General features: G+C 50.3%; 10 protein-coding genes, 1 long non-coding RNA gene and 1 other non-coding gene across 41 annotated transcripts; 4 read left to right on the top strand and 8 right to left on the bottom strand.

Annotated features, from left to right (window-relative positions):
- Positions 1-5,778: 5,778 nt before the first annotated feature.
- BOK (BCL2 family apoptosis regulator BOK) lies at positions 5,779-15,692 on the bottom strand. The gene is made up of 5 exons (XM_047721654.1): positions 15,448-15,692; positions 14,743-14,994; positions 11,985-12,113; positions 7,625-7,788; positions 5,779-6,588 (listed from the first exon to the last, which is right to left on the bottom strand). The coding sequence occupies exons 2-5, from the start codon at positions 14,963-14,965 to the stop codon at positions 6,463-6,465; spliced, it is 642 nt and encodes a 213-aa protein (XP_047577610.1). The 5' UTR covers positions 14,966-14,994; positions 15,448-15,692; the 3' UTR covers positions 5,779-6,462.
- Positions 15,693-40,352: 24,660 nt separating this feature from the next.
- STK25 (serine/threonine kinase 25) lies at positions 40,353-52,429 on the top strand. Of its 3 annotated transcripts, none has more exons than XM_047721648.1 (12): positions 40,353-40,501; positions 40,899-41,021; positions 46,540-46,770; positions 47,571-47,627; positions 48,167-48,275; positions 48,826-48,983; positions 49,070-49,255; positions 49,558-49,703; positions 49,882-49,996; positions 50,180-50,251; positions 51,724-51,860; positions 52,005-52,429. In XM_047721648.1, exons 2-12 carry the CDS (start codon positions 40,992-40,994, stop codon positions 52,042-52,044), a joined length of 1,281 nt encoding a protein of 426 aa, XP_047577604.1. In that variant the 5' UTR covers positions 40,353-40,501; positions 40,899-40,991; the 3' UTR covers positions 52,045-52,429. The 3 variants fall into 3 exon arrangements, with proteins under 3 accessions (XP_047577604.1, XP_047577605.1, XP_047577603.1); XM_047721647.1 differs by having other exon boundaries at positions 40,403-40,563; XM_047721649.1 differs by lacking the exon at positions 49,070-49,255 and having other exon boundaries at positions 40,401-40,563.
- Positions 52,430-52,564: 135 nt separating this feature from the next.
- On the bottom strand, positions 52,565-161,335 carry FARP2 (FERM, ARH/RhoGEF and pleckstrin domain protein 2). 3 transcript variants are annotated; one of them, XM_047721645.1, is made up of 29 exons: positions 161,223-161,319; positions 151,385-151,506; positions 146,833-147,062; positions 112,447-112,551; positions 111,447-111,489; positions 110,256-110,334; positions 108,114-108,211; positions 106,732-106,846; positions 101,295-101,442; positions 93,652-93,747; positions 91,315-91,478; positions 90,944-91,012; positions 90,160-90,217; positions 87,603-87,855; positions 76,494-76,672; positions 71,929-72,018; positions 71,416-71,549; positions 70,911-70,992; positions 68,060-68,297; positions 65,386-65,516; positions 60,555-60,623; positions 59,839-59,928; positions 56,485-56,505; positions 56,202-56,284; positions 55,217-55,335; positions 54,565-54,725; positions 53,577-53,684; positions 53,234-53,385; positions 52,565-53,056 (listed from the first exon to the last, which is right to left on the bottom strand). In XM_047721645.1, the coding sequence occupies exons 3-29, from the start codon at positions 147,034-147,036 to the stop codon at positions 52,948-52,950; spliced, it is 3,198 nt and encodes a 1,065-aa protein (XP_047577601.1). In that variant the 5' UTR covers positions 147,037-147,062; positions 151,385-151,506; positions 161,223-161,319; the 3' UTR covers positions 52,565-52,947. The 3 variants fall into 3 exon arrangements, with proteins under 3 accessions (XP_047577601.1, XP_047577599.1, XP_047577602.1); XM_047721643.1 differs by lacking the exon at positions 151,385-151,506 and having other exon boundaries at positions 161,223-161,335; XM_047721646.1 differs by lacking the exons at positions 151,385-151,506; positions 161,223-161,319 and adding an exon at positions 160,116-160,136.
- Positions 161,336-163,227: 1,892 nt separating this feature from the next.
- On the bottom strand, positions 163,228-197,477 carry SEPTIN2 (septin 2). 4 transcript variants are annotated; one of them, XM_047721641.1, is made up of 13 exons: positions 197,220-197,477; positions 189,585-189,614; positions 188,848-188,968; positions 178,231-178,317; positions 177,378-177,501; positions 176,380-176,514; positions 176,080-176,197; positions 172,121-172,222; positions 171,591-171,736; positions 170,138-170,221; positions 168,444-168,501; positions 166,920-167,022; positions 163,228-165,276 (listed from the first exon to the last, which is right to left on the bottom strand). In XM_047721641.1, exons 2-12 carry the CDS (start codon positions 189,591-189,593, stop codon positions 166,921-166,923), a joined length of 1,086 nt encoding a protein of 361 aa, XP_047577597.1. In that variant the 5' UTR covers positions 189,594-189,614; positions 197,220-197,477; the 3' UTR covers positions 163,228-165,276; position 166,920. The 4 variants fall into 4 exon arrangements, with proteins under 4 accessions (XP_047577597.1, XP_047577595.1, XP_047577596.1 ...); XM_047721639.1 differs by lacking the exon at positions 197,220-197,477 and adding an exon at positions 196,851-196,976; XM_047721640.1 differs by lacking the exon at positions 197,220-197,477 and adding an exon at positions 196,864-196,969.
- LOC125096540 (U6 spliceosomal RNA) lies at positions 186,091-186,197 on the bottom strand. Its single transcript, XR_007126224.1, has one exon. It is a non-coding gene; the product is annotated as a U6 spliceosomal RNA (small nuclear RNA).
- HDLBP (high density lipoprotein binding protein) lies at positions 197,111-269,589 on the top strand. Of its 3 annotated transcripts, none has more exons than XM_047721634.1 (28): positions 197,111-197,260; positions 235,116-235,180; positions 236,372-236,484; positions 237,970-238,127; positions 239,364-239,579; positions 244,731-244,937; positions 245,017-245,232; positions 245,742-245,948; positions 246,104-246,211; positions 247,468-247,572; positions 247,901-247,979; positions 251,355-251,494; positions 252,671-252,775; positions 252,902-253,015; positions 254,119-254,205; positions 254,335-254,466; positions 257,611-257,829; positions 260,238-260,459; positions 260,547-260,765; positions 261,484-261,622; positions 263,218-263,372; positions 264,117-264,221; positions 264,373-264,507; positions 265,529-265,672; positions 267,921-268,106; positions 268,545-268,661; positions 268,868-268,996; positions 269,125-269,589. In XM_047721634.1, the coding sequence occupies exons 3-28, from the start codon at positions 236,409-236,411 to the stop codon at positions 269,209-269,211; spliced, it is 3,807 nt and encodes a 1,268-aa protein (XP_047577590.1). In that variant the 5' UTR covers positions 197,111-197,260; positions 235,116-235,180; positions 236,372-236,408; the 3' UTR covers positions 269,212-269,589. The 3 variants fall into 3 exon arrangements, with proteins under 3 accessions (XP_047577590.1, XP_047577591.1, XP_047577589.1); XM_047721635.1 differs by lacking the exon at positions 197,111-197,260 and adding an exon at positions 224,607-224,630; XM_047721633.1 differs by lacking the exon at positions 197,111-197,260 and adding an exon at positions 230,586-230,723.
- On the bottom strand, positions 218,728-230,190 carry LOC125095338 (uncharacterized). The gene is made up of 3 exons (XR_007125853.1): positions 230,028-230,190; positions 229,788-229,868; positions 218,728-218,841 (listed from the first exon to the last, which is right to left on the bottom strand). It is a non-coding gene; the product is annotated as an uncharacterized LOC125095338 (long non-coding RNA).
- Positions 269,590-271,475: 1,886 nt separating the features above from the next.
- On the bottom strand, positions 271,476-295,251 carry ANO7 (anoctamin 7). 4 transcript variants are annotated; one of them, XM_047721636.1, is made up of 24 exons: positions 295,124-295,251; positions 293,791-293,902; positions 292,764-292,821; positions 289,841-289,974; positions 287,932-288,039; positions 287,214-287,350; positions 286,318-286,375; positions 285,502-285,612; positions 284,579-284,744; positions 283,103-283,193; positions 282,529-282,625; positions 281,222-281,365; positions 281,016-281,153; positions 280,302-280,400; positions 280,121-280,223; positions 279,342-279,474; positions 279,044-279,098; positions 277,407-277,504; positions 276,480-276,625; positions 274,997-275,202; positions 274,774-274,916; positions 272,795-272,885; positions 272,244-272,363; positions 271,476-272,094 (listed from the first exon to the last, which is right to left on the bottom strand). In XM_047721636.1, exons 1-24 carry the CDS (start codon positions 295,159-295,161, stop codon positions 271,978-271,980), a joined length of 2,703 nt encoding a protein of 900 aa, XP_047577592.1. In that variant the 5' UTR covers positions 295,162-295,251; the 3' UTR covers positions 271,476-271,977. The 4 variants fall into 4 exon arrangements, 3 of the variants coding, with proteins under 3 accessions (XP_047577592.1, XP_047577593.1, XP_047577594.1); XM_047721637.1 differs by having other exon boundaries at positions 275,006-275,202; XM_047721638.1 differs by having other exon boundaries at positions 279,342-279,453.
- Positions 295,252-300,254: 5,003 nt separating this feature from the next.
- Positions 300,255-329,570, bottom strand: PPP1R7 (protein phosphatase 1 regulatory subunit 7). Of its 9 annotated transcripts, none has more exons than XM_047721620.1 (10): positions 329,341-329,557; positions 326,110-326,250; positions 322,352-322,407; positions 321,678-321,743; positions 320,999-321,129; positions 320,599-320,761; positions 318,818-318,934; positions 317,931-318,035; positions 314,172-314,258; positions 300,255-300,567 (listed from the first exon to the last, which is right to left on the bottom strand). In XM_047721620.1, the coding sequence occupies exons 1-10, from the start codon at positions 329,390-329,392 to the stop codon at positions 300,391-300,393; spliced, it is 1,095 nt and encodes a 364-aa protein (XP_047577576.1). In that variant the 5' UTR covers positions 329,393-329,557; the 3' UTR covers positions 300,255-300,390. The 9 variants fall into 9 exon arrangements, with proteins under 9 accessions (XP_047577576.1, XP_047577577.1, XP_047577579.1 ...); XM_047721621.1 differs by having other exon boundaries at positions 322,352-322,404; XM_047721623.1 differs by having other exon boundaries at positions 322,352-322,404; positions 326,122-326,250; positions 329,341-329,555.
- On the top strand, positions 329,507-367,092 carry PASK (PAS domain containing serine/threonine kinase). Its single transcript, XM_047721611.1, is given in 19 exon segments — positions 329,507-329,999; positions 330,001-330,178; positions 338,663-338,834; positions 340,563-340,795; positions 341,359-341,529; positions 342,165-342,305; positions 342,784-342,918; positions 344,805-345,065; positions 347,114-347,264; positions 349,063-349,231; positions 352,838-354,291; positions 355,169-355,350; positions 355,734-355,901; positions 359,635-359,760; positions 359,877-360,011; positions 362,729-362,928; positions 364,658-364,791; positions 365,922-366,068; positions 366,706-367,092. Coding segments are annotated over 19 exon segments (4,677 nt in total). The 5' UTR covers positions 329,507-329,559; the 3' UTR covers positions 366,786-367,092.
- Positions 367,093-368,776: 1,684 nt separating this feature from the next.
- MTERF4 (mitochondrial transcription termination factor 4) lies at positions 368,777-376,115 on the top strand. Of its 2 annotated transcripts, none has more exons than XM_047721631.1 (4): positions 368,777-369,066; positions 370,429-370,924; positions 372,688-372,872; positions 373,566-376,115. In XM_047721631.1, exons 1-4 carry the CDS (start codon positions 369,046-369,048, stop codon positions 373,920-373,922), a joined length of 1,059 nt encoding a protein of 352 aa, XP_047577587.1. In that variant the 5' UTR covers positions 368,777-369,045; the 3' UTR covers positions 373,923-376,115. The 2 variants fall into 2 exon arrangements, with proteins under 2 accessions (XP_047577587.1, XP_047577586.1); XM_047721630.1 differs by lacking the exon at positions 368,777-369,066 and adding an exon at positions 369,286-369,300.
- Positions 374,337-458,196, bottom strand: SNED1 (sushi, nidogen and EGF like domains 1). 9 transcript variants are annotated; one of them, XM_047721612.1, is made up of 31 exons: positions 457,595-458,196; positions 432,575-432,862; positions 429,499-429,639; positions 428,601-428,763; positions 425,690-425,815; positions 425,299-425,412; positions 423,345-423,458; positions 423,141-423,254; positions 415,803-415,928; positions 415,444-415,548; positions 415,071-415,184; positions 414,381-414,497; positions 413,183-413,299; positions 412,895-413,011; positions 412,596-412,709; positions 412,152-412,325; positions 402,710-402,823; positions 402,257-402,370; positions 401,151-401,264; positions 400,381-400,677; positions 398,714-398,897; positions 397,058-397,170; positions 395,975-396,256; positions 394,677-394,821; positions 394,512-394,594; positions 392,839-392,952; positions 386,046-386,162; positions 385,371-385,458; positions 381,130-381,213; positions 380,079-380,122; positions 374,337-378,026 (listed from the first exon to the last, which is right to left on the bottom strand). In XM_047721612.1, the coding sequence occupies exons 1-30, from the start codon at positions 457,805-457,807 to the stop codon at positions 380,086-380,088; spliced, it is 4,143 nt and encodes a 1,380-aa protein (XP_047577568.1). In that variant the 5' UTR covers positions 457,808-458,196; the 3' UTR covers positions 374,337-378,026; positions 380,079-380,085. The 9 variants fall into 9 exon arrangements, 8 of the variants coding, with proteins under 8 accessions (XP_047577568.1, XP_047577570.1, XP_047577569.1 ...); XM_047721614.1 differs by having other exon boundaries at positions 374,337-377,343; XM_047721613.1 differs by having other exon boundaries at positions 374,337-376,602.
- Positions 458,197-461,836: the final 3,640 nt, after the last annotated feature.

Below are 461,836 nucleotides of genomic sequence, written 5' to 3'. Positions count from 1 at the left end.
GGGAGGTGGTGCTTGGCCCCGGGGACATCAGAACCGGTGACAGCAGCTGCAGCCTTCACCCCCCACCCCCGGGGCTCAGGGTCCCAAGGCATCAGTGGCTGGGGTCGCCAGAGGAGGGCCCCAGGGGCAGAGGAGGTCGGTGCTGTGGGCCTGGTAAAGCACCTGTGGGAGACTCGCAGTGCAAACTCACTCTGGGGCAGAGTCCCCTCTGGGAACCTGTGGGACCAGACCTTGGGCTTCCAAAGCGCCTCCGCAGCCATAATCAGGATGGACGCTCCTGGTCACGCCCAGAGCCCGCGGGCGACAGTTACTCTCTTGGGCTCCTTGTCTGCCCTCCAGGCCCGTGGGGGGTCCTGCCTCCACAGCCTCACTGGCGCAGCCCAAGCCGCCATTCCCCTGGTCTCCCTGTGGATCACACAGTTAGGCTACGCTGATCTCTGTGGCTAGAATCACCAGTGGCTCTGCTGGGCTCAAGGCCGAGACTGCTTCACCCTCCAAAATCTAGGTGGAGACAGCAAAGCCCCTCTGGTTAGGATTTCCACATGCGGGTTTGGGGGGAACAAGCATTCAGACCTTGGCACTGAGGAAACCGGGAAGCTGTCTCAGAGCTGCGGGAAGTTCCCCATCCCTCCTCCTGAGTTGCACAGGGGTCTCAGAGGGCAGCCCCCAGAGCTGCATGCAGCGTGGGCTCAGAGCCCAGGACAAGAAGCAAACACCCTGCACCGTCATCGGTCTCCTACCTGCTAGGCTGTTGTCTTGTTGGGAAGCAGGTCCCTAATCCCAGAAAGGTTCCCAGGCTGGATTCTGGGTGTGTCTGTCTGGTTCCTCTGTCCCCTCTGTTCCCTGCAGGTGGGAAGTTCTCACTGGATCCGCTGCTTGCAAGGCATGCCCAGCACCTCTGTCTGGCACCAGGAGCCTCACCTATCTGCCTTCTGCCGCTGCTGATGCTAAAACTCAGAGGCTGCCCGGGGGACCTCCTGAGCCAGCCCCTTGGTCAGGGCCACAGACTGGCCACCTTCCTATTACAGTCATTTCCTTTTTTTAAAGTTTGTTTATGCATCTAAATAATCTCTACGCCCAGTGTGGGGCTTGATCTCACGACCCCTGGATCAAGTCATGTGTTCTTCTGACCAAGACAGCCAGGCACTTTCTTTTTCCTTTTTTTTTTTTTTTTTTTTTTTTTGGTGTGTGTGTGTGTGTGTGTGTGTGTGTGTGTGTGTGTGCATAGACATTGTGTGTTATTGGATCTGGTGTATTTTTTATTTTACAAAATCTACAGAGGAGCCAAAACTGCAAAGCAGTCGGCAGTGTTGTGATGGGCAAGGGGGCTCCCCTGGGCCCTTCCCCTCAGGTGCTGACGGACTGGAAGGGTGAGCTGCATGGAAGGAGCCGGTGGCCGCAGAGCAGGAATGCTGACATGGTGGGACTGGGTCCTGTGGTCCCTGCCTTATGGGTGTGCTCAGGGCATCTCTGGGTAGACTGAGTAAAGCAAGAGGCTGGGTGCCTGCCGCCCCCTTCCCATTTCTTCTCTGGCAACCACGGGATGGCCCCTGACTCACTCCATGCCTCCGGGTCTGCAGGAGACAGCAAACAGAGACTGAAGCTGTAGCTACCAGGAGGGGTCAGCTAGGACCTCTCTCCCCCACACTCCCCTGTCGCTGCCACCACCCATACAAACAGGGAGGAGAGGGAAGAATTCCAGGCATGAGCCAGGCCCTCCCAGGATACTGAGGAGAGTATGGACATTTCTGGGGCATGTCCCAGGAGACAGTGTCTTCCAAAGAGCCAGGGGAGCAGACCCGTGGGGCTCGGAGCTACAGTCTGGCATGCGTGCGCTGTTGCCAAGTCTCCAGGCCTCTCCACCCTCTACCCTGGCCGCCTCTGACCAAACTACTGGCTCCCTCCACGTTCTTGTCCCCCGATGGCAAAGCTCTTGAAAGCCCTGGTCTGGAGGGCTGGGCAATGCCCTGCACCAAGAAGCCTGTCTGAGAAGGGAATCTCAGCGGAGATGGTGAGATCGGGCTGGGGGCAGTGCCATGCAGGAGGCACTCTGTCTACCGGTGTAGTTTCTCAAGTGGGGATGGGTGGTGGAGAACTCCTTCTTTCGTCTGGTAGGGCACCCTCGGCCCTGAGCGTCAGGCAGGAAGGGGGTGGCAGCTGTGGTGATTGGTGAGTGCCCCACGGACACACTCAGCCCCTGCCCCAGCCCCTTTGGCCCCAGCAGTCTGGATCCCTGATGCCCCCACAGCCCCCAGGGCAGGACAAGGATGAGGACAGACCCTGGAGGAGAAGGGGGTGCTCCAGCAGGACAACGGACACCGTATTGTGGGGCTGGATGACACCTGAAGAGCTGTGCCCTCACAGTGTTCTCACCCTGGAGCCACAGCATGAGAGAGGGGGTGTGGAGAGAGGAATAGGAAAAGCTCCCCGGGGACCCGGAGAGGGGCGTTCAGGGACAACAAGGAAGAGCTGCACTGAGACCTGGAGCTGGGAAGGGACAGGCCTCTCACTCCTGACTTGTTTTGTAGTCATCTCTGTGGCAGGCTCGGGGCTCGAACTCTGGACCCCGAGACTGTGGAGCCAGCTAGGTGCCCCCAGCTGTGGTCACTCCTGTGTTGGGGATGCAGTGCGCAGGGAAAGCTGCCCTCCGCGTGCATCGGCCACTCCCTGTCGCCCTGAAGTGACTCCCCCGCAGAAAGCCAGCTGTGAAGGAGGGACCCTTCCCTCCAGTCATCCACTGCTGGCTTCGGGGCTCCCAGGAGCCTCCAGCCAAGCTGTAGCGGATGCGACACCAGCCTGCTCAGGGGCTGGGAGGCTGGAAGGGCAGCCAGTGCTGCAGCAGGTCAGGGGGTACCCCGGCCTCGGGCCCTGTGGGTGGGGGTGGGCTCCGAGGCCCAGGGCGCCCTGCTCTTCCTCCCGCCCGTGCAGCAGAACCAGAAATGCCTTTGGACTTGGTTTTGTCCCATCCTTGTGTGGACTGTGAGACTGCGACGTGGCCAGGGCCCTTCCCTCTCACTGCCTCAGCACGGGACACACGCTTTTGCGTTTAAAGACAAAAAATTACACATCCGTACCATTTCCAATGCACGTTTTAGGATTATGAAATGTTTTACTTAAATGCTTTGATTTTTTATCTCTTCTAAGGTGAAAAATCTTGGTTCTTTGCAATATTAGTATTATTTGCTTTATGCCACAGATAGCTGTAATGTTTTCAGGATGATAATACAGTTACTGACAACACACAGCCAAAGTTTGCAGCTCTTCCTCTAGTTTTTGCACCTTTCCTAGCAAAGAGATGACGTTCAACTATAGTTTAAATGGAATAATTGGTTTTTCCTAGGTGCTCAGCTCCCTGACCTGACACACAAGCAAGCAACTGTTCTCAAGGTGGCTTTGCTTTTGTGAAACGTCCTCCATGACTTTAGGGTCAGAATTGTACAATGAGGCACACGCTTCAGTGGCCCAGCCACGGCTTCCCAGGCAGGTCCCCTCCTGCTGGACGCCTGCACTGCTTCTGGCTTCAGCTGACAGAGAACGTCACAGTGAGCAACATGTTGCTGGGGATTTCTGCTGCTGTGTGTGGGATGGGTGTCTAGAGGTGGGCTGGCCCGTCCTCATGGGGGCTGCGCCACCCCAGCCCCGCTGACCGGCCGTGGTCAGGGCAGGGACAGGCCAGCCCACTGGGTGGGGAGTGGGAGCTGTGATTGTTTGGGTTTGCATTTCTTTCTTTGCTTTTTCCCTTTTTCTTCTGGATTTTTTTTAGCTGATGAGCTCTTTTGAATTAGGAATATTAACCCTGATATTCTCAGTGTTCAATTACAGCTTTTTTATTGAGGTAAAATATAAAATGCACTGTTACGACATAAATGTCACCATTTTAGTCATTTTAAGGTGCATAAAAACCAGAGTGTGCAGGATAGTGGCGTTTTGTGTATTCATAATGCTGAGCAGCCATCACCACTGTCCATTCCCAAGACATTTCTGTCGCCCTGGAAGGAGCACCGTAACCACAGGACAGTCACTGCCATCCCCCAACCCCAGCCCTGGCGACCACTCCTGCTTTGTGTCTCAAGTTAAAATATTTTTGAAAATGTTAAACGTTATAAACATTTTTATCCAGTATGTATTTTGTCTTTTATTGTTTCTGAATTTTGAGTCCTATTTAGGAAGGTTTTGTCTATCCCTGGGTACAGAGAGAAATTACCCATGTCTTCTAGCTTTTATTCCGTGTTTACACTTGGGATCCACATGGAACCCGTGTCTGTGTCCAGGATGACCTGTGGGTCCCACCTGGCCTCTGTCCACGCTCGTCAGCAAAACCATCTTTTTCTACACCTTCCTCACGGACTCTGTGTCGTGGGCATGAGGGTCTGGCTGTGGCCGTCCCAGGTCTCCCAGGCCACCACCTGCACGTGGACCCCACACCCGGGTTCCACACAGGTGCCTCGCAGGGCTCCCTCACCTCTCTCCTTCTTAAGGTTCTACCTGGCTATTTTCGCTTTTTAAAAACATTTCCTCCCACATGAACTTTATAATTAGTTTGTTTTAATCTAAGATAAAATCCATTCTGTTTACAAGAATGGCATTAAATGTCTAAATTGACTTAGGAAGAACTGTCTTAATGAGATGGACTTCGTCTCCAGAATGTGGTGATTCTGTCTGCTCAAGACCTTTAAGTGGGGTCTTGAAGGTACATGGGAAGGTGTCCTCACCCAGGCTGTCACACGTCTCGTGTGTGATACGTAAGAAACTGATCTTTCTGTTGCTATGGGAAATGGGGCGTCTCGCCCGCTGTGACTTCTTTTTTTTTTTTTTTTAAAGATTTTATTTATTTATTTGACAGAGATCACAAGTAGGCAGAGAGGCAGGCAGACAGAGAGGAGGAAGCAGGCTCCCCACTGAGCAGAGAGCCCGATGTGGGGCTCGATCCCAGGACCCTGGGATCATGACCTGAGCCGAAGGCAGAGGCTTAACCCACTGAGCCACCCAGGCGCCCCCGCTGTGACTTCTAACCCTGTGTGAAGACAGCCCCCATCCGATATCCGCATGGCCTCAGACCCCGCTGCTGTCCTGAGTGTCCCCTGTGCAGCCAGCCTGACCCGGGACCGGGGCCAAGTGCAGCAGACGCCCCTGGGCAGGCCCGCCTCCCCCGTTTCAGGCACTGGCCCTGGGGAGGTGCAAGGGGGCCAGGCAGGGCTTGGTGGAAGCCGCAGGCCTTCTAGCATGCCCGACTCCCGGAAGCCTCTTCCGTCAGGATCCCTACTTGACTGGGAGGCCGGATGGGAGGGCAGGGCCGCTGACCTCAGCAGGCCTTGGCTCAGCCACACGTCATACAGAAAGGGCACCGGACTGAGGCCACATGGCAGCCCCCCAGCACCCTGTGCCTGTGGACAAGCAGGAGTCAGGCCCGCCTGGGGAGAATGTCCTTGCCTCAGAAAGCAGAGAGGGGACTGCCTGGAGCCAGTGGCCATGGAGCAAAGGAAGGCCATGGCCAGGAAGGGTCTAGAGGCTGTTGTTGGCCAAGAGGAGGCATTGCATGGCCCGGGGCTGGACCGTGCACACGTGCCCGGCAGGACAGCTGAGCAACCACCACTCGTTACCAGTGCATGTGCACGAGTGAGACTAGGAGCGTGTACCCATGACGCTGTGCGTGAGCTCCCCATCGTGGGGAAGGCAGCAGACCCCTCATCAGGGAAGACACTGGGACACTCCCGGGCTCACTGGCTCTGTGTGGCCCTGGGCAGCAGCATGACAACAGGCACAAAGATGGATCACCCCTCCATTGCCGTGAAACTTTATTGGAATTCAACACACACACCAACCTTTCTGTTTATGGGCTCGTGCACTCAGGTCAGTGTGCTGGCCTGGAGCCCGGTGACCCTGGTCCCTGCCACACAAGGACCCTGCCATGGGAGGGGGACACACTGCTCCCTCCAGAAATGGATTAAGCAACCAGCACATAAACTTTATGCCCTGTCTTCAAGGTCAGTAAGACCCCACGGCTCCTCCAGCCTTGGCCAGGCCAGTGACACCTTATGACTGAATGAGCAGGGCCCACTCCCCACAAGGACCAAGGCCAGCTCATGTCCTGACATGGTCCCCCTTCACAGAGGGGACCCAGGCATCAAGTGGAGCCTAGTGTTCTCAGCTCCTTCCTTTTGGACCCAGGAGGTGACCCTGACTTTCTGGTTCCAGAAAGAGGACAAGCAGAATTTCCAAGAGAAGGGGAGCAATGGGGGAGGCACTGAAGCCCAGCTCCAGGCCAGGGAGGCCCCCTCTGCTGCCCCTTCCAGAGAGCCTGGGTCTGAGGGCGAGGGGCTCAAGGCAGGGCCTCCAGCATGGGGGCAGGGCTCTGAGTGTCAGAGCCTTCCCAGCCTGGTCGAGGAGGACATGGGTGCTCTCCAGGGCCCAGGGCCTCCTGGGTCGGAGTGCCTGGCTTCAGCCTGTGCACGAGGCAGCAGCTCATCTCTCTGGCAACAGCAGGAAGAAAGCGGCCTTCAGGAAGCGGCCAAAGCTGCAGAGTGCAGCCACGAGCCAATGGGAGCGGAAGCCGGGCTCCGTGCTGACCACACACTTGAGGACATCGGTCTGGGAGGCAAGAGGACACGGTTAGAGAACAGAGCACCTTGAATGAGACATCAGCCGACTACCATGAGGGGGTGCCTGAGGGTGTCAGGGAAGGTCTGTGGTCTGCTCTGGACCATGGGAGGGGAAGGGAGCTCGAGGTGGGCAGAGGGTGGTAGATGGACACTGCCCCACTGCAGCCTCCACCACCATCTCCAGGCCAGAGCTAGCTCCCAACACGGCCACCTGCCTACTGCCCATGGGGCCACAAACACCCTGTGTCCTTCTGCCTCGGCACGGTGGAGCCTGGGGTACCCGGAAGCGACTGATCCAGCTGCACTCTCTCTCAGAACAGGAGTGGGAACCAAGATTTCCAGAAGCCCAATGAACAGCCATTCCTCATTCCTTTCTATTCCTGCTGAGAAATAAAATCTTTTCTCTATAGTCTGGACTTTGACTATGGTGTCAAGCAACGTCTTTGCCTCCACGGAGAGGAGAGGATGTGGGGGGACAGAGGCCCCAGGGTCTCTCTGCTAACGAATGGCCACAGCCACGGGTCATCCTGAAAGCAATCCCATCCCCACCAATGCCAGCTTCAGAGGAGACTGCAGCTCTGGCCACCGCCCAACCTCAGCCTTTGGCCCCAACCTCAGCAGATTGCTGAGCCCTGTCATCCCAGCCAGCGAGCCCCACACACCCTGGTCCACCACCCATTTACAGAGGAGAGAACGGACATCTCTGCGGGGGGGTCCGGTCGGGGCCAGGTGGGCAGCTGGGGGCACAGAGCCCGTGGTGGGTAAGACCCACGCACCCACCCCCATGGTCTGGGCTGGTCTCCCCCCAGCATCAGAGTGTAGCTAGGAGGGAGTGCGGTGAGGATGCTCTGGGCAGGGTCAGGACTTCCCCTCTCATGGGCTAAGGGGCCCATGGCCCTGGGCATGGAGGAAGCAGAGGACAGGTCAACGCTGGAGCTGGGCAGCAGGAGCCGCCCCGGCCCTCCCACCTCCCCTAACCCCTCGCCGCCCCCACCCCCCACGGGGTACCGCAGGTCCCCCCTCACCCATCCACCACGCCTTCGAAGCCAGGGCGCCAGGGTCTTGCGCACAAATTCTCCAAGGCAGTCGACAAGCGCGTGGACCATGGCGGGCTGGGCCTGCCGCACACAGTCGATGGCCAGCCCTGCCGCCACTGAGTACAGGGACACCACCTTGCCCCATGTGATGCCTGCGAGGAGAGAGACAGACGCCGGTGAGGAGAAGGCCACCCAAACCCAGGCTCCAGTCCAGCCCTCAGGGTCATACAAAGGGCCTGAGACTTGGGGCCACCTCCCCCGCCCCTCCCCGCACCCAGCACCTGCCTCGGGTCAGTCCTGCCGCCCTCACCTGCACACCTGTGCCAGGGCCCAGGCCAGCCTCGCCCAGCCCCCAATCCCCGGGAGGAGGTGAGCAGGCAGCAAGGCCGTCCAGGAAACAGGAAACTGAGGCTAAGGGTGGGGGTGACCGACTGACGGCCGAGGGAGCAGCCCCAAGGAGCACCTGCCCCTGGCCTGTGTGTTCGGAGGGGCCAGGTGAGGGCAGCAGGACAGTCTGGATAGAGAAGCTGAGGTCCGTGAGCGCACGGCCTGCCCCAGACCTACAGCTGTTGGGAAGCAGAACCCCGGTGGAGCCCGCCCGGCGGGAAGAGGCAAAGGACAGTGTGGGGAGGCCACCTGCCGATGCTGGGGCACAAGCCTCCTTCGTGTGCAAGGAGAGCTCACGAGTCCGCGAGAACAAAGAGAAACATTTCTAAAGAAATATGAGCACAGAAGAAACAGCTGCTTCACAGAAGAAAAACTACAAATGCATCAACCCTTGAAAAATGTCTGCCCTCACGAATAACCCAAGAAAAGTCAGAGAAAAGCAGGAAGAGATGGCAGTCTATCAAATGAAAGCTTCACGGCACCACAGGCTGCGCCGTGTCGTCTGCTGAGACAAACAGGCCAAGGCGCCTGCAGTGTCTGTGAAAGGCCACCAGTGCATACGGTCCTGGCAGGACAGGAGCCCGAGGAGGTGGCAGTGTGGGCAGAGGGTGCCCCTGCCCCTCCATGCACCCTCCCACGCAGCCAGAGCCTCTACCAGCTCCCATAAACCCGGCTCCCCCGCGCTCACGGGGGCCCTCTTCATACCCGCCAAAAGATGGAAGCGACAAACACCCAACGGCGAAAAGAAAAGCAAAGGGCTCCAAACCAGGGACTAGGACTGAGCCCCGGAAAGGGATGGAGCCCCGATACTGCCATGGCTGGTGGGGGGCGGGTGTCAGAAACACGGCGCTCAGTGGGAGCAGCAGACTCAAAAGGCCCCCTGTGCTGTGTGAGTCCACAGACATGAACTGTCCAGAACGGGGGAGGGGGTGCAGAGTGAGTGCCAAGAGGGCTCCAGGTGTCCTTCCGGGGATGTGAAATGGGGCAGATGGACAGCAGTGTCCCCGCACATCACAATGCCTCATGGTCAGGTAAGCTCCATCACCGTGACAAGAAAAATTTTAAAACCCATAAATTGGATCCCATCCCTCTCCTGCCTAAACCCTCCAGTGACTGTTACTTTCCATCTCTCTCTCTCTCTTTTTTTTTTTAAAGAATTTATTTATTTATTTATTTGACAAAGAGAGAGATCACAAGTAGGCAGAGGCAGGCAGAAAGAGAGAGAGGAGGAAGCAGGCTCCCCACTGAGCAGAGAGCCCGACACGGGACTTGATCCCAGGACCCTGAGATCATGACCTGAGCTGAAGGCAGAGGCTTAACCCAATGAGCCACCCAGGCGCCCCACTTTCCATCTCTTTCAAAATAAATCCAAGTTACGGAACACGGCCTGGCTGACTCCCAGTCAGGGGAGCATGACTCCCGATCTCAGGGGTGTGAGTTTGAGTCTCACGCTTGGTGTAGAGCTTACTTTAAAAAAATCCAAGTCTGAGATCTCAACTGAACCCCTGGCCCCAAGGGCGCCTTCCCTCCACTGAGGTCTTGCGCCCACTCTCCCCACCTCCACAGGCCGGGCCATCAGGGCCCCAAGTCACAGTGACCATGTCTCGCCCCATGCTTCCCCAGCCAAATGCCACGTTCTGTACTGCCACCCGGAGAGGGGCCTCACAGTCCCATGAGAGGACAGCCAGCTCCACATGGCCTTGACCCTTGAAGGTCTGGAAGGGGCTGCACACGTGGTCTCCTCGGGGTCTTCTGTGCTTAATTTCGCATGGAGAGATGATCTCAGTGCCATAAACCGGTAAGCAGTTCCCCTAAGTTCCAGTGGCATCCGTGCGGCCACGCCCACCCGCCCGCCTTTGGGCCCCTTCCCGGGCCCAAAAGCCACGCCTCGGTTCCCTGGGCCCGTGGATTCCCCACTCCCGGTGTTCGCTAGGAAAGGGCTCTGGCCAGCGCTCGACAGTGGCTCGGGCTCCCCACACCGGGCACGGGGTCCGCAGGGTTCATCCACGCAGTCGCGGGTGTCCGCATGGGGCGCACGTGTCCGCCAGCCAATGACTATGGGCTGCCTGCGCCATGGCTCCTCTGTGGGACGCACTCATGGAGTCTGGGCGGCATGTGTATGCACAAGCGTCCGCCCCTCATGGCGACACCTGGGGGTGGGCAGCCCTGCGAAGCAGCCACACCACCTGGGTGCCACTGGTCACACCCTGCCCAAGCCAGGGCTCATAGCACCGATCCTGCCACTGGGGGTCCGCAGTGCAGGCTCACGGTGGTTCTGCCGCACGTCTCCCCCACGGCAGAGGGCAGGCTTCTCATGGGCTCCGGGCCAGCCGTGTGTCCGCTCTTCTGATCCTTTGCTCATTTTTAGTATTGGTTTCTAAAACTTGTTTATCTTTTGCATTTTCTGACCTTTCTGTGGTAAAATATTTTGCTCTTGTAATAAGAAAAAAAAAAAAAAAAAAAAAAAACCCACTCCTGCCAACTTCTCATCAAGGAGGGAAAGATCCGTGTTTCCCCCGAAGAGAGCTGAGCCGGGCAGCCGCTGCCAGGAGCCACGCTGGTGGCCGCTGCCTCTGCCAGGAACACACAGACGCCTCCACAGATCCCCGCCCACAGTCCTCAAGCTGCCCCATCACCCACCAGAGCCCGGGGGGCCTGTCCTGAGGAAGAGGGGGCACAAGGGATAGCGTGAGGGTCAGTGTGTGGACCGCGGGAAGACAGGGACCAAGGCCAGTGAGCACCTTGTGGCTGGGCTGACTCTGTGGAGAAAGGAGGGTGGACGAGGGGCCAAGGGGAGACTGGCCAAGCAGCAGGTGGGAGGGTGGGAGGGGCAGCCACAGCTGCTGAGGGGCTGGTCTGAGAGCCAGGTCACAACAGAGGGGTGGATCTGTGACCCCACGCTCCAGGGAACCCTGCTCCTCCTCCGTTTTCAGGCGGCTCTGGGTTCAGAGATATTAAGAAACCAGCTGCAGGTCACACAGCCCGTGAGGGAGCAGCTGCCCCAGAGTCCCAGAGGGGCAGGCACAGGAGTGAAGGCTGTCGGAGATGAAGGGTGGCACCCACATGGGGTAGGCCTGCGGACACTGATGCTTCAGTGTGAAGGGGAATATTCTGCCCCATGTCAAAGGAAAATTACACAACTTTCACTGAACTCCACAAGTGGATTGAGCTGTGGTGGCCTGTGTCCATTATCCCCACCCCCCTCCCACCCCAAGGCCTTCCTCCCAGAGCCCGGAGCCTTTCAGAAGCTCTCGGGCCTGAACCCGCGCTGAGCAAGGCCAGGCTGGTGGGGAGGGTGCTCAGTGTTGGGCCTCTGTGCTGTGCCCTGCGTGCATACCTGCCACCACCGCGGGCCTCGCCTGGCCTCCCGGCTCCATCCCAACCACCAGCAGCCCAGAGCTGCGCTCTCAGAAAGAAGCCTTCCTTTTAAAGCCAGACCTCAGCTCATAAACCAGCCGCCCAACAGCCCTGAGACAGACACGGCCACCCACACACCAGCGTCAGGCCCAGAACACAGGAGCCCAGGGAGGACTAAAGGTGGCCACCAGCCTCGAATGCCCGCTGGGCCCCACCCGCTGCCTCCTCCTTGAGGCGCCGTCCCGGGTCATCCTCACGGGGTTCCCAGGACCCAGATCAGGACTGTTAGGACACTCTGAAGGAAACTGGCCCTCTGACCAGCCCACCCAGGCACCCCCAGGAAGACCTCAGTCCTCCGCACCCTACCTAATACTGGCCAGAGCCACATGAGAGGCCTGAGGCCAGCTGCCCCGCAGACACCCCCATCCTCAGAACCCAGGGAAGCACCACACAGCACTGTTCGGGTCAAGCTTCTGGGCGGGTTTGTACAGCAGTAAGGTGGTCCTGGAACCTGTGGGGGCTACTTGCTGCACCCTCCCAGTGCCCAAGGCCCTGCGCCAGCCCACAGACCCGGGCCTACAGCAGCATGAGGGCCCAGGCCTACCTCCGGAGAAGATCTGGGACGCCACAGCCAGGAAGGCGTCAGTCACCACAGTCTCAGATTGCAGGGAGATGTTCAGTTGACGGGCCACGTTGCGGTAGACACTAGGCCGAATCAGCTCCAGCTCGTCCCCTGGGCAGTCACGCAGGGAGGTTAGAGGTGGTCGGGCCTGCCTGACCCCAGTCCCACGGGCACACAAGCCTGGCACCAGCCCGCTGCTCATTGGCCCATGGCCACAACTGGCACTGAACAGGCCTGACTGCTGACCACCCCCCTCAGCCTGTCAAATTTCCACCTCCACTTGACCCCACCATGGCCCCCGGGGATAAGAAGACTGAGGAGGTACTGTGGGCACCCTCAGACCTGCCTCTGCGGTCTGCCCCTTCTGACAAGCCAGCCACCCCCCACCCCCACCCAGGGCCAAGCCGGCCGGGCCGGTGGGGCGGGAATCCCGAGGAGGAGCAAGGGCCGTGCCTGATGGGTGACTCATGGCCCACAGCGAGCTGCCCGGGCGGCAGGCAGACTGGGCAGGCAGCCAGAGCCCCACATGGGTAGAGGCTTATGCCAGCGACCCCACACAGGTGGGGCCCCTGGCTGCTGCCTCCGGGGGGCGTCCTCACTCAGCCCCACCCTCAGCATGGGTCTGTGAACCCAGAAGCTAAGCCTTCGCCCGCCCAGGCTCAAACCTGGGCTCCCGGTGCCAAGTGGGTGTGTCAGGGTGGGCGGCCACACTCGGCAGAGGAAATGCCCTCTCAGCGGCCCCGCCTGCTGCCCGCGCTCACTGCAGCGCCCCTGGCAGCGAGGTGCCGGGAATTCCACGCAGCCTGCGGACTGGGTGTCCCCCAGCCCAGGCACTTATGCAGCCAAAGCAAACAGGGAAAGGCTGTGGACAGGACAGCGTGCGCCGATAAGGGCGTCTGCATCGTCCCTGGGGCCAGCTGCACTCCATCTAATTAAACGAGATCTGGATGCAGAGCAGAAACCAGCGAGGCTGGGGGGCGGTGGGGACCGGGGGTTGGAGTGGTGGATGGCATGGAAATTCCCAGGGCAGGCCTGGCTGTTCCCACATGCAGATCTTGCGACCCAAGAGACCGACCATGGGGACGCGACCCCGGCTTCTTCCTGTGTGCTGCTGCCCCAGGAGCTGGGTGTCTGGGCTGGCGTGGGGTTGGGAGGGCTAGGAGCATGCTGGGGGCGGGGGCAGGGAGACTGCGCCAGGCACGAAAGGGCTCATGCCGAGCGGTCTAAGAGCGGAGCGCAGCAGGAAGGCAAGAACGAGAGCACTCTGGGGGTCCGAATCCTCCCCCTCCTTAGCTATCTGCCAGGGCCCAGTCCCAGGGACTGGGCAGAGCCTGACACAGAGGAAGGACCCTGCTCCTGAGAGGGCCAGTGCTGGGCACCTGGCCAGCCCCTGCTCCCCAAGACCAGGCCCAGAGCATTGGGGCTCTCAGGGTGGGACACGGGGGACTGAGGCTACAGAAACCAGCCTGGTCAGAATGGCAGAGCCCGAAGCAGGGACTCTGGGCCCAGGCAGAGGCAGCACCAGTTCCCGGGCACAGACAAGGAGACAGAGACCAGGAGGCTGGGAAGAGTGGCAGAACAGGCCAGGACAGAGGCAAGACTTCCTTCTGGCTACCCTAGGGGGACATTCTTGGGAGACCACAGAACCATCTTCGCCAGGGCCCTCTAGAATGTCTCCCCAGTGCCATCCCCATAGCCCCGCTGAAGAAACAGCAACTGGAGGCTGACCTCATGGGAGTCCAGGTCCTCTGGATCCCTGCCTGATTCCCCAAACCCCACTGGCTCTCCACATAGGAACCACTCCCCTCCCCTGGGGCCCAGGTGGGCTACCACGTCTCCTGGCAATCTTCTACACTGCCCATGGAGTCTGCCCACCCCCCTGCCCCACACTGGGGCAGCTGGGTCTGCACAGCCCTGCTCTCAGGGGCCACACAAAACTGGGACCAGCAGACACTGGTGTCGGCCTAAGAGGCAGGGTGTCTGTCCCCTTTCACTGAGGACCCCCTCCAACCGCAGATCCTGGGCCAGCCTTTCCCCACACTCTGCATGAAGAGCCACCCCATCAGGGCTCCATCTTTGCTCCCCACTCCCAACAACCAGTTCCAGAGTGAGCAACCTTGGCCCTCGTGGTGACTGGCCCCAGCCCTCTGGGGTCTAGACCCTGGAGAAGATGGAAACAGTCACTGTGCTGTGTGGGACCCCACTCCAACCAAGTACTCCCAGGTGCCTAAGCATGACCAGGTGGCCAGGTGGGATTTTGGCTGCCCAGAACCTTGGTGGCTTTGACCCTTTTGGGGCACCAAATTTCCAGACGGAGCCCTGCCAGGCATCCACATCAAGAGGAAAGAGCTGCAGGATTTCAGGCAGGAGCTGCAAAGAGCTACTTTCCAAAATAAACACTGGGACACGTGGTCCCACAAAGGATTTTCGTGCCCAGCTCAGTACAAGGGTCACTCTGGAAGTTTAACCACCAAAACAGTATTCTTCCTGGAGCTTTCTAGTCTAGTCTAGACCTTCAGCCAGAAGGTCTGAAATCTGGGCTGAACAGGCATATGGGGGAGCTAGCTGTGGCGGGTGGGCAGGGCAGCCTGAGGCATAATGAGGCGAGTGTAGGTAGGTCTGCCTTGCGCAAGGCTGTCCCCAACACCCCCCCGCCAGCGCCCTCTCTGTCCGTAAAGGAAACTGAGGCCCAGCAGCAGAGGGCACCTCTAGGGCATAGGCCACCAGGGCCCGCACTCACCCAGGCGCAGCAGCACCGCGCACACCTCGGCCAGGCGGCCTCCGGGGGCCGGAGCGGCGCGCTCGGGCGCGCTCCAGGCGAGGCCAGCGCGCAGTAGCCGCGCGTGCACGAACTCCCGGCCCAGCGCCTTGGCCTGGGCCACCAGCTCCTTATCGGTGGGCGAGCGGTCAAAGGCGTCCATGATCTCCGCGGCGAAGACCGAGGAACGCCGCAGCACCTCCATGGCGGGGACACGGGCTAGGGGCGCGGCACCTGCGGGGGGACAAGCTCAGCGCCCCGGCCTGGCTGGCGGCCAGGAGCCAGCCCCGGGAGGAGGTCGCCCCGCGGGGTGGGAGAGTGGGCGGGGGGCCCGGGGAAGGGGCGCGCGGGGAGGAAGGGCTGCCGCCGACTGCGAGGGGCCGTTCGTTTCGGGGGCCCCAAATCTTGAAAACATGGTGTCACATTCTTTCGGATTCCAAGTTAAATCCCAAAGATCCCCACGGCTGCCCGGGATAAGAAGGACCGCGGGGACAGGGCAAGACGCCGTGGGGACGCCGTGCCCGCGCTCGAAGACGAGTGCGCGGGCGGCGGCGGCGCCGGCGGGTGACAGGCGACGGCCAGGACCCGGCCCGGCCGCGCGCTCCGAGGACACCGGGCCTCGCGCCTCGCCGTCCTCGCTGTTTGTCCCGGGCGTAGCCGTTCCCACGGCGAGGTCGCCCTGCTCACCTCTCCCGCGGCATATCGCGGGCGCGGGGCCAGGGAGGGGCTCTGGCCTCAGGACCTGCTGGCCGCCGTCTCCGCCGACCTCGATCCTTCCATCCAGAGCCGCGAGGACGCGCGCCCGTCCCTCGCCTGCCCGTCCGCGCCCGGGCCCGGCTGGCGCGCGAGTGCGCGGGGCTCTGCGCTCCTGGGGGTGCGGCGGCGGGCGAGGGGCGCGCGGAGCGCACAGCGCGGCTCTCTGCCGGCGAGAGGCGAGGCTTGGGGCTTCGCCTTCTAAGGAAAAGGCAGCCCCCGGGGCGGAGCCGCGGCCCAGAGCTTCCCCACCGCCTCCCCGCTTAAGGACGACCGAGCGAGTTCCTGGCGAGACTTGGAGAGGGACACCGGGCGGGAGCTGTCTCGGCAAGGCCGGGGTAGTGGGTGACTGGAGCCTAGCTCTGGCGTTGGCTGCCTGGATTCACACCCGACTCCATTTTCTTATTGTTTCCTAGAGGTTCTTTATATATTCTGGATATGTGCCCCCGGTGTGGCGCATGGATATCCGATATTGTCGATAGATATCCGAAAATGTACGGGGTTGAAGATACTGCAGAAATCTTCTGTCACTCGTGGCTTGCTGTTGCTTGTAATGAGCCGGAGTGATTCTCAGTGACGTCCAATTTATTTGTTGTTTCTCTTAGGATTAGTGCTTTTTCATTAATATATTCGCCTATGTTTTAGAAGCTTAAATGTTTTACCATCTGTGATGGGTCACTCGTCCTCTGGGTAGTGTTGTAGGGGCCAGAGCCCTTTTTTTTTTTTTTTTTTTTTTTTTTTAAATATGAATATCCGGTTGACCCAGCATCACTTTGTAGAAAAGGGCATCATTTCCCCCTTGAATTGGAAAAGAGCTTTCATCATAAATCAAGTAACTGTTATGTGAGGACCTGTACTGGACTCTCTTCCATCCCTGTGGTTAATTCCTCTATCCTTGAGCTGGGACACACAGTTCTAACAACAAGATGAACCAACCTGCTCTAATTCACGTACATAACAGCATTTTACCCAATAGCTGTAGGATATAGGTTCTTTCCAGGTGCACATAGAATGTTAATCAAAATAGGGGCATCTGGGTGGGCACCTGGGTGGCTCAGTCACTCAAGAGTTTGAGTCAGGTCAATGATCTCAGGATCCTGAGATGGAGGCCACATATAACTCTCCATTCAGCAAGAAGCCTGCTTCTCCCTCTCCCTCTGAAGCTCCCCCTGCTTGTGCTCTCTTTCTCACACACTCTCTCAAATAAATAAAATCTTAAAAAAAAAAAAATAGGGACCCCTGGGGACACCTGGGTGACTCAGTCAGTTAAGTGACTGCATTTGGCTCAGGTCATGATCCCAGTACCCTCCTTGTGCTCTCTCACTATCTCTCTCAAATAAATAAATAAATAATCTTAACAAAAAAATAGGGGCAGCTAGCTGGCTCCACTGGTGGAGCATTTGACCCTTGATCTCAGGGTTGCAAGTTTGACCCATGGGGCTTTTATTTAACTTAAAAATAAACTTTTTAAAAAAGATTTTATTTTATTTATTTGACACAGAGAGAAAAACAGCGAGAGAGGAAACACAAGCAGGGGAAGTGGGAGAGGGAGAAGGAGGCTTCCCTCTCAGCAGGAGCCAGAGGTAGGGTTCCATTCCAGGACCCTGAGATCATGATCCAAGCTAAAGGCAGATGCTTAACTGAGCCACCCAGGAGCCCCTAAAAATAAAATCTTTAAAAAAATGTATTATTCAAGATAGACAATATCTTGGGCCATAAAATCTCAACTAATTTCAAAGGACTGGAATCATACAAGTTTGTCCTCTTTGAATTAAATTATAACTCAATGTCAAGAAAACTATTAGAAAACCTCCAAGTGCTTGGAATTTAAACATCACACTTCTAAATAATTAAAGTTCCAATAGTAAATCATAACAGAAATTGTGAAATATTTTGAAGCAATAGTGAAAATATGATGTATCAAACATGATGGGATGCAGGTAAAGCTGTGCTGTGAGGAAAATTTATAGCTTTAGAAGAAAGGTTGATAATTAATGTTCTAAGTTCCAATTCAAGAACTAGAAAAAGAACAAATTAACCCCAAAGGTGAAAGGAAATAACAAACACAAGAGCAAAAATTAATGAAGGACAGAAAAAATTAGAGAAAGTCAACAAAGCCAAAAGTTGGTTCTTTGAACAGATTGATAGACCTCATAAATTCCTGGAAATGTCGAGTAAGAAAAAGAAAACACAAATACCAATATCAGGAATGAAAAAAAGGACATCAAGAGATACTATAAACATTAAAAGGGTAAAAAGGGCACCTGGCTGGCTCAGTTGGTGCAGCATGAGACTCTTGATCTTGGGGTTTGAGCACCACATTGGGTGTAGAGATTACATTTTTTTTTAAAAGATTTTATTTATTTGACAGAGAGAGAGTAGGCAGAGAGTGAGGAGGAAGCAGGCTCCCAGCCGAGCAGAAAGCCCAATGCAAGGCTCGATCCCAGGACCCTGGGATCATGACCCGAGCTGAAGGCAGAGGCTTTAACCCACTGAGCCACCCAGGCACCCCTGGGTGTAGAGATTACTTAAAAATAAAATTTAAAGAGGTTCCTGGGTGGCTCAGTCGGTTAAGTGTCTGACTCTTAATCTCAGCTCAGGTCTTGCTCTCAGAGTTGTGAGTTCAAACTCTGCATTGGGCTCCATGCTGGGGATGGAGGCTACTTGAAAAGTAATTAATTAATTAATTAATTAATTAAAAATTTTTAGAAGGATAATGAGAGGATAGTATGAACAACTCTATGACAATAAATTTGAAATCTAAATGAAACACAATTTACCAAAGCTGACATTGGAAGAAATGGAAAATCTAGGTAGTCCTATACCAATTTAAATAAAATTAATCCATAATTTTAAAATCTCCCCACAAAGACAGTTAGAAATTCAGATGTTTTCAGTGGCCTCTGGTTGCCTCAGTCAGTAGAGCATGCAAATTTCAATCTGAGGGTTGTGAGTTCAAGAACCATTGTGGGCATGGAACCTAGTTAAAAATGATATAATAATAACAATAACAATAATAATAATAAGTTGATTAATTCAGATGGTTTCATTGGGGAATTCTTCTAAACAGTTAAAGAAATATCCCCAACCAGGGCACCTGGGTAGTTCAGTGAGTTAAGCCTCTGTCTTCAGTTCAAATCATGATTTCAGTGTCCGGGGATCAAGCCTTGCATTGGGCTCTCTGCTCAGCGGGAGCCTGCTTCCCTCTCTCTCTCTGCCTGTCTGTCTGCGTACTTGTGATCTCTCTCTGTCAAATAAATAAATAAAATCTTTTTTTTTTTTTAAGAAAGAAAGAAAGAAAGAAATATCGCCAACCTTACATAAACCTGTCCAGAAACTGAAAAGCAAGCAAATATTTACCACTTCATTTTGTGAGGCTAACAAAGCACTGATGGCCAGCGCTATCAGGAACCCAATTAGAATCTAGGAAAGCTGTTGAGCCTCTGTCTGCCTCGGCTTCTCCATCCACAGAGTACAGAGAATAGCAACGCCTACCTTCTATGGTTGTTGAGAGGACTGAATCTATGTAAAGACTTGCTAGTCATGTAGGAAGTGCTCATTAATTGTTAGCAGTTTCTGCAGAAAACCTACAGAGCTCAAAAATGTGAGTGTGCATTTTAATATATTCTTCAGTGCTGGAGCTGGAGCGCCAGGACAGAGTTTGCCTTTGGCATTTTTTTCTTTTATTTTTTTAAGATTTTATTTATTTACTTATTTATTTATGAGAGAGCATGAGTTGGGGGAGGAGCAGAGGGAGAGGAACAAGCAGCCTCTGGGCTGAGCCTGCCCTGGGGCTCACCTGCAGGACTTGATCCATGACCCTGAGATCATGACCCAAGCCAAAATCAAGACAGAGATGCTTAAGGGACTGAGCCCCCTAGGTGCCTCTGCATCTGGCATTCCTGCAGAGCACTTAGGTGGGGATGCCCTGTATTTTATATATGGGAATATGGAAGCTCAGAACGAAAAGGGTCTTGCCCGAGGCCTCATTGCAGAACCCGGTTTCATCAGATTGTGAACTTTGAAGTCTGACCCTGGGGTTCCTGGAATGTACACCTGGCAGGGGAAAAACCTATGTCTGCAGACAGGGGACAGGGGTGTTTCCTCCTGCTACCTTCCCACCATGTGGCCTCAGGCAACTTCCTGCACCACTCGCAGCCTCCTATACAAAATGAGACCCCGTTCTCTGTTTCCTGTCTCCTGGGGAGCATGGATGGGTGCAGAAAACCTTCACAGACTCTCACGTCGAGGAGACAAATCACTGGACAAAACTGATAGCATGTCTGTGTTTAACACAGTCACTTCAGTCTGGGAGATGCCAGGCCTGGATCCAGCCATGCCTGAAACCAGTGGACTTCTCCCAGGACATTTTAGATTAGATCAAAGCCAGGTCTCAGAATGTTCAAAACAGAATACTGATAGCAGTGAGGAACTGGAAATGACCCAAGTATTTATTAAGAGAGGAGGTTAAACCAATCCTGACCAGCTCAAGCCCAAACCCTTATCCAGACCTTAAAAAGGCTGGGTCATGCTGGAATTCATTGAGGTCTTCTTGTCCCTTGAGGCCTGGAGGAAGCTGGCCAGATCCACACAGTCCTGGCCCCCAATTCCCCAAGAGGGCTTCAACGTTCCTCCAGTGCCCCTTGGCCCAGATTTCCTGCCTCTGCAGAACTCTTGCACTGTACTCTCCTCTTGGATCTGCCCCCTCTGTCTGTCCTGGTGTTGACCAAGTGTGGAGTCTGGTCCCTGCTTGGTGCATCCCTTCTGTGTGCCAGAATTGGCTTGAGCATGGGGGGATTTGTTGATTCATGTGACTAAAATGTCCAGAGAGAGTGGGGCACCTGGGTGGCTCAGTTGGTTGAGCATCTGACTCTTGATTAAGGCTCAGGTCTCGATCTCAGGGTCCTGAGAAGGAGCCCTGCCTCTGGCTCAGCACCCAGCGTGGCATCCACTTGAGATTCTCTCTCTTTCCCTTTCCCTCTGCCCCTCCCCCTGTAAAAAAATAAATACAATAGACTGTCCGGGAAGTTTCAGGCACAGCTGGATCCAGGCGTCTCTCCTCCATCTGTGGGTCTGTCTGTGCTCCTTTGTGATGGCTTCACTCTTGGGTGGGCTGTCCCTGAGTAATTGCAGGTCACAATACACACAGCCATCCCGCCCCACCTCACCAATTCAGCCTTTCCTGCTGGGGAAAAAAAAAAAAAATCTTTTCAGAACTCCGCTGGGGGTGCCCTGGGGCCAGCAGCTTTGGTTGTGCGCTACTCCCTGAACCAACTGTGACTGGAGATGGTGGAGGTGCCCAGCCCTCAGGTCTGGCGGCATACCTGGCCCTGGATGGGGCACAGTGGCCTGTCAATGCCACCATATAGCATGGAGGGCGGGGTTCATGAGGCCCCATGGAAGAGGACCAGGTGAAAGATCCTGGCTTTCCATAAAAATCTGCTCAAGACTTTTGTGGGGGGGGGGGTCACAATTTGGGGAGCAGGGGGTCCATAACTCAGTGATGCCACATTTGAAAGATAAGTGGTAATACCTACCTCAGATATGGACTGGGGGCCCTGCCTGGTCCCCCTACAGCCATGCAGTGAGACAAGCACACGCAGGGCAGTCTCCTGTCCCACAGAGCAAATGCCGGGGCCCCTGGAACCCCATCTACACCACCACAGCCACCCTCAGAGACTGTGTGGGCCTCTCCCTGAGCCTGGCCCTGGAGGGGACAGAGCAGCCAAGGTCTGCAGGGACGTGGATGTGTGGACGGGCATGGGAGAGGCTGCCAGGGCTAGCTGGGACTGAGAAGGTTCCCGGGAAGCTCTTGGTGGGAGTGTGGCCTTCCGGATCAGGTCCAGGCCTACCAGGCCATCATCGAGCTGCTTGTCCAGAGGGGGCCTCCCTGTTGCACTGAGGTGTCGTTGAGCTCTTTCTGTGTGTAGGCTCTGGACATGAGGCCTGCTGTCCAGGAAGGGACCTGTGACCCCTGGGTGGAGTGGGCCTTCACCAAGCCTCTTCATTCTTCTTTCAAAATACATCCTGAGAGGGGCGCCTAGGTGGCTCAGTGGGCTAAAGCCTCTGCCTTTGGCTCCGGTCATGTAAAGCCTCTGCCTTCGGCTCTGGTCATGATCCCAAGGTCCTGGGATCAAGCCCACATCAGACTCTCTGCTCAGCCGGGAGCCTCCTTCCTCCTCCTCTCTCTCTCTCTCTGCCTGCCTCTCTGCCTACTTGTGATCTCTGTCAAATAAATAAATAAAATCTTTTTAAAAAAATACATCCTGAGAGAGCGACTTCTGCCTCCTTTGCTGCTGGCACCCTGGTCCAGACCAGCACCCCTCTCTTCTGGATGACCTCTCTAGTCTACCCTATGCATGGGTCACAATGCCTATTCAAAACCAACCATTGACATTAATGCCCAGCTCCCTAGGACCTGGTTTCAACCTCCCCAACCTCTGGGGGTTCCTCTTCCCTCCTTTTGCCTTGCTCTCAGGGCTCCAGCCACCCACCTCCCTGTAGATCATCAAAAATATCCAGCATACTTGTGCCCCAGGGCCTTTACTCTTGCTGTGCCTGCTTCTCTATTATCTTCATAGCTCTGCTCATGTATCATTTCATCAGAGATACCCTCTCCTGTGTCCTGCCTCTCCCCCGACCCCTGTGTCAGTCTTTCCCACTTCCGTATCCTCTGGGTGAAGCACGTCCCTACAGGGGTAGCCAAAGACAAGGTGAGCCAGGAGGACATGAGGTGGGGTCCCCAAGAGCTGTGACTCAGCCTACCACTCACACACCCAGGTCTGCCCTCCCGAAAGCCCAAACCATCACTGAGGCAGGCATACTTATTCGGCATTGCTTTATGTCTCTTCTACTAGACACAGCATAACCTTCCTTCCCAGTGGCTCGGGGGTCCCCTGGCCTTTTGCTCAGGTGCTCTGCAGGTGTGCTGCTTCTCCAGGACCCGGAGGCAGGGGTCTGGGGGCTGCTGTGACCCCCTGTCCCTTTCAGTAGGTTCCCTTGATCATCTTTTTTAGGGGTTCATATTTACTCTAAGCCCCAAGACCTTCTCACTCTTTTTCTCTTGAGGTCAGGATGGTTACCTCTCACCATTAGTTCTCCCTGTGGTATTAGGTGCCCCTTAAGCATCTCTGACAGGAAAGGAATTTGGGTGCTCCTTCTCTGGGAAGGAGGTCAGGAGCCTCCAGAAAAAACAGAGGAGGGGAAACAGCCCTCCAGGCCCCAACCTCTCTGCAGGGGATTTGGCACAGGGCTACTTCACCAAGTGAGGCTGGCGGACACGAAAGCAGAAAGGAGACAGGATCCTGACCAGAGATTTATAGCATCCTTGAAACCTGGAGGCATTTAAAGAGTCCCAGAAGCAGAAGCTAATAAAATGGTCGAGTGGACAGCAATCTGCAAAGCCTTGCCGCTTGGCCCAGGCCCTTGGAGGAGGTCATCGCCCTGCTGCCTGATCAGAGCGCCCAGGAGGGGCCCTTGGAGGCAACATGCTTGCCCATAGTGTGCTGGCTCCCAGGGTGGTCTGGCCTCAGTGCTTCCATGGTGCCACATCCCACCCCGGGAACAGGGAACAAAGCCAGGCAGGCGGTGCAGAACCCTCCCCACCCTGTTGCAGGTGTGTGTGGGGGGCCCAGGTATTCCTGCAGGGCAGGTAACCCTCCCTGGCCCCTTCAGGAGAGCCATGGGGGGTAGAAGCAGCCTGGGTGGGTGTCCACTCCCTGCCCTTCCTCTGCTAGAGCAATCCCCCAGTAATCGGAGGTGATCAGAGGTGCCTTGGGTGACAGAGGCCCTGCCCCGAAGTCTCCTGGGGCTGAGGCCTGGGGGGCTGTCACCGTTTGCCAGACTGTTCCTAGGCTGTTTCTCTCTCGCAGCTCAGCCTCCCACAGGAATCAGCGCCGAGAGGGAGGGTTCTGTATATACTCAGGTACACTGGGATACTGCTGGGTAAACAGTCCGGGGGCAGGGAGGGGCCCACGTGCTTCCTCCCACACCTCTGGCCCGCCCCTCTGGCCCGCAGGTCTAGAAGGGTGGCCTGTACCCTGACACCTGGTCCCCCTCTGCCCAATGCCCCCACTGTCCTTGCAGCGCCCTGGTGTTATAAGTTATAAAATGTGTGAGAGGTGTCCACATGCCCGGTGAACAGCCCCGTGAGCGGCCCGAGTGAGCAACATGAGTGGCGATATTGCCTTGTCTTGATGTGCATGGCTTCCCTGCTTGCCAAGTGGCCCCGGGCAGCCTTCCACCCAGCTATGGGGCGTCTAAGCTCTTGACATTTTCTAGGCACAGAATTCACCCATTTCCTTCAGGGTATTTATTTTTCTCACTGAATTGTGCAATCTTTATAGATTCTGGGAGTTAATCTCTTGTCTGTTAAACATGTGCACATATGGGTGGCTCAGTGGTTCGAGCGGTCTGCCTTCGGCTCAGGTCATGATCCCGGGGTCCTGGGATCAAGTCCCACATCGGGGTCCTCACTCAGCGGGGAGCCTCCTTCTCCCTCTCCCTCTGCTTGCTGCTCTGCCTACTTGTGATCTCTGTCTCTCTGTCAAATAAATAAATAAAATTTTTAGACATCTAGCCAGGCCCTGAGACTCACCTCAGCCCATGACACATGAGTAGGGTGATGAGGAACTTTGACGAGCCAGAGTGGGTTTCTGCCTCCTCACTCTTCCAGGACAGGGGTCTCCGCGGAAGTTGCTCCTGGAACGAAGCAGGTCCAGGACAGTATGTGGGCGGAGCTGCAGGGAGAAGCTTGGGAGGGACACAGTTTCTGCCCTGGGAGGACACCTTGGCTGCCGCTCGCCATGGGGACTCCCCAGAGGCCTGACCGGTGGCCTCAGCACAAGGGGTGACAGCACTACTCTGGAGTCACCGGCTGTCCTCATCTGTCCACTGCCGCCCCGGGGGGACACTCAACTCTCGCCTCTGCCAGTGCCTACTTTGTGCTCTTCTTTGTCTTTAAGCCCTCTCCCAAGGTTCACGGTTCCCTCACTGTGGTCAGAGCTGCGTGTGGGGAGGAGCCAGCCAACACTGTAGACAGGGATCTGCCTGCACACCACGGCAGCCTGGGCCTCCAGCACCTTCCACCCATCCTGCTGCGGTGCTCTGGGCCTCTGTGCCGGCCATCTCTGTGGGCTTATGGGGCAAACCCTAAGCCCTTGTGTGGTGGGGGATGCCCACAGCTCGGCTCTGGGCTAGAGCTGGAAGACCCCGCTCTTGATCTCTAGGCCTAAAGCCATCCTTCTGTGTTCCTGTCTCTGCTAATGACCCTCCTCCTGCTCCATCCCTTTGTTCATCACCTGAGGTCCCTAACACAGGACCACAAACCCCATGGCACAGAACCACAGATGGATTCCTTTACGGTTCCAGAAGCCACAAGTCCCCGATTCCAGGTATGGGCCGAGCTGGCTTCCCTGTGGTCCTCCGGGAGGATCTGTCCTTGCCTCTCTCCTGGCTGTGCCACTTGCCGGCTCTCCTGCCGTCCCTGACTGGGAGCTGTGTCTCTGCAAGGTCTGCCCACTCTGCCACGCGACCTTCCTCCCGCCAGTGTGTCGGCGTGGACAGCTCCCCTTCCAGACCCACCTCCTTCAATATAACCTCGTCCTCACTTGGTGACCCCTGCAAAGACCCCCTGTCCAAATGGGATCCTGCTCACAGGACAGGATTAGGACTCACCATATCTCGATGAGTGATGCCATTCAACCCCCTCGGTTGTTTTTTGTTTTGTTTTGTTTTTTCAGATTTTATTTATTTATTTGACAGAGAGAGATCACAAGTAGGCAGAGAGGCAGGCAGAGAGAAAGGAGGAAGCAGGTTCCAGGCTGAGCACAGAGCCTGATATGGGGCTCAATCCCAGGACCCTGAGATCATGACCTGAGCCGAAGGCAGAGGCTTAACCCACTGAGCCACCTAAGTACCTAACCCCCTCGGTTTTTAAGACTTGTCTTTATTTTACAATTCTAAAACTGACTACAGTGTGTTAGGTCAAGACTTCATTACCCCTTCTAACATGAAAACCCACATTTCTCTTTGTTTTTTTGGGAAATTTTCCCCCATGTGTATCTCTGCACATCTCTGTGTATGTAGTCTGAGTGTGTGTGACTGTGTGTGTCTGAATGTGTGTGGTCTGTGTGTGACTGTGTGTGGTTGTGTATCTGTGTGTGTGTCTGAGTACATGGGTCTGAGTGTCTGTGTGTGACCATGCGTGCTGTTGCATCTGCATGTGTGACTCTGTGTGTCTGAATGTGTGTGTGTCTGTGTCTGAGTGTGTGTCTGAGTACATGGGTCTGAGTGTCTGAGTATGTGTGACTGTGTGTGTGTGTCTGAGTAAGGTGCTTGTGTGTCTGAGAGTGTATGTGTGTCTGTGTCTGAGTGTGTGGGTCCGAGTGTCTGAGTGTGTGTGTCTGTGTATGTGACTGTGTGTGCTTGTGTGTCTGTGTGTGTGTCTGTCCACGTGTGACTGTGTGTGTCTGTGTGTGTGGTCTGTGTGTGACTGTGTGTCTGTGTGTGCATGACTGTGTGTCTGCATGTGACAGTGTGTGCTATGTGCTTGTGTGTCTATGTGTGTGTCTGCGTGTGACTGTGTATGTGTCTGTGTCTGTGTGTGTGACTGTGTGTCTGTGTGTGTGTGTCTGTGTGTGACTATGTGTCTGTGTGTCTATGTGTGACTGTGTGTCTATGTGTCTGCGTGTCTGTGTGTGTGACTATGTGTCTGTGTGTGTGTCTGTGTATGTCTGTGTCTGTGTGTGACTATGTGTGCTTGTGTGTCTGCGTGTGTGTCTGTCCACGTGTGACTGTGTGTATCTGTGTGTGTGTGGTCTGTGTGTGACTGTGTGTCTGTGTGTGCATGACTGTGTGTCTGCATGTGACAGTGTGTGCTATGTGCTTGTGTGTCTATGTGTGTGTCTGTGTGTGTGTCTGTGTATGTCTGTGTCTATGTGTGACTGTGTGTCTATGTGTCTGCATGTGTCTGCGTGTCTGTGTGTGTGACTATGTGTCTGTGTGTGTGTCTGTGTATGTCTGTGTCTGTGTGTGACTATGTGTGCTTGTGTGTGTGTGTGACTGTGTGCATGTCTCCCTGTGTGTCTGTGTATGGTCTGTGTGTGTCTGCATGTGTCTGTGTGTGGGTGTCTGTGTGTGTGTCTGCATGTTACTGTGTGTGCTTGTGTGTCTGTGTGTGTCTGTGTATGTCTGTGTGTGTCTGTGTGTGGGTGCATCTTCCCCGCGTGGTGTGCTAGCTCAGCAACAACCCTGAAGCCGTCCTCTGCCAAATCCTGGTGCATTGCTAGCTCACGTGGCAAAAGTGACTTTGCAGGTGGGCTTCGATAGAAGGTCCTGGGGCAGCCGTCACCTGCATTGTCTAGGTGGGCATAGCATCACAAGGGTCCTTCTAACTGGGAGGAAGGAGGGTCGGCTCAGAGAGGAGATACATCACAGGGTCTGGGAGAAACAGGGTCAGAGAGAGGCTGGCTTTGCAGGGGTGGAGGGTATGGGGGCGGACAGGAGCCAAGGGATGCAGGTGGCTTCTAGAAGCTGGAAAAAGCAAGGAAACCTCCAGAAGGAAGGAGCCCTGGCACCACCTTGATTTTAGCCCAGTGAGACCCACGCCAGACTTTTGCCTCCAGAACCATCATAGTACTGACCTGTTGTTTTCAGCCATTCAGTGTGTGGCGTTGTGTTACAGTTGCCACAGGAAAGGTGTGTGCTTGGGGCGTGTGGTTGTGAGTTTGCCTGTGTTTGGGCTGCATTAGAGCCTGCTTGGGGAGGGCAGGTGGACACTTTGGGAGCTGACCTGCTGCCTCACCCTGGGGGAGCCTAGTCTAAGAGTAAGACAGAGGCATTGTTAAAGTCTGGAAAGTATAGAAAAAATATAAAGAATTTGCATGAAAGATTCATAATCTGTCTCACAGGCCAGTCTTATAAATGTCTGACACATTCCTATCCAACCACAGGGGGAGGAAGAGGGAAGAGAGAGGGGGAGGGGAATGAGGGAGGAAGGAAGGGGAGCAGGGTAGAAGTTTTCTCACTTGCTCTGTGGCTGGGGAGCGTTTTGCTCAGTCATGACGATGTATTACCAACGACAGTTCCAGTTCGACAGTTCGAGGCCTCTGCACCATGTTCCCTGGGAGTTTGGAAGTGTGATTTAATTGCGGCTATCACTGGGTACTTGAGGTGTTTGCACCTGTGCCCCTGTTGAGCAAAGTCGTGCCTCTGTATTTTCTCAGTGCTGATCCTGGACTCGGATTTGCTGGGTCAGAAGAAGGGGCATCCTCAAAGTTCTGCGTCTAGGCCAAGTCACAGAGGAGAGCTTTGTCCCCCGTGGAACCCCACTGCCGTGATCCAAACACCGAAACCTGGCCAAGGGGTCTGAGCTCATCCACTGGGCACAGGGCAAAACGAGTATGGGACCTGGAGCCTGATGCCTGCTGGTCTGTGTCCAGAGAGACAGAAGAAGCTGGCTGCCGGCATCCGGGAAGCTGGATGGGAGGCAGAGGTGGACGACCCATTAGGAAGCACCAAACTGGCTTTGAATGTTTCCAAAACTTAAATTCAGTCTTGGAAGGTGAAGATTTACTGTCTGTAGGGGTACAGAAGACCTTGACCCAGGTGATCTCCCTAGGCTGCTGTTGTCGGGGTGGGGTGGGCTTCAGCTCCCCAGGGCCAGCCGGGGCCCTCACCCTGCAGCCCATGGGGGGCAGGCCCAGGGAACCACACCAGCCATGTTCCTGGGATCCTGAGGCCTACTTTACTCATGAATATGTTGTTTTGAAATAATCCTCGTTGTTCTGAGATTTCAAAGTCTTGGCCAGAAGCCACAGATAAGCCATTTTTCTGAGTACTAGAGTAAAACCCGGTCACTAAAGTATGCTTGGAAAAGCAAATAAAAATAAAATTTAAGATCCACATCACTGTGCATAGTCCAAAAATCCTCTCAGTTCAAAATAGTATCTATATGGATACAAAATTAGGGTGTAGTCCTAAAACCTGTTTTTTCACTCAGTAGTGCATGGTGAGTGTTTGCATGGCCTCCCTTCACATTCAGGGAGGCTGTGTGGGGGTCCCCTCGCTCACCCACCCCCCTTCAGTGGGCAGTCCTCCTCCACAGTGCTCCGACAGGCAGACAAGCGTTCATGGGAAACTCCTGCCCTTCTCTGTGGCCGCCCTGGCCTCATCCCGAGAGCTGGAATGTGAGGCCTTCCCGGGGTTGCCCTCAAAGCTGCCTCTGTTTAGAAGAGAGACCGCTCACCCTCCTAGTCCTGGGGACCCCCAGGGACAGTTTGTGTGCAGCTGGGGCTTCAATCATGACCTGAAGAGGGACCCAGGCTTCCCTGGACAGTGGAGAATCTGAGGCCCAGGGAGGGGTGCCCCGGCCCTGTACCAAGCGAGTGAGTGGTGAGCAGAAGCAAAAGCCAAGGGATTGGGCAGAGACCCCAGGGACCCAAGTGGTAATACTTGGCCGAGGCCCATAACACCCTCCTCTTCCCCATTCTCTTCATCCACTGAGTTTCGGGATCAAGACTGTTGGGTGACCACTGTGTGACAAGGAAGCCCCTAGGGATGGGCTCAGCCATCTGCACCTTCCCCTCATTGCAGTCTGTGTCCCAAGGAGAGGGAGCAAGGCTGTTCCCCCCACCCCTCCAACTCCCCCATGGTGGCCTCCACATTCTCTCATCCCTGCCTGGTTTAAAGTCTGAGAGGCCTGGAGAGTCCCCTCTGGGACCTACACCCAGGGGCAAGGTAAAGTGCCCAAACTGCTCGATCCCTCCCACCCAGGGAGGTGGTTCTGGTCTACTCTCTCCTCATCCACCTTGTCCCGCTCCTGCTGCTGGCCCACTGGCCCTTTGGACAGGGTGAGCTTCTGGGACCCTCCCAAGATGAGTCAGTTCGACTGGACATTGTCCAAAAGAGCCCACGTGTCTGAGCAGAGGCTTCTGGCTCATCTCACCCCAACCCCAGGCCCCAGAGCAGGGGTTCTGACCCTGTACCTGGATCACTGGGTCAGTGGGATCATTCTAGGCCATGAAGAGCTGAGACAGGCCTGGAAGGGGCCCCAGAGAGAGAAAACACTCACCTAAGGCCAATGGGCCTCCAGATGCTAAGGAAAATCTGAGCCCAGGAAGAGAAGCCCCATCTCAAGGGGGTGGGCACCAAGTTCTGGCCACCTGGGCTCCTGTCCCTCAGGCATAGCCTCTGTTGGAGAGAGAAGCTTCTTTGTGAAGTCCGGGAAGACTCCCCAGATCCCCCCTCCCCAACGCTTCTTTCCCCACCCAGCCCATTCTGAACCTGGAAGCCTGGGCTCCCCGCTCCATGCGGGCACTGGGTGGGCTGCGGGCTTATAGCATCACGCACCTGGGTCACTGGACAGAAGAGGGGGCTGCCTGCCAGAGGAAAAACGTGCAGTCCCCCAGAATGAGCCCCTAGCCCTGCTTCCCAGCCTGCAGCAGTGGGTGGGGGAGAGGAACTCTGGGGACAGACAGACGCCTGTGCATCCCTGCCCCACAGGACACCCAGCCTCGAGCCCTGGGCCAGGAGAGGCAAGAGCCAGGCCGCCTTCCCAGAGGCAGGGTGGGAAGGATGGGGGGACCACTGCCTGGGGCAGGGTCACAGCATAGAACACTTGCTGGGCTCACAGCGGGGGGCCATAGAAGAGAACAGGGTGCTGGGGTGGCCCTGGGGGTGAGGGGACTCCACGAGACAGAGGGCTCTGCAGGAGGAAGGCGGGTCTGCAAGACAGGGGGATTCGTCAGTGGGGGTAGGGCTCCACGAGGGGGCTCCACGGGTTGGGGTTGGCTCTGCAAGGGAGCTCTGCGATGGGTGGGCGTGCTCCGTGAGTGGGCTCACCAGGGTTGTGCATGTAACCATAGTGTTCCTGGTGTGGGTGGACCACTCACTCACCCGCTGGGGGCTTCTGGCTTGTCTCCATTTGGGGGCTGTGAATAGGCATGCTGTAGACATTCATACTTCTGTTTTTCTGTGAGGATAACTCATTTCTCTAGGATAAATAGACAGGGATAGGAAGACTGGGTCATATGCAAGGCGTAGGGTGGACTTAAGCAACCGTTCGGATGTCGAGAGTGGTTGCACCGTTCTGCGTTCCGGCCATTTACACCCTATGAGAGCTCTGGTTCTGCGTCCTCTCCCTGGTGACTGAGGGGTTTGCAGGGATGCAGGAATTTCAGTGCTAAAACTGGGAAACTCCTGGGAAAATTAGGACACTTGCTACTGTCAGTACTTTTTATTTTAGCCATTCTTTTTTATTTAAAGATTTTATTTATTTATTTATTTGAGAGAGTACTCAAGCATGCACAGTGGGGAAGAACAGCAGAAGGGAAGAGGGGGAAAGAAACTTAAGCTGACTCTGCTGAGCAAGGAACCCAAGGCAGGGCTCGATCTCACCACCCCCCAGATCATGACCTGAGCCGAAACCAGGAGTCGTATGCTCCACTGGCTGAGCCCCCCAGGCGCCGCTTTAATTTACTGGTCTTGAACTCATGACCCTGAGATCAAGATCTGAGCTGAGATCAAGAGTCAGATACCAAACCAACCGAGCCAGTCAGATGCCCAATTTATTAAATTTTAAATTTCTTTTTATTTTAGCCATTCTAATATGTATGTAGATAGTACCTCACTATGGTTTTAATTTGCATTTCCCTGATAGTTAATGATGGTGAGCACCCATCCGTGTGGTATTTGCCATTCATATGTCCTCTTCAGTGCTGTGCTGTTCAAGCCTCGTCTCAATATTTTTTAATTGGGTTGTTTTCTTTTTTTTTTTTTTTTAAGATTTTATTTATTTATTTATTTATTTGACAGAGTAAGAGAGAGAGAAGTCACAAGTAGGCAGAGAGGCAGGCAGAGAGAGAGGAGGAAGCAGGCTCCCTGCTGAGCAGAGAGCCCGATGCAGGGCTTGATCCCAGGATCCTGAGATCACAACCTGAGCCAAAGGCAGAGGCTTAACCCACTGAGCCACCCAGGTGCCACAAATTGGGTTGTTTTCTAACTGTTGAGTTTGGAAAGCTCGCTCTAAATTTCATATATATACATATATATCCATCCATACATATATATATGGATGGATATATATGTATATATCTACATCTATATACAGTTGGAAGTGTGATTTGCAGTTTTTTTCTCCCAGTCTTGTAGGATGTCTTTTCCTTATCTTAGTGGTGTCGCTCTGAAAGCAAAATTTAAAAACCTGTTGAGGTCCATTTTATCACTGTGTTTCTTTATTTGTAGTAAAATACACATGACAGGGCACCTGGCTGGCTCAGTCAGTTAAACATATGCCTTTGTCATGATCCTGGGGTTCTGGGATCAAGTCCTGCATTAGGCTCCCTGGGAGCCTGCTTCTCTCTCTCCTTCTGCCCCTCCCTTGTCTGTGTGTTCTCTCTTTTTCTCTCAAGTAAATAAAATCTTTTTAAAAATATACAAAACATAAGATATGCAATGTATAGTTCAGTGGCATTAGGTAAATTCATGATGTTGTGTGACCATCACTACTATTTCTAGTACTTTTTTTTTCCTATCACCCCAAACAGAAACTCTGTCCCTAATAAGTAATTGTAAGGGCCTATTTAGCCAGATCAATTCCATCTTGGATTAAACAGTCATTTTATTGTTTATGCAGTAAAACTTAAACTGATCCTGCCCCCCCACCCCCCACCCCGGGACTTATTTAAAAGCAAGCCTGGGAAACCAGTCCCAGATAACAAAGCCCAAATACAAGGGTGGGTCAGGCCAGGTGGAGGTATCCAATCAGTGGGGGCGTGTACTGTCTCCCTAGCTACCAAGGAGTGTGGGTCCCGCCTTTTGGGCGCCAATTCTGACCAAGGTGATAGGCTAGTTCAAATATCTACTATAGGGTAAATTGTAATTCAAGTGGTCACTTATGTGTGACCTAGCAGGACTGTGCAGCTTTCTCTGTGTGTTACAATCTCATTGGCCACCTGTGTGTGGCCAGGCCCAACCACATGGCCTTTGCCCTTAAAAGCTAGTCTGTAAGGCAGAGAGAGGTCGCCTCTTTGTAAGGGGCGGCCCTGGATGGTCGGTTTGATTCTTGATGCTTGGCACAAAATAAAGTTTTGCTTGACCTTTGCTTTGCATCAGTCTTGCGTCTTTCATCATGGACCCATTAGTGGAGGGACCTTTCATTTGGGGGGTCGTCCGGGATTAAATGACGAGAACAGAGCCAGCATCAGAATTTCTGGGAAAAGCCTCTGGAGGTAAGATCTCGGGATCCTGTCTGTCTGTCTGGTTGTGGAGCTTCAGGGTATGGCCCACTGGGGAGAAGCTGGACGCAGCCATACTCCCCAGGGCTGGAGTGGATGTGGGGATGCCCCTTCCCTCCACTGGTAGATCACCAGGGGGTTTGAGTCCCCCTAGACGGCCAGAGGGTTTGAGTCCCCCTAGATGGTCACCAGGGTTTCGAGTCCCCCTAGGCGGTCACCAGGGTTTCGAGTCCCCCTAGGCGGTTAAGGGTTCGAGTCTACCTGGACGGTCAGGGGGTTCGAGTCTCCCTAGGCTGTCAGGAGATCAAGAAAGTCCCCACCGGTGGCAGGTTCTGAGTAAGGATCGCTGGGCCTGCAGTTGTCTTTGTCTTGTCTTTTAGTTGTCTGATGTGTTGTTTGCTGTGTTTGAAGAAATGGGGCAAGCAGAGAGTAAGGGGACTCTGACTTTTAATGGCTATAACTGGAGCCAACTCTGGTTAGTCTAACTTGAGACAGAGACTTTAAGGAATATTCCCAAGCAGCTGCCAAAACTCCCTTTGTTTCGGGGAGGTTCCTGTCTTCTCTGGCCCAACAGGGACTGCCTAGCCCCTCCCCCTTGCTGGCGGGAAAGCATGGCATCTGCTCTTCTGTTGAAGCTGATGAGCTCTAGAACTGGAAACCCTTTCTCTTCCTTCTGGTGGCACTTTGTTCTGTCTTCACTGTCGGGAAACAAGAAGAGCACCCCCTGGACCTAACACCCCTATTCCAGATCTTCCCACCCATGTCTCAGGTAAACATTTGAAGTGGAGTGGGCCTAGGTGGAACGTAAATCAGTATTTGAACTAAGTTAAGTTTGTTGGGTTCATTAGAATGAACACATCTTTTGAGTTAACAGCAGTAAATGTGAAACTTCAAAGTTTTTATTTAAGGTCAAATAAACTCGTGTTATTTGTTAAAATCTGTTAGCAAAGAGATGGCTGAACTGATCGCTAATTGTCTGTCTCAGGGTTTTAATGGGTAATTGTTAAAGTAGCTTTCTGAAACTTTAAAGGTTTGCTTGGATGACAAATGGAATTAAATTTGTTGGGCATCTAGGTCTTAACCAAATGGGATAAAATGCTAGAGCACTGGTTACTGGAACTAGTTTGTGCTTTTGAAATCTGTTGGTAAACATGTTTTGTGCTTAACTGATTCATAAATTTGCCTTCTAAGAATTCTGTTGTAACAGTTCACAATTGGTTAATATTTAGTCTTCATTAGAGATTGAGGTGTTTTAAGAAAATGTAACTGGTTTTCTCTTTGCCTGCCCAGAGTTGTAAATGAGATCTCTTTGGCTCATAAGGCTTTTCCTTGATATGCTAAGTTACTCAAGGAGTACTCTTAGCCAATGATAAACCTTGGGTTACATTTGGGTAAATGCTGTAACTACTCTAGAGGTTCTATACATTTCCTAAAATTTTAATGTTTTAATAGGGTCATCACTTGATATTTAACCATATCTATTCTGAGTTTTTGTCATTTGTAATTGTTTTAATTCTCTTGTAAGATTAATTCCGCCTTAAAGGAAATTCATATGGGAGACTTTCAGGACAAATACAAGTCTTTGATATGTTAAAATCCTGGAACTGAAATGGGTAAGAATTTACAGAAGTAAAAGCTGCATTCGGACTAAACCAGAATTAGCAACATGGGACTAGATGAACTGAAAGATTGTAATGCGGTGTCTCTTAATGTTTTAAACAATTACTGGTTCTGTAATGTTTGCTCCTCCAGACTAGGGAAAGTTTTTCTTAAGTTATCTGTAACTTACAGAGATGTAAAAATACTCATTTGTAAACAAATCAAGGCATTCAACTTTTCTCTCTATCTGAACCCTCTGAAACCAAAAGGTCTCAGTAAGTATTCTTTCTTCCATGGCAATCAGTCTTTTGCATAAATTCAATAAGAATCTGTTCTCCTTGTAACAGGACACCATTGGAATCACTGGTTATTTTACCAAGGCTTTGACTGGAATGTCATATTTGAAAAATACTCAGATATGACCAGACAGTTTAAAGGAACTAAGGTTGACTTTATAAAACCTGGAGCCGTAAAACCCTTTGGAACTTTTGGCCTGATTCCTTGTTTACAGAGTTCCCAGCAGCCTCGCCTCTCACCAGGTGCGTAAAGAATGTCACTTCCTGGCAGGTACAGGACCTCAGGAAGAGGAATTCACCCAAATCAACAGGTATTGCAGGCATGTCTGATGGCAAGTACATGTCTTGGCTTCTGGCCCGGAGAGGCTACTAAAAGTTCAACCTAGAGATTCCTTATAAGAAGTTCCAGCAAAGCAGATTCTTAAAGATCTATATGATCACTCACTGTTCTTGCTGAGCATATGTAAATAAGTAGGCCAAGTTTGTTAAAACTGGACTTGTTTTTCAAATAAATTAGTCCTGATTTGGCTACCTCTGGAAATTAGGGTTATTTTAGAGAGAAAAATTATGTTTTAATAACACATCTTTATGGATGTTAAATTCTATATTTGGTTGTCTTTAAATGTTTGTTTACCTAAGCTAGACAACTTGAGGTAAACTTCAGAGAAGTTGCACAATAGCTTGTTTAGACAATCTTGCCTTTGCCAGTCAGTCAGCCCCAGATATAAGGAGGACACTTCAGAAAATTGAAGGATTTGAAAAGAAGAATCTGACTGAGTTAGTGGGAATAGCAGAAATAGCAGCTGAGGACTATGGATCATGGTTTCAGGGGACAAGAGCTCTCTTACAGACTCTGGAGGAAAAGGGATATCAAGTGTCATCAATGAAAGCACAGCTTTGCCAGAACCATGCCACTTATTTTGGCTTTGATCTCCATGAGGGAGATTCTTGGGATGGTGGGCTACTGCAGGCTGTGGATACCTCGGTTCGCAGAGGGCGCCTGACCTCTCTACAAACTGACTAAGGGAGGACTCACTATGATAGAGTGGACAGCTGAGGCAGAAGGAGCATTTCAGGAATTACAGACAGCCTTACTGGGTGCCCCAGCATTGGCCATCCCAGATGTTACCAAGCCCTTCCACTTGTATGTGGATGAAAAGGCAGGGGTGGCCAAAGGAGTCCTGACTCAGACTCTGGGGCCTTGGCAAAGGCCAGTAGTCCATCTTAGCAAGAAACTAGATCCAGTAGCAGCTGGGTTCCCCTCTTACCTCCTCATAATTGCTGCCATGGCCCTCCTGGTCAAGGATGCAAGTATATTTACAGAAATGGACTAAATTAGACTATGAAGGGGATTGGGCTAAGCCAGATACATCAGGACACTCATTTGAGGACACGCAAGCTTAAGGAGCTTATGGGCAAGCAGTTCCAGGTTTCTAAATTAGGGTGTATGGCTCAGGATGTGATTGATAGATGGGCTCAATGTCAGGCAGTAAATGTGGGAGGAACTAGAATGGGAAGAGGGAAAAGAGAAAGAGGTAAGGAACCAGGAATTTATTGGGAAATAGATTTTACAGAGATGAAACTGAGAAAATATGGACACAAGTATATGTTAGTTTTTGTGGATACTTTTCCAGACTGGGTAAAGGCTTTTTCTGCCAAACATGAGACGTAGCCAAAAAACTACTAGAGGTTTGGGTTACCTCTTGCGATCGCTTCAGACAATGGCCCTACATTTGTGAGTTCAGTCTCACAGGCATTGGCCAAGGCCATGGGCACTAATTGGAAACTATATTGTGCCTACCGACCCCAGAGCTCCGGGCAAATAGAATGAACCAGACTCTTTTTTTTTTTTTTTTTAAAGATTATTTATTTATTTATTTGACAGAGATCACAAGTAGGCAGAGAAGCAGGCAGAGAGAGAGGGCGGGGGAGAAGGCTCCCTGCTGAGCAGAGAGTCCGATGCGGGGCTCAATCCCAGGACTCTGGGATCATGACCTGAGCTGAAGGCAGAGGCTTTAACCCACTGAGCCACCCAGGTGCCCCTTGAACCAGACTCTTAAAGAGACCTTGACAAAGTTAATTCTGGAGACTGGCGGTGGATGGGTGGATCTCCTTCCTTTCTCCCTCCTCGGGGTGCGATGTACACCCTATGTAAACAAGGTGACCCCATTTGAAATAATGTTCAGGAGACCCCCCCTCCCCCGCTCTGCTCTGGGCTACAAGAGGTTGCCCTAGCAGAAATGACTGATCAGTCTGTACTCCAGTCACTACAGGCATTGCAGTCTGTCTTGGAAGGAGCCAGTGCAGGGATCCGAACTGCCCATACTGGGATGGAGACGGAGGTGGAACCACATTCTTACCAACCCGGGGACTTGGTTTGGATACACCACCACCAAGCGGGAAACTTGGAGCCTCACTGGAAGGGACCGTTTGCTGTCATCCCAGCCACCCCCACGGCGGTGGAAGTTGAGGGAGTCAGGGCCTGGACTCACGCGGGTCACATCAAAGGAGCCGAGGACGAGGACGCCACCCAGAGATGGATGCCACTGCCGATGGACCCCGCCAATCATGGACTAAAGCTAAGACTCAAAAAACAATGAGTTCATTAAGTTCATTGTTGCTCCTATTGTTAAGGTATAGGTAGGAGATATAGACAATAGCAAAATAGAGGAAGGCTTGACATACTATTTCTAGAAAAGGGGGGCTCTGCGTAGCCCTAGGATAGAAATGCTGTTTCTGGGTAAATCACACTAGAGTCATTAAAGACAGTCTGGCAAACGAGGACATAGAACTGGCTGAAAAGTCAAAGATATGACTAATCTCCAAAGAAAAGGGGGGAATGTAAGGGCCTATTTAGCCAGAGTGATTCCATCTTGGATTAAACAGTCATTTTATTGTTTATGCAGTAAAACTTAAGCTGATCCTGTCCCCCCCACCCCCCACCCCGGGACTTACTTAAAAGCAAGCCTGGGAAACCAGTCCCAGATAACAAAGCCCAAATACAAGGGTGGGTCAGGCCAGGTGGAGGTATCCAATCAGTGGGGGCGTGTACTGTCTCCCTAGCTATCAAGGAGTGTGGGTCCCGCCTTTTGGGCGCCAATTCTGACCAAGGTGATAGGCTAGTTCAAATATCTACTATAGGGTAAATTGTAATTCAAGTGGTCACTTATGTGTGACCTAGCAGGACTGTGCAGCTTTCTCTGTGTGTTACAATCTCATTGGCCACCTGTGTGTGGCCAGGCCCAACCACATGGCCTTTGCCCTTAAAAGCTAGTCTGTAAGGCAGAGAGAGGTCGCCTCTTTGTAAGGGATGGCCCCGGCCTGTCGGTTTGATTCTTGATGCTTGGCGAGAAATAAAGCTTTGCTTGACCTTTGCTTTGTATCAGTCTCGCTCCTTTCATCATGGACCCATTAGTGGGGGACCTTTCAGTAATAATTCCCCATTCCCCTCCCCAGGCCCTGGAAACCTCTCTTCTGTGTTTTGAATTGGCCTATTCTTGATGCCTCATATGTATGCAATCATATAACATTTTCCACTTTGTGAGTGGCTTAAGTCTGCTGGCATAATTTTTTTTTTACTTAAACTTTATTTTTTCAGTGTTCCAAGATTCCTTGTTTATGCACCACACCCAGTGCTCCATGCAATAAGTGCTCTCCTTAATACCCACCACCAGACTCACCCAACCCCCCACACCCCTCACCTCCAAAACCCTGAGTTTGTTTCTCAGAGTCCACAGTCTCTCATGGTTCCGCTTCCCCTCCTATTTCCCCCAACTCCCTTCTCTCCTTCCCCCAATGTCCTCCGTGTTATTCCTTATGCTCCACAAATAAGTGAGACCATATGGTAATTGACTTTTCTCTGCTTGATTTATTTCACTCAGCATAATCTCCTCCAGTATGATCCATGCTGATACAAAAGTTGGGTATTCATTCTTTCTGATGGAGGCATAATACTCCATAGTATATATGGACCATATCTTCTTTATCCATTCGTCTGTTGAAGGGCAGTTTGGCTCTTTCCACAGTTTGGTGACTGCGGCCATTGCTGCTATGTACATTGGGGTACAGATGGCCCTTCTTTTCACTACATCTACCTGGCATAATTTTCTTTAAAGATTTATTTATTCATTTGAGAGAAAGAGAGAGAGAGAGAGAGAGAGAGAGAGAACATGCAAGCATGAGTAGGGGGAGGGGTAAAGGGAGAGAATCCATGACCCATGAGATCATGACCTGAGCTGAAACCAAGGGTCACATGCTTAACCAATTGAGCCACCCAGGTGCCCCCTGGAATAATGTTTTTTTTTTCCTAAAAAAAAAAAGATTTTATTAATTATTTATTTGATAGAGAGATAGAGCACAAGCGAGGCAGGGGCGTGGGGTGGGGGGAGGGGAGGGAGGAGTGGCAGAGGGAGGCTTGATCCCAGGACACAGGGATTATGACTTGAGCAAATGGTGGATGCTTCACCAACTGAGCTGCCCAGGCACCCCTGGCATAATGCTTTCAAGGTTCATGTAACATGGTCAGAACTTAATTCCTTTTCAATTTCCTTTTTTTCCTCCTTTAAATTGTGATATAATACATATAACATAAAACCTACCATTTTAACAGTTTTTAATTTTTTAAAAAGATTTTATTTGTCAGAGAGAGAGAGAGAGAGAGAGAGAGAGAGATGGCACAAGCAGGGGGAGCTGCAGGCAGAGCGAGAAGCAGACACCCCACCGAGCAAGGAGCCCCAAGTGGGCTCCATCCCAGGAGCCTGGGATCATAACCCAGACAGAAAGGCAGAGGCTTGATTGACTGAGCCACCCAGGTGTCCCCCATCTTAACAGTTCTCAGTACATTTGCACAGTTGTGCAACCAATCTTCACAACTCTTTGTCTTGCCAAACAGAAACTGTGTCCGTTAAACATTAACTCCCCATTTCCCCTCCCGCAGATCCTGAGGCCCACCATATATACTCTCTATCTTCATAATTTTGGCTTCTTTAGGGACTTCATATATGTGCTACCATACAATATTTTCCCTTCTGTATCTGGCTTGCTGCACTTAGCGTGACGTTCTCTAGGTTCGCCTATGTTACAGCAGGTGTCAGAATGTCCTTCCTTTTGCGGGCTGAACAGTAGTCCGTGGCTAGTGTGCCCCACATTGTTTCTCAGTCAGTCCCTCCAGAGATACTTGGGTGGCCCAACTGGCCACAGTCTACAGAATAGGGCATCACCAAATGCCCTCCATGGTAGAGCAGAGGAGGGAGAGAGAGGGGAGTAAGGAGAGGATGAAGAGCAGAGGGAGGGGAGGTGGATGGAAGGTACCAGGACGGAGGACAGAAAGGGGGTGGGGGTAAGGGGAGGGAAGGGCAGATGGGGATGCAGGGTACTGGGAGGGAGGACGAAGCGGGAGTGGGAGGGGGATGGAGGCAGGTGGGGAAGGGGGGGCGAGGGTAGAACAGGAGGAGGAGGGCGGGAAGGGGAGGGAGGAGGGGTAGGGGCACGCACCGCGCTGGGCGGCCCCAACCCTAGGCTGCTCGGCCCCCACCTGGCCCCGCCTCCAGGCGCGCCCCTCCCCACGGCCTGCTGGGAGACGTGGTCTAGAGCCCTCAGGAAGCCCGACTCGGAGTCCCAGAGAGCCCCGCGACACCGCCCTGCCCCGAGGTTTAGCGGGAGTTGTAGTCCAGCGCCGGCAGAAACCCGAACCCGGAGCGAGCGGTGGGACTCGGTGTCCCAGAGAACCCCGCACCAAGTTACGTCATCGCGCACCGCTCTTGCGGTGGACGCCGCTGGGCTTTCTCCGGCCGCCGCCGCCACTGCCGCTGCTTCGCGGGCTAGAGGGCCCGGGCGTCCCCGGGCGAGAGGAGGCTGCGGGTGGGAGCCTTCGCGGGCACTGAGGAGCGGGCCGGGGGAGGCCGGGATGGAGCCCCCCGGAGGTGGGCGCGCTGCCGGGTGGGCCCGCGCCTGGGGCGGTTGAGGAGGGGGCCGGGCGGTGGGAGAGGGTCGGGCAGTAGGTACCGTGGGGCGGGTGGATGGTGCTGAAGGACCCTGGGCGGGGTTGGTGGGGGGGCCGGGGGCGGGGTTCGGGTGGGGTAGGGCGCTGGGGGCGGGGCTCAGCCGTAGCTGGCGTCGGGGGCCCGGGCACGCGGCCCTGGGTGGGGCACAGCGGGCTCGGTGGGTGAGGCCCTCAAGGGGCGAGATGGGTGGGGGTGCCTGGCCAGGGGAAGCCCCGTGCGTCCCAGTGGAACGTGGAGCGGGCCTGCTTTTCCAGTTGACTGAAGCGAGGAAGCCGGGTTCCAGAGTCTCCAGGCGGGACCTCGGGGCGTCCTGGGGCCGCCACGGATGGTCTGAGGGCATCGCAGACATGGCTCACCTCAGGGGATTTGCCAACCAGGTAAGAACTGGGTTTCTGGGGAGCGAGGGGCCCTCCCGAACTCACAGAGACCGGAGCACTGGCCAGCGTTTGTGTCACTAAGGGGTGTCTCTCCTGAAACTCATCCTGGGGTTTCCAAAGCGCGGGGGCCCGCAAAGGAGAGGGGCGAAAGGGCAGACGTTGGTCGGGACCCGGGTGATGCACATCCCCAGGCCGGGGAGCCGTCAGGGGGGCACAGACTTGTGGAAGCAGCTCCCGTGGAGGACCGTGGAGTGCCTGCGGAGCCTTATCTCAGGCACAGGTCTGGGCCGCTGGGGCGGGACTCCTTGGGAACATGGTTCTTCCCATTGGGAGGGTCTTGGAAGGTCGGGGTCCACACTAGACCATGTGACTGGACCAAGGTGGCCACATTTGGCTGGGGCAGAGGCTGGGGGGACTCCTTGTGAACAGGCAGGCAGGAGGAGCTGGGATGTGACTGAGTAGCGTTATGCGGAGCCAAGAGTCTCCCTTGAGGGGGATGAGAGTGCTGCTGGGAAGAACCTGTGTCACCTGGGCTGGAAGTCTTTTTTTTTTTTTTTAAGATTTTTTATTTATTTATTTGACAGAGATCACAAGTAGGCAGAAAGGCAGGCAGAGAGGAAGGGAAGCAGACTCCCTGCCGAGGAGAGAGCCCGATGCGGGCCTCGATGAGGGGCTCGATCCCAGGACCCTGAGATTATGACCTGAGCCGAAGGCAGCAGCTTAACCCACTGAGCCACCCAGGCGCCCCCTGGGCTGGAAGTCTTGCAGGGGTGGTGGTGGGGGAAGGTGCCTGCTGTGTGTTGTTTCTGATTGATCATTCCTGCCCTTCCCCACCCCGAGCCTCCTGGAGGTGTGGCCTTACATGTTAACCTGCTGACCCCGGGGGCCTTCTGTGGTGTGCCCTGAGTGTGCCTGGAGCTAGCACCTGCTGCTGGTGGTGGGAGGGGTAGGGTCGGGGCGGCCAGCATGGGGGCTGGTCACTGTGCCCCTCCTGTTACTTTGAAACAAGCGTAAGCTGAGGCTGACGGGAAGTTGAGGAAACCACTCTGACAGCCGGGTTTTCTTCCGTGCTTGGCTCTGTTCTCCTTGAAGAGTTGTCTTGGGCAAGGTTTAGGCATACTGCTGGGGTTGGGATGGTCAGCACCCTTCGCTTCCCTCTGAATGCTGAATGCGGGGGTGGGGGTGGCGGGGGACTGGGACGAGGGAGGAACAGGAGGCCTATGGACCGGAATTGGGGGAAGAGGAGCCAGAGAGGGGCTCAGCTCCAGACCCAGGGTTGAGCAGGGCATCCTGGACCAGCACATGGGAACCGGGCCTTGCTGACCCATGCTCAGCAAAGCTAGCAAGTTCTTTGTTCGTTTTGACACTGGTGTCTGGTAAACCACATGCCTGTGACACTGGAGGAAAGTCGGCCTCCAGCTTGTTTTTGAGAGCGTAGGACAGGGTTGGCACCCGGGACTCAGCCTAGTCCTGGTTCTGGTGAGTGACAGGAGCTGCGGGGAAGGCACCTGGGGAGGAAGTGGGGCATGTGCTGAGTGACTTTGTCAAGCCCCACCTTGTAACTCCCACCACTATTGTTCCCACCTCCACACGATGCCACGCGACTACGTGTCATGGGCTCTGGGATTTATTTCCATACTTCAGATGCAAAGGTGCTGACTAGAAAAGAGAATTGAGTTGGAAAAAAAAAAAAACTCACTTACATGACACTTAAGCATCCAGGACACATTAATAGGGCGTTAGAGTCCATCACTCCTTGTGCTAATAAGCCTTTTACGTGTTTTATCTTCTGTAATTCCTCCAGCACCCTTATCACACAGGGGCTCTTGTTAACCTAGATTTAAAAACTTGATGCTTAGAAATGTTCGTTGGCTAAAAAGTGATAGATTGAGGCTTCAAATCCAAGTCTGTGTGGGGCTGAAGCTCTCAGTTGTCCCGTAATCAGATGGCAGGATCTGTCTTTAAGGCTTCATTTCTTCTGGAAGTGGAACAGAAATATCCTTTACCATTCTTATTTTCCTCCTTGGAATACAGGAAGAAAAAAAATGCTGTGGGAGTAGTTCCCGTGGGTCCCAGGATGAGAAATCGGAGCTGTGAGCCACATCTGTCCCTGTGGGCCGATGGTGCTTGGTGTCAGGGCTGGGCGGCCGGGTCACACCTGCTGCGGGGGTGTAGGCGGGAGGAGCTGGGGAAGGGACCCCAGGGGAGGGAAGCCTTCTGTCCTTTCAGAGGGCAGTAGGCTCAGCCTCTTTCAGTGACGGGAAGCCTGGTTTTCTCTGGAGGCAGTGGTCATTGTGGCTGTGTTGGTCCTGCTTCCCCACAGGCTGTGCTCCCGCCACAGTCGTCTCCCCTCTGCCTTGCTAGTTCATGCCCTGCCCGCGGGGCCAGAATGGCTGCAGGTGTCCTGGCACCATGGCTGCCCCACCTGTCGGGTGCTGTCTGGGAATGGCTTCGCTCCCTTCATTTTGTGGGGTGACATGAACAGCAGACTTGCTGCCAGGTGGTGGCCCCAGACCTAGAAAAAGGCCTAGAAAAGCAGCCCAGATCCAGGAGCTGCCTGCCTTTCCTTCCTGCTGGAGCTGCAAACACAAGGACCCTGTGGTATCCTTGTGTGAGGGTCCTAGACAGGGGTATTCCTGTCACGCTGTCTGCTGAGCTGACTGGCCTACAGTGGTGGAGACTCCAGGAGGGTGAGAATTGGGGGCTGGGGCCTGGAACTCTGACTGCAGGTTTTCTGTGTTCTCCCAGGTGAGTGGAGGTATGAGTGCCTCATCGGGGGGTTTCCCTGGTCGGGTTGCTGTGGTGGGTCAGACAGACACACCTTCAGACCTGCGTGGGGACTGACGTGGTGTTCTCAGCAGGGGTGTGGGGGGCAGGGGACCCTGAGGAGCTGGGGGTGCTCTGGGGCTTGTCGGTGCTGCTGGGTGTCAGCCCTGCCTTCCCCAGCTCTTCTCCGAGGCCGCCTTAAGGAGAGGGACTTTCTCTCCAGCGACAGAGGACACTGTCACGGCATCAGATGTACTGGAGTTATTGGGCATTGCTCTTGGGGTGTCCCATGGGGCTGTGGCAGCCTGTCTGACTCTGGCGTGGTGGACTGCACTCCGGGGGCGGGGGTGGGGCACTTAGTAGGCGCTGATGGCTGAGCAAACTGAAGGAACCTTTGGGAAGGTGGGAAGGGGCTGTGTGGGCCTCAGGGACTATGTCCTGGACCACATTTCCCTGAGAAGCCTGGGACTGAGCATGGGATGGTGAGCTCCTCCCACCGAAGGCAGAGATGGCTCTGCCTTGGCAGGAAGGTGTGTTTGTGCTGACTGCCAACTGGCAGCCCATGGTCCTGGAGCTGATGGCTACCCCCCTGCTAGGCCTCTCTCTTGAGTTGGGTGAGTTCTGATCTTGTGATCTCACCCCATGCACACCATCAAGACCACTGAGCAGCTGTGACTCGCAGCCGCAGGCCTGGCGTGCTCCGGTTTCCTTCAGAGCATGTGCAGCAGGAGCGGAGCTGCCCGGCAGCTGGGCACGAGGGACCTGAGTGGCTCGGCTCTCTGTGTCCCTCTGAAGCCTGCAGCTGTGGCTCTGAGGACTCGCCAGAGCTTGGCCACATACATCCGCTGCACCTTGTCCGCCGTGTGCACTGACTTGGGACTGGGCTGCTGGTCCCAGTGAGGACCTGAGGACAGCCACGTTCCGTAACTGGCTGGGCCTGGCTGAGCCTGGCTGAGCCCTCAGTGCTGATGAGGCATGCTGAGCTGGGATTTGTTTTCCTTTTATGCCTCAGCTTTCTAGATTGGCACCAAGACGCCCCCTTGTTGATAGGTGCTTGGGGATGTGGGGACGGAGCCAACTCTCTGTGAGTCTAAGTCCCTGGGCCCGGGGAAGCCCTTTCTGCCCCTGTCTGGACAAGACACTAGGCCCTACCCTCACCTCTGCCCCAGGCCCCAATCCCCTGCTTGGGTCCCAGGGCTTCCAGCCCCATCTCGTCTCTCTGGTACTGTGCCGACTGACTCTGACTCTGAAAACATAGTGGCTCGGTGTTCTCAGGAGCCTAGGGAGCCATGTGGGCAGGGGCTGGGGGCCCCCTAGGGTGTTGCCTTCCTGCATGGAGCCCCCACGTTGAGCCATCTCAGCCAATGGATGGGCGCCCCTCTGTTGGCTGTGTCCTGTTGCTCAGACAGCTGGGCGCCCTCTGTCCCAGCCACTCAGCACCCCTCAGACCTTGTTGGAATTTCAGCCCTGGGACTGTGCAGTCTTCTGGGATGCTTGTACATCCCGGATTCAGCATTCAGGAGAGCATTGGTCTTCAGCTCTGTGCTGGTGTCAGCGTGTAGCAGTCCTGAGGACTGATCGGGGGCGAGAAAGGGAGCCCTTCCTGGGGGTGTGGCTTGCAGGTGTTCAGGGAAAACTCGGATAATGTGTGCTGGGTTTTCTGTTTTAATTCATAGACTTTGTTGTTTGAGTCTTCTGGGCTCACAGGAGAGTGAGCGAGCACTGCCCATTCCTCCCCCTCCCCCTGAGGATCTCCACCTGCTACTAACATCTCAAGGCTTGCTTTATTTTATTTTTTTTTAAAGATTTTATTTATTTATTTGACAGAGAGAGATCACAGTAGTCAGAGAAGCAGGCAGAGAGAGAGAGGAGGAAGCAGGCTTCCTGCTGAGCAGAGAGCCCGATGCAGGGCTCGATTCCAGAACCCTGGGATCATGACCTGAGCCAAAGGCAGAGGCTTAACCCACTGAGCCACCCAGGCACCCCTTATTTTATTTTTTTAAAAGGTTGTATGTATTTATTTGACAGCACAAGTAAGGGGAGTGTGAGAGGGAGAAGCAGGCTCCCTGCTCGGCAGGGAGCATGACTTGGGGCTCCATCCCAGGACCCTGGGATCATGACCTGAGTCGAAGGCAGACCAACTGAGCCACCCAGGCACCCCTTGAGGCTTACTTTAGTGTGGCATGTTTGTTACAAGGGAAGAGGCAGCACAGGTCTGTTCTTACTAACTAGGCCTGTGGTTCATGAGAGACGCTCTTGCTGTTGTCCCCACTGTTTCCCACTGTTGCATGGGATGGCCTGGCTGTCCCTGCTGTCACACTGGATGGCCTCGCTGTCCCCGCGGTTGCATGGGACAGCCTTATTGTCCCCGCTGTCATAGGGGATGGCCTTGCTGCCGTCCCCACTGTTACACGGGATGGCCTCACTGTCCCCGCTGTCATACGGGATGGCCTCTCTGTCCCCATGTCCCTTTACATGTGTTGTGCCTCACTTGGTCCTCCCCATGTGTGGGCCCTTTACGGTCCTCCTACCTCTCCATGCCCTGAGCCCTTGCCCAGGGCCCGGGCTGCTCTGCTCTCAGAGGATCTTGTCCTTTGTGTGGAGGGTACATTTAGTTTTTCTGAACAAAAAGAGATAAAAGAAGAAAGGAGAAGAGAACATGGGTGATTTCCCTGGCTCCTCGTTTTGGGGATGGTCACCTTGGCTTGTCCTGCCACCCCCTTGACCGGCTGCCCACCACATGTCCCCACAGCACTCGCGCGTGGACCCTGAGGAGCTCTTCACCAAGCTGGACCGTATCGGCAAGGGCTCCTTTGGGGAGGTGTACAAGGGCATTGACAACCGCACCAAGGAGGTGGTGGCCATCAAAATCATCGACCTGGAGGAGGCCGAGGACGAGATCGAGGACATTCAGCAGGAAATCACCGTGCTCAGCCAGTGTGACAGCCCGTACATCACCCGCTACTTTGGCTCCTACCTGAAGGTGCCTGGTGGGCGGGCTTGCTCTGTGCTGGGCCTGCTTAGGTGGAGGCTGGGGACAGCCAACCCTGGCCCAGCCTGCGTCTGGAGGGCTAGAGTGATAATGCCCAGTGTTCCGTGTGGTTGGAGCTGGGGGGCCCCTGGAAGCCCCTATACCTGCTCAGAAGGCCTTGGTTGGGTCTGCCCCTGCTGCTGGGGAACAGTGGGGTGGAGAGGCCTGGTCTGAAAGGTGAGGGACTGCAGCAGTTGAACATAGGCCCAACTTCACAGTGGAGTGGGTCACCCAAAAACAGCTGCCCCAAGGGCCAGGTGGGCATGTGGGATGTGAGTGGGGTCTGGTTAGCTGTGAAGGGGCCATGGTGACCTACCCCCTGGCTGTGGGCATCTCCAGGGCCGGGGCAGCCCCCATGGGACAGTGTCTGGGAAGCCTTGCCAGGGTCACTCTAGGTTCCCTGCAGCCGGAGCCCAGGGGAGTGCCAGCTTCTGGGGGTCCTGCTCAGGGGGAAGGGGGATGCTTGGGGTGCAGGTACGTGGAGGCCGAGTGCTGACTGGGCCTGCCATTTTCCTGGTCTGGTTTTTGATGGGGGGTTGGCATAGTGGACTTGGCCACTGGTCCATCTGCAAAGTGGTTGCATTGGGGGTTTGATGGGAGGGGAGCTGAATGGGGCTGGTGGGGCCCTTTTGTGGGCTGGAGGGGCTGGAGGGCCAAGTCACCGCTGCTGGGGAGTGTGTGTCCTGGGGGCCTGGCCCTGCTGTCCCGCTTTGTTCTTTGCCCTGTGCTGACAGGTGTTTCTCTGATCCCAGAGCACGAAGCTGTGGATCATCATGGAGTATCTGGGCGGCGGTTCTGCGTTGGACCTGGTGAGGTGTAGGCCGCAACGGTGGGCAGCAGCGGGCAGCTTGCCGTGGGCAGGAGCAGACAGAAGAAGGTTGCTGTGGGGCTGTCCTGGCAGCACTGCCAGACCACTGGGGACCCCCGGCTGCCTCTCCCTTGCTGTCCTGGTGTAGTACGTGTTGGTTAGGAGCCATTTAAGGCCAAACACAAACTGTTATTGGCAGTCCCTTTCTGCTGAGGGGGTCCTGTGCCTGTGGGATGCAGGCGAGTGGGGGCCCCCAGGCAGACAGGCCCAGCAGTGTGGCCGGGACCGCTTTTGCAAGAAAGAAGAAAGCAGGGTACGCGCTCTCGAGTCTCCCCTGCTCCCACCTGGCTCAGTGTGTGAGGCTTCTTCTCGTCCAGGAGTTTTTCAGGGAACGGGAGGTCCCTGCTATCCGCAGGGTAGCCCCTCCCTAGGTAGAGAGGGGGTCGAGTTAGGGCCCTGGCAGTGGGTCTGGAGGGGCATGGAAGGAAGGGCTAGTCTGTGTTTGGGGGTGCCTGAGGTCCTGCCACACCTCCTCTGCAGCTCAAACCTGGCCCCCTGGAGGAGACCTACATCGCCACCATCCTGCGGGAGATCCTGAAGGGCCTGGACTACTTGCACTCGGAGCGCAAGATCCACCGAGACATCAAAGGTCCCTGTGACCCCCCCCCCCCCGACCCTAGAAGTGCCAGGGTGGGAGGTGGCAAGTAGCCGTGAGGCGGTGCATCCGGGGCTGCTGGGGGCCTGGGACCCTGTGGCTTGACGCTGCTTGTGTCAGAAACTGAGCAGTTCTGTCGAATAGACAGTAGTCGCCTGTCCCAGTGCGGGGCCAATGCTAACTTTGCAACCTTGTCAGTAAGGACAGTCCTTCCCGTGGTCCCGCATCTGAGTGTCTGCCCCACCCTGGGAGCCAGCCCTGCTAAGCCGGGGAGGCTGTGGGGAGCGTGAGGCCAAGGGTCAAGAGTTCCCTCTGCCTGTCGTGCTGTGGCTCTGCTCTCGGGGTTTGTCATGAGACACTGGGGCCCCCTGGGCCTGCAGCTACCCACCCGGGTCTCTGGCCCGCTGGCTGGAGAGGAAAGCTCAGGTCCCTGAAATGGACGAGCTGGTGTCCCCAGGTGGCAGTGTGCTTCCTCGGGCAGCTGTGTGCAGGGTGGGGCCCGGCACGGGGTTGAGGATGACACCCGCTGTCCTGTGTTGAGCAGCTGCCAACGTGCTGCTCTCAGAGCAGGGTGACGTGAAGCTGGCGGACTTTGGGGTGGCAGGGCAGCTCACGGACACGCAGATCAAGAGGAACACATTTGTGGGCACCCCTTTCTGGATGGCACCCGAGGTCATCAAGCAGTCGGCCTATGACTTCAAGGTGGGCATGGTGGCAGGGAGGAGAGTGGCTGTGGCACAGCCTGGGGAACCTCCAGCAGCCATGGTCCTGTGTGGGTCTCTGTCCAGGCTGACATCTGGTCGCTGGGGATCACAGCAATTGAGCTGGCCAAGGGCGAGCCTCCGAACTCTGACCTCCACCCCATGCGCGTCCTGTTCCTGATCCCTAAGAACAGCCCGCCCACCCTGGAGGGCCACCATAGCAAGCCCTTCAAGGAGTTTGTGGAGGCCTGCCTCAACAAAGACCCCCGATTCGTAAGCCCTGGCTCTTGGGGTGGGCTGGGAGGGGCCTGAGCTGCTCTGAAACCCAGACCCTTCCCTGGGCCAGGTCCCCCCCCCCCCCCGCCCTAAGCCCTTCCTGATCCAGGTGGGACCTGCCAGGAGCTAGCTCTAGAGAAGCTTGTGGAGTGGGTACACCAGGGGATGGAAGGCGTGTCCCCCCCCGCCCAGTTGCCTCTTCCCACCAGGTGCCCCGGGGAGCAGGGAGCCCTGGGGCCCGAAGGCAGAGAGCTCCAATGTCCCTGACACCCAGTGACCTGTGTCCTTCCACCCTGCAGCGGCCCACTGCCAAGGAGCTCCTGAAGCACAAGTTTCTCGCACGCTACACCAAGAAGACCTCCTTCCTCACCGAGCTCATCGACCGCTACAAGCGCTGGAAGTCAGAGGGGCACGGCGAGGAGTCCAGCTCCGAGGACTCAGACATGTAGGGGCCCTGTGGACGGGGCACAGCCTCATGGTCACGGGCCCCTGAAGCCCAAGCGGGCCTATGTAGCATTTAGGGCCGTGAGGTTGCCTCCAAAATAAATGGGAGGCTCAAGAAGGTGTGGGACTTGGGACCCTCAGCCCCGAGGACCCTCACAGCCCTTTGTCTTCTGCTCCAGTGATGCAGATGCTGAGGACGGAGAGCAGGGCCCCATCTGGACGTTCCCCCCCACCATCCGGCCAAGCCCGCACAGCAAACTGCACAAGGGGACTGCCCTGCATGGCCCCCAAAAGGTCTGACCTGGCCAGGGCGGGTGGGGGAGCTGCTTCAGGGGTGGCAGATAGCCTGGGGTGGGTGCTTCCCCAGGCTTTGCCTTGTAAGGAGCACAGAAATGTGGGGGTGGGAGCACACCTGCCCCCTGGGAGCATGCACTCTTCTCTGCCCTGCTCACCCTGCCCTTGGCCTTGACCTTGCAGTCAGCGGAGCCTGTCAAGAGGCAGCCGAGGTCCCAGTGCCTATCCACGCTGGTCCGGCCTGTCTTTGGAGAGGTGAGGGCCAGACACTTTCCGCACGGTGTTAACATGAGGTGTATGATGAGGGGTGCTGACCAGCTGCCACTGTTGGGGGTGGTTTCCAGGCCCCTCGGAGCCCACTGGGGTTGGACCAGGATCTGGGGGCCAGACTTTCTAAGCAAAGGAGAAGTGGCTGGGACAAAGGACCTTTATATGATCTTTCTGCGTTCTCAGTCCGCTGGGGTCCTTGAACAAAATTAGTGTTCTGTAACCTTTTATTCTGAATTGCAAACAGAGGGACTGGTCACCTGTTTAGAGAGCCTGGGAGGCTTAGGTCTCAGTGATGGGGGTCCATCCCAGGGCAGGGAGGCCTCAAGAGTGACTCCCCAGTGGTCCTGTCACTCTACATGTCACCTGCTGATGAGTGGTAATACCCCAGGAATACGATGCAGCCAGGTACCCCCACACCCTGGTCGTGGGCCTGGTTCCCACCCTAGGTGACAGCAACACTCAGAGCCCAGGGAGAGAGGACTTGATGCTGAGAGGTTTTCTGAGGAAAGTGGCAGAGTGGGAGGTTACAGGCAGGAGAGCACCCACCCAGGGAGGAGGTTGGAGAGGAGCTGGCAGCAAGAGAGGGCCTGTCACAGGGGCTAGGCAGCAGGAGCTTGTGGAGCTCAGCTGGACCATGTCCCCACAGGGGCAGCGAGGCCAGAGGTGGCGATTGTCACAAGGGCCACGAGCACCCTAGGCTGCTCTGAGTGGATGGAGTGGGCCTTGAGGGACTTGGGGGTGGGGTGGGGCGTGGGCTGTGGGAGCTCCTGCCCAGTGTGTGCTGGTGTGTCCTTGGGGAAGTTGGGGGGACAGCGTGGCTGCATCTGGCTTGCCAAGTGCACCCCCTGTGGCTCCTGATTCTGTGGACTGGGACTGCTGTCAAGGCTGGCAGAGGGGTTTCCTGGGAGAAACAGGCTTTTCCCCTTTTGTTTCTGTGAGGGGTGTGGCGGGAGCACGGGGCTGGCCTGTTTCTGCCTGCTATCTGCCAGGTCTGAAGGAAGGCAGGCATCCTCCATCTAAGGGTCGGGATGTTGTGGTCTGGCCGTGTTGGGCACTTGGGGTTTCTGGGCTGTTTTCGCAAGTCCTCTGGACCTGAGCCATGGGCTTCTGTGACCCTCGGTTGGGAGGAAGCCATGTGGTTTGCTTGGCCCACAGCTGCCTAGGAGGCTGCTAGAGACCCTTCTTGACAACCAAGACCTGATATTGCCTGGAGCGTGGGGGCAGGGCAGCACCTGCCTTTCCTGGATGCCCCAGGCCCTGGCTACAGGCTCTGGGCTGCCGGGACCCAGCCCATCCTAGCTTTGTGGGGAAGGACCACTCTGGTCTCTGGTACAGGTGCCGGGCCCCAGGGAGGGGCTGGGGAGCCTGCGGCGCAGGCCTCCTGGGAGCGCCTCCCCACTAAGGGCCCCGTGCTCCTGCGGGAGCTCACAGTGAGGTGCCTGGGGGTCTGTCTGCAGCTCAAGGAGAAGCACAAGCAGAGCGGCGGGGGTGTGGGGGCGCTGGAGGAGCTGGAGAACGCCTTCAGCCTGGCTGAGGAGTCCTGCCCCGGTATCTCGGACAAGCTGATGGCTCACCTGGTGGAGCGGGTGCAGAGGTGAGGCCCAGGGCACTTGCTGTGGCTGTCACACCGGAGACCAGGCTGTATGGATCTCTCCCCCTAGGCCCGCCCATGCAGCTGCCCACTGCCCTGCTGGCCGTGCATCCAGCCTGCGCTCCAGGCCAGGATTCTTCTCCGCAGGTTTTCGCACAACAGAAACCACCTGACGTCCACCCGCTGAAGGGTGCTGCTGCTTGAGCACGGGGAGGAAGGTCTGACTTGGAACCCCTGTGCTGCTGCGACCACCATCATCCCTCCCCTCCGCCCCGGACTGAGGAGTGGGGACTGTTGGCCCGTCTGCCTTCTCCCCTGCCCGGAGGCCCCAGTGGCCAAGCCGGTTGGTCATAGATGGGCCTTGTGGTGTTGATCAGGTACCGTGTCTCCAAAGTACTCAAGTCAGCCAGAACTGGGGTGTTGGTTTTTTTTTTTTGTTTTTTGTTTTTTTTTTCTAAAAGAAAATGAACTTCCTTGCTTCCCTAAATATTCTGAGGTTAAGATGTTAGTTTTCATAGAACATTGAGAGGCTCCTGCCACTTTCAATAAAGACCCGGATTGGAGAGATGCTGGCCATGGGTGGGGCCTGTTCCTGGCTTTTGTGTCCTAGTGCTAGTACGCGGTGACCGCGGGGACAGGCCCTTTATCCAGCAGCGCATGCACATTACACGAGCGACGAACAGCGCGTCCGTGTACTTGAGTTTGTTAGGAAACGCTGGGAACTGATGAACTGGAGGCCCGTGGGGGACTCGACTTCCACTTCCCTAGAGGTCTGTGGGGCAGGCGCCAGAGTGGCTTCTACCGGGCACGTATGCAGCACGATTCACAGGGTCCTGCTCTGGGCCAGTCCTCAAAAGGCGCTGCCCGGCGAGGAGGAAGGGTGGGGTAGTGCTGGGCTTGGTCTCCACCCTGAGCTGGGCCTGCGGTTTCACATGTATGTGCCATCCTCCGGGTGCCCCCCCCCCCCCGCCCCTCCCAGAGGTCATTGTGAGGCTCCCTCCCTCATCCTACACTGGGGATGCTGTGACATGGAGTATGTGGTGAATCAGCTCTGCTTCCTCGGCTCTGTCCTCGTTGGGCAGGATGGCCTTCACGCCTCTTCCTCAGGTTGCCTGGCCCTCCCAGGTGAGCTGCCGGCTCTCTCGATCACCTCCATCCACCTGGAGATGAGGTCGGACCAGAAGCTCCCAAGATGTTCACTTGGGAGTCAAGGGATGCTCCGATCATACCCATGGCCTTGAGCTCAAGGTTCCTCCCAAGAACAGCCCCAAACATGGAGTGAATGGGACAAAGCCAGGACTAGCGAAAACCCTAGAAGCCATGCTCAGCAGCTGCCTCAGGGAACCCTGGGGGATGCCCACAGACCCCAGAATTACCTTCCAAACGTGTACTTGCTCTCTGCTCGGAAGAAGTAGACATGGGATTTGAACTGGAGCTTGAAGACGTGCTCCTTATGGACACCATCAGCCTCCTTGGGGACGCTCACGCTGTAGCCCAGCAACGGGAGGCTGGCCAGGGGGTAGTCGTCCTGCAAGGGGGCATGTGGCTCAGCAGCAGCTGTCCCCACCCCCTGCCCTGTCCTGATGGCTGGCTACCCCTACGCGGGGTGGGGGGCCTGGGGAGCCCTGAGGGCACGGGTCAAGGAGCTGAAAGAATGTGTGGCAAGCGGGGCTCGCTGTCCGCCGGGGGCACGGGCACAGTCCTGTTGAACACCCTTACCTGATGAGTTTTGTAGAAGAACAAACAGAAATTGGTAAAGACCACCCAGAGCTTCTGCCAGCCATTACTGTTCTTGAATTTTCTTAGCAGATACCCCGAAAGCTGATTCTGCAGGAAAATAAAAAGCTGCTGGCCCCGGTCCGTGTCCTAGGACTCCGCCCTGAGTAGCACCTGCTCCCCAGAAGGCACATTCACCCCTCTGGCCTTTTTCACTGAAGTCCCAGACTTCGCTTCTCTGGGTTCGGCCGCACCCTCCACATGCTCTGGGTCTGTTGGCCTGTTTAATCCTCTAACGGAAGAAGGTTTACAAATCTGGAGAATGAATTCCAACCACTAAGGAGAAGGTCACTACATTTCTCTTCCCTATTTACAATAACTCCGGCCATGACCATCACAGACCATCACACACATGAAGCCAAGGAGACGTGGCTCTGATGAGGCACCCCAGCTCCTGGCCCTGAGCATGGCGTCCATGTGGGCAGGGCAGGAGTGCACTGCCCCTCGGCCCGGTGTTGTGAGGAGGCTGGAGTCCTGACCCAGGGATGGCCACCCTTTGGCCAGTGACCTCTCTCTCCTTAGAGCCCTCCCTGTGGGGCAAGACACAGGGCCTGTGTCAGGGCTGATGCTGGGGATAGTGGAGGGGGGCGGTGAGGGGGCTGTCCCTGGGGGCTTTGGCACCCGGTGCTGCTGCTCCTGGCCCAGGTGTGAAGGGAATTCAGAAACCACTCTGAGTGGGAGGCAGCCTGAGAGCTGAAGGGCTGGAGTCCAGAGCAGCCACTCAGAGGCGATGGAGGGGAGGCGGCAGCCCTGATGGGACGGTCAGCTCGCAGCCCCCTGGCCTCCCAGGCCGCTCTGCTGGAGGGGACTTGCTAACTGGCTTCTGGCCCAAGGGGACAGAGCAGGAGACTGTGCTGGCGTGGGAGTCCCCCACCACCCCAAGCCCTCCCCATCAGCTGGCATGAGCAGGGGGAGCCCAGAGCAGCTGCACCTCGACCGCCGCGCTGTGGTCAGCTCTGGACACACTGGTGTTTCGGTACCAGCACACGCGCACCGTGGTGTTGGCCCAGGGCTGCCCCTGGCCTTCCAGGGAGCCGCGGGAGCTGCGTGCATCCTCAGACTCCTGCTCCGGAGAGACCTCCTCCATGCATCCTGGGGGAGGAGGCCGCTGTCAGAGGAGATAGGAGCAGGGGGCGAGTAGGGCCAGGGGTGCCCTTGGACTGGGGCTCTGCAGGGGGGTGGGGCCTTGGGAACCAGGGAGCCCTAGGGCCCAGGTCAGCAGCAGGCAGCAAGACCATACGATGCTTCTGCTAGGAGGGCTCACGGTCCTTCCCCACCTCAGGGGGACCCAGAACCTTACTTGTGGAGAGAGCATGTGGGCTAGCAGGAGGCCTGTGACCAAGAAAACGGACTTGTAGGGGCACCTGGGTGGCTCAGTCAGAGGATCCAACTCTGGTTCAGGTCATGATCTCAGGGTCGTGAGGTTGAGCCCCATGTTGGGCTCTGCTCAGCAGGGAGTCTGCTTTTCCCTTTACCCTTCCCCTCCTCCCCATTCGCGTGCTCCAAAAAAAAAAAATTCTTTTTTTTTGTCGAGAAGCTTAAATGCAAAGGGCGGTTCTTCAGACAACTTGGCCAGAACTCACTGGAGGGCGGTGAGCACACCACGCTGCCTGGCAACACCAGGGACTGGCCACTCCTGCTCTTGGCTGCGTCGATGGCGGTGTTCAGGTCACATATCCACTTTTCCTTTTCCAGGCGAGTGCTGGGGAGAGGGGTGAGGCTCAGAGCTGGCTCAGCTGGGCCACCAGGGGCTCCTAGCTGTGCCCCCTTCTCAGCAAGACATAAGGTTGGACTGCACGTTCCTGTGAGCCCCGGGGGTTGTTGGGAGTGCTGCTGGGGGGCCAAACCTGCATCCCCTGGGGAGCTGCTGGGGGTGGGAGAGGAGGGAAGGCAACCAATCAGCACCAGAACAGGGGCTTCTGTAAGAAGCGTGCATTCCCGAAACGACTTTCGAGTCTGGTGCTGAGATCCAGGGTTGGTTGCTGGTTCCTGTCTGGCTGCGCAGGCTGCTGGGGGTGCAAGTGTCCTGTGCCTGCTGCCGTCAGCCGGGACATCAGTCAGGACACCGCAGGGTGGGAGCTGAGAGCCAGCTGCCCACCCAGGAAAAGGAAAGCCTCTGCTCGGGGAGGTGCTGGGGACCCCGGCTCCCACAGGGGAGAGACTGAGCCACTTGTTCACCGTTGGGCTCAGGCCTCCTCCCCACCTGAGAGGAGATTTGAGAAAAGCCCTGCTCTGGGGATGCAGGTGAGATGGGCCTGGTCTTGAGGGAGCCTCCGTGCGCATGCTTAGGGGAGGCAGCCCATCCGTGTGGGCTGCCATGGGTGGGGGGCCATGCACGGAGGCTTGGTGGGGGGCAGCTCAATAGCACCATGGCCACTCGGTGGGGACATTTTCAGTGGTCATAAGCTCCCCACCCAAGGAGAAGCTACTCCCCTGGTCCCATAACAAGTGGGGCTCGAGGGGGCACACACCCTATGACTGACACTCTCAACTCTGGGAGGACCCCAGATCATGACCGGGAAGCCCCCACCCTGGGGCCCAGTCGAGGCAGACGAGGAAAGCTCGTACCTGGCTGCCACCACGACTGTTTTCTGAGCTGCACAAATGGTGAAGCAGTGGGGAACAGACCGTTCGTGCTCACCTTCCTCTACCTGTGGCAGGAGAAGAGGCAAAGTTCTGGAGCGTGCGCAGGGCGGGTGGGACCCCTGCTTGCAGCACGACGCGGGCTAGTGGAAGCCCTGCGCTGGTCTACGTCGACTACAAGGGGCTACAGGAGCACGGGGGGGCCCGCGCCATGGCACCTGCCCCCCAGGTGGGTGAGCTGTGGGCCACAGGGCACCCAACTACTCACCGGTGGGTCCAGCACTATTAGCTGAAAGTCAAGCACAGGAAAAAATATTGAGCATTTTCATTATTAAAAGGGGAGTTGGACAATTCACTTTGTAAACCTGGTACCCAAACCTAACAGTTTCTATTTAGTATCTTTTTCTATCTAGTATCTATTTCTGTTTAGTATCTCATTATGGATAATTGCCGCCTGGACTGTCCGAGCCTGCGAAAGTAATCTCTCCACCCATCATGGAGCTCAAACTCATAACCCCAAGATCAAAAGTTGCATACTCCACTTACTGAGCCAGCCAGGAGCCCTCAAAGAAAGGGAAATTGAGGGAGCCCTCATCACATGACCTTTGGTCTCTATGACGGGGAAGATTAAACTCTGTATGGAGCACAAGCTTGGTGAAGAAATGGCAATAAATTCAATAAATGAAAAAAAAAAGTTTCAAAGAGAAACTTCCACGACTGATCTCAGTTGTAAGTGACTGAACTAACTCCCCAATAAAATAACCACCTGACCCAGCCCAAAGTATAGACAGGAAGTTGTCCTGGGACTGAGTGAGGTTCTCCAAAAGCAAGGCTGTTTCAGCCCTGTCCTTGGGTCCACGGGGAAGGGGTGGACATCTTGACATGCTGCACACGCCTTTGCTAAGATCCTACGTGTGATTTGTGGTAATAGCTCTTCGAAAGAAACAGGAGGAAGCTGTAAATGCAACCGAGGTCCTCTCTCCAAAGCCAAGAGCTATCACCCTTACATCTGCATTCAGGTTGAGGGCTGGCTGGGCCCCGGGGTTGGCCAGTCGCAGACAGTCCCAGGATGGACAGTGAGCCTGTGTGGGGCCCAGGAAATGCCCATCGCTAGGCCTCATGGGACACAAGCTCTGAAAAGGGCCCAGGAGCAGTGGCCAGTAGAAAAGGTTGACGTTCGTCCTTCCTAACCCTAGTTAGCATGTAGATGCAATGCAAATATGTGCTGGTTTTTGAAGGAATTTGTCCAAATGATTCCTAAGTTTATTTTGAAGAATTAAATACTTGAGAACAACAAAGCACTTTTTAAAAAGGAGGATAAATAAGGGACACACTTATTCACCTACATAGCAACTCTTCCCCAGAACACGTGGATCGGAAGAATGTGCTTATGTAGGCACAGAGAGATGGAACAGAAGGCCCAGGAGGAACCCCAGGTGAGAAGGTGGCAATTGTCTCCACGAGGACAGCAGCTGCACCAATGGGAAGAAAGCCGCGTGGCCCAGTCCAGCCTCACTCAAGGGGACATGCGGAGACTATTTATGCAGTGAGAACAATGAAACTATAAATGTGTCAGAAAAAAAAAGTGCCAGTGTGATCTTGGCGTGGGGAAGGACTTTGCAGTCTGCACCCCAAACAGAAACCCTGAAGGAGCAGATGGACAGACAGGATGACAGAGATGCCTGACTTCTCTTCCTCAACAGGTATTGTCAGGCCCTCTGTGCCAGATGCTGTCCCAGGAGTAAGACAAACTGTCTGTCCAGTGGAGTTTCAATTCGATAAGAGAAAACCAAACTGCAGGAAAAATAAAAGGGAATTACGAATTGGAGGAAGGATCTGGGATCCCTAAGAGCAGGCCAGTGTCTAAAAACATGCTACAAAAAGAGACCAGAGTGACAGACACACCTGGGCGCCACCCCAGGGGGTGGCCCCAGACTCTAGGGGATACGTACGGACTCTGTCAGCCTCACTGACCGTCCAAGGGCCAGTGGCACCCCCCAAGTGGCCCAGGTGAGGGGTGAGCACCCCATTGTCCCCCGCAGGCTGTGGGAAGACAGGTTCAGATGCACTGAGCTGGAAGGCTGGGTGGTGCAGTTGCCTAAGTGATGTACGGTCCAATTCAGGGCCTCAAAAGCCGGTGCACCCCCTGCTCAAAAAGCATGTTGTAGGCATAGATAGGGAGGTGTCAAAAGACAGCCAGTGGTGGTCTAATTCTGAAAAACGAAATGGAGCCAAAATGTCCAGTGCAGGGTGACAGGAAAACTGGCCTCCTGCTTGCCTGTCTACCGTTCTTCTCCATGAACTCAGTCCCGAGCCTTGGTTACAAGCTCAGGAGACCCCAGGGACGAACCACTGCAGCTGCCAGGAAGGTCGAGCTCCCTCCAAAGACCGGAGGGTGTGTTGCAAGCTGCCCACAGTGCGGATTACTGGGTGGCGTGGTCATGAGTGATTCTTACTGTGTACAGTCCGTTTCTCCGATGATGAAAGTCCATTTTTAAAAGTAAACTTTAGAACAGATGGGAAGTGCTTCCAGTGATTGCAAATGTCATTCAAACAGGCCCTTTCTTGCTGAGGGCCAAGAGAGCTGAACCAAACGTTAGAGACATCTGGCTCAGATACCCAGTGGAAAGAGGGACAGTGCCAAGGACCATGGAGGACCGAGAACGGAAGGCACCCTTGAAGAAGAGGGTGGAAACTGAGACAGACTGGCCAAGTGTAACAGAGCAGAGTGGGGTCCAGCCCCTCACCTGTGGACATGTGGGCCAGGGGTTCCCTGTTGTGACATGGTCTGTACCAACAGTACATCTCTATGGCAAAAACCTGAACTTGGCCTCCTGTGTTTACTATTCCCAAGGATGGGTTCCAGGCTGAATGCAGGTCTACACTCAAGGGCAAGTGGAGAGAGTGTCTATGTGTGTGTAGGGGTCTCTCCGGGACCGTCAAGCAGGGTCTTCATTAGGCCACGAAAAACAATGAGCACAAAGGGTAAGGCTGAGGAGTAGCATCACATTAAAATGAAGGGCCTGTCAGTGACACACAGTGTCTTGCTATGTTGAACCTGTGATGGGGACGTGGACATGTGACAGGCATGTGGTGTGGATAGAGGGCTTGCTGTGCAGCAGGATCACCAGTGGCCCAGGCCTGCTACAGTGGCGCACAGGTGAACGTGACCTTTCCCCGGGGCTGGCTCCCACCTCGTGGAGGGAAGACACAAGCCCAGCCCCGAACTGCAGCCAGCAGGCTTGTCCATGGCTGTGCTGTCCTCCCGTTCTGAAGGTGTGCATGTGCATGTGCATGTGCGTGAAACAAGGTAGGATAACGGGAAGGGAACACAGGTACCAGCAGGAGAAGAGCTACAAGCACGAGAAGAAAGGCTCTGCAGTCTTTAGAACAAGTGGGTCAGGTCTCTCTCTCAGAAGCTGTGTCAGCTCCATCCCATGAGCACCCAACTCGGGTCTTTCTCTGTGCCTCCCCGGGCTGGAGGGGGGGTGGCAGGTGGGTCTGGGCAGGAGGCAGACACAGGACTGAAGCCCATCCTTAGGGGCTGAGGCTGCAGGCAGAGCCCGTGGCCCACCAAGGACGCAGCCATGACAGCCCGTGAGCACGGCGTGCGAGCACTCACCAGCATGCCGCGGAGGGGAAGGCGGCCCCGGATCCGGAAGTGGCTGCTGCCCGTGACCCCTTTGCTTGTGTACAGCAGCATATCTGAGAACTGAGACCAGTGGCTTTATTACACAGAAGTTTAAAAACAAGGGACAAGTTTCAATGTCTAGTAGTCACTGGTTTCAGCTTAGGTTTGTGATCTCAGGGTCAGGAGGTGGAGCCCCATGCCAGCTTCTGCGCCCAGGCTGGTGTCCGCTCAAGTTTCTCTCTCCCTCTCCCTCTGCCCCTCCCCTCTGTGTTTCCTCTCTCAGTGATTTTGGCAGGTGGTACCTAGTAACCACGTGAGTCAGGTTTCTCGGGCCAGCGTCCAGTGCCCACCAGCTGGAGGCAGTGGGGAGTCCTGGCTGGTCTTCCGGTCACCCCTCGGCCAGGATGGCTCAGGCTGGAGCCGACTAAGTGGTGCAAGGCAGGAAGTTGATCAACGGAACTCACTGGAAGGGCCCTGGTTCTCTGAGGCAAAGCCAGTGCTCAGTGTGGCATCCCTGCAGCAACGGGGACTTGGGCTTTGCTATCTTCTGGCTTTCTGAGGGTCCTGCACACAGGCACCCAGAAGACCCAGTGGGAAGGCCCCTTGCTGGGAGTGTTTGCTGCCGGCCCGGCTCCTGTCTGACTTGGGGCGGCTCGCCTGGGCCACAGCACCGGCCGCCCTAACAGAACCACACGCTTTCCACCTACCAGGAAAAACATCCTCTGCTGGAGGCCCTTCTTGGTGAGCTTGTGAAGGCAGCCCTCACGGATGAACTCCTGTGAGAGAGAGATGAGGTCCTCTGGTGCCAGTCCCTGGCCACCTCCATGGGTGTGGTGCTGGCGGGCTGCGGGCCAGGCTGATGTCACCCTTTATGCTTTCTTGAGTGCATCTCCGGCCCTTCGACAGCACCCTACTGCCCAGGACCCTCCACGTGTTTCCAGCCTCTGCCCTCCCGCCTGCTTCCTTTGGTCACCCGGGCCAGTCTCTAGACCGTCTGCTGAGCATCAGTGGCCCCATCTCGCCACAGGCTGGCAACGCTGAAGGCCCTCACGGAAAGGTTGCTGGGCTCCTGGAAGGCTCAGGCATAGAGATATCTGAGTTCAGCTTTGAGAAAAACTGGGCCAGAGCAGCTGGAGAACAGCAGGGAGGAGGATGGAACACCTGGTTCTCAGCAAACATTGGCAGGTGGTTAGCGTCCACTGCCCCCCGAGCACTGGCACAGGCAGAGAGGGTTCCCAATACCACAAGGGCTTTCCCACCTAAGGTGATGGGACACTGGTGGGGCTAGAACTCCAGGAGGAGCTGGAAGTGCTACATGTCCTGGGTGGTCCTTCCATAGAGGGACAGGGGAGGGTTCTGCCTCTCCCCCCAGGGCCTGATCGTACCCCCAGGACTTGGGGACACACCTCACACTTTACCATCCGTGTTGGAGGGCCACCGCCCAGGCCCGCACAGTTACCTCTCAGGCCCCTAACTGCCCTTGCCAATGGCGGGAAGTATCAGTCCTGGTGATTCCGAAGAATTCCAGCTTGAACAATTTCCGGATACTGGCCCATCTGTTGATCCTTGCAGATAACTAGGAGCATGAGCTTCACACCCTGAGAACTTGCCAGAAGACCCCAGCCCTCAAATGGACTGAGAACTTCATAGCAGCCTCATGGACGAAATGGAGATGAGGAGGGCGGGCCTGGCAGGGTGCCAGCACTGAGTAGCCGGCTGGGCCTGACTCTGAGCTCGAGGCTTCTGTGGCTGCCACATCAGAGCCACTTTCCCCACCCTCTTTGGCCAAAGGGAAGACCGTAGCCCCTGGCTCTTCCAGCAGCCGCAAACCCTATTTGTGTGGGTTCCTGCCCTCACGAAGCCAGCTCCACCACCTGACACCCCACCGAGACTCAAGCACCAGCGTGTCCCAGGCTGTGAGTGCTCTTCCCTCCAACCTCGCCCCCCCGCAGGCTGTGGGCCTGCCCTTGGCAGCACCTGTATTCTGCCTCATCTAGACATTTCCCAGTTCTTACCCTTTGATGCCTCGTTATCAACTTTCTTCCTAGTTAACAACCCTTGTTCTCAAATTCCTCTGCTCACATAACTAGCGTGGTTTCTATCTTTGACCGACACACATATTTAACAAGGAGACCGAGAGCCCTGGTCATGCAGCTCAGACCTTGGAGAGAGTTCAGCTAAAAACAACTGTGGCAGTGAGAGTTTGCCTCCCAACTACTTCATGCAAGGCTCTGGGCCAAGCAGCAGACATTAGTCCCCTTGTTGCCCCAAGACCCTCTGTGTCACAGAGGTGGAGCAACCTGCCCAGGCCACACAGTCCACCCCGACCCCTGCTCTATGGCTACTCTCCTTACCCCTCAGTGACAATTCCCAGGGGCCACCATCTCTAACACACTGGGAGGGGCCCTGGGAGAAACCACCTGCATCGACTGCCCTGCCCACCCCCAGGGCCCCCAGCCAGCAGCTCCACGCAGAGCCCCGTGGTCAAGGAGGGAAAGGAACCGGAGCTGTCCTGGCCCCCAACCAAAGCCCCAACTCCAGGAGGTCAGGACCTTCCAGTACATTGTACTATAGATCATTTCTTTGAGCTTGTGATCTCACGTTCTCTGTACCTTCTACCAAGGCTAACACAGAAACATGACTTACACAGTCACTCTCTAATACATGTATGTTTGTGCTGACACAGGAAACCTCATGCAACCCTTAAACAGGGTGTCTTCTGTTGACAGTAGTAAGTTCAAAAAGGCATCAGTGACAAAGTAAGCAGCATAGACATGTAGAACCACAGAGTAGGATTGAGAGTTCAAAAATTAAACTGGCACATCTGAGTCTATGGACAGTCCAACAAATAGCCACATGGGGAAAAAAGGAGGTTGGACCCCTACCTCACCCCACACATAAATGAACTACAAAGGGATCAAATCTAAATGTAAAAGCTGAAACACAGGATGTTTCTAGAAGAGAACACAAGGTAAACTGTCATATTGTGGACTGGGGAGTGGTGTCTCATCTGTCACATCCAAAGCACAAGCAACCCAAGAGGTAAATTTGACTTCATAAAAATAATTTTAAAAACCTAACCCTTGTGTGCTGTAAATGATACCACAGAAAAAGTGAAACACCCCACAAAATGAGAGGACATGTCTGCAAATCCTATTCTGCTAAGCTTCTGGGGTCCAGAATAGATAAAGACTCTTACACCTCAACAGCAAAAAGACAATCCAGTGAAAAGGTGGGCAAAGGGTCTGAATAGGCATTTCTCCAAAGAAGGCACATAAGTGGCCAATGAACACATGACAGGAAACTTGACATTAGCCATGTGAGAAATGGAAATCACAACCACAATGAGATCCCATTACGTACCACCGTGATGGCTAGAAGCACAAAGATAAGATATGGAGAAACCAGAACCCTCACGCGTTCCTGGGCGGAATGTGAAATTGCCCGGTGACTTTGGAAAACCAGTGGTTTCTCAAAATGTGAAACAGTTACCATGTGACCCAGCAGTTCCACTGGTAGGTATCCACCCAGGAGAACTGCAAGCACATGTTCACCCAAGGATACAAACGTGCACAAATGTTCACAGCAGCATTATTCACAATCAGCACAAAAGGGAAGCAGCCCCAGTGTGCCGCAGCAGATGGACGGAGACACAGGCTATGGTGTGTGCAAAGAATAGAGCTGATGTGGTCAGCGAAAGGAGGTGCACTGACCGGAACCCAGCAAACATGGTCCTCAGCGAAAGCAGCCAGACACAAAAGGCAACACACTGATTCCCTTCACAGGAAATGTCCAGGAGTGGCAAAGCCATTGGATGTGGATTAGCAGTTGGCATAGAGTGGGGAGGGGGTGGGGAGTGGCTTAACAGGTACAGCTTTTCTTTTTGGGGGGATGAAAATGTCCTGGAATTACGAGTGATGATGGCACAACCTTATGGATACGCTAGAGACCGCTGGACTGCGCCGTGACTTCTGTGGTCTGTGACTTGGGTCTCAATTACATGCAATGAAGTGAAAAAGAATAAGGCCCGAGGCATCACAATCCCAGAGTTCAAGCTGTACCACAAAGCTGCAGTCATCAAAACAGTGTGGTATGGCCGCAACAACAGACACACAGATCAATGGAACACAATGGAAAACACAGAAATAAACCCACGATTATATGATCAATTAATCTCCGGCAATGGAAGCAAGAATATGCAATGGGAAAAAGGAGGTCTCTTCAACAATGGTGTTGGGAAAACTGGACAGCCACATGCAAAAGAATGAAACTGGACCACTTTCTCACACCACACAGAAAAATAAAAATGTATTAAAGACCTAAATGTGAGACCATAAAAATCCTAGAGGAAAATAGACTGTAACTTCTCAGGCATCAGCCTTAGCAACATCTTTCTAGCTGTCTCTCTTGACGCAAGGGAAACAAAAGCAAAAACAGGCTATCGGGATCACATCAAAAAAAGTTTTTGCACAACAGAGGAAACAATCAACAAAACACAAAGGTAAACTACTGAAATGGAGAAGGTATTTGCAAATGCCATGTCTGATACAGGGTTAGTGTCAAAATGTATAAAGAACTTACACATCTCAACACCCCAAAACAAAATAATCCGATAAAAATGGCCAGAAGACATGAACAGACATTTCTCTAAGGAAGACCTACAGACGGCCGACAGACACATGGAAAGATGCTCAACATCACTTGTCGTGATGCAAAGGGAAATGCAAATGGAAACCACAATGAGATATTGCATCACACCTGTTAGGACGACTTTACAACACAAGAAGGAAAGTGTTGTGAGGTTGTGAAGAAAAAAGAGCCCTCATGCACTGTTGGCAGGAATGCAAACGGGTGCAGCCATTCTAGAAAACAGTATGGAGGGCCCTCAAAAAATTAAAATAGAATTACCACATGATCCACTGATCACACTACTGGGCATTTACCCAAAGAAAAAGAAAACACTAATTTGAAAAGACATACACACCCCTGTGTTGATAGCAGCATTATTTACGATAGCAAAGACGTGGAAGCATCCCGAGTATCCATCCGCAGATGAATGGATAAGGAAGGTGTGGTGTAAAGTGTGTAAGTGTAAAGTGTGGTGTAAAGGTGTGGTGTGGCCATAAAAAAGAATGAAATCTTGCTGTTTGCATCAACATGGATGGATCTAGAGAGTATGGTATCAAGTGAAATATACCAGCCAGAGAAAGACAAATACCATATGATTTCTCATATGTGGAATTTGAGAAACAAAACAAGTGAACAAAGGAAAAGAGGCAAACCAAGAAACAGACCCTGAACTATAGACAACACACCAACGGTCTCCAGAGGGGAGGCGGGTGGGGGGATGGGTGAAACAGGTGATGGGTCATCAGAGCGCGCTTCTCATGATGAGCCCTGAGTCATGTAGAGATGGGCTGAACCACTAGACCGTACACCTGAAACTTGGAGAACACTGTATGCAAACTACCCTGGAACTGAGGATGAAAACAAAACAATTAAACGACGATCTCAAAAAGCTTTCTCAAAGTCGCTCACCCTGCCAGGAGTGATAAGATTCTCTATGCCGACCAAGTCCCGCTGCAGCTCTGTCAGCTTCTGGAGGTTTTCCAGCCGGGCAAGGCTGTGCTGGAGAGTGGAGGTCACCTCTGTGATGGCCTGGAGGGCATCTGTGGGGAGAGACCTCTCAGTACAGGTGCCCAGGCAGGTGGGCATGGGTGGGAAACCTCCCCGCCTTAGTGACAGGAACTGGCATTTTAAAAGTTTTAATTCAGGGAATGTTCTACTCCCAACTCCTCACAGGACCGCCATCCACGGTTTTCAGCAGGTGGCGCAGCAGGTGGGGGTCCCTGCAGACGACCCAGAACTGGGACTTACTCAGCCCAAACTGATGACTAGCAGACACTCAAGCTCAGTAAAGGGAAAGAAAAATCTTGGTAAATAACACATTCTGGGCACAGTTATGTTCTTTTGGGAGAATTACCTACCGTAGTTCAAAGGCTAAATAATTTGCATCTTGGGGCGCCTGGGTGGCTCAATGGGTTAAGCCTCTGCCTTCAGCTCAGGTCATGATCTCAGGGTCCTGGGATCGAGCCCCATATCAGGCTCTGTGCTCGCAGGGAACCTGCTTCCTCTTCTCTCCCTGCCTGCCTCTCTGCCTACTTGTGATCTCTCTGTCAAATAAATAAAATCTTAAAAAAAAATAATTTGCATCTTTAAAACATTTGTACTTTTCTCCTTGACTGGGGGTGCTCATCTTACAGTTCCAGTCCAGACAGGAGGGTTCAGAATTAGAAAGGGAAACTCATTCACATGGAACACAGAGGCCAACACTGAGGGCGGTGTTCGTGGTCCTGACCAGGCTGCACTGTGATCAGCTTGCTGGAATTGCTCAGAGAGTCCGCTGTCTTCCCACCAGGACCCCCACTGACACCCTGATCACAGTGCCTGGTGGTCCCAAGAGGGGCCCCCTTGGCTCTGCCCCTGCAGGTTGGCTGCTCCCAGTGGGGTGAGCACGGCTTTAAGGGATAAAGTCAGGTAAGAAAGGACACGCTTTGGCAAGTTATTCCACCATAAATGATGTGTGTGACACAGTGTGACACAGCTGTAAGAGCCCCAGGGATGCTCCCACAGGGCCATAGGAAGATGTCCTGCCCCGAGGGCAGCTCTGCGCACATTCCTGAGCTCCCGCCCCATCCAGCTTTGCCATCCTTCAGGGCCCCACTCAAGTCTGGACACGAGGTTGGGTGGAGACTTGCTTTGCTCCACTTGTCCAGCGAGGGCAGCCTCACCTGTGTCTGCCTCAGACAGCACCCTGTGCCCCTCACTCAGCCACTGCACGTGCAAAGCGCGCAGGGCCAGTAGGCTCAGTGGCCACCTGGGCTCGGACCATCGCTGTACTGGCCCTGGAAGCTGCTGGAAGCCAGGGATGCAGTTCCGACCTGGGGTGGACTGAGGCCCCTTGGCACCCCCATGCCTGGGTCTCCACAGAACCACAGTGCGGTTGGCAGATTGTCAACACGCTTGGCACCAGGCCCCTGCCGGGCACCACTCTTGGGACACACTGACCAAAAGACAAAACAACAATGCATGGCCACCTCGGCTATCCCTGGACCTAAGGGAGACACTTTCGTCCAACAGGTTCCAGTTCGAGCTTCCCCTGAGGCCTGTGCGTGGGAGAGCAGGTGGGACAGGACCCCACTGAGCATGTCCCTCATTGGTGGCTCCCCTGGGGCTCTATGGACAGCCTCGACAGGCCCTGCAGCAAACCCACCTAGGTGGCTAGCTTAGCAACGCTCAGGCATGTTCACCGTTTCCACAGCACGTTCGGAAATGCGGCCTCACTGGGGTTCTGCGTCGGCTAGGCCCCGCCCAGGAGGAACCCCCTGGGGTCAAGAGGGTCGGGCCTTCTCCCTTGCTCTGGCCTCCAGCACCCCCATTCCCGGTCCCTCGACCGCCCCGAGCGCCCAGCACACGGCGGTGGGGCTTCAGACAGGCGCCGCACTTCAAGTTTCCCTCAAAAGGCCTGGAAGCATTTCTAACGATTTTTGTCCTTCCCCTTAGCAGAGAGAAAACACCTGCTTTCAGGATGCTGAGAAAGGAAGATGTCTTACAACCCATCTGAAAGCATCTTATCTACACCCCTTTAGGACCAGGGGAGACCAGTGAGAAGGAGAAGCTGAGACATTGCTCATCTTCCCGTGACAGCCGTACACTTACTTATAAAAACCTCCAGCACCAGACGGACACAACTAGAACCATCTGTAGGTTTCAGAGCTCAGGGTTTATGTTCCTTACTCTTTAACACAAAAAATGACCAAGTCCATCTAGATCAGAAACTTCTAACAGGCCATCCTGACCCAAATGGTCACTCTAGAGCCAAGGCTTGGAGGACAGAAACATCCCCGGCAGCAGGTCACTCTGAGAGTGGCCCTGCACCCCCAGTATGCCGGGTTGGGGGGGCCCTCAGAGCAAGAGTTGACCTTCCAAGGTGACAGGAGTCCCTCCCTACGCCACAGATGTGCAGCCCAAAGAGGCCGCCCCCCGTAGCTGCCCCCAACAAACTGCTGGAGCACAGCCTGTAGCAGAGACCGGTGCTGAGCACCCCGGGCCCAGCCAGGCTGACGCTGCACACCCTGTCCTCCCCACGGGCAGAGACCCCAGCCCTGAAGCCCCAGCGGCCCCTGCCTGCGCGGCTGGGCGCCCCGCTCACCGCGGCAGTCAGCGTGGTCGGGGTGTGCCGGCCCGTAGTGTGCGCACAGGCGGCCCAGCAGCAGGCGGTAGTGCAGCAGGCGCTGGATGGGCTTCAGCAGGAAGGCGTTGAGGGGCAGGTAGCAGACCTTCTGGAGCTCGAACTCTCTGTACACTGCCTCGAGCTTCTTCAAGCGTTTGGTGGCCTTTTCCAGTTCTGTCAGGACTTCATCATGCCTTTGGAAGCAGCTGGTGAACCCCTGTGGAGGCACAAGAGGGGGGCCCATTAGGATAGGAACTGTGGACAAGGGGGGCCGCCGGATGGCCTGCCCAGCGCGGGTGTCACCCACGAGCTGGAAGTCCCTGTGGGCAGAACAGGGAAGAAGAGCTCACTTGCAGCCAGGGACCACCTCGTGGGCTGGGGACACAGGGTTTCAGCTCCCTGCGGGACGGATGAAGGGCTGAGGCCAGAACCTGCTTCAAAGGACCCGGTGAGCGGCGCTTGGCGGAGGGAGGAAACCTCTTACCCTGGCTCTGCCCTTGCAGAGGCTGCAGGCGGCAGGGTGGGGGTTCGCCCCCATCACCCGAGATGGAATCATCACTGCCAACGTCTTCACAGCCCAAGTCCAAGAACACACGTGTATGGATTCTGAGTCTTAGATATTAAACCCAACCAGTCCCTCCTTAAAAACCTCCTGGAAGGTTTTAACAGGACATCAATTTGTTTTCCTAATATCACTAAACATAATGTTGGTGGTATGATAGCCTCAGGAAGATGGTGTGTAGTTTGATGTTTTGGGATAGATGGGAATGACTAACTTACCGCCTGGCTGAGAAAACCGAAACAAGGCTCCGGGTAAGAAAGGCGGCTCTGGGCAGGGCTACCTGAAGACACAGCTGAGGGACCCTGTGGGTCCCTCGGTCTCTAGGACTGGAACAGAGCCTATGCGTAAGTCGGGAGTCTGGCTGCATCAGGCAGAAGGGGCCACAGGCCTCGGCTGGAGGCAGCAGGCAGCCTGGTGAGTGGACATGAGGGCCTGGGGGCAAGTGGGATGGAGTCTCTGGGCAGGATGCCGCGAGGCCGCCCCAGGACGGACACCCAGTGGGGCAGGCCCGTCCCAGGTCTGTTTAGCCAGAGGAAGACTCCTGAACGGTGAAACCACAGCTGGCCTCGTTGTTTTCAACACCTGTGACAACTGGTCCTGATGAGAGGACATCTTGCTTCTGCCACGTTGCTGACCTTGAGGCATCCTCTTTGTACTTTCTTTGGCACTCTACCTGAGGGAGTCCTATCACCTCTGAGGGAAAACCCTGCATTATGAGCCAGCAGGTGTGTGGATACAACCCCCAACGCCGGCCTAGACAGGCTCTGCACATCCCACTGCAGGCTGCTGAGCTCAGCAAAGGAGGCAGCAGCTGCACACGGACTGGTCAGTGGGGGGCTGATGTCCCACTGCACCCTCGCGGGTGTCACCTGCGAAGACTTCCAGCTCGTAGGTGGAGTGGGTGCAGTAGGACATAGCAGGAAAAAACTGCTTTGAGGCGGACACTGTCCTGAAGTGAATGTAGTCCTGAGGGGACGCTGTACTGAGGGGGATGCTATCCTGAAGGATCCGCCCGCGTCAAGAGTGTCAGCCCATAGCACCTACACCTTCTCTTGCTGTCCTGTGGGGGAGGCCCCACTGAGGGAGCTCTGTCCCCACGGTTTGCAGTCTTAATGGGAATGCAGTCCTGAGAAGAAAGGTATCCTGTTGGGAACAGAAATCTGAGGGGAATGCTGAGCTGAAGGGAATGCTGTCCTGAAGGGGGCGCAGTCCTGGGGAGAAAACTGCTCTGAGGGGAACGCTGTCCTGAAGGGAATGCAGTCCCAAGAGGAATGTTGTACTGAGGGGGATGCGGTCCTGAGGAAAAACTGCTCTGAAGGGAATGTTCTGCAGGGAACTCTGTGCTGAGGGGAATGCTGTCCTGAGGGGGACACTGTGCTGAGGGGAACACTGTCCTGAAGGGAATGTTGTTCTTGGAAGAATACTGTCATGAGTGGAATGCTGTCTTTGGGGAAACGCTATTGGGACGGGGACCCTGTCCTTAGAAGAAAACGGTAAAACTGTGCTGAGGGGGACCCTGTACTGAGGAGAAAACTGCTCTAAAGGGAATGCTGACCGAGAGGGGATGCTATACTGGGGAGAAAACTGCTCTGAGGGGAATGCTGTCCTGAGGAAAAAACAGCTTTGAGGGGAACACTGTCCTGAAGGGAATGCAGTCCTGAGGGGACGCTGTACTGAGGGGGATGCTGTCCTGAAGGAATGCTGTCCTGAGGAGAAAACTGCTCTGAGAGGAATGCTACCCTGAGAAGAAAACTGCTCTGAGAGGAATGCTGTCCTGGAGGGAACTCTGTTCTGAGAGGAATTCTGTCCTCAGGGGAATGGTGTTCTGGAGGGAACTCTGTCCTGAGGGGAATGCTGTCCTGAAGGAAATGCTGTCCTAGGGAGAAAACTGCCCTGAGGGGAATGTGGTCCTGAAGGGAATGGAATAATGTCCTAAGGGAGAGCTATCCTGAAGGGAGTGCTATCCTGTTATCCTAGCTTCCTGAGGGAGAAACTGTCCTGAAGGGAATGTGGTCCTGAGGAGAACATTATTCTGAGGAGCATGTTGTCCTGGAGGGAACACTGTCCTGGGGGGATGCTGTCATGAGGAGAAAACTTCTCTGAGGGGAAAACTGTCTTAAAGGCAATGCTGTCCTGAGGGGAAAGCTGTCCTGGGGAGGAATGCTGCCCTGAGGAGGATGCTGTCCTGTGGGTGTCGCTGTCCTGGGGACAAGCTGAGGTTGCACTGTCAGTTGCTAGGGGTAGAGTCATCATAGCAACCCGCACTACCTTTAACTGATGCATGTTCCTGAGCAGGATGTCCCCGATTCGTTGATGACCGCCTGTGACATGGGTGTCAGAAGACCCTTCCCTGGAGTAGAAACAAACAAATATGGTCAAAACGTTGTTAAAGCTTGTGCACTCTACTCTGGTGGATGCTTCTGTGACTGGCTGTCCTAGTTAGAGGCAGAATGGCAGTGAGATGCTTGAGGTGGAAGGCCCATATTTGACAGAAACAGTTAACATTTGATCATTCTCTAAAAGATGGTAATAGGCAAAAAAAGGGATCATCTACTTTTAACTTACATCTTTCATTCTCCTTTCTGGAATAGGATGAATAAAAGTGGCTGTTATAAGTTTACCCCTCCCCCAAGTTTAAAAAATATACTTCAATGAAACAATGGTTCTTGTGAATTAGTTTCTGAAGCTGGGAAGTTCCTGAGAACAGGGACAGGGTAGAGCTGTCCCACGTGGGGGTCCAGTGCAGGGGCCGCCCGTGTGTGAAGAATGTTACCAGAGTGCCAGCCTCTGCTCCACCTCACGCAGGAAGCCTCTGTGGAACTCATAGATGGGGTCTATGTTGGAGAAGAGCAGGGTCATCAGATCTGCGGGCATGGCATCCTCCTTGACCACAGCACTGCGGAACCACTGCAGGAAGAGTCAGGGTGACCGAGGGACCTTGCCCTGAGGGTCTGAAGCCACAGGGACACCCAGCACTGACCCCAGAGTCCCCACTGGGACAGCCCAATCAGTACCACAGCTTATCCTCTCGGCTGACCACCCATTTTCACATTATAAGAAAACAATTCTGGGTGAAAAGCTTCAAATGGATACTCCTAGTTTTATAAAAACATTGGACGCAATATTCTGACCTTCAGTATGCTTTAAGGCAAATATATTTAACAGAACGTAAACATGTATGTCTCATGAAGGCCAAGAGCTCCTTCTCAGGAGGGATCGTCCAGCTCTGGTTAGATTTAGGAGGTATTAATGAAGACAAAGTAATAAAGGAACTTAGGTTTCATACCACAGTGAGAACTTCTAAATCCTTCAGGTATGTTCGTTCTGTAGCGAGAATCTCCTTGGCTATGAAATAGGCCTCATCTGCTGCCGTGCTCTGCAAGAAGCACAGAGCGCGTGAGCACGTGTCTGTCAGCCACGTCACTGAAGTTCACGGCTCACACTTCCTTCTGCTCCAGTTCACACTATCATGCGCTTTTCATCTATAAGTGTTGACCGGATTTCCTTCTGAGTAAAAATATAAACACAGTTGGATCTCCCTCACATGTTTTTCTCATTTTATGTTATTCCCTTTTTTTAAAAAAAAGATTTTATTTATTCATTCTGAGAGAGAGGCTGTGCACACACAAGGGGTGGGGCCGGGGTGTGGGGAGGCAGAGGGAGGAGACTCCCCGCTGAGCAGGGAGCCCGACACGGGGCTCGATTCCAGGACTCTGAGATTTCGACCTGAGCTGAAGGCAGACACTTAACCATGTGAGCTGCCCAGGCACCCCTATGGTGATCTTTCTGAGGAAAAAAAAAAATCACTGTTCAAATATCAACATCTATTATTGAAGCTTATTACTGGTTTTGTGATCAAATTATTGATCTGGTATCACTACCAGGGGTGTAGCTGGTGTAGACACATGCATGTGTATACATGCATATATGTGACTCTAAAAGATTAAGTCTAACTTCCAAATGTCATTAAAACTGCACGCACAGTGCTAACTGTGCCCTACGTTAGAGCACTGGGCCAGCTAGCACACTTGGATGGTGGGGCCAGAGACGGGCCAGCCCTAGGAATTCTCAGCTCTCCATCAGGGCCTCTGCCTGACGTTCAGATGCTGGCAGCCAAGTCAGGAGCAGGAACCTGGGCCCTGCCAGCCCCAGCTCTTGGCATGCCAGCAGGGGACAGGCATCATGCTGCACCTGGGAAGGCCTGTGTCTTGGCCCCACAGGACCCCTCCACAACCTGAACACCTCAGGGAGCTGCCTCTGTCAAAGTCCAGCTCAAAGGCCCCTCCTCTGTCCTTTCCCACCTGGTGGGGCGGCGGTTCTGTTCCATTCCTAGCGCGCTCCCCTGTAGCTCCTCTGCCAGGCAGAGAACCTTAGGGTTGACTGTCCCTGAGGCCACCATGCACACATCCACAGAGCACGGGCCAGTCCCAAATAGGCTCCCAAGACGTACCCAGGAAGAGAGGTCCCTGCCCTGGAGCTGACAGTTATGGAAGTAAAAGCAGAAGGGGTTGGGCTGGAGGCCCAGCGGTGCAGGGTAGCCACAGCCCCTAGCAGAGGAGACGGGGCAGCCTGGTAGTGGGAAACAGGCTGGAGGTCAAGGATGAGGGCAGGCACAAGAGATAAGCGAGCTGGTTACTGGTGGAGAAGGCAGGGGGGGTCCTCCAGGGTCTCTCAGAGCACAGTGGGTGCGCTGGGTCCCCAGGACAAGGCTGGCTGCCACACTGAGAGCAGCAGGGGAGGCTGGGGTTCGGCAGAAGGCCTCTGCACCATCTGGGCTCCACAGCCAGGCGGGACCCCAGACACAATCTCAAGGTCAATTCTGGTGTGGGTAGAGGTCCGAGGGACAGAGAAGGCAAGGGTGGACTGTTTTTAGGCCCAAACCAAAGGAAAAAGCTACTATCCCTAAGGTAGCAGGTTTGGGGAGGAAGGTCAAGGGGTCAGATTTGCGTGAGTCTGGGATGGACTTCAGTTGTCAGCTGGAAGTTGACAGGGGAGGCTGGGCTGGAGGCTGATATTTGGGGGCCCACATCTTCCCTGTGCCCCCAGCCCCCAGGTGAAGTTTACCAGAGGCTGCAGTGTTCTTGCAGTGGTGACACAGGCGCATTCCTCCTGTGTGCCCTGGAGACCACAGCTATGGCTGTGTCCCCTCCCCCATACCAGGAATATTCCATGTGACCCACTCTTCCCATAGAATCAACAGCCACTCTGTCCTAGTGGCCAGGTGAGCCTACTCTGTGTTCTCATGATGCTGGGGTCCTTCTAGCATCTTGGAGCACCCACCCCTGGTCCCTGGAGCTCTGTCCCTCTCCCCACAGAGTGACAATCCTTAAGCTCTCCAGTTCTTTCTTTTTAGGCTTTGTGCTATTAAAACACGACTTTTTCAAATCCCAATTCACTTTACAAAAGTCACATCTCCTCTGGAGTTTGGTGTGCCCAGCAAGCTCTCTGGGGTCAGAGCCAGCCCCAAGAGGCCCACATTCATGGTCAGGAGGCTCGAGGTCCCCATGATACTGCATGTCCATGAGTGCGCATGCATGGTCGGCAAGCCAGCTTCCTAACTGCAGTCCCCTCTACATGAGGTCCCCAGTGGCACCTCAGCCCTGAGTGTATCCTGCAGAAACAGGGTCACCCTGAGGTTCTAGACCCACTCGTCTCCTGTGGGGGGTGAGGTGCCCCGAGAGAAATGCTCAGAAACACAGCCACGGCAGTGTCACTGAGGAGCTCACAACCATGTCCCAGAGGCTCTCAGTTAGTGACAGGGGACACCAGGAGTGTAGTGGTCAGGCGTGCTCACGGATGGCCTATGTATCCAGGGCAAAGACAACCTCTTAGGGCACCTCTCAGGGGAGCTCCTCCCTGGGAGCCACCCGGCCGGCCGGCCAGGGAGTGAAGCGAGTTCCCTTGAGCTGGCGGCACTGTGGCCAGCAGCTGAGACCCATGCAGCACCTCAGCCTCCATACCGGCCGGCCATGGTTGGTCTTCACGGAGTCCTAGCAGAAAGAGGGGGACGTGGGACACACTGGTGCAGAGGATGCCAGGAGACCAGTGGGCATAGGCACTCCTGCCCAGGGGTTGGCACAAAGACGAACAGTAGATGTGCAAGGAAGGCCCACGGCACCAAGTTCCCCAAGCGGCCTGGCTTGCAGCAGGAACATGAAGCCTGCAGCTCTCAGGACTTGCTTGGGGGGCTGCCCTGGCCATCATCTGGGAGTCCACTGGCACCCACTGCCCCTTGGCTGCGCAGCCCCCAGCAGGTGGGTGGCATGCAGGGCTGGCAACCATGAGGCAGCACTGTTGGCAAGGAGAGGAAGCAGGGGCAGCTCTGGGTTGGGGGGCAGATCCTGGGGTCCCGGTGTGCAGGTGCAGCCCCCCAGCCTCCTGCTCCGAGGCCTGGTCTGGATGTGAATGCCATGGTCACCTACCATGACCCAGGTGGTGACTCTCTGGTGTTACAGTCATTGCCCTACAGAACCATCTAAAGGACTATTTTTTGTAGTACAGAAAGGTATAAGTTAACATTTCGTTTTTTTACACAGCTTTCTAGCCATTCTGTTTCTGCACTAAAGCAACAGTGAGCTAAACGGATGGACATTAGGTTTCAAAGTAAATAAAAACATCCTCAACCCAATCATCTTGCCACCAAAGAGAGTGTCCGAGGGACCATGTCTGCCCATCATGTGGAGGAGGATGGAGGCCTGAGGGGTGGTCCTGCAGGCCCTGCACATGGAGCTGGGGTTCTGGGACCCCCACTCTCGCTGGGCCACCTCACATGCCAGCATGCCTTCTGATTCAGGGTCTGCTCTCTTGGAAGTGGGGCCCAGGGAGGAGTGTGTGCTCAGAGGGCTCACCAGTCCTCTCATTGGTCTACCCCACCACTTGGAAGCTCATGTGTCCCACGCACAGTGGCCCATGGCTCGACTCGCTCTCTGGGCACTTCAGGATGGAACCCAAGGCATGACAAGGCATTCTTAGATGTCAGCTCTCCCACATGACAGGCGCTGTGAGGCAGGGTCCCACCCACTTATGGCCATCTTGCTCCTCAGGGATCACTCCCCACATTCAGGGGGACAGATATCCCCTGGGTTGCCACAGTCCATAGTCCATTATTTTAAGCATTCTCTTTCCCAAGCCTCCAAATGCCCAGCCTCTTTGTCCTTTCTTGTCCCTCCCACAGAGCTGCGTGCCCAGGCTGCCTTGTCTGTGTCGCCACCACTCAGGTGTGGGGCACAGGCCAGGAGAGTGGGAATGGCCACACGATGGGTGCCACCGTCTCTGGCCATCACCTCGTCTTCAAGCTCGGGTGCTCCCACCTGCCGGCCTCTCAGCGTGTGCCCTCACTCCTATCCCCGACAACAGAGAGAAACCTGTGGGCACCGCCTCAACTTCCTACTATAAACACACACCTCAAACATCCCTCCTCCCCAGCTACAACACTCCCCAGTGTGGACCCCACCCCCAACCCTCTTTCAGAACCCACTCACCCATGAGCCCAACAAGATGGGGTCCCTGGTCACCCTCCCTTAGTACCCAAGCCTTCTCCTCCCAAATACACAATTATTCAAGAGAGTGCTTAACAAGGGAGGGGAGGGCAGGAGGCTGAGGGCTCCCCAAAGCCTAGCCATTCCCTTACACCCCCACCCGAAACCCACAGGTGCCAGGAAGTGCTGTTAAATGAATAAGGGAGCCTGCTTTTGTGCAAAGATAGCTGAGATGTCCCAGGTGACATGTGGCTTTCAGGACAGATTTCACTGGGAGAGCCAGCACCCCCCACGCAGAACCTGCCCTGCCCGCTCCAGCTTCCCTGCAAACCAGGTCCACCAGCAGCAAGTTGTCTGCTGGGGCAGTGCCCACCTTGTGTTTCGGCTGCTCCTCGCTGTCCGTCCTGGCTCCGCCAGCGTGGCTAAGGACAGGGCTCAGGAGAGGGGACAAGCCCTGCCCAGCTGGGCCCAGGGTCACCTGAGATGCAGGGCTCAGGTTCAGTGGGCTCTTCCGAGTGGTGGGAGAAGGCTGAGGACTCTCCATGGAAAGGCCTGGAATTGAACGGGGCAGGGGATGGAGCAAGAAATGAGAAAGGGCTGCCACGCTGGCCAGACAGCAGTTGTCAGCAAGCTTTAGCCCACATTAGCTTAATGCTACCACCAGGCACCTTCTGGGAGGTGTGTAAACAAAGCCTCGGTCACATGTAGTTGTCGCTGTGACACAGTGAGATGCAAGTAGGTTGGCGGCTGGCCAATCCAGTTCCAGAGACCAACCGCCGGCGGTTCGGACACCCAGGGCTCAGCATGTCTAGGGGAGAATCTCCTCTGCTCCACACGAGATGGAACCGTGATAAAAATAAGCAGCACAAAGAGTTCTGAGCAGAAGGCGCCATCCGAGAGGGGCACCTTTCATGCATGCTCAACGAAAGGCAGACTGAGGAGGCTGCACACGAGGGCTGGGTGACAGCTGGGTGAACACATCTGTGCTCGAAGGACACACTTGTTACGAAAAAACTGCATCAATGGAAACTTCCCATACTGTTTTCTACTTTGGATTTTTCACAAACAAGGATGTCGTTTTGGTTTTCTTGAATCATACCACAAAACCAGTACTTTCTTCTTAAAACAAAGTTTGCTTTTGACTAAGCAGAAGCCAAAATTCTGGCCTAGTTCTAAGGCGGCTGCTGATGAGGCAGACTCTGCCACCCATTTCGTACTAAAGGGAGTCTCGTATCAAGAATTACATCTCAAAAGGTTATGTCTAATGTTTTCTACGGGACATCAGTAACTGTTCAATGTCAAGTCTTAAATATATCTTTATAGCAGAGTTTTATATATGAAATTAACCAACTTAGAAGCTATTTGTAACAGAAATTGACCTTAGGCTTATAATTGTACAGCCATTCCAACATCGCAGCTCCTGAGATTTCTGCCTGCCACTGAGTGCGCGAACACAGTAGTAACTGGCCCAGGACTCCCGGAGCCCCCCCTCCCACCCACTGCTGGCTTCAGAGCACGATACTCTTACACCCTAGTCACACTTCAAACTCAAGTCACCTACAGAGACAGTTTATAAAACCCAAACTTGGCTTCTTTGGCCTAAAACCTGTACATGGGCAGGCAGGCAGGTTAGCGCACAGGGGCTCCTTGGAGGACACCGCTGGGCCGAGCGCCAGCTCCCTGGGCGGGCACGGGCCCCCATGCCAGCCACCCCGCAGCCGGGCCAGCGGGCTGCAGGGAGGGTCCTTGTTTTCACATTGACAAATATGGAGCTCTGGAAGGCTGCAGTGAGCTGTCAGGGGTCCTGCCCAGAGGCTTCTGGGAGTGAGCTACCAATGCGATGATGACAGAATTTTCCTGTGGGATTTCTCACCATTACACCCTCACTGATAGTGCAAACCTGGACAATGTTGAGTATGAAATTATTAACAACCAGCTTATTAGAAGTTGCTTTTATTACACAGGTTAAGATATGCTAAACAACCTAAAATCACATGGAATTCCTTTGTTTCTCCAGACCACACAGAAGTGCGGAAGCCAAGGGCTCTGCTGGTCCCTGCAGTGTGGAGGACCCCCTGTGTGGGGAAGGGGCGGATTTCCAAAGATAAGCTACTTAGGATTCATACTCCAAAACCCTTTTGGTCCCGAATAGGCCCAGAATTGTGTAATGAGATACTTTTACACACGGAAAATTCAGAAAAAAGTTCAGAAGCTACTACCAACAGATCTTATTTTTCAATTGTACCAAAGTGTGAGAGCCTGTGTCTCACACTTACTGGTTATGAAAATAGGCTAAGCTCAGTGCTCCACTTTGTCCCCCAGTGCCTCACATAGCATGTCCCTTGAAGATGGGCAGTCCTACTGCAAGTTAATAGTGGACAGTTCCCTAAAAAGTGGCTATAGATTTGACTTTATATTTAAAGAATAGAAGATGGAGCTCGAGGAGGTGGTCCCCACGGAAGTGTCGGGAATGGGCTCTGGGGGCTGTGGGGCCCGGCAAACAGGGCAGGGTCAGGATACGCTCATTGGGCCATTGAATTAGAGAATGCAACTTCCGATAAATGGTCCCTTGGTGATGAACTTGTGAAAGGAGCTGCCCCTGCAGGAGAGACTGCTCATTTGGAAAAAAATATTGTGCTTCTAGGGAGGTTCAAAGTTGTCTTTGATATGATCACTGCAGACATCGACTCATAATTTAGTGAACAGATTAAAAAGTACCACAAACTGCCATTAAACATTTGTTTTTATTAAATCTGTCAGCTACAGCAAAACATTATAAATCACGTCTACTTCACATTACGTCAACCCAGATCCTACCAGACAAAGTAAAAGTGTGGGGAGATGAGCTTTCAAGCAAGCGGCACAGGCACGCAGCCCATCTGCACTCGAGGCTGGTTGGAGGGTGCACCCATGGCTCCAGGCCCGATCCTGTGTGGGTCAGCCTTAACACCACGTGTGTGAAGTTCCCTATGCACACGCTCCACCAGGAGAACACAGGCATGGGGCATGGCTCTGCAGGGTGCACGCCGGGAGAGGCAGAAGCCAGGGTGCTTGAGGCCGGCGGCTCTGCTCCATGTGCCGGTGGGTGTGCAAAGGCACTACCGTTAGAAACTCCCTGCCACAGGGAACCTCATCAACACTGACAGTGCACACCAGAATGCGGGTCTTAGGGTTTTTTTTTAAATGCTGAATGTCGTTTTAAATACCACAGAGTACATTTAGCCTTAACTGCCATGGAAAGAATCTTAAACATTTGTAAAAACAGACTCCTGTGTCCAAGGTCCTCCACCAAAAAATTGCAAGAATATTTTTCTGAATTACTAGAGGCCCTCCCATCGAATCCACTTAGACACGAGGGGGTGCTCTGCCGTTCCACTGCAGCATCAAGAATGACTGATTCCTTTACTTGTGCTCCAGGGACTTTTGGAAATTCTTCAATTTCCAGCATCAAATTATTTGAAACTGATAGATACAGACAGTAGTTACATTCTACTGAACTCCACATCCCTGCTGGAGGGGGACCACGCCATCCAACCTGTGGTTCAAGACAGGTCCTGTACTCAAAGGGGCAAGTTAGAAGGTTTGATCATCTTCAAGGACATACATTTAAAACTGTCAACAGTAAGTAACTCTGACAGGTGATTTTATTTTCAAAAATTTCTAAGTATTTGTTTTATAATTTTTGAAACATCATTTTAAAAAGCACAGTATTATCCTTCTGTGTTCCTCTTCACTTTATTCACCTATGTGGTGAAAGATCAATATCAGAATTAGAGCAAAACTTAAGCCTATTTTCATTCCATACCATTAAATTCTTTTTCAGAACTCTGTAAGAAACAATCTTGAAAATTCTGCCTGAGGTGGAAGGAGAATTGGCTTTGGTTTGGAAAATTCAGGCTCAAGTCTGAAGGTTAACAGGACAGTAGGAGTAAGATCCAGAAACCCCCTTTGGCTTGAACGATGGGTTGTTAATTTTGTAAGATGAAAAAACTAAACTGTACCAAGAACCCAAGTAAACGTGAGCTTAACAAGTTAGCAGAAAGTGAATTCTGGCTCCACTTTTGGACTAGGATGTTGCAAGTCCCTTTTACCCAAAATCTGGCTCAAAAATAAAAGCAGGAGGAAGAAAAATGGCTGGTATGCAGGAGTACAAACATCAGTTCCTCTCGCTGTTCTTGCAGGCCTCCTCTGCCTCATCTCTGCCACTTGACAAATGGCGGAGCAGGGTCTGACCTGTGCTGTACCCTTTCCATGGCGCTGGGGGGGGGCTCACCCATGGCCACACCCACAAGGCTGTGAGCAGGTGCCTGGCACACAGAGGTCTTGGGGTTTGAGTATGGCTGGGGTGACCCTAAGTTCAGAGGGTGATGTCAATACACATGGTGCCCCCAAGAAGCACTTTCAGTCTTTCCTTGTTAAGGAATAAACAAGACTCCTTGTTAAGGAAAATACGTGTTCTAGCCTACAACACAGTCACACTTTGGGGCATCTGTCCAGATCAGCACCTGCAGGTGTGGAGTCCCCTGCGTGTGGGTTCTATCAGAGGACACAGCTTGTCTACAGGTCTCTGACTGCCGGTGCAACAAGAGCAAGGTACCCCACACGAACTATCCCGAGAAACCAAAGAGCCTGCAGGTGATGCTTGTCAGGAAAGAAACGTAACCTGGGTTAACGTAATTAAAAAATAAGAGCCATACAGTTTTTACCCTTGTAACCAGTCAACCCAGAGATGGGGTGGAAAAAAGAAATGCTTTTGAGCAGTTTCTCGAAATCTGGTTTTGGGAATAAAATACCTCCTTGGGGAACCATTCATGTCACCAGTTCACCCCGAGTGGGGCCACCAGGCAGGGAGCAGGGCCCGTGTTGTCGTGGGAGGGAATGGGCATGCCCGTGATGCACTATATCCCCCAAGTGGGGAAGTGACCACCTGTGAAGGGTTCTGGGGAGTCTGTGCTGAGAGCGCCCTGCTCTGGAGTGCGGCAGGGCAAAGACACCAAGTCCAGGAGGAACACACTGCCAGCTGTGTCCTGCCCTGGGTGCTGGGCACCGTGAGCCCCCAGAGGAGACCAGCACCTGCTGCCAGGAGCGCCCAGAGAGGCCATGAGCCCTCCCCCACAAGGCTGGCTACAGCCACTGACCAGAAAGCGGGGCATATCCACCATGCTCCAAGGCCTGAGTGGGGCTGGGCAAGTGTGGAGGCAGCAAAAGCTTGCATTGCCCAAGTGGGAAACTCAAGTTCAGAACTGGGGTGAAGACCTGGTCAGAATGTGAGCAGCTGCTATGCTGTGGGTCAGAGTTTTTGTAGGGTAGACTCTAGCTGATGGGGTGGGAGGGAGAAGAAGGGGAACAGTGTTCTCACCTTCAGAATTAAGAAGCCAATAGCAAGTGTTCTGTGCGCCCTATGAGCTTAAGGACCCCGTGTTTGTCCCCAACACCGCGAACAGCGCCGTCATGGGCTACCACCTCAAGGGCATGGTGTTGAGCCAGAGGAACAGAACACGGCACCCGAGTCTGCATCTGCATGCTGGCCATGCCTGTCGGGCCCGAGGGGATAGCGCCGAGAGTGCGCAAACACTGTGAGAACGCACGGCGCCTTCCCCCAGTTGGCCTTCCACAGGGATGTCAGCATCCCTACCTGAAGTAAGACTGTCTGTGGAGCGTCATGGTGCCTACATGTTGCTCAGAAGCCTATGAAAGTGAAAGCGGCGTCAGCAAAGAGGTTGTGAAAACAATATGTGGCGGTTTCAGGGATTCATTTAATATGTGAGACAACCTTTAATATACGCAAATCAAAACTAAAAACAAAAAGAGGGAAAGGAAGCTAAAAGGTCCATATAAAAGTTCATAGTAAATCTTTCCTTATTTTATTGAATAAACAATTAAATTCTAAATTAGTACATGTCTGCAAATATGGCAATTTCAGTGGAAAACGAATCTTCTAAGTACCACAGACCAGGGAACATCACTGTTTTCTGTAGAGAATGAGTACGTCAAGTGCATAAGGAAGTCCTAGTTCCTTTGCTCCACAGCTCCTGAGGGAGGGCGGATGCTTTCAGGTAAAAGAGAGTGCCCCAGGTACCTCAGGCACCTGCACTCCTGCTGTAACTTCAGGACAAGGGCCAAAGCAGAACCCTGGCAGTGACCCCACGGCCCTGAACACACACACTACCAAACCCAATTGTAAGCACCGGAAAGAATGTTCACATTTCGTCTGTGACGTAATTGTTCTAGAAATGGGTGTCTTTGTTGATGTTCCACGAACCAGGAGGGAGTAAGCGTACCTTCGACCGTGATACAAACACATGGCCCACAGGGATATGACCCACGTGCTCAGAGCCGTCACGCGAGAGCTGCTCACGGCGACTCTTGCAGGGCTGCCCAGGGTGGGGGAGTTTGTCCCGAAAACCAAAGGACGACTACTTGGTGTGATTCAAAGCAGACTTTGTGAACAAGAAAGGGGAACGTCTTAGCCAACAGATTTAGAGGTTTCCCCCTCGACTGCTCGATGTCTTGTTTTTATTGTCCATCCATCTACTATTAGCACTATTTCAGAAATGTGTGTTGTCACAGGGATGAAAGAGGCAGCATGGGGATACAGTCACTGGGATTGTGAGGAGGTTGTGTGGGGACAGATGGCAGCCACACTCATGGGGAACTGAGCTCACGACCAGCCTTATGCAGGTGCTGTTGTACCCACAACACCAACGTACTATTGTGTGTTGATCACATGACGACACTGTGCTAACTGGAGTCCTAACCTAACTTCATACTAGAGAATTCCTCTGGAACACAGAAGAGGCATGTGTCCACACCTGTGATTTAAGAAGCGATGCAGTACACGCCATTACCTATTTGAGTGCAGTCACTCTTACTAAGCTGAAACTTTACTGTTACTAGACATTAGATACTCATATATTGGCTTACATAAAATACCTTAACTTTGGAAACTTAAGTACAAAAATAGACTTGATAACTAATAAAAAATAACTGGTCTGCCCAGAGCAAGCGTACTCTGCAAGGCAGACCCACCAGGGACAGTCGGCACTGTCTGTGGTCCCGAGGCTCCTGGCTGCGACGGGGCTGGCAGGCAGCCCTCTTGTCAGAGGCGAGAACTGCATCTGGCCGAGGAGAGCAGCACACTCAAGGAAAAAATTGTCAGCACTCTGCAGGCACTTTTCAACTATACACTCTCAGAAAACTGGCTCCTGCTGTAAGCCCGCCAGCCCCCACCATGCAAACCTCACTCAGCCATCCCTCCTCGAGTCCAGCCCTATGGACCACGCTCCCAAGACCACAGCACTGCACAACACAAGGCTTCCGAGGAGAAGGCGACTGCGATCAACAGCTGTAAGCAAATGAAAGAAAGACCCAGTGCTGCTCTAGGAAGGGCTGACCCTCAATCTGAACTCTTTTGGATATTTTAGAATTTATGGTAAACCGTCTCTTACTAAGATACGACAGAATGTCGTTGCCTCCGCTGCCTGCTATTTGAGGAAGGAAGTGTCCTTCAGGCTCACTTTCCCTGGGTCTCTAAAGAATTTCCTTTGGGTGGGGGGTTACAATCCACCCAGACGCAAAAGGTGAGGGAGGTGAGCTCCGCAGGCACCTCCCAGAAGAGCCACGCCTGGTCTCCAATTAGCCGGCTTCCTGAGAAAGGGAAACCTGCAAACTTAAACATACTAAGAACACTCTGGAAAAGAAGAGCTTTGTACAAATGTCTCCTGATAAAAGTGAACCTAGCACTTGACCTGGTAGTGCCCACGGAGTGTCTGGGGCGCTGGGCTCGTGTCAGCTGACCAGTGTGGAGGCCCGGCCACGCAGGGGCTGTGGGGTGATGGCGGGTGTGGGGGTGGGTGTGTAGTCTCTCATTGGCGCAGCTCTGGGTCCCACCTCCAGGGAAACAGGGGCGGGGCAGAGAGGTGGCGGCAAAGACAGGGACACGAGCCAGGACCAGAGGCCTGGCCTCTCCCACAAGTCACTGGCATGAAGTGGGGGTCTTCTCAACAAGATGAGAGGAGAAGAGCAGTCATGGCCATGTGCAGTGAGCAGACTGTGTTTGGAGCCCAGTTTGAACAAACCGGGTATTAACAGGCACTTTAGGCAAGGGGGCAAATTCAAGTATGTCCCTGCTATTGGAGGACAGCAAGGGCTCACTGATCCTGTGACTGTCTGTGTGCCATGCAAGGAGGTGTCCTCTGCTCCAGAGGTGCACGCAGTTTTGAGGGCAGCTGTCACATGTCAGGACCCACATGGAAGTCCTATAGCACCAAACGCAGAGAAAAAGGAAAAGGACAGAGGCCATGTGCAAGGTCCAACTTTGGGAAAACTGAATGGAGGAATGGCTGGGGTGTGTTTACTCCCTGTTCTGCTTTTGCGTATTTTGCAAACTTTCTAAATAAAGAGCTTAAAAAATCAACTCCAGAAAATGAAGTTTCACTGAGGAAACAACATCCCTTTAGAGGAAGGCCTGACAGAAGCTGTCGGGAGTGTCGGAGAGCAGCACTGACTGCGGATCTCCAGGACTAGAGCGTGATGAGGCACCTGCTGCCGTCTGCAGCCCTGGCTATGCTGGGGAGCAGGGCTAGACAGACCCATCCCAGGGAGGGCTGCTGCCCAGACACTTAAAACGGGACAACGTAGGTTGGCTGAAGGCAATACTGGGCACATTCATTAGAAGAGAGAGTCTAGGAAAAGCATTTTCCATAGTAACTCTTCCCCACACAGATCCAAGGTTAGCTTTCTAAGTGACAACCAGGGGGGAACAAAGTGTCTAGAACGTGCTATTCCACCTCCTGGTTCCTAACCGGCCCACCTCCTGCCCTTCCACCCAAGTCGCGGCATCTCCTCACAGACACTTTTGAGCCAACACAACACCTCCATGCTGCACAGAGGGCAGGCCTCAGGGGCAGGTGCAAGGGACACACACTGAGCGCGAGTCCCGCAGACCACAGTAAGGAGACTGCGGCATAGGTTTAAGGCAGCTACAAACATGGAAAATCTATACACTTAGCAAAAGGCCTCTGCTGGTGTTCAATCAACACAGATGACAAAAGAAAGACTGTGACCGGAAATAGACAGCAGGCTACTTGGTGTGCACTCACATGCCCCCAAGGCAGAGAACTTCAAGTCCTGCACACAGGGACAGAGGGGAGGCCTGCGGTCACCAAGGGAAGTGGAAGAAACGGAGCCTTTAACATGGCATTGCTCTACTAGTGGAGACCAGAAGGAATAAGCTACAGAAATTAAAAAAAAAAACCAAAAACCCAATCTCCGGACTTATTTGACAAAGTCAACGGTGCCCATCCAGGTTTCTCCTCTGATGTCCACAGACGAACACAGTCTGTGCCGTGGGCAGCAGCCTTGACTTTTGGATATTTTAGTATTTATGGTAAACCGTCTCTTACTAAGATACGACAGAATGTCGCTGCCTCCACTGCCTGCTATTTGCGGAAGGACGTGTCCTTCAGGCTCACTTTCCCTGGGTCTCTAAAGAATTTCCTTTGGGTGGGGGGTTACAATCCACCCAGATGCAAAAGGGGAGGGAGGTGGCACAGGTCCCAGCCTTGGCAGGTGTGCCTGCCTGGTGGGCACGGCCACCTCAGCCTGTCTGCTCCTATGACCTTTCCCACGGCCTTGGAAACAGACTCCATCCATGACAGGCCTGTTACAAACAGCTGGCCACTGTGTATCATATGCCACCTGACCTGAAGGAAACGATATTCCCACAGGAAGAGTTAACATATAAGTCCTCAACATGTGCAGAGCTCCAGGCTGCTGAGTTTTAGTGAACAACCCACTTCCTGGGTCCAAAGGAGACAGCTCTGTCAGGTTCTGCTTTTTCTGCAACCAGATATCTTCTATCCCTACTAAGCTAGATAGAAGAAAACAGTTCAAACTTACATTGCATTTTAAATCAAAGTTTCTCCAAGCCCACTACCTAAAGAGAGCGCTACTTCTGGGCCTAAGGTCAGTGGATGAACACTCTGGTGCAAAGCACACCCCGGGCAGGGACAGGGACCTTGCCATGTGCTGCCAGAGAGCCCGGCAGGCAGCAAGCTGTGGTCTCCACGGCCTCTCCCAGGATCTGGGCTCTGCAGGGCGAACTCGAGACTCCATGCGGTGGCTGGACCAGTCAAACAAAACCCCATCCTAGTCAAGCATGAGCAGGGTGCTTCATCTTAAAAAGCAGCAGTAGGCATAACACACATGTTCCATGAAAGGTCAATGGGAATCAGGACTGTGTAACACTCGACATGGACAGCACCAGTTTTTAGTTGAACCAAACAAAGCATATGCCAGAAAAACAGAGCTATGAAGACTAACTGATCAGTCCCTAGCCTGAAACAGTTGTCTATCTTAAGCCTTTTAACATCATTCTAAGCCACAGTTTTATCCTTTGACATTCAAAACAGAATAATCAATCAGCGCATTAGGAAAAAAGAATTTCTAGCCACGAACACAGAATCCCTTCCTACATCTAAAAGGCAAAAATCTGAGCTCTCACTGGGTTATCCTGTAAGGGAGCCCAAGACTGGTCAAGATGGGTTTTTATCTATCCGCTCTCCTGGAGTCAAATTCTTTATGCTCTGCAAATCAAAAATGACTCTCTCTCCACTTGTCTGTGCAAAAGGGTTACTGAAGAAAAGGCTCACATCTAGGGGGGTCCCCTCCTCAGCACCCCAGGAGTCCGTGTCTGTGCTGCTGGAGTCCTCAGCTGTGGTTGGGGGGTAGCTGAGCTGCTCTAACTGGTCGATGAGGTCCGAGAGCTGGAAGGCTGAGCTGGCCTCAGAGCGGACTGAGCAGGCTGGGAAGTTGGCCATGGAGCTGGCCTCGGACTGATTGGCTGAGCTGGGGGTGCAAGCAGACAAGCCTCCGTGAAGCGGCAGGTTGCTGAGGGAGCTGTTCTCGGACTGGTTGTTCCTCAGTGAGCTGGTCTCTGAGGGGCTCAGCAGGCTCTGCATCAGACTGGCTTGTGCCTTTACCTCAAACAGCTCACAGGTGTCTGAGGGGTGCACATCACCGCCAAAGCCACCCTCTCCCTCAAATGCAAAACCATGCTTGAGGCGCCCGCGCGTGGCCTCGGCGGGGTACCGGTCTGGGCTGGACGGGGCGGAGCCTGAGTGAGCGCAGGAAGGGGCCTGCGGGGCTGGTGCACAGTAAGGGAAGGAGAAGGCCTCTGAGCCTCCAGCAAAGAACGAGATGTCTGCCGGGTCATCATCTATGAACTCCTCAGATACCTGCAGCCGGCCGTTTGTCAATGTGAACACAGGCCCCCCTGCACTGCCCTGCTGGCCATGAGGATGCTCCCCCTGAGCGGGGGCGGAGCCCGCGATTGAGCCACTGCCACCCCCACCATCACTTTTACCAGCAGCTCTGCACTCCCTGCCAGCAACCCTCGCAGCTAAGTCTATGGTGGTGTCGTGACTCTGCCCCACGGGAGAGCTGGGGCTGCAACTCCTGACCACTCGACCCAACCCAACACCTTGACAAGGCTGCAGCGCAGGGGGCCCCGGGGACTGGGCCCATCGGGTGTCGCCATCGGCTGCTGCTCCGCTGCTCCTCTCTGCAGCTGGCCTCTTGGCGTCAGGTGCCTGGGGCTCTGTGAGGGAGCCGCTGCTGTCTTTGAAATCGGGTGGGCCTCGAGGGGCCAGAGGGGAGGTAGGAACTGAATAGAAGGAGGCATTTGTTGAAGATGGGGACGCAGAAGTCCTCATGCCCTCGGTGAATGAGATGCTCTGGAGGTCACAAGTGAAGAAAAAAAAGAGGAACACATAAAATTACACATTACCATTTGAAAGTTGCAGAGCTAGCTGGACCCAAGCTAGTAGGTCCACACTTTTCTACCTCAGCCTCTGCTAAGAAGGCCAACTGACCAGACTTTCCTCATTAGAACTGAAGATTTGTAAACACAGTTTTTCAAAAGGACCCAGAATCATGTTTAAAATCCCTCATAGTTTCATTTTTTTCTCTTCTGTCATTAAATGTCTATAGTGAAGAAAATTCCCATCATGAAAACCTAGCCATGTGTACCCGTATCTCCGGGGTGTTCTGCATCACTCTGAAGTTGCATGAGCACATGTTGGGCACTCCTCACTTCCGGGGGCAAACGACAGCTAGAGGCTGTGAGCCATTATCACTCAGCTAACAGGACTCTAAAGCAAAGCACCCACAGGCAACACACACACCCAGATCCGGCCACACTGCTGGCAGCTCCCTGCCAGGGAGCAGAGAAGCACGTTGGTGGGCTCCCATGGGAATGAAGGCTGGTGGCCCAGTGGCCAGAGCTATTCAGGCAGGGCTGGCGCAGCCCCCAGCATGAGTGAGAAGAGGCTCACAGGCGGGGGAGAGTCAGCCCTCCCAAGATACTGCCATGCCTCCAGGAAGCTCCAAATGACACGCACACACATGGCATCATCAAGAGGGTGTTTAGATCAAAATCTCACCCCAGAGTCCTGAGTAACTTGTGTGAGAGGAGCAGGGTGCGGCACAAGCGAACGAGGAGGCTGAAGCCGCAGTGGTGACCGACCAGAAATGAAACAGCAGCTCTCAGGCCACAGGTTCCTTGCTCAGACGCCCATCATTCAACCCTATCAACATTCTCTTGTGGTTTTTTAAGACAGTATCAGAACTGAAAGTTTAAAAGCAATTTTTCAATATTCATACTATACATTCATACTATTTTATTTTGTAAATAGGCTCCCTCGCTCAACGTGGGGCTTGAACTCACAACCCCCAGGTCAAGAGGTGCATGGCTCTCCAGACTCAGTCAGCCAGGTGCCCCCATGCATACTCCTTTAGACTATTCAAAAAGTTGAACTTTGTTGAAAAAACAAAAATAAATTCTTTTAATTTGAATTGATTAAGCAAAAAATTTGTAAATAGGAAATATACCTAGAAGAGCTAAAGAATGTTTTTATTTAAAAGATCCAATGTAAAAAGTTTGGGACACATGAGCTTTGATAGGTAAGGTACAAGTGTTGCTTCTGGAAATACTGTAGAATATGAATGACCAACTGTCAACAAAAACTAAAACAAAAACGTGTAGAAATAAAAAATCAATATGAAACTATGGAGCCATCTGAGGGGGCAGTAAGTGTATCACACAGCGAGAGAGTCTCTGTGAAAGTGTGCTTACGCATGGAAGTGGACATGCAAACCTGAAAACAGGAAGCATCTAGCGGGGGAGGTGCGGAGCACAGGACCACCCATGTCCTGCCATGCCGGCTCTTTCCATTGCTGCCACATTCTGGACAATGGGGCCGAGTGCTTTTCTCTGAATTATTTGCGTGAAACTGTGTATGCACCCTTGGTTTAAGAGTTGTAATCATGCCAAGCACAGATATAAATTTGTATCCTGCTTTTTACCCTTAACATGTTAGCAAAAAATCTCACCTCATGAATACAGTTTAATTAAGTAAACTAGTTCTGTAAGCTGGCATTTTACATTGTTTCAAACTTTTATAAAGGTAATGTTCATTCAGTTGTTTTCCTGAAAACAAAGATCAGTGTCAGCCCACTGCAGAAAACTGAAAGTACGAAGAGAAAATAAAATCACCTAGAGCCCTGTCACTCAGAGAGGACACGTGACCCTGAGGTTGATGGCTCTGGCCGATCTTCTCTGGGCATCTGTCACTTCAGCTCAGAATGAGGACCTTATTACACAGGCTGCTTTGTATCTTGCTAGTTTCACTTGCTAACCCATTCTCGTGTGTCCCTAGCACCACATGTTCTCCTAAAATGAGACCATTAGTGGTTCCAGAGCATTCCTCAGCAAATGGGCACACCCAGGGCTCTGCTGGTGAGTTGACCAGCACAGCTGTGAGTGTTCCGGGTTTCTAACGTCACAAAAATCCCCATCATGCACGTCTCAATGCATAAAGTTTTCTTACTTAGGACTGCACCTCTGCCAACAGCCCCAGGATGGGAATCTGCAGTTAAGCAGCGGGACTGACTCTGAGACTCCAGTTACAGCACTGCCAGGACTCCCCAAAGGTGTGCAGGTGACTAGTGTCACGTGTGCTTCAACCAGGAAGACTAACCTGCCTTGGCAAGTCTGCAGTCAGAGCACGAATAGACATCCGAGTCTTGCTGTGTCTTCTGCAAACAGAGAACAAAGTGTGAGCCACCACGTCAGCCTCTCCTAGGACTGAGGGCAGCCGCGCCCTGGGGAAGAAGGGGGCTAAGGCCTGATAACACGCCACAGGCATCTAGTTAGAAACAGGCAGAGGACAGAAAGTAAGAACTCAAATAAAAGACAGGTGTTGCAGAGGAGGTAAAATTATCCCCCACACTGAAGAAAAATTCCACACGCAAAAAAAAACAAGATGAATTTTTAGACCCAAAAGTTAACATGCTGCATGAAAACCTTCGATCTGAGCTGAACTATGCAGATTAGAGCCTCAACAGCAGGACCTGAGGCTGCACACACAACAGGTATCAAGGTGTACACCTGCTATCTTTATCACGCACTCTGCTGAAGCCATCTCTATAATTTTTTTAAAAAGATTTTATTTATTTATTTGACACAGAGAGAGATCACAAGTAGGCAGAGAGGCAGGCAGAGAGAGAGGGGGAAGCAGGCTGCTCGTGGAGCAGAGAGCCCGATGCGGGGCTCGATCCCAGGACCCTGGGATCATGACCTGAGCTGAAGGCAGAGGCTTAACCCACTGAGCCACCCAGGCGCCCCTTTATAAGATAATTTGACTCAAGTCTCAAAATACGTGTTTACATATTTAAGAGGATGTCTGTTCAAATAAAGGTTAAATATGTGAAATATTGATTTTAAAAGCACGTACTTCACAGCATAAAGACCATGGTGCTTACCTTTCGTATGGAACTCTCTTCACCCCACTGTCTCTGACATAATCCACCAGCTGTTTCTGTGTTCTTCCACTGTGAACAAAGGGAAAAGAACCAATAGCATTTCATAGCATTAGTCTTCATAGAGGCAAAGGAACGCTTGCCGACCCTCCAAGTTCACATATGCATTTTAAAGCTATACTTTGCAGGAAGTATAAGTGATTTTCTAGTTTCTATCGAAGCTATTTTTTCCATTGTTTTACTTGATATGCTTCTGCCGCCATTACTAGCTGCATGTAATTCTCTGACACACTTCCCAGCCCTTGTTTCTTGACAGTCTCAGTCCTGCACAGCCGCCAGGGCCTCCCGGGGCTGGGTACGTGCTGCTGCCCCACCTGTATCTGAAGGACGAGCCCCGGCTGAAGAAGACGGCTTTAGCTTTGGCCTTAGGTTGATCCAGGAGTCTAAAGAAGGTGTGATACTCCACACAGATCTTCCAGAAATTCTTGCATTCATCTCTACTGCCCAATAAGAACTCCAGCGTGTCCTGGTAAGGTCCCTAGAAACAAAACATGAAGTCTCAAAACTAACTAATTCAAGAACATTTAGGAAGCATTCAGATAACAGGCTATTTATTCCAATGTTAAAAATTAGGAAAACATCGTTTTCTAAAAATTATCTATAAAGACTTCTGGTGCCATTTACATTTAAGAGAAAAAAAGCAGTATTAGCTTGTTCAACTACAGAAATGTTCAGAACAACACAGTCACCTACAATGACACAACTGCTAACACTTCCACATGCCCCTCATGACGCATCCCCCATAGCAAACCAGGGCACCCCCTCTGTCAGGCAACTATCCATGGGCCATTGCTCAGTTGCTCTTCCATGTGGCTCAGGGGCATTCCAGGTGTCCAGGACACATGGTTTCAAAGGCTCACACACGTCTTTTTTTCTTAAAGATTTTATTTATTTGACAGGGAGGGGGAGAGAGAGAGAGAGAGAGAGAGAGAGAGACAGTGAGAGAAGGAACACAAGCAGGGGGAGCCAGAGAAGGAGAAGTAGGCTTCCCACGGAGCAAAGAGCCTGATGCGGCACTCAATCCCAGAACCCTGGGATCGTGACCGGAGCTAAAGGCAGACACTTAACAGCTGAGCCACCTAGGCACCACACACATCATCTTGAAGTAACTACTGTGTTATCTCTCATAGTTATTTCTTAGGATAAATTCTTAGAAATGTTATACTGAGCTTAAAATAATGCACATTAAAAAAATATATTTATTTATTTAAAGTAATCTCTACACCCAACATGGGGCTGGAACTCATGACCCTAGGATCAAGAGTTGCATGCCCCAACAGAGCCAGCCAGGTGCCCCAACAATGCACATTTTTGAGCCTTGAGGCATATTACCGAATAACCTTCCAGAAGGACCATCCTACCTGGACTCCTAGATTCAGTCTTTGAAACCTAAGTGCTGGGGGATCCAAGCTGCCACTCTGCCCAGGGTAGGTGTCGTCCTGACTCTGAGCCTCAGTGAGTGGTAGCAGCGACCCCCCTTGTTCCCTGGAGGGGGGCCTGGGTGGCACCCAGTGGGTTAAGCCCCTGCCTTCAGCCCCGGTCACGATCTCAGGGTCCTGGGATCGAGCCCTGCATTGTGCTCTCTGCTCAGCCGGGAGCCTGCTTCCCCACCCACCCCTCTGCCTGCCTCTCTGCCTACTTATGATCTCTGTCAAATAAATAAATAAAATCTTAAAAAAAAAAAAAAAAAGAACAGCCCTGGAAGCAGTTCTTGCACTCACAGGAAAAAGCAGCGTCTACCTGCATTTTGTGCGTGTTTTTAGTACTCCTTAGACTTCCCTTTCATTCCTACAACAGATAGTTGAATAAGAAACCGGCCGCTCTTTCATACTTCTCCAGGAAGGAAATATGTGTGTGACACGCGCACCTGCTGTTTGACCAAAGCCTGGCGGACTGAGTGCCCTTCAGAAGCTGAGGGATGACCCCTCGGCCCAGCACTCCCAGCATATCTGTGCAGAGATAGCCTTGTCAGCCTCCTGCAGTGGCACGGCCAGTCCACTCTCAGTCCCTACCCTCCTCTGTGTCTGGGACTACACCACCACGGACACTGTCGAATTGCAAGTATCGGATTTTTCCTATCAGACTGTATAGACAAGTACTTTATACATTTCAGTAAATTCACATGTAATTATTATTTTATGACTGATAGTCTCAAAAAGGAAGGAGTATTTATTTTCTGAAAATCAAGGCTTCTCCATTAGAGCTAGCAAAAGGTCAATTTCTGGATCCATGACGATCCTGGGAACGTCCCTTACTCTGGACAGAAGCTCTAAGGCTAATCTGCTGTAAGACTGCAGATCACAGTTAAATACCTCATGTCTCAGCCTCCTGACCTGGAGAACAAAGACACTGCAGCCAACCGACTGTTCTCAGCAGCCCCTGGCAGCTTTTCTCTCTTACCCTAGACCTGCTGATTCTGAAAGCCGGCCCTGTGATGAGTGGTGTGAGCAGCCCCTTCGGGACACTGACCCACGCTCATTAGAAGACCACCTGAGCAGATTACCCAAAGCCCTTCCACACCCCAATTCTAAATCCCCTCCCTAAATTCTTGTGTGCATGATACGGAAGTGATTCATAAAATAATTAACAAGTCAACGTTCCAGGAGAATAAATTCTCTTGTAATTCAGAAAGTGCTTAAAATCATACTTACACGGACCTCTGGGTGCAGTTTGATGAGAAATCTTTTCCTCTTAAAGCTGAGTTTTCGGACCCTGGACCAGTTGAAAGTGTTAATTTTGGTGGTGCCCTAAAATTCAAGAGATGGACACTCAGACACATTTGTAATCCACACAGACACACATACACATCTTTTCATGAAATAGAGAATGTTTAAATCACAACCTTGCCAGATAGCACAGCAATGTACTCGACATTTTGTATCTGGAATGACTGCGAATTAAAACGTCAATACTAAATATAAGAATTTACTCGTTTTAGAAGAGTAAAAGAAGAGTAAAGCCTTTGATAAGGCTTTCTTACAAATTATCTTTTATCAATGCCAATACTGAACACTCCTTGAAGCCCACCCCTGCAAAGAGGGTGGTTATGAGGAGTGATGGTGGTGGAAGGGCCGGGGTGGGAGCAGAGCCAGGACTCTTGCTGCAGGAGAGAGGATGCTGGGGGCTGCTGCCCTGGAGAGGGAGCTGGTGGCATGAGCTCCTGACACTCAGAGCAGCGACGGGCACACCGAGTGCTGTGGGTCTTGGGTTCTAGATATGATACTCCACTGGAAAGGCCAGGGCTCTGGGGTCTTCAGGGTGTAGTGGGCAAAGCTCCAATTGACCCTGGAATATCTGTTGTCTAAGAAAGTACACAAGTGCTCAATGGGATGGGGCAGGCCCACCGGATACAAGTGCCTGCTTGGAGGATGTCCAAGGATCAGTGTGGGACAAGTCACAGATCAAAATGGATAGTGACAGCAGCAGATTATCAAGTGTCAGAGTATAACCCGAACTGTTATAATTCAAATTGTGATGTGAGTATAATACAAATCCATGAGTCCACAGTGATACGAAGTAAATGCAGACAAAAACCCTTCCAGGAGCACAAAAAATGGCAGTAAATGAGTCACCACTTGGCAGCCATCAGAGTAATCCAACCAGGTGAGTGGGTGAGGTTAGAGACATCTACATGGCCTCAAACTCTCTTTCCACAAAAGGCTTATTAGTTACGAAGGACAAAAAGTAACTTTGTAGTAGACCAGCTTGTCAAATGCCATCTGACCAAGTGTTCAATGTTGACACCGCCAGCAATGGGACAGATGGCACCATGGGCCACCTTGCAGCCATACCAGGAACATGGTCATTTTAATGATTTAACCGAGAAGCTAGACTAGGGTCTGATCATCAGCAAGTATCCAACAAGCCTATATTGTAGTAATTCCACAGAATGACTGGCCTGTAATCATAAGAATCAGGGAAAGAAGGAAGAATGTTCCAGACAGGGCGCAGTGCTTGACCTTAGATTGGATCTCTTGCAACAAATAAGATTAGGCAACTGGTGAAATCTGGATGGACGTCTCAGGTGAGTAAGTTCTTTGTACTGTTCCTGTAACTTTTCTGTAAGCTTTGCATTGTTTCAGAATAAAAATTCAATGTTCTGAGATACCTTCCTGGTATTCTCCCCTCTACTCTTGACCATCATGATCATTTACTCTTCTCTGCAAACTTGAGATGGGGACAGCAAGATAGGAAATTAAGTCTTCCTTCAGAAACTCCAAAAACTTCAACCTTAAAGGGGGATGCCACCACATGGACCTGTTCTGAAAACAAGGGAAGAAACCAGGCGTGATGACCTGGTTTAGGTGCAGAGCCTGGGAGGAGAAGAGCCTGAGACAGGGCACAGCTCAGTGGCGGTGAGGGTGTGCAGAGTGGGTGATTAAAATCACTCTGGATTACACTTGGTGATGGCTGCACAATTCTGTAAACACACTAAGAAGACATGAATGTATATTGGAAAGTGGTAAACTTTATCGTCAGTAATTTACATCTCCATGAAAACAATTCCTAAGTTAAGAGGTGTCCTGAAGGGGCACCTGGGTGGCTTAGTGGGTTAAGCCTCTGCCTTCGGCTTGGGTCATGGTCTCAGGGTCCTGGCATGGAGCCCCGCATCGGGCTTGCTGCTCGGCGGGGAGCCTGCTTCCCCCTCTCTGCCACCTCTCTGCCTACTTGTGATCTCTATCTCTCTGTCAAATAAATAAATAAATAAAATCTTAAAAAAAAAAAAAAAAAAAAAAAGAGGTGTCCTGAAAGTCCCGATAGAAATGTTCGGGTCTCCATGAGAACAGAAGCATCCCGTACTTTTAAATACGCCCAAACACTAATTACTCTAATTTCTGCTCACATTTTCAACTATGTTCTCAAAAAATGCAAGCAAACAAAATAAAAATAACCCAAATATAGAACATCAACAAAAGAAAACAGAAGCCTCCCTCCTGCGCCCTTACTCCTCACCAGCCCCCACCGTTTTTAACCCCAGACATGGTTTATGTGCCTGGGCAGGGGCTGTAGGCAAGGCAGAGACGGTGTGCCACCCACAGACACAGACCAGGTGAGAGAGGTCTCACACACGGGTGCTGCTTGCCTGCTTACCTTTCCACTTACTTTTGGTCAAAAAAAAAAAAAAAAAAGTGATATTCCAGAGTTTTAACCACTATCAGAAGTCCAAAGAAGAAACAAAACCCGATCACAACTAGAGTGTTCAACTTTAAAAGTTTCAACTTTTAAAACTGAGCAGCTGACTATAAACACTCAGAGCTACTGCTTTCATTTTAATTGTTATCCAATAATCCATGGCACAATTATAAATGTCTAGGAAGGCTTGAGACAAGACCCAGCCATTCAGGGCCCTCCTGCTGGAGACCTGGCCCCCTGAGCCCTCCATACCCACTCTGCGGTGGCCAAATTTTAAATTTGGTTTTTATTTACTGATCATGAGAGTACTTCTCACAGGCTGAGCCATGGTGAATCGTAACTCTATTTTGCTCCTTTACTTTAAATTCTCCCTGAGATACTAAGTGCCTCTTTTCATTTACTCAGTTTTCTAATTCAGCTCAAACTCTCCCTGCAGAATTTTTTTTAAAATTATTTTTTAGAGCGAGCGAGAGAGCACAAATGGGAGGGGCAGAGGGAGATGGAGAGAGAGAGCCCCAAGCAAGCTCTGCACTGAGCAGAGCCTGACGTGGTGCCCGAGCTCACAACTCTTGAGATCAGGACCTGAGCTGAAATCAAGAGTCGGATGCTCAACTGACCGTGCCACCCAGGGGCTTCATCCCTGCAGAGTTTAAAACTCTTCAGTGTGGTCTGATCCAGGAAACAATTCTCTCCATGCTGCACGCATGCTAATGGGTGCTCCCTGGGCAGCTTCCGATGTGCAGCCCATCCGCTGCCATTCCCGGTCTGTTCTCTCCTCTGTCACGTGCTTTAAAAAGTGCTCAGCAGTCAAACCTTAGAAAAACTGTGTATCTGGAAAATGTTTTTATTTCCTCTGCACAGAAGTCACATTGGACGGGGCAGAGGATCTTGGGTGGGAAATTATTTTCTTTCATGTTCCGCACCACTGCCTGCCCTATTGTCGTATAGCCTCCAGTGCTACCCCCACCGTTCCTTCCTTCTCCTTCTGGGAGCTCTCCGGTCTCCCCTGCGTTCTGACACTTCATGCTGGTGTGCCCTGTGGGTGATCTTCACTCATTGGCCATAGCAGGAACGTGTAGGCACTCCCAATATGGACACTGGTGCCTTATGCTCTGGACACATTTCTCACGTGATTTCTGTAACAGTTTTCTCTGCTGCTCTGGGCTGTGGCCTCTAGGTCTCCTGGGTGCTGGAATGCTGGGCCTTTTGTGCTATTCTCTGAATTGTCACTTGCCTCCTGCATCATGAATCCTCTATATGCTCTGTGGAGATTTCCTCAACTTCGGTTCCAGAAAGCCTCACACTCTGCAGTACGGTCCTTTCTGCTACCGCATTTCTAGATCTGCATGCACTCCTGCTCTCCGTGTGTCCCTGTGACTACAGACTGCTTGTGTTTCAGAGGCAATTTTCTCTTCTGTGAGGCTTCCCAGGAAACATAAGGCAGTAATACATCAGCAAGGATGTACGAGTCTGCAGGGAGAAGCCCCTTATCACTTGCTCCCAAAGCCTGCAGCTGCCTTCCCTTCCCAGCGGCTATTAATGCCACCTGTTTACTTTGTATGGTGTAGAGAGTGTGTCATTCTCCCACTCCTCCTCACAAGCAGTAGCAAACCATACACACTTTCATCTTTGCTCCACACAACAGTGTATCTCAATGTCCCATGTATCACGACATGTTCTTTGTGCAGTTGCCTGATAGTCCATAATATGGATGAACCAGCCTCCTGATGATCAGTTATCAATATTTTACTATTACAAATAAGGCTAAAATATAAAAATATAAAATTACAAGATAAAAATCTTTCATATCTGAGTCCTACTCCTCATGAACATGACACAGTGTAAAGCGACTTTTCTGCATCTTGCCCATGAGACAGATAGAAGATGGCGTGCTTGCTGAGGATTCTACAGGGGTTCTCATCCCGTTCCTGGCACAGGCTCTGTTTCTTCTCAACACTAATCTGGTATCTGTTCTTCAAGAGAGAGGATTTCCTTAAATTTCTGGTGATCCTTGGTTATCTGCCTGAGTTTAAAAGTGAGACCCCAGGACTGTAAGAGTCTGTGACCGTCTGGTCACCAGCGAAATCTAGGGTCCATCTGGAGAGGGACAGAGTAACTGCATGGTCTTAAGGGTGTCTCTCCATGGACTGCTTACTGGTTTAAAGAGAAAAACTAGTAACTACAATAACCAGTAACTATTAACTAAAGTTAATAACAAGTAATCAAGACTAGTAATTAAGAACTAGAAAGCAGAGATCAAGATTCACACCACCAGTGAGGCGGGACGGTGTCTCAGTTGCGACTTTCTGTCAAGAACATGACCACCTGGGTAGTGGGAATATGTCCCCTGAACCTCATCCCAGGAAAACAAATGACAAACCAAAAATGGAGAATGTCCTACTAAAAATAAAAAGGACCGTGCTCAACACTGTCAATGTCCTGAAAGATGAAGAAAAGAAATGCTCTAGCTTCAAGGACACAGCAGATGCAACAGCTAAATGCCATGTCTGGGCCCTGTCCTGTAGGGATAAGCACCGTGAGGACATCAACTGGCTGGCTGACAAGCCCGGAGAACAACCAGCACATCAGCTGCCTCAGTGACAATGGTCAGGCAGTGTTCCAGGATTACAAACATATGCCTTCAGTGGTCAAGGGTTCAGGAGTCTGCAGCCCATTCTCAAATGCTTCTGAAGAGTTACATGTGCGCGCATGTTCATGCGTGGCTGTGCATGTACACGGAGTGGGGGTGAGGAAGCGTGCCGGGGGAAACGCAAACCACAAAGCGAATGTGTAAAATGCTGCTGTGGGTGAAATCCAGGGTCAGGGTACATGAGGGCTCGCTGTGTTGTTCTAATTCTTATAGCTTTTCTGTAAGTTCGGAAGTTATTCCCGAATGAAAGTCTTTAAAACAGAAGGCTCTGAAATGCTGGCTGGAGGCTCTTTGTTGGGGGGAGGCAGGGGTAGGGAGCCAGGCCTGTTACCACGGGATGCCCCTGTGTCAACACCTGCAGGGCTCCCAGAAGGCCATGTGGACTTTCTGGACATCAGTCTCCTGTCTCTGAGATGTCAGCCTGTCCACCATTCCAGGGGAGCAGAGACGGGGAGGCCTGTGGCAACAAGGAGTACAGGCTTTCCCTTAAACATCCACTTGGAGGCTCACCTCGTATTGTCCTCTGCCTTCTAAGCCAGACCCCGGAGAGGGAGGCCCTTGCCCTCTCCCAGTACAGGGAGGGGCTGCGGCTGTACTTGCTCCTCCCACAGATGCAACCAGGCTGTTACCAGCCCCAGCCTGCCCGGGGCCCACCAAGGTACCCCCTAAACTCCTGCGGACACAGGAGTCTGACCTCCCACTCCCTTCCCACTACTCTGCACTGCTCCCACTCATCTGCCCATTTCCCAACTTCTAAAACATCGCTGGCATTTGATTTCCTTTTCCAGCCTTTGTTCTTACTAGTTTAAATTTAAAACAAAACAAAAAACCCGGGGCGCCTGGGTGGCTCAGTGGGTTAAAGCCTCTGCCTTCGACTCGGGTCATGATCCCGGGGTCCTGGGATCGAGCCCCTCGTCGGGATCTCTGCTCAGCGGGGAGCCTGTTTCCTCCTCCCTCTCTGCCTGTCTCTCTACCTACTTGTGATCTCTATCTGTCAAATGAATAAATAAAAAAATCTTTAAACAAAACAAAACAAAACAAAACAAAAAAACCCAAAAAACCCAACTCCTTCATTGTCATTCTGGTGGGGGTTTGAGGGAATAATAATGAATAGCATCTAACGTGTTTAATATGAAGTCTCTGATCCCTGCTTTTAACTTCTTCCAGTTACAAATTATCCTTTTCTGGAAAAATCACCTGAACTCGATTGGGATGGACGTGTGACTTTCATGTCTGCATGATACAGAAATTGTCATGTGAGCCAGCAGCTGTGGGAGGCCCTGGGTCCATCACCTCACACAGTGAGCCTGGTACCGTCTCCACCAATCACTCAGTATATGATAGAACACAATTAACATTCTGTTGACAAAGTAAGATTTTTTTTTTCCCTAATAGGAAATTGAAAACTTGATGATTAGGTTAAAAATGAAAGGAAAAGAAAAAGAGAACAAGTGTGGCTTGACTATGGGGGCCTGGATCAGCTGAGCCGTCCTAGATGACCATAGGTTAAAAAGAGCCCACGGTGGGGGGCGCGCCTGGGTGGCTCAGTGGGTTAAAGTCTCTGCCTTTGGCTCAGGTCATGATCTCAGGGTCCTGGGATCGAGCCCCGAGTTGGGCTCTCTGCTCGGCAGGGAGCCTGCTTCCCTTCCTCTCTCTCTGCCTGCTTCTCTGCCTACCTGTGATCTCTGTGTGTTAAATAAAATATTAAAAAAAAAAAAAAAAAAAAGCCCACAGGGGAAGGAGCGGCTAACGCAGGCCCTGGATTCCCAGGATGTACCCCCCATGGCGGTCAGGGCTGAGCAGGCCTTGGCAGGATGTCCACGTGCAACTGGAGGCCCATAGCTCTGGCTGGACCAGAGGGCTCCCTAGAGGGCAGATCGCAGCAGCAAGTGGGCCTTGGGGCCTGGGGCAGAGGACGTGGGCAGCCCTTCCAGCATCTCCAGGCCATGGAGGGCCTGTGCTATAGCAGTCACTCGCAGACGCTTCCCCACCACAAACCCCAGCATACACGTGCTTCACTGCGGGCAGAGCTCAGTGGCCCTTTATGGAACCGTCTGCCTCTGCATACACCACCAACACAAAGGTTCACGATTGTACTGATGGTTATCACGCACCACAGCCTCTGACTGTTTCCGCTCTGCTCTAGCTTTATGTCCTGAAATGACGACTGCAGACACCCCCCAGTCCATCACGTCCAGACCTGCGCAGGTCCACGCCTGAGGCCTGGAGATGGCTCTGCACAGAGGAGCCAGTGTTTCCACAGAAGATTCTATGGGGATGACCTTCAGGTCAACATCAGAGGTGGCATGTGACGGGGTGCCCCAGGGGCCAGAGGGCTCTGTGACAGTGAGGAGAGAGAGACAAGGAAACATCTGCTCCACGGAGTGAGAGGTGGGATCAGAAGATATGCAAGGCTCCTCCTCCACGTCCAAGATCGTACACATCAGAACAAAATTTTACCAGCACATGTTCACACCCCATCGAGTCAGAGTGCATCCCCACCCTCCCTACCTGGAACACGAGGACACCCATGTGGGAAACAGCCAGGTTAATTCTGGCCCCCTCCCTGTCAGAAGCCATGTGAAATCTGATGCCATACATTTCCAACTTCCGGGCAATTTCAAGCACCTGGAAATCCGACTCAGCAGGCGTCTGGCCCCTAGAGTAATAAAGGATGGCACGGTCACAGCACTGAAGCAACTTCATTTCTCAAAAAGCCAAAACATATAACAGAATTGATTAGGAAGACAAAACACAATAAAACAAACCAAGGCTGGAGGCTTTGTTTCAGAGCAGACTGGTCCCTTTAAGTTTATTGACCCACGGAAATGCAGCATACCACACACACAGACAAAAGAAATTGTCTGTTTCCTTTTAGCCTGTACTCCATTTCCTGACGGGCAGCATGGTTTTTGTATCTACTAGATGCTCAGCATTATACTTTGCCCTAAATACTGACACAGTCCCATGCAAACATTATACACAGAGACAACTACTAAATGCAGGAAACACCAAAGATAACATCAGTATCTCATTCAACCCATTTCAATACTTTTCCAAAACATTTTCATAATGTACAATTCTAACCATTAGAATATGCTTTTATAAGGATAAAATTATGACATTGAATAGAAATGTTTCTCAAGTTCCCAGTCCAGTCATGCTTCCAGGGAAGAGCCCATGACCCGTGTCACATGGACCAGGCTCCAGAAGGGGGCTGTTCAGACAAAGCACAGCTGGGCCAAGGGGAGAGGGTCCTACTCAGAGGACCCCCACTCAAGGCCTATGTCCTACATGTGGGGCTCTCCATCAACAACCCTTCCTCTTACTTCCAAATGTCTGAGCTTTGGGATTTTTTTTTTTCAAGATTTTTTTTATTTGAGAGAGAGAAAGAGCACAGCAGGGAGAAGGAGAAGGAGAGAGAATCTTAAGCAGACTCCCTGCTGAGCAAGCACTGAGGGGGATGGGGGAATGGCAGTGTTTGATCTCAAGACCCTGAATCAGGATCTGAGCCAGTACCAAGAGTCCAAAGCTTAACCGAATGCACTACCCAGAGGCCCCTGAGTTTCTGGATCTTTAAGGAACAACATGACTGTCTGGGTTATGCTATTCCCACGGTTTCTATTCTTGGGCTAAAATTTCCATTCTTTGAGTTTGTTATGGACACCCTATCAGCTTACATTTAATAAATCATCACTAAGAAACACTGTGTGTGTGACAACTGTTTTCTAAGGTGTCCTAATGGGGAAGATCTGCTTATTACTTTCTAATTTTTTTTAATTTTTAGTAGGCTCCATGCCCTATGTGGGGCTTGAATTTACGACCCTGAGATTAAGAGCTGTATGCTCTACTGACTGAGCCAGCCAGGCACCCCAAGATTTGCTCATCCCTAATGCTTCTAGTGACCACTGCCACAGCTTTGGAGCGGGGTGCCAGGTAGAGGCTGGGGGAGTTCTGAGGTGAAGCTAGAATCAGGGAGGCTAAGGGAGAGTCTGGTGAGGACTCAGAAGGAAAAGAGAGCAGAGAAAGCCTTCTCAGAGAAGCTCTAAGCCTTTGTGAACAGAATTGGGTAGATATGAGGACGGGAAAGGCTATTCTGGCAAGGTCTCAGAAGGAAGTGAGGAGTACACAGTATTAGAAACAGAAGAGAAGATGATCCTTTTTTATCAAGTGGCACAAAATTTGGCTGAATTATATTTATATCCTAGTGTTCTGTGGAGGGCAGAACTGGCCAGCAATGGAACTGGAAGTTTAGCTGAAGAGATCTCTAGGCCAAGTTGGGAAGGTGCGGCTGGGCTGCTCTGACTGCTGCCAGGAAAGCACAAGAGGGAAGTGCCTGAGAGATGGAAGTGGGGAACAGAGAGGAAACAGAACTTTGAGACCAGGAAAATATTCGCCTATGCATACTGCAGAAAATGAGGACACTAAGGGTGTAGCTAAATAGCTGAGGAGATCAGTATGGAGAGAAGTCAGGACAGTGGGAGAAGGACCCCAAAGGCAATTCAGGTCAAGGCTGCCCCTCCCATCACAGGCCGGTGGCGAAGACGGGGGGATTGAGGGCCCCACAGCCTCCACCAGGTCTCCAAGGCCAGGGCTGCCTGGAGGGCAGAGCATTGAGCCAAAGAGGATTATTCCTGAGCCTTAAGGTCTAACGTCATTTGCCCTGCTAGCTGTTGGGCTTGCCTGAGACCTGTTACCCTTCCCTTTGTTCCAATTTCTCCCTTTGGAGGGGAGTGCCAATCCCATGCTGTCCCCAGCATAGTATTCTGTTTTCACAGGTCCACAGCTGGAGGAGACTTGGCCTCAGGCAGAACCCTAGCTGGAGTCCCAGCCAATCCTCATCAAGATGAGATTCAGGAGAGGCTGTGGGCCTGGGAGAGTTTTGGAGTTGGTACAGGAGCAGTGGGGACGTTCAGGCTATTAGGATGGAATGAATATATTGTGCATGAACATGAATTGTGGGGGGGTGGAATGTTATAGGGTGAATCAATGTCTGTGTCCTCCAAATCCTAGGCTGCAGGCAAACCCCCAATATGAGAGTATTTGGAGAGGGGTCTTTGGGAGGGGCCCGTGTAGAGGACTCCTGAATATTAGTGGCCTCAAAACAGAGGCTCCAGGGAGTGCCCAGCCCCTTCCACCCTGTGAGGACAGAGCAAGAAATGCCTTTTATGAAACAGGAAGCAGGTCCTCAGCACCACCGAATCCACCGGGGCCTCCATGTTGGACTTCTAGCCTCCAGAACTGTGAGAAATCAAGGTCTGTGGGCTACAAGCCGCCCAGCCTGGGGCGCTCAGTTACAGCAGCCCCGAAGGACTAAGACACCAGCTTCCAAACCTTTTACTTCACTCTCAAAGATCCAAAAGAACTGTGATTTAAAAAAAAAAAATTCCTTCAATATCTTATTCAGTGATTACTGAAGTGTGTTTTCGGTAGGCCAAGGAAGATGTTATATACTAGGTAAGAAATTTATCTTGGTCAGGGAACGCATGGGTAACTCAGGCAGTCAAGCGTCTGCCTTCAGCTCAGGTCATGACCCTGGGGCCTGGGATTGAGCCCCGTATCGCTCCTGGCTCAGTGGAGAGTCTGCTTCTCCCTCTGCCACTTCCCCCCACCTTGTGCTCATTCTCTAACAAATAAATAGATAAAATCTTAAAAATTTTGTTTATCTTGGTTAAAATGAAGGTACCACATTATATTTAAGAACCCACCACAAAAAATGATTTAAGGAAAAGAAGTACAAGTATCTGATGACTGGAAGATTAAGTCAACACATCAGAACCATGAGAGGGCCCCTGCTTGGCTCCGTCAATGTGAGCATGTGACTTGATCTGGGGGCTTGCAGAGATCACTTAAAAATTAAAATCTTGGGGTGCCTGGGTGGCTCAGTCGGTTAAGCCTCTGCCTTCAGCTCAGGTCATGATCTCAGGGTCCCGGGATCAAGCCCCACATTGGGCTCCCTGCCCAGTGGGGAGCCTGCTTCTCCCTCTGCCTGCTGCTCTTCCTACTTGTGCCTCTTTCTCTTCAAGCTCTCTGACAAGTAAGTAAGTAGGTAAGTAAGTAAATAAACAAATCTTAAAAAAAAAAAAAGAAAGAAAGAAATTGTTCATCCCTTAAAAAAAAATCTAGCTGGGGAATAAAAAGAATCATGAGAGCCCAGAGAGTGACAGCAGAGCTCCCATGCTCTTTCCTCCCATGGAAAGAGCCCAGTTTTAGTCCTCTAATGAAACACATCACCCAATTTCTTAACTGGCTTTCACAAGTATATATGTAAATATATACATTTATCAATCAGAGTGGGAGAGCGAGCACACAAGCAGGGAGGATAGCACGCAGAGGGAGAAGCTCAGCAAGGAGCCTGACACACAGGCACACTTGCATCCACACTCGCTGGGCCTGGTGCTGAGACCCTGCTTGAGGGGCTGTGCCCTTTCCTGACACGCTGCCCCTTGGTGTCCGAGGCTCTCTCCCTGACTCACTCGCTGCCCATTCTCAGGGCCTCTGGTGGTGCCCCTTCCTCACTCACCCTCCCATGGCCAGGTTTTAGGGTCTGTCCTAGGTTCTGTTCACTTCTCCATCTGCCTCTCCCCTCCCCCTCCTAGGTGACCTGCGCAGCCTGTCTGCTCACATGCTGACAACACTCTGCCTACAACCCGGACCCATCTCCCTGCTGGCGCCAGTGCAGCGCCCCACCCCCACTCTAGGAATAAATCCTGAATGGGTCATCATCTCCTCTGGGACGGGCATGGGACTCAGACTGGCACTGGGAGATGGCCCCTTGCTTCTCTGCCCGGGTGTGCTGAACTTTGACACTAAGAGATGCCCCAAACTGTGACATCCAAGATCAGGCCTGTGCCTACACTCAGTCTTGCCACGAGAGGAGGGTCACACATAGCCTCCTGTCAGCAGCAGGCACTGTTACTCGCCCCACTGCTTAAAGCAGAACTTCAGGTGGAACAGTGGGTGGCAGGCTGGGTCCGAGAGCCTCCTCCTGCCCTTCCAAGCTGCTGCCTCTGCCTGAATGCCCCTCAGCAACCCAATGTGGCTAATTCCTCAAAGATGCCTGCCTGCCCCAGCAGCCCAGCCACTCACCCTTCTCCTCACAGTGAAGGAGGCTCTCTGTTCTGTAGCTCACATTCCCTAACATACATACACCCGCGCAGCCCAAGGCTGCCCCAATGGCGGGCACACAAAAGGCACTCACTCCCTAAGAACTGTGAGTGGCAAAATGCAAAAGAAGCATGCAGTCTTGGGGGGTAATACAAAGTCCTCCAGGGTGAGGATCTTGGTCTGCTGTTCAAGCTACCCCCTCCCCCGGTGTAGACAGTAGGGACTGATAGACAGCTGGCACCCAAACCTTTGATGAAAAGCTGAGAGGGATCCCCGTGGAGCTTTCCCCACAAGGCTTATCTGACCAAAATAAATCCGCACATCAACAGGCCTCTTCTCAAGGGCAAGACCAAGCCATTGGCCCCTCTCCTGTCCACTTTCCCTTTGGTGGGTTCAAGATGACAACCACCTCCCCCAGGCCCTTGGCCCTGGCCCTCCCTTCTCATGGCCCCTACCTGCACCTCTTTACTCTCAAAAAGCACACCAGCGTCGAGAAACCTAAATGAAGTCACTCACAGGGCGGCCCTGTGATGCCCGCATCTGCCAGCCCTACCCCACCTCGTAGGAGGGCCCACAGACGCTCGACAGGCTTACCACACACGTCTCACACAACACTCTGTAAGAATGCTCACATGCAGTTGCCCCTGATGCCCTGCCCTCTGGTCACTCTTGTCAGGGTGTGGACTCCATTCTAGCCTCCCCCCAGCAGTGGCCCCCAGGCAGCAGAAGTGACTCTGGTCAGGCTTGCAGAAGCCTCAGTGGTGGCTTCTGTTATGTAAAAACACTAGTTTGTCCTGCAATGTGGTGACAGGGGGCCAGCAGTCAGCTCTGATGGACTCACGTGTGCTTCCGGTGGAATTCCAGAATCTTCTCAAGAGAATGCTCCTGACTGGGCAGGTACTCATTGGCTTTGAGGTGCTCTCTGTCCAGGGTTTCATCATAATCTCCTATTTCCGCTGAAATGAGACAGTAACAGACAACGATTCTTACTTTCAAATAAAGAAAAATACAAGCATTTGTACATGCAAATGCATGAATTAAAAGTAGAAAAAAAATTATCCTAAATCTGTAGTAAAAGAATATATCCCTCAAATAAACAGGATCTTGTATTTTACTTTTCCACATATCTTAAGCTATTAAAGGCAAATAGGAAGGCAGGTAAACAAGTTTCTTCCTGAGTTTTGAAGAATAAAGATGAGTGAGTGACCCCAAGGAGGCCTATGCTGAACCACCAGTCTAGCCTGGGCAGTTTGCTGTGTCTTAAGCCACGCTTTATCCGCCTGCAGTCTCAAGACTGTTGTGACCAGGAGTATGTTATCTTATTTTTCTCATTTTATTTGTTTCAGGACAATGTGTTTTAAATCATTTTTTCCCTCAGAGCCTCAAATTCTTGAGGAACAATGTCTTTCTAATTACATGAATCTTGAGGCTATTCATGTTTCAAGAATCATAGTTAGGCCCAATTACCTTAAATGAGCTGCTTTTTTTTTGTTTTGTTTTGAGACAGCCTCAAATTCACAGCAAGGTGCACGCACAGTGCCCAGCAGGCCAGGGACCAGGACACTCGCGCCCAGCAGCACAGCACCCGCCTCACAACGGGACGGGAAGTCCTGGGCTCAAACTTTCAGACACGTTATTCTGCACCAGGCGGAACTCCAGCCTAGCAGCGGTGTGCTTCCCTCTTCCTCCTCTGTCAGCTGAGGGCTCCATAAAGCTCCAGCAAGGCACAGGCTGCTTTCGGAACCTCTTCCTACGCCATAATTCTCCCTGTTCTTCTGAGCCATCCCTTGCTCTGTGTGACATACTGAGAAATGTGTTCTTTCTTCTCAGGGTTTGATACCTAACTTGTCACCAGAGGGGCTGTGATGTTCATGCCAGAGAGGTCTCTTTCCAGGAGTGCTGAGGGTCAGGGCTGCCATTTGGCTCCCAGACTGAACACTGATGGGAAAATGCAAGAAGGCACAAAAGAGAGACATTTCCAAAGATGTTGTGTGGCTGCAGATCTTGGCCTTGAGCCTTTCTTTCTGGGTGAGGACTGCCTCAAGAACCTCCACTTCGTAGATGTTAATCTCCAGCTTATCAGAGGAAATGGGCAAATTAAAGGCCCGGTCTTCCTCACACTCATGAACCTTAAGGTGCTTCAGGTGCCAGTGGTCAAGAGCGCTGTGCATTTCAGACCTTGGACGTGGCTGGTGCCTTCGCCCGGGGCAGGGAGATACTCACCCTGCAGAAGGTGGGATGCCAGGAGGGCGGCCGTGGAGTCTGTGCAGGGCAGACGCTCCTCCAGGAGGTCCCTCTTAAGTTGCAAGGCGAACAGGTATCTAGGAGTTCAAAACAGCACAGATGTCAACTCTGAAGGCTCTGGCGTGTACCCCCATGTCTGCATCACAGGAGAGCACAGAGCCCCAGGAAACAGCAGCGACCAGGGACATCAGAGCAGACTGTGAGCGAAGGCAAAGTGACAGGAGGCCCTTTGCAGGCGGCGGCTCAGTGGATGGGGTCACGCGCAGCAGACTGCACAAACAGGAGCTCTCAGACGCTTGCCTTCCAAACACACCACACCTTTAAGGGGAAGCTCACAAGTTCTCATTACTTCAGTTACACACACAAAACTGCGCTCAACAATTCTGCTGTGAAAGAGGAGAAATATTCAATTAAGATATGGCTTTAAATGCAGCTCTAAGAGCTGTAGACAGATTGAAGATATTTGGTCTTGGCTAGAATCAGAGAAACAGGCACTCCTGAATGGTAAGAATGTAACTAGAGAAGACAATTTGAATGTATTCATATATTCATTTATTCCATCAACAAATAATTGCTGAGCAAGTATTACAGTCCAGGTACTATTCCTGGAGGTGGAAGTACAATGCAAGACAAACTGTCTCCTTATTGGAATTTATACTTGAGAGTGAGTTTACAATTAAATGTGCCTACCCTTGAACTTAGCAGTTTCACCTTTATGAAACTTTCCTGGAGATATATTTTCCAGAGTTTACAAAGATATGTGGGCAAGGCTGTTTACTTGCAGTGATACAGCAAAGAAACACTGGAAATCATCTAATTGCACAGACAGGAAAAGAGTTCAATAACAGACTGTAGCCACTCGCACCACTGTGGAAAGACATCCATCGAACACTACATGTGAGTAGAAAACAAAACAAGAAACAACCAACCTAAAGTACTCTGCGTGCAGTGATACCACTTTGTATTGTTTTTAAAGACCCAGGTCCACTTGTATATCCTATGAACCCATCTGGAAGGCACACCTCAAGTGGTACTACTTCTGGGGACAGTGCCGTGGGCAGAGAGCAAGGACTACATTCACTTTCTACATAGCTTTACTGGGAAGTTTCTTTTATCATGAATAGTAATTTTTTCTTATAAATAGAAAAAAAGGAACTTCTGAATAAACATACCTTGGCCCCAGGACCCAGAATTAGGTAACACTTCCTATTCCTTGTTACTTTCCAGGTATATATATATATATGTGTATATATATATATATGTATATATACATATATATATATATATATTTAAAAGTTATTCCCTCAAAGAAGACGTTTGGTAAATGTCAGGTACGTAATACACTATGAAGGTGAGCTCTGTGTTCACTCTTAAAAACACTTTTTGCTGTTCTTGGGGTTCAGTCTTGTTACCCATCAAATGAGGGGCTGGACTAATGGGATCCCAACATTTCCCTGACGCTGACAGTCTGTGATTTTGTGATGTTACAAGGCTCTATAAAAATGTTCCAAGAAGAGGTTCATAAGATGCCTATGGTTCAGGCAGAAATCCATGTTTAGTCAGAAGGACTGTTACTACTACAATGATATCCTAGCTCTCTTTTATCTTACATCTGATCTTGGGTTTTGAGTTGGTACATAAAACACAAGGAAAAAGCTTCCATAATCTGTTACCAAGATGAAACAACTGTAAACATTTTCTTTCAGTTACTTCCGCCATAAAAGAAATCACCTCAACTATTTCTGTTCCATATATTCATAAAGACTTCTCCTAGCCGAGTGTACTTTGTACATTTATGATGGGTGAGACTCCTGAGAACCCACACACGGGCACAAACCTGTGCTCAGCTGGAGACTATCACTTTCACAGTACACTAACACATAACCCCCATCTTCATCCCCAAATTTTACCATAAACCCTTTTCTAAGCTCTGCTGGCATTTGTGTTTGTGCAAGGGTTAACTGCTTCTTTTAATGCTACATGTGGGTCACAGCTTCTATGTGTGTTGTAGCTTCATTCATTCTGGGAACACAGAGATCCTGAGCCCCTGATGAGCCAGGAGACACAGGTGAATTCTAGACCCTGCCGGCGACAGCTGTGTTTCAGAAGGGGCTACTGCACCTTGTATATTCTTCCTGCAACTGACCCGGATCAGGTGGGAAAAATTTCACCGCTAGACGAAGCAACGCGTTCTTTGGCCCTGTGAAAAGAAACACTTATTTAAAAAAAAAAAATTTTTTTTAAGATTTTATGTATTTGTCAGAGAGAGAGAGAGAGCACAAGCGAGCTCGAGAGCGCATAAGCAGGAGGAGGGGCAGGCAGAAGGAAAGGGAGAAGCAGACTCCCTGCTGAGCAAGAAGCCTGATGCCGGGCTCCATCCCAGAGTCCTGGGATCATGACCTGAGCCAAAGGCAGACCTTCACTAAGTGAGCCACCCAGACGTTCCCTGTAAGGAAATATATTAAACTTTACAAGTAAAGTCAATCCCACTATTTTTTGAAATCTTTATAAACTTAGTGAAAGAAAAATGTCATCACTCATTACACTGAACCAGAACAACCTGATTGCAGGAAAAAAAAAGCAGAAGGTGTTAGCTTATCTGAGCACCTTAGCTTTACTGAAATTTTATAATAACACAGCTATGTAATTTTCACCAAGCAGAAAAGAGAAGGTGTTGTGCTACAGGGCCACGATGACCTAAATGGCCTTAGGTTACCAGTGACTAATGAAGCTACTGGCACTCATTCTTCTCTCTCACATGGGACCAGACTGCAGGTGAATCTGGACCCTGGGAGAGCACCCTGTAACTAAGAGGCATTACTACGCATCCCAAATTTTAAAATTTAGCAGAGACTAACTAAAATAATGTTTATAATTACAAAACAGTATAAACTATTTTATTAAAAATGTAATTAAATTGTGTGTCAACTATACTCAAAAAAATAAAACCACAAAAAATAAACTTTTAAAAACTGTTAAAAAAATTAAGAAGCTAATTAAAGAAGAACCTTAATGCCCTTTATGACTTGGGGGGAGAAACTGCATACTTATTTCTGCATACTGGCCAAAAATTAAAGTGACCCATCCAAGAGCATATCCTGTCACCGCTGCAGTTAAGAACCACTGATTGTCCACAGCTGCCACAGGCTGAGACTAAGCAGCACAATAACCTCCAAGTTCACGTGCTGTTGGTGATCAGCCCACTGCTCCCCAGGGTGCTGACAGTGAATATCTGAACATACAATGTGAACAGTCAAGAAAAAAAGCATCTTAAATGAACAGAATTTTAAAGAGTTTTTAAAAATGACTTACTTCGTATTTGCCTAATGATGGGCTTCATAGGTTCCAGCCAAATCTAAAAAGGATTTAAGAAAAGAGATCAAACCCATTCAACAATTTCTCTATTTAATAACAATGTTCCAAAATACAGAACTGTTTCTAACTAGGAGACATATTTAAGGCTCTGCTCGTACACCAGTCAAATCCTGACAGAACACCCAGGAGGGGCACAGGAGCGCCTGCTTCGAAAAGCGTGGGAGGAGGACGAGATGCCACACAGGCCAGAACCCCTGCACTCTGTCACGTGCACACTGTTGTAGCTACGCACAGCATGGGTACCAACCATTATTTTGTGGGGGGGCATCTGTTAAGGCCAAACAAATCTTTGGTACAAAGTGCACCTGTAAACAACTAATGGACAAGAGTGCCACTGCATGAAGGAGTGGGCAGAGCTCTGTAATGCTGACATGCTTCCTGAATAGGCTGAGTTTGGTTTCTTGTTTCTTTCTTTCTTTCTTTTTTTTTTTAGTAGACTCCACACCCAGCAAGGAACCCAATGCGGGGCTTGAACTCACAACCATGAAATCAAGACTTGAGCTGAAATCAAGAGTCGGACACTTAATGGACTGAGCCACCCAGGGGCCCAATTATGGTTTCTTTAAAATAGTTCTACCTGTAAATATTTAAAGTTCCACACTTTTCAAGGTTCATCTATCACGTCACATGAGGGATAACCAACGGATTTAATAGAAGTTTGCTCAAAATGATTATCATGCAGATGTCTAAGCGGTTGTTCTGGATTTCCTAGGCACACATACTGGTGGGGAGAAGAAATTTAAGGAGAATGGGAACTTGGCTTAGCTAAAAGGCAATCACAGTCTGAGTCTGCACAGTACAGCTGGTAACAGCAACGTGACAGAGGATGTTGCCTATCACTGCAGCAGGTCCTCAAGAGCTCTCTGCGGTCACGTGCACAGTCAGCACCCCTAATTCCCTGAGAGCCCATCTGCAAGAATAAGGCAAGGACACATACCCAGTAGGACCGGGGGTGCTGAAACTCCAGCCCGAAGTAATCACACTCCGTCAGGTTCAAGCGCCTCCATACCTGAGTCAGCAACATCTGGCCGTCGCGCTTAGGCTGTGAGGGGCAGGGAGGGGAACACAGGAGGGTGAGGGCCTTCCCTTGACAGGTGTGTGAAATGCCATGCTGTGACCTGGCCTTCCCCATATTAAACTCCATCCTACTGAACTCCTGGCTTCACACTACCTTCTGTAAGGCTTACAAACCATCACAAAGCAAATAGAAGAGCCAAAGGCTCTTTGTGCTCAGAAACTGATACTTTGTACCAGTATAAAGCGAGACAATTCCTCCAGTCTTGTGTTCTCAGTTGTCCTTAGCCATTTTTCTTTGTAACCTGAGGCATTTTCAGAACGCAGAACCCATTTTCAGCCTCAGAAAACATCTGAACAAACAACTTGATATTTACTAAAAAGGTGGGTCTCATACTCCATGTTTGCACAAGATCCAAGTGAATATTATTTGGTAACAACATTAGCAAGAACACGGACTGTTCAAACATGAGATGGCAATCAGCCCTCCATTTATTTTAAAAATTTTTAAAAAATATTTTATGTATTTATTTGACACACAGAGAGAGATCACAAGTAGGCAGAGAGGGGGAAGCAGGCTCTGGGTGAGCAAAGAGCCTGACAGGGGACTCGATCCCAGGACCCTGAGATCACGATCCGAGCGGAAGGCAGAGGCCCAACCCACTGAGCCACCTAGGCGCCCCAGCTCTCCATTTAGAAGAAAAATGGAATTAGATCCCTGGTCTGCACTGCTCACAAAAAAAATTCCGGTGGATTGAAGAACAGAACAAAACAGAAGAAAATATTTCTCCAGTCTTCAGGTAAGTAAAATTTTCCTCAGTATAGCATAAAGACAGATCTGATTAAATAAAGATGAAAAACTTCTGAATAGGGAAACAGTGAACAAAGTTACAATTTATTTTATTTTTTTAAAAAGATTTTATTTATTTATTTGAGAGACAGAGATCACAAGTAGGCAGAGAGGCAGGCAGAGAGAGAAGGGGAAGCAGGCTCTCCATTGAGCAGAGAGCCCGATGCGGGGCTCGATCCCAGGACCCTGGGATCATGACCTGAGCCGAAGGCAGGGGCTTTAGCCCACTGAGCCACCCAGGCGCCCCACAAAGTTACAATTTAGAGTCATACTGAAACAAATTATAATTTATCTTTCGTATTGTTCTTATGAATTGGATAAAGACATATAAATGGCTTTTAGGCACAGAAAAAGGTACTCAAGCCCTCTAATAAGGAAATAAATTAAAACAGCAAGGTGTCTTTTTCCCCTATCTCAGAGGCCTGGGAGAGCGACGTGGCACGGCTATAAGATAGCCATGTCACATACCACCAGGCGAACCCCGATCCATCCTATCTTCTGGGAGAATTTGGAAACACCTCCACAATTAAAGTATACACACATATCTTTGCTCCAGCAATTCTACTTCTAGAACTTTCTCCTGCAGATACTCTCACACAACTGCACTCACACTGTATTTGCCATTTAGTACTGAGGGGGGTTGGTGGGTGGGACTAGTGCTCTCACTTTTACCTTGCTGACTAAATTCTCTAATGTATAAATTTTTCATCAAGGCATCTGTCATTCCACCCCCTCTTTTTCCTATTTCTTTTCAGTGTTCCGGAATTCATTGTTTATGCACCAAACCCAGTGCTCCATGCAATACGTGCCCTCCTTAATACCCACCACCAGGCTCACCCAAGCCCCCACTCTCCTCCCCTCCCAAACCCTCAGTTTGTTTCTCAGAGTCCACAATCTCTCATGGTTTGTCTCCCTCTCCAATTTCCCCCAACTCTCTTCTCCTCTCCATCTCCCCATGTCCTCCATGTTATTCCTTATGCTCCACAAGTAAGCAAAACTATATGATAATTGACTCTCTCTGGTTGACTTATTTCACTCAGCATAATCTCTTCCAGTCCCATCCATGTTGATACAGAAGTTGGGTATTCATCCTTTCTGATGGAGGCATAATACTCCACAGTATAAATGGACCATATCTTCTTTATACATTCGTCTGTTGAAGGGCATCTTGGTTCTTTGTCAGTTTGGTGACTGTGGCCATTGCTGCTATGAACACTGGGGTACAGATGGCCCTTCTTTTCACTACATCTGTATCTTTGGGGTAAATACACAATAGTGCAATTGCAGGGTCATAGGGAAGCTCTATTTTTAGCTTCTTAAGGAATCTGCACACTGTTTTCCAAAGTGGCTGTACCAACTTGCATTCCCATAACAGTGTGAGAGGGTTCCCCTTTCTCCACATCCTCTCCAACACTTGTTCTTTACTATCTTGTTAATTTTGGCCATTCTGACTGGTGTAAGGTGGTATCTCAATGTGGTTTTGATCTGAATCTCCCTGATGGTAATGATGATGAACATTTTTTCATGTGCCTGTTAGCCGTTTTTAAATCTTCTTTGGAGAAGTGTCTGTTCATGTCTTCTGCCCATTTTTGCTCGTGATTATCTGTTTTGTGTGTTTTGAGTTTGAGGAGTTCTTTATAGAACTTGGATATCAGCCCTTTGTACTGTACATAATATCTTCTCCCAATCCATGGGTTGCCTCTGTTTTACTGACTGTTTCCTTTGCTGTGCAGAAGCTTGTGATCTTGATGAAGTCCCAAAAGTTCATTTTCCCTTTTGTTTCCTTTGCCTTCAGAGACATGTCTTGAAAGAAGTTGCTGTGGCTGATGTTGAAGAGGTTACTGCCTATGTTCTCCTCTAGGAGTCTGATGGTTCCTGCCTCATGTTGAGGTCTTTTATCCATTTTGAGTTTATCTTTGTGTATGGTGTAAGAGAATGGTTGAGTTTCATTCTTCTACACATAGCTTCCAATTCTCCCAGCACCATTTATTGAAGAGACTGTCTTTTTCCCACCGTATTATTTTTTCTTGCTTTATTGAAGATTATTTGACCATAAAGCTGAGGGTCCATATCTGGGCTTTCTACTCTGTTCCACTGGTCTATGTGTCTGTTTAGTGCTAGTACCATGCTGTCTTGATGATCACAGCTTTGCAGTAAAGCTTAAAATCAGACAACATGATGCCCCCAGTTTTGTTTTTCTTTTTCAATATTTACTTAGCAATTCAGGGTCTCTTCTAGTTCCATGCAAATTTTAGGAGTTTGTTCCAGTTCTCTGAAAAATGCCGGTGAAATTTTGATAAGAATGGCATTGAAAGTATAGATTGCTCTAAGCAGTATAGACATTTTAACAATGTTTATTCTTCCAATCCATGAGCATGGAATGGTCTTCCATCTTTTTGTGTCTTCTTCAATTTCTTTCATGAGTGTTCTGTAGTTTCTTGAGTACAGATCCTTTACCTCTTTGGTTAGGTTTATTCCCGGGTATCTTATAGTTCTTGTAATTTCCCTTTCTGTATTTTCACTGTTAGTGTATAAGAAAGCAACTGATTTCTGTACATTGATTTTGTAACCTGCCACATTACTGAACTGCTGTATGAGTTCTAGTAGTTTGGGGGTGGAATCTTTTGGGTCTTCCATATAAAGTATCACGTCATCTGAGAAGAGAGAGACTTCGACTTCTTCATTGTCAATTTGAATGCCTTTTATTTCTTTTTGTGGTATGACTGCTGTTGCTAGGACTTCTAGTACTATGTTGAACAAGAGTGGCGAGAGTGGGCATCTTGTCATATTAGAGACTGTAGTCAGAGATAAAGAAGGATACTACATCATTCTTTTTTTTTTTTTTAAAGATTTTATTTATTTGACAGAGAGAGATCACAAGTAGGCAGAGAGGCAGGCAGGGAGAAAGAGGAGGAAGCAGGCTCCCTGCCAAGCAGAGAGCCCGATGCGGGACTCGATCCCAGGACCCTGAGATCATGACCTGAGCCAAAGGCAGAGGCTTAACGCACTGAGCCACCCAGGCACCCAGGACACTACATATTCTTAAAGGGTCTATCCACCAAGAAGATCTGACAATTGTAAATACTTATGCCCCCAATACGGGAGCAGCCAACTACATAAGACAATTGTTAATCAAGATAAAGAGTCATATTGATATGAATACATTAATAGTAGGGGATCTTAACATGCCACTCTCAGTAACAGACAGATCATCCAAGCAGGAAATCAATAAAGAAACAAGAGCATTGAATGACATATTGGACCAGATGGACCTCATAGATATACACAGAACATTCCACCCTGAAACAACAGAATACTCATTCTTCTTGAGTGTATGTGGAACTTTCTCCAGAATAGACCACATACTGAATGAAAAATCAGGATGCAACTGATACCAAAAGATTGAGATTATTCCCTGCATATTCTCAGATGACAATGCTTTGAAACTGAAACTCAACCACAAGAAAAAGTTTGGAAGGAATTCAAACACCTGGAAGCTAAAGACCACCTTGCTTAAGAATGTTCAGATCAACCAGGAAATCAAAGAAGAACTTAAACAATTCATGGAAACCAATGAGAATGAAGACACTTTGGTCCAAAACCTATGGGATACAGCAAGGTGGTCCTAAGGGGGAAATACATAGCCATCCAAGCCTCCCTCAAAAAAAATTGAAAAATCCAGAATATACCAGCTCTCTTTATACCTTAAAGAACTGGAGAATCAACAACAAATTATGCCGACCCCACACACAAGAAGGGAAATAATCAAGATTAGAGCAAAGATCAATGAGGCAGAAACTAGAGATACAGTAGAACACAACAATGAAACTGATGCTGGTTTTTTGAAAGAATCAATAAGATCGATAAACCATTGGCCAAACTAATCTAAAAGAAGAGAGAGGACCTAAATTAATAAATTTTGAATGAAAGGGAGAGATCATGACTAACATCAAGGAAACAAAAACAATCATCAGAAATTATTATCGACAGTTATATGCCAGTAAGTTAAGCAACCTAGAAGCAATGGATGCATTCCTATAAACCTACGAACTTCCAAAACTGAATCAGGAAGAAATTGACAACCTGAATAGACCGATATCTAGTAATGAGATTGAAGCAGGGATCAAAAACCTCCCAAAAGAGCCTAGGACCTGATGGATTCCCTGGGGAATTCTACCAAACTTTCAAAGAAGAAATAATACCTATTCTCCTGAAGCTGTTTCAAAAAACAGAAACAGAAGGAAAACTTCCAGACTCTTTCTATGAAGCCAGCATTACCCTGATCCCCAAACAAGGCAAAGACCCCACCAAAAGAGAATTTCAGACCAATATCCCTGATGAATATGGATGCCAAGATTCTCAACAAGATCCTAGCTAATAGGATCCAACAGTACATTAAAAAGATTATCCACCATGACCAGGTGGGATTTATCCATGGGATGCAAGGGTGGTTCAACATTCACAAATCAATCAATGTGACAGAACAAATCATAAGAGAGAAGAACTACATGGTCCTCTCAACAGATGCAGAAAAAGCATTTGACAAGATATAGCATCCATTCCTGATTAAAACGATTCAAAGTATAGGGATAGCGTGAACATTCCCCAACTTCATAAAATCTATCTAATGAAAACCCACAGCAAACATCATTCTCAATGGGGAAAAGCTGACAGCCTTCCCTTTGAGATCACCTGTCATTTTAAAAAAGATTTTATTTATTCATTTGATAGCGAGAGGGACACAGGTAGCGACAGAGATAACGAGAGAGAGAGAGAGAGAGAGAACATGAGCTAGGAGCTCGACACTGGTCTTGATCCCAGGACCTCGGGATCATGACCTGAGCTGAAGACAGACGCTTACCAGACTGAGCCACCCAGGTGCCCCAAGCATCTGTCATTTTTGCAATGAGAGTGGGAAGAAAGGCAAATCTGCATCATCCCAAAGGACATCATGTTCCTGCAAGTTTAACCAGTAAACTCTCTCACTATGCATCCAAGAAGTGTTTATACCCCTAAAATGAGAATTCTTATGTGAAAACACAAAAATCTGCACTGCACTGTGACAAAGAAGCATGCAGTGAATCACAACACAACACACACCTCATGGGAATGGAAAGGTGGGCTGCAAAGGGGTCCTTCACTGACAATGCACCTCGGAGAGCACAGAAGAGCAAGTTCTTTGGACGTAAGGACCATAATGCCACCTCTTACACAGATCAAGGCAGGGCTCACTGTGGGGCGACGGGTGCCACAGAGGCACGCCAGTGCCCGTGTGCCCCCTGTGCTCCCGTAGAAAATGTGCCCACACTAGGGCCTCTTGGACGGACATGCAGTCAGATCGCTCGGTGGTGAGGTGGTCATCACTCCGTGGAAATCATGGAGTTGGCTACAGCTCCTCAAACACTAACCAGTCCCCCCAGGAAGCTCTCCCACAGCCATCTGCCCTCCTCCAGGACTGGAGGGGCGTGCAGGCGGGGTGCCCTACAGGAGGGAATGCCTTCACAGGTTGGTGTGCACGGCCCCACATGACTTGGCTTCACCCATCCAGGGGCAACCTGGATGTCCCGCCGCTCCTCACAGGGAGACACCCTCTCCCCCTCTGTCGGTCTTGGGCAGACCCTCTGAGAACCTGAGGAGTTCGTTACCTCAAGGGTAAGGTCCCTCAAATTCAGTCAGCTCCACTTACGCGCCACACCCCTTGGCACTTATCCCCAGCACCGCACTTATGGCATTGCTGTTCACCCATCTGTTTGGGGGCATTCCTACTATTAGATGGTCAGAGACTGTGTTACCCATCCTTGAATCTCCAGGCCCAGCACACAACAGGTGCATCCCCTGATCAGCAGGGAGTCTGCTTCTCCACCTGCCTCTCCTCCCTGCCTGTGCTCTCTCTCTCAAACAACAAATAAAATCTTAAGAAAAAAGTAAAACACACCAGATTGAAAACATCAGTAAGTAAAAAGATTATGAACTGATGAGAACAATGGGCAAAAGCAGAGGCCTAAGGGACGCCTGCACACACAGAGAGACTCAATGTGACCCTGAGCAGAGAGGCATGGGTCTGAATGAGGCGGAGGCTCCACTGCGGGGTTGATCAGGGCACCAGAACTCAGAGTCTGACACGCTGTGTGAGCAAGCTCGGGCCAAGCGCTCCCACACAGGGCTGTGGGCAAACTGCTGCCCCGACGCTGTGCGAGCCTGGCTGCAGCTACCTCTAAAATCTAAATGTCCACACCATTCTCCAAAAAATCCCACTCTGGGAAGAATTTCAGAAGTGCAAACTCATGCATATAAAACAGTATTTGTTACAATAATGCTTCTAATAGCAAATGATTAAAGTACCCCAAATCTACCCCAACAGGACAGGTCAATAAACTGTGGCACAACCAGGGTCACACAGAAATGGAAAGACCCCCAAGGTATAGTGCTGAGGGAACAAAGCAAGGCGCAGGGCAGTGCCTATGCCACCGTCCGTGTGGGGAGCGCACACACAGATGTAAATACGCAGACACACACATATATGCAGGAAAATACTCTGGAAGGGACGCAGCAACCAGGAGTGGTGGTTGTTTCCAGAGAACTAAACGTTGTGACTGCGTACCCTTCTATACTTTTTGAAATTTGTATCATGAGCATGTACCAACCTATTTTTTAAAAAGTCTATGTGATTTTTAAAAAAATATAAAAGCAGACTCAATATGGGTTAGGGAGGGGGGCTGTTTGCACAGAGGGGCCAAGTGCAGGATACCGAAGCCCAGCTGGGGCAAGTGGTCACCCCTTAGTGCAGTGGTGGGTCAGAGCGGAGGGAGGTAATGTCCTCAGAAGACGGCAGCTCACAGTAGGATGGAGAGCAGCAACAGGGACTATGTCTATGTGGGAGGATGGCCTGGCATAGAGCGCCACAGGCCCTGGCTCTGGGCCCTGACAGGTCCTGGGATCAGCAAGACTCAGAAGGTCAGAAGCATACCTCAAACACAGATCTTCCTTGGAGAAAGGGCCAATGCCAGGTTGGGGGCAGCAAGAGAGCAGGATGAACCCAGGGTGAACACTGCCAGAAACAGGATGAACTGAAATTGTACACCATGTCAGAGAATGCAGTGAGGCCCAGCATCCCTTCTGTGCCATCGCTCCTAGTTCATTCAGACTGCTATCCCATAGACTGCGTGGCTAAAACAATATACAATGATTTCTCAGGCTCTGGAAGCTGGGAGGCCACGATCAAGGCACTGGCAGATTGGGTGTCTGGCGGAGGCCCGCTTTCAGCTTCCATAATGGCTTTCAGCTGTGTCCTCACATGATGGAAGGGGCTGAGAGCTCTGAGCTCTCTGTTTTAGGGGCACTAATCCCATTTAGGAGGGCTCCACCTTCATGATCTAACTCCCTCCCAAAGACCCTACCTCCAAATACCATCACAGTGGGGGTCAGGTTTCAATATATGGATTTTGGTGGACACAAACATTCAGTAGGTAACACGCCACCAAAGGCGCACAGCCTGGATCGCATCGCGGGGAAACAGCAGAGTCCACCGGAGACTCACCTACAAATTACCCGCTGGGAACCTCAAAGTGTCCGTGTTGTGAAAGTCACACAAGCTAGAGAAGAGAGAGGGGACTGTACACTGGGTCATTTGTTAAAAAGGACACTAGTGCTACTGGTGGGGGAACCTGAATGGGGCCTGGGGACCTGAGAGTAGCAAGGGATCCACAGTAATGTCCTGAATCCCAATGATGAAGAACCTCCTTGTTTGTAGGAAATATACTTGAAGTATAAGAGTGCTGGGGCAACTTGCTCTCAAATAATTCAGGAAAGGAAAAATCTTTGTACCATGTGCCTTTTTTCTATAAGTTTGAGACTGCTTCAAAATAAAAGCCTCAAAAATAAAAAAATACAGAAATTTAGCTAGCAGCTGAAAACAAAAGAGTCTAAATTATACTATCAGATTTGATAAATGAAATTAGCAAGGTCACAGAATGTAAAGTCAATGCACAAAAAGCAATTCTATTTCTATTAATTGATAATAAACAACTAGAAAGTGAAATCTAGGACATGCCATCTATGGTGGAAAGACCCAGAAGTCTGCTATACTGAAAATTAAAAAACATTGCTGAGAAAAGCTAAAGAAGACCTAACGATCTGGTGGGATATGCTCGATATCCTCCCATCTAGGAACACGGCATATCCCTCCATATAAGACATCAGTGCTCCCCATGGGATCCACACATTCAATGCCATTCCAATCAAAATCCCAGCGGTCAGCGTTCACAGAAATTGACAAGCAGATTAAAAAGCAATATAAATACCAAAGCCTGGTAAGCAAAGACAATCTTAAAGAAGAGCCAAGCTGGAGGACTTAGACTGTCAGATATCAGGACTTATTCTAAAGCTATAGTAATTAAGACAGTATGGTATCGGTGCAAAAACAGACCTGTGGAGCACATGAGAGCCCAAAAACAGAGCCCCACATGCACAGTCACCTGACTTACAATAAAGGCACCCGTGTGATTCAGTGCAGGAAGGATGGTCTTTCAAACAACTGGAGCCAAGGGAAGTGAGTAACTATACGGGAAAAAAATGAACATCAACCCCTACCTCACACCATACACAAATATTAATTCAACATGAATCATGGAGAGGCAAACCTTAATAAAGCTTGGGGTAAGCATCATCTGCTCCTAAAATCCAGAAGTGCACCATCAGGTGGAGTGCAGGACCCATACCCACTGTACATTCCCAAGGTAGCAAAGGGAAAGAGAGTTTCTGAACTCCATACTAGAAAGGTCTTACAGACAGTGGAAGCACTGGCATCGTCAACAGATAAAACAGAAGAAAATTGCCTTCACAACCCACTTCCCACTGAGGTAAGCAGCCACTCAAATTAGAACTGTATTTCAAACACTAGACTGGAGAAGAAACATCATTAAAAACATAATATACAAAATATAGGTTAAAAACCAAATTTTTTTGTTTAGAGTTCCCATTTTCCAGTTGGCCACAGTGTTAAAGTTCTTCTCCAAGTTTAGACATAAAGCATATTGTTAAAAATTTACATAGACAAAAGTACCATTAAAGATTTTGTCTGGATGGAAACGGGCTACAAAATCTCAGCTAACAAAGTACTTCTTTATTCTTTGTCTTGAGCACTGTGGGAAAATTCTGGAAAAAGCTTGATTTAGTCCTTCGACTTGTTTGTTTCATATGCCCATTTACAGTTCATTTGCTAAATTATAACTCCTCCATCTACCCAGATGCCTACTCCTATTATACAATTCATAGCTCTATAATTTCGTTACTTAAAATTTGTGTATAATAATTGTGTCTAAAAATTTTCTTTTATAATATTATGCTGTATAATGAAAATAATCTTGAGAGCTCACAAGAAACTGTAGCTACATTCATTCTAGATTCTTTGAAAGGTCACCAACATTTTTGATAGGCATTTCATTCCCACTCTGGCACACTTTCAAGTCTCAGGCTCTCACATATCCCCAAAAATGCTATGCACCAGAGATCGACCCAAACTGCACTGAAAGCCATAAGGACTTGTGTTGAATTTGAGAGCCTAAAGATATAACTGCCATTTCTGCTTATCAGAGAGGGGATTCTATATCCTGAAAGGAGAAATATATCCCTATGCATTCGGTGTTCTCAGACTGAAAAGAATATCTTGCACAAATTATCTCTACCATAGGAAACAGGCATAACATGAGAGCTTATTTATTGATGGATCCATTGGTACCCAGTTCTTTCTACGACAGTTTCTCTTACTCAAGGACACAGGTCAATTTAAAATTCCCAAATTTGAATCTATTAACAGGGGGGAGCTAAGTATCCATTTATTGCTTCTCTCCTCCAAATGTACCCTTTTTTGCCTTGCTTTGTGATCGTGGGCAGGCTCCGAGAGACAACTCTCTTTTACAAGCTGCCTTGTCAGGAAAGTTTGCTGGGGGATACAAGAAGGAGATTCTCTCCCTGACCCTAGGGCTTTGGGCTTTCTTGCTGCTACGCCCAGTAGGTAGCTTCCTTGCTAGCTGTGTGCAGAAGACTCCACGGCTGCACCTTCTTGGGATCCCCTTCCACTCCAGTCTTGCTGGGGGCAGTGTGCTTCCTTCCACCCCATTCCTGGACACCTTGGCCAGTGCCTCCGCCATCTGTAAGTCTGGACTTCGGCCTTGGGGGAAAAGAGCTTTTCCAAGCTTGTACTCGTAGCTGTTCACACCAACTCCTAGTCTGCATTCTTCAGGATTCCCTCTTCCTCTTAGTAGTTCAGCCCTGTCACTAGTTAATAATCACTGCTATCACATTTCCCAGCTCACATTACTGGTGTAGACCATGAATAATTCAGCAGGGAGACCCTGGAAAATGCCTGTGGTTGGCACAGCCTTAACATCTTCTGTCTGGAAAGAAGAGTTCTCAAACTGGGGGCAAAAAAGTCCAATCTACAGTGGCCCTCTGGTAATCTGTCCAAGCTCAAGCTGTCATTAGCAACCCACCGCCCTGTCATGGTAGCGGAAGCTCAGCAGGACCAAATGAGGCTTAACAGGGCAAGAGTCATAATTAAACTGTGGTTCACGTAGGTACCTGTCCCACTAGTTCCCTACTTATATCCCCAAATTTTGTCAGGAAAAAAACAGCAACAACAACTGTGCCTTTAAGTGGCTCTCACAGATGGGGGAAGGTGGTTTCAGCCTGAGAACACAGAATCAGTACACACTTCTTTAATTATTTTTATTAACATATAATGTATTATTTGCCCCAGGGGTACAGGTCTGTGAATCATCAGGGTTACACATCTCACAGCACTCACCATAGCACATACCCTCCCCAATGCCCATCACCCAACCACCCTCTCAGTAGCACTCTTCTTAACAGAGGAAGCAGTGGAGTGCACCAAGGGGACCGAGACACGAGCACAGAAGGGGATAAATGTGAGACTCTCCGATTATGGGGAAGGACTGCTAAAGTCTCCTCACATCAGAGCCAGGGCACCTCCAAAAGGATACACATCAAGTGAATGAGGCCCAGCCTCATGAATTCACTGCTTCCCCACCACATCTGTACACAGTGTATGTTACATATCAGCAGCCAAAGAAGAAACGTGCTACTTCTGATGAGTTTTAGAAGTTGGACCATCAATTCATTAATTATTTTTTAATTCCTGTCTTTAACTTAGCATTAGGGAAAAATCAAAGGAAAGGAAGGGTATCTTAGCTTGGCAGTCAGCCTCTTGGGTAATTCCTTTCTTTTTTCCTCATCAACAGAAGGTTTCTGGGTGGCTTGCCTATCCTTACTTGTGTGTACTTGTAAAAACTCACACACATAGAGGAAACCTGTCAGTGTGCCCTACCCACTCACCCAGCCAGGATCTTGGTCCCTCCCATAGCCTCACAGCCGGGCAACTGTCATTTTCAGAAAGGAAGTCCGCCTGGGAAAATCAACTTGTGGCCACTCCAAAGGTCAGTGAAAACAATACTGATCAGTCTGGAACCTCACTTGCAAATACACATGGACAACCAAGAGTGAGTAGACCCTGAGAACCAAACCCCTGAAATAAAGATATCAACCTCAAAAGCTGAGAAACTGACCCCAGTGAAGAGAGATAGTGGAGTATACCAAAGAAAATGCAGTAAGAAAAATTAAGGTCTTCCAAAAGGTCAGTGTAATAGGTCACAGCATTCATGCAATGAGCAGTCTTTGGGGAAAAGAGAAGCAACTAATGAATTAAAGGGGGACATAAAAAGATAACTGCAGAAACAAAACCTCAACAGGAGGCCTGAATAACAAAATGACTAAAGTGTGAATTTGAACCAGTGCTGTGAAAAACAGAGATAAACTTCTGGAGATAGAAGTAATGAGAGAAAAGTTCGAATTCAGAAATGTGTCTGAGAGGGATTTCAGGATGGAGATGGGAAAGGGTACAAGGGGTGTGGGCATGCTGCAACAATCCAGAAAATACTCAGTGGCTTATCTTTTGAAGATGGTAGTGTAAGTTGTCATTTCCTCCATCTCTTGCTAGAATCATTCAAAATCAACGAAGAAAATAAGAAACAAAAATGTAAGCTCCATTTTCAGCAAAACTAGGAAAACTGCTAAATCCTGAATCAAAAAACTTGGTGGGAAGAGTGTCACTACCCACAGAGCCAGAGCCAGAGGGTATTGGCATATATGGGAAGGCATAAACAAGATGCCAAGAAGCAGATTTCAGCAGAAGCCTCAAAGAGCACTGATCAACAGTGAAAGGTAGAACCTGGGGAGGAAAACCTAAATCGACTGTTTGCAAAAAGGAGGGGTAAGAGGCACTCATAGCAGAGTCCAATCTTTGGCCTGTCTGGCCTGCAGGAGCACAGGAGGCGGAACCAAATAAGAAATCAGAAGTAAGCTGCATGAGTGGGATACAGTGTAAAAGACTACACTGTGAAATACCCCACTGCCAGCTACTCCCACTGGCTGAGAAATAAAGGCAAAACTAACTCACAAACCTCAGATCACTGGATAAATTTTAAATTTCAACTAGGCTATAACCTGCCATCCATACAAGACCTCCTGAAAATAGCCATCTAGGAACCACTTATTGTCCCCCAAATGGGTAGTCAAATTAGAACCAACTGTGCAAATATTCAAAGATACTCAAGATGAAAGGAGAAAAGAAACAAAATATGAAACAAGTAAGAACACTCAATAGAATAACGTTGCCTCTTAGCAGATAAAGCTGTGACCAAAACTTCATCATGAAATTCTTAAAAAGTTAATAAAGCAACTGCCTCTGTAAGTCAAGAGCACAAAGCAGAGATGTAAGAGCTCTAGAGAAGATAACATCCATCAGAGAAAAAGGATCACTTGGGTGACAGTTCCTCTGCACCTGTTTTCTAGTTGTGTGACTTCGGGCAATATTTCAACTTGGGTCACTTATCTTTATTGAGTTTTAAGTAATTATAAATTCCTTCTCAGATACAGAATTTGCAAATATTTTCTCCATTCTTTTTACTTTCTTAATAGTGCTATTTCTAGCACAAATTTTTTTTGTATGTTTTGATGAAGTCCAATTTATCCATTTTTTTACTTTGTTATTTCCGGTTTTGGTATCATACCTAAGAAACCATCATCTGGACTGAGTTGGTGAAAATGTACTCCTAAGTTTTCCTCTAATACTTTCATAGTTTTAGCTCAACATTTAGATCACAGATTCACTCTGAGTTAGTTTTTGTGTGTGGTGTTAGGTAGGGTTCAGCTTCATTCTCATCCATTTATAGAAGACTATTCATTCCCTCTAGAACCTGCTTAGCACTCTTTTTATGGTATTTTCTTGAACTGACCATAAATGTAAGGACATATTATTTCTGGACTTTCAATTCTATTCCATCCATATTTATGTCTATAGTTATGTAACACTATGAATTGATCACTGTAACATTATAGTAATTTTTGAAGTGTGAGTCCTTCAACTTCCTTCTTTTTCAAAATTATTTTAGGCTCTTCTAGGTCTGCTGCATTCCCATACAAATTTTAAAATCAACTTGTTAATTTCTGCAAAAAAAAGTCAGCTAGGATTTTGATGGGGGGGTCACATTAAATCTATAGATCTGTTGAGGACTACTGCCATCTTAATTATAAGTCCTCTGATCCACGAACACGGGTTGTCTTCCCACTTACTTAGATCTTCTTTAATTTCTTGCAACAGCTGTACAGTTTTCAGTGCACATTATTTTTTTTAAATAAAATTGGAGCTTAAAATATTTGTTTGGAAATCTGTTGAATGGTCTCTCATGATCACTGGAATCTGGGCTGTCCTAAACAGGGTAGGAGGAAGAGGAATGATGAAATGCCAAACAAAATTGGACTTTCACAGATGTGCGTTAAGTTTCATTTTTACTGCCTTTTGCTAGAAACACCAGGAACAGTTGCTAATAAGCATTTATTATATTTTGGTAAACACCATCCTAAAATAGAAATGAGTAATACATGTTCTCTAAGTCAAATCTTTGCCTTTAATATTTAAGTATTTATTAGAGAAATAAAAATCTCAGTCTTCTGACATTTAGTTCTGGTGTTTAAAATTTCTCTTTAAAGACCATGTTTTTTCCTAGAAAGTTATGAGATGTGTGCATAAGCACTGTCTCTGGGGGAATGAAGCAGGAGTTGTCATGAGACATACCAGCTCCTTTCATTGTACCTTCCTAGAACATTTGAGTGGTTTTGTAAGGCTTCTGTACTAATTCCAAAATAGACTCATTTTACTTTCAAAAAAATAATGAAGATCATGTTTTTCATAAACACAGAGTTTTACTGAATTTGTTTTTAGTAGCATATAGGATGTTTTCCCTAATTAATGGATCTTTTCAGAGAAAACAAAATCTGATTCTATCTCATATCAGTACTTCTACTAGTTAGGCCAAATATAAACGAAGAATAGAACAGAGATTCAATTATTTTTAGGACTTCACATATATAACTATTTAGTCTTCAGGAAAAAATTGCAATGGAAAAATCAGCATATATTTTTTAAAAAGATTTTATTTCTTTACTTAAGAGTGAGAGAGAGAGCATGAGAGGGGAGAGGGTCAAAGGGAAAACCTGACTCCCTGCTGAGTAGGGAGTCAGATGCGGGACTTGATCCCAGGACTCCAGGATCATGACTGAGCTGAAGGCAGTCGCTTAACCAAATGAGCCACCCAGGGCCCCAGCATATATTTTTGTAGCTGGATTCAACAAAAATACTCTACAACTTTAAACTTTAAAACATAGGAAAATGGACGGGCAATGCACAATGGAGGATAATTAAGGTCTATAAACAGACTAGTGGATTGTATCTTAAATATAACTTTACTGTACTTGGGAATTTGCAATTATTTTTATAATTATACTGGGAAGGAGAAAAAAAATCTCTCTGGGTTATTCTCTTTGGATTGTTTTCCCCTAAAAATAAAAACCTTAATTAAACACCTAAAACTGAAGCACCTGGGTGGCTCAGTCAGTTAAATGTCTACCTTCTGCTTAGGTTATGATCTCAGAGTTCTGGGACTGAGCCCTGCATCAGGCTCCCCACTCAGCATGGAGTCTGCTTCTCTCTCTCCCTCTGCCCCCCGCCCCACTGTGCTCTCTCCCACTCTCTCTAATAAATAAATAAATAAATAAATTTATTTATTTATTTTTAAAAGATTTTATTAATTTATTTGACAGAGAGCACAAGCAGGGAGAAAGGCAGAGGGAGAAGGAGGCTCCCCAATGAGCAGGGAGCCCGATGTGGGCCTCGATTGCAAGACCCTGGGACCATGACCTGAGCTGAAGGCAGACAACTGACTGAGCCACCCAAGTGCCCCTAAATAAAATCTTAAAACAAAATGAAAACAAAACCCAAACACCTGAAACCAATGTAACATTGTGTGCCAACTATACTTCAATTAAAGAAAAGTTTAACTCAAAATTTCCAGATGACAGGATGCTTGGGTGGCTCAGTTGGTTAAGCGTCTGTCTTCAGCTCGGGTCACGATCTCAGGGTTCTGGGATTGAGTCCCACACTGGGCTCCTTGCTCAGCTCCTGCTTCTCCTTCTGCCTGCTGCTCCCCCTACTTTTGTTCTGTCTCTCTCTCTCTCTCTCTGATAAATAAGATCTTTAAAAAAAAAAAAATCCAAGTGACTATCTTTTTAAAACTCTTTTTATGGGGGCACCTGGGTGGCTCAGTGGGTTAAAGCCTCTGCCTTCAGCTTAGGTCATGGTCCCAGGGTCCTGGATTTGAGCCCCGCATCGGGCTCCCTGCTCAGCAGGGAGCCTGCTTCCTCCTCTCTCTCTCTCTGCCTGCCTCTCTGCATACTTGTAATCTGTCTGTCAAACAAATAAATAAAAAAAAAATTAAAAACAAAACAAAAAAACTCTTTTTATGGCTCATAACTACATTTATGTAGTTTATTTATTTTTTATTTTATATATTTATTTATATACATTTATTTAAGAAATTTGTAGTTGGTAACAAGAGAGTGTACAAGTTTTGAGATTCTTTTATTACATTTACTCCCAAGCATTTTGTTTTTTGATGTGTAAATGGAAGTGTTTTCTTAGTTTTATTTTGGAATTGTTCACTGGTAATACATAGAAATACAAGTGATCTTTGTATACTGTTCTTGTGTCCTGCATCTTGCTGAATCTGTTCATCAGTTCTGCTAGTTCTCTGTTTGGGTTTTTGAGGTAGATTCCTTAAGCTTTTTCAAGTATATGATAGCGTCATGCATAAACAGAGATACTTTCACTTCTTCTTTTCCAACCCAGATGCCTTTTATTTCATTCATTTCTTCTTTTCTATTTTTCCCAAATGTCCTGGCTAGAACTTCTAGTACTAGGTTTTTAAAACCCTCCCTACGTCAGTTTTCTTTTCTTTTTTTTTTTTTTTTTTTTTAAGATTTTACTTATTTATTTGATAGGCAGAGAGGCAGGCAGAGAGAGAGGGGGAAGCAGGCTCCCCGCTGAGCAGAGAGCCCGATGTGGGGCTTGATCCCAGGACCCTGAGATCATGACCTGAGCCGAAGGCAGCGGCTTAATCCACTGAGCCACCCAGGCGCCCCATCTACGTCAGTTTTCTTTTTCTTTTTTTTTTTAAAGATTATTTATTTATTTATTTGACAGAGAGAGAGATCACAAGTGGCGAAGAGGCAGGGAGAGAGAGTGAGAGGGAAGCAGGCTCCCCGCCGAGCAGAGAGCCCGATGCAGGGCTCGATCCCAGGACCCCGGGATCACGACCTGAGCCGAAGGCAGCGGCCCAACCCACCGAGCCACCCAGGCACCCCTACATCAGTTTTCTTAACTATAAAACTAATAATAACGTTAAAGGTAAGGCTGAATTAAATAACACACCCTGCAAAATGTTTTAGAACACCACCTAGAATGTGGTAAATGTTGGCAATTAGATCCTGACTGAGGTGCGCAGGTACATGCACACCTGAAGCACATGGTCCAGAAAGGTTGAAAAATAACACTATGATAGAATTGTAGTAGGCACAATGCAAACAAAAAGCAAGGGAAATCTGAACTTAGAGAATACGCAATTACGTTTAGGCCAAAAAGGCACTGAGACAAAACAAACAAACAAACCCAGGACATTTTATAAAAGGAAAACAGTACTGTGCCACTCAAGATATAACAATGACTATCTCTGGGGCACCTGGGTGGCTCAGTGGGTTAAGGCCTCTGCCTTCAGCTCAGGTCATGATCCCAGGGTCCTGGGATCGAGCCCCGGGTCAGGCTCTCTGCTTGGCGGGGAGAGCCTGCTTCCCCCTCTCTCTGCCTGCCTCTCTGCCTACTTGTGATCTCTGTCTGTCAAATAAATAAATAAATCTAAAAAAAATAAACAATGAATATCTCTGTGCAAATTAATATAGTGTCAACATTCATAAAACAAAAATTACATCCTGTGCTCCCCACACCTCTGCCAGCCTTCTCCCACCAATAGCCCCACTCACAAACCATAAGCGACTCTTGAGCATAGGAAACAAACTGAGGGTGCCTGGAGGGGAAGGGGGTGGGGGGGATGGGTAACTGAGTGATGGACATTAAGGAGGACATGTGATGTAATGAGCACTGAGTGTTATATAAGACTGATGAATCACTGACCTCTACTGAAACCAGTAACACATTTTATGTTAACTGAATTTAAATAAAAATTTAAAAAAACCCCAAAATTATAGGAGGTAAAAAGAAAAACAGACATCAATACATTACCAATGGGAAGCTAATTTACTTTTTCAGTGCTTAACTGATCAGATAGAAGGCGCGTTGTGGAAGGCGTGTGTGCATGCATAAACAAGCATTGAAAAAGATGTGGAAGAATGAAAGGGGTAGTAATGTGATCAAAATGTCAAACAGGTTATTTCTGGGTGTAAAAGAACAAGAAATTTAAATTTTTTTCTCAGTACTTCTAAAGATTTATTTATTTGACAGAGAGAAAGAGTATGTACACAAGCAGGAGGGGTAGGGAGCAGGAGAGAGAGTCTCTAGCATGCTCTGTGCTGAGTACAGAACCTGATGCAGGGCTCAACCTCATGACCCTGAAATCATGACCTTAGCAGAAACCAAGAGTCAGATGCTTAACTGACTGTGCCACCAAGATGTCTCTCCTCTGTACTCTTTTATACTGACTGAATTTTTTACTGTGAGCATGTATTAATTTTATAATTAAAAAAATACATACAGAAAATTCCTAGGGCAGAACATGCATAACAAAAAACACACAAAAAAACATAAAACACCATTTTATAAATTAAATTGACTTGAATATTTAAAATAATAGCATTAATTTCTGAACTGCAGAAAATTCACAGCAATAAAAAACTTTGTTTTTCCAGAACTTTATAGAGACAATTTTCCAAAACAAGTCTGTCCTCCTCTCGTGTGCTTAGTTCTCTCCACATCTGATTCCACTAAATAAGAAAATCGACCCACTGAAAAGCCTGTGTTCTCAGCAAGAGTTTGTCAGTCTTGCAAGGCATTTGTTTTTATTCTTTATGTTAACATACTAATATTATAATAACATACTAACATTCAATTTTATATGATGTTACTACTTGTATATAATTTATAATTTCATAGTACAATTTGCATTCATTTCGGTCATGTTTTTATTTTACATGGTTTTGAAGATGTAAGACTGATGTAAATTTTTTTATAAGTTATTTTAAAAATTATTTTTAAGATTTTATTTATTTATTTGACAGACAGAGATGACAAGTAGGTAGAGAGGCAGGCAGAGAGAGGGGGAAGCAGGCTCCCCGGTGAGCAGAGAGCCCAATGTGGAGCTCGATCCCAGGATCCTGGGATCATGACCTGAGCTGAAGGCAGAGGCTTAACCCACTGAACCACACAGGCGCCCCTAGACTGATGTAAATTAAAGCCAGAAGCAGACAGTTATAGAGCTAAATGTCCTTGATTTAACATAAGCTTGATTTAAAAGAGCTGACTATGTATTTTTGACATGTATGTTCCAACATAACTTTCCAGGAGGACAGCAATGTCTAGAGCTTTAAAGTCATTCTGAGTTGTCTTAACAAAAATTACTTTAATAGGAAAAAATTGATTTTTCTTCTGCTAAAAAGTCTGATACCAGTTTCAAATACCAACACATGAAAATAAAAGAAAAAAAGCAAAGAAGCATACTGTCACATGTTGGTAAAGACCAAACAAATCCAAAAAGCATAATTATAAAGATATGAAGAAATATCCTGAATATTTAAATATGGAATACTAAGAATGTATTTTTCATAATCAGGAAATGAGACTTATGTTAGGAAAAAAAAAGAGATATTTTTTAGATTCATCAATAAACATATTTTACAGAAGGCTAAACTGAAGCTTTAGAGAAGGTTATTAGTTCCAGGCAGGTGTTTAAGGTTGTGGATTGAGGAAGAAAATATTTCTTTTCCACTATCATCAGAAAAAACCCTTTAGTAAGGTCTGAAATCCTCTCTGCCACTGTGGCAAAATGAAGCTGTTTATATAAACTATGAAATTATACACGTAAAAGCACAAGACATGTGCACAAGGACATTCCAGAGCATTCCAATAACAGCAGTTTGGAAGCACCAACAGATGTTTTCATGCTCCTCTTTAAAGACTAGTCAAAGTCTCTAAAAATAAAAGCCCATAATTACTGCCACCCAGGAGTCAAGGACTGAGGATAGTTTAAAAAAGCTGCCTCCTTGGCCAATGGCATGACACTTGTGATACTCACACTTCAACATGAACCAGTACTAACAGAACCACAGCAATGCAGAAAGGCAACGCTAGCACCTTCTGGAAGGTTAACGGGAACGGCCACCCCTGCCCTAGTGCATGAGAACTCAGGCCACTCAAGGACATGGCAAGGACCCTCTACTCAGACACTGAGGATCACCTCAGACTCCATGCATCCCCGCACAGCTCCTGATCTAGCTCCTGATCCGAGCCCCCATCTCAGGCCCGAGCTGCATCACCTTGGCTCTGTGGTTTCTGAGCCCACATCTTCTGCACAGCAAATCCTATAGGCTCCAGTTTCAAAATACTTTCAGGACGAAACTGACCATTAGCACTTTCCTGCTCCTCTCCACATCACGTCCTGGGTCAGGCCCTGACTGGGCTCTAATCCAGTCATTACACCCATGCTGCATTTCTGCCTGCACCTCAAGGTTCCTCCGTGCTATTCCAACCACCCTGAACACTGTCCCCTGGAAGAGGTGCACACCCACTCCCCTCCCTGTTTTCTTTCTCCTGAGCACCGAGCATTGTATATCTTACCTTGCTTACTGCCAAGCTCCCACTACAGAATTAGCGTGCAAAGGCTGAGCTCACAGTCCATCCTGCTCACCTCTGTACTTCCAGCTTCTGAAACAGTGCCTGGCAGCTGCTCAGTCAGCACAGGCTCAACAAATGCCGCCCTGAGAGCCACTGGGTCAGTAAGAACAGCTCAAACCCACAGTTACAGCCCATTGCCTACGCAGCAAATCTTGATGTGTCATTTCCATAATTTTTCTGTTCTTTTCATCACTGTAACTGTCACTTTCTGTGAAGTCTCCAGCATCCCCTCTTATTTCCATCCTATTTTTCCCTACTTCAAACACAATGTATTTGCTATTTCCCTAACTCTTAACTTCCTATTTTTTAAAACTTCAAATACAATGTAGAAATCTTTGTGAATCATGTATCTGACAAGGGTTAATACCCAGACTGTACAGAGAACTCTTAAAACTCAACAACAAAACTCCAAACAACCTAATTTAAAAATGGGCGGAGGACTTGAACAGACATTTCTTCCAAGAAGATCTACAAATGGCTAATAGACACATGAAGAGATGTTAGACAACACTGACCATTAGGCAAATGTAAACAAGAACCACAAGGAGATACCACCTTACACCCATTATCATGGATGCTATCACAATAACAGAAAACAAGTGTTGGAGAGGATGTGGAAAATCTGGAACCCTTGTGCACTGCTGGCAGGAATGCAAAATAGTATATCCAATGTGGAAAACAGTCTGGGTGACCTCAAAAATGACACACAGGACCGCCATGTGACCCAGCAAGTCTGCATCTGGGTACACACCCAAAGGAAGTGGAAGCAAGGTCTTCGTGAGATATTTGCACCCCGGGGTTCAGAGCAGTGTTATCCTCAAGGGCTAAAGTGTTCACTGACAGACGGATGGATGAGCAAGATGTCATCCACACAAACAATGGAATGTAACTCAGCCTTAAAGAGGAAGCAGATTCTGACACCTGCTTCAGCATGGCTGAATCCTGAGGATGTCATGCTCCGCGATTCAGTGTGTCACCAGAAGATAAACAGCGTAGGATTCCACTTACCTGGGACATGAAGAGTTGTCAGATTCATGGGGACAGAAGGCAGAGGGTGGACGCCAGGGGCTAGGGTCGGGTGGGGAGTCCGTGCTTCATAGGGGCAGTTCTAGTTTGACAAAGTGAAAAGAGCTATGGAGAGGATGTAGGAGCGTGCGTGTATTTAATGCCCCTGAACTGAGCACGTAAAGGTGGTTAAGGGGCTATGTTTCCCGTCATGCGTATTTTACCACAATGAAAATAGAACAAAAATGATATAGATCAAATACCAGAAAAAAACTCCCTAAACCCATGAAACAAAAAAAGATATAGTTATCTGATGAAACTGTATAAAATGCATAAGCCCTTGGCTATTAAACTGGAGATTTTATTAAGTTATTATATGACCTGCTGAGGAAGGGGAGGAATGAGCAGAAGCGCATACTGCCGGTGGGGGTGGGGGACTGTGCTCCCGCCTGTGGAGAGCCATCTCACCGCACAAGTCACACGCCTCAAAAAACCGCACAACATTCTCGGACACAGAACTGCCTCTTTTACATATTTATTTAAATGAAACAATCAAGAATGTGTACAAAATTTTATTACAGAGACACTGAAAAGAGAAAACTATGTAACTATTAAAAACTTTTAAAAGGCTAATTACATAGAAAAATACGCATTATGTATTAAGTTTAAAATAGACTATAAAAATGCATGTTAAGTCTCATTCCAATTTTACTTAATAAATGCAGAAGATAAAAGATAAAGGAAGGTATTCAGGAAAATGTGAATGGCTGTTCCCTCTGGGTAGTTATCCTTGGTTGTGGGCCATTCAAGTCTTCATATTTTTCTACAACAAGCATGTACTATTTGTATAATGGAAATTAAAACTACTTTGCAGGTCAATTCTATCTAAAAGCTTAAGTGTCAGCAACCCCAAGTGACGTCCTGGTTGGTATTCCAGGTTCCATGCAGTGAGCAGCAGAGTGGAGCCAGGGGCTCTCTGCGAGCCTGCGGGAGGGGCTTCTCCCAAGCACAGCTTCCCTGCAGATGGGGACGTGCTGCCCGTCCAAGTGCTGTCCCACGACTGCATCACTGTGAGAGAATAACGAAACATGTACAGAACACTCTATAGAAGTGAAAACACAGGGGCACCTGGCTGGCTCCATCAGAAGAGTGTGCAGCTCCTGATCTCAGGGTAATGAGTTCAAGCCCCATGTTGGGTACAGAGATTACTAAAAGAAATAACTAAACTTAAAAAAAACAAACAAACAACTTTCTTTGAAGAAAGAGAGATAACTGTAATTCTACAATTAGTTTTCTGGAGGATCTTGGTTACTTTCTATATCTGAAAGAGATCAATAACCTAGAATTAGCTTTCTTCATCCTGAAACTGTGGGGCTGGTGCTACCTAGAAATGCTCCACAGAAATGAAACTCAGATGGGGCTCTGAAGAAGGAGGTTTGTCTTGATGTCCTCTTTGTTCAATGGTGAATGGATGAATGAATGAATGAACAAATGGAAGGGCAGGGCCAGGAAAAAATGGCATCAACAAAGGGTTGGGAGCACCAGCAGTGGCGGGATGGGTAGAAATTCCAGAATGTACCAACTCTTCTCAAGGCCACAGGCCCTGGTCCTGCCCAAATCACCTGAGGACCCGTTCAGCCACACAGCAGTCTTACAGGCTCCTTGTGAACCAAATTTGGAGCCAGCTGTGCAAGGCCCCCAGAGGCTGGAGGAGCAGGAAGAAGAGAGGACTGTGATGGCCTAGCTGGTGGCAGCCATCGGTCAGGCTCCACAACAGGCCTGGCACAGGCAGAAGTGCCCACACGAGAGTGAGCTTAAGAGACAGCAGAAAGGCCACAGAGTAGCAGGGGGTGGCTGGAAAAGGAGAGAGAGGAAAACACACCAGGGAGGGCACTGTGTGGAAGGAGAGAACGTCAAAAGGTATAATCAGTTGGGAAAGCAATCCTGCATGATCTGGGCAGGGCTGGGATGGGTGCATCTCACAAACACAGAGTCCATGCTAGGAACACACTCTAGAGGAACACACACGTCTGCCCACAATATACATATAGCATCAGTGTCCACCCATGGAATGAGAATGAGCTACAGTATATTCAGAAAGCAGTGGAACCACCTAGGGCATGTGCGCGTGCACACACTGGGCAGCTGAGGAAAGGTCCACGAGGAACGACATTGCGCCTTTCCAGCCTCTAGGACTTGCCCTCACCTGCAACCCCCATGGCCCCAGCAGGAGGAGACACGCACCATGTTGTTACCCCAAGTAACAACACCTGGGATGTGACACCTGGATGGGACACCTGATCCAAGCTGTTCCCAGACTTGGAATAAGACACTTCCACATGCCAGCAAGCAGCTAAGGGTTGAGATGTAATACTTTTTTCTGGTTTTGTTTTGTTTTAAGATTTATTTATTTATTTCAGACAGAGACACAGTAAGAGAGGGAACACAAGCAGGGGGAGTGGGAGAGGGAGAAGCAGGGTTCCTGCTGAGCAGGGAGCCTGACGTGGGGCTCCATCCCAGATCCCAGGATCACAAACTGAGCTGAAGGCAGACGCTTAACAACTGAGCCACCCAGGCACCCCAAGGGTTTATATTTAAAACTTGGTTCTAACTTGCCCCACATAGTGATTCTTTAGGGATAGAGAGAAGGAACCAGCCACAGAAAGAGGGGATGAGCATCCTGGGCCTGGGGGCCCCAAAGAAGAGCTCAGCAGCCAAGCATCCATTCTCAAGTGGGCCACCTACTTGTGGCGAGCTAGGCCAAGAATGCAGGTATCTAAAATTTCAGGGAAGAGATGAAAAGAACTGAAGGAGAGCCATGGTTCAAAGGCCAAGTCAGTAAATCAGATATAAGTTCAGCTCCCGGGCCTCACTGGACAAACTGCGGCAGAACCAAATTCTTTCAGGTGAGAAATGGGAGTATCACGGGGCTAAGTATGTACAGGGCACAAGGGTTTCTGGAGACAGTATGGGGATGGTCATGAGAGCAGGCTCACAGCTCACCTGGGAGGTCATTCTATCCCTGCATCTCCATCATCTCCATCTCCTGCTGGGGTTGCTGAGGACAGGAGATAAAGCCACCAGGTGCCAGAACTCGGATGCCCAAAGAGTGGCATTCCAAGTCAAGAAAACGTGTCGATGACCTCCGCTGACACCCTGCAAGAACCCCATTATGTGACTGTACTGATGGCACTCTCACTGGTACAAAGGTCAGGAAGAAGACAGTTCCCTTTGTGTCTCCATCTGCTGGTATAGCTTCCTTGCCAGTCATGATCACATCTAAGAGACTGTGTACGTTGACCTTGTGCTGCATGCAAGTTGGGGTTGGCTGGGGGAGCCGGCACTGGGAACTCTGATGCCACGACTCGGTCACTGAGAATAAAAATGTGCACATCCCTGCCCAGTACCACCCTGCCACATTCCTGGGCATCAGGGTCAAAGAAACAGATCAACTTTCTCAGACAAAATAACAGGGCTCTAAAGCTAGGACCGAGTCATATAATAGCTGTATATACTAGAAATACATAAGAGTTTTTGTAAAAAGCCTATATTATCCCCAAATTCAGAGGGTGAATTACTAACTTTTCTTCTGAGAGCAGACCAAAATAAGTTCTAAGGCGGTTTATTTGCCATATTTAGGATGTTCATGTGAGAGCAATGACAAACATCTGGCTATGATACTTTCTGGAATTTTGACTATTTCTTCCTGGCCAGAAGGAAAACATTAAGTTTTTACTAGAAGAGCAACTTGCATGAACTTCATGACTGAGTCTTTGTCCTCTCACTCGTCACATATTTAAACAAAGCTTTTCTAATTCTCCAAAAAAAAAAAAAAAAAAAAAAAGCAAACCCACTCCCCAAATTTTAAATATGATTAAAAAGGGGAATGTGAGCAAACAGTTGAATAATCAATTCATAATTCATCAACTCTAATTCATTAGAACTCACTCCCCACTTGTCAGCAAAGGCACAGGATGTTCACTTCCATGGGTGAGGAATTACTAAATATCACCTTTTAATCACTAAATATCACCTTTTCCACATTACCAGCTTCCAGATAATAGAAAAGCTAAAATTCCCATTAGTTCCTAAAGCTGGTGGTAAATTATCAATGACTGTGGGTGTATCTGTTCTAGAAATCTTGCTCTGAAGTCTAGGAGAAGGCCTCTCCCTGCACTGCACCAGGAATAATGTTTACATGCCTTGCACACTTAGCGTGTCATGGAAGGAGAGCACATCTACCCATGACTCGGCACACAGGACAAGACAAGCTGACACATGGCTTCCAGATGGTTTCTTTTACGGTTCAGGAAAAAAAAAAGACTTTCTACAGCTGTGGACAGATTTCTATTTTCAAAACCACAAAATTCATTTAATCAACTAAAAACAAATCAAGACTTTACTAGATTTAAAAATGTGGCCACTGACTGGCCTACAGGTAGCTAAAACCCCCATCAGTAAATGTCAAATGTCACTTGAAATGAGACATAACTGAAGCCGAGGCAGATGGCTCCCCAGTCTTTGCCATGCAGGCCTCTCTCCCTTCCCCGTACCACCAGATAAACACCCTTCACACAGAAAGTATTCTAACTTCATTAGTTATCAACATAAGGAACCACAAAGTGTATGTCACCTATCTTACAAAGCCCTGGTAAGTCTAAGTTGGTGGCAGCAAGTGATTTATGTGGACACGTGGAATCAAGGGTCCTGGTAGCTGTTACTTACAAATGAGATAAATAACTTAAAGTACAGTGTCAATAAAAGTTCCTCATTCTATAAATTCACAATGAGATGCTGAAGGAAACCTGAAACTTCTGCTCTAGGCCGGCTCCGTCCCCTCAGGTATGCCATGGCGGGCCCTCAGCTGTGCTCTCTCAGCGGCCTCCATGAGCCTGGCATGTAGGAAGGGTCATCGCACAGGCGTACCTGGGCTCTGTGATGGGTTAACTTCATAACTACTCACGATCTCCCCAAGGAACCAACCTGAATGTTTAGTGGCACAATTCTTATATTTTGGGTTCAAAACCTGCCCCCCCCCCTTTTTAAAGATTTCATTTATTTGACAGAGAGAAACACAGCTAGAGAGGGAACACAAGCAGGGGGAGTAGGAGAGGGAGAAGCAGGCTTCCTGCTGAGCAGGGAGCCCGATGTGGGGCTCGATCCCAGAACCTGGGATCATGACCTGAGCCAAAGGCAGACGCTTAATGACTGAGCCACCAGGCACCCCCAAAACCTGCCCTTCTTTAGCCATTAAAAGTAATTTAGAATTTCACCTCAAACCATAACGAGCTGCCACGTCATGCTTGCTGAGTAGAATTAGAATACCAGATAATACAAGTATAGGTGAGAACACAGACAGAATGGAGATCTCAGGCCCCGCTGGAGGGATGTGAAGCCAGACACTCTGGAAAATGGTCTGGCAGTTCCTCAAATAACTGAGCAGTTACCATTTGATTCAGCAATTCCACTCCTCAGTATACACTCAAGAGCAACAGACATATGTCCACACAAACACGTGTGTGTGAATGTTTACAACAGCATTACTCGTAACAGCCAAATGGTGGAGCACCCTTAGCTGATGGCTGGATAAACAAAATGTGGCCTATCTATACACCGAAGTATTATTTGGGCACAAAAAAGAGAGCAGTCCTGATGCATTCTACAGCAGGGATCAACCCCTAAAACATGATGTTCAGTGAAAGAAGCCAGTCACAAAAGACCATGTACAACCCCACACAGACAGAATGTCCAGAGCCATGTGGCCTACAGAGGCAGAAGTACATTCCTGCTTGCTTGCACTAAAGGGAGAGGGGACAGGGCAGGGAAGTGACGGTGCTTTTTTTTGAGAGAAAGGGTGAGAGAGAGAGAGCAAGTTTTGGTGGGGTGGGCAGAGGGAGAGGGAGAAAGAATCTTAAGCAGGCTCCATGCCCGGGGGAAGCCTGACACAGGGCTTGATCTCATGGCTCTGAAATCAAAAGCTGCATGCTCAGGATGCCTGGGTGGCTTAAGTGTCTAACTCTTTTATTTATTTGTTTTTAACTTTTATTATTTTTTAAAGATTTTATTTATTCATTTGAAAAAGAGAAAGCGCAAACGGGGAGCCAGAGAGGGAGAAGCAGGCTCCCTGCTGAGCAGGGAGCCCAACAGGGGGCTCGATTCCAGGACCCTGAGATCATGACCTGAACTGAAGGCAGACGCTTCACCAACTGAGCCACCCAGGTACCCCTAATTTATTTATTTTAGAGAGAGAGGGTGTGCACAAGTGTGCACATGCACATACACACACACACACGGGGGACTGGAGGGGAAGGTGCACTGGGAGGGAATTTTCAAACAGACTACCTGCCCACTGTGGAGTCCACAAGGGGCTTGATCCCAGGACCCTGAGATCACGATCTGAGCCAGCGGACAGAGCCACCCAGGGCTCCAGCATCCAACTCTTGATTTCGGCTCAGGCCATGATACTGGGTCATGGGATGAAGCCCCGCCTCAGGCTCAGCCAGGCGTCTGCTGGAAGCTCTCTCGCTCTGCCCCTCCCCTCACCGTGTGTGCTAGTGCACATGTAAGTGCACGTTCTCTCAAGAAAAGAAAAAGAAAAAGGTGTACACTCTACGAAGTGAGCCAGCCAGGTGTCCACGTTTCTTTTCAAGGCAACAAAGATATGTTCAAATTGACTACTGTCTGTGGACATACAAGAACTTGCAGAGATGTACACCTCAAATGGGTGAATTGTTTAGTTTGTGAATTTTATCTCAGGGGTGCTCAAGAGTTTCAGCTCGACTTCAACACCATTAAATCTTGTTTGGAAAACAGCAGACCCTTGCTTCTGGCTTTAAGGCCTGCTGACTCATGGGCAGCAAGAATTAGACAAATCTGTGTGATCTGGCCTTAGAAGGAAGGAGCTGGAGCAAAATCTGGAGCAAAATCCTCCCATACCCAGTGAGCTCCCCCAGCTCCTCGGTAGCCATGTTAGCACCTGAAACATGTACCATTACTGAGGTGGTGAGCACTGATGTCAAGTTCTGGGAGATGGGCAATGGAAATAAAACTGTGGGCTTGTAGCTCACCTTTCTGAAGCAAATACAATGAGGATGGCCAAGGCTGTCCTACTTGTTGAAGACCAACATGAAACAACACCCTCTGCACAGAAAGAGGCGTGAACACCAACAGGGAAGTCTTCAGGCCCTGTTTTTTCACTGAAGCAAGATGTAAGCATTTCAAAAATAACTAAATGTCAAATTCTTCCCTCAGTTAAGAAGGTCCCTTCAATAGCAACCAGGGATTCTACACAACGCCAGTGATTTGTGACCATCTATGTGCAGAAGCCAGTGTTTTCCAAGGTTGCGTCAGTGCATCAACCTGGCAAGTCCACAGACACTGCTGCCCAAGACTGAAGTAAAAACAAACCAAGTAAGCAGACCATTGTCTGGGTGTAGACGCCTAAACCCCCAAACGAACAAAGCCACACGCTCGAATCGGAGGTCAGAAAACTGTCCTCTAGAGGGAGAAATTCAAAACACGCTCGAAGAAAGGATGTTAACCCCATCTACCTTTTTATTTCCTCCGTTTAACACATATTTACAGAGCAAGGCTGAGGTCTGAACAGTGCATCAAATAAAGTCTCGTCTCCTGGAACTTGCTCTGGGACGGGGAGTGTCTTCATGGAGACTTGCTTTCTGTGCTGCCCACGGAGACCTGGCCTGCGGTCTCGGTGCTCTGCGCGCCTACTGCCCCACACCTCAAGTGTGCACCGTCCCACAAGAGCCAACACCACCAGACCACAACCTGTGTCTCTTAGTTCAGATATAAAGGGCGGAGCGTGCCAGTGTCACCAATTAGACCCCAAGACCTGACCTTTACTGCCCACCTGCTTGTACTCACTGACCTTCAAACCCATGTTTTCCCTGAAGCTCTTCTTTCCAGCTGATCTCTTAACTCGGGCCAAAACCCGACAGGTAAAGCATCCCATGAAGGATGCTAAAACTGCTCCCTGCCTGCCGCCCCCCTACCCCGGGCAATAACAACTACTTGGACCACCCGGGGCCAGTGCCTCAGCCCCCGACTCAAGGACTCACGCCTGTGCACATGGACCTTGGAACAGCCAACCGATACCCTGACCTCATTATGACACTAAGACCTCTGCCCAAGGAGGAGTACTAGTCTTTCCTCGAGGTGCACGCGTGACCTTGTGCCCACCTCTGCATATAGTGACAAGGCTCCTCTTTCTGAGGATTCATCCTAACCCTAAACATAAGGACTCCATCCACCCTTGCTCAGGGAGTCACAGCTTTGGAACGTATTCCCTGGGATCTCCTTATTTGGAGCAAATAGTTTCCTTTGTGCAACAGCTTACCTGGTGCAGTTTCCATGTGTGACTCACCGAGGTGGAACTCAGGTCCGTTCAGTTACCAGAGGTCAGAGGACAAGTGGTGGTGGATCACTCAGGGGCACCCAGGGGCAACCAGTTTTTATCTCTGGATATTTTAAATCTTTGGAGCCATGGCTCATGGGAGACACTGGGGAGAAAGGATCAGGGCAAACCTACCTTCTTGGGCCAGCCTCTCATGGAGGGCTATGGGGGAAGCACATCCCCCCAGAGAAGGCCAGGTGCCTTGCTTTGGGGCAGGCCCCACAAAGTATGTTGCCTGGCAAAGGAGACTAGCCCACTGACAGGAGATATTAGAGCTTCACAGAGACAGTAGTCTTTCCAGAGACTACATTCCCCATCTATTGGCAACAGCTATTGTGGTAGACTCTAAAGAATGGCCACAAATTCCTTGGCACTCTTCCATCAAGGTAGCCCTATTGCTTCGTGCTCCCGGAACTGGGGCTTGCCTGATGGTTTGCTATGATCAGTTAAACATGGTGGGAGCTATAATGCATGAATCCCAAGCCTACAGGCACCTCACACCTTGCACTCCTGAAAACATTTCTGTCACTATGCAGGTAAGGCACAGCTAACTCCCTAGATGGTGACATTCCACATGGAAAGAGGTTCTAGCTGGGGTTCGAAACATGGAAAACATGTCATCCTAGACCACTAGCCTCTCTAGGCCAGCCCAGACCAGAAGAGTCTCTCAAGCCAATACTCAAACATGCATTCAGAATTTGTTGTTTTAAGTTACTAGGTCTGGAGTGGTTACTTACCAAAACCAATTGATATAATTATAGAAGACAGGGTATTTGGAAGCTGAATGCAAATAACTTATAAAAATAAACTGAATTTTAACTCTTCCTGAAAGGTATGCATTGGTGGGTAACGCAAGTCACGAAGCAGCCCACCCAACTCGGGGTACGTGGCAGCAATGTGATTCTTTAATTTCTGACTCTGACTCTGCCAGGCTTATCAAAATAACACACCTGCATGGAAATGAGTATGATGGTTATACCTGATTAACAGAAGCACTACAAGGGCCAAGACCAGGCCACCCCAGATGGGCCACTGTGGCATGAACATTATTTTGAGTTAAAGGCAATCCAAACCCAGCAGATTCAGGAAAAGCTTTTTACGACCCCCTTAACTGCCTGCCCATACCAGGAAGAGAGCTATTAACACTCCTTTTCACCTGAGACTCTTCTCTACAGGGTAAGCAACCCCTGTTCCCAGACTTCTTCCCCCTCCCCGAAGCTAATGGTCCCTCTCCCCTTTGTGCCCCAGCCCAGCCCCTCTCCTGTGCTCATATAAGCATCATGTTGCCTATGTTTGGAATTTCCTTATCTGTGGATTCCCTGTACATGTACTGTTAAGTTTGATTTTCACCAGTTAATCTGTCTCACGACAATCTGATTCTTTGTCCAGCGACAAGAACCCAGAAGGGCCAAGGAGATACTTCCTCCTGGATACAACAATCTCAACTTTGAGAAGCTTTAAATATGCTGAAACCTTTACAAAATGTCACTTCTGAGTTCCTGATGTATAAAGCGACCCAGACTCTTAGTACTATAATAGGGTGTATCTTAGAGAAGCGTCACCTCTTATTTATGACTCAACAATACATGTATGCTTTCTTCTTTCTTGGTCCTAGTGCTGGTGGATAAAGACCATTAAGCAGGACAAAAAAAGAGGCTTTGAAAAAAGTTTTAAATAGTCCAGTTCTTCCTGTTCTTTTCTCCTCTCTCACCCCTCCTTTCCTTTCTTTCTTTTAAAAATTTTGAACCTTTTATGAGCCTAAACTGCAGTGGGTGTGTTTATCAAAGGATGTCTACATGGTGGAAACTCTTTCGAGCACCTGGCTGGAAGAGATTTGGGACCCCAACTAACCTCCCAGATCTTCAACCCCTTTCCTGCAGGTGATTCATCAAAGAGTACCAGTAGAGTTAGGAAATGCTGCCAAAGAGAGCCAACGGCCAACCACTAGCTCTCCAGGGTTCAAAGGTTGCCTGTTTTGGACTACCTTCCTGGCAGAGGCTGCCTCTGGCTAAACACAAATGACTTGGGAAGTTGGGACAGACAGGTCCTACCAGTTTTAATTACTACTGCCCTGATGAAATGGTATTTGATTTCCTCCTCAAATAAGACCTCAAAAGAAGCATTTGGGGCTCCCTGAGTTCAGATACTATGAGTCTATGCACTAGATACTTGCCATCAAACACTCACGCAAGAGATGCAAGAGAGGCTGGTGTGCCTGGGGCCCAAGGCAAGAGGATTGGAGCACAGCCCTGACCTCCAGCTGGTCCCCTCCCCACTGCCCCATGGGTCACTCTCTCGCCCCCTCCTTCCCTCTTCCCATGCAATGTATTTCGCAATTAGGCACCACCAGAGCCTAGAGGTTTCCTTTAGGTTCCTCAGAGCCTGGACTCTACCTCAATAATCTCATTTTCTTTGTAGCATCCTGACTTCCTGATGGACATCCTAAGCACAAATAAACCTCCTGCTAAAGTTTAAATTCATTCTCTTTTCCTTCCTTTTATGACATCAAGAGCAGGAAAAACTTCTAAAGATATTTTAAACCAATATGAAAATATTAGAAAAGAGAGAACATATTCATGCATTACATATAAAATAAGTAATTTTAAAAAATCATACTCATTCTAATGCCATTTAGAAAATCAGTGCTTTCTAAAGTATTATACGGGTCTAAAAATATTCTTTAAATATATATACACTTATATACAGTTACACATTTTTGTTATATTCAACTGGTTTTGCCAACATTACCAGTGCAATCTATTAGGGAATTTTTCAAAATAAAAATGCTTTTACTGCTGATACAGAAAAATCCCATGCTACATGCCAGGTTCCCTGCATAGTGAATGCTCAGTCCTCCTCATGCCCATCCCGAGTGCTCAGGCCTCTCGCTCCAAGAAGGTGGGCTATGATGAGGAGCTAACCTACTGGAGGCTAACTGCCCCCCTGGGCCCAGGCAGAATGGGGCAGAGGCAGTCTTGGTCTGGTTTGTGCTCTGTAGCATTCAGCCAGCCTTTCAGAAGAAGAATGGAAAGACCATGTTGTATCAGAATTTTATTTTAATTTTTAAAAAATATTTATTTTTTAAAAATATTTACTTTTATTTTAGAGAGTGTGAGAGAGTGATGTGTGTGCACATGTGATGGTGGAAGAAGGAACAGAGGGAGAGAAGCACACTCCCCACTGAGCACAGAGCCTAACCCAGGGCTTAATCTCACGACCCTGAGATCATGACCTGAGCGGAAAAATCTCGAGTTGGACGTTTAACCAACCGAGCCACTGAGGCACCACTGTATCAGAATTTTTTTTTTTTTTTTTTTTAGATTTTATTCATTTATTTGTCAGAGAGAGAGGGAGAGAGAGCGAGCACAGGCAGACAGAATGGCAGGCAGAGGCAGAGGGAGAAGCAGGCTCCCTGCTGAGCAAGGAGCCCGATGTGGGACTCGATCCCAGGACGCTGGGATCATGACCTGAGCCGAAGGCAGCTGCTTAACCAACTGAGCCACCCAGGCGTCCCTGTATCAGAACTTTAAGGAGAGACAGGAGAATACCACTTTCCAAATAAAAGAAGAAGCTCAGACGCACTGTTTCCAAGGATCTTAAGTGCTACAAAAGCCATTCTTGGTCAGCTTGTTAAATAGGCAAAGTCAAAGTCTGATCAGCAACATGGAATATGGTGCATAATACTTGACTTTCAGAAAGTATAAGGAAATATTCTTCCAAACATTACACTTCTTACCTCAATGTCAAATATTTCCACGGTGTTGTCCAGCAGCTTCACTCGGATGTGAAGGTGCTTCTCCTGCATTCTAGCGGATGCCCGTGCCGCTGTTACTGAGAGTGTCTGCCCAGGCTCCAGGGTGCTCACCCCTGCTGGGGTCGGGCTGCCCAAGCGTGTCCCCGGAGTCTGCAGGACTCTGTATGTTCCTTCTATCTCCCCCATTCTCCACCAGCTAAGAATGAAGAATCCTTTAAAACAAAGCAAAAACCCCCAAAGAGTCATCAATGATTACTTAGATATTAAAACAATTTTTAAAAATTATCAGATGCACAGGAATTCTCTGCTCTAGTTTTGCAACTTCTAGACATTTACATCAGAACAGAGTTAAGATTACCTTCTACTCACACATAAATTGGTGGAGCATAAAATACCAAGCACTGTCCCCAAAGACAGTATTTCCTGGTGCTTCTGCGAGCGAGGCAGTGAGTCACCTCATTGAACTCACATCCAACAGTGGCCTGTCCCTTTGTCTGGCTGCCTAGAATCCCCCAGCACATCCTCTCTCCATCAGCCCAGAGAGTCACTGCGCCAACCACAGATGATTAAGTGCTAGATGGTACATTTCAGCAAAGAGGAGAAGGTGCCACACACACTAGGCAGCACATGGCTGTGCTGGAGGACAGGGAGGCGAATGCCAAGAACAGCAGGTGAGGACAGCCAGGCTGCTCTTGGCCAGCTTTGCACTCCCTGGTTTTTGAAGTGGTGTCTTATCAGCCTCCACAGGTGCTGCCAGAGTGACATGAGGACCCTGCCTGGTGTGACGAGAACTTGCCCCAGGCCAGGTCCTTCCCAGCACCACTTACCTGCCCTCACAATGTCCCTGTTCTCACCACCCACCACCCGCTGAACACATGACAACACGGATGGCCCAGCGAGGCACTCATGCCCTTTTCAATCCTCTACATTGTACCATGGGAAAGGTCTCTAGTTTCAGGCTATTAAGTTGAATGGGGTTAATCACGTTACTATTTTTTTTTAAAGATTTTATTTATTTATTTGATAGAGACCACAAGTGGGCAGAGAGGCAGGCAGAGACAGAGAGAGGGGGAAGCAGGCTCCGTGCTAAGCAGAGAGCCCAATGTGGGGCTCGATCCCAGGACCCTGGGATCACGACCTGAGCCGAAGGCAGAGGCTTTAACCCACTGAGCCACTCAGGCGCCCCAATCACATTACTATTTTTTTTTTTAAAGATTTTATTTATGTATTTGACAGATCACATAGCAGGCAGAGAGAGGCAGGCAGAGAGAGAGGAAGAAGCAGGCTCCCTGCTGAGCAGAGATCCCGATGCGGGGCTCGATCCCAGAACCCTGAGACCACGACCCGAGCCGAAGGCAGAGGCCTAACCCACTGAGCCACCCAGGCGCCCCCACATTACTATTTTTAACAAAGAAAGAAGAGGCTAACTATCAGCTAGAATCTAATAATTATGGCTTGCTTTTCTTTGTATAATAGTTTCCTTCAGTTTATGGCAAATTTTTTTCTTAAATGTGTGTATTTGTGTTTGAAAGTCAATTTCAAGAAAAATATTTAACAGTAAAACATAGTATGGCAAAAAAACAAATGCCAGATGTTAATTCAAGAAATAACGGAGTTGCTACAAAAACTATTTTATTTCACTCAGTTGCCTTTGGCAAGCCTCCTACTAATTTGAGGTAATTTTAATAGAGAATTAATCTCACTAATTTCCAATCCATTCCCTCGTGCTCCAACCTAACTGCTGAGTCCCCTGACCCTTTCAGCTTATTTTGTTATCGAGAAGAACCATCTCATGAACTTTTGTCTCTTGAATTAAGTTTAAAAGCCTCTCAGTCACCTGCCAAGCAACCTCTGCTGCACACTTAAAGCCTATCCAGCAGGGGCGCCTGGGTGCCTCAATGGGTTACACGTCTGCCTTTGGCTCAGGCCATGATCCCAGGGTCCTGGGATCGAGCCCCAAATCAGGCTCCCTGCTCAGCAAGGAGTCTGCTTCTCCCTCTCCCACTCCCTGTGCTTGTGTCCTGTCTCTCAATGTGTCTCTCTCTGTCAAATAAATAAATAAAATCTTTAAAAAAAAAAAGAAAAGAAAAGATAGCCTACCCAGCAAAGACAAGGCTCCCAGCTCACATGAGCGTGAACTTTCACAAACATGTGATTTATCAAACAAGCAGCAAAACACAAGAAAGCCAAAACCCTCAGGGGCAGTGAACTGGTAAAGGAGTGAGCAAAATGACAAGGCGGCATGTGGGTTCTGCCAGATACACCTCCCACCCCCATTCCTGCACATGAATGGGCTGCCCCTGGTGGACAGACATGTTTGGATCACATTCATATCCGAATTCTCTCTCCAGGTTGTATGTGCGCTGAGAGCAGGAACTAATACCTACTGTGAATGTCTGCTAAGCATTTACTTAATTCATGGTACTGACATCAAAGAAACATGAACTGCCTCATTAGGCAATGCGCTGTACAGACGGCAGCAGCGGAAGGCCATGACTATGGTCACAAACAGAACACATTAGAAGATCACTAATATTCATGCTGGTAATATTAAACGTGGGATATAGGAGGTTCTGAGAACCCTAAGTATGACATTTTCATTTCAAATTCACAAACGTGAGTAGTTAATGCAAAAGGGAGAGGAGGGGAGTGAGGAACACTCCACCTGTAGGGTATGTGCCACGTGCAAACAGAGGAGTGTGAGTACTGGGTCTGCTCCTGGCATTCACCTGTGACTGATGCACCAAAAGCAGGTCCTTCTGAAGGAGCCAGGGGATGTTTTACCCTGGGCACCAAACTGATTCTTCCCCTTGAAGGAAAGCTACAATTCTGAAAATACATATACAGCCAAAACCTATTTTAAGAAGTCACTTCTCTCATTTATTCTATTGTATATTCTCATTTAGATTTTTTCCTTAATAATTTTAGATGGAAGAAATGACTTGACAGAAATTACTTTGTTTTGCCTCGTGTGCTTATAAATAAATATTAAAAGGGCAAGAGTATGCAAGACAGACTAGAAACACAGCAAGGCCACTAACAGCCCTTGGCACGGGAGGTACTCTGCAGCCCGGGGAGCCCTCCACGGTAGACGTGGGTCCCTGCTCACCTCTCCTGCTGCCCGAGAACCTCTCCAGAAATCTAGAGGGAAGCCGTGATGTAAAGAACCAGGGCTGTACAAGGGATTGCAGTTTATTTTCCCATCTTCCTTCCGTGTGAATGAAATGCCTTGCAGTCTTCATTCCTAAAAATATTTCTGTAGCTGGATACAATTTCCGGCACTGACATTTAATGCTACCATAAACTTAGCTTCTAAACGGATTTAATAAAAAATTTAAAAACCACCTTGTCACATATTTCCATCTTGAAATTGGAAAAATTCAGCTCAGAAGTCTGTCAAGACTTTGGGTGATGACATGGCAAAGCAGGCTTTAACAAAGGTGTGTCTGTCAGGGTTGGGATGCTGACAGTGGGAACAGCTGTGCCTAAGAGGGACAGGGGCATTCGGAGATCTCTGCACCTACAGGTTGACTTGGCTGTGAACTCAACACTACTCTCAAAAATAACAGCTAGGGGTGCCTGGGTGGCTCAGTGGGTTAAAGCCTCTGCCTTCGGCTAAGGTCATGATCCCAGGGTCCTGGAATCGAGCCCTGAGTTGGGCTCTCTGTTCAGCGGGGAGCCTGCTCCCCCCCCCCATCTCTCTGCCTGCCTCGCTGCCTACTTGTGATCTCTGTCAAATAAATAAACAAAATCTTTAGAAAATAACGGCTATTAAAAAAAAAAAGCCTGCCACAGAACACATAACACAGAAGTGGCAGAGCCATGACTCAAGTCCAGCCTGGACTTGGCCAGGAAGCCTCCTCCCTGTCTACTGGAAAACCTGGCTTCCCAGGAAAAAGCACAGTCCATGCTCTGCCGTAAAGGGGTAAAGGGGTGGGCTTAAAATTCCGTCGTGCAAAAACAACACCTACCTCCCTTGAAATATTTTCAGTTACCTCTTTCAGGAGAATTATAAATCATATGTCTATACTGACCAGGAAACAGAACATGATGCTTATTTTCACTGCATTTTTCTTAAGTACCTACAATGCACAGCAGTGCTGGCCACAAGCGCTCAGATGGGGTTCTCACCCGGCTCCTGGGCCCTGGTCTGCATCACGTCTTCATTACAGCTGAGCGAGAGACAGGTCCTTTTATTCCCTAACCAGGACCACTGGTCGTTTTTTGAAATAAGCAACTAGGTACTTAAATCAATGTAAGGAATGAGAAACAACAATGTCGGAACTAGTGCTGTAAGGCAGCACCTCCCAGGGCTGACAAGGGACGGCTGGCCAGACAGAGGGCAGGCAGGCCATCCACAGCCATGTGTTGCACAAACACACCCCTCCTCCAGAAAACAGCTCCCCCGGCCCCTGGAAGGCGACTTGGTCGGATCACCACAGAAATGGCATTTGGTGCTGGAAACCTGGGGAGAAGAGTGCTGTCGGACTCTTGCACATGCTGCCCCAGCAGGTGCTCCAGAATGCTGTGTTACCTGTGGGAAGCCTAAGGACCAATGAGGACCTGAATCTCTGGCCTCGCAGCCCCTCAAACACGAGGAAGGGCAGCCCACACTGGCAGCAAGGTGTCCACCGAGCTGGGATAAAAAGGCAGGCCCTGTGGGAAACAGGGAAGTGCAGATCAGCAGCCTGGGTAGAAGCTAGAAGGCAGGACACCTGGGATCTAACTCTAGCTCTCACTTCCCCACTACTGGCCCACTTTTTGTTCTGGAAAATGACAGGGGGAGAGTATGGTCAATCACATCCTCTTCACTCTAAGAATCTCTGAGTTTGAGAAAGACAGCTCAGTGTAAAGGTAAAATGCAAGGAGATGTGCTCTTGATTCCAACTAATTTATAGTATTTACTAGCCAAAATTAAGTACCTGATAAAAATCCTGTTATCCCATCTTTCATACCTAACCATATGAGATAGAGGCCAGTGTATGTACGAAAAGGACATTACTTTCAGACAAATTCAACACAATATAAACATACTATTGGTGCAGAGAAATGACTTTGGACATAACCAGTATTTGCAGACCTTACAATTTACTTGCTAGGTTTTTAAAGGAGTTGCCTTAACAATAAACAGATGTCAATAATTCAGGCCATCAGATATTCTGACTCGATGTTAAACAAAATTCTATTGACTGAAAAACAAAGTGTTGTTTTTGTTTTTTTTTTTTAAGTAAGCTCCATGTCCACCTTTGAGCCCAGTGTGGGCCTTGATTTTATGACCCTGAGATCAAGACCTAAGCTGAGGTCCAGAGTCAGACGCTCAACCAACTGCCTTTGGCGCAGGTCATGATCCTGGAGTCCCAAGATCAAGTCCCACATCAGGCTCCCAGCTCCAGGGGGAGTCTGCTTCTCCCTCTGACCTTCTCCCCTCTCATGCTCTCTCTCACTCTCTCTCAAATAAATAAATAAAATCTTAAAAAAAAACACAAAAAACAAAAAAAGGCCTCTGCCTTCGGCTAAGGTCATGATCCCAGGGTCCTAGGGTTGAGCCTCGCATCGGGCTTTCTGCTCAGCGGGGAGCCTGCTTCCTCGTCTCTCCCTGCCTCCCTCTCTGCCTCCTTGTGATCTGTCAAATAAATAAATAAAATCTTTTGAAAAAAAAAAAAGATTTTTATCCATTTATTTGAGAGAGAGAGTGAGAACATGAGCTGGGTGAGAGGCAGAGGGAGAGGCAGACTCCCCGCTGAGCAGGGAGCCTAATGCAGAACTCGATCCCAGGACTAAGGGATCATGACTTGAACTGAAGGCAGACACCCACCTGACTGAGTCACCCAGGTGCCCTGGAAAATAAAGGTTTTTTTGTTTTGTTTTGTTTTAAGATTTTATTTATTTGACAGAGATCACAAGTAGGCAGAGGCAGGCAGAGAGAGAGGAGGAAGCAGGCTCCCTGCTGAGCAGAGAGCCCGATGTGGGGCTCGATCTCTGGACCCTGAGATCATGACCTGAGCTGAAAGCAGAGGCTTAACCAACTGAGCCACTCAGGCCCCCCCTGAAAAATAAAGTTTTAAGAGCTGAAACAATCTGGATAACTGACTGATTCTCAACACTTTTTCCTTTGGTATAAAGCTGCCCAACTGAACACCAAAGTCGTCATAGACAAAAAAAACAGGATCTCTATGCTTCTTCTTCTTTTTTTAAAAAAGATTTTATTTATTTTTTTGAGAGAGAGAGAGGAAGCGAGGGAGAGAGAGTGCACACACAAGCTACAGGGAGGGGCTGAGGGAAACCAGATTCTCCACTGAGCAGGGAGCCCGACATGGGACTTGATCCCAGGACCTAAGGATTCCTGACCTGAGCTGAAGGCAGACACTTTACCGACTGAGCACCCCAGATGCTCCTCTCTCTATGCTTCTTCAGCATGAAGTGAATGAAAGAACTGTAGAAACATGTTTTTGCCTATCTTCAAACAACAATGGAGGATAAACCAAACTGGATAGCGGCTGTCTTGGGCCGGAAGGCACTGGGAATTCAGCCCTGGAGACCTTTCTTCCAGTGTGCAGGGTTTCCTTGGGTTGACCCAGGAACCTCATGGATGTTTTACATGATTAGAAAGCAGCATGAAGGGGCGCCTGGGTGGCTCAGTGGGTTAAGCCACTGCCTTCGGCTCAGGTCATGATCTCAGGGTCCTGGGATCGAGTCCCACATCGGGATCTCTGCTCAGTGGGGAGCCTGCTTCCCTCTCTCTCTCTGCCTGCCTCTCTGTCTACTTGTGATCTCTCTCTGTCAAATAAATAAATAAAATCTTAAAAAAAAAAAAAAAGCAGCATGAAATCAGTGTCTTAGAAGAGCAAGCCCCAAAACTCAATCCAAATGAAACAAATGACCCTCACTGTACATTAAGACAGCAGCTAAACTACAACAGGAATTAATCCAAGTGACTTTCAAATTCAATAACCTCACTGCCTATCACTAGTGAAATACAACCTCAGGATTAAAAAGACTACAAGTAAAAACCACACTGTGGCAAATTCTACGTGAAAAATAATCTAATTTCTTCAATAAATGGCACTTTTAAAAAAAGGAAAGAAAAATGGGGGAGAGGATAGAAACTGATAAAAGATGTTGTCTGCCAAATGCTTCCCGTGAACCTTATTTGAATCCTGATTCAAGTATTTGTGGAACAATCAGGGAAATCTGAGCACTTCCTGGATATTAGGTGATTTAATAAATACTGCTTATTTCCTTTATGTTTTAATGGTATTGTATATATATGAAGGGGGAAAGTCCCTCTCTTAGAGACACATACTAAACTATTTATGGATAAAGTGGAATCATGCCTAGGATTTACTTTAAAATAATCCACTGAGGAAGGAATCACTGAAAGGGCATAATAGCTCCCACCCCCAAAAACCACAATTGCCCATATATTGATTATTGGAGCTGGTTCTGATATATGCACTTTTGTGAATGTGTGGAATTTTCCACAAGTTTAAAAAACATGGAAAGAAAAAACAAGAGATCTAGCAACAATTTTCAGGGTACGTAAGGATTCACAAAGCCCTCGGTATAGTCTACAGGTGGGAGGAAGAATGTGTGTGTACACTGTGAAATGCTGGCCCAGCCCCTTATTTTCCATGAGAAATCTCAGCCCAAGAACAGAGCGGCTTGCTGAAAGCCACAGATCCAACTCATGGACAAAGGACTAGCACCCACTGTCCAAATTCTTTAAGATTAAAAATGAAAAACAACTTGACTTTAAAAATTGTACATCCCTGCATCAAAAGTTCACTCTACCCTCTGTCACCTCTATTTTGTCAGTTACCGTATTTTTCTGTTCTAAAATTCCCACTGGTTTCTTCTGAATGTCGGCTTTTTTGCTTACTATCTTTCCATTTGTTTCAAGAGTTACCCTTACTTCTTGGGACATTTTAATAACAGTTGGTTTAAAGTGTGTTTTAGTTTTTACTGCAGCTTAAATAAAAGCCTCTTACCATCTCAGTCTCCATGGGTCAGAAATTTGGGTCAGTGTAAGCCAGCAGAGCACTCTACCTAGGGTCTCACAAGGCATGCACAAAGGGACAGCTGCTGTGGGGTCTTATGTGGATGCTCTGGAAAATGCATTTCTGGGCCTGTTCAGCTGCCTGGGTAGAGGACTGACCCCCATCCCTGCTGGCATCAGCTGCTGTAACATCCCATATTCCTAGAAGTACCATCAGGGAGTGAAGGTCATGGGAGCCAAAACTGTGCTACCCCCAAGTCTCTATCAGGGAATGGCAACACCTGTATCCACTTGGTTTTCGCTTGTCTTGTCTTCTGAGGGGGTGTTTGCCTGGTTCTGTGTATGCTGGGTAATTCTGGATTGGATCGTGGACATCTTAATACTTGTGTTATGAGCTGATGGGTCTTGTTTAAACCCCATGGAGAATGCTGGTGTTTCTGCTTTAGCAGACATGAGCCTGCCTGGGATCCAGACACAGGCAGTGGACTCAGCATCAGCTTCACATTCAGAGGCTGCGTCCTCCCCAAGCATCATCGCTCAGTGGCCAGCTTGGCTCCAAGGCTGTGGCCCACCCCTCAGTTGAGTTCCCAAAGTCCCTGGCAAGCTAGCTTGTTCAGGGTCAGACCCACATGTGCATGGCTCAGTGGTGAGGCCCTAAGTTTCAAAAGCAACCTCAGGTGTCACTTTGCTGAGCTTTTCCCTCTCCCAGTCTCCCTGGAGTGCTCCCTTCTTAGTCCTCCAGCCAGAAACCTGGGGCTTCAGTTACCTGCTCCGCTGTGCACCTTCTGTGACTGCGCCCTTGCCTGGGACCAAAAAACAGGAGGAGGAGCGACAGGAAAAAAGCAATGGGGGTTTCCTCTCAACTCGCTCAGAGTTCAAGTATCTGCAGGCTCTAGGTGTCACAGCCTGACTGGAGGACAGGGGAGAGGGGAGGAAAACAGCAGCCTTATCCATTCTCTCCTGCAGCTCAAAGTAGAAGGCTTTCCCTACAGCACTCTCTGTTTGCACCTGGGGCCCACCTGTGGCTTTCAGATACCCTCAGACTGGGCTAGGGAATCCTGGAGGAAAAACAGGAAACTCCTTGCTGGTGCAGTGGCCTCTGTTTCCAATCCTCCTCTCACTATTTACCTGTCAGAGTTTTCAAATACTGGCTCCATGCAGCTTTCCGGCCTTTAGAGCCAGGGTCAGGGCAGGGGAGACAGCCTGGAGTGTGTTTATTCCATCTTCCAGGAACCAGAACTTGACATCCATACATTTTAAAACATGTTTATAATGGTTATCTTTGGGAGAAGGAAGGTTGATTTTCTTTCTTTTTCCAATGTTCTGTATTTTTCACATTGCCTCCAGTGATGAGTATATGTTACTTCTGAAATCAGAAGGCTTTTCTGCAGACTACCGCGTAAATACTACCTACTTTAGAAGGCTTAACTGGTTGGGGTTACCTATGGTAGTCACTGCTCCCCTTCCAGGAGAAAGTTGCGATAACTAATGTCTTTCCTCTAGGAGTTATGCTTGTTCTTTCTACAACAGTTCAGCAAAATAAAAATATTTTTAAGCACTCTCTGGAATCAATTTCTTGTTTAGGTATTGAGACTTGTTCCCCCAACATTTACTTTATTAACTACTACCAAAGCACCTGGGACTTTAATTATGAAGGAGACAAGAGTTAATAAAGCCTAGTAAAATGTAAACAATTTGTCAAATTCTGTAGTGTTGCTTCTTTCTTCCCACACACACTCCCGCTAGGCACCGGGAGATGCACTGAGCACCCTCACCTGTCTCGTGCTTCTACTACTGTATTATCTGGCATCAAGCCAAGGGCCAGAGCTGCCCCTGCAAAAGCCTCTTGACTCTAAAGCTATTCCGCTTCCAGCTTCTGGGCCCCCCACACGCACTGGCTTCTTCCCCAGTCCCAGGAAAGGCCCTAGCAAAGTGTGCCTATGGTTGTGGCCTTTTGTAGGGCTGATAGAATACATTCTAACTGCAATCAACTAAGACTGTTGCCTTTTTCTACTACAACGTCATTCCCTTTACGTCAGGCAGCTCAGGAGGGGCTGTCGGCATTTTGGGGATGCAGCTAAGGGCACAATGAGCTGGAGACACATTTAGTTTGGATTTAGTGGGACATACTTATGTTTTCAATTACTTCTTGTGTACACTTATCCCCAGCCATCTCAGTGCAGGTAGAGCTTCTAGGGACACTGATGTCACCCACTATGCCTGCCCACCAGAGGCATGTGAAACAAAGGTACAGGGCTGGGGTTCTGTGGCAACCTGTACAGATCCAATGGTGCCCAGCAGAGGAGGTGTGTGGGCTATGGGAAAGAAATAAGGTTTGAAATATGGCGAGCCAGAGGCTCATCTGTGGGAAAATGATCATCAGACCTGTTAAAACTATAACCAGAGAGATTAGTACCCAATAAACGAAACTGGGGTTGTCAGAAAAATAACTGTTAATGTTGTAGTATAATTATAATGTATCACCATTTTCCTTTCACTTTTTTTAATGGAATTGTACAAAACAGAATTTATCAGAATTCCTGCTTTTCTGAGACACAAACCTGTAGCTGTACTAGAAACAGCAAACATATTATCTACAGGTGTAATCATGTTTTATGCATCCTAACTATCAAAAATTTGTGGTCAACTATGCTAGAGGGATCACTGAACTCTTCCTATTCTCTGTCATGTGACGAGGTGATCTCAAAGGACACAGGCTACTTTTATGCTATTTATTGTTCTTATTATTAGCTTTTTCAAATGTAGAACTTTTTCTCATTCTAAATAAATACTCACTTTCTAGCTAATTATTATAACATTGTATTCCTTAAAAGAAAAAAATTATTTTTTTAAGAAAGGAAGTTCACAGGAGAGAGCAAATGGGTGGGAGAGAAGGACAGAGTCCCAAGCAGACTCCATGCTCAGAGCCCAACTCAGGGGACTGATCTCATGACCCTAAAATCAAAACCTGAGCCGAATGCCCAACAGACAGCGTTACCCAGGCGCCTCCATTATATTCTTTTTCTTAAAGAGACTACCTCCCCCAAACTGTATAAGCTTCACGACCTATAAAAGTTGGCATCTGCCCTTGCCCCAAATGAAATTTGATTAATTCATTCAAACATTTATTGAGGACCGACTCAGTATCAAAAAAGCCTAAGTATGTAAGAACATGGGAGTTTATGGGCAAGAACACCCCTTATCACAGTGGGAGAAGACAGAAGAAGTGTGTTAAATGGTGGTGGGCACCACTGAGAAAGGAAATCTAGGCTGGCAGACAGGAATTTGGTGGGTGGCAAGAAAGGGAGAAGGCCTCCACAAGAGGGCATCTGTGTCAGGCCTAAAGACTCTCCTGGAGCATACTGCAAGAGCCACAGAGTCCCAAGGGATGGCCACTGCTAGGAGGCCACACCACACCCTTGCCAACATCATCTCATTCAATCCTCATGACCCCCATCACACAAATCAAAGACTCTGCCTCAGAAAGGTTAGTGACTTAATGACAGTACTGAGCTCTGCAGGCGGCCTCAACCCGACGCTGACTCCACGGTGTGCTATCTCCTCTCAGTGTATTCTAGTGTCATGGGATTGCTCCGCCTCCCACCCCCCACCACACACAAACTGGTATTTTAATTTATAGTCATTCTAAAAAGTAAAAAATAAAAAGGTACTATAACATAGAATGTTCTCTTCTGTCCTGCAGCTGGGAGAGTCATCACCACATTCTATATTAAAGTACCTTCTGATTTTTGCTTTTCAAAATGACTATAAATTAAAACACCAGTTTGTGGGGAGGAACACTAAAATAAAACTACTTATATGACTAACATCCCTTCTCATCCTTGTCCACGTCTTCACAGATGTTACAATAGTATAACCGCTGTGTACCCTGCTTTCGCCTTTTTGGTTAAGGCATATTTTTGAACAGATTTCCATAGATCAAATGTTTGAAATTTTGTGTAGAGGGAAGGACAGGAACAGGATTGCCAGAGCATGTTTACTGGTTGTGGAGTACTCTATCATGACTCTACTGACAGGAACTGCATATCAGAGTTTGTTTTCAAAACTGGGATTCCAAAATGAAAATCTTTACCATATACTGCTAGTTGATCCCCAGAAAGAGCAGACCAATTTACAGAATCACCACCAGTGTAACAATCCCTGGAAACCCACCAAACACTGGGCTTTATCATATTAAGTTTTGTATAACTCTCACTTTTTTGACTCCCTGTTGCCAAGGTAAAACCTGGAGTAGAAAAATACACCACAATCCCCTGATGCCCTGGACACTCAGATCTCAGAGCACGACCCAAGTGACCTCACCTGGACACTCAACTTTCTAGTGGGCTTTCCTGCATGCTCACCACCACTGCTGCATGTAGGACGCTCACGACCCACTGAGTGAAAGGGGCAGGCAGTAAGCTGATAAGAAAGTGGGTAAAGGAAAAACAGAACAAAACTGAAAAGCAGCAGAAAGAGAACTGTTACTGTCTGACTAACTGAGGAGGTACTGAGGTGACCAGAAGCCAGGCTGTGTGGACAGAAGGCATTAAGCTTCTACTCTTATCAAACTTCATTTTGCCAGTCAGGTCCTAGCTTTCCCCCAAAGCAGTGTAACCCTGCCTGAATCCTGCCCACTTGGCTCTTGGTGTGCTCAGGTTGTTCTTCCACCTGATGATGCAGTGGTTAATGTTCATTAAGCATTTGTTGTGTGCTAGACACCTACAAACAGCTCATCTATAGACACTGAGTCCTCACAACCACCATATGAGGTAGCTAAATTTTAACCCCACTTTATCAGTATGGAACAGAGACAAATGACTAGATCACATACACTTCCTTTTTTGGGAAATGAATTAGTACAGAAACACCCTGGAAGTCTACTCTGAAAGGCAGGCCCCGCATATAAGCGCACCAGTAAACTGGTAGTTGGGGAAACAGCACGTCAGCATCTAGTCTGGACAGCTCAGAGCCAACGGGGCACTGAGAGTCTGCAGTAAGGCAGACACAGAAGCAGCACAGCCAGGGTGTGACCCCAAACCGGTCCCTCCACTTCCTCTGCTTTCACACAGGGCAGTGAGACCTGGCCAGGTCTCCTTCCTAGACTGGGAGAGAACCAAATAAAATCACCAGCATGAAGCTCCTCACGACCCCTAACACAGAATTCTCCCTTTTGCTGTACAGGGACTCACACATGTCCCACAAACAGCGGATGCACAAAATCAGTCATATTTGGTCCATAAGCAAGGGTTACTCCATGCCTTCCTACCTCAAACGTCTTGTCCCATCTCTCTGGCAGAGAGAAAATCTGTGCCGTCTGTCCTCACACAGTCTGCACGAAACCAACACTCTAACCCAACGCCACCGGATGGCTATCAAACTATCCACAGCAGTCCAGGCAAGACGACCTCATGGAAACAAAACAGATGGAGAAAGAAAAACCACCCTTTAAAGATTTAGCCCTGGGTTTTAAATCTTTCCATTGTCTCCTTACACTATGTACTGACATTATTTCCTTCCACACAAGATTGAATTTCTGTTTTTCCCAGCCACTACTGACTAGCACCTGAGAGGCCACTGGAGGCTGTGGCCATCAGCATAAATGGAAAAAGTGCTTGTGGGATGCACTAGGCCATATTCTGGTCCCATTTTAACTTCGGATGCCTCCCCAATGCCTTAGGATTATTTCTAGACCTTAGTGGACTAAAAACATTAACACCTCATCCCCACCTTTAAGATACAATTGACGTGAAGGCCAAGAAGGGTGTGGTCTCAACCAGTCTGAGCTTCCACCTGTGGCTCTGCGTGGGCCTCCACGCGGGACGCTCCCCAGGGGGACACTCCAAGGCCTCCATGCAGGACCCTTCCGGACCCTCCCCCGGGGCTCCACGGCAGACGCCCCCTCCCCCCGCCGCCGACCCACCCCTGACTCCACCCCCTCAGGGCTCCTCGAGGGACGGCCCCTGGGGCCGACCCCCTCACCCAGCTTCCACGCAGGACGCCCCCCCCGGACCGACCTCGCCCCCTCGGACCTCCACGCGGGACGCCCCCCGGGCCGACATCCCCCCCCCGACTTCCACCCGAGACGCCCCCCGGGCCGACCCCACCGCGACCCCTCCCCGGGCCTCCACGCGAGACCCTGTCTGGCCCGCCCTTGGGCCTGCACGCTGCCGCCGGCGGCAGGCTCCGCACTCACGGGCCCCGCCAGCCTACTGGAAGGCCTCCGGAGCCCGGGCGCGGACTCCGCGGGTGGACCACTGTCTTGAGGCGCCCGGCCGCCGCGGGCCTCAGTGCCAGTCCGGCCTCGGCCCGCCGCCCCCGCGCTCCCGCCCGCCCACCCGCGGCCCAGCGTGCTCCCTGGGCCCTGCGTCCTCACCCGCCGACGCGGCCCGCGCCGTCGCCCGCAGCGGCCTTCGGGTTGCGCCAGCTCCTCCCGCTCCCGACCGCCGCGCCCGACTGTCCGCGGGCCGCCTCCGCGCTGCAAGCCCCGCCCCGCGCCGCGTGCCCCGCCTGGGCCCGCCTCCACCCCCGCGGACGCACTGCCGATTGGCCTGCGAGCATCTGGGGCGGGGCCTCCACGGCCCGCGGCCCTGCGGCGCGGCACAGAATTATGATTGGTGAATGCACTGGAAGGAGGAGGGGCGAGAGGGGACTGGAGGAGTCGAATGCCAATCAGCAGAGACTCGCCTCGTGGGGCGGTGCTCGGCTCCGGAGGTTGGCTTCAGCCTTGGGCGGAGTTTCGGCCTGAGGACCGCGTTTCGGCTCGCCGGACTGGGGGCGGTTCCGGGCGCGGCCCCTCCCCGCGCTGCCCCTCTCCTCCCGGCCCCCGCCCGCCAGCCACCCCGCCAGCCACCCGCGTCTACCCTTATTGCACTCCTGGGGCCTCCTGACGGCCCAACAAGGCTATGGTGCAGTGGAGACTGGCCGCGTGGGGGAGGCCGATGATCCTCTCAGCCTTGTGGTCCCTTTAGCCTCACGACCCCCAACCCGGGAACGAAAATATGACACTACTCCTGGGCCTCCCATGCCCGCGACCACCAGGAGCGCACACCCCTTCTTCTAAGGGTTCAGTGAATTCCTACGCATCCTTCAAGATCCTACCCAACTGGCCCGCAGGGACGGGTCCTGCCCCGCGCTGCCCTCGAGGGATAAATGTAGGATGGACCTGGGCTCATCCTTGAGGGGGACCCCTCTTAGGAGTTTCACCTCCTGGGCTTGGCCGGACTCATCACATTTCCTAAAAGAAGAGGCTTGAAAAGCTGACCTTCCCTACAGGGTAGCCTCAGTGTCTGAGGCTCAGCAGGGAGCCAGTCTGGCAGGCACATGGTTGAAGAGCTCAGCCTTGCACAGAGGTCCCTCCACCTCCTGTCCCCATGACCCCTATCACTCCTTAAGGCCTTTCCTCTAACTGGTCCCCAGCCCCGTGAGAGTCCAGTGGACTGTTTTCACAGCCCACAGGGCTGCACACACATCTCAGGGGTAGACTGACCTCCTCCGTGCCCAACAAAGGTGTGCAGGGCCAGTGGGGGCCAGGAGAGAGCCTGGTCAGAGGGGTAGGGGACTCCCTGGAGGATGCAGGGCCTCTGCCGGCACCCAACAGGAGAGTACAAGGTGTGAGACCAGAGAGAAGGTGCTTCAAGAAGCACTGGTGGGTCCTCGGGTGCTCAGTGGTGTGGGCTAGCCCAAGGGCCATCCAGCCACCCAGACCAGACTTGGTAGTCCTGGTGTAAACAGTGTCCTCTAGTAAGCTGTAGAGCTCTCCATAGTCATCTTTTCTTAGAAATATTTAGAGTTGGGGCGCCTGGGTGGCTTAGTTATTAAGCATTTGCCTTTGGCTCAGCTCGTGATCTCAGGGCTCTGGGATTGAGGCCCACATTGGGCTCCCTGCTCTGCTGGGAGTCTGCTTTCCCATCTTCCACTCCCTGCTTGTGTTCCCTCTCTCACTGTATCTCCCTCTGTCAAATAAATAAATAAAATCTTTAAAAAATATGTTTAGAATAGAATTTCCTACATCTATTCCAGTCATTTATATTTCTAGGAATTTAGTAGTTACTGCTACAGCGACTGAGATCCCTTTTCTAGCTCCGTTTTCTAATTTGTGAGTAGACATCACTGAACTCTTATTAATGCTAACTTTTAGCACACATCCTCTCACTTTAAGTAGATGATCAGATCACCTGTTATTAATTTCTCCCTAGTCTTTATGGCTCGCTCTTCTGGGCTGGGATACTTTATTTTATTGGATACCCAATACAAAGTTGGGTACTGAGGTTATGGGTGCCAATAATTCCTCCTGATCTTATGCATAGACATTCTGCAGGGCTTTGACCCTTTCTGAGCAGACTTCACACCTTCATAAAGAACCAGTAATAACTCCTCACTTAATAGCCAAACAATAGTGCTTTATTGATAAAAGGTTAGTTTCAATGGATACAAAATTGCTGTGTGAAATAAGTTTTCAAAATACATTTCTATAGGTAAAGATTACCCCTTAGTAAAATAATTATCTCTAAGTGAAAGTTTGTATTTAGATTTGGGCAGCAAAACAGAGGGGGCCATAGACGTGAGAGGACATAGGTCTGCCCACCCAAATAGCCCTTATCATGTGACTAACGGCTGGCCCTAGCAGTTCTTGCAAACTTGCGGGGGGAGGGGGGCTGCAGCCACCATGCACAACTGTGCCCCCAGCACCACCTTTTAAATGGCTTTTCCTGGTGTACTTAATGCCAATGTAACCCAGATAGCTGGCCTCACACGGAGGTGCTCTAAAGTCATCAAACACTTTACGTTTCCTCTTGATGGACCTTTGTATGACTGTACCTGAACCTAAGGCTTCTTCATGCAACAATGAGAAGACAAAATTCTTGAGAACACCCGATTACTGTCTGTAGCCCACCTCTGTGACTAACCTGTTTGGACCACGTCACTTTATTTTGGCCCAAGCAAAACTCTTCCCATCTTCAGGTGAGGCATTTTCTGCATCTCTGTCCCTCCTGTTAGAGCTAAATGAAAACACGGAGCCAACACCTGCTCCCTCCAGGTGTCCTTTCACCTGTCACTTTCTGGGGACCAGTTTCCCACTGTCAGTAGAAATGTTGAAAAAGCAAGCCCCAGAGCCCCTTAGTGCCCCTTGGAGGGAAGGGAGCGGCCAAGGCCACAGAGCACAGAAAACCAATTGGACTGGTGGAATTGATCAGTCCTACACCACGGCACAGATTTGAAATGTCTTTCAGTCTCACCCGACACAACGAAGAATGTGATGGTAGCTGAAAATGTACAACAGTCTGCACATAGAAAAATGATTGCTCCTATCTGCCTTTCAGAAAACTGTTAAAAATTTTAGAGAACCAGTTAAAAGAAAGCCAACCCGGAATTCAGGCATTATGGGGTCACGAGCCTCAGGGCCCAGGACTGGTCTGGGTTCAGAGGGCTACCCTCCAAAGGACCCCGATTCTCACTGCTGAGGCAGATCTTACAAACCTATAGATACAGAAAGCACATGAGAGTGCCATAGAAAAATATAAAAAAGGCTGGTTTCTAAATATATCATTTATTAATTTTCCTTTAAAAAGTTACTTTTCATGTTAGTTGAGTAAAAATAATTTATTGGCTCTGTGTGGGTAAGAATCGCTGCCATAATATGAAAACTGGTGCTCACGGACACTCATGACATAGCGGAGTATTACCATATCAGCGGGGAACACTACAAAACGTGGCTTGTGGTGTTCTCTGCAGAGCAGCTTAAAAAATGACCTAGCATAAGAAGCCAAAGACTTCTTAAAATTTGCCCCTGATTACCTGTTTTTAAAAGAGCTATTTAAGTATACACATACCGTATTAGATAATAATTCTGTTTTACTTGGTAAAAAAGCAAATGTGCAGATGAATTAACAGTATTGAATTATAGCAGCAAAACTGGTTTTAGGTACTGTGCTTGAAGCAAAGTGAAGCAAGGGAGAAGCGCCATCCTGGTGACCTGGCTGGTGAGTGCCCTGCAGATGCCAGCTCATCTTTCCACATCACTGGGTCCACATTGCTAGCACCCAGGCACAGGCTGGCTATGTCCAAATGTTCTAGAAATGAAATCAAGAGTGCTCCTCAACAAATAGGCCAGCCAAATCAAAGAAATTCAATGTTAATTATATATACTGACTGATCCTGGAAATCAGTTCCAACATTAGTGGTTAGTCAAGGTGGAAGAAAAATGAAAAATGCAAGGTTCACCTCACAAAATATAAAGTATAACATAGCAACGAAATACAAATGTTAAAAGTACTTCATACAAAACAACACATCAAAAGTTTAAAAAAAAATTAAATTCTCAGGCACAGGTACTATAAAATGTGGATGGGCACCCTTCTAATGATCTCTTGGAAACACGCAGCTGTAGAACTCATGCGGAATGTTTTCTGTATCTTGCAAAGCGTTTTCTAGAAAAACACAACACAACATGTTTAAACGCAAGTGGTGCAATGCTCACTGCTATGACCATTAACAGCATCATTTTCTGTGTAACAAAGGGCACAAACTGGGCAGAAGTTGACTCCTATGACCAGAGTTAACTAAATCAAAACATCTCCTGGGAACCAGGAGCACCACCAAACTGCAGTGTGTGCAAAATATAAATCAGTTGTATAAACCTAAAGTTGATTCCTCATAACTTCATGAAGTTTTAACATTTAGAGAGGCAGCAAGATCAGAGATGAGCAAACATCTGACACCCCACCTGCCTCAAAGGAGCTCCACTGCTCAGAAATCCCATTTCTTTCTAACTCACCAGGCTTTCCCCATCAGGCACCAAACCTGCTCATGCAGCCTCAGCCTCATGGGGTCGGCGGTGCTGACATTCCGCCGGTTATAGGTGTACAGGCAAATAACTTAAAACCCTGGCACACCACGGTGTCCTCATCAGTGCTATGTGGACTCAGTACACACTGTTGCAACTGTTCTAAGGTGTCAACACGATGCTGAACATAAACAACCAACTCTGGCCCAGGAGGGGGGGGTTACACGGACATTCCCATTCCAGTAACTGGTTACACCCAACATATGCATCTGTGTGCTTCGTATGTATTTGAGACCTTTCCCCATAAGCCCCAAGGGCAGGGTGCTGTTTTGGTGGCCAGTGTTCCCACACACCCCTGCAGCTCCTTCCTCTATCACCTGCATGTCTGCCGTGGGGGACTCCTGATGGATGTCCCAGGGTCCGGGCTCCCTGCCTTCTGTCTCATCAATCCTGCCCCATGTTGGCAAAGCCTCAGTTCACTCATGTCCCCAAATCTCCTCCTCTTACCACGTACATTGTCCTGCCTCTACAGTCAGGCCCCCACCTATAGTGGACTCTGCAGCTGTACCCCAGCTTCCCGTCCCCAGATCTGGGCCTGTGGCCAGTACCCACTCAGTCTGCCTAGCCCCAGGCATCTCTCTTCTAGGGAGCCGTGTGCCTCAGCCCCAACCACACATAGCTGCTTTCACCTCTGGCCTGTATTTGACTTCACCTCTCTGTCCTTCCTCTGCAAGGTAAGGACAGCAGTCACCTAGAAAGCTCTGAATGCCCACCTGTCCAAAGGACAGAGGGGAAGAGACACTTATTTTTTCCTGGTCCAGGGTCCCTGGTGTCTGCAGATTCCCTTCAAACAGGGAGGCCAGCGCACAACGGGCCAGGCATCTGCCATGACTCTCAGACTGTCGTGGGGTGGAGAACTGCGGCGACAGCAGAAGTCAGCAATCCCCCTCGAGGTCCCTGGCCCACCTGACCTTATCTGCCGCTTTATGCCATCTTTACCTTTGGTCTGCATAATCTGCTTTAATAACACCTTCAAAACTCTGTTTTCAGTTGTAGTAAGTTTCTAACTGCATGACTAATAAAGGTTATTTTAATATTTGTCTTCGTTAACATCTTCACTAGACAAGCAGAGCCGAGGAGGAACTTCCACTTTTTAGAAGCTGCCTGGTCTCCTTGGATGCCAGCGAGAGTCAGACCCAAGAACTTCAAAATGCAAGACACTAGTGAGACAAGAGAGAGGTACGAGTCATCTGGAAGCAGTCTGCCCCCCTCCAATCCCCACATTACCTCACACATGGTGCCCATGGGCCCCGCCGTCGCCGTCCCCACCCTGCATCTGCAGCTGCATTTGTGCCTGCATCCTGGCGATCATCTCCTGCATGCGGCGGAGCTACGGGACAGGACATGGGGACTCGTTACTGGTTCCCAAGGCCAGTCCTCCCTGGATACCCTCTAGGGGCGGCACTGTGAGATTCCTAAAATTTCAACTTCCAGGCTTTCTCAAAACATGACAAAGAGCACACGAAGGACTCTCATAAATCAGTAGAAGAACAAATAACTCAATAGAAAACTAAGCAAATGATAAAAATTCAATTCAATTAAGAAACAGAAATTAACAGCAAACTGAAGAATTAAGAAAGACAGGATAACAAAAGATGCTTTTTAACCTAAAAGGTGAGAAAGGGGCTGCCAATCCCAGATGTGGACTGGGCCTAGGACTTGTCTTAAGGGGCAACAAGGCGCCCACTGCTCACCGGGTGGATGGCTCTTCTCCACTACCTTCACCACTGTTCATGACTATGGTTTCCACTGGTTCAGAAAGGCCTCCAGGCAGGTGGTCATAAAATATTTACCTGAATTTTCTTAAGTAGCTTTGTAGTCATGTTTTTAACATTTAAGTACTTTAATCCATATTGAATTAATTTTTCCAAAGAAGTAAGTCTTATTTCTGTTTCCAAAGGCTGGCCCATTGGAGGGTTTCCTGGATATGTGTGGATTCCACAGACCCCAACGCCACCTCTCGTAGACACTTTTCCATACTTCAGACCCATTTCTGGATGTGAATTCCATCAGCCCATCATGCCCAAGCCACACACTGGATTTCTATGAGCGATGGAGCTAACCCTCCCTCATCAGCGTGCGTTCACAGGGCCTCCTATGCTTTCCATTCCCGGTCTCCAGACCAAGCGTTGGAACTATTTCAGCAAGCTCTCCCCCAGAAAAACTTCACAAACCAAACCACTCTGCAGGAATGGCATCCAGTTTAGAAAGAACTGTGATCTTTGCAATGGGTGATTAACATGCAATTTAACATGCAAGTCATTAACATGCAATTTAAAGTCATGTGTCCATTTAAATTCTGAAAATTGTTTCCAGGAGAATTTTCTAGTTTCTTCTCTGAGAGCGCCGAATCCTAACCACTAGACCACCAGGGAAGTTCTAGTTTCTTCTCTGTATCAGTCCTGCATAGTTCTCAAATTTTTGTTAATGAGTGGCAGTCTCTTTCTTTGTATTTTCCAACTTGTCTAGATCTATTATCTATTTATAGAAAAACTACTGAATTTTGAGTACTCTACTAAATTACTAAATTCACTAAGCTTTAGGGACGAAAGTCACTAAATCTGCACTATTCCCACGTTTTTCCTTCTAAATGGCTACCGAAAATCAAATGATAACATATGTAAAGTAATATCTATACTATACAAATGTACACACAATAAAATAATTACATGTAATATATTCCTTCTTAAAAAAGGAAGAAAAACTGTAATGATCTGTGGATGTACACCAACAATATCCTTCTCTCCTTACCTCTGCTTCCTTCTCCAGCAGGATCTGGTCTTTATTCATGTCCTCGTTTTCCACTTTCCTAAGAGTTGAAAGAAATTACAATTACAATATTGTAACAAACTTAATTGGTTATTTCTGATGACAAATACCCAAAGTAAAATTTTACTCTACATTTCTGAGAAAAGTATTTAAAATTACCTGTTTATCACTTTTCTGACTAACACGAATGAGTAAGAAAGAAAGATGAGAAAAAACACAGCACAAGATGGTGAATTTGAGAAACTTCTCTAACTCCAAGCAGGGGTGGGACACTCTGGTCTTTCCTTACTTGAAGAGTGGCAGCTGCCATCGGGAGGATGGACAGGTCTTAATGGACATAGACTGTGACAAGGACACTTAAACAAGAAGTAGGGCCTTAGCATCCAGGTCGAGGAGGCCTGCTGAGCAGGCCCTGAGTGGTGAGGACATAGCTCTTCACGAGTCCACATTTCCCTTCCACATCGGCCTCCAAAACCTTAATACCTGGTCCCCAGGTAAGGTTAAGCAAACCTTAACATACACCCTGTATATATACACAAACCCACCAGATTTCAAAAATGTGAATATTTTAATAAATTACAACACAGCCACCCCCTGGATCTGCGATTACTGTGCCCCATGCCAGGCCGTGGATTGGACACACATGACCCTCCTGAAGGGCAGTCAGAAGGTCAGCAGTAGCCCAGCGCTGCATCCCAGCACTGTATCCCAGAGCCTCCGTCCCTCCCCACACATTACCACAGGAAAAGGGGTGAGTACAGGGCAAGAAGAGGTTTTGAGAGTCAGACCACATTCATATAACCCTGATGGTAGGCTACAGCTGTAATGGTTTCATTTTATTGTGGTTGTTAATCCCTCACGTGTGCCCAATTTAGAGATTAACCTTTATCATAGACAGGTATGTACAGGAAATAGGGGTGTGAGTATAAATTTTGGCACCCTCCTCAGTTCTAGGTACCCACTAGGGGTCTTGGAACGGATTCCTGTGGATCAGGAGTGTGGGAGCAACCACTGTACAGAAAATTCTTATTATAAATGATACAGATCACTTGATATGTAAGCTAAGCAGAGATAGGATGTGATCAGGCATAAATCAGGTCACAAAACACAGATCTTGAATAAAACCTATTACAGTGGTGAAAGAGAAAAGGTGAGGGCACTGTGTGCATTTCTGAGGAGTGTAGCTGCCTTCTTTTTTCTTTTAAAGATTTTATTTACTTGAGAGAGAGTGTGAGAGAGAACATGAAGCGGGGAGAAGGTCAGAGAGAGGCAGACTCCCCATGGAGCTGGGAGTCCAATGTGGGACTCGATCCCGAGACTCCGGGATCATGACCTGAGCTGAAGGCAGTCGCTTAACCAACTGAGCCACCCGGGTGCCCTGGAGCTGACTTTCTTAATGGCAGGTAGGTCTGCCCTCATTTACAGAGAGGGTGATATTCTTGAGACCAATCTCTGGCCTTTCCAGCTAAACCTGCTCTTTGCGTGCCGATGGTTCATGTTACCTTTGACAGGTTACAGAAAGCAAGGTAAGATGACATTAGCAACAAATGCCTAGTAATAGCTTCTGAGTAGGAAACCAAATTGTGCTGCTTAGAGTCAGGAAAGCCCAGCAGGACAGGGTGAATCTGTGACACAGTATGGAGAGAAGGGGACAGCCATGAGGTGGGGGAAACAACCTGCCGCCTCTCTTGAGCCTCTCAGAGCGGAAGTTTTCATAGTGAAGGTCCTGAGTCACCTCCTGGAGATCCTGCATGTGGGTGCTGGAAGAGAGAAGGGCGCGGCAAGGCTGGCTGTGTGTGGGAGCTGTCGGCAGGGAGAAGCCCCACTAGCCGAAACCCCACTTGTTACTTGCTAAATCGTACAGAAAATTGCTGGGAGTCTGGGATATGGGGCTGAAGCTGTACAGCTTTCGCTCCTCCCTCCCCCCAAAACAGGTGGAAGCACAGCCCACAGGGCTAGGAGAGGAGACCCTTCCAAGTGGCCTCTCCCACAGGTGCTGCCAAGCTCTGCATGAGCCCATCACCAGTGCCCAGGTAAGATTTTAGCAGATCATTCTAGGTAAACAATGTCTGAAACAGAACATGCTTTTCTGAAAGAACTTAGGGAAAACATGCAATTCATATAATCGAATTCTCCAGCTTAAAGACTTCATTAATTTAAGCTATGAAAAAGACCATACAATGAAGCACTAATATTTTGAATAAACCAGAAACAGGACTTTAAATCTTCTAATCATCTCAGAAAACATTTATCATTTTCTTGGCTCAGCTTTTTCAAATACTTAAGCAGCCAAGAATGAGTAAAGGTAACATATTGCGTCTGCTCAAACGTGAGGAAAGGGATGGAGAGCAGGCAGAGGGCCGGTGTGCTCTCGCTTGCTCTAAGAAACATACAACGCACAGGAAGGCTCCATCTGCAGCCTCCACGACAGCAGCGTGACCACAAGAACCCGTCCCGAGCTTCCTATGTGGTGACTGAATTGTTGATAAAGCTTAGTGGTTTTAATCAATTTTCAGTTACTCAAAATTTACCTAGATCACACACTCTCTGATGCAGTAAAGGGATCTTTGATTTCAGCAATACTCTTTGTATGCCTCTTGATTCAAGAATAGCATCAACTACTGTCACTTTTAGATGAACACTTTTTAGAGGAAAACATCTGCTTTTGTAGTTAGGTCTGTTGCAGGTGCTAAGAACACACGGAAGAACCTCAGGGCTGCCCGGGGTGGACCTGAAATGGTCGTGTGTGGCGGCCGAGGGTGGAAAGGCCGCCATGCAGCCAGCCTGAATATCTGCCCCCAGAGCAGGAGACGTCCCATGTTCGGTGCGGCCATGCCACAGTGCACATCTGGTCTACTTTCAGCGTCAAGAGAGCTGGGAGACTAGGGAGGAGGGTGTGCTAAGCACTTGGTCTCGAAAGGGACAGGCGGGTTCTGCTGTGTGAGTCCCAGAGAGCTCCCAGGGACGGCCTTCCACAACAGGCTGCAGCAGCCCCTGCATGCCCAGCAGTCAAAAAGCTTCACGCTCTGTGCTCGACACTGCCCATGGGAATGCCCAGGGATGCCCGGGGATGCACAGGGGACACACGGGGACGTATAGGGAAGCAAGGGGTACGCCCGGGGTTCTTACATGAGCATCGTCCGCAGCTTCAGAAAGTCATTGTGCTCTGGGTTCTCCACCTCCACAACACCCCATGGGTAGAGGCGGCCTCTGACCTTCTTGCCCTTGGCTTCAATCAATTGATTGGATCCAACCACAGAGAATGGGATACTGGCCTAGAAAGAGACACACCAGGTAGAGAGGCTCCACGCAGGGAACCCCAGCTTCCACTGCGAACACAAGAACACAGGCATAGGCTGAGCACACTGCTACTTATTACATGCTTCCTTGGCAAACTAAAACATTTTACTCAGAAGTGACAGGTATTTTCCACATGGGAAAAATTATATGGAACAAATTAAACCCATAATAACATTTCTAAACTTTAGGTGACAGCTATGTCAAAATATATTTAAAGTAAAAATACTACTGTAACTGAATCTACCAGACAATCTGTGAAAGGCCAGCCTTCCACAAGGTGGCCCTCTATCAACTCCTTCCACAGCACTGATGACAGGCACAGGACAGAATCGTGTTAGGCATCTGGAGAGCACTCTTACCTTGAGAAGTCTAGTCTGCTCTTTAAAGTCCTCATCTTCATCTGATTCTGCATCAGGTAAGTGATAGATTTTGATGTTATGTTCTTCAATTTCATCCAGAATCTGAAAGGATGACAAACCAGGAGCAATTTTAAAACCACATGACATTTCAATCAAATCTATTAAAAATATTATCAGAATTATCCAACTGTCAATACAGAATTAAACCAATTACTGGTTTTCAAATAATTTTATACACTGCTGGAGCAGTATTTATGCTGGCCTTTCGGGCAGTCCTCTGTCCAGAGTAAACAATAATAATGCACCAGCTTCAGCATATAAAGCAGCAGACGAACACCAATGCCAGCACAGCAGCGATGAGGCAATCACACACCACAGCCAACCTCAGGAACCACACATGCCCTGGGAGCAGCACAGCCTGAGGCCACAGGCACCAAGAGACCCACAGGCTTCGCCGGAGGCCAACAGAGGAGGAAGAGGCACATAGCAGAATAATCTTGCTTAAGGCTCCTAGGAGAGGACACAGTAAGACACCCAGGATGGCTGGACAGTAAGCCTCTCAGTGGGGTAAGCCAGAGGGACAACCCAATACCAGGCTGGGCTCTGGGTTTTATTCAACAGGCAACAACTGGCAGCAGAAGAACCACACCCTTCAACCAACCAGGCCGTAGAGTGGCCTAGAGGGGACAAAATGCCCTCTGTGCCAGGCACTCCAGCAGGTATAGGCAGGCTAGAGCTCCCCTTACCCTCCTGCAGGTCCTGGGCCACAAGGGACAAGCACATACGCCAAGTCGGGAGAAATATCCCTACTTTAGACCCTAATCTGGCAATGGATCTTCTTAATGGGAACTCTCAGGCCTTTCTGATCAGACCTCGAACCTAACACACTGTCTGCACAAAGTCAGGATTCATGAAGAGGTCTTTCTCCTTCCTCCCAAAGTCCTTCCAGCATCCCCATTCTTAGTGGAGGCAGAGGAATGATTTCCCCCGTGGGAGAAGGAAGGCAGTAAGCATAAACCTGCTGTATTTCTTCCCTTTTCCTGCCCATTACCCATCTCTGCTGGCCCATCTGCTCTATGTTGGCCCCATCAAGACAGGGTGTACACTGAGGATGAGAATCCAGTGGAGAAATATGTAATAAAAAGGCTATTTTGAATTGGAAAAGAGGAAGAAGGAAGTGATGAATCAACAACAATCACAGATTTCTCTGTATGGGCGACTGCACCAGAGATGAACTCAGGTACAGGGCCAGGGAAGCTGGGAGACAAGCTCAGGAGCAGGGGAAGAAGAGACTCTTGTTTACACACATGAAAAAGAAGATTCTCAAAAGGGAAAAAAAACAATATTAAACCATGCCAACATTCAGGGGTTAGGAAGACAGGTAATGAAACAGGCAGAAAGACAAGTGTTGAGCTTCTGAAAGCACAGCACACCCCGCTGCTGAGGCCCAAGTGGAGGGACAACTGCTGCTGGCTGATGGGGAGCCAGAGTTCATGATAAAGGAGAGGGTAGGAAACAATACCGGGAAGTATAAGACCAAAGCAGGTCTGCCAGAAGTTTTTCTAGATCAGGGACTGGGGAGGTACCAGGAGGTACAGGGGAGAAATCAGATCAAGAGGAGGGATTAGGAAAACCCAAAATGAAAGCGGTAAGGGCAAAATGGGATTTCATTTCATCTCAGACTTTGAAATCAAGTCCTAGAGTTCTGGACATAGGATCAGAGATGGGAGGACACAACATTCTCACTCTATCCCTGCTCCCCTAGCTCTCTGAAATCCAGCGTAACATTCTTTATTAGAAAAGGTTGAGTTCCCCTAAGTGGGAGCTACTCAAATACATATGGTCCAGCATAAATGTGTCAAAGCTTTCAGGGGCTCTCCCAAAGGCCTGGATATTTCCTAAAGGACTGGCAGGCACTCAGACAACAGAGGAAAAGGCTGACAAACATGCATGCATACAAATGAAAAACTCTGCCGTGACAGAAGACAGCAAGAAAATTGTAAAAACAGAAAAATCAAAACTAGGCCTGAAAACAGTGTGTTTCACTGTTTCACTTTTATAGACCCATAAATCAATTAAAAAAAACGGCAATAAAAACAAAGCACAGGCTATAAAACCTCAGAGAGCATACCGACAGGGATCAAGCAGCAGGACACAAACACACTCACATCAGCAACTGGGAAACACAAATGGAAACCAGATGCCACTTCCTGTTTCTCAGATGGGAGACATTTTAGAAAAACTGGTGACACATCTAGGATGGTTCCAGGTGTGCCAGAGGGCAGAGTGCTCACACTGCTTTGGGCACGTAAGGTGTTACAAACTTGTTTTGAGGGAAATTCAAACTTTATTTTTTTCTTTTAAAGATTTTTTTTTTAGGGTTGCCTAGGTGGCTCAGTCCTGGGATCAAGTCCAGTGTTGGGCTCCCTGCTCAGCAGGGAGTCTGCTTCTCCCTCTCCCACCCGCTCTGCTTGTGTTCCCTTTCTCACTGTCTCTCTCTCTCTCTCTCTATCAAATAAAGTCTTTAAAAAAGTCTTTATATATTTGAAAACGAGAGAGAGAGCACACTAGCAAGGGTTGGGGGGAGAGGCCAAGGGAGAAGCAGACTCCCTGCTGAGTAGGGAGCCTGATGCAGGACTTGATCCCAGGACCCTCGATTAGGGTCCTGGCAAAGGCACACGCTTAATGACTGAGTCACCCAGACATCCTAGGGAAATTAAAACTTTAAATGTCCATCTTTAAATACTTAAAATGCCCATCCATATCTAAGAATCTGACTTAAACAATTCTGAGAAGGCAGACATGTACCTACTCTACTCTGTGCCAGGTACTGTTCTAGACTCTTGGAATATACAAGGAAGCTAAGCAAAGATCCCTGATGCCAGGAATTGAGGGATGATGGTGGAAGGACAAGAAACACACTGAAGAAATATTTTTGTGTGTGCTGGGAATGCTCTTATTTGAGATAGAGAGAGAGTGTGTGTGTATGTTGATCTGAGCTTTGTAAGGGTGTGGGGGAGTGTTTTCTATGTATGCTGGAATTCTTAGAAAGTCAAGTGACAGTATAATATGTACGCTATGGACCCATTCTATAAAAACAAAAACATAAATAGACTATGCTTTGAAAGAGTACATAGGAAACTGTTAACAACCACTGCTTTTACAGATAATTAAAGGGGGGCCTGGGTGGCTTAGTCTGTTAAGCGTCAGACTCTTGGTTTCGGCTCAAGTCATGATCTCAGGGTTGTGATATCGAGTTAGGCTCTGTGTTAGGCTCCACGCTGGGTGTGGGGCCTGCTTGCCATTCTCTGTCTCCCTCCCTCTGTCCCCACCCACATCCCTGCTTACACTCTCTCTCTCAAAAAATAAAGAAAGAAAGAACTTTTATTTGTAGAATTCAGCATATGAGCTTGGACTTTCTTAATGAGCATACAAATAGAAAACAGGCAAATAATTAAAAAATATATACCAAAGAATCCACGAAGAGGCTTTTAGGATAACACAGAAAAAGGCACCAGAGACGAACAACCAGCACACGGCTGCTGGGAGACCAGGGGCACTTGGGCTGGTGAATGGACAAGTGCAAGGCAACCTCTTAATGGCCAAAACAGAGGCCATTTAAACAGTCACAATAACAGATTACAATTAAAACATATTCCTAACCGGATGGTTTGTAGTAAAATGTTTAGATCAACTAACAACTTCACAGAGATGATCATACTTCCACACCCACATCACTCACCTAGCACATGGCGTCCCTTCTACTCACTGAAAGCGTTTCATGTAAGGGGAATTACAGAGAATAAGAACTTGAGAACAGTGAGAATATTAAAAATCTACAGGTGTTCGGTGTTCCTTAAAAACCATCAGACTCCCAGCCTGCTCCCCCATATCTCTGACACACATCCACTCTTCCCCAGGCTCCTGGCCCTCAGCTACCCTCAGTGTGAGACACATACCCTCTTCTTCAAGCGCTCTCGTTCCTTCAGGGTGAGCGTGTCGGCTTTGGCAATGACAGGCACGATGTTCACCTTATTGTGTATTGCTTTCATAAATGCGACGTCTAAAGGCTTAAGTCTGAAAGGAATGAGACTGTCACAAATTCAGGGGAAGAACAGGGAGACCACACATTTCTTTTCTCTCAAAACTATCTCTCACTTCTTGTATTAAAATACACAACTTGGGGGAAGCTGTCAACCCACCAAGCAGAAAGGAAATTCTAAGGACTTATTGGTTTCTACTGTAAGCGGTCCACTTACCCGTGTCCAAAGGGCGAGATAAAGTAAAAGCAGCAGTGCACTCTATTATCAATGATGTGCCGTCTGTTTAAGCCACTCTCGTCATGCAGGTACCGTTCAAACTGCTCATCGATGTAGGAGATGATGGTCTTAAAACTGTGAGAAACATAAATAGCAGTAACAATGGGATACAAAAGGCAGGCAGCTCCTAACTTCAAAGACAAAACCAGTTTTTTTCTGTCCCCTGCCTCCTACCAAATGTAATTTGATAACTCACTCAACAGATGGGACTGGAAAACAGGCTCCTACATTCGGCAAGATGGAGGTTTTTGGAAAGTGTGCCAAGCTTAATTTCCCCCAAGTGCCGGGGGGGTGGGGATGTGTGTGTGTCAAGGCCTGAAGAGAAGCAGTGAAAGCACCTGAGGTGACTGAGCAGAGGGCTGCCAGATCACACAAGGACTGTGAGTGCACAGAGGATGGGGCAGTGTGTGACACCATGAGCCACTGCCGTAGGATACAAGGAGCAATGCAGAGCAGGGCACGACTCCCGAGGAAGGAAGGGAATGGGAGAGCCTCTCCCTTCCCCCTCAGCTGCTGGCACACCCAAGCTTTACACCCCACAATACAGGAGCCCGCTGCTTCCACCATGATGCAGGCCTCACTGCAGGGCATGAGGCCGAGTGCCCTTCTGTCTGCGGCTGTCCTCCTGTGCCACAAGGTTGAGGATCATGTCTCTAAGAGGAAGGACTACATCAGAGTCCTCTCCACTGGCCAGGGTTCATTCAGATCTGGGGGTTTCCTTTATATGAGCAGTTGATGAATGGTTGGCTCTTACAGGAAAAATAATTTTTTCTTTGTGAGAGTCCTCATTTAAAGTGTTATCATCAGCGCACTTTGAACTGTCCCACTGCTTCATTAGACACAGCTACCTCAAACCCAATCACCACCTGGACACTGTAAATGTGAATGCATTCAAATAACCCTAAGCACTTCTGGAGCCGTGTCCCCGAGTGGCGTACCAATCCCTGCAGTTGATGGCGTCCCCGTAGCCAGGTGTGTCCACCACTGTCAGGCGCAGCTTGACCCCTCGCTCCTCGATCTCCACAGTCGAAGCCTCAATCTGGACAGTTCTTTCAATTTTCTCTAGAAAAACAAGCTTAATGAGAAAATGTACCTAAAATTCAACCAGTTTTCAAAGAGGAAAGATGACCTGTTAGTTTCTTATTAATAAATGACTCAGAACTTCATTACCCCTCTTAGAGGAAGGTTTTCAGAGGTAACAGGACTGTGTAAAGCGAGCCCCAAGCTGGCAAGGATACCTGGCAGCTAAGATTAAATAGCAGCTCAGGAGAGTTAAAATGGCAATATTGAAAATTATGACTCCTGCTGCTGATGCAAAGAGAACAATTTATGACTGTTTAAAACTGAATTCAGAGATACTTACAAGAGGGCTCTAGGTCCCAGTGTGGCGGCCCGGGGCCTAGGCTCCGATGGGGTGCACTAACCCACCACGCTCCCACAACACACCGGGAAGGCACACCCTATTCCCACAGTGGTCAGCTACTCAGAGAACTCTCTTCGTGACAGAACACTTTCCCGTGACCCTCAAACATGTACTGCAGGCAGAAACTATTCCTTATCTTTCTACAGTAAAAGGGAACACACACGGAGAGGCTGGGCCTATGGATTCATGCTATCCACAAGCAAGATCAAGGCCTACAGCGGCAGCACCTTTCCCAACAGAAAGAACATGGTCCTTGTGTTTAAAGCAGAACCAACCCACATGGCTGAGGCAAAATGACCATTCCCGTGCTCTCCACGGCTCCCACGCAGAGAACTCCAGCTACAGCACACAGTACAGGGCTTCCATACCTGCAGCTCCGGGGATGATTCTTTCTGGGTAAAGGTCAGTCAGGAACAGGCTGTTTATTAGAGTTGATTTTCCAAGACCTGATTCACCTTTCAATGAAAATGAAAACACTGTCAGGATACGAGCCGCACAACACAGGTAATCTACTGAGTTGATGTGGCACAGGGCTCAGTACCACACACGCATCCTCATCTGCACTCCATTTGACCACTACCACTTTGGTATGACTCTCCCCATTTCATTGATGGGGAAACGGGTGACTCTGCTTGGAGAGCTATCCAGAGCAGGGCCTTGATGGGAAAAGATGTGTACTTCGTATCCTAGGAGACAAAGATCTAATCAAGAATTGCCATTTATTTGAAATCAGGGCCTTGATCTGAATCCAGGTCTTTGAGTCTCCAGAATTCCCACATGATAAGATCAGAAACACACTCTTAGTTCTTCACAAAATGTGTGGGATGGACTTTGGAGGTGGAGCTTTATTTTTTTTTTTTTTTTTAAGATTTTATTTATTTATTTGACAGACAAAGATCACAAGTAGGCAGAGAGGCAGGCAGAGAAAGAGGAGGAAACAGGCTCCCCGCCGAGCAGAGAGCCCAGACGTGGGGCTCGATCCCAGGACCTTGGCATCACGACCCGAGCTGAAGGCAGAGGCTTTAACCCACTGAGCCACCCAGGTGCCCCGGAGCTTTATTTTTTTTAATAAATAAAATGCAGATTAGGTTTCCAGTTATGATTTTTGCTGTCAAAGCTACCACATTTTCAGGCAACTGAACAAATCTATCGAACAGTGTCAACAGCACTCTGGCTTGCCCAGCTGTGGGACACACAGACAGAACACATGCCCGAGACCACAATGGAGCCCGCAATCTCTCCCTCCTGTCACCAGGGCAGGAGCAGGCCACCGCTCCCCCTTTCCTGCTGTCACACATTCCGTGCCCCACCACCGGCGATGGTCTCATGTCAGGCAACCTGCCCACTCAACACTGTTGAGTGTGACAGGACCAATTAAGACAACACATACTCACTTGAGCATGTAATGAGTTAGGAATTCTTCCTCAACTACTATCATACTTGAATTCAGGATGTTTTGAGTTCTGTAATATTTGTAGAGTATTTGAAACTTAATTTCCAGGAGGATGCAAGACAGCTCAAGTTAAGTGTTACAACCTAAGGAGGTACGTGCAGATTCTACCGTCTCCGTGCAGGCCATCAACTAAGGCTGAGTTCTGCCCAGAAAAGTCCTTCTGAACCAAGTGCCTGACTGTGCCCAGGGCTCCTTGGTCTGAACCTCCCTCTGCTCAGTCCTGCGCAGCACGTGCAAGGGGCACACATCTATTTTAAAAATCATTATTTCCAGGAAAATGAAGAATGAATTTGAAATGTGTAAGCATACACAATTAGGGCTGGACTTTAACTAGATTGCAATTTTCATATATGGAAAGGAATGTCAAAAAGACAAAACCAGAATTACAGGTTCAACAGGTACAACTCTATAAGCACACCAAATTACCCTTTTAAACTGCCTAACCCATGTCCCCTTACATTTTTATCACATAATGAGAGAATTTTTACCAATAAGTGCTCAGTCCTTTTGTGTGCCTGGCACAGGTCCAGGCTCTGGGATACAGCTAAATGCCTGCTCCCATGAAGCCTGGCAGTCCAGTGGGGGATAGGACAAGTAAGCAAAGTCACTTTGTCACCAACAAAGTGATGACAGCTGTGGGCAATGAAGCTAAAAGGGACCGTGACACAGAAGACCTCTCAGCAGAGTAGAGACAGCTTCTTTGAAAAAAAAAAAAAAAAAAAAAAAAAAACAGCTAGTATTCCAATGGCTGACTCTAAATTATAAACCTTCACTTAAAGGGTAGAAGTATCTTCACTTGGAATAGCTTTCAGGTAACATCTATAAATAATCAACTCGTGAACTCAGAACATGATGCTTTTGGGCTGAAATCTCTGTTGAATGACTAGCTTTTTGATTCCACCTTCACCAGCGTCTCTATCCCACAGGAGCTTCTCAGGTGCCTTTACGTGAGAGGTACAAGAACTCAAGAGGAGATGTGCAGTGGAAGCCCCACAGCACAAGATGCACCAGCCTCAGCAACCTGAGCTAGCAGTCCTGTTCAAGTGGTGACAGCAAAGGCTGACTGGATGGGAGGTACTCCAGGTTTACAAAACGGCTCATATTTTTACCCACTAGGGAGAAATACACAGCATTGGGCACAAGGTGGCGTCACCACATGAAGATACGCGCAGGTGATGGAGGTGAGCAACATTTCACAACAGCCTTCTGCAATCCCGAAGGACACATGGTCCCAGGAGCTTCTAAACTCCCTCACCCCCCCAAATTTAGGCCAATCCAGGAATACCAGTAAAACAAAAAACAAAAACAAAAAGCTCTCTAACCTGGGGGGCTGGTGCCCTTCACATTTACTTTTCAACTTTAAATAGTACAAGACAGTACTCTCTCAAACACTGAGCAACATGGCCATTTTAGAGGGTCCCTGAAGGGCAGCACCCTAAGTGGTCCTCAGAGTGGAGAGCCGCACAAAGAGGTGCTATTTCACAGGGAAAGGATGCTCAGGGGGGTCCCATGCAGCTTGGAGCAGCCACTGTCCCACACGCACATGCCCTGAGGTAGGAGTCCCCTGAACATGAGTGTGCATTTTCAGAACCCATGAACCTACAATTATGCCAGTGTATTTTCGCCAGAAGGGAGTTTCCATCTTCTTAGCTTAGTTCCCAAGTTCTCCGAGTGTTCACTCTGTAACCCGTTCGTGAATTTGGTCACATTAACTGACCTATGGTTCTACCAGGTAACGTATTTTGGCAATAAGCTTTATATTTTTAATCTCGCATTTCTTGTGAATGGAGCCAAAACCCACCTCACATCATCACTGTGGGAGGCTGGACACTTGATATAAACTATCACCAACTATGTGACCAGTTGATCAGACTTCAGCAGCATCAAGGTCCCTCACAAGCAACCGGCCTGCCACCTTGCCTCTGTCCTTGGGATCTTTAAAAAACATACTTGTCAGGGTGCCTGAGTGGCTCAGTGGGTTAAGCCTCTGCCTTTGGCCCAGGTCACGATCTCAGGGTCCTGGGATTGAGCCCCGCATCGGGCTCTCTGCCAGGCAGGGAGCCTGCTTCCCCCCACTCTCTGCCTGCCTCTCTGCCTATTTGCGATCTCTCTCTCTCTCACATAAGCAAATAAAATTTAAAAAAAAAAAGAACATACTTGTAATTTTAAAATTTCCTGCAGATTGCCACCCAAACATCTGAAGTTCTTTTTCTTTTTTAAGATTTTATTTATTTGACAGAGAGAGGGTGTACAAGTGGGGGGGGGGGGCAGATGCAGAGAACCTGAAGCTGAGCCTGGAGCCTGATGCCAGGCTCGATCTCATGACCCTGAGATCACGACCTGAGCCGAAACCAAGAGTCTGATGCTTGATCAACTGCACCACCCGCGTGCCCCAACATTTGTAGTTTTTCATTTGCATGTGATCATTTTGTAAAATTTATTTCCTTAGAAATAAGCCACAGTTTTAAAAACAATGCCTTCTCAACAGTGACTTACAAGTTAGGTACACTGGCTTTTTCCCAATATGGGTTTTCCCTCTACCCAAAAGTCGTGTTCCTTAGCCCAAACAGCAGAAAGCAAAAAAGCAAATACCACTAATTGGTATGAGAACATTTTTTGACATTCCTAGGCCCCCCAAAAAAATCACACCTCAGGCTTTTGATAGCTTAGAATACACCTTAACAGATGTGCAAAATCAATCAAGGTGAAGCCCAGATGCTCACACAGTTCAGGCCTCTAGGGGGTGGACACCATGATGCTGAGAGTGCGAAGGCGCTCCGAGGGCATGCTGTCTCTGTCACAGCTCGCCGCAAAACTGATGCCAAGCTCTTCTGCTTGTCTTTCAGTTGGTAAAAATGGGCAGGACAGCATGCCTTTCATACAAGACCTAACGTGAACTTTCAGAAAGCAGGGGATACGTGTATACCATTTTTCTTAAGCTGCTAATAGTTACCATTTAAAGTTGAGGGTTCTTGTGGTTAAGTTTCTAGCTGCTATTTACTACCCATCTCACCCTTAACCCCCTAACTACCTGCCTTCTTTCAAACCCACTTCACTGAGATGTAACTTATATACATCTCAGTTCAATAGTTCCCTACACTCATCTCGACTGTGCTGATGGGTTTGACAAAGTACACACTCAGATAAACTCCACCCAAGACAAAGGATCTCTGTACCACCAGAGCTCCTTTGCTTAAGTCAGTGCCAGCTCTACCTGTCTAGCATTACTGCAGGCATACACCAAGCTGTTTTCTGTCCCTACAGAAAATTATTCTAGAACTTCAAGGGACTGTACAGCTTGCCTTTTTGTGTCTGGCTGCTTTGGTTTTGCTTGGCACAATTTGCTCTGGAGATGAATCCATGTTGTTGCATCTCCCAATAGTCTGTTCTTTGTACCACCTAGCAATTCACCCTTATACGGACACATCACCATGTGCTGACCCACCCTCCTGCTGGACACCTGCATCACGTCCAGTCTGGGCTACTGCAGGAAAAGTGCCTCTGCACACCCATAAAGTGTCTCTGCGGACATGCCATCACATTGCTCCCGGGTGACCACGGAGGTTGGGAACTGTCAAGCTACAAGGTATGTGTGTAACTGCGAAAGCACAAAACTAGTTTCCAAAGCGGTTGTGTCACTTTTTATTCTCACCAGCCATTAGGAGGGCAGCAGTTGTCCGTATCCTTGGTAACACCTAGACGGCCAGACTTGGAAAATTTCAGCCACTCCAGGGAGTGTGGGGGCATCTTATGGGTCAGTGTGCACTTGTACCTGATAACCAAGGAGGATGCTGTGGGTCCTGACCATTCAGTGTCTCCTATGAAATGTCTGTTCCAATCCCGTGGTCCTTTTTGTAACTGGGGAGTGTCTTCTTCCTGAGCTATACGGGTTTATGTTCTGGATACAAGTCCTACCTCGTATGTAGTGCTGTGAACGCTTTCTCAGTTTATGGCCTTTTTTTCTTGTTGGTGTCTTTAAAAGAAAGTAAAATTTTTAATGAAGTACAACTTACTTATTTTGTGACTAATGTTCTTCACATTCTAAGCAATCTGCTTACTCCAAAGTCAAGAAAATTTTCTTGCCCATCTTCTTCTAGACTCCTTACAGCTGTATGGTTAGTGACTATGGGGTACAGTATGAAGGAGGGGTGCACAGTCCCTGTCTGCCACATGACCACCTACTTTTTTACAGCACTATCTCCAAAATGACCAACCTTTCCGCCTTTGTATCACCTTGGCACCTTTGTCAAGAATCAGCTGACCACGTGTATGTGGGTCTACTTTGGGCTGTTACTCTCTTCACTAGATTTGAATGTCTACATTTACCACACTTCACAGTTCCTGCTGTACATCTCTAAATCAGATAGTAAGAGTCCTCTACGTGATTTGGTCTATTCTAGGCCCTCTGCACTTATGTTTACACTTCAAAATCAGACTGTTCATTTCTACCTTACACAAGCTTGGTGTGACTCTGACGGGCACTGTGTTGACTCTGTGGATCACTATGCGGGCAGCAGGACACGGTCATGGGCACACCCAACATGCCAGCAGTGCTCACAGTTCTTCTGACCTTCCTTCACTCAGCCCAGTCGTCATGTTGTCAGTGGGGGACGTGCACACCATTTTGCTACGTTATGTTCAGCAGTATGAATTTCTTGTATTATGGCAAATGATACTGTCTTTTGAAATGTTTTTATTACTATTGTTTTTTACTGTCTTTTAAAGGTCATTTTAAAATTATCTGTTGGTAATCCAGAGAAATCAAGTTGATTTTTGTGTACTGATCAGAACCTGTAATCTTGATAAAAATGACTTATTAGACTTAGTAGTTTTGGGATTCCTTAGAGTTTTTAACATACTCAAATCTTTTCACTTGTAATTAAGCATATTTTATTTTCTTTCTTCATGAGAAAGACTAACACTAACTATAGGTTTTTAGTATATACCCTTAAGTTGAAAAAACTTCCTTTTACTTATTGCTTACTAATATTTTTCTTCAAGATTTTATTTATTCATTTGAGAGAAAGAGTGAGAAAGAGAGCATGAGACAGGAGGTCAGAGAAAGAAGCAGACTCCCCCTGGAGCTGGGAGCCTGATGCGGGACTTGATCCCAGGACTCCGGGATTATGACCTGAGCTGAAGACAGCTGCTTCATCAACTGAGCAACCCAGGAGCCCTAGCTTACTAATTTTTAAAACCTTTAAAGGGTCTGAAATCATTACAACCGCATGTTTTAGGTGACGGCATGCATTTTCCCTTCAGAACCATGAGGACTGATTTTCCAATGTTAAACCACACACTCCTGGGATAAGCCCCATTGGTTAGGATATACAGTCAGCTTTGCCATAACATGAGCCCTGAAGTTGAGAATTTGTTCCAACACAACTGGTATGTTTGGGAACAATTTCAACATAATATAAACTTTGTATCTGTTTATGTGTAATTTCACTGCTGTTAAACTAGGTGAACACAGACAACCACACCCAGTAAAATCAAGCCATGAAAGTTTACTCCCAACATGTACCCCCAGAGCTCCCAACAACCTCAGTAAAGTGGTATCGTGGGAAACGGCCACTCAGTCCTCTTGGCACAGCTCCCCGTCCATTTTCACACATCCATCCTTCCACCATTTCCTGATGCCCACTTTGACAAACTTCAGGGACTAGTCAACCCATAGTGACTACATTTGACATCAGATAGTATTTTAACCAACTAACATGTAAAAACCATCCTGATTATATTCCTCACTCTCTTCTAAATATGCCACCGAAATCGGGTTTTGAGTCTTGTACCCCTGTTTTCTTTAGGAGCCTATGATATCAACTGCATTACTATATAACATGGTGTGTTGTTGGGTTTTTTAAAAATTTATTTGACAGAGACACAGCAAAAGAGGGAACAGAAGCAGGAGGAATGGGAGAGGGAGAAGGCTTCCTACTGAGCAGGGAGCCCGATGCAGAGCTTGATCCCAGGACCCCGGGACCATGACCTGAGCTGAAAGCAGATGCTTAATGACTGGGCCACCCAGGCGCCCCTAACATGGTGATTTTTAAGGAGCACATATACATTGTTACTGTAGCAAAAGTGACTGTGTTAATGAGCATTTTTATGTATTGCTGGACTTGCCTTAATTTCACTGAGATGTTTGTGTCTACGCTCATTAAGAGTTAGTCTGTACTTTTCTCATTACTGATTACGGGGTAATGCTGGCCTACCAAAATACTCTCGCCATAGAGTATCTTTGGGGGGCGCCTGGGGAGCTCAGTTGTTAAGCTTCTGCCTTCAGCTCAGGTCATGATCTCAGAGTCCTGGGATTGAGCCCCACATCTGGCTTCCTGCTTTCGAGGAGTCTGCTTCTCCCTCTCCCTCTGCCACTCCTCTTGCTAGTGCTCTCTGTCAAATAAATAAAAAAAATCTTAAAAAACAAAAAAATAATAAAGACTAGCATTTGTGAAAGTTCCATGTGCCCTTGAAGAGAATGTGTTACCTTATAGTCCCCTCAGCACAGTGCTCTGAATGTCAATTAGGTTACATTGTTTGATAGCGTTATTTTAATATTCTGAAACATTACTGATTTTTTTTTTTTTTTTTTTTTTTGGGAAGTAGGTGACCCTCCTGAGCGACCCGTTCACGGGGGAAAGACGGGTACTTGCAGGAAGGGAGAACCAGAGGCGACGGAAAGTGGCCCTGAAACCGCGCTCTCCTCTTCCGCACGCAGCAGGCGCCCCGCGGGGCTCGTGGTCGTCCGCCTTCACGGGGAGCCGTGCTCCGACGCAAAAATATGGAACGCTTCACGAATTTGCGTGTCATCCTTGCGCAGGGGCCATGCTAATCTTCTCTGTATCGTTCCAATTTTAGTATATGTGCTGCCGAAGCGAGCACAACATTACTGATTTTGTTTCAAAAATTACTATGCAGAATGTTAAAAACCCACTCTCACAAATTATCTTTTTCCTGATTCTGCACCATACCTCACTGAGCTTTGTTATTAAGTGTACATACAGTTAAGACATTGTTTTCCACTGTCCCCTGAATCTTTCTGATACCTACTTTTTGGTGTCTGGGAACATCCAGGTAGTAGACCTGAAGTCTGCTATCTGGTATTGATAGAGCCATGTGAGGTTTCTCATGGTTGGGTTCCGCATGAAGATTTTCTGTTCTGGTTGTTCAGGCTCATCCTGCCTGTCTCTCACCTGTCACGGTCATGGCTCTGCCCCTTCAGCCAGAGAGCTGCCCTCTCCCCATCTGTCTCATCTCCTCTTTATCTACCTTCTTTTGGATTAAACAGGTTCTTGTGTTCTAGTTTATCAAACCTATTTGCTTTTAGTCAAACCCTTGTTTTCCTTTTCTAATGGCTGCTCCAGAGTTGACAACAAGCAATGTTAAACTTATTAGCATCCCTCTCTTACAGAATATTCCATGAGGTCAATGTATTACAGCAGTCCTTCTACACACCCTCCTGTCCCTTGCTACTCTGGTTCATCATACTCCAACGTCATACCTCATTAACTTTGCTATAAAGGTAATTATCATTGAAAGAAATGAAAAATCAAAAAAAAGTGTTTCTTTACCAACACAGTTGCCATTTCTAGTGCTCTACCTTTTCTGTTACCCTGAAAAATCCCGTTTAATAATCATCTTTCTTGGGGTGCCTGGGTGGCTCAGTGGGTTAAAGCCTCTGCCTTCAACTCAGGTCATGATCCCAGGGTCCTGGGATCAAGGCCTGCATCAGGCTCTCCACTCTGCGGGGAGCCTGCTTCCTCCTCTCTCTCTCTGCCTGCCTTTCTGCCTACCTGTGATCTCTATCTGTCCAATAAATAAATAAAATCTTAAAAAAAAAAACACATCTTTCTTCTGGTGTAGGTCTGATAGTGATAAATTCTCTCAGTTTTTACCTAAAAATGTCTGTATTTCTTTTTTTTTTTTGAAGATTTTATTTATTTGACAGAGAGAGATCACAAGTAAGCAGAGAGGCAAGCAGAGAGAGAGAGAGAGAGGGAGGAGGAAGCAGGCTCCCTGCCTAGCAGAGAGCCCGGTGTGGGACTTGATCCCAGGACCCTGAGATCATGACCTGAACTAAAGGCAGAAGCTTAACCCACTGAGCCACCCAGGCAGCCCTGTATTTCATTTTTTTAAAATCTCCATCAGAATTCCAGGCTCATGGTTTTATTCTTTCAGTATTTTAAACTATCATTTCCTATGGCTTATGTTATTCCTGCTAAGTCAGTGGTCCTTTTACCCTTCCATCCTCTGTATGCAATGTGCCTGTTTCCCACCACCCACCGCGTTCCTTGGAAGATTTTTCTGTTTATAACTGCTTTTCACCAACTGTTTATTGTGTGCCCTAGTGTTGTTTTCTTTATATATATTCTACCTGGTGTCTGGATATATTCAATTCACTGTTATGTACATCAGAAAAATTTCCATCTCAAATATTGTTATTTTTTAAAAATCTCTAGTTCTTTTGTTAAGTGCTTTTTGGTTATCTTTATTTCATTTATATTCTCCTTTAGGTACCAGAAGCATATTTAAAATAGTAAAAGTTTTTGGGTGCCTGGGTGGCTCAGTTGGTTAATTGACTGCCTTCAGCTCAGGTCATGATCCTGGAGTCCCTGGATTGAGTCCCACATCAGGCTCCCTGCTTCAGCTTCTCCCTCTAATCTTCCCCCTCTCATGTTCTCTCTCTCTCATTCTCTCTCTCTCAAATTAATAAATAAAATCTTAAAAAAATAAATAAAATAGTAAAAGTTCTTGTTCACCAATTCTATCACCTCTGTCATTTCTGGATCTGTTTCTATTGCCTGATTTCTCTCCTGGTTATGTGCTACATTGTTTTGTTTCTTTGCATAAACAGTAACTTTTTATTGGATGCTAGCAATTTTAAATGTTACACCGTAAACTGGATTTTGACATCCCTCTTTAATGAATGATGGCTTTTATCCTGACAACAGCTTATTTGTCAATCAGCTTGATCCTACAGGGCTTGTTTCTAACTTTGTTCAGGAAGGTCTAGAACAGCTTACACTCAGCTACTGGCAGGTCTCAGCTCCCTGCTTTGGGGGACTTCTCTATAAAGCTGCAGGCCGGTCCTCCTAACACAGTGACTGGCATGCCCCAGAGCGAGTGATTCAAGAGAAGTTAAGGTGCGAGCTGCAATCTCTTTTATGACCCAGTCTCAAAATCACACACCTTCATTTCTGTCATATCCTACTGGCTACATGGGTAATCCCTACATAATGGGGGAGGGGGTAGAAAGTATCCCAAACACCAGGAGGCAAGAGTCACTGTGGCCATTTTGGAGGGTCACCAGCACTTTTACCACATACAAACAAGAAAATGACAGAAATATTAGAATTTTACTCTTCAACAAAATTTTCTAAAGAATTGTTTTTTTCAAATTCCCAGTTACTGGATTCTGGCAACAAAGGAATCTTTCTTTTGACTTTACAGGCCACACTATTAAACCCTAAAGTTTGGGAAGAGGAAATATCCACTTATTTAATAAGCTTGAAGATATAAGCTAATTTCTTACCGACCACCATTAGTGTGAACTCAAAACCCTTTTTCACTGATTTTCGGTGAACTTGATTGGGAAGATTTGCAAATCCGACATAGCCAGGAGTTTCTGGATTTATAAACTGAGTTGGCTGTTGCTAAAATAAGATATTACAAAAAAAACACACAAAAAAAAACACCTTATCAGTTACTTTTAAGATATAACCAAACCTGTGAAAAAGGTATCATTAGTTCTCACAAATTAAGATATATATACTTTAAAAAAGCAAAAATTAGTATGACGATTATGCATCAGATGGTAATGAACACCCAAACACTCCAAAAGAAAAGGAAAGTAATAATCTTGCAATTTTAGCCACAAGTTCTGCTTTTCTCAGCATGCTTTTTAGAACTAATTTATTTCAGGGCTCTGTGCTAATTTGCCAGAGCTGATATATGCCAATTTATCAAGTGTAAGAACCCTACAAAATTCATAATGATAAATTATTTGAATTTTAAATTATTATTTGATTGGTCTGCTGGGAATGAAGCAAAGTAGGTTAAATGGATTGGTACTCATGCATTTAGAAACAAGAAACTGGAAATCTGAAAAAAAGAAAGCTCAAAGCTTTTAAAATGTCAAATCAGAACTGTCTCAATGAATCAAATATATCAGTTATACTAAAAATGAGTCATATAAGTCTTGAGTATAAACAGCTTGAAAACATAAAGCAGTTTCTCCTTGTACTGTAGAGAAATGAGAAGATCTCTTACCTTAGACATCTTCAGTGAAGTTTCCTTGATCTGTTAAAAAAAAAAAGTGTATGTTTATATGTATACACACATTTGATGTAGCATGAATTGATATGTAAAGACTTACACACAAAGCATAAACACCTTATGTTTCACTCACCTTGTCAACTGCATCAAATTATAAAAATGAGATTATATCATTATAAATTAAATATAAAAAATTAGATCAATTAAATCAGCCATATATACATATGTATACATACAAACATCTCATATTTCCAATAATATCCAAACTAACTTTAGTACTGATTATATGTGAAGCACCAGGGACACAATAGGAGAAAAACACAAATGCTCATGACCTCTTGAATTATGATTTTTCTTTCTCTCTTTGAAACCTGTCTACAAGGAAAGGGTGCTTGTAGAGTACTATTTGCTATTGAAGGTTCCTTGAAATCCTGAGAACTAGTTTTTGACAATGGAGCACACAGAACAACATTTATAAGTAAAGGGAAAAGGACTGAACACACTGGAGTGCTTGAGGAGAGTAACAGTTCTAGAGACATCTGAAATTTTAAAATGAATTTTAAGACTTTAAACTTTGGGGAATATGGAGTCTGGAAATGGCTAACCTTTGGTAACAAAGTCAAGAGATATGAATGCAGTCAGATTTGATTCCCTCTGGAGCTTAGAAACTTAGTAGAAAGTTTCTTTCCTGTTCTTGTCTCCCCATCCCCCAAACCTTAACATTCCTGAAAACTGCATACCCTTTTTCCTTTCTGAATGTAACTGTTCCCAACCACCTCTGAAGACGAGGCTCCTGCACCCCCATGTGTGGTTTGGTTAATGAAGGCTGGCAGCTGTAGGATTTGCATTATAGTCTTGGTTCTCCTTCTAGTGGCCCACTGGAAGTCTTACTCTCACCTATTTGGCAGGAACAAGAAGAGAGGCAGAAGAGGGCTGTGGACTCATGTGCAGCCTCGCAAACTGTTGCCACCACCACTGCTGAGAAGGGAGTGTCTGTTCAGGCCTGGGCTAAAAGGGAGGACCACTGACTGAGGAGGTATGGAAACCTCCAAGCATAGGTGGGGAATTAAGGCAAACTTAAAGGAAAGTAGGACTGTTAGGCAAGAACAGAAGCAAGAGATGAATTCTGAAGAACCTTTTGGCAAGGAAAGGAATACAGTGGATCCTGGAAAAGCTTGGAGAACAGAGGTCCTGAGCATAAGTACTCCAGTGACCACATCTCCCTTCTTCAAAAAGAGTTAAATAGGCAAGGTGCAGGAGGAGGAAGGCAATAATTTTTTTTTAAAGATTTTATTTATTTATTTGACAGAGAGGGAGAGACATAGTAAGAGAGGGAACAAGCAGGGGAGTGGGGAAGGAGAAGCAGGCACCCCCCGCCTAGCAGGGAGCCAGACATGGGGCCCGATCCCAGGACCCTAGAATCATGACCTGAGCCTAAGGCAGACACTCAACGACTGAGCCACCCAGGTGCCCCGGAAGGCAATAATTTGACCCCAAAAAATAGTATCACTAGAATGAAGACGCAAGTACACTATTTAAAAGAAATAAAACTGGGGGCGACTGGGTGGCTCAGCTGGTGAAGTGTCTGCCTTCAGCTCAGGTCATCATGATTTCAATTTCAAGGTCCTGGGATGGAGCCTACCACATCAGGCTCCTGGCTCAGTGGAGAGTAGTAATTTTTTCCCTCTCCCTCTGCCCCACTTTACCACTCGTGCTCTCTTTCTCCCTCTCAAATATATAAAAATCTCAAAAAAAAAAAAAAAAGAAAGAAAGAACAGAAACAAAACTTGCTGGACCTAAAAACTATGATTTTCAAACTCAGACATTGGTAGCTCAGTTGAACAAACGTCCACAGCTGAGACTCAAACTGTGACTGGGAAGACCAAATATAAGAATTCTTAATGCACAGGCAAAAATACAAAGATGATGATCATGGGTAAAAGACTTGGAGGAACAATCTAGGCCATCTACCGTGTTAACAGAAAGAGTTCTCATTAAGTTAAGAAGGGACAGAGGGAGGAAAAGAATAATAGAAAAAAATTTTCCTTAGAAGAACAAAGATCAGAGTCCACACATTAACCAACTGTCTGGAGTGAATTAAGGTCTCTTGAACAGAAGGGACATCCTAGAAAAATTCTATGAATAATATAAGGATTAGTATTAAACTACCTCAGCAAAACCTCTGAGTTGGCAACGAGAGTGAGAGCATTCCAAAGGGAGAGGTGAAGGGGCAGAAGAAGCAGCAGACATCTTTTTTTCAAATATAGAAATTAAGCGTGTCTATAAAAGAAAAGGTAACCATAAAAAAAGAAGCAAACTTCCAAATTAAGAGACAGATATGGAATAGCAATTTGATCAACCAGCAAAATTATGGAAAGGAAACAAGAGGAAAAATAATAAAATCAATCATTAAGTGGACGGATATGCTTAAAACAAAGTAACAAAAAAGCTAAAAACAAAAGGACAGGCTAAAAGATACCGGGCTGGCCAAACACAAAGAAAGAACAGACAACAGTATCAGTCCAAGTGAAATTTAAGGTAAGAATGTGACCGTGATAAAAGAAACTATTTACAGGGAAGATATAACATTCCTAAACTTGCATATACAAAGCATTACAGTAGATAAATACATAAAGAAAAGACTAGGAAATATACTACTTGAACTTGATAAAAATACAAATCAAATCTAAGACTTTAATAGCAAGCATCCCTCCAAATTACAGATTCAGTAAACAGAATATGGGCAAGGGCAGAAGAATGTGTGATACAACCAATAAGCTATAATTAACAGACACAGAATCTTGAGTTAATAAAGAAAAGCAATTAGTGAAAAAAATCAAGTAACTATTATAAAGAAAATTTAAGCAAATTTCAAAATATATTTTTACAACTGATATTTTCAACTTGTGATCTGTTAAAACTGGCTGGGGGGATAAAATACAACCCCAATTATTTGAAACACTCTGGATATCCTTTGGATAAATGAGGGTGACAAAAGCTAAATCTCAAGCTATCTAGCTAACAATGGAAAGAAGACAAAAGCAGATCTGTGGGACACCATAAAAGCTTCATAGACTCTGATGAGAATTTCAGTTTTAGATATTCATTAAAGAATACAAAAGATAAATTTGTTCTCACAGTATTGAGAAATGAAGTAACTCAGTAGAAAAATAAATAGACCCAAAAGCTAGTTCTTTGAAACAAATTTCTTCACAAGTCCCATTTAGGGGCGGGGGGGCAGGGAGTGGGGGCCAATACAGAAAAGAAGGTAAAAATAGACTCAGGAGACTCCATGTATCAAGATGGCCACAGATTTGAAAATCTGGAAGAAATGGATGACTTCCCAGACACTGTAAATTACCAAAATGGAACCAAGAACTGGAAAACCTGACGAGAACAAATACCACTGAACAGCTGAATAAAATCTACCAATGAAGAAGGGACCAAAAGCGGGGAGAATTAGAGCTGCATTCCATCCAACCCTGAACAGTTAACACCCATGTCATTTAGGCCAGTACAGAAAAAGGGAAAGCACTCCAATTCATTTTATGAAGAAATTACAACTCATAACAACAAACCAAGAGAGAGACCTAAGAAAGCTGGCTAGATAGAGGTATGTCAATCTCACTCATGAATATAAACTGCAAAAATTCTCAATGAAATAATTTGTTAGTATTAGGTTCCAGAAATATACCAAAAGTATCTATCTACATAAAGCCGTTACAACAAATTAAAGGAGATAATTCTATATGAATAGATGCTGAAGAGACATATGATAAAATTTAGCAACCACCTATAATAAAAACACTAAGGAAACTGCTTAAATAAAACCCAGGGTATTCCCAAACACCAATGGTAAATGTTATTCTCTCAACAATGGAATACTAAGTCTATTTAAATTATAATCACTAATTAGGCAGGGAGGCCCATTACCACTGTAATTATTTTTAAAAAACGCTTAATTCTGTCTCATTTTTTGGTTGTTCATTTGAATTAAGATCCAAACAAGATCCTCATATTGTAATCTCACCATGAAATTCAGTGAAACAACAAAATGAAAAAAACAAAACAAAAGCTTTTTCACTGATAAGAATGAATACACTGAACACAAATGGTTCAGTTAAACAAAAACTCTAGGGTCGCCTGGGTGGCTGAGTCAGTTGAGCCTCCAACTCTTGATTTCAACTCAGATCATGATCTCAGGGTGGGGGGCGAGGACCAAACCTCACTTCCAGCTCTGTGCTCAGCAGCAAGTCTGCTCAAGATTCTCTCGGCCCCTCCCCTCACCCAAATAAATAAATCTTTAAAAAAATCTAGAATAAAATAATTTAATAAGGAGGCTGGATAAAAGCCAGACACAAAATAATTCCCTCCTGTACTAGTAATGAACATAAAGGAATGGAAATAGGGGTGAAATGTCATTTACAACAGAATTAAAACAAAAAGCAACCAAGCATTTAAGAACAAATTTAGAAAAAATAGGGCCTAGGTAAATCAAATCATTTTTATTTCTCCTGAATTAGTATATAAACATGGGCCAACCCCAGATGGAATCCTAATGTGGGTTTTTTCTTAAAGGACTGGATAATGTGACCTTCCAAGTTTACATGGAAGAGTACAAGTGGGAACTTGCCGTAAAAGCTATCACATGTATCTTATTTCAAACCAGCCCAATAGGACACAGGACTGTCATGGAGGTCTCTCCTGAACAGACTTGCTTCTTCTCAGTGAGTCCTGGACCCCTGCTTGGGTTCTGACCAACTTCATCTGAACATCATAAGAATGCTGTACCTCGAGCCCACCTGTGTTCACCTTATCCTGTTCAGCAGGACAGAAGCTGTTCCTTAGGAGAGAAGGGGAACTTTCACTGCTCCCTATCAGTTTCCTGCTGGAGGGAAGGCAGGGAGACCTATCTGGATGCACATGTATAGAATAATGGAAAATACAATTATTGGAACAGGCTATGAATTCTTTAATTTAGCAAGTTTTTCTTGAAATGTGCTATTTTATACTCAGTTTTTTTCCCTGAAATATAATTTGGATCCACTACGATTTTGGAACAATATAAGTTACTAGCTAACTAATGTAAAATGAAAATTGAAAGAGGAAAGTGGAACTTTTTGAAGCACCTGGTTTTCAGTGAGAAAGCCTTGATCCTACAACACAAGATGCTAATTACTGTTGATTAATTTAAACCATGACTGCAGTCCATTTGGATTTCCCAAACTCACTGTGGTCAAATAAAAATTTTGTTCTTTCCGGTAGTGCTCATCCTAGATGCTAGCAATTGTTTAAACATTTGTCTTTACTTGAACGTGGCTTCCTTCTTCCACAGAGCAATTCTCATAGAACAAAGCAACTTTTCCAAAACAGAAGATGAAAAACAGATGGATAAAATTAGATTCTTGGCAATACATATAAATTTATTTTGCTAGTGGTATTTATACTAGTAGACTGCCCCTCACTACCAATTACAAACATGTTAATCTCCTATTTACGTACATTACCCCCACACACAAAATGACCCTGCTGTACGAGACCCCAAATGTCCATAATCCCTAATCCAGGGCAGGCTCTTGAGACATTCAGCATTCAGATTCTTTGGATTTTAAGAAGGTACATACACTATACAACACAACCTCCTCAATGGCTACTTGGACAGCACACCCCACAATCAAATGTATCTTCTATAGTGACATACATGACCATTAACACAAAGCAGTATAAATACAGAATATAAAATGGCTTCAACCCAATTCTGCTGCCGAATGAGTTCTGATGTCCCCTTCTCTCTGGGAAAAAAATAAAAAAAACCTTTTTCTTTTTCAACAGTTTCTGTCTTTGGGTATAAGGAGTTGGGTATAAAAGGGGACCTGAATCACATTTATGAATTATGACAGAGAACCGTCTCACCCCCTTTCCTTCCCATTTCTCTAGGTCACCCTGCTAGTGCAAAGGCAGGGTGCAAATGTGATCTGATTGAGAAGCCCTTGTTCTTTACCCTGGAGTGCTGTGCCAGGTGAGAGATCCAAGTGGAAAATGGGGAAAAGCATCAGGATCACCTTCACAGCTGAGTGCCAAGATCTGACAGAGCAGTACACATTGTGAGTTAGGATATGGGTGGTACAAAGAAAGTTTGAGTGGCAGCTACCAAAACGGAAATTAATGAACCTCAAATTACAAACACTAGGAAACAGTTTGGGGGACCTCTACACTACAATGATTTGGACTGTTCAAGAAACATCTAACAACCTACTATGTGCCAGTCACTGTGCTAGACACAGGGTAAGGGTGACAAGACTCGCCCATCTCCTGCCCCTTAAAGAGCAACAATCTAGTAGATAGCTACCAGAAGGAACAATAAGGGCCGACATCCAGCGCGCACCTAATCCAGCCAGAGGAAATCTATACTGGGCCGAATCCTGAACAACAGAGAAGGGACTACACAAGAAAAAACAAAGAAGGTGGGGAGCTTACTGGGTTTCAAACAGAAAGAAGGATTTGGGGCAAGACCAAAGGTGACAAAGACCCAGCAGTTTGAACTGCAAGTTCAGCTCTACGTGTGGCGGGAGGACAGACAAGATAAGGGACTGGTACTGACAAAAATGAGCAGAAAAGGTAAAAGGCGGCCAAGTCTTGTGGGTCCTCCGGCCACCAAGCGGGGACTTTCCTGAGAGCAAAGGCAGCCACAGGTCAGCTTTCCGTCAGGTCTTCGTGAGAATGGTGGCCGCCACCCCCCATCCTTCCGGGCCCAGCGGTGCACCGGGCAGGGGCCGCCGCTTCCTCCTCTCCCCTGTTTCATCTGCGGCCAGGAAGAGTCTTGGGAGCTCACCAAGACATCAATAACGTGTGAGGGCTCCTCTCCGCCAGAGGATGGTGGGGTGGAAGGGCCAGGTCGGGGCGACGACCAGACGCCTCACAGGCCGCAACCTGGGCTTTCCCTCCCCAACCACGACCGCCAGCGCCGGGTGGGCGTCCCGGGCCCAGCGCCGAGACGGCCCCACCGAAACCGCCCAAGGACGGAAGAGGGAGGTGGCTCGGGTTCTTCCGGGACACATCCCGCCGTGAGGGCCTGGGGGACCGCGGACCCCGCGGAGGAGGAGGAGGGCCGGGGACCCCGGGCCTGCCGCCCCTCCCCCACACCAAACTAGCCGCCCCGCCCGCGCGCTCCCGCAGCCAGCCGACCGCCCGCGGCCAGCGGACACCCGCCCCTTCTACGTCGGCCTGCAGCTCGCGCCCCCCGCCACGGCGGGGACTCACCGCAAGAACTCACCGCCGACGAGCAGATGAACGGGCGCCTACCGATCGCGCCGTGGACCCGCCCAGTGCCCGACGGACGCTCGCACTCCGCCCTGTTCCACCCCGTGCGCGGATGGCGTCATCACGTCGACCCGCCCCCTTGCCAACGCTTTCCTCGCCTCGGCGCGACCTGGCCTTCCTCCCCACCCCCATTTGCCGGCTTTCGAGTGCGCAGGCGCAGGCCTGTCCGCGTTTTCCGCCTCTGCGCAGGCGCCGTGCCCCTCCCACGGCAGTTGGCCATATAGAGGCTGGGGGTGGGGGGGAGGTCAAGCGTAGCCTCTTCTCCTTTACCAAGATGGCGGCTTGTCCCTGTTTCGCCACAGTTCCTACCTTATGAGCTTGGTTTCTTTACGCTGATAAGAGTGGAACAGGTAATGTGAGTCTTTGCCTTGTGGGTACGTAGAGTGGGATGAAGGGTGTTTCTTTACAAGGAGCTAAGTGACCGCTGAGGAGAAGTGGACGGGGTAGGACAGGTCAGGGTAAGAGTGCGGAGCGACCACGGGCCGGGAGCCTTCGCCTCCGGCCCTCTCCTCCAGGAAGATGGCGGCAGCACCGAGCTGGGAGAGCCGGAGCGGGGTTGCAGAGGGTACGGCGAGCAGCCGGACGGGGCTGCTCTAGCCCCGGGCCGCCGTCGTCTCGATGGTGTGGGGGTTTTGCCCCCATTGGCCGGTGAGGGTCACGTGATCCGACGGGGCTGTGCGCGGACCATCGAGTTGGGCGTCCGTCCCCGGGGACGTGGCCTTCTTGCGCCCGGGCTGGGGCCTGTGCCCCGGGGGGAGGGCGGGGCGGGCGCGGTCTCTCGCGGTCTCCTTGCGGGCAGGTAGCGAGGTGAGACCGGGGAGCGTCCCTGAGCCCCCTGCGGCGACGTGGCTTCGATACAGCCACGGAGCTGCGCCGGCCGGGGTGTCCTTTCTCCCTCCCGGCGGCCTGCAGGCCCGCAGCGGCGCGATGCAAATGCCTTGATCGGGGAGAGCTTGTGGAAGACCCCTGACTGAGCGTAAACAGTTTCCGAGGCTCTGATGGGCGATGGCGTGGGGGGGGGGGTGTCCCTGGGGGCACCGAGAGGGCGTCGCTGGAGAAGGGGTTAGGTGTTCGGGGCATCGCCTCGGAAAGTGAGAGGGTTTGGGTCTCTGTGAGACCACAGGAAAAGCCTCTCCGTGTGGCTTTCGCTGAGCCCTCCTTGTGGGCAGGGGAGCGCTCTGAGGCCTCCAGGGAGTGGTCCTCCCCGTGGCTTGGTGTCCTCCGCGGGACCGTCACCTCTTGGCTGGCAGGGATTACGGCAGGGCACGGCACACTTGGGATTTTGTCTGCGGCGGCCGGCAGTGCCGCACGACAGAGTAAGAGCGGTGTCGGTCTGTGGACTCAGACCTGCCGCCTGGGTTAGGGTTTGACGCTTTAGAACCAGAAGCGCCTCCGAGCTAACCTCGTTGAGTGTGGAAGCCGTGCTGTTCAGGAGTCGGAAAAGGGGTTTGGTGAAGAAGGCCCTGTTCTTGGAGCTCCCGGTGCTCTGGGTGGGAAACACCAGCCGGCAGGCAGCCTGTCCTGAGACTTTGACGCTAGGAGACGGAGCAGCGCCCCTTCAAGTCTTGAGGGACAACATTTGAAAGCCACTTAAATTCCTTACAGTGAGGACTAAACTTCCCGGTAACTTCCATTAAGTCCTTGTGTGTGCCGGGCCCTGTTCGTGGGTTCACCTCATTTCCTCCCACCGAGTTGACGTCAGCTGCGTAAAGCGAGCACCCCTAAGGTGCGGTCGGCCCCAGCCGGTGGCTGTCGCAGGGCCCTCCCCCATGGGCCAGGCTGACATCTCCCCGGCCTGATAGGAGAACTCTTCTTGAATCGCCAAGTTGTGTGTGTGCTTCCCTTGGTTTTCTTGTTTGGGGCATCTGATTGTCTGACTTTGGCCTCATAACTGCCCTTCTCCTGGGAACATACATTGCGAATTGTGTGCCGAGCACTCACAAGGATTCTAGGGATGGAAACCTAAAGAGGATATAGACCTTAATCTTAAGCAGTGTATGGTCTAGTATGGGGGATTCACCTGTAAAATAATTAGGCTACAGTGTTTTGAGTGCAGCAGTGGGAATATGTACAAAGTATGGAGATATGAAGGAGGAGGCACTAATTACCTGTTACAAAGTTTTTACAAAGAAGGTAGTTGTTGAACTGCATTTAGAGGATGAGTAAGAGTGTTGCCGGAATGGGGTGTTCTAAACAGGAAGACTAGCTTCTACCAACGGGATGCGTGACAGCTGTAGTTGGTGACCCAAATGGACAAGGAGTTGAGAATTGGGTACACTGCTAACATCTCAGATGGCGGAGGGCTTTGCTCAGGTCCTATTCTGAAGGGCTTCATGCCCTTCTAGTCCTGTCTAGGATGCTGTGACTTGAACAGGGTTTAAGTGATTACACTGTCCACTTGGATGACTTAGGAGCAGTTCCAAGTGGATGAGCTAGGGTCTCCACTAATGCTTCCCACCTGAAACTTTTCCACTTATCAAAAGGGTCTGAGCAGAGAACACACTTCTTGAAATACCAGGTGATACTTACATTTGATGAGGCCTGTTCAGCATACATCAATCCCCACAGGGCTAGTGATCATAGGAAGCCTTTTCCCCTTAACTATTAAGAAATAACCAAACTCTTGGAAGAAACGGCACACAACTGAGTTCTTAGTTGTCAAGCTACAGTGGCAAGAGGTCCAGCATGCATATTGATAAGTTTTTGGCCAAGTGGAAAAATATCCAGAGAGCATCAGTGTGTCAAAATGCCTTTTCTCTTAAGTTATAAAAGCACCACAACACTCAACATTTGAAAACCAAGAAAATGAAACTCTTTTCATTTCTGTGACGTTTTAAAAATTGATTACACAAGTTATTTTATGCTAAAGTAAGTTTTTTTTGTTTTGTATCTTAAAGTCAGACATTTTAAAGGATTTTTTTTTAAAGTTTTTATTTATTTATTTGACAGATCACAAGCAGGCAGAGAGGCAGGTGGAGAGAGAGGGGGAAGCAGGCTTTCTGCTGAGCAGAGAGCCTGACCCAGGGCTCAATCCCAGGACCCCAGGATCATGACCCGAGCCAAAGGCAGAGGCCTTAACGCACTGAGCCACCCAGGTGCCCCTTAAAGTCAGACATATGATATCCCTAGTAGGCTGTTTTACCAAATACTCTAAAGTTCCTCAGATACAGCTAGAGACCAGCCAGATGTGTTGTCCTAGACCTGTCTGGGTGTCATGTTAGTCATCTTGATGGTTGCCATTAATTTGGTAACAATACATTGACCATGTGTACTCTCCCTTAATACATTTTATTGGCATTCATTTGAATTTTTAAATTAAAAATTTTATTTTAAGTCAAGGTTATATCTTCAACTAGGTTTTTAAAGGAGTAATACATGTGGAAAGGCTTGTAAGGAGACACTGACATTCCTTCCCCAGTCCTGTTTCCTCTCCTGCAGAGCACACACGTCCACCTCTTTGCCTCCTGCTCTAAACAGCACATGTGCTCTCCTGCTGTTTCGTTGCTTTCCTCCTTGTTGCATGTCTTGTCTCCTCACTTGACCCTGAGGGTGGATGTGAAATTTCTAGCTCTCACCGCTGTGCCTTCCCCGCACAAATATGTGGCTGCCTAAAGCATGTGCACCTGTAGTTTGGTTAGTCCAGAATTTAGTGTTCATGTTGTGACTCCATAGTACCCTTCACAGCTAGGCAGATGGTGTGATGGGTTAACTTTTTCTTTCCTGCATCAGTTTTTGTTTTCCCTGAAGTTCTTGATAGTCTTGTTTTTTGTTTTCTGTGTATTGGTCACTAAAATTCAAGCCCAAATTCACCAGTTGTCTAAATCTCCTTTCAAGAGATAGAGTATTTTTTAACTAGTGAAATCAGTATTTCATTAAGAGATGGAGGGGCGCCTGGGTGGCTCAGTGGGTTAATCTGCTGCCTTCGGCTCAGGTCATGATCTTGGGGTCCTGGGATCGAGTCCCGCGTCGGGCTCTCTGCTCAGCAGGGAGCCTGCTTTCCTTCTCTCTCTCTGCCTGCCTCTCTGTCTACTTGTGATCTCTCTCTGTCAAATAAATAAATAAAAATCTTTAAAAAAATGCATTAAGAGATGGAGAAGACTCCAAGAAATGGAGTCTTTCTTAACTAGTGAAATTCAGTATTTCGTTAATCTCATCTGGAATAAATATCCCCCAATAAACCTGCTGGATTCTTCCTGCAGATCCCACCACCCCCTTGCATTGGGTCCTTGGTTTCCTGGAACCCATGTCTCTCTCTCTCGACTTATTACCCCTCTCATTGTGATGGAGCGCTTCCTTAAGGGGTTGCCTGGGGACATGTGGGGATATAAAGTTTTGAGAACATGTATGTCTGAAAGTGCTTTATTTCCACCCATGTGTCTGAGTCAGAGTTCGACACCATTTTGTTCTGACTTCTGTCTTCAGGGTTATTGTTGAAGGCTTCAGACATTCTGATTCTTCAGCTTGTATATGTAGCTCTTCTCTGAAGCTTAAAGGATTTTTTCTCCCTGAATTTCAAAACACCCAGGGGAGTGATGGCCCTTGGAGGCTGTTTTCATCCAGTGTCTTGCCTACTCTTGAGGCCCCTTTATTTGGAAATGCCTGTTCTTCAATGCTGGGCATTTTTCTTGATTTCTTGCTTTGATTTCTTTCCATTGGACCTTCTGGATAGGCGCTCTGATTTTGCATAGGTTGTCCCCCCCCCCTTTTTTTTTTTTTAAGATTTTGTTTATTTGAGAGAGAGAGAGAGAGAGAGAGAGAGATAGCAAGAGAGAGTAGGAGCTGGGAGGAGAGGCAGAAGCAGGCTTCCTGCCAAGCAGGAAGCCCGATGTGGGGCTCCATCCCAGGACCATGACCTGAGCCAAAGGCAGACACTTAACCGACTTGAGCCACCCAGGTGCCCAGGTTGTCCACTTTCTTTCTGGAAGGTGTCAGCTTTGTTCTGGCCGAGACTTTGAGCTGTTGTCCACGTCCCTAAGAGTGTCCTCTGGCTCGCTCTACCCCCGCCTCTTCTCACACCCTGCTGTGGGTTCATAGCTCTTGTGCCTCCCCATACCTCTCTGAGGACATTCCTGAGCTTTCAGGTTTTCTTTCCCTGAAGTCACGGTTTGCTTCACGCTTCCTTTTGTTTGTTAGGGATTTTGACTTTCACATCAAAGCTTTTCTGTGCTATCGGCTGATATTTTCCCACCTGCTCAAATGTCAGTAGTTGGGGCTTGCCAGCTGTGGTGTTACTGCAGAGATGTTCACGGGGTCATTTCCTAAGGTGCCCTGTCAGCTTCTTTCTGTCTCTTCAGATTCTCCACAAAAATTTCTTCCAGCCTCTTGCCTGTGCCCAGGGGGTCAAATGAGGGAGAAGACTACAATCTTAGCAATAACTATGGACAGACTGATTCTACTGTCTTCAGAATGGTGTCTCACCTTCTGTTGTGATGGGTGTCCCTAGTCCAAAGATTGTTTCCCTTTCCAGGGGTAAAAAAAAAACACAGCCTTTGACCTGGTTGTGAAAGGCATTAAAAAAAAAAAAAAAAGTCCTTTTTAATAGTATTTTCTCCTCCCTTTTCTTTCTTGAGTGCCCACCAGCTGTGTTATTTTTAGCTTAGAACATGAATTTTACCTTAATTTGTAATCTTGCTTTGTCTTACACCTGTGCTGAAATACCCTCGTAGAAAAGAAGAGGTGAACAGGTCAGTATTCACGGTCAAGAAATGTAGCTCAGTTGGTTAAATGTCTGCCTTCAGCTCAGGTCATGATCCCAGGGTTCTGGGTTGGAGCCTCCCATCCTCAGGTTCCCTGTTCAGCTGGGAGCCTACTTCTTCTCCCTCTCCCCGCCCTGCGTTGTGCTCTCTTTCTCTCTCTAATAAACAAAATCTTAAAAAAAAAAAAAAAAAAAAAAGAAAGAAAAGAAAACAACAAACCTCTTGGAAAGGCAACTGTGATGCATTTTAACTGGAATTAAGTGTAGCAAGTGGTGAAACAATGCATATAACTCGATCCTATTTTTATTTACTCCATGGACTAATATATCTAAGAAAAACCCTCGGATAAAACAATTTTGGAGATACTTCTTGGGGGAAGAATCAGGAGGGATTGCCAATTTTTACATTGTTTTTGTTGTAGTTGTGTTTTATAATGTTTTTATGCTGAAAGTTCTATTCCTTGGTAGATGGCCCCTGCCTCAGGCTTGCTATAGTGTTAATAAAACCAGTATTCATGGAGCCTTCACAGCCCCCGCTCATCCCACCCCACACTGTGTCCTGGGTGGTGGTCTTCCCCTGAGGCACGCCCCCCTCCAATAGTGGGCCTTACCTGGAGCAAGGAGAGGCAGCAGCCGGCCTTTAGTTAGCAAGGGCTATTGAGCAATCAGTATGAATGTTTTACAGTAAGTGTTTTCTGAAAACACTCTCAGGTTTTCCTTTTATTTGTATGAAGTGCTGTTTTTAGACATTCCTGAAGGTGGGCCTTGTGAGACACGCAGCAGTGTTTGTCCCTTAGGATATACTGCCAGGCATATCGGTTCATTCTGCCAGTCTGGACAAAGGGTCGAAATGGTGGTACAGATGAGAAGGTGGTCCTCACTGCCCTGGGAGTCAGGAGACCTGGACTTAAGTTTGGGGCCTGTTCTCCTTTTTTTTTTTTTTTAAAGATTTTTATTTATTTATTTGACAGAGATCACAAGTAGGCAGGGAGGCAGACAGAGAGAGAGAGGGAAGCAGGCTCCCCACTAAGCAGAGAGCCTGATGGGAGGCTCGATCCCGGGACCCTGGGACCATGACCTGAGCCGAAGGCAGAAGCTTTAACCCACTGAGCCACCCAGGCGCCCCTTGGGGCCTGTTCTCAATCAGCCTTGGGACTCAGGGTGTTTCTTGACCTGTAGGACTTTAACTCCTTCCTTTGAAAGATAAGAAAGCTGAATCTCTGAGGTTTTGCTGTTGTTTTTACTCCCCTGATAGCACAGAACACTTGGTCAATTCATTTTATCAGCAGTTGAGTGAGTTTGGAAGGATGGCACCTCCCATTTTGTGATCCATTTTAAGGATACACAAGTGATATGGAAAGCTTTGCTTAGTAAAGCTATTTTTTAAAAATTTTATTTATTTATTAGAGCACAAGCAGCGGGAGCAGCAGAGGGAGAGGGAGAACAGGCTCACCACTGAGCAGGGAGCCCAATGCAGGACTCAATCCCAGGACCCTGAGATCATTACCTGAGCTGAAGGCAGATGCTTCACGGACTAAGCCACCCAGGTGCCGTTGTCTAGTAAAGCTTTTATTCATTGATTCCTGTGAAATAGGCACCAAGCCCTTTATTTCCAGCAATGGTTGAGCTGGGCGATTTTGCCCCCCAGAAACCATCTGGTGGTATGTGGAGACATTTCTGGTTGTCATGACTTGGGGTGCTACTGGCATCTAATCGTTAGAGGTCAGGGGTGCTCTGTATTCTCCAATGCCCAGGACAGCCTGTGACAGAGAATTGTCTGATTCAAAGTCTGCAGTGCTGAGGTTGAGAAGCCCTGCTTTGTAGGGTCAGTCTTTTAAGGGTTCTGGGATGTGACTGTCACAGGCTCCATTTTTCAGCTGAGGAGAATAGAGACAGGCTGGGAGAAGCTGCTTGCAGGTGTGGCTGTGTTGCCTGCACTGTTGGAGCCCTCATGTCACAGATGTCAAGGAGGGTGATGGTAATAGAAACTCCTCACAGAGCTGCTGCTGGGCCATCTCTGGTGAAGCCCTCCATATAAGCTCACTTGATCCTTATGGTGATACCACCATGAATTTCAGTCCCTTCTTACTGGCAGGAGACCGAGCAGAGTCAAGACCTGTGATGATTTCATCCTTTGTCTTCAGTTTTAGAAGTTTCACATGTTGACAAATTTACTTAGTGTTTCTTCTCTGTCTCTAGGGCCACTCTAAAGCTTGGGGTCAACAAGGCAATATGTCCACACAGTGTTTTCTGAGTTTTTCCAAGAGTGGGATCAACCAGACTTTCTTGGAGCAAAATAGATATTCTACTGAAATGAATACTAAAATAAATACTAAAATTGCCCTGCCATCCTTTAGAATTTTGAATCTCTGTCTTTGGTTCAATCAAGTATTTATTTTTCACATATCCATCAGTAAATTTCGGGTAAGGAAGTGCACAAATTAAAGTCCCAGTCCTAAAGTCAACAAGTATGCAGGGCCCATCTCTGTAGTAACCTGCAGACAGCTACTGTCAGTCCATCTGTGGCTGCCCTAAGGGATCGGTCTTCTCAGGACTCCTACTGGACCAGTGTTTCCATCATCCTATCACAGCCACCCATCACTGCTGCCTCCCTATGTCCTCTGATGGACCTGCAGGTCTCATGGAGTGAGTCCTCTCTCAGTTGCTTGTTCCCACCCCGTCTAGATAAGTGGATGAGCCATTGATAGGCTGTTGCTTCTTCTGGACCTCTGCAGTATGGCAGAGTAATGTGGTTGTGGCAGATACCCTGTGTGTGTTTTGAGGGCATGAATAGGTAGGACGTGTTGATTACTCAGACTTTGGTGAACTACATCAGGCTGCTAAATCTAGAACAGCTTTCTAGACTCAGGAATATGCTGGACATAGTAATAAGCCAGTCCAATGGTAAAGTCTCAGTGAGTCACTCTTGTGTTCCTCAACCACTGTTGAATTTATGGCCTCAACCAACCAAGGAGCAGCTTTCTCCTGAGGTTTGGATGTCCTTGGATTCGCAAACTGTTATGACCCAAGGGCGTTTTGAGCACGTGCCTTGTGCAGAAGCACAGCACGGCATTGCTTGGTGGTGTTCTGGCATAAAGCTCCCTTCTCGTGCTGGTCTTCTCTACTGTGTCCCCTTTATCAGCACTCAGTCCTTTGTGGGACCTTCTAATAACCTCTTGCCTTAGGTGGTTGGGTTGAGCTGGGGACCACGTTTAGAAACCAGAGTGGTAATTCTTGGCCTTGCTGCGGTGGGGAGAGGGGACCACATGATGCTGCTTAGCTTTCTCACCACTCATGAGCAGGACACACGGTCTTCCCAGCAGTAAGCTTCAGGATACAGGGCAGGCTGTACCAGTGCTACTTTGGGTTTCTTTTTGAAAAAGGGAAATAACTTCGGCCAGGTGCATTCAGTGTGTATTATCTCCTGTGCCACAGAAACTGTGGTGCGGGGTTCTTACGTATGAACTTGCTGGTGGTACTTGCTGGTGTTAGGCCAGCCCTCACTAAATAAATGCGGCTGGGAGGGAGGGTGGTGTGAGCCAAAAAAACTTTGACTCTACTGAGGGTCAGGCACAGAGGGCGTGGTGGCAAGTTCCCCTGATCCCAGGTTTGGAGGCATCCTGCAAACCTCTGGGTGTGTGTTTCCTGGGGGAGGGAACACAGTCTTTTCTCGAAGGTGCCTTGACAGCGCTACCTGCATGGCAACCACTCCCAGCCTCCCATCCTCCTGGGAGGTTTGCAGCTGGAGGCCCTGGAGAGAGCAGGACTCCTAAAGAGGTTGCCACAACAGATAGCCTTAGGGGAAATGGCGAGACCAGAGAGAACGCCCTTATCCCCGAAAGGACGGGACCTCTTGGAACAAGTAAAGGTACAAGGGAAAAGAAACAACAAACTGTAGAATTAGAAGAAATAATTTTGGAAAGGATGTTGTGTATTTGGCTTTGTTTTGCTTTTTTAAAAAATTTCGTTGAGGAGAGTGACTTGCGGCAAAGTGTTTCTGCTTCTCAGAGCTCCCTCAATAGAAAATGTGTGGTTTCTGAGACCTTGTTATATAGAGTTGAAAACTTTCGGACCTCTCGTTAACTCTTTCTTTAGAAATTTAAAAAAAAAATGAGAAAAAGAGGAAAGGATGGCCCTGTGTGAACTTTTGCACCTTTCTGTTGCAAACATTCTGACAGTCGTGAACCATGTTGATGGTGCCCCGTAACTTAGAGAAGGCCCTGGAGCATGTCTGAGTGGGACTTTGAAGTTCGCTTTTCTCTTGCTTTGTGCCCTTTCTGGTGGAGATAGTGTGCAAGCTCCCGGGCACTGCGTGTCGGGGGCGACTCGTGTGGACGACATGTGTAGACGTCCGGCAGCTGCCGTGGACAAACTTAGATGTATGTCTTGCTCTTCCTTTTGCTTTTATGTGATATGCTTTCTGATTTTATTAGTACTCAGCTCATTTGGAAATATCTTTCAAATGGAATTGTGGATTGTATGTACCATTTTGACTTTTTCTGGTAAGTAGAAGATTAGCTGGGTGGTCCTGTGGTGCTGGCTTAAAGCAGTGTGTGTGAGATCCATTTGAAGAATACATTTTTTCTGGGGCGCCTGGGTGGCTCAGTGGGTTAAGCCTCTGCCTTCAGCTCAGGTCATGATCTTAGGGTCCTGGGATCGAGCCCCGCATCGGGCTCTCTGCTCGGCAGTGAGCCTGCTTCCCCCTCTCTCTCTGCCTGCCTCTCTGCCTACTTGTGATCTCTGTCTGTCAAATAAATAAATAAAATCTTTAAAAAAAAAAAAAAAGAATATTTTTTTCTTTTGAAACAAGGCTTCTATTTTGATACATTTGCTTATGCTTGGAGCTGACTTGCCAGCCCATGAGACCAAAGTTCTGTGTGGCCTTTGTCGCCCGCCAGTGAGCTCAGCAGTGCTGCCAGGCTGCCTGTGCACAGAGCCCCTTGGCTCCCAGCGCTCAGTGTGGCGGTGTCTGGGACGTGCAGAGAAGAGCCAGCTGCAGCCAGGGTGACCCATTGGGTGTGGTGCTGTCAGGGTCCCTCCTTAGTTACAGGTGCTGGAGACCATCACCATGGCCTGGGAGATTGGTAAATGCAATTCTTCTCTGAAAGATTGGGCAAACAGAGACAAGGATGGTGTTACTCAGGGAGAGTCAATAGCTGATCTGTGAAAGCATGGGCTGGCTCTCCTTTGACCTGTGAGACCTTCGGCCTTTGCTTCACCTTCTTGTCCTTGGTTGGTTGGGCCTTCGGGTTCCTTCCACTGCTGAGGATGCTCCTGACCTGGAGACAGTACATGCAACCAACCTACAGCCCGTCTGGATTAAATGTGGACTTGCTTTCAGTTTGTGCTGGTAGTTTTAGGACTAAATCTTCAAGGAGGCAATGGCCTGTGAAGGACTCAGTGGTGACTGGTGGGTCTTTCTCTTCCATCGGATCTCACGGGACTTGACTTAGAATTAGGCATCTGCTGTCAGTTGGGCAAATGGCTGTATGGAAGGCTGTTTTCATTTTATCCTATTTAGCACTGATTTGGTGTGCATTAAAGGCTCTTACAAAAATATTTTAATTCCAGAATGTATTTTTGTTGGTCATCTTACGTCCTCACGCCATCCCTGAAGTGGGGGAAGGTGTGCTTTCCGCTCTTTTAATCCAGTGCTAGTTGACATGGTCACTCTCCTCACCCAGCCTAGATACTGCTCCCCTTGTCTTGGGCGGTGATCCTCTCACGTGGCAGGGTTTGCCCCATCTGCTAGTGTCTCTGGGTCTTGCTCAGAGAACAGTCTGTGATTGGGGTTCACAGTGCTGTCGGCTACTCCAGATGGAGCATTTTGTGCTTTTCCCTTTTTTTTTTTTTTAAAGATTTTATTTATTTATTTGACAGACAGAGATCACAAGTAGGCAGAGAGGCAGGCAGAGAGAGAGAGGAAGGGAAGCAGGCTCCCTGCTGAGCAGAGAGCCCGATGCGGGACTCGATCCCAGGACCCTGAGATCATGACCTGAGCCGAAGGCAGCAGCTTAACCCACTGAGCCACCCAGGCGCCCTGCTTTTCCCTTTTGAATGTGGTGTCTGAAAAGCCCGAGCAGCACTGAGGGGCCCCAGCAGATCTCCTACCTTCTCCTGGGGGCGCCAGTGTGGAGTCCGTGCTGATCTTGCTGCTGTTTGGGATGAGCCGGCTGTGCTGCCAGTGGCTTCCTTGACACTTTGTGATGGTTTGAAAATCTACTTTTATGAACTTCGAGAAGATGATCATAACAGGCTTTAGTAAGATTGAGGTAAAAAAGCTTTGTTACGTTACATAAGAAGTAAGTGAAATATGCATTGATCTGAATAAATTAAATATATAATCAATAGTGCTTTGAGTTTGAAGGATCAGTGCCATTGGCCACCCCTCTCCTGTATTACATTGATACCTTTGTTTCCAAAATAGGCATTTATTTATTTGTATTACTTTTTTTTTTTTTAAGAGAGAGTGAGTTCATGGGCACAAGCGGCGGGGGTGAGGAGTGGAGGAAGAGGGAGAGAATCCTAAGCAAACTCTGGGGTGCACGTGGAGTGAGGTGCGGGGCTCAATATCAGGACCCTAAGATCATGACCTGAGCCGAAATCAAGAGTTTGACACCTAACTTACTGAGCCACCCAGGCACCCTGGCATGCATGCATTCATACATTCATTCATTTATTTTAATTAAAAAGTACTACTATTCTCTATTTAATTTTTTTAACTGTCTTACATAGGAGTTGCAAGTATGATACAAAACATCTTTTCTGAACCATTTGAGAGTCAGTTGGGCATATGAAACCTTACCATCCTCGGATATTTTTATGTTCCCACAAACAAAATTCCCCCCTCTAACCACAATACAACCATCAAAATCCGGAGTTTAATGAGAATAATTTGCTACCTTCAGACCCATTCATGTTTCACCAGAAGGATCCAGTTCAGAGGCATGCGGAACATTTCATTGCCGGGTCTCTGTAGTCTTCCTCAGAGTGCAGCATTTCTTCCATCTTACCTTGGCGTTCTTGATCTTGGCACTCTTTAATGATTATAGACACTTATTTTGTGGAATGTCTCTCCACGTGGGTGTGTCTGCTGCTTTCTTTTGCTTAGCTTCAGGCTTTGCATCTTTGGCTTAAAAAACAGTGCAGAAGGAATGGTGGGTTTTCTTTGCGTTTTGTAAGGTGGCACACACATTCAGTGCGTCCTGTTACTGGTGCTGTTCACTTTGGTCATGGATTAAGGTGGTGTCTGCCAGACTTCTCCCCTGGGGAGTCTGTATCGTTTGAAGTATGTGGTGGTGTGGGGAGGGGGATACTTGTGAAACTAAATGTTTGTTCAGTTGAACTTTGGTTCTCATCACGTACCTGTATCACTGCTCCCTGTTTTGATTCAGTGCGCCCTCCCCGGCACACCATTTATGGTAATGTTCAGAGTGACCAGCGAGAGCCCCCTTAAAGCTGGCCCTCTGTCCTTCTGATGCATCCCCCTTATTCGTTTTGAACATCTTGCTTTTTGGTACAGAAAGACACTCTGGGCTTATACCTTCCCTGTCCCTTCAAAGAGGCCTGGTACCATTTTTTTTTCCAATTTTTTTTTAAAGATTTTTATTTATTTATTTGACAGACAGAGATCACAAGTAGGCAGAGAGCTAGGCAGAGAGCCCGATGTAGGGCTTTATCCCAGGACCCTGGGATCATGACCCGAGCTGAAGGCAGAGGGTTTAACCCACTGAGCCACCCAGGCGCCCCAGGCCTGGTACCTTTTGATGGCAGGTGGTCTTAAGAGAAGCAGAGTGTGGACACCAGGTAGCTTGTTGAAGTGTTACCGACCCAGGGCCTCTCAGTGGATAGAGCCACAGAAAATGCGTGTGTGTGTGTGTGTACACATATATGCATGTACAAATTTACAGGTACATGTATGCACACACTGTATGTTTATGACACAATCATCATATCTGTTTTTCCTGTATTGAAAAACGAGTTTATTCCAGTATTTCCAATTCTAGTCAAATATCTTGGTGTTCATCCCAGTTTCTCCCTTTTAAATTGGTAGCTGTTTTTCCAACAGTGATATTTCCAACATTGGTGCCAGTGTCCTTGCTGTATTTGCTTATTTGAGTAGTCAGCCCTGTGTGTTACCAGTCTCCTCTGCCCTTGTCACCTTGCTCAGTCTCTGCTGTTCCCACCCATGGACATCCTCCCACTTCACATGGGCTCTGATAACACCAGCAGTGTGGACGTACTCTAACGTGGGAGCCCAAGTCCTGTACGCTGTCTTTGTGCCCTCTCCAGGGCATTGCCTGACCCACCGCTTCACTCTTTGTGACTGTACACCTCCTGTGACATGGACACATTACTGCAGTTGCCACTTGCTCACTGGCGCACACTTGTGGTTTTTTGGGTTCTTTGCCTCTGACGGTGCTGCGGCGAGCTGCTTTCTTGTGTTACACCTATGCCTTTGGCACTCTGCTGCCGGTACTTCTGGAAAGTGGCTTCTCTGAAGTGTGATCACTGAACAGGATTGTATGTTGTTGGTGATGTTTTTAAATTGCCCTCTAGTTTTACGTGTCCTCAGTAGTTCCTGTTTTTCCTCACCACTTCAAAAAATTGCACCAGTTTTGTTGATCTTTGTTGATCTCCTGAAGTAAGGGCTGAGTGAAGATGAACATTCATGTTTATTAATTTTCTGTGAACTCTGTGACCACGTGTCCTAGCCTGTTGAGTTGTTTGCCAGAGAAAAATTCTTATTTGAAGCCTCACTTCTATATAAGATAGTCTATGCTTGTGTGAAATTCTCAAGCTATTGCAGGGTCAGATGAGTCAGTACCTTCCTTGATGATGTCTACAGCCTGTGTATCAGGACGCTTTTGCAACCCCAAATCACAGGTTTTTCTCCTCAATCTTCTAGCTCCTTAAGGCTTGATTTTTTTACTTTCAGATCTTTAATCCAGCTGGAATTTATTTTAGAGTTTGGTGTGAGGTAGGGATTAATTTTAATACTTTTTCCAAAATGGAAATTTGTTATTGGCCCACTTCTGTTTGTTGCTGTCCTTCCTTACTAATTTGAAAGGGCACTTGTGTCAAATGATAAACTCCTAAATACTCATCAGTCTGTTCTGTTCATACTTTTTCCTCCTCCTAGTGAGTACCAAGTCTAGTTACTACTGCTTTGTAGTGTGTTTTGCTAATTTTAGGTGAATCTGAACTCTTATTTTTTTAACTTTTTTTTTAAAGATTTTTATTTATTTATTTGTCAGAGAGCTAGAGAGAGTACAGGCAGGCAGAGGCAGAGGGAGAAGCAGGCTCCCCGCAGAGCAAGAAGCCCAATGTGGGACTCGATCCCAGGACACTGGGATCATGACCTGAGCCGAAGGCAGCCACTTAACCGACTGAGCCACCCAGGTGCTCTTGAACTCTTTTTTCTATGCCAAATAATCTAGGCAGGTTTTATTTTTAGGTGAATCTGGGAATTTTTTTTATCATTAAAAAAAAAAACAAAACCCCCTGGGTTATTGGGTTAGTTTCTTAGGACTGCCCTAATAAATGTACCTTCAGACAACAGAAATTTATTCTCTCACAGTTCTAGAAGCTAGAAATCTGGCAGGGCCACACACTCCTTCTGTGGGCTTTAGGAGAGAAACCATTCTTTACCTCTTTTGGTTTTTGGTGGCAGCCCGCACATTCCTTGGCTTGTGGCCACATCAGCCCAACCTTAGCCTCCATCTTCATACAGCTTTCTCCTCTATGTGATGTCTCTTTGCTGCCCATGTGTGTTTCATAATACTGATGTACTGAACTTTCCTTCTGTTTTCCTAGCTTTTCATTATAATAGAGGGACTTCTAGACAGATGGTCTTCTGCAAATAGTGGCATTTGTGTCTTTGCTTAATTATGTCTTGTTCAGTTGCATGTTTGACAGTCTATGTCAACAGTGGACATCCTTGCCATTTTGTTACTTATTTTAATAGGATATTTTTAGTTTTACTCTAAATAAGATATATTTTACTTCTGGGAAATACTCTTCATGTGGCCATTTTCTTCTTTTCCTGATGTTACATTCCATAGGAAGCAAGGACTACATGTTGACTTTCCGCATTCTTTTGGGAATTTATTTTTAAAGGTTTTATTTATTTATTAGGGAGAGAGAAAGAGAACATAGATGGAGAGTGAGAGAGAAAAGCAGACTCCTTGCCAAGCAGGGAGCTCAATGCAGGGCTCCATCCAGAACCCTCAATTGTGACCCAAGCTGAAGGCAGATGCCCAACCAACTGAGCCACCCAGGCACCCCTCTTTGGGGTATTTTTAAAGGGCTTTCTATGAGTCATATATATGTTTGTTTGTTCTCCTTTGAGCTATAAATTTGAGATGCATACATTTCCTAATAACGAATCCTTACCGCATCCCTAGAATAGACCCTACCTAGACATGGTGTCTTACTCTGTAAATTAAATGCTGGATTTATTGGTTTGCTGTTTAAAAACTTCCCGTGTTTGGGGCACCTGTGTGGCACAGTTAGTTAAGCGTCTGAGTCTTGATTTCTGCTCGGGTCATGATACCAGGGTTGTGAGCCCCATATTGGGCTCTGTGCTGGGCATGGAGCCTGCTTGAGAGTCTCTCCCTCTGCCCCTCCCTCCCCCACTCACACCCTTATATTCTTTCTCTCTCTCTCTAAAAAACAAACCCCCAAATTTCCCATGTTTGTAAACTGGTTTACAGTGAAGAATCTTTTTTTTCTGCAGCACCCACTCATTGTTTGGGGAAGCAAACAGAGCCTTGATTTGCCTCTGGGGATTACCCTTTCCACCAGTACAAACTGTGTGTTTTGGATGAAATGGCCCAGCTGCATGGGTGGACCCTGATTGGCTATGGCTAATAGACATATCCCATCTTCTTGGTCCCTTGACTACAGTTACTGGTCCCCTGATGGGCTTAGAATCCAATTAATGCCAGTGAGATACAAAAATAAGTTGTGAGGGCCCCATGGGGCAAAGAAACTCTTACTTCCTTGGGAGCTACCAGAAGATACAATTATTGCCATTTGTAGCGGTTCTTATTTCAAAACCAAGAAAGGATAGTATTGTATCATTGTGAGTTTGTATTCTCTGTGTGTTCTTTTCTTTGTCAGACTAGGAGTTAATTGCTGTTTAATTGCTGTTTTCTTAGAAACTAATTTTGGCTTTGATCAAGTTAGCTATTTTTTATTTTTGTTTTCTATCTCACCAATTTTTTAAAATTTTATTTATTTTTTTTTTTATTTTTTTAAGTAGGCTCCATTCTGGGTGTGGAGCCCAACATGGGGCTTGAACTCAAGACTCTGAGATCTAGACCTGAGCTGAGATCAAGAGTTGGATGCTCAACTGACTGAGCCACCCAGGCGCCCCTCACCAATTCATCTTTTGTTTATTACTTTTACTTTTTAAAAATTTTCTCTTTCCATTTGACTTGAATCTTTAGCTCATTTATCTTCACTCTTCCTTATAATAAAATTTAAAAGTTTGATTCACCCTCTGAGTGCAGCTTTGGCAGCATCCTTATAGATTTTGGTAAGGAGTTCTTTCTGATCCTTTTTTTAAAGCCTTTTATTAGAAAAATGTTCAAACATACCCCGAAATAGAAGAGAATACTGATGACTCAGATACCTAAAAACCAGCTTTAACAATTACCACATTTTGCCATTTTGGTTTTGTCTTCCTCTGCTCTCCCCAAACTTTTTTAGTTTTGAGTATTTTAGTATAAGCAAATCTCAGATTACCTGTCACTTGGAAATACTTTAGCATGTATCTTTAGCAGAGGAGGACTTAAAGAAACCATACCTGATAGAATTAACTATATGTTGTTAATATTGTCCAATATCTGTTCTGTGTGTAGTTTTCTCCAAAAGTCATACAGGGTTTATTTGAATCAAAACCCAAAGAAGGTTTCTCCACACTACATTTGGTTGATGCCACGTTTGTCTCTCTCTCTTTCTCTCTCTCTCTCTCTTTTTTTTTTTTTTTTTTTTTTTTTTTGAGCACACAGAAGCAGGTGGGGGGAATGTTAAGCAGACCCCCACTGAGCACCGAGCCCCAAGTGAGCCCAGCTTGACAAGGCAACTTGCCACTCCAGGGTCAAGCGATCTCACAACCCTGAGATCATGATCTGAGCTGAAGTCAAGAGTTGGGCACTTAAACCCACTGAGCCACCTCGGCAGGGGCCCATCTTTTATGTTTTTTTTTTTTTTTTAATCTGTTACAATTTTTTCTTTCTCTTTTTTTTAAAATGCCATTTACTTATGAAAGCTACAGGGCCGTTGGTGCGGTGGCATACCCCACTTTCTGGGTTGGGTTGATTGTATTGTGGTATGTAGTGCGTTTCTGTGATCCTCATAATTCCCATAAACTGGTAGGTATGTCTAAATGTTTAATTTGTTCCAGGTTTGACTTTTTGTTTTTTCAGGGCTGTGTGGAGTGGGAGGTATAGGGGTCAAAAATACATTCTGGTGGCGTCTGGGTGGCAGTCGTTCAGCATCTACCTTCTGCTCAGGTCATGATCCCAGGGTTCTGGGATCAAGCTTGCAGCAGGCTTCTTGCTCAGCAGGAAGCCTGCTTCTCCCTCTCCCGCTCCCTCTGCTTGTCTTCTCTTTCTCGCTTTCTCTCTCTGTCAAATAAATAAAATCTTAAAAAAAAAAAAAAAGAATACATCCTGGATTGTGGTGTGTACCATATTGTAGTATACCAGGAGGCATGATGTGTGGCTGTCACTTTGTGATGTTACAGTACAGTGTCAGAGGCTGACTGTGCCTCATAGGGGCTCTCTATCAACCAGTCATCTAGTGGCTCTCATAGCCATTTTGCTTGTGTCCATTATTTCATTGGTGTCTTAGTATCCTTTGCTGCTATCATAAATGACCACAGACTTGGCTGAAGTCATCTCACTGGGATAAGTCATGGTATCAGCAGGTTCTACTTCTGGAGGTTTTAGGAGAGAATCCTTGCCTTTGCCAGCTTCTTGAGGCTGCCTGCATTCCTAGTGACCCTGTCATCCATCTTTGAAGTACACAATTTTAAGGATACTTGTGATTACATTTAGGTTCCACCTGTATAATCCAAGATAATCTCCCCATCACAGTATTCTTAATTCCTCTGTAACATGCACAGGCTCCAGGAATAATGATTGAATATCTTTGGGAACAGTGAATTAGTGTACAATGGGCAATTGCAAAATGAAGAGTTTTCTTTCTTCTTCTTCTTTTTTTTTTTTTAAATTAGAGATCACGAGTGGGGAGAGGCAGAGGGAGAGGAGAGAGCATCTGAAGCAGACTCCGCACTGAGCGCAAAGCCTGATGTGGGGCTTGATCCCACAACCATGAGATCATGACCTGAGCTGAAACCAAGAGTCAGATGCTTAACCAACTTAGCCACCCAGGTGCCCAAGAATTTTCTCTTTCTGTGTCTACACTTACTAGTTGGTATTCTCCTGTAAAGAAGGTTTCCCTTTTCAGTTCTGATTACCCTGAAGTGCAGCTCCTCCTTTCCTTTATCATTGCCAAGAATGCATTGGGACTAGCAACTTCCAAAGTGACAATGTATTTTTGTGGCTTTTTTCTCCTAGTATTATCAACTTATAGGTACATATATAATTGTGTTTTGGCCCATTTAAACCATTTTTTGAAGCACATATTGTTTCCCCAAGTTGGCTTCTGTGTTCTTGGACATGACTCCGTTAGTCTGTGACTCCTTCCTTTCTGCCACAGCAAGGTGTCCCATCAGCCATTTTTTCTGAGGAACCCTGGTTCCTTTTAGTGGGAAATGGTGTTTGGATGCCATGTACTAGGTAGGGATGCTCACTGCCACTGTTGTTGTGTTAAACATAGAAATAAATCAGTCATTTTACCAGCAAAAATGGATTTATTTAAGAAGATAGAAATGCAATTCAGGACATGCAAGCTGTGGCAAAATGGTAGGCAAGTACAACAAAGAAGAGGAACTTTATTTTATGAAGAAGGAGGAGGAACTTGGAAGAGGTTGTTTTGAAGGAATGTCCATTGGAGAGAAGCAAGAGTTCAGGATTTAGGATGTCAGTTCCTCATTGGCTTGGTTGCAGGGGTGGTCGATTTCTGGTAGGAGAGGCAGTGTATGGCCTTCCCTCTTGGGCCTGTAATTGATGATTCTTCTGTAATAGACAGTTCTTACTGTAATTGGCATTGAGTTGTGTGACTCCCCCTTTTATCCTCCCCACTCCAGTTTAGTAAGGTTTCCCTTTATTAATTTTCAGTTTCTTATAGTAGACAGACTTGGGGAATAATAATGAATATGGACATTTCCAGTTCAAATAAATATTCAAATAGATATTGACAAGATTTTTATTTCAGTGTGTATCTTGTGCCAAAAATCGTCATCTTAAGGATGTTAACTCGATTACCTGATTACCTGTATGTCACCATTTTACCTGAATGTTACCATTTAACATTTTTAGAATAACAGTGCTCACATTATCCAGATATATCCATCCCACTTGGAATATGCTGTCAAATTACTGTGTTTTTGTTACCTTTTCTGTGATGTTTATGCCACCAATGGGACAACATTGTTAGATTTGTTCCATTTTTTTTAGTGAATTTTTTATTGAAATGTAATAGAGCAATGCCCGTCTTCAGTGTGTATGGGTCAGTGCGTTATCACTGACAGAACCCATGCCTAGAGCCAGCATCCAGATGAAGAAACAGGACATATTTTATTTCTAGAGTTTGAACTTCCCTAATTTATATGGTACTAGAAAACCTGTGAATGGTGGTGTATTCAGGTGGATGTGGTTTCCATCCCTTCCCCCGCCCTTCTAGCGTGTGTGTGTGTGTGTGTGTGTGTGTGTGTGTGTGCGCGCGCGCGCGCGCGTAGACACGCTGTATTTCTGATTCTTAGGGGAAGGTGCCATACTCTACACCTGCTGTCCTTTGTTGCCTTTGTTATTAACCATATACCCTGGAGACCACAAGTACTAGTGGGTGGAAATCTCTTTTATCCTGCATGTTACTTCATGATGGATATAGCATGATTTGTTTAGTCTCCCTCCTCATTAATGAACTTATGGTTGTTTCCAGACTTTGTTACTTTTTTATTTCTTACTGTGTCTGCTGCTACCCTTCTGTGTATTCAGTCCTTCCTTCACACAGTAGGTAGAATCCGTGCCAAGTAGCTGCCTGATCCCTGCTTGGAGTGGCTTAGTGGGTACTCCTGAGTGGGTACTCCTGGGGCTGCCATGCTGATCTGGACTCTGCTGCCCTCTGCTTCTTACCCCTGGCTCCCCTATATCCCTCTTCGGTTGGTGCTGATTTTCTAATAGTGGGGCAACCGTTTGTTGTTGCCCTGCCCACCTTTGTCTCGTGACAGGTGAAATGGCTCAGTTGCTGCTCCCCAGATGCTCTGGCCACATGGTGGCCTGTTCTGAGTCCAGGATATAGAGTGAAATAAATCTGCTTTAGTCTGTACATGGGACTTGTATTAGTGCACCTTTATGTTGAATTAGTTCTTTGGGGGGAGCAGCTATACTAGCAATTCCATAAATCTAAAAGTGAGGTTCACTCCCTAGAGCAGACTCAGAAAGACAGTGCTGGAAGAGCTGATGGAATCATCTCTTCCTCCTCATATGACAAATGAGAAAACAGGCCAAGTGAAGAGAGGTGACATGTCTAGTGTCACACTTTGAGTGTCTACCACGGCTTAATACCCTGGACAGGAGAGAATCCAAAGACCTGGTTTTTCTGATGTTTGTTTTTTTATAGAGAAGCATTACATTCCCATTTCCATTCCATATCTAGGACTGGTTCTAGTTCCTAGGTATTTCTACTCATGACTTGAGCTAACTTTGTATCTTTAGCATAATGTTTTATAAGTACAAGCTAAAAGTCTAGTTTATAAACCTGACTTTTCCTGTGTACATTGTAGGAAGAAAATACATTTTTCAGTAAGTTGTTGCCCTTAGAATTATTTTGTTTCTTATAATTTTCATGGGATTTATAGTCAGAAGATCAAAAGTATTTCTTTAATTGTAGGACTGAGGGAGTTATGGCCAGATCCGTCCCCTACAGGTGATTCATCCCTGTCCTGCCCTTGCTGTCTTTCCCACACCACCTTCCCCTGAGATGGGACTGGCTCTGGCCCCCAGTCTGTTGCTGCTCTGAAACCTGTTACCATGGCATTCAGAGCCACAGATGACCCAAGGATCACAGGATCCATTTCCACCTGGAAGCAGTAGCTGGCTCCTGTAACAGAACAAATGATTTTAGATGTGGAGGAGACCGTAAGGAGTGGTCTGAGCAAGTGGTTGCCATGTGCGGTTGTGCCTGGTGAGAGCAGCTGGGCCCAGTTTGTTGCGTGCAAGTCCCGGGAGGCTTGCTCACTCTCAGGAGCATTTTTCTTTAGGCTGGGGTGAGAAGTGTCTCCGAAGTCTCTCCCTGTCCCTCACTTCTCCTAGCTCTGAGTGCTTGGAGCTGGGCAGAACTCACCCCTCCTGTACCATTCTCCAGATATGTAAAGACAGCCTTAGGTAGCTTCCAATTCCCAGGGACTTTGAAGAGTTTGTATAAGGCCACCTATTCTCTGTAATCAGCAGTCCCTCACAGGGAAATGAACAACAAAGAAGTCTTAACTGCAGACCTCTTGCTGATACCATGGTCTAATAAAACAGCGAAGAAAATAATTCTTGTGACCCTGCCTTTGCTGATTTGTAGTAGCAGATGCTGCTTAATAGTACCTCTTCGTTTCCCTCTCCAAACAGAAGTATCCACAGAAAAAGTAAGGAGCTTCATACAATACAGAGCTGTCCCCCTCCTGCAGCTGACCCTCAGGAGCACTTAAACCTATGTCTACCTATAATTTTTGAACCTGTTAAAACACACCTTTTTTGGTAAGTGGTGTAAGAAATATATGCTGTTTTTACATGTGGTCATCTCCCAACTTAATATAGTTGCTTCTTTTTCCAGTCTGTCAGTACAGTCCCCGCTCCGAATGCTGGTGTTTCCTGGTGCCTGGCTCTGTGATCCCTCTTCTATTCTCGGTGTCTTGGATAGCCTACAAGGAGCAGATCATAGATAGTCTATGCACATACGAACATGTCTCTCTAACACAGCTAGCTGCATATTGATGTAACACAGCTGCCCCTCACTCATGAGTTGACATGGAGACTAGTTGTATGGTTGAGGGAGGGACGCTCATTCACTTCCGAGTCATGGGTCCAGGGCTGAGACCTTGTATCTGAGGGTCTGCTGACTGGATTCTACGTAATCTCTTCTTACATAAACCAGACTCCTACTGTGTTATCTAGGGCATTCAGCATCAGTTTCTTCAAAGTGGATCAAGAACTGAAGACACAGAGCAATTAGAATGTCAGATTCCTTGAGGTTTTTAAGAATTTTTCACCAAACTGACATAATTTTTTTAGAGCAGCCTGCCCTTACTGAGAATCTCAATTTGATAAGTTTGATATTTGTAGAAACATTTGAGTCGTCTTTCCTTATTTTGCATTCTTAAATCATGTGGTTACATTAAAAAGCAGGACTGGCATAAACAGGTTTGGGAGCAAGTGTGGACCATCAGAGGTGGGAGCTGGAGTTCCAGGCCTGCGGGAGGCAGTGCACAGTGGAAGGTGGCACCCTTTCTCTGTTTGCAGGTGGGTGGAGACCTGCTCAGTCGGCAGGTCCGTTATGAGACTTAGTGTCCCAGCATTGTTTGCTTACCCAGCCCCCTGCTATAGAAAACACAGACGTCCAGTCTTTCACTCCTGCCAAAAAGCCACAGTGTGTTTGTTTCTCGGCACCTATGTGAGCACATGTGGGAGAGGTTCCAAGAAGTAGGAATTACAGATTCCAAAAATATTTGTATTTTAAGTTACAATATATGATGAGATGGCTTTCCAAAGAGATCACATCAGTTATTCTGCCAGCCACACCAGTTTTCCTGTACCTTCTCTGACGCTCATCCAACTTCATTTTTGCCAAACAGAAGCATAATGTAGGATCTCCTCCCACTTGAAATATGCACTTTCTGTTGTACAACTCAAACATTCCCTAGCCTTTTGTGAAAGATGATTGTATCTTTCACCCTTTTTTTGGTTTATTAATGGGTTTTGGAGTCCTCGGAAGGAATGCTATGCACTAAACTTGGTCACTTCTTTCCTGGAAGCCTTTGAGATAGCTCCCCATGCCACACACTCCTGGGCATTTGTGGCAGAGGAGACCCTCATGACAGACACAGTACCCATTTTGTTCCTTCCCTTATCTAAATTTATTTATTTTAAACAAGAAATTTGTAGACTTTTCAAAAATTTGGGACTTTTTAAAAAGACTGATATGAAGTTTATTAAGAAAAACCTTTTTGTCAGATTCCATTTCTGCTTTGGATTGGAAAGCCAACTCTGTAGCACCATTGTTCAAATAAGAGTTTTCTGTGGAATTTAAAAATTCCTACTGTCCACCTTAAAAGCATAAAAAGAAACAAGTGACATTAAGTTCAATAATGTATTTTGTTTATCCCAATCCAGAGCATTGTTTCTCCATGCAATCAGTACAGAGTCATCAGCAAGGTGTTTTTCATTGTGTTTTTTTCCCTATGAAGTCTTCAACATCTGGTGCATATTTCAGACCCAAAGCATGCACCAAGTTGGGACTAGCCATGTCTCGAGTATCAATCACCACATGTCACTAGTATTGGCTGGCCAGCATGGCTAAGAGGCAGTTTTCCTTTCATTTCTATGGAAATCCATTAACTCATTGTCCCATTTACTTTTTTTTTTTTAATTAATTTTTTATTTTTTCAGCATAACAGTATTCATTATTTTTGCACCACACCCAGTGCTCCATGCAATCCGTGCCCTCTACAGTACCCACCACCTGGTGCCCCCAACCTCCCACCCCCCCCCCCCCCATTTACTTTTTAAAGAGTTACAAGGTGTGGGAGTGCCTGGGTGGCTCAGTCAGTTGAACATCCTGCTCTTGGTTTTTGTTCTGGTCATGATCTTGGGGTCATGAGATCAAGCCCTGTAACAGGCTCTGCACTCAGCGGGGAGTCAGCTTGGAGTTCTCTCTCTCCCTCTGCTCCCCGGCTCGTGGGTGCTCTCTTGCATACTCTCTCTAAAATAAACAATAAATCTTTCTAAAAAAAATAAAAAGAGTTACAATGTGTGTTTATCCGACACATGCTCTTGAATTAGGCTCTAAATAAATGCTATTCTGTCCTCGTCTGTATAAAGATACAATGATTATTTCAGTATTCATGAAATTAGTGGAGTGCTACATTAAATGTTATTTGTTCAGAGGAATTAAATGTTAATATTCTCATACAGTGAGATGGCTGGCTACTGTAAGGCAGTTTTATCTTCCTTAATCTTTGTAACAATTTACAAAGACCCCAAGGGTTTACAAATGGGAAACTTGTAGAAGTTGAGAGCTTAAATGACTTGCCAAGGTGACCCAAATAGGATCCAAGCAAGACTCTGAACTTGTCTTGACCACAGGTGTGGTGTTCTCCACACAGTCTGTCCTCACTGTGGATGCCTGTGATGACTTAGCTCACACTTACTTAGGTGGAAGAAAAAGACATGGAAATCTAGTAGCAGGGTCCCTGAAGAACACTCTGGTCCCCTTCCTATCACTTCCTAAAGAGAAATCTGAGCGGTGTGGAGACGGCAGCCCGAGGCCGTTCGCTTCCCGCCTGACTGGAATGGGACAGCTGTACTTTAGGGAACAAGGCTGCTGTCCTACAGCAATAAATAGCCTTTCTGAGCCAAGAAAGGAACCTAGTTTTGATGTGGTCTGTATTAGAAAGTCCTCCCAGTCAACCTGCCACTACAACAGTTTATAGCCAGGGAGGAATAAGTTGAATGCTAAAATGAGTTTATGTTTTTGAGCTCTCAGGATGGGATGAAAGCATTCTCTTCTTTGCCCAGACCCAACCACCACAATCAGTGTGGGACAGCAGACCGTGCAAAACATTCCCATCCCTCAGCACCCACCTCTTACAGGATCGCAGGGCCTCTGAGCAAGGATCAGACCTGACGACCCCCATGGCCTCGGAGGTGTTCTCTGGTCCATTGTTCTTCTGACCCCCTCAGCAAGGCTCCACTCCACGGAGTCCCATCAGGTCATTAGCTAAAGCAAAGAGGGTAGGTAGCCCAAATTACACACCTTTATCTGTGTTTAGCCATTGACAGGGTATTGTTGGCTGTCACTACCAGGGTGCTGTGAGGACAGCATCCTTGTCTAGGTTTCCCTTTACTCACATGGGAAAGCTTTTTTTCCAAAAGTAGATATCTAAAAGTGAGATTGTTGGGGCACCTGGCTGGCTCAGTCGGTGGAGTATGTGACTCTTGATCTCAGGATTGTAAGTTTGAGCTCTGTATTGGGTATAGAGTTTACTTAAAATCTTCCAGGGGCACCTGGGTGGCTCAGTCATTAACTGTCTGACTTCAACTCAGGTCATAATCCCAGGGCCCTGGGATTAAGCCCCACATCAGGCTCCCTACTCGGCGGAAAGCCTGCTTCTCCCTCTCCCTCTGCCCCTGCTTCTGCTCCCTTTCTCGCTGTGTCTCTCTGTCAAATAAATAAAATCTTTACAAATAAAATAAAATAAAATCTTCCAAAAAAAAAAAGTGGGATTGCTGTCTCATGGTGTTTGCATCTTCAGCCTTAGAAGGCCCTGTGAGTGGTATAAAGTAAGGACCTGCACTTTTTCCTCATCTAGATAGCCAGTTCTCACGGAGGCATCAATTGTAATTTGTCCACAAGTTTATCTCTGATAGAAGTGACAGTTGTCTGTTAGGATGTCTGCGTCGTGCCTCCCATCTGCTCACTGTTCTCTGTCCTGCATCAAACTGTCTGAATTACTATAGCTGTGAAAGCTTGGTATTGGGGAGGGCAAGTTCTCCCTACCTTATTTTCCTCAGCTGTAATTGGTTGTTCTTGACCTTTGATCTTTTGTATAAGATTTGTTGAATAAATATAATTGCATATGTAAATGTTCTAAAAATTTTTTACAGAAATATTGTTACACAATACAGTATTATAAAAATGTTAGATAGTGGGGAGCCTGGGTGGCTCAGTAGGTTGAAGCCTCTGCCTTCGGCTCGGGTCATGGTCCCAAGGTCCTGGGATCGAGCCCCGCATTGGACTCTCTGCTCAGCGGGGAGCCTGCTTCCTCCTCTCTCTCTGCCTACTTGTGATCTCTGTCTGTCAAAGAAATAAATAAAATCTTTTAAAAAAACAATGGTAGATAGTAATATTACCTAAATAAAAATTGCATAAAATGTTGCAAGATTTCATATGTACACACACCTACACATCCCCTTTTGAGGTTTAAGTTGCATTTGCATGAATTTCTAGTCTGATTAGGGGAGAAGTATGGTCTTTATGATTAAGTTTTCCTAGATAGGTGAATGTGGCATTTCTCCATTTATTTTTAGGTCTTTTCTGTATTTTGACAAAGGTTTTTAGAGCCTTCTCTATAAATCCTATTATTTTCTTATTAGATTGACTTCTGATGTTCTGATGTTGCTGGTGTTTTGGAACATGTTTGATTCTGTGTACTGATCCTGTTTCCAGGAAACTTTGAGCTCTAATAGTGTATCCATAGCTTCTCCTGGCTCTTGTACTTGGACAGTTGTTTCCAGTTTCTCAGTTTCTTCTTGCCTTCCTGCCCTGGCTAGCATCTCAAGCCTAGGTTAGAATAGGGAAATTGCCCAGTTGCAACCCTGTTGGTCTTTGCGATCCTAAAGTGAATGCTTCTCATGAGAGCTTCTGGTAGGCGCCTAACATTTAGCTAGGGAGATGTCTGTGTATTTTTCCTTTTTATGAGGAATGGGCAGATTATATCAGATTCTTCATTTGAATATTATGAGGTGATAAAAATCATTCTTGCCCTGGTGTAATATGTGGTAAATTACTTTGTCTTGTCTTTTCTTTTTTAAGTAGGCTCCAAAGTGGGGCTTGAACTCACGACCTTGAGATCAAGACCTGAGCTGAGATCGAGAGTCGGATGCTCAACCAACTGAGCCACCCAGGTGCCCACCCCTGCTTAATCTTTCCAATATTACACCACCTTGCATGATTGGAATAAAATGGACATTATAGTTATATATTGTTTTGACTTTCTAGAACAGTTTGCTAGATTATGAAGTAATACATTCTTTTCTCCTGTTATCTTTGTCTAGGAAATATTAAAGTCCTCCTAGCTTTGTAAGTGAATTGGGAAGGTAATTTTTTAGGGCTTCCTTATGAAAGCAGGTGGGCCTCTCTGCTGAGATATTTATATTTGTTTCTTTGAAAATTTAGGAGGATTGGTTATATAAACTCCATTTCTAACTCTGAAGTTGCCTATTTCCTCTTGTTTTCAAGGTATGTGTGTGCGTGCACGTGTGTATGTGAGTGTTCAGGTTTTGTGTTTTTTTTTTTTTTTTTCAAGATTTTATTTATTTGAAAGAGAGTGTGTGCACAAGCAGGCAGGGAAGAGTAGAGGGAGAAGCAGACTCCACTGAGCAGAGAGTCCCATCCATCCCAGAACACTGGGATCATGACCTGATCCAAAGGCAGACACTTGAGCCACCCAGGTGCCCTCAAGTTTTTGATAATGCTTGTCTTAGTAGAATTCTTGTATGATTTTTCAGAGTCTCTGCTGTGGCCATAGTTTTGACTCCCTTGAATTCTTAGTATTGCCTGTTTGTGCCTGTTCGTTCTTTTTTTCCCCACTGGTCACTATCTTGCTCAGAGATCTAACTGATCTTTCTTAAGACTCCTTTGTAAGTTTTATTCTCTCTTGTATGTCTCTTATTTCATTAATTTCTTGTCTGTATTAATTTAAAGTTTAGATTTATTTTGTTCTAATTTCAGGAGAGGATGATTAAATTTTTACTTTTCCCTCTTCACTAATATGGCTTAAGGCTATAAACTTGTGTCCAAGCAACACTCTGGCTTGATTCTGCAAGTTTGGATAAGGAACTGCTTATTGTTTAGTTCTAAATATTTTCAGATTTCTTCTTTGACCCATGAGTTATTTAGAAGCAACTTTTTAAATTTCCAGTCTTCTTAAAATTTTAAGTTGACTCCTAATTGATTGTTTTGTATTTAGAGAATGTTATGCTATTAATTGTTTTTGTTTTGTGCTAGCTGCTGGCCAGATTTTATAGAAATTCTATTAGGATTGAGAGGAATAGGTCATTTCTTTTTTTTTTTTTTTTTTTTTTAAAGATTTTATTTATTTATTTATTTGACAGAGAGAGAGATCACAAGTAGATGGAGAGGCAGGCAGAGAGAGAGAGAGGGAAGCAGGATCTCCGCCGAGCAGAGAACCCAACGTGGGACTCGATCCCAGGACCGAGATCATGACCTGAGCCGAAGGCAGCGGCTTAACCCACTCAGCCACCCAGGTGCCCGGAATAGGTCATTTCTAATAATTGGGTGAAGGATTACATAAACCCAATGAAGTAGATTCATTAACTACATTGTTTTAATTTTCTATACAGTTTTAATCTTCATAATCTGAGCTGAGTTTGCCTTTGTCTGTAATCCTAGATATGTCAACTTCTAGTGACCTTCCTATTCTTATTTTATATATTTTGTAGCTGTATTATTAGATATGTACATAATTGTACTTGGAACTGACTTGGGTTTTTTAATCTTGACCTTCTTATTTCTTACTCTACAGGCTACTTTATATGAAATTAATATGGCTAGCTCAACTTTCATCAGTTAGGACTTGCTGGACTATTTTTCCATCCCTTGACTTTCAGCCTCTGTGTCCACATGGTTTAGGTGGCTGAACTAGCTTTTAGCTGGGTTTTGTATTTACATTAGATTATTACCACATCTGGATTCATTTCTTCCATATTTTGTGCTTCATTTGCCTTGCTCGTCTTTTACTTCTGTTTCCTATTCTGTTTTCTTTTTTCATTTCTTTCAGTTAATAATTACTAATACAAAGTGACGTAACTGGTAAGTAATCATGTATAATGTAGTGAATACCTCTGAATCTACTACACCATTAGTAGATCCACTAAGCTAGATCTCATCTAAGATCTGGAACATTGCCAGGAACTTCTGTTTGAATGGGAGTTTAGTTTTTTTTATTTGAAAGTTAAAAATTGTGCTTTCACTAGATTATCTTTAAGTTTGTATCATTAATTCAACAAGGTCTAAAATTAGTATTTCTAACCTTTTCTCAAATAATGATCTGAAATATTCCAACTTCAGTTTCTTCCTTTCATCTTATATTTGGTTGCTGCTTACTATTTTAATTACATTTTGTATTTTAATTTCCTCCTGATTTTATTGTTTAGTATGTGGTCAGCACTTGTTTCACTTTATCTGGGTTACTGGTTTCTTTGTCATTATTCTTCCTGGCAGGACTCTCTGGCTCTTGCTTCCTCCTTGCTGGAGCCTGTCCTTCAGTGGTTATTCCAGCAGCCATCCATCTGTAGTAATAGCTTGCTCATAGTCTAAATGTCTTTAAATGACAGAAAGGGTTCTGAATCGACAGGTACTTGCTTCAGCATAGTTTATAGGTGTTGTTTTGTTGGCCTCTGGCAGGCGTGCTGTCTCCTGGTGTTCCTCCGTAGGTAAGCTGCCTCTTCTCTAGTCGCTTTTAGATTCTACTCTTGTCTTTGGCATGTTTCAGGGTGGATTATTTTAAAGGATGTTGCCAGCTACCTGCTCTATTTCTTGTATAGGGGGAAGGAGGTTATCATTACATCCTAGAATTTTCCCTGCTATTTTTCCAGTACTGCTTCTCTGTTCCTTGTGATGGCTTCTTTTGGAACTTCTATTAGACATATGTTGGACTTTCTCATTCTCTTATCTATAGTTTTTTTTTTTTAAGACTTTATTTTTTTTTTTTTTTTTAATTTTTTATTTTTTCAGCATAACAGTATTCATTATTTTTGCACCACACCCAGTGCTCCATGCAATCCGTGCCCTCTACAATACCCACCACCTGGTGCCCCCAACCTCCCACCCCCCTTTTTAAGACTTTATTAATTTGAGAGACAGCAAGTATATTCAAGGGGGTGTGGGGAACAGAGGGAGAGGAGAGAGAATCTCAAGCAAAAGCTGAGATCATGACCTGAGCCAAAACCAAAAGCCAGATGCATAACTGACTGAGCCACCCACAGGCTCTGCTCTTATCAGTAGCTCTTAACCCTTTGCATTTATTCTATCTCTCGACAGTTTTTAAAGGCCACCTTTCTGTCTTACATCTCTAATCACTTCAGGATTTTTTTTATAGTCTCAATCTGATAGTTCTGTTGTCTGAAGTTCTTGAGTCTAATCCAACTTCAGTCTTCGTTTCTGAATTTTGGACTTACAGCCTCTCTACATTGTGGATAGATTTGTGGATATGATTTGTAGCCTGGTATGAGGTTTATTTTCTGTGTGGGGTTGCTTTTTGTGTTGCTAATTCCTAGATTTGGGCTGGTGGGGTCTTAGAAAAATGGGAGTTATAAGGACTTAAGCCCTAAATCTTTATTGAGTGTTAGTCCAAGGTTGCTGATGCTCAAGAGGAGCTCCCACCACCTGGTAAAGCAGATTGGAAAGTCTCTATGCTGGTGGGTTTGTTTTCTGCTTTTTTTCCCCCCCAAATGGCCTACTTTCTGTTGAGAGTTCTTTTGAGGGCCATGGCTCTGTGGGGCTGGGGATGCTGTTCTAAATTTCAACTTGAGCAAGCCCACATCTTCTCCCATGTATATCCCCCTTGAGAGCTGAAAACCCAAATGTCACAGACTGATGTTCCCTTTTTGAGGTACCCATAGGGGGTTTCCTCACACATTATCTGGTGTGACTGTTGCTGGACCCAGCGCTCTCAAAATCTGCCTCTACAAACTATTAGTTTCAATGCACTGAAGCTTGCTGGGAAGAAAAGCTGGTCATAATGAGCAGCAAAGAAGCATCCTGGGATGGTCTGTACCACAAATTCAACATCTGATTTTAGTGTCTTTTTACATCTCTTAAGGGCTTCTGTGCAGCAGCTACTGTGTGAGCTTCTGACTGTGGTGATTGCCAAGCTTCACTGGAAGTTTCTTGACAGTTGACCTGCCAACTGTTTGGGAATCCCTCCCCTCTTCCTCCCTCTCAACCCTCCCCCACCCCCCACACACACATATACACACAGTACTGACTTTAAAAACAAAACAAAAAAATACACTTGTCTGAGTTGCTGGTTGGTTAGTCTCCATGGAAGGACTACCTGCAAACACTAATAACCATAGTAAGGGATGCTGAAGAGCTTGGTGCTTCAAGAGGTTCTTCTGAGTGTAAGGATATGCCATCTGTCCAGGCCCCACCCTAGGGACTTGGGGCAGTGCTTTGACGATGATGTCCTTGGCTCTACAGGGTGGATTTTTGACTGCCTCACATAGTTTCTCTTCCGCTGTGATGTCACGAGGGGCTCCTGCTAGTTGGGCTGGGCGTCTCCCCTGACCTTCAGCTTGCACATGCAATTTCCTACTTGACATCTGCACTTGGCCATCCAGTGGGCATCTCACATCACATTCCCCAAGGCAGCTTTTTGCATCACACTCCTCCCTTTCCAGTCTGGTCTTCCTTTAGTCTCCCAATCTCAGTGCAGGCAGCCAAGAACCTCCCTGACATTCTTTTTCTTTCTTTTTTTTCTTCTTTTTTTTTAAGATTTTATTTATTTGACAGAGCAAGAGAAGGAACACAAGCAGGGGGAGTGGAAGAGGGAGAAGCAAGCTTCCCACTGAGCAGGGCGCCTGATGCGGGACTCCTAGGACTCTGGGATCATGACCTAAGTGGAAGCCAGAGGCTTAATGACTGAGCCCCTAGGCTACTGACTGAGCCACCCAGGTGCCCCTCCCCGCCATTCTTAACTTCTATCAGGCTCTGCTTCAGTTAGTGAGGAACTTCTTGGTGCTACCTTCCAAATCTGGCCACCTAGTTCATGTACCATTGCCAACCACAACTGAAAGCTGGTGTCATCTTCACACTGAACAACTGCAGTGGCCCAACCCCCTTCCCCCAACACTTTGTGTTCCACTGAAAAAAGTACATCTGGTCGTGCTTTCTGCCACTCTAAACTCCGGTCATCCTCCCCACTTCAGCAACACCTGTATGAGAGCTGCCAGCTGTGCTGACCTGGCTGTGGGCTTCCTGCTGAAAGCCGGCCTCTTCTGCCCACAATCATGTGCTCTTGCCCTGTGTGGGGCACTCACGTAATGCATGCAGGACTCTGCTCGGGACACTTCCATCAGAGGTACAAGCTGATGTCTACAGATTCCTGTGCCGGGCCCGCCCTTGATTTTAAAAAATCAAACAGTGCAGTTATTTATTATGCAAGGGACGCAGACCTGATCAGCCATCTCCCCGTCTAGGGTGGAAGCCCCTGGAGGGGAGGTGATTCTCTCTTCTGCTGGTTCTTGGGCTGGGCACGTAGTAGGCATACCTGTTCTTACCTCCATGCGGACAGCATGCACTATGGACATAAGGAGGGTGGTCAGCGAGTAGGGTTACTTGTGGAGGTGATGAGCTACACCGGGAGCTGAACCCCCCCACCACCACCCCCGAGCACCCGGAAGGAAGCTGCTCCGAACTTCTGGGGCACGGACTTGGGTTCGGTTGGAGCCGCCTCAGCGTCCATCCGTGCACCGGGAGGAGGCGGCAGTTAATTTCCTTTGTGTTGTCCTTCGCGGTCTCCTTTCTTTTTCGGGTGGGGAGGCAGGCGGTATTGCCGGTGACTGGGCCAGCCGGTGCGGGTCTCCGTGCTGCGCTCAGGAGGTGGTGGGGGTTAGGGGGGGTGCATTTCTCAAGTCTCCGACCCCACCGCCCACCCTGGAAGCCACGGAGCCCTTCCGGAGTTGGGTCCAGACCCCGACCGCTCGCCCCGGCCCGGCGGGGCGGGGGCCGCGCGTGGGGACCCCGCGGGGGGCGACGGGGGCGGGGCGTGGGCGCGGCGGCGGCGGCGGCGGGGGCGGGGCGAGGCGGGGCGGCCGCCGCCTGACGTGTCTCGGCGGGATTGGAGCCGCCGCCCTATATAGCCGCGGGGGCCCGGGCGCCGGTCTCGGAGCGCGGCCCGGCTTCTCCGCGGCGGGCGGCGAGCGGACCAGCGCGCGGACGGCGGGACGGCGGGACGCACGGGCCGACCCCGAGCAGTGAGCACGGGCCGCAGGGGGGCGGGCGCCAGCGCGGAGGGGGCGCGCGGGGAAGTTGGGGCGCGGGGCGGGCGGGGCGCGGGCTGCCGACGTGGAGCGCCGGGCGGGGGAGGGGCCACGGCCGCGTCCCCCCCAACTCTTCTCCCTCTGCCGCCAACCGGGCGTCCCCCCGTCCCAAGCGCCCCCTCCCTTTCCGCCGCCCGGCCCGACGCGGGGGGCGGCTACGTGTCAGCACTGCGCATGGGCCGCGGCGCCGGCTTGGGAAGAGTGAGAAACTTTCCCGAGTCGCTGGCGCCGGCCCGCGCGCCCCCCCGCACGCACACACCCGCACCTCCCGCGGAGGCAACCCCTCGGGGTCCCGCTTCCTCCGCCCCCCACCCCCAGCCCCCTAGCCCGATTCGGGGGAGGGGCGGTGGACCTGGGGCCCGGGCCGGTGACGTGGGCGTCCGGCCGCAGAGCTGCTCCCCCCACCCCCCCAGCGCCCCTCCTCCGGTCGGGGATGGGAGGGGGGTGCCTGGGGTGCAGTGCGGGTCCCGAAGGGCAGGGCCGGGGCCGGGACAGTGGCAGGGCCGGTGCAGGCCCAGCCGCACCTCCACCTGCTGCCCGTCTACGTGGTCGGTGGGCCTGCTGCCCTGGGGGGCTGCCGCGCAACTTGGACGCACCCCAGGGTCCGCGCACGAAAAATACATTACGGAAAAATACCGAATTTGGATGAAAGGCGGGGAGGCCGAGCGCGTTACTGCCCCTTTAAGCCTGTCCCCGCCCGCGGGCTCGCGTGGCCTGTGGGAGGGCCTGCTGAGGTGGCATCTGCGAAAGTTCCTCCTGCGGGACGGGTGCCGACTTTGGAACTCGCTGGAGCCGCTCACCTGGCCCTCGTGGGGGCTTCGCTCGCTCGCCTTGGGGCTTTGGGAACTTTTAGCCCGCGGGGAATTTGGGTTTGTTCTCAAGCTTGGTTTGTGGGTCTTGAGAAGTACTTTTGGGGGGAAAATTCCTTTGCAGGTTTAGTGTGGGGATAAAAGTAAATTTAATTTTGGAAGAAGAGGAAGGGAGTTCTGGGTTTCCACCGGAGGTTCTTGATGTCGTCCATGTTCAGTCCTGTCTAGTTTTGTGAAGGGAGGAGATTGTCGTTAGGTGGCTGAGCTAAAGTTCTTTCCTGCTTTTACTTCTTTGCAAAGACTTTTCCTTTTGAAAATATAATTGGCAGAACGGCACCAGGGAATCAACAAGTATTTATAGTAGAGAAGGAAAATTCTTCCTTTAAAGACTTTTCCTGTTGTCTGTGTGTTAGGACCAGGCTTCAGATGTAGTCCGCAGATGTCGTTGGGACTTTGCGTTTCTCCCACATGATAGGAGTGCCTGACAGTTCTCCCGGATGGAAGAGAAGAGTCTGTGCTTCTGTCTGTCTGCCTTCCTTTGGGTCTAGTTCTGTTTGCTGCTTAGTTGTATTTTGAGATGTGTTCCCCCGCGCACCCCTCCCAACATTTACACTCTGAGAAATAAGACTTAAAGTCCACAGTGAGAGTAGTTCGAGATTTGCTTTGAGTGAGAGGATCTCAATGCTTCCTGCAGGGAGAGTACTTGAGAGCAACCAAAATGAGGAAGGGATTGGAGCAATCTTGGGAAGAACTGGAGGAGAAAGGGCTTCACATGTCTGAAGCACTCTTGTAGAGAAGAGTGGACTTGTTCTCTGTGGCAAGAGTGGAGCAAGAAGTTGTAGATCTTGGCACTACATGAGGCAGACTATTCTGACAGCTGTGCAGAGGTGAAGCAGGGCTCTCTTGGAAAGCCGCACAGGTCCTCTCTGGTGGTAGTCAAAGATTGCTGTCAAGTGGTGCCTGAGGTCCCTTTCCAGCTCGATTTGAGCAGTTTGTTAGATTAAGTGAGGGACTGTGATAGCATGTTTGGCCTCTATTCTTTGATAATGGGGCCTGTGTAAGGTCCCCTGAGAACTTAAGATAGTAGTGATCACTGGTGAGGTCGTCCAAGGATTCAATGGAGTGGGAGTCATCTTGCTGGGTGTTGTCTGTGAAGGCAGAGCGAGGGCTGGTGGGGAGCAGGTTTGGGTGGGCATAAGGCTGTGGGGGACAGTTTTTTAGGTGCTGCTTTGTGGAAGTAGAGGCAGGCAGGCAGTCATGCTGAGAGCATGTTAGGAGGGCTGCCTTTGGTCTTTTATACAGTCTCAGCCCAGACCCTCAGTAGAAGGAGGTCTTCATTTACATATGTGTTATCAGGTGTGTGTTTAAAGTGGATTCTAAAAAGATGGGGTTTTGAGAAGTTTATAAGAAAATGAGAAACTTTATTTGATAATATCAGAGCCCCAGATGTTAACTCTGCTACTTGTTGCGATCCATTCTTTTCCAGCTGTGATAAACTGCCACTGGAAATCTGGGGACTAGAGACCCGGCGTATCTTGTCACACAAGTCTGGACTTTCTGGAGATCCACTCTGTTCTGCTGCTCAAGGGCCTGTGCACACTTGGGGTCGTTAGAGGCTCTGGGATAGGCTCTCCCTCTGACACATCAGTAGGTTTTGTGGGGTTGGTGACCCTTCTCTTGAGCCTCTTGGACTAAGGAGTTTCGTAGAAGAGCTGGCTGGAATTGACTGCTGAAAGGTGTGTGAGCTATCTCAGAAGAGACTTTTAGGAATTGGTCTTATCTTAGGTGACACTAGGTGCAGGGTGGAAATTGCTCCTGGGAGGAGGGGAGGCGGGATGGACAGTTACTGTATTTTATAGGCTTACCTAGTGGTTATCACTGGGCACTGAAGATTTGCCCTTGTCCAGAAGGGCAGGAGGGAGGCTGGTCAGTGGAAACCCAGAGGAGAGGGTGTGAACATGGTCATGTGGAGAAGCTGTCTGTCTGTCTCTCATTAGGGAGTAGATTGCTGTGGGTTTTAGGAAATGACATAGCGTGACCTAGAGTGGGAGGCTGTTGAGATGCAAGGTCAGCAGGTAAAAGAGCAGGTACAGCCCAAGTACGAGTTCTGAGCAAGGAGGGTAGGGTGGACACCTGGGTCCTGGGTTCACTGCTGGCACTTTGACCTAGAACACCTCCATCTTGTGCCTAGCCTGGCTAAGTGTGCACAGGCTAGACACTTGGAACCCTAGGGATTCCAAGTGCTCTATACCTTATCGAAATCCACCTGTGGACGTGCTACTCTGACACTTTGATTTCACAGAAGTCTTAATCTTTAGAACTTGTGGGTTAGCATTGTTGGAGGGAGATTCTCAGAGTTATCCTGGTCAGTATATCTCCATTTTTCTCCATCCATCTTGGTACAGAGGAGTGTCTGGTGGGACTCGGGCCCCAGAGAGGCCAGAACCTCTCTGGCTTGTACTTTCCCTCTGTGACTCAAACCCTGCATTTAGAGATTTGGTTTTTTGTTTGTTTGTTTGTTTGTTTTTTAAGTCCTGAAACACTGCTGGATAATGAGACCCTCTTAAATCCAGAGTCTGCTGATATACCCCTGATTGCCGCGACCTGTCTTCTAGCTTCTGAATTACGCGTCGCCGTATTGGCAAGAATTTGACAATGTTATTCTCCATTTAGGTAGTCGGTGTTTTTATTACTGTTGTGGATTCTCCCATTTTGGACACCTACCCTACCCCCATCGTAAAATCCACCTCCTTGCACTTTACTGAGTGTGTGTGGGGTTTGTGTAAAGCGGCAGGTAACCTACTGGGAAGCCTCCCTCTCCCGAAGTCCCCAAGGCAAGATGGCCCACACCCTCTTGCTTCACAGAGTAGTTCTTGGTCCTCCCCAGACAGCCTTTGAAGGCTCCTTCCAACCCTGCTATTTTATGGCTAGTTTCTAAATCCCCAGTGGATTAGAAGGGACGGAAGGACTTTTACAGGAGAACAGCGAGAACAAAGTAACTACAAACCCATAGCGAGCTCATAAAGGCAGTAGCTCTCAGTCACCCTAAAGAGCTCGGGACCCCAAGGTCCACGTTCTGTACTGCATGGGAGCACAGGTTCACAGAGTCTTTGTCTTTGTGGCACAGCAGTCAGAGATTAGGTGAATACAGGGGAAATTACTCAGCCATGCAGGAGAACCATCAATTGTGTAAGGATTTTACTTCAAAATGGTCAAATTTAAAAGTTTTGACATTAAGGGATCACTCCCTCAGGTCCAGTGGGAAGAGTTGCCCTCTCAAAGTTCTGGATGGTTTAGATTTTACTGTGATAGGTTTTGTTCGAAGTTAGTAGCCTGGGGGCAGAGCATCCTTTTTTCCCTCAAGAAACTTGTCTAAATATTAGTATTAGTAAGCAAAGTATAAATAACATTTTGCTTTCTTCTGGTTGGGAGGTAAAAGGATCTGGGTTATAGAATGTAGATAAGTAACTTCCCTCTGGTTTTCTTCTCGTTTGCCCTCCCTTCCTGTCCCACACAGCAAAAACTGGCAGGCTGACATAGGCAGCCTCAGGACGGACTCTCTGGCTACTGACCGTTTTGCTGGTAAGTGTGACTGTCCTTTCTGAAGGTTTCTTGTCCCTGGGCTGCATGTGTACCTTCTTTCGTTACGTTTCTAGTGGTTCTTGAGAAACTTGCTGTAACGACAGGAGCCATGTCCACGTGCACCTTTCAGGTGCGTCATCTGGCTTCCACCTAGTTTTAAACCTTTTCTTTCTCAAATGTGAATTACGTTTGTTCAGGATTATCTGAATTTGGATCTTGCCTCTCTTGAGGAATGCAGGGCTTAATTTTCTTGAACTTGGAACAAGGTCTCACAGAGCTGTGAAAAGTACGCAAAAGCTCCCTCTTATTACATCACTTAGCTCTCTTATGCTTTGCCATGGTGGTGGAGAAAGACACTTGGCGCATAATGGCGTGAAAGAGTGGGTTTCTCCTCATCACAGTAGCTTGGAGCTCACCTAGAGTTGAAGGGAGGAAGTGAACACACCTGCCTGCATGAGCCTGAGTCCTACTGCCTACCCCGGCCCTCAGGCGTGGGGTCTGGAGGCAGAGACTGCTTGGTGCTTTCCATGAACTGAGGAACTATGTGCCCTTGGGCCGGGTCCCACCTGCTCTGGGTCCACTCTGAGCCCTGAGAGCTAGGACATCCAGACAAGAACCAGCCAGCCCCTGTCAGGCACTTCACCGCCCGCTCCTTGCTGTTACAGTGTCACCAGTGGGCGCTGAGAGACTGCTCTTTGCGCCATGGGGCCTGTGGACATTGCTAGGGTGTGCGGTGCGCTGGGCCTTGCTGACCGGGCCTGCTATCCTTACAGAAGTGGGCTGATTGCTTCTTGTAGCCACTGTCCTGTGGTGTATTTTACAAGCATCAGGAGGCACGTGGATGAACAAAATAACTGAGATGGCTGTTAAGAAAAGCTTCCAGAGGTTGATCTGCAGGCTGTCTCTATAGCCCCAGAGATCATGGGACTGGAGCTGTCAGCTTGGGCCTCTGGCTCCTCACATAGAGGATAACCTTTGGGGAGAGAGTTGTCCAAGGACCATCCTTCATTTGCATTTTTCCTTTCCTCATTTACTGAAAATTTGGGTATCCTCTTGTATCAGAGGTTGTAAGTGAAGAAAACGGTGTGGTTTGCTGGTGAAACAGGATAAAGCCTTTGGCTAAAACTCTGTGCCTCGCAGTTTGGCTGTGCCTTGACACTCTCGTCTCTGCCGCCCTCCCTCCTGCTTCAGTGGCTCACCCGGATTGTGCGTAGGCGCGAGATCAACCATGAGCTCCGTTGCAGTTTTGACCCAAGAGAGCTTTGCTGAACACCGAAGTGGGCTGGTTCCGCAACAGATGAAAGGTGAACGCCCTTTTGTCCTCATCTTCCCATTTGGAGACACCGCTGCTTCCAAATCTTTGTCAGATCTTTAAGGCCTTTGAGAAGTGCCTTTTGGGACTGGAGCTGCGGGGTGGAGCCTGGCCTCCCGCCTCTTCCCTGCTCCGACTGGCACTGCCTGCATGGCCCTTCTGTGCAGGGTGGAATTGGGCAGACTGACAGATACTTCTGGGTGCAGAAAGTTTTGAAGTGTGGACCACTTCCTTTCTGGAAAGCCAGTGATTTTGATCCTCGGTCATTAAAATGAGATTGTTTTTCAAAATTGCTGTCCCCCAGGTGTGCTGAACTAAAATCCTTCAAAATCTGGTATATATTTACAAAAACAGGATAGCTTGATTTGAATGCTAAAGTTTCATCTATAATCTTTCAGCTGTGTGTAAAATTATTTAAAATTTTCAGGTGAGAAAGTAGATTAACTGAATCAACAGTCAGTTGTTAAGTGTAATTAAAATAAAAAGTTCACTTCGTGCATCCCACTGGCTGTGTTACAAGTGCTCATTTCTAGGGCAGTGGAGGCCCACATCGTGCAGAGTGCCTGCCAGACGTACTCTTTCTACCTGATGCACCAGCCCTGTAGAGTCTGCATTTCTAGATGAGGGAAGCAAGGCTCTGACAGGCTCCAGCTGCTTGTCAGCACCAGGCCTTTACTGGTGTCCTGGGATAGCACAGCCATGCAGCTAGAAGTGGTGAACCCCGAGATGGACGCAGGCCTGTCTGATTCCAAAGGTCATCTCCCTGCTCTGTGGCACATCCATTCACAGTGGGTTTTATTGAGCCCTGCCATTGCTGGGGCATTTGGGGTGATCCAAAACAGTCCCTCTCCTGTTTTCACGGAGCTGTGGTTAATGGGACACAAAACCGTGAATGATCAGGGCACTGTGGGGGATGGAAGCGCTTACTGCTCTTGTTGCTCTTTGCAGGGGGCGGGGGTCAGAGATGGCAGCTCCCACAAGGGTGATTTTCAGCACCGTGTGCTCTGGTGGGCAGTCGGCTGGAATCGGCCTCAGAGGTGGTCCCCACGGGCAGTGCTGAGCAGCAGAGTTATCTTGTTCTGCGGACTAAAGGGCTGGTTATGTGCCAGGCATTGTCATAGTTGTGATTTTTTAAGTACAGGATCAGCAGGGTCTGGGGCTGAAATTCTTTGTGGTAAGGCCTGTTTTCAAGGGGCTCACCCCATTCGGAAAGGAGTGGGGCCCCCAATGTCTGAACTGACCGCTCATAAGAAGGCTACTTCTCCAGGCCACATGCTGAACCTGAGGGCACGCTGGGCCTAGGGACCACCTGGGGTGCTTTCCCATCACTGAATGAAGGGATTGGGGTACAGGGTGTCACTCAAGCAATTAATGTTGTTTCTCTTCTTTCTTGACATTAAAACTCTCCAAGTGTTTTTTTTTTTTGTCTAATGTTGAAAGCACTGTGTTTCCTTTTAATCCATGTTGGCCGGTCCAGTTGCTACTTTAAATTCAGAAGAGGAGAGCGACCCCCCAACCTACAAAGATGCCTTTCCTCCACTCCCGGAGAAATCAGCTTGCTTGGAAAATGCCCAGGAGCCTGCTGGCGCCTGGAGTAACAAGATCCGGCCCATCAAAGCTTCTGTCATCACTCAGGTAGAAACTCCTTTCTTTTCTTTACCTGCTCCTCCAAGCAGGAAGTGGTAGCATCTGATGGAATGGGTTCTGAACACACACGAATGAGCAGGCTTTGGGGCATGTAAGGGGAGAGGCTTTCAGAGTAGATCCGACCCCACTGCTTGTGAAGCCGTCCATGCTCATTTTTACCGTCTGGTCCCAGCACCCAAGAGGAACAGGTCCCGTTGTTTCTTAGGTCCACTGCAACCGTCTCTGCTCCCAGTTGCTGGAAGGGGCTTTCCACGTCACCAGCCCCAACAAGAACTTGTCCGTCTTCTCTGCTTTCTCTCCCACCATGTCAAAGCAAGTCTTTTCCTTTTGGCGTACCTGACCCCATTTTCTTGGTTTGCTTTGATCTCGTTACCCCATCTCTCTGCTACCTTAGCATGGGATATTGGCAGGCAAAGTACTTTTCTCTGTGTGTACTTGTGTTGGGTCGTGGTTGCCGATTACCTACCACTCACTTGCTGAGAAGACCCCTTCACTGAACCTGAGACTCTTAACCGATTGCATCCTGGATCTTTCCATTCTGGTGGCTGTCTAAGATTGGACTGGTGTGTCCTCAGTCTTCCTGATCATGTTAACTGCACCATGTTCTACATAGGGGTTCAGACCCAAGAGCAGGAGTCATCTCGGTCCTCCTGCTTCCACCCTTGCCTCAGCTTACTCCCTCCTCCACAGAAGAGCTGGAGCGAAGCTGGATCATCGGTCAGCTTGTATCCTTCTGCCTGAACCCTGCTTCGTTGCCTTCTCCTTTTGCTGTAGAAGAGGCATAGGGACCCAGCCCTTTCCTTTCTTCCTGCTTGGACTGCACCCCACTGTGCTCATACTGCTCCCCGCCTGCCCCTGTTCGTTGCCCTCACCCTTTTGCTCTTGCTGACCTCTGAGTATGGTGATTCTCTGTATCTCCCTGTCTCCCAGCCTCTCTCCCCTCCCCGTCTCTTCCCTCCGCTGCACTCACTGCCACCTGATGCTTCTTTGCTGTCTGTGTCGGGGAGTCATTCTCTTTGCTGGAGCACCGGCCTTCCGCCCTTTGGTGCTTTTTGCCTGCCTCTCCATCCCAGTCTCTCTGGCCTTGGAGCAGGGGCAAGGAGCAGGGTTACATAGAGATGAGTGAACTCAGGCTCCTTACTCTGTATATTCAGTGCCTAAACCCTTACAAGCCCTCCCATCTCTTGATGTCTTCACCTTCCCTTTTTGACCTTTCCTGAGTAGGTGTTCCATGTACCCCTGGAGGAGAGAAAATACAAGGACATGAACCAGTTTGGAGAAGGTGAACAAGCAAAAATCTGCTTGGAGATCATGCAGAGGACTGGTGCCCACCTGGAGCTGTCTCTTGCCAAAGACCAGGGCCTTTCCATCATGGTGTCAGGGAAGCTGGACGCCGTCATGAAAGCCCGGAAGGACATTGTCGCTAGACTGCAGACTCAGGTGGGTCTCGCCAGCCCCGTCCTCCTCGTGGGTATACTCCAGTTCTGTGCCACTGGCTCCAACACATACGGCTCTGGTTTCATCAGACCCTTCCCTCCCGGGTCTTCAAGGCCAGAGTTCAGAGGTAGTGCAACAATGTTCGGGACCTCCCAGCATTTTTAGCTGAAAAAACACTAAATCAGTGACAAGTGAGGACACCAACCATTTTTGCTATTTGGGCGAATAGACTGAAAGATAAAGGCTTGTCCCAGAGGCAGAGACATACAGAGAAGCCAGGCCTGTGGGATGGTAGAATGAGGACACCACCACAAGTCACTCATTCCCAGGGCGAGGCTCAAGAGTCACCCCATTGCTGCTTAAATATGCATTTCCAGGTCCTATCTCGGGAGAGTACAAGTTCAAATGTTATTTGTTTTCAACCAGTTCCCATAGTCCTTAGCAGTCTGATAGCACTACTTGAAATTTACTGGGGGACTGTTGTAATAAGTAAGTAAACCTGTGATGTGTTTCTCCACACGGCATCATTTAAAGATCAAGGTAAATGCAGAGAATCTTACTCAGATGTCAGTGATGGGTGCCTGGGTGGCGCAGTCGGTTGAGCGTTGACTCCTGATTTTAGCTCAGGGCGTGATCTTGAGGTTGTTAAGATCAAGCCCTGTGTTGGGCTCTGTGGTTGGCGCAGAGTCCGCTTGGGATTTTCTCTCCCTCCGTCCGTCCCCTGGCACACATACGTGCACGTGCTCTCTCTCTCTCCCTCACTCTCTAAAATAAGTGACTTTTTTTTAAAGTTTAAAAAAATGTTTCATTGAACAGATACAGCTTTAGTTGGGTTTACTTAGAAACGGAGGTCCAGGGGGTGCCTGTCTGGTTCAGTCAGTATACTGAGTACAACTTTTGATCTTGGGGTTGGAAGTTTGAGCCCTCCATTGGGTAGAGATTACTTTAAAATACAACTTCCAAAAAAAAAAAAAAAAAGTGAGGGTCCTCCTCAGAGTCTGTGAGCTCACTGGGGAGCAGCTCTAGAATATGGTGGCTAGAAGGTAGGGCACTGTGGGTCAGGAGCCAGGGGCTCAGCAGGAAGGACAGGATTTGCCCTGTGCTGTCCAAGCTCTCTCTCCCTCAGCCACACAGGGCCTTGGGACAGTACCTAATCCCCTCAGTAGCTTCAGGGAATGAGATGATTAAGTGGAAGTAGTTGAAAAATGTGTCAATTGCTTCATGTTGTGGCTAGTGCATAGCAGTAAGCTCTCAGGCTTTTGCTGTTTACTGGTTGGTAAATATTTGAGTATTTTGTGATTGAAAACTAGGCAGGGAGGACACCTGAACCACTCCACTCTCTGCACCCCCACACATCCGCTGCCATTACTTTAAAGCAGATTGCGGATATGTTATTCACTTGTAAATCATTCCGTGTGCCCCCACTTTTTTTTTTTTTTTAAGATTTTTATTTATTTGAGAGAGCACAGAGGGAGAGGGAGAAGCAGACTCACTACTGAGCAGGGAGTCCAGTTATGGGACTGGATCAGGACCCAGGGCCCTGAGATCATGACCTGAACCAAAGACAGACGCTTAACCGACTGAGCCACCCAGGTACCCCTATATTTTTTGGGGGGTTTTTTGTTTGTTTTGTTTTTATAAATAACCTACCGGACTGTTAACTCACTTATTAAAATTAATAGTAATTTCTGGACGTATACCCATATTTAACATGGTCTGTGTATGGACTTCCCTCATTATCTCCAGATGTCTTTCTGAGTTGACGTGTTTAAATCGGCATCCAAACAAGACCTGCCTGCTGTGTGTGTTGGGGCTCATGCCCTCTTCTGTTCCTCGGCAGTGCCCTCCCCTCCTTTTCTTAATGCCTTTGATTTTCGGGGATAAGCAGGTGTTTGCTTTATCTCACTGTCCATCACTGTTGCCTGTGAAGTGGTGGTTATATCCCGGTGGTTACTTTCACGCTCAGCTTACTTGTCTGGCAGGAGAACTTGTGGGTGGTCCTGTGTAGTTGCTATTGATTCCCAGATGGATCCCTAGACTCAGGAGTCTTCAGCAAATCCATACATGAATAAAGTTCTTGATTATTCTTTTGTCTAGAGGTTATATCATCTCCACAATTCACTGCAGTGTGGATGGCAGCTTTCTGGCCCCTGCCCCACACTGGTTGCTGTCCTTGTGACGAGCTTGCCTCCACTGGCTGCTCAGTCAGTGTTGGGACTGCGTTGGCGCTGCAGCATCTCTGCCGGGGATCCGTGAATCCTTCTTTGTGTCATTATAAACTTTTTGATATATTGATTAGTTGTTAAGGTGAAATTGCATCATCTTTGGACAGTGGGACCCCATTTGGTTGGCACCCTGCAGCTTTCTGGGGTGACCATTCATGTCCCCCAGTTCCTAATCTCTAATATGGAGAGTGCCAGGCTGATCATGGCCACAGACCTAATGTGGAACTCTTCACCTACCGCATGAGTTCAAACTGATAGTTCTAAAGAAGATGAAAGATGGAGTTTTTTTAAAGGTTTTTATTTTTTTAAGATTTTATTTATTTGAGAGAGAGTGAGCATGAGAGGGGGAAGGGCAGAGGGAGAAACAAACAAACAGGGAGCCCGATACAGGGCTCAATCCCGGAACTCCAGGATCATGACCTGAGTTGAAGGCAGTCGCTCAACCAACTGAGCCACCCAGGTGTCCCCAAAAGATGGAATTTTAAAATCACTAGAAGGAATGCGTACTGTCATCTTGAGATATAGTTAGGTTGGTACAAAGGTTGGTACAAAGAGTGGTATAATAAGGTTCAGTCAGAGATCGCCTCTGCACCCTGTCCTTCCCTCCCCTGCCAGCTGGCCATTCATCGTCTTTGATGGACCCTTCTCTTGTTCCGGTTGGAGAGTAGAAGCAGAAGATGACTTGCCGTAGTAAACCCTGTTCTGCACCTTGTCTTTTCCTGCATATTTTCTGGAGGTGTCTACGTATCAGCAAATAGTGGCTCTGCTCCTTCCTTTGTACAGCTGCGAGATGCTCAGCAGATGTGGTGGGATTTATTCAAGTCTTCCTGTTGAAGTCCTGAAGGCACTTCCATTTGGGTGCCTTCCCGACTTTTCTTTTACACATCGTGTCTCAATAAAAACCTTGCGTGTGTGGGATTTCCTATTTCATCCGTTGTGTCTCAAGATCCATTTCCTAGCAGTGAGATGGCTGGGTCAGAGAGCAACACACATAAGTAACTGTGCAGTAGCTGTGGGCCTGTCCCTCAGGTGCTGCCCATTGTCTGCACTTTCCAGGGCCTCCCCTACCGCCTTGCCACACCCATTAAAAGCTTGGGCTTTTGTCATTCTGGAAGGTAGCTGAGTATACTTTTATTTTGGACTTTTCAAATGAACAAGATTGAGTGTCTTTTTAATATTTAAGGACTCTGGGCTTTGTTTTGTGCACTGTCTTCGGACAGTGGTGGAGGCCTCTACCTTTTCCATCAGAGGTAGAGGCCTCCACCTTGCTTGGTGTAGTTGGGTCCTTAAAAACCCTGCACCTTACAGACCACGTTTCCCACTTCGCGATTTGTTTTTGATCTTGGTGTGTTTGCTGTATGACTTTTTATTCTATTGCAGTCAAATTCCATTACTCTTTTTGTTCTTTTGAGTCCTTATTAGGAAAATTTTTTTCACTTCCAGGTTGTAAGAAATCTCATCTTTTCTCTGGTGCCTGGAAGGGGGGGCTCTTCCGTTTCAGTTCCTGATGAGTTTGGGATTTCTCTGGAACAGTGCAAGGTGCAGACCCACTTTCGTCCTTCTCCAGACATCTGTTAGGTTGCCAACACCAGTTTTAAGTTTTCCCCACCCCGTGATTTGATTGGCTGTTTTTACGAAGTATGCTCTGTTCTTTGCATGGGTTTTCGGTTCTAAAGTGTTGGTCTTCCTCTCTGTTAACTAGTGTTCTGTTCTAAGGGATTCTAGTTCTCTTCTCCCGGTTACATACCTCAGAAGTTTTAAAAAGTTGTGCGTTCCCAGGGGTGCAGGCCTGTGTTCTTTCTTGTCCCATCTTTGTGCCTCCTTTGCTTCCTTGGGTGTCCTTCCATGGGGCCATGTTCCATGTGGGTCCACCCTCAGCAGGCTCTCCCCTCAAGCACAGCTCCGAGTACAGGCCTAGCTGGTTGTGTATGTTTGTCACATTAAAAAAATAACGTTTTTATTTTCCTTACACATTTTTAATCATGACTAGATTTAAATTCTGTGGAGGCAGTCACTTGATTCTTCTCATGTGTAACACTGATTACCTAATATCGAACCACTTTGGGAGTAAATGTTACTCGAACAGAATGTATGAGTTGCTGGTCTTTCTGCGCTAGTTGGGAAGTGAGGACCTTTTTTATTGCCTCTGTGAAATAATTTAACATTTTTGTTTTGAGTGTTAAGTGGTCTGCTATAAGCTTATCCCCCTGACTGGCCTGTGAGTCTGCTTCACTGGTGCTGGGAGTGTTGACACTTCCCTTTCTTAAGTCTTCTTGGCAGCTACTGTCTGCACAGAGTCAGGAAGACTAGGAGCCCCTGTCCTCCTTGCTCTCTGTCACCTCAGAAAGTTGCTTGATTTCTAGCATTTGGACTCACTGGATGAACGCTTTGGATTATTTCTATTTTATTTCCTCAGACAGGTTATCTATTTTAAACTGGTGGTAAAAGAGATAGAAAAAAGAGTTTATTATGGGTTATAGGGCTTATGGTTGGGGGGGAAAATAGCCTGGGCCTCCAGAAACAAATCAGTCTGGTTAGTCAATATGTACCTGCTTTCCTGTCTCATCCTAGGATGGTGTTAGCAATCATCAAAGTGGAAAATAAGACAGATTAGCATTCCTGAATATTCCTGTTCTTATGATGGCTTAGAGGGCCGAGAAGATGTTGAACAAATAATTACCCCTAAATAATTAAGACAGCTGAAGGTCTGACATGGGACCATGGGAATGTATCACACTTGAACTTTTCCTAGCCTTGGGGTCAGGTTAAGCTTCCCCAAGAACATGATGTTAACTCGAGACTGTTCTGAGGGACGGGTGGGGGGCTGGCTAGGCAGGAATGGCATTTCAGCCGGAGAGAATATTGTGGAGAAATAGGCTTTTTCGTAACCTACAGACATCAACGTTCTTTGGTTCTCTTCCTGTTGTAGGCCTCAGCGACTGTAGCCATTCCCAAAGAACACCACCGCTTTGTTATTGGCAAAAATGGAGAGAAACTGCAAGACTTGGAGCTCAAAACTGCAACCAAAATCCAGATCCCACGCCCAGATGACGCCAGCAATCAGATCAGGATCACCGGTACCAAAGAAGGCATCGAGAAAGCTCGCCATGAAGTCCTACTCATCTCTGCTGAGCAGGTGGGGCCAGCTGAGAGGTTGGGGTGTGTGCATTGGCCTTAGCCCCAGAGCCACACCCTCATGGTTCTATCCTTCCCAGGACAAACGTGCTGTTGAGAGGCTGGAAGTGGAGAAGGCGTTCCATCCCTTCATCGCTGGGCCATATAACCGACTTGTTGGCGAGATCATGCAGGAGACAGGAACACGCATCAACATCCCCCCACCCAGTGTCAACCGGACAGAAATCGTCTTCACGGGAGAGAAGGAGCAGTTGGCTCAGGCTGTGGCTCGAATCAAGAAGATCTACGAGGAGAAGGTAGCGGTTGGGAAGAGCATGTAGGGTGGTCACGCAGAGGTGTGGCTTAGGCCAGCTCCACCCCTAGCCTCTTGTGTCCAGACAAGTTCGGTTTCCGGTCAGTTAGGACGGAGTGCTGCTGGGCAGGGAAGAGAGGCTGGAGCTCTGAGCTGGATGGCCGGGCTGCGGCAGGCCTGCAGCACGGAGCTGGCCGTGTCTCTGAGCTAGTGGTTAGCCTCACCCTAGTGGGCTGTGAAATCCCAACCTTTTTCTCGGAGGTGTGGATGGAACCTGGGGTCAGTCTGGGCGGGACTTAAATTCTCTGGTGATTCTCATGGGGAGAAAACCCAGTTCTCCTTGCTCAGTGGAGTTTCTGGGGAGTGGGCTTTTCCCCATCTTCACTTGCTGGGGCTCACAGAGTGTAGTCTAGGGCTCTGCGCTTGCTCCCTCCCTTTTTGGTGACAGCGTTCTGTCCCCACCTGTTCCTCCCTGGCCCTTCTCTCTGATGCCCTTATGGTACTCTTCCTTAGAAAAAGAAGACCACAACCATCGCCGTGGAGGTGAAGAAATCCCAGCACAAGTATGTCATCGGGCCGAAGGGCAATTCCTTACAGGAGATCCTGGAAAGAACGGGAGTTTCTGTGGAGATCCCACCGTCAGACAGCATCTCGGAGACTGTGATACTTCGAGGCGAGCCTGAAAAGCTAGGGCAGGCACTGACTGAAGTTTATGCCAAGGTAACTGCCTTCAGGAGTGGATCCTAGCTGCTTCTTGTGGGGCCGGCCTCTTGAATCGCGTTTCCAGGCCCCGGGAGCAGGGACCGTGCCGGGCGGGGAGCGCGAGCATGGAGCCCAGGCTGCACAGCCCACCACTCTGCTTCCTGGTTTCCTAGGCCAACAGTTTTACTGTGTCATCTGTCTCTGCTCCTTCCTGGCTACACCGGTTCATCATCGGCAAAAAAGGGCAGAATCTGGCCAAAATCACTCAGCAGATGCCCAAGGTGAGGAGGCATTGGGAATTTGTTACTCTGAGTTCTTGCTTTTGTCCTTCCCCTTCTGACATTTGTTTTCTTGCTGTTTATTCTGGGGATGGCCCTTGAGATCGTGGCACATTGTGTGTGTGACAGTTTCCACGGTTAGCTGAGGAGGAACAAAATAAATTTTTAAAAATACTCTGTCATTCTTTTGGTTCTTTTACCCAGAGACTGTGTATCTTGCTTGATTTCATGACTTTAGCAGACGTCTCCCTTGTCTGTCACAGCACAGTAACTTGCACACAGTTCCATCTGTGCTCTCAGAAGAGCACACGTGTGCTCAGCTCATGTGAGGCTTGGAGTGACGGCCTCTTCATGCTTTCCATCTTTGTCCTTTGACGTCTTCCCACTTTTCCAGAGATCACCGCAGCTCCCAGTGAACGTGCACAGGATGGCTTGCCAGAGAACATATCCCCTCTACTGTCGTCCTGTTCACACTTCGTTTCCAACTGACTTCTTAGTCCTTTTGCTTTCCTAGCCTCTGAGCTCTGGCTCACACAGATGCAGTGGCTTCGTGGGGCTGCTCTCCCCTACTGCCCTTGTCCCCTGTTGCCTTCTTGCCTGGTGTGTTGTAAATGAGGACAGAGCTGCCTTGCCTGTGGACCATCCCTGGGCAGCTATACATGAGTTAAATTCTATCCCTGTTGTTTATCTCATTTCTTACTCGAGCAGAGAAGAGTGTCCTTGGGGCTGCCTGAGTGGCTCAGTCAGTTGAACGTCCAACTATTAATTTCAGCTCAGGTCATGATCTCAGGGTGGTGGGATCAAACCCCTCGTTGGACTCTGTGCTGAGCTGCTTGAGACTCTCTCTTCCTCTTCCTCTGCCCTCCCCACTTGTGCACATGCAGGCACACACCTGGTCTCTCTCGCTCTTAAAAATTAAATAAAAGAAGAATGGGCCTGTAACAATAAAAGTGGTACCGGGAATGATGGGGGCAGTTGGTACTGATGTGCTTTCAGTCTGTGGTTTTGCTGTTTGGTACATCGTGGAGGATATCACAGTTCCCATATCTGGTGACAGGAAGAGGATTAGGCCACAATATTTAGACCAGAATAATAGGCATCCCCCAGCCTCCCCCTTCAGTATTCCAGGTGGGGTTGTGGACATGTGTTTACATAAAGCAGTTGGGATTGGCTGCTGCCTCAGCAAAGCTCCACAGGTTCTGAGAGGGTACTGCCACTGTGCCATCCTGACCATCTCTTTCCTGATTCTGCTGTGATAGGTGCACATTGAGTTCACAGAGGGTGAGGACAAGATCACCCTGGAAGGCCCCACAGAGGATGTAAACGTGGCCCAGGAACAGATCGAAGCCATGGTCAAAGACTTGGTAAGGTGCCCCTTTGCATGTTCTGGGTGCTGCTGAACCCAGGGCTTAGCCAGGATATCCTTGTTTGCCTGTCACACATCATGTGGGTGGGTGGGCCTGGGGACATCTGGGGTAAGCACTGGGCTCTGAAATAGAAGCTGGCAAAGTCCAGGAAGGTCACAGATAGGTCTTTCAAGGGGGCCAGAAGGACAGTCTTGGAATAATGACCTAAGGTGACAAAGGTAAGAGCTGTCAGCTCATGGACTTGGGCTCTGGTGATGTGTCTATGACCATGGCACACGCCATGGCCTCGAGAGCTTATCTCTGGACTCGTTCTGTTTTCCTACAGATTAACCGGATGGACTACGTGGAAATCAACGTGGACCACAAGTTCCACAGACACCTCATCGGGAAGAGCGGGGCCAACAGTGAGTAGGACTGATGGCACGGAGGGCAACTGTGGTAGGACAAAGTCATGCATTCTGACTGGGTGTCCTAGTCTTCTCCTCAGGCTGTAGTTGGTCTGCAGACCTGGGACCTTAACCAACCTGGTCAGAGGCCACGGTGAAGGCGCACCTAAGCCCGATGGGGTCACATCTGGGCTTCGCAGTCCCCATGGACTCAGTGGTGCACAGGGCCCTGGTGGGGCCACCCCAGGAGTAGGAAAGGTCGGGGCTCACAGGTGTGCCTTTTGGTACATGTAGTAAGGCTGTAGCCCAGTTGAGCTTGCTCAGACTAGGGATGTGAATGCAGTTTGCGGGAAGTGGGCTGAGTGAATGCTCTGCCCAGATGGAGAACGTTTTCTGAAATCCCACACCTGGGCCCAGCTCGCCTGTAAGGCCACCCCCAACATCACAGTGTGCTCCCGGTTCCTGCGCCTCACCGGCAGCCAATGGTGAGAGGGCAGCGTGCGGCGGGTCTGGGTCCTTCCTGCGGTTGCAGAGAACCCACCTGTGCAGACAGGGTGCCCTGCAAGGGTGTCCCCTTCAGTTTTTGCCTGATGTCATCCAGTTTGTGTTCATAGTTAGTGTGAACTTGTCAGCTCTGCTGTATTTGTTGTCAGTTCTGTGTGCCCAGGGACTTTCCACAATGGTAGTGACAGTCCACGGACACAGAGTCCATGGAAGCTCCCTGTGGTGTTCCTTGCACATGTTCCTCGAGCCATGCACACACTGTAACTTGCTTTTGTTTGTTTTGTTTTGATTAATGGTACAGTATCTTTTTTTTTTAAAGAACATAAGCAAGTGCAGTTCTGACGTTCATTTCTGATGTCTGCTCTCTAGGAGTATTGAGACCACCAGGGTGGTTCACGTTATGTCTGGTCTGTTTTTGCTTTCATCCCCTACCCCCGCTCTTTACTTTTCATGGTCTAAAGTCTCCAGCCTGGCTTCTGAGTCCTTGGCTCTGGTTGTCTCTGCATTTGCTCACGTTGCTCCTCGGTGGCCCCTATGGAGTTTGGGCAAAGTGCTGGTCTTGTTTCCTGGGATAAGGCCTCCCCAGGGTGTGGGAGCGTGGCCTTTGTCCAAAGTAGGTGACAGAACTCCATATGTTTTGCAGAGACAGGGAAGCGCTCAATTTGGATCTGAGCTGATGGGGTACTTTCTCTACGCAACAATGTATGGCCTCCATGGAGCCCTAAGGTGGTCATCGGGGTACTCTTGTTTTTAGTTAATGTAAAGCTTTCTGATTTTTAGTGGTTTCTATTTTTGTTTTTTTGAGAGTAATTTTGTGACCTAAGAACAGTGGTTCAGTTCCCAGACTTGCTTCCACATTAGAAACACCTGGGATCTTTATCAGTGGAACAGAATAGAGAACCCAGACATGGACCGTCGGCTATATGGCCAACTAATCTTCGACAAAGCAGGAAAGAATGTCCAGTGGAAAAGAGACAGTCTCTTCAACAAATGGTGCTGGGATAATTGGACAGCCACATGCAGAAGTATGAAACTGGACCATTTCCTTACACCACACACAAAAATAGACTCAAAATGATGAAAGACCTAAATGTGAGGCAGGCACCCATTAAAATCCCTGAGGAGAACACAGGCAGCGACCTCTTTAGCATCGACCGAGGTGACTTTTTACTAGACACATCTTCAAAGGCAAAAATGAACTTTTGGAACTTCGTCAAGACAAAAAGCTTCTGCCCAGCAAAGGAAAACAGTTCACAAAACCAAAAGATGGCCAACAGAATGGGGGAAGATATTTGTAAATGCCATATCAGATAAGGTATCCAAAAATCTATAAAGAACGTAATCAAACTCAACACCAAAATAATCCAGTCAGGAAATGGGCAGAGGATGAACACACATTTCTCCAAAGAAAACATACAAATGGCTGGGGTTCCTGGGTGGCTCAGTCGGTTAAGCCTCTGCCTTCGGCTCAGATCATCATCTCAGGATCCTGGGACCGAGCGCCACATAGGGCTCCCTGCTCAGTGAAGAGTCTGCTTCTCCCTCTCCCTCTGCCTTGGCCGCCATTCGGGCTCACACTCTCTCTCTCTCCCTCAAAGAAATAAAATCTTAAAAAAGACAACATACAAATAGCCAGCAGACACGTAAAAAGATGCTCAACATTATGTGGCATCAGAGAAATAAAAATCAAAACCACAGTGACCTTATACCAGTCAGAACAACAGATGCTAGCGAGGATTCGGAGAAAGGGGAACCCTGTTACACTGTTGGTGCGAATGCAAACTGGTGCAGCTGCTGTGGAAAACCGGATGGGGGTTCCTCAAGAACTATTATAGAGCTACTCTACAACCCAGCAATTGAGCTACTTAGGTTTTTATCCAAAGGATACAAACAGAGTCATCTGAAGGGGCACCTGCATCCCAATGTCTAGAGCAGCAGTGTCCGCAAGAGCCAAACTATGAAAAGAGCCCAGATGTCCATCAACAGATGAATGAAGAAAAAGCTGTGTGTACACACACACACACACACACACACACACAATGGAATATTACTCAGCCATCAAAAAAGTGAAATTTGCCATTTGCAACAATGTGAATGGAACTAGAGGGTGTTATTCTAAGTGAAATAAGTCAATTGAAGAAAGACAATTGTATGATCTTACTCCTATGTGGAACTTAAGAAACAAAACAGGTTCATAGAGGAAGGAGGGAAAAATAAAATCACCATAACAGACTTGTAATCATAGGAAACAAATTAAGGGTTGTCGTTGGGGAGGAGGGTGGGCGAATGGGGTAACTGGGTGATGCATGTAGGAGGGCCCGTGATGGAATGAGCACTAGCTGTTGCATAAGACTGATGAATCACTGAACTCTACCTCTGAAATTAATAATACAGAATGTGTTAATTAATTGAGTTTAAATTTAAAAAAGCTTTCTAATATTTCACGACACTCTTGGTGAAAATAGTAGTTATCAATGAATGTAACTTTTCTGATACCACATAATCAAATGTGTCAACTGCATATTTTAGTAAACTATCATTTTCCAAGTCATCAATACATGAGTAAAAGATCCAAAGTAAAAAAAAAAAAAGAAAGCGGCTGTGGTCTTTAAAGTATTCTGAAGCCCCGTCCATAGCCCAGAGCAGCAAACCCTCATGGCCTGAGTGGCCCCAGCCATCAGTCATATGACGCAGTCGGGGTGATGCTGACTTGGTTGGTCTAGGTGCAGACCACAGTTTGAGAGAATGGAGAGTTCTTGGTATGGTGGCTTCGTCTCCCTCTTCGCAGGATGGCTGATGAGGTGGTTTGGCCTATTCTGCCAGGTTGTAGTCACTGACAGAACTTAGTAGATTCTGAGTCCAAAATGTGTTTCCTTTTGTATCCTTAAGTAAACAGAATCAAAGACCAGTATAAGGTGTCCGTGCGCATCCCTCCTGACAGTGAGAAGAGCAACCTGATTCGCATCGAGGGGGACCCGCAGGGTGTACAGCAGGCCAAACGGGAGCTGCTGGAGCTCGCCTCTCGGATGGTAAGACCTGCAGCTGGGTCCTGCCGGGGAGGAACCCGCGGACCTGTGTCAGGGCCTCTGCGGACTAGCATTGTTCTCACCCGCAGTGCTGCAGAAGGGGAATCATCCGCTTGGGAGTGGCTCTGCGGCAGGGGTTTCCGCCTTGGCCAAATCCGAGTCTGATGCTTGAGGGACCAATTCTGAAAAGCACCCAAGTGACTCTCACGTGCAGCTAAGGTTGAAAATTCTGCTGTGTGGTTGTCTGCAACTCTGAGGGTTGGAGGAGAGGGGGGCATGGGTCCTGTTCCCGGGGCTAAGCTGCCAGCACTGGTGTGTTTTTCTGGAATGTGTGAGTCAGATGCAGATAACCATGTAGCAGTGATTCTCCAGTCTGGCTGCATGTAGGGGTCACTGGGGTGCCTTTCAGAATCCAGAGTTACCTACTGGGTGAGTGATCGTTGCTTAGCACAGACACGTGCAGAACGTCAGTAAAGCCTTAGGCAGGGCAATGCATGTGGCTCATCGGGGCAAGGAGTGAGTCCCCCACCTCTACTGGCACCGGTGCCCAAGCCTGGAGCCCCCTGAGGCCCACTTCTGACAGTAGGCTTTCCCCTGTCCTCAGCTGCAAGCCAGCAGGTGCGGCCTTTGTCTGGCCAGGGCCCCTTGGTCTGGGGTGTCTTGTGCCTGTGTTGGACTCCTGAACCCTTGTTTCTCTGTCAGCCTGATGCCAGTCTGATGCAGAATCTCCCTTGAGTTCTTTCAGACAGTTGGCTGGTAGTGTGTTTTCCTTTATTCTGGCTCTGCTACTGCTTTTGTATTTATTGTGACATTTTAGTGAGACCTGAGGGATGATGAGAACTATGCAAGTTCATTATTCTTTCTTAATAATGATCTGCACAGGGCAGTGCTCTGAACCACGCTGTGTTCAGGAAGGATCCCTGCCCATCCTGCAGAGTGTTACACCTCATGGTCTCTTGTTCTTGTCAACATAGAGGCGCTAAGTGAGCCGCTGTGGTGACGAAGGCCACCTGCTGAATCACACCTCCTTGTGGAGAACAACGCACAACCCTGTTGTTGGAGAGAGCAGGTGTCCTCTAGTGGCTCGTGACTCCCAGGGATGCCACAGACCGGTGCTGTGCTCCCCGGGCTCCCAGGAGCCTCCTGCTCTAGTGTCGTCTCCTTGCATTGTGTTTTTAGGAAAATGAGCGCACCAAGGATCTGATCATTGAGCAGAGATTCCATCGCACAATCATCGGGCAGAAGGGTGAACGGATCCGTGAAATTCGTGACAAATTCCCAGAGGTAAAGGTTTTCCAACGGCATTCTTCAGCCCTCTAGGAGTGATTGATTGGTCCTTAAAGAGAGTCAGTATTTTAGAATCCAGTCTTTACCAATAACTGAACTTGAATTTGTGATGATTTGTTCCAGGTTATCATCAACTTTCCAGACCCAGCACAAAAAAGTGATATTGTTCAACTCCGAGGGCCGAAGAATGAGGTGGAAAAATGCACAAAATACATGCAGAAGATGGTGGCAGATCTGGTAGGGGATGTTTCCCATCCTTTGTTGTGATGGCGCTGCTGGTGGCAGAGAGACCCGGGGGTGTGTCCCATCAGAACCCCTGCTTCAGGGGGCATTGGCTTGGTCTGCCCTCGAAGGCGGCGGGGGGGCGCTATCCGTCTTAACTGCAGGTGTTTAGACTGGCCAACACCTATTAGGAACTTCAGTGTTACATGAGGTTCAAGGGGGGGTGCCAGGCTCCTTGTTTCCTTGAGGGACCTCTAGAAATCTGGATAAACTTGGAGCGCCTAGGTGGCCCAGCTGGTTAAGCGACTGCCTTCGGCTCAGGTCATGATCCTGGAGTCCCGGGATCGAGTCTCGCATTGGGCTTCCTGCTGAACAGGGAGTCTGCTTCTCCCTCTGACCCACCCCCTGCTTATTTTCTCTCTCTCTTTCTCTCTCTCTCTCTTTCAAATAAATAAAAGTTTTTAAAAAAATAAGAGAAGAAGAAAGTTGGATAAACTGTCCTATCCAGTGAGGAAAGAGATTGCATAGGCAGTATGGGAAGCCATTTACTGATTTGCTATTTCCTTAAGCTGGAATGGAAACCAGCAGTTTAAAGTGCGGAGGGGGGTTATTGACAGGAATGCTGCAGATGGGCTCATGCTTCTGTGTTTCTCATGGGGCTTGCACTGAGCTCACCACTGCCTCAGGTTGCTGATGGGGGCGTTTCCAGCACAGAGCTCGTTCACACTGCCACAGCGTGGTGCAGGCTAGGAGGGGCAGGGTCTGTGTGCTCTGGGCTTGCTTCTCTCAGCCTGGTGTCCAGGATTCCCTTCTCTACCCAGAGTGTCTGTTGAGGGTGCCCGACACATTGCTTCTGGGTTATGGAACTTGCACTGACCACGTGGCGGGTTCTGCGGAGAGCTACTTTTTATAAAGGGAGCATTGCATCAGTCAGCTGTGGCTTGCCAGGTTAGCTCGTCCCCCAGCTAAAGGTCAGAGGTCCTAGTGGGAGACAGGCAGGATCCAAGTTGTATGTTTTCTAATAGCAGATTCTGTCATTTTAAATACTCCCTCGCAGATGAAGGGACACGTCACTGTCCAGCATGATGGCTAATGGTGCAACCTCTTTTGTTTTTAAGGTGGAAAATAGCTATTCAATTTCTGTTCCAATCTTCAAACAATTTCACAAGAACATCATTGGGAAAGGAGGCGCAAACATTAAAAAGGTGATCAGCCAGCTTGTCTCCTGAATCTTGGCTCCCAAAGCCCTGTGCCATTCTGGCTTAAACTTTCTGGCCCTGGGTTCCGGGTGTCTCAACTGGGAGGTCCCTTCTCATGGTCCCGTCTCCTTGTAGATTCGGGAAGAAAGCAACACTAAGATCGACCTTCCAGCAGAGAATAGCAATTCAGAGACCATTGTCATCACAGGCAAGCGAGCCAACTGTGAGGCTGCCCGGAGCCGCATCCTGTCCATCCAGAAAGACCTGGTAATGGGGTGTTATGTGTCAGGGCATGCGCCGGGGTCCCCATGGTCCCATCTCATCAGCTCTCCCACGCGGTGCAGGCCCGTGGCCAGGCTTCTGCCACTCACCTGGGGCTGTGCTTATCATGAGACTTGAGCAGTAGCACTGGATTTGAGTGCTTGGAAATCATCCTGTCCTGAAGGCGTAACAATCTTTTTCTTTTTTTTCAATTTTTGGAAAATTAACATTAAGAAGCTGCATGTTTGAAGTATGCAGTTTGATAAGTTTTGACCTGTGTTATATATGCATGGACTCTCCACAGTCAGCATAATGAGCCTATCTAGCACCCCGGAGATGTCCCCGTGCCCCTTTCCAGCCCTTCGTTGGCTTTCAGCCATGGGCATTGTGGGGTTTGCTGCACACTTGTACAAAGAAGATCATGGTGTTTGCTCCCACAGCTCAAGCTGTGCTCGCTTGGAGCAGCTGGGATGAGATGTATCCGTGTTGTCCCAGGTGTCCCGTCGGTTTGATTTTGTTGCTGGGTGATAGGTCCCTGCATGCCCAGATCATCTTACTTGTCGCTTAAGATTGGTAGCTTTTCTTTCAAGGGGTTTTTACTTTATCTAGGTTGTCAAGGTTTTTAGCATAAAGTTTTTCATAATTTTCCTGTACTGTGCTGGTGTCTTTCACGTTCCTGATATTCCTGTAACGTATATCATTATAAAATTACCTTCTTTTACCCCTGATAGTAGTCATTGTCCTGAAATCTGTTTTTTCTCATCAAAGTGGGTTTCTTTTAGGCAGCTTGCTTTTAGAGAGTGAGTGGGGGGAGGAGCAGTGGGCGAGGGATAAACAGACTGTGCTAAGTACAGAGTCTATCACAGGGCACGAGCTCACAACCCTGAGATCATGACCTGAGCCAAAATCAAAAGTCAGACCTTAACCGACTAAGCCATCCAGACTCCCCAGTCTCTGCCTTTTCAATGCAGATGTTTACATTTAATTCCATGCTTAATCTGTGTATCGTGTATTATGTTACATATTTTATTATACGTTTAGTAAATGTGATTAAATATCAATTTTTTAATTTTTAGAATTGTGGAAAATACACATAACAAAATTTACCACCTTCGTGTACAGCCTGGGGCATGAGCGCGTTCACACGGCTGTGTCCCACCATCGTCTGCCGCACTTTCTCACCGCCCCGAATAGAAGCTATACCTGCAGGCCTTGCCCCTGGTCATGGTGGTCCAACTGAGCTGTCTTGCCTTTGTTTTCTGTTTGTCCTGTCTACTTTGTTCTCTTTTTCTACCTGCTCTTGGACTTAAGAGAATTCCCTTATTCCTCTCATCTCCTCTTTTGGCTTATTGCATAGAACTTTCATTTTTGTGGTGGTTGTAGGGTTTTTAGTGCACATGGGCCCTGTCTCCAGGTGACCTTGTGCCCGTTGCAGTGCAGCCTGAGAAGCTGCAAACCCCCGTTTATCACCTGAGCCCCCATGGCCATGTCCCCAGCCCCACGACACTGTGCTGTTTCACATTGGCTTCCTGCATTCAGGATTAAATAGTAAGTGGGGTCCTACAGTCAGAGTGTGTTCAGTTTGGGGATGAAGTGCCAGACCATCTTCCAGTGAGCCTGTGCCCTTCCTGTGCTCCCCGTAGCAGACCTCAGACTGGAGGTTTTCTTCAGGACTTAGAACTCTGCTTCAGGACCTTCATGGTGTTTCTGAGGACATGTCTGAGGTCCTCCTTGGCCTTACTCCTCTGCACAGACTTCCTCTGACTGTATTTAAAAAAGCACAAGCCTTGTGCAAGTTACCACGTGTCTGGGTGTGCTTTTTTCATGTTGCTTAGAGTTCACTGAGCTTCTGGGATCCAAAGACTTTAGTGTTATCAAATGTGGAGAACCTGGGGTCATTATTGATTTATTTTTTTTAGAGGGTATGTGCAGGAGCAAAGGGAGATGGAGAGAGAGAATCTCAAGCAGACTCCCCGGCGAGTGTAGAGCCTGTGGGGCTCGATCTCATGACCCTAAGGTCATGACCTGAGCCAAAATGAAGAGTCAGATGCTCAACTGACCGTGCCCCCAGGTGCCTCTGGAGTCATTATTAAGTAGTTTTTTTTCTGTCCTTCCCCTTGGGGACTCCAGTTACTTGGAGCTAGGCAGGCTGGAGGTGGTCTTGTGATTGATTCACTGGTATGTTATGTATGTGGGTGGAAAGGAGAAGTGGTATTTTCCCCCAATAGTTTCTTTAAATTCATTAATTTTCTGTAATGTCTAATCTGCCTGTAATCCCATCTAGTGTGTTTTTCATTTTAGACATTTTCACTTGTAGAAGTTGAGGTGGAATATTTTGTTTTTATACTTGACATGCCCAGTGTTTCCTTTGTTTTTGTTTTTACCATGTTTGCAGTTGTGAAAATGCTTGTTGTCATGTTCCCAACCCACTGGTTCTAAAGTCTCTTTCACTTCTGGGCTGTTTTCTGTTCTTTCCTCATGGAGGAGTTTCCCCTATTTTTTTGAATGTCTGGTATTTTTCTGTTGGATGCCAGCAGTTAGGAAGTCTACTTGGATGGATGCTGGATATTCTTGCATTCCAACGGCTTCGAGTTTTGTTAATGTACTTGAATGAATTACTTTGCTCCTTTTCGGAGTTGCTCTTAAAGACACATGCCTGGTCTTGGGTGTTCCAAGTCCTGGGGTGAGGCCTCCTGTACCCAGTGTCCTAGAGCGTAGACAGTGCTGTGCACTACAGTCCCTTCCCCCTGGTGACGTCGGCATGGGAGCTATCACCAGTTCACGGGGTTTCCACTAGTCCTAGTCTGCCCAGACTGTCAGCTCTGTGTCCTCGATGCGGGGACTCAGCCAGGGGACCATTGTCCTGCTCACCTTTCTTGCTTCCCGTCTCCAGTGTCTTGAACCCCGTTGTTTCTCATGGGAGGTAAATCTGGAGACAGAGTTTTAATGGGAAAAGCCGACAATCTGGGCATCTTGGTTGTGTCTCTGCTTTATGGTGTGGTATGGAGACATTCCTTCTATGCCGTGTGAACTGCTTAGACCCCATCCTTCACATCCTCACATGTGGACCCACACTCACAAGCGCTCCAGACCCCTCTGCAGTGGGCATGCTGCCACGTGTCCCACACCTCACAGACTGTGTCATTTCAGGCCAACATAGCCGAGCTGGAGGTCTCGATTCCGGCCAAGCTGCACAACTCCCTCATCGGCACGAAGGGCCGCTTGATCCGCTCCATCATGGAGGAGTGTGGTGGGGTGCACATCCACTTCCCGGTGGAGGGCTCAGGAAGTGACACGGTTGTCATCAGGGGCCCTGCCTCAGACGTGGAAAAGGCCAGAAAGCAGCTCCTGCACTTGGCTGAGGAGAAGGTGAGTTTCACGCCCAGGAACGGCGGCACTGCGTCTCTCCCTTGCTAGAAATCCTCACCCCATTGTGGCAGGTCAGAATATTGCTTCAGACGCCTTTTTTTGTCTTTGATTTTGCCACTGCTGAACAAAGGGCCTTCGTAGGTCCAATGCCTACTAAAACAATATGGAGAATTTGCTGTTTGCCTTAGTGGTTTTTTTGGTTTTGGGGTGGTTTTTTTTTTTTTTTTTTTTTTTTTAGATTTTATTTATTTAAGATTGAGCGAGCACAAGCAACAGGAGCAGCAGAGGAAGCAGGAGAAACAGGCTTCCCCACTGAGTAGAGAGCTCGATTCAGGGCTCGATCCCTTAACTCCGGGATCATGACCTGAGCTGAAGGCAGACGCTTAACCAGACTGAGCTACCCAGGGGCCCCTGGGCTTTTTTTAAGTATGATTTATAGACAACACATCCCTTTCTTACCACATACTTGAGTTTTGATGAGCATAAGCAGTCAGGTGACCCCCACCGCAATGAAAATGTTTTGGCATCACCCCTAAAATTCTGCATTGAGTCACCTTTGCCCCTTTGTGGAGCCCACGTTGGGTCTGTTTCTGGACCGTGCTGTGCTCCTGCGCCTCCGGAAGGAGGGTGGCTGGCAGAGCCCTCCAGCTTTGCACTTTGTCACACTGCTCTGGCCATCGTGCATCTTTGTCTTTCTCTGTGCATTTGAATCAGCTTAACAGTTTCTAGGGGGAAGTCCTGCTTGGATTTGGACGAGACTGTGTTGAATCTAAGGATCAAATTGGGAAGAACTGACAGCTCAGGAGTTTGGAGTTTTTCAGGCTGCGTTGTTGAGTTTTAAGTCTTTGATTTTTCATTGGTGTTTCGTAGTTTTTAACATGTGGGTCTCATTCATATTTTATTCAATTTAAATCCTCACTATTTTGCTTTTTAGCATTGTTGTAATGGTACTTTTTAATTCATTTTAATTTCCAGTTACTGTAGCATATAGAAATATATCTGATATTTTTATATTGGTTTTGTTTTATACATCTGGCTTAAAGTTCAGTTACCAGTTCCAGTAACACTTTTTTATGGATTCTTGTGAGCTTACTGTATAATACACATCATCTGTGAACAGTGGAATTCTTCCTTGCTGATCCGTACAACTATAGGTGTGGTCTTACCGTGTCGCTTGGGCCTGCAGTACGGTGTTGAGGAGCAGTGGTGAGAGGGGATGGCCATGCTTCATGGGCGAACTTTGTGGGGAGTGTTCAGTCCTTCACCAGTGACTGGGAAGTGAGCTAGGGGGTCTCCGAAGGTGCTGTCAGGTTGAGGAAGTTCCCTTCTGTTAAAAGTTTGCTGAGAGCTGCTGCAGGAATTGGGGGTGGGACTTTGTAGGAGGCTTTCTCTGTATCTGTTGACACGAGAGTGTGGTTTCTCTTTTTTTTAAGCATACGTATTAGATTTTTTTAGGGTCTTTGTGGGGTTTTTTGTTCTTTGAAGTTTAACCAACCTTGCTTTTCTGGGATGAGCCCTACTTGGTTTAGGTGTACTACCCTTCATCATTTTGCTGGGCTGGGCTCACCTACCTCGTTGCTCATTAGCTTTTTAGTAATGCTGCTATTTGCCAGTGTCTGGGTCAGAAGACTAGAAGATTCTCTTGGAGGTGTTTGAGAAACCAGCATTTAAAAGATAACGAAGTTTATTTGCTTATTACTGTTTAGCATGCTGGCAGACCTTCTTTTCTTCTGTGTTTCTTCATGCTTGTGTGCCAGGTTCCAGAATACAGGGAAGGCGAGGAGACAGCATTGTGTGTGTCTAAGTCAGCCTAGAGGTGCATGTGCGCTCCTGGTGAACCTGCCAGAGGGGCTGGCGTCCTCAGCAAGGTCATCATGTCGGGGCCTTCGCTGGAGCCTGGCTTCTTGGTGTCACGTGAGGGCATTGGTCAGCTTAGGTGGCTCTAAGACTGAGACTGGGCCTTGCTGTTGGTGTGTGGGCTCCCCTGTAGCCCAAGCAGAGGAGGGCCTGGATGGGGAGCACTCTTCTGGACTTTCAGGAGGAGTAAGAGCGCCGTTCCTGGGAGTGGGGCTGGCGGTCCCGTGGGCTTACCTGCTGTGCAAGTGCGCCCCTTGTCCCCTAGCACCCCGAGGCCGTACTTGCCTAGTCCCCTCTAGGTGGAGAGCAGCTTACAGGCTTGGGTCACTGCTGGTAAGTGGCAGGACTGGGGCTAGGAACGCACATGCTCCAAGCCATCTCAGTGTCTGGATGGCGGAGGGGGCCGTCAGTACTCCTGTCTGGGTATCCATCCCTTGGTTTTGGTGAGGCTTGATAGCCACAGACCGTTGTTCTCAAGGCCCTCTTACTCACCTGCTCGGGGCACCGGGCAGGTAGCATCAGGCCAGTATATCTGGGGTTGGTTTCCACAGCAAACCAAGAGTTTTACCGTTGACATCCGCGCAAAGCCAGAATACCACAAGTTCCTTATTGGCAAAGGGGGTGGCAAAATCCGCAAGGTACGTGACAACACGGGAGCCCGCATCATATTCCCAACGGCCGAGGACAAGGACCAGGACCTGATCACCATCATAGGGAAGGAGGACGCTGTCAGGGAGGCCCAGAGGGAGCTGGAGGCCCTCATCCAGAACCTGGTAAGGTCCAGTGGGAGCTGCACTTAGGTTGTCCTGTCAGGCATGGTTGGCAGGGTCATTTACTTTTGCCCTCCCTCTGTGGCACAGGATAATGTGGTGGAAGACTGCATGCTGGTGGACCCCAAGCACCACCGCCATTTTGTCATCCGAAGAGGCCAGGTCTTGCGGGAGATTGCCGAAGAGTATGGTGGGGTGATGGTCAGCTTCCCACGCTCGGGCACACAGAGCGATAAGGTCACCCTTAAGGGTGCCAAGGACTGTGTGGAGGCGGCCAAGAAGCGCATTCAGGAGATCATCGAGGACCTGGTAGGTGCCTGAGAGGGCGACGGGGCTCTTAGCCCCAACAGCCAGGGCCAAGGGGCTCCTTGAGCCCTGCAGTGGGCTCCTCTGGTGAGGCTGGGGCTCTCAACCTCTGGCCTTCATCCTGACAGTTGGTGAAAATACCTCTCCTAACAACAGCTTTTTAAAACATGGGATGAAGTGCAGTCTGTACAAGGAGCCAGCCTCTCGTCTCCAAAGGGAAGAAAAGAGATGGAAGGGGAGGGCCTGTCAGAGCAGATCCACGCAGAAACATGTCCCTGCTGGTGCTCTCCTGCTGCAACCTGGAAAGTATTTCCCCAACCAGCAGTCCCCATGCCTCCTCATGGAGTCACAGCCACAGCATTCGCTGTCACTGGCTCACGTAGCCACCCTTCAGGGACAGTGCGTGATGTTGCAGGAGGCCGGGGACTCTGGGTCAGACACAGGACCATGGTGCTCCTGGCTCTGGGCGGCAGCGAGCCTCATGCCATTTTGTGCATACGGGTCATCAGTACTTTCTTGTGTCTGGGAAATATGTCAGAAAGAGGCGTCCCGTTTGGTCCTGGCCCCCGGCCCTCCTCTCTCCACCCTGTTGTATGTGGAACAGTTGAGGTGTCCGTGGAGGACTGAGTGGAGGCTGGTGAGGATGTGCACTGACCCTAACCAGTTAATGTCTGTCTTTATTTTTTCCTTTCTTGCTGTGCCCCGCACCCCCCACCCCCAGGAAGCCCAGGTGACCATAGAATGTGCCATACCCCAGAAGTTCCATCGATCTGTCATGGGCCCCAAAGGTTCCAGAATCCAGCAGATTACCCGGGACTATAATGTTCAGATTAAGTTCCCAGACAGAGAGGAGAACCCAGGTGGGTCCCAGCGGTGAGCCCCATGCTGAGTGGGGAAGCAGGGGGCGCGTGAATGGGCCTCATCCGGGGATTCCAAGGCTTCTCTAGGAGGTGGGTGCAGGGTGACAGGGGCCCTCCCAGCATCCCGAGGCTTGCAGCAGGTGACGAGGCAGAGGAGGGCAAAACGCCTGCGGCCTCTGAAGCAGGAAAGCAACCCCCACCCCCACCCCGCTGAGTTTGGTTCTGGGGCTTCACACAGGTCCCAGGTGACATGTGTGATGGGACTGCTTATGCTCTGTCCACTGCAGCTGCCTCTTCCCCAGCACCCCTACTTGGCAGGTTTTGTCCCTTGAATGACAGGCAGCCCCTGACTGTCCTTCTGCCGCAGCCCCTCAGCTCAGTGTCATCCTTATTGCTTGGTTCCACGTGGGGTGGTAGGTGGTAGGTAGGACCTGCACGACGAGGGGTCTCAGAGCTGACTCTCCCAAGACCTGTCTCCTACTCGGGTTGTGACCAAGTGTGTCATCTTTGTTGACCAGTCTCAGTGGATGTGTCTGGTCCGGTTAGTGACCATGCAGCTTCCTGGGTCCCCTCTGTGTGCTCTGTCCTCTACAAAGCTGGTCACGGCCACTGAAGCGCCTCTTTCCCTGAGAGGATGGCCTATTTTGAGTACATGTGGAGGAAAACTGCGTAGGATAAAGATGGATTTTCTATACTCAGTATCCAAATTCAGTTTGTTTTCTCTTGCTCCCTCTTTTATGCATACAGTCATTTTTTCTAAGTCGTTTGAGTGTACTTTTCAAATTTATCTTTGGGGCTCCTTCCTGAGAATCAGAACTTTTTAAAAAAATATTTATTTATTTGACAGAGAGATCACAAGTAGGCAGAGAGGCAGGCAGAGAGAGCGAGGAAGGGAAGCAGGCTCCCCGCTGAGCAGAGAGCCCAATGCGGGGCTCGATCCCAGGACCCTGAGATTATGACCTGAGCTGAAGGCAAAGGCTTTAACCCCCTGAGCCACCCAGGCATCCCATCAGAACTTCTTTTTAACATCATTTGCGATAACTGGGGGACAGATGGGGGACATCCATCATCAGAATCACATGATCTGACAGTGTGTAGCAATGTTATCGAATTTAGTTGGTGTTCAAACTTTCCCACTTTGGAAAGTGTCTACAGAGTCCAGTCTTCCCCCCCACAGTACAGGACTGTGGTTCTTTAGTGTTCAGGTACACAGCTGCCTGTCGCCACCATCTGGCTTCTTTGTCACAGGTCCCATCTCTTCCTTCTTGATTCTTGCTCGCCTGCTTCCTGGTATAAGAAGCTGGTGCAGGTGCCCACCTTCCTCCCAGCCTGTGGTGCAGACCCCTCCCCACAGCCATGTCCTAGCCCTGGGGCTTGGTTTCTAGTGTCCTGGCCCTTTAGACACAGTGGGTGCCTTCCCCATGCCTCCCACCCACCAGCCTCTGAGGTCACCAGCTCCACCCGAGGCAAGGAGGTGAGCTCACAGCCTCCTGGGAAGCGCGGCGCGTGTGGCTCAGCATGTGTCAGGGGCTTCCCAAGTGTTTGCGTGGAGGATGCTGAGTCGGTACTGTGAGCTGCTCCTGCCGTCTCCCCAGTTCACAGCGTAGAGCCGCCAGTCCAGGAGAACGGCGATGATGCTGGAGATGGGAGAGACATCAAGGAGGCTGACCCCGGCTCCCCCAGGCGGTGTGACATCATCATCATCTCCGGCCGGAAAGAAAAGTGTGAGGCAGCCAAGGAAGCTCTCGAGGTGGGTGCGGCCTGATGCTGGCTGCCCTCACGGGGTGGTGCCCAGCCCCAGCCGTGCCTGCCCCAATCCCCTCAGCTCCCGCTACCAGCGGCGCCCAATACACCAGTCTGGGGCCCAGAGCCCAGCGCCTGGGGGCTCGATGGGCACAGAGCTAGCAGGTTCAGTGACAGCAGGGGGAATGCATCTGTGTTTGAGCCTCACCAGTCCCCCTCTGTAAGCTTCAAGTGGCTCTGTTTTTCCTGGACTCGGTTAGTTCTGTTTTTGTTTCTGTAAGCAGCTTGTCACATTTAAGAGCGTAAGCTTGGGGTGAGGATCTGAAAGTGTGCTCTCTTGGCACTAATCTTAAAAAAGTGGATTCTGTGGTTTTGTCTTTGGGTGTTTTGTCATTTTTGTTTTTGTTTTGAGAGAGAGCGCGCACGCCCAAGCAAGCAGAGGGCAGGGCAGGGGGAGAGGGAGACTCCCAAGCAAAGCCCCCAAGCGTGGAGCCTGATGCAGGGCTCGATCCCAGGACCCAGAGATCATGATCTGAGCCAAAATCCAGAGTCAGACGCTTAACTGACCTCCACCTAGGCGTCCCTGGATTCCGTGTTCTCTTTTTGTGTTTTCTTTTGAGTTAAAAGCCTGGATATTGGCCTCAGTTTAGGCAGGACAGCATGGAAGGTTCCAGGAAGCTCCCTGTAGTTCTCACACGGTCGCTCTGCTCCCTGCTGGCTCTCAGGCCTGCCCCGTCCGTGTTTCCTGCAGGCGCTGGTTCCTGTCACCATCGAAGTGGAGGTGCCCTTTGACCTGCACCGGTACATCATTGGGCAGAAGGGGAGTGGTATCCGAAAGATGATGGACGAGTTTGAGGTACCCCAATTTGCAGTCTTTCCCTCCCGAGTGTCTCTGGCAGTCCAGCCCTGTGGCAGTGCGCCTTCTTCCTGCTCTTACTGCAGCGGCGGGCCGCCCCTGTCTTGGTCTGGGACCCATCTGCATCGGGTACCCTCCCGTGTCTGTGCAGGTGAACATCCATGTGCCGGCACCAGAGCTGCAGTCTGACGTCATTGCCATTACCGGCCTCGCTGCGAATTTGGACCGGGCCAAGGCTGGCTTGCTGGAGCGCGTGAGGGAGCTGCAGGCTGAGCAGGAGGACCGGGTGGGTTTCCACTGGGCCACGGGGGCATCCACCAGAGCCGCAGTCCTCAGCCTTCATCATCATGCTGGAGGGTCACTAGCACCCTGGCCACTTGGCAGCCAGTTCAGCCAGGTGGCCAGAGGAGCTGGCCAACCCCATTGTGGTTTGTGTCCAGGGGCCTTTCTTCAGGGGCAGCGTTGGCGGGCGTAGCACTTTTCTCTTCCCTGTTAACAGCAGCAGAGTTAGATTCCTGCTAGTCTTTTTTTTTTTTCCCCAAAGTAAATGTGCCATTTGTGGTGCCTCCAGCCACACAGGACAGGTAAGGTTAGCCAGGCGTGGGAGCCGTTGCTGCGAAAGACCCCCAAACGTGAGTGGTGTGGTCCATGGTGGGTATCTGCGGGCCCATGTGGACCTTCTCACTGCAGGGTTTCCCTGCTTTGGGGAGGGTTCAAGACCCACCTCCCCTCTGTAGAGCTGCCGTTGGAAGGGTTTCCTGAGTGGTGCACAGGGAGGCTGGGTGTTGTCCCCTCCTGAAGCCTTGGTGCAGATTCCTTGGGTTGTGCTTCGAGGACTCCCTGGAGTCAGGTTGGGGCAGGACACCCAGACCTCTAACACCTGAGTGTGCTCCCAACAGTCTCACCCCAGCCATGGATGTCCTAGGCGGGCTGCTTCTCTTTTCCTTCTGGCCTGCTTTTATACCCCAGCCTTGGAAAACACTCTCCAACCCCACCCAGAACATTTTTATACTTACTTATCAGATCCCTATTAAACCAATTAAAAAGTTGAGCTCAGAGCTCGCCACTTGCTGTGCCAGCCTTGTTGATGCCCAAGGAGTCCTTTCTGAATCTGTGAGCTTGCTTATGGGCAGGTCCTTGAGCTGGTGGGGCGGGGTGACACAGAGGCTAATAGGAAAGCCATGTCTTGTTTTTGTCACCGGGGATACCTTTGGGGTTCAGGACAGAAAGACGGGTGGCAGTAGCACATGGCTGCACATGATGGTGATGGTCGGCTTTGAACTCCTCCACTCTTGTCTCATCTGTAGGCTTTAAGGAGCTTTAAGCTGAGTGTCACTGTGGACCCCAAATACCATCCCAAAATTATTGGGAGAAAAGGGGCAGTGATTACCCAAATCCGCTTGGAACATGATGTGAACATTCAGTTTCCTGATAAGGACGATGGGAGCCAGGTAAGAATGACTGCTTGGGTCAGACTCTGTTGCGGGAGGATTTTTGGGGGGGAGACTTTTGTAACCTCATCCTGACCTGGGAGCAGTGAGCAGGCGAGCTTAGGATGTGCCCAGGTGTGTGGGGATAGGGCAGAGTGCAGAGTGACAGGTCTCTGAGGATCGGATTTTGGCTTGGGCTTTGGGCACTATCTCGGTCTGTGTCTGCCTGCATCGCCACGTGGACCTTCTCCCCTGCCCACCTGGTCATCAGCTGGGTCCCTCCCACACAATTGTCCCCACAGGTGCAGTCCTTCAAGGAGCACCCTCCCCGCGCCCATCACTCCCCTGCCTGTGTTCTTCTTGGCTCGAACAGGGGTCCCTTCTAGCACAGCTTTGCACATAGTGGGAGCCTAGTCTCTGTCTCTCCTCCAGTAGCATGCAGCAGAGCACCCAGAAATGGTCTGCTAGAATCTTCCAGTCAGCAAATCCCAGCATGCCTATGTAGACTCTGACCTTTCAACCCTGCATCCAAGCACTGTGGCAGGCCGTCCATCTGTACCTTCCTTCTCTCCCTGGCCCAAGTCTGTGAGCCACAGCCTGAGTTCAGAAAGGCAGGCAGGCCTGTAGGGCCTCACCCCGTGCCCCGTCTCTTGTCTGCCTCCTGCCAGGTCCTCCCTTCCCCAGATGCATCCTTTGATCTGCCTCTGCATTTCTAACAAACGTGTTTACACTGCTGTTCTTTTTTATTCTTTGTGGTGGTGGTAGTGTTGTTTAAGTGAGCTATATGCCCAGTGTGGGGTTGAATTCATGACCCTGAGGTCAAGAGTCACCTGCTCTTCCAACTGAGCCAGCCAGATACCCCTTTAACTTTAATTTTCAATGTTTTTATTTTTTTTTTTTCTAAGATTTATGTACTTGAGAGGGAGAGAGAGAGAGAATGAGAGCCTAAGAGCAGGCAGAGGGAGAAGCAGACTCCACTGAGCAGGAAGCTGGACGTGGAGTTCCATCCCAGAACTCTGAGATCGTGACCTGAGCCACCCAGGCGCCTGTAGTTTGTAATGTTTTTAATTCTGAGAATTCAGCTCTTTTAAACTCCTCACCTTGCGACTCCTGGGTGGCTCAGTCAGTTGGGTGTCTGTGTTCGGCTCAGGTCATGATCAGGCTCATGATCGAGTCCCCCATCAGGCTCCTTGCTGAGTGGGGAGCCTGCTTCTCCATTTGCCTGCTGTTCCCTCTGCTTGTGCTCTCTGACAAATCAATAAATAAAATCTTAAAAAAAAAAAAAGAAAGAAAGAAATTATCCCTCACCTTCACTGTGTTTATCTTCTTCAACTTTGCTATGTAAATATCACAGTCATTATTTGGTGTTCAGACCACAGTGGCTAATATCCCACAAGCTGAAGGGGATCAGTGGCCACGTTTTCTTCATAGGCAGCTTTTTCCTGGGAGGCTCATGCTTCCGTTGGCGAAGGGTTCTGGTCTGTCTGTCTGGGGAGGCGCTTGTCGGCGGGTGGTGGGCTCTGGGCACCGTGGCGGTGGGGGAGGGGAGGGGGACTGGCTGCTACTCTGCTGTCTCCTGGGGTCCTCGTGGCCTCTTTTCAGTAGATCTTGAAGTTCCTGCTCTTCTTTGTTTCCCAAACAAAGTGTTCTCTGGTCCTTTATGTTCTGTTGCTCTTTTGTACATGTAGTATATTCTCTCGCCTTAAAGAATGTGGCTCACGGGGTGAGGGGATTCTGTGCTCACGTGTTCGTAATGCCTTGAGTTGTGTGTCTGCACTGCCCGCGCTCTACGAGGGTGCCCTCACCTGTCTGTGTGCATGTGGGAGGCCTGAAGGCTGGGCCGGGGTGAGCTGTGGCTGTGGAGTGCTGGCCACGGTGTTTGGAACCTTCTCTCCAGGTCGGTCTGTCTCCAGCGATATGCCTCCAGATGCAGGGCCCGGGGTCACCGACACTGTGCCCCCACCTGCGGCTCTCTTTGTGTGCAGGTGCCCTTTCTTTTCCCATATGTGTCTTCTTGGTGGGGTGGGAGTGGGAGGGGAGTGGGGAGGAGCCAGTAGGCATTGTTGACCTGTTGTTTTAAATCAGCACCTGACATTCTTGTCTAGCTTTTTTCTGTTCTGAGTGGGTCAATATTTACCCTGAAGGTGAGGCCTGCCTCATCCAGCCAGAGCTGCCTCTTGTCACCTCCAGAACTGCACCTGCTGGGTTAGGGCTCCCAGCCTGGAATTTCTAGGGGTTTCCCATCTTCTGACTGGTTGTTCTTTCTTAGCCCCAGGACCAAATTACTATCACAGGGTATGAAAAGAATACAGAAGCTGCCCGGGACGCCATATTGAAAATTGTGGGTGAACTTGAACAAATGGTTTCTGAGGATGTCCCGCTGGACCACCGTGTTCACGCCCGTATCATTGGCGCCCGTGGAAAAGCCATCCGCAAAATCATGGATGAATTCAAGGTGGGTCCCCAACCCAGTCGTGAAGGGGCATCATCAAGTCCTGGAAGCATGGTGGGTGCGATGGGGTGCATGCTTCCCATGGCCTAGTTGAGGGCCTCAGGGCTTCCTGCCTCAGCTGCTGACCGCACTTAGGGTTTGAAAGTCTGACACTCACATGCCTGTCCCTAAGTTGGTGAGGTGGCACAGGGGGCACAGCCAGGTGCCCTTGGTAGTGTTGGGCAGTGTCCTACCCTGACTGCAGGAGGGGCAGCCCCACAGGGCACAAGTGGCTTCTGTATCTGTCGTATCATGCTTAGCTCTGATGTACAGGACCTTTGCCTCTTGAAAACAAGGTTAACTTGGGGAAAATTCACTAGAAGTCCACCATTCCCAGCCATGCAGAACCATGAGCCTCTGGTCCAGAGACCCTGCCTCAGCTGCTGTATATGCTCCTTCCAGGTGGACATTCGCTTCCCACAGAGTGGGGCCCCAGACCCCAACTGCGTCACCGTGACGGGGCTCCCAGAGAACGTGGAAGAAGCCATCGATCACATCCTCAACCTAGAGGAGGAATACGTGAGTTGTGTCTGGCAGGAGGCCTGTACCCAGGACACCTTGCCTCTGACTGGCGTGGGGTGACAGCAAGGCTGTGTGCATTTGCTCCCTGGGCATGCCAGGGACAGGGTCTCCCCTGAGCGAGTCTTGATTACTAGAGACTAAACAAACATGGTCGTTATGCATGCCTGCTGACTGACCATCCCCCCACACACCTGTGCCCACAGTTGGCTGACGTGGTCGACAGCGAGGCCCTGCAGCTGTACATGAAGCCGCCAGCCCATGAGGAGTCCAAAGCGCCATCAAAGGGCTTTGTGGTCCGGGACGCCCCCTGGACCGCAAATAGCAGCGAGAAGGTTAGATGCTCTTCTTTGCTCCGTGTGCCCTGGGAGGGGTAGCACTGGCGAGCAGCACTTAGCTCTCCACTGGGGAGGCTGCTCAGGCAGGATCCCCTTACTGAAGCTGTGCACTCTTTCCCCTACAGGCCCCTGACATGAGCAGCTCCGAAGAGTTTCCCAGCTTTGGGGCTCAGGTGGCCCCCAAGACCCTCCCATGGGGCCCCAAACGATAATGATCAGAAAGCAGAAACCTCTCCAGCCTGCTGACCCAAACCCCACCACACATGGTTTGTTTCAATCTGACCCAGCAGCTGGACCCTCCATAAATTGTTGACGCTTCCCCCTCCCCGAGGTCTCGCAGTGAAGCCGGGCGCGCCAGCCCCCCGCGTGCGCTCAGGATCTGCTCCCTGACACCTTTTGCTCTGGGACGGCGCTCCGCTGTTGTGCACACTAACAGAGGTAATTGGACATTTCCCTACAAGCCTCCTGGCTCATCCAGCATGTCAGTAAGGCTCTGGCCTCCACTCTGAGAGCTCCACAGCTGTGGCTGAGTCTACTTCCTGTGTCATGACCTCAGGAAATAAATTTCCTTGACTTTATAAAAGCCAAAATGTTTGCCCTCTTCCTTTCCCACCTCCTTTCCTCCCTCTGCCTGCCGTTCAGTCTCTCCTTGTCAAATGCAATCCACCTTCTTCCAGCTGCCAAAAAGCCCACTTAGCCCAGACCACAGGGTGGGGAGGAAGACCCAGTTTGCATACTGGGAGTGCCCAGACCCAAAGGAGAGCTGCGGTGGAGCCTGAGGGGACCAGAGAGGCAGAAGGGTGACCTGGGTTCTCAGGCGGTCTTGGCTTTGCACACGTTGGGGTCTGAAAGCACCGAGTGTCTCCACCCCGCACCACGCGGCTGGAGACCCCAAGTCTGGTGAGGAAAGCCTGAAGACAAGGCCGCACGTCTCCATATAGGTCCACCGTGGCTGGCACGGTGGCCTGGTGTGGCCTAAGAAACGTGGCACGGGGAGAAGGGAGGCCTGTGGAGCAGTGGTGGAGACTGTCCACTCCTCCCTCGTGCCCACCCACCGCCCCCAGGCGCCAGGTATGAAGTCTCCTCCTTTCTACCTCAGAGTTAGCGTGGCATGGTCCCACGCTTAGGAGAGAGCCAGCCATGGCGCTCGGCCTCTTGGTTTAGAGGTTTCCAGTGGCAGCACGTTGGCTGCAGCACCAGGTCTCCCCTAGGCTGTCCTCTGACACAAGCCCAGGTGCTGGGTGTGGGCTTCCCAGGGGTTGGTCTGGAGAGGCTGGCTTTGTGGTCCCGGGGTACAGAGAGGTGAGGACCAGCCGCCAACAAGGGAGGCTCTCCTCTGTCTCAGGCATGCAGTGGGTAACTGTGGCTGTTGAACCACAGGCCTTAGTGGGCAGGGGGCCTGGCTCTGCAGCTGCCTGTTGAGGGTCCGCTTGGAGAGAAGGGGGCCCCAGGCAGCGCAGAGGCGCCTTTGTGCCGTGTCGTGTGGGACCGAGGACGGGCCCTCCCCATCCCTGCCTCTGCCTTGTCTCATCCCACCCTGAGATACTGGCATTCCTAGGGGCTGGACATGTGTCCTGCACGCACAGTCTGTGCCACCCCCACACCCCCACCCTTCTCTCTCAAGCTCCGTTAATGGAAGCTCGGTGACCTGCCGACTCTACTATGATTCTGAGTAGACGGGAGTGTCACTTGACAAGTGTACCTTGAGCCTCCCGTCCATGTGGCAGCCTGAGGTGTGTCCACCTCCAGGAGCGATGGACTGGGGTGAGAGAGAACACGCACTTGAGTGGACAGGCTGGGGGACCCAGAGTAGGTCCAGTGAGGATAGGGAGGGAGGAGGGGACGGTGCTACCTTACCTTTCCAGGAGTACCCTCTCCATCTCTTGGGGGGCCTGGTTGGGAAAGGGCACCTTTTCTCCAGCTGCGTGAGGTTTGGGGCCTTTCCTGTTGGCCATCTTGTTTCCCTCCACTGGCCCCTCCAACCCTCACAGCATCTACCCAAACCCCTCTTCCCTCCGTCTTTTCTATAGCATCCTTCCACAGCGCCCACCCCTGCCCTTCCCTAAAGGTAAATTTTAAATTTTCACAACAGGTTTTTTGCACAGCTGCATTTATTGCTAAATGTTATAGATGCAAACCCCCTCTCTCCCCCAAAACTGTATTTGGGATCTTGTGTGCTCTGTTTTTGGTGGTTGTTACTAAAGATTGCTTGGTGACCCCGCCCAGGCCTGGTCTCCTGCAGCCACCCCTGCAGCTGGGACAGCCCTGGGCAGGGTGGGGTGTGCGTGTCCATTTCCTTTGTTGAATGTCTTCCATATCATGTGTTTCCATAGCTATGATCCGTCCCTTGGCCTTAATTTTGGAACCTGGAGATTATATGCAAACATGTGTAAAGGCTTATGAATATGGATGACACTGGAATTTTATAAATTCTAAAATAAAACATGAAACCAGATAGAGTGTGCTACAACTCATTTTGTCATGCAGCATGTCTTCTCTCGGTCCTGTGGAACCAGGGATGTCTTCAGCATGCTCTTAAGTGGTAACTGGAGATGCATAGATAGTTCTAGTCTCTGGTGTGATTCTCCCAGCTGGCATGTGGGAGATGGGTCAGCAGTGCCCTGAGAGCAGAGAGGCAAGGCGCTGGGAGGGAAGCAGGCAGTAGGCCCTGAGCAGGGGTGAGGCGGGCCAGCACAGCTGGTGTGGAGCTACCTGCCCTGGGGCCGGGAGGGAGGGAGAGGCCAGGGAGCAGCTCCAGCTATTGCTGCAGTCAGCTGGCCTTGAGGGCCCCCAGCCAGCACCTGGGAGGTAAGGTGCCTGAGCAGAGACCCAGGGTCACCGAGGTCACAGCACTTGGGGCCAAGAAGGGGCAGGAGGTGAGCTGTGGCCTCTCAGGGCATCGAGCCTGTGATAGCTCTGGGGCCTCGGGAGTCCCTGCCCTCCAGCTGCGGCTACCGACTTGAGGTGACCCCGTGACCTCAGAGAGAAGAGACTGGTGAGGCCTGGCCGACTCCTGGCGTTGTAAGCTGTGAGCCCAGACTCTTCTCCGAGCCCAGGAAGCTGTTGTCCTTTGCTCCATCTGTTCCAGAGAGAGCCTGTCTCCAGGAAAGGGTGCAAGAGGGAGTGACTAGACTGAGCATGGTCTGTCACGGACTACAGCAGAGTGCCAGGCCAGGTGCCATGCCACTGGCAGACGGGGGAAGGCGACGCGGGAGGACTGGGGGTTGGGGAGGGGCTCACTCACCTCATTCTCAGCCAGTGCCTGCTTGGCCAGGTAGTACTCCCGCTTCACCTTGACCTCCACAGACTCGGGAATGTCGGGTATCAGGAGGTCAAGGACCCGGCTAATGGAGAACACCACATGCTGGGAGCAGGACATGGTATAAGCAGTGGGAGAGGGTGCCCACCCTTGGTAGAACAGATGCCTCTACTCTCCTGAACAGGGCCAGGTGTGGGCATCTGCTCCCCAGGTGTGGGCTGAGCTGCAGAAGAGCAGTGTAGCAGAGGAAACCCCTGGAGGCGGCAGGAGCCACAGCTACAGACACCTGTCCCAGACACAGTCCCAGGTTCCGGGGCCCTGTAGAGCCTCCCGCACACTTGCAGCACCCAGAGACAGAGGCCAGGCAGGGACTGACTGGTTCCAAGATGGGGAGAAGACAGTGTGCAGGAGAGCTGTGATGGGACCAGGTGGCAGTGCATGTGCACCCCACAGCTGCACGCCACATGGTGGATCAGGCATCCTGGGGGCGGGGGGTAGTGGGAGAAGCCAGCTGGGGAACTGGGAGCCTGGCTCACCTCAAACACAATGACGAAAGCCAGGCGGATGGCCAGAAGATTCCAGTAGGTCGGAGAATACTGCCCATCATCTTCCCTGAAAGCCTGGTACCTGCAGGAGATCAGGAAGTCCGTGTGGGCAGCTGGGGCTCTGTCTTTTCCTTCCCTGACCCTGATTCTGGACCCGGCTTACCTGAGGACACCTAGAGGAGCAAGTACTAGTAAAGAGGGTACTCTGACAGGACCTTTAGCTTTCAGTGTTGGGGTCCCAAAGGGAAGGATGGATGGGCTGGATTGTCCCACTCCCTTGAAGTCTAAACTGGGTCCCGTGGTGGCAAAGGTCCTGTTGTCCAGTGGATGTGCTAATACAGTAAATCTGTGCTGCTGTGGGTGGTGTCACCCTACTTAACACCGAGAAAATGTGCCATTCCATGAGACCAGCAGCAAACGCTATTCACACTTGCCCACCCAGCATAGTCTCCTGACTGAATAGGCTCGTTACTTTCGGTTTGTCATCCTGCCATCCTTGGGCAGCTGCTTGTACTTCTGACAAGATGTGACATTCTGCTTTGTGACATAAACTTACATGCTGCACTCGATGGAAAGCACTACCAGGGCCAACGTTGTAGGGGGGGAATCTCGAATATTAAACAGTAATTGAGGGGGAAACCGTCAATGAATGTCATAAACTTTCAGTGGCTAAACTAGACACGACATGAGAGATTGGGAATGGAGAGACAATTCTTTGTAATCACCCTGAGTGCTCTACAGAGAGCCAGAAGAAGTCAAAGATATTCACCGTGCCTTTGAGAGACATGAAGGGAAGACAGAGGTACTCCAACGTGTCCTCCAGAAGCTAAGAATGCAGACTAGAGAAGCTCTGTTTGAAACAATGAAAGGGAGAGGTTTCCGGAACTAAGGAAAGACATCACCTTTTAGATTAAAAGCATGTACTGAGTTTCAGTGAGAAACTTTTAAGGAGACTCTACCAGTGCTTCCTACAAGAAAACAAGGTCACAAGAGAGTAATAATCCCAAAGAGCTGAGGGAAAATAAGTCAAACCTAGAATTGTATGCCTGGGGGCGCCTGGGTGGCTCAGTGGGTTAAGCCTCTGCCTTCGGCTCGGGTCATGATCTCAAGGTCCCACCCGGGATTGAGCCCCGCATTGGGCTCTCTGCTCAGCAGGGAGCCTACTTCCCCCTCTGCCTGCTTCTCTGCCTACTTGTGATTTCTCTGTGTCAAATAAATAAATCTTTAAAAAAAAATTGTATGCCTGCTATTTGAAGGACAAAGAGAGAATTCCCAGCATTAAAACCAACTTATGTCACCATAAGGGTATGCCAACCACACACACCATTCCTGAAAGGGCTATTCCAGGATATACCACAGCAAGAATAAAAATGAACTCAGAGGAAAGGCAACGCTGAAGAAACCGTAGTCACAGAAGCTACTAAAATATACCAAATAGATGTGATTAACAAATTACTAAAACTTTTTAAGATTTTATTTATTTATTTGACAGAGATCACAAATAGGCAGAGGCAAGCAGAGAGAGAGGAGGAAGCAGCCTCCCCGTGGAGCAGAGAGCTGGACGTGGGTCTCTATCCCAGGACCCTGGTATCACGACCTGAGCTTAATGCACTGAGCCACCCAGGTGCCCCCAAAATGTTTTTTTTAATAGTAAAACTAAAACTGTAACAATAACAAAGTGTAGTGGTGGGGGTTCAGTCGGCTGTAAAGTGTGTGAAGACCCTTGTCACACATGGGAAAGGAGACGAGTGAGTCCCTACATTCTTGGTCAGGAACACTTACATAGTTAATCGGAATGCTAAAAATGCAAGGGTGACTAATAAAATAGTAAAAATGGACACCATCAGTTCCAAATAAGCAAGAGGCCGGAGCTCCAGGACCGGGGTCTAGGAGCCACCGGCCGGACTCCACCCCACCCCAGCTCCCGGCGCCCCGTCCCCAGCACTCCCCCACCCCCTCCCTGTTCCCACCTGCATGTGCGGTTGTGCGCGGCTGCGAAGGTGGGCGGGGCGCGCGCCAGCGTGAAGTTGACGTAGCCGTGGAGGTCGCCCTTGCGGGTCCCCCGGTAGTAGGCACGCGGCAGGAAGTCGGACGTGAAGGCCAGCAGGAAGGCCTGGGCGGGGCCAGCGGGTCAGCTGGAGCCGGTCTGCGCGGCCCCGCCCCGTCCCGCCCCAGCCCAGCCCGGGCGCTCACGTTGCTGACCACCGCCAGGTGCGCGATGCCCGCCAGGATGTGGGACCAGATGCCAATGTCCTGCGCGCGCTCGGCCACCGGGCGCCGGTGCTGGCAGACGAACTTGCGCGCATCCAGGCGGATCTCCACCCAGTTGTTGAGCAGCGCGAAGAGGGGCGCGAGCGGGCACGCGGCCACGAAGATGGTGACGAAGCCGAACTGTAGCACTGCGAACGACACCGGCGGTCACCTCCGCCCTCCCCCCACCCCCTGGGCCCACACAGTGTGACCCCGTCTGCCCGCAGAAGCCTTCCACAAACACCACCACCGCCCCCCCTTAGGGAGGCTCTGGCCACACCTCCAGAGACCCCCTCCCCCAGGAAGCCTCCCCTGGCTGCTCACACAGCGCTGCAGGCCTTTCTGGCCTGGCTTGGGCCTCCCCGTACTCCCTGAGGTCAGGGACTCTGGAACTCTCCTCCCCAGTGCTCAGAAACCCTGTTTGCCTCATGCAGCCATGGAAGCAGGAACCTACTTCTGATTTTAAGGCTGGCTTCTCCATTCACCCCTTCAGGGGAGCTTTAGGGAATAGCTTCTTCTTCTTTTTTTTTTTTTTTTAAATATTCTCTGCACCCAGTGTAGGGCTCAAACTCACAACCCTGAGATCAAAACTTGCCTGCTTCACTGACTGAGCCACCAGGCGCCCCGGGAATGGCTTCTTGAAAGGGATTTCTGAGTCTTATGTGAAATTATGAAGGGGAGCATGGGGTCCCATTTCTTGTCTGGTGGAGTAGGGACACGGGAGGTCAACCCCACTCCATGTCATCATGAAAACACATGTCTCTCCCTCAAGAACCATCCAACCCCCTTTTGTCCATAGATTGGTGGATAACTCTACCACCCCTTCCGCTTTGGCTAGTGGAGCACTCAGACCAGTATGTGGTCCAGATACCCACTTTAGGTTAGGAGCGTGGGAGATCGATTCCCCTCCGTTGTCTCTGAGGAGGACCCTGCACTTGCAGGGACCAGTGCCTGTAGTGGACACACGCCCTGCCCTTCGAAAGGGCTTCACCCTGCGTGGGGCGTGAGCTGCACGCATGGGTACCAGCTGACGAGGGTGCATTGGAGTCCAGCAGAGTGTGGGCATCGAGATCTCTGGGGAAAACAACCTCCTAGGTGTCCCCACATCTGGAGCCGGCCTTTGTCCTCATCCCCAGGGCCCATCTCCGCAGCATTCAGCTTCTCTTCTCACTCCCACCACTTGGCTCTGGCCCATGCTTGCCAGTGCCCCATCCAAGGCCCCCAGGCCCTCTTCTGGACCCCTGTGCCCGCAATGCTTTCCTGTCCCATTCTTGGCCATCCTCTCTCAGGCCCTCTTCCCTCCAACCCCCACAATCTCCTTTCCAGAGCCTTTGGGGGCCTGGCTCCATGGGGGACCCTCTGTCCCCACAGGTAGATGTACACAGATGCCCAAGGCCAAGGCCATGGTCACTAACATGGCTCCTACCCATTTCCAGGTACTCTTGAAACAGGCCTTCACAGGGCAGAAGCTCGTAGTCAGCCTCCCAGGGTTCCTGGCCAGCCGCCTCCAGAGACCCGGCCTTCCTCTTCTTGGAACGCAGCCGGAACTTCTGCCACCAGCTCTGTAGCTTCCTGGAGGTGGAAACACCCGGGGAAATGGGTCTTGTTCTTCCAGGCTAAGCCCTGCGTGCTCCACAATTCAAAGGCAGCATCAGGGGAGGGTCTGAGCCATAGGGAGGGCAGGGGTGAAGAGAGCATCTACATCTCAGGGGTGGGGGGCATCCCCTCCCCCGCACCCCTGCAGTGTCCTCCATAAAATCAACATTGCTCCTGATAGCTTTTGGGGGGAATGAGTTCCCCTCGGGAACTGCAAAGCAGGGGCCAAGAGCTATGTCAAGGTTTGGAGGGGGCAAACAAGGGCAGTTTCTGTGCCAGGAATGTGGGGGGCATATATGTCGCTCTGCCATATGCTGGGGGGGGGGGCGTCATGTGTGCTTGTTGCTTTGCCGCACTGTCACTTGTCCAGGCCCTGTCCCCTCCAGGCACCGAGCTATGCCCTGTCCTTATAATCCTGAGTTCTTCTTCACTGCGCCGACCTCAGAGAGAAGCAAGACTGCACCGAGGCGGGGGTGGGGGGTAGTGTTGGTGAAGGGTTGGATTGGTCAAGGTCCCATAGCTACATCTTCATGGTGCCGCAGAAAAGCCAAGCTGGGAGCTGTTAGTCGGGGAAGACCAGGTGTGCAGGGGGGATGGGAGGGTGTCCAGATTGGTTCCAGCCTGGTAAGGGGGCCCAGTTGCTTTAAGGTGGGCCCCAGTGGGGCCATGGCGGTGGCACTGGGGAGATGGAGGCACCTGAAGCCTGGCCCTCCCTTGCTCCTCCCTGGTGCTGCCCTCGAGGCTGGGGTTGACTCACGGGACAAGGATCTCCTGCACGTTGTTGATGATTTGCTTTCCCGCCATGATAACCAGAAGCTCCTGCGCCAGCTCGATGAGGCAGCCTCCCGCTGCACACTACAGAAGCAGGGTTTCAGGTTAGCTCGGGGGAAGGACTGTCCTCCTACCCGCCCATCCTTCTCTATGCCTCAAAGGTGGCCCCCTGCCATGCTGTCACCTCCCTTTCAGACTTGCCATGGCACACTGAAGACTGCAGAGAGTCTCCCTCCCTTTCCCTGGGCTCACCCAAGCTCCCCACAGACTCCCCCAGATTGTGCAGAGGGGTGATGGGATGCTGACATATGGCACCCCAGATTTCCTTTGGGGACCCACACAGGGTTATGTGGGGCTGATCCTAGCTTGTGGCTAAAAGGAGTACTCAGGCCCCACTAACCAGTGACCCAAATTAAGTGACAGTTGGGCTGGGGCTTTTAAGGGAGCTCCTGAGACAGCATGCCTTGCACAGGGGTACTGAGCTGAGAGTGCTGGGCCAGCTGCAGGCATCTTCCCCACCAGGTAAGGCAACCCTGACTGAGAACACAGCCTAAGCTGGGAGAGCAGTGCAACATTATTTAAACGCTGGATCCAGCCATACCTGAGCCCACAGAGCCCTGAATATTTTCAATACCAAAGCCAGTGACACTCCCTTTTTTGCTTAAGCCAGTTTGAGTTAGCAGCTTTTTTCACTGGTCACTGAATGCTGCCTAGCTGATATAGTATGTCACGCACAGTCATGCCCCTGATTTGGGGTCCCCGCTACCCTGTCCCTAAGAAGCCTCTCCCATCTCATGTGAAACTGAGGTGGCCCCTTTGCAGTCAGCAGTTGGGGTGGGTCACTGCCAAGACCTGTGGGGAGGAGGGAGACCTTCTCAGACAGGAGAAGAGGTGATGATCCCAGCAGGGGCTGTCAGTGTCCCGCCCATGTCCCCTGACCCAGCACAGCGGCCTTTGGGGACCTTCATGCAGCCCCTGGGCTCAGGCATGCTTGGCCATCCACTGCTGAGGAACCAGGTGCACAAGGATCATCTGGAAGGTTTTTCTACAATGTCCCAGAGGGTCCAGGGCAGAGTCATGCCCAGGGGCTCATGGCAGTGACCTCCTCACTCAAGTATTCACAGGCGTACTCCCTTTTGCCTGCTCCCCTGGCCTCTCACATGCTCCCTGGGATGACACCCAGAACAATTACTTGCACCAAGTCTTTCTCTTGGGGTCTGCTTGGGGGACCCATGTGACAGCAGGCTTGTCCTGCACTCTGCAAGTTGGCTTAACTTGCACTTTGTGAAAAAGTAGGTTCCCGCTTGGCTTTCACAGCAGCTGGTGTTCACAGGGCTGGGGCCAGCCATGGGGAGCAGCCAAGCCCGTCCTAGTCACCGGCCCCCAGCCCAGGAGGGTCGCCAGTCTCTACACCCCCAACCCCTCACAAGGGCTCGAGTCCATCACTGGGGCAGGAACCGGGCTCAGGTGTGCTTCAGGGTGTGTGGAAATAGGGGCACGGATAGGACACGTGGGCCCAGCGGTGGAAGTGGTGCAGGAGTGCTGCGGGGTTCTGGTGGCTCAGGACATACGCCTCGGGGTCTATACCCCCACTGGCAGGTGCTGGCCTCTCCACATACTCACCTCCTCATTGCGGACCCCAAACAAGGTGTGATAGTTGCCCGGGTATCCCACAAACCTGGAGGAGAATAGAGGTCCTGAGGCCAGGAGTGAGGAGGGGCTGCTGCCCTTTGACCTACTGAGCCCCACGGCCCCCACTTGACCAGAGGAGGCACAATATGGACCCTGAAGCCCAGTTTGCTGGGTGAGCCCACTCAGGGCTCAGGTGCCAACCGCCTGCCTTCCCTGGGTGTCTGGACGGTGTCCCAGCGCCCACACAGGGGGCCACAGGGGAACTGTGGCCAGAGGGAGCGGCGCTGACCTGCCCTTGAAGAAGGCGATGTAGATGGGAGAGGAGTAGAAGTTGACAAACTGGAAGATGAACACCTTGAGGGTGAAGGCATCCTCAAACTTGGTCTGGGTGCGGTGCATTTCTAGGGCACAGGGGGAGGGGCCTTAGTCCCCCCATGTGAGGCTGCCTCACCCTGGGTCCCAGGACTGATAAGAGGCTGGGGGTGGGCCAGTGGAGGGGCCAGAGGTGGGGCAAACAGGGTGAGTTGGAGGGGACAGCACAGGAACACCGTAGGCCGCTCCCACAGGGCCCTGCCACTGCTGTCCCCACACCTGGAGCCTCTACCTGGGACACCCGTCCCCACTCCCCAGAGGGCCACCCCACCCTTGCTTACTCTGTAGCACTCTTTCGCCCCAGCCCGCCCCCACCAGGTGGGCCCTGAGCTCTCTGCCCCTGTCCCAGACCAGGCTGGAAGCAGACGGGAGTCTGTGGAATGGACAGACTGTTTATTAACATTTGTCCCAGGAAATGTGGGGCAAGGGGGTGGGGGAGGCTGATAGAAAGGGCACGAGATGGGGGGCAGGAAGAGGAGGGAGGGGGCCGTGGACAAGTCTGCCCCCACCCCCCCAGAGGGACAGCTCAGCTGTGAGGGTCTCCTGCTCTCCCCCGAAAGCTGCCCCAGGGGAGGGCCCGCCACGCCCCCCGTGCCTCACTCAGACGGAAGGATCCTACTCACGGGAGAGGGGTGTGTTCTGCCGCCAGGGCTGGGTGAGTCCCTGGGTCAGTGCCCTGGGGCCTCGGCCACTCACCCCATCTCGTCAGAATGTGGGCCAGGGCCACGTAGATCTTGGAGAGGATGAGGATGAAGACCAGGTTCACCACGGACCCTGTGAAGCTGGCAATGCGTGAGGCCTGATGGGAGTAGGTGGGTCAGAGGGGAAGGGGTGGTCCAGAGCCTTCCACCCACCAGCTGGGCAGGTGGAGACTCACCCAAGCTGCGAGGATGGTGTTGTCCAACCGGGACATGAGGATGGCCATGATGGCCCGGTACAGGATGATGGACACGAGGCACATGACGACCACAGCCACCTGTAGGGCAGCCAGACGCCTGAGCCCCCAGCAGGGGCCCGTGCTCTGTACCCCTTCCTGTCGGAGGGCAGAGTGGGGGAGGGAGGGGAGGAAGGTCCTTCAGACTAGAGGGCAGGCTTCATCTGGGTGTCAAGGGGCCACTGTGCATTGTCCTTGGCCCTAGGTGCTGGAGACCCATCCCTCCTACCCCCACTCTACCCCCTCACCAACCAAACAGTGGGGGTTGCTAATGTCTTGGAAGGGGTGGGAGGCTGGTCCTGTCAGGAAGCCCATCGGCTAGAAGGCAAGGAGGGGGTGTTGGAGCCCTGTGCCGGGATCACTCCCCACCACCACCCATCCCTGGCTTGAAGGCTGCCACAGGGCCTGCATCCATGGGGGAATCTTCCCAGAGCCTGCGCCCACCTCTTGCAGCCTGGACCCCAGCTGGGCCCCAGGCTTGGCCCCCTCTCTGGAGCCCAGGCAGCCAGGGCCCTTTCTGGGGGCTGTGAGAGTCTTCTGGGTCACGCGGGAGGCAGTAGGCTCCCGGCATCCAGGAGAGAAGGGGTGACAAAGGTGCCCCACATGGTCAGGAGGAGGGAGACGACGGGGAAGGGAGGCCAGGGTGGGTAGACTCACCATCATCACCACCACCACAGATCCCGCCAGCACTCGGCGCAGGCGGCTCCTCTCCGGGAAGTAGGGCTCCTCCTCCCCAGTGATGGGGTTCAGGGCCGTCATGGGGGCCGAGGCAGCAAACTGGGGCCTAGGCCTCTCCTGGAAGGGAGCCAACGTTCAGCAGCGGCCTGCATACATGGGAAGGCGGCAGCTGCCGGGGCACCCACCTCGATGTCTTCGTAGTCAGAGCAGCCCCAGCGGTAGGCCAGCGTGGCGCTCGTGCGTTTCCAGTGCTCCAGGAGCAGCACAGCCCACAGCGCCATGAACATGCTGAAGAAGACGGTGCCTCCGTGGTCGAAGAGCCGGCCGGCCTGCGGGGGGCATGGGCAGGGTGTCTGGCTTGCCCAGGATCCGAGGCCCCTTCATTCCCAGGGAGTTCTCCCTTTGGGAAGGGCCATGCCTACTCAGAAGCAGGTGGCTGGTTCCCTGGGGCCCAGGGCCCCCGATGGGGGTGGAACACTGCTCCAGGGCAGCCTATAGCCTGAGGGACTGTCAGAGCTGGGGACAGACTTACACACAGAGGTCATGCTGTAATGGGCTGAGACTTTGGGGGACACTGGTTAGGGGCAAATGCATTGGGCACATGGGATGGACATGAAATTCTAGGGGCCAGAGGGTGGCTTGTAGTGGCTTGAACTGTGGGCCTCAAAGCCAATCTCCACCTGGAATCAGAACGTAGCCTGATTTGGAGTGAAGGCCTTTGCATACGGAGTTAAGGTAAGGCCTTCCAGATGACAGCGCCCTGGTCGGAGCCCTAAGCCCAGTGACAGATCCTTACGCAACTGGGAGAACAGAGCCTGCACGGGGAAAAGCCAGGGAAGTTGGGGGCAGAGGTTGACACAAGCTGGAGGGACACAAGCCAGCTGACTCCAGACTCCCGCGGCTCCCACACACTAGGAGAGGGGCACAGAACAGCTTCTCAAAGAAGCCCAACCCTGTGTACCCCGATTCTGGACTCTGGCCTCCAAGACAGTGAGAAAACAGGGGTCTATTGTTTTAAAGACCTCAGTTATGATCATTCGTGACAGCAGCCCTAGGAAGCTGATTCAAATGGGATCCCAGAAGTCTGTCAAAAGTGTGTCTGGTCTGTGGGTCCACCTTGGCACCAGGGCTCCAGGCCCAGCGTGCGGGGGAGGCAGGCAAGGCCATGAGGCCACTGTTTTCATGGAAAAGCTGCCATGCCCAGGCGGTGTGTTGGGCTCCGGGACTGCGTGCAGCCTTCGGCCGCCTGCTCAGTCTGCTTGTGCCCTGAGAGCTTCAGGGCTTGCCTGCCTGCCAGGTCTTCCCACTGAACTTGGCTGGTTACCCATAATAACAGGAAGAGGAAAGCTGAAGGACCGCACGATCCTGGTGGGAACATTGTCACAGTGGTTTGCTAGCTCACGGGGCAAGTGGGAGTCTGCCTTCGGTGGTGACAGGGCTGGGGCTCTAGACAGGGCATGGCCAAAGCCAGCTCACCCATGCGGCTCCGTACCTGGACCAGGCTGCAGGTGCTGGACAGCAGCCAGAATGGGCAGTCGAGGCAGAGCGGGCACATCTCAAAATTATCCGCGCTACTGCACAGCTCCTGCCTTCAGGGCACAAGGGCAGGTTGCAGGAGCCATGGGGGGGACAGGCCCCCATCAGTCCCACCCCTCACCCTCTCCCTCCCCACCATGGCCTTTGCCAGGCTCAGTCTTTCTTTAAAAAGTAGTTTTGGAATACATGCCAAGATAATTTTTGAGTTAACTTTTTGAAGTTTTAGCTCCATTATGAAGTAAAACCAAGCCAATTCATTTACTTATAAGAAACGCTTATACTATTATAAGAAGCAAGGGTGAATACCAATAAAATTAGCCCAGGAGCCCGCCTGCCCCCTGTGTCAGCCTGGGAGCCTGTCTGCCCACCCGTCAGCCTTCCAACCAGGTCTACAGGAGGGCAAGGATGTGCTCAGTGCTCACCTTTGTCCCCAGCTCTGCAAAGGGCCTGGCACCTATGGGCCCCCGAAACACCACCCCCCTCAGGAAACACGGGACAAGTCCTGGGAGCTGAGAGGAGAGGACACTTACGTGGGCACATCTGAGAACACCATGAAGCAGCCCACCAGGAACACCAGAGTGCCCACTGCCGCTGCTGGCAGGAGCCAGCCCGTGTAGAACCCTGTAGGAACAGCACTGGGGTTGGCCATCAGGACCAGGATGAGGGACCCTGGGAGTTGGCTGTCAGTGCCCTGGGAGGGCCTGGGAGTAGCCAGTGCTGAGTTAGGCACTGGGTGGGGGTCTGCTCAGCCACTCTTGTCCCTTGGGCACCCCCACCCAGCCAACAGAACCTGAGATCTTCTGGGACCTTCTGGGACCTTCTGGGAGGAAGCCAGCAAGGCATGGTGCTCAGGAATGTCCCCTGGCTGCTCTGAGCCCAGCTCGTCCTTCCTGTCCTCTGTCCTGGCCTCTGGACCCCCTACCATTGAGTTCGGCACCCGACCCCCCAGGGCTCCTGCACGTCCCTTTCCTAAGACCCATTTGGCTCCAACCACCATGCCCGGAATGGACATCCCGTCTGTGGGAGGCACATAGCCCACTGCATTCCGATCTGGGAGACAGGTAGGGTCCATTCTGAATGTTTCCCTTCCCCCGCAGCCCCCTCCTACATGGCCAGATTCCTCGGTTGTCACCATCCCTCCAGCGGACACCCCGCTGTCTCCCACGGGTCTAGCCCAGCCCCTGGTCTGGTGTCCCGCCTCCAGTCCCACCCTGCAGCAGCCAGAGTGACACCTGGCCCAGAAGCCCAATGAAGAGCCTGTTCTGCCCTGTGTTGGCCTGCAGCCTGGCTTTGCTTCCCACGGCCCCTGCTTCTCCTGGCCAGGAGATGGAGCCCCAAGGTCCTCCCCACATGGGCGGCCCCTGCCCTGTCTGGGTCTACAGTGACTGTGTCACATGCAGGCAGGGTCCCTGCAAAGGCGTAGCACCCCAGCACTGCTGGCCGTGTGAGTCCGGAGGAAGGACTGCCCTGACCCGCAGCTGGAGGGCACATGTGCTGTGCTTGGGGATGAGAAGGGTTTTCAGAAGGGGGCAGGGGAGGGTGCTGCACTGGGAGTGGGGATAGAGCTGAGTCTGTGAGGGGAGCAGGAAGTCCTGGGCTGCCCAGGGCAGAGGGTCATTCTGCAGGAGCCAACTTGCCCACAGCGGGGGATAGGGTGGCTGACCCTGGGCCCTGGGCAGGGGTGACCGCCACCATTTGGGAGTGCCTGCAGTGGCTCCAGGTCTCACAAGCCACGTGTGGTGGGCTGGGGACACTGGGGGCTGAATCGGGAGGGCCCTGTCTGCAGAAGGGGGCTGCCCGTCCCTCACTGGGGCAATAGAAGGCCCCCAGAGGAGCCACAGGTATATGGCAGAGGCTGGCAGTGGCTGGGTGGGGGTAGGGCTGGGAATTGGGAAGCATTTTCCTCTGGTGTCAGTGTGGCTCCCCTCAAGGGGGCAAAGATCAGCAGCCTGAAGCCTGAGCTAGCGGGTACAGGAGGTCCAGTGGGGTGGCGGGGCAGGACTGACCTAGCCAGGCGAAGTAGAGGGCCACCTTCTCCCCGAAGTAGCTGCGCACGTGGTCCAGAGGCTGGCACTTGTACCACTTGTGCCAGCGAGCCCAGTACTGGAACAGGATCTGCCTCTGGGTGAGGCCTGCAGCCTGTGTGCTCTCCGGGGGGTTCCTAAATGGGCCCTGTGGACAAGAAGCCATCCAGTGGAGAGATCCAGGTGGCCCTCCCCGAGGTGGGGGACCCGAGAGCTACTCAAGGGAGGAGGGCATGATGCTGAGGGACTAGGCAGCCAGGAAGGCCTCGTCTGAGTGGAGCCCCTCAGCCAAGGTTCCTGGGGTCCGAGACCAGGGCAGGGAAGTGGGGGAGCAGTCTCAGAGCGGTGTGGTCCCTGGTGAACATGGGGAGGTGGGGCCAGCTGTGCCTCCCAGAGAAGGAAGGGGCTGTCAGTGGTGGGGGAGGCACCAGGCCTTCCCAGCCAAGTCCCCACTGTTGCACAGTGGTGGGTACTGGCCTGGCCCAGCCCGCAGGCCCCACCACCCCTCTGTGCAGCTCTGAGGACTCACGGTGGGTCCTGTGCGTGAGGACCAGCCCCACACGCTGGACTTTGTGTCGAGGACACTGGTCAGTCTGACAGGTGCCCCTCACCAGCACTGGCTTGGTTTACCCGGCTCTGTGAGGGGCACAGGAGACCTCACCGTCTTCCCTAAGATGGAAGCTGCCACATGGCAAGGAGGGTGGCCTCTGGGCCCCATGGCTTCAGACAGGGCACTGTGGGGCTGGATCATGTCACCAGCGTGTTGTTGATCCCCGGCATGGCCACCCATCTGCTCACAGCTGTCTAGCACGGGGGGCAGGGCCCCGGGGTCCTCCTCGGCCAGGAACTCAGCCTCACATCCAGGCCAGAACCCCCCGCCCCAACAACCAAGCCCCTGCTCTCACATCATGCAGGGGGAAGGCCGCGGTGAAGACGCCCTCTGCCAGTAGCTGGTCAATCCCAAACAGGCCTTTCTTCTCATGGCCATATGGGGTCTTGGCCAGGATGGCAAACAGCTGGGGAGAGATGGACATGGTACCTGTTACCTGTTGTGTGAAAGCAGGGCAAGACTCTCCCGGCCCACTCGCCTTGCTGCTGATGGTGCCCATAAGGTGTGGTCATAGTTCTTGCTCATGTAGCCGCCCACACACACCACAGTCCCACTTTAGAAATGGGGGGACCTTGGCCAGAGTCACTGGACTCACAGGAGTCCAGTCTGGATCTGAACCCAGGCCCTGGCTGCACACAGCTGGCTCCCAGTCCATACTCTGGGCAGGAGACAGCTTCTATATGGGTTCCTGTGTCGGGGGTGGGCACTGCCCTTGGCCCGGGCAGCCCACAAGGCCCTGTGCCCTTTAGCGGTCAGCAGGAGGCTCTCCTGGGCAGGCCTATCCCCCGTCTTCCCCTCCGAGGCCACTAGAACAGTCCTCCCGGAGCAGCTGGTCTCAGGGATGCTGTGGCTGTAGGTCCACTCTGGCCCTCGGTCCCCTTCCCCGCCAACCAGCAGGACCCATGCCCACCTGGGGCCCTGGGGGTCGTGGAGGGGTGCTGAGCAGGGCCCCCACAGTGTAGTGAGCTAGAGGGCAGCCCGGAAGCCTCCAGCACTCAGCTCTGAGGGGCCCCTGGCCCAGGGCTTTGGCACTGTGATCACAGAAGAGCTTTCCTGTGTCCACAGAGGCCTCTGTCCTCAGCTCAGGGCCACACCGGGAATGCCCACTCACAATTTGGTGCCTCTTGGTGCTGGTGAAGAAGGTGTCCTGGTTGTCACTCCCAAGGAACCTGTGGGATGTGGAAGCACAGAAGTCCAGCCCCTGCAGCAGCACACGCCCGGGAGTGCACGCGGGGGGTGCACACGCACGGCCTCATCCCATGCCCAGGAGAACAGCCACCGATCTGCCAGCAGCATTGACTCCAGTTGGCCCCTTTCCTTTTCCGAAGGCAGAGGTCACAGAAGGTTCTTCAGACAGCACAGAAACCACCCCCCACACAGCAGGCAAGTCGGTGGGGGAGCCTTCCACATGTCCCCGAGGCCCTGAGCGCAGGACCAACGGGCTCATGGGTTGTGTCTGGTGGTGGCCTGTGTGGACGGATGATCGATCCCAGGATCTTGGGAAGTACCATGGGTGGAGGCAGGCTGGTTTCTCCCAGGCCTGGAAGGAGGTGTTCTCAGCTTGGGCAGTGAGACCCTCTGGGAGTCCTTAGAGCTGGTCACTGACATGGGTCCCCACTCGCCCCTGACGGTGGCCTTGTCTGCAGGCGGGCTGTGTCTGTGTGGGCAGCTGGGGCTGTACCGCACACGTGGACGGGCCCCGTTCAGTTTTGCCTCCGAAGTGAGGTGCCTGGGCCCGAAGACTCTGCCCCCCACCACGGACCTGTAGCTGAGCAGGAGACACACCTGTGTGCCCGGCCAACTCTGGGGGATGTTTGTCCCCCAGCAGCCCTGTCCTGCCCTGACCAAGGTAGTCTGTGCTTGCCCGCTGAGAGGCATGTCCCCGGTTGGAAGCCCCGGGGAGGGAGGGAGCGAGACCATGGAGGGGGCACCTTGTCTGAGCTCAGTCCCACAGCCTCGCATTTGCCGTGCAGCGGGGTCTTGCCGCAGGAGAAGCCCCAGCCTCACCTTGAGAGCTTGCTCACTTTGAACTGGCAGGAGTAGTACTCGGGGGGCACACCAGGCACGTCCTCCTGCAGGATGTTGGGGATGCCCAGCCACGCCAGCAGGCCCGCTGACCAGTTGGAGGCCTGGTTGGGCAGCTCCTGGAAGGCAGGGGTGTTTGGCTCCCACTCCCAAACAGACGCGACGGCGAGACTGGCACTGTGCCATGGAGTAGGGGTGTAGGGGGGTGCCGAGTGCCCATCTGCCCTCCCCCGCCATCCCCCTGCCGTGCTGTGGGCCCTGCGAGGAAAGACCAGGCAGCCCCTGCCCCTCTCCAGGCCTCAGGCTCCAGGGCTGCCTTGCTGGGCTGTTGGAAGCTCAGAGCCCCTTGGGGCGGGAAGAGACAGGAGGGCAGCCCTGCCTGTCCATGCCCGTACCACCAGGGTCAGAGAGGGCTGGCAGGGTGGGCAGCACTGAGGCCCCCAGGCAGGTCATCCTCGGGTCACCTGGCAGGTGCACCCCCCTCTGCCCTGTGTCCCCTAGGCTGGGGCTGGCCCTCCATGGGGGAGGAGGGAGGGGTGGTCTGGACCTGAAGGAGGCACACGTCCCCAGCTCTCTGAGCCCACCCAGCTGCCCAGTAAGGCTTCTTGGGGTGCAGGGATGGGGGCTGGAAGGGACCCTCAAGGACCCTGAGTGGGGAGCCTCCGGGGTTGTTAGCACTGTGGGGGACCGCCCCCCCTACCTGCAGGGGCAGCTTGAGGCGCAGGTCCTCTGCGTAGTAGCAGAGCACGGCCCAGGGGGCGCTGAGGAGGATGTAATGCACAGTGCCTGGCCCGTCCTGCATGGTACGCTGCGGGGACAGGGGCTCCATGAGAGCCTGAGGGGGCGCGCGCGTGTGTGTCCACTCACACTCCTGGGGAAGACGGAGGTCTCGGCAGCTGTGCAGCGGCTCCTCAGCCCCAGCCGTAAAGCCGTAGGATAAAGGGCAGCTTGCTTGTGCGAGCACCTCCAGACGCTTAGCTGGCCGTGAGCCCGGCCGTCGGGAAGTCAGTGCATCGGCCATGGGGAACAGGGATGGGGATGTGGGGGCCTGCGCCAGCCATGGCCTCCGGGACCAGCGGGCCCCCACAGGTGGTTTGATTAGGGACCCCCCGCCCCGCTCTCCTGACCTAAGGGGGCCGTCAAGTCAGCGTTCAGTTTGCAGTTAGTGAATAACGGGCTTGGCCTTCGACAAGCCACTGGGCGTCCGTGTTATGTGTGGACATGGAGCAGTGTGCACACATATGTCAGTGGGCGAGCATGACTCTTCACATGTGCGTGCAGACATGTGGCAGGTGCTTCTGGAGTCATGAGACCAGAACTTGAGGCGCCTCTGCCCCACACAGGCTGGTTTCCAAAACCCCTCTTTTCCCTAAATGCGCATGCTCAGGCCCCGTCCAGGGCCCCTGGAGCAGACAAGCCAGGCAGGGTGGGCAACCCCAGCTGGAGGAGCCATGTGCTGACACCTGTCCTCTAGACTGCCCCCTGCTGTTGCCTGTGTCTGTTCTCCTGCAACCCCCACTAAAGGGAAGCCCGCCCTTCCCAGTGACGGTTCTGCAAACTCATGGGGCCACAGGTCCCAAAAGCTTTTTCCATGATAAAGGGGGGCATCTTTTCATCCCCACTGACAGGACTGTCAAGTGATCCAGACTTGAAGGGGAGGGGGTGTCAGCTCTTGACCCCCAATCCCCTGGCTGTATGTCTACCGGTGGCTGTGGCCCTGTGGAGGGGCGTTGGTGGGGGGTGGGGGGGAGGTGAGCACAGCACATGTCATTTCCCGCAAGGATGCCGTCGTCAAGAGGGGTACATCCCCCAGGAGTTCTCTGAGCAAGGATGCCAGCCCCGCAGTGGCCGCACCACTTACAGGGGCACATCTCAGAGGGATGACCCGGGACGAGCCGCATGGAGTGCAGTCCCATTCCATCAAGTCCAAACACACAAAACCAAGCTGCACTGTTTGCAACATCAAGTTGGTGCGGAGATGATAAAGACACGGGAAACTGATCAATGTCAAATCCAGGACCAGTTCGCTCTGGGCAGGGAGAGGACACCTGATGGCAGGACCTGCTCCCAGGGACGGCAGAGAGCAGTGGGAAGGGTGGGTGGAGGACCTGCGGGGCGAGGCCTCAGGGACCAGGTGATGTGAGGGGTGTGGGGCAGGCAGCGAGGCTGGTGAGGCTTCGGGGCTGCGTACTCTACCGGCCCAGACCCCCTGAGCAGCCGCACGCCTTCTGCCACTGAACATGTGCTCAGCGGGGCCTCTGTCACAGAGGATACAGTTGGGACAAGGGGCTGCTTTAGTGGATGCGTTCTGTAAGCGCAGCCAGTCCTCATCACAAGGGTTCCACCTAGACACACCTACACAGAAAAATGGGGAGGGCGGCTCCCAAGTATTCAGGAGGGTCTGAAAAGCTCGGGCTCCAGGCACAAACTGGGCGTGCAAGGGCCTATGGTCAGTAGTCCATAGGCACGGGGAGCTCGCCACGGGTGGGGCACCCAGCAGGACTTTAGTGTGGGGTTTGTTCCGGGGCTCTGGACCCCATGCCCTCGGGCCTTGTTGGGATGGTCATAGGTCATCCAACAGATGCAGAGCCCACCACTGACCCCAGTACCTGGTCCACGCACAGCCCAGCTGCATGGAGGTTCTCCAGAAAGGTCTCCCTCCAGGCTGCATGTGTCTTGTCCCTGGTGGTGCTGTCCTGTTGCTCACCCAGCTTCAGGTCTTCCTCCCAAACAAGGACAAAGTCTGTTAGGAACCAGCAGGGACAGAAGTCAGGGCTGGCATCCCAGCTGGGATGCTCAGCTTCTGGGAGGCATGGGGAGTAGGAGCCAAGCTGGAGGACCCTTGACCTGCTGCTCTATGTCTCCTTCCCAGCCCTCGCTCTGGTCCTGGTCAGGGCTGGGAGGGCTCGAGGACAGAACTGGCTGATGGGAGGGGCTGCCGAGGGGCTGGAGCCTGCTCTGGGCTCTGCGGGTTAGTCCCCACACCCCACAGGGGCTTCAAGGACTTTTAGTGCAAGTCACCCTCAGAATTCCCTCCCTGCATAGAGAACTGTAATGGCAGAACAAAATGTGGGAAGCCCCTGCTTTTCTGGCAGATGTGCAAAAAGGAATCAGCACAGCACAAGGGGTAAATAAATAGGTAGATATCAGAGTAAAACTATTACTAGTTACAGATAACAAGACCTTGTAGATAGAAAAACCCAGGGGCACCTGGGTAATTCAGTAGGTTAAGCCTCTGCCTTCGGCTCAGGTCCTGATCTCAGGGTCCTGGGATCGAGTTCCACATCAGGCTCTCATCAGGGAACCTGCTTCCCTTCCTCTCTCTCTCTGCCTGCCTCTCTGCCTCCTTGTGATCTCTCTCTCTGTCAAATAAATAAAATCTTAAAAAAAAAAAAGAAAAATCCAAAGGAATTCACTATGAAATTATTACAACTAATAGCAGATTTTGCAAAGTTGCAGGACACAAGATCAACATATAGAAATCAGTTGGGTTTCTATACATTAGCGATAAGCTCAAAATGAAAGGAGGAAAACCACTTTCATTTGTAACAGCATCCCAAATAAAGTATTTATAAACAAACTCAACAAAAACTGTGTAAGACTTATACTTCGAAAACCACCAAACATGGTTAAAATAAATTGAGAAGCTAAATATATGCAAAGACACCCTATGTGCATGAATCAGAAGATTAATATTATAACGATAGCATTATTCCTGAAATTAATCTACAGATTCAACAGAATCCTCATCAAAACCCCAGCTGGGTTTTTTTGTGGGGGGGGGGGGTCTTTTTCGCTTGTTTTTGTTTTGTTTTGTTTTTCAGAAAATGACAAGTCTAAAATTCATTTGGAGATACAGGAGACCCAGAATGAACAAAACAATGTTGAAAAAGAAGAATAGAATTGTAAGACTCACACTTTTGGACTTCAAAACTTACTGTGAAACTAGAATAACCAAGACTGTGGTACTGGTAGAAGGACAGGCATACAGACCAGTGAAATATATTTGAGGTTCTGAAAATAAACCCATATATTTATGGCTAATCCATTTTCTTTTAAAAGGGGGCACTACAATTCAATAGGAAAAAAATAGTGTTTTCAGCAAATGGTGTGGGGACAAGTGAATATCCAGATTGGAAAGAATGAATTTGGACCCCTACCTCATGCCATACACAAAAATTAACTCAAAGTGGAGTTAAGATCCTAAGATAAAGACCTAAGTATAAGAACCAAAATGCTAAAGCTCTTGGGAGGAAACAGTTGTACGTCTTCATGACCTGGTTTAGGCGAGGGTGTGTTAGCTAGAGCTTAGCAAGAAGAGAGAAGATTGAAGGACTTATGCAAAATTAAAAAGCTATGTGCTTCAAAAGCACCACCAAGAAAGTGAAAAGTACCCCAGGGAATGGGAGAAAATATTAGCAAATCATATATCTAATAAGGAACCTGTATCCAATATACATAAAAAACTTTTTCAACTCAACACTAGAAAGACAAAATAGCCCAATTTAAACATGGGCAAAGATTTTGAATAGCTGTTTTTCTTTTTTTTTTTTTTTAAGATTTTATTTATTTGACAGAGAGAGAGCACAAGTGGGCAGAGAGGCAGGCAGAGAGAGAGAGGAGGAAGCAGGCTCCCTGCAGAGCAGAGAGCCTGATGTGGGACTCGATCCCAGGACCCTGAGATCATGACCTGAGCTGAAGGCAGAGGGTTAAGCACTGAGCCACCCAGGTGCCCCCGAATAGCTGTTTTTCTACAGAGTCAGACAAGTGGCCAATAAGCCTGTGAAAGGATGCGGGGTATTGTCATCCATGAGGGACTGAGGGATCAGAAGTTACCCTACAGCGCTGCCGTCCCACAGTCCCCTCCAAGACAAGAGCCCCATGAAATCTGGGGCATGAATGTCCCCTGTTGCTGTGTTAGTCACACGAGCCATGGAATGGGGGCCGCCAAGATATCCATGGCCAGATCTTTCAGGGAGACGCCTACATGGGGTTGTCAGCTCACCAGGTGCCTCTAGGCCTCATTTCCAGGATTGGCCGCCCTGCTCCCGGAAGCGGCCACACAGGGTCCTTCCCGCCAGCAACACCCGACCATCCCAGTTTCCTCACGGCCTTGATGATGCTTGTTAGTTTCTGTTTTGTTTTATTATTTGTAATAGTTGCTGTCCCGCGGGCCATTAGGTGAGGGTGTGTGCTCTCTGGGGCTGTGGGCACGGGGGCAGGTGGCAGTGGGGAGCCTGGGCAGGGAACAGGGGCAGACTTGCCTTCGGGGGGCGGCCCTGGCCCCTCAGGAGGGACCCCCGCCCTGCCAGTTCCAGCTCCCTGGCGTGCTTTGCTTACCCCCAGGCCCTCCCCTGGGCACCCTGTGCATAGCACTTGACACCGGGGTGGGCGCAGGAGAAAGTGCTGGGTGGGGGAAGGGCTGCCTGGTTACCGGGAATGGTGACCGGCTGCCACCCGTGGGCGTCCCATCTGTGTCTCCACCCCCAGAACTAACATGGGCACAGCTGTCAGATACTGGGAGAGGCTCACCTACTTGGGGCTTGGAAGGGCTCCCCACCCTGCGGGCGGCCTCCTGGTGTCCATTCAGCTGGAAGTAAAGGAAGGGGCATGGCAGCATCATGACCCTGACGACTCCTCCACCTCCTTCCCCTCGACTGGTGCTCCCCCCAAGGGTGCTGCCCCCCTGCCTCCCCTCAGGGACAGAGGCATGACCAGAGAATACAGCCACCGGGTGTGGGCAGAGCAGCTCCCAGACACAGGCACGTCCAGGGCTGAGGTCAGCCTCATGACTCCTCTGGCCTCTGGAAGGCCACATGGGCCTCCAGGCACCTGGTTGGGCTGTGCACAAAGGTCAGGCTTGTAGGTAGAATGGGCAGGACCCAGGTGCCCATGACTGAGGGCCTCCAGCAGCTGGGGGAGAGCCAGACAGCCCCCCAGGTGACTCTGCGCCCAGGCCCAAGGTAGTCATGGTGCCCAGAGTGTTTCTAAAAGGTCCAGATGACCCCCAGGCAAGTAACCAAACACCGTGGACATAGCTGACGTCCTCATCCCTCCTCTGGAGCAGGGGGTGTCGGGAGTTTGTCCCCTCCCAGGCCACTTCCACACTTTGCACACATCAGAATGCGGCATCTCAAGGAACATTCTATGTTTAAGCTTCAGGACATGATACACATCCCTCTCTAGCTTTCCCTCCTGTGGGTGGGACCTTGCCTGGCCCAGCCTGTGCCCAGCCTCTCGCCTAGCCTGTCCCTGAGGTTGTCTGCATGTCCCTCAGGGCCGGGGAGCTGGGTGGTGACCTGGGAGCCTCCCCCTTCCTGTCACCAGGGGAGCTCCAGGGCACAGGAGGGCCGGCATCAGGTGAAGGCTGTGGGAAGACACGGTGGCCATGGGCACTGGGTCCATGCCCACCAGCTGGGACCCCAGGTGGGGCCATTGTCTTCTGGGCCCCTGAGTCTCATCAGGGGTGAGGGCTCAGGCCCAGGCAGAGAGAGACCCTCCTGAACCGTGGGCCTGGGTCTCCAGGAGGAGAGGCGAGAGGCTGCCTCCCAAGCTTTACCCGTGAGGTGCTGGCTGTGCTCCCGTATGAGTCCTCGTTCTTGGCACTGGGGACCATGTCGATCAGGATGGTGCTGTCCTCCTCCCGGGCCAGCCTCCGTGGCATTCCGATCCTGCACCCACAACCCCAGGGGGGCCTGTGAGACGTGGTCCCAGGAATACCACGCAGCCCACGTGAACCCACGTCATCGGGGAGGGCACAGGCCAGACCAGCTGCCCGGGGTAGGTTCGAGGCTGAGCTGTCCCACGTGGAAGCACAGGACGGTCCCCCATGTGGGCTTCCAGGTCTAGGAGCAGACCAAGGAGAAGGAGGGAGTGTCTGGAAGGCTTGACTCTGCAGCTGTGTGTCTGTCCACCTGTCCAGTGTGTGTGCCTACCTCCCTATCAGCCCTGCCTGGGGTGGTGGGGCCTGAGGGGGCCCAGAGGGGTGGGCTCAGAAACCCCCTCTTCTTTCTGCTCCCCTGCAGGAGGAGCAGAGGACACCATTCCATTGAGACGAGGCCTTGGCTCCTCCTGGACCCGCCGGGGAGGCTGGCCTGGCCACGCTGACCCTGTGTCCCCCCGACCCAACCTCTGGGTCCCCCTATGGGGAGGTCAGATGCTACTGTTCCTGTGGACAGGTTGGCAAAGTGGGGCAAAGAGCGAGAAGAGCCCTGTGTCCCAGAAGGGGGGGGTTTGAGTGGGGGCTGGCCATCTGTCCCAGCACAGGCGATGAGGGCTGTCACCAGCCACAGAGGCTGGGAGGGTGTGAGGCTGGAGCTACAGGAGGTTGGAGGGGACAGCTCATTGAGGGCAGAAGGTTGGAGAGGCAGAGATGTGAGCCTGCAGCTCCTGACTGTCTTCCAGTTTCCAGATGGCCTGGAGCCAGGGATTGGCCTTATGACACGGTCCCTGGTATAGGGCCAGTGTGTGTCACGGGGCAGTCCCAGAGGAAGTCTGGAGAATTTGAAGTCAGCTAGCTGCCTTCGGTGCTGCTGACCACCCCCCTCCATGTGTCCCTTCTGGGTTGTCCGTGCAAAGAGGATGGGGACAGAGGAGGCCCCAGTCACAAAGGCCATAGAAGTGACCTGCTCCATGTTGGCCCACTGGGCAGGTGGGAAAATTGTAGTTCCCTAGCATTGGAGGTGCTCTGCCCAAAGCCACACTGAGTGCCTGGTCTTTCTCATCCCCCCCCCCCCCCCAGGGCCAGGCAGGTCTTGGGCAGCAGGGTGAACCCTAGATAGAGCTTCAGGGCAGTGAGAACCCTGATGGCTGGGGGTGCTTACGCAGCCTCCCTGGAGTCCATCTCCCCACCTCCCTCCCTGTGGCCCTTGCATCATGGAATGGGTTCCCACCTGGCATGGCGGCTTCTGGAAGAGGCCTCTGAGGTCATGGACAACCTTTTAGCACCAGCCTGGTCTGGGCAGTGGAGTCTGGGCCAGACCCATAGGCAGAGAACTGGGAGGGACCAAGTCCTTGTGGTCCTGCCCAGGTGGGGCTGTCCACTCAGGTGTCCTCACCTTGCTTGGCAAATGGGCAGGAGAGGGGCCTGGTGTAGCTGCCTGGCAGGGGGCAAGGTCTCCCAGCTCCTGGAACAGGATCTGCCTTTGTTTGAGAAGGGGGTGTGGGGCTCTGGGTCTGCAAACAGAGGCAGCCCATTTTCCTAAAGCCTCTCCCTGTCTCACATGCAAATGCCACCATCCTCCCCCAGAGGACACAGCTCATCTTTCTCCCCTGATTTACTTAGGAATGTCACTGTAGAGGGACCGGGAGTGGTGGCGCCCAGCTGGGGCGGCCACGGAGGGTTTGGCCGCCATCTCCACCTGGTGGGCCACTGTCCAGAGACTCTGAGGGCCTGGCTTGCACAGCCAGTTCTGCCATTTCCTGGGTGTGACCTCAGGGTCCATATGTGAAAGGGGGTGCCACCCTGCTCACTGCAGGGAGGGGTCCCAGCCACCAGGTCCTTCTTGGGTCTGGGCCTGTCTCCCAGGAGCCCACTCCGTCCTCCCCACAGCGCTGCTCTCTTGTGGCTCTCTTGTGCAAAACCCAGAGTCCCACCGTCGTCTTGGCTACATCTCTGTCCCCCACCCCCCTCCCAGGAGACCCTGCGCCATGGGTCCTGGGTTGTGGCCAGCCACAGCAGGCATTCCTGAGCTGGAGGGTCCACACTGGGCTCACTGTCTGGGATCCCTGAGCTGGGTTCCTGTGTACCAGCTGCCCTGGGGATGCCCCAGAGCCAGGAACTGGGGTGAGGCAGGTGAGGGAGGAGGGGTATCCGCTGTGGGGCCTCAGTCTGGCCCCACAGGGCCTCCGGAGGGGAAGGTGTGGCCCAGAGTTTTTCTAGCCAGACAACTTGATGTTCCGCTCTGGCCACACTTCTAGGGGCCCGGGAAGAGGTCAGCTTTCAGGGGTTCCCAGCACTCTGCTCGCGGTAGCCCCAGGGACGTCAGCCGGAGAAGAGCGGCAGGTTGGCCGCTGGGGGTCACCGCTCACCAAAGCTGGAGCCGTGGGGGGCCAGGCACACGCAGGACGCTAGAAACAGCACTCATTCCCGGGGTGGTGTTGAAATGCCTATTTTATATAATGTTTCATGTTTTGACATATTTTTCAAGTTGCATTACTCTTGCTGTTTTTAAAAATAAGGAGGAAAAAAAGCCAGCAAGTGACAATGGGCACAGGTGTGTTGTTGGGTCCCAGGTTTGGGGAAGAGCCCAGGCCCCGATCTGCTATACCAGCCTTTTTTTTTTTTAAAGATTTTATTTATTTATTTGACAGAGATCACAAGCAGGCAGAGAGGCAGGCAGAGAGAGAGGAGGAAGCAGTCTCCCCGCTGAGCAGAGAGCCCCATGTGGGGCTCGATCCCAGGACCCTGAGATCATGACCTGAGCCGAAGTCAGAGGCTTTAACCCACTGAGCCACCCAGGTGCCCCAACACCAGCCTTTTTTGACAGTAACTTCCTATATCCATTTGTGGAATATGGAATTACTTAGGAATACATTGGCGGAAGTGTGGAAAAGCCTTTTTTGACAGTAACTTCCTATATCCATTTGTGGAATATGGAATTACTTAGGAATACATTGGGAGAAGTGTGGAAAAGCCTCCAGCTGTAGTGACCGAACCGCTCTTCCTCACGTTCGTGGCCGCCAGGTCCAGGTTCCCGGCCCCATGTCAGTGGCATCGACCCTTGCTCTCAGGACAGCAGGTGCTGTGGGTTGAGCATGGGCCCCCGCCCACTCTGGCCACAAGGCAGCCTGGAAAGGGACAAGATCCCATGAATGGGGGAGGAACTAGCATGCCTCCTCCCCAGGGATGGGCACGTGGCTGGTTCAAACACGATCACTGGGCTGCATGGTGCTGGTAGAGACTGTCCGTGGGGGGCACTGCTGCTCCCTGGACACTGACCCGCCCTGCACCCAGTCTGATGGGTGCCCTTCGTGCCATCCCCCTCACTCAACCCCTGCCCTCAGGCCCCACCCTGCCCCCCAAGATCCTTCCCTGATTCCACCTCTTTCCCAAATATCCCCTAGGACAGAGCAAGCACCCTCCTCCAGGTGGCCACCTGGCCCATCCCCGGCCCACCTGCTGTCATCCTCGCTGCTGGCCTCTTGCCTCAATAGGTGTCTGTGTCCCCCCCCACCCCGGGGTATCTTCCCTGCTAGGAAAGCCTCCCTGTTCCTCCCCTGCAGCCGCTCGGCCCCACCACAGCTAGCTCCCGACACGGGATCTTCCTGCCAAGTGCCCCACATCCACCAGTTGGGGTTCCCGGGCCTCCTTTGTGGGTCCCCCTGCCTGGGGTGCTCTGAGGTTTCCCTCTTCCTGCTCTCTGCTCAACCTCCTCCTCTCTGAAGCCCCTCAGCCTCCTTCCCCAGCTGACTGGGGTCTGCCCCTCATCGGAGTCACCCCATCCCCTGCTGCCCCTGAGCTTGCCCACAGGCTCCGCTCTCTTCTGAAGGGCAAGTTACCTTCTAACTAAACAATTGTGTGGCTGTCCCAGGGCAGAGATTTTTAAAAATCTTTAAAAAGGGGGAGGGGCTTGTTTTGTTCTTTGATGTATCCCAAGTGCCTCACAGGACGCGGAGCGCCCCCTGCAGCCAGGCTGTCCCACACTTCATTCTTCATTCCGCCTCCTCTGCCTCTCCTCCCCCCGCCTCCCCCCAGCCCAGAGTCTTTTGCTTGGGGTTGTTTCAGGCCTCGGGAAGAGGGCTATTCCCTCCTGGCTGTTCTTGGTGGTCCCTCGAGCCCTCCTGTGTGTACCCCTGTGGAGCCCTCACAGCCCTCTCCCATGGACCCGTGGTCTCTGCGGCTGTGGCCTCCTCAGGGTTCCGAGTGGGCACCGTGGCTGCTTCCTGCCGAGGAGCATGTCCTGGGGAGCCCAGGGCTGGGTGAACTATTTGAGGCTCAGGGTGCCCCCAGGGTCCCTCCCAGAGCCCAGGGCCTGCCTGTGGCGCCCTCCTGGACACCTCGCGTGGGGAGGTTTCCACCCAGCTAATTTGGGGTAGGCGCACAGGGAGGGCCTATCACAGTGTGTGTTTCTCAGAGAGGGCGTAGGGGGCGGTGGGGGGTGGCTCAGCACTCTGGCCTCCCTGACATGGCTCCTCTTGCCTTAGGCTTGTTTCCACCAGGGTACTTGGACGAGGCCTTTGCTGGTTGTACCCACTGTGAGCATCTTTGTTTGCTGTCTGCTCTACTCAAGGCCTTCCCTGTGCGACGGGAATCCCACTGCCATGTAAACGAACCCACCAAGAGCAGGTCCCAGGGTCCTGCTTTGGGAAGCCCCCAGCCCCTCCTCTGAGGTTTCCGTTCACACTGGGGTTTGTGGCCCTCTGGACTTGGCTCTGCAGGGGATGTCCTGCCCACTGCCCCGCCTGGTGCCCGGCGCCCTGTGCCCCCCCTAACCCGGTCTGCAACCTTCGGGAGCCAGCAGGTAACTTCCTCTCTTGGCTCTTGTCCAAGGGTGTTCGAGGTTCAGTACATGCAGATGGCACATGACTGGGACAGTGCTGGGTTCAGGACACCCTGCCCCACCCCCTCCATCCCCAAAGTCTCCTGTGTCTTTGAACGCACAGATGCTCTGGGCAAGCGTCCCCGTCTCATCCCCACGAGGATGGGCCCGCTGAGGCCTTTCTCCTGCTGGCCTGTTTGCTCGAGGCTCTTTGGGTTTCTTTTCCTACTTTCGGGGAAACACCTGTTCCATTAGCAGCAACTGTCAGCATCTGGTGATCACCCCCTTTCCTTGCCTGTGCCATGGCGGGCACGCGCGAGCACAGTCCCTGCCGCCACCGGCCACACTCTGCCTCCCAAATTAAAAATCAATGATCTCATGGCTGACGTCCCTCCCGTGCCGGGGCCAGAACGCCATCCCAGCTCCGCAGAGGGCTCTGTGGGCCCTGCTCCTGCTGCGTGTGCCTCCGTGGCTCTGGAAGGTCTCGGCCTTGCGCTAGGGTGCAGGGCTTCTGGGAATAATGCTTTCAGCAAGGTCGGGCCAATTCTGAATCCTTGGGTCTCAATTTTCTTCTGCGACCTCAAGGCCATCATCCCAAGGCTCATTCTGGGAGGGTACCCTCCCACCCCGGGGCCAGATGTCTGCTTCCCGGAGGCAGGTGCTCCTGGCTTCAGGCCACATGGTTTGTGGCGGAGATAAGACTCGGGAACTGGACGTGAGCTTGAACTTCAAGCCAAATGCTGCCACATCTACAACTCCTGGCAGTGGTCACCTGGCCACCCGGGGCCCTCTGACCTGCTTAGGCTATTCATGAGGATGGTGGGGGCAGGGCTGTCCCCGGCGGGGTGGCGACTGCACCAGAGGAGGCAAAGGAGGCAAGGTGAGTGCTAGATTTCGTTTTGTTCGAATACATTTAAATTTGAATGGAAGCAGCCACACGTGGTGGTGGGCAGCCTGTACTGGAAGGCACCGCTCTAGAAGGGACCCATGGTGACCCCTCGATTCAGTCCTCCTTCTGCAGAAGAGAAACTGGAGACCCCAAGACAGGCTGAGGTCCTGCGGCATTGAATTCAGACCCCGGGTGACGGCCGAGGTGAGTCTTCTGAGAAACAAGCTGACACAAGGACGGGGTAGGACTGGGAAGCGACATTAGGAGCTGTCAAGTGGTAAGCTCTTCAGAGCTGGTCTGAAGCAGAGCCCTGACCTTGGAGAGCCTGTGGTCCGCAAGGGGCCTGGCGCACGGCCATGGATGTCAAGGGGCCCAGCGGATTGCAGCACACAGGACCCTGTGATCCTGTGCCCATGGTTTTGTTCTGAAATACGTATGATTAGAAAAACCCTGGCATCACCTGGTAAGACCAAACAGCTCTGGGCTGCCACGCCAGCCCCTGAGGGCCCCCACCCTGGCCAGCGCCCTCAAACCCACTGGCCTGCCCTTCTCAGGAAGAGGAAATAGATGTGGCGGGAGCGCCATGGGCATACCACCAGGTGGCGGTGTGCTGGCCACGGGCGTCCCGAAGCAGGGCGGCGTCACACGCGGCGGTTATCACTCAGTGCCTTTTTATTGCCATTGGGTTTGTGACTGCTGATAGAGTGCCGGCTTGAGGAGCAACAGGCGGATAAAAACCGTGGCTGGGCAGTTCTTGTGATGAGAGGGACCTGGCAGGAGCCAGGAGGACTCAGAACCTGACGAAGGTGGCATCGATCTGCCGCACAGAAGGCAGGGCCAGCATGATCTTGCGCCGGTACTGCGGGTCCTTCTGCAGGGGGTTCCGCTCCAGGTACACCGTCTCCAGGTTCCTGGCTGCTTTGAGCTCATCCAGGTCGCTCCAGCTCTCCAACAGATTGTCGTTCATCTGGGGGCACGCACACACATTAGGGAAGCCTCAAGGATGGAACAGCCCCAGCCTCCCGCCCCCACATCTGAGCAGGAGCCCAGCGATAGGGTCGGGCCCTCCCTACCCAGAAGCCAGCAAGGCGTCTTCCCTGGCTCCTGAGGGAGCCCTGTCACCTCTTCACCCCTTGGCCTCCCCATTTCCCCATGGGGAACGCTCTTGCTCCCGCCTGGAGCTGGGGCTGCGTCACCAGACGGACCAATCCAAGTTAAGATTGGCAGAGAAAAGACAGAGCAACACTGCTTCCAAGCCCCGCTCCATCTCTAGGCAAAGCGTTCAAACAGGTTTGACTCTACTTCCTACAAACCAGCTTGGGGCTGTTCCCAAGGCCTGACTCCATGCTCTGACCATAACCCAGCCAGCATGGCAGCGGCCACGGCAGCCAAATGGCCCATCCGTCCCATCAGTTGCCACTGGCCTGTCCCACTGGGATCCCCACTGCAGGCGTCTGAGAGGGAAATGCCCCGCTCCCGGCCTCCCGCTGCCCAGGTGATGTCCCCAGGATGCAAAGCTGGATGAAGGCTCAAAGCACGTTACAGTCCACCCTCCTGACCGCCAAGAGCTGGGAAGAATTCTCTGACTCTCAAACCACCGTCAAGACGAGGGCATGGCAGGCCCTTGGGTTCAGATGCCCGTCAGAGCGTGGGCCTCTGACGCTCAGTCCACACCTGTCCGTGGATGGTCATGGCTCCTCCTTGGGGGCAGGGCAGGGGGCTCCAAGAGGCGAGCCACCCTGGTTTCTACCAGTTCTCCAAGAATACAGCAGAGGGACAAGCGACAACAGATGGCAGAAGTGTCCCTGAAGGCAAGAGGCAGTCAGCACCTGGCTGAAGGGGGAGGCGAGGGCTTGGACAGGCACACAGCCAGCAACTGGCTCCCAGAGAAATCTAAGCCCTGACCTGTACTGTCTGCTGATCTCGGGGGAGCAGAGACCCCGCTGGGCTGATTTCATGCCAGCAGCCCCCGGCCCCTGACGACAGAGCTGGGAGGAGGCGCATGGTGGGCTCAGACGAGCCAGGGCAAGTTGGCTCCAGCCTGTCACGGCTCACGAGGGTTTTGGATGACAGGAACTTTAAATAAGGGCAAATGGAGAGCTTCTAGGAGTGTCCGCATCACGACCAAGGGGGTGTGCCACCAGCTTCGTGCCCTGCTGGCCTCTCCCCCCAGGTCCAATTGTGCCTGTTCTAGAACTCACACATGGAAGGATGGTGGCCCCAGGGTCCCCCATGCACAGAGGCAGAAAGCAGGAGCGCTCCTCCCAACTGACAGGGAGCAGACCTGTCCTCTGTGAACCTGTGGTGGCAGAGGCTACAGGGTGGTCCATTTCAGCTCCACTTACAGAGAAGTGGTGATGACAAGAGCTGCCCACACGTGCAATGAGAAGGAAGTGGAGCCATTCCAGGAACCCTCAGGCCCCTCGGGCAGGGACGCCAGAGAGGAGCTCAGGCACTCAACAGGCAGGACAAAGGATCCTTAAAAGACCTTCCCAATCTCAATGCTCTGAGGTCACCTTAGTCAGCCTGGAATTCTTTGAGGCTGCCTTGGGTCTGGCACATGGCAGCCTAGCATGTGGACAAATGGCGTGAGAAGCCTCTAGTACCAGGCTGTTCTGTGAGTCGGGGTTCGGCAGTCTATGACACGAGGTGGCGGTGAAGGTGGGCAGACTGTGGAGACTTTGTAGGACTCTGGCTTTCGCCCCGAGGTGCGATGGCAGCTCTTCGAGGGTTGTGGACTGTAAAAGGATCACATCAGGAAGCTGGGGTCATAGTGCCGGTCGGGGGGGATGGAGGCTGGGGCCATGGAGCTAGCAGCAGAGGGCAGAGAGGCTGGATTCTGGGTAGAAGGGAGAGGGAAAAGGTCAGCTTGTTTATGATGTGTAAGAGAAAAAGAGAAATAAAGGAAGGTTCCAAGAATTTTGGCCCAAAGAACTGGGAGGCTGGAGTCTATGGGTACTGACATTGAACTGAGCAGAGGAGAGCACAGGGAGGCTCCTGGGCTCCAGGCTGGACATGCTGCTTGGTCCGGGTGGCAGGTGGTCAGCCGACAATGCCCCGTGCTGAGCACACCGTCATGGCCGAGGCTCAGGAGCCCAGGGTAGAGCCCGGGCTGGGAATACAAGTGTGTGTGCTGGGGGCATATGAGGGGTATTGTTTAGACTGGAGAGGCTCACTGGGGAGAGGGAGGAGAGAAAAAGTCCAAGACTAAACCCCAGGCACTCTAGAGATTTGTGGGAGGAAACAAACTGAAAATGAGCAAAGAAGACTGACAAGTGACCAGGGTGACAGCAGAACCGAGAGAGTGAGATCTTGGAAGCCACACGAAGAACATGTTTCAGGAAGAACTGATACAACATGTCTGCTGAGGTCAGCAGCAGGTGAGCGGTGCAAGGGCCACTGAATCTGCTCTGTGGCTGCTGTGGGGAGCTCATCTTGGTGCGCCCAGGTGGCAGAGCTGCTGGGCCATGCTGGGGGCACCTGCCACTCCTAGGGGACGGGGAGCGCTGGCTGGACTGTGTCTGAGGGAGGGTGGTGAGGACATGGATGATGGAGCCAGGTGAGGAGGCCAGAGATAGTGGAGGGAGGCGGGGATCCTGGCCAAGGGCAGAGGGTGGGAGGTGTTGCAGCACATTCGTGGCTGGGGCGGGGCACTGCTGGCGGGGAGCCCCTGACTGAAGAGGAGGCAGCCTCAGAGAACCACCTAGTCTGCTGCGATGGGAGGCTGGATTGTGGGATCTCTTCAGCCAGGATGGCTGCCGAGGGCAGAGGAAACAGACCCGGAGAAGAGCAGCTGAGCTCGGACCCAAAGGCAGGAAGGCCCTTGGGGGAGTAAATATGATGGGCTCACCTGAGGGTGAGGGGGCAAGGGCAGCATGATGCCAGTTCCCCGGGGACCCTGCCACGTGGACACTGAAACAAGGATTATGTGTGGCAGGAGCTGTGCTGGAGCACAAGTGGGGTTCTGACATCAAGGGAAGGAGGGGCTGAGGCCACAGGGGCCATGCACTGGGTGGTCTTTAAGGAGGAGGAGGAGGAAGAATGGTCTGGAGCTGGTAACGAGAATAGGACTCCACACAGCCCACCTCCAGGCCCAGAAAGTAATCTGTACTAAACACTGAGGGTTTGGTTTCTCACCACTACTTTTTCTTAAGCACCGATCACATTTTCCTACTTGCATGTCTAGTGATTTTGGATCAAACACTAGACATTGTGGATAATACGCTACAGACTGGATTCTTCGAAGAGGGTTGATTTTTTGTTCTAACAAGCAGCTTAATGACTGGATGATCACCCTGAGGCTGCGTGGGCTTGGGGTCATACTTCGTTGGGGCCCCTCTAACTTGGTGGGGACCAGCCTTCAAACTCCACCTCCTCTGGAATGCAGCTTCAGACTTTATTAGGGTGGATTTGAAGTAGGTCTAATCTGAGCCTGTGGTCCTTAATGCTCAGGATGGGCCATTCTGGAACCTAGCTGGATGGATGCCAAGAGTGTTGGCAAGATCCCTCCACCTGGGCAGGGCTGAGCTGCCCTACACCCCCAGCAGCGCAGCTAGGTGAGCCTTGAGGGGGATGGCCTTGTGCCCAGATGGCTTAGCCCTCAGCCATGGACTGACAGGGGATCCCCACATGGACCTCTGGGGTGCCTTCTCTGCACAGCTGCCCCCTCTCCAGGGCCGTGTCTTGCCATAAACTTTGCTCTCTGCTTCTTCAGCTCAACTGAACTACCACACCGTCCTGGGGATGCAGCCTGCACATGGTCCACGAAGACAGAGCCAAACCATCTTTGTACTTGCCCAAGGCTGGAGGGCTGGTCTGTGACTAGTTCACAGCCATGGCCAGACGACTGTCTCTAACGACTTCCTGCGATGACACCTCCTTCCAGATCCACCTGTGTAAGTTACCCTACTTTCATAGAACTTCTTGTGGGCCTCATGTGTCACTGGCTTTGGGAAAGCTAGATTTCCAGAACCTGGGTCTTGGCCCTGGTGGAGGGACTGAAGCTGTGTCATGAGGGCTTGGACACCGAGAAGGCCCTCTCCTGTCAGCCTGAGCAGGCGCCTCCCCTGGAAAGGGACACGGATATAACTCTTTTAGGACAAATTCTTAAGTGTTATTCTACTATGCCTAAGCCTATACACTTGTACAACCTGAGCCGCCCACAAGGTCAAGTGCAAAGTGAGATGCCATGGCCGTGCCGGGGAGGCCAGTTAAGAGGAAGAGAGCACTGAATGGGAGAATCACTAAGTGGTGCCTGTATCGGCTGCACTTGGGCCTTAAAACATGCAGAAAGTAGATTCATTTCACAAAAGCAGCAGGACATTGTTTAGAAGAAATAAGTTCTTCTGTGGCACAGTCTGCTTCAAAACCTCTTCCTGCCATCATGGTGGCTGATTTTGGCATCCGCTCCGGGCCAGGTGGCCATGGAGTGCCCATGTCCCCTTTTGTTTCACTATCCAGCTCCTATCTGCCACACCACATGCTTCCGATCTCACACAGCAGCACTAACACCAGCCCGAACTTGTCTGCCGTGGGGGCTGTCTTTGTAAACTCCAGACCTCATCACTCAGGATGAGCCACAGCCTGGCCTCAGGACAGTTTTCTTCTAGATTCAGTGAGTGCAGAACTGGAAGTTTTATCGCCACTGGTGGGACACTGTAACAACGTCTTTGATACAGATGACTTTTAGAGAGTCTTATCCTTGTATTTTTCCAAAATGGAACACAAAACCATGCATTGTTTCCATACACACTCCAGGGTCTCCCGAGCCCCAGGAACGGGAGCAATGTTCATGGAGGGAAAACTGATCACCTTCATATTTCTAAGTTCTTCATGACGGGAATGTAAAGGAGCAGGGTTGGGGTGGGACCCTTCCCTTCCTAGAGTATCTCCCAGGAGATACAATTTTTAGACTCTTTTAATCTAGAACATTTTCCACCTTCTACTCACAATTTTCTGTTAAATGAAATTGACTTGTTTAAGAAACCCAGTTAACTGCCTTGTAGAATCTCACTCATTCTGGATTTATCCACCTGTTTTCTTACGGTGTCATCTAGCTTGTTCTTCTAGTCCCTGTATTTCCTGCAAATTTCAAGTTAGGTCTAAATGCTCGGTTAGAGTAGATTAGACATTTTTGGTAAATATGCTTTACAGATGAACCAAATTGGGAGACACTTAACATCAGGTTGTCCTACTATCAGGGGTGGTAAATTTGATCACATGGGTAAGTTGGGGAGCACACTTCCCTTCTGCAGTTAGCAAATTCTACGTGGGGTGACACATGGCAGACATCCAGCTCTCCAGTGACGAGTGTTGCCTGAATCCACTACTGGAATTATGCTATAGAACGTGTCCTGTTTGACGTTTTCCTAGTAGATTGCTGATGGTACTCAAGTCCCAAACTTCACGGGATGTATTTCTTTGCTTTATGATTTTTTTTTGGCTGGTATTTATACAGAAAACATACATTTGATTTCCCCCAAACTCAGTAATATCTTAAAAAAAAAAAAAGTAATATCTTAAAAAAAGTAATATCTTAAAAAAAAAAAGTAATATCTTAAAAAAAGTGGGAGAATTCTCAAGACACAGTTCATATAACACTGGTAGCACATCAAAATCACTTATTTGCTTGAGAATCTGTAGGCCGTTTCAACAAAGGGGATACATGCCTTGTGTGCTGCTGGTGTCAAAAGAGGTTTCTGTTACTTCCTGTAATGGTAGGGACTGAAGAGAGAGCCACAGAGAGCCTCCGTGAGAGAGGCCCACCTTTTCAAAACCCTGTCATGGAGGGGCAATCCTGCTGCTTTTGCTGTGGTGTGTCTGTCAGTGAGGCCCACACACACTCACAGGCAGGGGTCCTGTTGTCGATCGCCTCCTGTGGCTTTTACTGAGATTTTTTCTCCCTGTTATGAGTCATGTTCTCCTGCTTCTTTGCACACTGAATACTGTGGAGATGACAGAGTCTGAGTTTTGTCGGCCTCCTTTAGAAAGCGGTGTTCCAGGGGTGCACAGGTGGCTTGGCTGGTTAAGCAACTGCCTTCAGCTCAGGTCATGATCCTGGAGTCCTGGGATCGAGTCCCACATCAGGCTCTTTGCTCGGCAGGGAGTCTGCTTCTCTCTTTAATCTCTCCCCTCTCATGCTCTCTCTCTCTCTCTCTCTCTCTCACTTTCAAATAAAATAAATACAATCCTAAAAATCAGTGTTCTGGCAGAGCCTCTTGGTCCCGTGGAGGCTTGGTCACAGGCCCCAGCAGAGTGCGTGACCCACCTCTGACGCAGGGCTGTGTGGAGTGTTGACGGAGCTTCTGGCATGTTTGGCATTGTTCCTCCACTCTGGCAGGTTGGAACGCGGTTGCTTTCATGTGCTGCGTGGCATCTGGAACCTTCACCTGCCTCTAGTCTGCACAGCTGTCTGCTGCGGGCACACACACGCAGCTGAGCTGTCGGCTAAGAAAGCCCCGGGCCGATCACTGGGGCCTTGTTCCTGTGCAGCAGTCTCCCAGCTGTGCACCTGCCTGTGTGTTCTCACGGGCCCCTGGGAACCCCAGCTCCGATGGCTGCCTCCCTTGTCCAGGGAAACAGCCGCTGCGTCTGTGCCCAATTGTCCGTGGAACGTGCCCTCAGCTGAGGCTCAGGGTGTGACCATGGTGCTCGTCCCGAGCCCACAGCCTGCAGACATCGACCACCTATGTCTGGCCGTGTCTATAGCTGTTTATGCTGAGCTGACAGGCGGAGGGCCCTACCCCCATGCCTAAAACTGCCTCCAAATCCAAATTCAACATGACAGGTTACACTTGCTTGTATTTGTATTTATTTTCTTGTATATGAAGTGTTAGGAAGGATTTGACTCACGTTAGTACATTTATTTATCCTAGAACATATTTAAAATAGTCTGAAAACGACAATACCAATGTTGGCACTAGTGAGTGGTGTTCAAGCTCTTCTTGGAGTTATTTCACACACACCATAGTCAGAGCTCTGGTTCCAACGTCACTTAAATAATTCTTTCCTTTGTGTGGTTGTTGTACTAATTTGAAATATTGTTAGTCATTTGTTTCAAGTCATTTGGAATTGTAAATTAAAAACATTTAGAAAAATGTGCAAAGCATTCTAAAAAACCGAAATGCGCAAACAGATGTCCTCAGAGAAGTTGCAGTGGGTTGCTCGCCCTCCACCGGCCCCTCTGGCCCCACAGGTGACCATTCACGCAGGTTAACGTTTCGGGTGTTTGCCTTCACATTCCATCTATGTGCCCACATTATCACTTATTTAGGGCAGCACGCCACGTGTCTGGGGCCTGTCCACGCTGACCTCTGGGAGCCGTGATGATCTGGTGAGGGCAAGGCTATCAAGGCAGCTCCCAACTCCACTGCTGTCTCGTGCTCGGCTTCACACACCTCCCTGCCCGTGACCTTTGCCTCTCCCCCCAGAGGTCATCAATTTATGCTGATTCACCACTGGCATTTCCCTTACTCATTCCCTTCTTTCCGAGGGCACTTAGGGCCAGGTCTGCTCATGTGGCCACAGTAGCCAGGGAGGCAGTGTGGAGGGTCCCAGGCCTCTGCCAGCCTTTGCAGTCCTGCTGGCATGAAGCACACTTCAGCAGCCGCCCCTGAAATACACCTGTTTCTCCTTTTCCTCCCGGCAGAAGAATGCTCATTGGTGAGATGTAGGAAATACAGTATTAAAAAAAATAAGAATCACACCTAGTTGAGACTTCCCACACGAGGAAGAGCACTGTCGATCTGCTCTTTCTTCTGCCTGTTCTGGAGGCCATCAACTGCAGCGAAAAGGGGCTGGCCTAAGTTGTCCCTCTCATTCTCTTAGAATACACTTTTCTACACATTTGTTTTTCAGTTATGAAAGAAATACATGTTTGTTATGGGAGACGTGGAGAAACCAAAGAGTATAAAGAGAAACTAAAAACCAGCTACACGTTTACAATCCAGAGACAAGGGCTTCTCATATCTGCATCCACACTTCTGGTCCTTTCTCTGTGCATGTGTCCACAGGCAGAGTTTAATAACACATGGATCTCCCCCAAAATACTCTGCACATTCCTTTTTCATCAACATTATATCATGAGCATTTTTCTGTAGTTAAATCTCTTTCGCAAACGTCATTTGAAGGCCTTGCTTCATAGCAGCATATTTCATCACAGGAATATACCATAATTTATTATTCCCTGCGGTGGAAAAACTGAATAATATAAACCTAAAGTTTCAGAAGAAAATCTGGGCAACTGCTTTTATAAACTGGACACTAAACACTAAAAGCAAGGAAAAGACAGATTTGTCTTTCTTTTTTGTAATCTTATCTTTTTCTTTTTTATAATGAACACATAGACTTTCTCATTAGAAAATACAAAGCTATTGCCAATGTAGAACAAGGAATCCTGACATTTATGTGTTTTTGTAAATAAATCTTCGACTTTCTCCTCATTTTGCTGGGGTCTCGGGGCTCCGAAGCCCCCACAGAACCCGTGCGGTGCCGAGAGTCCTGCCAGCATCCCCGGGGCACTGGCCGCAGCACAGACCACTACCCACCTGACAGCCCAAACATCACAGCTCATAGTCTTCGTGTATTTTAAAAATTGATGAAATAGAAAATGTTTTATGTATTTACAAGCAGCTGTTACTTCTTACTCTGTGACTTGCTTGTTTATGCTCTACCCCATTTTTTAAAAAAAGGATTTTATTTCTATATATTTTAGAGAGAGCGGGAGTAAGCAAGCAAGCACAACCGGGGGGAAGGACAGGGAATGGGAGAGGCAGGGAGAGAATCCCAAACAGGCTCCGTGCTGAGCGTGGAGCCCAATGTGGGGCTTCATCTTACGGCTCATGAGATCATGACCTGAGCTGAAGTCATGAGTTGGATGCTTAACTGACGGAGCCACCCAGGTGCCCCTTTACCCTCCTCTTCTAGTGGCACCTCCGTATGAGCTGTGTTCAATACATGAATATTAAAGCCTTTAGCGCACATATTTGCACAAGCATGTTTTCCAATGTTACTTACAGATGGTCTCTGCCCAACTAACCAACTTCCCCTCCTAAGTTCCTTCCTCTCATCCAGCCAGCTGTGTGCCAGGCACTGCTCTAAGGGCCACTGAAGTGAAGAGTGAGCAACACATTCCTCTGCCTCATGGAGCTCACACACTGCAGTGGGTGAGTGAGACAGGAAAATGATATTAAAAAAAGAAATAGGACTCCAAGTGATAGAATAAACAGAGCTGGATTTGCCTTTTTGTCATAAGCCAAAAGGACAAAGAACAAGAAACCACATTTTGCATACGTTGGACAACAGGCAAGACAGGACGGCGACTCCTGAGAGCAGGAAAACAAGGGAGGTGACCTCTCTCCTCCGTGGCCTTCTGCCTGGAGTCCTCTGCAAACCACGGGGGGGCCCAAGCACAGCCTGGTGGCCTTCTGCGTGGAGGCAGGGAATGCAGTTTGGGGAGGCAGAGGTAGCTGGAATTCCTGGAGAGGAGTGAGCTCCGCAGGGAAAAAGCTCCAGAAGAGCACCTGGTGTCCCCTGGAATCTCGGACTGAAAACGGGAGTGTGGATCGGCCCCAGAGCAGCCGCCAGAAGCCATGAGCTGGGCAAGGCCCGAGCTCATGCCGGGAAAGGATGTGTTTGTGCTTCCACCAACCACAGGCAGAGACCTCACTAAATGCCTGGGCATTTGCTAGATACCCAAGGGTCACAGGCTAGAAACAGAGCAGAGAAACCTTAGAGGACAGGCTTCTTAGACTCACACTAATAAAGATGAAAACAAGTCTTGAAAGGACCATGGGATGACTCAACTATCTGCTAGATATAAAGTCCAATATGCTTTAAAGGAAAACAACAAAAATCCAGAGAGTCAATAACTGAACATCTCTCTTTTTTCAAAAAGAATTTTATTTTTGCATAATCTCTACGTTTAACGTGGGGCTTGAACTTGCAACCCTAAGAGTGGCATGCTCTACTGACTGAGCCAGCCAGGTGCCCCAGTAACTTACCATCCTAATGGCCAGCATCCAATACAAAAATTATTAGCCATTTGAAAAATGAAGGCTTTAAGGGAAACACACATAAGAGGAGAAACAGAAGCTACAAAAAGACAACCAAATTTTCTTCAGAGTTGAAAAATATAACATCTGAGATAAAAAGTTGAGTACATGAGGTTACAGCACATGAATGTTATGGAAGAGAAGATCATGACGTCGCAGACACAGGAGCAGAAGTCATACAAATGAGAGCACACAACATAAAAGCCAGAGGCCCAGCTGCCAAGTGCTCAACGACATACATGTCACTGGGGGTTTTAGGAAGAAGCTGGGGGAAGGAGGCAGAAAAACTGTTTGAGGAAATTATTTTCAAAAGTTTTCTGCATTTGACTTTGAAAACTATACACCCATAGATCCAAAAAGCTCAATAACACATGACAAGCAAGTGGCAAGAAAGAAAAGTGATAAAAAGAACATAAAATAGCAGCTAGAGGGAGGAAGACGTATCGCACATGAGGGAACAAGGACAAGAACAATGAACCACTTCCCATCAGAAACAGTGAGAACCGGGGCCCAATAGGGTAAGTTCTCAGTGTTGTAAGACAGCCTCCCACCAAGCTGCCCCACCAGGACTGCGCACCGGTAACTCTACCTTTCAAGAATTAAAGCAAAGCAGAGACTTTTCCAGATCAATCAAAGTGGAAATAATTGGTATACAGCATGCTGCCCAATAAAAAATGTTAAAATTCTTCAGATGGAAGGTAAACGCCACAGTGAGAACTATACAAAAGACTAAAAAATGCCAAAAATGGTAAAACGAGTCAGTTTTCTTGTTATTAAATTTCCTTTGGGGCAGCTGGGTGGCTCAGTCTGTTAAGCATATGACTCTTGATTTTGGCTCATGTCATGATCTCAGGGTCATGAGATCGAGCCCCATGTTGGGCTCTGCACTCAGTGTAGAGCCTGCCTGGGATTTTCTCTCTCCCTCTGCCCTTCCCCACCCACCTGGGTGCTCTCTCTTAAAAAAAAAAAATAAAATAAAATTAAATTTCCTTAAAAGATAACTGATACAGTGACCTATCATGGGGTTTATAGCCTATTAAAAGTAAAACATAAGACAATGTTAGTTGTTGGAAAGGAAAGGAAGCGTGTTCCTTCTTCCGTTATTTGTGATGTGGTGTAATATTACTTGAAGGCAGACTGTGATAAATTAAAAATACACTTTGTGATTCCTAAAACAGTCACTAAAAACAAAACACATAGATAAAAGCAAATATGCCAAGAGTGGAAATAAAATGGACTATCCCCAAAATAACACCATTTTTCCCAATCCAAAAGAAGGTAGGAAAAGAGAGAAAAAGAAACAAATAAAACACAAACAGCAAGATGGCCGACTTAAACCCACATGGCACAGGATGCAAGTAAATGCAATTATATTAAATATAAGTAGGATAAACACCTCGCTTGAAAGGCAGAGATGGGGGATGCCTGGGTGGCTCAGTCGGTTAAGCGGCTGCCTTCGGGTCAGGTCATGATCCCAGGATCCTGGGATCGAGTCCTGCATCGGGCTCCTTGCTCAGCAGGGAGCCTGCTTCTCCTCTGCCTCGGCCTGCCACTCTGCCTTGCTTTCTCTGACAAATAAATAAATAAAACCTTAAAAAAAAAAAAAGGTTAAAAAAAAAAAGAAACAAAGGCAGAGATGGGTCAGACTGGGTCAAAAAACAAAACCCTTGTGTGGTCTATAAGAGATACATTTTACTTATTATGAAGACACAGGTTGAGTAAATGGATGAAGAAAGATAGCCATGGAAACAGTAATCAGGAGAAAGACAAAATGGCCAGATTAACACAGAGTAGACCTCAGGACAAGAACAGAGGGTGGTGAGGAAAAGGGACATTCCATATGATGAAAAGACAATGTTTCAAAAAGACACTATAATCCTACATGTCTGTGCAACTAATAAAAACCTTCAAAATACAAGAAGCAAAAGCTGACGGCGCTGACAGGAGAAAGCAAATCCACAGTCATGACTGGGATATTCCAACATCCTTCTGTTGGTAATTGGCAGAACAAATAGAACTTCAAGAAACACAGAATTTGGGTGATTAAAAATTTATGAGGACTGGCTTCCCACATCTCTTTTAGAGACTGGTTACGAACTAGGCACCCCCACATGTGGTATGAGCATGGCAGGGCTAGGGAGCTCCCGGTCTGCGGGCTCCCCTCTGGAACGCACAATCCTGCCTGCTTCACAGGGCTCCTGGGATCAGGAGACCAGAGGAGAGAGCATTCAGACACGGTCAAGTGTTGTAAGCTCGGCCTCACTTAACTGTCTCCATCTGGGGTCTAAGCAGCAGATGTCCTGGGTGTCACAGGGGTGGGGACTATCTAGCTTTGAGCAACTGCCAGCCTGCCTGCCTCCCTGATGGTGGGGTGCCCCGCCAGCCCCTACCTGTGGTCTCAGTGCCCCAGGTCCCACGCTCTTGTCCCTTGGCAGGTCACGTAGAAGGGACCACATGTTTTAGAAACACGGCTTCAGGATCATCTGGAGTCCCTGTCACCCAGGCCCTCTGCCATAGGGCTCCTCATTTGACCTTGGGTTTCTCTGTATGGTTCCCTGGCCTCTCCAGAGCCAAATCCCTTTGCTCTGATTCAAGCAGCCTATCCCCAGCTATGCCTTCCTGTAGGGGTAGGCTGCACACTAGACCCACTGGGCTCATGGTGGCTGGCTAGTGTCCCCAGCCTGTGACCCTTTTCTTTCCTACCTCTAATTCTGGGTCTGGTGTCCCCAGATTTGCTCTGGCATCACAACCTGACACTACCTAAGACCCAGTGTTATTAACAAGGGGCTGGGGACATTCTCACAGCAGGGTACCTATGTTCAAGGCACACCCAGATGATCTTTTAAGATGAGGAAAGAAAACCACACAGGCTGTGAGCAGGGTCAGCAGCGTGGCTGGATGAGGAAGGACTGTGCCTGAGACTCAGAACAAATCCTGGTTGGACTGAGTACATCCAGGACAACACTCAGCTCATAGCATCACAGGGTCAGAAGTGAGCACGGACCCCAGCAGGGCCACTAGCCTGGGGACAGGCAGTACAGACGCCCATGGGCTCTCATGCAGAGGGCCTCGTCTCAGGGATCATTTGGCAATGCATGCAGAGGAGTCCAGAAGTTAAGACTTCCTACATCCTGTTTCTCTCCCTACTGCTTCTTACTCGCTCTGCGACTTGACTCCTCAAACAACATATGAGAGAAGACTCAGCAAAGTCCAGGAAGATGGGCTGCACAAGCCCACCGCCTTCTCCTTCTGGGGGGCATGTCTGCATTGAATGCACGAGCTCCTGGGCCGGGTTTAGCAATTCCAGGGTCTCTCCATCTGGAGTAATGTGGGGCTGGTGACTCTGCTCCCGGGTGACGCCGACCCACAGACAAAGCCCACACCAAACTTGGGAGACAGTGCCAACCCACCTCACCCTCTTGGGGGCTCTGGGGCTGAGGCTCCTGCCCTCACTCACAGCACACTGCTCCGAGGTACCATTTCAGCAGAAGCAACATCAACCCAGCATGTATCCACTTACCCAGAACTCCTGCAGCTCTGTTAGATGGCTGACGTTTTCAATTTTTTTGATTCTATTTGATGCAATGTCCAACATCGTGAGTTTGTTCTAAAATAAGGAGATAAGATTTTTCCTGGATTATCTCAGTTCAACAATGGTTGTGTGACCGCGCACATGGCGTCGGGGGCCCAGCTTAGAGCTGCAGGGTGAGCTGCCTTCTCCACCCTCACGGCACAGGAGTGTCCTAACAGGATGGAGATGCAGGCCACCCATTTTGCTCCCACACGGAACCCTCACAGACACTGTGCAGAGCACTCATCAATCACTCCTGGTACCTGATGCTCCCAGCCCCAGACTCCCAGACCCCTGCATGCCAGGGTCCCCATCCTGGCGAGACGCATGGTCCTGGAAGAGCACAGTAACACCTTCCTGGAAGCAGGGCAGGCCTGGGGCAGGGTGGGGGGTGAGGGGGCTCTGTTGCATGGGGGCATCTGGGTGGGCTCTGAAGAAGCGGTGACACTTGTAGCCACATCTACTCAGTCTATCTTGAGGACATGTACAATACCACAAAAATAATAATCAGGGGCACCTGGGTGGCTCAGTGGGTTAAAGCCTCTGCCTTCGGCTCAGGTCATGATCCCAGGGTCCTGGGATCGAGCCCCACGTCGGTCTCTCTGCTCAGCAGGGAGCCTGCTTCCCTTCCTCTCTCTGCCTGCCCCTCTGCCTACTTGTGATCTCTGTCAAATAAATAAAATCTTTATAAAAAAAGTAATCCTCAGGGGCGCCTAGGCGCCTAAGGGTCTAGGAGTCTGGGGCTCAGTGGGTTAAGCCGCTGCCTTCGGCTCAGGTCATGATCTCAGGGTCCTGGGATTGAGTCCCGCATCGGGCTCTCTGCTCAGCGGGGAGCCTGCTTGCCCCTCTCTCTCTGCCTGCCTCTCTGCCTACTTGTGATCTGTCAGATAAATAAAATATTAAAAAAAAAAAAAAGTAATCCTCAGAATAGTATTTTTGTCTTCACTTAGAGATGAGGAGCCTGGGGCTCACTGGGGGAGGAAACTGCCCAGGTAAGAGCCAAGGTGGGAGAGAGGGCACTAGTGGCCCCAGCCTGTTCTCCCAGAGGACGCCCTTCTTCTGGGAAGAGGCCACCAGGAGGAAGGGGCAAGGAGGAAGGCCCGGGTGTGGAGAGAGCGCGGGTAGGGCACCGGCCTGGGATTTACAGCTCATAGGAGAGAGCAGAAGGAGTGCTCGGCCCTGCTGGAGCAGTGTCTGGAGTGACTGAGCACCCTCTCTCTGCAGGCCAGACACTGTGTCTCCTGTTTCCAGCCTGCGCCCCACGATCCCCTCTCCAAGGAGCGCTCGGCAGATGCTGTCTTTCACATCACCTAAGCCTCAGGAGTATTTTTTTTAAAGCTCAGCTTCAAGATTTAACAGAGTTGAATAACACTATAGTAAAAACAAAGACTGTTAAAGCTTGCATTGCTTGCTAAACCAGGTTTAATCAAACTAACCAGCAATTTTTTCTTAAAATCAAAAGGGAAACATTTAGAAGTTGGTTGACAATCTTATGTACCCATTTCTGACTGTGAATCCCTTCTTACATTTTCTGCTGTGTTCCTGGGATTCTGATTCCAAACCTTCCCAAGTTTTAAGGGAAAGTTACCAACTGTCTCAATAAAATAAAAACAAATCCGTGAACACACTCGTCAGCCCGTAGCCAGCAGCCATGCCGACTCAGAGGGGCTCTGGCTCCGGTGTCTGACTCCTTGAGGGCCTGCCCTCTGCCCCACCATGTCACCTAGCAAGAGTGCTGGCCAGTCACCCTCCAGGCAGCCACAGGGTCCATGCCGTGTCACATGCCAGCTGAGCATGGACACGTAGATGAGGAGTTCCTCTGTGTAGCTTGTGTTGGGCTCATCATGTGCGCTCAGGCTGTGGTGTGAGTGCAGCGTGGCAGTGCACCCCTGCCTGAGGGATGGGGTCTATAGCAAACAGGGACTTAGCGGGTCTCGGCAGAAGAGGGTGGGTGGCAGGCAGTGGCAGGCTGGGGTTGCCCCCGCAGTGACCTCCAGCCCTCTGAACCCGTCCTGCGGTGCCTGGTGTCACCGGGTACACGTGCAGAGACGCAGGCAGGCTTCGGTCGCAGTGCGGACTCTGCACGAAGGCTCGGTCCCGGGGACGCTGTGGCTGGCAGGACTGGGCCTGGGACCCTTAGCAGAGGGACTCGGTTATGCGCTTGACACTGTCCTGTGTTTTTCTGGGGAGCTGGACAGTGTTTTGAAAGCTCATCTGAAAGCAAACCAGTAGAGAATTGCTTCCCACCCCCCAAAAAAAGGGAGAGGGGTAGGAACTGGGCGGGGGGTGGTGAGCAAGTTCAGCAGACAGGGTGTCCATTGTGCAGTGACACACCACGGACAGCCATGTGCGCAGGGAGGGGGCTGCGTGGGGTGGGGTGCCCTGAATGCTGAGGTGGCATCATAGCTGGTACTGGGACGGGGATTTGCCATTTGGGAAAAACATACATTACTTCCTTACTTCCCAGAACAAAAATAAATTCCAGATCAATTAAGAGAAAAAACTTAAATGAACATTTGACTTCCAATTGAATGAAGCCCTGGGGAGACTGTCACATTGGACCAATCATAAATATTCTAATAACTAATTACCTTTAAAGTCACAACTACTTTTTTCTTTTTTTTTTTTTTTTTTTTCTGTTTTGTTCAGAGGCCTAACGATGATCTGGCGTTGAATCCAGACCACAGTGTAGCATGTCTACGGGTAAAATTCTCCACTTTCGCTTCTTTCCCATTTGCTGGGGACCTGTGCTCCGTTGTTCATGCTGCAGACAAAACCCTGTCCCCAGCCTCTGTAGAGTCCAGCCTCTCCCACGGGCCTCCACCCTCCATCCTGCACGGCCCGTGTGTGCCCGGTGGATTCGCTGGGCTATAAGCTCTCAGTCTGACTGCAAAGTGAAGGAAGGTGACTACGCTTATCACGGGCCAACTGTAACTCCTCGAAAATTCCAGGTAGTGCTAAAATGAAATTCAGAATGTGGTTTTCCCTCTAAAACATGGCTAACGGTGACTAGACCAGGGGCTGAGGCACAGAAGCCAAAGAAGCCTTTACTAAGACTGAAATTCTAGGTTTAGAATAACAAAAGTAACCATACGGTTACCTTTGCTGGCAATAAACAAAACAGAAAAAAAAAGAACCCAGTAAAATTGAATGAGAAAAAGTATTTTATTTGTCTCGACTACCGCAGGGAGGAAAAGCAGGCTTGCCTACAGGCAGCTGAGAAAGGCAGTGGCCAGTGCCGCCCACCCTCCCCGCTCAGCACATCTAAGGCTGTCCTGTGTGAGGCAAGAGCAGGGCTATCCCTGGGAGGTGGACAGGCCCTCCTCATCCCTGCGAGGGTGGGTGAAAAGCAGGGAGGAGGAGGGACGTGCAGGAAGTCAGTTCAAAGCTGAGGTCTCTTGGCCCCTGTGGTCTGGAAAGCCATGGGTCAGGAAGTGCAGTGGGCAGGATGGGGAGGGAGGGACAGCTGCCGACACCTGCCAGCCCTCCACAGGCTGGGCCCCCTGGGAAGAGGCCGAGGTACTACTGGGGACCACAGTGTGCAGCATTGGCTCCCCACTCTCCCAGGGGAGAGCGGAGACTACATGAACTTCATGCATGTCCCAGCGTGAGTGGGGATGGTCTTAACCATAGACCCCTAGAGGTAATGAGTCTTCTTCAGAACAGGACTCACCCGCACCGCCCTGGACACACAAGCACATGTCTTACATTGTTCTCCAGGCCCTCGATGACCTCGATGCCATTGTGGCTCAGGTACAGCTCTCGAAGGTTCACCAGGCTCTGCAGACCCTCCATCTTGGTCAGCCGGTTGCTCTGCAAGACGGAGGGCCAACAACCTCAGAACAGCAGAGGGGAGGGAACAAATTGGCTCTTAGCGCGGGAGACCGCTCCTCTTGGAGAGGCCTAATGCTAGGGCACTGCATTCTGAGTGTGCCAGTAGGAAGTGAACGTAGTGAGTGCACTCCAAATTTCAAGTCTGTCGCACTGGCTAAAAATGCTGTGTGAGAGTTGGAGGCCTTTAGGTGAAGTACTCACTTCTTTAGATATGCCTGGAAAGGTCTACTCCCATAATTCAGTCATTCAAAAATGTCAAATTCACTGAATATTTTAAAATAAATTACTTTGCACTTCTTTTAATATACATTGTAATGCAAAGTATATGGTCCTTTTTAAGAAAAGAATCTGCAGAACGTCTACTTTGCAAAAGGTACAACTGGTTTTGGGGAGACCCGCCACGCCCAGCACACGCTATGGCACCTCACCTCGAGGGCCTGGCGTACTCAGGGGCTTGCCAACTTGCAAACACAGGGCTCTGCTCTCTGTGTGGGTGTGGAAGCTTCCACCATGGAGCCAGATGCTTCAGGAAGCCTTAGCACAAGCTCAGCCTTCTTGAGACGACCCTGTAGCTAGAAGCCACCCAGGGAAGGACCTTTTATGTGTATGGATGTGGAGTCTCTGAAACCTAACATTTCAGTGGCTCCCTGATGGTGAAGGGAGAGCTGATTCCGGACACGGCAGAAGATGAGTGTGCGGGGTGCTGGGCAGTTCTGCCCCAGCCGGGGCTCGGCCTCAGGGGCATGAAGGTGGGTCAGTACCTGCATACTGAGCACCGTCAAGTTGGTAAGTGCATCCAGGTTCTGAAGTTTAGTGATCTTGTTTTTCCCCAAAAACAAACTCTCCAGACTGGTTAACGTGTCAATATTTTCAATTGCCTGTGAAAAAGACAGGGTCACAGTGAATATTGTGTGGCCAACTAGCTGGAGCGAGGGTGGGCGAGGGGCCTGGGCAAGGAGACGCAGCCATCTGGACTGTGGCCCTGGATGGGGGCAAGTTATCCGTCGACTCTGGAAATTCTCCACTGAAATCTCACTTAAAAGGTGGCTTGGCCAAGGTCTCATCTCCCAGGCTTACCCTAAGCCTCATGAGCCCGAGGTCAGGGGACATCCACAGGTGAGCAGCCCCCCATCAACCGCTGAAGCTCAGAGCTCACACGATATCATTATTCCATGGAGGGTTCATTAAAATGCATTCTGGGAACCTCGGTCTCCACAGAAGCGGCCCTGACCTCAGGATGCCACCCAAGATTCCTGGGAGCAGGCACCCCCATTCCATGGCTCTCTGTCCCCCATCTCAGGATCCACAACCCTCCCTCCCTACCAGAATCCCCTGCTCCTCTACTCAACCATCAATCTCAGTGCCTTGCAGAGAGTAGGTGGCCCAGGACATGCTAACTGACCGGACCTACTTCCCTCCCGAGTTCACTGCCAGCTTTTGGGCACATGCTAATCCACCAGCAGGGCAGGAGGCAGGTGCATCCCACCCTGCACATCACAGCAGGACTGGAGGATGAGGATTCAGGGACAGGGCTTCCTGAACTGCCTATGCTGATGTACGGTGAGCCACCATTCTCCTAGAAATGTTGCAGAGAGATACTTGATAAAATCTGACATCTGGACCACTCTTCACTCTTTAGTTTTAAATAGGCTACTTTGCTCACAACTGTCCCAGGAGGCCCTCCTGGGTTTGCACCCTGCCCAGCTCTCAAGGGCCAAGCTGGGTTGAGTACAGTGTGCTGTGATGTCCAAGAGCTAGACGGAGGGCTGTTTGCAACACAGAGGTGGGGGAAGAAGCGCTTGGGACAACTGTCTTCACTGGGATGTCAGGTGGTCTTCTGGCTAGCAGAGATCCTCATCACTGTCCTGGTGACCCTTCCTCCTCTTTGCTGGCTAACAGCTGCCACCACCTCCCCACCCCCCCGCCAATGTCAGTCCTTCTGTGACTCCTGCGTTTCTACCAGGGGCTCTGCCCAGTAGCTATCGTCAGATGGGTAAAGGCCTGCTCCTACGGACACCAACCTCTTTACTGAAGCCTCTTCTGTCTCCTCTGCCCAGTGCTCCCAGAGGTCAGACAGAATGTGGCAGGATGTAAGGGTGCCGTGGGGTGTGTCCAAGTTGTATGCAGCTGCCCAGGGAGAATGGGCCAACCAAGTTACTGAGTCGCAACATGCTTCCTATAGCCCGTGTGCAGGTCAGGTCACTATAAGCCACAACTCTGCTGTGTCTGGGACACTGTCATCTCAGAGAGGCCACCAAAGAACACAACCTCAGCATATGAAAACCAAAGTGCTTCACTTGGGTGGAATGTAACTGGGATGCTTTGCTAAGGTTTAGGCTGTGATCTGGATGAAGAACAAATGAAATTTCTGTGCAGAGAAAGGGCTAGACCACGTTCTTATTAACACTGACCTGAAGTTAACATTCTCTTCCTGGGAAATCAAACCCCACCCACCATATGGAGCACGTAGCCAAGCACACACCCCAGCACCCACCACCGCCAGTCCCCAAGGCCAGGCCCCTTGCCACACGCCCGCACCTACCCGGATGCGGTTGGAGCCCAGCTCCAGCATCTGCAGTTGGTGTAAGCTGCTTATGTTCTCAATCTTACTGATTTTATTGTTAACCAGGAAGAGCTTCTTCAGTCGTGTCAGCTTGTCGACTCCTTCAATGTTTCTCAGCAGATTGAAAGAAATATCTAGAATCCTGAGAACAAGCAAAGCATTTCAGTTTTAAAAGAGCCCAGGTGGCATGAGGCTCAGAATGCAAGTAAGCTGGAAGCAGCCCCCCCAGCAGATGGGCTACACACCACCCCAGCTGCCCCCCAGGCTCTCGGCAGGACCCTGTGGCAGAGGTGGCCCCCAGGGCTGGGAGCTGGGGCCCAGGGGTGGTTCTGGGGAGATGGAGCAAGCCCCACAGTCGTCCCCCGGACTCATGACTCACTCCAACTGTGTCAGCGCCTCCAGATTCTCAATCTTCTTGATTTGGTTGTCATAAAGATCCAGCTCTCGCAGACTCTGTAACTCCTCCAGATTTTCAATGTATTTAATTAAATTTTGACGGAGGCAGAGAGTCTGAGGGATGAAAAAGGACAGTTTTCACAGGCAACAGGGAGGCCACGAGATGCCAATTGTGTCACAGCACCAGCCTTCCAGGGCAGGGGATGCACTTTTCATGCTCCCGTTGTCTTCTAGAAACGTGCCAACAATGGAGACGATGGACAGACACCCAAAGAGGGGCTGGAGGCAGGCCTCGCACTGAGCAGACCTCCTTGGTGAGGGAGGCACTGGTTAGGGTTGGGCGTGCTATTTCCCAGCAGAGCAAACTAGCACTGGGCTCAATTTTGAACAAACGGAACTGAATGAGGTAAGGACTACAGTCTGGGTGTGCTTAACTGCAGGTAGGCTCTGCACCGGCTCACTGTCTGGCCTAGGGGAGCGGCCGTCGACCTCCTGGATAGTGCTGCAGACCCGTCCATATTTAGGGTACAAAGTGCCGATGGCAGTTCAGGACACGGGCCAGCAGAACCAACCCCCAGTTAGGCATATGCCCGTACCCCTTGGGTGGGATGGGCTCCGGGGTGTCAGCATCCCCTCCAGAGGAAGGACAGAGTTGCCCTCACCTTCACTTTCTTCAGCACATCGAACCCCTCAATCTTCCCAATGCGGTAGTGATTTAGATCAACGTCCTGAAATGAAGAAGAAATCAAGCTGCTGAGCAGCACCTAAAGACCTGCTTTCTGGAGGTGGGTGCAGGGGAGGGTGAGGAGACACTGTCAAGCCTGTAGACAGGCCACAGTGACACAGAGGACGGCTGCATGATGCTCGCTGGCAGTCTGACATAAAAATGAGCAGCAAGTAAAGTCTGTCTTCCCCCCAGCCCCCTGAGTACAAACATGGGCCCAGGCAGCCGCTGCCAGCTGTGGGCTTGGGGTGGGGGGGTGCCCAGGTGAGGCTTCCTGTAGTCTCCCGCCTGCCCGGAGCTGTCAGCGTTTGGTGTGCTTCCGATGTTGGGGAGATTGAGGCCCTGCCATGGACAATGCAATCACCAGACCTACTCGTGTCATTCAGATGACAAGGGCGGTTCATCGGCCACCCAATCCTCTGGTTCCAGACCTGGAGTTTCAACCACTGGTATTAGAAACAACCAGCACACAAGGAATCTGACCCAACCGAGTGGGGCACAGACGACCTTGCCTAGGAAATCACTTACTAATCTGGAACCTCCATAAAAGACACACTGACAGAGTGGTCCATCACCATGGCCCCTGAGGCTGCGGCCAGCCGGGGGCATTACCTCTGCATCTCTGTCCAGGCTGATGGTTTCCATATCCACAGGCAGCTCTTGTCCTGAAAAAATGAGAAGGAAAAACAAAGCCCATTCAGAACCCTAGTGTCCGTGGCCCTGGGACTTGGGCTGCCTGGCTCAGAGTGAAATCACGCCCAGCAGAAGCCACGCAGCGGCACATGGAGGCTCTGGATGGTGCGGCAGGGTTAATGCACTGCTCCAGTCACAGTTGCCTTTCAAGTATTCAGATGTCCCTGAACTCGGCGACCAGCAAAGGTCTCCAAACTTCTATGTGTGCCACTAAACTTGCCTGGGAAGGACATGTAGCCTGAAACTGTTTGCAGGAAGGAGGGGAGAGGCCAACAGAGCCTCAGGTGAGCCCAATGGGCGGTAGGGGAGCAGCCCAGAGCTGCCCAGCTGGCAACAGCCGGCCCTCTCCTTTCTCGTCCGTGGCAATAAATTAGACCATGTGAACACTGCTCATGCTGGGCATGTCAGATGTTCTAGGATGTGCCTTTTATTGCTTTGGAAAGTGGTCTCGAATCTATAAACACTCATCTCTGCAAAGAGGACACCAAAACAAAGGACAGCTTGACAGAGGGACTGGAGAGCCCTGACCGATTTAAACACACTTCTCTGCCGGAGGCACGAGCTGCTCCCTGCAGAGACCCCCCCTGCCCCAGTGCTGGGGGAGAGCTGTGCAATGAGCTCAGGCCCTGGCCCAATGGCCTGCCATCAGCAGCTTCCTGGTCTTCGTTTCTCCTGAACTGATGGATGCGTGTCTAAAAACAGCTCAGTGCTTGAAAACAATAACAGCGATCCTTGGATTTCATCCATGTCCGACAATTTCTCCCCTCAGTCTTAGCATCTGAATGAGGTCACATACTGTGACTGGATGACACTTCTCTAATGTCCCTTCTGGCTCTCTGAGGAAACTGGGCCGCCTGGCTTGACACACTCGTGATAGGAGCATGTGGCCCCCGCTCTCCTGGAAAGCGGCTGTCCCCACTGCTGTCTGCCCCCCTACCGCAAAGCTATATCTGCTTCTGCCATGGAATGGGCCTGCAGCCCTCAGACCTCATGCTCCTGGCACCTCCCAAGGACCAGGGGTTCACTCTGTCTGCTGGCCAGCCTGGCCCTTGACTGGAGGCAGCCGAGAGGAGCACTTGACCAGCTTAACCACTCAGCAACTGGCTGGCACTGGCTAATTCAGTCTTCTAACCTAGTCAAAAAAATATGTCGTTTGCTACAGTTTATTATTTACTGGAATTATTTGCTATAACTTTACAAGGTATCAACCAACATAGGAATGAAATAAGAGGAGTTGGGCAAAACCAAGAGATATACCCAAATTACTCCTCGCCCCCAGATGGCACAAATCCAAGATCCGTGAACTGTGGAAGCTGTAGAGAGGCAGCACAATGAAGGCAGGTGTCCAAGCCACCCAGCATCCACACCAGGACACCGTGAGAGGGCAAGGCAGCACTGCAGACAACTGAGCACGGCCGGTGGGTAGAGACCAGGCCTGGGCTCCATAGGACAGGTGGTCACACAGCTTAACGTGGCTGTGTCTGTAGCATGCCCAGCACTCAGGGCAGGCCCCTCAGAACAGCTTAACCTCTGCAATAATTACCAGCCTAGAATGTTTCCCCAAATCTATCATGTATTCATCTTTTTCTTTTTTTAAAATAAGTTAAGGAAAATAAGTGAAAGGTAACAGTTGACACATTTGAATTTTATTTGAACTTAGGACTTAAGTAAATACAGGTGGGAGCACCGAGGCCCGATTTCTCTTAAGGACTTATAAGACTACAAATTTCCAGAGGGTTTTTTTTTTTTTTAATATTTCATTTATTTACTTGAGAGCGAGCACATGCAAGAGCAGGGGGTAGTGCGAGAGAAAGAAGCAGGCTCCCTGATGAGCAGGAGCCTGATGTGGGACTTGATCCCAGGACCCTGGGATCAAAACCTGAGCCAAAGGCAGCAGCTTACCGACTGAGACACCCAAGTGCTCATCCCCACCCCCATTTTTAACATTTTCCAGAGTGCTTTTAATTAGCTAGTCATCTGGAACAAAGAACGCTGGGTTCGGATAAGCTGGGTTCAAGTCCAGCTGCTCTACTCTATCACCGTGAGCCCCAGTGTGAGCCCCTAGGAGCCTGCACTCACCACCCAGGGAGAGAAAATCCCCAGGACAGGGCCCCACCAACTCTCCAGTCCTTCATGAGCGCCGGATGTTCGGATGGGAGAGCAGGTGATGCTCCCACCCTCTTGGTCTTTCCGTGACTCAGTTAGACATAACGAAAGCTTCCATCCTTCACTCCCATGTACTTATTCCACCCACGCCGCTTCCAGAATATCTACTCTGGAGCTCCAAAGTAAATGTGGATGATACTTTTGTGGTAATCTCCCTTTGCCTTAAAATTAGGTTGCCATAGTTACCAATCATCTTCACTGGCACAGAGCACCATGTTATTTTAAAAATTAGTTTTTTTTTTTTTATAGAGTTTGTGGGTTTTATCACCATAAGGGTAGACCATGACTATTACTACCTTACAAGTCCATACATTGCATATAAATCTAGACAATGCAGAAGGTACAGCACCCTCTCAAACCTGCTGTTCAGAGACCTTCAACTGCAGTTTGATGTGTTTTCTCTTTAACGCATGTTAAAACTTAGATATTATTAACCATTTTAACAGTAAGACTTCGACATGCATACTGTTTGGAAACGTGCTGTTGTTTCCTACTAATGTATCCTGCACATCTTTCTGTCTGTTCAGATGCCCTCTCTCATTCTTTTCAATGTAAATCAATTTTTCTAACCAAACCAACAAAGATCACGGTTGGGGAGGGTGAAAAACCACCACTATCAACTGAGAACTTACTTTTCTCATCTCTAAATTAATTTTGTTGCTGTTTTTAATCACTAAAACAGGAGGCTACTGAGATATTTTCTGCATGAAACAATTTTCCTAACATCTTAGCAATTTAGGAGTCAAACTTCAGGCCTCTCGTATGGTGAAGCATGACTTAAAAATGACTTCTCTAGGGCGCCTGGGTGACTCAGTAGGTTAAGCAGCTGCCTTTGGCTCAGGTCATAATCCCTGGGTCCTGGGATTGAGTCCCGCATTGGGCTCCCTGCTCAGTGGAGACCCTGCTTCTCCCTATCCCTCTGCCTACTGCTCTGCTTACTTGTGCTCTCTACCTCTCTGTCAAATAAATAAATAAAATCTTAAAAAAAAAAAGAAAAGAAAAAAGAAATGACTTCTCTAAAATACTAAAGGTGCTATTCTGAAATTAGTTTACGTGACTAGGATAGGAAACAAAAGCATCATCAGCGAAAATATTTTTTTTTCAAATCTTGTATTCTGAATATATGGCTAATAAAACAGTTTTCTGATTCTGTCTCAGATGACATGCCAGTACTAATAATGTTATCAGTAGTAGCATTTGCTTCAGTGGAACTAAAAAAAAAAAAAAAGCATCCTGCTTGCAAGTGGCATAAATGAGTCAGCCCACGAAGGGAGTGCCTCAGGGGGCGCAATGCTCTGAGGGCACGGCCACCAGCCCCCTCGGGCCTCTACTGCCACATCAGCAGATCAAGAACCAGCCAAATGAATGCCCCTCCTGAGTAGCAGTCCTCCCACTGCCCTCGCCTCCACACCACACAGCCTCCACACCACACAACGCGGTGTAGTGGGGTTGGGCAGATCACATGCAACACGGCCGCACCCTCCCCCCTTAGAGAGTTTAAGGCTCTTAACTCGGCCTGGTACCTTCTGGGTCCTCTTCCCCCTGCTCCTCTCCATCCTTTAGGCTGTGCTCACTGAGGTCCGCCACTATACCGCAGCTCTGCTTCTTCCCTTCCTCATCGCCAGACTCTTCAGATTCGACTCGCCTGTCAACTAAGCCCACACACATCAATAAGAACTCACAGCCACTTTATGTGACTCCCTGAAGAACATTTAACAGACGGACATTCAGCTATAAGTCAAAAAGACTTCATTGAGAAACATTTGTTGAAGTCAGCTCAACAAACACGAGTGTCTTTCCTGTCTTGGGCACCATCTGCGGCGTATAGTGGTGGGGACAACTTGTGTGGGGGAGGGCAGAGCAGGGAGGACACATGGGGACTAAGATGAGTAACAGACTATTCCTGCCCTCAAGGAAATTGTGAAGAATTCCCAGATGTTGTAAAAGCCCTGGATCATTTGTGACAAAGCGGACTAACGGGTGACACAGTGAAGCATCTCCTGTGTGGCTCACTTTTGGCCTGGATGTCCACGTAGCGGGGACCATCGTGACCCTTCCACCACATACCTTCATCCATGCTCCACTATCCATTTGGCCAAGAAAACCAGCCCAGTTCACAGGCCCACGTTCTGAAAGAAATCAAGACTAACTCAAATCAGATTGTGGGCAGAGGGAAGGCTGTAATGAAAAAGGAGAAGATGGCCAATAGTGCCAAATGCCCCACATAAAGATCACCGATGCCAAACATCTGCACACAGTGATACCAGCCAACAGCTTTGAAAGGCTGGGAAATAAGTATTTTTGAATTAATAAATAAGGCAAGACTAAATATGGCAGACTGGTAAAAATCCTTTGGTAAGACTGTCAAATAATTTTCCTTTTTCCAGCTTTTTTCATGATCTCCCTTGGAAGTCTATCGTGAAGAGATGAAACAGTAATAAGTTACTGGGAGTTATCAATGATACTGAAAGTATTTTCTTTCCTGGCTACAGTTTGTCCACAAAGGGGTATACTCTTTGAGGAAAGGAAGTTTTATTTCTTCTTTGTATCTCCTCCTGGGCCTAGAAAAGTAGCACCCAGGGAATCGGGCTGCATTAAACCAAGTTCTTATGAAATCAACCTGCCAAACCTCTGAATCCACTCCTTCTTCCCCACCCTGGCAACTGCCTGGGCTCCTGCCTGGCATTCTAACTGGTCTCTCTGGGACTTTTCTGGCTCTGTCTAATCTATTCTGCATTGCCAGAGAATCTGATGTGATTGTAAAATCCAAATCTGATCTTTGACTCCAACAAAAGTTTTTTTTTTAATTTTTATTTTTTAAAAGATTTTATTTGACAGAGAGAACGCGAGAGAGCCCAAGAGCGCAAGAGCGCAAGCAAGCACAAACAGGTAGAGCAGCGGCAGGCAGGCAGGGGGAGAGGGAGAGGCAGGCTCCCTACTAAGCAAGAAGCCTGGATCCCAGAACTCTAGGATCATGACCTGAGCCGAAGGTAGATGCTTAACTGACTAAGCCACCTAGGTGTCCAAACTCCAAAAGTTTTTGGACTGCCAGTGACTCCTGCTGAAATTTTGCCTTGCCCATACAAACACAGTGCTGGCAGGCTATTTGGTTTTCCAAGCCTCACTCTCCTCATCTGTATAAGGGGGTTAGGATAGGACCCACAGACCACAGGTGTTGTCAGGACTAAAGCACAAAAAGCACAAAAGCAATCAGCATGTGCATGACATGGAGTAAACACTTGGTAATTAGCTATTACCAGGCACAGGGCACTCTGTGGTCAAGGCTAAGAGAGAGCAAATTCTACCGGGTGTGGTATGGCTGTGACCAGGGTGGCAGGGACATAGGGCAGCCAAATGAAATGTGGAATGAAGGGCAGCCAAAGTGAAATGTGGAACACTATCTTCAAGGCAGCAGAGGGTCTAGAGCATGAGATAGTAGATCCAACTATAAGGCAACTTTGGGATAGTGAGAACAATGGACTGGTTCAAAGTACAGACAGTGGGAATGGAAGAGGTATTGAAGATCTGGAGAGATTAAGGATATAGAGGCATCAGAACTTGTTGACTAATTTGGATGGGTGGGAGCGGGAGAGAGAGAATCACCTGGGTTTTGTATTTGCTGTTTACCAAGACGTGGAAACAGGTGAAGAGAAAGGGGTAGATTGGGAGGACCGTCTCGAGGAGAGGGGATAGGAAGAGGTGCTTTTTTGCTCAACAAGATCCAAGACCCTTCACCAAGGTACTCCACGACCTTCTCTTGCTACCCTCCTCCAAAAGCACAATCACTCTTGGTCAAATCTCCTTTCAAACAGACCACCTTCTTTCACAGCCCTTTGCTTTAGTTTTTTTCTGGCCTGAAATGATATTTGATTTTTCTGCAACCTGGTGATTTGTAGTTATCCTTCAAGCTTCAGGTCAGAGTTGGATTTGGTTAGGCAGCCATCACTCCAAACATGTCAGCTCTTCTTCGCACTCCACCTCCCATCCTTCTTCCCCAGCACTTTACACATAAGACAGTGGCTGAACTTCCTCCCTCCGAAAATCGGGGGAGACCAAAGCATGTAAGCACTTGAAGACAAGACTGACTCTCCAACTGGTGTGTGTATGTATAACTATATGCACATGTAATATGCAAATGACTTTTCAACAAAACTAAAGAGTTGAATTTAGTCTTTTCAGAACTATGACACCTTTGAAAGCAGGCTTCCGTTGTTTAACAGTTCAATCTCTCGGCTCCTTTCCATCCCTTCCCCACAACCCATTCTCTTACGAGAGGATTCTTCTCCACCTCCACCACGTTCACCTATGAGCCGACTGGGGCAGGTCCCACGGCGCCCCGCGCCTCAGTTTCCCTGATAGCTGCCCCGGGAGACATACCCGCGGCGGACCAGGCTCCTAGGTTCGGGGCGAGGCTCCCACCAGGAGGTGGGCGCCCGGGCACCAGGACCACCGCGTCGTCAGTACCTGCCCGCCCGCCCGCCAGCGCCGCTACTCCCAGCCAGCCTTGGGTTTGGCGCCTCTGGGCCGCCCGAGCCTTCCTGACCACTGCAGCCTCCGCCCGGGGTCCCCGGGCCCGGGGCCGCCCCTAACACGCCGAGCCGGCTGGCAGCTGTCAGGGCGCGCTGCGGGGCTCAGGCCACGGTCAGAGGCGGGACGGCCCGTTTCTCTCAGGCAAAGCCGGTGAGGGCCGCTGCTCCCCCGCCCGCTGGGCCCTTGGGCCGCTGCCCCACGGAGCCGCTCACCCTCCATCATCTCCTGCGACTGTTGCTGGCCCGCGCCGCGTTCCGCCGCCATGTTGGCTGCTCTTCCCCTTTCCGGAATCTGTCGCCTCAGGCCCCTCAGCCAATCAGGGGTCCCGACTTGGTGCTGGCTCAGCCAATGGAATCCCACCCAGGGTTTGAACCCCGACGCGCCTGCGCAGCCTCAGCACTTCATGGGAATTGTAGTTCAGCGGAGAAGCCATGTGGTCCTCAGCCACAGGAGTGGTCCTCAGCCACAGAAGTAGCCCGTCTCACCTCCCCGGGGCAGGTAATGTGAGAGCGCCCCGGAGGCTTCTGGAGACGAGGAGCGGGGAAGAAGACAGGGGCGGTCGGGGCCTCACGCACAGAGCCGTGGCTGCAGGAGAGCGGAGAGAAGAATCGGGGAGATGCTTAGGGCTCGTGGAGGGTCTCTGCGCGGGGCTGCAAAGTGCGGGCCAGTCGAGTGCGTGCCGGCCCTTGCAGGCCTCAGCGGCTGCGTCTGTACACTGGCCAACTTCGTCCCGACGTCGCCGCGCGGACTTGGCCCGTGAGAAGGGACCGTCTCCAGTTAACGCTCAGCGCTGGGCGCCCGCGCACGTGGTGGGGCCGGGGCACCGGGGGCCAGCCCCTCCCGCAGGTGCGGGGACAACCTATCTTGGTCCAGGACGTCGACCCAGTCCAGCGGGCCGCAGCCTCCGTCGATCCTTCGGTCCTGAGGGCGTGCCTGACCCGTGAGGGAGCCTCCTTTCGCCCCCCGCCCTCGAGGCCTCAGAGAGGGGACCCTGGTGGATTCGGAGACTGGAGGAAACGGAGTCACTTAAATTCCGCGGGCGGATGCGCCACCTGTTTTTTGGTTCCTCCGAGGCGCCGTAAGGGGGGTCCGGTGCGTCCCTAGCAACCGTGAGCGCGGGCTTCTAGGCTCGGGAGGGCTGAGTCCCGCCCCCAGATGCTAGTGGTTGGCTCGGAGGACCTGTCAATCGACACGAGTTGTTCTACGATTGGCCGGTGGGCGAGAGGGGAGGCGAGGCTCGCTTCGCGAGGTGAAACAAACTTGGCCGGGGGACTCCGGAAGGCCCCAAGTGAGGTACCTCCGCTGGGGAGAGCGGTCCCGGGCTCCAGGGGCTCCTGGCGCGGCTGGTGGATGAGCCCCTGCCGGGTCCTGCGCCCCCGTGCCCCCTCTGTGCGGCTCCGGCCGCTGGTGGCCCGTCACCGCCTTGAGACCGTTCGAGGCGCCCTGGCGCCCTGGCCCGGGGGGGACCGGGCCGCACTTGCCCTCCGGGGCCGCGCCGGGGCCTACGCCCGCCGGCGCCCCGTCCGCCCCCGAGCTGGCCGCGTGCGCTTTGCGGACGTCCCGTTGCCCGCCGTCCTCTCACTGCTCGCTGTGGCGACGGCGGGTCTCTGGGCGCGCTTTGCGGCCGGCGTCTCGCCCGCGACCCTCTGCGTGCCCGGCTTCCTTCTTCGTCCTGTCTTCGCGGCTCTCTTCCCAGACGACGGCGGCGCCTGAGCGCGGAGCCCGGGGTGCGGTCTGGACGCCTTGCAGCCCCTTCCTTTCCGCATCTCATCACCCAGTAACTGCCCATCCTGTGCCGAATTCTGCCTTCTGTGTCCCCGCGCCGTCTTTCCGCCGCTGCTGTGATTCGAGACCGCCTGTTTCTCGCCTGCGTCGCTGTAGCCGGCCCGCCAAGCCCCTGCCCCTATCTTCGGTAGAATGCGGATCTGGCCGTGCTACTCCCCAAGCACAGATCCTTTTAAAGTCGGTCTTTGGGAAAATGTCCAAAGGGCCTGGGCAGGCGTAGTCGGAGAACCTGGGAGTTCGGCCTGACTTCTTCAGGCCCGTCCCCACATACTCCTCCCCGAGGGTGCTGTGGCAATCTTGGTCTTAGGGTGCCTCTGGCTGTCCGCCAGGAGGGCTTCTTCAGTCCCCTTTCGGTGCTCTGCTCGGCTGGTGCCTCCTCCAGGAAGCCCTTGTTGACCTTTGGGGTCTGGGAAATGCCTCTTGCTCACATTCTCCAACCCAGCAGCCATCATCCTAGATAGTCTTTAGGATGCCTCCAGGCGAGAAAAAGACACAGTCCTAGAAAGGCTCTGGGGGGAGGGGGGAGTAGTTTTTGGCCCCCAAAGTCCAGAGCAAGGCAGATTTTAGGGTAGGTTTATCCTCAAAACGACATCCTCGCCATCTCGTGCTCTGCTGCCCGTTGTGTTGGCTTCATTCTGAGGCTGGTTCTGCTCCTGGTGGTCCCCAGTGGTGGGAGCAGCTGGAGCTTTTTGCTTCCTAGCTCCGTGAGGGAAAGATGATTGCCTCCCGAAGTTCACCCCTAAGCTCAGAGTTCTTTCCCAGAAGCTCCCTGCAAATCTCTCCTTGCTTCTGTTTGGTCTGAGGGCAGTCACTCATGCCTTCTGAAATAAAAACTAGCAACAGTAGTAGGATCACACAGAGACACCACCTGGGGCTGTTCAACATCCTGTATCTTCTGCTCAGAGTAGGTACAAAAAACCCAAAACCCAGGAAAATTATTCTAAAAACTTAGGGCTGGACTGGCAGGAGTTTCTGGTTAGTCTTTGAATTAAGCCTGTGAAAAAGGAGTGATGTAAGGTTGTGTGAAGCCAGGCTCGGTGTTCTCAGAGGCTGGCCTGTGCCTGTGGAGCTGGAGGTGCTGGGTGGCTCTGCCGAGGTGCTGTGGGCCTTGGTGCCACATGGCGTGGATGTGGTGTGCAACGCTGACTAGCCCGTGGCTGGCCACAGAGGGCACAGAAACCACAAAGGGATTTGGCTTTCTTGCAGCCACTTGATTTGTTGGCTTTGGACACCATTTATCTACCCCCCGCTCCCCCATGCAAGACCAAGCATTTTGGCCCCTACCCTCCCTTCCCTTTCTTCCCTTCTTTCCCTCTTCTTGTTACCTTTACAAAACCAACTTTTATAACTTACTATGTATTCTAGAGTTTTATTAGTAAATTTACAATGTAGTCTGAAGAGAGGTTTTTGTTTTTTTTACAAGTCAGAGTTTTCTCACATTCACAGTGTAGTCAGAAGTTATCATCAAGTCTCTGTGCTTTGTCAGTCGGTTGGTTGTAGAAATAGAAATGAAAATGTGATCATGTTGTTCTTTATTTTAGAAATAGTCCCTTTAGATGCTTAGAGAAGGGAAGCAACAGGTTCTGTTAGTTTGCTATCTAATTTCTCTTTTACTTCTTACTCTTTTGGTTCCTAATCAGCTGTTGCTCTTAGGATCCCACACTGGATATATACGTATGTGTAGGAAACATCTCTTAACTTTTTAGCATACGCTGGTTAACCATTCAAAAGGATAAATGCGACATTAGTCATGAATCATAACAATGAAGTGAACACATTTAAGCCCAAAATTAGGAACTGAAAGACCTTAGGCCATTGTATGGCCCTCCATTCCATCTTGCTGCTGGACCCTCAGAGGAAACCTGCCGGAAGTTTGGGTTTTTTCACATTTGTGTATACCCTTCAACAATATATGTAGATGGGGGTGTTGTAGAAAGGGAATTTTACTCTCAATGGTCTTTCGTAATTTGATTTTTTTCACTTACTATATTGTGAGATTTATCCTCATTGCGTGTATAGAATTTGTCTTCACTGTTATGAGTCATAGGGTGAATATGCCAGAATCTTAAATTTGTTTTCTTGTTGATGAGTGTTCAGGTTTATTCTTCAGTTTTTCTTTTGCCATTGAGGGCTATGCTGCCCCGATCATTCTTGAGTGTGATTTGCTATTTACGTGCAAGGATCCTATAGAATATAAGTCTAAGATAGTGGGATAAACTGTCCCAGTAGGTTAATGTGTGACTTAACCTGTTTTCTGAAGAGGTTACATTAATTTGTTAGTGTTGCCATTAATTCTGATCTCTATCAATATTTGATATTATTAAAATTATTAGGTTTTGCTGGCTTAGTAGGTGTAAAATGGTCATGATTGTGCTAATAAAGCTAAGCCCCTTGTTACAGGTTTACTGTCTACTAAGGCTTCCTTTTCTGTGAAATTCTTGTTTCCATTTTTTCCATGAAGCTGTGTGTCTTTTACTGTATTATTATTTTTTAAATTTTAAATTATTGGCCTTTTGAACTCTCTTGGATATTAATTTCCTGGTTATATATGTGGCAAATATATTTTCCCAGTTTGGGGTTTCTATCATTTTGTTTGTGGTATTTTTGGTGAACGGACATTCTGAACTTTAATGATAAATTTATCAGCTTACAGTTAGAGCTTTTTGTGTCTTGTTGAAGAAAACCTTCCTTGCCCAAAGTCTACTGAAGGTCTTTTAATTATCTATGAAAGTTTTGACTTTCACAAGGTTAGTCTTTGATGTCTTGGACGTGGCTTTTCACATGTTGCATGTTGATCGCTCTCCTGTTACTGTTTCTTGGAGGGACATGGAGTTGCCTGGCTTCCCCATGGGCCTGTGGCCAGTGCTGGGCACTACTCCCTGTCAAGCGTCTGGGGTTCTTTCCCACACTGGGCCGGGGGTGGCCGATGTCTGTTCCTTTGATCGGTTTGGTTATTCCTGCCCAGACAGACCCACACCACCACTTCTGTTGGGTTTTCACATTTGGGAGGCTGGTCTGTGGCTTTGTTCCTCACTCTTACCTCTCCACTCTCTTCCTCTTACCTCTTCCTCTCCACTCTCTCTCCAGCTAGCTGTTCAGTTCTGCCCATCTTTATCTCTTAACTTCTCTCTCCCAGCTCTATGTTCTTGTTTCCCTGCATTGCATTCTGGGTTATTTATTCGCATAAATCTACCGATCCTCTAACTTTCTTTTCAGCCCTGACTACCTGCTTCATCATTCATTAACATTACACATTAACTGTATTGAGATAATTTACAGACACTAAAAGGATGGTCAGTGCCTAGTTCAGGGAGCGTTGAGATAGTCCCACAGCTGCAGGATCATGAGAGCTTTCCCATTGCCCTCCAAAGACCCTCTGCTCTTTCTTAGTCAGCCTCCCCAGCCGCAGCTCCCCACCCCCACCCCCGCTGCCCCTGCCCCAGTCTGGCTGTTCTCTGCTTTCTGCCTGGCTAGGTCAGGCCTATCTCCTGCTGAGCTTCAGGCCTGGAACCCCTGCAGGAGGTGTTCTGCACAGCTCCAGGGCTCTAAGGGCCATCGGAGCCATTGCTGTCTCCCTGTGTCTTCTTTCCTATTGCTGAGTATAGGGGTCTTTTGTGTGGCTACGCTTTGATTTGCTTATCTGTTCTCCCCGGGAGGGACATTTGGATTGTTTCCAGTTTGGGGCTGTTCTGAATCTCTCTTCCAGGCAGATCCTTCATGCAAGCCCTGTATCCTGGGCCGACTGACAGCCTGCTTTCTGGGGCCCGTGTGTACACATCGTGTCTTCCTGCCGATACTCTGCGAGTGTTCTAGCTGCTCCCACCCTGACCAACGCTCTGTGTTTCCACTCTGTCATTTTAGTCGCCCTAGTGCTGGCATGTGACGGCTCGTGACAGTTGAACTTGCGTTTCCCACATTACTAATGGTGGTGAACGTTTTTCTCATGTGCTTCTTTGTAATTTGTATGCCTTCTTTGGTGAGGTGTCATTTAAACCCTTTATCCTCCACCCCCTTTAAAAAAATCTCTGGTTGTTATCTTTTTTTTTTTTTTAAAGAATTTATTTATTTATTTGACAGACAGAGATCCCAAGTAGGCAGAGAGGCAGGCAGAGAGAGAGAGGAGGAAGCAGGCTCCCCGTCCAGCAGAAAGCCCGATGCGGGACTCAATCCCAGGACCCTGAGATCATGACCTGAGAGGCCCAACCCACTGAGCCACCCAGGCGCCCTTTGGTTGTTAGTCTTATGACTGCTTAGGATTTTTCTATGTATGTGATCCTGTCGTGTATGAATTGAGACAGCTTTATGCCGTTCTTTTCAGTATATGTGCCTTTTATTTCTTTCTCTGCCTCTGTTTACTGGCTGTTCCCCCTAGAACAGTGCTGAAGAGAAGAGGCTAGTTGGGCTTCCTCACTCTGCTCCAGACCTTGGAAGGCCAGCATCACGGGCCTTGGGTTCTTCGTGTGTGCCCCTGGGCAGGTGGAGGATGTTTCTTCCTCCTCACTTGTGAGTGTTTGTTCCTGTGACGGGGTGTTGGATTTTGTCCAATGGTTTTTTGATTATCAGTTGATATGACTGTGTGATTTTTTTCCTCCTTTTTTTTTCTTTAGCCTTTTGATATGGTGAATTACGTTAACTGATCTCCAGATGTTAAGCCAGCTTTTTATTGCTATGATAAGCCCCTCTTGGTTGTATTGAATTAATTCTCTTTTTTACATATTGCCTTAGTGGGTTTGCTAACATCTTGTTGAGGATTTTTGCATCTCTGTTCACAAGTTATTGGTCTGTGGTTTCCTTTCCTAGCAATGTTTTTGTCTGGTGTGGTATCAGCGTGATGCTAGCTTCAAACACTGGGTTGGATGTGCTCTGCCTGTTTTTAATTTTTGGAGGAGTTTATGTAGTATTTGTAAAGTTTTTCCGGCGAGATAAACACAACACCAGGCAAAGTGGGTGCAAAGCAAGATTTATTAAAGGCACTCTCTGGCGAAGTTTCAGGGCTCAGGAGAAGGGGAGCCAGGAAAGTTGCTCCGGGAGGAGGTGGGCACCCTCGGGCGAGGTTCCACGACTCTGGAAAGCAGAGTGGCGGAAGTCGCACCCAAGGCAGGGAGAAGGGGGCTTTTAAGGGGCCTCGAGGGGAGTTCAGGGGTCTTTTGGCAAGTTTCCCTTATTTGGATATTTCGCCTGCTCGTCGGGGTCCTATTGGTCCACTGGATCCCGGGACGGGGTCTCAGATTCCCGCTTGTCAGGGTCCCATTGGTCCACGGGAGCCCGGGGCCAGGGGGTTTTCAGATTCCTTCTTGGGTCTTTGTTCTCCTGCCCGAGCTCAGGTTTTGTGGCGGGAACTTTCGCCATCTTAAGTAGCCCTTTCTTTCTGCCAGCCCAACAGTATTGAAGTTATTTCCTTCTTAAATATTTGATAGAATTTACCAGTGAAGCCATCTGGGCCTAGAGATCTTTGATGGAAAGTTTAAATTACAAATTCATTTTTTTTAAAGACTGAAATGTAAAAATTTAATTTCTAAAAAGCTGTTTTTTTTATTTTTGAAGATTTTATTTATTTATCTGATAGAGATCACAAGTAGGCAGAGAGGCAGGCAGAGAGAGCGAGAGGAGGAAGCAGGCTCCCTGCTGAGCAGAGAGCCCGATATGGGGCTCCATCCCAGGACCCTGGGATCATGACCTGAGCCGAAGGCAGAGGCTTTAACCCACTGAGCCACCCAGGTGCCCCTAAAAAGCTGGTTTGATTCTTTCAATATGTAGTTGTTTCTGAGAAAGTCTTGTTCTGCTCCCTTCCGTGACTCCTGTCTCTCGTGTTTTAAACTTAGACGCAGGCATTTGTAGTAAATGGATGTTCTCATGTGTTTGAATCCGTTTAAGTTTTCTGTAGACTCTCACCAAAGGGGGCTTGTTTCCTTGTCTGTGTCACTGGAAGGGAGCATATTTGGTTGGTTTCGCTTTTGGAAACCCATATTTAGGATGTTTTGCTTCTGGGAAGATTGCTTTTGCCAGGGCCTGGGCTGCTGAGCTGGGACCACATTTCCCCAGCTCAAAGCGCCTGGCGTCTCTGAGGGAGGCTCCCGCCTCGTAAGGGGGACTGTAGCTCACGGGCGTCTTTATCATCTCACAGGTGAGTCTCACTCTCAGGTAGCTCAGAGATGCCACAGACTGATACCCTGATGAGCTCTAACTGCTCTCAAGTAGTTATCCAGACCATTGTATTCTCTTATTTTTTTTCCAGGACTTTTGTCTTTTGTTTTTTAAATTCACCTGGAACTAATGTTTGTATGCGGCAAGTCACAGGGATGCATCATAACTCCGGGCTGATTATCTAATTCTTTTGAAAACTGGCAGCTCCTGGGTGACTCAGCGACTCAGTGTTAGTGGTTTGTTTTCCCGGCTTAGGTCCTGGGGTCCTCACAAGAGCTCTAGGCGGTGTGCAGCGCGTTACTGTTATTCACATTTTGCTTAGAAGGGGGCCGAGGCAGGAAGGCCAGGGGGCTGTCCAGGGCCTCGCTGTGCTGGGGCATGCTGTTAATTCCCCATGGAGTTTCACTGAGTGCCAAGCTCCTTAACAGACCTTGGTCTGTTTCTGAAGCTGATTGGGTTTGTTCTCCTGTTTGTTCCTTTGCTGTTCCGATCTCCATTTGGGTAGCTCTTTGGCATGTTTTGATGTTAACATCCTTCCACACTGGTGATAGTGGGGCCTTCAGCTTTCTGTCTTGGGGACCCCTGCCCCACCACGTTTAGGAGCTTGGCACTGAGGCGAGTGTTGGCCAAGCTCTGACAGCTGAGGGGCCTGGGATGTGAGCATACCAGAGACCCCATACAGAGACCCCAATTACAAACTGGGCTCACACACTGTTAACTGTGGGAGTCACTGCCCTCTTGTGCTGCTGGCAAGTCTTCATGATGACCTGAAGCCAGGGCAGAACTGGCGGGCTGGGCCTCCTTGGAGTTCTGTGCTACAGTGGGGCGTGGGAAGGGCCAGCCCCCCTTTTCTTTCCACAGCAGGTCCGTCCTGTGCAGGTGCCCCCACCTGCTTATTGAAACTTGGCTCCTCGGCCAGTCTTTGGGCCTGTGTGTACCCATGAGGGAACCCTGATGGGGGAAGAGGCCGGTGCAGGTCTCAGAAGTGGCTTCCACATGCTCAGAAGGTGACCATGGAGAGGGCACCTGGGCTCAGGATGGGCACGTTGCCCTGGCGCCTTGGGCTCCTCACTTCATCCAGGCCCCTGGCCCAGGCCTCCAGCACTGTCTGGAGGAAACTGTGCTGCAGACATGAGATTTTTCTGTATTTTTTTCCTTACAACTGTTGGCAAATCTACAGGTACTTAGAAAATACAGTTAAACACACAAATCCCTGGTACCAGGCCTGCCTCCGGGTTCTCTGCTGTGGCTTTGTGTCGCTCATTTGTCAGCAGCCCCGTGGATGGTTCTCAGGGCCACTGGTCGGAACCCCTGGATTCGGGGAAAGCTGGGGCCACGCAGAGCCGCACGGGCTCCTTCCCATTGTGCTTTGTTCTTTCCCTCTGCTTCCTTCTCTCTCCCATCGCTTCCTCTGCATTGCTCCAAAATGGCTCCAAAATGACTTTGGTCACTGGCCTTGCACTGGAGGTACTGGCCTACGTGGCACTGGGGGCGTGGGAGCCTTTTGGGACTGAGCTGCCATTCAGCCTGCTGAAGGATTAGTTGCTTAAACTGCTTTCCTGTTGTTGTGTTGCCGATGCCGATCGGGTTCACTTTGTTTTCTAGCTGACGGTTGCTCCCCTGGCCAGCGGGCTCCCGATGGAGGACGGAGGCTCCCCTGAGAGCCCGGCTGCGCGGACTGCCACTGAGCCCAGCGAGTCCCTGTCCTCAGCCCACAGACGCCTGAGCAGAAGGAATGGGCTTTCGAAGCTCTGCCAGAGCAGGATGGGCCTCTCCGGTAACCCCCTCCTGGGTGTCGTGGGCGTCAGTGTTGAAGATGAAAGCGACAAGTCCTTCTAGGCTTTGGTCGGGTGTGCGGTTCTCACTGTGTGTGGAGCAATGCCCACAGGCCCCTCCTGGGCTGTGTGGTTGCTGCTGGCGTTCTACTGCCAAGACCTTGCTTCAGAGTGTGTGCGGGCACTATTGTGGACAGGGCTGCTGTGCAAGTGAAATACAGTTTTGCTGATTTAGTTCAGTAACTATTTGAGGACTGTGTTGCAGCCTCATGCTTTCCTCCTGGATGCAGAAGACTTGCTCGAGGGCAGCCAGCTACCTGGTGCGGGAGGCTGTGCCCGGGCTGGGCTGAGATGTCGAGGCTCCTGCTGCCTCACTCACTTGTTTCTTCCAAGTCAGCCTCTGCCTCCAGAGCTTAGTGGGCTTGTTGTCTGAGGGGGTGCCTAAGGAGACAGCAGGTGCAGGCCTGCAGCTGGGTGGACCTAGAGCATGGGGAAGTCAGTTAGGACTGAGAAGGTCTGGACCCGGAGGAAAGGGGCTGCTGGAGAAGGGGAGGAGGAGAGATGGAGCCCAGCTCACACACCAGTCTAGGAGCACAGGGTGGGAGTGTTTGGAGGGAAACATGCTGGGTTCTCCTGGTGACGGCCAGAGATTCTGCTGGGAGGGCTGGGCAGGTCTGGGAGGTAGGCAACTGCCCCAGGAGCATGGGCTTCCTGGTCTCTGCATGGGGAGCAGGGACAGAGCCAAGGTCACAATGCCTGTCCCATGGTGTGAGGAGGGTCAAGCTGAGCTTGGGGCAGCTGGGAAAGAGAAGGGCTAAGCAGCTGGCCATGTGTTTCCAGGCCCAGAGAATGGTCCAGGGTGAGACTGTGAAAAGAAAAGGGGAAAGGAGAGAAGAGTTGTTATTGTCCGGATTTTGAGCTGCTAGAAGGATGGAGTTGCCGTGTACTGAGATGGGAAAGGAGAGAGGCAGGGCAGGGCTGCCACGCGTGGGGTGGGCAGCACCTTCCCACATGGAGTGTGTTAGAAGCCAGCGAGGAGTGAGTGGGACGGAGTGGAAGGGGTGAGACTGCATCTGGGCTTCTGCAGTGGTGAGAGGTCAGAAAGGTGGAGGGGAGAGGGAACCCCACCCAGGGCAGGTGGTTTAGGAGGTGGGGACTGACCCCCTGGCCCACCGCTGCTGAGGGCTGGAGTAGGGTGAGTGCTGAGAATTGGCTGTGGGCTTGAGCATCTCAGGCCACTGGACGTATTGCTGAGAGCAGGTTTTCTGGAGGGGTGGGGAGTGAACCTGACCTGTGAATAAGGGAATGGAGGGAGGGGCGGAGACAGTGGGCAGCTCTTGGATTTGGGAGGCTTTCCAGGAACAAGTGCAAGGGGGGGGGGGTGCGGATCTGTAAGGACAGACACAGGACTGCAACTCTTGGCAGGGGTGGGGTGGGGTCGGGGGGTGGGAAGGGACCTCAGAGGGCGTTTACACAGAAACGCTGAGCTTGGGCCATTGTGTTTCCTGTAGGATGTGACTGGCCGGACAGCACCCGGGGGTGTTTAGCTGGACTCGGGGCTGTTCGGACGGATGCCGGAGTGTGGAGCTTGAGCTCTGCACCCTCTGGAGGAGTTGAGAGCAGGAGCCGTGGGGTTCGGTGTGTCTGAGAGGTGGGCTCCGGGCAGCCTTGTGAGCTCTAAAGCTCCCTTTCCTTTCCTTTCCTTTCCTTTCCTTCCCTTTACTTTCCAGAAGACAAATGGAACTCCTATTGTCTGTCGTCTTTGGCTGCCCAGAGCATCTGCACCAGCAAACTACATTGCCTGGTGCCGCCAGAGCAGACCGACCTGGCCGGGTCCCTGGGCAGTGCGTCCTGCTGCTCCCTGCTGCGGGGCTTGTCCTCGGGGTGGTCCACGCCCCTGTTCCCGACCCCCGTGTGCAACCCAAACAAGGCAGTGTTCACCGTGGATGCCAAGACCACAGAGGTACTGGCTGTGGTGTGTGACCCTGCTGTGCGAGTGTGGTCTGTGCCTTCAACCTGTAACCTCAGACAGGGGAACTGCAGTGTGTTAAGTACAGTTAGAGAAGCTGCATAAGAGACCTGAGTATGAACCAGTGAAAACAAATTGAATCCTCCTGTCAAGGTAGAGATTCAAGGACGGGGCTGAGCCGCAAGACTGCCTTGTGCTCTGTAGGGTGTTGGCTCAGTGACAATGAGAATGGGTACTCGCCATCTGAGGTGACCGTGTTCGCCTGACGGGCATTTGCATATAAATAACTGAAATCATTAGGTGGCTGGGAGTGTGGTGTGAGTCCCCGTGTCTTCCGCTTGGCACTGGTGGCTTGGCGAGCCCGTCCTGGCAGGGGAGGGAAACGTGGTTTCAGTGGTGGCGCTGGCATTTCTTATTTCCCTGTGGTTAAGACCCGGGGAGTCTGGGGTGTCGCAGCCGTGAGCCTGTCCACTGCAGGACACTGGGGGCGGACGGGTCTCCAGGTTTGGGCTGGCGGCACTGCTGCTGATGCGCGTGTCTTCTCTCTGCTACTCCAGATCCTGGTTGCCAACGACAAGGCTTGCCAGCTCCTGGGGCACAGCAGCCATGACCTGATCGGCCAGAAGCTCACGCAGTTCTTCCTGAGGCCCGATTCCGATGTGGTGAAGGCCCTCAGCGAAGAGCACATGGAGGCCGATGGCCGAGCCGCTGTTGTGTTTGGTACAGTGGTGAGTGGGTCTTCCCCAGGGGCGGTGCTGGGGTGAGGAGCAGCTGGGGTGGCGGGTGGAGCATCACAGGAGTGGAAGCGGGTAGCTGTGGGCCTTGTGAGAGGGGCGGTCCTGCCTTACAAGGGAGGAGGCTCTGCAGTTTGCAAACCGGTGGGAGGCCGAGGGGTCACGATGATCTTCCATCTGCACCCCTGACTCCAGTTTGGTTTGTTTGGTGTTTGCTGGCGGGGCCGGCATGGCTGGAAAGGTCTCCCTGGGACTTGGGTCCTCCTGGTGTGATGCGTCCCCTGGGATGTTGATGGCACGTGAGGTGCTGAGCCCCCAGTCCAAGTCCTAGAGGACGTTAGATGTGGTCCGCTGCTCTGTTCTGGGGACTGGCCATGGGCTAACACTGCTCGCCATGTGTTGGTGTCTGTTTCCTGAAGAAATGATGCAGACAGTTGTCCTACTCTGTTGCAAGGAGGCTGGTGAGGAAACCCTGTCTTCTGAGAGAGTGTCCACATGGAGACTAAGGGTCCGTGTCAGAAGCCATGTGTGGCCTTGGGCTCAGGTGTCAGGCAGGGGCACAGAGGTCGCAGACACCCCCAGGCCTGGGCTCTGGGGAAGGCCTGGGGCAAGTCTATGTGCTCCCGCAGGTGGACGTCGTGAGTCGCAGTGGGGAGAGGATCCCGGTGTCTGTGTGGATGAAGAAGGTGAAGCAGGAGCACAGCCTGTGCTGTGTGGTCGTACTGGAGCCTGTGGAGCGGGTATCGGCCTGGGTCGCTTTCCAGAGCGATGTGAGTTTGCTTTCCACAGCGATGTGAGTTTGCTTTCCACATCCCCACCACATGGAGCTGACCAGGTGTCGCCTCTTGTGGTCTCAGCCCCCTCTGTGGCCCGCTGTGCGCCCCTGGGGCTTCTGGAAGGCGGGCCCCCATGGCAGCCCTCCCTCTCTGTGTGCCCTTGGGCATGGGTGCAATCTCCCTGGCCGTGGTCTCCTTGTCTGTAAAGTGAGATGGAATCGGAACCTAGGTGTGCCTTAGCAGGTCAGTGAGGTAGCAGGTGCGGGACCATCAGAATGGTGACTTGCCTCCGGAGGCCGGTAATTTGGGTGCCTCCAGCGGTAGGAGAAGGAGGGCCTGAGGAAAGTTCATGGCCATGGGAGGGCCGCTAACGGTCTTGCTTTCAACCTGAAGCCATGGCATTCAGTGATGTTTGAAGGTGAAATGCCAGGAGCTTTTACTAATGCTTAACAATGCTGGTTTTTCCTCCCAGGGCACCATAACATCCTGCGATAGCCCGTTCGCTCTCCTGCACGGGTACGCGTCTGGGGAGGAGGTGCTTGGGCAGCCCATCACAGACCTGATCCCTTCTGTGCAGCTCCCTACCCCTGGCGAGCCTGTCCCCCAGGTAGGACCCTTGCGGACCCCTGACTGCCACACCTGGCAGCTGTACCTGGGGCCATGTGGTCCCTGGAGTCTGTTTACTCGGTGACCTGGGAGTTCTTAGGCCAGAATCTGTGGCCTGGTGACTCAGGCTGGTAATTCTGACAGCAGGAGCATCCTGCATATACACACAGTGGCACCAGGTCCGAGGGCTGCTCTCTGGGCTCTGGGGCCTTGACCGAGGGTCACAGCCTGTGCTGCTCTCCGACTGGGCACCCTGTCTCCTCGGTCCTCCTGCTGGAGCCTGGAGCGGGGTTCTCCTGCTGTGGTCTGTCTTTACTGGGAAGTCTGGGGTTCTTGAAGAGCAGGGAGAACTGGCTGAGGGCAGGGTGACAGGCAGATGGGGGGGTGGCAGCTCTGGGGACAGTGGAGGTTTGGGGTCGTTGGGGTAAGTTCTGTTACTCACCGAATCTTCCCAGTTCCCAGGTGTCCCATTTCCTACTAGTGTGTGCCCTTCACACAAATGACCTTCACTGAGGTAAATTCCACTGATGTCACACCCCAGTGATCTGCAGCGTCTGACTGGACGCTTGATTTTTACCTAAAGTCACCTCTGCTGCTGCAAGGAATCGGAGGTGCTTTCAGGATGTCTACAGGCACTCCCTTGTTCTCTGGCCTTCCAGAGGCTGAGAGCTGAGCACTGGAGCCAGTTGTCTGCTCCCTGGTTCTTGGGCCGGCCACAGGCCAAGAGCTGAGCCCCGGGAGCCAGTTCTCTGCTTTTTTTGAGCTTCCAGCCCAGTGGGAACCCTCACCCTATCCTCAGTCCTTATTGTCTGTGCCCTTCTTCTATCCCTAAGCTGGTGGGGGCGTCCATTGGCACAGCCACCTTGGGAGCCTGTATGGCAGCGTCTGCCCCATGCAAACTGGGTGAACCTCAGAGTGCCCTCTGCATGCATCAAAGAGAAGTGTGTGCCAGAAGGCACATGTGAGCTTGTTCTCAGCAGCACATTTGTGATAACCTCAAATGGGAGCTCTCAACACCCCAGCAGCAAGTGGAGACTGGCACTGCACCCCTCATCCCTTGTAGGGCTCCCTGGGGCCTGGCCTGCAGCCGTGGCTTGGGGAGCCTGATGTCTCCGAGTCCTGACCCTCTTCTGGGCACAGCACAAGGGGAGCAGAAGCTCCCAGCACATGGGCCACATCAGATCTCCTGTCCTCCAGGGTGGCCCCTAAAAGGGGCAGGTGGGATTGGGTGAGGGGTAGACACATAGCCCTGGGCTGGTATGCCTCGGGAAATCCAAAAGGGAGCACACTCTCAAAGCTTTCGGTTAGGATGAGGCTGTGGTCAGGATTTACTCAAAACTGGGTCCGTTCCAAGTATTTAAGGCAGGGAAACAGGGCAAGGAAATAGTTTTGTGGGGATAGAGGTGCTGAGGAGGCACAGACAGGGGACGGTCGGCGACCGCAGGAAGCAGCCAGCCCTCAGACTGGAGGATAGTGAGTGGTGGGGGCCATCTGTCGAGGTGGGACCCTGGGGCTGCTGGGGGTCTGAGGCAGAGGGCGGGAGACACCTGCCAGCCCTCCTTCCCTGCAGGGTTAGCACAGACAGGAGTCCAGTCCGTGTGCATTTCTTGGTTGTCCTGTCATTTGCTGCCCTCAGGCCTTTCTGGAATGGGGGGCAGCTGCTAGACTGCGTTGCTCTTGCCTCAGACACAGCTCCTGGTCAGGGCTCTGCTTTCCCTGGGGCAGAGGTGCCATGCAGGGAGACTGCGAAAGGAGGAGCAGTGTGGGGAGTAAGCTTTCTGGGCTTGCTTCCCGTGACGTGTGGATCGGTTCACGTCTAAAGCTGCAGACTCAAAGCTTGGGCCATGAGAGATGCTGCTATCAGCTCAGGGGTGTTGTTTCTTCCAGAATCTCAAGATTCAGAGGTCTGTCGGGAGAGCCAAGGATGGCACCACCTTCCCTCTGAGCTTAAAACTGAAATCTCAGTCCAGCAGTGAGACAGTGGAAGATGGCCGCACCATCCCCAAGTGGGGTTACTCAGCGTCCGTCTGGGTCTTCTCCACCATCAGCGGCCTCATCACCCTCCTGCCTGACGGAACCATCTACGGCATCAACCACAGCTTTGCTCTGATGCTATTTGGTTATGGGAAGACTGAGCTCCTGGGCAAGGTGGGCCCTCCCTGGGTGGCCTGTGCTCCCCTGTGGGGGGATGACCTGTTTTCACAGTGAGGACATGTGCTTGTCACAGACCTTGTACCTCCGTGCCTCCTGGTTTGGCCCTCTGGCTTTCCCTGGGGCATGCTGGGCGCCATTCTCTCTAAAGGCTCTCATTTCCCTGGATCGCACATTGAGCATGCAGTGACCCTTGGGACTGTGTCCAGAGCCTTGTCTCCCTGTGCTGTCCCTGAAGGGAGAGGGGCTGTGGCCTGGAAACCTGTCCTGAACGAGGTCCAGTAACTAAGTTACTGGATGAGGGTGTTTGTCACAGCCGTGCTCCTGGAGGTTGGGGCTTATCCACACCTCCTCTGCCCCCAGAGCCATCCTGGGGTGCCTGTCATGTGGTCAGGGTCAGAGGAAGCTGTGTCTACAAACTTCTTCCTTGGCTTGAGCTTTCTCTGAATTTCTTGTATGTGGGGCAGAGGTCTCTGCACATCGAGAGCCAGGCCTGTTTCTATAGGAGACTGGGCTGAGCAAACTGACTCCGTTGCTGCAGACAACTGTAAGCTTGGGGCCTTGGCCATGACAGTCTGGTATTTAGGTCATGAACTGGCCTTCCGGGCTGAGCTGAGCAGGATAGCTCATCCAGCTCCATGTAGAGACAGCTGGGGCTGGTGTCCTCCCAAGGTGCGTCTGCTCTTGGGCTGGCTGCCTGGGACTGTTGCTGGGGCTGGTGTCACTTGATGGCCGAGCTCCAAGGCCAGGTAAGCATCTCCGGCAGCCATGGCCTGCCCCTCCTCACATGGTCCCTGGGTCCTCCTGGCTCCTGGGAAGGGGACGCGGACCCCCTACTCAATGGCAGGTGGGTCATGGGGGGAAGGAGAGGTTGCTGAGTGGTGCATCCATTTTGACGTCCTGTGGTCCCTGTGTCCACGTGCCTGGCTGGCCTGGCTCTTGGATGCCTGTAGCCTTTCCCTGAATACCTTGTTCTCCAGGGGTTCTGCAAATGAAGGGAGGGAATCCCCTCTTGTTGTCCTCAGTGGGGCTGACCCCAGGCCTCGTGACAGTCAGCCAAAGATTTAAACTCTTTTGCGGCTCCAAAAAAGGGTCCTTCTCTGTTTTCTAATAGAAATATTAAGGAGCAAGTAAGCTAAGATTTAGTTAACTGAAGGCAAACTCAGTTTAAGTTTAAGTGAGTAAACTCACTTAGTGTGATTTTTTTTTAATATTTTATTATTTATTTATTTCACAGACAGAGATCACAAGTAGGCAGAGACAGAGAGAGGGGGAAGCAGGCTCCCCGCTGAGCAGAGAGCCTGATGTGGGGCTCGATCCCAGGACCCTGGGATCATGACCTGAGCCGAAGGCAGAGGCTTTAACCCACTGAGCCACCCAGGCGCCCCACTTAGTGTGATTTTTTGACAAGTAGTTGCTGCAGGAATGTTGGGGGTGCTGGGTCCTTCCAGGGAGTGTGCTTGTGGGGAAGGCACCCTGCCTCGGAGGTTAGACTGTTTCGCGTTCACATGGCTGTAGGCACCTGTCCGGGAGTAGGGGTCACACATGGATTCAGAGAAGACATGTGTCCTTGCAGTTTTGGACTTGGGACCCTCGTGCTAAGGCCATGACCAGCATAGCAAAGGTGCCTGCTGGACCTCAGGGGCCAGTTTCATGTGCCCAAGGTCCTTTTGTCCTTATGCTGGGCCCTTGTCGCTCCCCGCGAGCCGCATAAGGTGGAGTTTGCAAACGTGGCTCTCAGGTGTCAGGGCAGCGTGGGGGCAAAGACCAGACATCTGCTTGGAAGACATGGTGGTGTGGGTATAACTAGCTTCTGAGTTGTTGATTTTGTTGATTTTGTCTTTTTCATAAGAAAAGGTGGGGGGGTAAGTCTTGAATTCCATGTTGGGTGTCTGAGGGGCTTTGAGGGTCTGGGAAAAGGAACACGACCTGGAGTCTTTCCTAACCTTGTCCAGAGACTTGCTCACGTTGTTTGTATTCTCTCCCCAGATTAGATGGGGGACGGTCCTGTGGTCTGGGTTCTGCAATGTCCCTTTGTTTTCTAGAATATCACTTTCCTGATTCCCGGCTTCTACCATGGCATGGGCCTCACGTGTGACACTTCCTTCCCACTGCCAGACATGGCCGACCAGAGTGGGCCTGGGGAGACAAGCGTGGGCCCCCGGCAGAGCCGGAACCGGGCTGGCACGGGCGTGGGTAAGGCCAGCCTCCCTCACACAGGTGCACACAGCTCCATGCCTCCGAGGGGTTGGGAGCGGTGGGCTCGGGACAGGGACATGCTGGGCGGCGGGTGGAGAGTGGAAGCGAGTGGCCGCCAGGCATCATGGTTTGAAAGTCCTCTGTCACTTGTGGGCCTTCTGTGTTCCAGGGGATGGGACCAATATGCGAGCACAGAGAGGGTCCCGGGGGATTTCCCGTCACCAAGTGCCTGGCTCTAGGACAGAGGTGGCTTGTGGGGAGTATTTGATGAGTAGATCTGTGTAGCCATACATAGCCTATCAAAGTAACCCTTAAGTAGTCCTAGCCAAATATGCTCGTTATGATTAGCCCTGTGTACTTTTAATTTAGCATTTTATGGTGCTTTAAGTCTCCATGACATGAACATTGTAGGGGACAGTGTGGGCGCATGGCTCCCACCCTGAGGGTTCCCTCTGTGACTTTGAGGCACCTGGGAGGATAGACCACTCCAGGTATGCATGGAGCCCGTGCCTGTGCTCCTGGGAAGGCATTGGGACCTCCTGCAGCCCCGTTGGTGCTCACCTTTCTGTGAACAAGGAGCCAAGAGGAGCTGCTCCCCGGTTCTGCTTCAGGAGTGCTCCTAGCTGGCAGGGCCCCCCTCTGCCAGTGCCCTCTCCTTGGGCCCTGCCCTTGCAACAGGCCTAGCTAGGCTGGGGTGGGGGGGGGTGTGTAGTCTCAGTGGGAGGGAGGGGAAGCAGGAAATGAAACAGCTCATGGAGAGCATCACGTGATCCCGAATCCCCAGGGGGCTCTCCCGTGGCCCTCTCAGAGGGTGGTGATATTGGGACACCGCTGAATGGGGCAGGCTCAGAGCACCCTTGGAACACATTGCTTACCTGCTGTCACCACAGGATGGACTTGCTGTTTGAATGAACACACACATGGGCGTGATACAGTCTCTGAGGGGAAAGAGGGGCCACACGAAGTCTTATCTGTCTCTGGACTGTGCTCTGTGGGAGATGGTTTCAGCCAGGTCCCCACACCCCAGGCTGGGGGGGTGGTGGCCATGCTCCACGGGTTGCTTTTGAGGCCTTAGAAGAGGTTAGATAGCAACGTTTTGTTTTATTAAATTCAGTTAAATTAATTTTTTCCAAAGATTTTATTTGAGAGAAAGAGAGCACGAGCAGGGGGAGCAGCAGAGAGACAAGCAGACTCCCCACTGAGCAGGGAGCCCGCCATGGGGCTCAATCCAGGACTCTGGGACACACAGGGATAGCCTGGAAGTAGAGGTGACCAGTGGTCAGGAGGAAGAGTACAGCAGTGGGAGGACGTGCCGTCTCAGGGCCCAGGGGACTGAGGGGGCCCCTTGGGAAGGGGAGAAAAACCAGAGGAGGCAGGAGAGGCATTCCAGGGATAGCGAGAACTTCTGGGTGTGGCAGGGAGACCAGAGGGCCAGGCCCCAGAGGCCCTAGGGAGAGTAGCATCACGCAGGCCAAGACTGGGAATCATGGTGGGGACACTGATGTTTACTTGGAGCTCATGGCAGATGAATGGACTGCTCAAGCTGTGGTGTTGGTGGGCTCCTGCTCACTGAAGGTGGGGCCCAGGTGATGGCGGCAAGGGGAGCAGGGACTGCTGGCCCCCATGGCATGCTGCAGGGTGGTGAGAGGTGATTGGTCTGGGACACACTGTGGACATGGGCTTGCTGGAGTTTCTGAGATCAGGTCGGGGGCCCCCCCATTGCTCATAAGTCACGGGGAGGTGGGGAGATAAGTTCAGCAGATGTGCTATGGATGGCCACAGTCTCTTCTGCTGTTGTCACTAGATCCAAGGGCTCCCGGTGCATCTGTTGGAGAGCACGTTCTGCCACGAGGGGAGACCCTAGAGCCAGTGGAAAGAAGCCAAGAAGACTTCCCTAGGACCTGGGCCCAAGCTGACCCTGGAGGCCGCCTCCCTTCTTCCCTCCCATGTCTGCCCACTCCAGGGTAAGTTGTCTGTGGGAGGTGCGGGGTGCTGAGGGTGAAGGCCGGCGGGGAGCAGTGACAGAGCCCTTAGCAGCCACGCTCACAGCCTTTGGACACCTGCTGGGCGCCACTTCTGTATTCCCTGGTGTGGTGTGCAGTGGCCGCTGGGAGATGGTCCCGGTCTGTGCCCAAGGAGAGGTGTAGGTAGGTTCCAGGGAACTGATAGAAGCCTAATGTTCTCATGTTAATAATCATTTGTATCTGTTCTCTTTGTGTATTTTGAATCACAAAATATTCCATGGAGAGTAGAAAGTGCAGAAACTGCAGCTGAGCACAAATAGGGGCTTCCTGCTTCTCCCTGGTGAGAGACCGTAGCCCGTGGTAGACGGTGTTTTTTGTGGTTTTCAACTCGTTTTTCTCTTAAAAATCTCTGAGGCCCAGCACACACTAACCTGACACCCATGGTCCTTTTCACATGAGCCCTCACTGCCCTGAGGCAGGATGGAGGTCACAGGTACCTGTCCTTGAACTTGACCTAGGCAGTCCCTTCTTTCTGGCTCCTTTGGCTCATAGTTTGGTTGGTGAGATTTATCCACATTATTGTTTTTCATTTTTCTTGAAATTGTTTAAAAAATCTACGATGCCTGGATATGTGTTTTTTTTTTTTTTTTAAGTACAGCAGTAATGGTGAGAAGTGCAAGGTCTGGTGCCTGGATCCCCACAGGGGCCTCTGCCAGCCGTAGTACCCTTCCTCACCATGGCCCGGGCCCTTAATTGTCCGTGTGCACTCTTGCGTGGCTGCTTTTGCTCCTGCAGCACAGATGGGACCGCAGCGGGCTTGTGTTGGGAATGTGTGCGCATCACCTCCTGTCGAGCACGTGGCTCACAGGTTTGCACGGATGTTTGCCTGCTGACACGTGTTATGGTGCTTTCCTGCTGTTTTTGGAGACCTCTGGCTTTCTGCCCCTTGCCCATGGGACAAGCTCTCTGTGCTGCGCGCCCATCTGCAGAGGATGGGGTCCCACTGCCCTGCCCCGAGGGTGCTCACTGCTGCAAGATGGGGCTCCTGTGTGCTCTGCCCTGACCGCTGCTCTGCATGCTGCTATGTGCCTGCTGAGACAGCACCAGCGTGTCCCACCAGATGAGCCAAGTCCTTGTTCCTCTTGGGTAGGGCATGGTGTGGTTAAGTTCTGCACCAGCTCCGCGTCACTGTCAGAAGCCCTGGTGCTGGGGCTCCCTGGTCACTCATGTGGTCACTCATTACCTCATTCATTCCCTCGTTTGTCATTCATTCATTTTCTCCCTTATTCCCTCCCTCCTCCTTCTCTCCTTCCCTCACTCACACACACACACTCATTCACTCCCCCATTCTCTCACTCATTCAATCCCTAATTCACTCACTCCCTCATTCATTCACACAAAGCTCATTCATTCACTCAATCCCCATTTCATGCATTCACTTATGCACATGTTCATTCACTCCCTCGTTCATTTACTGCCTTATTCACTTGCTTATTCATTTACTTATTCACTCCCACAATGCTCATTCACTCCCTTGTTCACTCACTCCATTCCTTCACCCATCCACATACACATGCTCATTCACTTCCTCATTCAGTCATATTCACATGTTCATTCACTTACTCACTCATATACTCATTCATTCACTTATTCCTTTACTCCCTCATTCATTCACTCACTCATGTGCTCACTCCCTCACTCACTCCCTCATTCACTCACTCACTGCTAGCTCATTTACCTACTAACTCATTCATTCTGTCATTCACTCACTCATTCCCTTGCGCACTCATTCATCACTCACGCAGCAAACATTGCAAAAGACTTGAAGACTCATTCCTAAGACATAATTCTTTAGCAGAAAATGAGCTGGCCCAGTAAACCTAGTGAGACTGGGAGGTGAGAAGGCAGGTCAGAAGCATGATGTAAGTGGTGTCTTATGTCCGGGGGACTGGGGTAGTGCTAGCTCCTGATTCTTCCCCAGTTCTCCCAGGAGACCTGGGAGTTCAGCCTTAACTGCTTGTAGCCAGTTGGTAATGAAGTCAAGATTGTTAGACTGTAGGTCAGGTGTTATGACCTTGAGTGAATTGCCTCTCAGACAAGCTCCTGGGGGTCTCAGGTCCCCATGGCACCTCTGCTTAGGCAGTTGAGTAGAGTGGAGGAGGGAGGAGGAGAGGAGCCTCCCCTGTCCTTAGAGTCTCTCCCAGAGGCCTACTTATTGCTTCTTGTCTTTACCTTGGCCAGAATTTAGTGATGCTCCTGGCTACTGAGGAGGTGTAGGGATGGGATGTGGGGGCAGTGTCACCTATGGCCTGCCTAACCCCACACACCCATCTCAGAGGGTCAGCCTGCCCGCCCTGGGTCCTGATGCCGCATGCCCACCTCGGAGGGGCAGTCTGAACTGCTCTGGGGCCCGACCCCGTGTGCCCACCTTGGGGGGCTTTTCCGCACTGCCCAGGGCCTGACCCCACGTGCCCACCTCGGAGGGTTTCTCCACACTGCCCGGGGGCCTGACCCCCATGTGCCCACCTCAGGGGGCTTCTTTGCACTACCCTGGGCCTGACTCTGTGTGCCCACCGCAGAGGGGTGGGCTGCATTGCTTAGGGGAGTGAAACCTTTCTGCCTCATCTTCTGACCTTACAAAAGATGTGCTGTTCCCTGGGGACTGGCACAGGGCTGGTCATTTGCTGGGGTGGCGTGGGGTGAATGGATAGAGATAAAGAGATGTAGCAAGAGACATAGATGATTTTTGCCTGACCTCTGCATGCCCTTATCCCACCTCTCAGTTTCCCCAGAAAACTGCTGCTGCCCCTCAGTGCCTGGCTCACAACTCCCTCCTCTGTGGAACTTGACTGTGTGTTGGGTCCTTCTCCCCTGTGCCTCTTTACAAACGTCTGGTCACCAGCACTTCTGCCTTTGGTGAGGCTGGGCATGGCCACATTCTGTGGGTGTCGGTGCTGGCATTGGGCCTGAGGCTGATCCCAGGCAGGAGCTCAGTGGATCTGTCATGTGGGGCAACCATGGCCGGGCCTGCTGCAAGGGGGGGTTTCTACCTAGCGCCCTGGGCTTTGCGATTGCCCTTTGGCTCTGAGGTGGCCTCTCCCTCAGTGGCCTCCCTGCTAAGCATGCTTGTGAGCTTGTGTCCCAGCTCTTAGGAACCAGTCAGCCCCTGCCCTGTATGAGGCCTTGCCCTTGCAGCCCCCACCTTCTTGTGCCAGACTCTTTTCCTGTCGGCTGTGACCCCGATGGCATTTGTAGCCAGTCACATGTCACCATTGCATGGTGCAAAGAATGCACAATCTCTTTCCTTTCTGCCTGCACCCCCCAGACCCCCTGTGGGTGGGCCAAGGCCAGCTGCACAGCTGTCAGGAGCCCCATGCACCACGAAATGAGAATGCTGAGCAAAGCCCTGAGCACATGGTCCTGGGTACTCAGTGCTCTGCATCTGGGCCAAATCATCGCCAAATGGTGACTTATCTGTGAGTTGGTCTTAGTTTATGGTGTTAAATGCTTTGTGCTGGTCTCTAATACAGGGCGATCCATGTGATCTCTCCTCTTGATTCTTCTGTCTCCCCTAAGTAACTACGTCATCCATGTTATAATCCTCAGAGTGGACAGTATCCTAGGAGGAGGCCCACCAGCCCAGGAATGGTCCTCACCCGAGGACCAGCGAGACATCCCAGAAGGAAGCCCACCAGCCCAGGAAAGGTCCTCACCCGAGGACCAGCGAGACATCCCGGAAGGAATCCCACCAGGCCAGGAATGGTCCTCATCCGAGGACCAGCGAGACATCCCGGAGAGAAGCCCACCAGACCAGGAATGGTCCTCACTTGAGGACCAGCGAGACATCCCAGAAGGAAGCCCACCAGCCCTTACTCAACAGTCATCACCCAAAGACCAGCCGAATCCTCTCTTGGAGAAAGAGGAATCTGCAGCCCCAGAGAGCCAGAGACAGGATCTTGTGGAAAGAAGTGGGTCTGACCCAGTGGACACATGGATGTCTGCTTCCTGTGAAGCATCTGAGGACAGGAGCCGGCAGACTGAAATGAGTAGGCTGTATCAGGAGGCACAGCCAGAGTGGACAAGTTCGAGCAGTGCCCATCATTCAAACTGTTGGGTTGATTCCTTCACGTCCGAGCCCCATGCCACAGGCCAGCTGGCAGGGGAGGGCCTCCTGCTGCCCTGCCCTGGATATGGGGGTGAACAGAGCATGCAGTCAGGAAGCCCCCCCGGGATAGCACGACTCCCGTTCTCCATACCTGCCCTAGATGAGCCGTGGGTGGCCGTGGAGAATGACCGTGAGGAGCTACAGACCTGCTTGATTAAGGAGCAGCTGTCCAAGTTGAGCCTTGTGGGATCGCTGGGTGTCTCCTACACTGAGCTGGCCCCAGCAGAGCACCCTCGAGGCTCTGCCCCTGTGTCCTTGTGTGACCTGGGAAGCAGAGGCCTGTCTAGCCGAGCGGGCAGCTCCTCAGCCTGCTATGCTCTGGCCACAGACCTCCCTGGTGTCCTGGACACAGTACAGGCCCAGGAGGCTGATGGGAATGCTTTCTCCTGGAACCTCAAGGAGCTCTTTCTCGATGAATGGACAGATCGAACTTCCTCCAACTGTTCCTGCGCCACGTCCGAGCTTGTGGGGACGCCATCTCCTTCGCCGGTGGGCTCTGATGCAGACATGAGTGGTCTGCACCGGCAGGGATCCGATGTTCTGGATGACCGAGAACTGCTGCTCCTGACTGGCACTTACTTCAATCTTGGGGAGGCTCGGCAATTTCACGAGAGCCATCTGGTGCCGGATCCGGTAGAGCCCTCTGAGACGTGTCTGGTGTCCTCGGAACACTATGAAGTCAGCGGCAGAGAGAGCCATGCCTGTATCCTTCCCACGCTGGGGGCTGGCCCCGTAGATGTGTGTCCAGCAGAAGAGCCCCGGCTGAGCTTCCAGGTCACCTCAACGCCTGTGAGAGCGGACAGCCCAGCGACATCTGGGGCCACCTGCGTGCAGCAGGAGATCCAGGAGGGGACCTATGCCGGCAGCTGCCACCACCGGGACGGAGCTCAGCTGAGTACGTGCGGGGGGGCTTGCCCTGGAGCCCCCATGGGAGGCTGCCACAGAAGCATGGCGTGGCCGGGGCGGGGCCTTCCTTGTCCTATGGTCTGATGCCTCTACAACCCCCCCAAACCAATAGTTTCAGCTGCAGTGTGAGGGTTTTGTAGTGATAGGTCATCTCTTGAAAAATTAGGGATTAGAGTTATAAGTGCCTGTGCATGGGAAGGGCACAGCCTGAGGTCCCAGCTGCTTCTGCATCCCTCCTTGGAAGCCACTGTGTGTACCATGGTCAGCCAGGGTGGCCCCTCGTGTGCTGCTGGGCTTCAAGCTGCTGCTGCCAGGTGCATCTGCTCCAGGAGGGGTGTCAGGATCAGGTCCCTTTACTTGCCTCTTGGAGCTGATTGATTATCTTTGCTGTACTTTTCTCCATATTTCCCTAACTTCTTAGCAGATCTGTGTCACGTTAGTCAGTTGTGTCCTTACTGCTGACTTCAGGCTTTTCCCCTAAACTTTAAAAAGTTATGCAAATATATGTTATTTGTAGAAAGACTAAAAAATGCCACCAAAAAGAACATAAAATACCCTGTAAATGCCCCCTAAAGATAACCCCATGTTTGTTCTGGTATGTATGTTGGAGGCTGTGAAAATACCCATGCACGTGCAGGAAATGGCCTCGTATGAATGTTCGTGTGTGGCCATGGTCAAGGCCGTCCACAGACCTGGCAGCAGAAGGCAGACACGGTGCGGTGTAGGGGGTGGTGTCCAATGTGGGTTTCCAGGCTTTTTCCCTGTCCAAGTGTGGGCATCCCCGCCTGACCCTGCGTGGGTGCTCTGGGGGACTGTGCGTCCTTGGCCGGGCCGCCGCTGCTGTGCTGACCTCCCCTGCCCTCCAGGTGTGCAGTTTGAGGTGAAGCGGGTGGAGCTCCAGGGCTCCTCGACCCTGTTCTGCTGCTGGCTCGTGAAAGACCTGCTGCACAGCCACTGGGACTCGGCCACGCGCACGCGCCTGCTCCTGGCCAGCCTGCCCAGCTCCAGCCACTCCATGTGCGAGCTTTCTGGACCCAGCGTAGGGGAGGTGGGGGTCTGTGCTCAGCTCCTGCCTCGTACCTACCGCGTGGTGTGGGAAGGGGTCCTCCCTGGCCTTTCTGTCTTTCTTTCCTCTGCTTCCTCTGGGATGGGAGGAGGATCCTTCTAGGGCTTTTTCACCGTGCTTGCTGGTGTAGTGGGTGAGTCTGAAGCCATACGTGGGATTTGAAACCTGTTTGCCTTGTGTGCTGGGTGGGGTCTTGGCATGTGTGCCAGTTTGGGTGGACTAGGAGAGCACTTCTCAGGCCAGCCCCCCTGGGACACAGGAGGAGCAGGGTGCGGGAATAGGGGACTGGTGACGTGGCTCTGCTTGCTCTTCCTTTTTTTCCTCTGGTCACATGTGGCCCCTCAGGCAGCCCATTTTATCCACAGATGCTCAGAAGCAAGCCCTGGTTTGAGGAGCCCCCGAAGGCTGTGGAGCTGGAGGGGCTGGCGGCCTGTGAGGGCGCCTACTCCCACAAGTACAGCACGCTGAGCCCGCTGGGCAGCGGTGCCTTTGGCTTCGTCTGGACTGCAGTGGACAAGGAAGCCAACAAGGAGGTACTCGGGCTCTTGGGCCGTGTTCAGTAGTGGGGGCCCTGTTCAGATGCAGCCATACCCTCAGTGCCTCTGTGTCCAAACTCTTGGAATGCCGTGACAGAGGAGTCCTCTGTGGAGCACCCAGCACACGGGCCAGCCCAGGTGGGGCTCTGGTCTTGGAGGGCCCTCCCGCCAGCGCACGCAATCATGCCCAGCTGTCCTGCTCGCCACTTCAGATGCACACTGGGCTTCACACCGTGTCCTTTCACTCAGAGGCTGATGTCGGGGGTGGATTTTCAGGCTGAGACCTAGCTGCCCTCCTCCCAAGTCCTGTTGGGATTGCACTTGTAATTGAGCGTTTTGAGATTTGAGGGAGTCAATGTGGTGGCACTCTTGCTTGTCCCTGCAAATACTGTGACACTGCCCAACTGTTCCTGTGCTGCCTGCTGAGTTCGAGGTGCCATACGTGTGTGGGGTCCTTTGACCGCATGGGGTCTGATCACTTACCGCTGGCCTTTACCCGCTGAGTGTCTTTGTTAAATGCTTCACCTTCCCTCACCTGTCTGCCCGGTTCTGACATGTTTCCCGTGGGTCCTTCAATGTTCTAGGTGAGTGGCCAGTCTCCTGCAGGGAGGCCAGCTCTGTCTTTCCTTCTATGTGGTCTGTAGCCTGCTGGCCTCTGGGACCCAGGGCCGTTTTCAGGAGCGGGCTAGCTGTTGGCTCTCCTGCCCGGTCGTCAGCTGCTGTGGCTCCTTTCTAAAGATTTTATTTATTTATTTGAGAGAGAGGAGAGAGAGAGAACACATGCAGAGGGAGAGGCAGACTCCCTGCTGAGCAGGGAGCCCGATGTAGGGCTTGATCCTGGGACCCTGGGATCATGACCTGAGCTGAAGGCAGATGCTTAACTGACTGAGCCAACCAGGCGCCCCTGTTCTGTTCTTGATGGAGACCTTCTGCTGGGGATATTTCATTTTATTTTCAGCTCACTGAAATTTTTCTTGAAGAATGAGTATTGAGTTTTATCAGATGTCTTTTCAGCCTCTGTTGAAATGATCATACTCTCATTTTCTTTATTAATATAATGAATAACACTAATCAACTTACACCCATAGAACCAATCCTTGGTTATAATATTCTTTTAATCCTTGGTTATAATAATTCTTTTGGTTTGCTAATATTTTTACTTGGGATTTTTTTTCATTTGTATTTTGTGCATCAGTTTTCTTTCTTTCTTCCTTCCTTCCTTTCTTCCTTTCTTTCTTTTTTATGTCAAAGTTACAAGAGGCCGGTAGGTTTGGCACCCTTTTTGCACATCAGCACGTACAATGATATGTCCGCGGCTGCTTCTGTTCCCTTGGCTGGTCTGATTCTTTTTTTTTTTTTTTTTTTTTTTTTTTTTAGTTTTTTTATTTATTTGACAGATCACGAGTAGGCAGAGTGGCAGGCAGAGAGAGATGGGGAAGCAGGCTCCCTGCTGAGCAGAGAGTCTGATGAGGGCCTCGATCCCAGGACCTTGAGATCATGACCTGAGCTGAAGGCAGAGACTTAACCCACTGAGCCACCCAGGTGCCCCTGGCTGGTCTGATTGTGTCCACGCTCTCTCATCTTTGCTAGACTTGTTAAAGAATTGTCTGCTTTATTCATCAAATATGTGTTTTGTTTTCTTATACTTTCTGCGAGTTAATTTGGCTATATTTCCAGCGTATTGGGTTGAACATGGTTGTTGGACTGTTACTAAGTAACAGGGCACTTCCAGGGTACGTCTTCTAAGCCCACGTTGGTCGCCTTCCTGAGGCCATGGTGTATGCTGCTCATGCTGTCACGTGTTTATAGGGGGTTTAACTCTCAAGTTTATGTTGCTGTCTCTAATCTCTGTGAGGCAGGTCCATTCTTGATTGAGTCAGGAACATGAAAGACTATAGGGTTTCTGTAGACCTCTAGACCTCAAGGAAGAAGAAAGAAACTTGGGAGCTCTTCTCTTGGTTTGAAAAGAAACACACGAGTCTTTTTGCATCTCAGAGCTCAGAGATGCCAGCTTCCATATTACCGGGCCCGCAGGTGATTCCGGAAAGCCGTCCATCAGAACATGGCCCCGTAAGGGTGAGGCCACCGTTGGGGGACAGAGCACAGTTCTGGACGCTCAGTCTGTGGGGCAGTTGGTGGCACTGCTGTCCTCACAAAGCAGTTGTGGTGACCCACGACCTGAGTGTCTCTCCCAAGTGTATAGATCTTTATGTTTCTCTCAGCGTGTTCTGTGGTTTTCGGTGAGTTTCTGAAACCTGCATTATTTCCATATCCGGTTTCTTGCCTTTCTTGTGTCTAGTTTTCGTTTGCTGGAATATTGGTTACTAATAACGTGGGTGTCACATGTCATGTCCTCACACGTATTCTGACTGGTTTGTTCCCCTCATGTGTTCTTGGCGATCCACACGGTTTCTCTCTGAGCCCATTACCTCTGCTCTGTGGCCTCTAGCATGCTTGTGAAGAGCAACCTGGTGTTTTTTCTTTCTGAATTTTTTTCTTTTAATCTTTGGAGTTCAGAAATTTCCCTAGGATGTATTTCTGTGTGTCCGTGTTCTTTATTCTTGTTTGGTGCTTGGTAATACTTTGATCTGAATGTTTAAAGCTTTCTTTACCTCAAGAGGATTTATTCTTTTGTTCTGTTAATCCTTTTCCTTCTTTCTAGCTCTGTACTTTGTCCCCAAAGCCCCCTGTAGGTGTGTTCTGAGGCTCTCAGCAGCAGCCTTCCCTCACCCCTCCTTGAACCCAGCAGTGGGGTGGGCAGCAGGCCTCTCTGCCTCCAGCCTCGGCCTCCACAACCCCCACCTGTCCACACTCCCGGGTGCCAGGACGTCGGCCTTGCTTCCCTCGTCCTCTTGCCTTCTCTCACATGCCTCCTCAGCCTGTGGAATCAGGGAGCCCTCTCTTGGCACCATCTTCAGGATTTGACCACTTGTTAGCACTGATGGCTGGCGCTGAGCCATCCCCTTTGTTGTGTGGTCGCCGTGAGGCCTGACTGGGCGCTGTGGATGCCCCTCTCTGCCCCTTCCGCCTCTGTGTGCCCCCTCCCGCTGCCCAGCTGCCCTGCCGGCGGGCCTCTCGTCCCTGCTCACCCGAGCCGCAGCGCACATGTGTTGGCTGTCCCCACCATGGATGGTGAGCTCATTGGGCTGGACTCATGGGTCATCTTATGGGGTCTCCAGCGGAAGCGTGGGGTGGGCCTGACCTGCAGTTCCTGCTCACCGTGTGCCCCTGGGCCCCGTGCCCATTCTTCTCCCAACAACCAGTGCTCTGCTGAGTGGCTTACGGTGTTCGTCTCCCTGATGTGCGGCCTCTCCACCCTGTGACATCCCCGTGTCCTGTGATGCGTTCTCTTGTGTTGCTGTGTCCGTTGGTTTTGTTGGGCTCCCCTCAGCTCCCAGAGGATGCGGTTGATGGCCTGGGTCTATGTTTTCCAGTTCTCCGGCCTCCTCTTTCATTTCCTCTATCAGGGCTCTAGCCCTCAGTTGTGACCTGGGGGTTATGGGGGTGATGGGCCCCTTCACCATGTGCTTCCGTCTCCTCATCCTCACCCTTCCATTCCTTGTGCTGTGTGTGGGGGTGGGGTGGGGGGGCGCTCCTGGGTTTCTTCTCCCCCTCAGGGGGAGGCCCACTCAAGGTTTGTGTCTGCGGAACTGGCGGCGGGTGCCACGCTCAATGGAGTGCCAGAGACACGCTGGCAGCCACTCCCCCCCCCCCCCCATCTTCTTCATAGGTGGTGGTGAAGTTTATTAAGAAGGAGAAGGTTTTGGAGGATTGTTGGATCGAGGATCCCAAACTTGGGAAAGTTACTTTGGAGATTGCGATTCTGTCCAGGGTGGACCACGCCAATATCATCAAGGTGGGGTGCCGTTTGTCATTTAGTGGTACCCTGACGTCACTCCCATGAACCGTTGTTAAATATGTTGTCCTGAGGGCACCTTGGCAGGCCCCAGACCTGACTTTTTGTTTTTCCAGGTTTTGGATGTATTTGAAAACCAAGGGTTCTTTCAGCTGGTGATGGAGAAGCATGGCTCTGGTCTGGACCTCTTTGCCTTCATTGACCTCCATCCCAACCTTGATGAGCCCCTGGCGAGTTACATCTTCCGACAAGTGAGCAGGCTGGCGCCATGCTGGAGAGATTGTGGGCTTGGGCTGGAGTCCCTGGGCTGCCGACATGCATGGCTCACATGTACTTCTTTCTGTGAGCTGGGCTCTAGCCTTCAGATTTTGGATTTTATGGAGTAAGATCTATATTAAGATACATGGGGGAGCCCAGATGCTGTCCTGGACTGATGAGGGAAATATGTTTAATGATTAAAACTTACTTATATTCATACAATATCCACACCAGTTGCAAAACTTAGGCAATGAAGCGATCAGGTTAGGCTTCGAGGCCTGTGTGTCTGATTTGAGCCCTCGTCTCTCAGCAAGAAACCATTGCTAAGTTGTATGCAAGGATCATTATAGGGCTGATGAGGGAAGGCTGTGCGTTCAGTCCAAAAGAGCCTCTGAGGCACCCACTGTGTATGGGATGGTCCTGTGCTCAGTGGATGAGAGCAGTCCTGCTGTCCAGCTAAGTGAGGTAATCAGGAAAGGTTGAGATTCTAGCAACCTTGTTTCACAATATTTATTTTGGTCTCTTTCATGTCTGCTTATATGTTGATCTTGTCCACTTATTATTTTGTTGGCATGGGAGAGTGACGAGCAAAATAGAAAGGCATCCTGGAGACAAAGAGGCTGGGAAGTGGGTGGAAACGAGACAGTTGTTCCTGTGAGTTTTTAGGAGAAGGTTAGGTGTCCCAGACTATTCCCAGCTCCCTGGAAACAATGGAGAACTACCTGGAAAGGGGATATTCGTATATACTCTTCCCATACTTGCTCACCAGTTGTTTCCTGGTGAGGACTTGATATCTAATGCCAGTTTGCATAAGTTGACATTTCCTACTCAGAGCTATAAATTCCTCGAAGCTATTGGATTTCTGATATTAAGTTTCCCAGGCACCTACCTGTAAATTTCAGGCATCATGGTTCTGCTCAAAGACTGTCCCCTTTCTCCCTCTTTCTGTGTTGCAAGATTATATACCCGTCTACTGTAATGCATGGTAAATATTTGTTTCTGAAATCTTCACGGCAGGCAGACTGTAAGATGTAACAAGAGTCACTTGTTGAAAACTGCTTTCTCTGAGTTGTTAATTCTGGGGCTATCGATTTGGTAATTATAGGGTCCTATACTTTCTAATTTTGCAAAAAGTCTCTTCCAAGTAGTCCCTCTGTAAATTTATATATGTAAGTGCTATTATATGTAAGTAGGGATTCACAATTTTATAGAAAAATATCATCATATGCCAGTGTCTACAAACAGTGCCAGTGACCAGCCCCAGGTCCAATGCGTCTGGCCATTCACAGACCAGCTCTACTGGGCAGCAGGGGTACCCGAGGGCCTGCGGGAGGAGGGGCTTCTCTGTCTGGACTCAGGTTCTCTTCAGACCTTTGTGGTGAATCCCTTGCTGCCAATTAATAAGCTTCCATGAAACTTTCACGTTCAGATTAATACGCAATTTCTCTTCTCAGCTGGACCCTGGCATGTATGTGTGCGCGTGTGTGTGTTTGTGTACATACGTGTGAGTGTCTGGGTGTGCACATGTGTGTATCTGTGCATGCATGGTTGTGTAGATCAGTATGCAGGTATGTTTTTGTTTGCAGATATGTGCATGTAAATGTGTATTTGTTTACTAGTTGTAAGTTAATTAATGGGGCACAGTTAACCCACCATTAACTGTAGCCTCTGATTCAAGAGTATTCACTTGTAAACATAAAATTGTCTCTAATCAAAATGACCATGTCCATGAAGACACTATGTTGATTGGTATGATTGGTGTCCAAATTGTGAATACAGTCAGAAATTTTACTCATCTCATTTAAACTTAACTGGAAGCTTCCTTATGTTCCTCTCTGTCATCAGACGTTGTGTAGGCTTCTCTGGTCTGGGCAGATAGCAGTTGTTGCTGTTCCCTTCCAGAGTGGGGATTGTTGCACTTGGCTTGCTGGAACAAAGCCCACTTCCAGGGGAATCATTTTACGTGCCTATGGACGAGAACCCCACGCATGCTGGGGCTCGAGTGGCTGATGCCGGGGGCTGCCCCCCGAGAAACCGCTAGAGACCAGAGGTGGGGGTTTGGAGACGTGGCTTCCGCTCTCAGCTCTGCCCCTCAATGCTGCATGAACTCTGGGCAAGATGCTTTCCTTCCGTGTGAACCAAAGGTGTCATGCTCAGTCTTTCTCTAGGGCCGCCTCCCATTTCACACCCAAACCACACTCATGGAAGCACCCACCACGTGTCTTTGTAGCTTTTGCTTGTGGTCGGTCTGTCCTTCCTCCTGAGATTGTCACTCTGTGTGTTGAGGGGTGAGTGACGCTTGTCTGTAGCACATGGAGAGAACCTGAAAATCATGTATTTGTGCTGGGGGACAAGTGGGGTGTTTGTGGGAGGGCATGAAGTGTCAGTTAGGCCAGACTAAGTCCTATTTCATTGCTAACGTTAATGTGTTGTATACTTAGCAATGTGCTGAGTGTCCTTTCTGCTACTAATGAGAATAATGAAATTTTAAGGAGGAATCCTGCCCTGGTGCATGCTGTTGCTGGGGGGTGCAGCCCGCCTGGACCTGCATCATGCCGGCTGAGCTGGATTGGGTCTGCATGTCCAGGGTTCTTTCCTGCCACTAGTTCATGAGGAATTAGATAAGAGGTGTTTTTCTTTGTTGTTTTGTCCTGTTTTCAAGTTAGTCCTTATCTTAGACACCTGTTTTCCTTGAATTGTCCGGTTGCAGCTAGTGGCAGCAGTGGGCTACCTGCGCTCCAAGAACGTCATTCACCGGGACATCAAGGACGAGAACATCGTCATTGCCGAGGACTTCACAATCAAGCTCATCGACTTTGGCTCTGCCGCCTACTTGGAGAAGGGCAGACTGTTTCACACGTTCTGTGGGACGATCGAGTACTGCGCCCCTGAAGTCCTCATGGGAAACCCGTACGTACGGCGCCAGACTGTGGCCAGACCTCACATCTTCCGGGGGTACCACAGGACTGCTTGGAGTTTAAGTGGGAGATGGTTTCCGCTGGTGCCTCTTCATGACACAGGCTGTGGAATGTTGATAAAGGTCTTGTGGGCAGACCAGCAAACTATGGTGGGCTAAGGGGAGGTAGGCCATGGCCACCGCTCTTTGTTGTGCTACATTCTCAACTCTTATGTGTGTTTGGAGTTTTATGTAATTGGATCTTTGAGAATAAGATGAAAGATCAAGATAGGAGGCCCAAAAGTTGAGACTCTTCAAGTAGGAGGAGAGGGTCTCTCTTCAGCTGGGTTTAGTCATGGCGATAACAGGCATAATAGCCAATTCCAATAACAGGTGGCTGGGCTGGCAGCCCGTGACATCCAGCATCGCAGGCACAAGTGCAGAGGACCCATGTCTGCCTGGACCTAGTTGGCCTTCCTGCTCCCACCAGGGGGACAGCGTGTCCCTGCCCCAGAGCCTGTGGGCTGCTGGGGGCCCTGGGCGGTGCTCAGGAAACCCTTCTCCTGTCATCTCCATGTGCACCCAGAACCACCAATAGGACATATTGAAGGGGGGTAGTCCCGGAAGGGCCTTGGGAGTTTCTCTAAAGATGTAATTTGATCAGCCTGGTGCCCACAGCATGCTGTTGGCTGCTGTCTTGTCCCGTGGTGGCCATTGGAGTTGGAGAGGGCCACCTGTCCTGGCCACAGGACCCTAACATGTGCTGTGTGGCTTGTCTGTTCCCCACCTTACCCCCTGCACCCGGGCTGGGATGCCCCCACGGGGGAGCGCAGGGTGATGGTGCCTCTCAGTGTTGCTCAGAGACCTCTGGTCCTCCCCAGGGCGTCCCCACTTTCTCCTGGAGCACCTGCCCTGACATTTCTCTAAACAACATGAAAATAGAAAGTGCTGAAGGGGGTTTTCTTGCCCCAGCTCCTATGGCCTCTTGTCCTGCACGTTCCTCACGTCTATCCTCCTGACCGCCCCCCCATCCTGGTCTTTGGCCTCATGATGTTCTGGGCCCTCTCTTCGCTCACAAGTGTCTCTTAGCCACGCTGTCTGACTCCGTGGTCTCTGATCTCTGGGCCAGAGCTGAGTGACCAGCCGGCTCCCGGGCAGCTTGGCTGCAGCGCCACACTTCTCTGTAAAGTGAAGTTGCCATTTCTTGGGCAGCTGTGGGGCTTAGGGTAAGAGCGCGGCCATCTTACAGGTGCCAGTGCACGGAAGCTGGGTGAGGTCCATCCTTACAGTGACAAAAGATGGCAGCAGGGCCCCATTGTACCCTGGTCCCCAGCCTGTTGCCCAGTTGGCCCAGCCTGGACCCCTCTGCCGCCTCCTTCACCCTCTCTAGGCGGCTGCTGTTGCCTTGACCCTCCTGCTCCTGTGTGGACTGGAGCCTACCCTCTGCTGTGCCTTCTCTCCACCTCCTCCAGGAACGACCCCCATCAGGAGGTGCTCTGCTCTCACGTGCTGTACGCCCTCTTATCTGGTGGTGGGCATCTCTCAGCTGCCCGGACGTGAAGCCTTGCTTTTGTTTCCTCCCCAGCATGTGGCTGGAGCATGGCTGGCTGGGGTGGAGGTGCTGGAATGGAGGGTGTAGTTGAGAAGGGCCAAGGAGCACGCTGAGGGCCACTGTCAGGGCTGCATGTGGGGCGAGCCGAGCCCTGATATGGCCCGAATGCCACCGCCACCTCCCCCTTGCAGATACAAGGGGCCAGAGCTGGAGATGTGGTCTCTGGGGGTCACACTGTACACGCTGATCTTTGAGGAGAACCCCTTCTGCGAGCTGGAGGAGACCATGGAGGCCACGATCCACCCCCCATACCTGGTGTCGGAAGGTAAGGGCGCCTGGTCCCCTGCCTCAAGCACGGCGACTCTGTCCATGCTGATAGCCTCATTGCTTTCTTTCTAGTCGTCAAACACTAATCTGAACAGAAGGGTAACTTGAATGTGACTAAACCCTCACGATAATTTTTTTTTAAAGATTTTATTTATTTATTTATTTGAGAGAGAGAGAGAAAGCACGTGAGCAGAAGTGAGGGGAGGAGCAAGACTGAGAGGGAGAAGCAGGCTCCCTGCTGAGCAGGGAGTCTGATGCGGGGTTCGATTCCAGGACCCTGGGATCGTGATCTGAGTCAAAGGCTGACACTTAACGCAGCCACCCACGTGCCCCTGGTCTCTCTTCTTACAAGGACACTACTCCCATCACGGAGCCTACCTTCATGACCTCATGTGACCCTGACCACTTTCCAGGCGCCACTGGGGGTTAGGGCTTCACCTGGGGTGGGGGCAGGTGTGGAGACAGTTCAGTCCCTAGCAGCCTAGAAGAGGGTTTTTGCAGCTTTGCTAAAGTTCGGGTTCCCATGAACTGTGCTTCCTGCAACGTGCTGTTCCACACACAAAATTGTTCCATGTGCTCTCTCACTGCATTCTCAAGATAATTCTGTGGGATGGTGAGGTCAGAGCAGCCCGGTTGAGAATACACCCACATTGTTATAGGAAATGGGACCCAAATCTAGACCCAAGGCTGGGGTTCTTCTCAGAGCCCGTGCCGCCTCCCGAGGTGACAATGCAGGGCTTGCCTGCGGCCACCTCCCTCCCCTCTCAGCACACAAACCTCATGTCATTGGAAGCTCTGCATGGCCAGAGCCCTGAGAGTAGGCTGAGCTCCGGAAGCTCCGCATGGAGGTTAGGTGAGCAGGGTGTGGGAGGTCCTGAACCCCACGCTTTCATTTCCGAGGGGACAAGCATGTCCTGCAGCTGGTCTCTGCAAGTAGCTGGGCCCGTGTGCCAGAACCCCCAGTTTCTTGTCAGTGGAGGTTCCCAGGCCACTTCTTGCCTAGTCGGAGGTACTCGCGGTGGGCAGACCTGGGACCTGCTGCTCTGAGACCTGTTCTTCTTGAACCCAAGCCCGGACCCACCATTGGTCTTCTGGCCACATGCCTAGGGTGGGTCTTTATGTCTCCAGATCTCATGAACCTCATGTCCGGGCTGCTGCAGCCTGTCCCCGAGCAGCGCACCACTCTGGAGAAGCTGGTGACAGACCCCTGGGTGACACAGCCTGTGAATCTTGCTAACTACACCTGGGATGAGGTGTGTCGCATGAACAAGCCAGGTAAGACGCATGACATGTGCAAAGAAGGTAAGGAGGAGTTTCCCAGGTGACCTTCCTGGGTCTGGGGAGGAGGCAGCTCCCTCCTCCATGCTGTCCTGGACACAAATGTCAGGGCCTGTAGCTGGCTTGTTACCTGTGGAACAAATGGGGCTTGATTCTGTCCCAGAGGTCCTTGAACATCACTGGGTCCTTAGAAGGTGGGTGAGCACCCAGGGGAGCCCCTGAGAAGGAGGCATGCACAGGAGGGGCTCGGGGCGTGGGCCAGAGGGTTTGAGAGCAGCCGGAGGTGGCCTAAGCCAGCAGAAGGGGAGGGTAAGGCTGCAGACAGCGAGGGACATGCTCTGAGGGGACCCAGGGGCCCTGGCTCTTCCAGTGAGGCTCCTGGCTGCAGAGCTGGTGGCAGTAGGCTGGTGTGTGTTGTTGCTGCTGCTCAGGGTGGGTGGACCCAGCTGGTGTTGGGGGGTCCAGGCATAGACACCCCGCAGCACCCCGATGGGGGCCGGGGACACTGCAGCAGTGCCAGGCGAGTTCTCGAGGGCCCCGCAAGTGTCTTTTGTTCCTAGAAATTCTACCAGAGAGAAGCAAGTGTCTTAGGATCTTGTGTTAACACCCAATACAATGTCATCTTCTTTCTCAGAAAGCGGAGCGCTGTCCGGTGTGAGCCTGGAGACAGAGAGCAGGTGTGCCAGGGAGGTGGCGTGGGCGCTGGAGCCCTGAGGGGCCTTGTGCCCTACGGGAGACCCCTGAGAAGCCAACTCCAGTTCCCCGCTGCTCTTCATCATTCGCTCGGGATCAAGGTGTTTTCAAGCCCCATCCAGGCAAAGAAAGTAAATTTGCAAGCATTAGGCCCAATTCACCTTATAAAAACTCCCGTGCAAGTTTGAGAAATGCTAGGACAAAAACCAGTGGTGTTACCAGATTTTAGGTTTATAAATAGACTTGGAATTCATTTTTCACATGACCTTGGAAAAGCATTCTAGTGTTCTGTTGAGTTTTGCGCTGTTAAAGGGCTTTTATTTGTCAACTTAAGAGTCTTTAATCTTTCTGATTTTGTATATATGCATGTGTGTTTGTTTCCCCTGACTTGACATGTGCTCATCTCATGTGTGGAGTTTGTAGAACTGATTAGCCAGATGACCAGACTATTTCATTAACTTATTTTTTTGAACATTTCCAAATTAATTTTGTAGTGAACCATGACTATGACTGAACTGTTCCACGATGCTGGTGTGGGAATGATTTCATTTATGTTTACGTTTGTGTACCCGCACCTGCCCTCACTGGAGAGGGTTCAGCCTCCATCAGCTTGGGGGTCCCTCCCCCGGGGTGGGCCCTGAGCCCTGCAGCTTGTTCAGTCTAAGGAGGCTGGGTGGGGACCAGCTGTCCTTAGGCACGTCCCTTCTCCTCTGCTCACTGCTCCAGCCCACCCTCCGTCTGGGTCCTGCTGCCCACCCTGATGCCCTCCCCACAACCTGGATATCCAGCCCGTCAGTGCTGGGCGTCCACCCCTGTCTCCTTCCCATCTGGTTTAGGTGCCTGGGGGTCTCTAGCACACTTAGATGTCTCCTCCCTTCCAGGCTCCAACCCACGCTGTCTGAAACAGGATCAAGAATCTCAAGGAGCAGGTGCAAAGCAGCCTTTATTTGATCTGTGTTGGAGGGGAGGGAGTGGTTAGAAGTAAAAGGGACACCTTTCATTCTTTTCCTTGCTAAGAACAGAAGAAGAGAAGAAAAAACCTAAGACGCCCCCACCCCCTCTCCACCACATCATCACTCTCCGCAGGTTGAAGGCTCTGGCAGAGTCCTCAGAAAAATGCTCATGGGCCACGCAGCTTTGGTCAAGTTCTGTGCTCATTTTCTGCTGTTCGTTTGGGGAGCACTCAGCTGTCTCTCAATATCTCAGGACGCCCAGGCAGCAGTTAACTCCCGACCTTGAGGCGAGGGGCTACCACCCTGCCCTTCCTTTGGAACGCACTGCGTGAGTCCCTGCCCTCCGCGAGACTGGCTGATATAGCAGGGGGAGAGGCTGCAGAGGCGTGGATTTCAGGAGCACATTTTGTGAAGTGCGTAGTAAGAAGTGACGTTTACCCTTCAGAATTAAAATTAATTTCATGATATCCTAAGAACTCTTCTCCAGAGTGAAAAAACTCAAGGGTTTTCCTTGTAGTATTTACGATGCTTGTAACACCTTTAACAAGTTACAGGTGTGCAACGGCTTACCCAGGCCAAGTACTGGCTCTCTGAGGACGGGTTTACAAGAAACAGTTCTCCAAACCCATCCCACGGGGTGACAGTAGATCCGGCGCCCTGAGGGTGTTCTTCGCGGAAAGCCTCAGGTGGCAGGTCTCCGTAGCGCCCGTGAGCCCAGACGGCGGCAGTTTCCGCGCTGGAGGCGCTGGCTTCCCAGCCGCGCCTCACTCCCGGCGCCGGTTTCCGGTTTAGCCTCACGGACGGGCTCCATCCCGGGGTCGGATGGCTCACGAGGGGATCCTTAAAGTTTCGAGTGTAAAGCACGAGTTTCTTCTGAGGTGTCGACAGCTGGACACTTGAAGAAAGCTGGAGTAACAATCGGCGAACAAACCAGCCTCCCTGGCGGCCGCGGGGCGGGGACTCTCCAGTTTCCGACTCCGAGTCTCGGGGCGGGGCCGGCGCAGTGCCGGGAGCGCCCGCCAGGGGGAGGCAGCCAGCGAGTGGGGAGGGATCCCCGCGCCCCCGCGCCCCGAAGAGCCAGGCCGCCGGCAGTGGTGCGGAGCGGATGCGAGGGAGGGCGCTGTGCATTTGCCGCGCAGGCGGAGAGCCCTGGAGGGCGGGAAAGCCGGGCGGCGCCGGCCGGAGGAGCAGGGGCGGGGCCGCGGTGGAACGCGCCGTCCGCGAGCACGCGCTTGCCAGGGGGAGGGCGGAATGAGGACCGCCGAGGGCGGAAGCGCTTGCCAGGGGAAGAGCGGAAGTGCGGACAGGCGAGTTGCGGCTTGCAAGCCATGGCAGCGCTCGGCCGGCAGGTGAGGTGGCACTCTGTGCTGGGGCTCCGCGCGGTTGCGGAGGAGCCGCCGCCGGGTGTTTCTTCTCGAAAGCGGAGCCTTCCCGGCGGCTGGGTGGAGGGAGCGGCGGGCGCGCCGATAGGACGGGAGCGCGAGAGCGTGGAGCGCTCAGGCGATTGGCGTGGGCGTCCGACAGGTCCTGTGGCGCGGGGTCTGTGGGGCGGGGTCCTGTGGAGCGGGATCCTGTGACGCGGGGTGTGTGGAGCTGGGTCCTGTGACGCAGGGTCTGTGACGCGGGTCCTGTGACGCGGGATCTGTGGGGCAGCGTCCTGTGGCGCGGGGTCTGTGGAGCGCGGTCCTGTGGGGCGGGGTCCTGTGACGCGGGGGGTCTGTGGAGCCCGGTCCTGTGGTGCGGGTTACTGTAACGCGGGGTCTGTGGAGCTGGGGCCTGTGGGGCGGGATTCTGTGACGCGGGGTGTGTGGAGTCTGGTCCTCTGGCGCGGGGTCTGTGGCGCCGGGTCCTGTCGCGCGGGATCTTGTGACGCGGGGTATGTGGAGTTGGGTCCTGTGGCGCGGGGTCTGTGGCGCAGGGTCCTGTGGCGCAGGGTCCTGCGGCGAGGAAGTTAGGCTCGGGAGTGTGCGGACGCGCGTGAGGTCCCGGGCTTCAGGGTGGGAACCAGCTCGCACCCTCGCTGTTGGCCTGGGAGTGATTGCCCGCTGTCGTACGTGGGACACAGCGACAGAGAACGAGGGCTTGAGGGCTTCTCGGAGATTCGCAATCTCTGCAGAAAAGCAGGCTTCCGGGAGTGCGGCTCCAGGGTGGTCTCTCCTGCGTGGTTTTACCGCCACGAACAGAGCACTTGCATCTGTGTGAAGCAACATCATCTCCTACGTTCCTCCCGCAGAAGCCTCTCTGCTCCCTGAGTGTTGAGCCGGGACTTAGGTTTAGGGTGCGACCCCTTTTGTGAGCGGTCACATGCATACCAATACACTTTGGTTTCTGTCTTCCTGCTCCTCTCTTTTTCAATCTGCTGCACCAGGCGCTGCCCCTTAGAGGGTAGAGGAAAAGGACCTGCACATACCCAAACGCCCTTTACCGCTGGCCTTGGGATAGTTCTCTCCTGCTCCTCCCTGCTATGTCCCCTCTGTTAGGGCAGCAGGAGCTGGTAGAGACTTGCTTGGCTGTCATGATGCTCTGCTCTCTGTAGGAACGCTGCCTTCTCTGCAGGCTTTTCATGCTCAGATTGGAGTTTGCAGGTTGTTGTAAAGTTTGCTATTGTTCTGTGGAACCAAGGTACTAAATAACGTTGCTCCAGAATCCCGTGGTCTCCTCTACATTGGAGTGGTGAGGAACTGATCCCCGTTTGGTGCTGTGTCTCATAGGTCTTCGACTGGCACCGCCTGGTCCCCCTCACCTGGGCCCATGTTGCTAGGCAGACCCATCGAGGAGAACAGAAAAGGACGTGTCCATCTTTATTGTGTAAACTGACCACAGCCTCCAATGGAGGGGACCTCGAGAAGTTATCCCATGTGGAATCCGGAACTTACGTGCAGGAACCAGCGTGCAGGATGCGTCTCACTCGGTACTCCCTTGAGAAGCAGAGGACTCTCGTGGCTCGAGGGTTTGTGGAGCGAGAGAAGGTCATCAGTTCCCTCCTGGACATGGGTTTCAGTGACATCCACATTAACGGATTGCTCCATCTGTGGCCAGGTACACACACTCAACAGTTGCTGGACATCATTTCAGAATTAATACTCTTGGGTTTGAACCCAGAGCCTGTGTACATGGCCTTGAAGCAAAGTCCTCAGTTGTTGAAACTACCTATAGTGCACATGAAGAAGCGCTCTGGCTATCTGCGAAAGCTTGGTCTTGGAGAAGGTAAAAGAAGGCCCTGATTTTATGTCCAGTGCTGAGGAGTTGGGGTTGGGGGGCAAGTAGCCCAGATGGGGTGGGCTAGGGGAGGGTTCTGGGGGAAGTTCTTGAGAGTAATGTGTGGTTTGGCTTGGAGGTAAGAAGCAGTGATCTCTGCAGATGGCACTGCCAGAGGGAATGGAGGCACTTGTCTGGTTTGCTCAGTGTGGGGGCTCTGTTCCAGTGTAGCTTCTGGAACACTGAATGGGTGGTGAGCCTGTGGTATGTGCTCGTGCTCAGCAGGTAGAGGTCAGTGTGTGGCAATAACATTCACGTACCTATGCAGTCATTGATATTTACCTTAGCTTGAAGTGTCGTCTGTACAACGTAAAGCCAAAGGCTTTCTATAAGGTCCCTTGTAAAGATTTGGGTTCCAGTGGAACCTGAGATTGTCCCAGAATCCTAGGAAACAGAGAAGTGACTATTCCCCCAATAAGATTCACATCTCAAGGATTCTAGGGTTTCATTGGATCCCCGGGTAGGCCTTGAGGAGAAGGGGGCTAGGAGCCCATGAGGGTCCCAGGGATCCTTATGCACGTTGACCCCAGGAGGGCCACTGTATTGTTTCATTTTTTGATCCCTACTGATAAGATATTGTTGGGGGGGGGGGGATACTGTTGTTTGGCGATCTATTTCAGAGGCTTTCAGAAGATAAGGAAGAACATAGCCTTATGCGGTTCTCTTGACAGATTGCTTATTGCAGTATAATCTAAAAGGCTAAATTTAATAGTCATATGCTGTGATTATATGTTACGAAGTTTAGCAAAGCCTTCTGCTGCAGAGGGAAAATCCAAACTCCTGAAAGTCATCTAGAGACATTTTAGCAAGACAATGAGTAGCTCATCTGTTAGAAAGATTGTTAATACCAGTTTAAATAAGTGATTTTAAGTTTCCAGGTGCTGAATTTTGCCCAGCTATCCATGGGAAGACCATAGGCCCCAATTTCCCTTCAGTAGTCTCAGTTACCCTAATGTGTTAAGAGGACCTCTTTTGCTCAGTATTGCCCTAATGTGGATAAAAGATATGGTCACCCCACTAATTAGGGCATCATTGTTTGTGGCTGTGCCTCATGAGTATTCTCGTCATTATTGTATGAATAATTATTATCATGTTAGGGTCCGTAATCAAAGGAGCAAGTCTGATACAAAGCAAAGGTCAAGCGAAGAATCAAACTGACTGGTCGGTTTGATTCTCGATGCTTGGCGTGAAATAAAGCTTTGCTTGACCTTCACTTTGTATCAGTCTCGCTCCTTTGATTACGGACCCTAACAATCGTGGAACACCTTTTCATTGAGTTCGGGCTCTCAGATCTTAGGAACATTGGTTGTCGCTTCAGTGACTGTTTCATTGTGGAACGAAGTGTCAACCTGCAGCCCTCATGTGGGGGAATCTACGTCTCCTTCTACTGTCTGCTCCTTCCATTAGATCCCCTGGGAAATTCTTTAGATGATGAGGGTAAGGGGAGGAAGCCAAGAATAAGAGGTTTATGCCATTCAGCTGGGAGGCCAGTAAGAGGCCTCCTTTTTATACCAGGGAGGGGGTCAGTGAGGAGATGTGTTCTTCTGGCCCCTCCCACTGCCATGTGCTCCTGGGCAGGCATTGGAAACCGCCAGTCAACGGGGAGGAGTGCATCCTCCTTCCCTTTTCAAATGCTGGCTTAGATGTGACAAGCCCCTTGTTTTTCTGGAATATCCTAAAATTATATACTTATCCTTTTTTATGTTCTGCAGGGAAACTAAAGACAGTTCTTCTCTGTTCCCCTGAAATCTTCACCATGCATCAGAGGGACATTGACAGCATTGTTGGTGTTCTCAAGGAGAAATGTCTTTTCACGGTACAACAGGTGACCAAGATTTTACACAGATGCCCCTATGTTCTTCGGGAGGACCCCGGTGAACTGGAATACAAATTCCAGGTGAGGATGACCGGTAGGGGATTTGGGAAGTAACAACACGTTCGTTGTAGTAAGGGTCATTTCCATGGAAGAGAAGCCACAGGAACCCCGAGGGCGAGTGGGTGAGCTGAAAAGCTTAGATCCTCTTTGCACATACCAGCCAGAGAGAACCTGGCTCTGGTCTTTCACTTCTTTACAGAAAACCTACCCTGCAACTTTTCTGCTGTTAATAATGAATGACCCAGTCCCATTCCTGGGGTCCAAATGGGGCCTCTCTTTGAAGTAGCTAATTTAAAAAGAGCTAAAAATCTTCCTTTCTTTAGAACATATTCTGCATATTGATTTTGGAAGCATAATTGTGACAGTTGTCCTAATTTTGGGGTAACAATTATGACAACTTAGGTCAAATTGCTAGATGTTTGCTGAATTTTTTGCCTGTTCTTTCAATACTGATATTTTTTTTTCTGAGAAACAACTGAATTTATCCCTTTTGTCCCTTTATTTTCTGCTAAGTTTTTCTCAATATGAATTTGAAAATGCTTTGAAAACTGTTAGCCATCACACAAGTGCAGGGCATCATAGAGAGTCCTGGCATCGCTGGTTGGGCAGCTTTTTTGTGAGTACTTTGAATAGCTTGCATTGATTACAGACAGTGGTAGGACAGGTTGTAGGTTACTGTGCCCGGGACTCCTCTAATTGTGTCTGTCTTCCCAGTATGCCTATTTTAGGATGGGGGTTAAACACTCAGACATGGTGCGGACTGACTTCCTGCAATACTCCATAACCAAGATCAAGCAGAGACACGTGTTCCTCGAGCGCCTAGGACGGTACCAAACCCCTGATAAGAAGGGTCAGACACATATTACCAATCCTCTCCTTAAGGACATTCTCAGAGTCTCAGAAGCTGAGTTTCTGGCCAGGACAGCCTGTTCTTCCGCTGAGGAGTTTGAAGTTTTTAAGAAGCTCTTTGCTCGGGAGGAGGAAGAGGGGTCTGAGAGCCACATGCCTTACAGTAAAAGCTTAAGTCTGGATGAGGATGAGGATGAGGACGAGGAGGAGGTGGAAGAGTGACGGGAGGATGGAGGTTGGGAATGAAGAGCCCAGCGATACCAAAGAGTATTATGATTTTCTCAAAGTTTTCAAGAGTTTCACTTGGACCTTGTCATGTTATTTTTCCTTCTAAAACTGGTCTTCTGATGAAACTTAAATCACGTGAAAAGTGGGTCAGACTAAACAGGAGCTGCCTTGGTTTGATCTATTGTTAGGTTTCTGTTGGGGGGGCCCTCTTCCTTCCTGTGTGGAAGACAGACTCTGAGCTGTTAAAATCAGGGGACTCAATACCTCAACATTTGGTTTTGTTTTTTTCCTCTGTTGATATGTGATAACTTCATGACAGTGTGGGGAATGGGGTTCTTGCCTCTGGTTCAGGTGTCATTTTACATTTCCTTATAGTGATAAAGATAAAATTATGAGTAGGCACTGAGGTTTTAATACATCACAGCACTTTATTTTATGCAAACAAGTAGCAGGTTTTCCCCAAAAACACTTGTGTTTTTAATCCACAAATACTGCTTCATAATTGTGTTCAGTGTACAGCATTGTCAAGGAAGGTGGTTAGTGATGGTTTCATTTTGCATAGCTGCTTAATGCCAGCTGAGTGTTCAGGTACTTTTCTCTCTCTCTGGGAAGAATGGGCCCTGGCTCTGACCTTTCAGGGAAGTTGGCTTTGCTCCTGGCTTGTGGGCAGTCTGCAGGCCCACAGTTTCTGGTTGCTAGTGAGTGCTGCCCTGGAGTGTGCTAGAACAGGAGGGGGTTGGGGGAGGGCGGTGTCATCCGGTAACCTCCCCATTGCCCATCTCACAGAGGCAGCTTCTGAGACCGGAGGAGAAGAGCACTTGCACAGGGTCTTTGAGTGGGTTGGGGCCTGGTGTCCTTCAGGGAGCTCCCAGGACACTGTGGTGGTGGGAGTCCCCTTGGGAAACCTGGGGTGCTGAGGGGTGATTTAAAGAGTTGGGTTGGGGGTAGATTTTGATGTTAGTTGTCTCTGAGGTAGAGGCTCAGCCCTCATGGCATGGGCTCTATGAGGGAGGACTGGTGCACCCCAGAATGTCCTGGGCATCCCTTCCTTGAGGAGGGCTGGCACATGGTTGTTGATACAGAAAGCATTTTTGGTGATGTGATCAAAATCCAGGACTTGACAGCATTTTAACAACTAGGTAAAACCGCTTGTCCTTATTTTCCCTGCAGAGACTGAGTAAGAGTCTTGTCAGGCAGCAGTTTCCACCTGGAGTGACCTTGACCCCAGGGAGCATCCAGCAACATCTGAGGACGTTTTTGGTTGTTAGGACTGAGGGAGGGTGCCATTGGGGTCCCGCGGCTGGGGGCTGGGTTGCTGTGAACCATCCTGTGGTGCATAGGGCAGCCGCAGACAGGGCCGTGCAGCCTGAAACATCAGCAGTGCTGAGGCCTAGGAGCTGCCTGATGGCCTGGTGCAGCAGAATACAGTTGTATGGGTTTGTGGGAATGCCCGATTGGAAGCAGGCTGACACTGTTTTTGTTTTGTTTAAAAGAAAGTAAATAACTGAGTTTTTAAGTTCCTTTCCTGTGTTTACCAGAATGCTGCTGGGAGATGTGAGCTGTGTTTACTGTGGGGACTCAGCACTGAGGTGTGGATACTTTTGTTTTTTTCTGGGCTTATGTTCCAGCATGATGGCAAAAAGAAAGACATTTTCTGCAAAAGAAAAGTAGCTCAGTGAATCCCCGTGTGTGGGAGTGAGATGTGGTGGCAGGAGGCAGCCACGGGAAGAGCCCCAGCTGAGGGAGGTGCCTGTTGGGCTTGCTGGTGGGAGAGCTGTGGCGTTGGCACAGGTCTCCTCACCCGCCTCTGTGACAGCCCACATGCAATGGGAAGGAAGGCTTTGTCTTTACTGGTTTTCTTGGCCATGGGCAAAATTACTAAAAATGAAGATATTTCAATCTGCCACTGTTTTCACTTACTCTTCCATCTTGTGGCGTTCCCAACTGACCGACACTTTCCGTGGAACCTCAGATGGGTTCTTATGTCCAGTTGGGGGACTAAGAATTATAAATTTGCATGATTAGCGTGGCTAACTTAGCAACTCATGATTGCTCCTTTCATTTTGATAAAGAAATGAATTTTTATGCACCTGAGAATTTTGATTGCATTAATATTAATTTCCTTGGGTAGAGTTTGACTGTATGTTTGAGGAAGACGCTGGAGTTTTTGAAGGGATTTTGTGAAAACAGTGTCTCATTTAGAATGTTTCCAGGATGAATTGTAATTCCTTTGCATCACGAAGTCTTTTTACTAGATATCTAATTTGTAAAACATCAAGAGGAGTTAATCATAAGACAACACAGCACCAAGCTCAGGATTCAGTAGACTATTTCTTGTAGAAACAAATGTTTCTATTAAAGACTGGAACACATTAGTGTTCTCATGGCTGATGGGTTGAGGTCATTAACATCATAGTAGAGTTTCATCTATTTTTCCAGTGATAACACTTGATCTTGCCACTTGCTAGCGATGCTGTAGCTTACATAGACACACAGTGACTGGTCCTGGCGACACAGCAAAAGTCAGCAGTACACATGCATGGCCGTGGTGTTCTCTCGACTCGCCCAGTGCCGGTGCCCCGGACTGAGCACGGCCGTCTTCTCCGGGTGGGCCGGGGACGCCGGGGGCGCTGTGGGTACAGTAGAGACTTCTTGAAATGACGGTTCCTCCTCTCTGAAAACAAATTGTGTAAAACACAGACATGTGCACACAAAATTTTAATAAAAAGCCTAAAATATACTCTTAACTCTTCCAACAATGTTTTTATAAAAGATGAGAAGGTGTGCCTTCTGTGGCTGTAGGGCTCACTTGGGACAGAGTCCGTGGCAGATGCGTGGGGGCTTGAGTCAGCTGCTACGATGCTCTGCGGACTCGAGGTGGGGTTGGCTTGCATGGCTTGTGCCTCCTCTGCAGGGATAGCCAGAGCGGTCAGAAGCGTGTGGGGAAGCCCCTGCGGCAAGCCAGGGCCACATTCTGCTGAAGAGGGAAATGTGTGAAAGACCACGCTAGCTGGCAGCCTGGACTAGTGCCACTCGAGTCAAGTACTGAAGCAGTCTTGAGCTGGGACGGGTCTGGCCTGCCCCGATCGTCCATCTCCATGGTGTTCAGGCTCTGCATGTGTTGGGGTGTCGTGTTGTGCTTCTGTGAGGCTCAGGGCTCTTGGTGCCGTGCCGTGACTTGTCATCGGTGTGGGGGTGGGTAGCTTTCTCTGCATAAGTCTGAGGACTGGGTGACTCGATAGACCAGGGCTTGGCCAAGTGTGGCCAGGAAATTTGCCCCCTCGTTTAGTAAATGTGGTTTCACTGGAACAGCCACACCCTTAGGGTCACTTGTCTGTGACTGTGGTTGTGTCACCAGTGCCGAACTGAGTAGTTGCCACAGAGACGGGTTGGTCCACAAAACCTAAAATAGTCACTGAGAAAAAGTTGAAGACTAAGTGTCTAAACTCCATCTTAGTATGAATGAACACTTTGTCTTTTGTAATCTACTGGTCCATGTGATGGGGCTGTAGTCCACCACATATCAGCACAAAGAATTTGCTGGAGGAGAGTTGGGTGGGGCGCCTAGAACTTGGCTTCCCTTTCTGTCTGGCCTCACCACCAACCCTTCCTGGCACCACTGTCTCCACTGTGGAAGCTGGAAGGCAGTTCCTCTCAGTTTGATTGTTAGATCTCAGGCAGAAAATTGCCCTCTGACTTTGGAATCTGAGAACTGGTTCCTGGATGCTGCAGGAGCCTTGCTGGCTGGCAGCCCTGCTCATCCAGCGCCCAGGTGCACATGGCAGTTGCTCCCTGGCCACGGTGCAGACTGTCCCTGTAGGAGACGGCAGCCAGGGCTACAGCACAGGCTGTTCCATGCATTGCAGGACTGGGAGGTGATTTGGCCCAGAGGGTCTCCCTGGTGTGGCCTTGAAGGGAGGTGGGCTGGACCCTGCCTGGCCTGGCCGTCCCATCTTCTAGAGAGAAGCGGCAGAGGGGACAGATGCGAGCCAGGACCTGGTCTTTCATGGTGTCCTTTCAGTCCAATTTTAGACCCCGCCTTCCTGGGCTTTAGGAGCTCATGAGGTTGATGGAGTATAACAAGAACGTCCCGAATCCCTTGAAGAGAAAAGAGACTGGGGCATGAGGAGAATGACACCCATTCCTCTTTAAAATGCAGCTTCAGTTTCTTTGAGCAGCCCTCGGTCCCTGCCCCCAAAGGACCCAGTGTTCCTGCCTCTAATGTGGTTGTGGACAGGAGGGAGGTGTGCTGAGAGCATGGACTATGTGGCCCAGGGCCGGGGACATTGGGGGAGCATTGCTGCTGTTAATGCTGAAAGCTTCAGGCTGCTCCCCTTCCAGCTGGCCATGCCCTTGGATCCTTCCCCTGAAGACCGGGGCTGCCCCCTGTTGCTCTGGGTTGAAACGAATTCCAGTTTATTTGCATTTGCTCCATTGTTTCAAGAATGGGTATTCTAAAAGCTAGTATTTGATAATTTGGTAGTTGAGGTTTTCTGATTGTTTTTTGTTTTGTTTTCTGATTTGTTTTTATAGAAATGGATTTGCTAAGTTGGAAAAAAAAAGGTATTGCTGTTTCAGGTGACTTACTGTGATAGAAATATTTGAAGCCCAAATTATGTTTGTGGGTTCTTAATCCTAGTAGTGAATTGTTTATGAGCTGTGGAGCATATTTTGGATTTGTGTGTCTTGGGAGCATAAGGTGGGAGGGGAAGTAATGTCTTTGAGGATGCAGGAGCTGAACACAGACTTTTGGAAAAATCTGCCAGGGGCTATTTGCCAAGGCCACACCCCGCAGATCCCAGCCTCAGTCTTCCCCGCTTGGCTGGTGCAGATGTTCTTCATGTGGGTCAGCCTATATCTGTGAAGCTCTTTTGCTTCAGCTTCTTTGTAAAGGTTCTGAGTAACATTTCTTCCTCATCTCCTCAGCCCCATAAGACAGTGTAGCCTGTTCCTGAAGCTGCTTGTTCCTCAGGGTGCCTCACTGCCCTCTCAGCACCAGGAACATGGACTACTTTGAGGCTCATTTATGGAGTGGAAGGTGGAAGCTGCCTTAGGCCAACTCAGTTCCCCCCTTGTTCCCTGTGACATCATGCTAACAAGAAACTGTGCTCAAGCGGGCACCTTGAAATTATAAAACACTTGCTTAAAAAATCCGCAGAGAGGGGCACCTGGGTGGCTCAGTGGGTTAAGCCTCTGCCTTCAGCTCAGGTCATGGTCTCAGGGTCCTGGGATCGAGCCCCACATGGGTCTCTCTGCTCAGTGGGGAGCCTGCTTCCTCCTCTCTCTCTGCCTGCCTCTTTGCCTACTTGTGATCTCTCTGTCAAATAAATAAATAAAATCTTAAAAAAAAGAAAAACTGCGCTCAATGTGAGACTGAGTACAGGTGGTGGGTGGGTTGCTATGATTCAACCCAGTATCTCCCTGACTGTAATGAAGACTTTGACAGAGTTTATTGGGGGGTGGGGTTAGGGTTGGAGGGTGTTGAGTTGCCAGAAGACTTTGGGAAATGCCAGATTAAGCAGGAATAGAGTTAGAAAGTTTCTTTCATTTCAGGATTCCAGTGTTTAGGATTCCTGTGTCTGTTGGAAATTCTCTAGTGGGAGAGTCTTCAGGATTTCTCCAAAGTTATGTGATCAAGGCCCCACACCCCAATTTTTCTTTTGATAGATTGCCATTCTCAGGGTCTGGGAGGCCCTCCCTTGAACCCCCGCACTCCTATATCTGGGCATCCCGGGCCCCTCCCACCGTCCTCTCCCCACTCCTCCCCTGCTGCCACCCCTTCTAGATGCCCTTCTCAGTCCCACCTCCATGAGTACTCAGCCCCTGTGCCCACCTCCAGCTGTTGCTGCTGATGGGAAAGGGTTTCTCCGTTTACTTGGAGTCAGTGGGATTCGTCCTTACCCCCAGATGGCCTCATTTCCACTTGGAAGTGCATCTGTGCCTGGTTTATGTCTATTGGGAGGCCTTAGGTATTTTTTTTCTCTCCCATTTTAATCCCCTCAGGGAATTCTGAAACTCCTGGTCTGGGAGTTTGTAATAAAGAGGGCACAGCTGAGCTCCCCAAGTAGACAGCAGCCCTCCTGGAGGCCACATGCTGGGACAGCCACTCTAGCTTTCCCGCAGTTCTGCCAGCTGTGGTGGGGAACGTACCTGTACCCTAAGATTTCTTCAGTGTTGGACTGTTACTGTGTTTCCTGAAATAGAGAAAGGTGGCTTATGAAAAAGAGATATACCTGGAACCCAGGCTGCCTGCTGGTGTCCTGTCTTTGCCTCACATATATTCCATTTTGGGGAGCACCGTCAGTGAGACACTGATGCAGAGATTAGCATTTTAGTCTATGTGTGTCCCCTTGGCTGGCTGTAAGTCATGGGAATGAAAGCAGGGTGTAGAAGAAAGAAAGTGGAAGAGACAGGTACCGCGCTAGGTCAAGCAGGTGTTGAATTGCATCCCCGGGTACTCAGGAATGCAAGCCCTAGGGGGTGTGGCTCCCAGTGGGTCTGTGCAGAGTGACTGGGGTGAGGAGTCTGCTGTTGGGAAGGCCCCCAACACATTCATGCAGCACATTATGTAATAATTCCTCTGACTCCCTTGAGCCCTCTGGGGAAAGAACCTGGCTGTGAGTGAGTAAAAAATAGAGATATACTATATATATAGTTATATACTTGCATCTGTCAATAATGTTCCATGCTTCCCAATTCTAGCACCAGAGTGACCCCGAGCACCCACCATGTGAGCCCCTCCCAGCGTGCACCTTGTGATCCCCTCTTAGCACCCAGGGTGTGACCTCCCCCCAGCATCCACTGTGTGATTACCTTCTAGTGCCCCCGTGTGATCCCCTCCTGGCACCCACCATGTGACCTCCCCCTGGTGCCCACCATGTGATCCCCTCCCGGCACCCACCATGTGACCTCCCCCTGGCACCCACCATGTGATCCCCTCCCAGCACCTACCGTGTGACCCACCCCCCATGATCCACCGTGTGACTCCCCCAGCACCCACCATGCCCAGCTATACTGATCTGTATGTGTTCAGATGTACAGGTATGTGCTATGCAGGGCTACAAATTTGCACAGACAAGACAGCCTGGCTTGGCCCACAGGACTGTGGCTCCCCCCAGTGTTTAGTCCCGAGCCCCCCTTGCCCTGCTACCCTATGCACTACAGGCTGGACACATTGTGGGTCTCTGCCCCGAGATGGCACCTGTTTGGGGTTTTCTTGACGCTTGTGCTTTCACAGCTCTCTTTGAAGCAGATGTCCTGATGCACTTTGTAGACTCTTTTGTACCTGTGTCACAAGAAAGTTGTGTAAAGCTGGAAACTAGAGCAGAGTGTTGCCCAGCTGCTTCAGCTAGGCTACTTGCACCCAGCAGTCACTGTGCAGGTGTTTGACGGAAAGGCTATTAGTTTCCTACTAAAACTTTACCTCATAGGGATGTGTTAAAATGTCCAACATGAAAGTCATGTAATTAAAAAAAAATTAACTTCACTAAGGTATGATTTACATAAGATATATCCATTTTGAGTTTACATTTTGAGGAGTGTGGACAAAATATGATATTAAGAGATAAAATAAGAGATTTTGAGGACATGTCCCACTTGAGACAGTTCACTCAGCGGTGAAGACTTGAGACAGCTCAAGGTCACTCCTGGGTCCTAAGGGTAGTTCTTGGAGAAGTTGGAGAACCCTGGAGATGCAGGTGTTTGATGTGTACAGTGCAGACTTCTAGCCCCTCCTCCCATTTATTAATTAGTCCCCTTTGAGTGTGTCTCTGGAACTTAGACCTCAGTTTTGTGTGGAATGGTAATTACTCATACTACTTCTCTCATAAATGTGTAGATGGTAATGAACAGGGAAGTGTTTCTGTTCTTGTTAAAGCTCTCAAATGTCAGAGCTGTTGAAAAGAGAGATCCAGGGAGTTTGATGGGCAAAGCTCCAACTTATGCTCAGTCTGGGACAGCCCATGGGATTTAAGGCCTTTGGTGAGACTTCTGCTTTTGGTCTTCAGGGAGTAACAGGATTTGGAATTAACCCCCCAGTTTGAACAACCAGAGAATTGGGCAAAATATTAAAAGCAGTTCTTTTCAGATGTTAGAAAGTGTGAGATTATGATTCTTGAGAGAAGGGAAACAAATGAAATGAGCTCTGTGATCTCCCTAGAGTTTGGTCCAGAAGCACTTTCTGGATTACATTGCAGGGTGGTTGAGGGGGCGAGAGGGTGGGGTGGAAGGCAAGCAAGGGTCACAGTGAACTGAGGAGGCAGAGGCAGCTAGAGTGTGTGGGGCACTGGGGAAGAGGGAGCTATGCAGAGGAAGAGCTCCTGAGGCCAGTACAGGGATCCCTTTGAAGATGAAACTGTGCACACATAGGGGAGAAACCTGTGAGGCCGGGCAAGGAGAACTACGGAGAAGCTAAACAGCTGAGTTACTGCAGGCCATTCATGAACTAGAAACTCCAGAAAGGCCATGGCTTAGAAGTGGAGCAAAATTAACCCAGAATTAAGGTTAAACCACCCTAAAAGGCCTCCAAAGGACCAGACTAAAATTAACCATCTTGGAGAACAAAATAAAACATTTTGGGAAATAAACATAAAACTTAGCATTCAGGACCAAAAGGCTAAAAAGTCCAGCATCCAACAAAAAAATGACAAGATATTCAAAGGCTCATACAAAGCCTCAAGAAACTGTGACCCATAGGCAGCAAATAGTAATTAAATAGACATCCAGAGGTGAGAGCAATGGCAGGAACAGCAGACAAGGCCCTTAAAACATGTGTTAAAGATTTGGTACCACCTGTTCAGTGATCTGAAGGAAAAAAGAAACAATGAGAAGAGAAATGGAGGATCCAAGAAAGGACTAAATGGAATTTCTAGAGATGATAACACCCAGAGTGAGATGAAGGTCTCGCGGAATGGAGTTAGTGGCAGGTTATAAAGGCAGGGCAGAGGACAGACCACAGGATGCGAAGGCCCCGCTGTGGAATCAAGGCACAACTAAGTAGAGAGAAGGGTGGCCTCAGTCTAACACCTGCGTGACTGGAGTTGCAGGAGAGGAGAGAAATGAATGGATGGGAAAAATGCCTGAAGAACTAATGGCCCAAATTTTCCAGAGTTAATGAAAACCAAGGCCCCAGAGACAGAAGCTTAACAAAGTCTTGTGAGCAAAAACACGTACACATCCACGGCAGAGCGCATCATGGTTAGTTTCCCAGCAATGGTAGTAAAGAGACATCAGAGCAGCCACGGGCCGGGCCGGGGCATACACGCTCGCAGGTGAGAATGAGCACAGCTATGCCAAGGCAGAAAACGGGCACTCCCGAGTGCCAAGAAAAAACAGTTCTCAGCCAGGAATTCTATACTCGGCAAATAAATCCTTCAAAAATGAAGGTGAAACAGAACCCTTTACAGACAGACCAGAGCAGAGAGGGTTCATCACCAGCAGACCTGCACTATATGAAAAGTCACAGTGAGTTCTGGAGGCAAAAGCCAGTAGTACCCAGGGGCATCTCAGGTCTGTAAAAGAGTGCCAGGTGCTGGGAATGGTAAACACGGACTAACAAAAGACGTTCTACTCGGCAGTGTTTACAAAGATAACTGTCTTTGGGGAGCAAACATACCATATCATGTGGGTCATAGACTATGAGTGAGTAGCGCATCTGGCTTCGAGAGCTGGGTGCACGAGGGGGAAGTGGAGCCCGCTACTGCAGGATCCCTTCCAGGACACTGAGGTCAGAGAACAACAGCAAATGGATATTGTGGGGGGTTGAAAGTATACTGCAAATCCCACAGCAGCCACTAGAAAGTTAAACCAGACAAATATAACCAGTGAACCAACTATGCTGGCAAATTAGAAGGCTAAGGAAGAATTAATCCCAAAGTAGGGAAAGAGAAATAAAGGAAAAATGGTCAGATAGGACACATAGAAAGCACCCAGCAATGTGGTGGATTTAAACCCAATCACATCATCATTATAGTAACAGGTAATGGTACAGACACTCCAGTAAAAATCAGAGATGTCAGATATAAAGCAAGACCCAACTATGTGCCAAATATAAGAGAGTGATGTTCAGACCCATATGCGTTAAAGTGAAAGTATGAAAAGCTGTTGACAGGGCCTGGGCTCTTGTCATCAGGCTTGGTGGTCCTAGTGGGTCACTTCTCAAGCACTGGGGTCACTGGCACAGTTGGAATATAGGGGGCACTGTGGATTAGGGCTGCCATTCCACAGAACCCAAATTCAGATGGTCTGTGCACATGGATCCTCAGAGCCCAGTGCAGATCAGGATGTATTTTTCTGTGCTAAGTCTGGCTTCATGTCCAAGTTTAAATCAAGCCTTCTACCTGGCTTTCCTACATCCCATTCAGAGTGACCTTCAGACAAAATCGAACAGCTCACTCCTCTGCTCGGCATCCTTAGTAGCTCCCATTTCAAAAGAACATATGCTAGAATCCTTCCAAGGGCCTCCGAAGCCCTACTGGGCTCTCCCTGCCCTACCCAACCACTGCTCCCCCTTGGTCTCCTCCAGCCCCACTGGCCTCCTTGCTGCTCCTCAGACAAGCAGACATGCTCCTGATCTTGGGCCTTGGCAGCTGACAATTTGACTTTCTGGAAGGTTCTTCCTTCAGATATCCCCTCCACATCTGTTCAATGTTTCTATGAGAGTTCCCGACACCCTTTTGAATGCTGCAGCTGGCCTTCCCTGTCCCCAACCCTGGCTCTTCTCCGCCCACCTATTCATCTCTTCCTTTTCCCCAGCCCCGACCACTTTCTAGAACACTGCGTAATGTCCTTCTGCTCCCTGTGTTCTGCCTCCCATGTCCAGGGTGTACAGATTGCAAGGGCAGGGCTTTGGCCAGTTCTGCTCACTGCCATGTGCTGAAGTGTCTAGAGCTGTGCCTGGCACACAGTAGGGGCTGATAAGAATATGCTGACAAATATATTGTAAGTGTGAACCACAGAGTCACAGAGTGTTAATAAGGAAGGTCCTACACAGTGAACTAGGCAAGCTTTCCCTGTACAGCCCATTTTACAGATGGGGAAACTGAGGCATGAATGTCATGACTTAATGGCAGGGTGAAGACTCAAGTTCTCCTGTGCTGTTGTTGATCTTTCCAGGGGGCTCTGAGGCAGAGAGGAGAGGAATGTCATTTGCTGGCATTGATGTACTCGTGGCCCTGCCATCCACTGGAGAGGGACTGATACCATTTGAGGGTGTGGGAAAGGAAGGCCCCAGGGCTCAGCCAGGAGACTGGCGTTCCCTGCATAGGTTCAGGGCCTCAGTTTTCCTGATTCATCAGCTGGAGGGAATGGGTACAAGCCCTATATGACCATCACCCCTAGAGCTTCTCAGTTCTTGTGCGTGTGGGTGAATTGGACTTCATGAAGGCACTTCTCTGGAAGTCAAGAATTTCCCACGAATGTGGTGAAATCAGGAAAGAAACTTACATGTGGTGACAGGCACCTCCTTCCCAGACGGGCACGGCCTTTGTCTCTGAGAAGAGCCGAGTACAGGGCTGGGGCACCTTTTTACAGGCTGCCGGCACAAAGGAAAAGGGGCTTACAGGAGCGCCATGCTGAGCAAGTGCTCTTCCTGCACCCCAGGAGGGCGCCCTTCCTGCAACTGCGGGGTGCTTGAGTCCCGGAAGTCCCCAGGCTGTTTTCCCTTAGGGCTGGGAGGAGTCTGACAGGCTGCAGGATGGTGCAGCTGGTATGGGGGCTTTTGTCCACCCACCTCCCATCCTCAGTCCCACGTTCTTAGGGAGGGAGGCCTGTGGCTCTTTCCGTCTTACCAGCATGTCTGGCCCCCAAAGCAAAACCCCCCTGCACCCACCTCTGGCTATGGGGCGCTCCATGTCCCTTGCTTTCTGGCTGCCCCCAGACCCCCTGCTTGTCTGGGCAGCTTCGGGGCGGTGAGAGGCCGAGTGGCTCACTGCCTCTGAATATCCCTACCTGGGCATTCGGAAGTCTGGGGCACTGAGGCTGGGCCCCTGTCCTGGCATCTTGAGGTTTGAGGTCCTTGTGGCAAACCCACTCTAGTAGGCCTAGCACAGCCTGTTGTGACAGGTGTCTTGAGGCATAGGTCCCTGTGGTCCCCACAGGAGGGAGTGGTCCCCGACTTACCAAGCTCACAGCGTCTGCCTTTGAACCCTGGGTTGCAGTCACAGCTGTGGGTGTCCATACCTGGCACGCAGGTGCCTCCATTCTGACAGGGATTTTCTGAACAGTTCCCAGGGGTGTCTGTGAACAGGCCATGAGCAGTTAGTTGTCAGGACTCCAGAAGGCAGCCTATTAGCATTCCCATTTCTCTGTGCCCCTCTCTTTCTCTTGTTAAAGAATTTCAAAGCAGTTCACAGAAACCATTTCACCTATAAATACAGCAAGTATCTAATACATACAGACTTGACAAACTTTTATATAAGCACAACTCTGTTATTGTGAAATCAGCAGTAGCTCCTTAGTACCATAAGAAATTGCAGTCCTTGTTCAGCTTTCCCTGATCATCTTAAAAATGTCATTTCCAGTGGTCTGATCTCATTAGGATTCTTAAGTACCCACTGCCATAGTTTGATGTGTCTCTCTTTTAATCTGTAACTTTTCATTTTCCTTCCCTCTGCATTTATTCCCCCCCTTAAAGAAACCAGGTCATTTGTCCTATAGAATCCCCCTCCTGGGTTTTACCTAATGCTTTCTTGTAGCATTAACTCATCCCCCATCTCCACATTTTCTGTAAATTGATGATCAGAGAGAGGGGCTTGATAGGATTCAGGTTCAAGCAGTCTTTGCAAGACTGCTTCACCCTTTAGCCACTCCAGGAGGCACGACAGGTCTCCAGTTCCAGTTTTAGTGATGTGAGAACTGATTGTGAGTTTAACATTGGCAGCCTGATTAATCCAGGAGGAAATTCTGATAGGCTCTGCACCTGATGGCTTGAGCAGCCACAGAGATCTTGAGTCTAGGTCACACGTCCATCATCTAACCCAGCCTGTCACTCTTCTGTCTCTCTAGCCAGAAAGTCTTCTATGAAGACCTTTTTTCCCTTGCCCACCACCTGGTCACCCTGAATTATAATCCATCCAGGCAAGGCCAGACAAATGCTTCATTCCTGTCCTTTATTTGTACACTTAGAAAGTAAGCATTGGTCCCCAGCCAGCTCTAGGGACCAGCACATTGTGCTTTCTTTGAGCGTTATCATGAACTCAGATTCTTACATATTTGATGGGGGTCAGTTGGCTACTGCCATTAGTCTTTTTGATGCCCCAGGTACCCATCCTAAGCCTGTGGGAGTCTTCCAGGTTGACTCCTGTGCCCTTTAGACAAGATCCCTATTGTTTTTGAAAAGCTTGATTGTTTTACAGGTATGTCCTGGGCACATTTTGTCCATATTCTGCTTCAGGCTTTGAATCAGCCACTTCTCAAAGACCTCTGGTTCCTTTTATTGGGCATCTAGAGCCCATAGTCTGGGTGCCAGAGGTGCTTACTGCTCCTGGGGGGGTCAGTGCCTGGGGACTTTTTAGTAGAACTAGGAGCTTAGATTTTAGAATAAATATAAGCAAATTGTGAATTTATATCAATAGTTAAGGGAAACATAGGCCTTTACTTCCTTGATTTTTAAAAAAAAATTTAAAAATTTTTAAAAAGTATGGTATGGGCTGTTATTTGAGAGAGAATGAGCATGGGGGGTGCAGAAAAGGAAGCAGACTCCCCGCTCAGCAAGGAGCCCCACGTGGGGCCCGATCCCTGGACCCTAAGATTATTGAGCGTCTGAAGGCAAATGCTCAACCGACTGGGCCACCCAGGCACCCTTTAACTTCCTTGATTTTATATTGTGTCTCTTTACAATGAAAATCTTGGTGACATTGATACAATTATTTTCATTACCCACAATGTACTTGTAACAGTTCTAAAAAAATTACCAGCATTACTACGAGCATTAAGGGCTTTGAGTGCCACTTTAAATTTCTTGCAATCCTTGTAATAAGTTATTAGAATATATCCCTCTAGGAATGAATGACTAGAAGGCTATTTTTAAAATCACTTGAGATCCCTTTTTCCTGTGTGGTTATGCCATCAACAGGAGAACTGAGTTTATTGCAGTTTCTTTTCAATTTTTAGGTGTTGCTTTTTATGTGTGTCATGAAAAATTTTCTCCTTGATTCTAAAATCTAAAATACAGAGATACATTCAGAGAAGTCTAGCATCCATCTCCATACTTTTACTTCCTTGTTCTTTCCTTCCTCATATAACCATTTTTTATTAGTTTTACTTCTTTTAAATACAAGAAAATAGGTATATTTATATTTCCCTTCACCACTTTCCTATACAAAGGGGATACCTTTGACACATGACATTTTAAAAACCATTTTGTTGAGATAGAACTTAAATACCATATAATTCACCCATTTTAAGTTCTTAACATATTCAAAGATATGTGCACCCATCACAGTAGTCAATTTTGGAATGTTTTTATCATTTTGGAAAGAAACTGCCTACCCTTTAGCTGTCACTCTCCATATCCTCACCCCCACCCTCAGTGCCAAGCAACCACTGATCTACTTCCTGTCACTGTAGATTTCCCTATTCTGGACTTCCATAAGAATGGAATCATATGGAGTCCTTTGCAACTAGCTTCTTTTACTTATGATGTTTTCAAGGTTCATCTTATCTTATAACCTGTGTCAGTACTTCATATGGTGGGATAATGGTCCATTGTGTGGATAGACTTGTTTTGTTTATCCATTCATTAGTTGGAGGACATTTTGGTTGTTTCCATCTTTTGGCAATGGTGCATGATGCTATTATGAAAATTCATGTACAAGTCCCTGTGTGGGCATCTGTTTTCATTTCTCTTGGGTATATACATACCTAAGAGTATATACCTAGGGATTTTCTGGGTCATATGATAACTCTGTGTTTAATTCTTTGAGGAATGACCAGACTCTCGTTTACCCCAAAGCAGTTGTACCACTCTGCATTCCCACCAGCAGTGTTTGTAGTTCTAGCTTCTACACATCCTCACTGTGCTCGCTGCATCTCTTCATTCGAGCCATCCTAGCTGCTGTGAAGTGGCATCTCACTGTGGTCTTGATTAGCATTTCCCTGATGACTGATGATGTCAGTCATCTTTTTCATGGGCTTCTTGGCCATTTGTGTATCCTCCTTGGAGAAACAAGTGTTCAGATACTTTGCCTATTTCTTAATTGGGTTATTTTCCTTTTATTCAGTCACATGAGTTACTTATATATTTTATATACAAATGTCTTTCAGGTGTATGATTTGCAGATATTTTCTCTCATTCTCTGGGTTGCCTTCTCACTCCCTGATGGCATCCTTTGAAGCACAAAAAACTTTAGTGTTTTTTTTTTCTCTTTTGTTGCTCATGCTTTTGGTATCATATCTAAAATCTTTTGCCACACTCAAGGTCATGAAGATTTACACATGTCTTTTCCTAAGAGTTTTATAGTTTTAGTTGTTAGATTTAGGTATTTGATCTGTTTTGAGTTTATTTTGTATATGGTGTGAGGTAGGGGTCTGACTTCATTTCTTTTGCATGTAGATATCCAGTGTTCCCTTCCTCCATTGAATGGTCTTGGCCCCTTGTTGAGATCAGTTGACCACAGATGTATGGGTTTATTTCTTGACTCAATTCTATTCTATTTATCGTAAGTCCGTCCTTCTGCCAGTTTCTCACTGACCTGATTACCATTGCTTTGTAGTAAGTTTTGACAATAGGGGGTCAAATAGGACATGGAATTTAGACACTATAAACAATTGTCCAGAGATATTTTATGACAACCTTACAGAACACAGCAGTGTGCAGGGGTATTGAGAACCTGTGAGCCTGTGCCAGCAGTCCTCACCCTTTGTAACTGGGACACCAGGCTGCAGAGTCTGACTGATAATTTGTTCCACTCGTGGGCAGCTGAGGCCTGAAGCCTACAGTTCCTGTAGCAGTGGGGTTTCTCCCAGGGCACTGCCCACTATAGCCTCACCCTGTGAAGTCAGTCCCCCTAAGTCTGAGTTTGTTGTAACATGCATGCCCGTTAAAGTAAAAACAAAAACAAACAAAACAGAGATGGCTGTTTTGAACAGGGTAGGAGACAGGGATATGGCTACAGTCTGGAGTGGTGGCAGTGGGTGGCTCCTATGTGACAATAAGTTACAGAGTAAAGAGGTTTAAGTTCTGCCCTTGCCTGCTGTTGGCCAAGGATGGAAACTACCTGCCTCTGGTGTCCAGGGGATAAAACCAGGAGAGTTCCAAAGCCCTTTTGGGGTGAGGATTGGGGAAAACAGGAAGAATTTGACTAGTCTTAGTGTCCACTCCAGATCTCCATGGTTGGCAGGTTATATATAATCTTGGGAACCCTCCTCCTCTCCATGAGCTACCATGAGCTGTGGCATACCAAAGGTCCGACCTTAACCTGGGAGTTGCTTGATGAGAAAACGCCAGTCAAGAGTGTTAATTGTGCTCTTTGGGTGTCTAGGGCTCTCTGGAGATCCTCGTTTCTATGAGAAAGAAAAGTCTAATAGCTCCCAGAGAAAATAGGCAGATACCCTACAAGGAAACAAGAGCAAGACTGACACACATGGAGAGCAACACCGGACAGAAGATGACAAGGGAAGTGTTTGAAGAACTGAAGGTAGAGGACCTCTGAACCTCGAATTTTATACCCACTCCAACTGCCCTTCAAACGTGAGAGCTACTAAGTATTTTCAGGCATATAGAGCCTCAAACATTTGGCCATGTAAAGTACCAATAAGTACTTTGATGGGACTTGATAAGATGATTGTAAACTTTTATAGAAGACCAAGAGCAGGTGACACTGCAGGATGGCAAACCTCCCTAAACATAGTGCCATTGAAACCCCTGGTGTTAGCTCTAGAAAGTCCAAACAGTGGATCAGAGCAGTGGACCCAGAGCCTTTGGTCAATACGAATGAAAGATGCTTGATTGTATTAGCATCCAAGAGACACAAATCCAGATCCCAAAGGGCGCCCTTCACACCCATGCTGCTGGCAGGATCTGGAAACCCAGCAAGATCAGGTCTGGAGAGACTGGATTAACCACATCTCTTGATCATGGCTGGACAACTGTCAACTGATGTCCCCACTTAGAAAACAATTTAGTGTCTTCTTGTGACTGGGGCTTTCATACATCCTATGCCCTAGTATCTGTATTGCACACGTGCCCGATGACATATGTAAGAAGAACAGAGTGGCCCAGGAACCATCTGAGCTGAGCAGACGAGGCCGTGGTGAGGTTACCGACAGACCAGATGCTCAGTTGGGAATAAGCGAGCTGCGTCCACACACAGCAGCACTGATCAGCTTCACTGCAGACATGCAGCGAGAACACAGGTCAGGGAGGCTGTAAACAGCCAGGCTCTCACCTTGTAACAAGAAACCTACAGTTATTCAGGCACACGTGGATATGTAGCGAGAGCCCTCTTCCTCACTGCCCACCCTACAGCAGAGCAAAGGGACCGTAAACACGAAATCCAGGCTCGAGGTAAACGGGGACAACAGCAAGATACGAGTTCCTACTCATGTTCTAGTTCATGGGTTCTAGATCTAAAGGCCATTATCTTATCAAAAGCTAACTTACTAAAGAAAAAAAATGCTAACTTACTAAACTAAATAAAAGGTGCTGTCATGGACCCATATCAGATGTAACAGGAACAAAAAACCATGACTCACTGGGTGCACCTGGGGGCTGTTAATGATTTTTTTCCCCCTATGTATCACCTAAAATCACTTTTGCCCATCCCCTGGTCAGCCTGCATCCCTTACGTTAGCAAACACTGCAGACTACAGGGACATCTGGGGCCAGTCTGGTACCACCTTGAACCTCTCCTCCAGAAGGCACCCAGGAGAGGTCATTCACATCCCACTAGTTCCTGAGTTTTATGAAATGAAATGTCTAATATTGGGGAGGGCTAACATTGAAAAAAGCACAATGAAACATGTGCTTTTCTCACTTACGAGGCAATGGCAACATTTACTCTGAACCCCACCTTAACTAACAGAATCATTCCCTGGCTGCATCCGACTCTTGCTGCTCGCCAGGGCCAGCCCCCGCTCCAGGAGGGGAGCCTGCTGGCTGTGGCTTTGCTGGGGCCACTGTCTGCCACCACACTCTCCAGCGCAGGTTCTCCTGATGCCTCTGTCCTTGGGTAGCCTGGGGCAGGTCTGCAGGTGGCATGTATCTTCAGATGGGACATCCTGGGCACTTGGCTCACCCTTAGCAAGTATCCTGCCTTCCCTGTGGTCTGGTTGCTACGCGAGCAGAGTCTGAACCACTGGGTCCTAGAAGAACTGTCCCTGGAGGGCCAGAGCCCGAAGGGTTAGAGCAAGGAGGGAAGGTAGAGCCAGAGTCTGAGTTGGTGTAAGGAACACATGCCCAAAGGGGAAATGCCCTGTAAGAATGTCCTGCAGGGGTGTTGCTGCACCCTGCAGGGGTGGGTCTTCCCAGACAGGCCCATGCCCCGTGTGCCCAGCAAGGCCCTGCTGGCCCTGTACGCTGAGCATGGGTCTACCCGGCTACCCTCTGTGTGGAACACACTCAGTGGTTGCCCCTCCATGTCCACCTGCACATCTGCTGCACATCTCCTCTGTGGAGAGGTATGGGGTGAGCTCAGCTTTACGTGGAGGGAAGGAGGGGCCATCTCTGCAATGGAGGGCCAGTCCCTCCAAGGCAGACCTGGGTAGTCTGGGGGCTCTGCTTTCCAGGCTTGTTCCTTGTCTGTAAAAGTGTCGTCTGGTTCACCCTACCCTTTCCAGAATGACCAGCTTTGTTGCTCCTTGGGCAGCTCTCAGTCTGCCATTTCTTCATTATGGGTGCCCCCCCACCCCCACCTATGGCCCTTAAGGCCCCCCTAGGATGGTCAGCTCTGAAAGTCCACGCCTGCTGACTTACTTTCCCCATCCTTGTCACTGCGGTGTTCAGGAAGCTGGAGGGCCAGGCTGACCTGCTCAGGCACCTGCTTCGGGTCCTCCTCCATGTTTTCAAGCTGCACCAGAGCCGTGGGTTCTAGGAGAAATCAGAATGTTCCAGTGTGCTGACCCCACAGCTTGCTGCCTCATGCCCAGGATTGTTCTTGGGCTGCCTTCTAGAGCTGCTTCTCTCCCCTTGGGGTATAGAGATTGCTGTGTTAAGGGCTCGGTGTGGCCCATTCATCTGCTGACCATCCCCACCATTGGGGCAGAGTACCCTGGGCCCCAGAGCTGCCTTTAGCAGGATAACTTTTCTCCAGGTGGGGGCCAGCCCTAACCCTCCTGCTGAAACTCAGAGCTGCTTTGGTGAAGGTCACCAGTGGCCTGAGCCTGGGTGAAATGTCCTATCTGACCCAATGGCCCCATCCTTCCAGGTGGCTGATGCTGTGCTATCCTTCTTATGGTCAAATTCCACTCTCTGCTCCCTCCACCCCTGCTTCTTGGGGCTGTGGTGCCTCTTCCCTCTACATCTACCCTCAGGCAGACCTTGCACTTGGGCAACCCTAAATGCAAGTCAGCTTCTCTGTGGGGTCCCTGCCTGCACGCTTGGGCTTTTTATGATTGCTTCTGTGGCTTTAGGAGGGTGTCTGGGTCACAGCCCAGCCTGCCCAGCTTCCTAGACACCTCTTCCTGGTCATCATGTCTGGTGAGCCCTTCTGCTCCTTCTCTGCTGGTCACGGGGGCTGCGATGCCCACACCTGCTCATCACTGTGCCTTTTCTTCTCTGGCCTGGGAATGTTTGTGCTAGTTGAGAATTCTCACTAAACTGGTAATTAGGTTCTGTGCCAGGGAATTCTGTGAGAACAGGACCTGGTTTACAGGTGAGGATGAGGCCTGGGCTGCCCTGCCTAGGGTCCCAAGGGCCTTGAGGGCAGGGGCAGCCCCTGGGCATGCAGCTCCTGGCCTGCTGTGCTACAGTCTTGGGGAATACCTTCTAGCCCAACCCCTCCTGCTAAACCATGTGGGAAGGGGCCAGGCCATCTCAACCCAGCGCTCATGCCCTGTGGTGCTAGGGCCAGGCAGAGTGGCCTGCTGGTCTGCCACAGGTGGTCCATTAGTTCAGGTTGAGCAGGATCTGAACCTGGGACACAGTCTCTTATGTGACAGAGAGGTGCAGTCTGTAGACTGTAACATGCGTGCCAATCACTTGGCTTATTAAACACAGATTCCAACTGCACAGCTCTGGGTGGGATCCTGCCCATCTAGAAGCCCCCTGGGCGAGGCTGGTGCTGCTGGTCCGAGGACCTCGCTTTGAGTAGCAAGGAGTTAGATGGTACTTTGTTCTCTTGCTTCCTGCTCGCTAAGCTACACTGGGACTCCCGGCTTGGCAAGCCCAGCTTCTGCGCCTCAAACCTCCTCCTGACCCTGAGCCCTGCCAACAGCCTGCACTTCAAACCATTCTGCCATATCGGGATGGCCCCTGTGAGCCTGTGCAGTTGCAAGGGCCTGCGTTTTGCTGTGTTCCTGTTGGAGGTGGTATCCGGTGCTTGGGGTAGTCTTTAAGCCCAGGTGTTAGGGGCCTCATCCCTCATCATGCTGGGGACATGGGCCTGAGGAGGTGGCAGTGAGGCCCCTGAGGCTAGCCGAGGCACTCACGCGATCTCACGGTGACCGATTTGCCAGGCGAGCCCCCAAACTTGGCACTCACTCGCCCTCTGCCGTCCACCAGCTCTGAGAACCTGCCAAGGGAGTCACCATGGGTCACCGCCACAGAGTGTGTGCCTGGGGCCACGCGCTCTGGGGGGATGGCTGAGGCTGCACCTGGGGGCCGGGGTCTGGGTTTCAGGCGTGTCGCGGTCACTGAGCAGGCGCAGCTCTGGCAGGCGTGCGGGCGGGGGTCTGTTTCTGAGCCCTCGGGGATGCAGTCCCTCCCTGTGCCAGCGTCTGTCAGCGCCGTCCCTCGAGGCTGCAGGTGGGTGGGAGGAGTGGGTGGCTGCATGAGGCTGGTCCCGCCAGGCCTCTTAGAGGGGAGCACTGGAGATGGTGTGTGTGGCCCCGAGGCCTCTTGGTGGCTTTGTGGGACCTCATGGGTTTGTGGCTTTCTAGGAAGCCCAAGCCCTGCTCCCTGCCCACCCCCTGCATCCCATCCCAGGAGTCAGAGAGCCAGCTCGTCCAGCCCACCCTAGGCCCAGGATCTCCACCTGCAGGGCATGGCCAGCCACTCGGACCTGACAGGACACCCCCACATGCCCAGAGAGTGAGGATTAGGCTTCTCTGTGGGTCCTTGTCTCCTAACTGTGCCCCTAGCCCTCCCTTGGGCAGGTATGGCTGCAGCTGCATAGGGTCTGACCCTCTTGCATGGTGCCCATGTATCTGCTCTCAGGAATTCTGTTCTGCCCCAGCCGCTATCTGCCTCCCTGCACACTCGTTTCACCCCATTGCCCTCTCCGTAGCGTCCATCTAGATGCACCCTCTCCCTACAGCACCTTCTCCGGGCTCCAGCATGGCAACAGGGTCATGCAGGACCTGCTAGGACTCCACGGGCCTCCAGTGCGCTGGGGAGCAGACCACATCCTTAGTGTGGCCTGAGGCTCTGTGCTCCTCAGCTGTTTCCTCCCTCTGTGTGTCCACATGGGTCTCTCTTCCTATCTCTCCCAGGCCACCCCTCCCCATGCCCATCCTGACCCTCTCTCCCATCTTTCTGTCCAGAGGCTCCTCGTGGGTCAGGCCTGGCTGCGAGGCCACTCCCTGGGGACAGGGTGAGGAGGGATATGCTTATGTTTACAAATTCCTAGTGCATGGACCCTGCACTGACTGTCCGTGAATTCTTCCTTCCCCACTGATTTTCATACCCCCAAATTCTCCCATGTGAACACAGTCCTGCTTTGTGGTTATCTGATGTTCCTGGGATGGTGTCGACCATGCAGGTCCTGGGGCTGAGTTATCTCCTGGGCAAGGATGCCACACCCCAAGGAGGGCAGCCCAGCCTGCTGTTCTGGGGGCCCACAGTGAGCACGAGGGGCTGGGCCACCTTCATGGCCCCATCAGTCCTGAAGAGACCGCAAGGCCTGGCCTGCATGCCATCCCTGCCCCACCATTGCTGGCAGGGCCATACTTACAGGTGATGATGTAGAGGTGAGCAGGCTCACTGTGCAGTTGGTCACCCTCAGCACTCTGCACAGCGGTCACTGATAGCTGGTAGCGCCGTCCTGGCAGCAGGTCCCGCACCGTGTAGGACGTCAGCCTCCCGTTGGGGACGTAGCGGCTCTTGGTGCTCTGGCTGGTGGTCACGTTGATGACATATGCCTCCAGCAAGGTACTGGGAGTGGGGATGTCCCAGACCACATGGGCAGAGGTGGCCGTGACTCTGGTGGCCGTCAGGTTGGCTGGCGGCAGGGGCCCTGATAGGCACGGAGCAGGGAAGGGAGGTGAAAGGGGCCACCACCAAGTTTAAAGATCTGACACGACTGCTGAAGTCTCCCGGAAGCCCCGTGTGGTCATGATGGACAACCTTACAGTCCTAAAGGGTGGTGTAGAGGGGTGTTTGCAGCAGCACCTCCTTCTGCCCGAGAGACTCCCCAGCATGCTGCCGGGAAGAAGCCATGGAGGTCCCAGGCCTGCGCAGCCTATCAGCGTCTTCTCCTTTTGATTGCCTAAGCCCAGCCATGTGCACCCTCCTCTGGGGTGTGGGAGGGGGCCAGGCAGGCAGGCAGTGGGCCAGGGTCCCAGCACTCAGGGTCAGTGCCAGGACTTGAGCCGGCCCTCACCACACTCCCCCACCCTGCCATGGGCTGTCCATGTGCCTACCCCAGCTGGGCTGTCCTGGAACCTGGAACTTAGACTCTGCCCAGATCTTTCCTCTCTGCTCTCTCTGCTCTCAGGGTCCCCTTGTTCACGGGTTCCTCTGGTGTAGACAACATGACACACTGGCCCCCTCCATGTTGGGGTGGGAGGGGTGGTGAGGGCCAGGCCTCCTCCCCACCAGATACCCTGAAGACCAGAGAGTGGACACTGTGGACATCACCTGCATGCCCTCTGGCCTTTCGCCCAGGAGCCTTTGGGTGTTGGGCTTCCTGGGATGCCTGCCCTTCCTGGCACCTGTGGAAGGGACCTATGGGGTGCCAGGGCCACTTTGGTAGGACTTGGCTGGAGGGAGGTGAGAGCTTGCAAAGGTCCCATAAGACCAGAGGTTGTGTACTCACGAGTCCACACATGCAGTGGGGTCGAGGCCAGGCTCTCAGTGGGAGGCTCCTGTCCCCCAAGCCCGCTGAGGGCAGTCACCTGGATGGTGTATCTCCTTCCTGGCAGCAGGGACCTGTGGGTGGGAGGGCAGGGAGAGGCTCCGCTGCCAGACTGTAACTGCTTCCACACAGGCGGGCCTAGCTGTGGGTGATCCTGCAGGCGGCCTCCTGAATGACCAGATTTGTGGCCTGAGACCTGTGGGTTCCTCACGTGGAAACTACTCCCTGATGTGTCTCTGTCTAGTACAGGGCAAGGGTCAAGAATGGCTCACACCTGCCCGGGATGGCTGTGGTGCAGAGGCCGGTGTTCAGGCAGGAGAGGCCAGAAAAGGGCACTTGGAGATCACTATGCAGAAGAGGGTCAAGGATCAGGCCTCACTGCCCTCCTGCAGGGCCCTCGGCAGGAGTTCCCGGCAGAGTTCCCAGCACCCTCGTGCATGAGAGGACCTCGCTGCCCCCACAGCTCTGTGCAGTGTGGTTCATGCTAAGCACCCATTTCCTCCTGGGTACCCCGAATTGACAACAGGTGGGGGTGCCCCATGCCCAGCCCCCGATAAAAACCCTGGGTGCTGCGTCTCTCACAGGCTCCCCTGAAAACAGCACCTCACACATCGTCATGCCTGCTGGTGGCCTGTGTGACTCCATGGGGAAGGGCCCTGGAAGCTCACCCCTGGCCCACCGACTTCTCCCTTCCTGTGCGTTGCACTATTTCTCTCTTGTGAATCCCAGCTGGTAGCACAGCCTCTGCTGAGTTTGGGGGGGCCCTATTGAGTCATGGGTGGTCCTGGGGGCCCTGACTCAGTCACCAGGGCCTCATGTGCGTTTTTGTCACACCAGTCCTTGGAAGTGGGCAGTCCCCACAGAGCAGACCTGGGCGTCTGAGGTCAGAGGCAGAGCTGACTAGGTGGGGGTTTCCTCAACTGGCAGGCACAGATTCCCCAGCCAGTCTCCCTCCCCCACTCTCCTGTCTTCCAGCACCGCCCTCCAGCAGGTGTCAGAAGCCTCACTGGCTGGCGAACCCGAGTGGGCCGAGGCTGTGAAGTCTGAGCCTTCACCGTGGGGCCACTCCAGCATTTACTTCAATCCTCAGCCAGTCTCAATGACTGATGTTCATGTGAGTTGTATTTACTTTGTAGTTTTGTTGTATTTGTAATAAGTAAACATAAGATGTTTACATGCCTACTTTAAGGTTCTAACATACAATTTGAACAATATAAAAATTTAAGACAAGTGTAGGGGTGCCCTATGTCTCCCTTTCAGAGGGGCCTGCGTGACTCCGGCTAGGATAGCCCTGTACCACTTTCTGGGTGGCTTGGTCTCATTATCTGTGCGGGAGGCATGAACCCCAAGTTTTAGAGTGTCCCTGCTTTGTTGGGCACTTTCAAAGACCTGTCTGGCAGCACCTGTGACGGGGAGAGGCAGGACTAAGGGCCGGAACAAAGGGGGACTCTGCTTGTCAGGGCTGAGCAGGTGCTTGTGAAACACAGGAGGCGCACACACACCCCTGCTTCTCAAGGTGGGCGGGGAAGGTGGGGAACGGCAGGGGAGGGGCACAGAGGGAGAAGGAAGGAAGTCCTAGAGCCCCGAGGGAAGGGAAGGCCAGCCCCCTGCTCTTACCCAAACGTGAACCTGTCCACACTCTTGTCCATATCAGTGGATTGGTCCTCCTGGGCCTCAGGATGCTGGATGGACACACGGACGCCACTGACAGTGGCATGACGGATCCTGTGCAGAGCCCACCGCACTGAGATGGTGCTGGCTGTCACATTGGTGACCTCGAGGCCCTCAACTGGGCGGGGTCCTGGGGGGCAACAGGCCCCTTAGCTGGTGGTGGCACCTCCTCACTCTGGGGGAGGGCAGGTGCTTGAGACCATGAGACAGGACTCAGGAAGTGTGCTGGGTGGGGGGTCACCGAGAGGGGTCCAAGCGAGGCGCTGACCCATCTGGGCTTGCTGGCTGCGGCCTTCAGCCACAGAGGGGCTAGGGTCAACCGGATAGGCTCCAGCCTGGGGTAGGGGTGCAGGCAGCTTCACCAGAGGACTGCGGTCTTGAGGCTGTGGGGTGGGGCCCTTGGGACACATGGACCATGGGACTTCCTTTTTCTTTCCCCTGGCTGTTCTGGTTGCACTGACAGTGAATATTTGGGTGATGCTGCAGCCTACCGAGGATAGAAGCTGGGGAAATCTTGGGCTACTATGGGGAAGGGTCTGGGTAGACCACAGGAGCCAGGAGGGGAGCCCTTGTTTCCTGGCAGCGCAGTACTCAGTCCGGTGGGCAGCATCCCTCCTGCCCACCCTGGTCTTCTGGGGAGACCCCACTCTCACTCTGATGGTGGAGGGATAGGGATGCCATTTCTTCCTAAAGCCAAGCTCAGGCTGAGCCCACTCTGCCCCACAAGCTCACTCTGGTCCTCCTGCTGGCCTAGGTGCATTCTCAGTGCCTCTTAGCTGGCCTTCCCATCACACACCTCTCCTGAGTCTCTCATCTCATCCCTTCCTTGGCCCTCAATGTCCTCAGGGTCAGTGTCTGGCTCGGGCTGGCAGGTGATACCCGGGTACCTTCCTCCTTCCATGAGGTTTCTGTCCATGCCTCTGAGCAACCTGGCCTCCCTCCTTTCCTGGCATGAGTCCCCATTGGTGGGTCCTGGCTGTCTGGCTTCACAGTGCTCTTGGGGATGGCCCTGCCTGCCTGCTTTGACCTGTGCTAGTACCTGGTGTGGTGGGAGCAGAGCCTCTGTGTGCTGGCTATGCTCTGAACCCCTACCAGCTGCCCTCATGGACCCTCCATACTGCCCAGGGGACCACTGCCCCATCCATGGTCTTTCCTCCAGCCTCCAGCACCCCCTTCCACAGTCTCCCACGCCTATCTGGCCTCCACCTACCATAGGTTGCTCCCTGTGGAGGACCAGGCCCTCCCCGTAGATCCCAGAAGCAGATGAGCCAGGTAAGGCCCCCAAGGCCTCCCTAAACTATGCTTCCCCCTCCTGTGCAGCTGTACACAGAGAGGCATCCGCCCTGGCAGCCCCCTTCTCTAGAACTGCCACCAATATGCTCTGTCCCCACCCTCTCAGAGTTGCTGTCTCCCCCCTCAGCATGTTGGGGTGACCTCCTAGGCACCTTGTCCCTTTGGCACCCCCCCCCCCAGCATGGGCTGGCCCCTGGCAGGTGCCTTCTTGGGGAGCCCCCCAACTTCTCCCATGGCCTCACTCCTAAGCCATGGTGCTCTGGGGCCCTGGCCAGTGTGCCTCTCCTGGTGGCCCCAGGCACATCCATGTGGGCACTCACGTGTGCGGGTCAGCAGCACCACTGGCCTGCTGATGTCATTCTTGTTGTTGGCATTGCGCTTGACCGAGAACACAGAGATGTTGTAGGCTCTGCCGGCTGCAAGGGCGCGCAGCTGGTGCGAGGAGCGGCTCCGGTCCACAAAGTCTGTGCGGCGGTAGGCACCGTCTGAGGATGTGTAGGTAACTGCGTAGCCATCGAGCATCTGCCTGGCAGCCTGACCTTCAGGTGGACGCCAGGAGATGGAGACCCCACTCTCTTCCACTTGCTCCACCTTGAGGGCCGTTGGTGGGAAGAGCTCTTCAGGGTTTCCGTCAAGAACAAGGGAGGGGTGGTTAGCTGTCAGCCACAGAAACCCTGGCTGCCAGCCAGGCGTCTCACCTGGTGGCTCTCGGGCCTGTCCCCCCCAGGGTGGAGGTGGGCAACTGCTGGTGGGGAGCCCGCTCCTGTTGCCACAATGGGCCATTTCACCTGGTCTCTGGCCAGTGCCTCCTGGAGGGCCTCATGAATGTGTGCGCAGGTGACTGCCTTTGCCCTCCATGGCAGGGTGTGTGTGTGTGTGTGTGTCTCAGATGTGTGTGTACCTGTGACTGTATTTATGGCTCCTGGGCAGTTCTATACCCCTTCCTGCTGCTTGGGCAGAGCCCACTAAGCGACTGCCTAGACACTTTGCCCTGGGGGTGCTCAGAACTTTGACCTGTCCCCTGAGGGGTCTGTGCCCTCTGAGGGAGGAGGGAGGTCCACCCACTGTGCTGGCACATTTGCCACCTCACCTTTGGCACAATCCTTGCCCGTGTAGCCCACTTTGCAGGTGCAGCTGTGGGACCCATTGCTGGCCAAGCAGTAGCCGCGGCCCCCACAAGGGCTGGAGAAGCAGGGGTCACTCACTGGGGAAGAGGAAAGGAGCAGTGAACACTGGGGCCGTACCTGCTCCCCCAACGGGACCCTTGCTGTTAGGGGCAACAGGTCCTTCCTGTGTGGGTGTGTTTGTGGGGTAGATGTGGCTGGAACCATCATAGGAAGCGGTCTGAAGAGGTGAGGGAGGGGCTGCTCTCTGAGGGGAAATGCAGGGCTTGCCAGAGGTCTCACCGGGAGGCTGGGCACATCATCCCACTACTACTCCCAAGCCAAGGTAGCCTGGTAGGTGGTGACTCAGGGTGGGATGAGCACAGGGCTGGCCTCTTCTGGAGAGCAACTGGCAGCCAGGGCAGTCTCCCTCTGCACTGGGCCTGTGGGCATCGAGGGGACCTGAGCTCCCCAGGCCAGGGCCAGGACCCGCAGGTTCCCAGTGAAGCCGCGGGAGCCCCCTTATCACTGTCATGGCCACTAACCGTGTTCCAGGTGCGCATTTACCCACCCCAAGCTTGTACAGTGAGACTCCTTGGCCACAAATGGCCCCCATTGTGCTTATGCTGGGGCTACCAGCACCACAGTCCCTGGGCCTAAGACCTCACCCCCAGCAGAAACTTCACCAGCCCAGCAGCCTCGCACAGCCCACACAGCCACACAGCGCAGTGCTGCCAGCCAAGCCCAGCGTCAGGGCTAGAACAGGACCTGCCCCTGGGACACTACACACCCATCCTAGGAGGAGAGCTGAGACCAGCAAATTGAAGAGACAGTTGCAGAGAGTTGCAAGTCCTATAAAGAAGGAAAGTGGGCAGAGAATTCCCAGGTATAAGGAGAGGTGGGCACTGGGACGCTGGGGCTGCAGCGAGCTCCGCCCACCCAGGCTGGCCATGGAGCCAGCCTTGTCTCTTGGGGTGAAGTGGGGCCATTGGAGGGGCAAGTGCAAGAGGTGGGTAGCTAGCATCAGGGGACCCAGCAGAGGCCTGAGTAAGGGGCCTCTGGAGGAGCTGGGGCTTGGCCTCTGCCTCCCTACCTGTCTCACAGTGGTAGCCGAAGAAGCCCTCTGGGCAGACGCACAGGTAGGCCCCACCACCGTTCTCACACCGGCCTCCATGCTGGCAGGGGCTGGAGTGGCAGCCATCCACCTCTGGAGAACACCCAGAGAGTTGGCCAGAGCCGCCAGGGGGTGTCTGGGGGAGGGAGGAGAGGATAGCGGGAAGAAGGAAAGGGGGATCGAGGAGAGATGCCGGGTGTAGGGGGGTGGTTTGCTGGGGAAATCCCCCTTAGCCTTGGAGCTCCCTTCCCGGGGTCCCTCCCCCTGGGGGGGCCTGTCTAGCTGGGCCAGGGGCCCAGCCATTTCCCTCTGCTCGCTGAGTGGCCCAGGGTCTACGCTTGTTGAAAACAGGTTTGTCCAGGGTGTCCAGGGCATCACGAATGTGGGTGAGGGCCCAGCCACTCAGGGGACCCACCTAAGCACAGCGCCTACCTGTCTCGCAGTGGACTCCAGTGAAGCCTGCAGGGCACTGGCAGACAAAGGCCCCTGGGAGGTCCCTGCAGGAGCCTCCATTTCTGCAGGGCTGTGCTTGGCACTCATCTGTCTCTGCAGAGACAGGGGCACTTGTTTGTCTCTGCAGAGACAGGATAGGAGGCTGCAAATCCTACACAGACTCCAGAGAGGTGGGACACAGTCCTCACACGGCTGTACACAGGGCTGCATGGCCCTGCGTGGGCTCTATGTGGACCTCCAGGGGCCTCCACAGCCACCAGGATTTCATGTGTGCTCTGAGGCTTTAGCCTAATGCCCACCCTCTCCACTGTCCACCTGACAAAGGCCCTATCCCCAGGTCACTCCCGCATTTCACTGTCCAGGCTTCTCAGGGGCCTGGGCACATTCTAGGCCTGGCTCTCCCTGGAGCAGGGTCTCTGTCTCAGGGCTTAGTGCCCTACACAGGTGTGCAGGGTACAGGGCTCATCCACCAGTGTACCCCACAGGCCTCCTCTCCCTCTGCTGGATTGGAGCACAGGGCCAGGAGTCAGGGTGTGACTCTCTCCACCCCACCTCCTCTAGCCCTGGGGCAGAGGCTGCAGAAGGCAAGAGGAGGTCAAGGTCAGCTTCCTCAGCTGGGCTGTCAGTCTCCCTGGGGAGGTGGAGGCTGAGATATTTGTAAAGAGAGGTAGGAGTCAGAGAGCAGGCTGTGCTGGGCCAGGCAGTCCGGGGGGGAGGGTGGGTGGAGTAGCGCCCTGCCGTCTTACCAGACCACAAAGGGCCTCCTTCCTGTCCTGTGAAGCAGGAGCCCCTATGCAGGCATGGGATCCACACTCATCAGCTTCTGAGAAGGGAGCCCCGGTGTACAGGCACCAGGAGAGACACCAAGAATAAAGCGGTGTTGTGACTAGAGGCAGTGGTTTGAAGCCAAATATGATGGATGTAAGTTAGCTTTGTTCTGAGGAGCCGGACACAATTGTCCAGCACCCCTCAGCGCCTGGAGAGGCCCGAAAGACCCTGGAGAGGAAGGGTTGGGCAGTGGGCCCCCAGGGGGATGCTCATCATGACCTCGAGGGCTCTTATAGAGCGTGCAGGACTTTACCTTGTGGCTGGCAGGTGGCCAGGCCCCATCTTGCCAGTTCACATGCAGCTACCACATATGAGCCCAGTACCTCTGGGGACAAGGCCTTCACTTTAGGATATTTGCCACAGGCTTGTTTTGCATTTTAAACTGGGAATTAGGCTCTGGAATTCCAAGTGTTCAATTTAGAAAAGTTGAATTTTAATGCTTAAAATGTAACGAAATAAATGGTAGTAAGTAAAACACCCAGGAGCTAGAGTGCTTACTATCTTGTCAGGTCACATGCACTTCCATGTCCCTTGTGATGCGGATTTTGGGGCTTATGATGTCTTTGCCTCTTTAGTATTTTAAATTTCATGAATTACCTAAACAATGTATGTTTTGTTTTTGCTATTTATGAATTTTATTAAAGGATATAGTGATAAATGTATTCTCCTCTCACTGAAAATGGTATTGATGAGCTATCTCCATGCTGCGGTGGGGTGGGGGTTCTCTGTGTGAACACAACAATAATAGTCAGCATCCACAGTGGGAATCTCTTGTACTCTGTCCATTCTCGATTGCTGGCATTTGGGTTTGTTTTAGACTTTTTGTTATTATTTTAAAAAAATGCTTTTATTTCCTTTCATAGCTCCTGGTATAAATGTGCCCATTTTCTTAGATTTAAACCTAGAAGTGGAATCTCTGGGACACAGTTTCTATGCATGGTCAAATTGATAGGCAGATTACCAAGCCCTTTTCAAAGTGTTTCTGACAATTTACGCTTCCTCCAGCAATTTATAAGCAATCCTGTTGATCCACATTACAACCAGTAGATGGCTTTCTAGACTTCTGCAGTTTTGTCAACTGAATGCACCTCCCTGTGCTTTTGATTTGCATTTCACTGATTACTAATACTTCTCTTGGCTATTTTTTTGTTGGCTTTATTATCTCCTCTTCCATGAAAGTCCTCCTCAGTGTTTTGCTGATTTTCCTACTGGGTTTTCTTTTCTTATTGATTCATAGAGTTCTTTATATATTTTTGAAACCAGTCTCATATGTATGTATATGTGTGTGTATGTGTGTGTGTGTGTGTGTGTGTGTGTGTATATACATATATATGTATATATATATAACTTCTTATATAGTCAAGTTTGTGTATTTTTTTCTTTTATAGTTAGTGCATTTTTTGTGGCTTAAGAAATCTTTCCTTATCCCAAGGCCAAAAAGATACCACGTAAAATTTTGTAGTTTTAGAAAGACATTTAAGTCCTTAATTAATCTGGAATGAATTCTTGTGTGTGGTGAAGAGTAGGGAACAATGTGATATTTTTCTAAATGCATAACCATTTTATTCCAGCTGTTGTGAAGATTTTCTCATATGCTTTTATAGAAGTTTATAATTTTAGCTTTTATACTATGTCTGTAATTCATGTCACATACATAAACATCATATTTGGTGCTATTATATATAACATTGTTCATTTTATCTTATTTTTCAAGTGTTCACTGCTAGAAAATATTAAGGTTTTGTATATTGCCCCTCTCCTGTGACTCACTTGAATTTGCTTATTTATTCCATAGCTTTTTTGGTAGAATTTCTTTGGATTTCCCATGTGCACGACCATGTCATCTTTCTTCCAGTAAATGTGACTTTTATTTCCTTTTCTTGTCTGTGGCCCTGTCGGGGACCTCCAGGACAATGCTGGAAGGAATCAGTGAAATGGACACACTGCCTTGTTACTTATCACAGCAGTATGCCTCTCACAGTGAAGTACTTTGTTACCTACTGCTGTTTCGTTGATACTCTTCATCAGGTTACAGACAGTCCCTTCTATCTACTCTTAGTTTATTAATAGTTTTAAGAAGTAGTTGAATATTTTCAAATGATTTTTCTGCATCTATTGAAACGATTATATGGTTTTTTCCTTCATATCCTAATATAGTGAATTACACTTACTGATTTTCAAGTGTTAAACCAACCTGTACTCTTAAGATAAACCCCACTGGGTCATGATATATTATCCTTTTTTTGTAACAATGTGTTTGATTTAGTAATATTTTGTTAGGATTTTTATGTCCATGTTCATGAGGAATATTAGTTTATAATTTCATTTCTTTTTCTTTCTTTTTGTGGAGTGCAGTGCAGAGCTTGAACTCATGACCCTGAGATCAAGACCTGAGCTGAGATCAGGAGTAGGATGCTTAACACACTGAGCCACCCAGGCACTCCTAATTTTATTTTATTTTATAACATCTCTGTCTTGTTTTAGTATCAAGACAATACTGATCTCACACAATGAATCAAGAGCTCTTCTTCCTTTATTCTCTGAAGAAGCTTGTGTGGGGTTAGTATTCTTTTCTTCAGTGTTTGATAGAATTCATCAGTGAGGCAATCCAGTCCTGCCATTTTCTTTGCAGAAAGGCTTTTAATTACATATTAAAATTCTTTAATGATATAGGGCTATTCATATTTTCTATTTATTGTTCTGTCATTTCTGGTAATTTGTGTCTTTTAAGGTATTTATTCCTTTTCTTTAAGTTGTCAGATATATTGGCCTCAACTTGTTCACAGTATCTCTTCCTTGTCCTTTAAATGATTGCAGGATCCTTAGTGACATCTTCTCTTTCATTCTGATATTGCTAATTTTTCTTTTTTATTTCTTGATCAGTATAACTGTAGGTTTATCAATTTTATTGAACTTTTCAAGGAACCAGCTTTTGGTTTCATTGGTTTTCTCTGAATATGTCTTTTATAATTACATTTTCTAATTGTTGTTGATATATTAAAATGCAATTTTCTTATAATAACCTATATCCACTAAACATACTACATTTTCTATCATTTTCAGTAAGTTGCTTATAGATTAAGACAACCATATTGCTTATAGATTAAGGCTTGCTTATAGATTAAAGACAACAGATACTGACATTCTTACTCCCTACCTTCATATTTTCATGATTTTAATATCTTTTTCTTACTTTATTGCATTGGCTACACTTCCAATATAATATTGATGAGGCTTAGTGACAGTAGGCATCCTTGTCTCCATTTTTTTTTTTTAAGAGATGGAGAGAGAGAGGTGGGGGTGTAGGGGGAGAGTGAGAGAGAGAGAATCTTGATCAAGCTCCATGCTCCAGTATGGAGCCTGACACAGGGTTTCATCTCACAACCCTGAGATCATGACCTGATCTGAAATCAAGAGCCGGACACTTACCTAACTGAGCCACCCAGGTTCCTCTCGTTGTCCCCAGTATTAAGAGGAATGTCTTTCTATTTAGGATAATGTTCATTTGAGGTTTGAGTAGAGGCACAGTATAAGTACCTCAGAAGCTAATTTCCATTTTCCTGTTGGTAGCTCAGCATGACTGAGTCAGATCAACAGAAGCACAGGTTTTGAATTCCAGATCCTACCTCTATCAAGGATCAGGGGACTCATTGTTCCACAGCTCTCTTGATGTAACCTGTATTCTATCTCTATACATGTGTAAAGTTAGTGCTTGGCCACACATAGTGTGACGAGTCTGGTTATGCCCAGCCTAAGCACACCGCTCTGTGGGATGATACACACTTCGGGGGTTATGCAGGCTCTGCTACGTCTCTCTTTTAAGTTTTTCCAACAATAAGTCCTATATATTTTATACGACATGTTATTAGAGGTGTGTATGTGCATGTGTGTGTATGTGTGATGTGATTTTTATCTGGTAAGGAAGTACTTTTTTATTCCTTATTTGGTAAGAGTTTATTTCATGAATGGGTATAAATTTTGTCAAATGCTTGTTATGCATGTATTGAGATACTTATATGCTTTTTCTCCTCCAGTTGGTTAATATAGCAGGTTTTCCTGATATCAAACTAATCTTGCAACAATCCAGCTTGATAATGGAATATATAGTCTTTATAGACTGTTGAATTTCTGCATCGATGTTCATATGTTTAACAGATCCATCATTTTACTTTCTCCAGCTGTCCATATCTGGTATTGGTATCAAGTTTGTACTGGCCTCGTAGAATAGATTGGCACGTATTCTTTATTTTCTACTCTCTGGAAGGTCCTGCATAATGCTGCAATGATCTGTTTCTCTGCAATTTGGTAGAAGTTACCTATAACATTGGTCTTGGAATTTCTTTGTGGGAAAATGCTTCTGCTTCAATTCCTTTAGACATTTATAGGATTATGTAGGCTTTCTAAATATCCTTGAGTCATTTTTGGTTGTTATATTTTTCTGTGAATATTATGTCCATTTCTCCTAAGGTTTCAAATCTACTTGTATAGACAAGTTGATAGTATTCTCATCTTCTTAATCTCTGCTATATCTGTGGCTATGTCATCTTTTTCATTTATAAGGATTTTTATTTGTGCTCTCTGTTTTTGCTGATCAGTTGATATAAGTTTGTCCATTTTCATAAGCTTTTCAAAGAACTAATTTTGGTGATCTTTTCTTTATACTTTGGATTTAACATTTCATTAATTATGCCTTTTACTTGTATTGCCTTTTTCTTTCTACTTTTTGGTATCATTTGTTGTTCTTTTCTTAACTTCTAAACTCCAACATTTAGCTCACTAATTTCTGAACTTTTCTAACTATGTACTTAAAGTTCCCACAAAGCACAGGTTTTGCTGCATCAGACAAGTTTTTACATAGAAAATGGTCATTAATACTCATTTTAAATTTTCTTACTGTCCGTATTTCTTCTTTGATCTATAAGCCATTTCAAAGTATCTTTAAAAATATCTAAACATGGAGATTTAAAATTTATCTTCTTGTCATTAGTAACTCAATTTTTTCTGTGTGTTCAGAGAATGAATTAGTTCAAATTGTTAGTTGTATTATTTGAATCTTCTTTTTGCTGATTTTTTTTGGGGAGGGGGCTTCTTAACCTGAATTGAGAGAGGTGGTTCAAAATCTCATAGTATTATGGTAAATTGTCAGTTTCTTCCTGCAGTCTATTAATTTTTGTTTTATATATATTGATACTATTGTATGAGATGCTTGAATGTTTGCAATGATCTTCTTGGTGATTTGGAACCAATTATCATTGAAAGAGACCTTCTCATCCTTAATGATGCTTTACATTTTAAGAGAGTATATTTTGGCTGATATTAGTATAGCTAAGCCTGCTTTATTTTGATCTGTATCCACCTGATATTTTTTTTCCATATTTTACTTTGTCTTTTTAAGTTTTTAAGTTTATGATTTAAGAGTATGATTTATGATCTAAGAGTGTATAGCTTTTTTATTTCTTTTAGACTTATTTATTTATTTTAGAGAGAGAGGAGAGGGGGCAGAGGAAGAGGTAAAGAGAAAATCTTATGCAGACTCTATGCTGAACACTGAGCCTGATGTGGGGCTCAGTCTTACGACCCTGAGATCACAAACTGAGCCAAAACCAAGAGTTGGATGCTTAACCAACTGAGCCACCCAGGTGTCCCTAGCTTGTTTTGTTTTGTAATAAATCTGGCAATGGTCTTTTACCTGGAGAATTTAGCTCATTCATGTTTGTCTGCATTTTTTTCTACCATGATCTTAATTCTGCCCTTTTTCTGCTTTTTTCCTCTCTCCTGTTAGAGAGTGAAAAACTTTCCTATAATATTTGATAATCTTCCCTTCTCTTACTCCTTACAGAATGTTCTAGGTTTATCTTACTATTTGAATACTATCTCAAAAAAAAAAAAAGACCTTTTTTGGGTAAGTCTTGAAGCTGTGTTTGCAAGAGGGTATTATTTTTGAGTAATAGTTTGAATAAAAATTTTTAGGTCTTAAGTTTATTTACTTCCGTATTATCTTGCTTGGTATTTGCTGAGCTTCTTGAATTTGTGGGTTGATGTATTTCCTCATTTTTAGAAAATACTCAGTCATTATCTCTTCAAATATTTCTTTTGCCTATTCTGCCCTCTCTCTGGGAATCCAGTTATGTGCTTATTTGTTTGATATTTACCACAGATTTTGTGTGCTCCCTTTTTAAAAAAAATCATTTATAAGTAATTCCTAATTCATTTCTTCTTTCCAATCTTTGGTTTGAATAATTTGTTGACCTGCCCTTGAGTTCTGTGACTTTTTCTTCTGTAGTATCCATTCTATTGGTAAGCCTATCCAATTTACTCTTCATTTTAGATGTTGTATTTTTTTATTGTGTTTTTGAAAGTTTTCTTTCCTCTGCTCAAATTTTCTATTCTCTCATTCATTTTGCTTCTCTTTAACATATTGATAATGGTTATTTTAAAGTCCTTGTCTGCTAATTCAAACATGTGGTTCATCTGCAGGTCTGTTTCTATTGACTGTTTCTTCTTGAGGTTATATGTCATAATTTCTTGCTTTTTAGACATACTATACACAAGAACAGAGAGACCAAAGTAGAAAATACCTATCCCTAGGATCTCCATGCTCTGCTCTGAGTCGGAAAATTAGCCTGAGCAGCTGATCTCTGATATTATATAACCCAGAGGTGAGCTGGCCTGGACCTGGTGCACAGGGCTCGTTAATGCCAATTCATGATTGATTTTAGATGCCTGAAGGTTGGAACAGACCTCTCCCTCCGGGGTGGACCTGGGAATCTCAGCCTTATGAGGGTATGAAATTTCTCTGCTTTCCAGACCAGCCACTGTCTTCCCATGCACTTAATAAAAATCCTGTGGAGAAGAATTGGTGGGTGCTGAGCACTTGCTCTATATCTATGTGACTCCTGATTCCAACCCATCATGCTTGCTCACATAATCATTGAAGGATTAGTTGGATTTCCCCAGCTCCTCAAAGTGCTCTGTCCACACTGGATTTGCTCCTAGGCTGATAGCAGTCCCCAGTCTTTCTCACCCAGGAAGGGCTCATCTGTACTTCTTTGCATACTGATATGCATATCTGATAGGTTAAATGATATCATTTTACAGGTTCTCTGGTTCCTTGAAATTACAGTGAGAGTGATGGTGTTTTGTGACTGTCTCTATGCTCACTGAACGGATCTCCTCAGTATTTAAAGTCTACCATTTCATTATCTTATATCTGATGGCACTGTTGAGAAGTCTGGTGCCAATTGGATTATCGTTCTTTTGAAGACTCTTGTTCTTTTTTTCTCTAGATAGTTTAAGAATTTTTTTCTGATTGTCTCTGATATTCTTAAATTTTGCTATAATGTGCTAATGTTCCTCTTTTCTCCTGTTTGATGTTCTGGGCCCTTTCAGCCTGTGGTGGTTCATTTGTTATTCTGTGAACTGAGCTCCATAGTGGCTCCAACATTTCATTGTGTTTTTATTTTTCTTTTTCTTGGACTCCTGTTATCTCAGTGTTGACACTTCTGTCCTCCACAGTGCCTACATCTCATTCTCCCAGATCTCCCTGCTTCTCTGTGGGAAGAGTCCTCAAACTGGTCTTTTAGCTCATTAACTTAGCCTTCATCTGTATCCATTTATAAATTGTGTCTGTTATTTCAACTATTATAGTTTCTCAGTCCTCTTTTCCACTCTCTTTTGCTAAAAATGATTTATCGACCCTGCTTCTTACGACTAGTGCCATGTTTCCTTCCGTGTATCTATCATGCTTATATATATGCTTGTCCACCTTCTAAACTTCCACTCCCAGTAGTATATGTTGTTTGGATTTTATTGTTACTGTCTTTGGAGAGGGCTGGGCTTGGAGAGATAGGAGGACAGGAAAGACCCTCGGGACTAGGCAGCCCCATCTGTCTTCCAGAATTCCTCACCTGTGTAGGGCTGCACAGCTTGGGCTCTGCAGGGCATTGGGACAGAGCAGTCTTAGGTGTCCCTGAGCTACTTTGTTTAAAAATCCTTGTTTGGTGAAAGATGTGTTAACATCACACAGGTTTTCTGATGAACAGAGTTAGGGATGCTTAGGCTTAATGCAGCACACCTGCAGTTGTGTTAGTGACCCTGAGTCTGCAGGGGTATGGGGGGGCCCTGCCTCCAGGCCATGTACCCCGGCACACTGTGGGAGCCCGAGGTGAAGCTCTCTAATGCAGCACTCCTCAAATAGCTCTGGGGGTCCTGGGGGGCTTTGTTCAAATGCAACATTTGCTTCCATGGGTCTGGGTGGTGCCGGGGTAAGAGGCCCTGAATCCTAATCTGCCTCTTGAGGACTCTGCCTTTGGGCTACCTCAGCCTCAGCTGCTTCATCTGCAGGGTGGGCATATGGGTTGGATGCCCTGCTCTAAGAACAGGGAAGACCTAAGTGAACAGTCCAGAGTGGAGCTGGCACTAGTCCTCACCACCCTCCCCATAGGGTCATGGCCTCACTTTGCAGGAAGGTGGGGGAGGGCCAGGGTCAGAACTGTGGTTCCTGTGCTCCTTAGTGGCCCCATTAGGAGGGTATGGACCCCACTGGCTCTGCCCACGTGCCCGCCCACCCTGCCCCAGAAGGCCTGCAGATCACCGTGGCACTGTGGAGGTTCGCTCCAGACTCCCTGTGGCTGGCAGACTCGGACGTAGTTGGGGAAGCTCAGGCTGTAGCCTTGGTCACACTTGTACAGGGCCACGGATCCCAGCCGAGTGCCATTGAAGCGCAGTGTGGCATGTTTCACCTCTGCTGGGGTGCCGCAGTCGACCTCTGCAGGGACATAGAAGCCTTGTCCTGCACTGTGGGGCACCTGCCTGAGGCCCCTCCCTTTGCTTTGCCCTCTGCTCTACCAGGCCACTGGGCCTAGAACCCCTGTTCCCTGCACAGCCCTCCCAGGTGAAAGTGCCTTGACTTCCAGGAGTGGCTGCCCATGGTTTTCTCCTTTCCCCTCCCTCCTCTCAGCTCCGTCTGGCCCTGCTCTGCTCTTCTGGGATTAGGAAGAAATCCCATGCCTTCTGCCCCAACCCCCAGCCCTCTCACCCGCCTGGCATCGGCGTCCCATGTACCCTGCTCGACAGCGGCAGGAGAAATCTGTACCCAGGTCCTCACAGGTACCCCCATTCATGCAGGGGCTCCGGAAGCAGGGGGAGGGGGCTGCAAGGACAGAGTGGGTCATCATCGCTGTGTCCTCCCCAAAGACCTCTAGACTTCATGGGAGCTCTGCCTCCCACTCCTCCAAAGCAGGGCCACCCCTGCCCACTGGGAGCAGCTGCAGCCCCCAGGTTCCCTATCTGTGCTGCCCCCATCTGGTCTAGCCTGCTGGCTTCCGCCCACCTTACCTATCTCACAGTGCCGCCCAGAGAAGCCTGGGGGACAGTCACACTTGTATTTGCCAATGTAGTGGAAGCAGGTGCCACCATTGTGACAGGGGCCTGAGGCACAGGAGTCCGGCTTCCCTGGAAAAAAAAAGGCCCCCATGGGAGTCAGGTGTCATGCATCCATACCCAGAGCCCCTCCCCCAATCTCCAACATTCCAGGGGGGTGCTCCTGACAAGCAGACGCATGGTGGCTGGGGCAGGACTTGGCTTCCCCCATCCAGGCTGACTCCAGCTGGCATGGAGCCGCACCGATCTCGCAGTGCCTCCCGGTGAAGCGGTAGGGGCAGCTGCAGTGGTACTCGCTGCCTGCCTCCCTGCACGTGCCCCCGTTGCGGCAGGGCCCAGAGCTGCACAGGCGTGGTCGGGCTGTGTGGACAAGGATGGGAGAGACAGAAGAGGGTGAACAGGGCCAGCTCCCGGCCATGCAACACCCATGACACCCTACTCATGTCTTCTCAACCTGTAGGCCCCATGGGCCCACCCATCTTCTCTTCTCTGTCCCAGGACCTGGTGACCCGTGGCACCTTCCTGGTGGAGAACTGACCTGCATGGCAGGGAACACAGCTGCAGCTCATAGGACTAGAATCCACTGCAGTCTAATTTTTGTTTTCAGCACCTCTAGTGGCACCAGTGTATTTTCTCTGGGTCCTAACACCCTCCCACGGCCCTGAGGGGCTCACATGTAGTGCCTGTGCTGCAGACATCTGCGTATTTAAAGGTCTGCCCTCCACCCCGAGGAATGGTGCCTTCAGAGGCCCACAGAGGAATTTAGCCCCTCAGCTTCCTCGACATTCTTCGGAGCGACTTGCAGCAGGAAGGGGGCCTGCCTGCCGTCCTCAGCCCTTCTCTCCCCACCATCCCACACCCTGCAGGGCCTCACAGGCTGCATGCCCAAGTTCCAGCCACCCCCCCAAAAGCTGCCACCACCCCATGTCCCACTTTGGATGCCTTTGTTGAAGATGAAGGTCCTCGGCCACATGTGCAGAGAACCAAGACAAGGAAGTCTTCTCTTTGGAAACACCCTCCTCCTCCTGTAGGCGTGGCTGAAGCTGAGGGGTGATAGGGACCTGCCCTCAGAGCCACCATGAGAGCAGAAGATACTTCCAGGTAAAGCCACTGAGGCCTCTGTTCTTGGGACAAGCGAGGGCAGCAAGAGGCCCAGAGAGGTGTGTGTGGTCCAGGTGCTGAGCTCCATGAGGCAGGCATGAGCCTGGGCTCTGAGGAAAACCAAGTAGTGACCAGGGGGCCACAGAGCAGAACCACTAACTGAACAAGCAGCACCTGGGGCAGGGACGGCTGTGCAGGACCAACACACAGAAGCTGGGCAACACACGACCCACTAGAACAGCAATTGAGAGTAGGTGGGGCCCTCTCTGCCCTGCCCTGCCCTCCTAACCCTGCCACCCCAGTCCCGCCCTGCCCTCCCTTGCCCTCCCCCACCGCCCACCTTTCTCACAGTGCCTGCCGTGGAACCCTCGGGGGCACTCGCAAGTGTAGGAGTCCTCGTGGGCATCACAGGAACCTCCGTTGAAGCAGGGGTCTGAGTCGCAGGGTGACGGCAGTGCTGCAGGGGCAGAGGGTGGTCACCCTGCCATCCCAGCTGGAACCAAGGGCACTTAAAATATACTCTTTGCGGGGAAGGGTCTTAATTCTTTACACCAGGCTCTAAGGCCCTTCCCTGGAAATTCTTTTATTCTCGATTTTTCCAGAATTCACCCTACCTCTCCTATGAGCTAGGATTGAGCTGTGGCACACAGATGTTTTCGTGCCAGCATCTCCATCGTCTTCATTATCCAGTATGCAAACCGTTAGTTATTTGTACACTCACAAACACAGTGGTATTTAGTTACATACTGAATCAGATAGGCGTGAAGTAGTTTAATAGCTAAGCTAGGGACTTAGGGAGAGCTTGTAGGCGTCCAGAGGTGCTTTTCCAGCTGTGAGCTTCCCGCAGCTGAGGGGGTAGACAGCCAGGCCCCTATTAGAGAGGGAGACACCAGGAAAGGCGCACCCATCCATGGGGCTACTTGTGCGCCAGTAGAGAAGCCCTGGCCTCTGCCTGCTCTGCCCCCACTTTTTCCTTCTACCACCCCCTCCCTGGTTTCTAGGCAGGCCTGTGCCTGTACCTCCCACTCACAGTGGCTGACGTTGTGGTCCGTGTGGCAGACGCAGAGGTAGCTCCCACCATACTCCATGCAGTAGCCCCCGTCGGGACACTGCGTGTTCATGTTGCAGGGAGTGGCTGTGACTTCTGCAGGGAAAGAAGAGGCCCATTCGTTTTCCCAGGGACTTCTCTTTGAGAAGGATCAGGTGGCCCCACCAGGATGGCCTAGTTCAGGCACTGGTGGGTGGGCCCTCTCCTGGGTTGGGAGTGGGGGATCATGGGACCACTAGTTAAGGGTCTGGATCGATAGTTTGGGCCCAGACCCAAGACACCAGCTATACTCTGGTTTGGGGGATTTTCAGGGGCAGGGCAGGAAGTGTGCCCCGCTGCAGCCCTGGGCACTTACCAAATTCACAGAGGAGCCCAAAGAAGCCTGGGGGGCACTGGCAGAGGGTGGTGTTGGCCCCTAAGCATCTGCCACCATTACGGCACTCACAGTGGTCAGGGGTTCCTGTTGTAGACCGAAGGGGAGCCTCCAATGTGGGGGTGCTGGAGGCCTGGGACCCTCTCTTGCTCCTGACCCTGCCCGGCTCCTGTAGCTACTTTCCCATGAACACTGCTGTGCAGACACACATGCACACACACTCTTTCTTTCCCCCACCCACTTGTGGGTGTTTGAACACACCCCTGTCTGCCTCCCTGTGTGTACTACCCGCAGGAGGACCCTGTCCTGGACTGTAGCCCTGGCAGCCCCAGCCCACTCACTCTCCCTGCAGTCGGGGCCGGTGAAGCCCTGGGGGCATTCGCACACATGGCCCTCATCTGCATCCACACAGGTGCCCCCATTCTGGCAAGGGGCCGAGAAGCAGGGATCCGGCACTGGGTGGTTTCCTGCAAGAAAGACAGAGGTCACCAGAGGCTGCACAGAGAGCATGGGGGTAATGGGGCCAAGGACCCCCTCGTCCAGGCCCACAGCACTCAGTTCTCAGTGCAAGTGGGATTTAAGCCCAAGGCCCACTTTCTGGAAACTGGTTTCTAGTTGCCTCTTACCATCTGAGCCCCCTCTGTGGAGCAGAAGGCAAAACAAGAGTATGGAGAGCCCACGGTGTGCACCAAAGGGCGCAGCTGAGACCAGGGGGCTCCAAATGCTTATAATCAAGCATAACATGGTTGGAATTTGCCAGATACAGTTTTTGTTGATTTCTAGTTTAACTACTGTAATCAGAGAACACAGTCCTTTTCAACTGATTGAGCTTTATTTTATGTCCTACAGGATGGTCTGTCATGGTGAGCACGCCGTGAGCACTGGGAAAGGATGTGAGTGTCGTAAACGTCACTTAGGTCAGGTGGGCTGATGGTGCTGTTTGCATCTTCGAGGTCCCTGCTGATTCCTGTGAATCACTGAGAGCGGCAGGTTGGAGCCACTGCCTGTAGTTACAGATTGGTCAATTTTTCCTTGTTTTCCCTTCCCCTATGATTTTGATGTATGTTCATAGGTGCAAGTACATTAGAATTGCTCTGCCTTTTTGATGACTTGACACCTTTGTCATAAAAGACCCCTCTGTTCCTGGCAGTATCCCTTTTCCTAGAATTTTCCTAGAGTTTAATTTGTTTGCTATGAATATAACCACTGCCAACTTCTCTTGATCAGTGTTTGTCAACCTGTTCTTTTTCATTGTTTGGGTGCTCGATTTCTTCATGTGGTTCAGAATTTATCTTTTTAAATAGTTTATGGCAAAATTGACTTTTGGTCGATGTACACTTCTATGAATTTTAACACATGTATAGATTTGTGTTGCCCCTACCACAATTGGGACACAGAACATTCCATTACCCCAAATACATCCTTGTTCTATCTTCAGGGTTATAGACTTCTTCCCCTCCTGAAGCCCGAGCAACTACTGATCTGTTCATCACCACAGCTTTGTTGCTTTAAGAATACCAGAAGTGGAAGATTACTCATGAACAGTATGTAATCTTTTGAGGCTGGCTTCTTTCACTCAGCATAAGGCCTCCAAGATCTGTCTCAGTTGCGTGATCAGCAATCATGTATCCCACGAACAGCAAAGAACATTTGGGTTCTCAGGTTTTGGTGGTTGTAAATAGACATGCTATAAACATTTGTGTATTTTGTATGAATGTAAGTTGTCATTTCTTTAGGGTTAATAGCTAGGAATGAGATTGCTGGATCATATTATAAGTGTATGTTTAACTTTATGAAAAGCTGCCAAGTTGTTTTCACGGTGGCTAAACATTTGGCATCAGCACCAAAAATACGTGAGAGTTCCCACAGTTCTGTGTCCTCACCAGTCAGCACTTTTTATTTTAGCTATTCTGATAGGTTTGTGGTGGTATCTCATTGTGGCTTTAATTTGCAACTCACCAATGACTAATGATAATGACAAATGACTACATTTATTCATCTGCTCCTTTGCCTTCCAGATACCCTTTTTGGTTAGATGTCTTGTTTAGATCTTTTGTCCATGTTTTGGTTGGTTTCTCACAGTTGTGCATGGAGAGTTCTTTCAGAACTCTCTGTTCTGTTTCAGAACTCATCTGTTCCAGATGCCAGCCCTTTGTCAGACTGAGTGCTTTGAGCACCTCTCGAAGCACGCAGCCTGTCTTCTTGTTCTCTTGACTGTGACTTTCATAGAGCAGCCTGTGTCACTCTGATGAGGCCCACTTCTGTTTTTCTTTGCTGGAGTGTACTCTCCATGTCTTATCTAAGCATTGTTCATGTAACTGCAGGTCACACAGATTTTTCTCCAGTGTTTTCTTCTAAGAATGTTATGGTTTTATGTTTTTCATTCAGGTCTATGATTCATTCTGACCTAATCTTGTACAAGGTGTGAGGTTGAAGTTGAAGTTCAGTTTCTAGAAGAGTGTCTAATTGTTCCAATACCATTTGTTGAAAAGATCATCCTTTCCCCACTAAATTGCTTCCATGCCTTTAAAAACACCTTGGCCATACTTGTACGGGTCTACTTCTGGATCCTCTCTTCTGTTCCATGGATGTATGTGTTAGTCCCTTTGCCAATACCACAGGATCTTGATCACTGTTGCTTTATAGTAAGTCTTAACACTAAGTAGTATGATGCCTCAAAATGTATTCTTTTTCAAAATTGTGTTGGTTATCCCAATTCCTTTGCCTTTCCATATAAATTTTAGAACCAGCGTATTCAAAGCTACAGAAAACTCTGCTGAGACTTTGATTGGAATTCTGTTAAGTCTATCAATCAGTTTGGGGAGACCTGACATATTTACTATGTTGAGTCTTCCAATCCATGAACATGGATGTCCTTTCATTTATTCAGATCAGCATACAAGTCCCATACATGTTTTATTAGATTTATACCAAAGTCTTTCAGTTTGGGGGAAGCTATTGTAAATGTAAAATGTTTTTAATATTTTGGATCAGATTACAATGCCCAATGTAGGGAATTCAAGAGTTCATAGATGACTGTAGGGTTGCAGCCTGAGATCCCCCCTCTCTGCAACCTCCCCATAGTTTCCAGTGCTCTAGCGCTGCCCTTTTTGTCCTTTGGCAAGAGAGCTAGGGCTTTTATTGCCCCACACTACTACTTTCTTCCTATGAGTGCACTCATGTCTTAGCCAAGTGGTGGGTGGATAGAGAAAAAGAAAATGATGGAAGTTGCCCAGTCTTGCGGAGCTGTAGGACTTCCACTTGGAGAGGAAGTTTCCTCCTGTCAGTTTGGGCCCCCGAGGGAATCCCCCCCTTTGCTGCTATTGTTGGTCCTGCTTCTCATGCCCAATGAGTGGCTGCTCTTGGAGCTCTTTCCATCCATCTGATGCTCACTTCTGGTCTGGGAGCTGCTTTGAGTCCAGGCGGGGGGGGGGGGACACCAGAGGGAAAAAATCGTGAACTCACCACTGGTTCTGTGGTGCTTCGAAGCTGGTCCTCTTCCCCAATCCACCTGCTACTATTAATTTTTCAGAGTCCTCAGATAGCTACTCCATGCATTCTGTCCAGGGTTTCTGGCTGCATTCAGTGGGAGACACAAGGTAGAATGTGCTTACTCCATCTTATCCCAAACCAGAAACCCATTCCAATTTTCAAATTATTTTCAAATTATTTGTGTCTTTTTATATTTATAGCCGGTTTCTTGTAGATAGTATATAGTTGCATTTTGCTTTTCAATTCAATTTTACAATGTCTGCCTTTTCATTGGTGTGTTTAACCAATTAACATAACTATCAATATGATTAAACCTACCATCTTGCTCTTGGCTCTCATTTGTCCCAATTACTCTTTATTCCTTTTGAGTCTTGAAGTTGAAGTTCAGTTTTTAATGGAATTAAATGGAATTGGATTAAATGGAATTGGATTAAATGGAATGGAATTTAATGGAATTAAATGGAATAATAATATTATTATTATTGGATAAAGTGTTTTTAGGATTCCATTTTATTTCCAATACTGGTTTGTTGGCTGTAACTATTATTATTATTTTTTCTTTTTCCTCTGAGTTTATAATGTATATCTTTAACTTATTGTAGTCTACCTTCAAACAGCATTACACCACTTCATATATAATGCAAGGCCATTACTAAATTATTTCCATCTTTCCCTTTCTATCCTTTATGCCAGACATTGATAAACTATGGCTTGCAGACCAAATCTGGCCTGCCATCCATTAAAAAAAAAAAAAAAGCTTCATTGGGAAACAGCCATGTCCATCCATTTATGTATGTCTATGGCTGGCTGCTTTTCCATTGCACTGGTAGAGTTGAGTATCTGTGACCACATGGCACATAAAGCCCAATATACTAATATCTGGTTCTTCACAGAAAAAGCTCATGTACTCTGCTTATTTAAGCTATTGAGGTCATACATTTTATTTCTATAAATGTTATAAACCCATAACATATTGTTATTTTTTGTGTTAAAATTATCTTTAAAGAGATTAAAAAGTAAGAAGAAAAGTATTTTACAGGCATACCTTGGAGATGTGGTGATTTCAGTTCCAGACCACTATAATAAAGCGGATATGGCAATAAAGTGAGTCAAATAAATTTTCTGGTTTTCCAGTGCCTATAAAAGTTATGTTAACACTACACTGCAGTCTATTAAGTGTGTAATAGCATCATGTCTAAGAAGATGTACACACCTTAATTAAAAAATACTTTGTTAAAAAATGATAACCAACACCTGAGACTTAGTGAGTCATAATCACTGACCACAGATCACCATAACAAATATCACCATAATTTAAAATTTTGAAATATTGCAGATATGACACAGAGACACAGTGAATGAATGCTATTGGAAGAATGAACCTGTTGGGCTCGCTTGGTGCAGGGTTGCCACAAAGCTTTAATTTGTACAGAACACAGTGTCAGTGAAGGGCAATAAAATGAGGTGCGCCTGTGTGTTTACCCAGGCATTTACTGTTTCTAGAGCTCTTCATTTATTTGTGTAGATCTGGATTTTCTTCTGGTGCCATTTTTATTCAGTCTAAGGAATTTCCTTTAATGTTTCTTATAAATAAGATATGCTGGTGATGAATAATTATCTGTTTCTGCTATCTGAAAAATATCTTAATTTCACCTTAATTTTTGAAAGATGATTTTTCCTGTGTATAGACTACTAGGTTGACAGCACACTGTCTCTGGGCTTGTGTTGTTTCTGATGAGAAATCTGTTAGATTCTTACTTCTCTGTATGTACTGTGTCTTGTCTTTTTCCTCTGGCTGCTTTTCAGGTGTTCTCTTTGTTCTTGGTTTTCAGCAATTTGACTATGAGGTGCTTCATGTGATTTTCTTCATGCTTTTCTTGGATGTGTGGGTTTTAATTTTCATCAAATTTAGAACAAATTTGGCTCTTACTTCTTCATTCATTTTCTGTGCTCCTCTGGTCTCCTCCCTCCTTCTGGGACTCTACGCATACATACACCAGACTGCCAAGCAACCCCACAGGTTGCTGAGGATATGGTCGGGTATAGTCTCTCCTTCCTGTGCTGCTTGTTGGGCTGTTTCTTTCTTCACATTCACTGATCTTCCCTTCTGCAATATCTAACCTGTTGTTAATATAGCCAGTATATTTTTTAAGTTGATATTTTATGTTTGTTTGTTTGTTTGTTTTTTTATCTCCTAGAAGCTTGTTTTCTTCTATCTTCTACTTCTCACTGTGTCTTTTTTCCTCAATGGTCTTGAGCACATGGAGCATGTTCACAGTGGACGATTAAACATGCATATCTGGGCAGATAATTTCATCATCATCTCTGCCACCTGTTTCTATTGATCTGCTTTTCTCCTGGCTGTGGTTCATATATTCTTGATTCTTAGTATGCTTGATAATTTTTGGTTGGGTATTTGGAGGTCCTGGATTCTGTTATATTCCTTTAAAGAGTATAGGATTTGATTCTGGCATATGGTTCAATTACTTGGGATTGTTTTGAACCTTTCAAATTTTCCTTTAATATTTGCTAGGACAGGTCAGATTAGTCTTTATTCTAGTGTTTATTTTTCCATACCAGCAAGATAATACCCCAGTAAAGACTCTCTCCACCTTGGCCATGGGCGTGAGGAGCTCTGTATGCACTCTGGCTGTAGAGAAGTGAGTCATACCCCCCCACCCCCATGCTGAATGAAAAGGGAAGGGGTCCCTCTGCAAATTCTTCTTGCACTCTCCCCAGTCCCTCTGAGTAACTCCATCCTTTCTGGAATTCTCCCCACCAATTGCAGCTACCAAACTAGAATCTCTGTCTCCATGACCCAGAGACTCAGAGAAACTGCTAGAGCCTGGATCTGCTTGCTGCACAGTGGCCTGGAAATTCCCACAGGCAGAATATAGGGTGCCCTTCCTTTCAGTCCCTCCTCACAGGGGTAGCAACCCTGTGATGCCTGTGGTCCAATGGCAGAAAACAGTCATTTCATATATATTTTAACTGCTTTTCTAGTTTTGATGGTGAGGGAAATTCTCAGAGCAGTCAATCTTTCTTGGCCAGAAGCAGAAGAATGGGTACTCTTTTTTTTTTTTTTTTCAATTATCTCCAATTTTTGCCCACCTTCCTGTTGAATCTGGGTAGAATGACCAGACTGCCACCTTGTAATGGGACCAATAAGCTTTTACTAAGGGTGGAAGTGTCAGTTCTGTTGTTTCGTATTGGTTGCTTTTCTTTGTATCATTGTTTCTGTACAACAGGTGGTTTCTTTGCAAATCTTTTGAAATCACTGATCTGTTTTCTAACATGATCTTAGTTAAGTACACAGATATTAGATATTTAGATAACAATCTGGGCAAGGTGAACTGTGACCCATCACAGTGATTTTAAGCAAACAAACAGGTAAGGTTGCTGCACTCCCCTCCTCCTCCTCTGCATGGCAGAGCCTCACCCTCTCCTCAGGACACGGGCTGTCCTGTGTGTGGCCCTCTGACCAAAGGCTGATGGAGGGCATAGCATCCATCTATATCTTACTTATGGGTAAAATTTAATTTCCTTCTTAAGTTTTTAGGCTCAAACTAAATCTGACAAGCTTCTCATGAGCTTCTCCCAGGGGGAGCAGCTGCCCATGCTGTGACCTTTGCTTTGCTGGCACAGTGGCCGAGCGAGGCCTTTGGCGGTCAGGGCAATGTCAGATGCTAACCTGAATTTATTCTGTGGGTTGTAAAATCGAGTTGGCCTCTTAACTGATCTACCAAGTCATAACCAGCATTTAAAACAACATGAAGTAGCAACTAGCAGATTTCATCACATGTAATAAAGGCCAGTTTTCTTGCCAACTACTGTGGCTTATTCCCTTGCATGTTGAGGGGTCTGGAGTAGGAAAAAAGGATGTTAATAAGCTAAGAATCTCCTGAGCAGGAAGAAAGGCCATGAGAGGGTGGCCATCTTGCCCTGCATCTCATAGATGGCTACCAGGACTGGAGGGGACTAGAGGGGACAGGAGGCACACCCAGCCCTGCACCACCCATGGTGGCAGAGTTGGGACCAGCATGGAAGCTCAGGGGACAGACTGGTACAGGCAGGGCTGGGGAAAGTACCCCCCAGGACAGAGGTGAGGCTGAGCTGGACAGTGAGGGAAAGGGGCCAGGTGGCTGCGAGGGACTACTGTTCTGGGGGCTGCAGGCACGGGCTGTTACCTGTCTCACAGTGAGGTCCCTCGAAGGGCTCTGCACACAGGCAGGTGAAGTTCCCCACGAGGTTGACACACGAGCCCCCGTTGAGGCACGGGCTGGAGGCACACTCATCCACATCTGGGGGCAGCGGAGGCGGGATCTTGGCTCAAGCCAGCCTTTGGCTCCTGGGCACTAGCCTCTCCCGCCCCCCCAGGGCTGGCCCCTCACCCGTCTCACAGGCCACACCCGTGTAGCCAGGCAGGCATAGGCACACCACTGAGCCCTCCTCCGCCTGGCACCGGCCACCGTTCTTACATTCTCTGGTGTCACATGGAGACAGTGCTGCAAGGACAGAGCGGTGGAAGGCATCGGACCTCCGGCTGGGCCCCTGGGGATTCCTGCTGAACCCCATTCTGGAGAGCATCAGGCTGTTGGGGGGGCCTGGCTGGATAGTCCCCACTCAGCAGCCCAGCAACTGGCCACACGGGGTCTGTTTCAGCCCATCCCCCGTGGTAGGAGGCTGTGTGCATGCTGGTTGCGGACACAGGGCTGAGTGTTCTCAGCTGCCAGCACAGAGCGGGGTTCCTCTAGGTGGGGCAGAGTGACACAGCCTGTGACAGGGTCTTGAAGGTGGTGCACGTGCAGATGTGCAGGAGGGGCCTGAATGGCTCTGAGGTGATGGGTTATGGGCAGGCAGGTGATGTGTTGCATGGTCTGGTACAAAGGCACTCAGCCCCCATCAGGTGGGAACCCACCGAGGTGGAGCTCGCCTCTGGCCACCTTCACCCAGCATGCCGGCCCCTCAGGCTCCCTGGTGGCTCCTGGCCTGTGAGCCCTGGCAGCTGAGCCAGGGGGGAGGGGAGTGGGAGGGACACTGCCTTCCCTCAGCTATGTCACATGTCCTGATGACAGTGCATGCCCCAAACAACTCAGTATAGGAGCCAAGGGCTCCAAGCATGAGGCCCTCCTAGACTTGTGGGGGCCAGTGGGAGGGAGGACAGGGGACGTGTGGAGGTGCTTTGGTGGCCACAGCGCTAGGTGACTCCTGTCTTCTGGGTCCTGACCCCACCAAAGAGCAGTGCTGGACGCCTGTGGGGAGGAGGGGCTCCAGGTGAACAGCACACATGTCCCTGCTGTTGTGTGCTCTGGGGGCTCAGGTGGGTCCTGAGACCAGTGAGCCTCCATGGGGACCTGGGACCTGTTGCTGTCATCAGAGTGGCCGTGAGGAGGCCAAGGCACAGGGCTACTGGCTATAGCCCCGGGCCCTCCTAGGGGCCTTGCTGGGCCCAGACATGTATATATACACTGGGGTCCCAGACTTTAAAACATTTCTTGTGGCTCTAAGTCACTCTTAGAAACAGTTCTTCTAGATTGAGACATTCTTGTACAATTGTTATTTGTACACACTTGATTTAACCATGTGTTATACGTGTTCCTAAATAATGGTTACACATCAGTAAGTATATTTAGGGGAATGGCTGTGGGTCCAGCTCAGTGGGGATTAGAGGACATGCTGCTTTGATTTTAAGGGACTCTCTTTTTTGAGCTCCCCTAGCAGCTTCCCACAGCGAGACTAGGGGCAGCAGTGGGGGTTCCATCTTCCTTTACCAGGTGGGCAAAGAGCCAGGATGTGGGGACCCCAGAGAGGGCTGGGTGAAGGGCAGGAATTGGAGGCTGGATCTGCCAGCATTGCTTCAAAAGAGCCCCACTCAGAAGGGGGTGGCAGAGTGGGGTGCAGCTGCAGTCTGGAAGCAAGGGAGGTCTCAAGAAGGACCCCAACCCATGTCAAGGCTGTGAGACCCCAGGGGCTGGAGAGAAACAGCCAGCAAGCCAGTCCAGAGCTGAGGGGCAGTGATGACTCCAATTGTACCTGGGTGGCTGTCGGGCAGGCCCCGTGGCCAAGCTGGAACTGGACACTGGCCTGTTCCAAGGTGCCATCCCTGGTCTGAACACCAGGGCCCAGGAGGCATGAGTGCCATGGTCAGTGTTCCTGCTGTACCCATGAGATAGGGCTTTCCTCTAGAGTCTGGGCTCTGTCCCCAGTGGGCCCACTGCCATGCCCTCTGTTGATGCTGACTCAGGGCTCCCACAAGGCTGACCAACCCCCACCCCTGGTTAGGCAGGACCATTCTGGTCATTCTTCCACCAGTGGGGCCAGAGGACCTGGGCATGCTCCTCTTACGTGTCTCACAGGTGGGTCCCCTGAAGCTGGCCGGGCACTGGCAGCTGAAGCTGTTCACACCATGTGTGCAGGTCCCGCCATTTTGACACGGATGGGAAGCACATTCGTTCACATCTGAAAAATGGGGCAGCTGGGGCCTCAGTGGAGGAAGCCAGGTTGGGGAGGATCTGCCCGGACCCATTCTGGGCCTCACTTCCAGGCGGGGGTCGGCTTCAAAGGGGCAGATGCACCCCCAGCCCACATGCTCACCATCAGGGAGCCACAGCGTTTATGTACTCCCACCACCCCCTCGCTACCCCATCCTCCCACCCCACAGCACCCACACCATGGAGACAGAGACCCTGGACCTTTGGCCCTGAGGCCACTGGCTGTGCTGGCAGTTTAAACTCACCCAGGTGACACCGCCTCCCCGTGAAGCCTGAGAGGCAGGAGCAGGTGTAGGAGGGGTTGCCCGTGACACAGTCGTCGATGCACTTGCCACCGTTAAGGCACGGGCGCAGGGCCAGGCACACAGAGGCTGTGGAAACAGGAAGGAACGAGCCGTCCCTTCCCTCCCCGGACCCAAAGGGCCCATCTCGGAGGAATGGCTGTGCGGTCTGCTGGCAGCCCAGCATCCGCAGTTAACTTCCCAGTTCTTCCCAGGATGCCCAGTGCACCTGATGTCTACTGCCTGCCCACATGTCCCGCTGACACCTGGATGCCCAAGCTGGGACGTTGGCTTCCCCTGCACCCATCATGCCCACAGCACCATCTTCTTCTTCTTTTTTCTTTTCTTTCTTTCTTTTTTTTTTTTTTTTAAGTTTTTATTTGTTTATTTGTCAGAGAGAGCGAGAGCAGCACAAGCAGGAGGAGCCTCAGACAGAGGGAGAAACAGGCTCCCCATGGGGCAGGGAGCCTGATGTGGATCTCAGTCCCAGGACCCTGAGATCATGACCTGAGCTGAAGGCAGACGCTGGACCAACTGAGCCCCCCAGGCTCCCCTCCATAGCACCTTTTTATGACTTTAATCCATCAGCTTCTAGATTTTTCTGAGGAACTAAGAACACAAAGACCCAAGGGTGCCCAGCAACACAGGAAGATGGGAGTGTGCCTCATGGGAAGAACATCCATAGACGTGGAAGAGGAGGGACCCCCGTGGGAGCCAGAGGTGGGTCAGGGGCCCTCAGACCCTCCTAGGGGGGGATGCAATCTGATCTCAGCACTGCCGCCAACTGTTGCCTAAACGTAGGCCCAGCTGCCCCTCCAGATCTTTCCATGGAAACAAGAGGGCCGCCCTCAGAGCTCTGGAAGGCAGGGTTTCTCGTTTCACAGCCTCCTGGCCAGGGAGGGCCTCCAGCAGTTCCTGGGGCCCACCTAACCCTGTGCCTGGGCGCTTCAGGACCAGCCACCCTCAGAGCCCAGCTCAGGGGGCCCTCCCCCTCTGGAGAAGTAAGGCTATTGACATTGGCAGGGAGGGAGCACAAATTGGCAGGTAACTAGAGCACCCCAAGGTCTCGGATCTCCTGTTGCTAGGGGGCACCCGGGAGATCTGGCCTAATCAAGGGGAGCAATAGGGGACACTCCTGAAAGTAGCCTGGGGGCCAGAGCACCATCAGGGCAAAGGGCGTCTTTTGGATTGTTTCTGCGCCTTGTGCATGCACTTCTACTCACGTAGCCACACTGTCACTTAACCAGTTGTGGTTTGGCGACCCTGTAGAGTGTGCTCTCTGCATGGGCCCAGTTTTGGGACCTGCCTTTCTCAAGAGCTAGACTTCCAGATGTGGATGCACTCAGGGCCTCTCAGGTGGGACTCGGCCCTCCCTTGCCAGCAAAGCCAGCGTGTGGGCTCTATCTCCTGGGCTTACAGTGTGGCCGTGGGGAAGCAAGGGGGCTCCAGCGGGCTTCTGTGTGCACTAGTTGGGAAGGCCCAGCAATGCCTCCTCATCTACTCCCCCTAGAAGTCTTAGATAGCAGAGGAAGCACATCCGCGTGGGAAAGGGATCCCTGGGGGACTGGCCAGACCCTCCTCTGAAGATCCCGTTTCTCAGGGTCTCACAGCCTACAACCTTTCTAGAAAGGGGGCATGGGCCTGCCCACACCTAGACCCACACCTGTACCTACACGTGCACCCACATGTATAGCCACAGCTGCTCACACCAGTCCCCACGTGTACCCACACCTGTCACCCACCGCTCAGGCTTGCGTCCACACTACACTGATGCCAGCTCACGGCAGCCCACATCCGCACCCATGCCTTGATCCTCAGCAACCCAAGCCCCTGGCTCTTGGGCTTCTTGGTTGGGAGTTCCCCCATCCCCTAAGCTCAGACTCGGGCTGAGGCGTACTTGGTGCTCCAGTGAGTGGGTGGGCTCAGGTTCCCCAGGCATCTCTTGCTGGAGCATCTTCCCTGGTCCTTGGTGAGCCTTTCTGCCCACCAGCGTGTGCCTGCCCCCCAGGCCCTGGGCCCTGAGAAGTGTGCGTCTGCCCCCCTGGCCAGTCCCGATCGGCTGCACCTGCCCTGGGTTAGCTCTCAGAGACTGGTGTTCTGAGAAGCCCTCCGCCTCCTTGTGGGTGGGAGGTGAGTCTGCTAGGATACCAGCCTCACTGTGGCCTTTGTGGGGCCTGTGGTTAGCTCTCCACAGAGTGGCTAAATCAATCCCCTTGTCTCTGTTTATAAGCATCATGTTTCAGGAGCTTCTGTGCCTCCTCCAGGGCGCCCCCAGGGGGAGGGGCCAGGATGCATCTTTCTGCCCTGGGCGGGGGGACCCTCCCCCTATCTACTGCACGTTCTGAGCTTTCAACTCCCTCCACTCAGTAGATGCCTGGGGTGTGTAACAAGTGTCAAATCCCAGGAAACAGCAAGCCCATGGCAAATGTGGGGAAATGGGTGAAAAGAGTATCTGACTTCTAGGTGGTCCTGGGGACACAGGAGACCTGGGTGGTGCTCCTCCCCCACCAAGGACACAGGCTGCGAGAGAATGAGGGGAAAGCGTTGACTCCCGGCCCCAAGAAGGGGCGGCCCCGACTCCTCCACTTTGCACCACAAACCTTGGTCTCCAGCAGATTCCCAGGCCCTGGAGCCGGAGCCGAGGTAGGGAAGCCTCCCCAGGAGGAGACAGGGCTCAAGGGGCAAGTTGTTACCTGCCCACGTTCATGGCTGGGGGAGAGGGGTGGGGGAGGCCAAGCCCTCCTGGCCAGCAGCCTGCCCTGTCCCCAGCCTCCCTCTCCCTCCTCCCTCCTAGGGTCCCACCCTCTCCTGTCATCCCCGCACTCCCTGAGCCCCCCCAACCCACAGCCCTGAGCCGCTGGCTCCATCCTCTTACTTGTATGGCTGCAGCCCCCCACGCGCACCTGGGCATCATCGATTCTGAACGCCCAGCGCCCGGGCACGCCCACATTGGTGGTGGTCTCCACCTCCGCCATGTCCGCTGTGCGGGAGCCGGGGATGCTGAAGTAGCGCTGCCCATCACCTGCATTGAAGCCGGCCTGGGGGTGGGGTGGGGGATGGAGAGTTGAGGGGGCAGGCATGGGTTGGTCTGCAGGTCTCCCTAAAATTCCTGAGACCTACCTCCCTGCGGTGGCCATAGTCAAAGAGATCATGTGGAAGATGGCCTTGTAGTCCTGGAGTTTTATGGGTTTGGGGGTACCCTACCACCCTCCATGTTGTTACTGTTCTGAGCAGCAGCCTCCCAGCTGGGCCACAGATCCTGGCCACCAATACAGTTGGGCCCTAGCATGCTGCCCTCACACACCTGCAGGGACTCCCTCACACACCTGCAGGGACTCCCTCCCTGGCCTCTTGGCTCCTGTGGAGACCAGGGGCAGGTGTGACTTCAGAAGAAAGTAGATAGCTAGGAAGGAGATGAGGGTATTCCCATCCTGAGGGAGCACTTGATGGCCTTGGGGACTTGCACTTGACCCTCCCTTGACACCTGTGATTTCCTGCTGGCCACAGTTCTATGGGCCACAGGGCAGGGCAGACCCCAGGACAGGTAGCGTGCACAGAACCAGGGTCCCATGTGCCTTGGCTGCTGCTGGCCCTGGGAGGCCAGGGCAACACGGGGCAGGACAGAAGTGCCTTTGACCTGAGGATGTTTCTGAATCTGGCCTGGGGTTAGCATCAGAAGGCCTCACATTGGCGTCTGCACAGTACTGGGTGTGTGTAGGGGGGTCTGTCTGGACAGACAGGACAGTCGTGGCAGTGGGGAGCCGGGCCCCTACCTGGGCTGCGATGCCCCCCAGGCCCGTGGTGTCGCCCCCGCTGCTGGCGTGTGTGCCCGTGGTCCATGTGATGGACTCATAGTTGAAGATGGTGAAGGAGAACTTGCCGTCAGTGATAAGCACAGTCTGGAACGTGTTGACCTGCCAAGGAAGGAGGCCTGAACCAGGTTCTGGGCTCCCCCATCCACGCTGCAAGGCCCTGCCCCCTTCAGCATGCCTTCACACAATGTCCTCATCCACTGACCCTTCCTCTGTCTTCCTAACTAGCTGCTCAGCCATCTGCTGTCGAGCTGATGGCCTCGTCCTCATCCTCCACTGTGTCCCTAGATCCTGAGGCCCTGGCATAGGTCAGGACCCCTAAGAATGGTTAGCTGGTGAGTGAGACACACTGAGGTGTCACCAGGGCCCACAGACGCCAGGTGCAGACACTGCTCCCTGAGGTGGCTGGGGCAAGAGTTAGTGTTAACTGGGTAAAATCCCCAAAATTGCTTCTTGTGAAACAAAAAATGTAAAGAGGGAAAGATAAAAAGAGGAAACAAGGAAAAGCAGGGTTTTTGGTTTTTTTTTTCATGGATTTCTCTTCCACGAAGATATTGAGTGGTATATACATGAGATGTTATTTCAGACTGGGGAAGGGGTGGGATTAAGAAGAGATCTTGGGACAAATAGGAAACTGTCTTAAAAAGAAGAAATTTAGAACTTTATATCACTCATGAAATAAATACCACATCAAGTAAGGCTGTGAACAGAACCATCAAAACCCTAGAGAAAAATATAGGCGAGTGCTTGGAGCCACGTCGAGGAAAGACTTTAAGTGTAACAATTGTTAACTGCAAAAACCAAAAAGGAGATTTATATATTTGACTACAAAAACCTCTGCATATAAAAAAGTGCCATAAGATCAAACAGAGTGGCAACACAGCAAAGTGAAAAATGTATTTATAACAGAGGGGGCAGGTGAAATTATTGATATCCTAAATTGAAGGAGAACTTCCATGGGCCAGGAAGAAAAAGACAACAGAAAATTGGCAAAGTTTATGTGAACAGAGGCATTACCACGGAAGACACCTCGTTGATAATGCAGGACAAATTCAGCAGCACTAGAAGCTGAGAGGTGAAGCGTTAATAGAGAAAGGGCTTCCGTGTCTGCTGGAGCGGCTGGCAAGGGCGCCGCATGCTGGGCCCCCTGGCTGGGCACGGGGAGACCCGAGCTTACACATCTGGCTTGTTCACGCCTGGGAGGGGGGCACAGGCTTGAGGGGCAATCAGGCCTCTGTGGGCAGCAACCTTTTCCCGCTGGAGACTCGTGCCAGACAACGGCCCCCAATCTAGCAGGGCCTGGTAGTGCCCACCGCGGGACACCTTGCCATCGGTGCCACCCGGCACTGGGATGGTCTGCAGGTGTGCACAGTGGGACAGCACTGGTCTGTCCTTTCCCTTACATAACCATGAACAGCAGGAAGACTGAGTGCTCCCCTTCGGGAACACAGACCTGCTGCTAGCACTCTGAAGACAACCAGGATCAGTGGCCGTGAAAGCGGAGTGGTGGTGAGCTGAGGAAGGGCAAGCCAGCGGCCGGTGTGGCTAGAGGTAGGGTCCAGTGTGCGAGGAGACCCAGACCCCGCATGGAGTTTCACGCTCTCTCCCTGCCGAGCAGCTGGCTCTGGGAGGCTCCCAGGTTACAGACCAGCACCCAAACCCAGAACTCTGACCCCTTCCAGGGATGCGTGTGTTGCCCGATAATCTATAACCCCCATATCCGGGCCTGCCAGCCTGCAAACTGGAGAAGTTAGGGTTTCCTCTGTCGGCGTAGGAGGGGCTCTGCTCCTCCTCCTCCCAGGGGGCTGCAGAAGTGCCACGGATTTCCACGTGGGAGAAGGAGGAAAATGCCCTACTACTGCTGAGTAAAAAACAAAACACAAAACAGCGCGTTCTAGCCGGCTCTATTTGTTAAAGTGTGTCAGGATGCAATAGGTGTTTGATGGGATTGATCTCTTGCTAGCAGACTTACTGATTCTTTTTTTTTGTTGTTACAAAGATGTTTTTCTTACAAATTGATAAGAAAAACAAGTGAAGCTGACAAAATATTAGTGGACTGTGCATGAATAAATTTCATGAAAAGTGTAAATATTTATTTGTAGTAATGTTTATAGAAAAAGCCCGTCTTCCCCTATTCACTGTCATACTGCTTTTAAGATATTCAACAGTGAACATCTCGGGCCCTCAGTGTCCCTGGTTGATGTGCTTGCTGGCATTCTCTTTGTCATCTTGGCCGCTGGAGAACTCAGGGTTTGTGCGGGACTCACGTGTCCCTGCCTGCAGGCCCTGTCTCCCACTCACACTGTTTACCTGAGTCACCATTGCTAGGGACCCTGGCTGCACCTCCAGGTTCCCACTGGGCACCCCTACACCCTGAGTGAAAGCCTCACCTGCCCCCACCCTCTGCCCAGGCATGTGTATGATGGGAAGCCCGGCCCTGGCGTTGACTGCTCTGCCTCTCCCCTGCAGCCCAGGGTCCTGACACAGCTGTCCCTTGGGCTGCTCTGAACCATCCCATTCTCCCCGCTCTGGAGCCCCATATGGCTTGCAGAGCAGTCTCCATGAGAGTTCCTGCCTCGGGTTGTGCTGTGCTGAGCACTTCTCAGCGCTTGGCATCGAGAGTGTGCCCCACAGGAAAGAAGTGCCCCTGCTGCCTTTGTTGTTTGGTGTTATCACAGAATAAAGGATAAAACAGAATAAACTTCCCACTTAGCCTATTGAGCATTGAACAATTCCAGATGGAAATCCTGACACATGCAATCTGCATCTCTCCGGTGTGTGAACTACTGTGTCAGGGCATTTGGCATTTTCCTATAGAGGCAAGTGTTTTCTGGGAAGGCTGGGAAGGTCAAGGCTCTGTCCTCATCCAGCCTGGCTCTGTCACCCTGGGAGAGTGACTTCCATCCCTGAGCTGGGTGTTCCTGTCTCAGGCATGGACCAGTGATTATGTCTGGCCCACCTCAGCCAGGTGCAGCCCCTAGGGGGAGACCCTTGACCCCAGACGGACGTTCTCCCTACCCCAGGACAGAAAACTCACAGGGGAAGAGGAGCTGCCTCCGAAGAAGGTCACGCGGTACCAGGTGGCTATGAAAACCCAGGTGGCGGAGAAGTCCAGGAGCTCAGGGAAGTATCGCCTGACATCCTCTGTGGCTCTGCGCAGTGTGGCTGGGTCAGTGGCCTCCCGGTAGTACACATCACCTGCACGTCGATTGTCCACATCTGCCCAGAAGGCTGCCACTACGCAGCGGTCCTTGGCGATGGGAAAGGCCACTGGGGTGAACTGAGAGACCTCCTTCAGGAAGGAGATGATCCCATTATTGTTCACCTGTCAGAAAGTCAGAGAGGGGACCAATGGGCACCTAGGGGTGGCAGGTGGGCCTGACGGCCTCCCCTGCCTCACCCACCAGGCACCCTCCAAGGGTGACCTGGCCTTGGGCAAGGCATCCCCAGGATGGCTTGACAGTTCCTGGTCCCTGATATGGGACCTCTTGGCCTGCTCCAGCCCCTTGCAGACAGGCTGTGTGCTTGGGGACAGGCTCTGGTCTGTTTGCTGTACCTGACACCCAGCAGAGTGCCCAGACCTGGGTTGCTGCTGTGGTGTTGGGGAGCTCCCACTGTGGGCCTTGGCTTTGGACAAATGGGGTGCTCAGGGCCTGGGTCCCACTTGAATCAGGGACTTTGAGAGGGCACAGTAGAGTTCCAGCCTCTGAGTCAGGTCTGGACAGGTGCATAGGAAGCATGTAAGGTAGGGGGAGGAAATAGCACCCACAGAGCAGAGCTGGGGATGGGCAGGAGCCAGTGTGGCCAGGGGAGGCTGGAAGGGCCTTGATTGCTGGGTTGGGGGTGGGGTGGTCTATTCTCAGGACTCCAGATGGTGGGGAGCCCCAAAATGCTCCTAAGAAGAAGAAGGGGAGCAGCATCTCTGCAGTAATACACAATAGGTCACCGTGCTGATCCTGCCACTCAGTTAGCTGTGCAACCTTGAGGCAAGTTAGCCTGGCCTCTCTGTGCTCCAGATGTTTACCTGTGAGAAGGGGATAACACTAGTACTTGCCTCCAGGATGCAGGGCAGCCTTGAATGAATTAATGATCACAAAGTTGGGCTCTAGACTATCATGATTTGCTCCTGGCAAGACTGTGGTCAAAGCTGTGCTTTTAGAAGAGACCTTCTGGACTTCTCCTTTAGGTGAGATCCTGCTCTATAATCCAGACCAATACAAAAGACTGATAAGCATACCTCTCTTCTGAAAGGCACAAAAGAGCAAACAAGCAAGTGAGGGAGTTTCAGTGTTTGTGCTCCAAATTGAGGACAGGGAAGGACTGGGGCAAGCCTGGCACTCAAAGCTCCTTTTGTCCTGAGGGCATCTGCAGACTCACAAGCAACAGCTGCAAAGAAGACCTGCAGTTTCAGCAGCCTCATGGAGGGAAAGGGAGAGAAACTTCAAAGCTCAGAACTCACTCAGGGTTGGGGATAAACCCCCACATTAGGCAGGGTGAGCTTGAAGTACACAGTCCCTGTGCAGTCTCATACTCTGCTGTCCCCTCACTTAAGCAATCCAGGGCCCCTCAAACCTGGACTTGGTTTATGGTGGCTTTCAAAGGGTAGCATTCCAAGGTTCCAGGCAGAAGCAAATAAAACCCTCTCTGGCAGAAGATAGCAGCATCTTAGACCTCAAGCTATTCATATAAGTAATTTTTCAAATACAAAACCCAGGACACATTCAAAGATAATCCAGCACACAAGGAAGCAAGATGCCACTAACAGGAGTAAGTCGAAATGAGAGAGACATTGGATATCAGAATCATCAAAGGCTATAAAATAGCTAAGTTTACCATGTTCCAAGAAAACACAAACTTTAAATTTTGTCAAGAGAATAGCCAAAACAATCTTGGAAAAGAACAAAGTTGGAGGATTTATACTTTCTGCTTTCAAAACTTACCACAAAACTATAGTAGTCAAAACAGTGTGACACTGGCATAAAGATAGAAAGATAGGCAGAATAGAATGGGATGCCCAGAAATAAATCATCACATATACAGTCAAAGGATTTTCATCAAGGATGTCAAGAGCAATAGAGATAGGACTGGCTTTTCAACACATGGTGCTGGGAAAAATGGATATCCACATGCAAAAGAATGAAGTTGGACTCAACATAGAATAAAAGCTTCATGACATTGGTTTTGACGATGATTTCTTGGACATGACACCAAAGGCACAGATGACAAAAGAAAAAAAACCACAAACTGGAGTTCATCAAAATTAATATTTTTTTAAAAAAGATTTTATTTATTTATTTGACAGAAAGATCACAAGCAGGCAGGGAGGCAGGCAGAGAGAGGAGGAAGCAGGCTCTCCATAGAGAAGAGAGCCCGATGCGGGGCTCGATCCCAGGATGCTGGGATCATGACCTGAGCCAAAGGCAGAGGCTTTAACCCACTGAGCCACCCAGGCACCCCTAAAAATATTTTTTGCATCAAAAGACACTATTAGCAGAGTAAAAAGGCAACCCACAGAATGGGAGCAGATATTTGCAAATCATATATTTAATAAGGGATTCTTATCCTAAATATATAGAGAACTCCTACAACTAAACAACAACAAAAAGCATCCTGATTAAAAAATGGGCAAAAGACATCAATAAATGTTTCTCTGAAGAATACATACAAATGGCCAATAAGCCCAGGAAAAGATGCTCAACATAACTAATCATTAGGGAGAAGCAAACACAAGCCACAATGAGCTACCACCTCACACCCATCAGGATGGCTACTATCAAAAAAATAGGAAAGAACAAGTGTTCTTTTCCAAAGATATAGAAAAACTGGAATGCTTGTGCACGGCTAGTAGAAATGTAAAATGACAGAGTCACTGTGGGGAACAGATGGCTATTTCTTAAAAAATTGCAAATAGAATTACCATACCATCCAGAAATTCTACTCCTGGGTAAATATCTGTATTAGTCTGCTAGGGCTGCCATAACAGAATATCAGACTGACTGGCTTAAACAACAGAATTTGTTTTCTTGTAGTTCTAGAGCTAGATATGCAAGGTAAAGGGGCCATCAGAGTTGTTTTCTAGTGAGGTCTCTCTTCCTGGCTTTAGATGGCTTCGTCCATGCTGTGTCGCCACATGCCTTTCCTCTGTGTGCACATGAGGAGGAAAAGAGCTCTCTGGTGTTTCTACCTCTATATCAGATTAGGGTCCCACCCATACAACCTCATATAACTTTAATTACCTCTGTAAAGGCTCTATCTCCAAATACAATCATATTGTGGGGTTAGGAATTCAATAGCTGAATTTTGGGTGGCACACCATTCATCCACAACAATACCCAAAATAATTGAAGGTAAGGCCTTCAAAAGATATTTTTACACCCATATTCATTGCAGCATTATGCATGACAGCCCAAAGAAATCCAAGTTCCAACACTGCATGAACGAGGAAACAAATGTAGTCTATCTACACAATGGAGTATGATTCAGCCTTAAAAAGAAGGAAATTCTGACATGTGCTACAAGATGAATGAAACTTGAGGGTATTATGCCAAGTGAAATAAGCCAGTCACAAAGAGACAAATGCTATGATTTCACATATATGAGGGACCTAGAGTAGTCAAATTAATAGAAAGTAGAATGGGGGTGGCCAGGGGCTGGAGGGAGGGGAAAAGTGGGAGTGTCTGATGGGGACAGAATTCACATTCACAAGACAAAAAGAGTCTGAAGGTGAAAGATGGAGATGACAGCACAACATGAATATCCTTAATACCACTGAACTGTACACTTAAAAGTGGTTAAGGGTGCCTGGGTGGCTCAGTGGGTTAAGCCTCTGCCTCCGGCTCAGGTCATGATCTCAGGGTCCTGGGATGGAGTCCCGCATTGGACTCTCTGCTTGGCAAGGAGCCTGCTTCCTCCTCTCTCTCTACCTGCCTCTCTGCCTACTTGTGATCTCTGTCTGTCAAATAAATAAATAAAATCTTAAAAAAAAAAAGTGGTTAAGATGGTCAGTTTTATATTATGTGTATTGCCCATAATACAAAAAATATGATTTGAAAAAGGGCTGGGGGGCCACCTGGCTGGCTGGCAGTAGAGCATGTGACTCTTGATCTCAGGGTCATGAATTTGAACCCCACGTTGGATGTGGAGATTACTTTAAATGAAATAAATATTGTTTTAAAAAGGGCTGGGATAAAAAAAAATCATCAGGGATGGAAGTTATCTTTTATTATTTTTTTAATTTTTAAAGAAGATTTTATCTATTTGACAGAGTGAGAGAGGGAACACAAGCAGGGGAAGTGGGAGAGGGAGAAGCAGGCTTCCTGCTGAGCAGGAAGCCCAATGTGAGGCTGATCCCAGGACCCTGGGATCATGACCTGAGCCGAAGGCAGACACTTAATGAATGAGCCACCCAGGTGCCCCAGAATTATCTTTTAAAAAGGCCATTTTAAAGAACTAAATAGAAATTCTAGCACTTAAACTAAGTAAATAACAAATTAAGAACTAAGTAGATGGATTTAAGAACAGATTTGAAGCAATTGAAGAAAGAATAAATGAACTGGAACTAGAAGATAGGTCAGAAGAAACTATCCAGAATTTAGAACAGAGACAGACGGAGAGTAGAGAAGACTTATGTGAAGTAATAAGATGATCAGATAAATGTATGGTTTGTAGTACCAAAGGGTAAGGAGCTACAAAGGCAATGACTGAGAATTTCTAGAACCAATGAAAGACACCACATATTCAACAGTCCCAGTGATTCCCTAGCTGGAAAAATAAAAATAAAGCAACAACTAATGATTGCTAGAGATGCAGAAAATGAATGACAAGAAGACATTTGTAAAAGGAGAAAACATATAAATTACCATCAAGGATCTTACAGGTAGAGTGACAGTTGATTTCTCACAAGCAATGATGGGAACTAGAAATCTGGGATCATATCTTTAATATGGTGAAAGAAAATAACTGCTAACATAAACTTATACCCAGATAAAATATCCTTTATTACTGAAGGCAAAATAAAGATAATTCAGATAAATAGTAAGTAAGTAAATAGTATCTAAACAGCAGACCCACATGAAAAAAAATTTAAGTTAGAGGGAAATGTAAAGTCAGAGAAGCAGGAAGGAAAAAGGGCAAAGAAGATGCTATGGACTGAATGTCTGTGTCTCCCCAAAATTATGTTGAAACCTGACCCCCCACTGTGATGACATTGGGGGAGACCTGTGGGAGGAGATTAGGCTATGAGGGTGGAACACTCATGGAGGAGACTATAAAAGAGAGCCCTTATAAAAGAGAGCCCAGAGATCTCCTCTCTCCTTCTGATGTATGAGGACACAGCAGGAAGATGGCTTTTAACCAGAAAGTGGTGGTTCACCAGATACTAAATCTGCCAGCCCCTTGATCTTGGACTTCCCCATCTTCAGAACTGTGAAAAATAAATGTTTGTTATTTAAACTACCCAGTCTATGGCACTTTTGTTATAGTAGCCAGAACAGATTAGAACAGAAAGTATGAGAATAAATCTAAATGAATACTGACCATATAAAGACATAATATAAATAAAACTTTGTGGAATTGTGTAAAAAATATGTAGAATTAAAATTAATGATAATATCCTATAAATTGGAAGAGTATTAAAGTGTTCCAAGCTCACTGTATTTTCCAGGAATAGGATAAAAGCATTAGTTAATTTATTAGTGAATATTGATAAATAAAAATGAATATTGTACTGCCTAGGATAATCACCAAAAGAACAAAAACAGTGTAATAGTCCTAACTGATAAAGGGATATGACTGAATGATTAAAATTTTTGGCATATAGGATGGCAAGAAGGAGAGAGAAGGAAAGATAAAGTAAGCAGAACAAGTAGCACAGAAGATAGTAGACCCAAACACACCTCCATCAGTAACACATTAAATGAAAATGAATTAGATGTTCAAGTTAAAATATATACCCTCCAAATGCTAACCAAAGGAAACCTATGGTTTATAGTTATATTATTATCAGACAAAACAGATCATAAAGCAAAAAGTAAGCTAGAGACAAAGAGGGCCACTTCATAATAATAAAGGAAGATATAACAATTTTGTATTTTTATATATCTAATAACAAGGTCTCAACATACATAAGTGAAAAACTGACAAAAGGAAATAGGTCAATTCATAATCATAGTAGAACATTTTAACATACCTTCTCTAGTAAAGTAGGCTAGGCAGACACAATAATCTGTGAGAATACAGAAAATTTGAGCAATGCAGATGGTAAGTGACCTAATATATAACACAAATAGAATATTATTTTAGGGGCACCTGGGTGGCTCAGTGGGTTAAGCCTCTGCTTTCGGCTCAGGTCATGATCTCAGGGTACTGAGATCAAGCCCCGCATCAGGCTTTCTGCTCAACAGGAAGCCTGCTTCCCCATCTCTCTTTGCCTGCCTCTTTGCCTACTTGTGATCTCTCTCTCTGACAAATAAATAAATAAAATCTTAAAAAATTTCTTTTAAAAATATTTACCATATACTGATCATATAACAAGTGTCAACAAATTTCAAGTGATTACAAAAAATATGGAGTTTGTCCTCTGGCTACAGTGCAATTATATTAAAAATATTAACCCCCCAAAGGTAGGAAATTTCTGTGTGCATGGAAATTAAGAAATATAAATAACTTTGGACTGAAAGACAAAAAAAGGGCTATTTAGCAAAAACTTGTGAGAGTGTGGTGCAAGCAGAAATTAAAGGGGAATTTGTAGCCTTACATGGTTATCTCAGTATGTATACTTTGTGAATAAACCAAAAAGTTAGTAAATACCCCACATACTGTAAACAAACCAAAACCAAAACAAAACAAAACAAAAATGGGAAGAGAAAAATAAAAAATTAAGAGCACAAGTTAATGAACTAGAAAACAAACACTGAAAAGAAAATCAGCAAAACCAAAACTTGTTTTTTTTTAAACTACTAGTAAAACAGATACATTTCTGGTGGAATTGGTCAAATAAATAAGAGAAGGTATCAGTTGCCATTATCAGGACTGAAAAAGAATATATGACTTTATACTCTGACATTGTTAAAAAAGATAAGGGGATATTATAAATACTTTATAATAAGAATAAATTCAAGATTTTAGATAAAATGGAAATATTTCTAGACAAATGCAGCTTACCAAAACTGGGTTAAGAAGAAATAAAGGAGGAAGGGATGTTAACATAACAGAGTAATGTCTTTCTGGAAGAGAAAGGGCAAAGGTTTCCATGGACTGGGTCAAGAGAAACTGAGAAGACTCACCAGGATCTGGGGAGATAATGTTCTCCATAAGTAGGGGTGTTGGGTGAGTAAGAGGTGGGGAGTGAGGATGCCCACTGTTTTACCTGTTAATAAAGCTGAGCAGTGAGCGGTAGGCTTGAAACAAACCATCTGATCAGAGCTTTGATTGTTGTTATAATGACAATGTGGCAGTGACCCTTCAAGGCCCCACTAAAAAAGCAGAAGGGCCTTGATGACTAAATCAAAAGATTCTGAAAGCTGAAAGAATTGGTTCCAGCAATGAGGATGTAAAGGGTTTTGTTTGCTTTCTTGGTTTTTTTTTTTTTTTTTTTTTTTTTTAGGATTTAGAGTTTTGAGGGTACCAGAAACATTGAAAGTCCATTTGGTTGAGCTGTGTGAGTGGCAAATGCAAGGCCTTCCTTATTAGTGCAGTTACTGTTTGTGTCCTTTGATCTTTGCTCCCTCCTCCATCCTGACTTCAGCTGCTTTACAAAAAAAGCCAAGTATGGTAGGGGACTTGAGAGAGGTAAAGGACTCAAACTTTTATAGCTCTGTTGGTTACAGGCACCCAAGTTGCTATCCTACCTGGTTCATTAGGGGAAGGTGGTGCCAGGTGCAGAGGTGGCTGAGGGCTCAGAGGACTGTGGAGGAAAGTTATGGTGACATGTAGGCAACAAAAAGTAAGGGGGTCCCAGGAAAATTAAATAAATGGCATTCACCCTAGAAAGAAAGTGAACCTGCCTCTGTTTGCAGAGGATATGACCTATTATATTGAAAATCTCAAAGAATCCACTAAAACAACAACAACAACAACTATTTGAAGCAATCAGTGAGTTCAGCAGGTTGCCAAATAAAAGATAAATATATAAGTATTAATTGTATGTCTACACGTATACAATGAATGACCCAAAAATGAAGTCAAGAAAACAATTCCATTTATAATGGCATCAAAGAGAATAAAATGTGTATAAATTTAACCAAGAAGGTACAAAACTTGTGCCCTAAAAACTAAAAAATATCATTGAAAGAAATTAAGATCTAAATAAATGGAAAAACATCTCATACTCATGAATCAGATGCCATAACCCTGTTAATGTTGTTAAGATGGTGATATTCTCAATTGTGTCCTAAAAATCAATTTCTTATACACCAGCAATGAACAGGGAGGGGCATTTGAAATTAAAAACAATTCCATTTATGTTAACACTACCCCAAATGAAATACTTAGCTATACACTTAATGGAATCTGTACAAAATCTGTGTGAGGAAAACTACAAAACTCTAATGAAAAAGACCTTAGAAAAACTAAATAAATGGAGAGAAAATTTCATGTTTGTGGATAAGAAGACTCAATGTTTCAAGATGTCAGTTCTGTTTGATCTATATATTCAATGCAATCCCACTCAAAATACCAGCAAATTAGCTTGTGGAAATCAATCAAATGATTCTAAAGTTTATATGGAGAGGCAAAAAGACCCAGAATAGACAAAACAGTACTGAAGGAGGAGAACAAAGATGGAGGACTGACACTACCTGACTCAGCTACAGTAATCAAGAAAGTGCGGCACTGGTGGTAGAATAGACAAAGGACCAATGGAACAGAATGGAGAGCCCGGAATTAGACCTCTGGGTCAATATAGTCACCTGGTCTTTGACAGAGGAACTAAGGCAATACAGTGGACAAATATCATCGTCTCAACAAATGATGCTGGCACAAGTGGGCATCTCCACATACACACATGCACAAAATGAATCTAGATGCAGACCTTACATGGCTCACAAAATTTAACTCAAAATGGATGATAGACCTAAAAACAAAGCACAAAGCCATGAAACTCTTAGAAGTTTAGGTAGGAGAAATCTAAATGACCCTTTGTTTGGTGATGACTTTTTAGATATAACACCACAGGCATGATCCATGAAAGAAATACCTAATTAGCTTGACTTCACTGAAATTAAAAACCTCTGCTCCATGGAAGATAGTATCAAGACAGTGAGAAGACAAGTCACAAAATGGACTTATGGGAGAAAATATTTGTGAATGATATATCTGATAGAGACTGTTAGCCCAAAATACACAAAGAACTCTTAAAATTCAACAATAAAAAAACCCACAAAACAACCTGACCAAAATATGGGCCAAAGACCTTAATAGACACCTCATCAAAGAAAATAAACTGATGGCAAATAAGCACATGAAAAGATACTCTGTATCATATGTCACCAGGGAAATTCAAATTAAAAAAATAATGAGACACCACTATTCACCTATTAGAATGTCCAAAATCCAGAACACTGACACCATCAAATGTGGCTGAGGATGTGGAGCAACAGGAACTCTCATTCACTGCTGGTGGGAATGCAAAATGGTACTCCCTTTGGAAGACAATTTGACAGTTTCTCACAAAATAAAACATACGCTTACTTTAGCATCCAGCAGTTGCACTTCTTGGTATTTAACCAAGGGAGTGGAAAACTTAGGCCTGTACAACAACATGCAAACAGATGCTTATAGCAACTTCATTCATAATCGCCCAAACTTGGAGACAACCAAGATGTCCTTCAGTAGGTGAATGGGTAAATTGTGGTCCATCCAGACAATGAAATATTACTTGGTGTTAAAAAGAAATGAACTTTCGGGGCACCTGAGTGGCTCAGTGGGTTAAAGCCTCTGCCTCCTGCTCAGGTCATGATCCCAGGGCCCTGGCATTGAGCCCTGCATCGGGCTCTCTGCTCAGCGGGGAGCCTGCTTCCCCCCCCGCCCCGCCCCTGGTCTGCCTCTCTGCTTACTTGTGATCTCTCTTCTCTGTCAAATAAATAAAATCTTAAAAAAAAAAGAAAGAAGCTCTCAAATCATGAAGACATGGAAGAACCTTAAATGCATATTACTAAGTGAACGAAGCCAATCAGAAAAGAACAGAATAGGCAAATTAATAGAAACAGAAAGTAGATTAGGGATTGCCTAGGTCAGAGCAGAATTGGGGGGCTGGAAAATAACAACTGAGGGGTACAGGGTTTCTTTCAGAGGTAAGGAGAATGTCCTAAAATTGTGGTGATGAAATTACCATTCTAAATACACAAAAAGCCACTGAGTTTTAAGAGAGTAAATTGTATGGCATGTGAATTATATCTCAGTAAAGGGGAAGGAGGGAGAGAGGGAGGGAGCAAGTGAGGCTGGGGTGCGGGCATCAGCCTGGAGCTAAAGTCTACATAAGAGGGTGACCTCCCCTGTGCACATCACCCCACTCCCTGGGGTCCCTGAGGCAGAGAGCATGGTCTCCTGACTCATGTGCAGTGCTCTTGTAGGAAAAGACAAGGTTGCAGTGGGGGACAGGAAGTTTAAGAGACCTCATGGGTGGGGTCCAAGTGTGTCATTGTTGCCGTCATTCTGCCAAGAAGTATTGGGGTTTCTCCTTTTGGGGGAGTCCAGGAGTTGCCAGGCCCACAAGGCCTCTCTAGGGCAACAGCACCCCCTGCCTGAGGCAGGACCCAATGGAGAGCTTGCAGAAGCCAGGGTGATGCATGGGGGCCTCATGAATCCAGCCCAATATCTCCATTTGGGGTGGGTCAACTTGAACTTGACCAGTAACCAGAGAAGGTCCCAGCAGGGTGGGTGGCCAAATGGAAATGGCACAGAAGCTAAGTTGTCTCAGTTTTACATGAAAAAATGGCAATTACCCATTTGGGGGACCTCATTTTTCACTCCAGGGCCCCAAGTAAAGCCGCTGGCTCAGGGGGTCTTCCAGTCACAGAGCGTCCCCTGAGCATCCCGTGAAAGCCTGTCTGGTTTGCTGATGGCCTAGCCAAGCTGGAGCCTAATGCCGTTCCCAGGAGCCATGGCCCCATCTCCAATGGGGAATCCCGTGGAAAGTTCAGGCGGTGCTTTGGGTGGAATGAGAAGCAATCCCCCTGGCCCAGGAGGGATCCTTGACTAAACACGCCAAGGTTTCACTGACCTCTGGGTTGCGGCAAATGGTCTAGTGGAGGGTCAGCAGACTGTTCGTGAAGGGCCAGATAGTAACTATGTTTGGCTTTGGGGACCACATACGGTCTCCATCACATACTCTTCTTTGCTCTTTTGTTTTTGTTTTTATAGCCCTTTAAAAATACCAACAACATTCTTAGCTCCAGGGCCATACACAAACAGACCTTGGGCCAGCTCCTGGGCTGTCCTGTGCAGACCCCCGGTCAGGTTTTGTAAGGAAAGCTCTGCAGGGACAAGGGGGCACCGCTCACACCCTGCCCGTGGCTGCTCAGAGCTCAGTGTAGAGACAACCCTACCACCAGACAGCCTGCTGGCTCCCCTCTGCCATCGGCCCACAGCCTAGAAGGCACAGCCAGGCCGACCTGATTGATGATGCTGTGTTTGGGGCCTGTGAGCCTGGGCGCACCCTGCGCGCACCCTGCGGCCAGCAGGGGCAGTCTGGGTTGCTCCCGAGGGGCCCACAGGGAGGGGCATTCTCTGATGGGACTGATGGAGAGCAGGCCACTAATGGAGACCTCTCCCTGGCAGAGGCTGGCCCGGGGAATCCCTCCTTACACCAGAGATGGCACCATGGTTCCTGCTGGTGCCTCGTGGAAGGAAAGGCCTCAGTGCTGCTGGTGCAGAAACTACACCGCCCACCACCCTTGTCTGCGTGGAAGCTGGCCCACTTGCCATCTTGCCCAGAGGGACTACTGACCGCTCCCAGGCCCGGCGTGGGGATCTTACTTTTCTCGGTGCCGATGCTGACCACCCACTCCACTGTATCCCTACAGTGACTCTTCTGGGTCATTTGTGCCTGACAGAGATGCTCCCTCTATGTTGTGGGCCGTCATGCCCTGGTACAAGGGTCTGGTGACCGTTGCACACTCCCCACCATCCACTGGCATCTGGCATTGCCGAACCCTGGTTCAGCCTCCCCAGACTTGCCCAAGAAACCTCTGCCTTTGCTGCCTGTGGGCCTGGTCTGCCACCTGCCCTGTGCTGGGTCCACACCCCTGTCTGTGCACAAGAAAAATGGAGAAGCCCCTGGCACTCAGCCAGTCACAAATGATTCTGCTGTGCCTGACACAAAAATTTGTTAATGCCCAGAGGGCACGACCTTGTTTTGGTCTTTCCAACACAAGGTCATTCTTGGCCTTGGGTTCCACTTGGGGTGCTGAACAAGCCTGTGAGTGCTCCAGGCCATGGCCCATAGACCTCAGCCAGCCCACACAGCAGCGATCCAAACCAAGTCAGCACCAGATCTCAGGCCGGAGGGGGGATCTGTGCCCCTTAGGTCGGGTGTTTGCGTGTGGGGGCAGGTGAGTCATGGAATGTCCATCAGTGGAGCTGGGGATCAGGGGGTCAACCATCCCTCTCTGCCTGAGACCAACGGGGGCTCCTGAGCCTTTCAGGGCTGAGACCCCAAAGCTTCCCAGTAAAGCAGGGTGAGAGGGTCGCCCTAATGGGGTCACTGCTTTGGGCCACTTACGGCCTCTGTAGTTATCAGTGGTGGCATCTCTGAACTACTCCTGTGCATCACAGTGGACAAGAGCCTGGCCTTGGGTAACGTCCTGGCTGAAATAAGACCCAGTGGCCTCTCTGGGACTAATGTCCAGCGGGCTGCACCTGCAGCTGGGGACAAGGCGGAGGCCCTGCTGTGTCAACTGCCATTGCTGCTCCGAGCCCGGTGGATAGCAGCCTTAGTTACACGCACTGTGAGCCCAATCACATCAGTGTGGTCCTGGCCGCTGTGGTCCAACCAACTGGAGGGACTGATGGAGTGGCAGACCCATATGAAAATGTGAGTTTGGCCAAGAACAAGTGGGGTCAAGGAAGTGGGTTGTGGGAAGAGGCAGTCTGCCCTGGGTCCTGAGCGCCTTGAGTGTTTTTGCTGGGTGTGCCAAGAATGCAAGGCTCTGCTTTCCCTGGGCCGTACTTCAGGGTTGTGTTTGCAGAGATCTGCCCTGAGGGATGAAGTGTTGTGTCCTTGTGGACAGAAGGCAGGTTTCCCCAAGTTCAGTGTTTCTTGGCTGTGACACGAACACACAGTGGGGGCTCCTCTGTTCCCCGTGGGATGTGGGGAGCAAGAGGCCCTGATGCAGACAATGGGGTTTTGCTGCCTGTTGCACCATAAGGAGCAGCATCTATGTGTCCATAGAGACCAGAAGTCTGGGGTCTCCGGCCAGCACCCCCAAGTCCATAACAGGCTGACATGAGCCAGGGAGGAGAGCCAGCAAATCCCAGACCTCCACAGTTTCATGTTATAATAACCTTGAAATTGTATATAAAACGGAAATTTTCCTAGAGAAATACAACTTATCAAATGTGAGGAGAAATAGAAAACCTATTTTTAAAAAATATAATTATTGAAGACATTGAATCAGCACAAACTGCCCCAGGGAAACTCAAGTTCCAGATGGCACTACCAGTGAGTTCCAGCAAACACGTAAGGGGTAACTCCAGAAATACATCAGCCTTTCTAACTAGAAGAATTCATTTCACAAGACTGGCACAATCGTTATACTCAGACCAAAGCCAGGGCATGGATGAACAGCAGGGCAGTCTCACTGATGCCAAAAGTTGCCACAATCTTCAATAAACTAGCAAATTAATCCAGCAATATATAAATAGGAGAAACAATTCATCACTACCAAGTTGGATTTAAAAAAATGATTTATTTTAGAGAGACAGAGAGAATGAGAGAGAGAGAATGCAAACGGGGAGGGGCAGAGGGAGAGGGAGAGAGAGTCTTAAGCAGACGCCAGGTTGAGCATGGACCCCGCTACAGGACTGGGTCTCCTGATAGTGAGATCATGACCTGAACCAAAACCAAGCGTCAGGTGTTCAACCAACTGAGCTACCCAAGTGCCCCCTGAAGTTGGATTTTTAAAAAAATATTTTATTTATGTATTTTTCAGAAAAAGAGAGAGAGCATAAGCAGAGGGAGCAGCAGCAGAGGCAGAAGGAGAAACAGATTCCCGGTTGAGCAAGGAGCCGGATCTGGGACTCGATCTGAGCACCCTGGGATCATGATCTGAGCTGAAGACAGACGCTTCACCAACTGAGTCACCCAGGCATCCTGCCAGTTTGTATTTTTTGAGGAATACAAGCTAAGTTTACATTAGAAAACCAATTGATTTAGGGCGCCTGGATGGCTCAGTGGGTTAAGCCTTTGCCTTCGGCTCAGGTCATGATCTCAGGGTCCTGGGATCGAGCCCCACATCAGACTCTCTGCTCAGCAGGGAGCCTGCTTCCCCCTCTCTGCTTGCCTCTCTGCCTACCTGTGATCTCTCTCTCTCTCTCTCAAAAAAAAAAAAAAAAGAAGAAGAAAAGAAAACCCATTGATTTAATCAATTTAAATGATTAATTTAACAGATTAAGGGAGAAAACCACATGATCATCTTACAGGTGTAGAGAAGACATTTGATAAAAGTCAACATCCACTTGTGATAAAAACTCTCAGAATACTAGGAATATAAGGGAACATCTTTAATTTGATCAAGGGTGTCTTTAAAATAAACAAGAACAAACAAGGTGTTTCAAGGTAAAATACGGAAGTTTCTTTTTGAAATTGGGAGCAAGATAAGGATCGTGTTTACACCATTTCCACTGGACAATTCAATGGAGACCTGAGTCCACACAGCAAGGCAAGAAAAATGAAACAAAAAATAAAAATACATTACAGAGAGGAACACTGCTGCCTTGAATTCCGTGCAACATGAATGCGGTTGTAGAAAATCCAAAAGAATCCCCACATAATTTAGTAAAACTAATAAGAGGCTTGGTTGTTAAATGTAAAATTAGGAAACGTAAAAAAATCAACCATGAATCTACATACCAGCAGTAAATAGAAATTCAAGACACCATTAACAACAGTATAAAAATATTAAGTACTTCAGAATCAATCTAACAGAAGATGCTCAAAGCTTCTCTGCAGTCAATTCTAAAGCTTGACTGAGAACATTAAAGACAACGTAAATCAATCTAGAGGCACGCCATGTTTCCAGATTGCATGACCCAGTGTTGTAAAGAAACACCGTTGACCTACACGCCCCTATATATTCAAAGCAGTCTCAAAAAAATCCCGACAAGTAGGTGTATGCATGTAACCTGATAAGCCAGTTCCAAATTTTATATGAAAACGCAATGCCAAGAATGACCCAGACCCTCTCCAGAAAAACAGGACAGATGGACAAACACTAAGATAGCCCACAGTGCCGCCCCGCCCGACTTGGAGAGCCCGGAGACAACCTCCCCGCCCTGCAGGACACTCGTTCCCACAGCAGGGGCGCTGTGGAGCAGCACGTGTCTCCTTTCCCTGCCTCTTTGATCTCCCCCAAATACAGAGCCCACCTCCAAGGGCTGTGTGGCACCTCATTGTGAATGACAAAGCAATTCAGCAATGACACTGTTGGAGAAAACATTCTTGACTTTTGGGGTGATTTTTACAATAAGGCACAAAACCCTCTAATCATAAACACAAAGAAGGACACATATTATATTAAAATTAAGAACACCTATTCACTGAAAGATGCCATTAAAGAGGGTGAAATAAGGCATAGAAGGGAAAGAGAAATTTAAAGTGTTTGTGACCTCGGTTTGTCAAGAACTCGCACAGATCAACAGGAAAAAGTTAACATAGACAAGAGGGGAAAGACTTCACAAACGAGAAAATCCAATGGTCAGCGAATATATACAAGATATGTTCAGCCTCACTGATAAAAAGGAAATTAAAACCATGTTAACATATCAGTACACAACGACTAGACGGTAAACATGTTGGTGGGGTGTCGTGCGACGGGAACACCCGCGGGCCGACGTGTCTAATCAGCTGAAGACAGGTGCACCCCCATGGCCCAGCGGTCTCACTATGTACAAATGTGTGTGAAGGGTGCCCAAATACATGGTACAGAATTTTCATACGTAGCTTTGTTAAGAAGAGCCTAAAACTAGAAACTCCAGATGTCCACCACAGTCAAACAATTGTGGTCTCTCCAGATAATTAAACGGCAAAGGTGAACTAAGACAATACCCCAAGTGGGTGACCCTAAACATGCCTGGAGCAAAGGCAGCAGGTGCAAAAGAATGGCCTCCCTGCGCTTCCATCAGAGTGTCCAAACAGTCTTCTTGGGGATGCATGCCGGGAGGGCGGGGAAGCGGGGCTAGGGCAGCACCACAAGGAGCACGGAGGGGCTGGGGGCTGCTATAACGGGGTGGGCCCACTGAGGCTTGCACCGCATTTGTCCCTTTGCGGTACATGTCATGGGTCCCCTCTTCTGCATGTGTTCAGGGAGAGAGTTAAGAGTGAGAAGACACAGGCTTTTGGAAAAGGTGCCCATGGATGGGAGGGGCAGAGTCCACGGCAGCAGGCAGTGAGGGCCCATGGGCTTCAGCTGGAGCTGCAGGCGGCCATGGGTCACCTGCCTGGGTGGACACAGCCTATACTGCCCTCCCTGCATCCCTCAGCTGGCCTATTCCCCGCTGTGGCTCTTGCAGACCACTGAGTTCTCCTCCCTCTTGGAAGTCAAGCCCGTCACCCAGGTGTGTGTGGTGCGTGCAGAGGCCTCCAGCTTGCCCTCACCCCAGACTGCTGCTGCCCTGCCCCTGCCCCCCGGGCTGTGGGCCTGGAGCCCAGGGGTCCAGGCAGGAGGCAGAACAAGCTGGCCCTGTTTCCCTGCCAGGGCCGGGCTGGGCCAGGACCACAGCCGAGAAGGTGGTGGGGGCCCCCGGCTGAGCAAGCAGGCTGCTGGCAGACACTCTCACCTGGGCAGGAACCACACTGGACTTTCTTTCTCCAGATGGGAACATCTGCACGGTGGGGGTTGGGGGTGGGCACAAGCTGGACCGGAGGGTTGGGTCAGCAGACCCAGAGCAGGGAGCTGGGGGGTGAGGGGCTCCATGCAGCAGCCCCTCTCTACCCCTCAGCAGGGTTCCTCTCCTGCTTCAGGGCAGGGCAAATGTCACTTGGCAAAACACTGATTTTATTATTATTTTTCTATGTGTACTTTATAAAACATGTAATGAAGATACAGAGGCTGAGGAGGGAGGATTGGACCTGGAATCCCCCTCAGATACCCCCCTGTTACAGGCGAGTGTCTTAGCTGAACGAGGTAGATTTCATCCCCATGTGGGACTTAGAGAAGTGGGGGTCCACCTGCATGCCATTTAGCCACTGGCTTCCTAGAAACTTGACCATGGGCCTGGCCTGGGTGTTTGCTGGGCCCTCAGGCCTGGTACAGCCACCCTGCCTAGGCTGGCCATGAGGACCTGAGGCCCATGTGGGGGACTCCCCCAGCCCTTTGGGACTGTCATGGAAATACAGGGAGACCCCAGGGGCAGAGAGGAAGGAGGACCCTCTGATTTGCCCTCCCAGCCCTTTCCTATAGACTCCACTGACCGGGGGCTCGCTCTGGTCACCATGTGGTCTCCCCAAGCCAGGCCTCTCCCACACGGGCTGCCTCGTTAATGTGCAGGCACCTGCTGCTGGAACGAGGCCGTCCCCGGGGTGTCCCGGCTCGGGGTGGGACTTGCACACTGGCCTGTGTGGCAGCAGGAACTGAGTGCAGGAGTGGGCTGCCGGCAGCTGCGGCCCTCCACCCCCTGCCTGTCACCTTCTCTCCCAGAGGCCTGCAGTCAGTCCACAAGGGGGCGTCCCATCCCCTCGGAGCAGGCTGATGGTCCCAGGAAGGGAGCTGCTGCTCAGGTCCCCAGGGTGGCCCAGAAGCCATCGCATGCAACAGGAAGTTGCAGTGACTCTGTGACCTGTGGGGTGGCCCTGGGGGGAGGGGCACGTGCCTGCATGCATGTGTGGCCGTGTATGGAACATGTGTATGAGTGGGAGTGTGTGATGAGTGTGTATGAGTGTATGTGGATAAGTGTGTATGTCTATGAGAGTGTGCGTATGTGTGTGATTGTGTGATGAGTGTGTATGTGTACAGTATGTGTATATGTATGTATATGATTGTGTTTCTGTGTATGAGTATGTGGATAATTGTGTATGTCTATGAGAGTGTGCGTATGTGTGTGATTGTGTGATGAGTGTGTATGTGTACAGTATGTGTATATGTATGTATATGATTGTGTTTCTGTGTATGAGTATGTGTATAAGTGTATATGAGTGTGTGATTGTATGAGTGTGCATGTGTAGGAATATGTTTGTGTATGTGTATACAAGTGTTTATATATGTGTATGTGCTGAGTGTGTGCGTGCGTGTGGCGGTGTGTGTGAGTATATGAGTGTATTAGTGTGTACGTGCGTATGTATATATAAATGTGTGTGTAAGGGTATGTGTGTATACATTTCAGGTGTACATGTATGTGTATAAGTGTATCAGGATGTTACATGTATGAGTGTGTGTGGGTGTGCAAGCGTATGAGCGTGTGAGTGTGTATATATGTATATGAGTGTATGTGTGAGCGTGTGAGTGTGTGTGTGTGTGTGCCTGAACGTGTGCGGTGTGGTGTGGGGCAGGCCGGAGGGAACCCCCCCTTCCTGCAGGCCCAGGCCAGCCCCACACTGGTTCAGGAGAGGCACAGAGGGACGGCACTGGCAGTATTTCCGACTTGGATAAAACCAGGAAAGAGCGGAAATGTCCTGGAGAGTCTCTCCGAGGAAACTTCCAGCCCAAAGTATGTGACGTGTGTCTGGCTGGTCCCTGAGCCAGGAGCTCAGGGGCTTGCAGTGCCACCCGTGCTGGATGGAGCAGCTGTTCTGTGCAGGGCTGGGCGGGCCTGGAGGGGGGCCAGGGACCCCGAGGCCACAGCACCCCAGCTCTGCAAACATCACATCCAAAAGGGTGGGGCCTTGGTTCCTGCTTTGACTTCTCTGCCAAGAATAAAACAATAAAGCCCCTGAGGCCTTTTATAAGCTTGTTTTGAAAAATGTAGGCATGTTTTTTATTTCCTGGCAGCTTTCTGTGTAATTAGGATTCCTCCCACGGCACAGCTGGGGGCTGGAGTCCAGCCTGCAGGGCAGCGAGTGGGCAGGGCCCCCGGGGCTCACAGGCCAGGTCGGGTCTGAGCCCTGGAGAGCCCGAGCTTGCTGTGCACCCGGCTGGGGAAGGAGGGGAGGCTGGCCCTTGGCTGAGCTGGGGCAGAGCCAGAGCAGGCCTCAGGAAATAGCACCCAGGGCTACTGGGGGTGGGGTGGGGAAGGAGGGGGACCCAGGCAGGCAGATGGGGAGGGGAGGGAGCTGCCTCAGGGCCCACTTCCTGGGCCTGGGCACCTGGGTGGAGGGCTTCCCAGGGAGGGTGGGAAAGCAGAGCTCAGGGCTAGAGCAGCCGCTCCCTTCCTCCCTCCCAGGCCAAGCCCTCCTGGGCTAAGAGCCCCAGGCTGTACTTCCTGCGGGTTTCCCCCCCTTCACCCCCCCCCCCAGTCAGCCTCCGGAGGCTGCCTGTGGCCACCCTCTCCTCTGCCCTCAGATAGCTTCCCGTGGCCCCCACCCACAGGCGCTGCCTCTCTGGTGTCCCAGCACCTGTGCCCCACGTCCTGTCCCTGCTGCTGTCATCTCTCTTCTTCCTGGTGTAGATGACAGCTCCCGCCCCATGCCACCGCCCTGACAAAGCCTCTTCCTTGCCTCTCCTTGGGTACCCCACGACCAGGTGTCCCTTCAGGCCCAGAGCCCAGCTCCCCAATGGCCCCTGAACATGCCTCCCTGTGGAATACAGGCCCACGGCATCTGGGCACCAGTTTCCTTCCTCTGCGCCCATCACCTGCCTGAGCTGCGGCCTCCCTGTCTCTTCTGAGACCTTGCTGCCCCTCAGCCTGGTCCACTCCTCGGACAGAGGCCCTTCCTTTCAGCCACCCTGCATCCCTGCAACCACGTGGGGTCCACTGCCCTCCTATAGCCCCCACAGTGGAGATGGACCCCACATGCAAATCCAGTGTGTCCCCTGCTCTCCACATACACCCAGACTCTCACCCTGCTAGTCCCCCTTCTGGGGACAGCAGTCGCACGTTTGGGCCCCAGCCTCATCCCAAACCCCGACTGAACAAGCGTCTGAAGCTGGCTGTGCCCATGCTCCTGCTGACCAGAGGAGCCTGCAGGGGTCCGAGGGGCTGTGCCTGCTCTGGTCTACCCCCGGGCCAGCTCAGAGGACGGTGCGGTCCCAGGCTGCCCCGCTGCGTGGAGGGTTTGGGCTGAGGGACCCAAGCCTGGATCCCGTCCTCGCCCCACTCCTCCTGCCAGCACTCAGCCTGTGCAGTCAGACTTCTGTCTCTGCTGAGTCCTGGGGCTGAGGAGCAGGGCAGTGGCTCTGCACACAGTAGGTGTTTAATGAATGACTTGTCCCACTTTGTAAAGAACCAGTTTATGGACAATGAGACTCTAAGGCTGCACGCCCCCCCCAGCCCCAGAGACAAAGGATGGGGAGAAACCAGCTGGTGCCTTCCCCCAGTTGCCTGCTCACCGACCCATAGGAGCGGCCTCCCTGGGGGCCAGGAGAGGACGGTGCCCACGAGGATGCCTTTCTGGGTGTCAGGGGGCAGTAGGGAGATGCATTCCTTCAGACCCAGTCAGCCCACTTGGAGCAATGTATTGCAAGGAAAGGACAGGACAGGAGACACGTGTAAAGGAGCAGAGAGGCGGCACCTGTGCCCTTGTCATTAATTCACGGGGGCCACTGAGACCACCCACTCAGTCAAGAGTCAATAGAGCAACTGATTCAAATAATTCTGATCTAGCCACAGGATGGAATATTAGACTGTCACCAGAAAGCATGTTTCTACAAATTTAAGGCATGGGAAGTGCTCATGGCATAAAATAGTGAAAGAAATATGGGAAACAGGAATTGTGTGAAGCAGCAAAACCAAGATCTGTCTTGTGGACTCTAAGTATGCTCGAAAACGGGTCTAGAATTTCAGCAAAATGTTAAAAGTACTATTTTTGGGTGGTGGGATTGTGGATGTCTCATCGCACTGACCAGAATGCTAACAGACATTGGCTGAGCAGCTTCCCATTGTGGCCGCCTTCTGGAAGCTGGAACAGCACAGTGAACAAAATAGACAGAAATGATTTTGTTTTAGAGAGGAGGAGGGGCGGAGGGAGGGGAGAAGCTCAAGCAGACTCCACGCTGAGCACGTGGGAGTGCAACCTCACGCCCCTGAGATCATGACCTGAGCCGAGACCAAGAGTCGGATGCCTAACTTGTGGAGCCCCTCCTCAGACACCACCAGGAATGATTTTAATACGAAAACCAAAACACGGCTGCTAGCTCTTGCCTCAGTGCAGGGGCTTGGCTGAGGGTTTGGAATGAGAGCATGAACAAGTCGATGCGGAAGGAATGCACCAGGTTCTGACCGTGAGCTGTGGAGGGACAGGCTTTGGCGGGCTGGTCCCTTCCAGCTCCCCAGTTCTGGCCTCGTGCCATCCCTGAGAGCTAAGGGGTGGGGAGCCCCGAGCCGTTCTCAGAGGGCTGGGCTGGCCTGCCGGGGGCCGGGTGTGTGTCCAGGTGCTCTGGGCAGCACACACAGAAGGCTGTTCTAGCAGAACATTCAGGCGTTCACTCTGGTTTGATAGACAGAAAAACTGTAAAAACACCACAAGGAGCGTCCTCCTACTCTATTCCCACCTGCCCGCCGCTTGGATGTGACTGGGTGTGGGCTCTCCCCTTGTCTGTCTGTCTGTCTGCACACAATGTTTCCTGAGCTGCTTGAAAGCGAGGGGCAGACACGATTCCCTCTGCCCACAACCAAAGACTCCCTCTGCTGGAAGCGCACACCCCAGGTCAGGAAAGTGAAGTCTAACACGCTGCCGCTGCTGTCTACACTCCTTCCCCTCATTCCCATATGACATCCCTTGTAGACTTCTACCAGCGCAAGCTCCCTGCTTCCCTCTTTAATGGATGAAAACCTGTTCCTACCAGTCTTTTCAGCTGATTGACCCCATATGGCCAGAGAGTCCTCTGAAGCCCTCTGTGTCCTCCTGCCACATCCTGACCATTCTTGGAGCACGTCTTACTTCTCAGGAGCTTGATTCCCAGGCCCCTTCTGCACTTTCCCTGCCTGGGGCGTATTGTCTCCATAGAGCCCTAGTTCCTTCCAGGGAGACTGACGTTTGGCAAGCAGGAGCCGAGCACCAGGAGAGTCTGGTGCTCTGGGGTAGTGTAGCTTCCATTTCCCTGAGTGGAGAGAGCCAGGAAATGCGTCCGCTGTACGTGCACATGCATGTGCACACACGCACACACACACATGTGCCATGTCTACTGCCTCCTTTCAGAAGACATAAATACATGTTGTGAGTTTGTCCTGACGCAGCTTGCAGGACACAGGTCCACAGGTGGAAGGCAGACACCAAGCAAGGAAACAACCATGGTGGGGTCAGGGGCAAGCACAGGGGACACAGTGGGGGAGGGGAGAGGGGGCCCTCTTCAAGATCTGCAAGTTTGGGGAAGAGCCCTGGCTGCAGGAATGGTGAACGCCACCCCTGAGTGGGGCCTGCTCTGTGTGGCTGGAGCAGAGGGTGCTCGAAGGTGTTCTGGGAGCCAAACCACCCAGCTTCGAGGCTGGGGGCTGAAAGGAGAGGCAGGATCTCATTCATGTTTGGCAGTGCTCCTATGGCCGGGCTCCTGGGGCAGGACCAGGAGACAAAGGCCAGCGAGGAGGCACCTACATGCACCATGCACCCTGGCGAGTGGGGACGGTGGCCAGACCCAGGGCTGTGACCGTTCTAACACTGGGAAGTGGGATGTGTTTCCAAGGCTCTGACAATGAGGGGACGAGGGAAAGGAGGGAGGCTTCGGAAGGTGATGGTGGGTCCAGGGAGGAAGCAGGACCTCTGTTTGGGTCCCACTGAGTTTGAGATGGAAGGATGAGGAGGCAGCTGGACAGGGTGATCAAAAAGGCCCTGGGATCTGCCTTCCGAGCCTCAGTTTCCCCATTTGCCCTTTGATCGTCCAGGCGCAGGCACAGGAGGCACCAGCCAGGATCACATGCTACGGGGCAAACACCTTCCCCTCTCTCACGTAGCATTGATCATAACCTGCCTCCCTCCAGCTGCCCTGCCCTCCATGACCACAGTGCCCGCGGTCCTGCCGGCAGGTGTCTAGACACTGCTCCCTCAGGAATCCCACTGTCTTTCTCCCTGAAGAAAGAAAGGACACAGCGTGCCCACTGCGTCCGTGCTGACAAGTGTTATTCCAATATTCTCTTTGTTTCAGGAAAAGGCTTTTATGGAGATACATGTTTGGTTAGCCGCTGTAATGTTCATTTCTGATGAAATGATTTATTTTCCTAGCGATCTTTCCACATTAGAGCCATTTCTCCCAGCTATTTTGGCAAGGGTAGACGTTTTTGGTAGGCTATTAAGAGGGTCGACCATTTTAATAATATTTTCACCTGCGACTTTGATCGGAAGGCTGAGCTTGGCCCAGATGTTTATGGTACATTTTGATAGTGTTCTGTGAGAATAGTATCCCCAGCTGTCCCACGGCTAAGAGGCAAGAGCCTCATCTGGTCCCTGCAGACGCTGAGGACGGCTCTGCCCTGTCCACTATGTACCGCTGGAAGTTCGTCCTGTCCCACGGGGACCCTCAGCAGAGTGACTTCTACACAGAGAATGTGTGCCCCTCCCACCACTGCCATCACCAAATGCTGCTGCCCAGGTGCAGAAGCCTTCCTGCACAGGTGCAGGGAGAGGCTGCTGCCAGGCTGTGCTGTGGCTGCTGGTGGAGGGAGAGCATGACATTGGCAGAGGCCACTGGGACAGTGCTGGGTGAGGATGTCCATAGTGCAAAAGATGTGAGTGGGGCTGGGGGTGGCCTTGAAGGTGGTGGGGAGGAGAGAGCTGATGGAACAGGTGGCTGCACAGAGCGGGGTATGCAGAGGGTGGTGCTCGTGTGGGTGGATGACAGGGCAGACAGTGGCAGTGGTATTGAAAGTGGCCAAGGCCACGGCTGGTGAGACAGTGTTGGAGGTAATGGGAAGTACCATCAGGCTGGCCCAACACTTTTCTAGCCTTGATTCAGGGGACGGTGGGTGCCAGTGCCCAGGGGTCCTCACAGTAAAGGCACCAAGCAGGGATGAGATGTAGCGTTTCATGCTCTCTGTGGCCCAGGGTCCCTCCCTGGGAGCAGCACACAGAACCAGCCCTCCGGCCTCGTCCTTCAGCCGGAGCAGCTCCTGCTGTCCTGAGTCCCTGGCCCCAGAGCTCCCTCTCCAAGTCCTGTTTGGGACCTATGGGCCTGAGTGACCAGCTCCTGGACTCAGGACCAAGGGAGAAAGGGAGACAACGGCCAGAGGATACACTACCCCCAGCTGCTGCCAGACGCAGGAGGTGGTCTGCAGAGAAGCAGGCCCTGCCCTGACTGCTGGGCATGGGTCCCAGCCTCCTGGCAGTGGGCCTCAGGTGTCAACTCAGGGCAGGGCCTGACCGGGAGGGAGGGTGAGACCGTGGCAGGCCCAGTGAGGAACTGAAAGGGTCAGGTGCCTCACTCGGGAAACTGAGGCCCCAGGAAGCACGTGGCTGCTGCCACACTGATGTTTCTGAAAGAAGCAGGACAGGGCCGGACTCCCACCACAGTGCTGGGGACCAGTCGCTGGGCAGACGCGATCTGCGCGCGGTGCCCAAGCTCCTGGCGGGTGAGGCTGGGCCGGGGCTCTCGCCACGCTCCCTTCGCCCAGGTGGCCCGACTGCAGTTCGAACCCCACCCCCGCCCGCCTCTCCCGCGGGCCGCTGTCCGGCCTTGGCCGCCGGAGGGAGGAAGCGCTGTCCTCATTCCACCTCTGGCCGCCGCGGTGCCAAGTTGCCGGCGGCGGCGGCGGGAGTCGGGACGGCGGGCAGCGGCGGGGCGCAGCGCCCTCCCCGGCGCCCTCGCGGCTCGAGGTTACTCACGTAGAGTCCGGAGTGTTCGGCGCCGAAGAACGGGAAGGGCACGGAGAGCGGCCGCAGACCCGAGCCGCCGTCGTCCTGCTTGGGGGTGACAGCGTCGCCGCGCTCCGCGCCGAAAGGGTAGAAGTCGGCGAGGGCCACCGCGCCGCGAACCCCGCGCGCCCCTAGCCCCAGGACCGAGGCCAAGAGCAGCGCCCAGGCTGCGCCGCGCTGCATCGCCGAGGATCGGCTGCCGGGACGCAGCGGAGCACAGCGGGGCCGGAGCGGGGGCGCAGCGAGGACAGCGCGGGGACAGCGCGGGGACGCAGCCGGGACGCAGCGGGGCCGGAGCGGGGACGCAGCGGGGACAGCACGGGGGCGCAGCGGGGACCGCGCGGCGACAGAGCGGGGACGCAGCGGGGACAGCGCGGGGGCGCAGCGGGAACGCAGCGGGGACCGACGGCTTGGCAGCTCGTGCGGGGCCGGAGCCGGCGGGGCCGGGCGGGGTGCGAGGAGCGCGGCGCGCAGTCGGTGGGGTTCCGCGCGCTCGGCCGATCTGCGCTCGGGTCGGGGCTCCGCGAAGGAAGGAGCGGTGCTGGACCGCGCTCAGGGCCGGCCCCGCCCCAGGGGCCGCAATTTAAATATCCAGCCGGGCGGTCACCGGACCTGGGCGGGGACTGGGCGGGGTCATGCAAATAACACCGCCCTTAAAGTGCCAGGCCTCTGGGAGGGCGGGGCGCTCGCGACGCGCCCGGCTGAGCCCGCGCTGGCTTTGAGGCGCAGCTCTCTGGTCCTCCGGCTTTGCCGAGGTGAGAGATTCGCGGACCAGCGTCCTTGGCGGGGATCATCCTCCTCCTCCGTAGGTCCCCAGTCGCCAGGCTAGGGCGGGCCCAATGGAAGCACCTTGCCCACACAGCAATTCTGAGACACACCCTAAGTCCTACCTGACCCAGGTCTGGGTCTCTGTCCTGCTAGGGGACCCTGTCACCCCCTGAAGACAGTGGTCAGTTGGGGCCACTCCGGCTTAACAGTGCCTGGATACCCTTGTGGAAGTGGCCAGAGGTCAGCCCCCTGCAGCCCCCAAACTCTGGGCCTGTGGACACTTACTTGCTCCTGGCCCTGGAGGTGAGGTTTCCCTCTGTTTTTGTGAGGGCGCCTGGCCTGGGGGACTTCAGGGCATTAGACAAGGTGTTTGTGCCCTGCACAGCCACATCAGGAGAAATTCCTGGGGAGGTTTCCCAACTGGTTCAGGATCCTAAGGGAACCTCACAGCAAGAGACTCTTCAGCAGACTCCTGGGTTTAGTGGCTGTCAGTGGGGAAGACAGGTCCATGTGGGCCTGGGGGCAAGTGGATAGATGCTCCTGGGCTTGGTGGATGGAGCCCACAACCCAGATTACGTGTCCCAAGTTCGTGGCCATCCCAGCTCTTCTGCCCTGGAACCACTGACCTCACACCTTGTTCTGAATGTTTGTCCCTCCTCAGGCTCAGTGCAGGGCCCTCTCCCATCCTCCCTGCCCTCAGAATCTGGTGTTGGGGGGGGGGGATGTTGACTGTGAGCCAAGCCCAGAGCCCCTGAAGACAACGGGGCGCCCATCAAGGATAAGTGGAAAGAGCCAGCACTACCACTGAGTTTCTGGGAGCTTTTATGTCTGGCTCTGTATTTTTCTGTGTGTCCTAGAATGTCTTCAGTGAGCAACTGTTGTTTTGCAGTTAGCCAGGAACATTAGTGTGACTTTGAAGAAATAGTGGACAGGTCCTCAGAGTGTGACGGTTTGACTCTGTGGGTTACAGATGTAGGATAGAATCAGGGAAGAATTTAAGGAGGCACCACCCCCAGAACAGGTCCCCCAAAACTTCTCTCTAGTTCCACTGAGCTCGGTTGCAAGAGGGCCAGCCCTGAGGCCAAGCTCCTGCCTTGGGGACGCCCCAGGACAGCAGGACAACTGCATGCTTCCAATGAAGGATAAGAAAGATCAAGCCCTCCCATCTCTGGAGGACAAAAGTCAGATATGACATCTGATGGCCGGGCTGTGCGGGGAACAGAATCCCAAGTTCACATGGCTCTCTGCAGTAACCCAGGGAGGAAGGGCACGTTCCCACTTGCTCATGTTCGCTTACACATACACACGCATGCACACTCTCACACACACGGACACGACACTCAAACACCTACACACCCACACTGCATCACAACTGCTCACACACACCTGCTCACACACCCAGCAGCTGCCCACCTGCCCACGGGCGCCTCTTTTGCTCCCCCTCCTGAGCACATGCGTTCAGGGAACCTAGTCAAGGCCCAATTCTGGGCTAGATTTGGGGGGAGCAGGACTGTCCCAGAGCCCAGCATACCCATGGGCATACAGTTCCCACTAGATGCGTCCAGAAAAGGACTGTTTCTCCAGACATGGTGGGAGTGGTTGCCCTAGACAAGGGGTCCCAACCAGGCCATACAAGCATGTCCCCTGGGTGGTTTGGTGAGGACATGCTTAGGCCTGGGCCCCACCCCAGAGAGCAGGTGCCTGTGGGTCCAGGTTGGAGCCAGCCACAGGCAGACCCTTGGCTCCTGGTCCCCAATGAGGTCTTATCTACTGGGGCCCATGCCTGGCTGTCTGGGCCAATTTGTACCTGGTCTGGGAGATGGGGGGTTAACATGAGGCCCCACCACTGCTGGGCAGTACATTAAAAAAAAAAAAAAAACAAGCCCCAAACAACCAAAACCCAAAACAAAACGAATCCCCCCCCACCGCCCCAACAACTCCACAGGCAAAAAAAAGGGAAAAAACTTTTTTTTCAGGTGCTAAAAATATTATCAGGAAATACTTTTCAGCAATGTGCTGTTTTAGGTTCCCCTCTGGACTCAAGGGCGCCTTTGTCTCTGCCACAGAAAGTCCACATTTATCAAAACCAAAGTCGTTTTTATCAAGCAGGCTCATGTTCCTGCGGCCAGGAAATCTGAGCCTCCCCAACAGGCCTGTGACAGCTTAGTTCAGGGCCTGGGTATGTGTGCAATTTCGATGGAAGAGCCCTCAAGCCGACCCCGGGATACCCCAGGACTTGGGGCTCCATACAGGGCAAGATAGGGAGTGTCCTTCCCCACAACGCACCTGGTGGGGTCCCTGAAGGGCTGGGGTCAGGGACCCTGGGTGGGGCTGCGTGTGGGGCGGGGCTGCGCGCGGGGCGGGGCTGCGCGCGGGGCAGAGACTGATGGTCTGCCCCTCCCACAGCTCCCTCTCAGGGGTCCCCAGACCTATGTGAAACAAGAAACACCTAACCCTAACCCCAGGTAACCCCCGTCCCTACCAGCTCCGGGAACAAGGCTAGGAGGTTCTAGGGCCATTGGGTCCAGCTCTCATGGAAGCCCACCCAGCCTGGTTATTACACGGTGAGGCTGGATGGGGTCTTGGCACAGTTGGTCCACTGAGGCAGAGACGGGCACATCTGGCTCAGGGTGACAGCATTCCTCACACGAAGGGACTGTCCTTGAGTCCTGGGCCCACTCGGCTTCTGCCCTAACGTGAGGCAAGGAGGCACGGCCTCCAGGGAGCCCCCACGCAGCTGGACACCCACAATGGGATGGCCGCTATTGGTCTTAGGGAAATGACCAGAACAGGCTTTCACATTTACTCCCTGGGATGTTCACTGCTGCTTCATTTGGTCAAACAACAGAGAGGAATTAGAAACACTTTGAGCCAGAGAATCGGCAGGGACACGCAAAAAATGGTTACAGGTGGGCTCAGGTTAGGGCTCTGTCTTCCTTTCGGGTGATGAGAGACCGCTGGGTGCGGGTAAGCGCCAGGCAGCCTCACCTTCCTGCCCCTGGCGCAGGGGCGAAGCCTCCACTTCCGGACTGTGCTGTAGCCTCCAGCGACAGCCACCACAGGACGGCTCTTGTGGGGCCCAGGGACTGGCTTTTTGGTGGGAGGTTCAGCAGCTGGTGAAATCATGCTTCGGTGGCATTTTTAATGGTGTGGGACAAAGCTCAGAGTAAAACGTTGACTGCGAGTTTTTAGAAAGGGTATCCGTTGCAGCGCTACCGTGTCTTTGGCCCCCCAGCCACCGGCCTGTACATGTGCCAGGAAAAAGAACTGCTCACATTTTAGGATCTGCACTGATGGCTTATGGGTGGTGGTTTTCTTATTATATGTTTTTTGTAAAATTTTTATTTGTGGGACGTCCGGGTGGCTCACTTGGTTGGGACTTCTCCTCAGGTCATGATTTCAGGGTCCTGGGATCAGCCCCATATTGGGCTCCCTGCTCAGTAC

Source organism: Lutra lutra, chromosome 3 (genome assembly GCF_902655055.1).
Source record: "Lutra lutra chromosome 3, mLutLut1.2, whole genome shotgun sequence".
NCBI lineage: Eukaryota > Metazoa > Chordata > Mammalia > Carnivora > Mustelidae > Lutra > Lutra lutra.
Note: the sequence above shows the minus strand (reverse complement) of the source record. Positions and strands in the feature narration are given on the sequence as shown.

Coding starts and splice junctions, on each gene's coding strand:
- SEPTIN2 (XM_047721641.1), bottom strand. Junction 177,502..178,230: donor AATCATCCCCGGAGCTGCAG/GTATGGAAGCCC, acceptor TTGTTTTTCTAG/AGAAAATTGAAAGAACTGTC. Junction 170,222..171,590: donor AAGCTGCGGACGATGCTCAT/GTAAGAACCCCG, acceptor TCTCTCTTCCAG/CACCCACATGCAGGATCTCC.
- MTERF4 (XM_047721631.1), top strand. CDS start 369,046: ATGGCAGCGCTCGGCCGGCAG. Junction 369,067..370,428: donor TGGCAGCGCTCGGCCGGCAG/GTGAGGTGGCAC, acceptor TGTGTCTCATAG/GTCTTCGACTGGCACCGCCT. Junction 370,925..372,687: donor AAAGCTTGGTCTTGGAGAAG/GTAAAAGAAGGC, acceptor TATGTTCTGCAG/GGAAACTAAAGACAGTTCTT.
- BOK (XM_047721654.1), bottom strand. CDS start 14,965: ATGGAGGTGCTGCGGCGTTCCTCGGTCTTCGCCGCGGAGATCATGGAC. Junction 12,114..14,742: donor CGCGGTGCTGCTGCGCCTGG/GTGAGTGCGGGC, acceptor GTGACTGCCCAG/GGGACGAGCTGGAGCTGATT. Junction 7,789..11,984: donor GTCCCAGATCTTCTCCGGAG/GTAGGCCTGGGC, acceptor CTCTCCTCGCAG/GCATCACATGGGGCAAGGTG.
- FARP2 (XM_047721643.1), bottom strand. CDS start 147,036: ATGGGGGAGATAGAAGGAACATACAGAGTCCTGCAGACTCCGGGGACA. Junction 101,443..106,731: donor GAATTCCACCGGAAGCACAC/GTGAGTCCATCA, acceptor TTATTACTCTAG/GGGCCAGACGCCTGCTGAGT. Junction 59,929..60,554: donor AGCAGAGGATGTTTTTCCTG/GTAGGTGGAAAG, acceptor CACTGGTCTCAG/TTCTCAGATATGCTGCTGTA.
- SNED1 (XM_047721612.1), bottom strand. CDS start 457,807: ATGCAGCGCGGCGCAGCCTGGGCGCTGCTCTTGGCCTCGGTCCTGGGG. Junction 425,413..425,689: donor GGGGAGGCGGTGTCACCTGG/GTGAGTTTAAAC, acceptor CCCATTTTTCAG/ATGTGAACGAATGTGCTTCC. Junction 415,549..415,802: donor CGGCCCCGACTGCAGGGAGA/GTGAGTGGGCTG, acceptor GGTCTACAACAG/GAACCCCTGACCACTGTGAG.
- PPP1R7 (XM_047721620.1), bottom strand. CDS start 329,392: ATGGCGGCGGAACGCGGCGCGGGCCAGCAACAGTCGCAGGAGATGATG. Junction 322,408..326,109: donor CCCAGAAGGTACCAGGCCGA/GTTAAGAGCCTT, acceptor TTCTCATTTTTT/CAGGACAAGAGCTGCCTGTG. Junction 321,130..321,677: donor ATGTGCTGAAGAAAGTGAAG/GTGAGGGCAACT, acceptor TTCATCCCTCAG/ACTCTCTGCCTCCGTCAAAA.
- HDLBP (XM_047721634.1), top strand. CDS start 236,409: ATGAGCTCCGTTGCAGTTTTGACCCAAGAGAGCTTTGCTGAACACCGA. Junction 264,222..264,372: donor AGATGATGGACGAGTTTGAG/GTACCCCAATTT, acceptor GTGTCTGTGCAG/GTGAACATCCATGTGCCGGC. Junction 268,997..269,124: donor CCGCAAATAGCAGCGAGAAG/GTTAGATGCTCT, acceptor TTTCCCCTACAG/GCCCCTGACATGAGCAGCTC.
- ANO7 (XM_047721636.1), bottom strand. CDS start 295,161: ATGACCTCAGAGGCCTCTTCCAGAAGCCGCCATGCCAG. Junction 287,351..287,931: donor GCCTCAAGCTGCCCCTGCAG/GTAGGGGGGGCG, acceptor CCTGCCTTCCAG/GAGCTGCCCAACCAGGCCTC. Junction 280,401..281,015: donor CTGTGGTGGTGGTGATGATG/GTGAGTCTACCC, acceptor GCTGCCCTACAG/GTGGCTGTGGTCGTCATGTG.
- STK25 (XM_047721648.1), top strand. CDS start 40,992: ATGGCTCACCTCAGGGGATTTGCCAACCAG. Junction 41,022..46,539: donor TCAGGGGATTTGCCAACCAG/GTAAGAACTGGG, acceptor ATGTCCCCACAG/CACTCGCGCGTGGACCCTGA. Junction 51,861..52,004: donor CTGGTGGAGCGGGTGCAGAG/GTGAGGCCCAGG, acceptor TCTTCTCCGCAG/GTTTTCGCACAACAGAAACC.